The sequence below is a fragment of the Nyctereutes procyonoides genome, unplaced genomic scaffold, assembly GCF_905146905.1.
Source record: "Nyctereutes procyonoides isolate TBG_1078 unplaced genomic scaffold, NYPRO_anot_genome, whole genome shotgun sequence".
NCBI classification, from domain to species: domain Eukaryota; kingdom Metazoa; phylum Chordata; class Mammalia; order Carnivora; family Canidae; genus Nyctereutes; species Nyctereutes procyonoides.
In genome coordinates, this window is record NW_026575125.1 from 115,949,470 (window position 1) to 116,526,185 (window position 576,716).

Consider the following 576,716-nt stretch of genomic DNA (forward strand, 5'->3'; position numbering starts at 1 on the left):
CAACAGCAGCTTCCCCTTCCATGCCACGTTTTACATGCTGCGCTGCACAGGACGTCAAGAGCCGTGAGATGGGGACTCCCACGTGGGGAAGCATCCCCCCAGGGCCGGACCTCAGCCTCAGCAACAACTGCCAGGCTTCCTTCCTTCCTTCATCTCTCCATCTGTTTCTTTAGCCACAAACACTGCTGCTGAAGCACCTAGTAAGCGTGAGGGGTTAGGTGTGAGGGGACAGATCCTCAGCGAGGCTCCCGCCCTGGCCATCCTCTAGGATTCGGGTATCCCTCCTGCCACTCTTTCAGGGCCTGGCTGGGTGAGGCAGGTAGTATGGGGGGGTCCTGAGCATCTGCTCCCAGCACTGCCCTGTCAAGGAAGCAGGCGGGGCCTCGGCCTAGGGTGGCGAGAGGGTAGCAGGCCCGCACTACAGACCCCCCAACCCCAGGCAGGCAGGCCCGCAGACCCGCATCCGAGGGGCCACCCTCCCAGTGTCCTGTTCCCTCTGGCCTTGGCTCGAGGGGGAGTCCCCACTGGGTTTGCCCGTCCACCCCCACAGTGGCCTTCCCAGGACAGGCTTGTGCCAGGTGGGTCTGGGTGCTGGGCTGAGGCCCCCACACCCCTTCCCTTGCCACAACGGCTGCCCCACCCCCTGCCCTTGACCTCGGCCTCCCCAGTGGCTGGGTGGGTCATATCCTTGGCGGCTGGCCCAGCAAACCACAGAGCGAAGACTCCTCTTGTGTGCATGGTCTGCTCTGGGGACCTGGGATTGGGACCGGAGACCCGGAGCAGGGAAGCTTCCCCAGTGCCATGGGGCCCGGATGGCTCCCTTGGGCTCAGCCACTGCCGGCTTCCCTCCCCCATGGGCCCAGCTCCTTCCCCCCAGGTGGCACCCACAGCCCAGAGGGGTGCTCCCTGCCCTGCGGCTTCCTCTCCCTCTGAGCCCTCCGAGGGGGTCACTACCACCCCAGCTCACTCCCGATGGGAGACAGGGTGGGCATCTGGGACGTGTTCGTGGAGGCGGAAGCACAACTGCTGGTGGTGAATGCAACCCATAGTTTACTGAGCACCTGCTAGGTGCGGGGCACCCATGCCAGGCCCTGAAGACAGAGTAGGGAGTGAACTGGTGAGCTCTTGCCCTTAGGGACGAGCCATCCTAGTGGATAAAGCAAGACGCACCAGGCATTTTCTGTCACAAGTCACCCCGCTGTGATGAGAGGCATTTATCCAGGCAGGTGTTCCACCATTAAGCCATTACTGAGCTCACCCTGCCCTGAGTCCCCAGTTCTGCTGGGCATTGTGAGGAAGGGGACAGAGTGGAAGAGCAAGAGCAAGATTAACCAGTCCTCAGGAAACTCCAAGCCCAGGCGACAGTAACACAGGAAAACCCATAATTATACTGGAAGCCAGTAAGCGCTGTGCCGGAGGCATGACTCTGTGGGCACAGAGGACGGGGCAGCGTGAGGGGGCTGCCTTCTGCAGAGAGCAGGAGCAGAGCCATTTACTGAGACGGATGGGAAAGCTCATACATGCTCACGAGTACCCCGGTCACCTCATTCCCCAGAGCAGGCCAGAACCTGACTGGCAGCCCTGTACTCCCGCTGCAGGGGTGGGTGTGGGTCCCTTGGCGGCGGGATGGGGTGGGGACATGACAGGTTCCATGGAACATCCAGTCACAGTTGAATTATGAATAAGCAAACAAACAAAATTACCATCTTTGGTCGAAGTGTATTCCAAGCATCACATGGGATGTGCTTATACTAAAAATAATCATTGGGTGTGTGAAATTCAAATGTAACTAGGTGACCTGTATTTTTATTTTCTAAATCTGGGAACTTTGGGGAATGAGGTGTTGGGAATGGCCCAAAGGGACCTGGTCTGGGAATAGGGATGTTGATTGGAGTCCCCAGTCTGGTGCTCCCCTCAGTTGAAAATGTCTCCCCAGGGTCTCGGGGCCCTAGAGCAAGGATTGATGGGTGTCCAGCCTGTGGTTTGCTCAACCCCACATGATGAAGGAGGGGCAGCCTCCAGCAGGGGAAGGAAGGAATAGAGGAAGTAGGATGAGTCCCACCCGAGGGAGGAATAAAGGCCTGAGCGCTAGATGCTTTCAGGACGATTCCACACCAGGCCCAGTGCCCTGGGAACTCCAAGGGTGGAATCCCTTATTTTCCCTCCCTGGGAAGCCACTGGCTGCCTGTCTGCTTCCCCCTTGGGGGTGAACGATGAGAAAGGGAGGGAGCCACGAACGGAGCACTAGCCGGGACAGGCTCTGGGTCCAGGATGGGAGGGGCGTGGGAACTGGTTCTGCCCCTGGGGTGCAGGTGTATCCCAGGAACCGCAGCAGAGTCTGAGGAGGCCGTCCCTCTTGACACCCTAAGCCCTGCCCTTGGGTCATACTCTTGATTCCTGTGTCTCTTCTGTTCCCCTCTCTCCAAGGTTACCTCCGAAAAATCCGGCATGCTTTTCCTGCCAGCTCTCCCCTTGCCTGTTGCAGTGGAAACTAAGCATCTAGAAGACAATTGCCAGCGCTTTTTCCCAGATCCGGGCTCCTTAAATGGGGATCTACCAACGACATCTGATGAAGCATAGTTACAACCACCACATACCCAGCCCAGCAGCTGTCTAACCCCCGAAAATCGCTGGAAATGGAGAAAGGGGATATGGGGTCAGTGGGCAGCGATGGTCTCTGGACGTGGCTTATATACAAGGCCCGACACACAAATGTACACAGTCCGCATAATTTGGCCTAAAATAAACATGCTAACCACTGTACACAGGAAGAAATGACAACCTAGCAGGGATTTTGCTGGTTTTTTCACAAGTTCGAGGCATTGGGGGAAATTGTGGTCCAGGTCCAGATCTCTCCTGAAGCAGGCACACCCCTAAGGATAGGTGAGGCAATCAGTGGCTTCTTTTTAGGTCCCATAAATTCACTATAGAAACTGCAGGCCTTGGGAAGCAACCCATCCGTCTTAAGGGTAAACATTAAAAAGACCAAGACCAGGGGCGCCTGGGAGGCTCAGTCAGTTAAGCCTTCTGACTCTTAATTTCAGATCAAGTCATGATCTCAGGGTTCTGGGATGGGGCCCCATGTAGGGATCCCCGCTCAGCAGGGAGTCTACTTGTCTCCCTCGCCCTCTGCCCTTCCTCCTGCTCTCTCTCACTCTCTCTCTTGAATAAATAAACCTAAAACAACAACAACACACCAAGATAAAACAAACAAAGGCAACTACTGAGTGCAGGTCAGGTTGGGGGGTGTGGTGGCTGCTGGAGCTTGCCCTCTAACCAGCACATCTGGATATGAGAATTGCAGAGGGGCCAAGGGCAGATGCATGGGCTCTAGAGTTGATCCTCCTTGGGTTCAAATTGCTACGTGCCCCTCTTAGAGCCATGTGACCTTAGGCAGGCCTCCCCCAAGCATCGTGAACTTCCGTTTCCTCATCTCTAAAACAGGTATAATAACCATCCTAACCTTGTAGGGCAGTGGTGAAAAGTTAAGAAGATGATAAATGGGAAGTTACCTTCAGGGCTCAAGAAATGGACACTCTGCGTGGCTCAGTGGTCGAGCGTCTGCCTTTGGCTCAGGGCATGATCCCGGGGTCCTAGGATTGAGTCCCTCATCGGGCCCCCCATGGGGAGCCTGCTTCTCCCTCTGTCCATGTCTCTGCCCCTCTCTGTGTCTCTCTTGAGTAAATAAAAAAAAAAAAGAAATGGGCACTCTTGTCAGAATCACAGCGAATAAATGACCCCCAGACAGGAAGCAGGGGGAGTCGGGGTAGAGGCATTTCGTTCACACAGTCATCACTCTTCACTTTTCACATATCACTGAGGCAGATTTCTCAAAAGGGGTTTCCCAACAGTGGCCCCCAGTTAGAACTGCCCAGACCCACCTGGCATGGGCTTGACCACGCCCCGCTTCCCATTGGCCTGTTGGTGGGTGTGAGATAGAGGGTGCAGAATGGATGGTGTGGTGGGGAAAGAGGAGAATGGGGCTGCTTTGGCTCATGTTCACCCACCAAGGTCATGCTGGCCAGCCTGGGCCCATTAGGCTGGGGTACCCAGAGGGGCCGGCCAGAGCTGCTGCTGAGATCACTGTTGTGAGTCATGTTTGCCTTGAGAAAGGGGGGAGAGGGGAGCAGAAACTACCCAGATTTGTCTCCCTACTCTTGTCGAGACCTCTTCCACTGGTGTTCTAGAGCTGTGGGGCTCCCAGCCCTCACGGCCAGCCCTTGCTGAGAAGCCAAGAGAAAGGACGAGGAAGGAGAAAGCAGACAATTTCTCTGCCCCAGAAGGGCTGGTGCTAGCGTTTGTCCTGAGACTTGGGGACACTGCTGCTGCCTGTCCCTCCTCTTCTGAGAGAAGGCTAAATAAAGGGTCTGGAAAGCCTTGATAGAAAGCCTTTCTAGAGCTGTGGGAACAAGTACACAAACTGGGTGACTCAACACAGCAGAAACTTCGTGTCTCGGTTCTAGAGGCTAAAAAGTTCAAGATCAAAGTGATGGCAGGACAGTGGCATCTCTGAAGGTCCCAGAGAAGGAAACTTCCTCACTTCCTCTAACTTCTGGAGACCTCAGACATTCCTTGGCCAGTGTCCCCATCACTTCGATCTCCATCTCCATCTTCACATGTTCTTCTCCGTATGTCTCTGTGTCCTCTCTGCTTCTTGTAAGAAAACCAGTTATTGGATTTGGGCCCACCCTACATCCAGGGGGATTTCATCTCAAGATCCTTAACTAATTACATCTGCCAAAACTCCTTTTCCAAATAAGGTCACATTCCGAGGTTCTGGGTGGACATGAATTTTGGGGAGATGTTATTCAACCTACTACACACTCTTAACTGAACTCTGCACCAATGTAGACATTTCAGAAATGGTCTTTATTAGATATTATTTAGAAAGATAATGTTGGTTGAGCAAAATGTGCTTCACAGTAGCTTCCAGGGGCACCTGGGGGGCTCAGTGGGTTGAGCATCTGCCTTTGGCTCAGGTCATGATCCTGGGGTGCTAGGATTGGTGCCAGCCCCTGACGCCATCCAGGCTCCCTGCTCAATAGGGAGTCTGCTCCTCTGTCCCCTCCCCCGACTCGGGCTCTCTCTCTCTCTCTCTCTCTCTCTCTCTCTCTCTCAAACAAATAAATAAAATCTTTTTTTAAAAAAGGAGCCTCTATTGTCACCAAATTCCCCTCCGAAGGGAGAGCCACTGCTCACTGCTGTATGCCAGTCCCCAAAGAGTAGCAGGTATACAGTAGGTGCTGAATAAATATTTGTTGGATGAATGAATATAATGAAATTCATTTAATGGCCAAATGGACTTGCCCTTTCGCTGAGAGAAGCTGGCTGTGGGCACAAAGTCCTAGGTTTTCCCAACTTCTTACAGAAAGAGTACGAGGCATTTTTCAGACAAATCTGACAAGTATAACCCCTGTGGTCTGCCCTGCCCACCCTCTGGGCAGTCCCCAGGGTACTTCCCGGGGGCACCAGGAGCCGCATGGAAACCCCTGTTGTAGGTCAGGAATCAAAGGCAAATGAAATTTTTAAGTGCTGGTGATACATCACACACAGCACCAAGGCATTGACAACCACCCCTAAAGTTCACTCCGGAAAATTAAACAGCTTTTTATTCCACCCCACAAGCTTTTACTGAGAGTCAGCCTACACTGCGCGTTCTAATAGAGTGCGATTGTTGTCTTGCAAGCCGGGTGGTGAAAATGGTTTGAGAGTGAGGAAATACCCTTTCTATTAAAGGGACCCCATTGTTTTGGGGATGCATATTTGTTTTCTTTGATTTCCAAAAGGGAAGGGCAATGCTAAATAAGGTGTTTTTGGAACTGTGAGGAGGGACAAAAAAAAAAAAAGCAGAAAAGCATCATCCATGTCTAATTGGACTAAATTGAAAGGCTGGGCTGCCAGGGTTACTGTTTTGAAACAGATCATGCTGCGTGCCAGCTTACCAACTGGTAGTAATTCCCCATGACCTTCAGGATAGTCTAGACCCTTTAATGTGGTGTTCTTTGGCAGCTGTCACCCTCTTCCGCCCCCCTGTTAAGGGCTGAATTGTGTCCTTCCAAGAGATGCTGAGGTCCTAAACCCCAGTACCTGGGAATGCAACCTTATTTGGAAATAGGATCTTTTCTGATGATCGAGTTAAGACGAGGTCATTAGAGTGGACCCTAATCCCATATGGCTGGTGTCCCCATTATGAAAGGGACATGTGAGCACAGAGACAGGCACATGGGGAGAACCATGTGAAGATCAGAGTTGTGCTACCACAAGCTGAGGAACTACTGGAAGCTAGTAGGGAGGCCCAGAACAGATCATTCCCTGAGACAGAGAGAGAGAGAGAGAGAGAGAGCTCGGCCCTGCTGACAACCTGATCTCAAATTTCTGGTCTCCAGAGCTGTGAGACGATAAATTTCTGTGGCTTAAGCAATTCAGTGCATTGTACTTTGTAAGGGCAGCCCTAGCAAAGGGATGTGCTCACCTTCCATCTTCATCCTTCCCTCTACCCCCAATCCCCCGCTCCAGCTGCACTGTTCCCTAAATACTCTCCGCACACTCGCCATCATGTGCTTTGGCAAGGAGCAATCCCACACCTGGGTTCACCAGGGACAGTCCCACCTTGTGCTTGTTGTCCCAGCATAATAATGAATAGTGCCCCCTTCCAAAGGTATCCTGGTTTGGAATGTGGATCCCGTGGTCACCCTAGTGTCTGTCTGTGCTACCTCCAGCTGACTGATCCTCCTCACCTTTTCTACCTGGGAAACTTCTAGCTGTTGGTCAAAGCCCAGCCTAAACACCGCTGCCTCCATGAAACACACCCCACCTCTGCCAAGATCTCATTAATTCGTCCTCTGGGATCCCAAGTAACTTGATACGTTTCCAGACCATGCTATCCATTACCACATCATGGCAGCTCAGACATGCTCTTCTCAGGGATGCCTCCCTGACATCCTGAATGACCCAGTGCCCTGGTCACTGCTGTCACTGTCCCAGACACTCCTGCCCTCATGGCTTGTACTCTGGATCTTAGGGAGCTCTTTGAGGGAGTTCCTATCCATTACAGTCACTATTACTGTTAGTGCTCCTAATCTGTGGCAGGTGGGGTGGTGGTGGAAGGAGTGCCCCCCACCACCACCATGTCTGCGTCCTGGCACACAATGTGAGTGAAAAGGCACGTTCCCTTAAGTGCTTGTTGTCCCTTGTAAAGCTGTCCATCCTTGCCCATCTCAGCTGAATTCTCATCCTCCCTGTGTGTCCTTAGCACCTCATACTGTTGAACCACCTCATTTTGATGGTTTTGGTTCGTACTTCCTGTTCCTTTCGAACATCAGAGGTGCTCAATGCCTGCTTATTGAAAGACCGTTTAATTAGATTTAAGCACATCACTCAGTGGCTGTACAATACTATGAGTCAGAAAAGAATACTGTATTTGCTTCCTTCCTTGAAAGGGTAGCACATGATGTTGGAGTCTTTCTGGACAACAAACAAAACTGGGATGATGACCCCTCTCAGAGAGACTGTTACACTGGGAAAGAGAAATGATAGAGCTACAGTAGTCTCTTGTCCCATGTAGCTGCAGCGTGAGAGAAGATGCAGGAAATGGCCCATTTCAACCTCTGATCTAGGTGATTTCAGGGGAGAGCTGTTGTAGAAATGCACCACTAATAACTCCTCATGTGTATTCAACCATTGAGAATGTATAAAAGGTTTTTATTTCTATGAGCTACACCAAGTCTCACAACGCCTCCGTGAACTAGCTAGGACAGGGAAAGAAGTGCTGGAAGCTGCCTTTATCTAAAAGGTTCGGAAAGCATGTCTTCAAAGTCACACCAGCGACCCTCCGGAAGGGAGCTTTGTAGTTGAAGACTGAGGTCGTGTGCTCATCTCTGCTACCTACCAGCGCATTGGTATTGAACTCCCCACAGCCACTCTGAGCCTTGGTTTCCTCATCTGTAAAAGAGGGAGGATCGCTTTATTCATTTGTCTTCAAAGGTTGTTATGTAGCCCCGGTAACAAGAGGGATTGGGAGATGCTGTGGAACTTGAAAGCATTGGATCTACCAGGGGCCTTCCAAGATGGTCTTCCCAATAAACCCAGAGAGAAAAGAGAAGGAAAGACACTGGCATAAGACAGACGCACGAATCCAGGAAATAGAATTGAGAGCCCAGAAATAAACACACACATAAGGTCACTGATTTTCAACAAGGGTGCCAAGACTATTTGATGGGAAGAGAACAGTCCTTTCAACAAATAGTACTGCAACAACTGGATATCCACAAGCAAAAGTACAAAGTTGGACCCCTATCTCACGCCGTACATAAAAATTACCTCAAAGTGAACCACAGGCCTCATGTAAGAGCTAAAACTATAAAACCTGGAAGAAAACAAGAGTGAATCTTCATGGCCTTGGATTTGACAATTGGTTTCTTCAATATGCCATGAAGAACACAAGGAAAAAAATAGATAAATTAGACTTCAGCAAAGTGAAAAACTTTTGTGTTTCAACAGCAACCATTCGGAAAGTGAAAATACAGTCCACAGAATGGGAGAAAATTTTTGCAAATCATTATCTCTATAGTGGGCTTGAGTCCAAAATACATAAAGGATTCTTACAACTCATCGTTAGAAAGACAAATAATTCAGCTTTCAAAAATGAGCAAAAGATCTTCAGAGATAATATATGCAGATGGCCAGTGAGCTCATGAAAATATGGTCACCATCATTAAGTCATCAGGAAGTACGAACCAAAACCATCAAAATGAGGTGGTTCAAAACCAGCGTGGCGAGAATAAAAAGGACAATTGACAACTGTTGCTGAGGGTGCAGAGCCATTGGAAGCCTCACCCGTGGCTGGTGGGAATGCGAAATGGTGCAGCCACTTTGGAAAAATGGTCTGGCAGTGCTTCCAAATGCCAGGCATGGAGTTACCATTACGATCCGCCAATTCTACCGGGATATAGCCAAGAAAAATGAAGATGTGGGTCCACCCAAAAACATGTACATGAGTTCATAGAAGCATTATTAATTCGTAAGAGCCAAAAGGTAGAAACAACCCAAATGTCCATTGATGGATAAATGGATAAACAAAATGTGGTAGGCTTATGTGTGTGTGTGTATATATATATATTTGTATATATAATATATTATAGATATATATTTATATATATATATATATATATATAAAATGGAGCACTGTTTCATGTTACAACACAGATGAGTCTTGAAACCATTATGCTAGGTGGAAGAGGCCAGATACAAATGCCACATATTGTAGATTTCCACTTAGATGAAATGTCCAAAGTAGGCAAATCCATAGAGAAAGACAATAGATTGGTAGTTGCCCCGAGGGAGTCGGAAGGTAGAAATGGGGAACGGGGTTTCTCTGGGGAGTGGTGAGAGTTCTGGATTTAGATAGCGGTGGTGGTCGTACAGCTCTCTGAATATGCTAAAAACAGCACTAGCTTGTACACTTCACATGGGTGAATTTGACTGTGTACACATTATCTCGATAAAGAGAGAGAGAGTAGAGGAGGGGGTGAGCACAGGCACTGTTGGGGGGCAGGGGTGAAGGGGATGAAGGTCCAGGATTTGGGAGGGGAGCTTGGGCTGAAGCGGGCTTGAGACCAGGGCTTTCCTGGCAGGCCTCTGGTTCCCAAGCACTTCAGCTTTGGCTCCACGAGCTCCATGGCTGAGGAAGGGCAGGTGAGTGGTCTCGGCAGCCATCACCAGAGACACTGGTGAAGCATCGAGTTGGCTCCCTCGGGGCCTCATGGAGGCAGGGGTTAGGAGTTGGAGAAGGGGCCGAGCTCCCTCCAGAAGACTCAACGGATCAACAGGCTTCTTTGGGTGGGTGCCCGCACCTTCTCTGGGTGGAAGACCTCGTTGAAGTGATCCCCGGAGGTCATAACTGGAAAGGGAGCACCTTCCTTAGACTCTCCCTGGGACACATCTGGAAAGAAATCCCCCCGACACCCCACCTCTGCTGGGTATGATCCTTAGGAGGCAGTTTCTTTTTTTAAAGCTTATTTATTTATTTATTTATTTATTTATTTATTTATTTATGAGAGCAGGAGCAGGGGGAGGAGCAGAGGGAGAGAGAGAAGCAGGCCCCCCACCCTGCTGAGCTGGGGGCAAAAGACATGGGGCTCAACCCCAGGACCCTAGCTGGGATCATGACCTGAGCCGAAAGCAGATACTTAACCGACTGAGCCACCCAGGTGCCCCTAGGAGGCAGTTTCTAGAGCAATTCCATTGCTTCTTGCTCCCCTGCACACCCCTGCCTTTGCCCTGATGTTTTCTCCTGAGCGGAGAGGAAGGGTTTAGGAAGGCAGTCTGGGAAAGGACCCTCCCCAACAACTCCCATGAGTTTTTGGCCGAGATACAAAGAGGAGGTGGCAGTTGATCTTGGAAAGGACCCGTGTTCTTGCTTTGCTCATTTTTCTAGCAGCCTGGGACTTGGGCTTTTGCTCACCTCTGGCTCCCTGGGGGAGGCTTTGCTTCTTTTTTTTTAAAATAATAAGTTTATTTTTTATTGGTGTTCAATTTGCCAACATACAGAATAACACCCAGTGCTCATCCCGTCAAGTGCCCCCCTCAGTGCCCGTCACCCAATCACCCCCACCCCCCGCCCTCCTCCCCTTCCACCACCCCTAGTTCGTTTCCCAGAGTTAGGAGTATTCATGTTCTGTCTCCCTTTCTGATATTTCCTACCCATTTCTTCTCCCTTCCCTTCTATTCCCTTTCACTATTATTTATATGGGGAGGCTTTGTTTCTAAAGTGAGACACAAGACCTTCCGTCCTAGGTTGGAGGCTGACCCCTTGCAAGGTCCAGTCACATCTGCGATGAACCACAGACTCTGGGGTTTTGGTCCTCTTAGTTCAGACTATCGTGGAGGCTCAGTTAATCTTTTTTTTTTTTTAGACAAATGTGATAAAATCCACATAACCAAATGTGCTGCCTTACCCAGTTTTAAGTCAATATAGTTCATTAGTGTGAAGTACACTCACATCGTTGCGTGAGCAGTCTCCAGAATTCTTTCTGTCTTGAAAGACTGAAACCCTGTCCCCGTTAAACAAATCCACATCCCACTTCCTCCAGCCCCTGGCAAGCACCATTCTTCTGTTTCCACGAATGTGACTCATCCAGGTGCCTCATGTAGGTGGAATCATATAATACTTGTCCTTTTGTGGCTGGTTTCTTTCGCTGCACAGTGTCAAGATTCATCCATGTTGAAGCATGCATCAAAATTTCCTTCCTTTCTCAGGCTGAATAACATTCCATTGTATGGATAGACCCCACTTTGTTTAGCCATTCATCCATTGATGGACACTTGGGTTGCTTCCATCTTTCGGCCTCTGTGAACAATGCTGCTGTGAACATGGGTGCACAAATACTTCTTTGCAACTCTGCTTTTGATTCCTTTGGGTATACACCCAGGAGTGGACTCGCAGGACCACATAGTCATTCTGTTGAATTTTTTGAGGAGTCACCCTACTGTTTTCCACAGTGGCCGCAACACTTTACGTTCCCACCAACAGTGGACAGAGTTCTAATTCCTCCACATCCTCACCAGCCCTTGTTATTTTCTGGTTTGGGGGTTTCATTTTTTTATTATTATTACTTTTTTTGACAGTAGCCATCCTAATGGGTGTGAGGTGCTATCACACTGTAGTTCTGATTTGCATTTCCCCAATGATCAGTGGCGTTGAGCGCCTTTTCACGTCATTATTGGCCATTTGTATATCTTTGGAGAAATGTCAATTTAAGTTTCTTGTTTTTTTTTTAAACATGAATTTTTTAAGATTTTATTTATTTATTCATGATAGAGAGAGAGAGAGAGAGAGAGAGAGAGAGAGAGAGAGGGAGAGAGAGAGGCAGAGACACAGGCAGAGGGAGAAGCAGACGCCATGCCGGGAGCCTGATGCAGGACTCGATCCCGGGACTCCAGGATTGCGCCCTGGGCCAAAGGCAGGCGCCAAACCGCTGAGCCACCCAGGGATCCCCTTTGCTGTTTTTTTTAAGGACTTGTTTGTTTATCTTAGACAGAGAGAGGGACATTGAGCACGGGCAGGAGAGGCAGAGGGAGAGGGAGAGAATTTCCAGCAGACTCCTCACTGAGCACAGAGCCTGACGTGGGGCTCTACACTGGGCTCAATGTGGGGCTCAATCCCACAACCCTGAGATCATGACCTGAGCAGAAACCAGGATTTGAGCACTTAAGCGACTGTACCACCCAGGTGCCCCCTTTGCTTTTTTTTTTTTAAATTGGGTTATTTGATTTTTTTGTTATTGAGTCGTAGGACTTCTTCATACATTCTGGATATTAATCCTTCATCAGATATGTGATTTGCAAATATTATCTTCCATTCCCTAGGTTGTTTTTCACTCTGTTGGTTGTGTCCTTTGATGCACAGAAGGTTTTAATTTTGATGAAATCTAATTATCTATTTTTACATTTGTTACCTGAGCTTTGGGTGTCATATCCAGTAAATCATTGCTAAATCCAATGCTAAGAAGCTTTCCCCCAGCATTTTCCTAAGAGTTTTACAGTTTTAGCTCTTACATTTAGGTCTTTACACCATTTCGAGTTAATTTTTTTCATATGGTGTCAGGTAAGCACCCAACTTCATCCTTTTGCATGTGGGGATCCAGTTTTCCCAATACAATTTATTGGAAAGATTATCCTTTCTCCTTTGAATGGTCTTGGTGTCCTTATCAAAAATCATTTGACCATGTATGTAAGGGTTTATTTATTCCTGGGTTCTCTATTTTGTACCATTGTTCTACATGTTCTCTTTATAACAGTACCACTCGGTTTTGTTCATGTAATATGTACAACTATATATAATAATAACTATGTAATATGTTTTGATGTAATAATAGCCATGTAATATGTTTTGAAATCAGGAAGTGTGACACCTCCAACTTTTTCTCTTTTTTCAAGATTGTTTTAGATATTTGGGGTCCCTAGAGATGTCATATATATTTTAGGGTAGATTCTTCTATTTCTGCAAAGCAAACACCATTGGAATTTTGAGAGATTGTATTAAATCTTTCGAGCACTTTGGGTAGTATTGATATTTTAAGAATATTAAATCTTTGATTCAATGAACATGGAACATCCTCTGATTTATTTGCATCTTTAATTGTTTTCAGCAATGTTTTGTGGTTTCCAGTGCACAAATCCCTCACCTCCTTGGCTAAGTTTATTCTTAAGTATTTTATTCTTTTTGATTAGTTAATCTAAATAACAAAATAGCATTCACGCTCGGCAAACATTTGCTGACATTCAGGTTTTCTCCTCTTTCATTTCTCCCTTTCTCATATGTTGGATCTCTAAATCTTTCAGTGTTTGCAAGGTAGCATACGATTCACCTCAACATGAATCAGGCAGTCCCCTCAAAGACCAAGATAAAGCTCTTTTTAAAAATCTATTTTGAAGGGATCCCTGGGTGGTTCAGTGGTTTGGTGCCTGCTTTTGGCCCAGGGCGCAATTCTGGAGTCCCGGATCGAGTCCCAAGTCAGTCTCCCAGCATGGGGCCTGCTTCTCCCTCCTCCTGTGTCTCTGCCTCTCTCTCTCTATTTCTATCATAAATAAATAAATAAATCTTAAAAAAAATTTTTTTTAAATCTATTTTGAGTAAAACACACTTGAATGTATCATGAAACAGTTCCTCATAGGGCTTCCTTCCTCAAAAAAATTTTTAGTGTAGGAAACTGAGATTAAAAAAAAAAACCTCATAATTGGAAGCAGAGGGTGGGCAACTTGTGGGCTGGTCTTTCAAAGCAACTGAGTTCCTTTGGCTTTTTTTGCAATATGACTGGAGCGCTGGAACAATTTTCTCACCAGGCCGCTTGTAGACTAGACCCCAAAGCTGTCCCTAAACACCCTGCATTTGTCTAGTGATGAGTGAGACAAGCAAGGCTGGCCCTTGGAAACATCGTGATGTCATAACAATCATCTCTGCGTGTCTGGCCCCTGTGTCCAAGAAGCCCTGGGAGCCCCCCCATCCCTGCCAAAATCTATGTTTCTCTTTGTGTGTGTTTTCATGTCCCATTACTTGGTTTGAACTTCCACCCAGCACCTGGGAAAATAGACCCTGCTGACAAGCGGGACCTCTTCAAGGAGGCCCCAAACTCAACACTGTGCTCTACGGGAGAGTAGAAGGGAAAATGCTAGCAAGAGGCAATAGCGCTCTCATCTGCACGTGAACAGAGTCCGGCTTGACCCCCGGTGATCTGGAGCCTCTCCGTGTACGTGCTCATAGGTCATTGGCAGTTCCCAGAGAGAAGATGGGGGGCAAACTTCTGGTTTCTAGAGTCCGCAAGTGTCATACTCCATCTGTCCAGACTCAGCTCCCAGGGAAGCACTCCCTATACCACCCTGATGGGGCTTGGCCACCATCTTCCCGGGGTGGGGCTTCTCCCTAGACCCAATCAATCTCGTGCCTTGTAGCACGCCCTTGCATAGGGGAAGCTTCAGCCCCCTCTCCCCTTTAAAACCCTGGGCCTCTTCAAAACAACCAACTGACCAAACAAACAAAAACAGATTGACAATTCTGGGCAGGCTCCGGAAACTTACCTAAGGCTACTTACCCTCCTGCCCCTAACCCTGTAAACCTCAGGTTTATCGAAGTATAACCCATCCAGAATGAAATTCCCTCCTTTTCATATTTAGCATTTAATGAGTTAGGGCAGTTGTATACAGTCATGTAATCCCCATCACAAAGTATAGAACATTCCCATCACCCCTAAAACTTCCCCCTTGCCTCTTTGCCGTCAAGACCTTCCCATGTCTCTGGTTCCAGCCAATCACAAATCTGCTTTCTATCACTATAGTTTGCCTTTTTCCAAATGTAACATAAATGAAACCACACAGTATGCAATATTTCATGTATTATTTCATTCAACATAAGATTTTTGAAGTTCATTCATGTCATAACATGCATCAGTTGTTTCTTCCTTTTTATTGCTCAGTAGTATTCCATCGTGTGCACGCATCACTGTTTAGCCCTTCATCAGTTGATGAGGAATTTGAGTTGTTTATCATTTTCGATGGTTATTTTAAAAGGCTGCTATGAATATTTGCATACAAGGTTTTTCGTGAACAGATGCTGTCAGGTCTCTTGGATAAACAGTTAGTAGCAGTAGTGCTGGGTCCTGTGTACTTTTAACTTTATAAATCCCTGCCAAACTGTTTTCCAAAGAGGCTGCATCATTTGGCTTGGGCTACTTTTTAAATAAAGAGTGGAGAGAAAGAAAGAAAGAAGAAAGAAAGAAAGAAAGAAAGAAGAAAGAAAGAAAGAAAGAAAGAAAGAAGAAAGAAAGAAAGAAAGAAAGAAAGAAAGAAAGAAAGAAAGAAAGAAAAAGAGAAAGAGTGGGGGCGAGGAAGATGGAGGTAGAACCATTGACAATAAGCTTATCAAGTAGACACTAATATCCCCATTTCCTTGATGAGGAAATTGATGTACTTCCCCAAAGTCACACACCTAATAAACAAATGGAAAAGCAGGGATGATCAGGGGCTTGCTTCTTGCCCTCTCCCACCTCTCTTTCCATCAGCCAACCTGGCAGCTTAGGAACACTACTGCCTCGACATTCTAGACACCACATCCACCTCGGTCCTTACTATATGCTAGGACACCATGAGAAGTGCATTTCACTCCTTTTTTTTTAAGAGGCAGCTAATGATTAGAAGTAACTTTTCCAAGGCCAACAGCCTTCTCCTTGTAAGGAAGCCCCTTTCTTTCCTCCCCCCCAGGGTCAGTGTAATGAACCTGGTAGGAAAAGGTGGTTGCAGTCCCAGTCTGCAACAGGAGTGGGGACTGGGAGGTTAGAGCCCCAGCACTGGGCCCGTGTGTGAGGTCACTATGGGAGAGAAGCAGGAAACAGAACTTTTCCTTTCTCAGGCCTGCTTGTCACCCAGGAGGCTGGAGGTGGGGTGAGGGTACACTTGTCCAGGCCAAGGATGTAGACCCCTCCTGGTCCTGCTTGCTCCACTTGCCCTAGCTTGGGAGAATGGGAGGAAACCCGAGAGGACAGGAGGCACCTTCAGTCTTGGCCTTAGCCAAAGTTGGAGGACCTTGCACGGGGTCGGGAGGGGGACGCATCCTGGATGTCCCACCCACAAAGGTTATGGAAGAGGCAGCATTATGTCACGTCTATTGCTGGCTTCTCCCTATTGTCCCAGAGCCAGCCATCTCCCCACAGACCCCCTGCATTTGGTGCATGCATGCCCCTGTGTGTGTGTGCGTGTCTGTGTGTGTGTGTGTGTGTGTGTGTGTGTGTGTAAAAGGCAGGGAAGCCTGAAGAACCCCCAACACACACACAGGTACTCACACACATACTTCAAACTATGAGATGCAGCTCCAGCCAGAGAGAGGGCAGGAATCGGTCGAGAGTATAGCAAGCTGAGGCGCCTGGGTGGTGCAGTCAATTAAGTGGTTGACTTTTGATTTCGGCTCAGGTCATGATCACAGGGTCCTAGGATCAGGCCTTCTGTCTGTCTGTGCACTCAGAGAACAGCTTGAGATTCTCTTTCTCCCTCTGTTCCTCCAGCTTGTTCTCTCTCTCTTTCTCTCTCTCTCTCTCAAATAAATAAAGAGGGGGTAAGCACCTGGGTGGCTCAGTTGGGTAAGTGTGCAATCCTTGATTTTGGCTCAGGTCATGGTCTCAGGGTGGTGGGATCGAGCCCCATTTCAGGCTGTGAGCTCTGTGGGCAGTCTGCTTGAGATTCTCTCCCTCTGCTCCTCCCTCCCACTCATGCAAGTGCTCACTCTCTCTCTAAATAAGTAAATAAAATCTTAAAAATAAAAGAACACAGTGACCTTACCCACGGCAAGGTGGTCACTCCCGTTTGTGCTCAATGTTTACAGTTTTCAAAGTGCTTTCACGTCTTCCTCCACTTGATCCTTGCACCTACATTGTGAGGCGGGGGTCACTGCACTTCACAGGCCAGAGACTGGTCTTCTTTACTGGACCTTTCTTGCGTGAGCTGTGTCCTTCAAAGCTGGAGCTGGGCTAACCTCCTTAGGATAAGAGGTGTCCCTGCTCTGTAGCCCCCAACCCCTGGTTGGGCAAAGGGCTTCAGCGTCATGCTTGAATACGGTGCCTACTGTATGCAAGGTCTCCCACCCAGCTGGTGCCCTCTCTTAGTCCACATTTCCTCCCATCCCTCTGCTCCAGGACTCTCAGATTATTCAGTAGCCCACCAGGGAGCCTCTTTGGCTCGCAGTGGATGCAATCAAGAAGCATTTACTGAGCACTTTTAGCAATCCAGTACAAAAGTGAATGTGGTTCAAAGGAGTTCCCAGTCTGGGGAGGGGAGCTGGCAGGCTGACATGTAAGCAAATGATGACATCAGTGCGATGAGAAGGGCTCTGGGAGAGCTAATTCTTCCTGGCCCAGGAACAAGTGCTGTTCTGCCGCCCTTCCAGGAGTTTGGCCAATCCAGGAGAAAGAAACAACAAGTGTAAAGGGCTGGAAGAAGAAAAGAACATGGTGCATCTAGAGAATAGAAAGGAGTTCTCTGTGATTAGATCAGAATTTGGGGCGAGGAGAGAGAAGAGGCACATTGGCAGGGTAAGTGGGTTGGAGTCTGAAGGGCCTTGTTCCTCACCTAAGAAGTGTGGACTCTTCTGTAGGTTCAGTGTGTGTGTGTGTGTGTGTGTGTGTAGTGTGTGTATACATATAGTGATATATGATCGTATGTAAATTCATATGAACACATATATTGGTATCAGGTAAAACAATTCTTTTTAGATGCTGGAGTACTAATAAATCCAAGAGTAAAAAGATGGTAAAGTGCTCCTACGCAGCATCATTTCTTTGACATGCTTACATATATATATAATTACTATGCAGCACAAGGAATATTAAACCTATTTTTCTATGTGTTATATTAAGCTTGTTTCATTCGGTTACGCACGGAATTCTCTTCCTAAAGTTGTTTTCCTTCTGTTTTTTTCCCCCCTTTTCCTTTCTTTTCACTGTATTAATGGTCGCCTGCTCCAAACCTCAAAAAAGCAGAAGGAACTTCGTCCTGAAATGTTTCCTTTTACTAAGTCTCAAGAGAGTTCTTGGAAAGATGCTGGCACCGCCCGGAGTCCACCTCAGCTGTTCATTCGGCTTGTGAATTGCAGATTCTGTGCCAGGGTCAGTGACATTTGTCCCCCCGGCCCTTGTAGCATCTCTGCGTCACGCAGCCCACCCTGTACGCGCCCAATGACAGCTCCGTTTATTGACATCGGCTAAAGTTTTATACAGAGGGGTTCTCCCTCTGGATTTCCCCTTTATTGGAGCCAAACAATGAGACGCAGAGCAGTCCTGGGACTACGCTTCCCAGCGGCCTCCGTTCGGCTGGCTCCCAGGCCAACTTCCCTTACTGGGGCGGCTCCTAGCATCTGGGCCCTGCCCACTGGTAGCGTATCTGGAACTACAACTACCAGATGCCTCCAGGCGCCGGACCTTTCAAAGGGGGCTTCCCAGCAGCCCCCCGGGGGAAGAGCCCCGCCCCTCGGGGCCGTGGCCGAGGCTTTCCCGGCGCCTTCTGCCCGCCTCGCCCATGTCACGTGATGCTCCCCCGCCAACCGGCGCGCGGAGGAGGGCGGCGGGCGGTGGCCAGAGGCGGGGCGGCCGCAGGGGGCGGGCCCTGGAGGGGGCGGAGCGGGGCCCGGGAGGCGAGCAGCCTGGCAACGGCGGTGGCGCCCGGACCCCGAGGTGGGTGCGCTCGGGCCGGCCTGGCTCTGAGCCGGGCGCTACGGGGACCTGTGTTGGGGGGGGGGGCGGGAGGAGGAAGTTGGGACTCCCCGGGCCGACGGGTCCCGCGGGTTCTCGTAGCACCCGCGGGTGTGGGGGGGGGGCTCGCCCGAGCGCCTCGCTGTCCCTGCCGGCCGGGGCTGACGGAGGCCGGGGAGCCGCGGGCAGGTGCCTCCGGCTGCCTCCTGTTCTCCCCGCCCAAGGTCCCGGGCCGGCGGCGGGCGAAGGTCCGGACGGGGAATCGGGGCCGCGGGGGGAACCCTGGGGGCGTCGCGGCCGCTTCCCGGACTTTGCTTCCCCGCCTGGGGCGGCGAGCGGGCTGGGCGGCCGTCCTGCCTCCCCGGCGACGCGCCGCGGCTGGTCCTCGCCTTGGCCCTCCGCCCGGGGTGGGTGCCCGCCGCATCCCCCGTGGGTCCTGCGGAGCGGCCACAGCCCGGCGCTGGCCGGGAAGCCTCGGTGGGCGCTCCGAACAGTTTCTGTGTCACGCACGGGAGGTTTATCTGCTTTTGCAACAGTTGAGAGATCAGAGAGGGAACGGTTAGTTCCCTGATACGCAGTCGGAAGTATGCACAGGCGCGAGCAAGCGCCCTTTGCCGGGTTGCCTCCCTTCACTGTCTTCTGCTGCGCTCAGGAAGTGAAAACTAATTTTAGTTTTTGCCTAAGCAAATATGAAATGAATCTGCTGCAAAGATTATATTATGGGCCTTATAGACGCATACTGAGTACGAAGTGGAGTGGATTGTGACTGGTTTTTAAGTAGACCTAACAGACCTGCCCGAGAAAGGAATCATGGCATATTAGGATTGACTGGGACGTTGAAGTTCATAAGTAGTCCATTTCCAGGATGGGGAAACTGAGGCCCAGAGAGTGTAACGTTGATAGTATTTTAATAATGTGACCCGGGATTTGGGACAACCGAATGGTGAAGCTAATACCGTAAGTCAGGTCTCTGGGAAGTATCTAGGCATCTAACCCCGGGTGGTTTTTTTTTTTTCTAATGACAGCTTAGTTTTGTTCCTTGTTAAGTATCCACCCTTAGAGTCTTGAGACTAAGCCAGTGATTTTGTTGTAGTTTGAACCATTTTGAATTTCCTTCAAAACCAGTTTACCAGCCAAAGAAGACAATTACGCATCTTAATTTATAGACACGTTTTGCTTTCATCAACATATATCTTGGGCATGATCACTTATTACTCACCAGATTTGACTTGATGACTTTTGGCTGTTTCACAAAACCAAATCTATCCTTGAGAGATTCCATACCATGGAGTAGATTCAGACCAGTGAAAGTACAGGAGATTGATTGGGGCTTTTAGATTCTAGTTATTGAACGCTATTAAACATTTGGTCCCCTTACCTTAAAGTTCTAACTTATATTTATTAAGTTGTCAGTGGCCTCATTTACCCATTAAACCCAGAATGCCCGTAGTGTGCCCACTTAATCCCGAGCCCTGAGAAGACAGCCCACAGCACCATTGACGAAGTCCCTGCCTTACAGAACCTATGTGTGGGGAAGCAGATCAAGGAAAAAAAAGCAGTGATATATTTTCTATTGGAGATGAGCACTATGCAGAAAAATAGAGCTCTGAAACTCTATGATGTCAATAAAACAGGCTGGCATGTTTGAGAGTGACTTGGGAATTATATTGAATTGTTAGGTTTTAGAGTGTCAGCTGCTGCTCCATTAAAGCAAATAATGAAATCCAAAAGCAAATCTGTCTAAATCAAAGAGATTCTATGGAGTCATCATTTCTCCAGCAATTGCCTCTTAGATCGTAAATTCTTCCCAGCCTCATATTTACTTGCATTTTTTTCTCTTAATGCAAATAAGTGCTTTCAAACAAGTAGGGAGGTGGTCTTCCAATCGCCCCCTGTCTCAGTGGTTCCCTTAACTAGATTTAGCTACAGAAGGCTCTGCTGAGGTCAGTGTTCCCTGTTGATTCCATGCCAGTGCCTGCCTGCCTCAGGCTACCTTACAAGTGGATTTCTTTTCCTGCACTCTGGTTAGTCCTGAGAACCTACCATCTGAATCTTTGGGTTGTGTGGTTTGTAAAGAAATGAGTTCATTTTGATGTTAGCTGTAGCGTCAGGAAGCCTTGGACGTCTTAAAAACTAAAGCAGTAGTAAAATGGCATGCGTGATAACTTCCTATACAAGTTCATCTGTAGTACCTTTTCAGTTCTCTCATATGCTGTACGTTCAATGGCCTCAAAGCAAATGTTTTTGTGTTTACAGGTTCTGAAAAGTGACGAAAGTTCTAAAAAAAAATACTCAAATATTCTTTGTTCCAAAATGAAAGAAGGATTAACAAAATGTAGTTACTTTAAAAACCACTGAAAGAACATGTGGTTCTTGCTGTTTTTGAGGGCTCCAAAATCAAGAGAAAAGCAGAGCCTCTTCAAGGCTTAGGAGGCAGCATTTTGAACTGGCCAAAGGATTTCAAAGGCCAGAGTTTCTTGTTATTTCTAAAGTTTTTCCTATTTTATAGAAGAATAAGAGGTTGCTTTCATTATTCTTTAGTAATTTCCCTTCCCTGCTTCTGACCTCTTTGAAGTTCTGCTTTCCTTATTTTCTAGTTTCTCAGTTCATTATTCTTTTTTGGCAGATGGGGGAGGGACAGGGGGTTGCCATTTGCCTGTAAGGTATTGCCTCTGGATTTGAATCCTGACTCTAATATTACCTGTGTGACTTTGGGTGAGTTACTTACCCCTGTGCCTCAGTGTCCTTATCTGTAAAATGAAAAGAAATATATTAATAGTGCCTACCTCAGGGGATTGTTGGCTAGACTGGGCGATAATCTATGTCAGGTGGTTAGGATTGTGTCTTGCACATAGTAGGTACTCCAGAAAAGTTAACTGTTACTGACTAGAACTACGTGGAACTCCCTTCTTTGCTTTATTTGTTGTTTTTTTTTAAGATTTTATTTATTCATAAAAGACACAAAGAGAGAGGCAGAGACCTAGGCAGAGAGAGAAGCAGCCTCCCTGCAAGGAGCCCGATGTAGGACTCGATCCCAGGACCCCAGGATCATGACCTGAGCCGAAGGCAGACGCTCAACCACTGAGCCACCCAGGTGCCTCCCACCGTTTGCTTTTAAAGATTTATTATCTGAGAGAGATAGGATATGAGTGGGAGGGCAGAGGGAGAAGGAGAGAGAAACCTGGAGCAGACTCCCTGCTGAGCACGAAGCCTGACTCCTGGGTCTCCATCCCACGATCCTGAGCTCACGACCTGAGCCAAAATTAAGAGTTGGACGCTTAACCGACTGAACCAGTCAGGCGCCCCCCCCACCCCCCAAACCTTGTGTGTTTTTAAAGAAAAAGAAATACTTCTAGACACGTCCTAATATACTTTTGGACATCCAGTAAGCATTATTTTTTTTTCTATCCATTTCTCTACATTTCATGGTTGACTCGGGCTTTTAGTCTCAGGTGACATTGGCAGCAGTGTCCACAGTTCCTGCAGTGTTGAGCTCCCTTTACTGTTTGGACTCAGAAATTACTTGAGGCCATGTTTTGTTTATTGTCCAAACATGACTAGATCAAGAGAGGCCTTTTTCCCATTCCTCCACTTTGAAGGCAGGAGGACCAGAAGGCCGGGTTGGAGTTAGTAGATGAGATCTAGTTTTGTCCTGCAGTCGGAGGACAGCTTTTCATGTTAAATGTTTACAGTCCACCTGAGCACCTGGACGACCTCATCCTTTTAAGAATGCAGCAGGCACCTCGTGAGAACATTGGTATCATCCACTAGCACTGTCTTTGTTTTTATCTGAGGAACAAGGAAGAATAAAGGAGCCCTCTGTGTGAGGTGGCCGAAAGCATCCTGAGTTTGGATTCCGGGAGCCGGACCCAAGTCCCACTTCTATTCCTTCACTCTGTGACATGGGATAAGTCCTCCTACCTCACTGCTGCTGCCTCTTCCATTTGTAAGACAGAGTGGTGAGCCCCACCGAGTTCTCAGAGCTTTCCAGAGGATCGCATGTACACCAGTACCCGTTGTGGGCTGTGCAGCATGATTAGGACCGCATTCATGTATCATAGAAGCTGCCGCTATTTGGAAAACTGGATGGGAGAGCAGGGTCCTTCCTGTTCTTGGCCCACCTACCCCATAGCTGTAGGGTGGGCCTCTGCCTTGCTTTCCCTCTTCTGTCAGCATTGAATACACGAGTGTTTTATTGCCTCTCTCGGATGGACCTGAAGTCATCAGTACCTGTCATGAGCTTCCATTTTATTGATTCCTAAAATGGTAGTATCATATAACCAACAATCACAGGGCAATAGCAAGACAATCTCTGCACCAGGGAATATTGCCTGCCTTTTCCTGAAGTGTTTCAGAATTAAGATCTTTCCTTTTTCAAATCAACACCTCACATTAGCTCCTCAGTGCAGCTGGAGGCCCTGCCAAGCTTCATCATCCATACTGGACTGGATGTTCTCACTCAGGGGGTGAGGATGGAAAGAAATACAGAGCCTTGATTGCACTCCAGGTCTGTGCTGCCTTTCGTGTTCCTGTAGTACTGGGGCAGAGTGCTCTTTTCTTGTTATTTGAAGTCATTTCTCAGTATCTTGAAATGGCTCCATAAGTAGCTCTTTGCAATGCCCCGGACTTAAGTCCTGGTCATCCAGTGTTGCTGCTCCTCAACTCTTTGTCTTGATACCAGTATTACTTGTTTTCATCTAAGCTTGTGCAGAAGGGAGCTGAGGTTGGATATGGTTTTTTTCTTTTCCTGGGCAGGCAAAACCCAACATGGCCCTTAACACACAGCAGCTATTTAGTAAATGCTCCTTGACTTGAACTGGACAAGGAGGGGATTGCTCAGAGGTGTTTGGATGTGTTCATTTCCACGAATTCGATTGTCTGTACAGAGACCATATCCCCTGACTGCCAGATGAAACGGAGCTCATCTCATGCCAGGCCTTCCTTGTCGTGGACAATTAGCAAACGAGGGGGAAAGTTCTTTGGGTCCAGTGATGGGAGGGGTCTCACACATTGCATTTCCAACCTCTGGGTTTTTGGACTACTGTCATGAACCTTTTTTATACAATAGGTTCATTTTTTGCTTTCCTTGTTGGTGTGTTTGGGGATGGGAAGGAGTAAGGGAAGTAGAAGGGTAATGATTGAAAGTAAAAATAAAAGTAACTTGTGTGTAACTCATTCTGTTCTTATTCTCTTGCCTGCAGACCTTGGCAGCACAGTGATGTCCTTTCTTTAGCTTGTGATGATTGTTACATATTGATATCATGCCCTTGGGCTTTCCGTGAGGAGGAAGCATTGTTTCCCAGAGCCTCTTAAAATGGAACAGGGCTGCTATGTCATGTTGCCATGCTTTTCCCTTCATGGGAGCTCTTGGGCCGAGGTGGTCATAAAGGGGATTCATGGCATCAGATGATGGTGCTTGAAATACCCTCGTCTGACCATTAAGTTTCTTTATGGGCCTGAGATCACTTGGTGGGGGGGGACTCAGGAGAACAGGGACTGTGCTGTCACTCCAGCAGTCCTGGAATCGGCCTGAGCCATTTTGCTGAAAGAAGTCATGTACCTGCATGGCAGTGACCCCCAACCATGACTTGTCAGTAGTATTGGTCACAGTGAGAAGGACGATCTGCACTTGGTTTCACGGAGACGGTAGGAGGACACTGCCATTGACATCAGTTATGTGGCAGGCAGGGTTTGAGAAACCTCAGTTGACGTTCCTTTTTGAACTTTCTTGTCCTGAAGTGTTCCTTGCCCACATTGATGGTTCCCAATCAGAGAGGAAGGGAGTCCCTAGATGCAGGGCAATTGGCGCTGGCCCTCACTTCTTTGGAGTTCTCACTGTGAGGCATAACAACTGCGTTTTTAAAGTTGAGGCTGAGTGCAACCCTGCTGGCCATTTCCTTTCTTTGCTGTTATCAACTCTGACAGGACACGGTCACTTCTCCAGAGGTTCCCATCACTCACATTGCCACAAAACAGTTTTTCCTTGTTGATAATTGTCTTGATGCCTCTGCTTTTCCTCAGCTCCTGGGAGCTTAGGAGAAATGCAGAATCTGAGGGCCCCTCAGATCTACCCAACTAGAATCTGCATTTTAATGACATCCCTAGGTGATCTGTATGTGAAGTTTGAGAAGGCTGGTTGAAGTAGTAGTTCCCATCCTGGCTTCCCCGTGACCCTTGGAGACCTTGCGGTCCATTAGAAAGATAACTTGAGCCACATGTGTAATGCATGCTCCTAGTAGCCGCATTAGAAAAGAAACAGATGAGGTCAATTTTGATAATATATTTAACCTAGTATATCCAAAAGGTTCTCATTTCGATGTGTAATCAGTGTAATTATCAGAGAGGTGTCTCCCCTCCCCTTTTTTGGTAGGAAGTTGGCAACCTCTGGCACGTACGTTACATTTACAGCGCCCCTCAATTTGGACTAGCCATATTTCAAGTGTTCAGGAGTTGCACGGACTAGTGGCTCCGGTTGTTGGACAGCGCAGCTTTGAAAGTTACGTTCTGGCCTTGATCTGCTGATGATGTCATCAGATTTGCTGTCCTTGCCTGAAGAGCAGTTAGAGCCGCGGTGGCCTCAGTAATAACTTGCATTAGTGATCCTGTGTAAGCTGTGGCCAGCCCTTTGCCCATTGCGATTACGGTCATCCCATTTGAATCCTCACAACGTCCCTACTTCGTTTTGCAGACCCTTCTTTTCTCCGTTCCGGTTCGGTTAGTGTTGTGAAGAATTCGCCACCCGTCTGTGTGCCACATGCAGGCTTTCTTCCTTGTGGGGTGGGCGGGGATCTTCCAAGAACTTGAGGCTCGCGCCCTTCTTCTCTGGCTCACCCAAGAGGATGCGGAGTCCCCAGAGAGAAGTTTCCGCGTGCTGGCATACTGCAGACCAGTGGTTCGCCACGCTGGCTGCTCCCTAGAATCACCTGGGAGTTTTACTGACCTGCTGCCCAGGCCCCACCCACAGACGTTCATCTGCAAACTCTTAATCTCGGGGGAGAGCAAACAGGTGCATTCCTTGCAGCGCTCGGGGTGGGGCCCAGCTGGAGAGCAGCCGCTGTAGGGCCGCTTCTCCCACCTGAGTCCGCTGAGAATCACCCGCACTTCGGGTCCAGACGCACATTCTGACTCGGTGGGTTGCCAGGCGGGCGATCGGGCTGCAGTGGCGGCGGCGACAGGCTCCCCTCCGGGTGATGCCGCACCTCCGGGGCTCTGTCGCTGGCACTTGGACTTTGGGGTGGCCAGCCTCCTCAGAATCCCCTGAGGGCGTTTCCTAAATGCCAAGCTCCCTGGTGGCAAGCCTGGACTTTCTGACTTCGGGGCTTTGGGGTGGGGCCCAGAAGCTGCACCTGAGAAGGCATCGCGTGTTCCACATTCCACCATAAAGTATTAGGTTTGCTTCAGGTTTCAGGTAGGCACACTTCTAGTGCACATTCATTTTGGCCTAAGTGGATGGTTTTGTTTTTGTTTTTGTTTTTTTTTTTCTAAGTGGATGTTGAATGTTATCAGACCCCTTTTCTGCCTTTACAGAGCTCTGTTTTTTTGGTTTTTGGTTGTGTTCCCCCCCCCCCCGCCTTGGAACCTGTTAAGATGATGGGGTATTTTAAGGGATTTTCTAATACAACGTTGTAGCATTAACCAGGTTTGCCTGCTGGTGTGAAACCAGCCGGTTTCTTACTGCTGGATTTGATTGGTAATATTTTCTTCAGAATTTTTACATCTGTACCTGAGGGTAAGATTTGGCTTTCCTGTACGGTCTTTGCCTAGCATCGGTTTGCTAGCCTTGTAAAGTGAGTTCAGAGCATTGCCTTTTTGTGGTCTCTGGAAGTTCCTGTGAGATTAGAATTACCCGTTTCTTGAATGTTTGGTACAGCTTGCCCCTAGAGCCACATGGGCCTGGTATATCTGGTGTGAGAATATTTTAAACTACCAGCTAATATCTGCCATTTCTGTGGTTAATATCTGTCTTTTCATTCTTTTTTAAGATTTATTTATTTGAGAGAGAGAATATGAGTGGGAGGGGCAGAGGGAAAGGGAGAGAAATTTCCAAGCAGACTCTGTATTGAGCCAGACTCGGGGCTCAATCCCATGACCCCAAGGGACCTGAGCCAAAACCACGAGTCGAATGCTTAACTGACTCTGCCATCCAGGTACCCCTGTCTTTTCATTCTTAAATCTTAATATTGTTTCTGCCTTCTTTTTTTTTTTTCTTAGCCTTACCAGAGGTTTGTCAGTTGTGGTTATGCCATATGATGTGTGTCAGTATGTGGAAATGAATGAATATAATTATATTCTCTACTTCTTTTTGATTAATTTTAATGAATAAAGACTTTATATGATTTTAAACTCAGATTTACATCAGGGTATATTCCAAAAAGCCTTAGTTCCATCCCTGTCTCTTGCTAGGCATTCTATTTCTAGCCCCTTCCCCTCCCATCCCAGGTAATCAGTATTAGTAGGTTTTAGTTTCTACTTCTGTTTCTTCTTCTTTTTTGTATGAATGCTTCACAAATTTGAGTGTCATCCATGCTAAGGGGCCATGCTAATCTTCTCTGTATCATTCCAATTTTAGTATATATGCTGCCAAAGCGAGCACTGTTCTGTTTCTTCTTTTGCAAATTTGAGCAAGTGTGCACACGTGTGCACGTGCATTTGCATTTCCCCCTTTACACCAAAAAAGCATACTACATACACTATTCAGCCTCTTGTGTTTTTTTTTTCCCCCCACTTAAAATATATCCTGGAAATCACTGCTCATTTTCTCCTCTCTTTGGATTTATTTTGTGGTTTGGATGTTTCAACGCATAGAATTATTATTATTATTTAGTTCTAGTATAGTCTCATTTCTCTTGTGATTCTTTCATTCACCCTTGGGTTTAGAAGCATATTTTTAAATTTGCAGACACATTTTCTATGTATTTTTAGAACTGATTTCTAACTTCACTGCATTATGGTTAGAGACTGTGGTCTGAATACTACTACCTCTTTGAGATGTGTTGAGGGTAGGTTTATGTAGTGTTTTGTGGTTGGCTTCTTTCGCTTAGCGTAATGCTTTCCAGATTCATCCATATTGTCTCACGGATCCACAGTTGGTGACTTTCTGTTGTTGAGCAGTGTTCCACAGTGATTTATTTATTCACTAGTTGATGAACATTTGAGTTGACTGAGTTTTTGGCCGTTGTGAATAAAGCTGCTATGAGCATTTGCTTAAGGGTCTTTGTGTGGACTTGTTTTTTCACTTGTGTAAATACTTAGGTGCGGCGTTGCTGGGCGTTATGCTTAGTGTATGTTTAGTTTTACAAGAAGCCATCAAACTATTTTCCAAAGTCCTTGTGCCAACCTACATTCTCACTGGCAAAATGAAGTATGAGAGTTCTGCTTCAGCCCATGCCCTCATCAACTCTTGTTATTGTCTCTCTGGTTAAATTGTAGCCATTCTAGTGGGTGTGTAGTGGTAGCTCGCTATGGTTTTAATTTGCATGTTCCTAATGACTAATGAAGGTGAGTATGTCTTCATGGGCTTACTGACCATTTGTTTATCATCTTTGGTGAAGCGTCTGCTCAAATCTTTTGCCTGTTTCCTATTGGATTGCCTGTCTTATTATTATAAGAGTACGTTACATATTTTGATTATAAGACCTTTGTGAGATCTATGATTTGCAAGTACTTTCTCCCGAACTACAGCTTACCCTTTCATTTTCTTAATTGGGCCTTTGAAAGAGCAAGGTTTTTAATTTTGATGAAGTCAGGTTTGTCATTTTTTTTCTCTTAAGGTTTATACTTTTTGTGCTCTAAGAAACCTTTACCTAACCTAAGTTCACAAAGATTTTCCCTTGTGTCCTAGAACTTCGGTAGTTTTCACACTTAACGTTTAGATCTCTTGTGCCCTGCCCCCCCCCACCACTCATACCCTGTATAATCCCCCTTTCCTTGAGTTTCCAGCCTTGTGAGATCTTGAGGAGAGGATGCAGCTAAACTGTGCCAACTCCTGACCAATGACCCACGGAAACTGATAATTCATATGTGTTGTTTACAGCTACTAAGTTTGTGATGCTGCAATATAAAATGAATACTTTTTAAAAGATTTATTTATGTATTAGAAAAAGATCAAGTGCATGCAAGCAGGGGAAGGGGAGGGGCAGAGGGCGAGAATCTCAAGTAGACTCCACGCTGAGTGCGGAATCTGACATGGGGCTTGATCTCATGATTCTGAGATTGCGACCTGAGCCAAAATCGAGAGTCGGATGCTGAACTGATTGAGCTGCCCAGGTGCCCTGAAAACGAATACTTCTATGCTTCATTTCGACTTGATTTTGTGTATTGTGTGAAGTAAGGGTCAATATTCACTTATTTTTCCATATGGATATCAAATTGTTCCAGCATCATTGGTGGAAAAGACTATCCTTTTCCCCAGTGAATCACCTTGGTATCTTTGTTAGAAATCAATGGACTATTGCTAGGACCTCCAAAAAAATGTGTCTGATTCTGAAACCAATCTTTGGCAATTCCTTTGGATGCTTCTCTAACCATTATGGCAGACTGCCTGTTGGGCAGGCTAACTAGTCCTGCCAGAATCCCACTGTCTTGATTACTGAGGCATTTTTAGTAGTCTAGAAATTGGATAGTGTAGGTACTCCAAACCCCCCCCCCTCAAGGTCGTTTCAGCTATTTTTGGTCCTTTGGCTTTCCATATAAATTTCGGAATTGGAATTGGTTTGTCAGTTTCTGCAACACAGCCCATAGAGATTTGATAGGGATGGTATCAAATCTCTAGATCAGTATTGACATTATAACAACACTGAGTCTTCTGATCCTTGAGTGTGTGTCTAGGTCTTTTTAAATTTCTCTCAGTGTTTTATACTTTTCCATGCATGGTTCTTGTACACATTTTGTTAAATGTATCCCTAAAGATTTCATTTTTTTAATATTACACACATGAGTTTTTTTTTACACTTTAATGTCCATTTGTTCGTTGCTAGCAATACAAATGTCATTAATTTTTATGTTGATCTGCATATCCTGCAATCTTACTAAGTTTACTTACCAGTTCTGGTAGTTCTACAGTGTTCTTAGGATTTTTTTTTTTTTGATACATGATCATGTTGTTTACGAATACAGTTTTACTTATTTCAATATGTTTTGACTTTCTTTTTTTAAAAAAGATTTTATTTCTTCATGAGAGACACACAGAGAAGGGCAGAGACATAGGCAGAGGGAGAAGCAGGCTTCATGCAGGGAGCCTAATGCAGGACTCGCTCTCAGGACCCTGGGATCACGACCTGAGCCAAAGGCAGACATTCAACCACTGAGCCACCAGGCGTCCCATGACTTTTATTTCTTCCCTTATGAAGCTTGCTAGTATCTTTAAGAGCTATGGAATGCAAGCATTAAGAGCAGCCATCCTTGGGGCACCTGGGTGGCTCAGTGGGTTAAGTGGCTGCTTTCGGCTCAGGTCGTGGGGTCCTGGGACAGAGTCCTGTGTTGGGCTTCTTGCTCAGCAGGGAGCCTGCTTCTCCTGCTGCTGCTCCCCCTGCTTGTGCTGTCTCTGTCAAATAAATAGATAAAATCTTAAAAAAGCAGTCACCCTTGCCTCATTTCCACACTTAGTGGCAGGTTTTTATAAGTGTGTGTTCATGTGTTCGGTCCTTTACCTTTTTGTATAGCTTGTGTGGCTTGCCACTGTACTTACGACTTAGTCCTCTACTCTGGGTCACTGCATGTCTTTCTCTTTCTGAATCCCCAAGGGTTCTAATGAAGCTAGCCTTTGGAGATCCCTTTAGACACTCGTCTTAACCGTTAGGGCAAATTACCCGTTAGGCAGGCTAGCTAGTCCTGCTGATCCCTGCTAACCTTCAAGGTCAACCTGCTCTTGTAAATTGGGACTAATAAAGATGTATCAGGCCCAGCATTTGCAACAGTTGGCAACATTCAAAAACCTCACTGGCTGCTTTTTCCTTCTGGCCAGTGTAGAGAAGGGGCAGGAAACCCCAAAACTATCCAGCCCATTTTTGGAACTCTTTGGAGTTGCCTTCAGGCACCTTTAAAAAAAATCCTCAGCGGTATCAAATCTTTGAGTGAGGACTGGGCATTTGGCTTTAGGCCGAAATAATTTTGAGGCCCATCTGTTAAATAGAGTGGGCACCCGTGCTGTGGGAAGCATTGTTTTTCATTGAAAAACTGAGATATGGTAAAAATTCATGAGATGAGGTCTTATGTAGCTCTACACTCTAAAGGCAGTTTCAAAAGAAGAACTTAAAGAATAATTTGAATAGTGATGGAGTACCTGGGCAGCTCAGTTGGTGAAGCGTCTGCCTTTGGCTCAGCTCATGATCCTGGGGCCCTGGGATGAAGCCCTGCATCCAACTCCCTGCTCAGCGGGGAGCCTGCTTCTCCCTCTCCCCCAACTCATGCTGTTCGTTCTCTCTCTCTCTTTCTCTCCCCCCTCCCAAATAAATAAATAAAATCTTTAAAAAAATACTTTGAATAGTGGCATTGTTACTAGAATAAGTGCACACCACCAAAAGGGACTGCTTTGAAGAAGCATTCCAGGTACGTGTGCTCTGATAGGCATTTTGACAAAAGCCTCCTTACATCACAGTTGGACCTCATGGGGTCTTTATTTTTGTCCACAATAATGAAGTTTTTCTGTCTTTTGGATATGCTTTGAAAAGACTCTTCCATGGTACTAAGCAACATTGCAGTGGCCAAACCAGAAGGAATGTACTGGTTCAGTGCCTCCCAAACATGGATGTGGGGAGAAGAGGCACTATTTGTTTACTCGTCTGTAAAATGGAGACTGGAGTTCTGTTTGTGACCAGCCAATTTTATAACATAGAGATGGAATTCCAAGAAGACCTTTTGCATTCAACTGTGTAAGCATTCCTCCTCTTTCATTTGATCATCTACTAGAGAACCAGAGCCACAAATATGTTAGTGCGCAAGAGGGTCAGGCTGACTGGGTTTGAACTGTAACTTTGACAGTTCTTAGCAGACATGTTCTTTAACCTTCCTGTTCTCTGGGGTTGTGTGTTTTCCTATGAAGATCGTAATAGTAGTTGTCTTATAAGGTTGTTGGGGAGAGGGGTGGGTCGAATGAGTCCATCTGTGCTTAGAACAATGCCTGGCACATAGTGGAGGGTCAGTAAATGGAAGCCATGATCATTATCCAAAGTTCTCAACTGTGCGCAAAGTGGGAGACATTTAAAAGATTGTTAGAGCAGAACAGAATAGTGAAACCTGGAACCAGTTCAGAAGACACAGGGTGGAACAACGGACTTCTATGCAGTGGTGAAAAAGTACAGCTCCGCACGTCTACTTATACGGCTCCCCCAACCCTGCCGTGTGAGCAGAGCAGAGGGCAGAAGACTGTGGAAACATTGCATTTATGTGTAAAAGGTCAAGATCACACAAAAATGACATTATTTAGGGATATATACATTAATTAAAAATGACACAGATATGCAAAAATCAGCCCCAGGGAGGAAGAGAGGTTGGGGTACCTTCAACAGCCAAAGACTAGCCTCTCCAAAGTCAGGAAAGTTTGTGAGGGTGATGCTGTCTCCATTTATCCGTAGACTGAGTTGCCTAGGCTGCTGCATGCTGGTGCCACACGGTGAAACAGCCCTCGCCCTTAGGAAGCGCAGATCGAACCACACAAAGCATCAGTGGATACGTACAGTACAGCATGAGGAGTGAAATATTAGAAATCTGTGCAATGGGCGGAGAAGCAAGGTGTGTGTGTGCATGCGTGCCGGGGGAGCTCAGGTAAAGCTTCCTGTGTCCAAGCAGGTAAAGATGGACCCTGGTGCTCACAAAGCTCCTGCTGCTCCTCCAGTAAAGTGCCCTGGGGAATTGGTCTGAGTGGAAGGGTGTCATCTCTGGCCTTGAATCCTGTCCCTGTTCTTCTAGAAATTGCACACCTGCCCCTTAGTTCTTATCCTCCCCTATCACCACTGACTCCAGTTGGAGGACTCTTTGTCAGGATCGCCAGTCTGAGAAGGTCCTTGGGAAGTCGGGAGATCTTCTGAACTGCACCTTCATTACTTCTGCAGTTGTGACTGTTTCCACGTCTCTACTCTCACCTTCAACAACCACTCTTACCTTTTTGCTTAAGAAGGTGCTTTTCACTTCCAGCCTAAAATAGACTTTTTGCAATAGTTTCTCACAGGGAAAAATAGTTCGCGGAGATGCAGTTTTATCATGGAGCTGGGTTCATGAGTTTTGAAATTGGCAGGTGGATGGGGAACTTGATCTTGTTCCTATTTTAAAACTTTGTTTACTGCCAGGTATTTGGCTGTTACAAAATCCGTGGGTGGATTTAATGATTTGTTTAAATATCTGTAATATTACTAAGTAGCCCTTTTACATTAAGAAAGTCAAGGATGGCACTTGAGTTTTCTAAGAGTTTATATAGCATACTGATTTCAATTCAGGAAGCATTTTGAAAGTTATCTTGATCCATGGCCACAGCTCATGCTGCTGAAGCCAATCAGCTGTCTTGACGATGTGCCATTTTTCATAAGGGGACCAAGGAATATGGTGAGTGGATCAATTCAAATCCATCACTAACCACTGGAGAAAAAAAAATGATTCAAAAAGCATTCTACACTGGATCTGAATTGTATTGCTTTTAGCCAAAGGTCTTTGCAGCATTTAAAGAAGTGGAAGCAAATGTATCATGATCTTTACAATGAAAAGTAGGGGCACCTGGGTGGCTCAGTGGGTTAAGCATCAGACTCGTGATTTCAGCTCAGGTCACAATCTCAGGGTCATGAGATGGAGCCCCATCTCAGGCTCAGTCTGGGGTCTGCTTGTCTTTTCCCCTCCGCCTCTTCCCCTCTTCCTGCTGGAGCTCTCTCTGCTCTTTCTCTCTCTCTGTGTCAGACAAATAAAATCTTTAAAAAAAATGGATAGTAAATATCAAAGTGACCCGAAGTTCGAGTTTGTAAATGAAATGCTGCTTAACATCTTATAATTTCCAAAGAAGAATCATCAAAATGAGGCCCCTTTAGTCCTGAGATTTGATGTGGCTGAGACAAATTGAGGAGCTGTGAGGCATATGTGTGACATGTGTCTATTTAGACAATAAGCCACTTGCCTTGACGGGCGGGTACTGTTGTGGGATAAACACAGATTTACTCTGAAAAACCTCTAGCATATTTCTAGATTGTTGAGCCAAAATAGAAGGTAATGAGGTGAGGTCCCCATGTTAGGGATCCTGTGGAAAGTTTCTTTGGGCTAGGATTCTAGTGTTCTGTTTTTCTATTTTTTTTTTAAATAGAAGTCAGCATGCTTTAAAGATAAACTGCTTTAAGGCTATTCAGAGCCATGCCAAGATCAGATGGATCATCTTAGAAAGTGTGTACACAGAATGGTTACCCAGTGTTAGACACCGTGTATTTTATGGACGATCCAGCCAAGTGTATTAGCACCAGTTTGAGGAATGACTTCGAGCTCATCAAAGCATCTCTTGTAGGAGGAGGGGGCTTGGTATTTGAGTGCCTCTGTGTTGCCATCTGCTGTGGAAGTATCATGCCCATTTCACAGATCAGGAACTATAGTTTGTCCAGTGGTGCATTATTATTATTATTAAGCAAGCGACAACATTGGGATTTGAAGCACAGACTGTTCTAAATACGGAATCCCTTTCTTTTTTTCAACCATATCATACAGTTTTGCAGCTGGTCATAGTATGCGTTTATAAGGTATAAGCTATGAATGGGTGGGGTGGCCAATAACTTACATTTTAGTTTAAGAGGACACAATTGTTATTTACTTTGGGCAAAGAAAGTTCATTTGGAAATCATTTATTTTAATATTTTTATTAGTTTATATTTAACAGTTTAAGGCAGAGAGTGACAGCCTGTCTTTGTAAATAAAATCTTACTGGAATATAGGCATACCCTTTCATTTCCGTATTGCCTTTATGTTTTTTTTTATTCATTTAGGAAGCTCAGTGCGCAACTTGGGGCTTGAACTCCTGTCCCCAAGATCAAGAGTCGCATGCTCTACTGACTTAGCCAGTGAGGTGACTCTGCCTTTTGCTGTTTTTTTTAATAATAAATTTATTTTTTATTGGTGTTCATTTGCCGACATACAGAATAACACCCAGTGCTCATCCCGTCAAGTGCCCCCCTCAGTGCCCGTCACCCATTCACCCCCACCCCCCACCCTCCTCCCCTTCCACCACCCCTAGTTCGTTTCCCAGAGTTAGGAGTCTTCATGTTCTGTCTCCCTTTCTGATATTTCTTACCCATTTCTTCTCCCTTCCCTTCTATTCCCTTTCACTATTATTTATATTCCCCAAATGAATGAGAACATATAATGTTTGTTCTTCTCCGATTGACTTATTTCACTCAGCATAATACCCTCCAGTTCCATCCACGTTGAAGCAAATGGTGGGTATTTGTCATTTCTAATGCCTTTTGCTGTTTTAATGCTACAACACATAGTAGCTGTAACTGTATGGCCCACAAAGCCTAAAATATTTACTACCTGTCCCTTTATAGAAAAAAGTTTGCCAACCCCTGTGCAAAGGCAGATGTATAAAAATGAAATAAACTCCTAGGGTTTTTTTAAAAGATTTTATTTATTTATTCATGAGAGATAGAGATACAGAGACATAGCAGAGGGAGAAGCGGGGCTCCCTGCAGGGAGCCCGGTGCGGGACTCGATCCTGGGACCAGGATCATGCCCTGAGCCAAAGGCAGACGCTCAACCGCTGAGCCACCCAGGTGTCCCCAAATTCCTAGTTTTATAGACCATCATTTGTTTTCATGTGGATTGAGCACATATGGAACTTGAATTGATGGTGTACCTGGTCTCAGAATGGCTGAGATGAACATTTCTCTCTTGTGCAGAGTGGTTTCTCAAGGCATTGTTTTCATTTTCTTGCCTCCTAGGTGGTCTGTAGTCAAAGCAACTTTAATGCAAAAATCAGAATGAGTTAACTTAGTAAATCCTGTGTGTAAAGGCGCTCCAGGTACCTAAGGGAACTCTTGAGTGCTTCTCATTGGGGGTGACACTCCCCCTAGAGGTCAAATTGGTAATGGGGGGTTGCTTTTATTTTTAGTGTAATGTATTGAAAAATACATATTAAAAATAAAAAAAAATTTTTAGGGGTGCCTGGGCATCTCAGTTGGTTGAGCATCTAGCTCTTGGTTTCTGCTCAGGTCATGATCTCAGGGTCCTGGGATCGAGCCCCACATCTGCTTGTCTCCCTCTCTCTGCCCTTCCACCTGCTAGGTGCACATGTGTGCCCACAAGCGTGCGCTCTCTCTCCATCTCGAGTAAATGCATCTTTAAAAAAATAAAAAAAGAAAAATTTTAAAGAAAGATGCTTTATTTTATTATAAATTACTGTCATTTTGTTTCTCCTTTATACTGGCCCTTAGGCACTGTATTGATTATTTCTTGAAATCGTGTTTAGGTTGATAATATCTATGATTTTCATTTCAGGCTAGGAGAGGGGTAAATCTTTACAGGAATTTGCTTTAATGCCAAAGGGAGCATAGGATCTAGTGATACTGAGCAGCCCTGTCCTAAGTATTTGGCATTTTTGTTTTCAAAACAGACTTCCAAGTAAAGAGCGCTCCTTCAGGAAGATGTGTAATATTCTGGACTCAGAGGCTTCTTACGCACAACTTCTTGCTCCCTGGCAGTCTTTAGAAGTGGGTTTTCAGACTGGGTAGCTTTCCGCAGCTTTCACGGGAGCCTCCAGAGAAAGACTATCTTTAAACTTCATTTACACGTCAACATAGCATAAGAAAGCACAGTGAGTAAAACCCAGACTGAAAGCCTGCATAGCTTTTGTCACTGTACATGGGAAGTCCGTGTCAGCTGCTAATTGAGGGCCAGTGGTCTCCAGTCAGGTGACCATAGGGACTAGGGCTTCCCTTGGAGTTTAGATTTTGCTTGCAAAGGCCCTATGAGGTAGAGGTGAAAACTTTTCTAATTCTGCCGTCTTTAGATTTACCTAATAAGAATGGCCCACAGTTCTTAGAAAGCATTTTTAGTGCTGTCTGCTGTAGGTGTTTTGTGGAATTGGGGTTTTTGTATGCAACAGGGAGGGGAACAGTTTCTTAGTCTGGAAGCAGGGCCTGGTGGAAGAGGTTTCTGCACCTGAATTTGGAAGGTCTCTTTCATGGGAAGAGTCTGCAGTGGAGGCCAGCAGTGCTCCAGTTCTCTGTGGAGCTAATTGCTTCGAAGCAGCAGAAGTTAACACTGCCCTTCTGCTGCCCAGAGCCACCCCGCCTTGAGCATCTTGATTAGCCAAGGATTTGTTCTATCATTTTCTTAAGCTTGCATGAATTCCTGGCTTAAATGAAATATCAAGCAAACAATGGTTCTGTTCTTTTGCCAGCTCCTTATTGCCCAGTTCATTTATTCATTTAACCAGCACTTACTAAGTACCTACTGGATGCCAGGCACTGTCACAGATGCTGTAACTGCAGCAGTAAGTACATCAGACCGGAATCCCCATCTGCTGGGGGCTTGTATTCTGGTGGGGGGAGGCAGACAGTAACAACAGATTATCTGAAATATGGTAAGTGCTAGGGAGAAGAGATGGGCACAGAGAGGCAGAGAAGGAAGGGGGTGGGAGACAGATGGAGATGAGGAAGAGAGGCCAGGGGGACAGCATAGGAGGGACAAAGAGAGGGACCATGAGACCTTTAAGTCTAGTTGTGTTGACTGTAAAGAGAGATCCAATTAAGGCCATGTTGTGACTTCCAGATTTGATTTATTGAAAAATGCCACCTTTATGTAGCTTTATTTGAAAGAGTTTGGGGCCCCCAGTAATTGTTTGCCTAGATGAGTTGAGTTTTCTTAACTGCTTCTTAGTCTAAAACTCGTTTTGTGCTGGGAATGGCACCAGTCACATCCAACCTAGTTTCTTCAAAATAGAGACCACTTGGAAGCACTTTTCCCTAGATGGAAAGGACACTGCAGTGTTAGTCCAGAGGCCAAGGCTAGAGCTGACCCTGCCACTGACTCGCACCACGGCCTTTGCCTATGCCCTCTAGGCTCTTCTGGTCACCTTCTCTGTCATAGAAAGAGGATTGAGCTGAAAGAATGGCGAAAGTTTTTTTTTTTCCAGGATCAAAAAATGCGAGATGTCTACCTTTGGTTAGATTCCTGTAATGTGCGTGTGCGTGTGTGTGTGTGTGTGTGTGTGTGTGTGGTGTAGCTAGATATAAATAGATATAAAAATTAAGTTTCAATTTCGCTTTAAAGCCAGGGTAGCCCAAAGTCAGTGTTTTTTAAATAAAAAGGATGAAAACTTGATCTTTAGGGATCCTGGGCAAAATATAACCAAAAGGGTATTTTCATGTACTTTTTAAAGAGAAGCTTTGTAACTAGGTCACCACCGGCCATGCACTATCCCTGTGTTCGTTAACTTTCTAGCTAGTATTTAAAGGGTCAGGACTAATTTGGAGAATAATTTGTTACGATGTCAGCATGTAATAAGTCTCCTTTCATAATTGAAAAAATATGTGAATAATTTGCTAATGTATATACCGGAACCCTGTTCTGAGCCCGTCCTATGTATTAGTTCTTTCATTTCGCCCATCTGTGCTACAAAAACGCAGAGATAGTAGCAGCCAAAGGCCTGAATAGTGGGAAGGTTGAATCACCCGCTCAAGGTCAAATAGTGAGTTGCAGAGTCGGGATTTGAATGGAGTTGACTCTAACATCTGTGCTCTCCAACATCACGCTGTTCCAGCTTCTGTGCATTTCAGGGATCAATTGGAACTATTCAACAGAGAGGTTCACTTATGACATTTTAAAGCGAGCCTCATGGACCTGACCTCTGTTACATGGACCCTTGGATTTCTCAGATTTGTGCTTGATCCACCTTTGAATAATAGCAGTTTCTGGTGTAACTCTAAAAAAAAAAAAAAAAGCAGGACTTTTTAGACCTATTACAGTTGACCCTTGAACAAAGACTGCATATTACAGTTGAGCCTTGAAGGACATGCAGGTTAGGAGCATCCACCCCCCACACAGTTGAAAATACATATGTAAGTTTTGACTCTGCAAAAACTGAACTTCTGATAGCCTCCTGTTGACTTGGAAGCCTTACTGATAACATAAACAGTTGATTAGCACATATTTTGTGTGTGGTCTGTGTTATATACTGTATTCTTTTTTAAGATTTTATTTGTTTATTCATGAGAGGCACAGAGAGAGGCAGAGACATAGGCAGAGGGAGAAGCAGGCTCCCTGCAGGGAGCCTGATGCGGGACTCAATCCCAGGACCCCAGGTTCACGCCCTGAGCCAAAGGCAGATGCTCAACCACTGAGCCACCCAAGTGCCCCATACTGTATTCCTACAATAAAGTGAGCTGGAGAAAATGTTATTAAGGGGGTCCTAAGAGAGAATACACTTAGAGTACTCTACTATAAAAAAAAAATCTGTGTGTGAGAGTACCCATGCAGTTCAAACCTGTGCTGATTAAAGGTGAATTGTATATGATCCCTTATATAGAATGTCCAGAATGGGTATATTTATAGACATAGAAAGCAGATTTGTGGTTGCTTAGGGGCAAGGGGCATGGGGAGTGATATGTGACTAATGGGAGCAGGGTTCTCTCTAGGGTGATGAGAATGTTCTAAAGCTGATGATATTGATGGAGGCACAACTCTGGGTATACTTAAAAAACCATTGTACACTTCAAAAGAGTGGCTTGTAAAAAGTGGCTTGTGTAGTGAATTATTATATCTTGGTAAGGTAGTTAGAAATAAGGGAGATGCGAGGGCTTTCCTCTGTTTTATATAGTTCATTTTAAATTGAAGTTTCAAATTTTATTTTAAAGATTTTATTTTTTTGGAGATGAGAGGGAGAAGGGAGGGAGAGGGACAAGCAGACTCCATGCTCAGTCCAGAGCCTGATGTGGGTCTCAATCTCATGACCCTGAGATCATGACCTGAGCCAAAATCAAGAGTTGGATGCTCAACCAACCGAGATACCCAGAAGCCCCTAAATTGAAGTGTTTAAGATGAGCGTTGAAGAAAATAGGAAGACTCCTTTCTTTTATGACTTAGAAACATGAGCAAGAAAGTGAAGACTGAATTGAGTGTATAACCCAGCATTTTAAATTTCTTATAATGACTTGACAGTAGTAATTTAACATTGTTTGAAAACATTGACTTATATTATTAAAATGTTTTAAATACTACAGTATCTGATTATTAAGAAGTAATTTCATATCTGTGACTGAAGAAAATCCGCCAAGTATATAATCTTGTTTAGTGCATAGAATAATTTCAGGGCAGAAACATCTGACTTGCTCTCACTAGTCTTCCTTATCCATTCTGCTGTCTCTGAGAATAATGAGTTATTTTGCTTGGATTTGAACTTGAGGTTAGAGAGGTCTTTCAAAGCTATTTTTCCTAAGCTTTTATCTGAATTTCACTCATTTTAGAATTATTCCTTAATCTTTCTAAAAAGTTATTTCTAATTTTAGGTCGTGTTCCCTCTTAATAATTGCAGGTTTAAATTTATAAAGAAGCATTTTATTTTGCCATAATTTTTAATTTTGAAGCCTCAGGGTAGCATCCTAGGTCCACCACTCTAGGCTTTGGTGAACCAGCGTACAAGCTCGCCCCATCAGGATGTTTCACAATATTGTGTATTTTGTACATAATCCTTAACCGATCAAATAGTTATGAGTGCCAACCATGTGCCAGGATGCAACTGTGACCCATGGGCGCCCAGCCTTGCTCTTGGTGAGCTGAACTCTGCGGCGGGAAGCCCGGCAGTCCTAATCTTTAATCTTGTAAGAATGTCCTCATGTGGCCATCCTCACCTCTTTATCCTGGTCGTTACCCTTACCTGCATCTTTGTCACCTCGCTTGGGCCTCACAATAGCCAGTGACTGGCACTGTGCAGCTATCAAATCACTAGGTTTTGTGCCAAGGTATGTTAATATTCACCGTGCCAGATTTTGTTAGTTAGTGCTTGCCTGGCAAAAAGATCCCAGAAATACCCACCCTCACCTAGTTGATGTGGTTCACTTCCCAGTGACTTCATCTGGATCTCTCCGTGTCATTACTTGGAGAAATAAAAGAACTAAAGCATCACTTAGTTTCCTGTTGTTGCGATAGTCTTCCCAAGCCTAAACCCTTGCAATTGAAATGATATTGTGTATGTTCTGAATACGATGCTTTCATTTATGTCTGAATTGTGATGAATATGCATTATTTAAATGAAGTATAAACTTTCCCTGGAAAATACTGATCAAATCAAATCTTGCTAATTTGATTTCCATCAAGTCCATGCCACTTTAAATTGCCTCAATTTGGAGAAGACAGAATTCTGAAAGACAGAAAGACTGTGAGTTCAGTTGCCTACCTCTTTTTACCACGATGCTTGGCTGCTTCTAAGTTATCTTAAAAAATTAAGCAGTGTGGAAATCTGAGGCCTGTTGCACAATTACTGAGCAGTATGTTTTGTGAGATGATTTGAAAGCTATGAATAACTGTTCTGTAAGTATGTGTAGTATCTCCCACTGAGATCCCCCAGGTACACTTAGCTGTTGTACCTTTGTTGGCGCTCTTTTACGTGACCTGTGCTGTGTGCTGTGATTAGTCCCTTGTGTGTCTCGTTCCCACTGGAGATTGCTACGGAAATGGGGCCTGCAGGGGTGTGGTACTGTTTCTTCGCAGTCGCCATATTTGTTTGTTTATTTTTTAAGATTTTATTTATTTATTCATGAGAGAGAGAGAGAGAGGCAGAGACACAGGCAGAGGGAGAAGCAGGCTCCATGCAGGGAGCCGGATGCAGGACTCGATCCCGGGATTCCAGGACCACGCCCTGGGCCGAAGGCAGGTGCTAAACTGCTGAGCCACCCGCAGTCACCATATTTAAATCTCAGATGCCACATTGTTGGAAGTTGCCTACAAATTCCACTGATATTGCATATTGTCTTTTTTTTTTTTTTTGCTAGTTTCCAGTATGGCTTCTGCACCAACTTCTAAATATAATTCACACTCCTTGGAGAATGAGTCTATTAAGAGGGTAAGTTTTCAGATTTAATTTGTACCTCTTTCTCTGCATTTCTCTTCTCATATTTGCATATTAGGTGGTCACTTCAGGCTCATTGAATTATTAATTATTCACATAATGTAAAATCTCCAACATATGTGGTTTTCTTTATTATCCTGTCTTGCTCCACAAAAGACAGAATGCCATGTCTCAAGTTTTGCATTTGTAAATCCTTTCACGTAACTTCATTTTTTGAGAACCTCTGTTTTGCCAACTGCTGCCAGACACTATATTTAATATAGTAAGTGATCTCTCAGCCTTGGAAGCTTTCTGAAGGAGATATTGGAAGGCCAAGGCCCACTGAGCAGGTTCTTATACCTTCCTCAATATTGACCTTATTTTCTAATTATGATGATAAAAAAAATGTATGACCAAAACAAATACAGCACTAAGAAAAGAATTATCAAAGTAGCAAGAAAATTGTGTAATTAGTGGGAGATTTTGAAACATACATTGAAAGGAAAGGATGGATTTAAAATAAGCTTTATTCATGGCCCTTTGAAGCTTTGGATACATTTACCAATTACTCACCAGAAAGATTCGTTTACACTCCCACCAGCAGTGTACAGAGATGCCTAAGCAATCAGAAGGGAGCCAACTAGTCCCTTTTAATCTGTAGCTCCCTGAGTACTAACAAGGGTAACCTTTTTTAAAAAAAAATGTTTATCATCCATTTGTATTTCTTTTTTGAAGTGGCTTATTGTGTCCCTTGCCTACTTTTTGGAGTGTTTGAGAGGATAATTTTCTATTGATTCATAAGTGTTCTTTACATATGATGATGATCAGCTCTTTATAATATACATTACAGGTCTTTTTCTTTCTTATCATTGGCCTTTTAATTTTATTTATGGCATTTTGATTTTGAAATACAGAGGTTTAAATTTTTTATGTGATCACATATATCGGTCTTTTATATTTCATAGTTTCTGCTTTGGGTGTCATGTTACAAGGACCTTTTTTCATCCCTGAGATTATATGCTTTTATTGTATTTTGGTATCGTTATGGTACAAGGATCAGTTCTAAACACCAGAGTTACTTCATGAAGCTAATTGTAAGTCCTTGTGGAGTGTGACTCTAATATAAAATATATCCTCTGTTAATCCCATGTTATCCTGTGTTAATCAGACATCTGTTTGCCTAATTTTGTAGTTGAATTGTACTTTTCTTCTTCTGACCTCGAACTGTGGTCCTTAAAAGGTATACTGAATATTACAGTTGCTCGTCATACTTGTTTTTAGTTAGTGAGTGGCAGCATTAAAGGATACTGAAGGGAAGGCATTCCTGGCTGGCAACAATTGGTCTTGCCCTCCTGGTTAAAATGCTCAGCTTGCAAGCACTAAAACATTGAAAACTGGCCAGGAATTTTCATTTTGTGCCTGAATAAAAATGATAAAACCATTAAAAGCCCAGCCGAGCACCCACCTCTGACAGCTTATATCTTACTTAAATACACAATTCACAGTTCTCTTATTTCATGATACTTTACATTTGCAGAGCCCTTGATAATTGACAAAAGTGTTCTAGTGCGTGTTGTTTCACTTAATATTCACAAAAACCCTTTGAGGGAAGTATATACTGACTTTACACGTAAAATGATTGGCCTCCTCGGTAAAATGCTTGATCGCCCTTTCCTCTTCTGTAGTGACCTATGTGAGGAAGGATCTCAGTAAAGTAAGAAACTTGATATGTAAGAAGTTATTTTCTGACATGGGAAGATTCTGTAATTACTGTTGTTCAGTTAAGGGCCCATTGAAATGAAGTTTCCATCTCTGCTCTTAACAAAAGATGACTAAATATTTAATACGGAAAAAAAAGCTGCCAGAGTATGCCTGTGTCTATAGAATATGCTTAATATTGACTTTTTATCGCTTCCCTAAACACTGTTAACTGTAAAGTGGTTGGAAGGGGAGTTTAAACATTGATACTGAAAAGTGTGCTAATGCTATTTACAGACCAAAAGTTAACACAGCTAAAGGATATTGATGTAAGTTGTAATTTTTGGTCGTTTGCTTTTTCTGCTCCACTTTTCTATAATGGTAAATATCACTGTAATTTTTTCTTTACAGAGTCTATTTCTGGTTGGTTGTGTTCCAGGTTGCTTAAAAATCTGTGCAAATGTAATGTCATTCCTTCTGACGCCCCTGTTTCATTTCCAGACTTCTAGGGATGGAGTTAATTGGGACCTGAGTGAGGCTGTTCCTCGACTTCCAGGAGAAACTCGTATCACTGGTAAGGGTCCTGTGAAGTTAGGATTCACGTAACTTGATGAGAGTCCCAGCAGGATCAGGTGGCTTCCATCCCTCTTTCTCTACAGAACTCAAATTAAGAGAAATAGGCTAGCTTTGTTTAAAACTGTTAATATAAGGAGAACTCTCTCCATTAATTTCCTGATCAGAGAGTTCTTTCAGGAGTTTCATGATATTCAGGAGGGTGATGTTTTTCCCTCTGTACCCAAGACTGACAATTATTTTGGGAAAAAAGTGGATTATCTCTTAAATGTCTCTTATTGGAGCTCTAAGCTCTCATGGTTTGAGGTTATAAGCACAAAATAATGTTAAGGTTTTCCAGCCTAGGATGTGTGCCTTAAATTGATCAACCTAAAGACTTAACATCTTTGTAGTCTTTGTTTTGAAATATAGGAGACCATATTGGTTTAGAATATCTTTCATTTGTCCAATAACTGGAGTTAGTAATATTGATGGAATATTTCAATTGTTGACGTATTTTTTTTCATGGTAAATTCATATTAAGAGGAAGGGATCTACTTTGGAAGGACCAGATCATTCAGGCTTAAGAATATAGAAGCATCTGTCAACTTCTAAGCCAAATGCTAATGTTGTAGGCATTCACATTTTATATTAGGGCAGAGGACACCCTCACCTCAGATTATCACATATTTGGTAATGTGGTGGTGATACAGCTACCATTGTTTCAGGGAACCTTTTGGTTTGTTAACTAAGGTCTGGGTTGTTTAGCTCAAGTGGCTACAACATGCTGTTGATGAGATTAAGGCCATAAGACATGGTGCCTTTGTGAATTAGTTAGCCTTGCACCGTGAGAAACTCTTCCATGTCCGTAGACTTGCACCCGATTCTGGTCTTGATGAGAAAACCAGTGGCATGCATCCATCACAATTCTGGATAAGAGCAAAGAGGATAGCTTACTTCAGGTGGCCCTCATATATGGAATTTTGGTGCTCTGCATCATTGTCAGAAGCTTAACTGAGGTAGCCATTCATTGAATTAGCAGGATGTAGCCTTACTGGGCATTTTTCGTTTAGCACCCAAGGAGAAAGGGATTTCAAAATTGTTTTAAAAAATTAAAAGCCATTAACACATTCAAGGACATCCTTGAAAGATAATAGGAAGATCTTTTTGTTATAATAAATTACCTCTCCTGATTGAGTCTCTCCTTATGTTTGAGTCTACTAAAGATATACCATTACCTTGGCCATCTGTTTTCTGTCCCTGAAATGATTGAAATGGATCTAACTAAAAACTCTTCTCTGGACTATTAGAAAACACTAGGAATATTTCTACCACTGACATCTATTTATTAAAAACATCACAATGTTCATGTGATGAGAGGTTGGCAAGCCTCAGACCCTACGTGGTGGTTAGTCCACGAGACTGTCCCACCTGAACGGCCATCCTCTGGTTGCAGGAGCTCCGTAGTTATCTCTAAGAACCACCTAGGAGTAGCAGCAACAGGACCTGAGTCCACTTTTGCTCTCCAGTTTACCACCTTGCCCCAGGTGGTGACAGCATTTTGGTCAAGCTCAGGGAAGCCGTGCCGGTGCTTGGAGGTGACCTGTGGCCCCCACTTGATCTGGCACGGTAATGTTGAAACATTGCCCAGTGCCCGCTTCTCGACCTTTCTAGGGATCCTTTTTTTACTGTAGCTATTCTTAGCCACATAGTTGATATTAAATGAGTGCCATTTGTTGTGTATCTTGGTATATATTTCCATTATTTTAGGGTACTTTTTTTATCTTAATAGACAAAGAAGTTATTTACATATGTCCTTTCAATGGCCCCATTAAGGGAAGAGTTTACATCACAAATTATCGTCTTTATTTAAGAAGTTTGGAAACGGTAAGTAGAATCTAAGACCATAAAGATGACCCTAACTGTTAAAGATAATGCTAAACTATGTCTCTTCTACCTGGCAACATTGACTGTGGATCAGATTAACATGGGGGATATATTTGCTTCTCAGCTCTTAATTTTTGGCTTTTGCAAAGCTCATTTACCACTAACACCTGCATATGTAGCAAGAGCGAATCTAAAAAGTCCGAAGTTTTGGCCCTCATCACATTGGGGAAGTGTTGGTAACTGGACCCATCTGCTAGTTTGGAGGAGTTAGTGTAGAATAGTGGTTCTTTACCAGAAGCACAGATGAGAACCACTTGGGGTGCTTAACAGACACTAAAAATGCCCTACAGGTGTTGTGTCAAAATGTCTGGGCCTGTGGTCCAGATACAGTTGTACATTTTAAGATGCCACAGAGGAGGATGCTGATGATATGAATCCCTCGTTAAGGCCCATTGCTCTAGAACTTCCCAAGTGTTACAAAGTACTAGGTAGTGGTTTAGCAGTAGGATGCCTGTGGTATGGCTTGTGCCACTCTACATTTTTACTCCATGGCCATGAAATGTTTGTCACAGCATTTCAAGGAATGTACCCCCGATGGAACAATGAGATGGAGACGAGATGCTCCAGAAGGGAAGGGACAAGTGAAGAGCTGCCATGGCTGTCACCGAAGGACCCACGGTAGATACAGTGGGTCACCATCATGCAGGCCAGCCTGAAGGGGCAGCTATATCTGGGGGATGGATAGGTCCAAGGTTCGTGGAAGAGTAGCAGTTTCTACACAGGAGATGTTGAGACCATTGGGAGAATCTAGCTTTTGTTTCGTTGCTTTTACCCCATAACTTCTTCAGGACTATTGTTGCCTTGTCTTGATTAAGTCAAGGCATGTGACTAAGAAGCCATGGGCTAAATGGTGGTGGTACACCTAGGTGAGTTATAGACCGTGGATTAAAGGCTCGATGCCAACCAGGAAGGGCAGTCCCAAATGTCTCGCTGTGCAGGGCCCCTCCTCTGCAGCATTTCTAACACAATGCAGTTGAACCCCCAGAAAGCATGCATGTCCAATATGTGAGAAACCACAAACTAGCCAATGCGCTAGACTACACAGGTGTGATTTGAAACTGCCTTAATAGACTAGGATATCAGAATGAAACTAATGATACAACATTTCTTGTAGATGACATTTATTTTATACAAACCGCTGGTGCCAACGAAGGATGGAGGAGGTCTTAACAGGGGCTTGAGCTTATTTGACCCAGTAATTGGGCCTGGTTGATGTCAAAGTTAATATACCCATAGGCTCTACTCACAAAAAGTATAAGACAGTGACCAGCAAAATGAGACTGTAGTCCCACCTGGAGTGTCGTGTCATGTTCAGATCCAGGTGCCACGTTTTAAGAGGGACATTGGCACACCAGCAAGGGTTCAGACAAAGGGGACCAGGTTTGTGGAGGGGCTGTAATAGAAGCAACGATTGAAGTAACTGTTGGTTTTTCATCTGAAGAAAAGACAGAAGCGAGGCACGGCAGAGCTACCCTGGAATGAATGTCTGAAGTGCCTTTTGTGAATCAGGAATCAGACTCATTCTGTCCGGCTCCCAAGGGTCAAATTGGGACAGATTGAGAGATTTGATACTGATATATGTAAGGGTCATCAAAAATGAGAATTAAAACAAGTGTTACGGTGCCTTACCCCTCTGAGACCCTTGGCTTGTTGGCTGGCCACGCATGCCCGGTCCCATTTTCTGCTGTCACTGATGACGAACTGGGGAAATTTTTAAGACTCTGCTGCCATGACAGGATTGTACGATCTCAGCTACACAAAACGAGTGAAAAGTATCAGTAGAAAAGAGGAAATAACATGAAGCGTTTTAGTCCTTGGGCTCTCTGGAGAGTGGAATTATGCATGCTTTATTTTTTTCCCTCCACTTGGAATGAGCATGTATGACTTTTATGATTGGGAGAGCACGTAGCAAGCTTTCGTTGGTTTTCATGTGGCATTGTAGAAGGTGGGGATGAACACCAAAGGGGTGTATAAAAGGCCCATTTGACAGCGACTACTAACTTTTTTCTTCTTCTACTGTTTCACATAAACATTTTGACCAGTCAGCCCTAACATTTAGTATAAAAGCGAGAAGCTCATGGCAGAAAACATCATATACAGAAAGCCATGTAAGTGGTTATGCAGAAGCCTCAAAACATAGTCATCATAGTGTTTCTTAAAGTCCTAAGTAAGAACATCAGTTGTGGATTCTGCTGCAAACTGTGTGTTTGACAAAGAGCTGTCCTCTCCCTGGCATTTTGAAGCGGACACCTGTTTCAGGTAGGTAAACCCAGCAGCGGGAGTGCAGTCTGACTCGGGAGCCCGCTGTCCCACGTCATTGAGGTGTCAACGGCAAGGTGTCCCGCCCACCCCATTCCCTAGGATGGTAGCAGCACAGTGGCTATCTCCTTAGATTGTCACTGCAGCCCCTCCTTCCTGGTCATCCGTCCTCCACTCTGCCTTGCATGCTGCCTCCAGAATGATCCTCCTTAGAACGAGGCTGGCCTTCTTACTTCTCCAGCCTAAAACTCTCGTTGGCTCCTTGGGGCTCACAGAATAAAATCCGGTCTCACTTACGTGGCATAAACATCCTCGTGACTTCTCTTGCTTCGACTCACGCCACTTCTGGCCAGGCTTTTCCGTATGGAGGCATGGCATGTGCTCTTCACCCTGGATCTGGGTGTTCCTTTCAGAAGCTGCTGTCTTTCCTTCAGAACCCACCTCAGCAGTCCTGAGCCTCCTCCAGCTCCCGGTAAGGGGCCCCTCTGTCTTTGTGTCCCCATAGCCTCTTCCCATGCCTCTCCCTCCCCTCTAGCACCCACTGCTCATGAGCCCTCCCTTGACCGTCACACCTTCTTTCCTTTCCATGTTTGTTTCTCCGGAGCCCTTGTCTCCCGCCTCCGATTTTATATATTTCACTGCTTCATCTTGTTGCTTGGCCCTCTGATGACAGGGATGCTCATCTGTCTGTCCCCGTCCCCCACCCTGTGTCCCCTCAGTGCTGAGGACAGAGCCTGGCAGAACATTGAAGGGTGTTCATTCGAGCCGCGCTGAGTGAAGGAAGTCTGGTCTTACTTATTTGCTGCTGTAGGTCTGTGGCCTTTACTAATGCTGAGTCCTTCTGGTCCTGGGCCTAGGTAGCGCCGTGTCCAGTAGGCGGTAGACACTCAGGCAAAAGGTATGCTGTGAGCGAACTTGGGAGGAAACAGGCTTCATCACTCCAGTTTGACTGCCATGAGGACCCCACTAAATCCCAGCATCTCGAATACTGACATTGTTTCTGGGCTTTGGAAATCCCATAGCCCCCTTTTGACCTTGAGGGTGCTCAGGAATTTGGTGTGGGGTCGCTCTCATGACCACAGTGGTGGCGGGGAGGGGGGAGCAGTTCCCTTTTGGCCCATGGTGCTCTAATCCGTAGACTCCCAAGAAGAAGGAAGACTGCCTCGGCTTCCTTTCCAGGAGCACGTCAGGTTCAGGTGCGGTAGCTGGTGAGAAAGGCAAAGTAACCCCTTGGTTCATTCATGCGCTCGTGCCTGTATTCTGGAACCTTCAGTGAGCAGCACGGTGAGCTAACAGTGAGCTTGGTGAATGACACAGAGGCGAGTAATTGGGCTGTAATATGACAGAGCCTGGGGTGGTTGCATAACACTGTGAGGTTACAAGGGAGACGGCAAGTAACCCAGTGATGATGAGTCATAGCATGCTTTGTAGAGGAGGTGATATTTGAGCCGAGTCTTGAAGAATGGTAACAATTTCCTGGACAGGAGGGGAGGTGGGGGGAGCGGTGCAGGTAGAGGGTTTCCCTATGTCACTGCATGACGATCTGGAGAAGACCACATAGTGTGGAAACGGCTGGGTGGGCTGTTGGGGCTGGAGCAGAGGGTGGAGGGGGAGTGGGGGGCAGGAGATGAAGCCAGGAGCAGGGTCCACCCCACGAGTCTCGCGAGTCACAGGTCAGCGGCGCTGGCCTTATGGGGAGGACCACACAGTGGATGTGCATTTCTGGAAGGGACGGCCGGTTGCAATGTGTCTGATGGACTGGGGGGGGGGTACTGGAGGTGGGGAGAGCAGTGGGAAAGGCAGTGGTCCAGGTGAGCAGCCGGGGCCTCGCACAGTCGTCGTCGCACCAGGAGGAGGGAAGAGCGCGGGAGGTTCGGGAAGACGGGGTGGCCGTTTGGAGGTGGGAGTTGGAGGAGGGACTACGAGTCGAGGGTGGTGCCTCTGATCCTTTGCTTTGACGTGGACCTCCCGGGAGAAGGAGTGTGGCGGAGATGAGCCCCCGGGGATCCTCGGAACAGGTGGACTTAATAGCCGTACAGCCACTGAGTGGCAATGTCTCCGAAGCATTTGGAAACGTGACTTCGAAGCCCGTGAAGTTGTTAGCACGTCAGTGTTGGTGGAAGCCGCATGCATCCCCGTGATTACCTGACAAGGAGATGCATGCTGCGGCCGAGGACCCTGAGGGCTCGAACATTCTCCCGGGCGGGGTTGTGGGGGGCAGCCCTAGCGCCGGAAAAGAGATAGCAGAGGTGGTCAGAGCGGAGGCTTCGGTGGAAGTCGGTGGAAGGGAGAAGATTCGGGAAGGAAGGGAGCACACCGCTGAGGGAATGCTGCAGGGCTCGGCAGGATAAAGAACGAGCAGAGCCCAGGAGGGTGGTTGTTAGGTCACTGGGAACCCATTCTGTGGACGCACCAGTCTGGTGGTCTCCCTCTTCCTTCCGCCTCAGCTGGCTTCTCTCTGGTCCTCATCCTCCCCAGGGCTCCTCCGCTCCCTGGCTGCAGTCTCCTCTCTCAGGATAACACTGCGTGCTGGCTGTGCTCCTCCCCACATGCTCTCCCCAACCAGGCCACAGCTGATGGGCAGAGCCATCCCCTCGTCGCCCCTGGGCTTGCTTTGGTTTCTAGGGCTGCCTTTCTTCTGGCCCCTTTCTCATTTTTTTAAAAAAAAGATTTATTTATTTTGGAGGGAGAGAGAAGGGCCAGAGGGAGAGAATCCCCAAGCAGAGCCCAACACAGGACTCGATCTCATGACCCGGGAGATCATGACCTGAGCTGAAACCAAGAGTCTGATGCTCAACTGACCGAGCCACCCCAGCACCTCCCCCTTTCCTCGTTTCTTTTCTTTCTTTCTTTCTTTTTAAAGATTGTATTTATTTATGAGAGACACAGAGAGAAAGAGAGAGGCAGAGACCCAGGCAGAGGGAGAAGCAGACTCCATGCAGGGAGCCTGACGTGGGACTTGATACCAGGTCTCCAGGATCATGCCCTGGGCCAAAGGCAGTGCTAAACTGCTGAGCCACCCAGGCTGCCCCTTTTCCTCGTTTCTTACTGCCTGCCTGAGACCCCTGGGCTTTTTGCCTGCCTCCCAGGTGCAGGGGCCAAGGCGGGAGTCTTCAGCTCTTCTTCCCACCCCAGTGCCATCTTCTGGTGCTCTTGCTTCTCTGGCTGGTGCTGCTTCTTTTCCAGCAGCCCTGGGGTCCCTGCCCCTCTCCTCCCTCCTCCACAGTCTTCACATGCACCCCACCCCAGTCCAGGGTCTTGTCCTGGGCCATCACAGGGGCCACATATTGGCCTCCCTGCCTCTGGCCTCTCCCCACTCCCTTCTCTCTGGCCCCTGAAGTCCTCTTTATAGTCATGCCATCCCCGTGCTCGGACACTCTCCGTGGCTCCTTTCCCCCCTCATTTCCTATGCCTTTGCCAGGGAGTTAGGGTACTGCACCTTGCCACCTGTCTCCTGCCGGCCCAGCCCATATTCCGGCTCAGGTGCCCTACCCACTGTCCCCTAACTAAGCCCTGGGCACTCTCCTCCGGACCTCCCCTCAGGCCATTTGCTTCACCTAGAGCTCACACCCATCCCTGCTCTGTGTGCAAAATCATTTTGAAATATTTAAGATAGGAAGTTTATAAAGAATAACCTAAACAGCTGTGAATCTACCATCCAGCTGAAGAAGCCCCATCTCCCCTTCGCCCCAGAGGTAACCCCCTCTGAAAGTTGGTATTCCTCGCTCCTGGTCAGCCCACACACCCTTGAACCAGATGGATCACAGCAGATGTGTGATAGCCAGAGAACAGAGGCTTTTAGGCCTGTCAACCGAGTAATGCTGGTGAGATGACAAACATGTTGTTGCACACACCTTTCATTCTCTGATGGTAAGTCAGAAGTAGGATGTTCTTCCTGGATTAAATTCCAGGAGAAATGTTTCTAAAAGATAGGAACATGATGACTCCATCCTTCAGGCAGAGTATTACCCAAAGATTCTTCACTACCATTTGAGACCCTCTGTAAAGACAGAATGCACGTCTTTATAGAATGCACGTTCACCTTTAGTTGGTAAAAGGTCTTTCTCAGAGGGACTAGAAAAATGAGGTCTGCTTGCTTAGCTTTTTGATGCCTTACCAGTATATTGACAGGACTCCGAGAATTGAGATGGCTGGCTGGCTTGTGTGTCCTTCAGACTCTGTTTCTCTCAAATACTCGGTTCTGAAATGACCTTCGAGCAGGTGCTGGGTATCATGCCACCCAGGAGCCGGGTGTCTAACAAGTGTAGCAGTGCTCAGCTTCCGTGGTCTCTGTCATTGGCTGCAACTGGAGCTGTAAGCCATGAACACCACCCTCTCCTTCCGTTATGGACACTTGGAGCCAGATCTGTATTCTTTCCCAGAATGAAGGCCCATCCAGTTCATCATAAGGGTGACCAACAAGGATTCCTGCAGTAGTCTTCTTTTCATGAAAATACAATGGAGACTTTCTGATAGTTTCCTTTTTTTAGGTTCTTCAGTCTAGGAGATTTAGCACCTCTTTTCATTTTAAGAGAGCTGAAATAATGTCCCAAACCCTATAATAAAACATTCTCGAGTGTCTGTAGTAGAACTTCAGTGGGGACATCGGATGTTTACTATAGGCATCCTGTTAAACTTCAGTCTTGAATCATCCCCTCCTTTTGCTGCTGCAAAATAAGTGCTGTTTCAGGATAAAACAGAGCCTGTTGAGCCCTCAGGTTCCCTTGCCCCTTGTGGCCACTTCATTCCCAATTTGCCAGCCCCCAGACTTGAGAGGCCATGGACTATGGTGTGCAAGTCACATAGATTTCATTCACTAGTTCCTGTACAAGTGCAGAGTGAGAGTGCAGGCTTTTAGACCCCAGGGGCTCCCCCTGCACGGGCAGTTCTTTTTAATCTCAGGCCGGACCTCTCTCTCCGACCCCCCACTGCATCACTGCCAAACCCTCCACATTCTTCAACCCACCTTGTCCCTTGCTCTGCTGAACACTTACAAGCCCTCCTCCCTGGGCTCCCAGAGACCGCCCACTCCACCACCTGCTGCTGGCCGTTGTCACCCATGCTCTCCTCCTCGTCTCAGCGGAAGGGACTGGTTGCCTTTTTTTCCAAAACAAACTTTCCTCCACTTGAGCCTCTTTTCCTTCCCTTAAAACCTTAGTACCCATTTGGTCGTTCTGTGCCTTCCATTGTGATTCCCATCGGCTCCTTGTGTCTTGGATCCCTGCTACCCCCTACCTGCACCCCCCCCCATACTACCATCCTCTTTTCCCTTTCTTTACCACACTTCTTCTAGTTCGTTCTTTATTCGTTGACCATTTGAGAGGCTGCTGCTGCAGGTCGAGCACTGTGCCGGGTGCTCGGATCTAGTGGTGTGCATGGCAGACCTGGCCTCTCCCTCGTGAAGCTTTAGTTGCGATGGGACCCACAGACATTAATCAGATGATCACACCAGATGTGTAACACCAGCTTGTGCCAAGTGTCAACAGTACAGGAGTGAGTCCTACGGGAGTGCCATTGTTTGAGGAGCCTGGGAAATTGTCCTGAGAAAATGATGTTTGACCCCTGGTCTGAAGAATGAATAGGAAGGACCTAGATGCTTGGCAGGGGCTGGGGTGGGGGGAGGGGCAGAGAAGCAGCTGAGATCAAGGGGAACAGGAAAGGATAAGCCAGTGGCTGGGTTGGGGGCTGGGAGAGCAGCAGGAAGAATGAGCAGGAGGGAGCGGAGGTGGGGGCCAGATGACCAAGATCTCGTAGCCCCTAAGGATGGAGGTGTTTGGGGTTGAGCAGTGAGAAGCTTTGGACGTGATTTAAGCCAAGGACTGATAGCATCAGATGGACTCTCGGCGATCACCTCTGCTGCTGTATGGAGGGCAGACTCTAAGGCGAGCAGTGGTCCATGAGGAGACTTCTAGGCTTGTTCCCATGGTCCAGAGAAGTTGGAGAGGGGTTGACAGGTGCAAGATGGATTTAAGAGGAAAATGTGGGAGATTAGGTGAGGGATAACAGAGAAGGGGATGTCAGGCATGACTCTCCTAGGTTTCCAGCTTTTGTAACGGCGGATAGAGCACCAGCCACTGAGATTGGAAGACATGATTTGGAGAGAGAAACATCATGTTCTAGACATTTTGAGTTGGGAGGGGGTGCTTTGGAAATCTCTCCCGGTTCCGTATGTCCAGCTGCCTCTTGCTTATCCGCACATGATAATTTTATCAGCCCCCAGCCCTGTGCATGTCAAAGTGACAAATTTCATCTTTCTCCAAAACCCGTTTCTTTGTCCTTTGCATCTCTTGGTGGGATCGCATCTCTTGTGTGGGCCTAAATCTTGAGTCCTTGCGAGGCTTCCCCCACTGGCTCATTGTCTCCTTCTTTTGCTTCCCACATGGGTCATTGTGCTCTCAGATTCTCTTACATTCCCAATTTGCCTTAAACCATTAGCTTGCAGGGTTCCAAGGAACAGGCGTAGTACACAGTGCTTAGTGCTGCCAAATGAATCTTCAGGAAGCACCGGCCTGTCATTGTGCTCTTCTTCACGAAACAGACTCCATGGATCCCAGTCACCCTGATCCAAGCCCTGGGGCACTCCCCAGGGAATTCCTCTGCCACCGGATCATAAACCTGATCCACTTGTTTTATGAAATCCCCATACTTTCCCACAGGTGTAGCTGATGTCACTGTTACCTGTTTGGGGAAGGCAAATCTACAGCTGCTATTATTCCATCCTGTAAGGATCATCTTTAACATTGCCATTGCCACAGAACCTTCATGAGACCCAATCAATAGGAAATTGTTCTGCCCTCCTCTGACCTCTCATCTCATTAGTCTGGACATGGCTTTTGTTCTGTTTTGTTTTGTTTTGCAAGCTGGCATCAGAGCTATTTGGGTACATGTGTCTTATCTCCCAGACTGGGCCCTGAGCTCCATGAGGGCAGCATTTGCATCTTATTTATTTATCTCTAATGGTTCCTACTATCCAGTATGATTTCTGTTACTCCATATACACTTGAGAGAGATGGTAAATGAATGCATCTTTTTTAGATTGTTCTGTTTACTTTCTCAACTATTTTAGATCCGTCGAGGTACAGAATTCTGAGTTATAATGGACCTTGGAGAATTCTTAAATATTTAATGATATTTACATAGTGACAACTCCAGTTTCTACAAAGTTAAGCTAATTTTCCTATTCCTGGATCTTCCAGTTTGGCCTGCTGTGTGATCTGATCTTGAATCTGTCATTGGGGGAGAACATGGCAAGTAGCCTCATTAAACTGTGGGTGCCTGTGGTCAGGAACTGGCTGCTTCTCCTCAGTTGTCCCATTTTCTGTTTTGTGTTGGGTCAGGCTGATCAGAGCTATAGAATTGCCCCCATACAAGGACAAAGAACAGTATGGTCTCATCTTTTGTGTTTATATTCTTGCTTCCATGTTGACCTTAGAGTATCAGACTTCTATTTAGTGTCTAATCTGTGTGATTTTAGGCGTAAGTTTGACACTTAGGAATATGCTTAGATACTCCTAAGTCTCAGTTCAAACAGAACAGTCTGCCTGATGGTATGTTTTTAATAACTAGGTTGTATTGAGAAGGAAACACATTATAATATGCAGCTATATATGTACACAATTCCTGAGTAGTGTATTTTTCTTCTGTAGGCATTTGGATTTTAGTCACGCTGTGAGGTGTCTCACCCTGTGGCGACAACTAAAAAATGCCTCCTTATGGCTATGAAGAGAAAGACCTGTTGCTGCTTGCAAGAATGTACTGATCTGCTATATTTGTAGAGCACTTACATTTTCCAAACACTAAGATGTTCTTTGTGATAATAATAACTTCCATTATTTTCTAGCTACCATGTGACAGGCACCATGCCAGGTGCTTAAGTCAATGATCTTTAATCATCCCTACGTTACAGGTAAATGTGGCTGAGAAGTATAGTAACTTGCCAAAGTTATCCAGCTAATAAATGTCAAAACCATCTGAACCAATTTTGTCCAGCATCAAAGCTTGTGCTTTTTTCTCTACACCATAACAACCTTGCTCTTAGGCTTTAACTTTTCATTTTGAAATATTGTGAATGATCGAACTTGGAAAACTAGGGCATTACCTATAGCTTCTCCAGTAACTATACTGCTTAATCAAAACCAGGAAATTTATGGCACCATCCAGTTAACTAAGACTCTGACTGTACTTGAACCTCACTGATATTTCATGTACTCATTTTTGTAGGTTCCTGCATACAGTCTATGACATTTGACCCCATGTGTAAAGTCACAGAACTATGCACTAGCAATCAAGATCTGCAATTATTTTACCACTGCAGAAGAACTCCCTCCTGCTGCCACTTTAGAGCCACATCTTCCTTCCCTGCACTCCCTGGCACCACTTCTCTGTTCTCCGTCTCTATAATTTTGTCACTTTAAAAATGTCATAAATGGATTCATACAGTCCGTGATATTTTGAGATTGGCCTGAGCTACTCAGCATGATGCCTTTCAGAGCCTTCCACATCATTTTGTTGGTCCATAGTTCCTTTTTTTTTTTTGTAGCTGAGTAGTGTTCTATAGCATGGATGCGCCACATTCTTATGTTTTTTGAATTTCTAGAATACCTGTAAGCTATATTTATAATTTTATAAAGAAATGTTTTGTTTTTTTATTGTATAAAGGAGAAGGATTTAAAATAGAACTTAAACTTTATTTGTATCCCCAAAAGGACATCTTCTAAACAATAAAAATGTAATAAGCACCTTGAAAATATTTTCTTTATTATCAAGGTAATCACAGTGTTTAAGAAAATATTGGACTTAAAAAATTTCTGTAGGCCTCCCTGTCTTTGTCCATGTAAATATATATTTTACATTACTGTACTCAGTACACTTTGTGTGGTGTTTTTCTCCACTGAAGCTTATTTTTCCACGTACTGTAATTATTTTAGGAGCTGCATGCTTATTCCATCACGTTGACAAATGGTCATTTTCTCCACCCTGACGTCCACCTCTGGCTCCATTGAGCATCTTCACACACATAACCGTTCAGTCCTGTTGTACAGTAGCTGTAAGATAAGCTCTTAAGAATCCAGTTATGGGAGCAAAAGGGTAGGGACCATTTGTCTGGTTCTTCTGATGTGTGTTTCCAGACCTTGGCTCAAATCTCAACCCTTCCCCATATTTACTAAGCAAGTTACTGAAGCTTTTCAAAGCCTTGATGGCCACGTCCAGAAACAAAACTGCTACACCAACATCCGGAACGATTGTGATGATAAAATCAGAAAGAAGAGGCGTGCAGAGCCCCTGTTGCAGCCCCTGGCACAGACGAGTTATTCCATGTGTGGCAGCTGCTGCCATCTCGTGATGATTGTGTTATGACTTCACGAATGTGATTCTGGCTTGCCAGCAGTTGTATGGAGCCCTTGCACCCAGCACTGGATAAGGAATGATGGAGAGGCATCGCTGTGCGTCCAGGCCCTTCTTGGGGAAGCGCACCCTTGCACGTGCACCCATGCCTCAGCTAGGCACCACTTCCAGATGTTTGATTTCTGGTGTAGGGAATATAGACTGGTGAATTTCTGGCAGAGTAAAGCAAGCGATGTAGCAGCAGTCTGAATCTAGTGTTCTAGAACTTCAGAGAAGGGAGTGGTCAATTCTAATTAGGAAGCGGAGCTTTGTTAGAGGTGATGTTTGCTGAGCCAGGGCTTAAGCCACAGGGAAACATCTGGTAGCTGGGAAACCTAGATCATCCTGGGCAAAAGAAACACCATGCACAAATCACAGAGGCCTGATTGTAGACAGTGCTTAAGGAACAGTACTTAGTTGGGAGTACAGAACAGTGTGGGAGAGGAGCCTGCGAAGACCAGCTGGAAGTGACACCACAGGGCCCTTGAATTGTGTCCCTAGGAGTTTAGTCTTTTATTTTGTAGGCAGTACAGGATGACACATGTTTGGGGATGCATTTTGGTTGCATAACTGCCTATTGTCATGCTTGCTCTGTTATGTGTGATCTCTATCACAGTTTTGTTCACAGAAAGTGGCAAAATGGGCCAAGGTAAAAGTGCCCTAAAGCATTTGTGTTTTTAAAAATGTTTTTGATGTTTTAATGATACTGACTGAAATATTGACTTTCGCATTTCTGTCCATTACAGGATTCTGCTCTAATACTTGATGTTCCTCTGGGTGTGATCTCCAGAATTGAAAAAATGGGAGGCGCGACAAGTAGAGGAGAAAATTCATATGGTCTAGATATTACTTGTAAAGTAAGAGATTCAGTACTTTCTTATGTGGAAAAAAAAGACACCATAGTGTTGAATGATGAGTAACAGTTAAGGGCGGGGCGGGGGGGGGGTTACCAAAAAAAATTGAAGATCCTGGTTCATCTAAGGCTCAAGAATGGTTCTTCCCTCACGATCACGCTTCCAGAACCTCCTGGGGAAATAGTTCTTATTAAAGAGACCTGCAAGGACTCAGACCTGTCCTTCTGTCAGCTTGACCAGATAGGAGGAAAACTTTATAGATAGAATTTTCACACTTTTTAGTTTTTGCCTGAGTCCACTCCTGGTGTCCCTTTATGTGATGTGTTACCAGCTAGACATCTTCACACCATGAAAGGAAAGAGAAATGCAAGAGATTTTTCCCTCTATGCATGGGATGGGCCTCTGACAACCTTTCTAACTTTTGCTTAGTTTTCAAAGGTAACATTTTGCCTAACATTTTGTTTTGGCATGGGGGTGGCACAGATTTAATGATAATAAAATTTACTCAGCTGTAATAGGAACTGTTACTGAGCATCTGTGTCAGTCCAGACACGTGCTAGGTGCTTTGTGTTCAGTCCTCAGGGCAACCGTCTGAGATGGTGGTGGTATCTCCATTTTATTGTTGCGAACCCTTGAGCCTAAGAAGAGTTAGGTCACTGAGCTAAGATTACCCAACAAATGGCAGGGTTGGGATCCAAATACAGTGAGATGATCATTTTGTAAACAATGGGATAAACCTGGCAAGAAAACTTCCTTTCCAGGTATTAAGTGTCAGACGATTACAATCCAAATAGAGTAATAATAGAATAGAATATTGTCTAAGCCCAGAAAGAGCTGGAAGGGGTTTGGAGGTCCTCTGTCTCCGTAGTTCTCATAGCTAGATCTGGGAGATGTGACCTTTGCTCAGGCACTGTGATTTCTTAAAACTAATCTCCCATAATTTTGTTTTGATTATGAATATAGTATGTTGTATTGTCTCCAGTTTGCAAAAGATGAAGACTGGTATACTCTGTCACAAGGATTGTGTAGTCCTTAGGCCAGAACTGAAATTCTCCATCACTGGCCACCTTGGCTTCTTTTGGTTTTTGTTTCAATCTAAGCTACCTTAAATGCCTTCTTTATGATCCCAGCACTGTCTTCACATTGGGGCCTAGAAATACAGGGATTTACTTTTAAGGAAGCATGTTTGCATTTTGCATGAAAGGATCCATGGGAGTAGAGCCTTATATCACAGTACTCAAGGGGAAATAGGGTCTCTGTATTGATGATTTTGAAAGCGACTCGAGTTCTAATAGAATTTTTTTAAAGTCCTATTTGTCACCTTGTCAATAGGAAGAACTCATTTGAGATATCAGTCCCCCCAAAGTTAATAAGATAAAGCACATTCTCACTCTTTGAGCATTTATTGTAAAAATGAGGGACTTAGGGACGACTCATCAGGCATCACTGGCAAGTGTCACACACTTGTGTGTGACTTGTGTTTGTGTGTATATATTTTTTTCCCTGGAATTAGCATTGGGCCCAAAGATGATGGCTAGAACAGTGTTGTAGCCCAGCCTCTTCATTCCATTATCTCCCTGGGAACGGTGACATCTTGGGTGTCAAGTCACATGTTCTCAGGAACAGACTTGAAGGTAATAGAAAGGGAATGTGCCATGGGGGTAAAGGTGGGCTCTCCTGTCTGGCCTAGGTCAGCATCAGCTGGAGTCAGGAGCCCTAACACAGCTACTGCTGCACTGGGACAGGTAGCCGGAAGCCCCTACAGATTCGGTCCTACTAGCTCTGCACATGGGGATTTCTTCCCGCCTGTAGCATCTTGTACCTGGGGGATGTCAACCCCAGTGGATGTTGTCTGGCAGCAGAGAACATGGCTCTGCATATGTGAATTTCTACCCCCAGGTCCCAGACCAGCCCCTGCTGACAACTTGGAGCCTTAAAAACAACAAAAAAGGAGGAAACCAAACCTTAACCATCACAGAACCTCCTCTCTTCTTCCATGCCTCACCCCTGTTTACTCACTTGAAAGACAGTGTGGAGTGTTGAGGTCAGCAGCCATGGGCGTTGTTTCTCTAGAGATGCGTTATAGAAGTGATGTGTCCATAAATCAGCCCTTCAGTGTTGTTGCAATGGGGATGTGTTGATTTGGACTCGTTTATGACAGCGAGGCTTGGTGTGTCACCACATGACCCACTTGGCAAACAGGCCGAGGAGGCTGCAAAGCTCTCCTGCCCCAGGACTCTTCCTCAAGTGCTCTTCCCTGATGGGTCCTCCTCTAAAGGGGACCAGGTAGGCCTCACTACTTAGGATATACTCATATTTCTGTGGCAGATTTGGTGAGCTGCCGCCTATGAGTCATTTGCTTTTTCCGTTTCAATTTTCTCGTTGGCAAGATGAGGTAGTAATTCTTTCTGTCCTTTAATTACATGTGAATCAGATGGCAACAAGGAATTGCTTGAATCACTTGTGCTTTGGCACACTGAAAGTATTTGTTGGAATCACTGATGGATCCAAATAAATGGTTACTTAGAGATGGTCTAAATTCTGGCCAGGTGGTTAAGAACAACGGTGATACGGAATTATCGGCTGACCCCAGGCTGTTAGGAGGAAAGTTTTATGCACATCCCCGAGCCCCGGCCCCGCACATCCTCAGCTATCTGGCACTGTGCTTGTGGCTGTAACCCTTTTAAGGCACAGCATGTCATTGAAATGATTATTCCCTTTTATTGGACCACTGCTTTGCATCGTGAGCCAACAACTATCTCCGTTTTCTTGGAATAGGTCATGAATTGGTTTTTTGGATTTTATTCCATTATGTGCTTTTCAAAAAGAAAGCACAGAATCCTAGAGCTGGCAGGGCCCCACAGTAGATGCCATCTGTATAGAGAGTGAGCAGTCTTGGGGGTCACTCAGTAGAGATCTTCGGGTCTGGTTCTTTGTACTGCCTCTGCTGCCAGTGGCATTCTAGGAGGTCCCACATATGATGAGGCCTTTGCTCGTCCTGCACGCCGCAGACTCTGGAAGCTTGAAGTGTGCTCCTGAGATAATGAATGAAAAAGCACTCTGGAAAAATAGAAAGATCATGACACCCTAGAGGGCAGGGACCAGCTCGGCAGTCTCCCTCCTGAAGTACCCCGGGATCCGGCACAGGGCTTGTTTTTCTGAATTGAAAGTGCAGGGCACAATGTGATGTCTCTAGTGCTCAGCCACTCGGTCACAGCACCGTGATGGATTTCAGAGACAACCCAAAACACTCACGCTTTGAAAATAAGACAGGATGTCATGTATTTTGATACGTGACACAACTTGACATTTAATGGAGCTCTTTTTGGTTTGGTTTCGGTGTCAGAAGGTTCTCTTGCTTAGCAAAGAGATACGTATTGAAAGCCCCTTTTAAAATCCAGTTTGGAGCATTAACGTTGTGTTCCTGGAAGCCTAGGGGTACTTTGCTGTGGTTTATGTAGAACTCCGTGCAGGTAAACTTGATGGCAAGGACTTAACTTGTATGAGAACTTACAGTGCCCGTCATCTCCCGATGTGTCAGAGGGAGACTTGGGAGTAGCATGAGGCAGAGGGAGAGAGCTTCCAAATTTTCATGACCTATTTGATGCTTTTGAGAGGATATCTGGTAGCAGGTACATATTTGAAAAGTGCTGGGAATAAATACTCTTTTATAGTGCCAATACCGCAGAAACCAGTCGAAGTAGAGAGACACCGTAAATGGTGCGCAAAGGCAAGGTTTAATTTTTCTTGTTATCCAATGATTTTTAGTTTTGTGTGCTCTTTAGCACTAGTTGCTTTGTCTTTACATTAGTGACGACGATGGGAGTATTTTGAGGTTTTCTTAAACTGGATATTTCAAAAAGTCCCACCAAACAAAGTGATTTTCTTAGTGATCTAGATTAATTAATTACCTTTCAGGTAAGTGAATCTTCTCCTTTAGTTGAAGAGGTTTTTTTGTTTGTTTTTCTGGGGTTTTTTGTTTTATTTTGCTGAGGAATGTCATTCTATTTGAAGGCTGAACTGTCCAATTTCTCTGCTCCCCCCCACCCAGGACATGAGGAACCTGAGGTTCGCGCTGAAACAGGAAGGCCACAGCAGGAGGGATATGTTTGAGATCCTCACAAGATACGCCTTTCCCTTGGCCCACAGTCTGGTAAATTCCATGGTTCTCCTAGGCACTGGGAGGTCCTCGGGTGTCTCCCCTTTCATTCACTCGCTGTGCTGTGCTTCCCTGTGTGCTGTGTGTGCCAGGGTGTTCATTAAAGGTGATTGAACCCTTCCCAGGAGGAGTGGGCCCCTCCTCTACTAGGGTGTGTGGGATGGCCCACCCCAGGTGTCACCTGGGGGAGCCCATCTCTCCGTTCCCCTCACACCCCCAGCCTCGGCTTGTCCTCTTTAAAGGTACGAGGTGGTAAGGCTGGCTGTAGGCAACTGCCTTTTGCCACCATACCTTACTTGTATCTTCTCTCCCTTTCTCTTCTCCCTTGCTCAGCTCTAAACAAACTTGGAGACAGACAACCTGATGAGCGGCAAGCAAGGAAGTAATTCTTTAAAAAATTATATATAATTGCCTTTACTGTCTTTACTGTGAGTCTCGGATGGGTATGGCACTGCATGGACTGAAGGTGATAAAGGAGACCATATGTGACGTAGACCTTCTCCCTAAGGCTTTTAGGTTTTTTGGCAATAGGGACCTGAGATTTTTTTTTTTCTTTATCTGGTGAGGCAAGTTTTCTTTCTTCCCAAATTTTACCGAGAGTTGTTCCGGCCAAAGGAAATTCACGGTTGACGGTTGGAAGGCACAATTATGCAAAGACTGGAGGTCTAGAAAGATTTATGAAGTACTCCCCATGAGTCATGCGTTGATTACAGATTCAAATGTAATGCTTAAAACAAATGTAACGATTAAGAGTGGAACACATTTTCAGCCTTTTCTCAGTTTTTGATTAAATGTGTGATGTAAAAGCTGTTTTAGGACTAAACAATTTCTTTAACGATCAGGGCAAAAAGAGTTTTATGAGAACACATCTTTGGAATATTCGTGAAAGTGAGAATGTAAGTCTAATCCATGAAAATTCACTTCGGGAATGTGTTCCATCTTGGGCTTTGTGTATCTGGCCCCAAATGATCAGAAATTTTAAGAATGGCACATGCAGCAGGGTTGAAAGAGTAGAAGCCCCTGTCCCTCTCCTATAAGATCCCCTTTCTCTGACATCTTTTGTCTCTTTTTGAGTTTAGTCCTCTAAAAAGTCAAGTATTAGATCCACTGTCTCCTAAACTACTGGCCCATCTCTCACCTCCATCCAAACTTCTGGAAAGAACCTTCTCTTGAAGATGAGTCTGTTCTCATCTCCGGTCTGTTCTCATCTCTGGTTTATTCATTCCTCCAACCCATTTGAGTATCCAGCTTTACTGGAGGTACCTTTCTGGAACTGAGGCCCTCTTACTGACCAAACCTAGTGGCTCGCTTCAGTCTTCATTGTGTCTGCTTTCCCCCTGGCATTCAACAGTTTCGAGCACCCCATTCTAGCAAGTCCTGGTTTCTGGGTTACTCTGCCAACTTGACTATCCTTCCTGCTCTCCGCTGCCTGTGTCCTTTCCCTAGTGGACCATCTCTGTGATGGTCCCCTTTCAGCCATCTTCCCATGTTCTTTGCTTTGCCATGATGGTTTCGTTTCATCCCATAGTATAAGCTGTCGCTGCCATATGGGTGATTTTGAAATCTAGTCACGACACTGGCCTCCAGTGAGTGTAATAAGCCTAACTCTCTAACATCTTCCTCTGGAAGTCCTTGAGAATCACAGGCTTGTTGTCTCCCCCAACCTCCCTGCAACTCAACAGACCTGCTCTTCAGCCTATATGCCCCCAATTAGGAGGATCCTCTGGTTGCTCAGGTTTGAGAACTTGAAGTCAACTGTCATATTTGTCCCGTGCCTTGCGTCCCTTAGCTACATCTATTCCAAATCCTATAGGTCCTACTTATGGGTGGCTCTCTCATACTTCTTCCCATTTCTACTTGTGCTTCCCATTTTCAGCCATGCTTCCCAACTGGCTTCTCTTCTTTCAGTTTCTCCCCTTCCAGTTGATTCTACAAAGGGTGGCGCCAGTTGTTTTTTAAGTGAATGACGATCATGTCACTGTCCAACCCTCCACAAAAAAAACAAAAACTCCATGACTTCCTGTGGCTTATATCCTACATTCCAAGCACACAGCACCACCCTGCGCTCCTCTGATATACATAGAACTTTCTCAGAGCAGAGGCTTTGGTGTTCCTATCCTCTTTACCTGCAGGCTTCTTATCTCTTTAAAGCCCATCCTCCACCACCTTGCTCAGTCCTGAGTCCTTTTATGTACCATGTGCATCCTCCCCCCTGCTGCAGCCCCGGGGGGGGTTTCTTGCCCCTCGCTTATTAGACTTTGCAGATCTCTCTATTAGAGCACTTATGTCAGCCTGCCTTATGTAATAATAATTATGTAGGAGTTGCCTCCCTCCTGGTAAACTATGAGCTTATCGAGGCAGGGAACAGCCATTAGTTCTCTCACCTCACCAGAATGACTTCTGCATGGGAGTTGTATAATGATGGCTTTTTAAAATTGAACTCAAGTTCAGTTGAAAGTGAAGGAAGGGGCAGCCTAGGTGACTCAGCAGTTTAGCACCGCCTTCAGCCCGGGGCCTGATCCTGGAGACCCGGGATCAAGTCCCACGTCAGGCTCCCAACATGGAGCCTGCTTCTCCCTTTGTGTCTCTGCCTTTCTCTCTCTCTCTCCCTCCCTCTGTGTCTCTCATGAATAAATAAATAAAATCTTTAAAAAAAAAGAAAGTGAAGGAAAAATCCATTTAATGGAAATGTATGGGACAAGTTTCTGGGTGTTGTGGATGGATCTAGCACCAGAGCCTAGGATTCCGGGTGGCTGTCACTGGAATCCACAGAAGGGTTCATTTCTCAAGTCTGTGGTCTTTGGCCTTAGATTTTGTACCTGCGCTAGAAATACCTGCTTTTTCCTTGGGACATCAGGCAAGTGACAAACTTACGAAAAAAATGTCAGCCAGATTGCTTATGTGAAGTTTTTGGAAAAGTACATCCCCTACGTTTTAACCACTAAAAGTCATCTTTAAAAAGGAAGTTAGGACACCTAGGACACCTGGGGGGCTCAGTGGTTGAGTGTCTACCTTCAGCACGGGTCCTGATCCTGGGGTTCTGGGATTGAGTCCCACATTGGGCTCCCTGCTCAGTGGAGCGTCTGCTTCTCCTTCTGCCCCTCCCCCTGCTTGTGCTCTCTTGCTATAACTCTGTGTCAATTAAGTAAAATAAAATCTTCTTTAAAAAAGTTAAACTGGTAAAACAAAAATAAATTGTTTAATTAATTAATTAATTACCAAAGTAATACAAGATACAGATAAAAAAAATAAATCAGCTACTGACATGGCTTTTGGCATATCTGTTCCTGCTATTCACATCAACATGTACAACCGTCCCATAAATCAAGTTCATTTCAAGGTAATGTGTTCGCTGGTGTCAGGGAGCAGGGAGGGCAGATGAGGAGTAAGGAGTACGGGATGAATGAATGATACCTAGTCCCATTTGAGGATATGACAAAAGTAATAGGACGCATGTGGAGGGCCCCGATATGGAACAGGTACCTTCACTGCTGTCAGAGAAATTCAGGGTAAGTCCACTGGGGGTTCACAGGAAGATGAGAACAGAACACATCCAACCTATGTTGGAAAAGCCTGCATGACATTTGATAGTCATTTGGGTTGAGCCTTGAAGGATGCTTATCATTTCCGGGGGAGGAAGTGCAATTCCAGGCAGAGGCAAGACCCTGACCCTCAACACACAGCAGAAGGAAAGCTGGAAGCAGTGCGGAGTGTTTATGAGGGGGGCTGGTGCTGTGTGGTTGGAGCGTGGGGAAGAGGAGATCTGGGGTCATGTGGCGGAGGGCTCTGCTAAGGAAGGAGCTAAAACCTGGAGAAGTAGTGGAGACCTACGGAAGGTTTTGAAATAAGTGATAGGATGGAATACAAGGTTGTGAAGACTAGACAGCAGGAGAGAGCTCCTGGAGCCTGCGAGGGGCCGTCAGAGGGCCAGGTGAGAGGGCCATGGTGCCAGAACTAGGACCCCGCAGTGCAGGTGGCCGGGGCAGGGGCAGTGGGTGACACGCTTGGGCAGCAGTCTGGTGAGAGGACAGCGAGGAAGGCTGAATCATCCTTCCCTCTGGGGTTTGTGGCTTGAGTGATGAGGAGGGTGGGGTGCTGTTGACAGAGCAGGGAAGTCAGAAAAGGATTTTGTTTGGGGAAACAGGTAGAAAACAGCAAGGAGGGAGAGATGGGGAGTTCTGTTTTGTTTGTGTGGCTGTCGTTGTTGTGGCCTTTTGAGAGAATTGACAGCAGCGATTTCAGGCCTGGCCCCAAAAAAGGATCTAGAGATGTAGATTTGGAATCGTGGGTCTTAATCTGTTGGGAGCGACAGATTCCTTTGATAATATGATAGAAATGATAGTTTCTCATCCCATGAAGAGTGCACTTCTGTACAAAACTTTACGTAAAATTTTAGGGTTTCAGCCCCTCTGAAGCTCGTCTGTGGCTCCCAGGTTAGTTAAGTAGCCCTGGTGTGTAATAGAGGAGTCTGAAACCAGAAGTTTGGGAGCGGCCAGTTTGCAAGGAGTGAGTATGTCCTGCATGCTGTGCCATGCCGCAGAGGGCCAAGGGGCCTGGAGGGCTGGGAAGGGTCCTGTAGATTCCATGGTAGCAAGCTCCCCGGGGGCCAGACTCCCTAACTGGGAGATTGGGACCTTGTTTCCTATCCTTTGGGTCCCAGTTCCTAGTATAGTGGCTGGCATATGGTTGTTGAACTTTTTTGAATCTAGAAAGTAACCTACGTGAGAGGACAGAAACTAGTGGGTAAGGCTCTAAAGAAAGAGTAGAGAAGAGGGTGTTTTTAAAAAGATGAAAAACATGAGCACCTGTGTGGCTCAGTGGTTGAGTGTCTGCCTTTGGCTCAGGTCGTGATCCCGGGGTCCTGGGATCGAGTCCTGCATCGGGCTCCCTGCTCAGCAAGGAGTCTGCTTCTCTTTCTCCCTCTGCTCCTCTCCCTGGCTCGTGTTCACTCTATCATGCTGTTTCTCTAATAAATAAATATAATCTTTAAAAAAAATAAAAACAAAAGACAAAACACAAAGTGGTATGAGCCAAGTGGAGGGAATGAGTATTTCACTTGGAATCGGAAAAAGGCAAATGAGTGTATTTGTGGGGGGTGAGAGGAGCCTTGCCTCTTGTCAAGGCAAGAGAGAAGGGATCTTTCTGAAGCAGGATGGTGGGAAAGGCAGAGGGGGATGGGGTTAAGCCCAGTTTGTAGGGCAGTTTTGGAAAGAAGAAGGGACAATTATTTCTCTGAGACAGGAGGGAAAGAAAAGTTTTCAAACTGCCACAGTGGGGAATGTGAGAGTGTGCCAGGAAGGGATTTCCTGGAAGCCTAATCTAAGCCTGATTGCATTGAACAACACAAAGGGCCCTGCTGGAAAAATATCACTTTGTTAATATTATTGAAACTCTTAAACCAGCTGCAGATAATCTCTGTGATTTTTTTTTTTATTGTAAGCATTTAAGGTCAGAAGTAAGCTTGATGTTGTTTCCATGAAATGGTGGTGTCTGAAGGCTAAGAGAGCTGGGTTCCAAATCCAGCCGGTGAACAGTGAACCAGTGGGCTCCTTGCTTTCAGACCACCCCTTTGGCTCTGTCTGGCTTCCTTCCCCATTAGCATTGTCCGCACTCAGCGTGTTCAAATTGGGACTTAAACTTTGAATTGAACTTGAGTAGTTTAGCCACACAGAGTCAACCTGTTAATTTGATTGTTTCCATATTATGTCAGTGCAGTAAGACTTGAACATTGTTCCCGTAACATTTTCTACTTCAGCCAGAGTGTTTATTTTCTTGCTTTATTTTTGTTTTGCCTTGACAAATGCTAGCAATTTTACCAGTTTTGCAGACTACATTGTGACTCTACGCTACTTCTAGGTAAATGATACGTTTTTATAAGAAGCGTGATAATGTTGGGGCACCTGGGTAGCTCAGTCGATTAAGTGCCTGACTCCTGGTTTTGGCTCAGGTCATGATCTCTGGGTCCTGGAATCAAGCCCCACATTGGACTCTGCACTCAGCGGGGATTCTGCTTGAGATTCTCTCTCTCTTTCTCTGGCCCCCTCACTCTTTTTCTCTTTCTCTCTGAAAAAAAAATCTTTAAAAAAAAGAAATGTGACAATGCTTCTGACATAATTTTTTAAAGGTAGGAACAGACATTTTAGGGGAGTGTTTAACTATTAATCCCAATGTATTATGGAGTCATAAAATTAATTTACTAGGTTGCAACCATTTTTAAATGGACTAGAAGAGAAAATATTGAGAGCATAATCCATACTACAGACACCTACGGTTCGTCAAACATTTGTTTCAGAGGGGTGTGTGTGTACAGGGATGTGGTCATGGTGCAAAGTGTACGGCTTTCTGTTAATCATAATCTAGAGAGTTGGAAAAACAACCTTTCAGATAATGGGAAAATATATAGAGTCAAATGCACTTTGAGTGAATCTAGGCATTAGTAAAGTTACTTCCATCTGTCTCTACAGCAATAGGCACGCGTGGACTTTCTTGAATTGTGTGTAAGCGAAGGGCCTCTGTTTTGACCAAAATCATGGAGAGTAGCCTCACATAGGAGAGTGGAGAGCTGGAAGGAGTTGAGCCTGGGATGCAGCTGCCAGGCTTACCGCAACCACTGATGAGGGAGAGCCAGAGAGAGCCTTTCTGCTATGTGGTCACGAGCACATGGTGTGCAGTCCAGAGGCCCGTATCTGAATCTGGGTCGGTCACTTACCTGCTTGGCAACTCTGTAGTGGGGAGAATCACAGTCTCTACCCCATGGAGTTTTTGTGAGAATTAAACATAAACTGTTTACAACAGTGCCTGACAGGCAGTTAAGTGCCCTTTGAATGTCAGCTGTGCATTAGCACCCCATTTTCCCAGCAGGTGCAAAGAAGAAGGACAATTACCCCAAAACACTTTTCCCCCCGCCCAGAGTATTAATAAAGTAATTGTGATAATACGTGAGACACTTTCAGCCCCTTCAAAGAAAGATGCTGTGTGGATAAGGTTAGGATCCTTATTCATAAACCATTGGTTGTACTTTGATAAAGGATTAGTAGAAAGTCTTAAATTTCTGTGTGTTAAATCCAGAAAGCCCCCTAACTAGAAACGGGAAATAGGGAGCAGCAGTACTCTTCAGAAATGGTTTGCCCTTGTTTTTTCTGTCCATCTTTTGACCCCACGCAGGACTCCTACATCCAGGGTAGCACGGCTCCCTCAGGCGCGTGTGTCTCGGTGCTGTATATGTTCCTGCATCTTCTGGGTTAAGCTCTGCGGGCATTGCAGCCTTTTCTGCCCCTTGTTACTCTGAGCTCCTTAGCGCTCATGTAGTTGCAAAGGCTTTTGGTGTCTTGTGTGTCCTGGTATACTTGACCTTCACATGGGTGGTAGGAATAGGCACCGGAGAGCGCCACTCCGCTGGCTGTGCTTTTTGAGAAGGTGAGAAACAGCTGGATTGCAAAGCCCTTTCCCTAGAGACCAGCAGCCTTCCACTTGGCACTTCCTGCCATGGGCAGCACCTTTCTGGAGACCTGGCAGCATTTATAGCTGTTCGGGACCGCTGCCTTTGCTTCTCAGGGTCTGCGCCTGCTTCTTTCTGCCTCGCTTTGCTGAACCATTTCAAACCCCGTCATACGGCTTAAGCACTGTGTCATTTCTACCTTGTGGCTGCCCTGGCTCAAGTCCAATTGTACTTGCTTGTAAAAATGATTGCATAAAAATTACCAAAGCGGGTTACGGGGGCGCACATCCTTTTCAATTGCTCGAACGAAAGGGGTAAATGATCCTGTGAATAGGCAATTAGCAACAAAGGTACTTTTACTGTGCCTTCATTTTTCAGCCCAGAATTGGGGAACATTTTTATAAATTGCTTGGAGATTTAAAAAATTTCGGGCTGAAATTTAGTGGTCTCTCACTTCCTAGGCTGACCACGGAATAGATAAAAAAGCAAACAGCTCATTTTCAGAAGGCAGTTGAAATGAGAAGCAGTGCCATGTGTGTACAGTCTCTCTCTCTCTCTCTCCCTCCCCCTCTCTCTCTAACACACACACACACACACACACACACACACACACACCTGCTTTTCAGCCTAGATGTGGCTTTAGGACTGAAGTAGGGTCTTAGTTCTCTATCTTCTCTTTGGGCAGGACTCCTTTTTCTTGGATAAGCAGTAAATGTGGCCAGTGGAGGGTCTCTTCGTGCTTCCTGCCACCTCCAGGACTTGGCCCTCGGCCTCTTTCAGCCTCTCTCTTTTCCCTGCTCCCCAACTCCTAGAACTGTGCTCCTGGCAGGACTGCCCTCGCTTTGCCATCCATGTCCCGAAGCGCAGTGTGCACTGCCTGCCTGCACGTCCTCGGCAGTCACTCACTTCAGAGCTCGTCTGACTTCTCACCCTCCTGCTCCAGGGGAGCTATTCTTTTGCATGTGACTCAAGACCCTGCGAATTCTCAAGCCACTTCTCCCTTCAAAGGTTTTTTGAACCACCAAGTAGCTACAAGCCAGTGTTTATAAAACACGTATAAGGCATAAGGAAGTATGATATCTGGAGCATCCCCCTGGCTCCTGGGCGTCATGTCTTTGACTTCATTCACCACGGCTCTCTGCATCCGAGCCTGGTCTGCCGAGTTCTTATGTGCTGGCTCGTGGTGTCTAGTTTCCCAGGATGTTCTATGATCCTTGCTTTTGAACTCCTATTCCTCGGACCTCTGTGGGAATACTTGGAGGCCAGGGTCGAAGGCAGTTTGATGTTCCCTTCTGCTAAGCATCTTAGGGCATTCCCGGTGTGGGTCGGTTACGAATTATATTCCCTGCCTGATGTTGTTTGGACCATTCAAGCTTTAGGAGTTTGGGCTACACGCTGCTTAAGAGCTGCCTTGTGGCTAGAAATTCTTGGTGGGGGACAGCAGTGGAGACTTTTTCTTTTTCCCCTCGATCAACACCAATAATCTGGACAAGTTAAGTTCCTTGGAATCTCGGGGGGCTACTCCCTATTTGTCCTTACCCTGAGGTTGTAACACTCATTTCTACCTCTGCTGCTAGGCCAGTCTCTACCGAAGGTGGTTTCCAGTCTCATGCGCATCTTGGCATCTGGGGTGGGTCCGGGCCTTTATGTCCTGTCTCCTGTACCCCAAGAGGCCATGAAAATCAATTCTGTGGGTGCCCCGAGGTAAGAGCCAGTGCTTTCCTTTTGCTCTCTACATTCCTGTTTGTGGTTAGTTTTCAACTTCTGGGTATTTGTTCCTCCCTAGCTAGCTCATTAGAGCAGTTTAAAAAACGTTTCTCTTTTATCCAGCATTTATAGACATTTTCAGTAGAAGGCTCAGTTAGGGCATCTATACCATCACACTTCCAACCCTTGGAAACTTTCCTTTTTCCTGAACATTTCATGAATCCAGAGGATTCTTCCTCCCTAGCCTGACTTGGTTCAGGTTTTTATCTCTTCTTTTCTCCAGTGATGGAATCATCCTTGGACTGGTTTTCCTGCTTCCTTTCTGCCCCCTTCCCAGTCCACCCCTGCTTGTGCCATGTATCACGTTCCTCCTCCTGGGCTGGGCTCTCATTCTTCTACCCCCAAAACATCCACAGTTCCTCCCTCTGCGTCAGCATAAATGCAACCTGTCTCCCCCAAAATGTGGCCTCACCTCTCAACTGGCCCTGCATTTTCCTACCCCTCCTACACTCTGGACCTGTTTGCTGGTGGCCTAGTATTCCATGACTTTGGCTGCCATTTGTGTCTTTTCATCATCACTGTGATTATCATGTCCAAAGTCATTGGATCCTTTCAGGTCCATCTCTCTAGAAGGAACCTAGGCATTCTCTGGAGCCCTACGTGCTTTACCTGTGCTCCTCTTTATGTGGTTAATAGTTGTGCCCTCCTTGTCACTGTCCTTTGGAGAATTTCTGACCCTTTAAACACGGTGCCTGTGTCTTATTCATCTTCTTCTCTACTTGATACCTTGTTCATAGTAGGACCTTGGTAAATGTTGGTTGAAATAATATACTAAGGTCAATAGAGTGAATGAATTAAGAACCAGCATTGGTAAGAATATTCTGTTTAGAAAGGGCATTTATTCAACAAGCACTACTTTAAAATTTTGCAAATAGCTAACAGATATCCATAACTGAAAATTTGGGAAGTATTAAAGGTACTGTTATGGACCAAATGTCTGTGTCCTCCCAAAATCATATGCTGAAATCCTAACCCCACTCCTGCAGCGTGATGGTATTTGGAGTTGGGGCTTTTCAGAGGTGTTGTAAGCCAGCCAGTCTATGGTAACTTGTTATACTGGCTGGAACTAAGACAGGTATGTAGTAAAACTATCCCACCCCAGGCACCTTCCACCCATCCCATTCCCCACCACACAGACAACTCCTTCGGACTGTTACGAGTGATCATTTAGGCCCTATTCATGTAGCTTGTTGGTCAGATTTTCCCCCCTTTGACCCTAGTGGTGTATTGCTATATGTGCTCTTCCATGCCTTGCTTTTATTTATTTTTATTTTTTAAAGATTTTATGTATTTATACATTAGAGACACAGAAAGAAGCAGAGATAAATGGGCAGGGAGAAGCAGGCTCCCTATGGGGAGCCTGATGCTGGACTCAATCCCAGGACCTGGGGGTCACGACCTGAGCCAAAGGCAGATGCTTAACCACTGAGCCACCCAGGTGCTCCCATACCTTGCTTTTAAATTTACCAATAGATATCGCCTAATGAGTGGGTTTCTTCACCCTATTTATGACCATACAGCATTCTGTTGACCGTACCATACTTTCTTCAAACCTCAATTGATGGATATTGAAATCATTTCTGATCATTTGCTCTTATATAAACTGCAGTGAGTGTAACCTTGCACATACATCATCTTGAATGTGCTCATGTCTGTTGTAGGATACGTTTTTAGACGTAGAATTACTATTACCAAATATCCCTAAGAGAAGATGTGCTAGCTTTCACTCCCACACGCAGTGTGTCAGAGTGCTGTTTCCAGACGTCCCCTCCAACTATTATAGTTTCCTGTAGCTTCTGTAGTACTCGACCACAAACTTGGTGCCTTATAAAAACATGAGTCTGACATCTTACAATTCTGGAAGTCAAAAGTCCAAAATGGATCTCACTGGACTAAAGTCAGAGTATGTGTGGTGCTGTGTGTCTTCTGGGGGTTCAAGGGGAGAATCCATTTCTTAGACTGTATTTTCCAGCTTCTAGAGGTACCCATGTTCCTCGGCTCACAGCCTCTTCCATCTACAGAGCCCAAAGCAGTGGTTGAGTCCTTCAAATTACTCTGACTTTATTCCATTGTCACTGTCCTTCTCTGATTCCAGCTCTTCTGCTTCCTTCCACATCTCAGGATCCTTACGGTGACATTGGCACTCCTGGGAAGTCCAGGGTACTCTTCCTATCTTAAAGTCAGGTGACTGGAAATCTTAATTCCATTGACAACCTAATTCCTCTTTGCCATGAATGATAATGTGACATGGGTCACAGGGTTCAGGACATGGACATATTTGAGGGACCGTTAGCCAATTGCACCAATCCAGAATGCTTTCTGATTTTTTGATCTGCACTAATCTAATAGGTAAAAATGTGGATTCATAATTTTATTTTGTATTTATCCTATTTGACTGGAATTAAATATCTTTTGGTATGAGCTCTTTGTATTTCTATTGATTCTCTGTGGCTTCTGCCTATATTTCCTTTGGGATATTGGTCTTTTTCTTGTTAATTGTAGGAGTTCTTTATGTAATAGCTACACTCATAATACAAGTTGCAAATATTTTCCCCATGTCTTTTGACTATGGTGGCTTTTGCTATGGGAATTTTTTAAAAAATCTTTGTATTTATCAATTTTTTTTGTGATGGGGGTCTCTATGACCACCCCGAGTTTAACGATTCATTAGGAGAATTCAGAAGACTTAATGTATAGCCATTCTCACAAGTGTGATTTATTACAGCAAAAAGGTACAGAGGAAAAGCAGCAAAAGGAAAAGGTGCATAGGGAGAAACCAGGCACAAACTTCCAGAGTTTTCTCCCAGCAGAGTTACACAGTAGACACTTAATTCCTACAGCAACAAGTTGAGACAACACATGGGAAATATGTACCCACCAGGGAAGCTTGGCACCCACAGTTTTTATTGGAGGCTGGTTATGAGACATCCTCTGCCTGGCGTGTACCCCAATCACTGCCTCTCAGAAGGAAAGTGAGGGTTAAGCATAAACCACGTTTATACATTGAGGCACCATAAACCACTCTTATCAGTTAGGGAGTGATGGGAACTCTCCTGAGACCCAGGTTCCCAGAGTCCAGCCTCACAAGCAGAGCTAAGGGGAGCAGCTGGGCCTGCTAGGTTGTTAACTCTTGTCTACAGAGTTTTCTTTTATAGCTCCTGGGTTTTATATCCCTGTTAGGGGTGATTTCTTCACTCGGAGTTATGGAAGAATTATCCCTAGAATATTCCTTTAAAACTTCAGGCTCTTTTTTTTAATGTAAATATTTCATCAATTTGGAATTTATTCAGGGTTACCATGTAAAATATGGATCCAAATCTTTCTTCCACTGTTGTTGCAACACCATTTGTTGACTAACTTATTTGAAATCCCACCTTTATCATACAGCTAGGTCTCTGTGTTTGATTTCTGGGTGTTTCTTTTCTTGCATCAATCACCCTTTAGGTACCAGTAATGTTCTTTTAACCACTGAGGCTTTATGAGATGCAAAGTCAGCTAGGGCAGCCCTCTCCTCACTCCTCCTCTTTTCCATCCCTTTCCTCCCTGCTTTTCCTCTCCAGACACTTACGCAATGCCTGCCTGCCTGCTGGCTAGGTTCGGGGAGCTGGGGCTCATGCCCACTTGTCCGGGAGGACAGACAAATGCATATGATACAGATGCATGTGCACAGGGTATCAGGGGAGCAGGAAGTAAGGGGCTTGGTGTCAAGGATGGCTTCCTAGAGGATGTGAATCCTGGACAATGAGGAAGAGCGTTAGCCAGGCAGAAAGGGCTGTGGCCAAGTATGTGGTATGTGCAAATGTGAAGAGGCTGGACACAGACTGGACTCACATGTGAGTTGGTGTCCATGTGGGTGGTAGTGGTGAGAGATGATGCTAGATGAGGAGGCTGGGCCCCAGAGCTCACAGAGCCTACCATGCCCCACCAAGAAGTTCTACTTTGTATCTGAATGGGAGGGGAGCCATTCAAGGGGTTGAAGCAGGGAAGTGACATTAAATTTCAATTTCAAAGACTTGGGCTGTAGCATGCAGACTGGATGGAGTGGGACAGGAGTTTATTTCTGGGGATGTTTGTTCCTCCCCCAGATTCATGATAATGAGTCCTTGAAATGGGACAATGGGGAGGACAGGAGAGAATGGATTTGAGGAAGATCTAGAAGATCAGTAGAATTCGTTGATGGTGTGAACATAGTTATGATGAGGGATGACATGATAGGGAAGGACCCAGCCTGTGAGGAAGAATCCACCCAGTGGGTGGGCAGTGGCACCAGAGGTCAAGATGAGGAGCATAGGGGGGTAGTGAAGAAGACCGGTGCCTTCCATTTCAGATGTGTGGAGTTGTGAGTGTCTATAGGACTAGACATAGACATCGATGTGGCAGGTGGCTATATAGACCTGGAGCTGTCTCCAGGGTGAGGTTTATTTGCCAGGCCCAGGTGTAATCGTTGGCATTTTCACAGACGTAGCCAAAATTGCCAGGAAAGACAGGTATAGTGAGAGGAGGTGTGGCATATGAACTTTGAGAAATGTCACTTTAAATGATTATGATTTTGGGCAAGTAGGAAAGAAGGCTTTTTATCCAAATGGTTTCAGCTGATGTTTCAGATGTACTTTGGGGTCTTTTCCTCCTGAATAAGTGAATATGTGCATTTCTATATGAAGGCGATGGCAACCCAAAGATATGAAGCCACTTTCCCCAGGGAAGGTGGTAGAAAGAGGACTGGGGGAATTATTTAAGTAAACGGAAGTATAAATGGTAATTTATGTGCTCGGTGCTTTTGACCTATGAGACTCTTGTCAGATTTTTGGATTAACTTACTTTTGATGCAGTTACATGAAAGATGTTACTTTGAACTATAAACTTTGCCACGTTTCAGTACGTCCTGTGGTTCTTTCTTAAAAATTTTGGCTTTTTTCCAGCCAACTTTAATGAAAGGAATTTTTTTCCTTATATGAAGAGGTCTTGTTTCTTAAGTGTAACCTGAAAGATGAAAATGAGGTGATTTTACATTGCTGCACCATTAAACGGTAGATGGAAGCTTTTAAAAAGGCGGGTGTCTTCAATTTCAGAAATCAAATTAGAGGGGGAAAAAAAGCTCACTTAAATTCCTGTTGAGACACTGCAAAATTCCATGAGGAAAGGAGAAGTGAGTGAACAGTCCTCTGGATTTTTAATGCTATGTATTCAGAGTTAGAGTTGGTTTACTTCCCAAAAAAGGTCTGCTCTTCCTAAAACTCGTGTCCATGCATGGTGGCAGCATCGTTTGAAAGCACTGTTAGGGCAGCCCAGGTGGCTCAGTGGTTTAGCGCTGCCTTCAGCCCAGGGCCTGATCCTGGAGACCCGGGATCGAGTCCCACATCAGGCTCCCTGCATGGAGCCTGCTTCTGTCTCTGCCTCTCTCTCTCCCTCTGTGTGTCCCTCGTGAATAAATAAAATCTTTTATAAATAAGAAAGCACTGTTAAATCTACATAGCTTATCAGTTCACTCACCTGGATACTACGAGAATAGTTTGCTTCTGTAACTGCCACCCATTTGCACAATACTCAATTTTTACAAATCTGACTCTCCAGAATCTAGTTCTGAGACACAGTGTGTCGAGTCTTCGAGGGAAGAGGCTGTCCGCAAGGGGCTTCATGAAATGTAGGAATTCCAATTCATGGGACAATGCTGTCACCTCAAAAGAAGGAAGGAAACTCATGAGTTGATCGACATTTATAGAGTGTATTAAATAGCAATAAATCCAGTCTAGGTGTTTTAAGTGAGTTGGTACATCTTCATATAGGTGCCATCTTAAAATAATGGGCAAATAAATGAAAGCTAAAACCTGTTGTCCTTTCAGATTTTCCCCCCCACGAGACACAACAGTGATAAATGTAGGAAAATTTAAATGACAAGTTACATTCTCTTTGTCAGAGCTGTTTTTATCCCTAGTGTGAAATCAGAGATTTTCATCTCAACTTTGTCCTTTAACATTTTTTAAATGTTACATTGTGCTATTTTTAATCCTGGAAAAAATGCACGTGATTGCTTTTTTTTTTTTTTAAATCTCCATGCATGGTATCTCTTGACTAGTAGGAATCTGCATTGGTGACATGCCCAAATACTAATATAGAGCCAAATAAACGATAGACCTGCTCCCTTGAAGCCAGGGTAAGCATGTAAGGGTGTCTGTTTCCTGGTTTTGATACTGTACTCCAGCTATTCAAGGTACTCACACTGGGGAGGCTGAATGCAAGGTGCATATGGGATTTCCCTGTACATTTTTGTAACTTCTTCTGAATCTGTAAGTATTTCAAAATTACTTTCTAAAAAAAGTGAAGCAGCCCCCTCCGCCCCCTGCCGACAGCCAGCACACTCAGAAGCCTGGGGCTGTGTTCTTGAGTAGTGTGGTTGTGTATTACTTACTGCACGTGGCCCTTCAGGATCAGGGCAGCCACCCCCATCCCTTGCCTCTGGAAATTCTGGCTCGGTGGGGTGGGGCGAGGTGGAGCCTGGGCATCCCCTAGCATCTCATCACAGGAGAGCGCCCCCCTTCTGAGACCCCTTCTCCTGACCCTAAGGCAGAGCCCGGCTGAGGGACCAGGCCCCAGGAGGAAGAAAGCTGTGGAGAGCCTCCCGAAGCCCCCATTGGGCACAACCCTAGGCTTGGGGGCTTTCCTGAGCTGGGGCTCCCCAACACACTCCTGATTCCGGGACCAGTGTGTGTGACCAGCTTAATGATGGCCCGACTCCTGGCTCCATCCTCAGAAAGGGAAGTTCTCTCTGTGGCACCTGGGATTCCCAAAGACAGGGTCCCCAGCGACCCAGGGTGATAGTGAGGAATAACTGGAAATGGCTACCTGCTAAGTCCGAAAAGACTCAAAACCTTAAAAAACATATATATTGTCTGTAAGAGAAAATAAGTGCCAGCTAAAAATCTCAAGGCATGTAACCCATTAACTTAAGGTATTAACAGTTTTCAGACAGGACCTTTAATTAGACAAGTCACCACTTTGTAATAATGAGGTATGGCTGAAGGGTTTTGTTGCCTTGCTTTAGTGCTTAGTGGCTTTTGTAATAATCCACCTTTATGTCACTCTGTTGAGAGCTTGTGTTTTAAAACTCTTGCTTCTTTCTCTTACCTGAATCTTTAATAGGGAAAAAAAGGTAAAAATGAAAATATCTGGGAAGTAAGTCTGAGTACATCCAACTTTAGAAAATTGGTCCTTTTTGAATGCTTGCCTCTCAGTAGAGCCAAGTATCAACAACTTTGTGTTTACCTTGTGTTTTTCTTGAAAAACTAACAAGTAGTGCTTTTTAAAAAATATTTTTCTCTTGGGGCACCTGGATGGTGCAGTTAAGTGGCCAACTCTTGGTTTTTGAAAGGCTCAGGTTATGATCTCGGGGTCATGGGATTGAGCCGCGTGTTGGGCTCCCTGCTCAGTGCAGAGTCTGTTTAACATTCTCTCTCCCCTCTCCCAGTGCCCCTTCCCCGCTTGCTCTCCACCCCCCAATAAATAAATAAAAATTTAAATTATATTTTTTCTTGTAATTGTAAGCTGTTTTATTTGGATGATTACCTTAAGCTCCAATTCCGTATTAGATGTACTCCTGAATATTTCATGTGTATCTGGCTGTTAGGTGATTCATAAACTTTTTCTGAAATATCTGAGCTCCAAGTCTGGCTCTTAGCTCTTAACCTCAGAGCTGTTTCCATTGTAGAGTTCTCAGAAGCATGTTTCAGAGGTAAAGGATGCCAGTTCATGGTCTTATCCTAGATATCTGGATGTCACTTCGAACATGATGTGTTATTCCAGAATGATTTCTTGAGAAAGGCCACCTGAGATGTTGCAACTGTGAGGACATTGTACCCACTCTCCTATTAATGACAATATTTTGTATATTACTTGCATTCAGAATTCCCTTAAAGCAAGCATATTAAAGAAATTAAGGAGATAATTTTGGTTTGGGCTATATAACTTTCATCTTCTGATAATAATTTTGTAAACTTATACTTATTAGTAATTTTAATATAAGATACAAGAGAATATTTGGAGCAAGAAAGGAATTGCTTTATTATTTGTGACTGAAAAATAGTTATGTTGAAAATGCTGCTGGCAACTCAAAGGATACTGATAGCATTAACACACATGATGCTTTTTCTGGAGAGAAAGGTTTATCTGGCCTTTGAGTTCGTAGTCTTATTCTTTGTTTTTGAAAGGTCACCATATTTACTTGAGCTCCATGGGAAAGGTGCAAATATCTGAAAATAAACAACATGAACAGAAAACAAAAAAAAAAGTTGAGATCAGGAACTGATTTCAAGAAAGCAGCTTATATACGTCTTCTTCTAAGGGGTACCACAGCCCTATGTCTCTAAGCATCTGCCTTCTACAAGTATGTCAGCAGTATTGAGTATTTACCTGTGCCAGGTACTGATCAGTATAATATCCAGTACTCCGATGTCACCAAGAGAGTGCTTTCATACATTCTACAGATCCTGTTTAGGATGAAGAAGTACACCATATATTTTAGGGCTGTTTTCATCAAAAGTGCGCCAGTCTTTGAGTTAAACTTCAGTTAACACAGAAATCACTTGTTTCCTGCAGTGGTATGAATAATTAAGTATTGCCGTGGATTCCATGTCAGTCTAAAGCCTCAACGAATTGCTTAGCTGGATCCATGTCACGTGCTCAGTGTGCCACCTGTTGCAGAACACACAGCGTTTGGGCTGACCACTGCTAGAATTGAGACCTGCTGAGGGTGCCCTGTGCTTTAGAAAGTTCAAGAAGACAGTCCAGATCTTGTTCTTGATCAGTTTTTACCTTAAACCTCTTGCTTTTTATTTTTTTTTAAGATTTTATTTATTGATTCATGAGAGACACACACACACACACAGAGGCAGAGACATAGGCAGAGGGAGAAGCAGGCTCCATGCAGGGAGCCCCACGTGGGACTCGATCCCGGGTCTCCAGGATCGCGCCCTGGGCCAAAGGCAGGCGCCAAACCGCTGCGCCACCCAGGGATCCCCACCTCTTGCTTTTTTTTTCTCTTGCTTTTTAAATATGTAAAACCATTGCCACCAAGCAAGGCTTTTCCAGAAATTCTCTGTAGTGTAGGGGGGGGAATGCTGGCATGCTAAATTATAGGTTAATGACAGGAAAATGGGTGGCAGGGGAGATACTAGAGGAAAAAGTGCCCAAACACAGTGCCTCCAGAGAAAGTCGTTGTACAGGGGCTGTAGAAGCTTCACATTTTCACTGGGGCAACAAATACATATTCTGCCTACAATGGACCCAATACTGTTCCAGTTACTGGGGAGACAGGATGTGACCAAAGCAGGTGTCTTGTCTTTATGGAGCCCATGTTCTAGGGGAGGGGACAGTAGGAGTCCAACAGTAAGCAAGTACATATATAATCTGTCAAATGATCACAGATAATAGGGGAAAATAAAATGGGAAGGAGAATAGGGGGTGCTGTTCTGGGGGGGTAGCATGTAGTTTTTCTATAGGGTGTCAGAATAAGTCCTACTGATTAAGGTTACATTGGAGCAGGGATGTGAAGAAGTAGAGGGGAAAGCCATGGGGGAAAAGGTTTCTGACAGCTGGACAGCAGGTGGAAAGGCCCTGATGTTGGTATGTGCTTGGTGCTTTTGGAGATGAGCACTGGAGGCCAGTGTGGCAGGAGTGGGGTGAGCAGTGGGAGGGCAGAGGCCTGCTAGGGGCTGTGGCCAGATGGTGGACAGCTCGGTGGGCGATTGGACAGACTTCTGCTTTGACCCCCAATGACATGGAAAGCCACAGAAGGATTTGGGGCAGGGGAATGACTTGAGGTGACTTGGGTTGTGACACTATTACTCTGACTTTAGAGGTGAAGAGAAAAGTAGGGGACCAGGCAGGAGGTTATTATAATGATGCACATGGGCGATGGTTGAGGCTTAGACCAGGATGATGGCTGTGAGTTGATGAGGATAACACCAAGGTTTTGGGCTCAACTAGAAGAACGGAGCTGCCATCTACTGAAATGGGGAGGCAGTGGGAGGAGCAGAATGGGGGGCATTGAGGGGTTTGGCTTTGGATGTGTTAACTTTGGAGTCCACCAGACGCCTCTCGGGGCAGGCTGGAGTCCTACAGTGGTCCCTTGGACAGCCAAGCCTGCAGATCCAAGTCGGGGCTGGAGAGCCATGGATACTTGGGAGTCACTAGAGTATAGATGGTATTTGAAGCCGTAAAATTCATCAATATCGCCTCCAGAGTGAGCACAGAGAGAGAAGAGAGGTCTGGGTCCTGTTATTTCACAGAGATCAGGGCATTGATTCAGAATTCACAGAGAACAGTTAATTAAGGATTTTCCTAACATCCTGTCGCTTTTAAAATAGATAAACATGTCATTGTTCCCATCAGAGACAGTTGTCGGTTTAATAGTTATTCTTGAATTTCCTTTTTTTTCTTTTTTAAATGGCTCTTACCTGATCAATTGCTAATACTGTTCAAAATGAGCAGGTGTGTTTTGGTCTGGAAATCTGATTTTCATGGAACTTTATCTATAAAAGAATAATTTAAAAGAGATGTTTGTAGCCATAGAAAATTGAGGTCTAAGAAGTAATTATTCCTCAAGATGGAAGGTAGCATGAAGCCTGGTGTGCATTTTCCATTCTTAATTCCTTTTTGAAAGGCTCGCTTTGGGTTGTGATTTCATGGTAGGCAAATCTGGTGGGTGAAAACGCGGAGGACATAGTATTAGTAGACTATTAGTTCCGTCACGCTGAACTTTAAATTCTTTTTTTCCTTTTGCCTTTTCTAGCCAATATTTGCATTTCTAAACGAAGAAAAGTTTAACGTGGATGGGTGGACAGTTTATAATCCAGTCGAAGAATACAGAAGGCAGGTAAGTCAGTAAGCTGCGTGGGAAGCCGTGAATTGCAAACATGTATGGTGACAGTATTTTGTCGGTCATGCTCCTCGAGCATCAGTGGAATCCTTGCGAAGTACAGTGTAAATGGCAGTTATAGCTTATTTTATCTTTTACTGTGTAATTTATGAGCTCATTCCGTAGCCATATGATATGTTCATGAAATGAATCAAATACATGGAGTCTAGAAAAATCAAAGTTCTATACCTTACTATTTAGGAATTCATGTCACTATATATTTACATATCTAGGGGCTTAACTGTCACTGACAGGTAGATTCAAATTATATTTATTCTGGTTTGCAGACTGAAGTGAATTAGAACCCTTTCCCTGTAATGATGACTTTTCTAAGAAAGCTTCGATAAACTTGTATTAGAATTGCTTTTATTGCTCTCTTCTGTAAACTTCACCCACGTGCATGTTTATTTGCTGTAACAAAGGCAAGAGGCTTGGCACAATGTTGCCGTTCAGGGACAAAGGTCTCTCATGGCATTTTTGTGCAGAAGAGCCTGTGTGTATTATGTACAAGAGCCGCAATCTGACCTCTGGTTTAACCCGATCTTTAGGCCAGCTAGGAGTTTTGTGATGGGGTTTTTCATAGTTCTCATCCTACGCAGCTCTTAAGATAATCAGCAACTTTTGTTGAGTGAGCTTTGAGAGTCAGATCAAGCCCAGTTGCTTTATATGAAAACGCAGTGAATGTAAAGCAAAATCATAGAACCCTAGACTCGAGAAGAACCTTCTAGCCACCACCTCCACTACCAAGCACCCACACTGATTTTTGTTTGTTTGCTTTTTAGTCTTGACCAGTGGTGTGCATATTTGTAAGCAGATTCGATGCTCAGGGATGTGGATGCAGGAGTTTAGGTCACTTGTATGAGGTAGTACGTCCTACACTTCCAGAAGTCAGCTTTAGCCAGTTGAGTTTTCAAAGACTGTCTCTACCTCTCCTTTTAATGACCTCTATTCTGGGTCAGCTATTAAGGCAGAAGAAAAACCATGAAAACATTTGGCATGTTTTGGAGACCTCGGTAGCATTATGTATTTAAATATCTGTAACTTAGTTTTGGAGCATTACTGACAATATGAAGACTTATTTTTTAGATCCATGTTTCTAGCTTGAAACAAGACAGTTCCTGTTTAAGATTGCATGCATGTATGAACTGTTGACGGTATCTTGTTCGAGACTGCCATTATTTTTCATCTTTTCTTCTTATAACTTTCTCATGGGACTTATAACTCTCTAATTGGATTCAGCGTCAGACTCACCTGTTTGGTCCGTGGTCTATAGGACCAGACCTAAGGAAAAGGTACAATGTCTGTCCCCACAGCAAGCACCCACATAGCTCACCTTTGTGTGTGTATCTGTGTATTTGTGAGTATGGGGAGAGACTATTCCACCACCTCTGAATCTTGCCCACACTAGACGATTTTGTGGGTGGATAACAGGATGGGAGGTGTACTCCGTGACTCCCTGTCACATCAGCAGCGTGCTCAGAATGCAGATGCCTGTATTTCTCACGCAACCCATAGAGCAATCACCGATCCCAAACAACTTGATTGAAAAGACTTTTAGGAGGTGGCGAAATGAGCCTCCCCAGAGGGGTTTTCCTCTATTTCCCCTCTGTGACTTTCTTCATGAACTTAGCCTCTTTCTACTTTGGAGCAGACGGAAGCATTCACTCTGTTTTGGGTAGGGAGAGGAAGTCGCCCGATCTCTTTGCTACCCTCAGTTAGACACAGGTTAAAATTACATGATGCACTTTTCTTTGGGGCGGGGGTGGGGTACACAAGTGGGGGATGAACTTGGGCTTATCTTTATTGTACAAGTAGCAAGAAATAGTTTGACATGAAATAAAGACCAACCTCAAATTCAAGAAAATCCGTATTTGCCAATGATATTTTAGAATTATGGGAACCACTAGTGTTTTGTCTTGTGTTCTTATGTTGTCTGGATTACTGATTTGGCTCCCTTTATTATAAACCCTTAGACCGCACTACCCTGTGGTCAAAGAGGCATGTGCAGATTCTGCTAGAAAGAAGAAAGGAGACCCGAGGCCAAATCCAGAGATGGAGTCATGCGGTACTGACTCGGGACTTCCTTTTTTCCTACAGGGCTTGCCCAATCACCACTGGAGAATAACTTTTATCAACAAGTGCTATGAGCTCTGTGACACTTATCCTGCTCTCTTGGTGGTTCCATATCGTGCCTCAGATGACGATCTCAGGAGAGTTGCAACTTTTAGATCCAGAAATCGAATTCCAGTGAGTATTACAGTTAATGTTTTCCTCAAAGACTGCCTTTTATCCCATAAGAATAGTAGTCAAGTCAGAGAAACACTCTGGGAATTGCAATCCACCATATGATTTTTAAGTGCCTTCTGAGTGCAAAGTACCACGCCAAATGGGAAAAGAAGTGAGACAGCACCGGTCTTCCAGAGCTCACAATCAGGGACAGAGAACGGGCATAAAATGATTCTCATACGAGAGAGGGTATAAGTAAAGCACACGTCAACCAAGTGGTAGCTGGAAGGAAAGATGAAAGGACAGGGGTTCTATGGTTTTCACCTTTGTAGTATGATACCTGACGTATGATGGGCTCTCCGTGAACGTCGGCTGAATCCTACTGGAAGTGGCACGCTGTCTGTCCTGTGTTAGAGTGCAGGAGTACAGCCTTTCATGTGTGCCCGCCTTTAGTAGGTCTAGCTCATCCTCATCACATTTGCAAGCTGCCTAAATGCCGTTAGCAAACTGGAGCCAAATGCAGATTATTCCAGACAGTATACTTACAGTATCATTGGACCTAGTTCACAAAGTTCTCTTTGGCTCTTAAATATTTATGTATGAGTCATACCGTCTACTTTGTGTGCATAAATTTTATTGATTTAAAATTTAGAGAATTTTTTCCTCTCTTAATTTTCAGGGCATGTCATAATAAGTACATTGTTTTGTTGTGGTTTTGCTAAATAACAGATTTTTGGAAAAACAAGGATTGAAGAAATTAAGATTTAATGTCACCTTGCCTTTAACTCCCAAGTCTAGACATTTTTTGTCCTTAAAAGGACATTTGTGTGGAACTCCGGTACAACATCGACATAATAGGAATCATAACTTTTAAAATTCACTCATTTCTCTAATCATGAGTGTCTGTTCATATGTTAATGATCTATATTGTACTTGACTATATGCTCTTTAGCTCATTTTGCTAGAATACAGTGCCAGCGAGGCTAGAGTTGCAAGTTTACTTCCTCTTCTTCTGCTCTATTGTGACATACTTTTCTGTGCCATAGCCATAAATTCCACCCCTGCCTTGGCCAGCTGTCTTGCTAATACTTGTCTCGCCCACAGGAGAACTAGGCAAGGGTAGTGTGGATTGATTTTGTTCATGCCTTCATTCCATTGAACATCTACCATGTCAGTGTGTGTGTGTGTGTGTGTGTGTGTGTGTGTGTGTGTGTGTGTATGTGTGTGTGTGTATTTCATGGGACTTGGGACAGAAGAGGAGATACAAGTGTGCCCAGTCCAGTGTGCTCCCCTGCCATCTGCCCACTAGTCTCCACCATCCTGAGTGAATGAGAGTCTACTGTAGAGCTAATAGAATGCTTAACTTTTTAGTTACATAGCCATTTTATTGATCTTCCTTACTTCATAATGGCCACGAGTCTGCCTTTATTTTTCCTAATAAAACTAAAGTTAAGCCTTCCATCCTGTCTATATCTTTATAGATTACCGTGCTGAAGAATACTCAATGGTAGATAATGTGTTCTTTCTCAAACACCTTCTAACCACCTGACTCTTGACTGTACCCCAGAAAACGTATTTCCTTTTAAATGTGAAATCATTAATATTTGATATTCAGTTCTTTTTTAAAAGCCCATATAAAAATACAAAAAGAATTGATGAGAAAGCACTCTGGTTATTGTGTGCATAAATAGGAATATGAACGATTATGAGATATCACTGAAGAAAGAAATGATCCATATGCATCATCGGTGTCCCCATTAATGCATACGTATGTTCTCATATGCATTCCCATGTTCTCAAACATGTTTGTCTTTAAGTTGCAGAAGTCCTTAATATATCAGTAATACACAGTTATTTTAGGCATTTTACGAAGTGCCGATAAGCAGAAAGGAGTCTGCCACCTAGTGAGAACCACAGTTAACATTTTGGTCTGCGTCCTCCCAAACTGTCTTCTGTGCAAGCACATTTTTATTTGAAAAAAAAAAAGAAATTATCCTGTAATTTGTGCCTCAGTCCACTTTCTCTGCATAGCATCATCTTGGAAAGAACTTTTCATGCTGATGAGCATGTTTGTGTCCGTGTGTCGGGGGCACACATTATTACCATAATGTCTTATATCCATTTTCTATTGAGACATCTCGGTTCCTTTTAATCTTTTACTTTTATCAACAACTCTATGATCAACATCTTTTGGTGGCTAAATATAGGTGAATATCCTTAATTACCTATGACTTCTAGATACTAAGCTTACTAGGAATGACCCAATATAGTACCATATACTTTGAAAGCAGTCATGCTTGGTGGTGGTGTGAAGTGACCATTATTTATACCTGTGAGCCAAGGGAGTATGCATCCTTTTAAGAAGGTGGATGAGATCCCGAAAGAAAAAGAAAGAAGCAAAGCAGCTTACAAGAGTACCTGTAACATGGCATGGTGATTCCAGCCTTAATCTCCCAGGCGGACAGAAGAGGGGTCGAGGAAGGGAGGTCACTGCCAATGGTACAGGGCACTTCCTCGCCTAGGACGTGATTTAAATATAAAAGTTGGTGAGGATGTTTATCAAAGAATAAGTCTCTTGTATATAGTGATTTTCTCTTTTAGAAGTGATCTTGTATCAGGTCAACATGTTGTATAGCTTAAACTGACTCAGTGTTGTATATCACTTACATTCTCAGTAAACCTGGAAAATTAAAAATACATCCATACGTGCATAAAAGTGATCTCATGTCTCTTACCTGTCTTGAAGCAAGGGCCATAGGAGGCTGGCTGGGCAGGTGTCACCTCCATGGTGTTGGTTAGAAACCGGAGGTCCAGAACAGCCAGTGCTTGTCCCAGGGCTTCCTAGTTCTGAGCCTTTGAACTCTTCGGGGCCACAGTGATGTTGCGTTACTGGTCTCTGGCATGGCGCAAAGACTCTGTGAACAAGGATTCATTCACGCTATCATGTAATCTTTTCTCACTAACCCATTGTCATTATTATGCACATCGGTTTTTGTGAACATCAGTGCTTATCATTTGCCATCATGGAGGGGGTGACTTCACAGATGACAACGCATTTGGCCTTGTAGTAAGTGAGCTTCTTTGGTTCTTGTGTCTGCTTTTCACAGTTTTCCAGATCTGACTTCCCAGACCACCTGGCCTGCCCCTGGAATGTACTTTACATGTGTTCTTCGTTCATCTGCCCAGCAGGGCTGTGGAGTCATGTTCCCCCCCACACACCCCACACCCCATTTGATGAAGGAAGAGTTGGGAGAGACAGGGGCTGTGAACCCCATGTCCAGGTTACAGCCACAGCAGAGATGTGCCTCCCCCAGAGCCCACCCTGTTGCCCACCACACTCACCTCCTGGCTCCCTTTTTGTTTTCTTAACAGCTTTGAGATCCAATTTGCCTACCCGATCAATTCACCCACTTAAAGTGGACAATTCTGTAGTTTCTGTTGTATTACATTGTTAGCTCCCTTTTATGAGTGTTGTTTCTCCTGCACCGTGAGCTTGGAAACCAGGTAGCACACGTGCTAGGCTTGTGTGCAAAGTACGGCTCTTCAAGCCTCATTGTGGGACCTCTGGCAGCTCTTTGGACATCCTGAGAGCTTTTTTTTTCTTCCCTTGGATTTTCTCCCCACTGTGTGAGATTCTAGAATTGAGACTGTTGGGGAGATGACCTGTAGAAGTCAGTTGGTAGTATAGAAGCACATGTACCAGAGGTGATTTCCTTTACATCTCACTTCTTGTTAAAGCTTGTTTCTGTCTGGGAAATCCAGTGCAAGCTGCAGACCTGAAGTAGTATTAGAAGCTTTTTATTTCCTTTAGGTGATAGAACTTTTTTTAGGTAAGCATTTAATGTCTGAGACGTGGTGCTAATTAAGACTAGTAAAGCAATTGGTTATGGGCACACAAAGTGAAAATCGCAGGTGAACAAGTACTGTTTCGGCTAAATCAGATTCACTTCATCATGATTGTTAGCACTTTATTTTTTTTTTATATGTATTTCTAACTGTTTTGAGATTTGTTTCTTTCTGGATAGCTTAAAATTTCTGGACTAACCATAGGTGCTGTCATGGATTCATCCAGAAAACAAGACCGTCATTGTGCGCTGCAGCCAGCCTCTTGTCGGAATGAGTGGTAAACGGAATAAAGATGATGAGAAGTATCTCGATGTTATCAGGGAGACTAACAGACAAATTTCTAAACTCACAATCTATGATGCCAGACCCAACGTAAATGCCGTGGCCAACAAGGTGAGTATATTTAGTGACACAATAGATCTTATCTTGTTGCATTTAGCATGCCGTATTTCACATGAATGTTTTTGCACGGTGTGCCAACGTGTGGGCTTATGTGAAGTTAGACTTTAGTTGAAATGGGAAAACTAGTTTGCTGAGGGAGGAAGTAGTTTTAATCACAAAATCCATCTTGAGAGTTGAATCCATTAAGGTTCAAATGACCATAACCTTTAGGCAAATTAGGTGAGTATAGAACTGTAACAAACTTCGATTTTGGCAGAAGTTGGAGTCTCTTTGGAGCACTTTAGGGTGTTCCTGAGCCATCTTGATATATATGCTGCTGAAGCATCTGTGAGGAGTTGTGGGAAGCTGGAATTGTTAAAATCCTAAACCTGTAGCTTTATCCAGACTGTCTCTTCACTATACTCATTAATGTGTGTTCTCATTTATATAAGATAATTCAAGAAATGAGTAGATCTCCGCACACGGATTTTATAATCATGTGCACACACTGTTATTATTTTCAAGGCAAGTCTGTCTCTGTTGTCTCTTGGCCTTCTTAAGCAGAGTATACTGAGCACCCCTATAGTTGATTGGGGTCATCCTGGTGAACATCAGTGATTAGGTAGTGTTGCTTTCAGAAGATCTACAGAAGCTGCTGCAAGGTATAAGGCCATTTGCCTGTACACTGAACAGCCCCAGATTGTTAGGCTTTTTATATTAAACTTCTCTTTTCCATTTTTTTAAAGATTTTATTTATTTATTCATGAAAAACACAGAGGCAGAGGGAGAAGCAGGCTCTCTGCGGGGAGCCTGATGTGGGACTCGATCCCAGGACCCCAGGACCACAACCTGAGCCAAAGGCAGACGTTCAACCACTCAGCCACCTAGGTGTCCTTTGACTTCTCCTTTTCATTTCGTTTTTTCCTTCTCCTACTATTGCCAGTTGTCACTTGCAAGTGCTCACAGTGGGCCTGCCCTAAGGTGTTCACCACCATTCCGCCTTTCCGATTTCTTGTTTCTCGTCAGATGTAGGCTTAAATTTCATCATCTTGAATACTTTGCTTTTCCCGAGGTCACTTTTCTGGCATCTTCAATTATTCATAGCACAAGACAAGAACCTGAAAGCAAAACAAGTCCTCAAGCAGCTCTGAGAGATGCAGCAGCTTTCCTAAACAGAAGGGTGTGTAAAAATGGCGTGTGTGTGTGTGTGTGTGTGTGTGTGTGTGTGGCTCTGCTCACAATTATTTGTACACAGATTGTGTGTCTTACACATTTGCATCCAGGGAGTCCCCCCCCCCCCTCACTCCCTGTGTGCTTTTGGACCAGCTATCTGTTATTGCAGTTGATTTTTGTTTCAGTAATGGAAATTATCTTGAAATTATATGTAAAACAATCAGGGAGTGTTGTTGACTAGTAAATTAAGAAGTAGAAGTAAAACATTTAGGAAATTAAGTCCAAAGATGAATCTCTTCTTGCATTATTCGTAACATTAGATATTTCTGTTCCATCCCTCATATATAATTCAGAGTTGAAACTGTGTATAGAATGCAATGTTTGCATGTATACATTTAGCCTGAAATAGAGATGATGTAACATTAAAATGAGGACTTTAGAAAGATTATTTTAAAATACGAAAATGTACAAAATGATTATACATTTCATCATCTTATTAACTCTGAAGCTTATTGTGATAGCAGTAGAATCTTTTTTCATTGTTGTTTTCCCCAGCTCCCCAGCAGAATTCTCGAATGCCTTTTTAACACCCAGGAAATACGCCTGTGTTACTAGTGCTCTTAGGAATGAAGGGAAGGAAAAATTTGAGGAAAAAAACTGAGGCTTTAAAGACCTGTGCAGCATTCTTTAAAAACCAAGCTTCTGTTCCCTCCTCCCTCTGCTGTGGCTCTCCCCTAGTCATCTATATCCATAGCAACAGGCCCTTGAACCTTTATGCTGTTGTACTAGCTTGTCTGGGTTGTTCCTTTTCATTAAAGAGAAGGAAACTGTGAAGACTTCAAAACGAACCAGAGCTGGAGAAGTTGAACTTTTGGGAACTCACTCTATGCTTGCCTCATTGATTTTTACTCTTCTGACTTCTGTTCTCTTTGGACCTAATCCTTCCTCCCCTGTGGATATTTAGAAATTTGCACTGCCCACCCTCCACATAATAACCAACATTACGCCAATTGTCAAGTAAACAGACAAAACCCAGGCGTAGATAAGACCCGGTGCCAGGCTGCTTCAGTTTTGCCGCAGTCCACTGTGATGGGTTCAAGTGGAGCTGCATTAATGTCTGTCTTTGCTCTGGCAAGGAACAATAAGTATGTTTTGCCTTTTGTTTTTCTACGTATTATCTTCAGTTATTTGTGAAAAAAACTCCAGCAGTGAGAATCTCTTTGGAAATCACTGTAACTGTTTCCTGTAGGGAAGCGGGTCATCTGTGGGAGGGTGACTTGTCATTGCATTGTAGGCTTGCTGTTTCCTCACAGGCTGTGTGCCTGCAGTTTATGGAGGTGCCTGCCAGGTGGGTAGGAGCACCTCTGTCGAGGCCTTTGATCAGAGCCGCAAGGTGTTATACCCTGAGGCATGGATAACTGAGAAGAGGGAAACATGGCTCGTCTGTCACTTTATTCATTAGCTAATGACTTCTTTAAAAACAGCCAAGTGATTGTGTACTGTCTACTTATTACTGATGCTGTCTGTAACAAGCTTTGAAAATATGTTTCTAAATAAAACCTATTTCCTTACGTAGAGTCTGTGAAGACGGAGACCTCTGGCTTGCACATAGGTCTTCAGGGTTGAAATCCAAGTGGTTACCTTGCTTCTATTGCAGGAAACCTGTGTGACTAACCCTGGCAAAAAAACAAAACAAAACAAAGCACCATAGGATGCATTGGCCCTTCTGAGTACAAGTTTTATATTCTTTCTATTGTTATAAATAAAAAGAGGCAATACGTAGCAACAGCACATTTGTCCAATGCCTTCCCCTTCCATTTCAGCTCCTAGAACATTGCTTTCTTGGCAAGTCTCTGAATTATTTAACTTTTTCTTAAAGGGCCAGAGGCCACACGTGCTGTGAGATTTTAAAGCATTAAGCAGAATGCAGCCAGGTTCCTTCTATTACACTGCTATTTCTTTACATGGAAAGTGGGCATCTCCACCGTGCGATGAAGGGGGACGGATTGCCTGTCCTGGCAAGTTAATACTTGCAGGCACTGCGGTGGATGGTGGCCGTCTTGTCTCCTCTTGAAACCTTTTGCTCTTTGGGGGCCTGCTCTGCGTGGTGCGGCTCTCCATCCTTGCTGTTTACAGAGCAGATGGTCATGGTGTGCTGGAAAAGGTCTGGCTCTTGCACTCAGACGCCTTGAATTCTACCGATGACTGTGTGACTTTGGGGATAGTTAAATAGCATCTCTTCTCATTTGCAAAACGGGGATGATAATACCTCTCTTGCAGCATTGCTGTAAGAATCAGTGAAGCCGATAGAAAGCAAGAATCTTCGTATCTGGGACAATCACTGGGGTTCACCAAATGGTGGCTGGTATCAGCTGTGATAGGACATGACTGCTTTAAATCCTGTTTAACCTACCTAGTGTTATCTCCAATTCTGTGGGAGAGAACATTGAGGCTCAGAGAAGTTGAGTGCCTTGCCTCAAATCAGAGCAGAGAGGGGCCGAAGCTGAATGCTGTTAGGGAGCCAGCACCCCACCTCCCCGCTCCTCCACTGCCAAAGAGTACCGCTACAAAACCGATAGCGGACAAGGACCCTTGAGAACCGCTCTTGCCTTCCCAGATCCAGAAGAAGAGCTAGTAATTATGGAACATTTTGAAGTGATTTTCTTTTCTTGCAACTACAGATCCTCCGGAAATTGCCAGCCTGCTGGGGGTTTTGTTGTTGTTGTTGTTGTTGTTGTTGTTGTTGTTCTGTTTCTTTCCTAGCTCAGAGTATAACTGAGGCTCAGTGTTGAGGCTCAGCGTTAGATGGGAAGTCAGGCCACGTCAGTCACTGCATCCAAGCTGGGGAGGTTTTAGGTTGCGATTTAGAGGACTTGAAATATTTGTGTAAGTTACTGATGAAATAGAAAACCCAACTGATTGTGTGTCTTGCTGTTTCTCAGGCAACAGGAGGAGGATATGAAAGTGATGATGCATATCATAACGCCGAACTTTTCTTCTTAGACATTCATAACATTCATGTTATGCGGGAATCTTTAAAAAAAGTCAAAGACATCGTTTATCCTAATGTGGAAGAGTCTCACTGGCTGTCCAGTTTGGAGTCTACCCATTGGTTAGAACATATCAAGGCAAGTATATTTTGAAAAAAAAATGGACATATCTAAGGAAGAAAGTCATTGTTTAGTGGAGCAGGAATCTTTTTTTAATTCCTTCCATTATTAAAATTGAGCAGTGAAAGATGAAATATTTGTAGTATGGAGTTCTACATTTGACAATGTTGTGTCTCTTCCTAATTTGCTTAACTAACTTAAAGATTTCACAACATTGCTCCAGAACAGTTTGAGAGTTTGTAGGGAGGTCACTTTCCATCTGGTCAATAGTAAGTTAGTTCAGTCTTTCATGCAGGTTTGTTTAAGAACAGCCAATTTACTAGCCAAACGTTACGGGGTATGACTCACAAGGACCTAGAGAGAGGTTGTTTTTATTGAAACTAATCTCAAATTGACTGACTGTAAAGGATGAACTTTATGCTTCGATTATATTCAATCCTTCATCCTGATAAAGGCATCAGAAACCTCCAGTCTTGAGTAAAACTACTTGAAGCTATCTGAGGGAAAGAACACCTTTAGAAGGTACCATTTTGTTGTGTAAACAAACAAAAAGCCTCCTTTAAATAGGTGCATTCTTTTTTTTTAATTTTTATTTATTTATGATAGTCACACAGTGAGAGAGAGAGAGGCAGAGACATAGGCAGAGGGAGAAGCAGGTTCCATGCACCGGGAGCCTGACGTGGGATTCGATCCCGGCTCTCCAGGATCGCGCCCTGGGCCAACGGCAAGCGCCAAACCGCTGCACCACCCAGGGATCCCAAATAGGTGCATTCTTAATATAGAACGTTTCCTAGCCAAATTCCACTTTCAGACTTGGTAGGAATCATATTTTCATTTGGCCTGTCTAACTTTCATTTTTTTCTTTTTTTTCTCAAAAACGAATTGCAAAACCAAGTAATTGTAACAGCTAAGGTAATGTGGGGTCCTGGGTGGGATCCTGGATTAGAAAAAGGACATTGGGTAAAAAAAAAAAAAAAAAAAAAAAAAAAAAAAAAAAAAAAAAAAAAAAAAAAAAAAAAAAAACTAAGGAGACCTGAATAAAGTATGGACTCTATTAAAAATAAATGAGGAAGTTTATTAATAGGGACACCTGGGTGGCTCAGTGGTTGAGCCTTTGGCTCAGGGCGTGATCCTGGGGTCCTGGGATCGAGTCCCACATCAGGCTCCCCACAGGCAGCCTGCTTCTCCCTCTGCCTATGTCTCTGCCTGTCTCTCTGGGTCTCTCATAAATAAATAAATAACATCTTAAAGTTTATTAGTAACTTAATGACACATCAATATTGGTTCACTGATTGTGACAAATGTACCGTAGTATTATAGGATGTCAGGGATAGGGGAGACTGGGTCGAGTAAATGCAAACTTTCTGTAGTACCTTTATAACTTTTCTATAAAACTATTGTGAGAGAAAACATTTATTTTTAGAGTATTGCACTCTCATATGCAAAGCATTGCGCTCTAGACCCTATGGATGGAAAAAGGGAAGAGACATACTTCCTGCCATTAGGGAGGTCCATATGGTTGAAGAGGTGGCATGCATGTGTAACAAGAAAGCTAGTACTCCCTGGTGCAGTGTGTAAAGTGCCAGCAAGCCTTCATAGCAAAGGCAGTGGAAGGAACAGGCCCTTTGGGATTTGGTGGGGCTTAAAAGTAGAAGGGACAAAGGGACCCATTCTAGAAAGAGGCGGTCTGGACAAAAGCCCAGGAACAGACCTGGGTGGGGCCTAATTGGGAAAAGTAGACTCTTACTCTGAGCTAGCTAGAATAGGGACTGGTCAGAAGCAGGTCTTCTTCAGTGGCTCAGGTATCTGAGGAAGTCAGGAGTCAAGGCTACTAAGAGGTGCATGGAAGTTAGAACCTACAGAATATGGAAAATTCTATAAAGGGCCCCTGTACATTTTTATAGTTTTGTCCAAAGAGAGGGGATAGGAAAGAAATGAAAGAAACTGTCGGTGTTCTCTAAGGAGACCAGCTGTAACTGGGGAGCCCAGATCAACGCCTGCAGTGACCTCTGACTCAGGGCTTCTCAGGCATAAGTCTCATCATGCTAGAAGACAAGGGAACAGAGATACAGGTAGCTTTGAGCCGGACCTTGAAGAGCAAGCAGGTGGGAATGGAGGGGGGCTCATTTGGACCGTGTTCCTTCTGGAAGCTCTAGGGGAGAATCTGTTCCTTGCCTCTTCTAGCTTCATGTGGCTGCTGGCATTCCCTGGCTGTGGCCAAATCGCTTCAACCTCTGCTCCCATGATCCCATTGCCTTCTCTCTGTGAAATCTCCCTCTGCTCCTTCTTATCAGGAAACAAGGGGTATAATTCAGGGCCCACCTGCCTATAGTCCAGGATGATCTCCCCATCTCAGAGTCATTATCTTGGTAATCACGTCTGCAAAGTCTCTGTTACCATCCAAGGCAGTGTTTGCAGATTTCCAGGGGCTAGGACCTGGACATCATTGGTTGACCCATCCTGCAGCCTCCCACACTATCCTGCAGCCCCAGGACTGCTGAGAGACACATGGCATGGCCACCACTAACCTGCATCCAGACAAAATGGTCCCACTGCTCTGCAAAACAGGTCAAGCTGCGCGAGCGAGGAGACCACCACCAACCAGCCTGGCGTATGTCCCATAGCCACATTCCAGTCCGTCAGCAGAGCCCCAACAGGGTGTATTGTCTCTGTGGTTTCTGGAGCTTACATGTTCTCTATGTCCTTTCCAATGCTCTTGCCCTATAGCCCTTCCTCTTTGAAAGTGACATGTTCTTTTGTGTCTCTTAGAAGGCAGCTAGCTGACAGCTAGCCTTCGTGGAACCCATGCTTGATGTCATCACTTGATGGTTACTCTTTGTCTTAGGCCAAGACAGGCTATTAGTGGGGAGCCCATTTCTCTCCTCACTTTAGAGAGAAAGGAACCACAGTTCTGCAATTGGCTAGGTATGTGCCGTGTCAAAAGTGGTGGAAGGAGGTTTCAAACCCAGGCCTCAGGCCGTTGAGCCAGCACACCACACACTGCCTCCCCATCAGTCCCAGGTCCATCTGGTGATTTAAGAGTTTCCAGTGATGGTTTTTGAAAAATCTGATTTTCGTTTCATTAGATAACTAGCAGCGTTCCCGTCAAGATGCGATGGTGGGAATTTGTACTTTATTGGAAAACATGTGATATTTTTAAAGTTAACAGGCTCTCTGTAAAAGTGTGCCAGAAGCTCAGCTTCCTTAAGTTGAATTCAAGCGATCTGCTATATTACCGTTGCTTCTCAACAGCCCTTCCTGCAGAAGTGCCTCAAGTTAAAATTGTAAACAGGATTTTGAGGAGATACTTAAAATGCTTGAAGAAATAAAGCTGCTGTAGTCATTTTAAAAGCGATTACTTTTGTACGAGTAATTGATGTGCCATCAGGTCCCCTAACCTGTCCTCAGCACAACTTTGTCCACTTATCTTTAGTAACTGTTTCTGTTAAAATAAGGAAAGTACAGATCTTCAGTAGCTCCTGGCTGGCTCAGTTGGTGGAGTATGGGACTCTCGATAGCAGGATCATGAGTTCAAGCCCCACATTAGGTGTAGAGCTTCCTTAAACAAGTAAATAAAGTCTTAAAAAATCACAAAAGTATGGGTCTTTAAAGTTCTGTATAGCAGATCTTTCACTTAGTCTGAATCACTTAAAACGACCACACTGCTTGACTGTTGCACAGCCGTTGGGATGTTGGGAGATCCAAAAATGGGCATTATGTATGTGAATAGCTGATGAGCACCTGAAAAGATGGAGCTCTCGTACTCTACTGACAGCCACAGTGTGAAATGGTCCAAAACAACTCAGCAGTTTCTCAAAAAGTTAAATCAACGTACATTTACTATATGACCCAACCATTTCACTCTTCGGTATTTACCCAAGAGAGATGAAAACTGAAGTCCTCACACACAGATCTGTGGGTGCCAGAGTTCACAGCAGCGTCACTCGCAGTAACCCAATGCTAGAAACAACCAACCGTCTATCAGCCCATGGGCGGACAAAGAAAATATGATCTGTCTGTACAATGGGAGACATTTGGGCCTTAAAAAGGAAGGATGATGTGGGCTGCCACACTGATGCACCTTAAACTGTGACACTAAGTGAAAGAAGTCAGACATAACAGATCACCTATCATATGATTGCATTTAGATGAAATTTCGAGTCCATGAAGAACTACAGAGATAGGAAGCAAATTGCTGGTAGCTGGGGGCTGAGGGAGAAGCAGAGATTGAGCTCAGATCGCACGAGACTTTTTGTGAGTGGTGGAAGCATTCTATGACTGGATTGTGATGATTGCGCCACCATATACGTTTACATGGTCTTCTCAAACTGTACCGTCATGATGGGTACATTCTGTGATTTGTAAAGGACAACTCCATGAGTACCCAAATCATCCAAAAATGACATCATGACAGTAACTCTTTGTATACATAAGTTTAGTAGTACTTTTAAGTCTCAAACATTCACTAGAAGGCCATCACTTTATCTTTACGTAAGTATTCTACTTACGAGCCATCGAACAGTTCATATTTTGTCAACTTATAACAAAGGTGATTTCCATTGTTTCGGGCCCTTAAGGTCTAGGCTGGACCTGTTGGGCCAGCGATTTTTCTAAAATGATCACTGCTATGGGTTGAATTGTGCTGTCCCCCCAAAATCTTTCATGTCTTGAAGTCCTGACCCCCCAGTGTGACCTTTTAGAATCAGGGTCATTGCAGATGTGAGCAGTTAAGACGAGGTCATACTGGAGTAGGGTGGGCCCCTAATGCAGTAAGACTGGTGTCCTTATGCAGAGAAGAAATTTGGACACAGAGACACATGCCCAGGGAGAAGGCCATGTGAAGACTGGAATTTTGCTGCCACGGGCCAAGAAACTACCAGAAGCTATGAGAAGGCCTGGAACAGGTCCTTCCCTAGAGCCTTCAGAGGGTGCCTGGTCCTGCCCACTTTGGTCTTGGACTCGTAGCAAGATCATACGTTCCTGTCATTTAAGCCACAGTCTGTGCAACTTGGCTAGGACAGCCCTTAGTATGCTAATGTAATCACATACGCGAAAATAAACTTGAAATGCAATGTGGTTTTTTGTGCATTGGGCTGTTTTTTGTTTAATTTTTTAAATACCCTAGTCACAGGTCCAGCAGCTCCTGGTGTTTCCTTCACAGAAATCTTTCTGTTCCAGACAGTAGCAGTATTTGAAAACGGGACGTTTTCTAGGGTTAAAAACTATCATTTCAAATTTCAGCAGTACCTCACAGCTACCTACCAACTCACCTGTTCTTCTTTGGCAGCTTGTTTTGACGGGAGCCATTCAAGTAGCAGACAGAGTTTCTTCAGGGAAGAGCTCAGTGCTCGTGCACTGCAGCGATGGATGGGACAGGACTGCCCAGCTGACGTCCTTGGCCATGCTGATGCTCGACAGCTTCTATCGGAGCATCGAGGGCTTTGAAATATTGGTACAAAAGGAATGGATAAGTTTTGGACATAAGTTTGCATCTGTAAGTAAACAATAAACCTGATTTTTGAAATGTCACATCACTGCCGTTCGAGATTTAAAAGCTAGTTGTTAAACCATGTATTTGCTTTTGAAAAGGAAATCTGAGGAGTCAAATGAAAAGTACACGTTTGAAGATGTCCGACTCCTTGGGGTCAAGTTGTCATAGGACGCATGTTTATACATCTGCACTATTTACAGTTTGACTTGAGGGTAATGCCAGGAACCTGCATAGAAATGTTGAAATTGTTTGAAAGGAGGAGGATAGGATGACCATTCTTTCCCAGCTATTATTATAGCCATTAGAGCCAAATACATTTTGCAGAGATGCTAGACTTTTAGTCGAGGCTGCTATTATTATTATTATTATTATTATTATTATTATTATTCTCTGATAGCATTTTGAAAGTTGAGAGAACCTACTAAAATTCCTATTTCCAGGTCTATCTCCAGATACCATTTGAAAACACCTTTTTTTTAAAAAAAAAAATATTTGAGAGGGAGAAAGAATGCATGCGAGCTCGAGCAGGGGGAGGGGCAAAGGGGGAGCATCTCCAGCAGACTCCCTGCTGAGCATGGAGTTAGGGCTTTATCCCAGGACCCTGAACTCACGACCTGAGCCAAAATCAAGAGGCGGACGCTTAACCAACTGTGCCACCTGGGCGCCCCTGAAAAAGCCTTTTAACAAGTTCCCTCAGATGATTCTTCTCCACATTTTCTAAGTAGTGTGAATAACATTTGCAAGTGGAAAGAATCATTCTAAATAAGAAGAAATGGTGAGGTTTTTGTCTTGTTTGAAGAAATAACTTCACTTCTTAATCACACCCTTTTGAACATGGTTTCGAGGCTTCAAACTTGAGGTTGGTACCTTATAGCTGCTAACCTACCTGCAGGATGAGCTGGCCCTGTCCACCTGCAGCTGATGATAGAAATGGTTGTGACACATGTGATGATGCTTTGCCCCTCAGCATGGGTCCATTACAGATGTTTATAGACTTTATTTCCATTTTTTCTTTCCTTTTTTAAAAATAGATTTTATGTATTTATTCATGAGAGACAGAGAGAGAGGCAGAGACACAGGCAGAGGGAGAATCAGGCTTCCCGCAAGGAGCCCAGTGCAGGACCCGATCCCAAGACCCCAGGATCATGTCCTGAGCCAAAGGCAGACGCTCAACTGCTGAGCCACCCAGGCGCCCCTGATTTCCATTATTTCAAAACTTTTTAACATTTCTGTATTGCCACAGAAAAAACATATACTGTTTACTGTCTGAGAAACTTGGCATTTGGAAAGCAGATTGCTGAGTTGTATTGTCACATTGTGTGGGTTATATGCTTTCTTGGTTTTGTACCCATCAATGAAAACAAATCGTCTTCACCCATTCATTTCAGAGAATAGGTCATGGTGATAAAAACCACGCTGACGCTGACCGGTCTCCTATTTTTCTCCAGTTTATTGATTGTGTATGGCAAATGTCAAAACAGGTAAGAGGATATATATGGAATAAAAATACACTTGACTTCACATTTAAGTGTTTTGATCAAATGTCCAGGATTTGCCTTTGCCTCACAGTAATCCAGGGCAGAGCTAGAGATGAAACGCATCTGGCCATATGTAAATAATTGTTGAAGCCAAGTAATGGGTACATGGGCTTTACTGTTTTATTCTCATTACTGTTTATGTCTGAGATTTCCCATAATGTTTTAAAAAATCAGTATCTAACTGCATTCTCTTCCCTAATGGAATCGACAGTCCCAAGGCATCTTTCCCAGTCCTTCCATCTGGCATGTGTACATAGGACACCCTAAATAGGGAAGATGCCTTATACGCCCTGTATGCTCAGGAGTACCCAGAAAATCAGTTTGCTTTTCATCTTTGGCCCTTTAATTGATGTTCTTTTAAACTCCTCAGTCCTGTGCAAAGCACCAAAACATGAGCTGTGGGAGGTGTGCCGATGGCAGCCTCTGCTGGCCTTCCTGGAAGGCGACAATGTTGCATTACTTGGGTACCTCCTTTCAGTCCTATAGAAGATCCATCCCAAGTTTTCATGCTTTGTTGCCTTATTTGTTTTTGTCTAGTTCCCTACAGCTTTTGAATTCAATGAACGATTTTTGATTACAATTTTGGATCATCTGTATAGTTGCCGGTTTGGTACCTTCTTGTACAACTGTGAATCTGCTCGGGAAAAACAGGTGAGTGGAAATGCTCATCTTTTTAGTTAAATGTGTCTAGTCTGCCATGAAATAAAAAGACTTTTGATAGCTTTGTTTGTGGGATATGCAGAGTTTCTCATTTTTCAACACTGAGCCTGGATGTTTTCACCCCAGCCAGGGTTTGTTGAGTGTCTGGTATTTACTGCAGGGGTAAGACATTGATTTTGCCTTCAGAGAGTGGGAATGACTTTAAAGGTATGCAAGGTCTTCCTCCCCAAACACCATAAAAACGTCAGGAAAGAGCATTGTTTTAATTTTTTTAATAATAAATTTATTTTTTATTGGTGTTCAGTTTGCCAACATACAGAATAACACCCAGTGCTCATCCCGCCAAGTGCCCCCCTCAGTGCCCGTCACCCAGTCACCCCCACCCTCCTCCCCTTCCACCACCCCTAGTTCTTTTCCCAGAGTTAGGAGTCTTTATGTTCTGTCTCCCTTTCTGATATTTCCTATCCATTTCTTCTCCCTTCCCTTCTATTCCCTTTCACTATTATTTATAGTCCCCAAATGAATGAGAACATATAATGTTTGTCCTTCTCCGATTGACTCATTTCACTCAGCATAATACCCTCCAGTTCCATCCACGACAAAGCAAATGGTGGGTATTTGTCATTTCTAATGGCTGAGTAATATTCCATCGTATACATAGACCACATCTTCTTTATCCATTCATCTTTCGATGGACACCGAGGCTCCTTCCACAGTTTGGCTATTGTGGACATTGCTGCTATAAACATCGGGGTGCAGGTGTCCCGGCGTTTCACTGCATCTGCATCTTTGGGGTAAATCCCCAACAGTGCAATTGCTGGGTCATAGGGCAGGTCTGTTTTTTACTCTTTGAGGAACCTGCACACAGTTTTCCAGAGTGGCTGCACCAGGTCACATTCCCACCAACAGTGTAAGAGGGTTCCCTTTTCTCCGCATCCTCTCCAACATGTGTTGTTTCCTGCCTTGTTAATTTTCCCCATTCTCACTGGTGTGAGGTGGTATCTCATTGTGGTTTTGATTTGTATTTCCCTGATGGCAAGTGATGCGGGGCATTTTCTCATGTGCATGTTGGCCATGTCTTTGTCTTCCTCTGTGAGATTTCTGTTCATGTCCTTTGCCCATTTCATGATTGGATTGTTTGTTTCTTGGACCTCCACATGCAGAAGAATGAAACTAGACCACTCCCTTGCACCATACACAAAGATAAACTCAAAATGGATGAAAGATCTAAATGTGAGACAAGAATCCTTCAAAATCCTAGAGGAGAACACAGGCAACACCCTTTTTGAACTCGGCCATAGTAACTTCTTGCAAGATACATCCACGAAGGCAAAAGAAACAAAAGCAAAAATGAACTACTGGGACTTCATCAAGATAAGAAGCTTTTGCACAGCAAAGGATACAGTCAACAAAACTAAAAGACAACCTACAGAATGGGAGAAGATATTTGCAAATGACGTATCAGATAAAGGGCTAGTTTCCAAGATCTACAAAGAACTTCTTAAACTCAACACCAAGGGCATTGTTTTAAAGTCATAAACCTGTGAGAACAGGGAAGATGAGAAAGAAAATGTAGCAACCAAATTTTGGGAGCCAGAAATAGCAGTTAGCTTCCCCAGATCCCCTCCCCTCTGACTCTGGACCTGAGGATTCTGACACAGGTTTCTTCTCAAGAGAGCATGAGAGTGGGGTTCAGGTGACAGGAGCTGACTGTGAGGACCCCAGCTCACTCTCCCTAATGACTCCCAGCATTCTGGCAGCAGGTCCTTATGTTCTGGGTGGGAGCACAGGAGAACCTTCTCAGTTGGCGAGGGTGAGGGGAGAAGGTGGAGCCCTCATACATTGCTGGCAGGGATGTAGAGTGGTGCAGCTGCCTCGGAAAACCATCTGGTGGTTCCTCAAAAAGCTAAGAGTTGTCCTGTGACCTAGCAATTCCACTCCTAGGCACATACTGAAGGGAAATGAAAACAGGAGTTGAAACAAAAACTCATACATAGGTGTTCAAAGAGTTAAAAGGGGGAGCAACAGCCCCGGGTCTGTCGGCTGATGACAGGATGAACAGAATGCGGCCTAGGCGTATGCTGGACTCTTCTTTAGCCATGAAAAGGAAGGAAGGTGTGGTCCATGCTACAACATGGACAGACCTCAAAAACATGCTAATGGGGGAGCTGAACATGAGAAGGTACAGATGGCATGATTCCATTTATAGGAAACGTCCAGAATAACAAGTCCATCAGGGCAGAAAGCAGATGAGTATGTGCCAGGGGCAGGAGGGAGGGGAGAATGCAGAATGCCTGCTTAATGGGTCCGAAGCTTCCATTTGGGGTGATGAAGACCTCTCAGAACTTGATAGAAGTGGTGGTTAGACAACTTTGTGAATGTATTAAAAGCCACTGAACCGTAGACTTTAAAATGGTAAGTTTAAAGTACGTGGACTCCACCTCAATGAAAAAAAATCACCCCTGGGGAAACTGACCAGCCCAGGAGGAAGGACCTAAAGATACCAACACCTAGGGTTGCACACAGTGAGGCTCACATTGACAAGTGTCATGATCCCAGAGCTTCCAGTCAGCTCTTCAGTGCTCTATTCTCAAATGATAGCAGAGAACCAGCCAGGAGGGAGGAAAGCAGCTTGGAAGAAATGGTTACCAGGTAGGGAGAGGAGCGACATAGACAGGCAGCTATCATTTAATATCCCTAGAAAGATGATAAAATGCTGGCACCAAGAAATAACAACAGGATATTGTTTCGAAAGAACATACAGAGATCAGAAAACAACTTGAAATGAAAAATGGGAATATCAAAAGAGGTTAAAACTCAGAAGAAGTGTTGAAAGACAAGTGGAAATCCCCCAGAAAGTCCAGCATTAGAGACAGAGGTAACAAGATGGAAACAAGATCAGCAACCTAGAAGTCCAGTCCTGGAAGTCCAAAATAGGGCTTCTTGAAAGAGAAAACAGGGAGACCATAGAACAGGAAATCACCAAAACAATCTGAGACTGTTTCCCAGAATTGAAATATGTAAGTTTCCACATCAAAAGGCCTGCCAAGTGCCCAAGCATGGTGGGCAAAAATAGGCCCATACCAAGGCCCATCTTTGGGAAGCTTCAAAACACCGAGGACAAAGAAAAGATCCTTAAGACCCTTCAAGCTTCCAGAGAGAAAAGGAAGGAGTCATTTGCAAAGAAACAGATCAAGAAGACAAAATCCTTCAATAGCAGTATTGGAAGCTGGAAGTCAATGGAGCGTTGCCATCAGAATTTTAAAGGAAAATGGTTTCAACCTAGAATTCTCTAGCCACCAAACTCTCAACCAGATATTTGGGGAGACCAAAGCTATTCTCATACATGCATGGCACCAAGAGTTCTGTCCCATGCCAAGCCCTTTCTCTGGAAGCTGCTGGAGGGTTGGCTCCATGCAAACAAGAAAGAGGACTACGGAACTCAGGAAGCAGGAGCCCCAGCTCCGAGAGAGGCAACAAGGGATGCTCCAGGTGCAACAGAAAGGAAATCCTAGATGTGAGCTGGGTTCAGCTCAGGAGCAACCCACGTGGCTTGCTCTCCTCCGAGGATGAAACTGGGAGCTCCGGAGGTGCTGAGTGTCTTGTCAGACAAAGTTTTGAGACGTTGGAGGAAGAGTGGAGTTGAAATAATAAGTACCAAGAGAAGTCAGCAAACAGAAGAGATAGTCGTTAAATCCAGGAAAGACGACAAAAATCATGCAGGAGAAGAAATCACAGAAAGTGCGTGGCCTGCCTGAGAGTAGCTTTTGCTTCATCGTAGGGATCAAAACACTAAATATCTGACTCATGAAAGCTGTGCTTCGTGCCGGGAGTCCGAGGTAGTACAGAGCGAGTGATGCCTATAGCTGAACAACCCCCAAGCATCAGGGAAAGCGTATTATTTAGAGATGTGGAGGTTAAGTGCCAGATAATAAAATAAATCAGTTTAAAAAATCAAACACAGTTGCTTGTGGGGAGGTGAGAGAGCTCTTTTTTTCATGACAAACCTGGTCAGGCTATTTGATGTTTTACACTTATGGGCATGTATAAAAATAAAAACAAGCATGCAAATGGACACAACACAGTACAGCTCGTGGCATCAGAAAGGTAGGAATTAATGAAGTTTGAGGTGGATTCCAAGGAAGGCAAATTTATGCTGCCATTTTTCTTGTTCACATTACTGAAATATGCATGTTAAAGACATTTCTTCAGTCGCTTGTGTCAAACTGTTCTTTTTAGCTTCCAGTTTTAGCTTATTGGTCCTTCCTTATTGAAGTCATTACTGGAAGAGTCTCAGATTCTGCCTTTGGTAATTTTAATAATTGTACCTTTTATTTCCCAAGCTTGGGGTTTTTTTTTCCCGGTGTATGCTCGAAATGGGTAAAAATCTATAAAAAAAAAAAAAAAAAAAAAACAAAGACAATGTGAGCGTGTGTTTGAGATGGTGGACACCAAAGGACAAAGTAAAGATTCAGTGAAATCAGTTGTCCAGGTGTTTTCAAAGGTCTGGACGGTAGCATGGTATAGATTGAACATCTGGCTGCTTGGTTAAAATGACTTTACCTCTAGATAGCTACTGTCAAGCAGGCAGAGGTTAAGATTTGACAGTTCTAACAAGCAGAAAAATGAAGAAGGCTGACCGGGTCTTATGATAATTTTTCTTTCTGCTGAATTTAAAAGAACATTCTGTCCATCTGTTCATAAATGTTTTACCTAGCCAGGAATAGTTGTCTTAGGTCAGTGAATTGCACTTAATGGTACAGCATCCTGTACCTCTGTCTTCTGGCAGAAATAGTAGCTCTCAAGCTAGACCATTATCTATGCAAATACCAGTAAGTGGCTGCTAAACACTCACTGGCCCATGAGGCTTTTTGAACTATTATGGGGATAATGTAAATGTGTGATTCAAGTTGAGGCTCAACTGTATTGCCACAGGCTGAAAAATGGTTTGTGTGCTTGTGTGTTTGTACTTAGGCTTTACTCTCTCTCTTTCTCTCCAGAAAGTGACGGAACGAACAGTATCTTTATGGTCACTGATAAACAGTAATAAGGACAAATTCAAAAATCCCTTCTATACTAAAGAAATCAATCGAGTTTTATATCCAGTTGCCAGTATGCGTCACTTGGAACTTTGGGTGAATTACTACATCAGATGGAACCCCAGGATCAAGCAACAAGTAAGTGAAGTGACCATGTTCAGTGGCAGCGATGTCTGTTGGTGACTTCTGGATTTAGACAATGCTACTTGGTAGTGGTTTGGTTTTTTTTTTTTAAATAATATTATGAAGGGGAAGATGGACTAAGAAACTTACACTAGATTTCAAATGTGACTTTAATTAAAAATTGTTTTTGATTACTAACCCACTTATTTTGATTGGTGTTAAACTTATAGTTTTATAAATAATATACATACATACATACATATATATAATCATCTTTTTTATCTTTTTACTAAAATGTAAACTGATTTGAAGCTCTGGAAAAAAATTTTTTTTGAGTTTTGATGGCCAGGGATTTCCTTCAATTAGTGGACGTTGTCGTACATCATAATAAAATCCCTTCCAGTGAGTAGACTTAGATGACCCTTCAAGGAAACAAAACATTCTCTTCTGTCTGCGTCAGGCATATGTACCAGATCAGCTAACATCAGCGTAGTGCCTTTCACTGAGAGTCCTGGCTTCTAAAATAAAGATGCTTGATCTGTCAGTGGACAGTGCATTCGATGGGCCATTTATCAATGAGAAAGAGAAACGATGAATTTTGAAGCGAGAGACTCCACATTTTGTTGAAGACACACTCGGGCTTTCCATTCTCACCACATTCTCCCTCCAAAATCAGAAGAAAAATGCAGCCCATTTGTAAGGGCTCGGAAGTACCTCCAGTTTAAACATTCAGTATTTGTGATTGCCCTTTTGTGAAGGTTTGCACATTTTCCTGTGGTTCGGATGGTCGACTACCTGTTCTCACAGGCCAGTCTTGCGGAAGCACCAGCTTTAATCCCGCTGGAAATCGCAGGGCAGCAGCAGGGCCCGGGCGCTGCAGTCTGTCTCTTAGATTGTTTATCCCACTCAGGCAGCTGGCCGCACGCCAGGCTCTGCCCCCCTCTTCCCATTGGGGAATGCCCGCTTCAAGCTGGCACTCTCGTTTCAAGGTCTCTGCTGCTCGCATGAAAGGCTTCTGCGACTCAGTAATGGTGGAAATGTGTAATCTCTCGGCAAGTGACAGATTCCAGGGCTTGAGAACACTCACTTGTTTGGTTTGGGATTTGAGAAGCACAGTGAGGGAATTTATTTAGCGGTAGTTCCAGCACTTGGAATATCAAGTCAAGAGGAAATGGGAACTTTGCCAGGGCCCTAACTGCTGTTACAGGGGACATGTTCCTTTTCTAATTAAAAAATATCATATAGATGTGCACCGTCTCCTAGAAATTGAGCCTCTCCCGTGTTTGCCGTGGCCTTTCTGAAAAAAAAAATTAGTAATCAGAAAGTATCAACAATTTCTGTACAGATTCTCTAATCTCCCCTCGTCCATTTGTACCTGGAGAAATTCTGAATTTAGAGCAATTCATTTCTGAGCATATAAAGGTAAAAATTTTGTGACAAGTCAAGTAGGAAGAAACATCATTAGAATAACTTACTACCCTGTATCTACCCCTTTATTTTCATAGAGCTTAGCAAAATGGAACTGGGCCAGATAGGAACACACATTTTTTTTGATAGAGGTTTCTATTTTGAGACAGTAATTGGTCTGTATTATGATCTGTGAAATTTACTCAAAAAAGAAAGTCACTTACCCTTTCTATATGGATTTTCTGAACGTGGAGGGTCCTACACATCTCTTTGTGTTTCTTGAGGGGGAGGGGTGTCGGGGGAAGGCACAGAGTTTAGGAAGAGGTCATCTCTGGCCCCAGGAGCTCCCAGGCTGACGGGGGCGCCCAGGAACAGAAGCCGGCGATGATAGTGCTCGGGGAGAAATGTCACAATGGAAGTGTGAATTGAATGCATTACATTTCCTTGCAGAGCTCCTGTGGAACATTATTTCATACAGAAATAGATTTAAATCGGATCATGGAGGACTTTTTGAATTATAAAATGTAAACCTAAAGGAATATACTTAACTACTTAAAAGTGAAATTGTGGTTCAGTTGTGCGGCCCAGCTGGTATACAATTACCGGGTGCCGGTAGCAGTCACAGCACCACAGTACACCAGCAGTGCTAAAAGATACAAAAGCAGATAGAGCCCGTCCCTCTAATGAGCTCTAGCCTCGAAGAAGCCGGGGCTACCGTGCTTTTTCAAAGCGAGAACCACCAACCGTTGCCCCAGCACAGAAACTCAGCGGAGTTGACGGAAAGAGCAATGCTTGCATTTGAAGAGCTATCAGTCAGCCAACTTGGTACGGGCATGAACACGCGGGGATGGCTCACACCGGAAGCAGGAGTGGCCAGTGAGGCCTGTTAAGAGCCCCAGTGGGGCCTTGGGGAGCGCACCCCCGTCGCCGTTAACCAGGCCTGCGCTGGCAAGCTCACATCTTCGCGCAGCGATCGCCAGAGGATGAGAACAGGGACAGTCAGCTGCGAACAGGCTGACCCGGTGGCGCTCGGGTCATCTCTGATGGGAACTCCAAAAGGAGTGAGACTCTAAAACCCATGTGAGGGCCGAGATAGTTCCACAGCCAGCTCGTGGCCTGTCGGGTATGCCGTGCTGAGCTCCACGTCACGTCAGTCCCGAGCGAGCGGCCGGGCTGAAGTGCTTACAGCCACTTGACTTTAAACTTCATTTCCCGAGATTTTTTGTCTCTGGGACGCTTTCCTGGTCTCCCCTGAAAGGTCTGTGTTTGTCTGTAGGCTCTTGCCTTCTGGATAGTTTGTGCCCATCACTAGACTGAATTCTCTTTATTTCAAGTCCTCTTTCGTCTACACTCATGACTCTTCTAATTATACAGCCTTGTCACCTGCAAAAGATGGTTTTTGTACCTCTGGTTCCTTTTTCTTGTCTAAACGTACTTGCTGGCACGGTAACAGACTGATTCTAATAGGCGTCTGCAGAAAGGGAAGTATTAAAAATAGCCACGGCAATTGTCGAGGAAGGCGAACGTCGAGGAAGAACTTGCCCTGCTCCTTGGGAGGGTCGAGCCCAGAAGCAGGTGGGGAGCCCTGGCAGGTGAGGCACAGGGGAGAGGACCGACCGGCGATCATGAACGGTCCCAGCACAGCAGATCGAAGTGGACATGTCGAAAATGGAGCTCCTGGTCCCCCAGAACCCGTTCCTGCTGCCGTCCTCCCCATTTCGGTTCTTGGCAACTCCACCCTAGTCACTGCGGCCAGAAACCAGGGAGCCTGCCCGCCTCCACTCCCTTCTTTCTTGCACCCCTTCTCCAGTCGGCAGAGCCTGCTGGACTCGGCCTTCAAAACCCGTATGACTCCAGACCCCTCATACCAGGAACCCCCTTGCTCCCCAGCTGCTGGCCCGATGCAGGCTGTGTGGTGCTGCCTAGACTTCTAGCTGGACTCCCCGGTTCCACCTTTGTTTCCGTCTGGTCCATGTCAAATGGTAGCCGGAGCAGTCCTTGTAAAGCACGTGCCAGATCCCGCCGCCCCTCCACTCAGAACCATCCTGGGAGCTGCTCACCTCGCCCAGCACCAAAGCCGAAGTCCATGCAGTGGCTTCCGAGGCCTGGCGTAGCGTCCCGCCAGTCCTGCCCCTCTTACCTCGCTCCGCTTTTCCGTAGTGTTCCTCGCCCTTGAACACCCGCTGTGACTCAGACTTGTGGTAGCCTTCATTTGTGTGTCTCCCTCTGCTGGAAGGAAAAAAGGCCATAAGAATGGGGACTTGGGCCTCCATCGTTCACTGAGGGATCCCAGGCGCCCAGAACAGTGTCTGTCCTCGGCTGAATACACAGAGAAAAATGGACAAAAGACATTAGCAGGTGGCGCACAGCACCTTCTGGCTGTGACGTTCCTGTTCTAATGCCACCTGTGCCTTTCTGAGAAACCTCTCATTCTGCAGTGACAGTAAAGAAACAGGGCTTTACTGGAAGAACGGGGTTAGGAGGAAGGAGGAGACCTCTCCCACCCTGTGGACCTGTGTAACCAGAGCCCTAATGGAAACACCAGTGTGCGCACCTGGCGGGCTCAGACAGTAGAGTGTGCAACTCTTGGCCTCAGGGTTGTGAGTCCAAGCCCTATGTTGGACGTAGAGATGACTTCAAAATAAAACCTGAAAAAGAAAAGGAAACACCAGCGCCACTAGAAGCACGGGCACAGTCACATGTCTGTGGCATTTTACCTGGCCTCTGTCCACCACTCGTTGGCAGCCCGTGCCAGGTAGAATGGTCTCCCCCGAACACTGTGTCTACTCCGAACCTGGGAACATGACCTTACTTGGGAAAAGGGTCTTTAGAGGTGTTACTAAGTTAAAGACCTGAGGATGCCATCCTCCTGGGTTTGGTGCGGGCCCTACATTGCGTGACAGGTGTCCTTCTAAGAAGAAACGGAGATTTGAACCACAGGCACGGGGTGACGGCCGTGTGGAAGCACAGGTGGGAGGGACGCAGCCCCGAGCCAGGGAACCTGGAGCCACCCAAAGCTGGAAGAGGCAAGGAAGGAGCCGCCCCTGGGGCTTCCAGAGGGAGCCCGATTGCAGGCTCCAGCCCCAGGAGCTGTGAGAAAGTACATTTCTGTGGCCACCTTGTGTTCACTTGTCGGGGCAGCTCATCTGCAGTCTGGAACCCGGGGCTCCTGTGGCCGCCTCTGCTCCACGTCACAGACCAGGGCCGGGGTGCAGCCTGCTTGTCACCGCACTGTTGTCACAGCGTCCGTTGTTGGTGCTTCAGCCTAACGCAGTGGAAGTCGGGCTGGTTCCAGAAGCCACTAGCGCTGATGGAGTGCACTTCTCTAGGCTCTTGACCTTTTTCTTCATGTCCTCATATACTGCTCCAGCTTTCTAGGAGCTTGCCTTTGCTCACCTCAAAACACACCGGTGACGGAGTCTTCCGGAGGCCGTCCTATCGTGTATCTTGGCCTGAGGCGTGTGATCACAGTTGTGCACATCTGTGTAAAGGCTCACGGAGCCGAACATTTTCAGATTTTGTTTGTTTATTCATGAGAGACACAGAGAGAGGCAGAGACACAGGGAGAGGGAGAAGCAGGCTCCATGCAGGGAGCCCTGTGTGGGACTCGATCCCAGGACCCCGGGGTCACGCCCTGAGCCAAAGGCAGACGCTCAACCACTGAGCCACCCCAGGCGTCCCACATCTTCATATTTGTACACATGCCAGCCTGTAACTTATACATCAGTGCAAAGATTTTAAAAGTTCACCTGGGCAGCCCGGGTGGCTCAGCGGTTTAGCGCTGCCTTGAGCCCAGGGCCTGATCCTGGAGACCCAGGATCGAGTCCCATGTCAGGCTCCCTGCATGGGGCCTGCTTCTCCCTCTGCCTGTGTCTCTGCCCCCCCCCCCTCGAATAAATAAAATCTTTAAAAAAAAAATAAAAAATAAAAAGTTCACCTGCTGCAGAGAATTGCTCTGCAGCGTGACATCTAAGCTCTGTACGGCCCCAAGACCCCTAGTCATCCACGAAGGACGTGGGCAGTATTGGCCAACCTCACTCTCACAGCAACCCCAGGAGGTCTGGGCCATTTTCTCCCCATTGGACTGGTAGGGAAACCGAGGCACCCGACTTACATCATAGGGCAGGTGAGAGGCAGGCCCGCGATTCACAGCGAGGCTGACGGGCTCTGGAGCTGCGCTCTCAGCTCCGAGCTCCTGTGGGCAATCGCATGTGCACGGGTGCTGGAGCAGGATGGGGCCAACCGAGACCCCCGAGACGCACCAGAGACCCACTGGATTGGGCAGAAAAAGGAAAAAAATTGCCCTTGCGCTCCCAAGCGCTGCTGAGGATGCAGAGGCACAGGTGTCACTAGTGGGAGTATGAGGTCGTACCCGCCGCCTCAGAGGACAGTTGGGCAGCATGTGATAAAGCCGAAGAGACCCACCCCCACCCCCACCCCCCAGCCCCTGGAAAGTGCTGTCCAGGAACATTCACAGATGTGCGCGAGGAGGACCTGTGTCCAAGGACCGGGCAACGTGGCGCGGGGAACAGCGGGCATCACTGCTCACCTGTCACCGCGGGTGTGGGGACCTCACCTGTGCCGTACTCGTTCAGTGGCACTCCACGGGGCTCGCACTCGGAAGCACGGGCCAGAAAGCTAGTTGATAGATGCAGAGGAGCGCCAATGACGCCAACTTGCGCAAGAACGAAACTCAGAGCGCATCTCATGTCTAGATACCCACGGACAGGAAAAGGAGCAGAAGTGTGCCCGGGAAAGAGGGCCACACGCAACCTTGAGAAGAGTGGTTGCCCCTGGGCACCCAAGAGGGCAGGGGGCCTGGGGATGAGGGTGAGGGATATAGGGATGCAGGAGACCGGAGGTGTGTCTGGGTTGGCAAGCCTTAAAAAAAATGATGGTGAGAGGGGACATCTGGGTGGCTCAGCAGTTGAGCACCTGCCTTCGGCTCAGGGTGTGATCCCAGGATCCAGGATCGAGTCCCACATCAGGCTCCTCGGGGGGAGCCTGCTTCTCGCTCTGCCTGTGTGTCTGCCTCTCTCTCTGCGTCTCTCATGAGTAAATACATAAAATGTCTAAAAAATAAATGATGGTGAGGCCTGTGCCAGGCAGTGTGTACAAGGGCGTATTTCTTGGTGGCGAAGCGCCAGGCGTGGTTTCACCCCCAGGGGCCTTAGTACATCTTGGACATGTGTGTGGTCAGGGTCAGCAGCAGGGTTTGGTGGGCCGGTGGCCGTGGGGACAAGCCCTAATGCCCATGTGCGCTTCTTTCCAGCAGCCCAACCCAGTGGAGCAGCGGTACGTGGAGCTGTTGGCCTTGCGTGACGAATACATACAGCGGCTCGAGGAGCTGCAGCTCGCCAGCTCGGCCAAGCTGCCCGACCCCTCGACCTCGCCGGCCGGGCCCTCGCAGATGATGCCGCACGTGCGCACACACTTCTGAGCCGGGGTCCCCGGGGCCAGCGAGGACCCCGAAGAAAGGAGAGAGCCCACCCTCACTTGGGGCCTCTGTACAGAGTAGATTAAAACCTTTGCCTCCGTGTAGAACTTGAACTAACGTAATCTTAAACTCTTGAATATGTGCCTTCTAGAAAACATATTACAAGAAAACTAGTGTCTACAGGGCAATCGGAAGAAAGGAGCCAAGGTGGGGTTTTGGAAAATCCTGACAGCTTTCCAGAACCGGTTCTGAAAGATACAATTGAAATTTAATTGAGCTCTTTCGAAATAGCTGTGTGTACAATATGTATTTTGTGGGCTTCATCGGAACGACACCGTTGGTAACTCAAGGGGGAAAAATATGTTTGTGAACTGGATCTTCTTTAGGCTGCTTATAGTCGTTGCTTTGGATTATCGGAAACGAACCCAAATGTGAAAGATGTGATTGCCAAAACCAAATCGGGCTCGTCTTCTGAGGCATCATCCAAAAGCAAGGTGTTTAAATAATTGCCAAACTATACATACCATCGTTAAGTGGTGACTTCAAGAGAAATGGCCGTGTAGATGAGGTTTTCATTATTTTGAAATTTTGGAAGACGACGTGTTTCCCCCTAATTTTCAAGAGGAGCATATTTTTATATTACACCGATGTGGCCCAGTCAGATACGATTTGATTTTTTTTTTTTATTTAACTTTTTGCCAGTTCTGTTTTTTCTGAGTTGTCCCACGAGCTTGCCTCAAATTCTGACCCATTTCCAGGTTGTGGGAAACCCCTTCTAGCACTGTTTGAGGATGTCGGGGGCATTATGCTGCTTAAAGTGAATGTTTTCGCAAACGTCTCTCTAGTCTGACCAGCTTATCTGCCAAAGTGTAGGGTTGACCATCTTGGACGCATGGGCTGTTGCTAGAGCATCATTCTTTGAAACAAAAGCCACAGATGTACATTTGTTGAGGATATTCTTGAAAGTATTGTATCTCAGTTGACACGGTGTTGGATGCCCCTCCCCCCAAGCGTGCATTAAACTGGTTCTACAAATTTTTACTTGAAGTGTACCCGGCAGTTTGCTTTTTCAGGTTTTTTGGGGTTTTTTGTTGTTGTAGACTATAGTAGTAATAATAATGAATGAAATTTCAAATGCAGTTCTATTTGATATCTGAACTAATTAAGTATATTTGTAAAAGTTAAGGCTACAGTTAAAACAATTAATGTTTTACAGTGAATTGTAAAGGACTATTTATAGCTAATATGGTTTTGTTTTCAATGAATTAAGAGAGATTAAATATATCTTTGTAAATTATTTTCTGTCATAGCTTGATTGGTCTACCAAATAAGACATCTCAAATACAGTAGTATCATGTATAAATTTTGTATGTATAAGAAATTTTATTAGACATTCTCTTGCTTTTTGTAAACGCTGTAAATATTTCATAAATTAACAAAGTGTCACTCCATAAAAAAGAAAAAAGCTAATACTAATAGCTTAAGGGATTTTGTGAAATATCATGAAAAGGTTTTCATGACAATAATGACTAAAGACCTGCTGTAATAAATGTATTAACTAAAATAGCACTCTGTTTTCAGGCCTGTAGCTGCGTGTGTCTGTGTGTCTTTTCCTGGCTCCTCTTCACATGTTCTTGGTCTTACTAGTGGCCTTGCAGGACTCTCCCAAAATTGCAACGATTTGGTGCTTTTCAGTGTATTAGCGGTGGTTTTTTTTAGGGGCCTCAACTGTCTTAATTTTTTTAATGTTTTATTTAAATTCCATTTGCCAACATATAGTATGACACCCAGTGCTCATCCCATCAAGTGCCCTCCTCAGTGCCCGTCACCCAGCCCCCCCAGCCCCCCACCCTCATTCAGCTGTCTTTATTAAAGTCCAGAGAGCTTCCACAAAAGAGCCAGGTGTGCATAGACACAAGACTTCAGACTCCGGATGTGGAACACAGTGACTGATGTTAAGGGAGGGTAAGACGTTGGCGGAAGGAAGTCATCCTCGGTGTCTCTTACGGTAAGAATTAAAAATTGTCTTCAGATCCTCCAGCCAATTAGAAATGATGTGCATTCTAAGAATGCTAAATAGGGGACCCCCGGGTGGCTCAGTGGTTGAGCATATGCCTTCGGCTCAGGTCTTGATCCCTGGGACCCAGGATCGAGTCCCACATCGGGCTCCCAGCGAGGAGCCTGCTTCTCCCTCTGCCTGTGTTTCTGGCCTCTCTCTGTGTGTCTCATGAATAAATAAATAAAATCTAAAAAAGAATGCTAAATAGTTGTAGCAGCAAACTGAAATTAATCATTTTTTAAAAGTCTGAAGAGGACTCTTAAAAAATTAAGTGGTTTTTTTTTTTTTTTTTTTTTTTTTTTTTTTTTTTTTTAGAACTCTGAGTATTTGACTTACTCTGCAAAGGTTCTCCCCCAGACGTCACCACGTTGAGTGCTCACTACAGCCTCATGGGCTACGTGGCATTCTGTTATCCCTGTTTTCCAACGCAGGAGAGCATCGGGACTCCAGGGCGACACTGCCATGCCTGAAGTCCCACGGCATCCAAACAGATGCGCACAGGTGTTATGCTGAACTCTACCTCGCTCGAGTTCCCAGTGACTAGCCTTAGCTCTGCCTTCAGGGATGACCTACAACAATCTCTCTTCCTGGGACAGCCCTTCAAATAATTTGGAATCACAGATATATTTGATGATACAGTACTTTTTCCAAAATATGGTCCTAGCATTTTCTGATCTACTTTTGATAATGCACCGAAGCTTATCCTTCTGCTTTGGGGGCAGGAATAATACCTCAAAACTCTGAAAATAAGCTGAGTAGCTCATCACCTGCAGCCCCCTCTACAGAACGCAGATTGGTAGTGTCAGTGCTTCGGGCAGCTCTTGTGGCATTTGGGGCATTAGGGCAAAAGGAAGACTATAGGGAACGGTCTTAAATACAAGAATTTTTCACACAGTATCTACATCTGTCTGGAGGACGTGGCCATCACAGCAGAAGCACAGGGGACCCCCAAAGCAAATAAGAAATGTATGCCATGTGCATCCCACAGACAAGGAGGATTAGCACGTTCGCAGAAAAATGTCATGGTTGAAATAGCTTGCAATCGAGTCATTTGAGGTTCACAGAATCACTTTTTTTTTTAACAGCACGATGCTGGAATACCAATACTTGATTCTAATCCTCCCACATCTCTTGGCGGCTGTATCACTTAATTAAGGAATTATTAGCAAAGTCGTCTGTATTGAATGTATTTGGATGATGAAAGATCGGCAAAGCAAAGAAGCATCCTCGTTTCCTTATGAGGCTTGGATTCAGATATGGATTAGTCCTTCGAGAAGGTGGTAACGTACTTAACCACGTCAGGGAGCTACACATGACAGGTCCTCACAGTTCGTTTTCCAGTGGCTTTGGACAACATGACTTATTCATTTCCAGCTGGTAAGACTCCTGTGCTCCGGAGATTGATCGCGTTTCCCAGTGCCTTCCTCATAAATTACCAAAAAAAAAAAAAAAGAAAAGAAAAAAGAAAAAAGTTGTTCACCTCGTTTCAGGGGCTTGATCACACAAATTTGTGTTAGTGGGGATGCATGGAGACCTGGGCTCCAGTCTCAGCTCCCGGACTGCTTCTTGGCTGGAAGGTGTGAGACCCTCCCAGCTCCCAGGCGTGATGGATCTGGAGGCCTCAGTGTGCCATCTGTTCAGCTAGGGTATGGGCCTCACCTTCTCGAAGGGAAGGTCCCTGACTACTCACACGACCCTTCCCAGAAAATGCACTTTAATTACTCGTGCAGGTACAAGATCTATGGCACAACACAACACTCGCCTCACCCACTAGTTTCCTGTTTCTGCTGCACGAAATCACCACAAACTCAGTGGTGATTGGTTCTCCCACAAGGCATTTGTGTTCTTACAGTTCTAGAGGTCAGAAGTCTGAAATGGGTCTCGCTGGCCTGCAGTCAAGGTATCGGCAGGGCTGTGTTCCTTCTGGAAGCCCCAGGGGAGAGTCCTTTTCCTTTTCCAGCTCCTAGAGGCTGCCTGCCTCCCCTGACCGTGACCCCTTCCCCTGTCTCCAAAGCCAGCAGCAGAGCCTCTTCAAATGTCTGGGCTCTGACTTTTTGCCTCCCTCAGTGACACTGAAAGGCCCCTGGCAGTTATGCGGAGCCCACCTGGACAGCCTAGGCCCACCCCCATCTCAGGGCCAGCTGACCACCTTCGTCCCTCCGGGACCTTAGTGCCCCGTTGCTGTGGAAGGTACTGGATTCCCAGGTTCCAGAGATTAGGATGTGGACATCTTGGGGGACGGGCATTATAACACCTACTGCAGCCCAGCCCCTTTAAACTTCAGATGGTGGAGGCCAGGACACCGCTGGGCTCTCCCATTACCAGCTTTACGTTAGGTAAAGGCCAGCTCAGTCCTGTTTTGTGACCTCTCAGACAAAATCTAGACTTACAGTTGCCTCTGGGTCCCCTCCCCACCCCCCGCCCCTTCCTTTCTATCCTTGCATCTACCCAGAGCCAGACCGTGTGCTTTCAATTCCCTTGGTCCCTACATGGAGGCAAGGGAGCCATTTACTAGGGTGTATGTACCAAACACTATACTATCCAGCATCCCCACAACCTTTTAAAATTGATATTTTTGTTTGTTTGGGTTTTGTTTTATTTTTTTATTTTTTATTTTTATTTATTTATTTATTATTTATTTATTTTTTTTTTTGTCATTTTATAGATGAGATGAAGGCTGAGAGCCAGAAGTAGCTTTTCTAAAGTCAGGTCACTTGAACAAAGCCTGTCTACTATGACCCAGACCTGGGCCATCTGGGTTTTATTCGGAAACAGAAATGAGTAAAACGATGGCCTCCTTCAAGTGGCCTAGAGGGAAGACAGCTCACTTAACTGCCAAATCCCACGCACCGTGCCGCTTGCTCTGGCAAAGGCAGATGGAGGGCTTTGGGGCCAGGATGGGAGGCCATGGAGGAGCTTCTCGGGAATGCTGTCAGGGCTCCGTCACATGTCTCCAGGGAAATGAGCACTCAAACCACAGCGCCACACTTTCCTGCACCCACAGATTGGCAAAACTGTTGAAAAGTCTGGCAATCGCAAGCATCGAAAAGGTTGTGAGCCGACAGGAGTTCTCCACCACCGCCTTAAGGACCTGTTGGCCTCGCCCGGGAAGGTTGGTGCCTACCCTGTGACATTGCATTTCCCCTCTTGGGTAGGTAGATGCTCTTGAGAAATGAGAACCTCAGATAAAGGGCTAGTTTCCAAAATCTATAAAGAACTTATTAAACTCAACACCAAAGAAACAAACAATCCAATCCTGAAATGGGCAAAAGACATGGAACAGAAATCTCACAGAGGAAGACATAGACATGGCCAACAGGCACATGAGAAAATGCTCCGCATCACTTGCCATCAGGGAAATACAAATCAAAACCACAGTGAGATCCCACCTCACACCAGTGAGAATGGGGAAAATTAACAAGGCAGGAAACCACAAATGTTGGAGAGGATGTGGAGAAAAGGGAACCCTCTTACACTGTTGGTGGGAATGTGAACTGGTGCAGCCACTCTGGAAAACTGTGTGGAGGTTCCTCAAAGAGTTAAAAATAGACCTGCCCTACGACCCAGCAATTGAACTGTTGGGGATTTACCCCAAAGATACAGATGCAGTGAAACGCCGGGACACCTGCACCCCGATGTTTCTAGCAGCAATGTCCACAATAGCCAAACTGTGGAAGGAGCCTCGGTGCCCATCGAAAGATGAATGGATAAGGAAGCTGTGGTCTATGTATACAATGGAATATTCCTCAGCCATTAGAAACGACAAATACCCACCATTTGCTGCGACGTGGATGGAACTGGAGGGTATTATGCTGAGTGAAATGAGTCAATCGGAGAAGGACAAACAGTGTATGTTCTCATTCATTTGGGGAATATAAAAAATAGTGAAGGGGAATATAAGGGAAGGGAGAAGAAATGTGTGGGAAATATCAGAAAGGGAGACAGAACATAAAGACTTCTGACTCTGGGAAATGAACTAGGGTTGGTGGAAGGGGAGGATGGTGGGGGGTGGGGGTGAATGGGTGACGGGCACTGAGGGGGGCACTTGACGGGATGAGCACTGGGTGTTATTTTGTATGTTGGTAAATTGAACACCAATAAAAATTAATTTATTAAAAAAAAGATAAATGAGAACCTCTATGCGCCAAAAGACACGTACAAGAATATTCATAACAGCATTGTCTCTAATGCACCCCCCCCACCAAAAAAAAAAAACTAGAAACACTTCAAATAGCCACGTACAGCAGAACGGATGAATTGCGGCACATTTGCACAATGGAATTCTACACACCCAGGGTGGGTGATCGGACTACAGCTACACACAACGATGACTCCTAAGCGTGTTGATCGAAAGAAGCCAAATTCCAAAGAACATACATGATATTGTTCCATTCACATAAGTTCGAGACCAAAGAAAACCCTTGTTCGGGCGTGGATACATGGTAAAACAACAAAGAGAAGCCAAGAAATCGTCACCATGGAAGGGAATGGTGCCAACAGAAGCATCCGGCACTTTAAACGTGATGCAGTGTGTACAGGACCCAGAGAAAGCTGGTGTTCCTAGATCATGAAGGGCATGGGGCTGGGAGAAGATGACTGATGTGTCCATGGGGGCTGGTTAATGGACTGGTATTTTCTGGGGTGCCTGGGTGGCTCAGTCGGTAAAGCGTCTGCCTTCGGCTCAGGTCATGATCCTGAGTTCCTGGGATTAAGTCCCAGGTCGGGCTCCCTGCTCAATGGGGAGTCTGCTTCCCCCCTCTCCCTCTGCCCCTCCCGTTGTGCGCGCTCTCTCTCTCTCTCTCAAATAAAGTCTTTCAAAAAAGAACTGGTACTTCCTTCTCTATGCCATAGGAGCCACTGAGGGAGTCCCCTGGGGCAGGGAAGGGACATGATAAAACATGAACCACTGTGGCAGCCAGTGGTGGGTGGCAGGGTGGCAAGACTGGGGACAGGCTGGTTTGAGGACCTGGTAGTTGACCAGACATGGAGAGTGGGCCGGGAATCCAGATAAGTAGAGGAGCACATCGGGGCAGTGCTGAGGCACTCAGCACACGGACACGGATGGGGATAAAGGCCTGAAGGTCACAAAAGACGTCGGACAGAAACACAGATATGGGGATAGAATCACTCAACAGGGCCCCTGGCACGTAGTAGGCACACAATAAATATTAATCTGAATGCATGAATCAGAGAAGGAAGGATGGACAAGGCCATGCTGTTCTTTCTGGAGAGTTGACTCTAAAGAAAGAAAAGAGATTGGATCATAGCTATTGGGAGACTGGACCAGGAGAATATGCTTTTCTTTTTTTAAGGATTTAATTTATTTGAGAGAGAGCGAGAGAGCGCACAAGCAGGGGGAGTGGCAGGCAGAGGGAGAGGGAGAAGCAGACTCCCTGCCGAGCAGGGAGCCTGATACGGGACTCGATCCCAGGACCCCAGGATCATGACCTGAGCTCAAGGCAGGTACTCAACCCACTGAGCCCCCCAAGTGCCCCAAGAATGTGCTTTTTGAAGGAAGAGACCAGTGTATCACCCATGGGGAGGATGGAGTTGGTGCAGAGCTAGAGATTCATGAAAGAACAAGGCCCCAGAGCGGGCATGAGCCCCAGGATACAGGCAGAGAGGGGTCTGCCTGGAACAACAGAAGGGACTTCTGTTTCTCAGCAGCAGGGGAATACTGTGGGTACAGATAAGACAATGTTTTTGGAGGGATGTGGGAACAGGATTGTGGCTCCCCAAAGATGTCCACGTCCTAATCTCCAGAAACAGATACTACGTGAGGTGCCCTAGAGAAGGGAAGCTCAGGTTGCAGCTAGAACGAAGGGGGCTAACGAGCTGGCCTTGGGACGGGTAGATCACGCTGGAATACCGGGGGTGGGGGATGGGTGTCCAATGTGATCACAGGCATCCTTAAAATTGGAAGAGGGCCCTTCTCGCCATCACTGGCTTTAGAGGTGGAGGAAGGGGCCGGGAGCCAAGGAATGTGGTGGCCTCTGGAGGCTGGAAAAGGTGAGGACATGGAGTGTCCCCCAGAGCCTGCGGAAGGGACACAACCACACTGACAGGTCGATTTTGTCCAGTGAGACCCGTGTCAGGCTTCTCACCTACAGAACTTCATGGGAATAGATGTACGTACATCGTTAAGGTCGATCAATTTGTTAACAATGTGTTCTAGCACCGGTAGGAAAGGAATACAAGGATAGAGCCCCCCAAGGGGGGGGCGGGGCGGATCATGCCTGCTTAATTCCGTTTCCTTCAGCAACGTCTGTAATATCAGAGGGCTGTAAGCAAATTCAAAATGGCCCAGAGCAGAGGAGGAGGAAGATGAAAACGCGCCTGAGAAGCGGGCTCTGGACTACGTAGTCCTAATTGACTTCACCACTGAGCGGTGACAAATCCCAGGCACCAGTCTGGTGGCGCCCCCACGTGCTTGACAGCAGCAAATGCAATACTCTCCAGAAGAGGCCCTCTTCCTCCTTGGCCTCTGGGAATTCTCAGAGGATTTTCCGAAGAAAATGAACCCTTCACAGTTTAAAAAAAAAAAAAAAAAGCAAAGATACCCTCAGGGGAAACCAACAGAAAGGACAGACCAGGAGAGGACTTGTACGGGCTCATGAGCTACTCAGTATTCAGGAATGTCAACAGGATGGTCTGCAGCTGGCCAGGGTAGAAGGATTTAGACCACAGAAGTCAGCAGATGCTACAAATCAGGGTGGTTTTAAAATTTTTTATATTGCTTTTGGCTTTAGGCTCGGAGGAGGCAAAGGTGCAACTGTCTTCGGTCGTCCCGAATCCGGGTTCATCCGACACCAGCTGCCTCCACCATGCTGCCTAAGTTCGACCCCAACGAGATCAAAGTCGTGTACCTGAGGTGCACCGGTGGCGAGGTCGGTGCCACGTCTGCCCTGGCCCCGAAGATCGGCCCGCTGGGTCTGTCTCCAAAAAAGGTTGGTGATGACATCCAGATTGAAGTGGTACCTTCTGCCTCTGCCCTGATTATCAAAGCCCTCAAGGAACCACCAAGAGACAGAAAGAAGCAGAAAAACATTAAGCACAGTGGAAATATCACTTTTGATGAGATTGTCAATATTGCCCGACAGATGCGACATCGATCTTTAGCCGGAGAACTTTCTGGAACCATTAAAGAGATCCTGGGGACTGCCCAGTCTGTGGGCTACAATGTTGATGGCCGTCACCCTCATGACATCATAGATGACATCAATAGTGGTGCAGTGGAGTGCCCAGCGAGTTAACTACAAAGGAAAATATTTCAATAAAGGATCATTTGACAACCAAAAAAAAATTATATTATTTTTATTTTTTTTAAAGATGTTATTTATTTACTCATGAGAGACACAGAGAGAGAGGTAGAGACACAGGCAGAGGGAGAAGCAGGCTCCCTGCAGGGAGCCCAATACGGAACTTGATCCCAGGACCCCAGGATCACGCCCTGAGCCACCCCAGCACCCATTTTTGTTTTTGTTTTTTAATTTCAGAGAGCTGATAATGACAACTTTACCAGCACACCACTGGATGCAGGTTACAAGACTACTATGTGTATTATCTTTAAAGAAATAAGATCAAAGCGACTTTGAGTTTAGCAATCATCAGTGCTTAGATACAAACACCAAAAGCACAACCCATGAAAGAGGAAAAATTGACATGATGGACCACGTTCTGATTCAAAACATCTGCTCTGTGAAACACACTGTTAAGAGAATGAGAAGACAAGGCACAGAGTGGGAGAAAATATTTGCAAAACACGTATCTGATGATATGTGATCTCATCAGGCTGATAGGCAAACCGGGTGGGAAGTACAGTGGGTTCCTGGGTACCTGTCACTGCCCACCCACTGATGAGCCACCACTGACATGTCACCACAAACAATAAATTCTATCGTTTATCCTAGGGCGTATCCTCCATGTCGGACAGCCTGTGGGTTTTTTTTTTTTAATTTTTTTTTAATTTTTTTAATTTATTTATGATAGGCACACAGTGAGAGAGAGAGAGGCAGAGACACAGGCAGAGGGAGAAGCAGGCTCCATGCACCGGGAGCCCGACGTGGGATTCGATCCCGGGTCTCCAGGATCGCGCCCTGGGCCAAAGGCAAGTGCCAAACCGCTGCGCCACCCAGGGATCCCCAGCCTGTGGGTTTTGACTACTGTATGAACACATGTGCCCATCACTGCCCTAAAAATCCTCTGCTCCACCTGTTTGTTCCTCTCTCCCTCCACTTGATGTTCCTTTACCCCCGAAACTGCTCAAAAGAAAAAAAAAGAAAAAGAAAGAAAGTCTGTTGATTTTTTTTAAGGCATCCAAGTAATTTTGTGCGGCTAGTTCACCAAAAAATGTTCAGATGGGGCGCCTGGGTGGCTCAGCGGTTGAGCATCTGCCTTCGGCTCCGGGTGTGATCCCGGGGTCCTGGGATCAAGGCCCGCATCGGGCTCCCCGCAGGGAGCCTGTTTCTCCCTCTGCCTGTGTCTCTGCCTCTCTCTCTCTTTCACAAATAAATAAAATCTTTTTAAAAATTAAATTATAAAAAGTGTTCAGCGACTCTCATTCCAGGCAATACCCACATTTTGGTCAAACCACCGTCCTTTGTGGTTTATGTATACAATGGAATATTCCTCAGCCATTAGAAACGACAAATACCCACCATTTGCTTCAACGTGGATGGAACTGGAGGGTATTATGCTGAGTGAAGGAAGTCAATCGGAGAAGGACAAACATTATATGTTCTCATTCATTTGGGGAATATGAATAATAGTGAAAGGGAATAGAAGGGAAGGGAGAAGAAATGTGTGGGAAATCTCAGAAAGGGAGACAGAATATAAAGACTCCTAACTCTGGGAAACGAACTAGGGGTGGTGGAAGGGGAGGAGGGCGGGGGGTGGGGGTGAATGGGTGACGGGCACTGAGGGGGACACTTGACGGGATGAGCACTGGGTGTTATTCTGTATGTTGGTAAATGGAACACCAATAAAAATTAATTTATTAAAAAAAAAACCACCATCCTTCAACAGAAGCCCCCGGAATAACGCATCGCAGATGACGGAGGCGGCTTCCTGTGCAACGCCGTGGACTGGGAGTCTGGACGACAAGATGCTTAAAGCACCCGCCTGTGCACCTGCAGGAGCTGTGCGGGGTCCAGGCTCTGGTAGGCGGGAGGCAGCCAAGTGGGGTGTGCATGGGAAAGAGGAGGACACCCGAGTACTCAGTGCTACGTCTTCTAGCCCGCCACGTCCGTGAGCCTCGGCACCTGCTTGCACCCGACTTGTCTCGGCTCCAAATCCACCCCTGTTTAGCTGCTCTGTGATCATGGAGGTGGGCTCTGTAACTAGTTCTCCTTTACCAACTGCTACGGTGTTGATCCTTGTCAGTAGAGGGTGCTGGAGAGATACCGGGAGAATAAAGGGGTGGCCCTCTCCCCTGCCTCGTGGGCCTCCTTCCCGGTGAGCCTCGCTGGCTAGCCTCCTGCAAAGCCCAGCTTCCTCCAGGGCCCGGCTCCCGAGCACGCAGCAACCTCCGTGCTGGCTCCTGCGTGTCCTAAGCATGCCCTTCATTTTCTGTGCTCTGATGCTTCAGTATATGCTGCGTCGCCGACCCCCAGGGTCAGTCAGCTCCCAGAGATGCTAAATAACTGTCCTGCAAGCACGCTTTACAAATGTGACCCAACCAGTCCAGAGCCCTTATTTCCAACCACCTCCTTTGGCTAAATGCTTTCACGCTCCAGGCCCCTGTCCTGCTGCAACCACTGCACAGCCAGGTGCCAGGCAGTCGGGGACGGCCCGGATGCCCCAGAAGTGGCAGACATTCCTCAAACTGGCCAATCCTAAACCTGTTTGCCTTGCCTCACCCATCCCTTCCCTTAGAAACCTCAATAAAGGCTCTTGCCCCCGGCCCCCTCTGGCCCCCACCTTGTGATGGATGCTGGTGCTTTTCGGAGTGGCCTCCAGTGGGGGGGGGCATGTCCCCTCCTCTGGGGAGGATCAGTGACTGTGACAGTGTTTTCAGTAGCCATCATCTCTTTACTTATTAGTCAAACTTCTGTGACTCCAATGCCATTAGCAGTTTTCCCTGCTGAACTTTCCCTGTGTGCAAGTGACCCTATGGTTTCAATTTCCTGATCAGTCCCTGGTGGGTACAGCCTACGAGGTCCCATAATCATTTGTCATCGTGTTTTCTTCAGGGAATGCATGACAGGACAACTTGTGGTTTCTGTTGGTGCTTTGCAATAGAGACCGAGCATCTGTTTCCAGAAGGTCATACAAAGGGAAAGGGGGCCGAACAAAAGGGCAGAATTTCGTGGGCGCCCATCTCCTGAATTAGAAACAGGCCGGGACTCGTTGCACATCATCATTATGAGGATGATTTGTATCTCTGCCGCGCAGGAGTAACTGAAGGTTGAATTGTGGAATGCTGCTTATACGGCCTGCCTTTGTAATGGCCCAGCATCCTGTGTTCTAGGACTGAGTTCGAACAGTCCAGAAAATAGTTACCACCCTGAGAAAACAACACAGAATCCGTAGCTTTATATTTTTCTGTTTTGTAGCCAATACCCACAATCATTTCAAAAGAGAGTCTCAGGAAACTTAGAAAATATAAATAAGACGGGGACCTGGGTGGCTCAGTGGTTGCGCATTGGCCTTCAGCTCAGGGCATGATCCCAGGGTCCTGGGATCGAGTCCCACATCGGGCTCCCTGCGGGGAGCCTGCTTCTCCCTCTGCCTGTGTCTCTGCTTCTCTCTCTGTCTCTCTCATGAATATATAAATAAAATCTTTTTTAAAAAAAAAGAAAAAGAAAAAAAAACAAACAACTACTTCACCAACGCTGACGACTGAGAGACCAGTTTTTCTGGCTGCCATTAAATAGCAATCGCTTATGCCATGCTCACAACGCTCCATCCGCTGGCCTGAATGCTTTCCATGTGTGGAGATTCCCTGAATGGCCACAACAAGCCCAGGATGAGCTGCGTTGCCAGGGGTAGTGGCCCGAGTAGTCTCTCATTTTGCAGAGGAGGAAACGGGGTGCAGAGAAATTGCTTGTCCAACATTCACCCCGTGCAGGCTGGTGGGGCCTGTTTGGAACCAAATCACCGTGGCCCGGGGGCTGCGTTCTGGGGTGCTAGGCTCCAGCCAAAGGACCCCGGCTCCTGTCAAAGCAAAACACGGTAGAATATCTTTCTCACCTCTCAGGAAACGCATCTCTCTACTCCCCGGTGTTCACCATCTGTAAATGTCAGCCCCTCGTGGCACCCAGCCCATTAGCCATGCCACCTCAGAGTTGGGAAGAGAAATGGGTAACCCCTCTATGCTATCTGATATTTTAGCTTGGATTTGAATACGGAAACCGTTAGCGTTCAAAAATCCATCACCCACAAACAGATGGGTAAAGCCCTCCATGGAAGGTGGCCCAGCCTTGCCATCGGCCCTCCTGCACCCCCATCGGCCATGGGCCTGGAGAGCAGGGCTGCCTGCAGCCTAAGTGCGTTGGCACGTGGCCACTGGATGTGGCAAAGAAATCACATGTTTTTCTTCCCGCGTGGTTCAGCCTCGGGGGACAGGGGGGTTAGTGTTCAGAATGAAGACTCCTCCAAACTCGGCCCAACAAGCAGGTCAACGGAAGGCCTCACAGTTGCTCTAGACGCTGGAGGGTGATGTATCAGAGTCCCTCCTTGGCCACCATACGTTGCTCCCCGGGTGGTGGTGGTGGTGGTGGTGATGGGGACAAAGCCCTAGTGTGCTTGGGTTTGGGTTTGGGTTTGTTTTTTTTTTCATGCCACTGGTGCCTGCGATCCAAAAGTCTGGGGGCTAACCGGTCTGAACTGGGTGTCTCCCTTCCTTCCCCTCTGTGATGGTTCACCATACGCATCCATTTGACTGGACCACGGGATTTCCAGGTATCTGCTGAAACATTATTTCATGTGGTTTTTTAATTTTTTTGTATTCATTTATTTTTTTACATATTTTTTAATTGGAGTTCAATTTGCCAACATATAGCATAACACCCAGTGCTCATCCCATCAAGTGTCCCCCTCAGTGCCCGTCACCCATTCACCCCCATCCCCTGCCCTCCTCCCCTTTCAACACCCCTAGTTCGTTTCCCAGAGTCTTTCATGTTCTGTCTCCCTTTCTGATATTTCCTACCCATTTCTTCTCCTTTCCCCTTTATACCCTTTCACTATTTATATTCCCCAAATGAATGAGACCATATAATGTTTGTCCTTCTCCGATTGACTCATTTCACTCAGCATAATACCCTCCAGGTCCATCCACGCCGAAGCAAGTGGTGGGTATTTGTCGTTTCTAATGGCTGAGGAATATTCCACTGTATACATATATATGTGGGTTTTTTTAAGATTTTATTTATTTATTCATGAGAGACACACAGAGAGAGGCAGAGACACAGACAGAGGGAGAAGCAGGCTCCCTGCGGGTCTTGATCCCAGGATCCCCGGATCATGACCTGAGCCAAAGGCTTATGCTCAACCGCTGAGCCACCCAGGAGCCCCTGAAACATTATTTCTGCAGGGGCCTGTGAGGGTGTTTGCGGAGGAGGTTAGCAGTTGAGTGGCGGGACTCAGCAAAGCAGGTGCCCTCCCCACTGCGGGCCAATCCACCGAGGGCCCCAGCGGAACAAAAAGGCTAAGACTGAACTGGGCCTGCCTGACCGTGGAGTTGAGCCATCCCTCTTCTGCTTCGGTGCTCCGGGGTCGCCAGCCTGTGGCTGGCAGATCTGGGGCTTCTCGGCCTCCAGAATCATGTGACCCAATTCCTCGTGATAAATCTCAGCAAACAGATAGAGAGGGAGAGAGAGATCCTGCCTCTGGAGAAGCCGGCTACATGCGGTAGCTGTTTCTCAAGCCTCACCTGCAGCTCCAAAGTGTCCCCCAAAAGTGCTCTCATCAATTCCACACCATCTCCACGCTGCTGAGTCCAGGGGACACCTCTCAGCCCCGTCTTACCAGGGTCTGGGCACCACCTGACACTCTGGATCATTCCTTCCCACTTGAAACTCTGTCCTCTTCGCCCCCAGGCCCCCTCTGCCCTGGCTCTTTTCCTGGTCTTGGAAGATGACTTTCTCTCTCCCTTTGGATTTCGTGATAATCTCATCTGCTGGACCTTGTCCTGACTGCTTCATTGTGGCTGCCTGAAGGGGGTGTTTTATGGAAGTGTTTACTGAGTGAGGCAGAAAGCACGTCTCTGAAACATGCATGGCAGCTTGAGGCCAGCGGAGTCTCCAGAGCTTTGGGAGTGGGGGTCTCTGGATGGCAGTTTACATGGCAAGGAGAGCTTGACACTGCATTTGCAGAGCACCTGGCATAAGACTGAGGACATCTTGGGGCATCTGGGTGGCTCAGTGGTTGAGCGACTGCCTTTGCTCAGATTGTGATCCCGGGGTCCTGGGATCCCTGCAGGGAGCCTGCTTCTCCCTCTGCCTGTATCTCTGCCTCTCTCTTTGTGTCTCTCATGAATAAATCAATAAAATCTTTGAAAAAAAGACTGAGGACATTTCATGTCAATAGCGAAGAATGATGGGTGGTGGAGATCCTGGGGCATAGGCGGAGACCTTCTAGATAAATTTGGAGCACAATTAAGTAATCTGTGGCATTCTCGAGTGCAGCTGGCAGAGGCACAAGAATTGATAATTGCACTCATTTAATGTATTTATTCGAAGTGTCATTGAGACCATCAACTTCACAAAAGGACCTTCGGACACGGCAGTGGCTCATTTTATGTGTCAGGTTGGGTCGGCCATAGTGCAGAGGTGTTTGGTCAAACACTAGTCTACATATTTCTGTGAAAGAATTTTGTATAAGTGATTAGCATTTCAATCAGCAGACTCTGAGTAAAGCAGATTGCCCTCCACAAGGTGGGTGGGCCTCATCCAATCAGTTGAAGGTCTTAAGAGCAAAGACTGAGGTCCCCTCAAAAAGGAAGGCACTCGGCTCCAGACTCTGGCTTCAGACTCAGGACTGCTACATGCTGGGATTTCTGGCCTGCCCACCTGGCTTGCAAACTCCAGGCTTGTTTTCACCATGGTGTGAGCCGATTCCTGAAACTAAACCCCCCTCTGTCTTTCTCTCTGTCTGTACACACAGACACCCTCTATGGGTTCTGTTTCTCTGGAGAACCCTGACCTCGTCTCCTTGGTAGACATACCGCACCCCCCAACATGTCCGTGCCTTGGCCCCTGAACCTGTGAATATGTCATGCTACATGGCAAAGGGGTGGGCGGGGATTTGCAGATAATCAAGGTTACAGACTTTGAGATGGGGAGAGTATCCTGTAGCATTCAGGTGGGTCCTATTTAATCACACGTGTCCTTAAAAGCAGAGAACTTTCTGTGGCTAGTGGCAGGAGAGATGCTCCAGGAGGGGAAGTCAGAGAGATCAAAGAATACGAGGGGCTTGACCCACCCTTGCTGGAGGAGGGCCACAGGGAAAGCACAGGAAGGAATGAAGGCAGCCTCTGGGAGCTGCATGAGCCGGATACTTCCCCCCGAGCCTCCAGAAAAGAGCCCAGCCCTGCGAACACCTTAATTTCAACCTTGTGATACCCTCAGCAGAGGACCCGATTGAGACCACCAGGACTTTTTTTTTAATATTTTATTTATTTATTCATGAGAGACAGAGAGAGAGAGAGGCAGAGACCCAGGCAGAGGGAGAAGGAGGCTCCATGCAGGGAGCCTGATGTGGGACTTGATCCTGGGTCTCCAGGATCATGCCCTGGGCTGAAGGCGCCACTAAACCGCTGAGTCACCCGGGCTGTCCACCACCAGGACTTCTGACCTATAATAACTTTGAGAATGTAGACACGACTTCTAACCTATAGTAACTTCGAGAAAGTAGACATGTGTGGTTTAAGCTGCTAAGTTTGTGGTGGTTCATCAGGGCAGCAACAGAACATGAACCCGGTGCCTAATACCGTGTGGAGAAAAGTCTTGGAACATACATGTAGACAAGCCAAGATTTTTAAACCCGGCTAGATGGTACTTCTGGATCGAATGGGGTTAAGGCTGGACCTGGCACAGACCTGCATCCGAGGCGGTGATGTTTTGCAAGGACACGCAGAACCTAAGTCCATCTGTTGCCACGTTCACCAGGAATTGCTTTCGGCTACACGGCACAATAATAGACACAAAAACGAACACCATGGACTGAACACACTCCCCGGGCTGGAGCCACAGACGGCACCAGGCTTTGCTTTATGATAGGATGGCCTCCACCGTGGCCCGCAAGGACTAGACAAAATATTACTCTTTGGAGGGGCCATTTCTCTGCAGGGGCACTCGGCTGTTGTCCCATAGAACATGAGAGTGGGGATCTCTGGGTGGCGCAGCGGTTTGGCGCCTGCCTTTGGCCCGGGGCGCGATCCTGGAGACCCGGGATCGAATCCCACGTCGGGCTCCCGGTGCATGGAGCCTGCTTCTCCCTCTGCCTGTGTCTCTGCCTCTCTCTCTCTCTCTCTCTCTCTCTCTCTCTCTCTCTCTCTGTGACTATCATAAATAAATAAAAAAATTAAAAAAAAAAGAACATGAGAGTGGCTCCTTCTGCAAAATGATGTTTTGGAGAAACTCCTTCAATACGGAATCGGCAGGTGCACTTTCATTTGCTCGATTCCTTTTCTGCAAATGAAAGTGGGGGGGCCTCGTCCGCAGCCCTCAAATTGTGGAGCCGAAGATCACATTTCAGAGTTTCTCTGTTTTCAAACCATATGAAAATGTACCAACTTTTAGTTATTTATTAATTTTAAATTTTTTTACCTTCCTCTCCTGAGCTCTAGACCCTGGTGACCAACAATCTATGGGATGTCTCCACTTGGATGACCCATAGGCACTGTTCAAGGCCACGCATGTCACTGTGCAGATCATCACACCTAAGGGGGACCATGCACAGGGAAAGCCCCCTCGATTTCTAGGTGTCTTCTGGGCCTTTCTTGGCATACAGCAGCCAGAGGTTGAGCTTTGACAGCGTTGGCCTATTACGACAACTTTATGACCAACAGCAGTCCAGTGTTGTGAGGACGGGGTGTCTGCTTCCAATGCACAGAAAAGCACCGTGTGGGCCGGGACTCAGGGCAGGGCCAACCTGACGTGTCCAAAATGATCTCATCCTACTCACTCACCTCTTCCAGCCCCGGGGCCCCCTCGCATTCCTTAGCTCGGGGACCACTGTCACGCTCTACCCGGTTACGGGAATCTCACACCCATCTCTTAGCCTCCCCTTCCCTCTCTCCTTCATGCCCAGCATCCCATCGGTCACTGAGTCCTGTCCAATGTCAGGCTCCCCTGCATCAGCTTCGGAAATGGTCTTCCCACAGCCATGCCTGCCCCTCCAGTCCATCCTACGTTGGGCAATCTCAGCTGCGCTTCCAACGCGTGAACACGATCAGTTGCCCTTCTGTGATCTCTGGCCGTGGCTCCTTGTCACCACTAATGGCACCTCCAAGTGCACTCTTCAGACCATCTGTGTCAGACTCACTTGTGGTGCTTTACAAAATGTGGACTCTCGGCATCCCCTTCCCTGCCAAGCTACTAAATTCTCAGATTTTTTGGGATGCCTGGGTGGCTCAGTGGTTGAGCATCTGCCTTCAGTTAATGGTGTGACCCCGGGGTCCTGGGATTGAGTCCCACATTGTGCTCCCTGCAGGGAACCTGCTTCTCCCTCTGCGTATGTCTCTATGTCTCTCATGAATAAAGAAATAAAAATCTAAAGAAAAAAATCTCAGATTCTCTGCAGTGGGGCTCCTGGGTTTGTAGCTTAGTGGATGTCACAAGTCATTTTTATGCATGTAAGTCTGGAAACTACTACATTATACAGTACACTGTGTAGACATTCCATAAACATGCAGTGTACATGCATAAACATGTGCCACTTCCCCAGCAGGGACCTCAGCGTGCAGCCGGCAGGACAGAAGTGCCTTGATTTTCCCCAGGGAAGCACCAGCATGCGCCTGACAACTCACTCCTCCCCTTGCCTCCCACCACACAAGTGGACATCTGTCCCCTGACAGTGATCCCCGGGAAGGCAGGGTGGTCAAGGCAAGAACTGTGAGTGGGCCCTGATATGGGCCTTGCAGGGCAAAGGGAGGTTGGGGCACGTGGATGTTGGGAGACAAGTTTCCATGACTACGTCGGGCCAGGTCCTCTGGGTGAGGAGTTTACAGTCACGTGAAGAAAGCTGGTATAAGGACACACTGCAACACAGTAAAGCTTAGAGACATCCCTCCCCCAGAGTTCAGAGGTGTGAAGGTCAAGATCTCCCCTTCCCCCTCCCCAAAGATTCATTCACATTCCAGGAAAGTGAGGAACTTCTTTCTCTGGAAGAGAGACGGGGCAGTTCACTAGCAGCCCTATCGAAGATGCAAGTTTTCCAAATTTGGGCTTCTCCTCCTGTGGGGCACCCCCATGGCATGTGCAGATACCATCTGGCCCCCCACTGTTGGTCAAAAGAGATTACAGGGCAGGCCATCTTCAAGAGGAGTAGACCCCACCTGTCGATGGGGGCATGGCAAGGCCACATTGCCAAAGACCATGTCACCCCGTGGACATTGGGGCTGGGTGAATCCATCCAAGATGCTTGCCCTGGCTGCTGTTTTTGCTGTAATAATAACCTCTGTCTTTATTATCGACCCAGAGGCCTCTTGTCTTCCTTCAGCTTGTCCGTGTAGTCGGAGGCTATGTTTTAAGCTTGCTAGTGGGGGAGACCCTCAGATCCTCCACGGCTGTGGACCTTATCATGTGTGGAGCCTTCCTCAGAGAGCAGCAATGGTTTGGCCATGGATTCCTGGCTGAATGTGGGAAGGAGCTGGGGGTCGGGGTGGGCCAGAGGGCAAGGGGGGTTCAGGTGCCCTGCTGCTGCACAACATGCACCTCAAAACCTAGTGGCTTAAAACATCAATTTATTTCTCAAGAATCCGTGTGGTTCAACAGAATGAGTCTCTGGCTTCACCTGGTGTTGGCTGGACGGCCGGGAGGACTAGAAGGCCTGAAACGTCCTCAATTACGTGGCCGGCTGGGAGCCTTGGTTCTCTTCCACATGGGCCTTGCCGCGTGGCTGCTTGGGTTTCCTCACAGCATGGCAGCGCAGTTCCAAGTGACAGTGTTCCCAGAATCCAAGGCAGAGGTTGCAGCTCCTTGGAGGCCGAGCCCTGGAAGTTAAGGAGCCCCCCTTCTGCCATATTCTATTGGTCCAAATAAGTTATGGGAGGGGACATAGATTTTCATCCTTTGACCTAGATGTGGCAAGGCCACATTGCCAAAGAGCTTTGGAAGGAGGGATGCCCTTGTGGCTGTCTTCCGAGGTATGGCCTACCATGGCGGGACTGCTCCATCCTATTTCTCCAAGGGTGCTGAGCCTTGGCTGTGCTAGAATCCAGCACAGCGTACGAACCTGTAGTCTAGCATAATGGAGGCTCTGTGTCTTGGCCCCAATGGCCCCTAGGTGACCTTGTCTCTCACCTTGTCCAATTTTATGCTGCAGCAACAGGACATCTCGGGGTTCACATACACAGAGTAAGCTGTGTAAGCAACTGTACACCTGTGCCCATGACCATTCTTCATGCCTGCAATGACCTTTGGACTCAGGTCTGCATGCCATCCTCTAGGAAGCCCTCCTCAGCCCTCTCCTCCCACAGCCCAGCGGCCTTGCCCCCACTGCGGCCCTCACCAGCAGGGCCCCGTTGAAGGATCTGGTACTGAAACTATATTTAAAATCTTGTCATTTTGTTTCTGACAAATCTCAGGGCAGCGAGGCTGCTTGCATTACAGTTCTGGAGGCTGGCAGGTCCGAGGCTGAGGCTGGTTCCTGGGAGAGGCCTCTTCCTGGCTCGCCCACAGCGGTCTCTCTGGGGCCTTTGCGCAGTGCTTGCTTGGGGAGAGGCTGACACCAAGCTCTCCGGGGTGTCTTTGTGCAAGAGCAGTAATGTCCCCATGCCAGGGCCCCATCTTTGTGATCTAATCACCTCCCAAGGTGTCATGTCCACATGCCATCGAGAGATGGTTGGGTGCCCTGCAGTTGCTGGGGCTTCAACTTACGAACGGGGGATGTGCGTGTGTGGACAGAAACAGTCTATAACCGTGGATCAAACACGGATGTGATAATTTGGAAAAGCAGAGCCTGCGGGAGGTACACTGGGGGTCTCTGGAGATCTTCGGGGGCTTCCTGCCACCCTCCCCACCCTGTCACCCTTTCAGCCGAGGCCCAGCCCTCTGGGGTGCAGGATGGCTGCGGGGCTCCAGGCATCGCATCCTCACCCTCGAGGTTCATTTCGAAGTCGCTGAGGCGGGAAGGCCAGACGGGCCCGGGGCGGGAGCGGGCATGTCCCCGGTACAGGTGTGCTTGTTATCAGGGTCGCCGCCCCTGCCGCCGCGACCCGGGGAAACCCGGGGCAATCACAGCAAACGGCTGAGTCACGGTCGCCCTCCCGTCCGCGAACCAAGTCAGGGGCGAGCTGACAGGGGCTGGGCCTAGGTCGCCAGATGTTGGTGGATCTGCCGGGCAACGCAAGGTGACAGTCACTGCTAATACGAAGCGGGGCGGAAGTTCCGAGGGCGGCGGCGGCGGGGGGGCGCGTGGTGGCCCCGCCGATGGCGGGGAGGTGGGCTCGGGGGAGGGGCGGAGGGCGTGGGGAGCGCTCGCCGGGCCGCCCTCCCGTCAGAGCTTCCCCGGACGCCGAGCGGAGGGAAGGCCGTCGTGTCCCGGCTCGCCGTGTCGCCGAGCGGCCCGCGGCCCCCGGGGCGTCCCCGCCAGCCGGCTCGGGGGCGCGCGGCCGGGCCCAGGTGGGGCTCCGCGGGCGGGGGCGCGGCCAGCCCCGCGCGCCGCTCCCCGCCCCCGGCCCCGCGCGCGGCCTTGTGGGTAGCGCGGGGCCGCCAGGTGACAGCTAATGGCGGCGGCCGCCTGAGCCGGCGGGCGGCGCGGCGCGGCGCGGCGGCGGGCCCTTCCGGGCGCCGCTCCCCTCTCGCTGCGGCTCGCCCGCGGCGGCGGGCCCGGCGCGCCATGGACAGGCCGGCGGCGGCGGCGGCGGCGGCGGCGGCGGCGGGCAGCGAGGGCGGCGGGGGCCCGGGCCCCGGGCCGGCGGGCGGCAGGAGGCCCCCTCGAGGCGCCGGAGGCCCCGCCGTCGGCTCCCGGCAGCCCAGCGTGGAGACCCTGGACAGGTAAGCGGGCCCCGGCCGCCGCGGCCTCCGCGCCCCCGCCCCCCGGGGCCCTGCGCGCCGCGGTGGCCGTGCAGCCCCTCCCCGCCGCTCCCTGCCCTGCCCGACCCCCTTCCTGCCCCGGACCCCGGGCCCTGCCCCCGCCCCCCGGGGCGCGCACCTGGCCCACTTCCGCCTCGCCGGCCCGGGCTCCCGGCGCCCCAAGGGGCTCCGCAGCTGTCAAGTCTTCTCGGCGCTTCTGCCCGCCGCACCTTGCCACGCGCCCCGCTGGCCTTACCGGGGCTGCGGCGCCTGTGGGGGGAAACTTGAACCCGGGGCTCAGCTCTTTCAGCGTGGCCTTCCCTCTCGGGGTTGGAAGACCACAATCCCGCCGCCCCCCGGGACTGCTGGGGGGGCGGGGGGCTTTGCCGTTGGGGTTGGGACTGGAGGACGCAACCCCGTGGGTGTTGGAGCTGCTGCGGATGGAGGCAAAGTTACCCCGATTTGAACGGATGGAAAACTTCCAAACTGCTCCTGATGCAGGAACAATGGTTTACTTCAGTCTTTCACACTTTGAAGGAAGCCGGTTCATTGTTTTCCTGAACACAGAAGCCTACTACTGCTTCCTAGGCAGAGCCGCTCTATGTCAGACGTAGAGACCGACCGCGTCCAACTGGGAGGCTACCCTAAGGCTCCGAGGCGAGCACTGGATTGGTTTTCCCGTGGCCCGGAATATCCAGTTTTCCCACATCTTGGCCACTTCGTTGACAGGACAGGGCACTTAGGCAACAGTGTCGTAAGGCAGCTTGGTCGGTTTCAGATGCTCATTCCTGCCGGTGTTACTCATAGCAGAGAGCTGCACTTTTGGGAGTTTCCCAAAGCGTAGCAACAACAAGAAACACTCCCTTTGTTCCTACCTCCCTGCAATTACAGTGTATTCCGCATTAATCCCCCAAGCAATCAGGGTCACTGAGAACTATAGTACTTGGAGCCCTCAGGATGCCCTCATTTGCGGAATTTCCCCAATGTTTGAGGGCTTGGAGAGTCACAGAATAGTACAAGGTGGCTTTTGCTCTCAGGCTTACCTTCTCAGGAAGAATATAAACAAACCAGCAATTTAAATAGAATCTGCTGACTGCTAGGGTGAAGGTAAACAAACAAGTACTCTGGATGGGGTATGTATGGGAGTCATCTGAGAAGCTTTTTAAGAACTCCAGGTGACCAGGCCCGGTTCCTGAGCCTTCTGATTCAGGAGGTTTGGGGTGAGGGCCAGAAGGTAGCATTTTTCAAAACGCCTCAGCAGACTTCTTTGCGATTCATTGCACTGTGGGCACACGGAGGTGGGGTGCTTGATTTATTTTCAGTGGAAGGGGGTTGAGGACTATGGGCGGTTAAGGGAAGGAGACCTGCTGAGGAAGCTGACATTTGAGTTGAAGGGCGAGGAATGAGAAGTTAGCCAGGGGACAGGGCGGGGAGGACTTTCTGGCCACGGCAGTGGAATGTGCAGTCACGCAGGCAATGCTAGATGTGGGAACTGGTAGGACACAAAATGTGTGGGAAGGCAGAGGCCAGATCTTGAAGGGGCTTGAGTGCTTTCCTAGGGACTTGTGCCTTTATCTTCTGTGCCGTGCTTCTCAGGGCATTGTTCTGTGTGACCTGCATGGGAATCCCCTCCGGCGCGAGGTCCACATGCAGGTTCTTGGGTCCCACCCTAAGTCTGGTCTGTCCAACTCAGGGCCATGGCCTGGAGTTCTGCACTTTCAATGATCACCCACAGCTGCAAGTAGGTTGGACCACAGGGTCTCTTTTGCCCAGGATGGTGCCGGTTTACTAGCTGGGCAGGCACGGTTATTAATAGTGCCCTCCTTCAATAGTGTCTTGGTTTGGATGGGAGATGATATGGTCACCCTAGCTTTGGGGACCACAAAAGAATTTCCATCAGGTGAACTTGATGGAATGGGATTGATGTTTGAGAACATTTGTTCTGCAGTGGTGTGGTGAATGGACTGGAGGCGAGGAGTCTTATTGAATAGGTTATGGAAAAGCGAATCACTCGTTCATTTGTATAGGACTGCCGCCTCTGTGTCAGGCACCGTGTGGGGCCTGTAGATTTGGCGGGGAACGAACACACACAGATCACTGCCCTTGGTGAGAGTATGTTTGGTGACAGATGGACAAAAACCAAGTAAACTGAATCCTCTGTTAGTGACAGGTGCTAGGGGAGAAAGTAAGTTGGGAGGGGAGTACGAGGTGTTGGGGGCCTGCAGTTTGGGGGGTGAATTGGAATTTTACGGAGGATGGTCAGGGAAACTCTGACTGAGAAAGGTGACATTTGAGTACTGCCCCTAAAGAAGGGAAGGGTCCAGTCATACAGATATTGAGGGCAGAGGCCTGTGCACCCTGGATGGGGGTGGACCAAGTGTGCAAGGATCAGCAAGGAGACCAGTGTGACTAGTGAGGAGGGAGCTAGGAGAGAGGTCACAGGGGCAGATTGAGTCATGGGGAGCTACTGGGGCTTTTGGAGCAGAGGACTGCCATACCCTGGTGTAGATTTCAGTAAACCTGTCGTTGCTGTGTGGACAACAGACAGAAAAGGGGAAGGGATTGAAGCAGAGAGACTAGCAGGTAAGAGACTATTGCAGTCATCCAAGTAAGAGAGGATGCTGGCCTAGATAGCTGGGGGAGAGGAGGGAGAAGTGGTCAGATTATAGATGTAATTTGAAAAAAACCTGCAGGGTTGAGCCAATATGGTTTGCTGAAGAACATTGCTTGTTGGGTGGGAGAGAAGAATCAAGATGCCAAGATTTGGGGCTTGTGGGAAAATGGTGTTGCCAAGATGGAAAAGCCTCTGAATGGAGCACAGTTAGGAAATTAGCAGGCTCTCAGCTCCAGACATACCAGTTCTGTGATGCCAGTTGTATATCCCAGAGCACAGGTCAAAGACGCAGGTGGTTCCTATGGGCCTGGAGTTCAGGGATGTTGTGTGGGCTGGAGACCTAAATTTGGGAGTAATCTGCCTAGAGATGGGGCCTAAATTCAGGAGGTGGGAGGGGAATACAGAAGAATGATGGGAGTCCGGAAAAGGGGACTGTGATAGGGACTGACTGGGCAGGGTGCATTCTCAGGATCCTAGCCAATAAGAGCAATGTGGCCTGGAGAGCATTCAGATGTGAGAGTGAGGTGAAGCGGGGGCAGGCTGCAAGGTCGACCCTGGCTTTTGGGCACAGGAGTACCTGGGTAACTGCCTGTGCTCTCCCCTGACCTAGGAAACACAGGGGTGAGGGAGTGCATTGCAGGCTGAGCCCCCGCTGCTGGCTTCAACAGGTCGAGTTGGCAGGGCCTCAGAACCAACTAGTACAGATGTCTCCTTGGATCATGGGCATCCAGATCAGGAGACTCCAGGTTGGAGAAACAAAGCCGGCCTCCTCCAGGTTGCAGGCGGTTCTTATTTATTTATTTATTTATTTATTTATTTATTTATTTATTCATTCATTCATTCATTCATTCATTCATTCATTCATTTATGATAGTCACAGAGAGAGAGAGAGAGAGAGGGGCAGAGACACAGGCAGAGGGAGAAGCAGGCTCCACGCACCGGGAGCCCGACGTGGGACTCGATCCCGGGTCTCCAGGATCGCGCCCTGGGCCAAAGGCAGGCGCCAAACCACTGCGCCACCCAGGGATCCCTGCAGGCGGTTCTTAATACCAGGAGTGTGGCGGGAGATTGCACAGGGGGAACCTGGCCGACCTTCTTGGATCTGTCATCGTGACAGGCTCTGATTCATACTCTTCTTTGAAGAGTGACTCCTAGAGTGGAACCTGGCTCTATGCGCGAAGTTCATTCAGCCCTGCCCCACGGAGTGGGGAGCCCTCCCCTCCCTCCTGAATACTGTACTTAATGATGACAAAGCTGCGGTCCTGCAAGAGGATGTGGCTTGCTCAAGGTCGCAGAGCTAGCTGGTAACAGAAACAGGACCCGGATCCAAGCCTCCTGTCTACCAGCCCACTATACCATGCTGTTTGTGACTGTGTTGGCCAGGACACTTCTGGTTGCAAGTGACAAAAAACAACTCATTCTAGCTTAAGCCAAAAAGGAAATGTCTTGGCGCACATCACTGCTGCAGACAAGGAAAGAAGGCCAGGGGCACACTTGGAGCCTGAGTACACAGCATTGTTGGGGCTCCTCATCTCTTGTTTTTTCTTGTCCCATTCTTTATCTCTGTGGGTTTTTCAAGGTAGTGGGGGTGGGGAGGGGCCTCCAGCGGTGCTGGGAGTGGATCTACCCAGCTTGTGATCTAAGAGGAAAGCGTGGGGCTGGCCTGGTCTGGGTCACTCTCCTATAAGTGGGCTCAGGAGGAGCAAGGTATAACCTCCCCCTCCTTCCCAGCTCCCCCACAGAATCCTCTGAGGTGGGGAAGGACAGTTGCCCACAGGAGAGAAGTATCCTTATCAGAAGAAGGAGGGAGGGATGCTGGGCAGATGGTAACAACAGGTCACCCACAGTGGGTGACCAGGCAGGTTCCTACTGTTAGATTTGCAATCAGGGGTGGGTGCTGGTAGGGAAGAAGGCAGTGTGACAAGAAAAGTATGATCTAACCGGCAGTAAAGGTGACTTAGCCTTTAAAAAAGAAACTAAAATCCCTTCCCTTTCCCTCCTTTTTTCTTAGTTAGAAATTGTAGCAAATAGGATTTTGACATATGTTGGGAATGTTATGACACATGGTAGGAATGTCTGCCCATTGAGTGCATGTTTTTACTTATATTTTCAGCCCCGCAGCTAACCACTGGGCTGTCTTGATCAGAGACGGAAATTGAATCCCTAGTAGAGAGCATCGAGTATCTTCATTTAACCGTTCAGGCTATTTCACACACTGCCTGGGGATCCTACTTTTTCACTCTTTCCAATGGATGAGTGCAGATTTAATTAGTGATGAGATTTTTATAGGTCTGGAACTTTCTTTACAGCGAAACCTACCTGCAGGATAAACTTTCATGGACATGTCTTGCCCTTCGCTTAATACCTTCGGTGCTTTGACGAGGAGCCTGGCCCCTTGGGGGCAAGTTTTCATTCCCTCACTGCCTGTGCGTGGAAACACGGTGACACTTGAGAGCACCGTGCAAGTGTCAAGAACGATGCCATTTTCCTCGCATGACTGTGTGCTCGCCCAAAGCAGTGGCTGGCCTCTGGGGTGCTGGCCTCTGTTCTGCCTTCCAGCTCAGTGAGTCGCTCACTCTTGGTTGAGCCGTGTCCCGGAAGGACAGCCTTCGTGGAGCTGGGGGCAGGCCCGCCGCCACCTTCTGATTGGGCGCAACACCTCTGCTGCCTCAGTTTTCTCATCGCAGAAATCTGCTGGCTAGTCCCCGTTCTGCCTTCTTATCACACTGTGGTTGTGAGGCTCTGCTATCATAACAGACCGGAAGAGCCTTTGCAAGTTGTCAGTGCACTTACAGAAATGTAAGGTAGCTTTATTACTACATGCAGGACATCATGTATCTAGCCTGGTCTTTTTAAAATCACATAATCAAAAAAAAAATAAAAATAAAAAAAAAACACATAATCAACTGTTCTGTTAAAAGTCTCTATGAAAAACACGCCGTGAGATAAATAGTTCACTTTAGAATTCATATTCCATACACATTACATTAAGAATATTCACTCCATATAGTTGTAATATAGTAAAATTCCATGAAATGATAGAGAATAATGTGCTTAACTGTCTAATATCTAGACTCTTAAACGTACAAAAATTGGTTGATTTAAAATCAGCCTGGAACCTAACTTTACTTCCTGGTTGTCAAGATTTCGTTTCTTATATGAGATGTAAGGGTAACCAAGTAGTCTAATAAAAATTTGTTTTCTAAAAAAAATGTACATATATCCCTAGTCAGTGCTCATTTTTTTTTCACTGAGAGCTGACGTCTTAAAATATTTTAATCACACTATTTCTTTTAGTCCTACAGGATCACATGTTGAATGGTGTAAACAGCTTATAGCTGCTACAATTTCTAGTCAGATTTCAGGTTCAGTGACATCAGAAAATGTATCCAGAGACTACAAGGTAAGCAGCATTGAGTCCTTAATTGATTTTCAATGTATCAAGAAGCTTTGCATTTTTTAAAGGATTTATTTTATTTATTTGTTTATTTATTTGAGAGAGAGCATGTGTGCAGGGCAAGGAGGGGGAGTAGGCAGGGCAGGGAGGGGGAGTAGGAGGAGTGGGGGGGGGCAGGAGAAGAATGTCAAGGAGGGGACTACTGAGCTCAGAGCCCAGTGTGGTGCTTGATCCCAGGACCCCAAGATCACAACTTGAGCTGAAATCAAGAGTTGGTCTTTTAACCGACTGAGCCACCCAGATGCCCCAGGAAGCTTTGCGTTTTTAATTTAAGTGAGACTTTAGCCCCTTGATGCTCAGTGGACATTTGCTTGGGAACAAGGGTGAAAGGTTTTCTGTTAGATCTGAATGTTAGAGGAGAATTTTTACCGGGGTCTAGTGTGTGTACTCATGATTTTTGTAATTGGGAGGAAAAGCTGTCTTTAGATTATATCTTTTAAAAAAAAAATCCTGCTCCATTTTATTATTTTATTATATCACATATTGTGTTTTTGCATTTTATTATAATAAATGCCTATATTTTCTTTGATCATATTCTGAACTTCAGAAAATGTCTGATAGTATTTCCCAGCTTCACAATTTGTGTCTGTACTTAGGTACTACCTGTGGGTATTCAGCATTAACATGTGATGCTGCAGTGCAAAAACTTGCAGAACTCCTGAATGCTGTATGGGCAGCCTCATTTTTTGGTCCTTAATTTTTATTCTCTGTTTATTCTAAAGTTGAGAGTGGTAAGCTCCTTGTCAGCAGAGACTGGGGCTCTTTTACTGCCCACTGCTTCCCAGCACGCTCCTGGAGTATAACAGGTGCTCCGTAAATACTTGTTGAGTCAACTAACAATTAAAAAACTTCTGTGCTCCATCTTTGTTAAGGCTAAGACTAACTTTGTTTTAATATCAACAAACCATTAAACCATGCTTACGTTGCAGCAGTAGCATGTGCTTGAATTGAGGTTTCAGTTTATTATAGCTACTTACCTGTGCCTGTTAGTAAGAGAGAATCGATTTTCACAAGTACAGGTGAACTACATTTAGTATCCCAGACTACCCTCAGTCAACAGCCTCTCAAAATCACAAGTCCTTGCCAGGCGCCAAGTCTTACAAACAGTTCAAGAATGACAGGAAAGATCCTAATTAATTCTTAATCCATGCTCCTTGCTTAAGGGCTCTGGCCTCCGTTCTCCTCCTCTGTTTCTCATAATGTACCAAGTGCAGAAACTGACTCGAGAGGCCATGGAATTGACATTTGGCTGTCATGCTGTACTTCATCCGAGCCTTCGATGCTGTTGATTAGGCCTAGCAGAGGAAAGCAGGGCTGCGGATTAGTAGAAATTGGATCAACTGCTCAGCCAGAAGAGTGACAGTACATCACTCTCGATAGGTTTCCCTGCTACCTGGTTTGCACGTTTGTCCATGTAGGAGCAGCTGGGGTTCCGGGTGTTCCAAACCCAGCTGGGCACATATGCCGGCTGCAGGTGGGAGGAACATTTGCTGCATCGCTGATGCCGGAGCGGCTGGTCGCTGAGCAGCTGCCATCCCACCAGACCCAGTTGCCCTGTCGCCCCCTTCTTAGCTGAGAAACTGCCCCACTGGGTGGAGAGGCTCATGAACCCGTATTAGCGGAGGCCTCGGAATGGTTTTCTTTCTGGACAATTAGGAGTTAACTGTAATGTTTTCTTTATGCTTGATTACTTGTTAGTGTTGTGAGGGTTCTATAAAAGACTGTTGACCGTGTGCAAAGCTTTCTAACCTCTACATTAATAGATTACAGTGAATCTGTACATTAATATGAAGCAACGAAGTTTTTTTGATTTTAGTCTATTTACGAATTTTGTGTAGCAGAATTAGCTCATGTTGGAATGGTTTAACAGATGGCATTCGGAAAAAAAATAAGGCAGTTCTAGATTTTGTAAATTGAATTTTAGGTACCTACATCAGATCATAACTAAAGCTTTTGATGAATGATTGTAAGAGAACACGTTTTATAATTATCTTTGTTATATTTGCCCTGTAGCCAAGTACACAAAGTCAGCATTAAATATATAGTTCAGGAGTTGTTTTCTTTAAGAAGAGAGTTTTTTAAATAACAAAAGGGTAAAATGTTTTTAAACCACAAGGATAATTTTAAATGCTACTTATAAAGTCGTTCTTAAAATCAGAGTACCCCCCCCCAAAAAAAAATCAGAGTACCCAAGATGGGCCTCCTATACCTCTGTCATGGGAGCCACTGCATGGGGTTTTTCTTGAAGGTCTAGACACAATTCCTTGAGGATCTAATGTGTAGTCATAAATCAATAATAGTTCAGATTATCTACTGTGCAAATATCCTCTTTGAAATTCACACACAACGTGGGGGTTCATTTATTATAGGTTAAGTTCCATATCAGTAATTAAATGGGAGCGAGTGTTTATAATGGAGCTGAGCATGTGCATCTTGATTCGAAATGCTGATTGTCTTTCACAACGTAGGCTGCTGAGGGTACTACATCCCCCTCATCACCCCTTGAGCATGTGTATGACTCTACAGTTTTCTAATACTTTCTTGTTGGTTTTGTAATACTTTTTGACATATAATCTGTTTCAGTCTTAAAACAACCAAATGAGGTAGCTTTTATTATAATCATCATTTAACAGAGGAAGAAACCAAGGCTCGGAGATGTCAAATGACTTGCTTGGTATCCCATAGCTAGACTTGGGATTTTTCAGCAGGACAACTGGAAAGCTAGAGTACATTTAAAATTTTGTCCCCCTGCCCTTGCCTACCATTCTCCACAATGTGGCCCTTGGGTTTTCCCACATCAGCACTCACCAGGGTGTCTGTAAAAATGCAGCTCCCTTCCATGGTCCCTATCCCACCCATAAGTCAGAATCTCTGCAGGTATGGAACCCAGGGCCTCTTATATTTCTTATGTATAATAAAATCTGAAACGCTAGGCTTCTTAGGTTTATAGCTTGTTTCTGGTACATTACTACATATCTGAATAGTTAGCAACTCAGGTTAGGTTTTAGAGAACAGTTGTTTTATTATTTATTCATGTCATAAATTGACAATAGTCTCAGGGTCAGATCACCCAGACTATGGTAAGAATATCACTTTTATCATGTGAGGTGAGTTTAGATGGTATGTTCGTGGACCTGTGTTCACAGTTATGTAGTCATTTTAAATATGTATTAGAAAAGCTAGCACATTCAACTTGTGATTTAATGGATGTTGTTGCGTAGAGCTAGGCAAAGTATGAAAACGGGGTCAATTTAAAATCAATGTAAAGATAAATACTAATATTAGCATAGGCAGTATAGAGAGAGACCAAACCGAGCTTGTAGAGGTGGTGTATGAAATGACAGAAATTTGGGAAATATTGTCCCAGCCGTAAGACTAAATAGCTATTATGTTGAATTGTGGATCAACTAAATTAATAAATGTATGCTTTAATACCAAGTCACCCTGAAGATTCGCCTGATGGTTAAGACTACTAGAAATGTAATAAAATGTTTTGTTTTGTTTGACCCCCTCCCCGCACCCCACTACCAACTCAGCACATTTGCTTTTCACTTTTACTGAGCTAACAAAAAATAAAAGTCTTTTTCTGGAATCTGTCAGAGATTTTAAGAACAGGATCTGAATGTGATGTTCCATAGATTGGATGCAATAACATGGTAACAAATTGTAACGAAGCTTCCTAGGCACGGTTAGTAGAAGTGACCTCATCATCACCATCACTACCCCTGTTCCTCTCCTTTTGTTTTTCCTCCCCTCCTCCATGCACACACAATAGCGAGATGTTTTCTTTAAACGTTCTGAAGAAAAGAGAAACAATGGAGAGGGGCCCATACTAAGTGTAATTATTTAACAAGTTAGTATGGTGAGTAAATTCAGGATCCTAGACAAAAATTTCCAGGAGGGCTTTGGTGGGAAGTAAGATGCAGTGCACGGGCAAGGCTTCATGATGCCTGAGCTAGGTTTTGGGGAATATTTCTTACACTGAGTACTAGTCTATGAATAGAGAAGCTCGAGCATGATCTTTCAGAATCTATGGCTGTAACCCATTGTTTAAGCTTGGCCTTGTGATTGATTTATTAAATCAGAGTTTGCAGATGTCTACAAGCTAGGCAGACACAGGAGGGGGCAATGGAGAAGAGCATGTCCCCTTAAAAACAATTTGAAGAACACCCTGCTACTACTGCCTGTTTGAGCGTTAGGCCTCCAGTTGGTAACCAGTGCGATAGAAAAGTGTTATCCTGTCTCCCACGGTTACTTGTGGGGAAAAACTATTTCTTAAAAATACCAAGATTTCGTCAGAGAAAGACAAATACCATATGATTTCACTCATATGTGGAGTTTAAGAAACAAAACAGATGAATGTGGGGGGGGGGGAAGAGAGACAAACCATGAAACAGACTCTTCACTCTGGAGAACACACTGTGGGTTACTGAGGGAGGTGGGTGGGGGGATGGGGGAATGGGGGATGGGGGTGAAGGAGGACACTTGTGGTGGGCACCAGGTCCGGGTATTGTATGGAAATGATGAATCACTCAATTCTATCCCTGAAACTAATATTACACTGTATGTTAACTCACTGGAATTTTGAAACCTGAAAAAAATTATCAAGATTTCAGCTTCTGCTTCTGGAAAAATGGAGCCAATGCATGTTTTCCTATTCGTCATGCTAAGTACACCCAAAACCCTGGACATCAGCTATAAAATAAACGTAGAGTGCGCCGAAAAGTGGAAGGCGGCAGAGTGATCAGGGACCTCAGGACCCAAGGAATGACATAGCAGTGAGCTCCTGCATTTTGTTTCTGCCACGTATGTCCCAGACTTGTTGCTGAAGAAGCCAGCAACCCAGAAATGCCAACGGGCATCAACAACAAAAGCCTATTCTCTCAAGCCAAAGGACCGGGAAAGGGACAGCCTAGCAAAAAGAAAACTTAGGCACTAATCACTGTTCTCCAGCCAAACACCACAGAAAAAGGAGTGCCCCCCGCCGGCCCCCGCCCAGCAAGGCCCAGTTGGGAGCCTAGATTTCCCACCCTTGCCAGGCTGTAATGAGGCACAACAACCCCGGGCAGTGATAGTATCAGAGGAAGCCTAGTGGAGAGTCAGACTTTCACCACTGCCCATTGGTGGGGAGGCTGTGCCTCCTACTGTGGTGTCAGTGGAGGCCATGTGAGGGGCAGGAATGAGGTATCCATGCTGCTGGCAGCCAGGGAGATATGAGTGGCAGCCTGGCGGGGGTGCTGGGACTCTCGCCCCCACCCAGAAGTAACCAGGAGTCCCCCATCCTCTGGTGTCCGTGGAGGCTGAGTGGCTGTAATGAGGTGGTGCCCCTGCTTCTGCTGCAGCAGTGTCAGAGAAAGCCCGCTGAAACAGAAGGTTTAAATAAGATCCATTCTCTCATAACTAATACTCAGAAAGTTCAGATTGCTATTGGAAATCACTCGACATAGCACACACCAGAAAGATTGCAGAGTATGAAAAAAGAATCAATTGGTGACGGAACTGAGATGGCAGATGTTCGAGTTTTGTGAAAATGGTTTTTTTTGTTTTTTTTTTTTAAAGATTTTATTTTTCATGAGAGACGCAGAGAGAGAGAGGCAGAGACACAGGCAGAGGGAGAAACAGGCTCCATTCAGGGAGCCCGATGAGGGACTCGATCCCAGGACCCCGGGATCACGCCCTGAGCCACTCAGGCGTCCCGAAAATGAGTTTAAAGAAGCCATCATAAAATTACTTCAGTAAACAATTCCAAATATGCTTGAGACAATGAAAATATAGAAAGTGAGAGAAAAGAAATAGAAAAGTTTCATCAAAGAAATGGAAGATAAAGAAGAACCAAATGGAAATTTTAAAACTGAAAAATATAATAACTGACATTTTTTAAAAAAAAATCCTCAATGAATGGGTTTGATAGCACAGTAGAGAGGACAGGGAAAAGAATTGGATGGGTCTTAAGGGAATTGAGCTGAAAACGCCCCTCAGCAAAGGTCATGTACTATATGATTCCACTTAGGTAACAGTCTTCAAATGACAAAATGTTCGTCACGAAGGGATTCCTGGTTGCCAGGGGCCTAGGACGGGAGAGGCAGTGAGAGAAGCCAAAGTGGCTCTAGAAGGTGACAGTAGGAGTCCTTCTGGTGTTGAGATTGTTCTGCGTCTTGATTGTGTCCGTGTCAGTTTCCTGCTTCTGGCATCCTTCTAGAGTTCTGTAATATGCTGCCACTGGGGAAGCTGAATGCCATGGTACACGGACTCTCCGCTATTTCCCACCACTGCCTGTGAGTCTACACTTATCTCCAAATTAAAACTTATTTTTTAAAAAGTCAAGATTTTTACAGACTGCTCAGTGAGTCTACACTGCACGTAAAACAAATCTCAATACGTCTAAAGCTCGTGATTTATCAGAAGTAGGATTTGAATGAAACATCAAGTTACCTAGTAAAGATGTGAGAATTTCGTTAGAGGATAGCGACAGCAGATCTCAGTTTAACTAGTTCAGTTACAGATCTCCTCATCCCTTTTGTAAGTGGCACTTGGGGCCAGCACGCTTCATTGAGGGCGGAATTGAACGGCTGCTTTGTCACCTTTCTGGGGACGGGGGGCGGGGAGCAGCTTCGGAGAGTGGAAGGTGACTGTTGCAGGCTAGAGTTTGACAGCGGAGGTCAGGCCCGGTTCAGGTGTGGCCAGTTTCCCAAAGACCAGGCTTATGTTTTGATGCCTAGTTACGATTTGTATTCGCCTGCCCTGGGCCTCTGCCTCTGGCCAGCCGGTGACCACCAAGCTGTGTAGAATCCAGTTGTTAAGATGCCCACAGCAAGAGGAATGATCTCCTGAGCCAACAGGTCACTCTTCCAAAGCAGGGTTAGAGACCTCTTCTTTTTCACTCATTTTGTAGTGATCTGATAGCCACAGCAAAATTATTTTAAATATAGGCTTCGCGCCCGAAATAGAAAACAATGGTGTTTTTACCTCAATATCACAGTCTTTTCTTGAAAAGAAGCCTCTTAGAGGCATAAGTTCAAAACAAGTCACTTAGAAAACGCTGATACTTATTTGATTTAATATTGTCTTATGTGGCTGATCAAACAGATCATAAACTTTGGGTTCGGAGCACTTTGCCTTGAGCCCCGGCCCTTTAATTGATGAGCTGCCCAACAAGTTATTATTTAACCTTCTCGGGCCTCAGTGTCCTCATCTGCGTAGTGGGTGTTACAGCAGAGGCTTAAGGTATTACATCGGGTGGCCTGTGAATGCTCATTTAGCTCGACACTCTCAGCCTCCACAAATGTGTATGGTATGTACCAAGCGGTCCTGGAGGAGCAGAGCCCCTAATTGCTGAACAGCCCTCTCCTTCCCCAGTCACGGTGTGGGCACCCGTTCTGTGCGAGGGGCTGGGCCGCACCGAGTTCCTCCTGGGGGAAAGGGACACCAGAACCTACAGCTGAGGTCGGATGGTGGTGAGGCTTGAAACAGATGCGTAAAGGACACGGGGTGAGGCAAGTAAGGGCAGAGCAGGAGTTCTGGAAGCCGTGAGGGCCTTGGTCTGCCTCCTTCAGAAGGGGAACAGGTTCAGGGGTCAGGGGGGTGTAATAGGGGTACAAACAGGGGCCCTGAAACAGCCAGCTGGGGTTTGGATTCCCACTCTGCTTTTGCTGGCTCTGTGACATTTGGGGAGTTACTGCAGCTCCTGCTGCCTCGGCTCCCTCACCTGTCACATGGGGATAACAGTACCTCCTTCCTGGTGGCTGGGAGGGCTGGGAGAGTTGAGATGACATGTGTGAAGCATCTAGCACAGCACCTGCAACACAGCCGCGTGCCGGTATTTGTGCTGCCGCCACTGGCTGCATTTGGGAACTTCCTGACATCCTTCCATGCTGTTGGAGGCTTAGTGGTGTCAGCTCTTACCTTATAGAGAGTTAAGACAGGAGCCAGGCAGAGTGAGAGTGCAACAATTGTTCAGAGCTGGCTTGGAGGGCCTGGCATAGGGGTGAGGCCACAGTGGGTCCCGAGGGGCAAAGAAGAGCACACCAACCCCCTTACCAAGAGCGCGTGGTCAGCGGTGCACCCTAAAGGATGGCTTGAAGGGAACCTGAAAGCAGAGGGAGAGAGCTTTAACCCCCATGCAAACTTTTATACAAATTGAAATCTTGGTGCTTGTGTGGGGAGAAGTTCACTGTTCTCTTCTGCTACTTCTCATGGTACATGTGGAACCCTCCTGATGCCTGATGTGTGGGTTTTCCCCCATCCCAGCCAGGTCTGCAACACCGGCTGGGTGTCCTCCAATTCAGTTCAGTTCAGTTCTGACGCTGACTGGAGTTAGTACAGACCCCACAGGGGAAGGCCTCCGTCCCACGAGACTGTCCCTCACTTCGGACACCAAACAAAAGTAGTGGGCCCCCGGGTTCCCCATGACTTCTGTCCAGCCTGGCTCTAAACTGGGGGTTCCCAGGACCCCCTCCTTGATTTTGCTAATTTCTAGAACAGCTCACAGAAATCAGGGAAATGTTTACCCCCTTTATTAAAGGACATGACAAAGGAGATAGATGAACAGCCAGATGAAGAGATACATACGGCAGGTGCTGGGAGGGTCCCGGGCGCAGGCGCTTCTGGCACTGTGGACTTGGGGCACACCACTCTCCCAGGACATGAATGTGTTCAGTGCAGAAGCTCTCTGCACCCCCATGCTATTGGGATTTTATGGAGACCTCATCACATGGGCATAATCCATTACCTCATTCTCCGGGCCCTCTCCCTTCTGCAGGGTGAGGGGTGTGGAGCCGAAAGTTCGAAGCTTCTAATCGTGGCTTGCTCTTTCTGGTGGGAAGCTCCCATCCTAAGCCACGTAGAGTTGTCTCATTACCAGATTACTTAACTGGGTCTTGGTTTTCTCATCAGAAAATGCGGCCAATGATTGTTTTTATCTCACAAGGTTGTTTTGAAAATAAAATGAATTAATACATACAAACTACTTAGGAGAATGGCTCTTAAAATCATTCCATGAATATTTTTTTATGATGCAAAGAAGACAGTAAAGGAACTAAAAATTAAATTTCCATCAGCAGAAATGGAAAGAGGGAGATAGGAGTTTGAGAAAGCTTATTTATCTTTTATTTTTTTAAGATTTATTTATTTATTTATTAATGGAAGAGAGAGAGAGAGAGAGAGAGAACGGCAGAGACACAGGCAGAGGGAGAAGCAGGCTCCGTGCAGGGAGCCCGATGTGGAACTCGATCCCAGGACTCCAGGATCACGCCCTGGGCTGAAGGCGGCGCCAAACCACTGAGCCACCCAGGCTGCCCTTATTCATCTTTTAGAATGAGACATGGATAGATACTGTTTAAAGTTGACAAATTGAGAATTAGAGGTGTAATCATGTTTGGAGTTATGGAGGCAATCCTTAGAATCAAAAATTGGTCCAGTTAAACATGGTTGTCACGAGGGAATGAACATGCTCAGAGAGGGGAGACCTTTTTTGAGTTTTTATTGCCATCTATGCTCCATTTTGCGTTGTTTACCCTCATGGGCATGTATTTTCTTGGTTTTGTACTGACTTTCTTGAGGTGTACTTCACATACTTAAAGTATACAATTTGATACACGTTTCAATAAGTACATACCTCTTAATCACCACAATTATGAGGATAAGCATCCATCACTCCCTTCTGCCAAAAATAAATAAATTTATTAAGAAGCCAGGTTTAGGTTCTTCAGTATAGTCTGTATTTAGGAATTTATGGGCTTTAGGTCTCTTTCAGCTACAGTATCACCGCTTAACTCAAAAACCTTTTTTACTTCAGAGGGTATTTTAATGATGATACAGTGATGTTTTTTGACATCTGTGGCCTTGTAGTCATATGATCTTATCTATCCTGAGTAAAACTTAAAAAGCCAATAATCAGAACCTCTGGTGAATTTTTTTCTTTTTTAATGATCTGTTTTCCACAGAACATGTAGTGCTTACATGGGAGGCTTTCGGACTGTGGATTGGGGAACAGAGACATTCAAGTCTGCCTCACTTTCCAAAGGTCCATCCATTCCCTGGGGTGTTCTCTCCAGCCAGAGCTTCCTGAATGCATACACTGCGTGTTCGAGTAGAAGTCACCGGCAAGGGTGTAGGAATAACATGTCTCTGCTTAATAAAGCTTGGCTTCTCCCCTCCTCCCCTCTTTCCCCTGCCCTCCCAGCAGAGCCAGTTGCCTCTTCCCACCTGCAGCTGCCCCTTCCCTGTTGCCGTAGGAGTTAGGGTGAGGGGCAGGTACCTTTCTCTCCATGGGTGGCCATGGCAGGGAGTTTAACTTTGGAGTTCTGAGTAAAAGTTGAAAATAAAATTTCTATAGAGACCAGCTTAAGATTTATGGTTAACTAGGTTTTATGATACTATTAGTGCTAATAGCTGAGCCCTTCCCTTGGTCAAATGTGGGGGCTTTTGTGGTTTTTGGGTTCCCTTTTTGTTTTTGTTTCTGTGGGCTGGTTTGGGAGCAGAACCGCTGTTTTGTATCATTGTTTCTATGGGGAGAATGCATTCAGTATTCCAAACGGACACACAAGTGAACTTTTCAAACACAGCCTGTTCACAATGGCTTATAATGGTACTTGACAGAAGGGGTTTGTGTTTAAAATAATGTAGTTTGTCTCAGCCTAAGGGCAATAACTTTCTCCAAATCAGAGACTTGCCGGAGAATTCCAGGACAAACGTGTTAAGATTGATTCAATAGCGAACAAAACTTGGAGGGCAAACGTGTTAGGATCGATCTGGTTGGTTTAGTTAGAGGATTATTCTGTTCCATCGGGATGGGCTGGTGAGCTTAACAGCCTCTTTCACAGGTCAATAGTCATGTGTCCATGATGATGATATTCTGTATTTTAACTAACAGGTTTTCAGGAGGCCTGATATAAGGGTAAGGATGTGTGGCTTTCGGCACCTGGGCCTCCTACTTGTCGTGTGTCTTTGTGCTTGATCCAACACTTAGTCTATTTAGCGTTCTTTACCTTCTCACTGGGTTTATGAGTCACTCGGATCAACTTGCTCTGCTGTGTCACAGCTTTAAGTGTTCACTAGAAACGCTTTATTTGTTACAGTGTTTTTATGTGCAGTAAAAGCTAGCGTGTGTGAGGGCAGGATGCTCAAGGTGTTGCCAGTGTGCAGTACTGATGTTTGTTGGGTTACATGAATTCTGACCAAATGGAGATTCATGGCAGGGGCTTACATGGCCAGGCCTGCAGAGCCCTCTTTTCACCTCGTTTACCATGTAACTCGTCCTAAAGAATTGAACAACACCAACAAAGTGGTGATCTGCCGTCCAGCTTATCTAAGTCAGATTTCAAGTCACCTCTCTGTTTGCATGCTGAATCTAAGAAGCAGAAGTGCTAGTCTTGAGTATCAGTGTAACAGAATCAGTTCCATTTAGTAGTTCTCAAAATACAGATGTGGCTGTTATAAGTAGTGGACTGTCGCTTATATTTTCCTCATGATTTTCCTTCCTTTATTTCAGAATATTCATAAAGCAAGACAAAGATTGGTAATGTGCATGTGTTTGAACCTGAATATCAGATGTTGAAAATTAACCTATTTTTATTCAATGAAAATATTGTGGATTTTGACAGAATAAGTTAATAACTTGAGTTTAAAATGGTTAATCTTAGTGAAGCCAATGCAGTAGTACAAAAATTAGCAGGTTAAGTCAAATTCTTGTTATCCCAGTTGGTTTATCTTTGTTTAATCTTGTTTTTACTATGTTTCCTTTAGCTCGTGGGAATCATTTTCTTTCACTGATTCACATTGTTAAATATTAGTGTTTGGCTTTCCATTTGCATGTTCTTCAAACCACTGTGTGGTTTTCTGTTGTTTAGTCATTCACTTTTCTGTTTTTAAAATTTGTATCAAAGAATGATTCCATTTTCTTTGTATTCAAAAACATGGAAATTTCAAGAACTCTTGCATTTTATTTATATTTTTAAAAGAGTTTTTATTTATTTGAGAGAGAGAGAGAGATCACGAGCAGGGGGGAAGGGCAGAGGGAGAAGCAGACTCCCCGCTGAGCAGGGAGCCCAATGTGGGGCTCGATCCCAGGACCCTGGGATCATGACCTGAGCCTAGGGCAGACCCTGAACCAACTGAGCCACCAGGCACCTAAAAAAGAAACTGTTGCGTTTTAAAAATTACCCTGCTTTGAAGGGTAGCAGTACCAACTGAACTGGGTGCTAAATTCAATCTGATGATAGAGTGTAACAGTGTATTAAGGAGCTGTTTTACCATATTGACAGAAATGAAAGGTGATAAATAGTAAATTCTTTTAAAGCTTTTCTACTTCTTTGCTGATTGATTGCCTTTTTTTTTTTTTGATTGCCTTTTAAAGAAATACAGTCATGGGAACCAAAGTTCCATGAAGAAAAAATATATCTATGTTAAATTTCAATTATTTGCGGCCCCAGGGAGTTGATTCGACTTTCAAAAGGGGTTATAATCTTGTCTTCAGCATTTATATTCTTTGTACCACCTGCTGAATTGAAAGCCCAGTTTTGAAAGTTTCCAAAACAAACTGATTCTATGAAGAGGTTAAACTAAGCCTAGTATACCTTTAAAGGAATTGGAAAACAAGTAACCTTGTGACCTTTCAGCTGTTTCTCTGAAGCACATTGGTACTTTAATTAGAAATCTTTACTATGGTATTGATTCATAAAGCACAATATTTATTTAGCAATAATTTACAGATTGTACATGTCTGTCTCCAGCATGTAATCTGTGCCTGTGCATGTGTGTGGAAAGTTCATGAATACTAGCGGACTTGAGCCCTGAATAGTAGTTCTTTAGAGTATATGAGCACTTACCGCATTTGAAATACACGTGTCTGAACTGCCTTCGTATTTTGGCTTGGTTTTGCCCTTTCCTCGGTTCTGATGATATGCTTTATGTAGTATGAGCGTGTTACGTGTCTGTTATTTTGTTTCGTTGCCATATGCTATCGTATTGCTTGGTTTTACCAAAGACGGTCCATTCTTTGAAATCCATGATGTCTGTTTGCTTTTCCTTTTTCTGCCCCGACACAAACACAGAATAGATACTCCATGTTAGGCTGAGGATGCTCTAGAGGGCCAGCACACCATTTCCTTAACTGCAAGGGGGAAAATGTTGGGATTTGCAAAGCTGTGAAAGGTGTGTCAACTTTTACATGCTTAGTGTCTCTTTAAAAAAGAACTTCTGTCCTTTCACCTGTCTGTTTGCACGTGTCTCTCTTTCTCCTCTTTGCCGTTTCTTGTCCGTGCACCTGGCTGTGCAGGAGACTCAGGAAGAGCACAATGGCTACCCTTCTGGAGCTGAAGCTGATCAGGTGGCAAGTTCTACGTGTCCATCTGTCTGTAGCTACAGATCGTGTTCTTAGAAGCCATTTCATACTAGATTTCTAGATGATGAGCAGATGCTTTCACCACTACAGTAGTGCCCTCCTGTCCGAGTTTGGTAGATTCCGTTATGACATTATTTGCCAAAATTGGTTTATCCAACGTTTTGTCACCCAGAAATTTAGTTATCCGTGCTGCTTGGTTTTCCCAGACCGGGGTCAGCTGCGAGGTAAGGAGTCTCAATCACAGCAGGACTCCGAACTGCCTTTACAGAGGTTGTGATTATGCTAAGGGCGCTCCTTGAGGGTGTCGACTTTGCTTTATTCACATTTGCATGGTCCGTGCCCAACATAGTTCCCGGTACCTTGTGTGTATTTGTGGAATGAGTCTATATAGTTTGCGTTGATTAATCAGAAGAAAAAAACATGCATCAAGTCTTCTGGAGTGCTTACTCTTTGCTCAGTACCTCAAGGCCCTCTGGAGTCTTTTAAAGCAGCAGAACTTTGTCCAAAGCCTATATAGAATCTCTGTATGTGAAAGCGCCAGAAGAGCAGCTCCAGGGAAACCTGGCCAGCCACCCCCATGCCCAGCTGTGCCTTTGTCTAGCCACCCTCCTTTGGTGACCCTGGAAGCACCTTGAAGAGCCCGATTTGAAAGCCAGTGCTTTTGGCATGCAGCCATTACAGAACAGAAACTGTCTACCCAGCAGCTTCCATTCATGATGCGAAAAGTAGCAGAGAGGCCAGAGCCATCCAGTGGGCTGGGGTCCTTGGGGCCAAATTTGGGGAGTTGGTGGGCCTTCCGCTGGACTTGCAGGGTCACTGAAACAGGGTTTGAATGGGATCACCATAGGGAGTTCCTCAACTGGCCAACACGTGGAGCAGAGATACCAAGACGAACAGGTGTGTTCAGAAGATCAGTTTGCCCACAAAAATATTCCATTCTCTGATTATACTGTACATGGGTTGGATAAATCAAGGGTCAAATCATGTCTTGTGCAACTTAGTAGTTGCAGTCAAAGCTTAATATAGCACAAGTGTGAGTCCCATTTCCTAACACCAGCTTTATTAAGAGAATCTACTGTACTCACAAAATAACGAGCCTTTAAGAACTATTCTTCTCTTGAATTCCTATGCTAAAGCTAAATGTGTTTCCTATACAAAAGAAACCTTTTATGGGAAAATCAGAAGCAGTGGGATCATTTGTTTTGTTCTGATAGTTGCTTTTCCATCGCTTATAAAGCATGTCCTGGATTTAATTCTTATTGAGAGGTTTGTCTCACTTGATCTCACCAGCACATTCATGCCTTATATAAATTCACAGGTATTTCAAGCCAAATTTAACGTGACCATCAGAAGAGAAGAGAGAGAGACATGTTTGATCTTCAGCCTCAATCTTGAGAGCCCTGTACATTCTCAAAATGGTCCCAGTCTCTGGTGTCTCCCTCTGCAACTTTTTAGTCGCTGGTCCAGTGCTGAGGACTTGAAAGTGTTTGATGTGGCTCGCTATAAAGCTTAAAGTGAATCACATTCTCCCCCCTCCGCCCCTCCCCCTGATCCCCTTCCAGGTTCAGCAATTAGAACAGCTTTCATTAGTACATATATTTCAAAATAATCTATCCCAATTTATTTTTAAATATAAGTTAAGGAATTTAGGTCCATATATGATAATATATAGTGATTATAATAAGCTTTAACCATGTAATAGTTGAAGTAACTTTAAACTTAGGTATCAAGTGAACTAACTTTCTGACTTTGTGTTATAAAATTAGTCACTGGTTGGTTCAGGCAAAAGAAAGCAGAACCTCAAATTATGGCTTCTAAGAGTGGTGATATTAGTATTTCGAAAACTAGACATTTAGAAGCATAAATATCGGCTTATGCTTTCTTGATAAAATCAGCTGTATTAAAAATGAATCCATTAACAATTCTCCACTTACCTTTAATGATTCTCTCTGTCCCTAAGAATTGTGACTGAAATGTCTTAAAAACCAATCTGGACCAAAAAAATCAAACTGAATAAAATTGTTCAGAAATAACCGTGAACCCTAATCTTTTTAATCACACATCTTGGCAAAGACGATGGACATTCTTATAGAACAGACATACCCCAACCAACATTTAGCATGGAATTTGTTTTTTATATGTTGACCTTTTTCCTTTCTTTTTTTATAAAATGATAGAACTATGATGTATAAGTGTTTTTTAAATTGACACTTAAGTCCCATTAACAAAACATAGTGAAATATGCTTAGAATTAGGCAAAGAATCAGTTTTGAATTTTCAGCTATTTAGAATTTTAAAAGATGACCATTTTAAGTACTTTGCTTCACAAAATTATGCTGAAAACATAGTATTGTCTGACCTGTTTTCTGCTGAACACTAGTGGCCTCCTGGTGTTTAACTGTGTTTTGGAGAAAGCAGCCCCTGATCAAATAGGTATGGGAAATGCGGCATACTCTAGCGCCCTCTTGCTGATATGGCGTACATTAATATGCTAGCTAACGACTTGCTAGCTAACGACTTGTCGCACTAAAATGTAAAACAAAACAAAACAAAACAAAACAAAAAAACAAAAAAAAACAACCCACCCACTTAGCTTTTCTTTAACCCAGCATTACCCAAACTTGGAAAAAAAAAGACCTATTCACATCTCTTGGGAATCTAATGCCCTACGAAACACAGCTTGGGGATTGCTGGGGGTTTGAACGCCTTATTCTTATTCGTGACACATTATGTCCGAGATGCCAAGGAGAAAGTGACCAGTTTCCTTGGCAGCATCTCACAGGGTGGCAGTAACTTGGAATTGGAATAGGCCCCGAGTTCAGGCTCTGGTCCATAGCTTTGTAGTTCGAACACCATTTTCTCAGCTCTCCTGAGCTAACTGGCACCATCCAACCTAGCTCCCAAGAAACTGGCTAGTGGGTAGCAGGGCCAATCTGGACATTTGACATGTGGGCGTGTGTCTCTGCAGCCATTCAAGACGTCATTTTCCTAGTATCATTGTAGCCAGGAAACCTGATAAGTCATTAGTGGTGTTGGTGAGTGTGGAATCAGCACAGAGTGAATTGGTTTGGGAGAAACCCGGTGAACACACCCTGCTCCACAGTAGTGCTGGACCTACTCCTGTCTGCCAGACGGGAGCGTACTCTCCCATGGCCTGGATGGGATGCGCACTGACAAGCCCACTTGCTACCCGCCCCACCCATCCCTACGCTTTGTGCACACACACAAAGCGTGGGTAGCTGGACTGCAGTACGAAAGCCTAGGGCTTTCCTTAGAAATGTTACTGCTATGAGACCCCTCCCTGGTTGCTTCCACTAGACTTCAGGGTTTCCCACACCGGATAAAGCTTACAGGCTGGGTGATTTCTACAGCTAGCCAAGCACCTACTTCTAACGTTTATTCCATTTGTGTTAGTTTCATGCTCAGAAGGTAACCTTTTTTCTGACCTTATTTCCAAATTCTGGAGGCACCTTATAATAGCTGTCTGTGTAGTGATTACAGTATCTATCTGTCATGTCAAGCCATTTCTGTATTAATGCTTTCTAACTGTGAATTTAAATATGTGTAACAACTTGCTAGAATATGCAGCATGGTGTCCTGTGATGCTGAGCTTTGAAATTGTCTCGTTAAGGGGAGGGGGCATACAGTTTGCACGCTTCTGTAGCCATGTAGCAAGAGCACAGAACACTACAATTCCTCCCAGGTATATAGAAGGAAAGTGAGATTTACTCCTCTTTGGTCTTTTGCCAGGCGCTAAGAGATGGAAATAAGCTGGCACAGATGGAAGAAGCGCCACTTTTTCCAGGAGAATCAATCAAGGCCACTGGTAAGTTTAATGAGTACACTTGGCTTATAGAGAGCCATAAAATGAAATGGTACTTTACTTGCGAGCATGGGTGATGTATGTGCTGGAGATCAGCCAAACCAATTTAATTAGGGGACAAATGGACTAGGTCCATTCATTCTTCTTAATGTCTTCATGACCTTAAGAGAGAGAAGACCATATAAGATCACTGTAAGTTCCAGTTGAGTGTTCGGTGGCATCACCAACAGAAGAGAGGCCTGACTTGTCCTGATGAACCAAAGGCTTGATTAGACACTTAGGGTGATGTAATGCTTAGTTGGAATCCTTTACTTTAAGGGTATATTGACAGAAGATTCATGGCATATTTTAATAACAGTTTTGAGAACTTGGCAAAAAGAATTTCAGTGGCTTATGAGATTCCAGAAAGTACAATTTGAGCACAAGAGAAAGGGCATGTGTTGCCACCCTGCGCGGTAAGGCCAATGGCAGGAGTACTGCTCCCCCATCCTCCCTCTGGACGGCCCTGCATGTCAGCAGGCAGTCCAATGTGCTATGGGCAGACAGGAGGGCAGTGGGGTGTGACCTTTTCATCTCACAATTGCCGGGGTTGGGTCGGACAGTCTAGTTTGCCATCTGAGTGTTGCCGTCTTCCCTCGTGGCTCCCTCTCAAAGATGTGTGCTTGGTTTAAGAGTGTAATCATCTTGTGTCAGGAATGTTTGAGGGGTGCTGGGGTGCTGTAGTTGATTAAGCATCTGACTCTTGGTTTCTGCTTGAGTCATGATCTCAGGGTTGTGAGATTGAGCCCCATATTGGGCCCAATGAGGAATCTGCTTCTCCCTCTCCCTTCATCTCTGCCCCCCTCCCCCCCCTCAAATAAATAAATAAATAAATAAATAAATAAATAAATAAATAAATAAATCTTAAAGAAAAAAGGGAATGTTTGAGTGGCTGGGCTCTCCCAGGACCTCCAAACAATACTGCTGCTGAGTATTCTAGTCTGTGGCTCTGGACCCCACTTATCCCATTGGTAGTTTTGAAACTTGCTTTCTTTCTCTTTCTCTCTTCCACTCTCTCTTTCACTCTTTCACTCTCTTTCTCTCGTTCTTTCTTTCTTTCTCTTTCACTCTTTCTCTTCCTCCCTCCCTCCTCCCCTCCCTCCCTTCTGAGAGAGGCTGGAGGCAGGGGAGGGGCACAGGGAGAGAAGAGAGACTATCAAGCAGGCTCCATGCCCAGTGCAGAGCCCTGCACAGGGCTCAGTCTTCAGGTACCCTGAAACTCTTTCTTTCTTTAGCTTCTGGAACTTCTTTCACTGGTGGTCCTCTGGCCTCTCTGAATGACTATTCCTTCTCTGGGAGTTCTTCTAACCCTGCCTCCATGCTGCTTTTGTAATGATCTGATTAAAATGCAGAGCTCATTATGTCATGCCTCTGCTTCTTCTCCAGACAGCAAGCTACATAGATTTCAGGTGTACAACATGAAGAGTTTTGACAGATTATGCACCTGGGAAACCATCATCATAGTCAAGATAATGAACATATCCATCACCCCCAGAAGTTTCCTTAGGCCCTTTATAATCCTTCCCTCCCACACCTTCTCCCCCATCTTCAAGCACTGTAGGCTAATTTATATTTTCTACAGTGTTATAGAAGTGTAATCATTTAATATTTTCTTTTTTGTCTAGCCTCTTATACTCAGCCTAAGTATTTTCATATCCATATTATGGAATGGGTCAATAGTCATTCCTTTTTACTGCTAAGCAGTACCCTATTATGCTACTACACTACAGTTTGCTTATCCATTCATCTCTTGGTAGATATTTGGGCTGTTCTACGTGTTGGCTATTACACACAAAGCTGCTGTGAACCTTCACGATTAAGTCTTCTATTGCCTCATGTCCTATCATCCCCGCTGCATCCTTTGTCCCAGACACACTAACCTCCAACAACTCTGCTTTCCCCTCCCTCCCTTCTCCCTGTCCCTCCTCACCTCCTTGCTTCCCTGCTGAGCCAAGTGGGTCCTTTTCTGAGCTCTTACTGTGCCCACTGGGTTATGATAGCATTTGTGAGGCTGTCGTACAATGGGGATTTTCTGTGTGGTGCCTCTTATAGGGCTTGGCTCCTTGTGAGTAGGAACTGTGCCCAGTTATCCGTAGAACCCCAACAATAGAAGCTGATCAGTGCATACTGAGCTGTAGAAAAGTTTAATGGAAGTGTTTTGAGAACTTGGCTGAATGACAGCCTTTAATGGTTCCACTCGGACTCCTCTGTAGCTGTATACAATCCTGCTAGTCCAGTGGAGTGGCCGTGAGAGAAGATGGTAAAGATATGCTATCTTTGTGGTAGGTGTGAGCTGCTTCTCACTCACAGGACTCCAGAACGTTGTTGATGGTGATACTAAATAAGTTGATATTAACAATAAGAAAATAAAAACTGATATGGAAACTGAGAAGGAATTTGAAGCAAAGAAGTCATTTTCCATGCCACCGATGCGGTTCTGGCTTTTGTCATTTGTGAAAGAGTTTCCTTTGGAGGTGTATTGGCTTTCGTTAGCGGGAATTGATGAAACCACAGCCCAGGGTCTCCGGAGTTTAATTACTCTGTTTCCAAATATGACAAATTTATCACTCAGGGAAAATGGTAACCACTGGAAAACGATGACAAAATGTAACTTGTTATGGGGCCCTTGACTTAAAACCTCCCTAGGTAGCAAATCAGGATTGTGTTTTACAGAATGGAATTTTCTTAGAAGACTATTTGTATCTTTATTTAATGTGATAAAAAATGTAAACTTCCTAGCAAAGTGGAATCACAGATATGTCTATTTGGAAACCTAAGACTTCTGGAAGCGCAAGTCTGTGGCAAAAGTTGCTACTTGGGGGTTTTTCTTTCAGTGAAAGACGTCATGTACATCTGCCCGTTTGTGGGCGCAGTGACCGGGACCCTGACAGTGACCGACTTCAAGCTGTACTTCAAAAGCGCGGAGCGGGTGAGTTTTTAAGTGGATGTGTCGTCTTTCACAGCCCTGCAGAGCACAACCCACGGTAAGGAGAGAGTACAGAGAGCCCTGAAATCCTGTCACCCTGACAGAGCCACAGGGTGGGGGGGGGGTTCACAGGTGCACATTGGCAGACAGATAAGGCATCTGGGGACAATGCTGTGAATGTCGTGCTTAGAGCTGGGGGTGGGGGTGACTTGAACTGTAGCCTTGGCATCTACCTTATAAAGCATGTTATCAGTCAGACTCCAGTTTCGTTGTTGGGGCCAAGGGGAAATGTGAAGCAAATCTGCATTTTCACCCAGAGAAGACCTCCGGTATGAAAGCTCTGCTGACTGGCACTGATAGGCCTTCATTAATTTGTAAACCCAGGACCCGAATTTCATCCTTGACGTTCCCCTTGGCGTGATCAGCAGAGTTGAGAAGATTGGAGCGCAGAGCCACGGGGACAATTCGTGTGGGATAGAGATCGTGTGCAAGGTACGGTGCGGACACAGGCGAACCTGACGGGGCACTCAGCTAGCAGCTTTTTCTGACACAGTCTTTGGGCAGTGAGGGTCACTGGGACTGTTAGTAACTACAGTGTTTTCAGGACTGAGGCCTCTTCAAATCTTGTAGAAGCTAATTCATACCACTCTGGGAGCTGTGGAGGTAAACCTCTTCTATTGAAGTATTCTAATCAACACAGACCTATAACCTAAATGTTGATGTTATTTGTTACATTTCAGAGAAACCAAGTGAAAAGCAGAGAGGAACACCTTTTTTCCAGTTTGTTGTTTTAAAACTACCCTTTAGAACAGTGGATGGTCAGAGACTTCCTGAAGGGGCAGCGATAGAGTCTATATAGATTCTGTGATTAAAAACACGATGTGGGGATTTTCACCTGCACCGTGCTTATGTTTGGTTTTCTGCTCTCCCTCCAATGGGTTAAGTAGAAATGTGTGTGATGATTTTAATGATGACTAGTCATGTAAGAAACACTTTAACTGATACATCTTATTTCCAAAGACTTTACCTCATGGGGTACGCTTTATTAACAACCCTCCCTAAAGTCCCAGGAAAGAGAGCCTGTGCAGAATTGCCAACGTCTCTTCCATGGTCAGGGTTTGGATACCTGCCGATCTGTCTGTTTTGATCACGTCTCTGAAGACGGCTCCCTCTGGTTGGCCCCAGACTGCAGCTGAACCCATTTGTTTTTTTCAGAGAATCCTTTACTCTTGTAGATCGTGGATCTACTGGCATTTAGACTCCCTGTGGCCACTTCATGGCAGTGCTGTCCTGTGACAAATTACATTTGTCCTTCTCAGGCCAGGGTTCCACATGCTCAGCTGTGTGAAGCAGTTGTCGAACCTAGAGCAGATGGGTGATTCGATGAGCCCTGCATTTTGGGAACATGACATTTCCCTATTAGAACTCTCCAGTAGCTTCCCTTCATCCTCAGGCTAGAGGGAGGACTCACCAAAAGCCTGTGTGTCTGAGCTGCATGATTGCTCTGTGCAGCTTCACTTTCGGCCACCCTCCCCTAATTCTTGCTAGCCCAGTTCCTTTAGCTGTTCTCATTCACCTTGTGTGCTCCCCACCCCTGACTTTGGACTCTTTGCACATGCTTTCCCTTTGCTTGGAATGATTTGCTCTCTCAGCAATCCTAAATAGCAAGTGAGCTCAGTCAGCTACCAGGGTGTGTGTGTGTGTAGCCAGAGTAGCTTGGAGGGTGGGCGAATTGGGAAGTCACGTTGCTTAGGCGAGTGCCCTAGGGCTGTTGAATGAACATGTTTTTATGGCCGAGGTGAGCCTTTGCTAATAGCTGCTTTAAAATGTTTTCCAGCCTAGCATCACTAGGGCCACATTCTCAGCCCTCTCAGCTCATGCCTCAGAGCCTTGCAAGGTGTTAGGTTTGGTTTCTTTTAACAGGTGGTACGCAATTCCCAAGGTGTATAGGGAAGAGCCAGTCTCTCTCCAGCCAACCCCCAGCCACCTTGTTCCACTCCTGTCAGGCACCCACTGCTACTGATTTCCACGCACACCCTGTGTGTACAAGCCTGTCTGTGTGGTCTTTACAAATAGTAGTGGTAGTGTCTTAGGTAGCCCCTTCTGCCCCTTTCTTTTCTCCCTTAACAGTCCGTCTTGGAACTCTTTGGCCTCAACACACGCAGAACTTTCCAGCCTCTGTCAATGGGCATTTCAGGCATTTCCATTTCTTCTCCGTTATATATAATATTGCAGGAGTAACTTTGCCACTTCCCAAATTGCTCTTGCTTTAATCTGCTTGTGGTCATATTTATCTTCAAATTTCCTGTAATGTTAAAGAAGAATGAGACTTTTGTGTTTAACTAATGGCATAGGTGTAAAAAGGTCAGGGAGCCCTGCTCATACGGGTCCTGGGGAGAAATCTGAGCCTCCTCACTGGGCGCGCTCCCACGGGCTCGCACTAGGGCTCTCAGTCAGCAGCATGTGTGGTGGGGCATTTAAGAAACTGATTTTGAGAAATGGCATTATAATTTCTGTAAGGAGTGCACCGAGGGACATAGTCTTTACATGATACAGACTTCTGGCTCTGAGTACACAAAGAAATTTCTGTTTTATTGATGGTGCAAAATCTGCATTTGACTCTTTTGGCAGCTTAAAGCTACTGGCTGATTTTGTGGCACACCTTTTGCAGTAAGTGCACAGGCCCCGATGGCACATCTTCCAGGCACTAACCTTCTTGCTTCCAATCTGATGACTTCTTCCCCCAACATGTCCCCTCCTTTGTTCCAGTTTCCTCAATTGCTGTTATCTTGTTGGAGGTGCTTTTGTTAATTGTCTTTTGTTAGTGGAAACAATCTCTACCATGAGAAATTAATAAAAATATCTCATGTATCTCTTTATAGTATGGTGTCTCCTCGTAGATAATGTTCAATAAATGAGTTTTGCTAATTGTTTAATAGGATATGAGGAACTTGCGACTTGCTTATAAACAGGAAGAACAGAGTAAACTTGGGATATTTGAAAACCTCAACAAACATGCATTTCCTCTTTCCAATGGGCAGGCAAGTACACCAAAATAAATTTTTTTTGTATGCCTTTGTGTGTGTGTGTGGGGGGGTGTCCAAAAAGTCATGTTTAATTATTCCTTTTTTCCAGAGGTTTCCTTTATCTCTTTTCTCTGTTTGTGACTAATATTAGAATATTTAAAATTTGTCAGTTCTGTGTAATGATTAAGGAAAGTGCCAATTTGTTGCTTCAAAATTTACAGATCAAAGTAGAAATCTTAAAATATTTAGCTCACAGCTGAATGAAGACCTTTCATGTTGAGTATATGATAAAGAAATACTGATGTGTTTTTGTGTGTTTTTTGTATCTAGACACTCTTTGCATTCAGCTATAAGGAAAAATTTCCAGTGAATGGATGGAAAGTTTATGATCCTGTATCTGAATATAAGAGACAGGTAAAGTATATTCCTCATCGGACCAAAGATAGTGGGTTGAGCATCTCTTTTTTACCAGGTTAGAAATGTAGTGGAGAATAAACTGTTTGAAACAAGCTGTGCATGCATATGAGTTACCTAGCTTGTAGGCTCTTCGTCTCTGGGATGCTCCATTGGATTCTCTCAATGCCAAACTTTGATTATTCTGCTCTTCATCCTTTTTCCAGAGGGCAATTCGAGTACAAGCACAGAGGTTTAAAAAGCAAATGGGCCAGATGGTTTTTATTAGATATTCTGGTAATGAGTTGATGAGTAAGGATCAAAACCAATGGCTTAAATTAGATTAAGTGTATGGCGTGACTACATCAGTCTGGTATGGTGTTCTGTACCTAGAAAGCCTTCAGCACATTGTCGGTTTCGAGATACTCCGATAAGATGCTATTTTCATGACATTTAATCTTTGTCTCCACTGTGTATTTGGTATGGGGATTTATATTACTTACTGTACATGTTTGCAAAAAGTTTCTGTGTCTCTAAAGAACTTTCATGGGTTTTTCAAAAGCAATACCATGCTCATTCTTTGTATAAAACACAACAAGAAATGTGCAGGATTGGGATTCTAGCATGTAACTTTTACCATTTTAAAATATGTTTGGAAATTCTTCTGCTTCATTAAATTCTTAAAAATGGATAAGACATGGGTTATGTTAGATAAACATATATTTACACTTTAAGTAGCAGTGAATAACAAATTATAAGTGGATTTTAGGAGAAAATAAGAAATGGATTTGGGTCACACTACTTTTTGAAAACATAGAAGTTTGTTCTCTGCCCTTCTCTAACACCCTGCAGGGCTTGCCAAATGAGAGCTGGAAAATATCCAAAGTGAACAGTAACTATGAGCTGTGTGACACCTACCCTGCTGTCATTGTTGTGCCAACTAGTGTAAAGGATGATGACCTTTCCAAAGTGGCAGCCTTTCGAGCCAAAGGCAGAGTCCCGGTAAGTAATAAACATTATCACTTAGGCATAAACACAGACTGTTTTAGATCTAATATGGAAAGAAGCAAGACAGAAAAAACTCTAGCAAACAAAACAGAAAGTGGAAAAATATGCCTAAAGCCCTCTAAAGGCAGTTGAGACTAACAAAGGAGTGGCGAGAAAGAGCACGTTGTTGCATTAACAGCGTACATCGCTGGTTTTGTCGAGTTGTCTGAGAGCAAATTAACTTTCTTAGATGCTGAGTGGAATGCCTACAGCTGCGTGACCCAAATCCATAGAGAAGCCAGCAGGGGATGAAGTGTTTTAAACAGCTTTATTGAGGTGTTAACTGATAGACAAAACCCCTCGCACAGGTGCAGTTTGAGTGAATTTGAACATTCATGTACACCAGTGACACTCTCACCATAATCAGGGAGGGAGTGAACGTTCTGGAGCATAGAGTTTGTGGTCCAGTGTAATTCCGAGTCTCTTGGCCGCCTGAGGAAGATGGGAGGTTTGGGGGCAGAGCTTTACACCTTATAAAGGACTATTTTTTTAAAGATTTTATTTATTTATTCATGAGAGACACAGAGAAGCAGAGACACAGACAGAGAGAAGCAGGCTTCTCACAAGGAGCCTGATGCGGGACTTGATCCTGGGACTCCGGAATCACACCCTGAGCTGAAGGCAGACGCTCAACTGCTGAGCCACCCAGGCATCCCAAAAGACTGTCTTTTACTTTGCCCTCCTGGGGATCCCTGGGTGGCACAGCGGTTTGGCGCCTGCCTTTGGCCCAGGGCGCGATCCTGGAGACCCGGGATCGAATCCCACGTCGGGCTCCTGGTGCATGGAGCCTGCTTCTCCCTCTGCCTGTGTCTCTGCCTCTCTCTCTCTCTCTCTCTCTCTCTCTCTCTCTCTCTCTCTGTGACTATCATAAATAAATTAAAAATTTATAAAAAAAATTACTTTGCCCTCCTGCCACATATGTGATCATTGAGATACAAAGATGTCTTTAAGTCAGGAGACAAAATAAAACTAGTCATTCAGATAGGAGTGGGGCTTGACTTGTTAATCACGGTTTGACTTAGTTTCTGTGTTTCTTAGAGTCACACAATTTGGAGGTGGAAGGGGATTTGGGGATCTTATCTAGTCAGACTTCTTTCAATCTGACCCAGACAGTGGGTTCCAGGGCCACAGATTGGTTTGACTTTTGAGGAAAATATGCAGAAGAGGCTGTGCTTGAAAAGGTAACTTATTTTTACTGCCCAACAGTCAGGGCATATATTGTTTTAGGAATAGTACTAATGTTTGCCGCTTACAAACACTAGGTGTTATCATGGATTCATCCAGAAAGTCAGGCAACAATTATCCGTTGCAGCCAGCCACTTGTGGGTCCCAATGATAAACGCTGTAAAGAAGATGAAAAATACTTGCAGACGATAATGGATGCTAATGCACAGTCTCATAAACTTATCATCTTCGATGCCCGACAAAACAGTGTTGCTGATACCAACAAGGTACGTTGTTAATAACATTGCAGAAACAGTGCCTTTTTTCTCCTGTCATGGCCATAGATTGTTCCACAGTCCAATTAGACTGCGGAGTTCCTCCCCACCTGAAGGTGGGGTGTTTGTGATCAGCCTCTAGCTGTTCCTCGCTGGTATCTGGCATGTGGGGCTCTGTGCACCATCTCTCTTATTGCTTCTCCACGATCCTGTGTGCTTAATTAATTAAGCAAAGACTCAGAAAGAGAATTCTCACCTAAAGAATCAAGTAAGAGTCTTAATGAAATGATTGTGAGGCCCTTGGAAGTCCCTTTAACCTGTAAACTATGACGATTGCTTGATTAATTCCTATCTGGTCTGAAGCTTTCTTTAGAATGGCATCTCTTATGTGAAACCAGGCAAGTATACAAAGTTTCCAGAAATCACATGCAGGAGTGTCATCTGCAGACAGCTCCCATTTGATCCCTAGTAGCTAAAGGGGCTGGGATCCTTCATGCCCAGCCACAGCTAAGAGGCCCTGCCCCTAGCACCTGCTCTCCAGGTAGGAAAAGCTCTGAACTGCGTCATTTCTATTGCCCACGACTGCCTCTCTGTGTTGCTGCAGGTGTGCATCTGGCACTCAGAGGACTTGGCCCTCTCTATGAGTAATTTCAGAGATCAGGAAGATGGTGGCAGCCCTTACCATCTCATCATGCTCACTTGTAAAATGACACTTGGATAACAAACGTGATGCGCCCCTACTAGGGGCAGGTGCTGGGGGGAAATACCAACATAGGTAAGGTGAGGTGCTCTGTTATAGGAAGTGTCAGCTCAGCATGTGGGGGTGAGCACAAGAGAGGGACAGGCTAGCCTTGCTGGTGAATTTGGGTAAGGCTTCACGGAGGAGGTGGCATTTGAACTGGCTTTGGATGGTTAGCAGGAAGAGGCGGGCAGGGGTACCTATGTGACAGTGTGCCAGAGCACATCACTCACAAGAATGGCAAGGAGGAAGACGTCTAAGGGTGTGGTCACCAGCCCCATGCCCAGCCCACCAGACATGGCATTCTCAGTACCTGGGTGCTTGTTGGGTGTCATGGCTTGCGAGGTATTGGGGAGGCTGTCACACGATCTGCCATGTGGCCACCTGGTGTGGCCTGGAGAACATAGAGCAGCTCTGTGGGTGTGAAAGGTGCCTGGTTACTTGCTCCATGATCCTAGGCAGTGACTTCATCTCTCTAGACCACAGTTGCCTCATCTCGAAAGTGAGAGTGACAGGATGTCTACTCCTTGGGGTAGATGTGAAGGAAGGCCATAGGGGACCTTGCACAGGTACCGTCCCAGAGAAGGCATTTGGTTCATGGTAGCTGTCCTTGCTCCTGACCTCAGAGTGAACTGCTCTGTGTGCCGGACCTTCATGACCTCTCACCCTCTGGATCCCTCTCTCTGGCCTGGCCAACTCTGTCTCCTTCGCTGGTTCCTCCCCCTCTCCCTAACCTCCAAATGGCAGTGCTCCTTCAATCTGGCTGGGCTCCTCTTTTGTACTTGGCACCATCTCCCCAGGCCATATCCTCCGACTCCATGAGTCCACATACTCTCTGTATTTGGAACTTGATACCTGAGTTTCCATCTCACCCTGATTCCTCCTTGGGTCAAGACAGAATTTCCATCCTTTTGTCTGGTTGACATCTCTGTTCAGCTATCTCCCTGGTAACAACCTCTACATATCCAACTGGGCCTGAGAGATGGGGCAGTGAGAACCCTGGGCCTCAGAACCATTTTGCCCTGGGCTTTCCTCCAGGGTCTGCCCTTGATGCCCGGCTGCACCCTCAACAAGCCTCAGGTGCCTCTTCCGTAAAATGGGAGGAAAGTGTGCAGCGTCGAGGTGTACCAGGATGACCGCAGCACCGGGCGCTCCTAAGCTCGCTGCCCGAGGAGTCTGGCCCAGGGGTGACTGGGGGGTTCCCATCATGGAGATGATTGGCTTAGGGACAACGTGGGGAAGGACATGCATAGGATAGGAGTTTCCTGAGGCCTTGCACCGATTACCACAAACGAGGTGGCATGAAACAACACAGATTTACCCTCTCACCGTTTGGGAGGCCAAAAGTCTGCCAGCTGCCTGGGCTGTGCTCCCTCTACAGGCTTTGGGGGACGATGTGTTCCTTGCCCCTTCCAGCTCCTGGTGGCTGCTCGGTGTGGAGCCATGGCATGCGGCTGGCCCCCTCTGCCTGCACATGGCTTCTCTCTGTGTCTGCGTGTCCCCTCCTCCCTTCTTGCGAGAGGCGTTTAGGGCTTGCTCAAGATAATCCAGGAAGGTCCCTTCATCTCAAGATCCTTGACTTGATGACCTCTGCAAAGACACTGTTCCCCAAAGTCACATTCACAGTCACAGAGAACCTTTGGGTGTCGATATCTTTGGGTGGGGGAGTGTTTTTCAGCCTGTCACGGGGAGGCCTTCTCTGTTAGTTCCCCACGCTCACATGGCTGGTGGGTCATTAACCCCGTCAGTCTTCGTACTTCTCTAAGGATCTGCTGTCCCCACTGCAGTACTGTCCCAGGCTAGGAAGAAGCACGAGAAAAGCTGTATTCGCAGAAGCGGTCTTCTAAACATCCAGTGGAGCAGAGTCCATCCTCTGTGTGACCTCATGTGGAAGAGACAGAAGCAGGACGCCAAATTGCACGTCTGGAACGATTTTATCTCTCATGGTGTTGTGTCTAGGAGCCAAACAAGAGTTTTTATCTGTCCAAGTCCCTGTTAGCTCTTCTGTATATATTATCGTGTCATCTGCAAGTAGAGATACTTTACTTCTTCCTTTCCAATTTGGATGCCTTTTATTTCTTCTTCTTGCCGAATTTCCTGGCAAGAACCTCTGGTACCATGTTGAATGGAAGTGGTGAAAGTGGTCATCCATGTCTTGTTCCTAATCTTACGGGGAAAGCTTTCAGTTTTTCACCATTGGGTATATTAGCCATGGGGTTTTCATGCATGCCCTTATCAGGTTAAGGAAATCCCTTTCTGTTGTTAATTTTTTTCTGTGGCTTTATCATGAAAAGAGTATTAGACGTTCAAAGGCCTTTTCTGTATCAGTGGAGATGATCGTGTGTCTCTTTTTCCCTTCATTCTATTAATGTAGTGTATTCCACTGACTGATTTTTGTGTATGGACCACTGTAGTAGGTTGATTAGCATCTCCCCAAAATTCATGTCCATCCAGAACCTCAGAATATGGCCTTATTCGGAATTGGGTTTTTGCAGATGGAATTAGTGAAGAGGAGGTCCTACTGGAGTCGAGTGGGCCCTCAATCCGATGGCCGGTGTCCTTAGAAGAGGGCCACGCAGAGAGGGAAAGTGGCAGTGTGGCCATACGCCGAGTAGCACCCACGATCGCCAGCTGCTACCAGAAACCAGGAGCAAGGCACATTCTTCCTCTGAGCCTCCAGTAGGAGCTAAGCCTCCCAGACACATTGGGCTTGGTCTTGTAGCCTCCAGAACTGTGAGGGAGTAAATGTGTGTTATTTTAAACCTTCTAACTGGTGGTTCTGTTACTGCGGCCCTCGGAAACTCCTACCGCCTGCTTACATTGGTGGAATAAATCCCCCATGGTCATGGCGTAGAATCTCTAATACACTGCTGGATTCACTTTGCTAGTATTTTGTAGGGGCTCCCTTCAGTCCAGTGTCTACATCATGGCCGGAGTGACCTTCTCAACATCTTGCTTTGTGTCTTGAAGCAGTGACATCTAGTTCCTGGACAGGGCCTCTGAAGCCCTCCACCCCCAGGCCTTCCTCCCTGTCTCCACAGACCCCAGGTGTGGGATGCTTCTTTCCATTCCTAAAGCATGTTCCCATGGTCATGTCCGAACCTTTGCCTCCTTAGCTGAGCCCTCCCTCATCCTTGGATGATATGCCAAAGGTCACTCCCTCGGGGACATCTTTCCAGATGAGCAGAGGTCTGTGTGATGGTGGCCTGCAAACAGCTGTGGTCCCTTCCGTGTGCATCCAGCGAGCGGACTGTCGGCTCTGAGTGGCAGGGACTGCCGGGAGGGTCCCCAGAGTCCAGCTATTACAGAATAGCTGCTCCGCGACCAGAATGAGGGGCTGGCTGGTGGCTCGGGTTCCTCTCTCCACGGACAGTCACGGAGCTGATGGCAAGTGGCCTTGTATGTGGATTCCAAAGTCCCGACTCCATTGTGGAGCCAGTGTGATGGCACCGAGGGCTTTTAAGTCAGATTGTTTCTTGAGAAAGTGAACATGGAGGGAAGGAATTTAGTTTTAACTATTGTGTTTGAGGAGCCTGAGTGGGGAAGAGAAGGCTCTGGAACTCAGAGAAAGGTCAGGTCAGAGGTTGAGATTGGGGCCCGGTGGCGAGCTGGGTGTTGGTTGCAGGCTGCGGACGGGTAGAGGTGAGGCCACCAAAGGAGTCCGGGTCATGTGAGCCATTGTGGAGGGCAGGAGAGGAACCCACGGGAGGAAGGGGCACTTCGGGTGTTAGGAGGAGACCCCAAGAAGGAGGGAGGGGTCCTCAGTGTCAGGAGAGGAGGAGTGTCCAATGGGAGAACTGGGTGGGAGAGGTGTCTTAGCTCGGGCTGCTTCGACAAAGTATCGTAGGCTGGGTGGCCTGTGAACAAGAGACTGTTATTTCTCACGGCTCTGGATGCTGGGACGTCCAAGGTCAGGGTAAGAGCAGATTCCGTGTCTGGTGATAGCGCACTGCCTGGCTTTTACAGAGCCACCTTCTCAGCGCGTCTTCACAGTGCCCAGAGCAGAGAGGCCCGCTGTCTTCCGTCTCTTCTTATACGGGCACTAATGCCATCAGGAGGGCTCCCCTGTCCTGACCTAATCCCCTCCCAAAGGCCACGCCTTCTAACACCATCTTTTTGAGGATAGGGCTTCAACACATGAATTTTGTGGGGGTGAAAATATGCAGGGGATGTGTGTGGACTTTGGGTTCTGAGGCCGTGTGGATCCCGTCCCGCCACTTTGTACCTTTGGCTCTTGGGTGTTGCCCACCCTCGAGGAGGCTTCCATTGGATCTCTCACCTGGGAACCCCCGTCCCCACTGCCACCGAAGACCAGCAGACTGATGGGCAGATGGCCTGACAGACCTTCACCAAGTGCAGAACAGCTGCTGGGAGTCTGTCCTTCAGCCGGCTGCTCCCTGGGGGTGTTCGGGTCTCTTTATCCTGCAAGGGTTGGGGATGGCCCTGCCGCCACTGCTGTCAGCTTATTCTTGGGGCCTCGGGGGCTAGTGGGTAACAGGGTCCCAACATCTCCAGCTTCCCTCTAGAACTCTGCTTTGCCCCCATACAGAGAGGTCTGGCCAGCAAAGCCTTGTCTTCCAGAACACTCTGGACCCCCTCCCCCACTGTTCCTTCGGGGGCACAGCTGGGGCCTCTTCTCACCCTTCTTCCTCTTCTGGCTCAAGACCTCCAAGTGCCTGTTCTCTGCATCTGGTTTCTTCTGTAACCCCATTTCCTAATTGTCATTTGTCTCATTTGTATATTTAGTGATTAGTTTCTGGGTAACATGTTGCCTTGAAACACCGTCTCCTGCTTCTCCTCAGCACTTCCAGGAGGTCCTGGATAAGCTGGAGCCCAGCACACCATCTCACAGAGCGGCTTCCCCGGGCCTCGGGGTGCCAGCAGGCCTGGGCTGGGCCTGGTTTCTCTGCCTGGCTCAGGGCTCTGGACATGGGAGGTGCTGGGTGCCCTAGTGCTTGAGAATCTTGGGGTGGGCGGGGTGGGGAAGGCACTAAGCCTCGCGTGGATTAGCGTTAATTAAGGTAATTGATTTTATTTTAGTGAATTTAGTATTTAATCTGCGCAGCAGCCGTTTGAAAGTCTTCCAGGTGGGAAGGTCAGGGTGCAGAGAGGTGAGGGCCCAGTAAGTCCTTGGGTGCAAAGCTGGGATTACAAATCCATTTTTTGTTAAAGATTTTAATTATTTATTCATGAGTGACACAGAGAGAGAGAGAGGCAGAGACACAGGCAGAGGGAGAAGCAGGCTCCCTGTGGGGAGCCCAACGTGAGACTTGATCCCGGGACCCAGGATCACGCCCTGAGCCAAAGGCAGACGCTCAACCGCTGAGCCACCCAGGCGTCCCTGCAAACCCATTTTTCCCTGCTGTGAGGCCTGTGCCTTTTCCCACTACCTTCCCCAGCAGCGTCTTCATTGGATGCTTAGGTGGTGGTTTTTACCAGAATGCCACTGTGCCGCGGAGGCAGGGCTGTGCTCCACTGCTCTGTCCCTCGTGGGTGTTGCAAGGTCTTCCCTGAAGGGAAAGCGTCCCCTGCAGTTCTGTGGAATGACCTGACGTATAGCTGGCATCCAAATGTATGCACATCTTCTGTTCTCCCGCCGCACATTCGCCACCTGCAGACTTTCCTTCACCTTAGCCCCTGCTCCTACGTCCAGCTGATAGGGCTTGCAGCCGCATGCAGCCCAGCCTTCCCCGGAACTCCTTCCTTCCGAGTTCGCAGATGCGGCCTGTGGCACAGGCCTCGGCCTCTTGTGCCCGCTTGCTCCACGGCCTGTCCTGTGTGCGTGGGGCTGGGGTGCTGGTGCCTCCCATGGCTCCCTCTCAGTCCTGCCCCTGTTCCTGCGCTCCTGCCCACTGCCTGACCTCACCCCCTCAGGCTGTCCTGCCTCCTGTCCTCCAGCGAGCACCTTGGCTCAGGAGCCCTTTGACACCCCACCTGGCCCAGTTCAGTTCTCCCGCCGATGCCCCAGACTGCTGAATGTTCAGTGAGAGCAAAAGGCTCGCAGCGTGCCGATTGGAGCCACTCCGGATTCATGCTGCAATTCTCCAGCCTCAGCTGGGCCCTTGGTGATGCTTAGAAGTCCCTCCCCCCAATCCCCAGTATCTGCAGAGGCCACTTCAGCCTTTTTATGACTGTTTTCTAATGTTTGAGCCTGCCCCGCTGCCTTCATCCTCAGCAGCTGACCTGGCCTTTGAGCACAGAGGACAGACCACCCTACCTGCCACCAATGCTGGAAGCTACCTTGTCCTGCTGTCCATGGAAGCCTCCTGTTCCCGTGGTGGAGTGGCCTCCTCTCTGTCCTCTGCTGACTCCGCCGTGTGATTTTCTCCACCTGCACAGATAAGCGATCCTTTCAGCCACTGTCACTGTCCCCTACCAGTTGGTGCCAGTGTTCTGCCCTTTACAGGTGAACTTCCTGGAGGAGTTCCCACCCCGATATACCGTGGTGCTCACCACCACTCACTCACCTCCTGTGCCATGTGGGACCAGCTCCTGTCCCCATCTCTGCCTAGAACATTCTTGGTACAGTCACCAAGTACCTTCTTTTTTTAAAAGATTTTATGTATTTATTCATGAGAGACACACAGAGAGGCAAAGACACAGGCAGAGGGAAAGCAGGCTCCACGCAGGGAGCCCGATGCAGGACTGGATCCCAGGACTGCAGAATCATACCCTGAGCCGAGGGCAGATGCCCAACTGCTGAGCCACCCAGGCATCCCACCAAGTACCTTCTTGTCACAAAATCCAGGGTGTAGTTTTCAGTTTTTGTTTTTTTTCCCCTTGACTTCTCAAGAGTTCGGCAGTTCAGTACCTGTTCCTTTTCAGAATACTCTTTTCCTTGTTTTTTCTTCTTTCTCCAGTCTCTGGCAGTTCTTCTCTCTCACTTTACACGCTTTCAAGCTTCCAGCCTACACTTTTCTGTGAACTCACAAGCTGGACCTGTGTATGCGGACCTGTGTCCTCCGATACCCTCCGTAGGCCAGTGACTTTGCATTAATAGCCACAGCTTAGACCTGTCTTCTGAGCTCCAGACCCACTGCTGGCACACCTTTCCACTTACTGTGCTCACCACACGGAAAGCAGAGTACTCTGTTCCTTCTCTATGAATCTCTGTGTCAGGACATGATGGCACTGACTCCTGGGGCGCCCAGCCTGGAATTCCGGGCATCCCTGTATCCTCACGTGCTACCTGCGTCCATTGCCCCAATCAGCCACTGTGTCTCGCCTCTTGAATCCCTCCAGTCTGCGGCATCTCTCTGCCCTGCTGCCTCCAGCCCGAGGCCCTCAGCCAGGTGAGCACCCATCTCTGAGCTGGCCTACCTGCAGGAGGTCCCACCCTCCTGCACGCCCTTCTGCCTGCTGCCACCAGTGGTGATTCCACTGTGCAAGGCTGATGGTGCCCGCCTCACACGCGTCTGCAGTCTGGCCACCTGCCCTGGCCTGTGCCGTCCAGCCCCGGGCTGCCCTCTGGCCTCCTCTCTCACTGCTCTCACTGGTGCCACGGTGTTCTCGACTGAACTTCTCTCATGCCTCTCAGGAATCCACCTCCTCGCCCATCTCTGGGCGTCTGCACACCTTGGCCCCCACGCCCTGTGTTCTTGACCCTCCTCCCCACAAGCTTTCCTGACTTGTGTTCTCTTCTCAGTACCGACATCTCTTCTGTCCGCCTGGCAGCCTCCCGGGCCTGGCGGTAGGCACCCTGCACGCCCTGTGCTCTCCTATAGCACAGGACTCGTCCCCCCCATGCTGCACATGTGCCTCTCCTCACCCTTGAGGACCAGCATCTCCACTTGTCACCCTAGCATCTAGCTCACTCGCTAAGTGGCTAGATGCTAAATGAAGAATGTGGTCTTTGGATTCACAGATGCATTTATTATGTTTTGGGAGATAAAGTTTGTGTAACATTAACCCAGCTATTTTACCGACCTAGAGTTTAGGATTCAGTGGCTTTCTGGTATGTTCACAATGTTGTGCAACGATCCCCTCTAACTCGAGAATGCTCTCAGAGCCCTGAGTAGAAACCCTGTGCCCATGGGCAGTTGCTGCTTGTTCTCCCCTCCCCCAGCCTCTATCAACCACTAATCTACTTTCCATCTGTATAGATTTCCTTGCTCCGGACCTTTCCTAGAAATGGAATCATGCAACACGTGGTCTCTGGGGCCTGGATGCTTTCACTCAGTGTGATGTTTTTAAGGTTCGTTGGTGTTATAGCAAATACGAGCACTTCCTTCCTTTGCATGGCTGCATAATGCTCCATCGTATGGAGAGAGCACATTTTGGTTGTCCTTCAGCCACCAGTGGGCAAGTGGGTCACCTCTACTTTTTGGCTATGGTGAATACTGCTGCTGTGATCTTGCATGTACAAGTTTTTATTCGAGTACCATCTTCAATGCGGTGGGCGTGCAATTGCTGGGTCACATAATTCTGTGCTTAACCTGAGGAGCCCCCAGACTATTTCCCGCAGAGACTGCACGGTGTGAGTTCCCACCAGCAACGTATCCGGGGTTCAGTTTGGCTACATTCTCATCACCGATGGGTTCTGAATGTTGACCGTCACAAAATAGAAATTAATTATAGACCAGACTGTTATGAGATTACCAATGAGTGAGCCATATCCCCTTTTGGTTTTGTTCCATTTGTATTTTATTTTACTTAAATGGCTTAAACCTCTTTGGGATTTACAAATTGTTTGATTAGACAGAAATTTTGTGATAGTACAACTTTTTCTGTTCAGACAGATGGCACTACCAGACAGAACCTTGAGTAAGATCCAGTTGCTAATGGCTTACAAACTGATGACGGATGGGTGCTGGACAGTTGTTATGGGTTGAATTGTGTCTCCATAAAAAAAAAAATGCCAAAGGCCTAACTCCCAGTACCTGTGAATGTGGCCTCATTGTGAAATAAGGTCTTTATAAATGTAATGAAGTTAAGATGAGGTCCTATTGGATTAGGGGGCACCGTAATCCAGTCTGACTAGGGTCCTTAGAAGAAGAGAAGAGACAAACACGAGGTGAAGGCCATGTGATGCTGAGGCAGAGACCGGAGTGATGTGTCTGGAGACCAGAAACACCCGGGGCTACCAGCAGCTGGAAGAAGCAAAGAAGAATCCTCCCCAGAGGCTTCTGAGGGAGCGCGGCCTTGCCAAGACCATGATTTTGGCTCCAGAGCTGTGAGAAGATACGTCTGTTGTTTTGAGCCGCTCTGAGTGTGTGGGTGCTCTGTTCCAGCAGACGGGGGCGAGTCCTCCACGGCTCAGGAGGTTTATTATAGATGGATGGGCTTGTTGCTTCCTTAATGGTCTCCTCCTGATAACGCTAGAGACAGCAGAAGTGTGAACTCACACGCAGTTCTGCATGTCCTCTGTTTTTCACAGGCCAAGGGTGGAGGGTACGAAAGTGAAAGCGCTTACCCCAACGCGGAGCTCGTGTTCTTGGAGATCCACAATATCCACGTGATGAGAGAGTCCCTGCGTAAACTGAAAGAGATCGCGTACCCTTCTGTTGATGAGGCGCGCTGGCTCTCCAACGTGGATGGGACGCACTGGCTGGAGTACATCAGGGTAAAGAGGCCTGGTCCTTTACATGCCTTCTTGTTAGGATTTTTCCATGTGTCCACCACAAATCTGTGTGTCCTCGTGGTTTCTCAACAATGTCAAGCAGCACCTCTTTGCAGCGTACTAGGCTTGCATCGTCGCCACGGGCAGTGTCCAGACCCTGGTCTTTGTGGAGGGCTTTTGTGACCTAACACAAAGGGATGCCGCTTGCCTCAGATAAGGTCTGTAAAGTACTTTGCGGCCCCATAACAAGGACTGTATTTGTTGTCGTCATGTTTCTTAGGGTAAGGGCCTCCCGCACCCCCAGGGCTCACGTTTCCCAATGACCCTCAGTTGATTGCAGTGTTGGCTTTGTTCACCTGAACTTCTGAGGTTCTCCAAAGAATTATTTTTGCTGTCCTAGAAATCCGATGTAGCCTACTCTAATATGCCTTCTTTTCTGAAGACGCTTCTTGCTGGGGCAGTAAGGATCGCTGATAAGATAGAATCTGGGAAGACTTCGGTGGTGGTGCACTGCAGCGACGGTTGGGATCGAACAGCCCAGCTGACGGCTCTGGCTATGCTGATGTTGGACAGTTACTACCGCACCATTAAAGGGTTCGAGGCTCTCATAGAAAAGGAATGGATAAGCTTCGGACATAGGTTTGCACTGGTAAGCTGAGACTGTGACGTACATGCTTGACTGTTCTATCCTGTGCGTGTGTGTATCACATGCAACACACAAAACATACACACACACACCCGTGTGGGCTTTCTGCTCTGTATCAGATCTGAGTCATCATAATCAAATACCATGGACCTCAGCATGGTATGTTTTTGGTAGGGCACTCTGTTTTAAGTGGGAAATATCAGAAAGGGAGACAGAACATGGAAGACTCCTGACTCTGGGAAACGAACTAGGGGTGGTGGAAGGGGAGGTGGGCGGGGGTGGGGTGGGGGTGACTGAGTGGCGGGCACTGAGGGGGGCACTTGATGGGATGAGCACTGGGTGTTATTCTGCATGTTGACAAATTGTACACCAATAAAAAAATATATATTAAAAAAATAAAATATTTCTAAAAAATAAATTTTTTTAGCATAGGTATCTCTCTTTAAAAAAAATGAGGTAAAATTCATATAACAGAATTAGTCATCTTAAGGCATATAGTTCAGTGGCATTTAGTACACTCACAGTGTTGTGCAACCACCAGTTCTATCTAGTTCCAGAACATTTCTTCACCTCCAAAAGGAAACTCTATACCCATTAAGTGGTCCCTCCTCATGTCCCCCTCCCCCAGTCCCTGACAAAACCTGCTTTCTGTCTTTCTCAATTTGCCTGTTCTAGGTGCCTCCTGTGAGTGGAATCACATATTTGTGTTTCTGTGACTGGCTTATGTCACTAAACACATTGTTTTTAAGGTTTATCCATATTATAGCATATACAAAAACTTAATTCCTTTTCATACCTGGCTAGTATTCCCTTTGTTTATCCATTTATGTTGACAGACACTGGATTTTTCTGGCCAGCTGGCTCTTGTGAATTATGCTGCTGTGAACATTGGTGTACAAGTTTTTGCCATGCAAAGTACCACAAACCGAGTAGCTTAAACAACAGAAATATATTTTCTCCCAGTTCTGGAGGCTAGAAGTCCAAGATCCAAGTGCTGGCAGGGTCGGTTTCTCCTGAGCCCTGTCTTCTCGGCTTGTGTGTGGCCGCCTTCTCACTGTGTGCTCACCTGGCCTTTCCTCTGCGTGCATCTCCTTGGTGTCTCTCTTTGTGTGTCCCAACTTCCTCTCCTTAAAACAACACCAGTCAGACTGGATTGGGGCCCCACCTCCCATCCTTCTTTCCTCCTTTTAATCACCTCTTTACAGACCCTGTGTCCAAATACAGTCCCATCCTGAGGTCCTGGGGGTTAGGGCTCCAGTGTAGGAATTGGGGCTGTATCCAATTCAGCCTGCACCAGCCTGCTTTCACGCTTGGGTACATTCCTAGGAGGGGGATTGCTGGGTCATTGGCTAGGTCTTCTTGAGCTGCCATGTGTGTTTTAATCTAAGTGGCTTTCCTGGTCATTGAGCTGTCGGGGATTCATCTTAACTGTGCATGGCACCAGAATACTCCCGAAGCCTCATTCAGGCCCCCTCATAGGCAGTGGGGGTAGGGGCAGGAGGGGTTTGGTGGCTGCCATCATGGGGGTGGACCAGGTACACTGGCCATGAGGAGAAGGAAAGGCAGCTCCAGAACCTGTGAGCCATGTGCCCTTCGAGGGCTGCTGTTGGAGCCTCAGCTGCACTCTGGCACCTTCTCTGAGGTGGAGCGTGGTGCAGCAGAGGTGAGTTGTGCATGTCAGATGCTCAGGACAGGGCCTGGTCTGGGCTGGCTCCAGTTGTTACTTTTGACAGTACCATGAACTCCTTTGTTTCTTCGGTCTGGGGAGAGGCGGAGAGAGGGGACTTTGCTCCAGCGTTCGTATGTGGCCATCTCCCAAGGCTCCCAGGTCATTCCTTGCCACCTCTCCTCCCCATGCTGTGTGTCCTGGGAGAGAGGACGCCACGAGGGGCCCTTGCCTATAAGGCAGTGCTAAAAGCTATCTGCTGAGATGCCAAGGTGTCCACACTCCACTGCCATCCTTACATGCTGATGCTGGGAGTCGTAATGGCCATGAGGTCCTCAGGTTCTCAATGGGTGCAGTTTACGGAGCACCACTGTGTATCCACATCCAGCACTGTTACGTATCATCTGGTTTAGTCCTGGAAGACCCTGAAGCCGCTGATGGAGCTGGCATGTGGTGGGAAACAGATTTCAGGAGTCCGACTTACCTGGCCAAGCTCAGCCAGCCCCTGAGGGTGGAGCCAGCAGCAGACCGTACTTTCAGGCCTCTCTGTGCTCTCCCCCTCCCTTGAATTTCTGTCCGTGAGCCATCTAAGCTCCTCCCTGACGCCATCTTCTGCCCTTGCCCCTGTTCCATCATCCGCCTCCCCGACCACCCTCTGACCGTTTCTGCCTCTGGCCTGCCTCCATCTCCCCTCTTGCCTAGATGGTCCCACCAGTGTCCAAACATGCCGTTATTTATCCCACCCTGGAAACCGACCCTCTTGACCCTACTTTCCCTCCCGCTGTCACCACAGAGAGCTGCCCTCTTTACGATAATGGTTGTCTTTTACTCACTTCCTCCTCCGAGCACCCACCCCACCCCAAAACTACACGTCACAGCCACCAATCCCTGCCACTTTGCCAAGCCCTTCTCTTATTTGTCCTGAGCGCCTGATGCTGTTGCTTCTTCCCTATTTCTGGAGACCATTTCCTCCTTTGGCTTCCAGGTTTCTATAGACTTTTGAATTTCTCCTATCTTCTGGTCCTCCCTCTCTCCCCAACTTCTTAGTGTTGGGGTCCTCAGGTTGTCCCTCTTTTCTCTGTTTGCTTAATACCTCAGTGATCTCCACCGGTCTCACATATTTTAATACACATATTTCTAATCTGTTGTCTCTTCCTCAGTGTCACTGGTGTCCCCTTCACTCTGACCTGCCCACCGATCTCCCTGATGCTGTGTTAGGCAGCCTCCTAACTAGTTTCTCCATCACCTGTCCACTTCAGATCCATTGTCCATGCTGCGGCCAGATGGAGAGTTCCAGGAAGCTGATCTCATACTGCCATTCCCCAGAGCAAATCTCTCTGAGCCTTCCCATGGCCTATGGGACTGTGGGCAAACTCCTCAGCTCAACATTTGAGGCCCTTGGTGATCTGGCCCAATCCACGTTTCCAGCCTTGTCTCACCTCCATCCCCTTGCCTTATGTGCCCAGCTACCTGTGGTGTTTCTGGTGTGCCTACTGTGTTCCCACTGCTTCTACAACAGCCCGTCCCTGGCTGGCTAGGGGGCAGGCACCTCCCTCTGTCCTTTAGCATTTATCTCAAATGAGACCTCCTCAATGACTGACTCATGTGACTTGCCTTCACTGTTCCCTCCTGTATCCCATCCTAGGTTGGCCACTTGCTCCTTCATGGCCCCACCATACCCATCCTGGTCTTGGAAGCCCTGGGCACATCCAGGTCTTTTTCCCATGACTAGACTGCTGAGTGCATTATTTGTGTAGTGCAGGTACCGTGTCTCATTTGTCTTGGTACCTCAGATGTGTAGCCAAGAGCGCGGCCTCTATGGGACACCACGAAACATCTCCTGAAACTCCAAGGGCCAGGCAAGATGCCTTGCATACACCACGGGAATTCAGTGAATGGCTATTAAAAGAATGAATCTTAAATTGCGAGTGGTTGTGCAAAACTGTCCCCAAGGTGCTTTAAATACTGAAGAGCAGGTTCTACAAATTTTTTTTGTAAAGGGGAAGTGCAGAAATAAGGCAGCTTATGCAGCTGCTATGGAAAACAGTATGGCAGTTCCTCAAAAAATTAAAAATAGAACTACCATATGATCCAGCAATTCTGCTTCTGCATATAGACCCAAATGAAGTGAAAACAGAGACTTGGATATTCGCACCCCCATGTTTCTAGCAGCGTGATTCACAGTAGCCCCAAGGTAGAAGCAACCCCAGTGGCCATCTACAGATGAATGGATAAACAGAATGAGGTCTATCCACACGATGTAAGTGTCATTCAGCTTAACAAGGGAAGGAATTTCTGACACATTCTACAGCATAGATGAACCTCGAGGACATTCTGCTATGTGAGAGCAGTCCGCCACAAAAGGACAGATGCTGTAGGAATCCACTCATGAGAGGTATCGAAAGCAGTTAACATTCGTAGGGCCAGAGACCACAATGGTGGGCATGGGGAGGCGGGGGAGGTGGTGTTCATGGAGAAGAGTTTCAGATTGGAAAGATGGAAATGTTCCAGAGATGGCTGCTGGGGTTGGCCGCACAGTAGTGTGAACGTGCTTAATGCCACTGGGCCGCATGCTTAAAATGGTGAAGGTGGTCCTGTTGATGGTCTGTTGTTTCACCACAATTAAAGACCAATAAGAGGGATCCCTGGGTGGCGCAGTGGTTTAGCGCCTGCCTTTGGCCCAGGGCGCAATCCTGGAGACCCGGGATCGAATCCCACGTCGGGCTCCCGGTGCATGAGCCTGCTTCTCCCTCTGCCTGTGTCTCTGCCTCTCTCTCTCTCTCTCTCTCTCTCTCTCTCTCTCTCTCTCTGTGACTATCATAAATAAATAAAAATTTAAAAAAAGACCAATAAGAGAAATAAGATCACCTACCGTAGCTGCCGGGCATGGATTTCCTTGTTTTTATGTCTCTCCTGCTGGCCATTTCATAGGCCTAGTATTTCTCGCACTTTCTGCGAGGTGGTTGCATTGTATCTTTGTAATGTTTTTTTCTTTCTCATCCTGCTGCTTAGTCATCAGAGTATTTGAGCCTTCTCTTAGAAGGCTCGCTCCTGAGCTGTTTTTTTTAACTTGACATTTTCAACGTTTCATCCTTTTTGTGTTAGGAATTCTTTTAACTTTTACCAGGAATCTGTGAGTATGTTCTAAAATACCGAAAGGTGTGAAACACACTACTAGATGTCAAGTATTTCTCAGAACTGCAGAAGCACACAATACTGGGCTGCGTTGAGCAAGGACTCCCCATTATCATTTCATGTGTATTGGGGGTGGGGGGTTCTCTGTGTCCTGTAAAATTGGTTCAAATGTGTAGATTATTATTTGATTCTCAGACTTCTTGACATTTGTGATAAGTGGGAAAACCTGTTTTTGTACTTGGGAAGGAAATGGCCATCATAATGTGCTTTCTGAGCTGCTAATTGGTAGTTCCACGTTGACACGGCACTTGGTGTGGTGGCCAGGCTTGACCCCATCACTGGGAGTGAAAAGTTTACTGGCCATTTGTTCCTAACTTCTTGACCTCAACTATATTAAAGTGAAATCATTAAAAAAAAGTCAACACATAAAAAATACAATACAGTGAAATTTTGTTTCCAAAAACAAAATGCTCTTAAGCAATGGAAGTCGGTTCAATTCAGTGAACATTTTTTAGTGCCTATTCTGTGCCAAGAATTCTGTTAGGTCTTGGGAAATACACATGAGACCTGATGCCTACCGTGAGGCAATTTTAAGCGACTTTTCAGAGGGCTGTGGCTCATGTTCACAAGCTGAACCTCTTGTTTGTTTTCAGAGAGTGGGCCATGGCAATGACAACCACGCAGATGCTGACCGATCCCCTATATTTCTTCAGTTTATTGATTGTGTTTGGCAAATGACAAGACAGGTGAGAAATTTCAAGTATATTTCTGACCTGAAAGTTGAAGATTAGATAAACATGCATGTTCGTTCAAAATGAAGATGTATGTAGGTGTGTAAAAATATGACCCCCTTCTGTTATTTAACTCGGTTTGATTCGAACTTGTTTAGAAGTATAAGAAGAAAATTAGGGACTATCAGTTTCTCACCAAAAGTTCCTATTCTCGTGCAAATGCTCTTGTCACTCATCCTGTCTGCCAGCTTTGCAGACCAAGGCCCCTGCTCCTGCTCCCTTTCCACCGGGGAAGGAGGCACAGCCCCCTGCTGAGCAGGGCCAAGTGTGAGAAACAGGGATGTAAGTGAAGTGTCAGATGGGAGGGTGTCAGACCCGAACCCAGGCATCTGTGCACGTGCCCTGGGCCCCCACGGCGCCCCTGCAGCAAGGTCACTGAGGGAAGGGAGCGTCCAGGAACCGGAGTTGGATAGGAAGGCGCTGGTGCTTCGTTTCCAAACTGTAACGCGCGGAGCCCTAGTAAGTCAGGCGGCCCTGCAGGGATCCCTTTCCCTAAGCTGGTTGGGCCCCCCATGGCTTCAGTTCAGAGCAGGCCCTGAGCAGGTGCTGTGTATTCCCTAGTCTCTAACATTTGAGCCCAAGTTTGGGGTCTTCCGCTTATGCTAGGAGATGGAGCCGAAGAGCACGTCAAGAGACGCACACGCAGAGACCCATGCAGGCAGAGAGACAGAGGGACACAGACAGAGAGACCTAGACCGAGAGAGTAGAGGACGGGCAGTCTCCTCAGTGCCTGTGCGGGGATGGGGACATGGTCAGAGGTCACAGAGCTGTGGCCTGGGTGCTCTCCTTCCTCTTGGCTTTGAGGCCTGGCCAAGGCTGCCTTAGTCATGTGAAGAGGACCAGACGGACGGAGTGCTGGCGACCTCTAGTGACTCCACCCTCCTGCCACGTTATTACCATCACCACAGGGCTGTTTCAGAGGACATCTCCCCCCACCCCCGAGGCTCGTAAGTCTGATAGACCATTGTTTGAAACTCCTCCCTGTGTGCCACTGTGACCAGTGGGGGTATGTGTTGGGGGCAGGAGAGAGCTCGAGCACCACCATGGTGCCGTTGCTGCCCTGCTCCACCTCAGGTTGGACCCCTTCCAGCAGCAATTCCTCATGAGCCATTGGCTTGGGGAGGGATCTGGGGTGGGGAGGTGACCCCAGCCTCACTGTCTACCCGAGTGCACACTGGCAGCACCTGGAGACTTTTAAGGACGCACATGCTTGGGCCTCGCCCTCGTGGACCCTTCCTCCTGTGGGCCTAGTGAGAAGCCCAGATGTGTGTAGTTCTGGAATGTTCCCCATGTGGTTCTGAGGTGCCAGTGAGGCAGGAGACCATCATCTAGACACGGGCTCTGTCCTACTGCAGTCCTGAGGCCAGTAGACTCAGCTTCCCCTGGGGACTTAGAGATGACAATTGTCAGGCCCACCCTCCTGCTGACGCTGGAGGGAAGGTGGCACTGGATGTGGGGATATTATTACAATGCAGATTCTGATTTGTGAATCTGGGACCCCAAGCCTGTGAGTCTGCATTTCTCATGGATCTCACTAGCAAGGATCTAGCGAGAGCGGGCATACTTTCAGAAATAGGAAAGCAAAGAGGGGAGGGGTTATAATCAGCCAGAGGAGACCTCCCAAAGTCCTCAGTCCCGCACTCAGGACTCACTGTTACTTTTCGGTCCAGCTTCCCCAAACTGATGGGGCTCTTGTATTATCTGAGTGCCAGGTCCCAGCTGATTCAGAGCAGCCACTTGGAGGGGTGATCTCAGAAGTAGGCAGTGGTGGGATGCATGGCAGGTGACAGTGAATATGTACTTAGAAAGCACAGAGGCTGGCCCGAGGTCTTACTGTTTTCTAGCCCCATGAACTTCTTTCTGTTTGTATTCGTTGAGCCAATAACAAAATTAAATGATGGTTACATTTAGGTCAAAACAAAAAATTGTGTAACAAGGCTGAGCACAAAGGATGCTTCTGAGGGGATAAGTACCACTTTTGTGGACGTAAAGTTGCTTCCTCCTGAATGCCAAATGTGTGTGCGCACGTGCGTATATAATATCCTCAAACTGCCTTCCATGCTTCATACCATTTAGTGCCTGTTTTCATGTCTAATCTAGATCATTTTTGTGCTGTTTATTGGATTTTAAGAAACAAAACAAGGGGTTTAGATTAGATTTTAGATGCCTCTCAGCTCTAAGATCCTGTCTGTGAAATGTGTATAATTAATGTTTCTTAAAACAACATTGTTAATGCAATAGAAGCAGAAATATCACTGCTCAGTCTATCAGTTAAGTAACAAGTGGATGAGACATGTAGCTTGTTAGGAAAGATGCATTAATGTAATAAGATTAATTTATTTGGAGGTTGCCTACTGCTAAATCAAGCAAGCTAAATCCGCATGAAATTGTTAGAAATCTCGGGATAAAATTAACTAGCCTGCATGCACAAATTGATATAAAAGGATCTAAGGCAAAAGTAATTGAGGGGCTCTTCAGAGAAGAGTCACAAACATTCTACAATAACCATAGTTTAATAGGCTTTCTGCCCTTTTGAATGGGTTTAATAGTGGTTCATGTTTTTGTTCCATGGAAGAGGTGCAGAATTTCATTGTGGATTCCTATGGACTTTTTGAGCACATCTTTTTTAGGCATATGGTATAGTTTCCAGGAGAAGAGGCCAAAACAAATTACGAATCGTAAGACTTAATATTTTATTTTTATTACTCTAATTGCTGGCACTTCCTCTGATGAAATGTTTCCTGAGCTGAGCACGAGGCCACAGCACCATTTGGATGTGAAGAGCAGTCCTGACGGAGCACCAGTAGATCCAGCTCTTGTGTCCCAGTTCTGGGGGTGCTGACAGGTGTAGGCTGAGTCCCGCCCAGCCTAGACCTACCAGCCCTGGGACCCACTTGGCCAGAATAAGGCTTGTAGTCAGAGGTGCTAGAACATGCCCAACCAAGCTCCCAGGTCCAGAATGAAGGCTCAGGATTAGGGATAAAGATTCACTTGATTGCAAAAATGTGTCCATAGAAGCTTTGCGGTCCTGTGAATAAATGTATAATTTAAATGAAAATAAAGTTTAGGTCTTCCATTTCTATCCTTGATTTAATAAAGCCTCAATGTACATAAACGTTATATATTTGCTTATCAGTCATAAATTTCATGGTGCCAATGATGCATAAATAGAGCGTAACTAAACCGCGTAGAAAAATGCTGGGAAAAGTGGACGTGTTGTACTTGGTGTTTCAAAGGGTGACCATTTGGAATGTGAGGCCATCGGTGGAATTGCAAGTTAAAGGCTCTGAGGGGGATTCATCAGTAGTTATCTCCAGCATTTCAGCCAGATTTAGTCTATCTAAGAACAAGAATGCAGGTAAGAACCACCACCACAGCGAGTTTCCAGAGGTTTCTGACGAAGTGGAATCCTGAGCAGGCTCCTCAGAAGAGAGTTGTGTGTTTCTCTGGGAACAGTCCTTAAGGCGGAGCGAGGCGGCACCTCTGAATCCAGGGTAGCTGTGCAGACATCTGTAGGTTGGCTAATATGAAAAGCAGCCTGGCGAGGAAAAGCACAGGCGGAGCTTGGACAGTCCTGGACTGATGATTATTTCTCACCGGGAAGCTCGTCCCTAGCCTGGGAAAGTAATATGGGCATCGGTGACCCTGGGTGTCTCTCTCGAGGTGGCAGGATTAGTCATGTGAGTGTGCAGGCAGCGCTCTGCTTGGGGAACAGCTCAGTACTTTAAAGGAAACTGATTGAAATAAAAATTATCTGGTGGTCTGCTTTGGTTTGGTTTGAATCGGCTGTGCCGCCTGCAGTACCCCACTGTGTTTCCTGGCACGTGGTAGGCACCCCATCCGTGCCTGCTGCCAGGAGCATCGTTGTCATCATTAATCATTATTATCATTTCCAGACCATCTCCTCACGGCCACTAAATGCCAGCTTCTGGCTAGAGCCTCCTGGCAATGGTAAAGTCTTTGTTTGAATTCTGCAAAAACCCATTAAGAATGACCTAAAACAATAACTGAGATGATCATATGACTTTTTTTTATTCTGTTAATGTGGTGAATTACAGTAATTATTAAGTTTTTTCAACGTTGATCTTCAGATGTTAATCCAGCCTTGCATTCCCGAGCTAAACCCCAGTGGGCCATGTTGCGTCACACTTTGTACACGTTGCCAGGGTCAATTTGTTTAGACGCTGCTAAGAGCTTGGGGACGTATGTTTGTGGAGCTTTCTCTGTGGGAAGGTTTTTAATTATGAGTTGTTTCTTAACTGGACAACAGACTTGCCGTTTTTTCTTGAGTCACTTTTGGTACGCACTGTGCTGGGGAGCCCTGTCCCTTCTCTGTGACTCCAAACGTATGTCCGGGCAGAAAGCCGGGACAAAAGCTGGACCTGCTTCCTCAGTCTCCCTACTGGGCCGGGGGCCTGTCATAGCCTCATGCTGCCTGTTGCCAGAGTCTGGAACCAGCTGTTCCATGTATTTTGTCCAGCTTTCTAGTAGCTTCTGGCAGAAGGGTGACCGTGGGCTGCATTCTACCAGCACGACAAAGACATGGAAGCTACATGATGCCTCTTGGGCATCAGGAAGCGCAGCAGTTGTTGTTCCTGCAGGTGCCTCCTCAGCCAGCTCTCTGTAAGCTTGGACTTGAAACCATAGCAAGTTCAATGCTACACGGGCTCAGTTTCCCTTGTAATCTCTGCCTGTATTCCAAGCTGTACTTTAGCTGTCTTTCATAGAAAATTGGTACCACTGTGTTTTAGAGACGGAACTTTAAACCTTACTTCTCTCTCCATTTAAGTTTCCTTCAGCCTTTGAGTTTAACGAGCTATTCTTGATCACGATTTTGGATCACCTCTATAGCTGTCTCTTTGGGACGTTTTTGTGCAACTGTGAACAGCAGCGATTCAAAGAGGTAAGTGGATTCCATCTTGTGTGTTGCTCTCCTGATGGCTCAGGAGCCTTTCCTGCTACAACCCACTGCACAAGGGGTGCTGGGTGGTGGGGGACTTGGGTCTAGCCCTGCTGCCATCTGTAGATGGAGGCATTGCCCAGGTGCCCTTCCAGCACTCGGCAGCACCAGCGCACGTGTCTCATCTTCCAGGTGGTCTGACCCAAGCCCCTTACTGCCTGTGGGCTGGGGGCTGGGACCCAGCATGTGCACAGCTCTCTGAGGTCTCTCAGGTCTTGAGGGTCAGTTCTGGACCCTGGACTTCTAAGTCCCAGGCTCGTATACTTTCTACCACACCGACTCCAAAATGATGTGAGTCTGCTCTTCACTCTCCATTCCATTGAGCTGACAGGTACTTGGAGGCCTAGGAAGGCGAAGTCTGCAGAGGAGCCCAGAGCTTCCGTCTAGGCACAAGCCAAACTTCCTTATCTGTCAGGCTGATAATGAAGCAGCCGCCCAGCTTCTTAGAGTTCTTTTTCGCCTGTTTCTCCCTCAAATTCTTTTTTATTTAAAGATTTATTTATTTATTTATTGGAGAGAGAGAGAGAGAGAGAGAGAGAGAGAGAGAGAGAGAGAGAGAGAAAATGAGCTGGGGAGGCAGAGGGAGAGAACAACCTCAAGCAGACTCTGTGCTGAGTGTGGAGTCTGATGCAGGGCTCAATCCCATGACCCCAAGATCACCACCTGAGCCCAACCATTTACCGGATGCTCATCTGACTGTGTCACCCAGGCGCCCCTTTCTTCCTCATTTTGATAAGAAAGAAATAAACAAAAGTGAGGAGGCATTGCAGAAAGGCAGCTTAGAGTGTCTTCCACTTAAGACAAGAGGGCCACCACCTGCAGGCTCAGCACAATAGAACATTATAGAATTTTGGAGAATTAAATAGTGGGTCACTGGCACCCACCTCCCTCTGCCACTTCCCCACAGCTATCACCTCCTCATTCTGTGCCCACACCCCACTCAGTCTCCTCCCTTTAGCCCTTCAGTCACCCAGGAGCCTGCCTGGACCCAGTCCCGGGTCCTCCTCTGGCCCTAAACTATTCTCTTGGTCACTATCTCATCTTGGGGTCTACTTGCTATTCTTCTGCTCCCTTGCATCTCCCTAAAGCGCACCCTTGCCCCTCAAGGTGCTAAGGTCAAATGCCTAGGAGCCACCTTTGCCTCCTCCCTCCCCCTCACCCCAGCTGCCATAGCTGATCCCCAGAAGAGATTTAAAAAAAAGATTTTATTTATTTATGATAGAGAGGGAGGGGAGAGGGGAGGGGCAGAGGGGCAGAGGGAGAGGGACAAGCAGACTCCCCACTGAGCATAGAGCCCGACAGGGGCTCAATCCCAGGACCCCAAGATCATGATCTGAGCTGAAATCAAGAGTCACTTACCTGACTGAGCCACGTGGGTGCCCCGAAAAGATTCTTCCTTAATCTGGCCACACATCACTGCCCCGCAGCCTAGTTCAAGCCCCCACTGTCTCGTGGAGGAGGGCAGCTGCCAGGAAGTGAGCTTCACTCCCTCCATTTCTGACCTCCAGCAACCAGGGCAGCTTCCCCAACTCTATTCAGTGCCCTCACGTGCCTCTCCCCTGCTCGAAACCTCCCTGTGGCCTCCACTGTGATCAGGATAAGGTCCACATTCCTACGGGCCCAGCGTGATAGGGCCCTGTGAACCTCTTTAAAAAAAGAAGAAGTTATAGAGTGAATTTTACGGTATGTGACCTGTATCTCAATAAAGCTATTTTTTAAAAAAATCAACAGAAGGATGAGGTCCACGTGTAGAATTTAAACCCTGATGGTTGTCTTTTTTTTTTTTTGACAAAATATGCTCTTTAAAAGAATCAGCTCTCTTGAGATTGAATTTTCCTACAGTACCATTCACTCTTTTAAGAGTATACGGTTTAGTGGTTTTTAATAGATTCAGAGTGTGCAACCATCACCATCTAATTTCATAAACCCTATTAACTTTTCATCACCCCAAAACAAAAGCCCATCCCCATGAGCAGTCACTCCCTGTCCCTCGCTCCCCCAGCCCCTGCAACCATGGATCTGCCTTTGGTCTCCCTGGATTCACCTCCTCTGGACATTCCATAGGACTGCAGTCGAACAGTATTTGTCCTCCCGTGGCAGGCTTATTTCACTGAGCATCATGTTGTCAGGGTCCATCCGTGTCTAAGCAGGCGTCCGGACTTTGTTCCTTTCTTCTGGCTGAGTAATACTCCGCTGTACGGGCAGACCACATTTCGTTTATCTGGTCAGTGGCAGATGGGCCTCTGGGTCGTTTCCACTTTGGGCTCTTACAGATACCGCTGCTGTGAACATTCAAATGTGCAAGGTTTCGTGTGGGCGTATGCTTTCATTTCTCTTGGTATATACCTAGGAGTATAGTTGCTGAGTCGTATAGTAACTGTGTGGTTAACCTTTTGGGGAGCCACGGAGTGTGCTTCCAAAGAAGTTCCAATATTTTACCAAGAGTGGGTCACCAGCCATGTGTAAGGGGCCTGTTTTCTTCACGTCTTTGCAGACACTTGTGTTTTTTGTTGTTGTTGTTGTTTGTTTTGTTTTCATTCTAGCCAGCCCAGTGGCATCTCATTGTGGGTTTGGGTGAACATTTCCCTGGTAACTAATGATAGTGGGAGCATGTTTTCATGGGCCTCTTGGCCACATGTATATCTTCTGTGAACAAATGTTTATTCAGATGTTTTGCCCATTTGTAGTTGGGTTGTCATTATTATTGAGTCATAAGAGTCCCTTATAAATTCGTGAGACACGCAAGTCCTTGATCGGATATGTGATTCTCAAAAATCGTCGCCCATTCTGTGAAGTGGCTTTTCACTTTTTTGACGGTCTCATTTGAAACACACAAGCCTTTCATTTTCACAAAGTCCAATTTGTTTTCCTTCGTTGCTTACGCAGGAAGCCCTTGCCCAACCCAAGGTCATGAAGAGTTGAGCCTGTGTTTCCTTCTAAGAGTTTTGTAGTCCTAGCCCTTCCATTTCAGTCTGTGACCCAGGTTTGAGTTCTTTTTGTGGACAGCGTATGGCAAGGGTCCAACTCCATCCTCTTGCATGTGGCTAACTGGTCATCACCGCGCTGTTTGTTGCAAAGACTCTCCCCCCACCCCCGAACTCTCTCGGTGGCCCAGTTGGAAATCAGTTGACTGCATATGTGAGGGCCCATTTCCCTAGTCTGTCTTCTCTGTTGTTGATGGCACGAGTCTGCCGATTCCAGGCCATCACCTCCTGTGATGATTACTGCGGCTCTTCAGGGTCCCTTGCATCGTGGCTGGTGTTCCTCCTAGACATCCAAAGTATAAAATAGGAAAAGAAAAAAAAATAAAATAAAATAGGAAAAGGTCATGAAGGAATTTTCTGTCTAGATAGCTTGTGAGGAAGTCAGCTGGCTTTACTGTTTTCCAATTGTGACTTTTGTCACTGTGCTTGGTCCATGTCTACCACTGGCCTGCCCTGCCAAGCCTGGAGGTCTTGGTTTTATTCCTTTGGTTTCTGATTGTGACTTTTGTCACTGTGCTTTGTCTGTGTCTGCCCCTGACCTGCCCTGCCAAGTCTGGAGGTCTTGGTTTTTTCCTTTGCATGAGCAATGCAAATAGTTCCAGCGTCTCTAAACCGAGTATGCCAAGGTCGGGAGGTGGGGAGATGATGTATCTGCTTCTTGATGTGAGGCGTCACCAGCCTGCCCACCCTGGCACATTTCCCCCCAGGTATCCATGATTCTCCAGTGAAAGGAATCTTCTCTGCAAATTCTGCCCCAGTCCTTAATGTTAAGAGTCACAAAATCAGACTGCAAACTGGAAATTTAAAAAAATGTACTTGTTATTGATGGGCCCCGTCAACCTGTGGGTGTTAGGAAGTTCACGTTTGGGGCACCTGGGTGGCTCAGGGGTTGAGCGTCTGCCTTTGGTTCAGGTCATGATCCCGGGGTCCTGGGATCGAGTTCCGTATCGGGCTCCCTGCAGGGAGCCTGCTTTTCCTTCTGCCTGTGTCTCTGCCTCTATCTCTGCATCTCTCACAAATAAATAAAATCAAGAAAAAAAAAAAAACAACGTTCTCGATTGCCCTCACACAGACACAGTCGCCAGATGTCACCTAACTCAGCAATACATTTTTTCAGGATAGTAACCAGTGTATGTTTTCATGTCATCCCCAGAATGAGGTGATGCCATAGCATCAGGGATGGGGGGGGGGGCGCTCAGTAAATGGTCAGTAATCTTTCAGCATTTGATCTCCTTTCCTTCAAGTCCTTTTCTCTCCATAATACAAAGTCTCAAGGATCTGAAGAAAAGTTGAATGTATTTCAGGGTATTCCTTTTTTGTTTTTCAGGATGTATATACGAAGACTATATCGCTATGGTCATATGTCAATAGCCAGCTTGAAGAATTTTCTAATCCTTTCTTTGTGAATTATGAAAACCACGTCTTGTATCCCGTTGCTAGTCTGAGTCATTTGGAACTCTGGGTAAACTATTATGTGCGATGGAACCCGCGAATGAGGCCTCAGGTATGTTTTTGTTCTTTGCAAAAGAGCATACGTATCTTTGTAAGCGGAGGTGGTGGCGTAGAAATGCGTGCATGCTGAGTATTAACATCCTCTACTCCCACCCTTGCTTCTCAGGGTTTAATCGTTTGTGTTCATGTTCTAGCAGCTTCTTTTGGCTAGTTTAGAGTTAAAATCTTAGCCTCTCTGTCTTGTGCTACAGGTACATAGAAGCAGCAGTACCGGTTACTGCACTTGACTCTTAGTATTTCCGATGACTCGGTTAGTTTATAGGCTCGGGGAGAAAGAGGGCACATGGTGAGTCGCAGACAGACGCCCCCTCGAAGAAGGGGTAGAGTCTCGCCCTTCCCCGCCACTCTCTTTCACTGTCAAGTTTTCTGAGACTGAAAACAATACTTGAGCAGTGGCCAGCAGGACCTGCAGCCGGGCGGTGTCTGTCCTGGGCGTGGGGTGGCTGAGCTCAGGCTTGCGCTCGGGGTTGCGGTTCCGCAGGTGCATCCCCCCGCACACTGCCACATGGGAGGGCACGGTCACTGCTTGGTGCGGAGGGGGCCCGTGGAGGGGCGGCCCTGCCCCTGGGGACAGAGGGCTCTCAACTAAGGGTCCTCTGAAGTTTCTCATCTTCTGGGTTCACTGGCTTGGGTGCCAGGAGTGCGCTTCTGGGGCCTCATCTGACATCAGGGCTGCTGCTGGGCCCAGGCACCTGCCCCTCTGCTCTTGGCTCCCCCCTCCCACCCCGCCCCATTCTCACGCAGGGTCCTTGCTGTCTCCACAGCCATGTCTCATGTCTCAGACGCTGGGGCTGCCGTAAGCAAGGGCTATGGATGGGGTGGGGGCAACACAGTGGAAATGTGTGGGCTCATGGTCCTGACATGAGAAGCCTTGAGATCAGGGTGTTGACTGGGGTGGGTCCCCCTGAGGGCTGAGGGAGGAGTCTGTTCCCGGCTCCCCCCACCCCATGGCTTGCAGACAGCCGTCTTCTCCAGTGTCTTCTTGTTGTCTTCCTTCCCTGTGCGAGCCTGTGTGCAGTGTCCCCTTCTCCACGAGGACAGTGGTTGTACTGCACTAGGACTCACCCTGATGACCTCCGCATAACTCGGATTACCTGTGTGAGGAACTGTCTCCACATCCAGCTGCACTCTGTGGTGCTGGGGCTCAGCACTTCAGTGTCTGCATTTTGGGTGGACAGTTACCCGTGACGATCCCCAGGCCCCGCTAACCATGGGGGAGACCCAGCCGTTCATGTCACCTGGCCGTTGCCTGGTGCTTGAGCTTTGGAGGGACCATCACCTCACTAGCCTTCCCTCCTCGATGGCAAATTCAGTCCCTGTAGACGTCACCCCAGGACCCCTGTGACCGTGCCCACTGTCGCTGCACTCCTGCCTCTCCTCCCTGACCTGCTCCCTTTCCCAGCAGCACAGCTCCAGCTGCTCCTCGCTGGCCTCTCCTCCCCTGACTCTTTGATCCTGCTTTCTGTTCCATGAAATTTAGGCACAAGGGCTCTTTCTCCCTCTAGAGCCTCTAGGTCAGCTCTGCCACCCTCAGAGCCCTCAGGACTGTTTTCCAGAACAGTCCAGCCTAGGACTTGTCTTCCTCTCGGGGCAGGTATGAGACCCAGGCCTCGTGTTCCCCTCTCTCCCTCCTGGTCCGATGGGCCCTGTATCCCGGGGGCGGCCTGTTGACCCCTCGCCTCTGGAAATGCTTCCCTGGTGTCTGCTTCTCACTGGGCCAGCAGCCGCTGCTCTGAGAACCTTCTTCAGGAGACCTTCCGCAGGCAGACTTCCCTCCACTGGCTGTACTGAGCCGCCGCCCGCTGTCCGGGTGCACTAGCACGGTTCCAGCCCGCCGGAAGGGGCCAGTGGCAGCTTCCCATGTCATGAGAGCATGGAGCAGCAGGGGCGCTGCGACGTGAGGGACCTCGGTCCCGAGACAGCCAGAGCACGGTGCTAACCACCAGATGGAGTGTGGACTCGGTGCCAGCTGTAAGAGCTGTAAGACATTCTCTTTATTGAAGAACACGTGAAGTGAGAGACAGTCTGTTCTTTTCTCCATGAAGACGATGTACATGTGGCCAAGTCCTGTGGTCAGTGGTTAATGTCTGAAATACGGGTTTTTGAGTGTGTGGCCAGTGAGCCATTAGGAACTAATTTCAGATGTTCTGCCGATGAGCACGCATCCTGTTAGCTCTGCGGCATCTCTGCAGAAGGCCACGAGGTCAGCCAACAGTTGCCGGTGGCCTCCAAAGAGCCTCTTCACAAGCATGGTCCCCAGATCCTTTCCTCTCCCCTCTTCCGAGTGACCCATACCTCACATGACTCATCATTCCCCGGTCGCATGGCCGAGGGTGGCCATACAGCGGCCCGCTGGGCCCGGAGCCGGCCTCCCGTGGCCACCTGATGGCTGCAGCTCATCTGCCTTCCACACCCCGGCCCCACCGTCCCCTCTGAGCTGTGGTGACAACTTCTCTCTCTCTCAGACGATACGCTGCAAGGGTAGGCCCTGGCATGACGACTGCTGCTTGTTAGATGGAATCGCCCCCAAAATGAGAGCCGTGTGAGGGAGAGCTGCCTTTGCAGGGGCGTGCGGGCCCAGAAAGCTCAGTGATTTACAGGGCAGCTTCCAGAACTATGCTCCTTTTTCACCTCAGCTGCTTTCTCTTCGAATGCCAGCCCCCGGGACCCCTTAGGCACTTCCTTCCAGTCACTGGAGTCCCTTTTACTTAGGAACACAAGTCAGGTGTGCGTCCGCCTCTCCCTCCCGGCCTCTGCCTGTGTCCTGCTCCTGCCCTTGGCTCGCTGCTTCCTTCCCGCCCGGTTCTGTCGTGTGTCGTAGCAACAAGAAGACAGGCTCAGAGACAGAGGGCAGGAAACCCACTTTATTTCCGTCACATGGAGAGAGTCACCAAATAGGATCCTGGGGGACACAGAGGACAGACGGGGGGGTTTCTGAAACATTTGCAGGGAAGCTGGCACGGGCCCTGCTGTGGGACAAAGAGCAGCTCTGGGCTCGAGCGCTTCCCCCTACGCTCGGGGACCGTGAACGCGGGAGCACCGCCCCGGCCCTGAAGCCCTGCCCACCTGTCCTGTCTGCGGCGCTCCATGCTGACCATGGCCACCGCGACGGCAGCGGGAGCCGCAGCCCGTGCTGGCCTCCGTCGAGGTCTCGGGCAGGACCGTCGTGCTACAGGAGCCATCGGCCGCACCGAGGGCAGGCCCCGAGCCGCCGTGCGCTGGCCTGCAGGGTGCCTATGGGCCGGGGTCCCATCCCCTCTCCGGCGGTGGCTCCACGCACTCGGGGCCCAAGTCCCCAGGCCTCGTCAAGACCTCGTGGAGCAGGAACGGAGCATGATGTGAAGGCCCACGGAGTGCTGTGGCTCCAGCGTGACAGGAGAACTGCCCGGTGGCCCATGGGCTCCACTTCTTGTTCTAACCGGGCCGGCGGGAGGGCTTGGGGGAGCAGGCCAGGCCTCGGCGGGGGGACAGGCTGGGCCTTGGCAGGGAGGGGGAGCAGGCTGGGCCTTGGGGGCTCCGCAGGTCGGTGGAGGGCAGGCTGGGCAGGCACACGGTGCACAGGGCCAGCCCGTTAGCAGCAGTACGTTCAAGGACGGGGGTGGGGGGTGGCACAGAGTGGGCACCTAGGCCGGTGTCACTGCAACAGGATGGGGAGCCAGGCGGGTGGGACAGGGAGGAAAGGCAGGGACCAGCCTGTTTGGCCCCTTCTGTCTGAGGAGGGCGCTTGTGGGCTGCCTGCACCGCGCCTCCCTGGGCCTCCACGCCTCCCTGGGCCTCCGCGCCTCCCTGGGCCTCCGTCAGAGGGTGGCCGGGTGGAAGGGGGGCCGAGCCGCGTCGTTTCCTTTGGGGCCCTCTTGGCTCCGGGCGGACCCGCGGCCCACGGGGGGAGGCTCCCTACTGGGCACTTCTCTACCGAGCGGGCCTTGGATTTACTGGAAGTGACCTGAGGCAAGGCTGCTCAGAGATCCCTGAGGGTCACCTCAGGTCCTGGGTGTGACACTGGGTGCTCCCTCCATGGACTTCCCGTGTCCGGGACCTGACTCCAGAAGCTTCCCTTGTGTGATTCCCTCGGAATCAAACGATCCTGCCAACAGAATTAACACCAAATTGGCCACAAGGCCAGGAGGGGAGCTACTGCTTACTTCATGGTGGCCTCGGGGATCAGCAGCAAATAAGGGAACGTCCCCTTGTTTTGGGGGGGGGGTCTTTGGCATCAGCCTCAGTGTTGTCCCTTCCCTTCTTGCTGTGGCCTGATGACGTCAGGACTTTGTTCCTTGCTAGTGACCTGGCACCCTGCACTTTCATCTGCCTGCCTCCTCCCTACCCGTCTCCCTCCTCCCTGGACTGGGGTGATCAGCCCTGATGGGAGAGCCTGGGGGCAGGGGGCTGCACATGCATGGAACGGCTCAAAACCTAGAAGATTCTGGAATGCAGGAGGGGAGCGGAGGCAGGACCCCAGGGGAGCGGTGAGGAGCGGCAGGCTGGGGTCAGACCCCAGGGTTTTGAGGGCAAGGTCGGGGCGGCAGAAAGCAGCCCCTGGAGGCTGTTGGCTGGGCACCAGGGAGCCTGGCTGAGGCTCAGGACCCGGGCCTGCGGCCGCCGTGCACACACTGCATCAGGGACACGAGGCCAGGAGCACCCCCCAGGTGGTGACCTCCGTCCCCAGTGTGCCTCACCTTGGCCCGGGAGCCCCGTGAGGGACAAGCCGGCTGCTGGCTGGCTGGGCCGGCCGGGGGAGGGCGGGTGATGCTGTGACCCAGCATCAGGCCAGGAGTCCCGTATGCCCACGGCAGTCCCCTCCGGGCCTCAGGCTCCAGGGGAGGCCTTGTGGGGGGGGGGCTCAGCCCCCCAGGCGCCCTCCTCCAGCAGGGTCGTCACCGGGGTGGCCGCCTGCACCTCTCGCGACGGGTGGGAACAGTGTCGGTGCTGCCAGTCGGCAGAGCTGCGGGGGGCCTCACCGTGTCCCTCTCTCCCCAGATGCCCATTCACCAGAACCTCAAGGAGCTGCTGGCCGTGAAGGCGGAGCTGCAGAAGCGGGTGGAGGACCTGCAGCGGGAGGTGGCCACACGCGCCTCGTCGTCCTCCGAGCGGGGCTCCTCGCCGTCCCACCCGGTCACCCCCGTCCACACGTCCGTGTGACGCGCTCCGGGGCCGCCCCCCGAGGGCTCTCGGGCAGGCCGTGGGCCGGGTGATCCTGCCCACCAGCGACCGCCTGCGTGGCGAGGTGACCGCTCCCGCCGTCATCAAGCGCTTTCCGTTTCGTCGGCCGTGTCCGTCGTGCCCACTCACCGCCCTGGCCCCGCCACGGCCCCCGAGTGTCCCGTCCTCTTCCCGCCCGGGGCCCTCCTGCGCCAGTTACTGTCATGTACATAGAAGGTATTTTTTAAAAAGAGAAACATGCCTTTATTTTCCTATGTCCTTTTTTATGTTGGAAACTAGTCACCCGAGGAGGTGTGTGCGTAACCGGACCGGGTGACGGGTTCTTTCCACCCCCAGCTCGCGCCGACTTACGTGGTCTGCCCGCGATGCAACAGGAACAGGGCCAGGGACCTGGCACGGTGTCCTCCCGCCGGCAGCGGCGGTGGCGGTCCTCCTCCCGGGGCCGCGTCGCCTCGTGCGGGCTGTCTGTCGGGCCGTCCGCGTGCAAGCCCCCTTCCCCCGGGTGCCCCCACCCGGCCCAGCTAGAAGCCTTGTGCCGTTAGCCGAGCACCCCCGTTGCTTTCTGTTTATTTAAAGTGTATGGAACCTAAGCCCCTGGTGCAGGTGTGTAAAGACTGGAACAGTCGCGTAGTCGCCTCATCTGATACGCCGTATTGCCATCTGTAATTAAAGTAATGTTTGCTCTGCGCTCGTCTACTTTTTTTTTGGTTTTCCCAATTCCTCCCTCGGAAAAATGACGGCACCTTCCACACCTGTGGTCTCCCGTGCCACAGGTGACGCGTGTGAGGTAGGACTCGAGTCCTTCGCTGAACCCCACATGCGTGTCTCGGCCCCAAAGGGGATGTGGCGCGTGTAGCCGTGGATCGCCCGTCTGCCCGAAGCTGGTGGGGGAGGGCCGGGCGATCAGGCCCGGGGACCCCGAGCTGCAAAGGGGGCAGACCGCCGACAAGCCCCAGGGCCCCCACCCCGAGTCCACGGCTCGCATGCCGGCCTCTTGGGGAGCCCCCGCGGGTCACCCGCCTCCTGCTCGGGGCCTCGTGCCCCTGTCCCCTCCGGGCACCCGGCTGCCCGTGCGGATACTGGGGAGTTCCAGGGCGGCTCTGGGCGGGAGGGCTCGTGCTGCTGCAGTAGCAACCGGCAGGGCGCCGAAGCACCACCCCATGCAGGCGACCCCACGCCCGCCGCCTCCCACTTGGCCCCGGGGTCCGGCTGCGAGCCCGCCACCAGGTCCGCTCATGCCCGGACGGGCCCTGCCGCCCCACCATCGGCACCCCGGCGAGGGCCAGAACGCCGAGCTTCTGGGGGAACACCTGGGGCTGGGGCTGGGGCGCAGCCTCCGGAAGAATCCAGCATCACTTCCCAAAGAAGCCCCTTCCCGCCATCAGGGCACAGGCGCCAGTCGGTTCCAGTTCGTTTAATGCAAACGCGAGACGGCTCACAGCTCACAATGAAACACAAGCGCATCACAGTCCAGGGGTGCGGGGGCGGGGGGCCCCTCCTCGGGGGCCCCCAGCGCCAGGCTGGGCCCGGTCACACCACGTGACACACGGGCCATGGGGACCAGGGCCCCCCTACCTTCCCGGCGGCGGGCAGGGAAGGAACTCGCCGCTCAGCGGTGCTGCCTCCGTTTTCTTCCTGTGAAACGCCTCCGGCCCCCCCTCCTGCTCCCGGGTCCCTCCGCACGGGGTGGCCAGAGGCCACGGACACGAGAGGCCTCCCCCGCTACCCGAGCCCCCCCATCCTGGGCAGGGACACCCCCCACCCCCAAGCAGAGGGGTCTCCTCGGTGCTCCACACCTGCACACTCACAACCGAGGCTGCCCTCCAGTGGGGAGGGCCCCCGGGGCGGCGGCCAGCATCCGAGGGACGGCCTGGGGACGCGCAGCAGGGGACAGTCCCCGCACCGCGGGGTCTCTAAAGCAGCTGCCAACAAACGCCAGCATGCGAGGCATGTGTCACGCCACCTGTGGGGTCGCCTCTGACCCCAAACGTTCCCTCGGAAGCCAGACGGGACCGTGCAGCACAAGGGGGTGCCAGGAGCCCCGGCCACAGGGCCCCCCTGCCTGCCGGCCTCCGGGGGTGCTACTGGACGCTGCAAGCCCAATGCCAGTACATGGTGGCTCGAGACCTCAGCTCAGCCTCGGACAGCAGGGCTCCCCCAGACAGGAACGTGGGCCACATGGAACGTTCCAGGAGGCTAGCGCCAGGCCAGACTGCGCCGGTAAGTGAACGGGCAGCCCCTGCGTGCTGGCGTTCCCTGCAGCCCCGCGGCGCCCGAGGGCCCCCGGCCAACAGGACACACGCAACCATCATTCCAGACCCGCGAGCCAGGCCAGGGCCACTAATCCCAGCGGGCGGCCCCTCCCCCCTCAAATACAATTTTAAGCAAAACCCACGCGTGCTTCTGGCTTTGCTGCTCATGCCCAGCGTCTAGCTTTTGCTACCGAACAAAGCGCGTACACGGGGTACACGGGGTACACTCGTTTCAATGCATCACTGATTCCTAAACACTAATCACGGCGGCTGCCTACAGAACCAGAGGGGGATCAGGCCCAAGAGTCACAGCTGCCTACTCGTCCAGAAGGTTCCTAAGGCCCCGGGGCAAGACTATCACGACATGCATGTTTGCGCTCAAATAAATGAAAAGCCACCACTTGGACCAGCTCTCTGGAAGCCCAGGGGTGTAAGAGCTGGGTGGTGTGTGTGCACGCACACACGTGTGCGTATGTGAGAGCGAGCGAGCAAGGGAGAGGGAGAAAGGGGGAGAGTGTGGGTGTGGGGGGGTGTGGGGGTGGGTAGGTGGTTGTCTGATCCCCCCGCTATGCTCCTGGCAGGGCCTCAGGGCCTCCCAGCAACCCAGGTGTGAGCTGGGTCCCCAGCGACAGCAGCCCGAGGCCACTGCCAGGGACACGGGGCGTCATTGCAGCGTGCAGGGGTTGCGCTACCCTGGGCTCCGGCTTACCCCTGAGCACCAGCGTCCTCCTGCCCCCCGTCCTCCCGGTGTCCCCAGTGCCCGGCGTCCCCGAGCGTCCGTGGCAGGGCAGGCTCAGAAACCGGCCTCACACACACCCCGAGTTCGTCTGGAAAACTTAGAATCAGAAGCCGATGGCGTCATCAGAGAAGCGGACAGTGGCGGTGGTGGGTCCACGGGAACGAAGGAGCTGGTCACCAGGGCGCCGCGGACGCAGGCCTCAGATCCGGGGCGCCTCGGGGGGTGGCGGCTCCGCGGTCTGCGTCTGTAGCGTCAAGTATTTCACTGGGGAGAGAAGACAGGCATTAGAAGGGGGACACGGTCCCCCCAGGGCGCCGAAGGGGCAAATACAGGCCCTCGGCGGGACACTGGGGCCTGTGGCCAGTGGGGACGCCCTGGTCGCCGCGGCTGGGGGGCCGCAGAACTAGGAAGCCAGTGGCCCCGAGGGGCTGTTCTTGGCTCTCCTCCGGGGGCCACAGAGCCCGATGGTGCAGGACCGGCACACACCGCGGTCCCCGTCCTAAGTGATGGGCCGTCCCCGCAGCTGCCGTTGGCTCCAGTGACAGCCCCCCGCCCCGGCCTGACCTTACACCTCCCGTCCATCCCTCGATGGCTCCCGCTTTCAGCGCTCGACCACGGGGTGCGGGGGGCACGGGCTCCGGGGTCAGCCAAGGCCCTGCAGTGCCCCCAGTCTTCAGAAGGAAAAGTCACAGGTGTCTTTTAAAGGCTGCCCCCCAAAGGGAGGTGAGTGGGGGGTGGGGGTGACTGGGTGACGGGCACTGAGGGGGGCACTTGGCGGGATGAGCACTGGGTATTATGCTGTATGTTGGCAAATTGAACTCCAATAAAAAGAAAATAAGAAGAAAAAATAAAAAAAATAAAAAATAAAAAATAAAGGCTGCCCCCCGCCCCCCATGACAGCTCCGTTGGCCTGGGCCCAGGGGCTCCCCCCGCCAGGACGAGAGTCCCCAGTGCACGAGTCCCTGACTCCGCAGGCAGCCCTGGCTGTGGCCCCAGCGTCCCTGGCGTCAGGAAGCGGGAACCGGCTCGTCCCTGCAGTCACGCCCAGTTCTGGCTGAACTTCCCCGCGGGGAAGGCTTCGGGGCCACCCCCCCCCCACTCGCACCCCGTGCCGCCGGGAAGGGCTCACCTTGGGGCTCCTCGCACACAACGGCTTCCAGGTTCTCTCCTTTCACGTAGTCGGCGTTCAGACCCTCTGCAGGGGGCGAGGAGCAGAGTCGGTGGCTGACCCGGCGCGGGGGGGGGGGGGGGGGGATGTCCCCACGTTGTCCTCGGGAGGGATGTGGCAACGGCCTCTGACCCGCATCCCCGCAGGGCAGGTGCCAGCTGTGGGAGCCCCGGGGCCAGGTGGCGGGGCCAGCCCGGGGGCCGGGAGGGGCAGAGGGAGCCAAGCGCCGCAGGAGGGGGGGCACATGCGGGAAGGGGGTGCACGGGGTCCGCTGCAGAGGGGCCACCAGCGTCCTGCCAGCGTCCGGCCTTCCCTGCAACGTCCGCACCTTCGGGCCATGTGGTTCCTCCAGCCAGCAGGGCCGAGGGCCGTGAGCACCCGGGGGACGGGCCCGGTCCCCCCAGAGCCGCTCCGCTCAGGTTCAGGGGCTCCGTCCCCACTGCCCTGCCAGGGGCATCGACGACACCTGGGCTCTCGGCTCACCAGGGGGCGCGACTGGGACTGGAGCCCGCCCTACACAGGGACACTCAGCAGTCCGTGCGACAGCCCTGGGGAACCTGAGGACCGGGAGCCCCGTCTGCTCCCCGGCGCTGACCCCCAGACGGGACCCCCGGCCCCGGCCTCCCTGCAGGGACAGCGGCCGAGCCGCAGGTGGTGTGGCCACAGCCCGGTGGGTGAGGGGCAGGAAGGGGTCGGGCGGGCAGTGGGGGCAGGAGCGAGGGCGGCGGGGCGGGGCCCGGGGACCGGCCGGAGCGGGAGAGGGACAGGCGTAGTCGAAGCGGCATTACCTTGACCTTCTGCTGCATCTGAAGGCAAGACACAAAGCTTAGGACGACAGAGCCCGGGGGCTTTCCGCCACCTGCACTGCCCCTGTCCCCCGGTCCCAGAGACTCTGTGCCTGGGGACAGACCCGGACAGAGGGGGGCCCCGAAGCTCACGGCTGCACCCCCGCTTCCCGGTGCGCTTTCTGCTCTGCCTTGTGTGACCGCCCCGCGCTGGCGGCTGTGGCCGCTTGGGGACACAGGCCTGGCAGACAGGGTGGGGGTGGCCAGTCCCAACCCCAGCTCCTCGGGGGCTTGAGCGCGGGGCCGGGAGGCCGGGTCGGCAGGGGCGCTCTCGGGGGAGGGCAGGGTGGGCACGAGGGCGTCCAGGAAAGGGACTCGGGCCAGTGTGGGCTCGGGGTGACAGGCACGTCCTGGACAGATGGTGGGGACGGGGGGTGGATGTCGGGGGGAGCCCTCAGAGGCCGCGCAGGCACGCCTGCCTCCCGGGCCTGGGCCGCCACCTCCGGGCTGCCTTCAGAAAGGCCGCAGAGCCACCCCCTCGGGGCTCCGGCCGTGGCTGTCAGGTGTCCCGAACACCCCCTCTTGGCGCGACTGTCCCTCAACTACCGCAGCAACCCTTACGCTCTGCACAGCAGGGCCCGCGGGTCCCCCCTGGTCCCACCCGCACAGCCTCGCAGCTGTTGGAGAAAACAAGGGCGGAAAGAAGGCATCTTCGCTGCACTTGGGGCGCCTCCCCCCGTGGCCAGAGCCGCAGATCCCCTGATCCCCTCGATCCTACGATCCCCCCAATCCCACGCTCCGCACGAGCCTTCACTGCACTGCCTCCCCGTGCGGCCTCGGGCTCCCCTGCGGACCCGGCGCTCCCCGTGTGGACTCAGTCCTTTCCACAGCCCTCTGAGCCCCTCCTTCGCCATCGATAGTCAGGGTGCCCTCGCCCCCGGCCCTGGGGCTGACGGGGGTCTCCGGGCGGGACTCCGCATACAGTGCTCCGCAGCGCCCAGCTTTTAAGTAGTCTCTCCGTTACCCGATGCGCTTCCTCGCGTCCCCATGCCCTGCCCGCGCACATGGGGCACCTGGCACCCCCCGCGGGGTAACGATGCGGTGCTGCAGCGAATGGTGGCCCCTGGTGGCCCCTGGAGACGCGGCCATGTCCTCGGCCTCCGGCCACCCAGAGGCGCAACCTTGTTTGGAAAATGGTCTTTGCCAGTGAGATTAAGGATCTGAAGATGAATGACCCTGGATTCAGGGTGCGCCCTCCACAAGCGTCCGTGGAAGAGACGGGAGAAGGCCACACGGATTGGGGTGCTGTGGCCACAAGCCCAGGGACACCTGGGGCCACCAAAAGCTGGAGAAGGCAGGAAGGAGCTCCCCACAGCCCCTGGAAGGCACGAGCCCCGCTGATCCCTTCCTCCCGGACTTCGGCCTCCAGGACTCTGAGAGAACAGCTTTGCCATCTTAGGCGACTCTGTTTCTCTGCTTTTGAACTAGGACAAGGGACAGCTCTGAGGACCACCCAGCCTCCCGTTCCGTGCTCCTGCCTGACACCTCCCCGTCCACGCCACTCGACGGCCAAGCTTGTGCGTCCACGGGATCCCACGCGGGGCGGCCACGAACCGTGGTGCGGGTTGCGCACGGAGACGTGAACGCTGCCCCTGCGGTGCTGCCGGGCGCAGCCCGTGGAACTGCGCGTGGTTGCACAACCTGCGCACCCGTACGTGGCGGCCCTGGTCAAGCACGCCGACCGAGGCTGAGAAGCAAACTGGGCCGCCGGGGGGAGGAACCAGGTGGAGACTCTGCCCACCTGAGCTGAAGCTCGCCACTCTGAGAGGCGCCCCCTCGGCCAGCCGTCTCGGGGGGCCGGGGAACCCCTGCTCTCCCTCGCCGCGCCCCCACGCAGCTGGCGACATGGGCTTCTGTCACTCCCCGACTTGTCGCTCAGAGGCCTAGCACGCAAGCCACCCCTGGCACGCGCGGCCCGGCAGGGGTGCAGGGCCCGCACCCTATTCGGCCCCTTGCCTTCCCGCGCCCTTAGAGCCCCCCAGCGTCCCGGCTGCTCCCGGAGCCCCCGACACCCCCGCCCCGTGCTCCTGAGGCGGGGGGTAGCCCCGGGCCCATCCTGCTCTGAGTGACACGAACGCTGCCCGCAGGAACACGGCCACTTTACACTCGGGTCGGTCTGGCCGCACGTCGGACTCGGCTCGTGCTCCTGGTCTGGCCCCATCGCCCTGGGGAGGCCCGGCCCCCCACTTCGCAGGCCGCAGGGGGGCGCACTTACGCTGGATGCTGAAGCAGAACTTCTTCTGCTGGTAGGAGATGTAGCTGGAGACGGCGCCGATCAGGGCCATGGCCAGGGCGCTGGCCACCCCCGCGATGGTGCCTGCCTCGGCCGACACTCCTGGGGGGCAAGCGAGACGGGGGGGGCGTGAGGACGCCTGGCACCGGGCCAGCAGCGCCACCGGAGCCGCTCAAACGCCCCGACCCCCCCAAGCCCCCCAAGCGCGAGGCCGCCAGTAGCTGAGGCATTTGCCCAGTGCTGCTCGTTTCCTTCCAGAAGGATTTCCACCCCGAGAAGCTTGAAAGGTGGACACGGCTGCACTCTCTGGGTCTCGGGCCCACGGGCCTCCCCAGGGGGCCACCTCCCCCCGGGGACCCCAATTTGCACGCTTGATTCTTTTAAGTCCCCGCATCCCTGTGCGGCTGGCCTGGCCGGTCTCTACCGGGAGCGGTCAGGGGAGGGGCGGGATGCCGGGCAGGCCTCGGGACGCAAACCCACCAGATTCGGGGTCGTCGCTGCCGTATCGACCGTCACCTGGAAAAAAAAAAAGCCAAAAGCACTCAGGGTCGGCCATGAGCCATGACCCCCCGGCTTGCGGACAGCCTCTCCCCGGCTCACGGGCCCCTGGTTGCACCCCTGCCACAGCCCCAGTAAGTGCCCAGGGGGCTTCTGCCGGGACATCCAAGACCTGCCCTCTCGTGCCTGTCACCTGCCAAGCAGAACTGTGGATCTGGAAAGTGATGGTCACATCCCAGCTCCTCGCCCGCAGGCGTCTTTGCAGTCGGAGCAGGCGGGCCGCCCCAGCTCACCGGGGAGGGACCTGCCAGCAGGTGGCAGAGCTGGGCTCAGGCCGGCCAACCTCGCCCTGAACACCCGCCCCCTGCGGTCCCGGGGACACAGTCTCCTGCAAGAAGCCTTTATTCTTTAGCAGAGGGCACAAAATGCTTCAACTTCGTTTTTAACGAAAGGACGGGCGCCTAGCACGAAAACAACGCGGAGCTCCGCCACCCAGGGAGGCTCTGCAGTTGGTACTAACATGTACGCGCCCCTGGGCCTAGTGCCTCCCGCAGACTTTTCTTCAAGTGCAGATGTTTCTGCTGGTGCGATTTAGGTGCAGGTGCAGCCCGTGGGACACTGCCAGAGGAGGGGACAAGGGGACGACCAGGACTGTTTTAAGGCCGTCCACCTCTACCTTGGCACATGAGCAAAAAAATCCCTCATCCGGTATTTTGAAATTCAAAAGGCTTTGAAATATCATGGGAAGGGGAGCAGGTTAGTGGGTGGAGGGGATTAGGGCAGTGGGGGGGGGAGGCGGTGGGGCCCTGGAAAGGCCATGCGGCGACAGAACGGGTCTTTGCGCGGGCCATGGTGGTGGCCACACGTGTCCATCCCCGTGAGCTCAACACACGCTTACCTCCCCGGACAGGCAGCGCCCTGATGAGCAACTGGTGCCATTTCAGGACATTAATTAGCCTTGAGCGCTCCCGCTCCTCAGGGCACAGGGCTCATTAAGAGAGGGAGGCCGCTCTGGGATGTTGGGAGGCAACGACCTCTGGCATCCCCTCCACCGTGCGTCCCGGAGTCTGGGGATGGTGTGTTCGTGGATGCGAACACCCACACCCCGGGGGTGGGGGGTGCTGGTAATGGGGGAGGCTGTGGCTGCGGGGAGCAGGAATATAATTTTGCTGTGAACCTAAAACTGCTCTGAAAAATCAAGTCGATTTTGTAAAGACTGGGGGGGGGGGTTAGAAAATAAGGTTTGTTATGTTCCCACTTAGGGCTGAATCTTTGGGTTAAAGATCCCTGATTGGATGTGAATGGTGATTTACAAAACAACAAGCAGCACTGCCTTCTTCAAAAGCACAATCGGTGCTGCACCGAGCAGACAGGAGAACACAGGGTCCTCCGTAGGGTCCTCCAGGCATTAACAGGTCAGCAGTAGGGTCACAGGTGAGGGCCTGGAGTCTGACCGTGTTGGCCCACTGTGGACCCTTCTGCTGTGCCCGGCGTGGCCACTGCCAAGGGCAAGGCCAGGCCTCTCCTGGGCGTCCGCTGCTGATGCGCTCACCTCACCAGATTTCCCGACAGGCCGGAGCCATCCAACCTCCCCTTTCTTTCACCTCCAGTCTCGATCATACAATCTGTGCGATCGTGAGCTGCAAGAATGTCGCATGAAATGGGAACAGGATGGCGTTATTCATGCAGCCCAAAACGTGGAAACCACCCAAAGGCCTATCAGTCAAGGAACTGGTAAATACGATGTCCTGGGAATTTCTGAAAACGGTTTGATCATCCCTAATGTAAAAGGAGCCCTTACAAGTCAACGAGGAAAGATACAGACTCTGGCATAAAAAAAAAAAAAATCAAAAAATGAAAAAATCACAGGCAACGAATGTGAACGGGTGATTCGACCCCACAAGATAAGGGCGTCTAATAAGACCTAGGGGTAAAAAGTGTTCCACCTCCCTTGTAGTCAAAGAAATGCCAATGTCAACAGGGGAGCATTTTAAACTGAGTCAATTTACAAAGATCACAAAACTACAGTGCCCAGTGAGGGTGGGGACAGAAGCTAACAGGCACCTGTTTGCTCCCTAGCAGTCGGAGGGGAAGCCAGGACAACCGTAATGGAACACCATTTGGCAGGGCCCTTGAAGAGGCGCATCATTAAAAATTTATACTTCTGTGGCCCGGCCAGTCAACATCTAGGAATTTAGCCGACAAGCTAGACAGGCTTTGTGTATCTGGCTATGAGGATGTTTATCGTGGCACTGTGTGGAGCGGTAAATAGCCAGAGGGAAAAACCTCTCAAAAGAGGTACTGGCTAAATAAATTACGGTGTAACATCATGCAGTCCATTCAACACACTATTTTAGGGTCCTCTTTAATGACCGAGAAAGATAAGCAGGGCTATGACTGAATAACAACTGTTTTTTTTTAAAAAAGTAGCAGGGTCCCATTTTTATGAAAATAACCCAGTATTTACAAAGGTACATGATGTCTAGAAAAAGTCCTACAAGCAGATACTCTAAAGTATTACTGGTGACTCTCCGTAGATGGGGAAGCAAAAAAGCAGTATTTTCATATAATGCGTAAGAAATGTTTAAAATATACAAGCCCCTATTTCCCCACTAGTAGGGGGACAGCTCAGAGGAGCTGGTCCACAGGTCACAGGCAGGCCCTTCGTCTTCAAGGATGCTGTGCTTGTATCCCCACGTGCCTTCTGAGCTCACAAGTATACCCCGCACTTACATACCGAAGAGACTAGGGCTGGCCTCTCTTGTTCTAGAAACTCCCGTACAGCACATGTCACGCTACAATTTGCTTTGAGGACAGAGACCTATATACATCTGGAAGGCTGAGCCACACAGCTCGAGGGACCCTTGCATCTGGTGACAGCCACAGCTGGAAGAAGTCCTACAGTTCTAGTGGGCTCTGTACCCACAGGGGGCGCTAGGACAGGGGGCATCGCTGCAGGGAGGAGGTCCCAGATGCACCTGTCCGTAACAGAAGTGCCAGATCTACAGGGTCCTCAAATGCAAAAGGCAACAATGCGCGCGCGCGCGCGCGCACACACACACACACACACACACACACACACTAGCCTTTAGTCCGCCACAGTCCCGATCCTGGGAGGCAGGGATGCAAGGCACGTACCTGCCCTTCTCTGACAACAGCACAACCCCGGGCGCACGGTGAGCGCCTGACACGTCCGATTTGCCAAGGGCGCGGAGAGTCTAGTAACAGTGGGGGAGATTCTATCTAGAACTGCTGGGGGGGGGGCGGCAGGGGGGGTGTTCAAGGGTTTCAGGACTTGTGTTAAGTATTTTAGAATTTTAGACCTCCAACAGCCCCCGGTAGGACTTGACAATGTTTTAAAGATTTTTTTTTTTCATTACAGGAGAACGGGCAGCAGAAATGCAAAACAACAAATCGATTAAGAAGTCAAAAATCCACAGAGAAGGAAGAACACCTGCTTCAAATGACCCATGGATACAAAGTCAAATCAAACTCAAAGGAACCGTCTGGAACATGTGTGGCTGCCTCGGCTAACCAGTGGGGATGCCATTTCTCACTGTTCTGGAAAGTCTCGAAGGCTCCTCCACCCCCACCTGCGAGATGAGAGCGCTCACCCTCCAGCCAGAGCACCGCACAGCCCCATCCCTCGATGATCTCTGAGGAGAGCCCTCCCAGGATGGGAAGACGGTGGTCCTGGGTAAGCGCATGCACTAGCCGGTGGCCTATCCCTTTAGGCGCCCTCCGTGACCCCCTGTCCCCTCCCATCCCCAGGGGATTTCCTTGGGTCAACTTATCAAGGGGTTCTGGGCAGCACGCCAGTGGGGGTGATCCCGTGGGGCTGGCCCAGATCCCTTACCAAGGAAGACCACACACGAGGAGCCAGAAGCAAGATCAGGCAAAGCGTTTGCTCCACAAAGAGGCTAGACAGGTGCCCCATCAGGTGGGGGCCACGTGGAAGCTTCCAGTGTGTCCTCTCCCCTCTCATGAAATCTGCTTGGAGCTCACCTGGGCGAAAGCTGGCTTTACAGAGCAGATCACAGAGCGCACCGCTTCCAAGAGTGAGCTTTCCCAGCCAGAGGGCCCTTCGGGGTCCAGGAGAAAGCAACTCGGGCCACGACCCCATCACCAATGTGGCCCAGGGGGTCGTCAGCAGAGCCAATCACATGTGTCACTCTTCCCTTCGGGGGAGGCATGCATGATACGGTCTGCTCCACTTTAGCCCCCCCCCCATTTCAGCAAACACTGGGGATACACAAGAAAAAAGGCGCCTGCTTATGGGAAGCCAAAGCTGGGGGTAATGAACCCACAGGATTTGGTACAAGAGGCGCTGGCCCCACCCCCGCCGGTGGAGAGGTTCTAGGAGGATAAGGAGAGCAGGACGCGGCTGCTGCACCCCAGGGCCACCCCAGGCCGGGCCGAAGAGGGCCACAGAGCGGATGAGCCTCCAGAGCAGAGGTGCCCTTTGAGGCATCTCTTAAGGGATGGGGAGCTCAGCCCTCTCTGGAAAATGAGGCGGAATTCGGCTGGTGGAAGAATGGCATTTTCTTTTTTTTTTTTTAAGATTTTATTTATTTATGAAAAACACAGAAAGGAGAGAGAGAGAGAGAGGCAGAGACACAGACAGAGGGAGAAGCAGGCTCCACGCAGGGAGCCCGATGTGGGACTCGATCCCGGGTCTCCAGGATCACGCCCTGGGCCGAAGGCAGGCTCCAAACCGCTGCGCCACCCGGGCTGCCCAAGAACGGCATTTTCGATAGAGAAGCGGCCGGAAAGCCACAGATGGCGGATGAAAGGAACCTGGGGACCGGTCGGCAGGCCACGGGGCTTGACGTTATCCTGGAGGCAGTGGGGAGCCATTACAGAGGCTTGTTTTTTTGGGCTGCTTTAAACATGTTTTCCCTATATTTAATTAAAAATTGTGGGGTGCCTGATGACTCAGTGGTTGAGCGTCTGCCTTCTGCTCCAGTGATGATCTCAGGGTCCTGGGATCGAGTCCCGCATCGGCTCCCCACAAGGAGCCTGCTTCTCCCTCTGCCTGTGTCTCTGCCTCTCTCTCTGTGTCTCTCAGAAATACATACATACATATTTTTTTTAATTTTTCAAATATACTAAAAAGTTGGAAACATCCTACAGTGAACACTCCTATAGTGTTTGGCATTCTGTGCTTTATCACATGTCCATCTGTCCATCTGTCTCTCCATCCACGCATGTCTCCCTTATCTCTATGCTGCATTTCAATCGCAGACATCCATACTCGCCACCCCTAAATGTCTTATGACCTAGGGCTACACATTTGCTTATGATGCCCTTAACGAAAAACGTACATATGGTAAAAATACACAAATCTGAGGTGTACCACTTGATACGTTTTGGCAGATGCAGACACCTGCGGACCTCCACCAAAATATACAATGGCACCATGACCCCAGAAAGTTCTCTCGTGTCCCTGGCCCAATCAATCCCTGTCCACATCCCAACCCTGGCAGCCCCGGACCTCATATATATCTATGAGATCAGCTGTATTAGAATTTCATATGATTGGGCTCATATAGTATGTGCTCTCTTTTCACTGACTTCTTTCACTCAGCATAATGTTTTTGACATTTACCCATGTTTTTATCTCAGTAATTCGTTCTGTCATATGAATATATAAATATATCACAATTTGTCTATCCATTCTGCTGCTGGTACTTGGGCTGTTCCCAGTTTTCTTGTTTTTGTTTTGCTCTTATAAATAAAGCTGCTCTGAATATTCTTTGTGAGTCTTTTTTGGACAGAAGCGTTCATTTCTCTGGAATAGGAGCGAGACTGCTGAGTCACTGGGTAGGTCTACAGTTGGTATTTTAAGCAGCTTTCCATTCCCACCAACAATGTAGGAGAGTTTCACCTCGCCTACATCTGCACCGACATTTGGTATTGTCAGTCTTTCTAATCTTAGCCATCCTGGTGGGTGTGTTGTGGTAGCTCGTTGTGGATTTAATTTGCATTTCTCCAATGAATAATGGTTTTGCGCATCTTCATGTAGCTTCCTCCTATATAAAGTGTCTGTTCAGATCTTATGCTCATTTGTGAACTGGGCTGTTTTGTCTCTTCGTTCTTACACAGTAGTTTTAAAACAGAGGACCAAGGAAATCGGTTCCACATTCCTGGTGGTTCTGACAGCTGTGCGGAGGATGAATGGGCACCAGGAGACCAGTTCCGAGGTCAAGGTAACAACCCACGGGGAGGGGATGTGGGCCTGGGCTTGAGGGAAAACAAAGAATATTTCAAGTTCAAACGATACTAGAGGAGAGGGCTTCTGGCCTGATGGAGTGAGGAGGTCAACAAATCCTCTCCTCAAAAAGCAGCTATAACCCTGGGCAACTGAAGGCGAGGAACACATTTAGTTCCAGTGAGAGGAGCTGGAGTCGGTGGCCTCTCCGCCCAGAGTGGCTCTCATTCCCCCTGCCCCCACGGTCTTCCAGCAGCCAGTTTGACCGCGGAGGGGCAGATAGGCCACAAAGCCAACAACTGCCCTGCAGTTGCCAGAGGGACCCATGTGACTTGGAACGCTGTCAGCTAAATGTGGCAATCTCAGTGGCAAGTAAACAGGGAGAGTCAGTAGCTCCTTCAGCCCGAGCAAACCACCAGTCAGCTAGCCAGGGATTTAAATAAGGAGGCAGGGAAGGTTGGGGAGGTAAGCTAACCACAGGCAGCTTAATAAACCCCCTGCATAGCCTTGCTTGCCCTGAAGCCGAGCACATGCCCCCAGCAGAGACAGTCTGGTATTGGGTGAAGGCCGGCCACAGAGATCAATGGAGCAGACTGAGTCTAGAAACAAAACCTTACACTATGGTCAAGTGGTTTCCACCAAGGGAGCCAAGACACTCCAGTGAGGCAAGGATACTCTTACCAGCAAATGGTGCCGCAACTGGACATCCACATGCCAAACAATACAGTTGGACCCCAACCTCACGCCATATACAGATTATCTCAAAATGGAAGACCAAAGACCTAAACGTACAAGCTGAAACTATAACTTCTGGGAGATGTAGGAAAAAAAATCTCCACGAACATGATTATTCTTGAACATCAAACCATGATTCATTCATAAGCAAAAAAATTGATAAACTGATCTTTATATAGAAATTAATGTTCAATGAGAGACTCCTAACTCTGGGAAACAAACAAGGGGTGGTGGAAAGGGAGGTAGGCAGGGGCGTGGGTGTGACTGGGTGACGGGCACTGTGGGGGGCACTTGATGGGATGAGCGCTGGGTGTTATGCTATATGTTGGCAAATTGAACTTCAATAAAAAAAAAGAAATTAATGTTCAACAAACAACACTAATAAAAGTAAAAGACAGTCACAGGCTGGGAGAAAATATTTTTAGAATCATATACCTGATAAAGGACTTGTATCCAGATTATAAAAGGAACTCGTCAAAGCAAAAAAAAAAATTTTTTACTGAGCAGAAACTCTGAACAGACTTCACCAAAGAATATAAAATAAGAATATAAAAAGATGTTTGACATCACTTCTCACTAGAAAAATACAAGTGAAAAAACAATGAGATACCCCTAACCTACCTATTAAAATGACAAATCCAAAAGAGTGGACAATTCCAATTGCTGATGAGGATGTGGAGCGACAGGAACTTTCGTTCATTGTTCACGGGAAGGCAAAATGGTGCCACCACTTTAGAAGCCAGCTGCGCACTTTATCACCAAGTTAAACACAGACTTAGCATATGACCCAGCAATCACACACACAGTTCTAAGTGAACTGAAAACTTACATCCACACAAAAACCTGTAAGTAAGTATCCAGGGACCCCTGGGTGGCTCAGTGGTTGAGCGTCTGCCTTTGGCCCAGGGTGTGATCCCAGGATCTGGGATCAAGTCCCACATCAGGCTCCCCGCAGGGAGCCTGCTTCTCCCTCTTCCTGTGTCTCTGCCTCTGTCTCTCATGAATAAATAAATAAAATCATACAAAAAATAATAGTAAGTGTCCAAAAACGTTTATAGCAGCCTTATGCATAATCGTTGAAAACTGGATACAACCAAGAGGGCCTTCAACAGGCAAAGAGCAAACCAAAAGTGCTCCAGCCAGACAACGGAATGGTATTCAATGCTAAAAAGAAATACTCTCGGGCCATGAAAATACATGGAAGAACCTTCAATGCATATTGCTAAGTGAAAGAAATACATCTGCAAAGGCTACACGCTTCATGATTCCAATTACAGAACATTCTAGAAAAGGCAAAAATCTGCAGGAGGTAAAAAGATTTAGTGGTTGCATGGACAGAACACCAATTAGGGGCAAGGGAGGGAAAGTGGCTGAGCACCAGAGGGATGTAGAGAAGAACGTTTATGGTGGTAAGACAGTTGCATACGGCACTTGGGGGCTGGACATGTGACTATATGCATTTGGAAAACCCCACACTACAGTCGGAGGGTTAAGTACGGACTCAGGTTTAGGTTAGTATAAATGCTGATACAGAGTTATGGAGGCACGTGGATACCTGGTTTCGTATACATCCATATACTAATGGCCTCCACCCACTTAAAGGGTATAGAAGTAGTGACATCCCACTAAGTGATGAACACACTCGACCCTCAGATCTTTGTTTCTAACATCAACCCCTTCTGGCGAGGAAGAGAACGGTGTACTGAACGGGACACCCAAGGAAACATTCACAAACATTCCCAGCAGGCAACGGCGTTTAAGAAGGAGTGAATGGGGGACAGTGGGAGGGTGCCAGGGGAGCTGGGAGGAAAGGCTGTGAAGTGGCAGGTGGCTGGACACCCAGAGGAGACGAAACGGATGGACCTCAAGTTTCTCAGTGAGAGTGCTAGGGCATGGAGGTGGCTGGCGGGGCCCATTAACAAGAGACTGTCACTGTCACCCACCCTACTGGCCTCCTGAAAAGGACAGTAGAAATATCTTAAGCAAAAAACCAAAAAACCATATATAACAGATAACATAGCATTTCAAACACAAAGTCCAAAACTATAGTTGAGCCTCATCCATGTGCCTAAGGCCCAAAGTTGGAAACTACATCGACAAGGATCGGGTTTTATGCTGAAGACCATCGTGTATTGAAATGTGTTTTATCATCTTCACTCGTGGCATGAGCATGTCTGCAGAGAGGGGAATGTCTGAGAATTTCCTCGTGTGCTCATCCAGACCACATTTCAGGCTCACACTCATATTTTGTGCCGGGACCCCCTTTATTTTCGCTTACAATGACAGAGGGTATAACTTAAAGCTAACAATTGATTATTCTTTATAAGAGAAGTTCAAGTGTGAGCCTAATTAAAGAATTTCCCAGCGCTTTTTTCCTTGCTAAAACATGTACTGTTAATAAGGAAGCCCCCGACGTGCCATTCAGACTTCCATCCGTGCACGCTCCCGCACGCTACCGCTGCCCGCATCTCACCATCTGGAAATACCATTTGTCACCCAGGAGTAATTGGCCAATTTGCTGGGTTTGCCCTTTAAATCTTCCATGTTCTCCTGACACCTGTGAGTTTCATTTAGTGGCTTTTAGAACTCTGTACTCAAGAAGACATCGTCTGGAAAGGTGTCTTGAAGGACAGATGTGACTGCGGGCTCCTTTAATCGGATGGGAACACTGTTCCTCAGGAAAGGCACATGGGCCGTGCAAGAAGGCAGCAGATGCTAACGCCACAGCCAGGACGACGGGGAGGGTGGCAGGGTTACAAGCAGACACACTCCTAACTCGTTCGTGCGTGACCACAGCAAGTCACCACCACAACCTGCCAACACAACAGGCTGCCATCACGACGGTCGCAACCATAACAACCTAGCGTCATAACTACAAGTCACAACCACAACATACCATCAAAACAGGCAACCACCACACGTAACGATCACAAAGTCCAATCAAAACTTCTTTTGCCACATCAAAGCTGGCTGCTTCTCTCGACGGTAGGTTGGATCTTGATGAGTATAAGAATTAAAGCTTTAAGTCCTTGGTGGTTTGGGCGGGGGAGGCCATGACTAAGAAAGGCTAGCAGGAGGGGGTTTCCTTGTGGTGATGGAAGAGTTCAGTGTTCTGCATCCTGAGTGATCATGGTCGCTGAGATCTACACATGTGACACAATTTCACAGACCCACGTGTGCATGCATGCACACACACGACAACATGCAAAAGCTGATGCAATCTGAATCAGGGCTGTATGTGACTTAATAACAGTTTGGACCAATGGCAGCTTCCTGGCTTTGACACCAAACGACACTTCCGTAAGGTCAGCGAGAACCTTCAGGGGACACTGGGTGAAGAGTACACACAAATTCTCCTGAACGATTTTTATAACTTCTTAGGAGTTTTAGACTAATTTTTTAAAAAAGATTTTTAAGTAATCTCTACTCCCAAGGTGGGGCTCAAACTCACAACTCTGAGGTCAAGAGTCACACGCTCTACAGACTGAGCCAGCCAGGTGCCCTGAGTTTTAAACGATTTTAAACTAAAAAGATATTTTGAGGGATCCCTGGGTGGCGCAGCAGTTTGGCGCCTGCCTTTGGCCCAGGGCACGATCCTGGAGACCCGGGATCGAATCCCACGTCGGGCTCCCGGTGCATGGAGCCTGCTTCTCTCTCTGCCTCTCTCTCTCTCGCTCTCTGTGTGACTATCATAAATAAATAAAAATTAAAAAAAAAAAGATATTTTGAAAGATGTCGGGCTCACTACGGGTCTCCTAAGAAAATGCTTGCTCTGCCCAAGTCGAGGGGGCAGGAGTTGTTCGCAGTCACGCATGCTGCCCAGGCACTTGGCTCTGGCTCGGGATGGAGACATCAACCAAGCAGCACCTGGCCTTCGGAGCACTGGGAGGAATGTGTGGCTTTTCCAAATTGGCTTCTAAATCCCCACTTTGAGCTGCACAGCCCACAGGATTCCAAGTGAGCCTTCCAAGCTGTAAGCAGGATGTCTGGAAACGACCTCTTGCACCCCAGAGGCTGAGTAAGAACGGCTCAATCAATCTGGTCGCCATGTAATCACATTTGTAATGAGATTAAGGTGTTTACACAAATCAGTGCTCCTAATTTTACCTTTGTCAGGTTTGTATTCACCACCACCTAATATGTCTTCAAGATCCTTGTCTGAGAAACCTGGAGAAAACAAAATATACATGTCAATACCAAAATGCACTTTTCAGGCCATAATCTTGTGTTAATGTGGCCCAACGTCCCCAGAAACTGCCTGCCAGCGAGGCACGTCCTGATGACTACAGAAGGCAAAATTCTAACAGGGCCCTAGGACTCCCTCCCACTAGAGCACCTTGTAGAAGATTCCATCACGCAGTGTGTGACCGGGACCTCAAACAAGGTGGCCACCCCTGCTGCGGTTCGGTTATATTAAGTGCCAAGGTGAAGAGATTCTGCGGGTGTAATTTGGATCCCAAGTCAGTCTGCCTTTGCCTGAATCAAAAAGGAGATTATCCTGGGTAGGCCTGACTCAGGCAGGCAAGCAGGCTGAGGCCTCCCTGAGCTCAGATTCGAGAAGCAGGTTAGTCTTCCTCCCCCGGCTCTCCCCCCAGCCCGGTCTCTCTCCTGCTGGTCTTGAAAAAGCAAGTGGCCATCAGCTCTGTGACTGGAAGGAAAGGGACCCCGCCAGCCAGCCCAGGGACTTGGAAGAGAACGCAAGCTCAGAGACCAAGGCTGGCTGACATCCCCAAGAACAGACAACTTGGCTTAGCTGTTCCTGACCTCCTCGCTCAGCAAAGGAACCTGTGAGTTAATGAACGGACGCTGTCGTAACTCGCCGAGCTTGGGATCATTTGTTAGGCGGCAACAGGAAAGTGATACAGGGAAAGGAAAACATCGGATTCTGGCTTAAGCACAGAGGACTCGACTTTCCTGCTCCGTGTGAGCACATGCCAAGTAGGCGGAAAGCGTTTCTGAGTCAACTGCCCTAAGCTGGAGCGCCCTTGAGTGCCTGCTTCAGTTCTGGGCTGCATCAGCTGCTTTGCGCCACGGAAGACCACTTTTCCTAGAAAGAATGACGGATGGTCAAGCTAGCATTAGGGCGGCTTGAATATTTGGCAGGCGTTTTCTTGAAAATGAATGAAATGAGGCCGTCACTTCGAAGGAAACCATTGGCCGGATCTGTTGCCAATGGTAAGATTTCAAACAAAACTTAGAATTTTGAAAGAATCTACATCCACCACTGTGAGCTTGGCAGCCTTCCAGTGCTTGAGGACTTTATCTTAGGAGATGGGGGGGTGACATTAACAGACGTGACTTTGGGGTGCTGTGTAATAAAACGTGGCATGATTTGGAAGTTCAAAAGATCTCAGGACACCAATATTTCCAAATGACCAATGCACAGAATATATAAATTCGTGAATGGGTAAAAGCTGCATTGCAAGTCCAAGAGCATCCTAAGGGTTAAATGGAATCAAGTATGAAAAGTGAACTGATACGGCTTCACAGTCCACACTGCACTGAGACAGCAGGACACCGCTGCCACTGGTCCAGTTTGGGGGTCTTAATAAAGAAGAATATCTACAATGATCTAAAAAGTCCATTAAAATATTCCTCCCTTTTTCAACTGCATATATATCGCCTGATTTCCTTCATACTCTTCAGCCATAACACCACATTACAACCGAATCCAGAAATGGAGTGAGTCGAGCTCTTCTGCTTAGACGTTATACATTTTGTTCTCATATTGCCAGACAGTTATTTTTCTACCAAAAACACACTACTTCTGTTAACATGTATGGGTTTTTGTTCATTTTAAATGAATAAGCACTTTTTTTTAAGTTTTCAGTTCAAAGATGATACTGGTAGATATGATCCACGGAAACAAAAGCCTTTGAAATCCCCAGTGATTTGGGGAGGCCGGAGACCCAAAATGTTTGTGAACTACTACAGAGGGTTCTCCTATGCCTTGACATGCTCCTGGCTCTGCCGGGCCTAGGGGGCTCTTCGGGCTGTTGTAGTCAATGAGCCATAGTGCGGCCAGGGAGCCACAGCGCTGGCCGGTGCCCTCAATCAGCTCGCACTGACCTCCTCCTCCTGGGCTCGGTTTCCTGCGACCATCGTCTCGATCATTTCGGTCATCCAAGGCATCAGCCAAGTCGAAATCATCATCTGCAGTTGGCCCCAAAACATACAAGACAAAATGAATTTGCTAAGGTCCAGGTAGCTCTGTGGACATCTGCCCCAAAGAGAGCTCCCCCGTATCTTTCTCTATAGCCCTCCTTAGGTGGCAGCATTACCTGCAGGTTTTGCGGGCGCTCTGGTTGTTGCTGGCCTCTTGGTTGTGGTGGTGCCATGATCCCATCTTGCTAAAGTAGGGAAGGGGGACAACATAGGAACACATTTAGTAACAAAACACAGGAGCCACTTCATGGCTCAGGTGCATCACAGCATGAACATGGGACCCTTGTCTTAGTCCTCGAGACCCCTCCAAGGCCTCTGACAACCCCTTGGAGGATGACAGAGAAATGCAGAAGGTTGGAAGGAGATGAGTTCCACACACTTTTCTTCAGAGGATTGGTAGTACGGCAGACATGGTCCCACAGTCGACCTGGAGATTCATGGAACTGGGTGTTCAGCCAAGACCTGCTGGACCGTGGGTCCAGGGGGATCCAGAGCTTGAGCATGACCCTCAGGAGCTTTGGGCCTTGGTTTCCACCACTATCAACCCGGCACCATAACCACGAACCATGCTGCCCAGGGATGGACTGAGTTCACGTTCCCAGTAGAGGACAACAGCATCTTATAAACAGAAAGTAGTATAATATCAAGAAAATATTTTATGTAAGTGTGGTTGTTACTACTGTATTAGGTTTTCTAGCTCAACCAGACTCCTCTAAAAATATGGGACTTCTTTCAAAACAATTACATGGCATGCATCAGTTTTCCAATAGTTTCTTTTCTTGAGCTTCAAGAATGTGCCATAAATTATAGCTGGAGGTAGCAGAGGGAAAGGGAATATAAGGGAGAAGAAAGGCAAAGACAATGCTGTACAGCAAGCATTGCCATACAGCAATGTAAACAGCAAGCATTCAGAAAAGAAACAGCAGTATTTGCAGGAACAAAACCTCAGTGAGTTTTACAGATCAATAATGTAATCCTCAAATGGCCCAGGTAATTTACAACACATCACCTGTCTTTTCTGGATAAGGCCTTGGGGTTGTTTGTGGATCAAAGAAATGTAAGTCTGAATCTTCTGGAAAGAATATAAAGAACACAGTAAGACATGACCTGACATTTCTAGCTATGTCTAAAGGGAGACGTTACATCATGATAAAGGATCAACCCAGAAAGAACACAGAACCATCCTAACCAGACAACAGTGTCAAAACCCACCGAGAGAAAACTGGTAGAGCTAAAAGGAGAGAGCAACAAATCCACAGTGATAGATGGGACTTCAACGCTCTGCCGTCAGCAACTGAGAGAACTACTAGAATGAAAATCGGCAACAACAGAAAAGAAATGAATGACACAATCAACCAAACAAGACATAACCAGCATAATGGGATACTCTGCTCAGTTGCAGGAGAATAAGTATTTGTTTAAGCAGGCAGGGAACATTCCCCAACAGAGATTACGTCCTGGACCAGAAAGCCAACCTCAACAAATTTGAAATTATTGAAATGTGAGACAGGACTCCATCAAAAGTCTAGAGGAAAACACAGACCTCTTCAAGCTCAGCCGAAGCCACTTCTTTCTAGACACGTCTCTAGAGGCAAGGGCAACACACTCCCAAGAACTGAAAGCAGGGACTCAAACAGGTACTTGCATCCCAGTGTTCACAGCAGCACTCTCCACAATTGCCAAAAGGTAGAAACAACCCAAACGTCCATCACTAGATAAGCAAAATGTGGTACATGTACAATGCAATACCATGCAGCCATATAAAGGAATTAAATTCTGATTTATGCTACGACATGGATAAACTTTGCAAATATTATGCTAAGTGAAAGAAGCCAGATGCAAAGAGACAAATATTGTAGGATTCCACTTATATGAGGTTTGGGATGATGAGAAAATTCTGGAAATGAAGAGCAGTGATGGTTGCACAACACTGGGAATGTACTTAATGTCAAGGATTTTAAAATGCTTAAAATGGGGATCCCTGGGTGGCGCAGCGGTTTGGCGCCTGCCTTTGGCCCAGGGCGCGATCCTGGAGACCCGGGATCGAATCCCACGTCAGGCTCCCGGTGCATGGAGCCTGCTTCTCCCTCTGCCTGTGTCTCTGCCTCTCTCTCTCTATGACTATCGTAAAAATAAATAAAATAAAATAAAATAAAATAAAATAAAATAAAATAAAATAAAATAAAATAAAATAAAATAAAATAAAATAAAATAAAATAAAATAAAATAAAATAAAATGCTTAAAATGGTTACGTTCTACTACGAATGTTTACCACAATAAAAGGTATTCAATCTAGATGAAATATGCAATCTGAATATTCCTATAACCATGAACAATTTTTAATGTAAAAGCTCCCCCCCCCAAAAAAAAAGAAACTTCCAGGCTTTGATGGTTTCACTGGTGATTTCTACCAAACATTTAAAAAAGAATTCATACCAATTTTACATAATCTCCTCCAGAAGATAGGAGGGCTATTTCCCAACTTGTTTTATGAGGCCAATATTTACCTGGTAATAGAAAAAGACCATATGAAAAATAACTATAGATCAATTTCTCTTGCTAACTATTACATAAAATCCTCAACAAAATATTAGCAAACTGAATGGAATGCATAAAAAGAATTATACACCAGGGACGAATGGGACTTATTCTAGTTATGGGAGACTGGATCAACATCTGAATAACAATATAACCCACCATATCAGCAAGCTAAGGAAGAAAAACCATAATCATATGGACATGGAAAAATCCAATATTCACTTATGGAAAAAAATCAGTAAATTAGGAATAGAGGAGCACTACCTCAACTTCATAAAGAGCATCAAGAAAATACCCATAGCTATCATCAGACTTAATGGTGAAAAACTGAATCCTTTCTCCCTAAGATCAGGAACAGGGCACGGTCACTGATCTAATTGTAGTACTAGAAGTTCCAACATTGTGACAAAAAATTAAAGACATACAGAGTGCAAAGAAAGAAATAAACTTAACCCTATTTGCGGAGGCCATGATCATCTACATAGAAATTCCAAGGAATCTATAAAAAAAATTCCTAGAACCAGTAAGTGAGTTTCCTAGAACCAGTAATTTCAGCAGGGTCCCAGGATATAGGATTAACAGTATCAAAACCAATCATATATACTAGCAATAAACATATGGATTCTGAAAAAGCACATTACCATTTACAATTGTGCCAAAGACAATTATATATTTAAGTGTACACTTCAAAACTAGGTGCAGGACCTGCATGCTGAAAGTTACAAGATAATGAGAAAAATCAAGGAAGACCTATATAGAGACACATACTGTGTTCGTGGATCGGAAGACAGAGTTAAAGATGTCAACTCTCCCCAAATTGATATGTATGTTCGACACAAGTCCTACCAGAACCCCAGCCAGTTCCCTGACAAACTCAGAATATTTGTATGGAAAGGCACAGCCCCAGAGTAGCTAAAACAATCTTGGCAAGGAATAAAGTGGGAAGAATCACTCTACCCAGTAATAAGGCCACTGTGACTATAAAGTAAATCAAGACATCAGCAGAGGTGCAGACACACAGATCAATGTAGCCAAATGAAGAACCCAAAAAGATCTGCCCACATAAGCTCAAGAGATTTTCATAAAGGTGCAAAGGCAAGACGGAGGAAGGATGGTCTTTTCCTCAAATGATGAACATTCGCCTATCTCAACAAATGATGTCCATCGGAGGAGCCATAGGCCAGCCACAGGCAAAAATAATGAACCTCAACCTCAGCTTCATGTCTTATCCAAAAAATGAGTTTGAAACAGACGACTTTGTTTTAAATGTCCAGTGTAAATCTACAAAACTTTCAGAAAACAGAAGAAAATCCTCGGGACTGAGGGCTTGATGAAAAGCGCATAGACTAGCTAGCAAAGCTGTGATCCATAAAAGAAAAAAAAAAAGACAAACCAGACTTCATCAAAATTACATTTCCTTTTGTGAAAGACCGTGTTAAGAAGATGAAAGACAAGCTTACAAAGCAGGAGAAAATCCTTATGAAACACATATACGACTAAGGACTGCGTCCAGAACACATGGAGAGCTCTTAAAATTCAGAGTAAAAAATAAACAATCCAATTAGAAAACGGGCAAAAGACATGAAGAGACATCTCACTGAAAAGTTTAGACAGATGGCCAATAAGCACATACAATTAGGAAAATGCAAATTGAAATCACAATGAGATATCGCCACCTACCTATCAGAATGACTATACCGAGTACCAACAAGGATGCGGAGAAACTGGATCACTCATATACTGCTGGTGGGAACGTGAAATGGTGCAACCACTCTGGGAAATGTGTTGGCAACATTCTCTAAAAACTAAACCTACAATAATCACATGACCAAGCAATTACACTCCTGGGCATTTACCCCGGAGAATGGAAAACTCATGTTCATACAAAAACCTGTATATAAATGTTTAAAGCCCAAAACTGGAAACAACCCAGATGATCTTCATAAATAAACTGCGGTGTATCTACATCAGGGAATATTATTTGGCAAGGCAAAGCAACAAACTATTGATACTTGCAATGACTTGGCTAGAATCATACTGAGTGGAAAAGAAAACCCGTTTCCAAACATTACGTATTATAGGATCCCATTCACACAACATTTTCTAAATTCTACATATGGACTGTCATGGTGGATACACGAACCTACCCAGATGACAAAACCACACAGAAGTGAAAACACACACCTACGCGTGAGTAGAAGTTTAACCAGGAAAATCTGAATACAATCACTAGAGACTTATATCAATATCCATGTCCGGCTGATGACATTAGACTGTATTTTGCAGGGTGCTACCCATTGGGGGAAGTGGATACAGGGTACATGCAATTTCTCTGTAGTATTTCTTATGCCTTCACAAGTTCGCAATTACCTCAAAAAATTAGTCAGTTAAAATAATAAAGATTTATTTGAGCATCAAGGTCAATTTTGATACCAAAAAAAAAAAAAGGATCTGACATATAAATGGCTGGTCTTCAGGGTCCCAGGAATGTCTATTATTGACCTTAACTACGAAGGAGCAAAGCATGCAGAAGAAGGGCAGTAAGTCAGAACACCTAGGAATGAGGTGGTGTACACAAAGTTTCCAGACAACTAAAGCTGAGCCTTTCCTGGTCCCAGTGGCTTGTGGCACACTGACAATCTTACAGAGAAGACATCTTTACAGGACAAATAACACGGTTCTCAGTCTCTTTGAGATGAGGATATAAAATGCAACTTTTCTAGAGGGCCTGGGATCACTATTTTGCTGTTCTTACACTGTGCTTTACCTCTGAAAGACCAGAGTCCCATTTTCGTCCTTCTAGATTATCAGATCTAAGCCTCCATGGGCTAGGCCAACTGCCAAGCAGGCCAGTCATCACTATAAGCCAAACCCTGCAGTTTTGGTTTTGAGGTCCTGTGATAGCTCTTTGGGGCAGGTTGGCCTGCCAATCAGTAGAGGCCTTTGCCAGGGCTTTTTTTTTGGGGGGGGGCCAGGGTGCCCCACCTGATGCTAAACTCCCCTTTGGGGTCATCATTACCTTCCCTGTGCAAACACTTGTAATGGCAGCACACTGGGGAGAAAAAGCCCTGGAGAAAAAAGCGTGGACCCGGGGCTCCAGTCCCGTCGCCCTGCTAGCAGGCAGCAGAACCTTGGACAAGTCCTTCTCATCTGAACAACGAGGGGAGCACATGATCACGAAGGTTTTTCCTGGCTCTGCCGCCTAGAGTTCTTCCTCGTGTAAAGATGGCTTTAATTTTTTTTAAAGTTTATTATAAAGGTAATATATGCTCAACATGAAAATAATCCAATGGTGTAGAATTGAAAGAAATTCAAATACTAGAGTCAGCCTCAAATCTATCCTCCGAAGTGACTATTCTGAATCTTTTCAGATATGCGCACACGCCTGTGCACCTGCGTGCGCGCGTGGATGCACGTATCCAATGGAAGCGGATTCATACTACATAAATTCGGTTGCGTGACTTGACTTTTTTTTTTTTCATGTCGGTTCCAGAGATCTATCTCATTTTCATATCGGCTGTAGAGTACAGATGCTTAGCACCGTATTCCACTGCGGGGCTCCAGCATTTCGTTCGGGGCTGCTCTAAAACACAAGATAGCTGCACAGGTGCAGAAGCATACCTGGAGGGAGAATGCTCTGAAGTAGACCTGCTCAAAGAGTTTATCAAATCACCCTCCCGAAAGGTGGGCCTAATTTATGGGACTGCCTGCAGGAGTCAAATTCTGAAGGCGGAGCTTCCTACAACAGAAGACACATACAGGGACTGTCGTGCTTGCCCCAGCTCCGCAAATACGCGCTCACCAGCCGCTCAGAGTGAAGCACTCAGTGAGTTCAGGGGGAACAAGCTGATGCCACAAAAATAGCTCTTGGACAGGACTTCTCCAAAAGTGTTCCACGAGTCCCTGGGGGGGGGTCCTATTTTCACAGTCCTCCTCAGATGTTCTTTGCCCTTTCTCCAGTGTTGACCTGCACAGTAGGTGCAGAAGCAATGGTGTGTAAATGAACCAGGGCAGGAGCACCAACAGTATGAGAAGGCCTTAGACTCCTGACCTTACAGGAGCAGTGGCAAGAGAATACCCGTTTTACTTAATGTCTGAGACAGTAGACAGAACCCTAAGACAGCTGGGTGGACCCCGGGGTACACAGCCTACATGACCTCAGCCCCTGGAGTAGGGCCGGAACCATGCCCTTTCTGAGATCAGGTTATGACATATGGCAGAGGGAAGGGGTTTCTGCAGATATGATTGGGATGCCCATCAGGAGGAATGGACTACTCAAAAGGGAGAATATTCTGGGTGATATCAGGTGCTAGGCCCTTGAAAAGAGGGTCGACTTGCATTCACTTGCAGACCCTGAGGGGGTGGCGACAAGTTCTATAGCTGCATAGAAATTAAGTCTGCCAACAACACCGAGCCTGTGACTAGGTTACCTCATATGGGAGAAAGGTGCCGATGTGATGACTCTAAGGGCCTTGAGATGAAAAGATTATCCCGGATTATCTAAGCAGGCCCGAGGTCACTCCAAGGGGGGCAGACAGGCAGGAGAGTCAGGGGAGGAGATGCGATGAGGGAAGCAGGGGCAAGAGCGAGGGAGAAATCTCAAGAGGCTACTTTGCTGGCTTTGAGGACGAGAAAGAGGCCACTAGCCAAGGAATGCAGGTGGCTGGCCTCCAGAAGCCGACATCTCCCTAGAAGGTTCCTTTCCTCCCAAAGGAACACAGTCCAGCCGGTACTTTCATTTTCACCCAGCGAAACCCAAATCCTATTTCTGGCCTCCAGCCCCGCAAGGTGATAAATCTGTGCTGGGCTGTCTGAAGCCAGCACGCTGCTGTCATTTGTGACGGCAGCACTAAGAAACTGTGGATTTTGGTACTCAGATTAAGAGACTGCTGTCCTCAATACTCAGACACAGGGAAGGGGCTTTGGAAGGCTGGAAGGATTTTGAGGAGCATGGGAGTAAAAATCTGGACTGCCTTGAACAGACTGTTAGCAGGAATACGGATGTTAACAACTCGGGCCAGCTAACAAGGGTTCAGGGAGAAGTCAAGGGCGCGGCAGAGAAAACCTATGGCATGCTCGAGACTCCTGAAATCGTCACGACGTGGGTTCAGAGAAATATGGATGGTAACAGCTTTGCCAGCGAGGTCGTGGATGGAAGTGAGAGGCATGCTACTGGACGTTCCAGGAAAGAAGGTCCTTATTATGTGGCAGAGAACTTGGCCGAGTGATGCCTCCTGCAGTTAGGTGGAAGGCAGAACTTGTAAATAATAATGAACTTGGATAGGTTAGCTGAGGAGATTTCAAAAAAAAAAAAGTGTTAAGCATTTGGCCTCATTTCTTCCTGCTGCCCAGAGTAAGACGCAAGAGGAAAGATGAGAGTGAAGGCAAAGCTCAGAAGCACACAGGAAGCAGCACTTGATGATCTGGGAAAGTCTTATCCTGACCTCATTGCAAAAAGCGCTATAAAATGCACTGCCAAGAGAGCATGCTCTGGAGAGAAAGCCAATGGTGTGGCTGGAAAGCCCTTTAATAGTGCCTTGGAAGGGTCAGAAAGTCGGAGTTTCACTCACACAACAGGCTTTTTGAAAAGACTGTACCTGTGACTCATGGAGCCCCTGAGCCATCCCAGTGGAAAGATGGGAGGAGGAGCCTCTTACACTGATGGAGCCATTGCCATGACATCCAAGGGGAAACTCAGAAGGCTCTTGAGAATTCTATAGCGACAGGAACACTGGCAGCTTAGAAGTATAAGGGACAGAAGGAGAACAAAATGAACGAAGTCTCCCGAGTCTACAGGCAGAAAGCAGGCCAGCAGCAAACATGTGCTGGTTTTCGTGGACAGGGAAGGATGACTCCGAGGACAGAGCTGCAAGCCGGGAATGTACTCCTGTGACCTACAGCAAATGATCCCCCAGCCTGGAACCGAATGGAGTTTGCCCGGTTACATTCTGAAATTGCTGCAAACTAGGAAAATTCATTTGCCTCACGTTTTCTCACTTTTGAAAAAGACTGATGGACTGACTGGTTCATTCATTCATTTATGAGAGAGCAAGCACATGGGAGAGAGAGAGTGAAGGGAGGGGAAGAAGGGAGGGAGAGAAAGAGAGAGAGAGTCCCAAGCAGACTCTATACTGAGTGTGGAGCCTGACGTGGGGCTCGACCTCACGACCCAGAGATCACGACCTGAACCGAAACCAAGAACAAGAGGCTCAATTGGCCAAGCCACCAAGGTGTTCCCATTTTGTCACTTCTGTAAATGGAATATCTATAACTGTTGTCTCATGCCTGTATTTTGGAGATCAAATAACTTGGGTTTAAGATTTTATTTATTTATTCATGAGCGACACAGAGAGAGAGAGAGGCAGAGACATAGACAGAGGGAGAAGCAGGCTCCATGCAGGAAGCCTGATGTGGGGGACTCGATCCCAAGACCCCAGGATCATGCCCTGAGCTGAAGGCAGACACTCAACCCCTGAGCCACCCAGGTGCCCCACAGATAACTTGTTTCCTGAGTGTCACAGGTGTATACATGGAGAAGGACTGCGCCCAGAGCCTTACCTACACCTGATTTAGATAATGCAGGTGACAAGATCTGGGACAGTTGTGCCAATTAAAATCAAGACTCTGGAATCTGAGGTGATGATGTAACAGGTTGAGACTTTTGAAGAAGCTGGGACAGACTGAATGTCTTTTGCATGTGGGAGGGATACGGACATTCGTGAGCCAGAGGGCACAGGTGGGAGAGGCAGTGTCCTCATTCTCAGCAAAGATGGCAATGTCCTAATTCTCAGAACCTGTGAATACATTACCCTACACAGGGTTTTTATGTGTTCTTTTTAAGTTAAGAATATTGAGATGGGGAAACTATCCTGGATTATCTGGGTGAGCTCAATGTGATCATGAGGGTTCTTGAGAGAAAAAGAATCAAACAGAAAGATACGAAAATGCTACAGTACACTGCTGGCTCTGAGGATGGAGGGGAAGGACCATGAGCCAAAGAACGTAGGCCTCCTGAAGAGGGGGGGAAAAGCAAGGAAACCGACCTTCTCTAGAGCCTCCAGAAGGAACGCAGCTGTGCGGACACCCTGTAAGTTTTAGCTCAGTGAGATCCATTCCAGATTTCTGACCTCTGACTATAAGATAATACACGTGTGTTGTTTACACAACCAACTTTGGGGCAATTCATTACAGCAGCAACAAAAAACTACCACAACTTCAAACCTCCCCTGAGACCCCAGCCCCAGCTGATCTCTGGACTGCAGCTTCATAGAAAACACTGAGTGGAGGACCCGGCTAGACAGAAACCAAACTCCTGACCTGGAGGAATAAGAGAATGCACTGAAATTGTTCTAATTCAGTCATTTACGATGACTGACGACGAGGCAATCCAAAATTAATAGGAGGGAGGCAGAAAAAAATACGTTATGAAAGCTCAACCTTGAATCTACAACTTTTCAGCCTTCTGGGTGATGAAACAGGAAGGACTGAAAGATGACACTGGAAAATAAATGCCCTTCCCAGAGCAGCCATATGACCTGCGGGCTTTGCTGGTGCTCTGGTTGTTGCTGGCCTCTTGGTTGTGGTGGCGCCATAGTCCCATCTTGATAAATAGGGAAGAGGGACAACATAGGAACACATTTAGTAACAAAACACAGCAGCCACTTCATGGCTGTGTATGTGTATCACATCATGAAGATGGGACCCTTGTCTTAGTCCTCGAGACCCCTCTAAGGCCTCTGACAACCCCTTGGAGGATGACAGAGAAATGCGGAAGGTTGGAAGGAGATGAGTTCCGCACACTTTTCTTCAGAAGATTGGTGGTACGGCAGACATGGTCCCACAGTCGACCTGGAGATTCGTGGAGCTAGGTGTTCAGCCTAGACCTGGCTGGGCCCTGGATCCAGGGGGATCCAGAGCTTGAGCATGACCCTCAGGAGCTTCGGGCCTTGGTTTCCACCACTATCAACCCGGCACCATAACCACAAATCATGCTGCCCAAGGATGGACTGAGGTCATGTTCCCAGTAGAGGACAGCAGCGTCTTATAAACAGAAAGTAGTACAATACCAACAAAATATTTTATGTAAGTGTGGTTGTTACTACTGTGAGTATTAGGTTTTCCAGCTCAACCAGACTCCTCTAAAAGTACAGACTTCTTTCATTTCTATCACATGGCACACTATGTAGGAGTTTTCTAAGTTTCCTTCCTTAGACATGAAGACTTTTGTGTAACTGTTCCCACCATTAGAAGTAGTAAAGGAGGGGATCCCTGGGTGGCGCAGTGGTTTAACGCCTGCCTTTGGCCCAGGGCGCGATCCTGGAGACCCGGGATCGAATCCCACATCAGGCTCCTGGTGCATGGAGCCTGCTTCTCCCTCTGCCTATGTCTCTGCCTCTCTCTCTCTCTCTCTGTGTGTGACTATCATAAATAAATAAAAAAAAATTTAAAAAAAAAAGAAGAAGTAGTAAAGGAAATTTAGGACCAAAATTAGAAATTGGTTGAAAGTAAAAAGATGGATAAAAGTATATGATACAAATAGCAACTATAAGGGAGTTGGAGTTGCTGTATCGCTATCAGATAGAACATACATTAAGATGAACACTGTTACAAGAGTCAAACAATGACATTTTATAATCATGAAAGGATTAAGTCCAGCAGAAAGGTAAAATTTTAAACATCTATGCACTGAACTACCAAGCCCCAAAACAGCAGCAACACAATGGCAAAAACTGAAGAATGGGCAATTTGGTGATAATAGCTACATATTTCAATGCCATCCTTTTAATCACAGATAGAAAAACTTCATAGAAAATCAGAAAGGAAGACTTTAACCAATGGGTCAAAGAAGAAATCACAGGGAAAATGATTAAATACCTTGAGATGAATGATAAAACACAACATACCAAAACTTATGTGTTATCGTGAAAGCAGTGCCCAGTGTGTTTGTGGGGGGGGGGGGGGGATTTCTAGCTGTAAACATCGACATTAAAAAAAAAAAGGCCTCAAATCAATAGCCTAACCTTTCATATTAAAACATTAGAGTGGGATCCCTGGCTGGCTCAGCGGTTTGGCGCCTCCCTTTGGCCCAGGGCGGGATCCTGGAGTCCCAGGATCGAGTCCCGCGTCGGGCTCCCGGCATGGAGCCTGCATCTCCCTCTGCCTGTGTCTCTGCCTCTCTCTCTCTCTCTCTCTGTGTGTGTGTGTCTATCATGAACAAATAAATAAATAAATAAATAAATAAAACATTAGATAGGGGCAGCTGAGTAGCTCAGTCAGTTAAGCATCTGACTTTTGATTTCAGCTCAGGTCATGATCTGAGGGTCGGGAGGTTGAGCCCCATGTTGGTCACCATGTTCAGCATGGAGTCTGCTTGAGATGCACTCTGTCCTTCTCCCTATGCCCTTCCCCTGCCCCCGCTCTCTTATTTATTCGCTCTCAAGTAAATGAATAAAATCTTTTTTAAAAAGAAATTAGATGAAGACTAAACCTACATCAAACAGAAGAAAATAAAAATTGTAACAGAAATAATTGCAATAGAGAACATAAAAACCAGAACCACAGGGACGCTTAGGTGACTCAGCAGTTGAGCATCTGCCTTTGCCTCTGGAACTCTGGGATCGGGTCCCACATTGGGTTCCTGCATGGAAGCCTGCTTCTCCTCCCTCTGCCTATGTCTCTGCCTCTCTCTGTGTCTCGAATGAATGAATGAATGAATGAATGAATGAAACAGATCCAAAAATTTGATTCTTTTAACAAAACTGATGAACTGATAGCAGACTGACCCAAGACAAAAAGGAAGAAGACCCAAATTACTAAATTCAAGAATGAAGGAGAGGAGATTACTATCAACTTTACAGAAATAAAGAGAATTAAGGAACACTGTGAACAATTATATTACAATAAATTAGACAACCTAGATGAAATGGCCAAATTCTTATACACAAACTACCAAAACTGACTCAGGAAGAAACAGGAAAGCTGACTAGATCTACAGTAAAGAGAGTGAATCAGGTATTTAACAGCTCTCCACAAAGTAAATGCCAGGACCAGAAGTCTTCATGGTGATCTCTACCAAATACTTAAAGAAAAATCAGAATCAATTCTACTTCAACCCTTCCAAAAAATACAGGAGGGAATACTTCCTCATTCTACAAAGCCTGTCATATCTTCTACCAAAGCCAGACAAAATCCACGGCATGATAACTAGATAACAAATCTGCCAGAGACCTCTAACCCTTATGAATATAGATGAAAAATCCTTAACAAAATACTAGCAAACCAAATCCCACAGCACACTAGGATTAAAAAACATGGCCAAGTAACATTTATTCCAGGAATGTAAGGGTATAGCTCCATATAAGAAATATCACTGTAATATCAAAGCTATTAGAACAAAGGGAAATGAAACACACAATCATCTCAACAGATGCAGAAAAAGCATCTGACAAAAGCCAAAACTATTTCATGATAAACAATACTTTTTTATCTAGGAATAGATGGGAATTTCCTCAACCTGATAAAGGGCATCTATGTAAAATCCACAGAAATATTTAAGGATGAAAGACTGAAAGCTTTTCTCCTAAGATCATCAACAAGACAAGGATGTCTACTCTCACCACTTCTATTAAATATTGTACAGGGCAATTAGGCAATAAAAAGAAATCATCTAGACTGTGGAGAAAGAAGTCAAACTATCTCTAGTCAAAGATGACATGACCTGACATACAGAAAACCCTAACAATCCAGACATACTCCCATTCAAAAAAAAAAACCTCTTAGAGATACTACGTCCAGCAAAGTGGCAGGCTACAATAACAAAATACAAAAATCAATTGTATTTCTATATATTAGCAATGATCCAAAAAGGAAAATAAGAAAGTGATTCTATTATACCAGCACCAAAAGAATAAAATTCTTAGGAATCAATTTAACGAAAGATGTGTAATATTCCACTGTATATTATTCAGCCATCAGAAGAGACAAATATCCACCATTTGCTTTGATGTGGATGGAACTGGAGGGTATTACGCTGAGTGAAAAAAGTCAATCATCATATGGTTTCACTCATACGTGGAATATAAAAAGTAGTGAAGGGGTTCATAAAGGAAAGGGGGGGAAACTGAGTGGGAAAAATTAGAGAGAGAGAGACAAACTATGAGAGACTCCTAACTCTGGGAAACAAACAAAGGGTTGGGGAAGAGGAGGTGGGTTGGAGGATGGGGTAACTGGGTGACGGGCACTGAGGAGGGCACTTGATGGGATGAGCACTGGGGGTTATACTATATGTTGGCAAATTGAATTTAAATTTAAAAAATGTAAAAAAAAACACAAAGGATGTGTAAAGATCTGTATGCTAAAAGCCACAAAACAGTGTTGAAAGAAATAAAAGGAGCCTAAATAGGTACAACATTGTCATAGATTAGAAGACTCAGTGTTAAGATGGCAATATTACCCAAAGTAATCTATAGATTCTATGCAATATCTAACAAAATTTCAACTGCTTTTTTCTTTTTTTTACAGAAATGGATGAACTGATCCTAAAATTCAGATGGAATTACATGGGAGCCCAAATAGTCAAAACAATAGGAAGAATGAAATTAGAAGAGTCACACTACAAACCTACAATAATCAAACCTATGTGAAACTGCCATAAGATTATACATATAGACCAATGTTACAGTATTGAGAGTCCAGAAAGAACCCACATATTTATGGTCAATTGATTTTGAAGAGGGTGCCAAGACCATTCAGTGGGGGAAAGACCGGTCTGTTTAATAAATGTTGATGGGACAACTGGATATCCACATGCGGAAGAATGAGGTTGGACCCCTACCTCACAGCATATACAAAATTACCGCAAAAGAGATCAATCTGGCCACAAATTTTCAGAGATGACTCCAAAAGCATGAGCAACAAAAAGGATAAATTAAACTCCATCAAAATTTAGAATCTCCATCCATCTAAGTACATTTTTAAGAAACTGAAAAGATAACTATGAAAAGGGAGGAAGTATCTGTAAATAATAGTAATGGTTAAGCTTTAGCATCCAATATGTATAAAGCCCTCCTCAGTTATCAGAAGAACGCAAACAAAAACCACAATGAGGTTCCACTTCATCCCTACTAGGAGGGACATAATTTTTTAAAAAAGAAAAAAATAAAGACATAAAGCCAGAACCGTACAATTCTTAGGAAAAAACAGGAAAACAACATTTGACATCAGACCTGGCAATGGTTTCTTGAATGTGATACCAAGAGTACAGGGAACAAAAGCAAAAATAGACAAGTGAGAGTACATCATACTAAAAGGCTCAACACAGCAAAGGAAACAGTCAAGAAAATGAAAAGGCAATATACGGGATGAGAGAATTTTGCAGATCATATATCTGATAAGGGGTTAATATCCAAATTATATAAGGAAATCCTACAACCCCATTGCAAAATAACAAATAATCTGGTTAAAAAATAGGCAAAGGACTTAGATATTTCTCCAAAGAAATGGCCAACAGGTATAGAAAAAGATGCTCAACATCACCGACCATCAGGAAAATGCAAATCAAAATGAGATGTCATTTCACATCTATTAAGATGAATATTATTTTTTAAAAAAACACAAAAGAGGGATCCCTGGGTGGCGCAGCGGTTTGGCGCCTGCCTTTGGCCCAGGGCGCAATCCTGGAGACCCGGGATCGAATCCCACGTCTGGCTCCCGGTGCATGGAGCCTGCTTCTCCCTCTGCCTGTGTCTCTGCCTCTCTCTCTCTCTCTCTCTGTGACTATCATAAAAAAAAAAAAACACAAAAGATAGCATGCTGGTAAGGTTGTGGAGAGAAGGGAACCCTTGTACACTGTTGGCGGGAAAGTGAAATGGTGCAGCCATTGTGGAAACAGTACGATGGTTCTTCAACAAATGAAAAAAAAAATAGGACTACCGCTGGATCTAACAATCCTACTTCTAAGCTTATATCCAAAAGAAATGAAATCAGGATCTCAGATATCTGCACTTCTGTGTTCACTACAACACTGTTCTCAATAGCTGTGAGAAAGAAACAATCCAAGTGCCCATGGATGGATGAATGGATAATGAAAAATGTGCTATGTACATAAAATGGAATGTTATTCAGCCTTAAACAGAAGGAAATCCTGCTATTTGGGACAACACAGATGGATCTGGAGGACGATATGCTAAGTGAAATAAGCCAGACACAGAAAGACAAATACTGTATGATCCCACTTTCAGGAGGAATCTAAAGTAATCAAAGTCAGGGATCCCTGGGTGGCGCAGCAGTTTTAGTGCCTGCCTTTGGCCCAGGGCACGATCCTGGAGACCCGGGATCGAATCCCACGTCGGGCTCCCGGTGCATGGAGCCTGCTTCTCCCTCTGCCTATGTCTCTGCCTCTCTCTCTCTCTCTCTGTGTGTGTGTGTGTGTGTGTGTGTGTGTGACTATCATAAATAAATAAAAATTTTTAAAAAAAAGCAAAGTCATAGACTCAGAGGGTAGAATGGTGGTTACAAGGGCTGCGGGGAGAGGGAATGGGGAGGTGGTAGCCACAGGGTACAAAGCCTCAGCAGGGGGAAAAAAGGGAAACTAAGTTTGCTTAGTATGTGGAGGAATCAGAATCCTTACACAGGGCCAGCGGGAATGTAAGATGGTGCAGCCACCGTGGAAAACAGTTTGGCAGTTCCTGAAAACATCACACATGGAAGGACCTTATGATCTTGCACTTCCACTCCCAGGTATATGCCCCCAAAGAATTAAAAACAAGACCATGTACGAGCATGCTCACAGCAGCACTATTCACAACAGCCAAAGGGCGGAGATGGCCAAGTGGCCGGCAAGCGATCAGTGAACACACTGCGGTCTAGTCATACGATGAATATTAGTTACAAAAAAGAACGGATGGAGCACTGATAATGCAGGCTACAAGGTGGGTGTGCCTCCAAAACATCCTGCTACATGAATGACAGACAACAGATCGCATGTCGCATGACAGTATTTCTAGGACATATCCAGAATAGAAAGTACTTTGGTGATTGGGGGCAAGGGGGAGGGGGAAAGGAGGAAAGATTGCTTAATGGGTAAGGGGGATCTGAGTTTGGAGGGAAGGTAAGATTTGGGAGCTGGGTAGACATGGTGGTTGCATGACACGGTGAATGGTTTCAAACAGCTAATTTTATGTGATGTGCATTTCATTAGCTTTTTAAACAAAGAGGGACAGGCAGGAAAGGAGCTCATCACCTTAGCTGCAGGTTTATTCCACGAGTCAGTTTTAGTAAAAGCAGAGATAGAACCTGAGAATATGGCCGAGTCCTTCCCTTCAAATGACCATGCCTGCTTACCCCTTGAGAAAGCCTCTGGTATGCCAACGTGCACATCAACGTGAGGACCACACCAGTGGATGGGTTTTTTTTTAAGATTTTATTCATTTATTCATGAGACACACACACAGGCAGAGGGAGAAGCAGGCTCCATGCGAGGGAAGCCCGATGCAGGACCTGATCCCAGGACCCCGAGATCAGGCCCTGGGCTGAAGGCAGACGCTCAACCGCTGAGCCACCCAGGCATCCCCAGTGGATGGGTTTTTACGGTAAGAGGACCACATGTGATAACCTGCTGTCATTATATATGTACTTTGTAATCTAGCTCATCATTCATTAGTTTAGAGATGATTTTAGGTCTGTAATTTCCATTAGACTTTAAGCTGTAAAATGAAAAAGCACAGCCTGGCTACCTGTCTGAAGGAGGCTCTATATTATGTATTTCTAGATTATGGTGATACGTCACTGAAACCATTATTTGAGCAATTTTTGGAAAAGCAATGGCCACTGATGTAATATTAGTTTAAAATCTGTAGGACTCAAACAGATTATTATTTTTCCAGATTAAAGAAAAAAGAGTCAACTGGCCATAGATGTAAGGGTTTATTTTCGGACTCTCATTCTGTTTGATTGACCTGATGGTGTCTATCGGATGCCAGTATCATGAAGTCTTGATCGTTAGAGCCCTGTGGAGGTCTGCGCCACTACACACAGTTTCTGGCAAAGTCTGGTTTCTCCAAAGATCTTAACATGTGTGTGGAACCAGTGGCTGGGTCAGAGCCGGAGCCTGTGGAGATCCAGAATGCTAGCTTGGATCTGTGTGATGTGTAAGATACTATTAACCAGAGATTTTCTTGTTGTGAACCTTTCGATGGCATTTATCACCCATAACCGAGAGGAGGAAAGTCTAGCTGCTTATCAAGGAATTAGAATAGTAGGTCAACTTCATGAAAGCAGCGAGCTCCTAAAATAAAGAAACCTATTTCTGTGAAGCTTTTCTCAAAATGACAAACTTAGGAACAATTCTTTGCTGCTCTGCAAATGCTGGTAGCATATGGCACTCCTGCCAGAAGGGATTCTTTTTAACATGTGCTACAACAACACGGTAAACAAAAGTGGCCAGGTTCCCCCGAGGGTGACTGAATGATGGCATTCTGAGGAAATCAGAACACTCATAAGCTTTACAGGGCAGGGGCACTTGGGGCAGGGGACACAGTTGGTTAAGCAGCCAACCCTTGATTTCAGCTCAGGTTGGGATCTCAGGGTCCTGGGATCGAGCCCCATATTGGGCTCCATGCTCAGTGCAGAATAGGCTTGGGATTCTCTCCTGTTGCCCCTCCTGCCTCAAATAAATAAATGAATTTTTAAAAAGAAGAACTTTATAGAGCAAAAGCCAAAGTATACTTCCCTGTGAGATGATTACACACTTGGCAAAAGGAAGAGAAGGAGGAAGAGAGGGAGGGAAATAATCAGGAGATTGACAGCTAAAGGGTCTGTTTGAGGTGATGGAAATATACTAAAATGGATTTTAGTTATGATTGCAAAATCCTGTAAATATACTAAAAGCCCACTGAATTGAACACTTTCATTTTTTTTAGGACTTGAGAGAGAGTGCATGAGCAGAGGGAGAAGGAGGGATAGGGAGAGGGAGAAGCAGACCACCCCCCAATCAGGGAGCCCAATATGGGGCTTGATCCAGGTCCCTGCACGGGATCATGACCTGAGCTGAAGGCAGATGCTTAATTGACTGAGCCACCCAGGTGTCCCAAATTGCACACCTTAAATGCATGAATTATATAGTATGTGAATTATATATCTTGATAAAGCAACTTTCAAAAAAAAATACTCCAAAAGCTTCTCTTTGCTCCTAGAATAAAGTGGTCACCATGCCCTTGAAGACTCCATATAATGCAGTCCCTTCCAACTGCTCTTTTCTGCAGTGCCGTCCACACTCTAGTCACATAGGCCACCCTCCAAGCCCCCAGAGCCAGCCCCATTCTTTTCTCCCTAGGGCTCTTACACCTGATCTCTTGGCCTTGACAGCTCTTTTCCCCTTCTTACAGGTCACCTCTTATCAGGGAGGCCTTTACCACCTCATCTAAACTAGCCACCATATACCACCTCCTTGGACCCTCCCTATCCCACCATCTGGTTATAACTGTTCCAGAGTACTCCGTGAGATCTGAAATTATCTCATGTGCTGTGTCCCATCAAAGACAATAACATCATGAGGACAGACCTAGTCCACACAGTATGCCCAGCACTTACAGGGGTGCCTGGCGGCAAGCACGCACTCCATAAACACTGCTGAATTGACCAATGAAGGTCATTTACAATACCCTGACGTAGGAGGTTCGGGGACAGTTTAAACAAGAAATGTACAATACACAAAGGAGGACATTCTCTACCTGAAAACAGAACTGAGCCAAGAAGAGATGAACAGGTTTGTTTGAACTTCAGTAGCATGAAACGTAAGGTAAGGTAAGGTAAGGTAAGGTAAGGTAAGGTAAGGTAAGGTAAGGTAAGGTAAGGTAAGGTAAGGTGGAAGGAAGGAAGGAAGGAAGGAAGGAAGGAAGGAAGGAAGGAAGGAAGGAAGGAAGGAAGGAAGGAAGGAAGGAAGGAAGGAAGGAAGGAAGGAAGGAAGGAAAGAAAGAAAGAAAGAAAGAAAGAAAGAAAGAAAGAAAGAAAGAAAGAAAGAAAGAAAGAAAGGAAGAAAAGGACAGCAGAGTGATGAGGTTTTAGAGGATGTCATTCAAGCAAAGATATCACATGCTGGTGCTTCAATGGGTCCCAGACCCACTGACTGATGGATGCTGATGAAGGTCAGATGAGCAGGTGTACAACTGAAAAAGGAATGTAAATATTACAACGCCCCCCTAATCAGGAAAGTAATAAATTTCCTAACTGGGGGTCTTTATACTTTGTTTTCTTTTGTTTTTTTGGGGGGGTCATGTTTATTTGGGGGGAGATGTTAAGTGATTTCATTAAAACTGTCATTCCTAATAAACTAAGCGTATTTATTTTCTGGGGAATGCAAAAGGCCACCTGCATGTATAGGCCCCTAAGCTCTTGCCTCAAGGCATTGTAAAAAGAAACTTCTAAAGAGATCAGTAGTTTTAGGTGTATCATCTATTTTGAGTTAATTTTTTTAAAAATTTATTTATTTATGATAGTCACAGAGAGAGAGAGAGGCAGAGACACAGGCAGAGGGAGAAGCAGGCTCCATGCACCGGGAGCCTGATATGGGATTCGATCCCGGGTCTCCAGGATCACACCCTGGGCCAAAGGCAGGCGCCAAACCACTGCGCCACCCAGGGATCCCTTGAGTTAATTTTTGTATAATGTGTGAGGCAGGAATCGAACTTCACTCTTTTGCTCCTGGATATCCAGTTGTCCCAGTCCTATTTATTAAAGAGATCATTCTTTCCCCATTGGGCAGTCTTGGCACCTTTGTCAAAAGTCACCTGGCCACAGATATATAATGGTTTATTTCTAGAATTTCAATTCTATTTCATTGAACTCTATGTCTATGCTAGTGCCACGCTATCTTGATTACTGCAGGTCTGTAGTAAGTTCTGAATTAGAAAGTAGGAATCCTCCAACTTTTTCTTTTTTCATGATTGTTTTGGCAAATTTTGTTGTTGTTGAGAGAGAGAGCTCAAGCACGGAGTAGGGGTGGGGGTTGTAGAGAGGAGACAGAGAATCTTCAGCAGGCTCCGTGCTGAGCAGAGCCGGATCCCATGACCGTGAGATCATGACCTGAACTGAAATCGAGTCAGAATTTCACTGACTCGAAGAAACTGACTGAGCCACTCAGGTGCCCCAAGGCTGTTTTGGCAATTTGGGGTCCCTTGAATTCTATATGAATTTTAGGATCAGCTCGTCTGTTTCTGTAAAACTTCTAGCTGGGATTTTGACAGGCATTGCTTTCAGTCTGCTGGTCAATTTAAGTAGGTGTGCAATCCTCACGTATGCTTGACTTACACCAGAGACTCGGCCCCAGTCAAACCAAGAAACAATAATGGCTGATGCTCACTGAGCACTGAACTCATACCAATCCTGTGCTGAGCGCTTCACATGGGCCATCTCATCTAATCCTTACAGTAATTCCAGGAGGTAAGGCGTATTATTAACCTCATGTAACACGCAAGGGAATGGAGGCACAGAGAAATCAGGTGACTCATCCAAGGTGACAGTAAGTCGCAGAGGCGAGATTCAGATGCGGGAAGTCTGGCTCCAGAGCCCCTGCTTTTCTCAACCTAGAATATACAGAGAGCTCACAAACCCGTTAGAAAAAGACAAGCAGGGGATCCCTGGGTGGCGCAGCGGTTTGGCGCCTGCCTTTGGCCCAGGGCACGCTCCTGGAGACCCGGGATCGAATCCCACGTCGGGCTCCCTGCATGAAGCCTGCTTCTCCCTCTGCCTATGTCTCTGCCTCTCTCTCTCTCTGTGTGTGACTATCATAAATAAATTTTAAAAAAATTAAAAAAAGAAAAAGACAAGCAAACCAGCAGAAAAATAGGGAAAGGATATGAACAGATACTTCACCAAAGAGGAAAATACAAACGGCCAATAAACATATGAAATGATGCTCCATCTTACTGTGATGAGGAAAACGCATAATAAGCAATTAAGATATTTTGTCCATCGGATTGGAAAAAGGCCTTTGACTGATAAAATCTGGTGATGTGCAGATCTAAGAGAAAAGGTCCTCAACAGTATTCAGTGAATATATAAAGGCACATTCATTTTGAAACAACTTGGCACAATCTATTAAAATATAAAATACGTACACCCTTTGGCCTGGTAGTTTCACCAAACTTGTGCACAAAGGATACGGACAAGAATGTTCACTGACGCCCTGTTCGTAATCATGCAAAATGAAAGCAAATCACACGTCTGCCAGTAAGGAAATGGCAGCACCGGCCACGGCCAAAGCCATACCACTGGAATGCCAGCTCCACGAAACACAAGTTCACGTCTGAAGTATAGATATATTGATGTGGATACACAGATGATGTAGTGGGTTGAATGGTGCCCCCTCAAATATATAGCTGAGTCCTAGTCCCCAGGTGCCAGATATGTGACCTTACTTGGGAAAACAGTCTTTGCAGATGTAATTCAGTTAAGGATCCTGAGATGAGATCATGCAGGATTTTCCAGGTGGGTTCTAAATCCAGCAAAAAGAACTCCTTTGAGAGACAGAAGAGAAGACGACAGCACACAAAGGAGGAGGCTCTATAACAATGGAGGCAGAGATCAAAGGGCGGCAGCTGCGAGCCACCAGAGCTGGGCCCAGGAAGGAAGCTTTCTGCACTCCAACCTTCCAAGGGAGTGTGGTCCAGCAGACACCCCAAAGTTTGGACCTCTGGCCTCCAGAACTGTGAGAGAATATGCTTCTGTGGGTTTAAGCCTGCCAGTGTATATACTTTGTTACAGCAGCCCTAGGAAATGAATACAGATAGATACATTCATTCAGGCCTTCAATACATATTAAATTTTAAAAAAGGTTGTGCAGTAATACATACATAACTACATTAAAAAGCCTCACGTTATGTAAAACAACAACAACAAAAACACCAAAAGATCTATGTGTATAGATGTACGTAACAGCATAGACGATCACCTGGGACCAGTATGTCCCAGACTTTGGCAGTTCCCTCCTGGGATGGGAGTGAGGTTAGTTGGATGGGGAGGGGTCACATAAAATCTTTCAGCTATACTTTCTAACATTTGCACTTAAAAAAAAAGGTTTATTTTTTTTTCAAAAAAATATAAAGAGAAATTGACGACAAAGTTTAGCATTTGAGACAATACGTATAGATACCATTTTAAGAAGAGCCATTATTTTAAAAATCTAGGAAGAGAAATAAATCTCTTATTCACTTCAAAGTACCTTTTTCTGAGCTAGGGAAAGGCAGTCTTCTGAGGCCGCTGCTGGTGAAAGTGCTGTATCAGCTATTACACATTGCTTGGTATTCTTCACAAAGGAAACAAATGTTAAATATTCAGATTTTCTTTTAAGTAATGCAATTTATGACACCCATATTTTATCTGATCAATACAGATAAAACAATGTTTTCCTTGAGTGTGTATTCTGAGCGGGTGGTGCATATGAATCACTACTGTTTGCTTTTACTAGTTTATCTGATTGACTACTCACGCTTTACTGAGGAAGTTCCTTTCAATGCATCCTCCAGACTGAAATCAGAGTCCCCAGATCCTAAAAATTTAAAAGAAGATTTTAAATTAACTCCTTTTGCAGAAAACAGAATAGTATTGAAATAATTTCTTGTAATGATTTTTTTCTCTTTAGATAGTGTCATGAAGGTTAACACCACAAAAGGAAATTGGTAGAAGCCATCCAAAGATATGTTGAGTTGACATCCTTCTACAAACAACTTACCTCCACCAAAAACAAAACAAAACAACCGAACGGCCTTCAGTCCACTAGAAGGCTGAAGGCTCAAGTGTACAGAACACAGAATATAATCTTACAAAAGCCTTCTCCATAGTATGTAGGACTTCCACAACAAGGACTCTTGGGAGTCCAAGGCTCCACTGATAATGCACCAGGTTCATTCATCCCACTCCACATCTCAATGCTGCACTGCACTTGGGTCAATCCAGAGTACCTGCCCCCTGACCCCAGTATCCATATCTAGACTAGTAATTCTAATTACACATAATTTGAAAGGCTCCAGGGAAAAGCTTTTCACAAGAGAATTTATTCTCAAAAGTGTACCCATATGCCCAACTCTGCTTGCTTCTGAACTAGACAGCTATCAGTAACCCCAGATCAGCACATACTTTCCCACAGGGGTATTTATACATTATCAATTCTTAAACCACAACGCATGTATACTGAAACTGAACAAATAGGTAAATGAGTGATGAACTGGAGAAGCCAGCCTTCTCACTGTTGGAGAGGGATATTATAGATAAGAGGAGGCTAGAATGATCTATGTAATAATGGATTAAAGTTGGGAGACCTCAGTATAAATCATGTGTAGTTTAATATACACACAGATGGTTACCTATAGAAATACTTATAGATGTGTGCGTATATACACACACATACAATTATATATATATATGGGCTAGTATGCGGACATATGCCTTTGCTCTCTCACCTGAGAGGGCCTAGAAGCAATAACACCCCAGCAGCGATGAACACACCTTGCACCCAGATCTTGGTTTCTAAATAGCACTCTCCAATTAAAGAAAAACAGAACTTCTTGGAGAAATGGCAGATTCTAGGACTGAACAATAAATATAGGAGTTTGAAGCATCTTCTAGTGCCAAGAAGTATGTTTTGAAATATTAATATTGATAGGTATATTTCAAAGAGGCACAGGGCCAACCGAAAGAGCTCCCAATGGCTAAATTTAATCAACAAAGTAGTATTGGATTATAATCCGAAGTATAAAATATCCATGTGTCCACGCTGATATAAAAACATATTTAAACAAATACATAAAAGGAACAAAACAGAAGAATTCAAGTTAACTAGCTCAAGGAGATGAAACATAACTCTTTACTCCTTAAGTGTTGACTTCCTTCCAAAAATTACGGTATGAGCAGGTAGGTGGGGGGAGAAAGTAACTTTACAGTAGAGAAGTCTAAGATACACTACATCAGCTCAAGGTTAACATCAACAGTAATGGGTCACATTGATATTCAAGACCCTTGAGATGATGGGATGAGACAGGCACTATACATGTGTGGTCTTCTTCTCAAAAAAATGTAACCCCAGTATAATCATGAGAAAAACATCAAATTCCAGTCCTACAAAATATATGACCAGTACTCCTAAAAACCAAGGTCATCAAAAACAGGAAGTCTGAGAAACTGACACAGCCTGAAGAGCCTAAAGAAAAATAAAGACAAAAGGTCACTGGTACCTTGGATTGGATCCTGGAACCAAAAAAAAAAAAAAAAAAAAGCAGGGGGCTTTGGATAAAAACAAAGGAAATCCAAATAGAGTATGGACTTCAGTTAATAATAGTATATCAATACCGGTTCATCAATTGTGACAAATGTGCTACACTAATGTAAAATGTTAAAAATAGGGGAAATAAAATGTGGAGCATAAGGGAACTCTCTGTACTAGCTTGGCATTGTAAACCTAAAACTGTTCTAAAAACAAATTTTATTGTAAAAATCCATTTCCCATAGTAAAAAAAGAAAAAGAGAGAGAGATACAGGCTATAGAAGAGATAGAAAAAATATAAAACCTCTAGCTCATCCAAGAAAAAATAAAAGGTCAACACCAGCAATGAAAAAAATCAATCCAATGAAAGTCACCAAACAGAAAAAAAAAGAAACACGTTAAACAGAAAACATGAACTTTAATACAAGAATATGTACAATTATATCAGTAAAAAAATGATTATAAAGATGGTCAATCTCCTACCAAAAGATAAATGGAATAAAAAGATAACTATATGCTGTTGGCAAGATATACACCTAAAACAAAATAACCACCACCCACAAAAGATAGAATATAACAGAGAAATATGTAACCAGGTAAAGGTTAACAGGAAAGAGATGTGGCAGTATTAGTATGACAAAGTAGAACTCAAGCTCCCAACCCCCAAATAGGAAAAGTGCAATATTTTATAAAGCATATAATCCACCAAGAAAATAAGTCATACCACTTAATAACCTAGCTTCTAAAATTCTGAAGTAGACTTTTGCTTTTTGCTATGATGGAGTAATCGGTATCAGATCAGCCCTCCCATCATAAACACTATCAAATAGACAAAACATGAGCCAGCAGCTTTCAGCACTGAACAACAATCCCAGGGATCAAGGAAATTGCGACAGCTAGATCCAACAGGTGATCCTGGATCGGATCCTAAACCTATAAAACGGCATTACTGGGAAACTCCGTGAAATTTGAGAGAGGTCTATTGACCAGATGGTAATACTGGATCACTGTCAAACTCCCAATCTTGATGAATTTACTGTGCTCAGGGAAGAAAGTGTCCTTGTTTTTAGGAAATGCACACTCAAGTATTAAGAAATAATGAGCATCATGCTTGCGACTGAGTCTGAAATAATTCTGATAAAATATTCAGACACACCTATAGACACCAGTACAAATGCGATACAACTGGGAAATCTAGGTGAACAGTAAATGGGAATTCCTTGTATTGGACATTATTGTGACAACTGGTGAAACTTGAATTGGGTCTAAGGATAAAACGGTAGTAATTTATCAACATCAATTTCCTGATTCAGATGGTTATGCTGAGGATATATAAAAGGATGTCCTCATTTGAAGGAAACCCGCCCTAAAGTTATTTGTCAATGTCGGGGGTGTGTGATAGAACATCAGGTAAGCAACTTACTCTCAGGCGATTTGGTGGTGCTGGTGGAGGGAGTTCCTTATACTATACTTGCAAGTCTCATGTAGGTTTGTAATTATTTCAACATTTAAAAAATTTAAATTATTTAAATGTGCATATCTCTCAATTCAGCAATTGCACTTTTAGGTACCTGTTACAGAAAAATACTTGTACACGTGCCCATAGAGGTATGTAAAAGGTTGTTCACAACGCTACTGCTTAAAATAGCAAAAATAATGGAAATGGACCAAGCGTTCCTCAACGAAGAATTAAATAAAACATAGTTCTTCAATACAATGAAAGGTTATATAGCTGTTTAAAAGAACAGGATACTGGGACACCTGGGTGGCTCGGCGGTTGAGCGTCTGCCTTCGGCTCAGGGCGTGATCCCGGGATCCGGGATTGAGTCCCACATTGGGCTCCTTGCATGGAGCCTGCTTCTCCCTCTGCCTGTGTTCTCTGTCTCTCTCTCATTGTCTCTCATGAATAAATAAATAAAATATTTAAAAAAAGAACAGGATACTCTCTGTGAACTAGGAATAGAAGAGAACTTCCTCAATTTGAAAAGAATACCTGCAAAAAATCTACAGCTAACACCACACTTGATGACAAGAAACTAAAGCTTTCCTTCCAAGATCAGAAACAAGGCAATAACGTCCCTGTTCACCGCTGCTTTTCAACATCATAGTGGAAGTCGTAGCTACTGCAACAAGACAAGGAAGAAAAAAAGATATACTGATTGAGAAGGAAGAAATAAAAACCGTCTTTGTTGAAGAGAACATGATCATCTATGTAGATAATCCAAAAGGATTCACCAAAAAAAACTCCTTATACTCCTGAAACTAAGAAGTGACTACGCTGAGGTTGGTGGATACAAGGTTAGTCACTTTCCTATATGTCAACAACGAACAAGTGGAAATTTTAAATTAAAACACACCACCATTTATATCAGCAGCCCCCCAAAAGAAATACCTGGTATAAATCTAACAAAATATGCATAAGATCTATATGAATCAAGTTACAAAATGGTCATGAAGGAAATCAAAGGAGGATTAAATGGAAAGATAATCCATGTTCATGGAAAGACGCAATACTGCCAACATGTCAGTTTCCCAACTTGACTTATAGATTCAATGCAATCACAATCAAAATGTCAGCAAGTTATTTTGTAGATACTGAGAAACTAACTGAAAAGTTTATACAGAGAGGACAAAGACCCCAAATAGCCAATGTAATATTGAAGGAAAAGAACAAGGTGGGAGGACTGACACTACCCAACCTCAAGACTTACTATAAAGTTACAGTAACCGGGATCCCTGGGTGGCGCAGAGGTTTGGCACCTGCCTTTGGTCCAGGGCGCAATCCTGGAGACCCGGGATCGAATCCCGCATCGGGCTCCCGGTGCGTGGAGCCTGCTTCTCCCTCTGCCTGTGTCTCTGCCTCTGTGTGTGTGTGTGTGACTATCATAAATAAATAAAAATTTAAAAAAACATTAAAAAAAGTTACAGTAACCAAGACAGTGTGGTATTAGCAAAAGAGACAAACAAATCAATGGAACAGAACAGAGAGCCCAAAAGTAGATCCATATAAATATAGTCAACTGTCCTTTTACAAGGGAGAAAAAGCAACACAACAGAGAAATAGTCTCTTCAACGAATGGAGCCAGAACAACTGGACAACCACTTGCAAAAATAGCAACAACAACAACGAAGAAGAAGAAGAAAAAGAAGAAGAATCTAGACATAGATTTTACATCCTTCACAAACATTAACTCAAAATGGATCACAGTCTTAAATATAAAATACAAAACGATAAAAACTCCTAAAAGCAACAGAGGAGAAATCCTACATGACTTGAGTTTGGCAATAGCTTTTCAGATGTAACACCAAAAACATGAACCATGGAAAAACTTGATAGGCTAGACTTCATTAAAGTTAAGAACTTCTGCTCTGTGAAAAACACTGTCAAGAGAACGAACAGACAAGCCAGGCTGGGAGAAAATATTTGCAAAAGACACATCTGATAAAGAACCATTATCCAAAATATACAAAGAATGCTTAAAACTTAATGACAAACAACCTGATTTAAAAATGGGCCACATCCCAGGTGCTTCCGGGGCCTCATCATCCCCTGCAGACTGAGGATCCAGGCCCATGTATGTGGTTCTGAAGACTTTTCCAAAGAAGACATCCAGATGGCCAACATGCACATGAAAAGATGCTCAATATCAGTGATCATCAGAGAAATGCAAATCAAAACTGCAATGAGATCACCTCACACCTGGTATCAAAAAGACTAATTGTTGATAAGAATATGGAGAAAAGGGGGGCGTCTGGGTGGTTCAGTCAGTTAAGCATCTGCTTTCAGCTCAGATCATGATCCTGGGCTTCTGGGATCTCTCTGCTTAGCAGGGAGTCTGCTTCTCCTTCTCTGCTGCTCCACCCTCTTGTGCGCTTGCGCGCTCTCTCTCTCTCTCTCTCTCTCTCTCTCTCAAATAAATAATCTTAAAAAAAAGAAGAAGATGGAGAAAAGGGCACCCTTGTGCACTGTCAGTGGGAAAGTAAATTGGTACAGCCAATACAGAAAAGAGTATGGAGGATCCTTAACAAATGAAAACTAGGAATACTGTGATCCAGTGATCTCACTTCTGGGTACACATCCAAATGAAAGGAAATCACTATCTCAAAGAGATCTCTGCACCCCATGTTCATTGCAGCATTATTCATAGTAGCCAAAAATGGAAACTACCTAAGTGTCCGTTGATGGATAAATGGACAAAGACACACACACACATACAGGAATATCATTCAGCCATAAAAAGGGAAATCCTGCCTTTTAAAACGAATGTATGGACCTCGAGGGCATCACACTAAGAGAAATAAGACGTAAAAAGGCAAATACTATATGATGCCACTTATAAAGGGTAGTCAGACTAGTCAAATTGACAGAATGGAATGGAATATTATTCAACCATCAAGAATGAACTCTTGCCATTTGCAACAACATGGATGGACCCAGAGGGTATAATGTTAAGTGAAATAAGTCAGAGAAAGGTAAATACTGTATGATTTCACTTATATGTGGAATTTAAGAAACAAACGAACCAAGGAGGAGGGAAAAAACAAAAAAAAAAACAGACAAATATAGAGAAATGGTAGCTGCCAGACAGGACGGGGGGCGGGGGGAAGGGGGCAGATGGTAGAAATAGGTGGAGGAGATGAAGAGTGCACTTATGGGGATGAACACTGAGTAACATATAGAGCTGTGGAATCATTATAACCTGTAACTAACATAACACTGTATGTTAATTATACTTGGGGGAAAAAACAACAGCAAGCTACCTCTACACACCTATGATATTGGTCAAAATTGCAGACACCACCAAGTGCTGGCAAGGATGTAGAATAAAAGGAGATCTCATTAATTACTGGTGGGAATGTCAAATGGTACAATTACTTTGTAACATTTGAATGGATTTTTTAAATTATTTTTAAATGATTTTTTTCAATTATTTATTTATTCATGAGAGACATAGGCAGAGAGAGAAGCAGACTCCCTGCAAAGAGCCTGATGAAGGACTCAATCCCTAGGGCCCTGGGACCACGACCTGAGCCGAAGGCAGACACTCAACCACTGAGCCACCCAGGTGCCCTGGATTCTTTTTTTTTTTTAAATTTAAATGGTAATTTGCCAACATATCATACATAATTAGTTTCAGATGTAGTTTTCAAGGATTTTTGTGGTTTCTAACAAAACTAAACATATATTCCATACAATCCAGCGATTATACTCCTTGGTATTTACCCAAAGGACTTAAAAACTGATGGCCACACAACACCACACAGGTGTTTACAATTTCTTTATTCATAATTGGCAAAACTTGGAAGCAACCAAGATTCCTTTAGTGGGTGAACAGATAAACTGTGGGACATCCAGACAATGAAATATTTTTTCATGCTTTTAAAAAAAAAAGAAAAGCTATCAAGCCATGAGAAGACAAAGGAACCTTTAATGCATATTACTAAGTGAAAGAGGCCAACCATAAAAGTGACAAACTGTAGGATTCCAACTATATAACATTCTGGAAAGATAAAACCATGTTCTGTAGGATACTCTGATGGTAGATACACATCAGTATAAATTTATATAAACCCGGAGAATATACAATACCAAGAGCGAACCCTGAAGTGTGGACTTTGGGTGATAATAGTGTTTCAATATAAGTCAATTGTAATTAATGTACCTCTTGATTGGTGAGGGTGTTGATAAGAAGGGACCTGCGCATGTGTAGGGGAAGGCAGTATATGAGAAAAGTCTACCTTCTGCTCAATATTCCCGTGAACCTCAAACTGCTATAAAAAAAATGAAGTCTATTAAAAAGAATGAGAATAAGGGTCGGGGCGAAGGAGCACTGTATTATTCATTTAAAGTCTTCTCTAACTTGTTTTGAATCAGGTACAGGTTATTTCTCATGACACCTTAAAAGTTCTGTATCAACCCCTCCAAAATCAAAAACCACTCCTTTCACTGGGTCTTCCTTCAAAACTCTACCCCCTACTTTGTCACCCAAGAATTGCAAGCATATGTTCATTCTTCCATAACAATAATGTTTTGGGCCTCAGCCAATCCCCTACTGTCTGCCGATACAACCTGCTATAGGTCACCAAGAGTTAAGGGCCATAGAACACAGTTTTGCAGTATTTATTAAACCCTCATTGACCTTGGATTCAATGGACCCAAACCATCTGTGGACAAAACCATTCCGCAACAATCTGCATCCAGAGCTAATTAAGACTTCTTCAGAGCCTACAATGAAGCACGGCTGCCAAAACCAAGATGGGGACAAATATTCTCGTGAGAGACCCCATACCTCAAGTGGTCTAAAACTGGGTCCTGTTCTATACCTTTTGTATGCAATCTATAACAACTCAATTTGGGTGCAGGCAGATAGGAATCTTCCATGTTAATGACAGTGACTCACTCTCTGGCCCCAGGCACACATTAGAAAGTGGCTGATTCATTGCAGGTTAAATTAACAAGCCCCAAATCACTGTGCCTTGGGGGTGGGGGTGGCAGTGTTCAAGTATTCAGCAGAAAAGTTGCCTCATTCCTCTGCAGAGGACCACAAAGAATTTCTTTTAATGGAAAAGGGCACGTAGTGAGCTCGTGCCACCTGTCTGAAAATGTCCTTTCAAATGAGGCAGAAATTGTGGAAATGCCAGCCATGGACTTGTACATGCCCTTAAGAAGATCCAGTTGATAAACAAAGTGCTGGTTCTACCCACAGACACCCTAGCAGCCTGCGTCTGTCCCAAAGCAGATTTGTCCCTTTGGGAGGAAACACAAACTTGATCTCCTATTACAACCTGACCCACCGTGACTGGAATCTAAAGCTAAGGTGCATTTTATTAAGGGCTGTAAAACAAGACACGCCAGGCCCTTGTTAGAGAACCTCACTGTGACCTGGCTGGGATCCAGCACCTGCCAAAACCTTGATTGAAATGTCTGATCCATGAGAGCGCCCCAACTTGATGTGCCCCCTAGTAGCCTTTCACTTGGGTTTGATGAACTAATCACTCCCTCCCCTTGTCCTCTTACCTGTTCCACTTAGCTCCTCCTGAAAGCACACCCATCCCAGTTACAGGTTTCCTTTTTTTTTTTTTTTTTTGCCTTTTTAGGGGTGGGGGAGGGTCAGAGGGAGAAAGGGAGAGAAACCCAAGCAGACTCTGAGCGGGCAACAGGGCTCGACCTCACAACCCTGAGACCATGACGTGAGCCAAAATAAAGAGTCGGATGCTCAACGGACTGAGCCACCCAGGCGCCCTGATGTTTGTCCTTTCTGGTCAACACGGTAGCCACTAGCCACATGTGGCTGTGTCAATTCAAATTCAACAAAAACTTTAAAGCGCAGTTCCTTAGCCACACTAGCCGCATTCCAAGTGCTCAGGAGCCATGTGTGGCTGGCGGCCGCGGTGCCGGACAGCGCCAAAGAACATCTCCTCCATCACGGAAAGTTCCACTGGACAGCGCTGCTCCAGACACTGAGCTGCTTGAAGCAGGGACTTGGACTTGGTCATCGCCATGCAGATGCCAAACAGGCCTGACAGCAAGGTGGCACGCCCTGCAAGTGCGTTCGCTGTGATCATCCAGACTTGGTCTCGGTGCTGCGAGAGTGCCTTTGATCTGTTCCCGCAGAATCACCCGTAGAGAGGACCTGTTAGTACTTCGTGACAAATCCATTTGGCTTTCATGCCAAGAGCAAAGGCCTCCCTGCAGGGGACCGTGTCTGCTCCCTGCTGGATTAGGGGACTGCAGAGGCAGCCTGGAGCCCTGGCTGCCAAAGATTTCGGACATGAAGTCACAGCTCCCCCAGGGAAATGGGTGCCTCTTAAGTGCCCAGCCACACCTGTCCCCCTGCTCTCTAAGAATGGTTTCTCGGGGGATCCCTGGGTGGCTCAGCAGTTTAGCGATTGCCTTTGGCCCAGGGTGTGATCCTAGAGACCCGGGATCGAGTCCCACATCGGGCTCCCTGCATGGAGCCTGCTTCTCCTTCTGCCTGTATCTCTGCCTGCCTCTCTCTCTCTCTCTCTCTCTCTCTCTCTCTCATAAATAAAATCTTTATTTTAAAAAAAAGGATGGTCTCTCTTCTTTTTCCTTTTTACACATAAGCAGCTTGCAATTTGGGAAAGGACTCAGTACAAATTGTAAATGAGTACCACATAAACTGCTTTGGTTTTCAGATTTTAAACGCTTGACCCCCTTTTTCTGTGGACGAGGAAGATCACAAGGGACGTCTGACTCTGGTCTATCAGGGATGCGTCATCTCAGGCCTTTGCATTTGTCTGAATGATGCTTCCACAGACACCCGTGCTACACTTGCGTTTGTCCTAGAAAGTCAGGACAACGCCCACCTGGCCGGCACCGGGCCAGCACCTGCATCTGTACCACAACTCCAAAAGAACGGAGCTATTTATCAAAGAGGAAACTGAGTCAGCAGTGAGGCCAGTGACAAAATGCAGGGAAGACCCGCTAGACGACGCACCAGACTCAAACATGGACCTGAGAGGTGAAACCAAGACCCAGTAAACAGAACTATGGCACGAGCCCCTTGATCACCTGGGTTCGGAAAGAAGACTAAAATCCATCCCAGTAGATGGAGCCTACTGAGGAGGGGTTGGGGGGCGGGGTACAGCTTGATTTAACGGGAAACGAGCCATGAAATAAGGATGCTCCACGTCCATACGAAAAAGACCTCATCTGATGTAGCTGCTTGTAGATTCCCCTGCCCTGCCCCGGGGGTGCCGCTGGGGCTGAGTGCCAAAAGGAAAACCTGCAGGTCGGGGGGCTGAGGGGGCAACTTCATACCCCCCTGCTGCCTACCATGGAAACATCCCTGAAAAAAACTGCTTGTGGGAAATCTATGCGACAAACTCACCGCCACGCATGGCCCATTTCACAAATGTCTCTGCTGAAAGTCATTTCTCTCCCTAACCCAAACAAGTAGGCACCCCTCTCTCAACTTCATGCTAGGGAGGGTGAGGGCACACCCACAATGCAAAGTGAGGCTAGTCCCTGATTTCCCTGAATTTCTGCACCGCCTCAATCTAGATTCAAACACCTCTGTCTCGAGAAATTTATGCTTTTACACCTCGAAGCACGCTGAGTAATTAATATCTTCTGGGCTAGCTAAGCACTGCAGCGTTGCAAGGGAACGTGAAAATGGTTTCCCTCTTATTCTGATTGCTAAATGGATTTAGCTATTGCCACCTGAGCTCCCACTAGTTTCATGAATAAATTTAAAGCACTCCCAGGGAGGACAATAGGGATGGGAAGGCAGTAGAGTTCACCAGAAGGCAGGGACTGGCTTTTAGTCCAAAGCAGCCACTACCCATACATCTGCAGGGTGTAACCCAGACAGCTCATTTCAGGTCCTCACAGGCACACCTTGCTCCAGGTCCTGATGTAAATGGGGAACTTGGTAAGTAGGGTGCTAGCCAAAAGTCTGTTTACGTATCTCCAGGAAGCATCTGAGTGTCCTGTGTACATGGCAAGCAGCTTGATTTAGAATGTGGAAGGAGTTTTTTTTTTTTTTTCACAAATTGCTTAAGTGACTTTGCTGATTTACTTTTTTTTAAGATTTTATTTTTATTTATTCATGAGAGACCTACAGAGAGAGAGGCAGAGACACAGGCAGAGGGAAAAGCAGGCCCCCTGTGGGAAGCCTGATGCGGAACTCAATCCCAGGATAATAACCCAAGCCAAAGGCCGACGCTCAACCACTAAGCCACCCAGGTGCCCCTACTTTGCTGGTTTAAAGGACAGTCTCCGGGGGTACCTGGGTGGTGCAGTCAGTTAAGCATGTGACTTTTTTTTAAGATTTTATTTATTTATTCATAAGAGACACAGAGAGAAAGGCAGAGACACAGGTAGAGGGAGAAGCAGGCTCCATGTAGGGAGCCCGATGTGGGACTCGATCCCGGGACCCCAGGATCACACCGTGGGCTGAAGGCAGGTGCTCAACCGCTGAGCCACCCAGGGGTCCCAAGCATGTGACTCTTGATTTCAGCTCAAATCTGATCTCAAATCCTGGGAGAAGGCCCCGCGACGAGCTCTGCGCTCAGTGGGGAGTCTGCTTGAAGATTCTCCCTTCACCTCTCCCTCCCCCAAATAAATAAATAAATCCTAACAAAAAAATAAAGGACATTCTCATTCCACCTTTCCCCACGGGAAGGTAGAGGTCTGTGATGGTTGTTGTGAGACAATCCCAAAGGTGCCTGGAACACCCAAGAGGGCAATCTTTTCCAGAGCTAGGGCACTCCTCAGCCAAAGAAAAACATGGAGTGGGGCACAGGAAGGGGGGAATAGGGACAAACTGCCAATAAGTGTGGGGTTTCTTTATGGGGGAGTGGAAATATCGTGCAGTCAGAGAGCGGTGAGTATGCCAAGAACCATGCAACTGTAGACTTAAAAATGGCAAATTGTAGGTTATGTGAACAACATCTGAAAAAAAGAGGCAGGAGCTGTCTCTGGGTACTGTCACCAGCACTCAGCCCTGCCAGGGGGCAGCCCGGGACAGACTTCAGGGATCAGATGCTGCCCTAGCAGGTGGGAACCTGAGGGCCCCAGCACTTCATCGTTCGGTCACAGAAACAGAAGCCAGACCCTGGAGCCAGAAGCTGCACTGCCTTGTAACAGCTCTGTCACTCGCTGGGCAAGGACCCCGGAGCATTCGCTTGATGCCACAGAAGTGACCTGGCCCCCATACAGAAAACGGAGGTGTCATCCCCGATTGCTCAATCTCCCGATGGAACAAGGGGGATGACATGACAGAAATAAAGTCTCCCTGGGCAAGTGCCACCATCATGTGCCAGGAAGCTTGGGTCTTAGGATAGCCCTAGGACAAGAGGGACACTGCTCTCAGGGCCACGGTTTTAAGATTTTATTTATTTTTAGAGCGTGAGTGAGTGTAGGAAGAGGGGCGGAGGGAGAGGGAGAGAATCTTAAGCAGACCCTATGCTGGGCGTGGACCCTGACTCGGGGCTTGATCGCATGACTCTGAGACCATGACCTGAGCCGAAATCAAGAGTCGGATGTTTAAGGGACAGAGCCCCCTGGGCGCTCCAGGGCAGTGCAAGATACTAAGTGCCTTGCTAAGAGTGACACTGCTGGGGTCACATCGAAAAGTGGAGCCTGGGGCGCCTGGGTGGCTCAGTGGTTGAGCGTCTGCCTTTGACTCAGGGCGTGATCCCGGGGTCCTGGGATCGAGTCCCACGTCGGGCTCCCTGCGTGGAGCCTGCTTCTCCCTCTGCCTGTGTCTCTGCCTCTCTCTCTCATGAATAAATAAATTAGAATCTTGAAAAAACAAAAAACCAGAAAAGTGGAGCCCAACTCTGGTCCAAGGCTGTTCCAAGACAACATGTGAGGATATTAACACTGATGACCAGCTTTGGAGCCAAACAACCTGGGACCTGAGGTTCCAGCTCTGCCACTCACTAGCAGAAAAACCCTGGGCAAGAGATGGCTCTGTGCCTCGGTCTCCTCATCTGTAAAATGGAGATAACACCAGACTCCACTGCAGTTACGCTGATGTGAAGATTAAACCAGTCGTGATACAGAACATGATTAGCACAGTATCTGACACACACGAATCTGTCAAGTATTAGCTGTAATTGTTGGCATTTTTTAAATACTAAATTTATTTTTTATTGGTGTTCAATTTGCCAACATATAGAATAACACCCAGTGCTCATCCCATCAAGTGCCCCCCTCAGTGCCCGTCACCCATTCACCCCCACCCCCCGCCCTCCTCCCCTTCCACCACCCCTAGTTCGTTTCCCAGAGTTAGGAGTCTTCATGTTGGCATTAATTAAAAGCTAGTAATCGATCTGTTATTAAGCAGAAGGCCCTCAAAAAACACACATGAATAAATAGCTTACAGGAGAGTCTTACTAAAATGTTCAAAAGCTGAACTGATGCAGAGAGAACGAAGCCGCATTCTGGTCCGAAGTCACCCAGTGTCTGATGAACCTTTAGATCCTACTCACGTGCCTTGATTTCCCAAGCTTATGGCATAAGAATATCACCGGCCATCCCCAGACACTTCTAAACCAAAGGCTCTTGACTAAGAACCATGCACGTGGCATCTCCTTCCCCGGCAGCCAACATAAACATAAAAGTGGGTGTCTGTGTAATTTCTTTAGCGAGGTGGGAAGCTGTTGCTGGTTGATGTCACGTAGATTGAAATCTCCAAGTCAGAGCCAGGCGTAGCTGAGCAGGACCTCGGTGATCATCTAGTCCAACCCAGTCATTTTAGAGATAAAGGTTTATCCATTAGAACGTTTACTTTGGGGGGGGGTTGTTTCACGTCGGCTAAACAAAAACAGGAGAATCCCATTATAAGACGGTTCGTTATGTAGTACAGATGTGTCTGGGTGAAGCCTGGGTTGTATCGTGGCCCCATGTAGAGCCAGCCTGGGCAGAGAGCTGGTCTACCCACTGAACAACTGCAAGAGGCAAAGTGCAGCATTGATGTCACGAGGTCCAGCATCAACTAGGACCATCCCCATCCATGTGAGCAGGCTCAGACGTGGAATCGCAGTGGACACTTGACAAGTCTGTATGTCCCCAGCCCAGACCTTTCTCCTGAAATCCAGTCCTGCAGGCCACGCTATTCGGGGGAGATTGCTACAACTCCCCTGAAGTTGTGCAACTAGCCTCTGTCTTCCGCCGCCTTCTGAGACTGGCTTCCCCCTCCTGTAGGCCAGAGCTCAGGCAGGTGGGTCTCCATCTACCCAGGAGCCCGAGTCACAAGCATGACTGTTATTCCTGATCCTTCCTTCGTCTGCGATGCATCCACGACCAAGTTCTAGGTATTGTATTACCAAAATATTTCTCCTGTCCATCCGATCACCTCCACTTCTGTGGTCACTCCCTGAATTTCTCATCTCAATTATAAAATCATCAGCCCTCCAGCTGCCCTCCTCAGCTTGAATCTTTTGTTCCTCTTCTGCTGACCCCCAAAAAATGTGATACAAAGCTCGGTTTGGGTCATTGTTGTCACTCAAAGCCTACCAATTTCCCCCCGCTGCCTAGAGAATCAAGTCCAAACTCTGTGCTTATCCTTCAAAACCCAACCATTCTCTGTCCTTTGCCACCTCTGTGCCCATGGCTCTCTTACCTTCCCCCTCAACGCCCTGCTTTGTATAAAGATCCTCAGCATCCTCAGGGGTGCTTCCTCCATGCAGTCCATCTGGTGCCCACCCGACATCCCACCAAGTAAAACTCATCACATTGGTCATGCTTCATCTTTCACTCTAAGTGAACCAGACATACCTGGACCAGTCACCCACACAGTGGACTCTAAGTTCTTTAAAGACAAGGCCTGGGCCTTGATCCTTTCTGCAGGCCCCCACATACCACAGGGCCTTGTCCACAGCAGCGCTCAGTTCACAGCCTCAAGTTAACGGCTCTCCTAGCAGCTGCTTCGATTGGAAACCCAAGGCCAGCTTTGTCCAGGGAACCAACCCTTACACCTCCTTCTTTAAAGCAGCAAACAGACTAATCTTCTGGCAAGGAAAATCCATGAAGTTTGTCCCCCCCAAGCACTGAAGTTCTGAGAAAGAACTTTAAAACAAGAGAAGGCCTCCAAGTGAGGAAGACAATTAACCGGGAGCCCTAACTCTCAAGCTGAAGGGCTTCTGGGGAATCCAGCTGTTTCTGGTAATTGGTTTTTGGATCAGTCAGAAAACAGAAGCGGCTTTTAAGGAAGATTCCCCCCCTGACTAGTGGCCTAGAAGAGGGGAAAACAACTCCTACCAAGGAGTCCTTTTGCCATAGGGCAAGTGAGAAGAAAAAAGACCTGTGAGGAGAGGTCGGTTCAGATTCTTCTCCTGTTTTTTTTTTTTTTTAATTGGGTTCTGTGTCTTTACTGTGGAGTTGTAAGTGTTCCTTATATAATTCAGCAAGAAGTGTCCTACGAGATCCGGGATTTGCAGAAGTGCTCTCCCATCATGGGCTCGGTCTTCTTTCAGCACCCGGGCTTTTGGTTCCACATCTAAAAAGCCTTTGCCTAACTGAGGGCATGAAGATTCACTCCTGTGTTTTCGTCTTCCACAAATTCTGTAGTTTTAGTTCTTGCCTTTGGAGCTTGGATCCATTTTGAGTTAATTGTGCGTGTGGTGTGAGGTAGGCATCCAATTTTTTTCTTTTTTTTCTTTTTTTAATGCAGAAATCCAGTTGTCCCTGAACCAGCTGCCAAAAAGACTCTTTCCACATGGATCTTAGGATCACTTTGTCAATTTCTACAAAATTTGGGGGTTTTGTCTGGAATTGCCTTGAATCTGCTTCTCCCTCTGCCTCTCTGCCTCTCTCTGTGTCTCTCCTGAATAAATAAAATCTTAGAAAATCAGAATGGCTCCCCATTTGAAACTAGAAAACCCTCTTATGACTGTACATCCCCACTGAGCATGTCCAAAACCAAACACCTGCACTTGCCCCTCCAACCCAGACCTTTTCCTGGGTTCCTTCTCTGTTTTGCTGAATGACACAGCCACCCACCCCGCCGTCCAAGCCAGAAACCTGCACCTCATCCTGGGCAGCTCTCTCATGCTCATGGCCATGCCATCATCACGAATGGTCAAGTCTACCACAATAAGCCTTCGGTCCACCCACTGCTCCATGTCCCCACCACAGGCATCATCTCTTACCTGGACAACCACAAGAGCCATCCATATGGCCCATACAGGTCTACTCTCTACCCCAACCCATTCTCAACACAACAGCTAAAAACACACCCTTCTTCTTTTTTAAATAAACATCATGGCATGTCATTCCCCTGCTCAAAATACTCAAAGACCTCCTTCACTACAGAATATAAATTCCACATGCTTAACCATGGCCTGCAAGGCCTAGCCTGATCTGGCCACTGCCCACCTCTCTCTGCAGGCCCTTGTACTAGGTCTCTGCTTAATGTAACATTTCTTACTTGTTTTCAGGTCATGTATGTCCACTCTGAAAATCCTGGAGAATGTGACCAAGAAATAAGAGATCAGCAAGTGATAACACCATAGAGGAACCTTGACATTATGCTGAGTGAAATCAGCCAGTCACAAAAGGACAAATACTGTGTGGTTCCACTTATAGGAGGTCCCTACGGAAATCAAATTCATAGACAGAAAGTAGATTTGTGGTTGCCAGGGACCAGGAAGAGAGGAATGAGGAGTTACCGCTTAATGGGTAGAGTTTCATGCTTGCAAGGTGAAGAAGTTCTGGAGATTGGCTGCACAGCAATGTGAATATGCTTAACACAACTCACTTTGTTCAACCTACAAGTGATTAAGACCGTAAAAGTCGGGTTATAGGGCTTTTCCCCCAATTAAAAATTGTACAAAGTAACAGCAAGTGATGGTTTCTTAAAAACCAACTTCACAAAAATGAAGTCAACACGGTGGTGACTTTGCTGTATTCTAAAGGATGGTTTTATTAGGTGATGTTTCAGGTTTTGACTTGGGAGTTCTCAGCCAGAAAGGACAGGCTGACCAAGCTTAGGAACCTCTTCCCTCTCAGAGGCACCAGGGTTAACAGTCCAGGCAGGTGGTTTTAAGGTCATACAGTGGAAGAACTGGGTTGTTGGAAAGGTCTCTTTCGTGTGGACCCCAAAAGTGGCCTTGATCCTTTGGCCCTACAAAGAATAAGTCTGTCCCCTGTTGCCCAAGACAGTCGTTCAGCCATCCAAGTCCTATGATGAGGGTTACCAGCTGTCAGTACCGGGGATCTCCTGCTACACCCCTCACCTTCTCCCTCAATCCCTTCCACCCTTTCACTGGTAGGACTTCTCTCCATGGACCCTGTTCGTGTGTCTCATATTTGCAAGGAACGGTTGGCTCTAACTCCCTTCCCTGATATACCCAATGGCAGATTGTTGCTTCTATTCAACAGCTGTATACACAATGAGGGGTCAGAGCCCTGATAACCCTTGGCACCTGCGTGGTGCTCGTAAACACTAACAAAGCAATCTGGGGAGCAATGTCAGAAACCAGAGAGAGCCAACCTGTGGGTATAAATACATCCTGCTCCATAACCTCCTTCTCGGGATAGCTTTTCATTGAAGCAGATAATCAGTCTGGCTCATCCTTCAACACAAATGCTCAAAAGAAGACAGGCATTCCCCCCATCCCTGAGTTTTCATATCTGCAGAGAAGAGGAGACTGGGGTCTTGGGCTATATGGCAATTTCAAGGAACACATACATCCTGGCCTGTGTGTGTGCTTCATTTGGCTAACAGAATCCCTGAATCAGCCAGTTCTATGAGAGAATATAAATTAAGTAAGCTACTGGGCAAAATAAAATCACAGCTGTTCGGCTGACCTTTCCCCTTTTCTACCACTCCGTATGCAAGCCAGTGGAGGGTGCTAAGGACATAGATATTTTGGGGATACAAGACAATTTTTCAAAGACCATTAGAAAGGACAAGCGTCCTACAAGTCTACATTGTTGAACATTCCCATTCAATTTGGAGGGAAGAGGGAGGCATGCAAAGCAAGTTTCCTGTGTCATGGAGCAGAATCCAACTTGTTTACTTTTTAAGCTTCTTTCAGATCCAAGTGTGTCCCTTAAAGCATGAACCAAGCCAGGCTCAGCAGTGACAACAGTCACCATTAAGAACCTCAGCAATTCTGCAGACAGACCATGTCCATCCCCCAATTGCACCAGACACTGACCCCACGGTTGGAAACATTCTGCATCCCCACCTAGTACATGAAGGCAGCCAGGGGACATGAACATCACAACTGATGTTGCAACACAGTGCTCCTCACCGAATGGTCTTGGCACCCTTGTCAAACAAGGAAACAAGTCCAGCGAACTGAATTCTAACTCCCGTTTATGGCAATCTTCTCCAGAGAAAGGGGGTCTGGGAGGTCTGAGGCCAGCTCTTGGGCCTCCTCCCCTCCATGGCACCTGAAGTAAGGTCAGACATGGTGAGTTCTCAGGGGGCCTGTGCCATCTCTGTCAAGCGACATCACCTAGCCCAGTATTTTCGTCCAGTAACACCAAAAGGTGTTTTGTCCAGTATCACCTTCAAAAAGGAGGCTTCCCTCATTTCAAAGAGGAAAAGGTATGAGTGATACACACCGCAACATGGAGAAACTTGAGGATCATTACACCAAGTGACAGAAGCCAGACCAAAAAGAAAAAAGACATGCTGTGTGATCCCATTTCTCGAAAACACTAGAAAATGCAAAGTAATCTGTAGTGATAGAAAACAGAGCAGTAGGTGCTGGGCATGGAAGAAGGGCAGAGAGAGAGATTCCTAGGGACACAAGGAAACTTCTGAGGCTGAGGCAGACAACAACAAGATATACACCCAGGAGTATAAAAATTAGCGAAAGGGAATAAAGGGGAAAGGGGAGAAAAATGAGTGAAAATATCAGTGAGGGTGACAAAACATGAGAGACACCTAACTCTGGGAAACGAACAAGGGGTAGTGGAAAGGGAGGTGGGCGGGGGGTTGGGGTGACTGGGTGACAGGCACTGAGGGGGGCACTTGGCAGGATGAGCACTGGGTGTTATACTATATGTTGGCAAATTGAACTCCATAAAAATATAAAAAAAAATTAAAAAGATATACACCCGGGGGGTGGGGGGGGGAATGCCTAAATCCTTACAATAGCTTCTGAAGCCCTACGGATCTACCCCCACCCACCTTACCCACCTCCTCTAAGATTTTTTCATTTCTTGTTTTCATAAAATCTGGAATAATATATACCAAAATGCTCATGGTAATTACCCAGAGGTAATGCCTATCTTATTTTCTGAGACTATTAATTTTCTATTCAAAGACAAAAAATTTTTAAACAACGTAATTCAAAGATAACAGCCAAAACCCTAAATGTGAGAAATCATAAAACTCCTAAAGATAACATAGGCAGTCAGCTCTTGGACACCACACTTAGCAACCTATTTATGGATGTGTTTCCCAAGGCAAGGGAAACAAAAGCAAACATTAACTACTGGGACTACATCAAAATAAAAAGCTTTTGCACAGCAAAGGAAACCAACATAATAAAAAGGCAACCCAGTGAATGGGAGAATAGCTTTGCAAATGATATATTCAATAAGGGGTGAATATCCAGAACAAAAATATTTATACACCACCAAGAAGGAAAAACAAGCCCCCTGCAATCTGTTTAAAAATGAGCAGAGGACCTGAGTAGACATTTTTCCAAAGATGACATCCAGGTGGCCAACAGACACATAAAAAGAGGCTCACCACCACTCATCATCAGGGAAATGCAAATCAAAACTCCAATGAGGTATCTTTTTATACCTGTCAGCATGGCTAGTATCAAGAAGACCAGAAATAACAAGAGCTGGCAAGGATGTGGAGAAAAAGGAACCTTCTTGCTCTGTTGGTGGGAATGCAAAGTGAAACAGCCATTGTGGAAAACAGCATGGAGGTTCCTCAAAAAATCTAAAAAATAGATCTACCATACAATCCAGTAATTCCACTGCTGGGTACTTACCCCAAAAAAGGCAAAAATGCTAACTCAAAAAAGATATGCATCCCTATGTTTATAGCAGCATCACCTACAGTAGCCAAATTCTGGAAGCAATTCTGAAAGCAAATTCTAGAAGCAAGTGTCCAATGATAGATGAAGATGTGGTGTGTGTATACACACACACACGGGAACATTACTCAGCCATTAAGAAGAATGAGATCTTGCCAACTGCAAACAACACGGATAGACCTGGAGGGTATAGTGCTAAGTGAAATTAAGTCACTCAGAGAAAGAAATGCCAACCTTATGATTTCACTTATATGTGGAATCTAAAAAACAAATCAAAGAAACAGACTCTTAAATACAGAGAACTGGTGGGGGAGGTGGGGGAGATGGGTAAAATAGATGGAGGGGATTAAAAGGTACAAACTTCCAATTATAAAATAAACATGTCACCGAGATGAAAGGTACAGCACAGGGAATATAGTCAATAATATTGTAATAACATCATATGGTGACAGATGGGGACTACACTTAGTGTAGTGAACACTAATTTAAAGAATTGTTGAATCTCATGTTGTACACCTAAAACTACCATTGTATGATAATTGCACTTCAATAAAAAAAGGTAGGGGCACCTGGCTGGCTCAGTCGGTAGAGCGCAGGACTCTTGATCTCAGGGTTGTGAGTTCTAGCCTGAAGTTGGGTGTAGAGATTACTTAAAAATAAAGTCTTAAAAAAAATAAGTAGTAACAACCATATGATACCCCCTGTGGTAGGCAGACATCCTCAAGGATGTCTACATCCTAACCCCTGGAACCTCTGAATGGGTCTTATGTGAATTTTACCTTATGTGGTAAAAGGGACTTGGCACGTGTGATTGAGTTAAGGATATTGAGATGGGGAGATTATCCTGGACTATCCTGGTTGGACCAAAGGTAATCACAAGGGTTCCCTATAATCCAAAAAAAAAAAAAAGGATGAGGAAGGGTCAGAGTCAGTCAGGGTGACAGCAGGAAGGAGGCCATGAGCCAAGGAATGCAGGGGACTTCCAGACCCTGGAAAAGTCAAGGAACCAGATGGTCTCCTAGTACCTCCAGAAGGAACAAAGCCCTGCTGACACGTTGAGTTTAGCCCAGTGAGACCCTGATCAGCTTTTCAACCTTCAGAATATAAGAGAATATACTTATGTTGCTTTAAGTCTCTAAATTTAAGTCTCTAAATCTAAATTGGTGATTTGCTACAGCGGCAACAGGAGACTGATATACACAGAAGGAAGGAAGGAAGTGCGCGTTCATCTGCCAACAATCCTTTGCTGGGCATTCGCTCTGCCAGACATCATCCCAGACCTGGGGAATAGCAAGAACAGTGCATCTCTTACTCCAGAGAAGTTGCCGAGCAGCTGGCACCCATTTGAAGGAGACCAAGTGTCCACCTTTGTTCTTAACAAGTTTGTAGCATTCATTTGGAAATCTTTCCAGATCTTAGTTGGCTAACTCTGTAATGTCACACTTTCAAGAAGCAATTATTCTTTAAAAAAAAAGTCTTACTTATAATTATGTATGTATTCTAATTGGGTAATATGACTGACAAAGGCCTAATTACGGTCCATAATTCACACCCAGTATATCATTAGATCTTTGCTACAAGTTGGCATTTGTGAACATCACACCACTGTCCCATCATTTGTGCAGCTTTCCCCAATTACTGTGCCTGCAAGGGCAGCAGTGCAAGGTGAGGTGACAAACGATGGTGGTCCAGCTACCAGAGATTTTTACTTACCTGAGAAAACACACCTGGCGACTGTACCCCAAAACACAGATAAGGGCTTCATTCCAGTGGGTATCGACTTGACCCAAGAGGAACTTCATTTGCTAGTCTTGCCAATTATTACAATACCTGTGTAAAGGCAGGCTGATGACACCCAAAAGTTTCAGATGAGAACATCAAAGCACAAAATAAGCCAAAGGCATCAAGCCAAGAAGTAAGAATTCAACAAGGGTCGTGAAGCATTGCCTCAGGAAGAGCAGCCATGCGGGCCTCCACGCTGCCTCACCCTGGGGACATGAACATTCTCTTGGTAATTGTTGGTATATTTGCAATTTGTGGTACTAAAATCTGTCCACAGCACTGTACTAGGTTGAATAGTGAGTCTCCAAAATCTATGTCCTCAGAACCTGCGAATGCGACCTTGTTTGGAAAAGGGATCTTTGCAAATGTAGCCAAATTAAAATGAGCTCGTACTGGATTACAGTGGTCCCTAAACCAATGACTAGTGTTCTTATAAGGAGGGCGAGAATTCCGTAGAAGACGGAGGCAGACACTGCAGTGGTGCAACTGTGAGCCAAGGAACGCCCAAGACCGCCAGCCACCACCAGAAGGTAGGAAGAGGCTAGGATTCTATCCAGAGTCTAAGAGGGAGCAAGGGAGCATGGCCCTGCTGACACCTTGATTTTGGACCTCCAGAATGGAGAGAAAATACATTTTGGTTAAGTAATCCAGTTTGTGGGACTTTGTTACAGCAGCCTCAGGAAAGCAAGAGAAGCATACATTACCTAAGCATTCTAGAATAATCCAGAGTTAGGAGTAGAGTAGGTAGGGTTAACTCAGAACACCTCCCAGGAACTGTGAGGTTAACAGAAGCTTCTCAAAGCAGGAAGAACACAGCTTGGGGGGGGAGAAGGGCAGGGGACCAAGGACATGCAACCATAGAACAGAATCCCGCCCCAGCCAGAAGGTAACAAGGCACCTGCACGTGCGTGCACAAGGTACAATGCGTGGCATCTGAGCTACCAGTTTGGATTTACGAGGAGGGCAAGCTTAGGACAATGGACAAAACCCAGATTGGGAAAGGATGTGGGACCACGGAGACCCATGGGCCCCACCGGTGGGCGTCGGAACCAGCGCAGCCGTCGTGGAAACAGCTCGGCAGCACTTGGGTGAATCTGCCTGTGGGGACCCCACGGCCCACAGCCCCAATCCTGGGCGCACAGCCCAAGAGAGGCTCCTGCATGGGGCCCGGGGCCACACAGGAGGACGCTCGCTGCGGTGCCGACTGTGGGGTGGAAAACCAGAGGCAACACGGGCGGGTGTCCGTCACTGGCAGGGCATCGAGGTATGACACGATGGACCCTTTCAAAGAAACAGTCCTGCCCTAAGGCGGCTGGAAGCAACAGCTCCAAAGGAGCAACATGGAAAGACCTTAAGATCATGGTACTGAATGCAAACCGTAAGGAACAGAAGGGCACGGCGTGATCTGTGCAGTCATACATGCCCTCTGTGTATGTCACGGCGACACGTGCATATTTAATGACACGCACTGAGACCGCTGCTTAATGAGGGGAATGGAAAGAAAGCAGGGATGCAGGACGAAAGGGAGTAGAAATGAACATAAAACAAGATGATGGAAGTGAGTGGATGGGCAAGATGGGTGAAGGGGAGTGGGAGGTGCGGGCTGCCAGGACACAAATAAGGTCTGGGCCGTAAATAATAATGTATCAGTGCTGGCCGCTTAATTTTGACAAATGTAAGACACTAACATAAGATGCCAGTAATAGGGGAAACTGGGTGTGGGGCATATGGGAACTCTCGGCTGGCTCCTATTTATCAGCCTGGGTGGGGTTTTATTTTGTTTTTGTTTTTTTTTTTTTTGAAGATTTTATTTATTTATTTATTTAAGAGACAGCAAGCACACACAAGCAGAGGGAGAGGGAGAAGCAGATTTCCTGCTGAGCAGGGAGCCTGCTGTGGGGCTTGATCCCAGGCCTCGGGATCATGATCTGAGCTGAAGGCAGATACTTAGCTCCCCAGGTGCCCCTCAGCCTGAGTTTAGGAGGACAGTAGCTCTAGGAGTTAGGTGGCTTCCCACAGAGACTTCATTCCTTCGAACAGAGCCCGTGGCAGCACATCTGCTAAGGTCTCACGGCAGAAAATAATTCAAACTGAGTCACGTGCATGAGGATCAATAAACTGGAGTGCCTGGGTGGCTCAGCAGTTGAGCGTCTGCCTTTGGCTCAGGTCATGATCCCGGGGTCTTGGGATCAAGTCCTGCATCTGGTTGCCCATGGGGAGCCTGCATCTCCCTCTGCCTGTGTCTCTGCTTGTGTCTCTCATGAAAAAATAAATAAAATCTTAAGGAAAAAAAGAATCAAGAAACAGTTGGGCTTCTATGATCTTCTCTTTTGTAATCCGCTGGATTCTCTGCTCTTCCATAGGCTCTCTTGTGGTCAAGGCAAATGCATGAGACTTTCTTGGATGATCAGGTGAATGTTTCTTGGAATGAGTTCGTCCTGATGGCCCCCTGATGGTCCCTGTGCCTCTTCTTGGGTCCCCGAGGGGACTTTTTATGAACAAGAGTCTGGTTCTCTCATTGCAAGGAGGGAAGTCTACAAGGCTTGAATCGGGTCCCATCTAGCCTACGAAGAGCCAAAGGAACCTCTTTCTGCTGTTTGTCTCAAGCAAGATCTGAGCTCTTGCAGACACTGAGGCTCTACCTCCATGATACGGGCAATTCACCTGGCCTCCTGGCCTCCTCGGCAGCCTTGCTTCTGATGATCAGCGGTTCTAATTTTGCTCAGAGGGGACAACCCTGCCCTCAGGAAGCTAAACTGAAATAGAAAAATACAGGAACAAAAATCCTAAGAGCAGTTACTAAAAACATCAACTGCAGGAGAAATACGGTCTTGGCAGTGCCTCAGCACACACTGCTGCTGGAGGGATGGGGCGCAACTTGGCAGCACCTGTGAAAATGTGAAACCCAATTCCCGCCATTTTGCAAGCACTTGTCTGCATCCACCTCACACATGTGCGCAGGGAGCCCCAGAGACGGATGCCTATTGCAGCGCTGCTGCATGGAGAACCAGAGACAGCCCAAATGACCATCAGCAGAGAAATGCCTCCGTCGAATCGGGTCCGGCGGTAGTGTGGATACGGGCCAGCAGTTTGTAGGAGTGACAGAGACCTGCATGAAAAGATCCTCAAGACACGTCACTGAGTGGAACAGTGATACAGAGTATAAGGACATTTATGTTAATATTTTAAAAGACCCATCCATCAAGAGATAAATGGACAAATCAAAAGTGGTGCATCCATACAATGGAATATTAGTCAGTCATGAAAAAAGGGAATGAAGTACTGGCATGTGCCATGACATAGATGGACCCTGGAAACACCATGCTAGATGAAAGAAGCCCAAGTCTACAGTCCATGTGTTACATGGTGCCATTTATATGAAATATCCAGAACAGGCAAGTCCATAGAGACAGAAAGATGAGTGGTTTCCAGGAGCTGGGGAGAGGGCAACACGGGGGCGGGGAGGGGTGGCTGCTTCACTGGCATAGGTCCTGTTCGGAGTGACAAAAATATTCTGGAATTCAATGGTGGTGACAGTCACAAATCACTGTGAATGTACTGAACAAAATCCACCAAATTGGATACTTTCAAGGGTCAATTATATGGCATGCAAATCTTATGTCAAAGAAAAAGAATGTGATTGCGCAGGGGGACCTTCAGCAACGGATTTGGGAACGTGGGGGCGGCAGGTTTCTAAGGTACAATCAACAGGATGTAGTGACAGATGTGATTTGAAGACAGGGAAGAGAGTGAAAGTGCAAGGATGTGATGAGAGGATTTGGAAGATTCTAGCTCCCTTACAGAGCTGTGCTGTAATGGGGCTGAGTAGCACCAGGGAAGGGTTTCCTGATCTGGACCTAGCAGCTAGCTGCCAGGGTTTGGGTTGGGGATAAGCAGGAGAGGCACAGACACTTGCTAGTCCAGGCGCCCATGCGTTGAGCTAAGTGGTCTTCGACACAGAGGTTCGCAGAAGTAGCTACAGAACCACCGCCCACCCCCCGAGTCCCAGAGTTCAGCCCTGAGGTTTTCCCAGCTTTGTGACTAACACTGATCACAGAGGAGTAGCTGATCTCACAGCGCTGTGGCTACCAGGTGGGGAAGGGGAAGGCAGCCCAACCAAGGAGGGGAGAGCTGGTCTGAAAAAAATCACACGTCCCCTGTGCAGGAAAGGAAGACCAGGGAGCCCAGCCGAGGGCCTCCTGGGTCAAGTGCACTCAAAGTCCAGTGCTGCCTCCCCCAGAACCTCCGTTTCCTTTTCTGTGAGGCTCATGCCTGCACCTGCTAAGGCCACTGGAAGGCAAGATGACTCCTGGGTGTGGAAGTGGATGTGCCTGGGGCACCCGATCCTGTAAAGTTAGCCTCCCCCAACCTCCACCTCCACCTGGCTCCTTTCCTGCAGCCTGGGAGATGCACAAGTGCCCCCAGCCCTGCCGCCCTTCCACTACTGCCCTGTCTGTCCTCCCACCCCTCCCAGGTGGGATTAGGGCCCCCAGGCCCCCTTCCTGAGGCTGGCCTCACCCCCACAACCCGCACCGGAGGCAGCCTGACTTTGCGCACCACTCCCAGAAACAGTTCTCAGGAATGTGAGCTGGAGCTCAAGACATGGCTCCTGGCTCTTTGTGTCATGCCACCTGGGCTTCTGTGTCCTCAGATTTTCCTTCCACCTCTCTGGCCAGCTACCCCTTTGCTGACTTCTGACTGGCATCACCTCCTATGCTGTTACGCCCTCCTACTGGCATTTGTCCCTCCCTTCTCTCTGCCATCCTCCTCCATCCCTGGTCCACTCCCAGGGTGATGTGGTCCAGGGCCGACGACCCAGCTTTCATCTCATATTGAGACCCCCTCCCCTACTCATGGTTCCAGGCCACCACTCCTGAGACTCGGCTTCCTCACAGCTCTACCAGTGCTGACACCCGCCCCCCGCCTCCCAGACTCCCCCCTACTTCTCCAGCTTGTAAGTGAGGATAGTAGCCCTGCTCTGCTATCCTCACCAAGGACACATTCACTATCAAAGTCACATAACACATACAGGACGACCTGAAAAGTAAAGGTGCCCCAGCCCAAGCCATCCTCAAGTGTGCCCATCCCAGTGGCCAAACGCTGCTTCCAGGTGTCCTTCCCCCCATGCAAGTCCCGACCTCTCTGCTGATGGGGAAGGTGGGCAATCTTCCCTTTGAGGTTTGTCACTAACTACGGCAGGAAGGCCCTGGACGAAGTCAGCTGCTCCCATGCCTGTGGTCTACAGCATCTATCACACACCGGATGCCTCTCACAACCATTTCTGCCCAGTGCAAACACTTCCTGGGGAGTGACTAGGTTAAGAGGGGTACAGTCCCAGCCCTGGGGTAAAAGGGCACACCATGGAATGCCTCAAGCTCCTGGCTGGCTCAAAAGGCTGCCTCCTTTTGCCCTCCCCAGACCACGTTCCCCCAAATCACTGCCTTCTGGGTCAGCAGAACCACTGGCTGCTGAGTGTGACATTATCCTTGATTCCTCCTGCCCCCCACCACCCATGTCCAACCCACCAGCTCAACAGGAAAATCTCAAGTCCAGGCCTTACTTTCCTGCCCAGTGCCACCACCTTGGGCCTTTCACTAATAACCACCTCGTGTGTACCTTGTCTGATCATTAATTACTGTATTTTTTAAATCTCCTGTCTTTTTTTAAGATTTTATTTATTCATGAGAGACACACAGAGACAGAGACACAGGTAGAGGGAGAAGCAGGCTCCATGCAAGGAACCCAATGTGGGACTCAGTCCCAGGAATCTGGGATCATGCCCTGAGCCAAAGGCAGACACTCAACCACTGAGCCACCCAGGCGTCCCTCCTGTTTGTAATTCTAATGTCTCTCCCACCAGGCTTCTTCTGGATCTTTCCACGAACCTCTACTGATCCAACAGAAGAGACCTTTTCCAGCACCCCAAATCTCTGCCAATCAGATGGTATGTGCTCATGTCATCATCACCAGCTGAGACCTCTGCTCAGACCTTTGCCTTCCTCAAAATAGAACTCTTTCATAACCTTTGCATTAAAGACCGAGGAAAATAATCAGCCTGAGAAATTTTCTTTAAAAAAATGACTACCCATAGAGGCAAGTAGACTTAAAGAAGGAAACCCTTTCAAATATGTTTGTACCTCTGGCCTTTGCAAAAGGGGGAGGGATGGAGGAGAAGGATGTTCTCATTCCCACCACTGGGGAGGCATTTGATTTCGTAAGTATTCATCAAAATCATTCTTGATTATAGCGAAAACAACCTTTGCTATAATTTTAATGCAATTAACTGGAATATATGGTAATTCTGAGCAATCTTGCTCTTGAGATTAAAGAACAGCCTGCCAGGAAACATACGAATAAAGCTTTAAGATCAAAATTTGCATAATTAGGTTTCTTCCCCACCCTCCCCACCCCCAGCTCAGCTTCTCTGGTTAGGAGAAATTCAGTCCAGGAAGGCTGTGTGCACTTCCCTCCTGGGCTGGAATATTCCTTTCTGAAAGCACGTTCATGCTTGTATAACACATCCCTGATGGACCCAAAGACAACCAAAGATAGGCGGATGAATTATGTAGCGTCCAGAGGTTTTGAACCATGCTTTCAGAGGAGGGAACAAAAACGTAGCAATGCCTCCTAGCTTATGAAACTGCTTCTCAGCAGCTTAGTACCATGCAAATTTGTCCATCCCACTCTAGAAGTCTCATATACTATTTTTGAAAAGAGGACCTAAACAATAGATCAAACACCAAGACTGTGCTCTTTGTTTATGAAACATGTTTTAATGCCTGGTCGCAACGGACGTTCTTCCCAGATATTCTCCCAAAGACCCAGGCATTACTGCCACCGAAAAGGCCCCACCTCGTACACCCCTCTGATGGGGCTGTGACAGCCAGAACCACTGCCTCACCCCACCTGACCATTTTCCTACCAGTCCTAGGGTTCCTGACCCTCCGAGGAGAGCCTGCATTGCTCCAAGAGAGAAGAAAAGGCATCAAGCAGTTCTTTTCCCGAAGATGTGACAAGCAAGGTCATGCACACACATACTCCTGAGTAAAGGGATGGTCCCAGTCACATGCATCTGATGTGCAGGCTGGGGACCGAGTGAAATGATCCCACTCACCCCCCACCTCCACCCTTCATCTCACACAGTTTTTCCATTAAGTCCTGCCCAGAAAATGATCTTTAACATTTGAAATCATGTAAAATGTCAATAGTCCCATTTCCTCTTAAGTTATTCTTGGACGTGCAGTAAAGTTTAGGCTGAAAGGTTAATATTCCTTTATCAGAAGGCTTGGAGGAAACAGAAATGATGATTTTTGTCCTTTGCTACTTTGAAAACAAATGCAGAAAAGAGGGAGATGACAAGACAGAAGGACAATTTCAGTTTTGATTTTTAACAGAGACCTTCAAGATTAACATGCCACACCAGAGACTGCTCAAAAAGCCTAAGAATCTGCCCTGACTTCTCCTTCCAATGGTGGACCAAGCAGACTTCCGTCTCCGGGCTCTTGAAACTCCTGGGAAATGTCAAAAAATGAATACATGAGTGACTACGTTCAGGAAAGCATTGGGAGGAGGGTATAGGGAAGAGACTGCCAATACAAAGAATGAAGATTAGAACAGATAAATCAAAATTGGGGGAGCTGAATACCAGCAGATATTGGAGAAGATGTGGGGGAACTGGAACTGCCCTAGCCTGTCGGTGGGAAGGGAGATGGTACAACCACTTTAGAAAGCTCTAGCAGTTTCTTAAAAAAGCTAAACATGTTCATACCCTAGGAGTCAGCAGTTCCACTTTTAGAGCTTCAAGCAAGGGAAATGAAAACACGTGTCCACAAAAAGCCTCAAACACAAACATTCCTAGCAGCTTCCTTTGTAATAGCACAAAACTGGAAACAACCCAAATGTCCCCAAACAGGAGAATGGATAAACGAAGTGTGCTGTAGCCAAATAATGCGAGCCATGCAGCAAGTAGAAGAACCTGGCAGATACATACTACAATGTGGATGGACCCTGAAAACATTATGCTGCATGAAAAAAAAAATCAGATGCAAAAGAGTAAATATTGTATGCTGTCATTTACATGAAATTCAAAAGAAAGAAAACTAACCTAGGGTATAAAAGTCAGATCAGCTATTTCAGGGGAGGCTGGGGGCAAGGGGGCTGGCAGGGGAAGGAAGGGAACTGAGCATTCACTATATGTAACTCATACCTCAATAAAAGAAATCCTTAAGAACCCCACTAAAACTGAGTACAGAAAAGGCTTTAAATGCTACTGAAGAACACTGAAAATCTGAATATTGGAGAATTTCCCAAGTGTCAATTGCATTTCCGTAAAGAGAGATGCTTAAGAACTATACTAGGGGGTCCTGGGTGGCTCAGCAGTTGAGCATCTGCCTTCAGCTCAGGTCGTGATCCCGGGGTCTGGGGATCGAGTCCCGCATTGGGCTCCCTGTCTCCCTGCTTCTCCCTCTGCCTGTGTCTCTGCCTCTGTGTGTCTCTCATGAATAAATAAAATCTTTTATACACACACACACACACACACACACACACACACAATTAAAACACTACTGAGGAACATAAAGGACGACCCTGACAAGTGAAAAGGCATGCTAAGGTCGTGGCTGGGAGGATGCCCTATGGTAAAGAGGTCAATTCTCCCAATGTTAATTTCTTTTTTATCCCCCAATGTTAAATTCTAAATAGGACATGTTTGCAGTAAAAATAGTAACAAGAGAAAATGTTGGAAGGAGCCGAGTTCAGGCGCATATCTGCTATCCAGAAGGAGAGGTGGAACCTGGGTAGAAGCCCCAGTGATCCGTGATCCCCCTCTTTATGTCAGGGTGAGGGGAGGACGGGGGGAGGGAGGAAGGGTCTAAGGAAGTGGCGACTCCCCTCTGCCTCCTACACACCCCCACCCCTCGCTGCAGAGAAGCCTGACATCTCCCCTCTAAAGAAAGCGAGTAAGCTGGCAAGGAGGAGCTGGCAGCCCAAGCCACCCAGGGACCTGGCCCGCCCCAGCCTGCAGCCCTGGCCCCTCCACACTGGGCTCACTCCCAACGTCCTGGCCTGCAGCCCGCCTCCCAGCCTGTGGAGAGGAATCCCAGCTCAGTGTCCACTGAGGAGACACCAACAACCCATAGACACTGGGGGAAACCAGCCACTTCCTTCCATTCGTCCAAATAGTCATTGATGAGCAGGACAAGGGGCCCAGCGCTGGTCTTGGCCCCAGGAAATCTCCTCGACCAAGGCAACTACACATGGGGTCCTCATAGAGCAGCATGCAGGGGAACGGTCTCTCCGTACAATAGAATATTATGTGGCCATAAAAAGGACCGAAAGCCTGAGCCGCGCGACAACCAACACAAGCCTTGTAAACCTTATGCTCAGTGATAGCAGCCAGACACAAAAGGCCACATGCTGCATGACTCCACGGATATAACGCATCCAGCATACGTGCGTGCCTGGGCCGGGGAGGGCGGAATGTAGGCCAACGGCTGACGGCTACAGGCCTTCCATTTGCATCTGGGGCAAGGCAAAAGTCCTGGAATTAGGGGTGATGGTCACAGAACTCTGTACATATCCCACATGCCACTGAATTGTACACTTTAAAAAGGCTGAATTTGGGATCCCTGGGTGGCGCAGTGGTTTGGCGCCTGCCTTTGGCCCAGGGCGCGAACCTGGAGACCCCGGATCGACTCCCACGTCGGGCTCCCGGTGCATGGAGCCTGCTTCTCCCTCTACCTCTGTCTCTGCCTCTCTCTCTCTCTATCATAAAATAAATAAAAATTTTTAAAAAAAGGCTGAATTTTACATTTTTTTAAAGCCATAAATAATTAAACTGCATTTCAAGATGATATGTTCACAGGGAAGCCGGTGTGAAAGTGATCCCACTCAGAGACCGCAGGGAACGGGACTGGGGCCCAGCTGCCCTGTCCCTTACCCACGGCCGGCCTGCATAATGGGGCGAGGCAGAAAGAGCGAGACACAAGCAAGCAAGCACCCAGGGCATGAGGAGGAGGGATAGGGCAGAGGCCCTGTGCACTATAAATACATCTGGCCTCTAATCAGGGCCTGAGCCTGGCTGCCAAAACATGAAACAGAGTGTGCTTCCAGGAGCTGGTGTGTGTCTTGCTCAAACACAAAAGAAGTGTCCTGACCCTGCCGCTTGTGATTCAAATCTCTGCAAATCCAATCATATTTTCAATGACCTAGGGAGCTTTCATTTAAAGGAAATTCTTCAATGAATGCTTTTTACAGGATTATGTTACCAGAAAGTTAGCACAGGATGACTTACCAAACATTGAAGACTTACCTGGTACCAAAGACCAGAGAGAAAGTGGATAAATGCAGTGTTCTTGACCTCAGTCCTGAGGCAGAGACATCTACGAAGCAGGTCACTTGTCCTGCCTGGCAGGATTTAGGGAGGGGTGGAAGGGGAGCTAGGTTTGGAAAGGTGAGCAGACATCCTCTGGGAGCAGAGGGACAGAGCCTTGGAACCTGAGATCTGCCAAAAGGGTTTCTTGCCAACTAACTCTTCCCTTCCTTGGCCTCCCCTTTCCTGAGTCATTATTTTAAATCACCTCTTGCTTGACTGTTTTATGTTATTAAGTAGATGTCTCCAGAAGGGTTCCTGAGCGAATATGTAGCTCCTAAAACACATTACATTTAATTGAAATGTTTGAGATAATTATAGATCCATATAGGGTTTCAAGAAATAACACAGAAAGGTCCCGTGTACACTGCGCCCGCTTTCTCCCAAAAGTCATATTACACAAAATGAGAGTATACGATCACAATTGGGATATCGACATTAATATGATCCACTTATCTTATTCAGGTTTTCCTATTTTTACTTGCACTCGTTGGGTGTATTAAGTTCTATAACCTTATCATAGGTGTAGATTCATGTGACCATCACCTTGGTCAAGATAAAAAACAGTTCCATGGCCACAAAAGATCCGTCATGCTGCCCTTTCAGAACTATATCTATCTTTCTCTTACCTTCCCTCTTCCCCCTCACCTTCCCGTAACCCCTGTCAACCACTGATCTGTTCTCCATCTCTAATGACATTTCGAGAATGTCCTGGAAATGGAATAATGCAGTATGTGTTCTTGTGAGACTAGCTTCTTTTACACAGTATAATGGATCTGAGATTCACCCGGGTTGTTGTGTATAGCAGTACTTTGTTCCCTTTTATTGCTGACTAGGATTCCATGGGGTGGAGGGACCAGTTTGTTTATCCATTCACTCATCAAAGGACAGCAAACGATTCCAGTATTTGGTAATCACAAATAAAGCTGCTATTGACATTCCTATACAGGAAGCCCTTACATTTTTCAGAATGCCTTTGTGTTGCCTGTCAGACTGACAACTTGGATCACACACTTTTCCCCTCACATCTATGTAGAGCTCCTGCCGTGATGTCCTCTGATGTCCAGCACTGTCATGGAGAAGGGTGAAATGAATCTGGCTTCTTGTCCCCCTAACAGGGGACTCGCATCTTTAAAAAACTGATCACCAAAATAGATCACTCACTAACCTAATCAAGAAAGAAGGAGAAAGTAGCCAATACACAAATTAGGAATGAGAAAAGAGAATATAAAAACCTGGCTTTACTCATGGATTCCCTCTTATTCATTTGACAAAAAATTATAAGCACCATCTATATGCCTTACCTTATTCTAGATCCTGGGGAATACAACAGTAAACAAAACAGACCCCCCAAATCCTACCTTTATGGAGCTTATATTCAATTGGACTAAAAGAATATTCTTCTAAAACTATGCGAGTTTTCAAAAATTAGTGAAGAAGAAAGAGAAAATCTAAACAGAGCAAACACAACAAGGAGCAAGGGAAAAGGTGTCTGAACTGTCCCTCTAACAGAATCAACCAGGCTCAATCTATAGGCAAATACTCCCAATCATCAAAGACAGATGATTTCTCTACTGGTCAAATTTTCTAGAGCAGAGAAACGAGAAAAACTTCCCCTTTTTAATGACATCTGGAAAAGGCAGCACAGAAAAAGAACACTACAAACTAAGTGAAATAAGTCAGAGAAAAACATCAAATGATTTCACCATGTGGACTTTAAAAAACAAAACAAACACGGGGAAGAAAACTGGAGTGGAGATGAAGCAAGAAACACTCTTGATTATAGAGAACCAACTGATGGTTACCTGATGGGAGGGGAATGGGAGTTGGGTGCAATAGGTGATGGGGATTAAGGGGTACCTTGTTGTGATGAGCACCAGGTGATGTACGAAGTGGTGAATCACTATACTGCACACCTAAAAGTACTATGACACTCTATATGTTAACTCACTGGGATTAAAATAAAAACTTAAAAAAATAAAACTAATGAAACAGAAGATCTAAATAAACATTTTTCCAAAGACGAAATCCAGATGACCAACAGACCCATGTAAAGATGTTCAACATCACTCATCATCAAGGAAATGCAAATCAAAACCACAATGAGATACCACCTCACACCTGTCAGACTGGCTAGTATCAAAGAGCTAAGAAATAACCAGTGTTGCTGAGGATGTGGAATAAAGGGAACCCCCATGCACTGTTGCTAGGAATGTACATTGGTGCAGCCGCTCTGGAAAACAGTGTGGAGGTTCCTCAAAAAGTTAAAAATAGAAATACCCTATGATCCAAATATTCCACTTCTGGATATTTATCTGAAAAAAAATGAAAACACTAAATCGAAAAGATATACACATCCCTATGTTTATAGCAGTATTTACAATAGCCAAAATATGGAAGCAGCCCAAGTGTGCACTGATGGATGAATGGATAAAAAAGGTGATACACACACACACACACAGAGAGAGGAATATCACTCATAAAAAAGGAATGCTACCATTTATGACAACATGGATAGACCTTGAGGATATTATGCAAAGTGAAATATCTCAGACAAGAGAAAGACAAATACAGATTTCCCTAACATGTGTAATCTAAGAAACAATACAAAACCAAATTGGTTGATATAGAAAGCAGATTGGTGATTATCTGTTTAACTTTTTTTTAATTTTTATTTATTTATGATAGAGAGAGAGAGAGAGAGGGAGAGAGAGAGGCAGAGACACAGGCAGAGGGAGAAGCAGGCTCCATGCACCGGGAGCCCGACGTGGGATTCGATCCCGGGTCTCCAGGATCACGCCCTGAGCCAAAGGCAGGCGCCAAACCGCTGCGCCACCCAGGGATCCCTGATTATCTGTTTAGAGGGGAAGGGTGAACAAGGTGAGTGAAAAGGGGTCAACTGTATGGTAAGGATGGTAACTACACTTATCCTGGCGATCACTTTGTAGTGTAAACAAATACTGATTGAGGATGTATGTTATATACCAATTTTACATCAATAAAAAAGACAAAGTATACACAAATGGAACCCAGGTAGACCTTTCTTTTTAAAGATTTTATTTATTTACTCATGAGAGACACACACAGAGAGAGGCAGAGACATAGGCAGAGGGCGAAGCAGGTTCCCCACGGGGAGCCCAATGCAGGACTTGATCCCAGGACCCCGGGATCATGACCTGAGCTGAAGGCAGACACCCAACCACTGAGTCACCCAGGTGCCCATGGAACCCAGTCAGATATTAAAAAACAGGACCTCCAAACCACTGTGGGCTTGTCAAGGATCACTAGGATGCTCGCAAGGGAGGGATCTAGTGATGTAACTTACTATATTAATCGGTTAAAGGGAAACAGACAGTTCTAGGATATGCCAAAACATTACTTGATAAAATTCATTGTTTTTTTTTAAAGATTTATTTATTCATGATAGAGACAGAGGGGTGGGGCGGGGCAGAGACACAGGCAGAGGGAGAAGGAGGCTCCATGCACCGGGAGCCTGACGCGGGACCCGATCCCTGGACTCCAGGATTGCACCCTGGGCCAAAGGCAGGCGCCAAACCGCTGAGCCACCCAGGGATCCCCAAAATTCAGTGTTTAATTCTGATGTTTTTAAAAGGCCAAATCCTTATTAAAATGGAGTAAGGATTTATTCTTAACCAAAATAAGGAACAATCAAGGAGGCTCTTTAGCATTACTATTATTTAGCTCCTGAGTGTGCTAACTGGTAGATTCAGATAAGAGATCACAAGGGAGAGAAAAAGAAATACTGAAAAAGAGGTAAAGCCATCACTATTTGTAGATTATAGGATTATATACGTAGAAATGCCAAGATGGTCAAGTGAAAGAAAACCTAGAAGAAATAAAAAGATGGTTTGGGAAGGTGGCTGGTAATGAAAACATATACAAAAAGCAGTAGCTTTCTCAGATCCCAACCACCATCACTTAGGAAATTTAATGGGAAAAGAAGACACCATTTACAAGGAGGACATGCTATAAAGTACTCGGGAATCATAAACACGAAGTTATAAAACTCAAACAGAACACGAAACTAGAGAGGGATGCCTTGTGTTTGACTTGGAAAATTCAGTGCTGTGAAAAAGAAAAAGAAAAATTGGCTCTTCAAGTCAATGCGATTCCAATCAAAATCCCAATGCACTTTTTATCATTTATTTGAAAAGTTGACCCTAAAGTATACACGGATGGAACACACAGGGAAATAGGACATTTCACAAAAAGAGTAATTTAGGAAAGACCTGCTCTATCAGATTCTGCAATTTCTGCAATATTTAAATCAGAGCAACATCTAAATACATTTTAAATTGCAGTACCAGAATGACCCAGTTGCATCACCGACAATGCTCATCCCCAACGTCAATCCAAAGGCCTTTGGGGCTCATGGTTTGGGCATGACTCAGCTAAACATTTCACACCACCCATCGCATTTATCACTTCTATGCCCCAATACTTCCACTGGCCACTTCTCTGCTAAACTAATTCAAGAGGCTCCCTGTATGCATATTCCCAAAGAAGTCCACTGTAAGAAGAGTCATCCTCAGGGCACCTGGGTGGCTCAGCGGTTGAGCATCTGCCTTTGGCTCAGGGCATGATCCCAGGGTCCTGGGATCGAGTCCCACATTGGGTTCCCCGCAGGGAGCCTGCTTCTCCTTCTCCCTGTGTCTCTGCCTCAGTCTCTGTCATAAATAAGTAAATAAATCTTTAAAAAAAAAAAAAAGAAGAGTCATCCTCTTCCTTCTCCTTCCACTCCCCCTGGACAGGTCTCCAGCATCAGTGGTTTGGAACCTGGTGGCCTTAGTGAAACCCTTCACTACACGGGCAGGGCAGATGACAGAAGCCACATTCCAGTTTGAAAAATCCAGGAAGTGCAGAGAGTAGAAATGTGAAGGCAGGAGAAGGGGTATCGTTTGCAAGGGGAGGCAGGGGGCAGAGCTGTTGCAGGGCAGAGGCAAAACTGAGCAGGCTCTCAGCCAAGTGAGAAGAATCAAGGAAAGAAATGGGAAGCACCCACCGGGAGCTGGGGTAGGGTCAGGGTTCGCTCCAGGCCTCCTGCTCCCCCAGTTTAACACCCTTTGTGCCTGGGACTTCCACTCAAGGATATGAGCCAATAAGCACGTGAAAGGATGCAGCGTTCTTCGCAGACAACAAGTGGAAACCCGAATGTCTATAAGCCAGGAGCAGATGAAGAGAACGAACACCCACACAATGGAATACTCTTCAGCCATAAAAAGGCATGAGGTGCGGACGCATGCTAGAACGTGGAAGAACCTGGCCAACGCTGTGCTAAGGGAAAGACACCAGTTACAAGAGGACAAATATCGGATGATTCGGTTTACGTGCAATGTTGAGACAGAGATAGATATCCACAGAGATGGGTGGTGGCCAGGGTGGGCAGCGGACAGAAAGGGACTGGTAAATGGGTATGGGGTTTCTTTTCCAGGTGAAAAGGTGTTCCCAGGGCACCTGGGTGGCTCCGTGGTTGAGCATCTGCCTTCGGCCCAGGGCGTGATCCCAGAGTCCCAGGATCGGGTCCCGCATCAGGCTCCCCTCAAGGAGCCTGCTTCTCCCTCTACCTGTGTCTCTGCCCCTCTCTCTCTGTCTCTCATGAATGGGTGGATGGATGGATGGAAGGAAGAAAGAAAAGAGAAGAAGAGAAGAGAAGAGAAGAGAAGAGAAGAGAAGAGAAGAGAAGAGAAGAGAGAAAAGAAAAGAAAAGAAAAGAGAAAAGAAAAGAAAAAGGCGTTCCCCAAATTCCATAGTGCTAATGGTTGCTCAACTCTGCAAATATACTAAAACCACTGAACTGTGTGATATGGGGGAAAAAAACGCAATGGTGTTAAAATGCAGGAGAAGAGCAAGCAGGCTGCTACATGGAGGCTTCTGGGCTTCAAAGGCAGCGGACGTAAAGGTCCCAACTGTGGCCACATTCAAGTCCCTCTGGGATTTTCTGCCCATGTCTCCTACTCTAGAGGGAAGATCGGGGCCACCCAAAACACCCACCACCACCCTCACTTTAAGATCGCCCTCCCTCCTCTTGTGAGGCTGCAGTCAACCCAGCTGCTGCGTCTTTCCTGGAGGCTGTCCTCTCCTGGTTTCTAGCACATTCCCTCCTAGCCATGGAGCAGAGTGGAGCTGCCTGGCAGTGGCTACGTTCTTTTTTCTCCCAAGCCGCCCTGGATTAGGCCCCACGCTGGCATCTGCGGCCCAGGGACCCTCCAGATCCTGCCCTCAGCCCTTCACTTCCTCCCTAGTCCCAAACATCCTCGACCCCTTCGCTTTACTAAAGGTAACCCCATGCCCGCTCTGGACAAGAACGCGCGCATCCTGCCGTGGAAACTGCGCTGTCCAGGGGCTTCTCGGCCCCGGCCTGAGTCCCCAGCCCAGCCCCCCTGCAGAGCCTGCTGGCCAGCCCTGTGCCACCCGTTCCTGTTCTCCTCGGGGCCTTTGGCCAACTCCTCCTCCTTTGCCATGTGGCACAGTCCCCACTCGGTCGCGGCAGAGGCTCCAGCCGCCACCCCTGTCCCAACACTCCGTCCTCTGTCCCCGCCCATCCCCAAGGCTGGCAGGAGAACACGCCCTCCGGCCCCGTTTGACTGGGAGCACCCTGCAGCTAAGCGGGGCCTGGGTCATCTCGCCGGCCCGGCCCGACAGGGTGCCCTGCACCCAAGCAGCCCCTCGGGGAGGGGGCCGGCAGGTGCTGGCCGTGTCCTGGGGCACGGTTGTGCTGCAGCTGCAGGCCTCAAACTGCGGTGATCGCGGGCGCGGGCAGGTGTGACTCGGGCCAGGCCCTCGGGGGCCCCGGGAACCCAGATTTCCTTCACCGGCTTCCTTTGGGCTCCGGCACAACTCCTTCCAGCCCCGCCATCCAGCCGGTGGCTCACATGCCTGGCGCGAGTGCCCGTCTCCCCCCCACGGAGGAGACTGAGGCAGGGGTGGGGGGGCAGGCCAGCTGCACACGCCTGGGCCATTCCACCTGCGTGGGCGACACCAGTCACGGCCACTGGCACCAGCGGAGCCCCAAGTTCAGCCCTGGTCTCTCCCGCCTGTCCCGGCCACACCAAGGTCAGGTGCTGTTATCCTAGGCCCAATATCTCATATGCAGGTATTTACTGATGTGTCACTTGTCACAGCAAAGACCTGGAGCCCACGGCAAGATCAGTCAGAAATCAGACACTCAAAACACCTTTATTCAAGAAAATATAAGGTTATGTAGATAATTAAGATAAACATACACACGAGATACCTATCAATTTGCATTTCTAGTAATGGCAGGATAGATTATTTGGACTAACCTTCCAGTTAAAAACAACCAAAATAGTTGATTTTAAGCATGTCCCCTTAAGGGGCACCTGGGTGGTTCAGTGGATGAGCATCTGCCTCTGGCTCAGGTTGTGATCCCGGGGTCCTGGGATTGAGTCCCGCATCGGGCTCCCCACAGGGAGCCTGCTTCTCCTTCTGTCTCTGCCTCTCTCTGTGTGTGTGTCTCTCATGAATAAATAAAATCTCAAGAAAATAAATTAAAAATAATTAAATTTTTTAAAAACCATCCCCTTAAAAGCACTGAAGAACTGACAAGATGGTAAAAACCACCACATGGCACTCAACCGTCTGCCCTGAAGGCACTTGCCCGTTGGGATAAATTCGCTGTTTCCACAGTCTTTCGAGTCAGGCAAAAGGGTCTGAAGCCTGGCCCTGTGGCCACCCAGATCAAGCACATGTAACAGAAAATTCTCCCAACATTAAACTGGGACCCCAAAGGGCTACGCCCTTGAGATAAGGGTGACTCAGAAACAAAACTGCCCTTCCTAGGTTCAGCCTCCCGAGGACTGCAAGGAAGGCTGCGTCAGTGCTGGGGGGGAAGGAGGGGGAAAGGTAAGGAACTAGTTTTAGGAGAATCTCAGGTTAAGAACATCCCAAGGCGCCTGACAAAAATCAAATACAAATCTCTGTGAGAAGGCACATCTATCCTAGACTTCAAAGAATCCTCACATATATATTTCAAGGACAATAAGCAGTAAGTACACAGCTAAGAATAGCCAAGCACAAGAGGAAATAAAGCATCATGAGAACCATAGAAAAATAGAAAAATGAGCCAAGAACTGACCAGGCAGTTCATAAAAGAAGAAATCAAATTGGGCAACGTACAGAAAGATGCTCAACCTCATTAGTAAACAGAGAGACGGAAATCCAACCACAATAATATTAAATTACAGACTCACTAGTACTTAATGTAATACTGAAGTCTGACAATACCAAGCGCTGGTGACGCTGGTACAACAGAAACTTTTATACACCACTGATAGGAAGATAAACTGGTACAACCACTTTGGAAGACAATGTAGCATCACCTGTAACACTGTAATTACAAATACTATATAACCCAGAAATGCTACTAAGTATAACCTCAGAACAGCAATTTTCAGACTTTTTGGTGGACTCTATATACTAAAAAAAAAAAAGAGAATCTGAAAAATCTTGTGCTTAAGGGGGTTATATCCATTGATATTTGGGATATCAGAAATTGAAGCTGAGAAACTTTAAAACACAAGACTACACAAAAACACATCCCGTTAGCCATCAGAGCAATGAAAGCGCAGGTCACATCAATTCTGGAAAATTCAACGGTACACTCATGAGAAAAGGAGGGTGCAAAGGGCAGTTCACATCTTACTGTGAAAACAAGTGGAACTCCCATACCCCCTGAAAACGTCTCCAGGGCCTTCCAAGAGTCCCCAGACCGCAGTCTGAGAACCACGTTCCCAGAGAAGCTTTCATCCATCTGCCCAAGAATGCTCATGGCAGCATTGCTTGAAGTGGTCAAAAACTGGAAATTCTCTAAATATACATCAATAAGACAATGCATGACAAAAACTCACAGTATATTCAAAAAGCAAAGTAATGGAGCCACGAAAAAGAAAGAACTACAGACACACACAACAGGTCATTAACGATGTGGGGGGGGACACAAAAGGCGACATACAGCGTGATTCCATTTCTGTGAGGTTCAAAGGCCAAACTAAACTGTATTTTTTTAAAGATTTTATTTACTTATTCATGAGACACACGGGGGGTGCAGAGACACAAGCAGGCTCCCTGTGGGGAGCCTGATGCAGGACTCGATCCCAGGACCCCGAGATCATGCCCTGAGCCAAAGGCAGATGTTCAAATGCTGAGCCACCCAGGCCCCCCAAACTAAACTGTATTATTTAGGGGCACAGACACAGGTGGCAGAAGTATAAAAGAAAATGACTGCATAGGAATCAGGCTAGGGGTCACCTCTGTGAGGGAGTGGGGACTGTAATCAAGACGGGGCACACGGAGGCCTACCAGGATCTCGTCAACATTGTTTCTCAGCCCGCTTGGTGAGGACAGATATTTTCACTTTATACTCACTCATTAAAGGCCCCACTCATTTTTCTGTATCTACATTATATTTCACAGTAAAGGTAATAGCTATATGCGTGGTTCAATACCAAAAGCATGCAATTTGTATTTCGGCAGAGTAGATATTTTTAAATGCTACATTCCAATAGGATAACACTGCCTACCCCTACGTTACGGGGTTTGCATTTTCTCTACACTTTTCTGTACTTTCCAAGTTGACCACAGAACACATATCACTCCTGCAACCATGTGAACACCTGGTATTGTCAGACGTTATTATAATTTTTAGCCTACTGGAGGGTATGTAATTTTATCTTATTATAGTTTAATTTGCAGCTCTCTGATTACTAATGAGGTTAAACATCTTTTCATATGTTTGTTGTCCTATTTGATTTCCTCTTTTATGAATTCCCTGGTCAAGTCTTTGGCTCATTTTTCTGTTCATTTGCACCTTGCCGGTTCTCTGAAACCTAAAACGTATTTAAAAAGACAGGGTCACCAACTAAAACTGCAACTAATGAGAATCAACACACACCGGATGGGATGAGCCATCTGTGGAAATCTGTGCCCACAGCAACTACCTAAGGAGACTGGTGACAGAGCTGATATAGCTGAGATGAGCCTAGAGTCAGCTCAAGCGGACACCAATCCACAGATTGGCTGTGATCAGATTGATTCCAACAGGTCTAAATGGAAGCCACATGACAAGGACAGAAAACTTTAGGGGCTCATGAGGAATACTGAAAACAGAGGGTGGAATTACAAAGAATATGTCTCTACAGCAGGCAGTGGGTCTTAACCTGGGACAGTTCTGCCCCCGGGGGACATTGGGCAATGTCTGGAATCATCTTGGGTCGGCAAGATTTGGGGGTGGGGTGGGGTGTGCTACTGGCATCTAATGGGCAGAAGCCAAAGATGCTGCTAAATATTCTATGATGAGCAGCACAGCCCACTCCCAGTGAATCATCCCCCTCCAATGTCCATGGTGCCACGGTGGACTCTGCTCAACAGCCTACCCAGGGCAGAAAGCACTCAACCCTGTGACTCTTCTCTGAGTACAAATAGTCAGAGGGGGAGAAAAGCAAATGCCCAGGCTGGCCTGCCTTAAGGAGATAATCCAAAGCCCTTGGATTCTCCCATTCTGCAACCACTTCCAAGGGAGCTGCAGGCTGGGCACTGAGCTCCCCCTCCCACCAGGAAAGCCTGTGCAAATAGGGTCAGGTCAAGCTGCCAGAACATCAGGGCGGGGAGGACCCTCGGAGCCAGCTAGTCCAGCCCCCTCAGTGCAGAAACACCCTGAGAGCCGATGACATGACAGCAGCGTTGCGTCAACGGAAGAGGCAGACGCAGAGGGGAAAGCATGAGGACATGCAAAATGGCAATTATTTCATAAAGAACCGGAAGTCAGAGAGGGACGCGTCATGACAGAGCTATAAGCAGTTAATATCTCCACGAAGGAGGCAGCATTCCATCGGGATCTCGAAACCCCAGTGCATCTGTGTGGCAGTTTTAAACCGTGGCTCAAAATTCTTTGATGTGCTCCCAACAAGAAGGGAGAGAGATGTGCTCACCTTGAATGTGGACTATCCTTAAGTGACTCATAGCCCACAGGGCGCAGCAAAAGGGACGCTGCGCGACTTCCCAGGCTAGGTCCTCAAAGGCCACGCGCTGGGGACACACTCCACGGACCCAAGAGCAGGTGATCAAACACACTGACACAAACGGTCATAGCAACACGATGCTCGGTGGTCAAAGGGTAGAAACAGCCCAAGCGTCCATCCGCTGATGGACACACCAGCACCTCTCGATGTGAAAAAAAACCACGAGCCGTCAAGGGACCCGAAGGGCCGAAGCCGACCAGAAGTCAGGGCACAAGGGAGGCCTTCTCTGCCACCCCACGAATGAGCGGTTACCCGGCCAGGGCCCATGTGGAGCACTGGGACCCCAGCAGGTGGAGGCAGGCACCTGCCCTGGGGGGGGCAAACAGCCTTCAGCAGGGGGAGAAGGGGGCTGAGGGCCTTCTAGGCAGTCAGCACTGCGGCATCAACGGAGTGCCGGTGCCACTTCTAGAACACAGGCCACGAGTACCACGAATACTTGCTCCCAGGTCTGTAAGTTCCTTGCAGCTGCCCTCTGCGGCTTTTTCGCTGCACCCCCAAACCAGAAGAAATACCACATGGCTCTGCTTATGAAGTACTGAGTTCCAATCCATTCCAAGTGGTAGTCTGTGTGCTACCTGACACACATGATGCATTTTCCTCAGATTAAAACTATCAGTGGCATCACCCAGAGTTTGCTGCGGTATCCCCGGCACCTGTGTACAAGCACAGGACCCATGGGTTTAGGCACGAGGTCGGGGGGCAGAAACTAAGACTCGGGGTAGGGGGAGACATGCAGCATTTGCTGTCTGAGCTCCCACCTGCAGGAGGCCCACCCAGCTCTACAGCGTCATGGGCCCCGGATGCCAGGACCGCCCTCTCCCCTTGATGCCCCAGGTGGCAAACACTCCCTGTGTTGCTTCATCACCCTTCATTGGCCTCCCTTAACGCCACCTAGATCCTGTAAATAGCCCTTTAATTAGATGCTCAATTGCTGTGTCCAAGCGTGCCATTTCCTGCCCAGTCCCTGTGCCAAGGATTGTTCTAGATCCTGGGGACAAAGCAGACAAAAAGCAAGTCCCCTCCCTCATGGAGGAAAAGTCTAGTGGCAGAGACAAGATGGTAGGCAAGGGAGCAGGTAGACAGAACATCTGGGGATGACAAGTGAAAAGCAAACTCAAGCCGGCAGGGGGTACAAGGGTATGGGGTCAGGGTCAGCCTAAGGTGGGGGCGTCTGGGAAGAAGTGAAAAAGAGGACATGCACTTATCTAAGGATGGACCTTCTAGTAGAGAGGAGTGTTTGGCCTACTAGAGCCAGCCCTGGACAGGGGTGGGAGCTGAGGCCAGAGGACAAGTAGGCCCCGTTCTGTTGGGACCTATAGGCCACCAGAAGGGCCTGCACTTGATCTTCATTACAGTTCAAAGCCATAGGAGGGTTCTGGGCAGAGGGACAGGATGACTTAGGTTTCTGGATCACCTGGGTGCTGCATGGAGACCAAAATGTAGGGCACAGGAGTGGACTCTGGAACATCACTTTGGAGGTCACTGCCAGGGCTCCAAGGGGGGATTGGTGGCCCAGCTAAGAGAGGGAGCCAGGGAGGAGGGGAGAAGAGGTGGGAGTCTGAATGATTCCAAGGGTGATCACGGCAGCATAATCTGCAGACCGATCAGATATGGGGTGTGACAGAGGGCTCTGGAGGACTGGCCAAAGGATGGGGCTGCCAGTTACTCAGGTGGGACAGGGTAAGCAGAAGCCCAGGTGTGCACAGGGTCCTTCTGAGATGCCTGCCAGCAGGGGTAAAAGTCAAAATAATTTAACACAGCTGCACAGGGCATGAACCCCATGCTTGCCAGATTACAGGGAGGATGGGGAGGCCTGGGGCCCTGGGGGCAGGGCCAGGATCCGTGGGTGGCTGGGGCCACCTGAGCTAGAGGACTTCGAGAGCGTCATCACTAGCAGGGCACCTGCCACCGCCGCAGAGACGATGGACATAAAGCACTATCAGGGCTGGGGACAGAAACAGAAGACTCACAAGTACGCAGATGGAATTTAAGTTGAAGCCACAAAACTGGTGAAAGCACTGGGGAAGTAGAGGTAAAACAAACAGGGCAGCCTGGGTGGCTCAGCGGTTTAGTGCCTGCCTTCAGCCCAGGGTGTGATCCTAGAGACCCAGGATCGAGACCCACATCGGGTCCCCCTGCAGGAAGCCTGCTTTTCCCTGTGCCTGTGTCTTTGCCTGTGTCTCTCATGAATAAATAAAATCTTTAAAAAAAAAAAAAAACAAAGCCACCAAGGACTACACCAGAGGCACTCCCGCAAGGCCCTGAGGTCAGAGGGAAGGAGCCTGGGAGACAGCGCTTCCAGGGGGAGGGCGTGATCAGAGGGTGGCAGGTGTCCCTCGGGGTTAGCAACAGGAAGCCACTGCTGACCCTGGCCAGGCGCACCTTCAGGGGAGAGGCAGGCAGCCCCCAAGCTGCGAGTCCACGTGGTATGTTGTAGGTGAGGAATAAGAGGCTGAAACATGTTTTTTGCTGGTTTCTTCTTAGGGACTCCTTTGGACTCCTAAATTTTTTGAGCTGGGGCATGAGGAGCCAAAGGAGTGGGTGATGAAAAGTAAAAAAGGGACTGCTCCTGCCCAAGAGCCCAGGACTCTGCAGGCCGCCAAAGGGCTCCAAAGAGCAACTAAATTAGAGCTCCATGTTCGGACTCTGAGCCCCACCCCCGAATTCAGGGGCATTTTAGTCCGGGCCAAGTAGAGGCTTTTGGAAACGTGAACCCCCTAATTCCCACAGAACCCCCTCAAGGCAGGTGGCCTCTTTGCCTTCTTGGGTCTGCCTAGGGAGCCGAACTTTGCTAATAATACCTGGACAACACACCACCTGTTTGCATTAGCAATGAATTGGCTACTCCCACAATTCTGTGAGGCCAACAAAGCACAGATCAGCAGCCCCTTGGTGCAGATGAGGCAACTGTCCCCAGCACACGGTGGGGTCACGCTGGAATGCAGGCTCTGGGTTAATTCCATCATCCCAGGCGAGCTGAAGCAGCAATAAAAAGAAGAATGTCGAAATGAGCCCGGGCACTATTTTGGTGGTAACGAATTCCGCACCGCAACGGTGTTCCCTGCTGAGGGGACTGGCTCTGATTTGGAAAGTCATCCCCAATGAACCACCTGGCACTGCCAGCCAGATGTTGTCTAGCCTCTCCTTTAAACAGATGTTCACAGAGCAGGGGCACCACTCTCCGTGGAATTTCAACCACGGTTCTCCAAGTGCTTTTGTTGGCTTTAAAGCTCCAGAACCATCCTGTGACTTCTTACAAGCAGAGCAGCCGTAGGTAGACAATGAATAAGAACGGAGCTCAAAACCGGCTGAGGCTGGGGCGGAGGCCCAGGGCCACCCGTTCCCGCACTGGCATGCATCCCCACCTGCCTCGGGAGGGAGGGCGCAGGCACCCCGAGCTGAGGCCAGGGTGCCAGCAGGTGCAGCCAGAAAGGCAAGCTGGTGGCTCACACCGCGTCTTCCGCCAAGTGGCAGGTGTGGCCGGGACGGATGGGAAACCTGCGTGTCCGCTGGGCAGCCCCAGACGGTACTCTGCTTCAAGCAGCCACCAGGCCTGGCGGGGGTGGGGAGATGGACAAGGCCTCTGGGGGGTGGGCAATGCTGGCACGGGCTCCCATTTCCTTGGGAAGTAGTTTAAAAAAAAAATCAAACCCAAGCAAAAGGAATGTAGTGGTCTCCCAGGGCCCTCAGGTGCTCCTCGACGTCCACTGCCACACCGAGAACATCGCTGCAATCCAATTTGCTGCACATTTAAACTCCTGACCTCGGAGCATATTGGCAATTGATTTAGGATAGCAAAATCAAAACACTGTAGGGAAACATCGCGACCTGTTTTTTTCCAAAGGATGAAGAGGAGGCTAGGATCTACCCCTCGGTTTTTCTATTAGTTTGCTCTTGCTGCTACAACAAATCTCGACGGATTTAAAAGACACTTTTGGTTTTTTTCATCTTACAGATCTGGAGGTCAGGAGTCCAACAGGGGTCTCGCTGGGCTAAAAACAGGGTGTCAGCGGGGCTACATTCCTTCTGGAAGCTTCTCGAAACTGTGTGTGCATTCCTTGGTTGCCGGCCCTTCCATCTTTGGGTCCAATCTTGTATCACCTCGCTGACTAGCTCTGACTCCTTTATCTCCATTTTCCATATTTAAAGGATCCTGGTCTTTCAACTGGCCACGATGACCCAGGAGAATCTTATCTAAATGCAGCTGATTAGCTACCTTAATTCTCTGTCACGTGTAACCTAACAGTCTCAGGTGTAGAGATTCGGCCACGGACATCTGTGGGAGCCTACCGCAGCTTCCCACCCACCTCCGTCTGGAACACTTACCTTCATCAAAGTATTTCCCACACGTTTCAGTTGGGACACGTTTAGGATGACTTTGTGCTTTTACATGCGAACCAGCACTGACCAATCAGCGAACTTAAGAGCAAGACTCAGGGAGAGCCAAGTCTGGGTGGGGAGACAGGACCCCCTGCAGCCAGGCCTCCCCAAGCGCCCCGAGAGCAGCAGAGGATGCCGTGCCAAGTGCAAAGAGTAGGAGTGGATGCACAGCAGGAAAAGCACCAACACCGAGTGGTGGAAGAACCCAGAAAGATGGGGCACCTGGAAGGTATCTTTCCTGAACTCACCAGAATCAGAACCAGGTCTTCCCCACACCCCCCTCTGAGCAGCCAAAAGGCCTCCTCATCCTCATCTCTGCTGAAGGTAGCTTCAGGCCCTTCCTCAGTTCCTGCTTAGGCTGGCTCTTGGGTGATTTCAGGGTGCGGGGGAGAAGGGAGGAGAAGGGAGGTGGGAGAGGGGCATTAAACAAACATGTTTTAGTTACCTGGTGTCCAAAATGATGGAGGGGATGGGGACATGACCTGTGACAGCAAGGAAGGGACCAAAAACCAATCAAAACATATGACACTAAAAGGCAAATTATCCCCAGACCCTGTCCAATGCAACGACTGGTGCACATGATGGCAACCCTGAGCCATCCAGGAAAGGGAAGTCCCCCATGCAGGATGCATCTTCCCAGGGGACCATTCCCAGACTTGGGGGTAGGGGGGCTATGTGGCACTGGGCCAACCCTGCACATGCCCCTGCGGCCTGTCTGGCTCACACCCAATATCCCCAGTAGGCCCACAGGGCTTCTGCCTGGATCCCAGCACCACCAGCACTTGGGGCCACTCTGCTCCCCTGGCTTCCCTACCCGACCAAGCCCCAGGGATCACAGGCTGCCTCCACTCTCATTTGTTCTGCTTGAACTTCAGAGATTTTTTTTTTCAAATGGAGGTACAATTCATGCACCATACAACTCACCCTTTAAAAGCGTACAATTCAATGGTTCTCAGTACATTCACAAGGTTGGGCCACCATCACCTCTACCTAATTCCAGAACATTTTCATGTTCTTTCCCAAAAGGAAACTGAGCCTACTAGGAAATATGAGCCTACTACTCCCCATCCCCCAATTCCCTGGCCCCACCCCCTGGCAACCACTCATCTACTTTTTGTCCTCTATGGATTTGCCAACTCTGGACATTTCATATAAATGGGATAATATGTGGGCTTTTGTGTCTGGCTTATTTCACTCACCATATAATTTTCAAGGTTTGCACGGTGTATTTTTAAAACGTGGCTTGGAATGTTTTGGGTAATGTGCATAATAATCACCAACAGAGCTCACTGAGAGCCAGGTGCTGTGCTAAGCACTTTATCCATCTGTATTCAGTCCTCATGACAACTCCATGCAGGGGATGGTGTGGTTATCCCCCTTTTACAAATGAGGAAACTGAGGCACAGAGCAGTTAAGTGACTCACCCCAGGTCACAGTAGTGCTGGGCAAGCTTGCTCCACAGCCTGCACTCTCCCTCTGTCAGCTGGGCTACTTCACTTCAAGGGAACAGGTACTCAGCAGCAGGCAACTCGCCCACACACCCATCAATCACACTGATTCTTGGCCACTTTCCACACTTCTATGACCTGTCCCATCCCTGGAGGTATCTACCTTCGTGACCTCTGCTTTGGTTACTCAGACAAACCTGAGTTCAAGTCTGAAACCTCGCCAGGCTATTCATTTTTCATCTGGAAAAATGGGTTACCACCGTGTTACTTTTTTATTTTCAAGATTTTATTTATTTATTTATTTCAGAGAGAGGGAGAGCGTGTGCACACGTGCAAGGCGGGGAGGGGCAGAGGGAGAATCCCAAGCTGACTCCGTGCTGAGCCCGACGCAGGGCTCGATCTCACAACCCTGAGATCACAACCCGAGCTGAAACCAAGAGTCCGACGCTCAAGCAACTGAGCCACCCAGTCGCCCCACCACTTTTCAAGGCCATATGCAAATGTCCATTACGGACATAAGGAAAGGCAATGGGTCATGGTGCCAACCTTTCAGGGTGGTTATGAGGGGTAAATATGTGTGGCGTGCTGAAGACCCGGTGCGCGGAAGGCATTCAGAAGATGGAAATTGTATTAGCATTACTGCCCACCTGCACCACTGTGACTCTCCTCCCCATGGCACAAAAGATCAGCTTCCTATTTCTGTAGGTGCCTACAGGCAACATTTGTCCTCCGAGGATTTTTCAGAGCTAGGAAAATCCACATTGGACTAAAAAGTCATCCAAAATGAGAACAGGAGTGACCTGGTAACTATCCTTTTAAACTCCTAGAAACCTGAAGTCTGTCTCAACTTGCCAGAGCCTGAAGGGATTTCACGAATGAGTCCTGCTTCGAGGTTCTATGTGCTTTCTGAGGGCTGCTGGTCTTTCTCGGCTGTGCATCTACCCAGGACCAGGACCAAAGTGGCTCTTAGGCCCACCCAGTCCACCACCGTGGGGCTCCAGGAGAGGCAGCAGATGCCTAACTAAGCCCCTGCTTTGTGTTTGTTCATTTTGATGCAGCAAACTGTAACTGTCCGGAGACCAGCAATTCAAAGCCCATATCTGTCATCTTATTTTGCACAAAAGAGCCACAAAGCAGTTCCCCTCGTTGAAGCAAAAGCTTCTTCCAGTTCAGTTCTCTTAATTACAAGTAAAAAGATCACTAGGTAGCAGTGTTCGCTGGGTGGGATCCTGGTTCCATCTCTTCCTAGCTATGTGGCCAGGGACCTGTCATTAATACCTAATCAGCGAAACTGCTGAGGCAACCAAAAATCAGATCTGCGATGTTCCTGGCACCCAGATCTGACAGTGACGTGCTCCGGGTCCCCTCAAGACGCCTGAGAGTTGTTAGGCATAAACAGGGCGAGCAAACCAAGCAAGGTTCAGAGAAATCTCCCAAGGCAGGAGCGCAGCCTCCAGGTGCTTATGAGCAAGGACTGCGGAATCCGACAAGCCTGGGGTCAAATCTCAGCTCTGCCACCTGAGGCAAGTCACCTCACACCTCTGTGCCTCCGTTTCATCTGGAAAATGATTCCGTTTCCTCCACCACCTCCTAAATCACCTCCTATGACACGTGAGGGTGAAAATCTGAGACCTGTTCATTTGTATTCCTCCCTTTCTCAATGCACATACCATGTTGAAGACCTTCCAGAAGGTAGCCTTGAAGGGAGTATCATTTCTCTCACTTCTCTGTGCTTCCACTTGCCAGATTTCCCTATCCTTAGATGGGGGCCAACCAGGTGACAGTCTTTCCCACAGATGCATTGTAACAGAATTAAAAGGTTAACCCCAGAGAAGAAACATGAACCAGAAAATTCACCAACCCTGTGACTTGCTTTATTTTTCTTCAGAGCACTGACAACATAGATTGGGATGTTTGTGCCTGTCTTCTCCCCCCATGAGGAAGTTAGCTCCATGAAGACAGAGTCTTAGCTTTGTTCACTGCCGCATCATCAGCGTCTGGAACAGAGCCTGACACCTCTGAAGAACACTGAATGGCTCTTCTTGTATCAAGTCCAGGATGGCTGCCCACATGAGAAACACTTTCTGCATCTTCTGCAAAACTGCCTTAGACTGGCTACTGTTTTCCAGTGCTCCCTATACTGCAACATAAATCTCACCAGCACCCCCTGCAAGGACAAAGTCTTTGTTTTTGTTTTTTTATTTTTGCTGAGCTCATGTTTTTCATGAGCTGAATTTGCCAGCCTTGTCAGGGAGCTCAGCACAACCCTGTGCTCAACTGCAGTGTTTTCCTCAGACCTTTTTCTGATGTGGAGATGGGATATAAATAAGTGTAAGAAGATTCTATCTGTACACATTGGAGGTCCTATTTTTAACCACGCGCTGCATTTATTCTAAGATGCCTCTCAAACTTCCGTGTGCCTGCGAATCAGCCGGGGTCCTAGTTAAGATGCGGAATCTGACTCAGTAGGTCAGGGGCGGGGCCGGAGATGCCGCATTCCTTACAAGTCCCAGGTGATGCCAAGGAGGGGCCTAGACCACACTCGCAGTAGTGAGGGTCTAGGAAACCTGCCCCCCTGATTCCACAGCGTTTCGCTCTCCACCTCCTTGGCAAACATCGCCAATGGCTAGAAAGCTGGGGCGGGTACCAGAAGCCCCCGGGGAGCGGTGAGACCGACCACACATCGCTGCACCCCGCCCCCACCCCGTCCCCGCAGACAGCCTGACAAAGGCAGGGGGCACGCGCCCAGGAAGCTCCCCAGGTGCTTCTGCTGCAGGTGACCTCAAAACACATTTTGCGAAGCCCCCGGAAGGCAAGGAGTGCGCTCTCAACGAGGCTTTCCCAACAGCGATCTCCTGGGGACAGCTGTTGTCACCGGTGGTGACAGCTAGTTCAGGATTTTAAGGGGGGGGGATATCCCGGGGTCTGTAGCCCAGCACCAGGAGGGGTCCCGGCACCCCCTCCGACCACCCCGATCGCGGCAAGGTCAGTCCCCGCGGGCCCCGGGCTCGCGCCCCCACCGCCCGCACAGCCCCGCCCACCCGCCCGCAGTCTCCGCCGCAGGCCCGCGAGGCGGGGGCCGGGCCGCTCATGCGCACCACGGGCCCGCGGGGCGCCGAGCCCCCGCCCCGCGGGCCCACAAGGCGGGGTCCCCGCGCGCCCCCCGCCCGCCTTACCTCTCTGGACCAGAGCGGCCAAGGAGAAAGCGAGGCAGATGAGGACCGCCGAGCGCCAGAGCACCATGGCTGGGAGCGGGCGGAGGGCCGCGGAGGAGCGCGGTTTGCGCGAGCGCCCGAGGGGGAGGTCGGGGAGGCGCGCGCACAGAGGAGCCGGAGCAGCAGGAGGAGGACCCCGCCGCCACTGCAGGGCCCCGCCCAGAGCCGGCGCGCGCGGCGCAGCCCGGGGAGCGGGGGAGGGGCGCGCCGGCGGGGCCAGGTGAGGCGGGGCGGGGCCGCGACTGTGGCGCGAGGGGCGGAGCGAGCCCCGCAGCCTCGGGGGGCGGGGCCGAGGCCGGGGGCGGGGCCGCGGCCGGGGGGCGGGCCGGCGCGCGAGGGGCGGGGCCCGCGGGCGCCCGGAGGGTGGGGCGGCCTGGTTGCGGCGGGGGCGAGCGCGAGCGCGTCGCCGGGGGCCCCCGCAGGCCCCGTCCCCCGCCCCCGCCCCAGTTCTCGAGGGGCGAGCCTGCGGGCCCGGAGCAGTGTGTCAACCGAGGAGCCCGAGGCGCGGGCTGGCGGCCAGGGCGTGCGGCGATCGCCACTCGGCGCGCCACACTCCTCCCGGCGCGCGGCCGGACCCGAGGCGGCGCACACGCCAGATGCGCTCTGCCAGCCGGGTGACCTTGGACGGGGCTCCTCCCCTTCTGGACTTGGCGTCCTCCCGGCAGAAGGCTGTTCCGCGGGAGCCCCTCCGGCCGCGGCTCCGGGATGCAGCACCCGTGCCCTTGCCCCAGCCGCTGTGGCTGAGCTTGCTTTTCCCCCGGCTGGCTGCCCGCCCACTCGCGGATCCCTGCAGGAAACTAGTGGAGCCCCGTCCGGAGATGAAAGAAAAGGGCCGTTTTCGTGGCTGCCCGCTGTTGGCAAACAGCAGCACGTCTCGAGGAAATGAGCCCGAGGCCGGGGCGTCGGGGCCGGCGAGGCGGGGGGGGGGGGCGGCCTGGAGGCGCAGCGCCGCGGGCGGGGGGCCGGGGGCGGCAGACACAGGGTCAGCTCCCGGGAGGCTTTGATGAATGCGCTGAAAGCGCAAGTTCACATCTGCAGAGTCGAAAACGTGCTCAATGATCGACAGACGCGCTGCGGTCCTTTCCCATGAACCCCCGCAAACGGAGTCCATCTCCAGGGTTGGGTGAAATCAGATTCCAACACTGCCCTGAACAGCAAAATGCCCGCCGCAGCCTTTGACGTGAACGCCCTCGAGGAGGGCTCCAGCTGCAGCCAGCTTTCCAGGACAAAGAGAAGCTCCACTGCTCGCCAGAGTGGCAGAGCGGCGGCGTCGAGCCAGCCCCTGCCATCCCTCGGCGAGGTGGGCCACGTCCTCCTTTCGGGGGCGGCTGCTACTCCCCCCCCATTATTTGGCAAAGGCTGCCCTGAGCCCCATCGTCCTTAGAGGGCGGCTACCGCCACCCCCCCTCGGTGTGCCCCAACTCCCATCTGCACCACCAGCACCTCCAGAGCCCCCGCCTCCCGCACCGGTGGCCCCCGCCCCCCGGAGTGAGCCGTACCAGGGGGGCGGGGGTCTCCCTGACTTAGAGCCGACATCTTTCCCCGTGACTTCCAGCCTCCGTTGCTCTGCATCCTGGGGCTGGAAAAACAAAACCTTTAATGGGGGTAGTGAGTGTTCCGATTCTCAGGCAGTTACTTATCCTGTGACACTAACTACCTGCAGAATTAAGGGAAATACCTAGGAGTTGCTGAACGCACTATTCGCGGTTCAGTCCAAGCATTTTATCCTTCTTTGTCTTTCTGACAACTTCCTGTACCACCTCAGTGATCAATGAGGGGAAAAGAGCAAAACGGAGATTTCTGGAGTTAACCAGCTACAGTCCTACAGTGTCAAGGACGCAAGAGGACCCCTAGGAACCCCAGTGAGTGAATGGCTAAGAACATGCGCTTTGGAGCCACCCAGGGTGGAGATCCTGGCTGGACCCCAGAAGGTTGTGCTGAGGATTTATTGCTACGGGGGAAAGTGGGGGACCTGAGACATGGCACAGAGAGGCGTTCTTGCCAGTCTTGTAACACCTAAAGAAATCCTGGCTACTGCGAGGTTGAACGGTTGCTGTGTACTCCAGGCTGCAGGTATGCCCCCACCTTTCCCACCAACTCAGTGATATTCTAGGACATTCCCTTGTGCCTTGGCCTCAGTGTTCCCATCCATACCAGGAAGGCAGTATATGCTGGGGAGCCCCTGCGGAGGCATGAGGAGGTGAGGAGATGCCCAAGTCCCACCAGCAAGACACTGGCCACGGTGTAACATGCAGCAAAACTATTCTCCAGCTCAGGGGTAGTTGTGACCCAAATCCAGCCCACCTGCCTATCTGTATGGACTGCAAAGTAGGAGTGGCTTTTGTGTCTTTTGATGGTTGAAAAGATCAAAAGAAGGTTATTTTGTGACACGGGAAAATTACCCAGCATGCAAATGTCAGGGTCCATAAGTTTGTGGCAACAGCCACAGCCACCCATTTCTGTATTGTCTATGGCTGCTCCTGTGCTACGACACCAGAGTCTACTCATTGCAAAAGAGACCATGGATCCTGCAAAGCCCAAAATCTCTTCCACGCATCCCTTTACAGGAAAAGTTTGCCAGGCTCCATTCTAGTAGATTGAGCTATAGCGAGGAGGAATATATTTTTTTAAGATTTTATTTATTCACGAGAGTCAAAGAAAGGCATAGGCAGAGGGAGAAGCAGGCTCCCTGCAGGGAGCCCAATGTGGAACTCCATCCCAGGACCCCAGGATCACGCCCTGAGCCCAAGGCAGACACTCAACCACTCAGCCACCCAGGCACCCTAAGGATGAATATTAATATATGATGGTGTAGGTCCTAAAGAGTGTGCTTCTCCAAAACGGGGTGAGCACAGGAGATGACACAGGAATAAGAACCAACAGAAAAGAATGATGTTTACCATGTGCCAAAAGACACACACTCAAAAAAATAAAAAGCCATTAATCAAAATACTGCAAGTGTCTGAGGTCAGTTATTCTATCACATAACTCTCCCTATTAAAATGACTCATCTGGGATCTGGTTTGGTTAGATGAGGGTGAGTCTGAGAGGGCTGATGTCACCGAGGCCCTGATCCTGCCAGGCTGGGGTCCCGCCTGGAATTTGGTGAGCCTCTCAGTCAGGTAGCTGCTACTCCATTGCATTGCAATTGAACATGGAGCTGATTTATGTACAGGATATTGAACACTTAGACACCATGAGTCTGCACACCCACCACCTCGTACCATATATGCGGACATCCGCTCCCACCTACCATGGCACGTGGCTGCTGAGACCATCTCCTGGCCAAGCCAGCCTCGTCTCCAAACCAGCCCCTTGACTCCACCCTCCTACTACTCTTTACCCCTTCCCAAACTTCTTATATCCTTAAAACTGTCACCAGTTGGAAAGCCTGACAAGCTCTTCTCCTGAAATGCTCACCCTTCCACAGCTCTCACCCAGGCACAAAAGTGTGCGTGGACAGATGGCCACCAGGCTGGTCTGGGGGAACGAGAGAGGCCACAAGTGGGGCCGGGACAGCTGACACTAGCCTGTCATTCCACCACTTCCCAACCGTCTGCGCCCCCCACAACCTCATTGCACACCATATCCTTGGGAAGATGTGTTCTAACTTCCAAAAGAGCTCTTACATCGCTATCACTGGTGCAGAGTTCCTGTTCTTGCTCCCAAGCGCCACAAACCCCTCCTTGCAAAAGCCCCCAAGGGGGCCTCCCCCATGGATGGCCAAAATCAACCCCACCTGGTGGAACCTGTTCACCAGGGCCACTGGAATGGCCTTGCCACCACCTCCACCCCTGGTGAAGGCACCCATCTGGCACATACCACTGTCCATGGCAGGAGCACCATTTCCTGGTACCAACCCCCCAAAACACACACACACACACACACACACACACACACACACTGATCTCTGGGGCACCAGAGTGGAGCAGGAGTTCACATAGTCGCAGGGGCAAGGACAAAGTGGTCGCCCCAACTCAAGCTCACCCTTTGGTCCCTGGGACCCAAGGCAGCTCAGCTGGGCTCAGGCTCAAACCTTCCATGGCTTCCTCTCTCCTCCCACAGCCCTGGGCTCTAATCCCTCAGAGCAGGCCGGTCTGTAGGGCCTGGCTCCAGAGCAGGTGGCAAAGGGACGCCACACTCTGCCCTCCCACTCCCTGCGGGGCAGACAAAGAGTCCTTGCATATCAATGGGGAATGCAAACAGCTAGCTGCGGGGAGGGCAGCCCCGTGGGCAGCTCCCCAGATGTCTGACAGCACACGCAAGTCTTCACCAGTCCCAGGCGAAATAAAAAAAATGAGGTTGCTGTGGCAAGATTCCCCCCCACACCCCACCCCGTTAAGTTAGAGTACTGACCTTTACTCTGAAATCGTGGATTTCTGTGTGGTATACAAAAGTCCTTTATTTCATGAAGAGATGCTAGTGCTTTGTTTCTGGTGCTTACTTTGCAAAATAAAAAGTTGGCAACCCTGTCTGTCCCCAAATTGGGAGGAAGGAAGGAAGGAAGGAAGGAAGGAAGGAAGGAAGGAAGGAAGGAAGGAAGGAAGGAAGGAGAAAAACAGAAAAAGGAAATCTACACCCCAGTGAATGTCCAAGTCTGGGAACCACCAGCCCTACCAGCTACATTCAGCCCACCCAGGGCCCTCCGTCTGGGGAATTTCCGGAATACACCCCACATGTAAACAGGAGCCCTGAAAATGGACCCTCAAACAACGTTCCCTCACATTTTATGTTGTTGTAGGCAAATGATCCCCCAGTCCCCTCCACCTGGCCACCTCGTTCTTATTCTCTCCTCTGTTGGATTCTCTAGGAAGGCAGAGCCCTGAATGCCACGCTGACGACAAAGATTTGATCCTGAGAACAAAGGGAAGCCACGAGGGGTTTTAGGCCTGGCACAGAGACGGAAAGCGGTCCACAGTGCAGACAGATGGGGGTGTGAGGGCGGAAGCGGGGACGGGTGTCTGAGAAACGCCCAGAAACGAGTGCCCCACGTAGGGAGTTTGAATCCTGTTGGCCAGAATCAGGGCTCACAGAGCAGCAGGTGGGATTTGAACTGCATCCAAGCACACCCGAGGAGTTCTCACGGGGGCTGGGGTGAGGCTGCAGGGTGACAAGACCAGACTTGTCACGGATCTGTTTCTTCGAGAAGACTCAGGACTGTGTTGCAGAGCCCAGCATCTGCCTCGGAGAGCAAAGCTGGGGAGAGTGGAGGCGAGCCCGGGGCTGGCGGGTGCGGAGGCAGAGAGAAGAGTTGCTCACCCCCAGAAGGGGCCCTTTGGCCAGAGCATTTTGTAATCCGGTGCAACAAATTCCATGACATATGAATAACCCCACCTTTTTTGATTCCTGTTAGAATTCCCATTTGGGATTTGAGGTGTTTTCTTATCACACCAAGGAGCAGACAACGGTGAGGATGCTGGCAATGATGGCCACGAGGAGAACAACACAGAAGGAAAAGAAGACAGGTGCAAAATGCCAGTGGGTCACGACTTGGTTTCAAGTCTCATTATCATGAGAAGGAGTCCTCTTCTCTGGAAATCTGAATGCAGAACACCCACCCGTCTTCTGGAAGCCTGCGTGCCAAGTCAAGCAGGGCAAAACCTTATACCTGCATGTTTTCCTAATGTGAGAGACTGTTCTGCAAATTTCTTTCTAGTGCTCAGTCGAGTTAATAGGAAATTTGCATAAGCACTTGGCAAAAAATAACTTATGTCTCTGTAATATTTCCAAAGCAGCATTTTCATTTTCTATCCTGAATCCTGACCTCTGGAGGAATAGGACTTAACATTTGCCCCTCAAATGCAAAGGAGGAGGACCTTGCTTTACTTCCCCAGTGAAGTCTTCCTGAAGTACTTGGGAGACTCAAACCACAGAAACCAACGTGTGGCCTCTTCAGGTCTTTTCATGCAATCAAGGCCGCGCCGGAAAAACTTAAACAACACAAATTTACAAAATAGTGCCCCACTAAAAGTCATATCACTGCGTCACAAAATAGCCCCTGGCGGTTTTCAACAAGCTTTGCCGCCCCTTTGAGCACCAGTACATCAAGCACCTCACCCCACACACATACATACACATAGCCCTGCGCACATGTGCGCTCACACGTAGGGTGCTAGTGTACATGTATTTGGATACTGTAGGAGCCCAACCCCAGCCCATCCAACATGACCATTCAACTCTATTAACTCATATGCAAACATCAAACCAGTTTGCAGAGTTTTCTCACCCGGCATGGGTAAACCGAGGCAGAGGAAAATTGGAGCAGCCTGGATCTGCCTCTAACTGGTTATATGAATTTCAACAAAAATTTATTAACACGTATCAGTTGAGTGCCTGCCAATCTTACTCCTTTTTTTTTAGATTTTATTTTTTTATTTTATTTATTTATTCATGAGAGACACAGAGAGAAAGGCAAAGACATAGGCAGAGGGAAAAGCAGACTCCACGCAGGGAGCCCAATGCAGGACTCGATCCCTGAGCCAAAGGCAGACGCTCAACCACTGAAACACCCAGATGCCCCAATTCTACTTCCTCGAGACTTCTCAGAGCACCCCCTTCTCTCCATCCCTACACCCAACACCAGGGAGCACCTGAGGACCTCTTGTGAGAAAGCAGAGGAATAATAATATTTTGTGACGCAGTGATATGACTGTTAGCGGGGCGCTATTTTCTACAGTTGCGTAAGTTTTTCTGCATGGCCTCGATTACATGATTCTTTGAAATGGGGCGCGTGCTTCTTCCCCGCTCGCCTGTGAGCTCTTCACACTAGGGGAACAAGGATCTCCTGGAAGTGTTAGGTCAGATCGCACAGCCTTCCCCTGCTCAAGCCCCCAGTCACCTCTTCCCATTATTCCTGGGATCCGGCCTAAACTCCTGAGCTCGGCCTTCAAGACCCTGCAAGACTTGGCCCCGGATGACCTCACTATATTGTACACCTGCTCACGCTGTCCCTTCTGCTCTCTCTCACTCTCTCTCTCTTTCTTTTGGTATAAACTATGTTTTTATTTCACTAAGTCAATCAGTGGTTTTCAAATTTTCTTATTGATGGAATTTTTTTTTATTCCAGCATAGTTAGCATCCAGTGGTATATGAGTTTCAGGGGTACAATATAGTGATCCAACAATTCTAGGCGCTACTCGGTGGTATGTGTCCTCCTGCATCCCCGTCACCCATTTCAGCCCTGCCCCCCCACCTCCCCTGGGGCAACCATCAGTTTGTTCTCTAGAGTCAAGAGTCTGTTACCTGGTTTGTCTCTTTTTCTCTTTGCTCATTTGTTTTGTTTCTTAAATTCCACGTTTGTGTGAAATCATCTGGTATTTGTCTTTCCCTGGCTTATTTTGCCTAGCATTATACTTTCTAGCTCCATCCACGTTGTTGCAAATGGCAAGATTTCATTCTTTCTGATGGCTGAGTCGTATTCCGTAGTGTATATCCCATCTTCTTTATCCACTCGTGTGTCAATGGGCACTTGGGCCACTTCCATAATTTGGCTGTTGTAAATAATGTTGCACTAAACCCACGGGCGCATATATCTTTTCGAATGAGTGTTTTCGTATTCTTTGGGTGCAGACCCAGTAGCAGAATTACTGGATCATAGGGTCGTTCCCTTTGGAACATTCTGAGGAATGTCTGTACTGCTTTCCGGAGTGGCCGCACCACTTTGCGTTCCCGTGCACAAGGGCTCCTTTTTCTCCACACACTCGCCAACACCTGTTGTTTCCTGGGTTGTCGTTTTTTAGCCTTTCTGCCAGGTGGGACGTGGTCTCTCATCGTGGTTTGGTTTGCATCGCCCTGGCGATGAGTGATGTGGAGTGTGTCTTCACTTCTCGCTCCCTTCTGCCTTAATCCTCTCTCCTTGGGCCCGCGCAGCCACACTCGTGTGCAGATCGCGCCCGCCTTTACCTTTCCAGCCCTGCTTCTCCTGGGAACCCAGACGTGGACCTCCGAATGCCTGTTCTCCGTTGTCTCACGCTTTTTCAGAGGCATTGCAATATGCAAATAAGAGCTGCTGCTCATCCTTGTCCCCAAAACCACCCTGCCACTCCCCCCTACATGCTCCCTGTCTCAGTAAATGGCACCACCGACCTCCTAGTTGTTAGGGCCGCACACCTAGGGGCCAGCCTTGACCCCTTTCCTGGTCTCACCCGCTCCGTGACCCGGTCCTGTGAACTCTGCTTTCTCAGTACGCTTGGCTGTGTGCGCCGGTCTCTGCCCTGAATCCCTGCACAGCTGCCTCTGCCCATTCGCCACCCAGCAGCCAGGGGGAGCCTCTTCAAAACTAAATCATGTCCCATCCTCCTGCTCACAACCCATCAACCTCAAGTTAGAGGCCCTCCATCTCACTCAGAGCGAATCCGGATCCCTGTCTGTGGCCCACAAAGCGCTACGTGGTCTGGCCCGAGCCCCCCTTACTGCTTGGCACCTCCAGGTGGTCCTGTGTGTTTCCATGGTCTGCAGCGACCTTCCTTCCAGTCTCTGCCGGGCTGGCCCCAGTTTATCCCTCAGGCTTTACTAGAACATACGGCCCCCTCCCAGCCTAGGGAGCGCTAGGGGCCCATCCTGTCTACTCCCACAGCTTCTGTGCTGGACTCTACCTTGGCCCTGGGCCTGCCGCTTTGAAATCTGCCACTGCCTCCCCTGGTCCCCTGATTCTCAACCCTGGTGACATAAAAGAATCCTCGGGAAAGGTTGTTTTCCTTTTGAAATTGAGACAAAATTCACCCTTCAAAAGTATGCAGTGTTGTGGCATTTGCCATATTCGCAGTATGGCACTATCACTATCTACTTCCAGAACATTCCCGCCATCCCAAGAGGGAATTCCATACCCACGAGCAGTCACTCCCTATTTCCCCTCCCTCAGCCCCTGGCAACGACTGATCTCCTTTCTGTCTCTGTGGATTTGTGTCTTTGAGACATTTCATACAAATAAAATCCCACAATATGCGACCTTTTGTGTCTGGCTTCTTAACATCATGATTTCAAGGCTCCCCCATGGTTGTAGCATGGACTGGAACCTCATTCCTTTTTTGGCTGAACAATATTCCATTGTATGGATAAACCCCATCTTGTGTATCCATTCATCAAGAGTTGGACATTTGGGTTGTTTGAAGTTTGGGGCTCTGGTGACTAATGCTTCTATGAACGTGCACGTAGGAGTTTTTGTGTGAACATATGTTTTCATTTCTCTGAGGTTTGTACCTGAATTGCTGGATGTCAGGGGAGCTTTTAAAATTGCCCCGTCCCATAAAATAAAATAAAATAAAATAAAATAAAATAAAATAAAATTGCCCCGTCCCAGGCCCCACTCCCCAAGATTTTGCTGTACTGGGCCTGAGGTGGGGTTAGGCACTAGGGTTTTTCTTTTTTTTAAGATTTGATTTATTTATTCATGAGAGACACAGAAAGAGAGAGAGGCAGAGGGAGAAGCAGGGATCCTGATGTGGGACTCTATCCCAGGACTCCAGGATCATGCCCTGGACCAAAGGCAGGTGCTAAACCACTGAGCCAGCCAGGGATCCCCAGCATTAGTGTTTTTCTAAAGGCTCCCCTGACAAGTCTAATGCCCAGCTAAGGCTGTGAACCACCGATGGAGACTATGGGTAGGCCAAGTCTTGCCCACCCTCTGTCTTCATCCGGCCTGCCAGCTAAGAATGGCCGAGAAAAACTAAAAAGAGTATTTTGTGACACATGGGATAATGGGACCTTCAAATTTCAATGTCCATAAATACCATGTGATTGGCACACAGCCACTCCCGCTCATTTACCTATTGGCTATGAGTGCTATGACACTCCTGGGGCAGAGCTGAGTGAGTGGTTGTGACAGAGACTGCGGGACCCACAAAAATGAAAAATATTTACAATCTGGCCATTTATAGAAGCAGTCTGCTCTATCTGTCAGCAGTAGCAGGCATGGTTGACCATTCTCTGCTGCCTGGAGTATTGCCTTCACTTGACTGCTGGAAACCCACTCCCTCTTGGAGCTGGGGGAAGCCCTGGGGTGGGGGGTCCATGGTGCCCAGTGTTCACAAGCTGGGGCACTTCTACCCCCCTCATACGGATGCCAGTGGGGCACTGCAGGGGCGGTGTTGGGAGATCACTCTGAGGCTTTGGTCAGGCCACTGTCCTTCTCTGGTCCTTCTCTTTCTCCTCTATGAAGTGAGCGGGTTGGAAGACTGTCTCTGGGGTCCCCTTGCAGTTCTGAGTTCTCAGACACCCTGTCACCTGCATCACCCTGTCGAGTCCTCCCAGCAGCCCAGTGAGAAGGGTTCCATTTCCATCAGGAGAACCATTGTTCAGATGGCACCACAAGTCTCCCCGGCCAGCCAGGGGCCTGCCCAGCATTCACACTCAAGCACAGCCAACCCCATTCCCTCTGGCAAAGTTGATGTGCTGGGTGCCTGCTGTGTAGCCCATACAGTGTCAGAGGACTTGGCAGCTTGGGGAGGGGAGGGCACACTGGCGGGTCGTGGCTGGCTCTGCTTTATGTCGTGGATGTGGGCAGCTGGAGTGGTGCCGGAGACAAGAAGAATCTCTTGAGAGGCCTTAGGCAGCGTACCCGACACTGTGATATGCACTAGAGTAGGATCATATTTAAGAATTTCAGTCCTCTGTGAGGAAGGATATTAGTTTCCTATGGCTGCTGTAACAAATTACCTCCAACTTTGATAGCTTGAAAATAACACACATTTGTTCTCTCACTGTTCTGGCGGCAAGAAGCTCAAAATCAAGGGGTCACCAGGACTGTGCTCTCTCGGGAGCCTCTAGGGGAGGCTCCTTCCTCACCGTTTCCAGCTTCCCATTGCTGCCAGGCAATCCTCGGTGTTCCTCCACTTATAGGAGCATCGCTCCAATCTCTGGCTCTGTCTTTGCACAGCCTTCTCATAAGAACACCAATCATTGGATTTAGGGCCTGTGGTAAATCCAGTGGGATTTCATCTGGAGACCCTTAACTCAATCCCATGGCAAAGATCATATTTCCAAATGAGATCTCATTCTGAGGTTCCTGGCAGACATGAATTTTGGGAGGGCGCTATTTGGCCTGCTACAGGGGCAATATTACTCTCAGTCTATGGATGAGAAAGCTGAAGCCCATTCTCATGCCATGAGACCAGTTACCCTCATAGCTAGTTCCTTAGTGACTTAGGAACCAATGCCTAGTTCTGGATCATTTAGATACCTCCCTTCTCAGAGAGAGAGAGAGAGAGAGATCCAAAAATCCCACATGACCCTTACCTTATACCATATACAAACACTACCTCAAAATGGGTCAAAGACTTAAATTTAAGAGCTAAAACTACTAAACTCTTAGAAGAAAACATTGGTCAAAATCTTCATGGCACTGGATTTAGCCATGTTGGTGTCTCTGACACCGAAAGCAGAGGCAACAAAAGAAAAAATAAATTGAACTTCATCCCCAAAATTTGTGTGCATCAATAAGGGCTCTGTCCACAGTGAAAAAGTAACAACCTACAAATGCGAGAAAATATTTGCCAATCATAAATCTGACAAGAGATTGCTATAAACCTCTACAACTCAACAAAAACAACAAAACAAACAACCCAACTTAAAAATGGGCAAATGGCTGGAAGAGACATTTCTCCAAAGGTGTGCAAGGCCCATAGGGACATGAAAGACTCTTCAACTCTTCTAGTCACTACCAAAACCACAATGAGATACTACTTCACACCTACTAGGGTGACTGTAATAAAAAAATTAATCAACACAAAATGACAATGGTGCAGCCACTGTGGAAAACAGTATGGCAATATGTGCCTCAGGAAATTCAACCCAGACTTGCCATAGGATCCAGCAATTCCACTCCGGTGTATGTGCCCCGAGGAAGTGATGGCAGAGATTTGAACAGATGTCCACGTACCTACGATTGCAACAGCATGATTCGCAATGGCCAAAAAGTGGAGACAACCCAAGCGTCCGTTGACTGATGAATGGATAAACACAACGTGGCATATGCAGATGATGGAATACTATTCGGCCATGAAAAGGAACGCAATTCTGAGAGGTCAGACAACATGGCTGGACCTTGGAAACATTATTCTCAGTGACATAAACCAGACCCAGCAGGACGAACACTATATGGTCCCATGTATAGGAAGTACATAAGCTAGAATGGGCATAGTCGTAGAGACAGAGTAGAGGTTACCATGAGTTGAGGGTGAGGGGAAAAGGGGAAGTTATTATTTAATGGGTAGAGTTTATGTTGGGGATGATGAAAAAGTTTTACATACAGATGGTGGTGGTGGTGGTTACGCAACACTGTGAATGTAATTAATGCCAGTGAACTGTGTACTTACAGATGGTTAAAATGATAAATATTATGTATATTTTACCATGATTTTAAGAAACTGTTTGAAAAGAAAACAAACCCCTGAGAGCTTGAAGGAAAGTACTTTAGAGGAGAAAATGTAGGACCGTCAGCTGGGCACAGCTCCTGCCACCGCCTCACCTTGCCTCCCATGAATGCCTCTGGAATGCACTGGAATGACTACGGGGCCAGCTTCCCTGGCAGGCATACTGCCTCGCTGAAACCTCTCTGTGCAGCTCTCCCAGAAGCTGACTCTCCCCCAGCCCCAGGGTTTCACCCCTTGTTTTCTACTTAGGCAGAGTCCTCAGGGAAAGAGGTTTTCATGTCCCAGTATCTTCTTTTCTTAGTCTTGTCCTCCACACCCAGCCTGTTTGTGATCACAGGTCCCAGCTTCCTATCACTACTTTTCGGCCCCTGTCCTGGTCTAACAGAGCCCTGGGGGGTGACACTTGCCATCTTACTCCTCCATGCACTCTGGCTATGCTCTGATGGAGCCCTGGGATTAGTCATCTTGATTGTTCTCAAAAAGCAGGTGGACTTCCTCTGCTGACTTCGTGGTGGCTTGTCCTTGAAAGCATCTGCTACCCTAACCATCTCCTCCCTTGGATATGTTGTTCTACTGGCTTCCCATTGCCTACACAATCAGGCCACATGCCTTTGCCTGGCCTTCGATACCTGGCCTGCCCTGCCTTAGGACCTCTGGTCCAACAGGTGACCTCACTGCCCCCTGAAAGGGCCTTGTGCCTTCTGTCTCCTTGCCTCTTCACCTGAGCTTTCTGTTTCCCACTGGGCTTCCCTTAGCCTCTCCATCCTAGTATCCAAAGGCTAATGTCCCCCTCCACCCATGGTCCTCACACATCTCTTTCTGGAGGTCTTTGATGGTCAAATCTTATCCACTCAGCAGGGAATTATGTTACCACCTTGGGTGGGCATTGTTCTTCTTCAAATATACCCCAATGTTGATTTTTTTTATAAATTTATTTTTATTGGTGTTCAATTTGCCAACATACAGAATAACACCCAGTGCTCATCCCGTCAAGTGCCCACCTCAGTGCCTGTCACCCAGTCACCCCCACCCCCCACCCTCCTCCCCTTCCACCACCCCTAGTTCGTTTCCCAGAGTTAGGAGTCTCTCATGTTCTGTCTCCTTCTCTGATATTTCCCACACATTTCTTCTCCTTTCCCCTTTATTTCCTTTCCCTATTTTTTATATTCCCCAAATGAATGAGACCATATAATGTTTGTCTTTCTCCAATTGACTTATTTCATTCAGCATAATAACCTCTATCCAGTTCCATCCACATCAAAGCAAATGGTGGGTATTTGTCGTTTCTAGTGGCTGAGTAATATCTAGAGGGAAGGCTTCTGGAAGCCAGAGACCCATCTTATTTTCTATTTCTCTCTGCTGTGCATGTAATTGGTATGAAATGAACATTGGCCCAGTTGCCTTGGTGAAGAGAAGGGACACATCGAATTATCTGGTGTTCCTGGCACTTGGATCCCTCCTTCTTCTGCCACCTTGACTCTTTCCATCAGACTCTGGCAGAGGGTTTGGCCCTTGGCCCAGGGCGTGGGGAGGTCAGTAGCTCTCCCTCTGTTATCTATGGGTATTTTCGCTTAGAAACTTTGACCTTTGAATTTTTCCAGGATGATCTTTCTGTGGCAAAACCTTGTGAAAGAACTGAGTGACAGTACCCCACTCAAGAGATCTGCTCCCTGTGTCCTCTAGGACTGCTTCCTCCTCACTGCCACCACCGGCTCTGCCCTGGTTCCAGCTGTCACTGTGTCACATCAAGATTACTGCACCAGCTGCTCCCTGGTCCCGCTGCATCCACTGTTGGCCCCATGAATCCACCCTCTGCGCAACAGTCAGGGTGGCTGTCCTGAAACAGATTATTTTTCTCTCGCTCCCCAGCTCACGAATGGCAACTTGTCTCTGGGATAAAACCAAACTCCTGACAGTGGCATTCCAGGTGACCTGACCATCTGACCCTGGGTGTCAGGTCCTGTCATAACTCCTATGACTCTAGATACCGCACTTATCGATGCCTCTGGGGCTCAATCCAGGCAATTCCCCACTCCTGAAACTTCTGACCGCTTGCTACAAATCCCAAAAGATTCACCTCCTCTCCAAGCCCTGTCTCCTCAGCCCTCCTCCCACCTTGGGGCTTTGCCCCATTAGGAAACCAATAAATACTCTCTAAAGAGAGAAATAGGACATGAAGAGATCCCACTTCACACCCACTAGGGAGCCTATAATCAAAAAGGCAGATGGTATTAAGTGTTGGTGACAGTATGGAGAAATTCCAGCCATCATATGCTCACTGTCTAAGTTTGGCTGCTATAACAGAATACCATAGACTGGGTGGCTTATAAAAACAGATACTTATTTCTCACAGTTCTAGAGGCTAGAAGTCCAAGATCAAGGCACAGCAGACTTGGGTTCTGGCGAGGGCCATCTTTCTGATTCATAAACAGTTGTCTTCTTGCCATGTCCTCACACAGCAGAAGGGATAGGTAGCTCTCAGGCTCTCTTTTATAAGGCCACTAATCCCATTCATGGGGGCTCTCCCTCATGACCTAATCCCCTCCCAAAGGCCCCACCTCCCTGTACGATCGATCACACCTGGGTTAGGACACCAACACTCAGTCTATAGCAAGTATAAAATGTTTCCGCCTCTCTGGAAAATTGTTTGGGGGGGGGGTTTCTCCATCGAGTTAACCACAGACTCAGTAATTTCATGCCTAGGTATATACCCAAGAGAAATGGAAACATGTGTCCCTGCAGAACTGGGACCTGTGTGTTCATAGCAGCATTGTTCTAACAGCCAAAGCAGAAACAACTCAAGTGTCCATCAACTGACAAACGGGTAAAGAAAATGTAGTATATCCATACCACAGAGTCCCATGAGCCAATAAAAAGCAATGAGGTATGGATCCATGCTACAACGTGGGCAAGACTTGAAAATATGATGCCGGGATCCCTGGGTGGCGCAGTGGTTTGGCGCCTGCCTTTGGCCCAGGGCGCGATCCTGGAGACCCGGGATCGAATCCCACGTCGGGCTCCCGGTGCATGGAGCCTGCTTCTCCCTCTGCCTGTGTCTCTGCCTCTCCCTCTCCCACTGCCTCTCTCTCTCTGACTATCATAAATAAAAAAAATAAAAATAAAAAAATAAAAAATAAAAATAAAATAAAAAAAGAAAATATGATGCCAAGTGAAGGAAGCCAGACACAAAAGAGCACATGTGGCATGATTCTGTACATGTGAGGAGTCCAAAATAGGCAAACCCATAGAGATAGAAAGGAGATGAGTGGTTGCCTGAGGTCTGGGGCGGGAGAGCCAAGGGGGATCGTGAGGTGATGGCAATGAGGGGCAGGGCTTCTTTTCCAGGTCTTAAAGATGTCCTGGGCTTAGATAGCAGTGATGGTTGCATCGCCTGATGCAATAGGCTAAATACACTGACTTGGACACTCCGAAGGTGAGTTATGTAGCATGTGAACTGTATGTCAAGAAAGCTGCTTAAAAAAAAAAAAGAAAGGAATGAATTGGCAAGTGTGTGCTCAGCAGTCACTCCATACCCAACACAGAGTAAGCATTTTGGGTGTTTTATTTTTTTTTTTAAGATTTTATTTACTTATTCATGAGAGATGCAGAGAGATTGGCAGAGACACAGGCAGAGGGAGAAGCAGGCTCCCTGCGGGGACCGCAGTGCAGGACTTGATCCCGGGGCCCCGGGGTCATGCCCTGAGCGAGAGGCAGATGCTCAACCACTGAGCCACCCAGCCGTCCCCAGAGTAAGCGTTTTGAAGGCTTTAACTCCATAACTGTCATCGAAACCCCATCAGACAGAGTGATGGACTGAATGTCTGTGTCCATGTGAAACTCACATATTGAAGCCCGAACCCCCAGTGTGACGGTGTCAGGAGGTGGGGCTTTTTTGAGGTCCTTAGGTTTAGATGACGTCACAAAGGTAGAACCCCCACGAGGAGATCAGTGCCCTTATAAGGAGAGACACCAGGTTTCTTTCTGTCTCTCTTCTCCCTGGGAGGACACAGCAATAAGCCAGCTGTCTGTCAGCCAGGAAGGCAGCCCTCACCAGACACTGAACCCTGCCAGCACCTTGATCTTGGACCTTCCAGCCTCCAGAACTGTGAGAAATAAATGTCTTGTTGTTGAAGCTGCCCAGTCTGTGCTATTTTGCTCTAGCAGCAGAGGCTAAGACAGAGAGGTGCCATGCTTATACTCATCTCAGGGCTAAGGAATCTGAGGCAGAGTAAAGCAGCTCGCCCAATGTCACTCAGCCCATAAGTGGCAGCACCAGGGTGTGAACCCGGGCAGACTGGCCTGCCAACCCCGCCACTTGGCTGCTTCTCATGGAGACAACTGTGTGCTGCAAGTTTTGTGGTCAGAAAAGGGATACTTGGTTCTTCATTAGCACACCAGAAGAGGGATTTGAAGGGTCCCGAACCCCTACCAGTTGCCTGTCCCAGGGAGAATAAGGCTCCCATGTCCTATTTACAAAGATTTGGTCAATGGGAAGGGGGGGGTCTTTTGCCTTCATCCAGAGGAACTGGCTGCCCTCCATCTAGCCTCAGTCTTAAAATTTTGGCCAGGGGACCAAGCCCGCCCAGCAGGGGATCCACCCTGGAAGGCCAGGAGAGAGCCAGGGTGCACATCCCCGGCCTTCCGTTTTCCTGATGCCGGGGTCAGACTTCTGCCTCTGGTCATGCCAGAGCTTCAACATGGAGCAGAGGTGGAGGGAAGCCAGTATGGGCCTGGCACCACCTATCGCTAGTGGGAGACTGAAGGTGTGGGTTCATTCGGGGTTCAGAGGATAGCATTCGGCCGTAGAGGTAAAGGCAGGGAGCATGGGCTCTGGAGCCAGCCAGCTCTGGCGTCCCAGGCTGGCCCTGCCACTCACTAGCATTTACTGTATGCCCTTGGGCAAGTCACCTTGCGTCTCTGAACCTCGGTGTTGGGATACAGCAAACAGAGAGTAAACACGGGAACACACACAGAAAGTCCACGAAACAGTTCCTGGCACACAGCAAGCTCTCAACAGTAGGAGCTTTCCACTTGGTCTTAACTAGTATTTTGGCTAAGCACGTGGGAAAGGAACGAGGCACCATCCGAGAAACATCCGGCTTATAGATACTTCCCAAATCACAGGAGAAATATCTTGACATCATTTTCCCTCTGCCCTCTCCAGGGGCCTGGCTCAGATCTAGAAGGAGGGAGGCGGGAGTCCTGCTGTCCCCTGGCCGCATGCCTTGCCCTGGCTACTAGTAACCTCTCTGAGACATGCGAACAGCTGATCTTGCTCCAGGAGCCAGTGACCAGGATGTCACAGAGAACTCAGAATTTTCATATGAGGAACAATCTTGGGCAGTGCTGAGACAAGAGAAGATGACTTGAGCGCACCAAAGGGAAAAGGGTGGTGAGGGGGAGTCCTGGAGGGAGCTCAAGAGGAATTTGATCCGTCTTGTGTTGCCTAAATGTGTGGGAACAAGGATGAAGGGGACAAGCTACACAGTGATGGATTCTGGAACTCTCTAAGAGGCAGAACAACCTCAGGCCGGAAGAGCTGGCTGGGCTCTTCGGATGCCTAGACCTGGTTCTGTAGTTCCCCTTTCAAGTCCCTTCCAACCTGGAGACCACATGACTCACTCACCTCCCCGACCAGGTTGGAGCCAGGGAAATAGTGAAAGGCTGGTCTCCAGAATGGCTAGAGCAAAGCAAAGAGAGAGTTTGGCTGGTTCTGTGTTTAGTCTAAGCCCAAATTTGAGACACACCCGTGAGACTCCTGTGTGTGGCCAAGCTGAACATGAGGGAGGTTTCCCTGCCCACCTTCCCACCCTTGCCCTGTGACCCCAGGGGAGAGAGTGGGACTGTGAGCTTGTGCCAGGAGCTCTCAGTCGTCTGTTTTGTGTTTGGAAATAGGACGAATGAATGAAGGGGCGGGCGGGGAAGCACACTGAGACAATCCCTAGGATTCGATCTACATCGAGGCCAGGGTCTAGCTGATGAGTTGGTACCTGGGCAATCCTTTCCGGAGAAACAATTCTAAAAGTGCACTTCTCAGTGTACCCTTTTGCCTCTTGAAAATGAAATCCTGGCATTTAAATGTGACCCATGCCCTTACAGAGTTCTTTACTCAGATGGGCATTGGCACACATGTGGGAGGCTTTCCAAGCATAGCCCACGAGCACAGAAGGCTCCTTCCTTGGGTCTTATCTGGTCCAGCAGCCCTGTTTATAGGCCTCTTGCCTTCATGTGGAGTTGGTGGTGTGGCCTCCAGGGCTGCGGCTGCTCTCAGTGGCCTCCTGGGGGGCACTCGTGCCACCTCGTTCTCTCAGCTCAAAGGAGTCCTTTCTTTTGTACGAGGTTCTTCTGCCAAGTTCAAATCAAGCAGAATGGTTTCTAACCAGCAGTGGGATTCTCACTTAGAGATAAACCACAGGAGGGACCAGCTATTTACCCAACAGAGGGACGATTTGACACTGTCCAATGGAGCCCAGCATTTGAAGGGGTGCTAATTGCTGATTTAAATGTTAGTGAGTTAATGCTTGTGATTCACAAGCAATGCTGCTTCTCTTAGCACCATTTCCTGTGGGCCGTTTGGAAGTGTAAACAATACTACCCTTACCAGAAGATTTGTGCTTATTTTCAGTTTGACTTGCCCATCTAGTCAGAGAGGAAGTTTGGAGGGAATGCTGAGCCATCCTGTCCTAAGTTTCACCTGTAGTCCATGAATCAAGTGCTATTCATGGACACAGGACAGAACGAACCAACCTGAACCATTTAACCTGCTTGACATTCTCTAAATCCCACTCCCCACTTTAAATGCACAAGCTCAAGTCCTGTTTCAAAGAGCAAATATTGAAAAATGAGGAAACTGTCACAGGTTGTACTTGGAAAGAGTTCAGCTGATGTCGAACTACCCTGACCTGTAGGTGGTATGCCTTCAAAGAGATTCACTTGAATGGACTTAGGTTGAGGAACATTCAATAACAAAATAGCTCTTTGTGCATTAAGTGCGGACATGATCTCACCATATATGACTCCCCTATAGGGAGTCTGTGGAGCAGTGCTTTCATGGGCTGATTTTAGATTCCTGCCCAACAGGTCTGAAGGCAAAGAGTTTTCTACTGGAAAGCCATGATTTAGAAGATAATTAACAGGGAACGCCTGGGTGGCACAATCGGTTAAGCATCCAGCTCCTGGTTTTGGCTCAGGTCCTGATCCCAGGGTTGTGAGATTGAGCCCCGTGACACTGGGTGTGGAGCCTGCTTAAGATTCACCTTCTCTCTTTGCCCCTCCCCATCTGTTCTCTCTCTCTCTCTCTCTCTCCCCCTCTCAAAACAAACAAACAAATAAATAAAAGATAATAAATAGCCAAAGTTAACTCTGCATCAACCCCCCAACATACACATGTACCTGCAATCAGCTTTGCGGGGATCGTCTGGTGGCCCAGTAGCAGTCTGGGGAGGGGAAGAAAGGAAAATCATGAGCTCAAAAGGATATCTTTTCAACTGCCTCTATTTTATTTTATTTTTTAAAAAGATTTTATTTATTTATTCATGAGAGACACAGAGAGAGAGGCAGAGACACAGGCAGAGGGAGAAGCAGGCTCCATGAATGGAGCCCGACGTGGGACTTGATCCCGGTCTCCAAGATCAGGCCCTGGGCTGAAGGCAGCCCTAAACCGGGCTGCCCCTCAACTGCTTTTAGATCTCTGTTGTCTAGGCTGTCTATATCCTCCATCAACACAAAGATCCACAGTTGATGTACTGGATTCTATCTACCACAAGGCGCATCTTGCTAAAACCTACTGTTACCATATGACCCAGCAGACTCCTAGGGATCTGCCCATAGAAATGAAAACACATGTTTGCACAAAGACTTGTACACGAATACTCATAGCAGCATTATTGATAATAGCCAAAGTGGAAAAAACTCAAATGTCCATCAATTGAAGAACAGGGCTGCCTGGGTGGCTCAGGTGGTTAAGCACCTGGCTCTTGGTTTTGGCTCAGGTCGTGATCTCATGAGTGGTGAGATGGAGCCCTGCGCTGGGCTCTGCACTCAGTGGGGAGCCTGCTTGAGGATTCTGTCTCTGCTCCTTCCCCAACTCATGCGCGCTCTCTCTCTCAAATAAATAATCTTTTAAAAAATCGAAGGAAAGATAAACAAAATGTGGTTTACATATACAATGGAATATTATTCAGCCATAAAAAGAATGAAGTCCTGGCATGTGCTGCAATGCAGAGGAACCTTGAAACCATGAAGCTCAGTGAAAATAAGCCAGATACAAAAGGATGAATATTGAATGAACCAAGGAATGCAGGCAGCCTCTAGAAGCTGGAAAAGGCAAGGAAACAGATGCTCCCCTAGAGCCTCCAGAAGGAACTCTGCCAACACCACCTTGATTTTAGCCCAGTGAGACCCATTCTGGCATTCTGGCCTCCGGAACTCTTAGAGAATAAAGGTGTGGCATTCTAAGTCACGAAGTAGGTGATTTGTTATAGCACCCTAGCAAACACTTGGAGCCAGAATGTGAGCACAAGTATCTCTGGCTCCAGAACTCATGGTCCATCCTTCTCTCTACACAGGTTCCCAGGAGCTGCTTCCTTTAGGACAGTTTCCCTCACCATTCCTTCCCAAACAAAGTCTTTTCTTCTCTGTCTTGCACATAGAGGCAACTGAAACCACTGAAGCAAGATGCTCTGCTGTTGGCTTTGAAAACGGAGGTAGGGCCTGTGAGCTAAGGAATGCAAGGAATGCACCTGTAGATGTCAGAAAAAGCAAGCAGATTCTCCCCTAAAGCCCCATGATGAGGGGTGGCCCAGCCAAAATCTTGGTTTCAGCCCCAGTGAAACTGATTTTGGGCCTCTGACTTACAGAAATGTAGGAAAATACATGTGTGTTGTCTGAAGCCACCAAGTTGGCGGCAAATTATTGTAACAGCCAAAACGAATGGATACAATCCGCCTCCCCCCCCCCCCAGTGTGATAGGCTTTGAGAAGGTACTGTAGTTACAGAAGTTTGGGCTCAGGAGCAGGCTCAGGAGTGGCCATTTACTACTTGCTAAAAACAGTCAACATGGGCCTGGGTTTCTTTCTGTGCAGTGCCCTGGCTGCTCTGGAACTCACGGGAATATTCGGATTACAAGAGGCATGGTGGAGGGCCTCACGCTTCAGTCCTGGCAGACCAGCTTCCCAGTGTGCAGAATCTCGCTCCCTTAGCATGGGCTTACAGACAGAGCCTGTCCTGCCCAACTCTGTCCAGGTATCTGACAGTGCCAGGTGCCCTACCTGCCAGGGCAGAATGTGGTCAAATGGAGTGTTCTTTCACTGTCTAAACATACCTACTCTCCAAGAAATGATTAGATCCAGCGGCTTTTCCCCAGGCATCTCTTGGTTTGTGTAGCAATCAACAAACCTTCATGAGTTTCTATTTTGTGCCCTCCACTGTACATGTTTTAAAATTTGAGCTATATTTGCTTATTAGTTCACTAAATCTTCATCAAGGGCCATGATCCCTGTAAAGTCTCTGGGAAAGAATCTCTTCAGTCTTCTTTCCTAATTTCCAGTGGCTGCCAGCAATCCTTGGTGTTCCTTGGCTTGTAGATGAATCACTCCAATCTCCACCTCTGTCTTTTATTTAATATTTTATTTATTTATTCATGAGAGACACAGAGATATAGGCAGAGGAAGAAGGAGACTCCATGCAGGGAGCCTGACATGGGACTCGATCCCAGGTCTCCAGGATCACGCCCCAGGCTGAAGGTGGCACCAAACCACTGAGCTACCTGGGCTGCCCCTCTACCTCTGTCTTCATATGGGTTTCTTCTTGTGTCTCTCTGTCCCTGTCTCTTTACATGTCCTTCTTACAAGGATACCAGTCATTGGATTTAGGGCCTACCTTAATCCAGTATGAACTCATCTTAACTTGATTATGTCTGCAAACACCCTATTTCCAAGTAAAGTCACATTCACAGGTGCCAGGGATTAGGACTTCAACATATCTTTCAGGGAGACACGATTTAACCCATAATGGCCTTGGTAATATCTTGATCATTTGAGGCAAAGATGACTGTTCTTCCCATTTAGTGTCAACTGTGTTTATCTTCCTTCAGCTGGCTAGAACATTAGGATAAGCAATAGCCACCTCCAGGGCTTGGATATTCAGGACTGCCTGGCAGGTTCAATGGCCCTTCCCTCCAGCTAATGGTAGATGAAGAAATGTATACAGCTCCAGATCCCTTGGGCTAGTCAGTCTCCTGGCTGGCTTCAGTCAGGTAGGCCTAGCTGGTTGGGGCTGTCAGCCATGGTGGATATTCTTCTGCTACAAACTTAGATCAAGTGAAACCTGTGTGCTAATGTTTATAGCGATATTATGCCTAAGAGCCAAAAGGTAGGAACAATCCAAAGGCCCATCAGTAGATGAATGGAGAAGCAAACTGAGGCAGATCCATACAACGGAATATTCTTTGGTCTAAGAGAGGAAGGAAGTACTGATGGACGCTACAACATGGATCTATCTCGGTGAGTTCCTGCAAACTTGAAAGAAGCCAGACACAAAAGACCACATACACATCGTGTGATTATATTCATATGAAATCCCAAGACAGAGAAATCTATAGAGACAGAAATTAGATTGGTGGTTGCAGGGGCCTGGTGTGGACAAGGGACGATAGCTGAAGGGTACAGTTGATGAGAATGTTCCAAGATTAACCATGGTGATGGTTGCACAACTGTGAATATATCCAAATCCATTGAATGGTACACTTTAAGTGGGTAATGTATGTGGTGTGTGAATTATATCATCATAAAGCTATTTAAACGGGGCACCTGGGTGGCTCAGTGGTTGAGTGTCTGCCTTCAGCTCAGGTCATGATCCCGGGGTCCTGAGATTCAGTCCTGCATCAGGCTCCCTACTGCCTACTTCTCTCTCTGCCTGTGTCTCTGCCTCTGTGTGTGTGTGTGTGTGTCTCATGAATAAATAAATAAAACCTTAAAAAAAAACAAAGCCATTTAAAAATGTGCTACAAATTCATGCTATCTGTGCATGGAATATAATATAGGCATATAGCATACAGTTTCCCTTCTGCTATGCTTGTATGGAGGTCTCACACTCCTTGTTATTGCATAGTTGTTTCATTTAAATAATTTGACTTTATCCCACCCGTATCTTAAAGGTATCACTTGAATTCAGTTCATATGCAACAAGGGAATTGAGGTTTACTAAATCACCCGCACTTAGTTCTTTAAGATAACTGGTATTTATCCCCACTCTGTTCTGTTCTGTAGTATTAAGGCTGATCTTTGGCTTAGTGAACGTTTTAATCTCTTATTGCTGCTGCTACAAATTACCACAAACTCATGGTCTTTCAAAGACACAAATTTTTTATCTTATAGTTTTTGATATCAGAAGTCTTAAAATCAAAGTGTCAGTAAGGCTGCATTCCTTCTGAAGGCTCTAGGGGAGAACCAGCTCCCCTGTCTCCTCCAGTTTCCAGAACCACTTGCACTCCTTGACTCATGGCCCCTTCCTCCATATTCAAAGCCAGAAGCCTGACATCTTCCAATCTCTCTCTCTCTCTGACTCTGACCCTCCTGCGTCCCTCTTGAAAGAACCCAAATGACTACATTGGGCCCACCTGGATAATCCAAAATAATTTCCACATTCCAAGATCCTTGACTTAATCAAATTTCCAAAGTCCCCTTTCCCATGTAAGGCAAGATAGTCACAGGTTGTGGGGCTTAGGAATGGACATCTTGGAGGGCCAGCCATTATTCAGCCAACCACAGTGACGCTCCTTTTTAGATAGAGCATTTGTAGCTTTTTAAATATTAATTTCTTTATTTCTTTATTTGAGAGAGAGAAAGCGAGCACAAGCAGGGGGAAGGGCAAAGGGAGAGTGAGAAGCAGACCCCCCCCCCACTGAGCAGGGAGCCCAACGTAGGGCTTGATCCCAGGACCCTGAGATCATGACCTGAGCCGAAGGTAGACACTTAACCGACTGAGCCACCCAGGCACCCCTAGATAGAGCATTTGATGCAGAGTCTCTCAGGGGACCACCATGAGAAAGGGAAGGAGGAGACTGAGACTCATCCTGTGGGTTCTGTAGATGATTCTCTCATTTGGAAATGCCATGAGGTAAATCTGCTTCTCTGTGCACAGGATCTCCACCAACGGTGATGGGAGGGATTGGTGCCTTCAGGTCCAGGTGCACTATTTTGCATATGCTACGTGCTTAGTAAGTACTGGCTCAAGGCTGACTGGGTCCTTGCCCCAGAAGATGAAAGTCAATTTGAAAGGGTCCTACTTGACAGGCTGTTTCAAGGTCATAACTAAAGAATATCCTTAATTAACAACTCCACTCCTAGAATCCCTTCTTTGGAGCTAATTTCAACCTCTCCTACCATGATGGAAGCTTGTTTGGTTCTTAGGGAAAGTGTATAATAGCTTCAGAACGGAACACCTATAGACCAGAGAGGCACCATTAATCTACTTACACCTTTTGTGCAGGAGAAATCTCTTGATTTCCTTTGCTTTCTCTGCAAGGTTGCCATCCTTGGGAATTACCCACACTGCAGCAAACTTTACTCTGATTTTCCTAAAGACCCCCTAAAGTCTCCCGTGCCCACCCTATCACTGCTGACAGATACCCACTGAGTGACCTGCCGCAAGCTCTCCTTCTTTCCTTCTCCCCCCCGGCCTTCTGCCCCTAGCTGATTCTTGTCTGTTTGATTACAGGCAGGCATCACAACAGAATAGAAAGAATATGGGATTTGGAGTCAAAAAACACGAATAATTGCAGTTCATCTGCGAACCTGTTGGCTGTGTGACCTTCAGCCAGCTGCCTCTCCTAGAGCCCAAGTCCTTTCATTTGAAAGAGGACTGGGGCTAGAGGTGGGGGGGGATATTGTGAAAAATCCCTGTGTTCAGCCCCTCTCTCCAAAACGGGGAGGATGGGGTGAGAGGCTCCTCCAGCCCTGCTGATGGGGGTCTTACTTTTTTCGCCAAGCCTCTTGATCAAGTTGTTTGTTGCAGAATGAGCACTGGCTGAGCTCTGCATTTGGAAGCTTGAAATGAAACAACAGCCTTAACAAATGAGCCCTTGAGCCAGACAGAATATAAAGCAAATCAGTCCTGTTTGCCATTAGCTCAAAATGGACCCAAGACTTAAATATACGAGCTACAAACATAAAAGTATACAATTCTTAGAAGGACACTCAGAGCTAGATTGTCATGATCACGGCAGTGGTTTCCTGGATATGACACCAGAAGCACAAGCTACCAAAGAAAAAATAAATAAATTGGACTCCATCAAAATCAAAAACATTTCTGTTTCAAAGGATACATCCTGGCAAGGATACATCCTGATGAGGATACTTCCTTGCTATTATATTGTTTCAATAGCCAGCCCCGAATAAAAAATTGCACAGGCATGGTACTGGCATAAGACGGGACATAGAGATCAATGGAATAGAACGGAGAGTCCAGAAATAAACTCTCACATTATGGCCAATTGATTTCCTACAATTGTGCCACAACAATTCAATGGGGGAAGGAGTAGTCTTTTCAACAAATGGTGCCGGGAAAACAGGAGAGCAACACGCAAAAGAGTGAGTTTGGACTCCCCCTACCCGCTACTTCTTACCATATTTGAAAATTAGCTCAAAATGGACCAGAGATGTAAATATGAGAACTAAAAGTATAAACATCTTAGAAGAAAACATAGATGTCGATCTGGATGACCTTGGATTTGGCCATGGTCTCTTAGATACGGCACCTGAAGCACGAGCGACCGACAAGCAGGTAGATACATTGGACATCATCAAAATGTAGAGCTTTTGTGCTTCAAAGGTCACTATAGAGCAAACGACCGGAATCCTCCTGCATTGCTGGTGGGAAGGTTAAGTGGGGCAGCAATGGTGGAAGACAGATTGGCAGGTCCTCAAAAAAATTAAACATAGAACTAACATATGACCCAGCGATTCTACTTCGAGGTATAGATCTAAGAGAATTGAAAACGGGTGTTCAAACCAATGGGTTGTGTGCAAATGCTCACTGCTGTACTATCCACAACAGCCAGAAGGTGAAAACAACTTAAATATCCATCAAAAGATGAAAGGATAGGGCACCTGTCTGGCTCAGTTGGTAGAGTATGAGACTTTTAATATCGGAGTCATGAGTTTGAGCCCCACGTTGGGTGTAGAGTTTACTATAAAGAGGGAGGGGGGATGCCTGAGTGGCTCAGTGGTTGAGCATCTGCCCTCGGCTTGGGTTGTGGTCCTGGGGTCCTGGGATCGGGTCCCACATAGAGCTCCCCACGGGGAGTCTGCTTCTCCCTCTGCCTGTGTCTCTACCTCTCTCTGTTTGTCTCTCATGAATAAATAAATAAAATCTTTCAAAAATCTGAAAAAAATGAATGGATAAACAAATTATGGTATATGCATTCTGTGGAATATTATTCAGCCAGCAAAAGGGGGAAAGTGCTGGGTCATGCTACGACATGGATGAACCATGAAGAAGACATCATGCTGAGTGAAAGAAGCCAGTTACAAAAGGCTGCATATGGTATGGCTCCATTTATATGTAATGTCCAGAAAGGAAAAATCCATAAAGAGACAGAAATTAGATTAGTGACTGCTGGCAGCACCTGGGGGAGCGGGAAATAGGGAGTGACCACTTAATGGGCACGGGAGTTCATTTGGGTGTGATGAAATGTTCTGGAATTACATAGTGATGATTGTTGCACAACTCTGTTAACACACTCAACCCATTGAATTGTCCACTTCAAAGGGTGAATGTCACGGTTTATGAATTCTCGCTCAATAAAAGCAAATTGCAAGAGCTGCACTGAAGCCATAGTGGTGGGTTCAAAGGTTGAGGGCATGGGCTTTGGAGTCAGAGGGACCTGGATTCAAGACCCGCGCATCCTTGGCTTGGCTGCTGAAACTCTGCACACCTCCATTTCCTCGTGGGTCAAATGCGTCTGATAATACCCCCCTCACAGGATAGTTGTGAGAGGGGTTCAAGGGATCACTTCATAAATGTAGGCAGTGCTGTTGTAATTAAGGTTGTGCCATGGTTGTTTTTCCTCATCCTGAGCAAGAGGAGACTTGAGTGGGGGCTGGTATCTGTTTTCATATCCCTTCAGGGCTCTCAAGGAGAAAGGGAGTTAGACTCTCCTCCCTAGGCCTGGGTGGTAAAGATAGGAGCCGTAGAAAGACGTGGGGGAGAATTTTCTACAGGGCTCCCCGCAGAGGCAATGGGCTGCCTCTCGAGGTAGTGAGGAGCGGGTCCCTGGAGGTGTGCAAGCAGAGCCTGGATGAGCCCTTGGCACAGTGCGCACCCCACACAGGGATCTGGGCCAGACGCCTCTAAGCCTCCAACCTTGAGAAGCTCGGGTTTTATGGATTACACGGGGAGCCAGGTGACAGCTCCGTGGGAGGCTGCCAACGTCCTCCTCCCTCCTCCGCGGTGCTCTCTCGTGAACGGGAGAGAGGCCAATCCGCTCCAGCAAGGAGGAGGAGGGAAGAGGCCGACAGTAAATTAACGTGGAGGCAGGCCCCCCCTTCCAGGCTTTCGGACTCCGTGAGTTGGCAGGGAGGTCGCAGCCCGTGTTTGCACGCGTGTGTGCCTCTCCTCCCCGGGGCACAAGCGAAACGGGGCTCCCTCCAGCCTCCTCCTGAGAATTAAACACGGAGCCCTCCTTCGCTTCTCTGTCTGAGAGCCCTGCCCCATGGGGAGCCAACCTGGGGGGGCAGGGTGAAGGCACAGGGAGGGGTGGGCGTCTGGGTGGGAGGGGTGAGGGAAGCAGGGGGATCCCTTTCACATCCCACCTCTGAGTGCACTCCCAGTGATGGTGTTGGGGCTCTCGGTTTCCCCGTCCCTGTGCTCCCCTTAGCGTGGAGGATCCCACCGCTGTCCCCAGATCCCCCTCTTCAGCCCCTGGACAATTGTCCTTTGGAAGAGCTGACCGTTAAGGTCTACATGCCCCGTTGATCTGCAAGGCCAGACCAGAGAAACGCTAGGGACAGAAAGCGGCGGTCACCAGGGGCTGGCAGGGCGGGGGGACAGAGGGGTAGTCGCTAAAGGGGTACAGGGCCGCTTCCAGGGGTGACAGCCGGGTTCTGAAATGTTCTATGCTGACGGCAGCACGTATCCACGAAGTGGCTTTAGATCATCGAATTGTACACCTTGCGTTGGGTACATTGCACGCTATGTGACCTATATGTCAATAAACCTGCGATTTTTTTATTTTATTCTTTTTTTTTTTTTTAAGAAAGCCAGTCATTGGGCAGTCCCTGCCTTAGCTGACTGATCCCTTTACATTTCCAGGAACCCCCCCAAGAGACCACGGGCCGTGGGTCGGCCTCCAGCCGGCCTGCGTCAGCACCACTGTCGGCTCTGTTGTGCCCGCGCTGGGTGCCGCACCGTGGGGCCGGGCACGTCGTTGTGACTGCAGATGGCCGGCCAAATGCACCGTGTGTATGCAGCAATGAGAACTATCTGGAAGGCATTTAATATAGTGACTCACAGGGTCATGCTTGGAAAATTAATTCAAATTGGCTTGGCATCAAGCCAAGGAAAACTGTCTGAAGAGGCTGTAAACAGAAAGTAATGGATTGAGCTGAAGGAGGGATAGAAGGAGAGCAGTAGGGGGAGGTCCAGCCGCACAGTCCCCCCCCCCCAGGCTGCCAGCTGGAGAGGGCTAATAGGGGGGCGGGCACTCTCTGCACTCGGCTGGGGGCTGGGGACTGGGGCCCAAGTGCCAAGGACCTCTGTCTCCCACCAGTTCCCCTCGAGTCCCCGGTACCTGGTTTGCTCCCCCTGGCAGTGCTGCTCCCTGTCACTCCACAATGTCCCTGGCGTTCCTGACACTTCTGTTTGCACCTTATCTCCCACCTTCGCTCCCTCCTTCCCCCCTGCTGGGGGCTCCTTGAGGGCAGAAAGAGGGTAGGCAGGCATAGAGGAACCCATCTATCGCTGGTGCTGCCTCAATGTAGTGCTGTCTGCCCAAGGGAGGCCCCAATGGGCTGCCAAGGGGCCCCACCTTTTTAAATCCACACCTCACTGAGCAGCAATATTAACGAAAGCCTTCACTTCTGATAATGTATACTGGCAAAAATGTAGGTTTCTTTATGGGTTTTCCTGAGAGCTGTTATAATGCCTTTGGTTTCTGTTTTCTTTTTTTACAGATTTATTGAGGTTTAATGTAGATACCATACATTGTAGGTGTACAATTCGGTGATTTTTAGGAAATTTGTAGAGTTGTGCGATCATCGTCACAGTCATTTGGGAACATTTCTATCCCTAAATATGCCTCTTAAACCCTGCATTGCCCCCATATTCTGATACATGCAGAGATGCAGTGTCCCTTTCCTTCCCCTTCCCGGCTCTGGGGAGCGAAAGCTCAGCTACCTGGAGACCAACCACCTGGATTCTCAACCCAGCTCTGCCCCTGAGTGGTTGGGAGAACTTGGGCAAGTCTTTCCCCTCTCTGGGACTGATTTTCCTTCCTGGAAAGCAAGGGAGTTGGGGCTGGGGAGGGGACTTGCTGCCTTGGAGGGCTCTCCAGCTCAGGGACTGCGTGAGGATCTCTGCCCTGGTGGAGGACACGGCGAAGGTCCATGAATGATGAGCTCTGGGACCCTCAGGTGTAGAACCCATCACCTGGGCCCCTCGGCACCTGCACAGGTGGGGGCGAGGGGTATGGGAGGCTGCCGACGCTTTCTGGGCAGGGTGCTTGGGTCTGGGACTCCTTTCCCAGGCATTAAAATGACCTCAACCCCGCAGCCACACTTTGCATACCTGTAGCTGGAGGTATGACCAATCTTGTGCAAACAGAGCAGTGCGTAAACATCTGTAGGAACCCTGATTCCTTCGGAGGGGCCGCCAGGAGGCCTCACACATTTGCCTTGTTTCTTTGGCCCTCACTGCCTCCCCTGGCTGAGTGGATTCAAACAAACATTTCCTGAGTACCTACTAGGGGATGGGGCTCAGATGAGGAGGCCCCACAAGGGCTACGGGTGTGAGAAAGACAGTTTATGCCTTGGAGAGCCCCACATTCTCCACAGTGGAGGAGATGGCGGGTCTAAGTGTCCTCTGGCTACTATAACCAATTGCTACAATTTAGTGGCTTAAGCCAACACATATTTACTATCTTACAGTTCTGGAAGTCAGAAGTCTGCAATGGGTTTCACTGAACTCAAGCCAAGGTGTTGGCAGGGCTGCACTCCTTCTGGCAGCTCTAAGGGAGAGTCCATTTCCATGCCCTTTCCAGCTTCCAGAGACCCCCACACCCTCATCCTGTGGCCACGTCACTCTCACTTTCTCTTGCACTGTCACATTTCCTTCTCTGACGCTCATCCTACTGCCCTGCTCTTATAAGGACCCTGTGATTACATTGAGCTCACTCAAAAATCCAGGATAGTTTTCCCATCTCAAGACCCTGGACTCAATCACATCTGCTAAGTTTCTTTTGCCATGGAAGGTAAGATATCCAAAGGTTCTGGAATTAGGGTGTGGGCATCTTTGGGAGATTGTCCATCCATCCCAGAAGGCCTCAGAAGAGCAGCCCCTCTGGATGCCACCAAAGTAGGCCACTTATAAACGCTCCAGAGGGACCAGGCCTTGCATTTGCGCGTGCGCGTGCACACACACACACACACACACACACACACATTGTTATTTCTTTTCCAAACCATTGGAAAGTGAATTGCTGACATGATGCTCCATTACCCCTGAATGCTTCAGTGTGCATTTTCTAGATACCAGGACACTCTCTTACATGACCCCAGTACACATATCAGAATTAGAAAATGAACATTTAATACTACTACCTAATCCATAGACCCCATTCAAACTCCTATGCTTGTCCAAATAGTTAATACAGAAGCAACAAACATACAAATAACAAAATCATCTTTGCCACCAACGGTAACAAGTGCCAACAAAACACCTTTCTTTTTCCCAATTTCCTTTCTGGTCCAAGATCCAATCCTAGATCATATGTTGCATTTAGTTATTGTGTCTCTTTGAAGAGCCTCCTTCAATCCGGAATAGTTTCTCAGTCTTTCTTTGGTTTTTATTACCTTGACACTTTTGAAGACCGCAGGCCAGTTATTTTGTAGATTTGTCCCTCCATTTGGATTTGGTCGGCGTTCCCTCAGGAATACCTGAGGAGTGATGAGTTCTCAGTACATCCTATCAGGCGGTTACATTAACTTTGATCACTTGATTAAAGTGTTCTTTGCCAAGTTTTCCCACCGTAAGGTGAATTAGCAAGGATTTTATATTTATTAATTTGTAAGTAATTAATAAGTGATTATAGTATTTGGAGGGAGAGCCTTTGAGATGATATAAATGTCTGTTCCTCATTCAACTTTCACCCACCAGTTTGGGCATTCGTTCCTACTTCTCGCCTGAATCAATTATTATGATCATGAGCTTGTAATTCCATCACTCTTTCTACATTTGAGTTGGCATTCCACTAGAGAAAGAGCTTTCCCCCTCTCCCACATTTCATTTGTTTGTTTGTATCAAGATGGGCTCATGAATCCCTAGTTTATTCAACATATATCATTCATTACTCCTTTTTTTTTTTTTACTTTGATGCTTACATCATTCCAGACTTGGTCAGTGGGAGCTCCTTCCAATTGCTTAGAAATCAAGACCTGGAGATCCCTGGGTGGCGCAGCGGTTTGGCGCCTGCCTTTGGCCCAGGGCGCGCTCCTGGAGACCCGGGACCGAATCCCACGTCGGGCTCCCGGTGCATGGAGCCTGCTTCTCCCTCTGCCTATGTCTCTGCCTCTCTCTCTTTCTCTCTCTGTGACTATCATAAATAAATAAAAATTAAAAAAATTAAAAAAAAAGAAATCAAGACCTGGGGACTATTTGTGCTCATTGCTACTGGGATTCCATCACTTCTAGGCCCATGCAGTGGACAGAGCTAGGAAATAAACATGTGGATAAGCACATGCACATACGCGAGCACATGCACACGTGTCTACGTCTATATCCATCCATCTAAGAGCACGCTTTGATGCCAATTCTGGCCATTTGAATCAATCAGCCCGGAGCTTATTCTGGAACTCCACTCATCCATAGTTACATTTCCCCTTTTTGATAACCAGAAACCTGGTCCTTCTTATCCTCAACCTATCTACTTGCTTACTCAATTCCCACTATCTCAATGAGATAGCGCTCATCTCCTGGTCACAAAAGCTGGCTGAGCTGTGGCTCTGCTCGGCTGGCCTGTTGTGCCTGGGAGGGGCAGGGAGAAGTCTGTGCCTCTTTCGAGCAATGTGCAGAGCACTGCATAGGGCTAGAGCTCATGACTAGGTGGGGTGTGTGAGAGTTGGGGATCAGCGCTCCTCAAACTGGGGCTCACAGAGCCTGGGTCCAGGATGAGCCAGAGTGATCTATCAACTTTACATTTTCTTTAAAGGCTCTGTGAGTGTGTGAGGGGCAGGGGTAAGTGTGGAGGCAGAGACCAGTTAGGAAGCTATTGTAGGAGGCTACGGGGGAGGGATGAAGTAGGAACCCAGACAATGGCAGTGACAAAAGGGGAGATGGACAATGGTGGTGGCCAACTTCTGGGAGAACCTCTCCTTTTGCACTCGGCTCACTCCTAGAGACCACCCCGAATGGTGAGGCTGCGGGAAACTAGGAGGAAGAGCCACAGAGGGAGCGGAAGGCTGGGGGATGTGAAAGGGGACCACAAAGGGAAGCCTCCGTAGCCAGCAGACTAAGGTCCAGGATGGGGCAGAGGCACTCTCCGGGGGACGTCTCACCAAGGCCACAAGAAGGGCTCAGCGCTTCCAGGGGCAGAGGGTGTGGGGCCCCAAGGCCTAGGCCTGAGTGCTGGAGCAGTTGGCGTAGTGGGAACATGGGGCAAAGAAGAGCAGGTAGGGAAGGAGGGGAGGAGACAGGAGAGAGCACAGTGCTCCTTGAACAGCAGCTAATCCTGGGTGAGCTGGATCCTCTGTTGGAGGCCCCAACCTAGGGCCCCCTAGGGAGGAGCGTGTCTCAATCCTCTTGGACCTCGGGGTGGCTTTGTCCTTAAACTCCAGCAAACATTCCGATCACCTATGAGATCATCCAGCACGAAGAACCCTGCCCTCTGCCACCTGAAGACAGGCTCACGCACATGGGCCTCATCAACCCTGTGGATTCCACAAATGATTTTCAAGTCTACTCTGGGCAGACAACTGTGATTTGCAGGAGGATCTGAAAATTCGGACTTTTCTTTCCCCCATTGACGGGTTCAGAAGGGTCATCCTCCTTTGGCATCACTGGACCCCAGTGGTGCTCAACATCTTAGCTTTAAGACCCTCTGATGTCCTCCCTCTTTGTTGGGGAGAGAATAGTCTCTTTTTGTACACCCTACCAATGCCCCCCACAAAAGCCTGTGGCCAGGGCCACATGGGCTTGGTGTCCTGTTGGGTGGAGAATCTCAGGTTGCGTGTCCCTGTTTTCCTATAGGGGTTTTCCTATAGGGGGCGCCCTAAATGGCCTGGAACCAATTATTGATGAGCCTGCTCTGGCCAGGCAGTGACAAGGCCGCGATGTAATAACGTAGATGGGCAACAATGAGGGCAGTTACCCCAGTAACCGCAGGTGACACTCCTCGACAGGCCCTGACCCAGCCCGGTCCTCCTTGGCACCTTGGGCTCCACATCCCTTGCCCTGCCTAAAGCTGGGAGCTCACCCCTAATTCCCCAGTGGCCGGAGCCCGAGGGGAGGGTGTGGGCCCCAGAACACGATTTTCTTGTTTGCCACCTGCGACAAGTGTCCCGACTGCTCATCAGAAGCACCCAAGCGCGTCCTGCAGCGGAGCAGGTGATAGGCCTTCCCCTACCGGCAGGGCACCCACAGCCACGGAGCTCACAGGCCCACCCCGCCGCGTGGCTTCCTGTAAGCAACGAGCTGCCTTGGGGCCCGTCGGATTAATCCGGCTTCCGCACGACTGTGTGCCTGATGGACTGATTTTTTTCTCCTTTCCCCTTTATTCCCTTTCACTATGTTTTATATTCCCCATATGAATTCTTGGTTTTTTTAAATGCCTGGAGAGCTTTCCAAAGAGACACCCGCCTTTGACCAAGGCTCTAGCCGGCACTGCAAGGTGGCAGGAACTCCCGGGCCCAGGCACGCATGTCTCTCAAGCAGCAGGGGGCAGCTGCCCTCGGCCAGCCAGCCGGGCAGCCCACGGATACCTCTGAATATTGACTGGCACCTCGTAAGAACCCAGAGGTCAAGAGTACACCCCCCTTGAACGAGGAGACGCGGCCTGTGCCCTGACAGGACTCCCAGACTAGGAGAAGGACACAAGCAGAGAGTGGCAGTGTGGCCCGAGAGCCGATGGGAGCGCGGGGCCCTGTGGGTGCATTCAGGAGAGGCCCCTGCCCTGCCCAGGGTCCCCTGCTGGGTGCATGGACGGGGAGGCCGACACGCAAGCAAATACAAGAGCCCTGTGGTCGGCAAACGTCAAGGCCCAAGAGCTTCTGGCGGAGGGCTCGTCACGGCACAGGTTCCTGGGCCTCAGCCTGGAGTTTCTGGGCCTGTAGGTTCGGTGTGGGGCCCGAGAACTTGCATTTCTTACGTGTTTCCAGACAACTCTGGCCGATCTGGGGTAGAAGCCTGCATGGGGAGGGAGCGGGGCACAGCTCTATTAGTTTTCTAGGGCTACTGGATCACATCATCACAAGTTTAGTGGCTTTATTTTTGATTTATTTATTTTTTTTAGTTTAGTGGCTTTAAATGACACAGACGTGTCACCTTCTAATTCTGGAGGTTGAGGGACGCCTGGGTGGCTCAGTGGTTGAGCATCTGCCTTCGGCTCAGGTCATAATCCCAGAGTCCCGGGATTGAGTCCTGCATTGGGCTCCCTGCATGGAGCCTGCTTCTCCCTCTGCCTGTGTCTCTGCCTCTCTGTGTGTCTCTCACGAATAAGTAAATAAAATCTTTAAAATAATAATAATAATTCCGGAGGTTGGAAGGCTGACAAGGGTCTCACTGGGCTGAGATCAAGGTGTCAGCAGAGCCGTGTTCCTTCTGGAGGCTTTCAGAGAGAATCCACTCCTTACCTTTTCTAGCATCTTGAGACCACCTGTGCTCCTTGGGTCACGTCCGTGTCACTCCAACCTCTGTGTTGTCACGTCTCTTCTCTGACCCTCCTGTCTGCCCCTTCCCTGTGTAAGACTCTTAGATTAAGTTAGACTGGACCTACCTGGATAGTCTAGGTCAACCTCCTCATTTCGACATCCTTCTTTTAACCAATCACCTCAGCAAAGTCCCTTTTTCCTCACAAGGTGACACACTTACAGGCTCTGGGGACTAGAACGTGGCCATTGGGGGCCATTATTCAGCAACTAAGCAGCAGACGTTAGGACTGGAGAGTAATGGCTGCTGATCCCAGCCCCAGCTACAGGGTGGCCACCCCCCTAAGGGCTTCATATCTGCCATCTGGAATTTTCTCTGCAGCCCTTATGTCGTAGATCCCAGTAGGACTCATTCTATGGCTGAGGAACCAAACTTTGAGAGGTGAAGTGCTGTGCCCAAGGCTATACCACTAGGAAGCAAAGGGGCTGGGATTCGAAGCCAGCTTCTCTGGGCCCAGGGCTCATGTTCTTGACCACTGGGCTGCACTCTACTGCCTGGGTAGTGCTGTCCAGGCTGGTGAAAAAGCCAAATTGTCCAAACCCAAGAAACCACTCCTGTGCTCCCTTCCTGCCGAGTGACCAGCTCGTGGCCTCTCCATCCACCGGAGCCACCGTGGCCTGAACCTTTCCCGTCTGCCCAGCTTCCAGGTGTCCCTCAGCAGAAGGGCTCTTGGAGGCCTGTCCTTTGACCTCAGGGAAGGGGACAGAAACAGACTAGGGTACTGAGGCCTCTGGGGGACTCCTGTGCATGTGGCTCTGGTGACTCAGGATGTTTCACTCCTACCTCCCCAGGTTCCTCAACTGGAAAATGGGTATAAAAATAGAAACCCCCGGGGATCCCTGGGTGGCTCAGTGGTTTAGCACCTGCCTTTGGCCCAGGACGCGATCCTGGAGTCCCAGGATCGAGTCTCACATCAGGCTCCTGACATGGAGCCTACTTCTCCCTCCTCCTGTATCTCTGCTTCTCTCTCTATGTCTATCATAAATAAATAAAAATAAATAAATCTTTAAAAAAATAGAAACCACCAAAGAAATAATACCCACAAACTGCTCAGCAAGTGGTGAGATACAGGACACTGAACCAGGATTCTGATTACTCTCTTACCAGCAGCCTCTGCCATGCCCCCTGGGCTGCGTGGTGGTGGGGGGTGGGGTGGGGGAGCAGCCCCGGACTGTTCACAGACACTCCTGGCTGTAGTAGCTCTGGGCCCTGTCCCGGCATGCTCTGTTTCCCAGGCAAGGAGCTGGCAAAGAGCCCAAGGCCCAAGTTCGTCCTGCATCACCCACAAGCCATGTGGCCTGTTACCTAGACACCCTGCCTTCCCTTGCCCTAGCCTCAAACTGGCAGGCGGAAGCCACCTAAGGGAAGGGCCCCTAGGGCACACGAGCAAGAGTGTTGGGGGAGGGGGAGAAGGTGCCCTGGTTCCAGCCAATGGGAAGTGCTGGCCCCACTTGACCCCAAAACTGGCCCCCGGCCCCTGGTTGGGGCTCTCCTGGGCTCACAACCACAAAGGGGCTCTGTGTTCAAATCTCCATGGGGCCACTGAATCTCTGACTGCAGTTTCTGACTTATATCCCACTTCTTCCTAAAAGGACTTGTTGATAGACACCACTGCATCAGAGCCACTAATGATGGAAAGAGAGCGAAATTCAAAATGTTAAGCCATAGCGAGGCAGCTATTGTCCTTGGACATCACGTTCAGCTCCGACTTTCCTGGTAGACAATGCCCAGGAAGGAAGCATGATGGAATATCTGCATCTCATTGGCTCAGTGTCCCTTCCACAGGGCAGCTGACCTTTCCTTGGGGAGACTTGATAGAGACTTTGAACAACCCACGGACACTGTCCCCATGGGAGACATGGGCAGAAACTTGGCCAGTGAGCTCCAGGGAGGGAAGAGGTGGGGGGAGGAGAACACCAGGCTAATTCGGTTTGGAGCTGGGGTTCCTCTCTCCCTCCAGAGCAAGAATGAACAGCCCGGAGAGGCCTGGAGGGGAAGCTGAGTCCCTTGCCTCTTCACCCTTGGCTACCATCCACGTCAGCTGCGCTGATGATGACAGATGATTTGGTGGACTTGGATTCCAGTCAACAGGCTAAATTCTTTGAGAATTTAGAGCTATCGACAGGCAGGTATCACCAGGAAGGGTAATCCAAGAAAGCTCTGCACCCTTTACACTCAGTTGTGATCTTGAAGCCTGAGTGGGAGTGAGGAGGTGGGAGGGAAGGGCCAGGAAGCTGCTATAAGAAATCCCAATCTCAACCTGGGGTCCAACAAGGGGAAATGGTAAGTTTTGGGTTTATTATGTGTTCAAACCATATGGTGACCTCCCAGAACCCCTCTGGTCTCAGGATTGTGGGAGAGGCCCTCATCTCCCTGCTGCAGAATTTATCAGCTTAACCCCAGTGCTCCTCAAGGGCAGAGCCTCAGTCTTATTCTTATGGCTGCTGAAACAAATTCCCACTAAATTAATGGCTTCACATGACAGATACTTACTCTCCACAGTTCTGGAGGCCAGAAGTCCAAAGTGGGTCTCATGGGGCCAAAATCAAGGTGTTACAGACTCATTCTCCCTCTGGAGGTCCCAGGGGAGACTCCTTCCTTGCTGAGAATCTGTCCAGCTTCTGGTGGCTTCCAACATTCCTTGGCTTGTGATCACGTCACTCCAATCTCCGCCTCCGTCTTCACAGGCCTCAACTTCTGCCCGTGTGTCATAAAATCTCTCTAAAAGACTATGTGTAATTGCATTTAGAGCCCGCTGGGATCATCCAGGACAATCTGCCCATCTCAACATCCTTAACCTAATCGCATCTGCAAAATCCCATTTGCTATTTATAGTAACATTCACTGGTTCCTGGATTAGGACTTGGATACCTTGGGGGGTGGGGGGGTGGGGAGCATTATTTAGCCTCCCACACTCCTCAAGTATCTATCTAGTCTGGGGCCCAACTCACAGGCGGTGTTCAAAGAGATGCTTGTGGGATGACGGAATGAACTGTAGTTTGAACTCTAGATGAGATCTGGGGGCTTCCATGTGGATTCTGGGTTCCCAATCAAAGGTTTGTTTTGGACTTAATTGGTTTACTTGTCCCCGGTTTGGGGAATGAAGCTGTTACAGTCAATTGTGGTCTATAGGGGCTAGAGACGTGAGTTCAAGGTCAAGAGTACTAGGCTAGCTGGGCTCCTTAGAGTAAATCAGTCACCCTCTCTGGACTTTGGTTTCAGCAGTCGTAAAATCAGATTTGTAATCTCTGCCCTCCCCCCACCTGCTTCTGGCGCTTCTGCAATGACGCTGTGAGGTAGGGATATCTGATATTACCCAACAAATATCAAGAATTGTTAAAAGTGTTGTCATAGAATTTAAACAGACGAAGAACGGAGAAGATAAGTTCATCTCGAAGGATGGCATCTGTCGTGGTGGGCTTTGGGTCTGTGGGAGGCCTATGCTTCCGTCATGATCCACTGACCGTCTTCTGCTGCCCTGGGTGCAAGGGCCAGAGCGAGAGGCTGCTCTTGAGCTCTGATCTGTCACCGGCCTCGGCCCTGCTTCCCCTAACCTGCGAGCTGAAGCCCAGGAAGCCTTGCCACTCCTCAGTGGCACAGAGATGGGGAGGGGCTGCCCAAGGAGCCCAGGCACCCCGCTCCTAAGTCAGAGCTCCTTCCTCAAGGGCTGGGCACACCTGGGTACAGTGGGCCCTGGAGGGGAAGAAATGCAGCAGTGAAGTTACGTCGGATAGTTTTTGCTCCTGGGGCCTCTCTGCGAGCCCCAGTGTGTGGCCCCTTTGCGCAAACCGGGGTAGAAGTGCGTAGGTGCAAGTGATACAGTTGTGCTGTCTCAGCTTCACAGAGACAGGGCCAGGTGTGCTCTCCGCTGGGGACAGAACGGAGCACCCCTGGAGCAGTGCACCCCATCCTCAAAGCTTGGCATGGAGAGAAGCCACTGAGTCGCCCAGAGCTGGGACAGAAGCAGACGCTCTCTGGCTCCCCGGTGCACCGGTTCGCAGCGGTTTTCCCATCGAGGACATACTGGCTCCAGAGTGGCTTGGCCACCTTGGTACCAGGGGCCATCCATCAGTTGGTTGCCTTTGGGTCCTGCAGGTGTCCTTTGTGTGCCATCACTTAGCAGGTGGGTGAGTGCAAGGGAGGGAGCGCCCACCCCCAGAGCCCTGGGCCGGCAAAAGATCCCAGAAGCCTTTTGGTTCGAGCCCCCGGGGGCATCCAGGGATGAGAAATTGCCACTGAAGAAAGGCAGACCAGAAAAGGTGCTGAGAAGTGGGAAGGAAGGGGACAGAAAAGGCATCTGCCTCAGGGGCGGCCACCGACCAGCCCCGGCACCGTGGGTGAATTGCTTCCCCTCACTCGCCCTCACTTTCAATGTCTGAACCTGACGGGGTGGCCCTAGATTCATTGCTTCGTTCACTGGTTGGCCAAATATGCACTGAGCACCTACTGTACTCCAGGCTTATTCCTGGCGCTGGGAACAAAGGAGAAGGAGCACCTTAGGGTGCTGGGGGTGGGAGGCAAGTCTGCAGAGCATTAGGAGCCGATGGTGACGTGTGTGTGTGTGTGTGTGTGTGTGTGTGTGTTAAAATACACAAAACATAGGGGACACCTGGCTGGCTCAGCCAGTGGAGCGTCAGACTGTTGATCTCAGGGTTGTGAGTTTGAGCCCCATGTTGGGTGCAGAAATGACTTAAAAAGAAAATCTTTTAAAAAATTATGCACCATTTTGGGGGCACCTGGGTGGCTCAGTGGTTGAGCGTCTGCCTTTGGCTCGGGGCGTGATCCCGGGGTCCTGGGATCAAGTCCCGCATCGGGTTCCCCGCAGGGAGCCTGCTTCTCCCTCTGCCTGTGTCTCTGCCTCTCTCTGTGTCTCTCATGAATAAATGCATAAAATCTTTTTAAAAAATTAACCATTTCAAAGTGTACAATTCAGCGACGTTCAATTCATTCACGGTGCCGTGCAACCATCACCTCCATAACATCCTAGAACCTTTCCATCTTGCCGAAAGGAAACCCCCAGCCTGTTGAGCAGCGCTGCCTCCCCTGAACCCCAACCCCCCGCAAACGCTCACCAGCGTGCGCTCCTACGGGCTTGCCTGCTGGGGACCTTCCTATCGGTGCACTCATACGGTGTGTGATGTTTTGTGTCTGGCTTCTTCCACTTAGCACCCTGTTGGCAGGGGTCACTTCTCAGTCATTTGCGTGAGCAAAACCGCGGCATTGCACGGAGAGGCTGCGTTTGGCTTCTCAGCCGTCCACTGACCGGGCACGCGGGGCGGTTCCCCCTGTTGCCTGTTGTGCATAGCGCTGCTGGGGACGCTCAGGGACAGTCCCCGTGTTGGTGGACCATCGCCGAGTCCCTGCTTTCGGCTCCCTGGCGTCTCCACCCAAGATTGCAATCACCCCACGACGGCAGCGCCCCTTTACCTTCCCGCCAGCCAGCGGTGATCAAGGGGTCCGCTGTCTTCACAGTCTCACCGACTCGTGTTGTTTAGATGCTGACTTGTACCGGGCAGGTTCGGGAGGAGGACTCTGTGAGGCCTAGGAAGGGAGGAGGGACACCCCGGTGGGTGTCCCCGAAGCCTGGTGGTCCGGGGAGGGCCAGTCGGGGGTGGGGGTGGCAGGTGTGGCAGGAGGAGAGGAAGCGGAGGGTGTGCGTGGATTCGGGCGGCGGGCCTGGGACGGGATGCTCCTCGCTGTGCTGCAGCAGGTAGGGGAGGGTGGGCGATGGGGCCCTGGGGAGAGGGGGGCCCGGAATTTGGAATTTGAGCTGGCTGCCCCGCTGGCGGTGCCCTCCGTGGCTGCTGGGGCTTGGGACATGTGCTCGAGGTCCCGAGGCCCGGCCTGCCTGCCAGTTTGTTGGAAGAAAGAGACTGTCCACCAGGAAATCCCAGGAGCACGAGGGGGGCCAGGGAAGACAGGATTGGGGGAATTTCGGGAAACCTGGAGCGGAGCTGCAACTGTCCCCACCACTGAAAGGATGGGTGCCTGTGTCCAGTGCCTGGCAAATGTGTTTGGGTGAATGCAGAGAGGGGGAGAGCGAGAAAGTTCCCCATCGGTTCCCAGGAGGCCACTCGCATGAGATCCTGTGAGGTTGTTTGTGGGGTGGCCGGCAAGGCTCAGGGGCAGGTGGTGGCAGCAGCTGCTGGGGCCTTGGGCAGCCAGGGGGCTCTCTGGGCCTCGTCCTCTTGCTCCCTTTCCCTTGGCCTGACCCCAAGCCCCCCCCCCCCCCCCGCCAGCCGGCCACTTGCTGTCAGGCCCGCGCTCAGGATAAAGTCCTGCAACAGCCCTGACCCATGGCTGAGCACCAAGTCCTGAGCCCAGCTGGCAGGGCCCATGCGTGACCTCACCAGCGGGGCCTGGTGCAGGCGGGCGCCCAGTGTGCCTGGTGAGTGGTGGCAGGTTCCACTGGCATGGTGAGGGAAGCCCAGGTCAGCGGGGCCTGTGAATGCCCCGCCACTGTCCCCAGCCGGCCCCGGGCAGGCTGGACTCCCAGAACTGAGAGGAAGAGGGAGCATGCAAGGCGGTGCAGGGAGCACGGATGGGGAGCTGTGCTTGGGGCAAAGGGGCAGGTGGCAAGGGTGTCAGGATCATCCTGCTGTGCTGCTCCTTTTCCAGAGAGCACGTCAGTCACCCTTTCCAAAGCCTTCCTCACCTATTCCCGCCCCTGAGCCAGCCTCTGAGTAAGTGCCTGTGGGTGGCTGGGACCCCTGGGGCCGGGCCCCTTCCTCCAGCTGCCTCCCTGCTGCTCTCCTAGCAGAGTCCTGCTGGGAGAAGCAGCCTCCAGCCACTTCTTCTGCAGGGCTGCTCCCTTTGCCCTCCCTTCCCCCTCTCCCTCTCCATCCCTCCTCTCTCCTCTTGCATTCTCCTCTCCCTCCTCCCTCCAGTTCTCCAATTCCCTTTCCTTTTCTCCCCATGGACTCTCTCCCATGGACTCTCTCGTGAGCCTTCAGCCTTTTGGCTCCTTCCATTCTTTGCTGTTGGGGGGAGGAGGAGGCTGGGCCTGAGTCTCCCTGCCTTCCTTAGGAGGTGGGAGCCAGAGAGTGGTGGGGAGGTAAAGCAGGGAGGAGCACCTGTCTAGGCCCTGAGAAGCCTGGTGGCAGCTGTGGGATGGGAGAGGTGAAGCAGGGATGGAACTTCCTGGTGCGACCCCGAGTACACCTAGTTGTCCACCACCCCCACGACCCACACCTACTGGTCCCAGTTCTACTCCTGAGTGCCTGAGAAAAGAAAGCCCCGATGGTGGCAGGGCTTCTGTGGCCTATGGATGTTTTCTAGGTGCTTCTTGGCTTTTTTCTGCTGGACCACCTGTGATGATGGTGGTCCTGGGGGAAATCTACACAGTGGCTGCTAGGAGTCCCCTTGGCCATTTGCAGGCAAGTCCCCATGCTGAGAAGGGGCACACGTATGTCCTGAGGCAGTCCTTATGGTGTGTGTGTGTGTGTGTGTGTGTGTGTGCGCGTGCGCGCGTGCGAACAAATGCAGAGCACTGAGCAGGCAATGGGACTTGGCTACCACTGTGACTGTGGTCAAATCACTGACCCCTTTAGGTGTCATTTGCTTTCACTGCGAAATCTTTTTTTTTTTTTAAGATTTTAGTTATTTATTCATGAGAGACACACACAGAGAGAGGCAGAGACACAGGCAGAGGGAGAGTCAGGCTCCATGCAGGGAGCCCGATGTAGGACTCGATCCCAGGACCCCAGGATCATGATCTGAGCCAAAGGCAGATGCTCAACCACTGAGCCACCCAGGTACCCCTCCACTGTGAAATCTTTTGGCCTGAGTGGAGCCTCTGGGGTTCCTTTGAGCATAGGCACTTAGCCAATTATAAGCCAGGGCCCCATCTTTCCCAGACTTCCTATTGCCCATTGGCTAACTGCAAGGTGGTGTGGCCTCTGAACCCACATGCTGGCCTTCCCTCTAGAGTGGCTTTCCAAGGGTGGTCCCTGGGCCAGCAGCAGCACCTGGGAGCTTATCAGAAATACACATCCTGGGGCACCTGGGTGGCTCAGTTGGTTAAACCTACCTTCCGCTCACATCATGATCCTGGGGTCCTGGAATGAAGCCCCCATAGCCCCGTGTGGGGCTCCTTGCTCGGTGGGGAGTCTGCTTTTCCCTCACCCTGTGCCCTTCTCCCATTCTTATTCTCTCTCTCTCTCTAATAAATAAGTTCTTTTAAAAAAATTAAAAAAAAAAGAAATACAAACCCTTGGGCACCACTCCAGACTCACTGACTCAGAGTCTCTGGGGTGGGCCAAAGAATCTGGGTTTTAATGAGCCCTCTGGGTGATTCTAGTACACCTCGGAGTCTGCAAACCACTGTACCGGGCCATTTGCATCAGTGGAGAGGACAGGGGAGCAGTTCATCCCAAATGGTGGGCAGTGCACTATCCCTGGGGGTTGATATTCAGTGAGAGATGCATACTCCTACGTGGCCCATGTTGCACCCATATATGTGTGTGTGCTTGCACACACACACACACACACACACACACACACAAGCACCTCCTCTGTTTGCACAACATTCCCTGATCAGTCCACCCCTCTGTTCGCAGCCTGGCTTTAGATAGATTTGATTACAGCAAGATTAGGAATTTCTTTCCGTGAAGGACACCATAGATAGTTAACAGACAGACGACAGATGGGGAGAAGATAGTTGCTGTTTAAAGCCAACAAGGGATTAATGGATAAAATATACAAGAAAATTCTGCAAACCAACAAGAAAAAGACTCAACAGGAAAATGAGCAAAGCATATGAATAGGCAATTCCCAGAAGGAGAAACCCAAAAGGCTAGCAAGTAAGTATGCGAAGAGTTGCTCAGAATCGTTAGTAATCAGAGAAATGCAAATCACAACAATGAGATAGGATACACACATGTCAGATTGGCAAAAAGCAGCTATATGATGCCAAGTGTTGGCTAGGATAAAGAGAAAGGGGAACCATTGTGTGCTACTGGTGGGAGTCCAGCTAGATCGATGCAGCTGCTTGGCAAAGCCACCTGGCAGCCTGTAGCCAGATCAAGTGTACATGTTCACACCGACCCGGCAATCCCTCTTCTGGGTACACCCCCCCCCCCAACAAATTCTTCCGCGGGCCCACAAAGGGACTATTAGTTTCCAGTAGCTGCTGTAACAGAGTGCTGGAAACTGGGTGGTTTTAAACAGCAGAAATGTGTTCTCTCATAGTTCTGGAGGCCACAAGTCCAAGATCAGTGTCCCTGAGCTGAAATCAAACTGTTGGCAGGGCCCACTCCCTCCCCAACCTCTAAGAGAAGATCCTTCCTCGCCTCGTCCAGCTTCTGATGGCTCCAGGTGTCCGCTGCTGTGTCCAAGGCCAGCATCCTCACATCTCTCTCCGCCGTGCCTTCACATCGCTTCCTCCGTGTGTGATATCTGCCTTGCCTCCCTTCTATACATGTGTACTGGGTGAATGCTGTCTCCCCCAAATTCATATTCCCCCCCCATAACCTCATACAGTGACCTGATTAAGAAATAGGGTCGTTGCAGCTGGCATCATTTAGATGAGGCCCTGCTGGAGGAGGAGAGACCCTTCTTCATCCAATGGCTGATGTCCTTGGAAAAAGAGGAAAAACATGAAAGACTCCTAACTCTGGGAAACGAACTAGGGGTGGTGGGAGGGGAGGTGGGTGGGGGGTGGGGCTGAGTGGGTGACGGGCGCTGAGGTGGGCACTTGACGGGATGAGCACTGGGTGTTTTTCTATATGTTGGCAAATTGAACACCAATAAAAAATAAATTTATAAAAAAAAAGAAAAAGAAAAAGAGGAAAGGCTACGGCAAAGCTCAGGGAAGGCCACGGGGGAATGCAGAGGCTGGACTCATGTGGCCACAGGCCGGGGCAGTCTGGAGCTACCAGAAGCTGGAAGAGGCAAGGAAGGATTTTCTCCGAGAGCCTTTGGAGGGCGCGTGCCCTGCCGGCAGCTTGATGTCAGACCTTGGGCCTCCAGAATCTTGAAAAAGCAAAGTGTTGTTGTTCGAAGCCATCCAGTTTGTGGTGCTTTGTTAGAGCAGCCCCAGGAAACCCCTACAACTTGTGATTACACTTGAGGCCCAGCCAGCTAATCTAGGATAATCTCTTCATCTCAGGATCCTTCATCACATCTGCAGAGGCCCATTTTCCACGTTAGGTGGCATGCACAGGTTCCAGGGAACGGGACCTGATATCATCAGGGGCCATCAATCAGCCTGCTGCAGGGACCCGCCCCAGGAGTTCATCGTGCAGTGCTTGGGCTACCAGAGCATCGGGGGTGACCAGGTATCCAGCACTAGGGGAAAGGGAAGCGACCTGAGCTTGCTCATAAGCACCCAGCTCAGGACCACACGGGAGCATGCGGAGGTCACACCCACCAGGTTGTGTGGAAAAGCCCCCAGGAAGAAATGGGACAAGCTGTCCAGGACAGTAGCATTTGAGTTTAGGGAAACACACACACACACACACACACACACACACACACACACTCCCTGTGCATTTGCCAGAGCACACACTCTGAGAGTAGGGCAAGTGGGGCTGAAAACAGGCATTCCAGGGACCGGATGAGTGGATGGATTGACCCAGCCAGAGAGGAACCTCACACACCGATGATGGTGATGCCAGGAGTTGTGGAATGTCATTACCTGAAGGCCAAAAGAAACAAAGGAGGGGGGAAAGGCCCAGACCCAAATGGGTGGTTTCCAGCGAAGGCTGCCTGACTCTGGAAGCATCTTGGCACGTTTTGCGTGAGGATACGCCACCCCATCAGCTGCAGCAGTAGCGGGTGGCAGCCAGCGAGCTGCATCTTTCCCTTCCTTCTGGGAAGCCAGGAACCATGTGGCCTCCAGAGTGAAGGGAGGACACCCTCCTTAGCAACACTGACGAACAAAGAAAGCCACACGAATGCCATTTGCTGTCGCCTCACAGTTATTTTCCATCTGCTGTGCGGAGTGCTCCCTCCCGGCGGGCAGCTGACATTGTTGGCTCTCCCATTGGTCTTGGTTCACATCTCTCATGGTTTTGTTCATTCTTGGAACACACCCTGCCTCCCTTTGCCCAGATACAATACTTCTAACGCCACTCCACCAAGTAGCAGGAGTGCAAAGTAGAAGGCGACCAGTGGCCCTGGAAATGGTCATAAAAATCATCATGAGTTCTGAATCAGTTTGGAAGATATTCAGTCATCGTGACCCCTGGGGAGGGGGGTCGGTTCTTGTTGGCTTCTTTCTCTTGGGGTTTCTCTTAACTTCCCTGCAAAGTCCCCCTTCCCCCCTCCCCCCCCCCCGAAAATACCATCCTTCTTGGCTGCGCTTCAGAGGAAGGAGAACCTGACTTTTAATGTTTTGTGTATTAGCACAAGGCCAGAGGGAAAAGGGGAGTCATATTTTACTGTAACTTTCTCTTTAGCCCCCACAAAGGCCGTCTAGCAGAACTGACCTTCAGTATTTGTGAACCCAACAACAGGAAAACTCTGATGGTGACACTCGGCTCTCTTGATCCACTTAAGGATTCATATTTTCAGGCGCATCAACAGCTGCCTGATTTTGCTCTTCCTTCCTGTCCACCTCCTCACCCTGACCATTACAGGCATATCGGGGAGACGAAATTTCCAAACACAGGTAAGGAATCAAGCAGTGGTTTTTCATCTTCGAAAATGCCATAACAGCCTGCCCAAGGTCTGTGCTTTTCAGGAACAAATATTTCATCACTTGACACGGTCGGCACTCCTTGTTCAACACAGAAACTGCGACTAAAAACAAAACTCATCTAGAGACTCCAGTATGTTCTTAGTCATTTGCTTGGGAGACAGAGATTTACTCCAACCAGGGAAGAGAAGATGAGCGAGCAAGCAGAGGTAGCCTGCTTTGTTTCCTCCTGACAAATATTCTTGCCTCCCGCCAGAAGAGGCCTTCAGCCAACCACTCAGCCTCCCAGCGCCTCTACTTACTCATCTGTACAATGGAGTGGTTGGAACTAGATGAAGCTTTCCACGCTCTGTTGCCAGAAGGTTCTAGGAGGTGCTTCAGGAGCCACCATGGAGACAGAAGACTTAGCAGGTGGGGATCCTGCCCCCTCTTGTTCAACCGTTGTTCATCTACTCCCATCTGTTCTCTTGATAGGCCTGTGCCATGCGATTTCATTTGAAAAGTCATTGATTTTGCTGCTGAAAATGTGTGGAAGCCATTGGACTAGTTGAACTCTGAAGGCCCCGTACTGGTTTCCTGTGGCTGCCATAACAAATGACCAACAACTGGGTGGCTCGAAAAAACAATTTATTCTGTTCAGAAGTCCAAAATCAGTGTCTCTGACCTGAAATCAAGGTGCTCCAAGAGAGAATTCATTCCTGGTCTCGGCCAGCCCCTGGTGACTGCTGACATTCCTTGGTTTGTGGCTGAAACTCCAATCTTCAAACCTGCATCTTTAAATCTCTCTGCTCTGTCTTCACATTGCCTTCTTTTCTGTGGGTCTACTCCTCCCCTGCCTCTCTCTTAGAAGGATACATGTGGCTGCATTACATCCCAGCCAGGTCATTGAGGATAATGTCCCCATGTGGATATTCTAAACTTGATCACATCTGCATCAGCAAAGCCTTTTTTTCCCCCCTATATCAGTTAACATCCAGAGGTTCTGATGATTAAGATGACAGCTACTGGGGAATCATTCTGCTGCCTACCACAGGCCCTTTGAACAGTAAGATCCTACATCACCTCCCGCTCAGTTCCCATCTTAGTAACTTTCTCTACATTCCCACATCTTAAAGAATCTAGAAGTGCAGCAACACTTTTTCATTCAACTCAGGGATAGGAAACCCAACTCCCTTCCTTCATCATGAAAGAGTGTAGATTTGGGACACCTGGATGGCTCAGTGGTTGAGAGTCTGCCTTCGGCTCAGGGCATGATCCCGGGGTCCTGGGATTGAGTTCCCCATCGGGCTCCCCACGAGGAGCCTGCTTCTCCCTCTGCCTGTGTCTCTGCCTCTCTCTATGTCTCTCATGAAGAAATAAATAAAATCTTAAGAAGGAAAGAAAGAAAGAGAGAGAGAGAGAGAGAGAGAGAAAGAAAGAAAGAAAGAAAGAAAGAAAGGAAAGAAAGAAAGAAAGGAAAGAAAGAAAGAGAGAAAAAGAAGGAAAGAGTAGATTTGAAAGCCCCACCTGACTTGTGATGCTTGTTTCTCTTTCGAAGTCTAATGGGAACTGAGAGGTGGTTTTGCTTTGGGTAGCCCTGCTGCCTGAAGAAGCATCGCGCCATGCACAGCTGCCGGGCAGCTCCAGTGCTGCTCCCTGGGCCCAAGTTGGGACCACAGTCCTGGGACCTGTGTCCTTGCTTAGGCTCTTCCCTCTGCCCTGTGACCAGGCAGCCTGTGTGCCCTCTGACAACAGGGAGAACAGAGAACACCTGCAAAGCCTCGCAGTAGTATCCTCCAGGATCTTCTTGAAAAATATTTGTTGCAAGTTTCCCACCCTCCCAACTTATATTTTATCTTTTCTGGTCATAAAAGTGATTTCTGACCAGTGTCAAAAAGTATAAAGAAATAGAATAAAAGACCACCCGTAATTCCATCTTTCCAGGACAATCACTTGGGTTGAATGCTTTCAATGTGCCTGGACACAGGCTACGTGTGCTTCATACTTTATACTCTGCAATCCTCATGACCACCCTGTGAGGTGGGTATTATCAGGCTCACTTTACCGATGAGGAAACAGAGGCATGGAGAGATTCAGCAATCAGCCCAAAGGCACTCAGCTAGGAAGGGACAGAGTTGAGACTTGAGCCCAAGTACTCGACTCCAAAGCCCATGTTCTTGACCTCTGCACCCACCACGCTCCTTCAGTACAATTTTGTCTTTGTCAAAACAATGTGACAGCAAGATTGGACGTTCACCAGAACATAACCCTGCTAGGACATATCCCCACCAGGATGCATTCTTGCCAGAGTGAACTCTTGCCAGGATCACCTTACATCCTGTCCTGCTCAAAGTCTCATTCTGTGAGGCTGCTGTACAATTCAGGATTTCTGGAGGGGAAGTTCAGTGGGCAGGGTGCTCAGCTTGGCCTGGGGAAAGCAAGATGCCATCATCAGGGCCTGAGGAATCTCCCTCCGCATCCCCAACCCTGTGGAGGGGGCACAGTGTGGTATATGCCAAGGGCCCATTCACTCACCCAGGACAATGGGAATGATGCTACCACTAGGCAGTGGCTTTGCAGGAATAAGGGACAGATCACATCTACTTGTGTTACCATCTACATCCATTTCCTTGTCCAGAGAATTATGTGCCTCCTGTTCCTTTGGTGCAGCACAAGCATGACCCACTTCCATTTCCAAAGTATTAGAAGCTTCCAGTTCCCACTTTGGTGGAAGAGGCAGGCAGTGTGGTGCAGTGGGCAGAGCTCAGGGCTGGATTCCAAGCCCAGGCCCACCTTTAACACCCAGGTGACCTTGAGCCAGCTCCTGGCCTTCTCCGAGACTGCTTAGTTCCCCATCTAGAAAAGGCAAAATTCACATGAGATGCTAATGGCCCTTTCACCTGTGAAGTTCTATGATTTACAGAATGTCAACACTGGCATGGTAAGAGGTGATTTGAAAATTCATCATAAATATTTAAATTAGCTAGCAACATATGCTGAGCTCATCACATAATCACGAGCCAGATGAGGGGTGGGGGGCGAGCAAGATCGAGGAGAGAGAGGGTGACGCAGAATCTGACAGCCTCTTCTCTCTAGATCCCCCGATCAAGGGTTTCAGTAGCTGGTTTTCTGTGTGATCCCTGGCTTATCATCATCATTATCATCATCCAGCTCTTAGATGAAAGGCAGGAAGCCGGCAGGGGACATTTCCCAGAGGCCACCGCAGCAGCAGCAGCAGCAGCAGCAGCAGCAGCAGCGGCAGCAGCGGCAGCAGCGGCAGCAGCTTCTAGGTCGCTGCACTTATTACCAAACAATGCTGGTCCTCGTTTCTCAGCACCCGCAAGCCACTTCAATTCCATTCAAATTTGACTCCCAGTTCTGATCTGAGACCAACCAAACCCTTTGCAGGGCAGCGGGCCTTCTAGAGAGCTATGGGAGGCGGTTCTGACCTTGCGGTCTGGTGGAAGAGCCAGGCAGGTACAGAACCAACTGGAACACTCCAGGCATTCTGACTCTTAGGAAAAGTGTGACCATGCTGAAGTGGATCACAGGATCCCCATGTGTGACACTTGGGCTGGGCACTGGGGGTGGGGGCTGCTGATGGCAAGAACCTGACTGGAGGTGGATCTGGAAGGGTCTTTCTGTGTTTTTTCTATGAAGGTTATGCAGTCATGAAAGGATTTTAAATGGAGCAGTGACAAGATGGAAATGTACATTTATAAAGGATTCCTCGGGTCGCTGGCCTGAAGGGGCACATGGTATGAGAGAGCCATCCATCCAGGGGAGACGGGATCATGGCTCAGTAGCACTAGTGAGGAGAGGCGTCCAGATGTGGGAGATATTTAGGAGATCTAACTGGTGGGATCTGAGGACAGCAGGGATGTGGAAGATGAGGGAGAGAGGGGAGCCAAGGGGGATGCTGGGGAGCTGATGGTGCAACTCTAGAGGGATGGGGCCGAGGTTGGGGAGCTTGGTTTGGTGCAAGGTCCTGGATAGTCACACATCTGATGATTTCAGCAACTGCCAATAGGCCCTTTGACCCTTGCCGCCCTTCTCTGTACGGCTGTAGGCAGGCGGAAGAATCTTGGATGGTCATTGACACGGGAACTGCCCCCCCCCCCCCCCGTGGACACCCTCTGTTTGTTTGCCCACTGATAACAGCCAGGCAGTGAAGCCTCTGACAGACACTGGGAGGGAGGAGACAGGTTGATTCCAGTCCCAATCCTATCTCTGATGGCCTGGTGCCCTCAGGCCAAACATTTGCTTTTTGTGGGCTTCGGTCTTTCCAAAATATGCCCAAACCTCTCCCAGGACCTTTGTGGGGCACAGGTGAGATGGTAGATATGCAATCACCACGCACCGTGTAAACTGTTAAGGAACAAAAATGCAAAGTAGCATTATTGTTATCATCATGTTCCCTGATCTGACTTGGGCCACTAGTAATTTATGTTTACAGTCCCTTATCCTTATCATTGTATCTGATTGTCCTTTTCTCTGACGACCAATGAGTCGTGCAGGCCAGGTACAAACATATCCCAAAGTAAGAGGAAAACTGAGATGATGATCCAGATAAATCATGTGGGGGAGGTGGGGGTGGGAAAGGCTTATACTTGAAATATCTCAAGGCAGGCTGATCGGAGTGTTACATCATATTTACAAACCTGTCCAGAAAAATCTGAAAAGATTGCCAAAGGACAGCTGTTTACAAAGACTAGTCTCCTTCCTCCACTTCACTGCAAGACTGTAGACCCAGAGCACCACTCATTCGGCTGGTGCTCACCGGGCATGTCCAGCGTGCTTGTGCGCTGTAGGCAGATGGGGAACATGGAAAGGGTGATCGCTGCCCCAAGGGGCTTATGCTCCAGCGGCCTAAATGTGGTTGGATACTAGAGCGACTCCCTCACTGGACAGAAGGGGAAACTGAGGACCCGAGAGGCTCTGGGAGTTGTCCAGGCATTTTCCAAGATCCCCTGAGGTTGCAAAAGCAGAGCGCAGAGCCCTCGCCTGCATCCCTAGGCTGCTAGTCCTTCTTTGGTACATCTGTGGGTTTGGATTGGGAGACACAGAGCTATCTGTCCAATGCTTCTTGAAGCCATATTACACGTCACCGTGGGCAGAACCCTCACAGCAAACACTGTGTCAGGCCTCAGGCTGGGCCCCATGCACGTGGGGCCATCTCAAGACGAATGGGGCTCAGTCCTTGCTCCGGAGGAACTACCTGGTCGATCAGGACAATTACAGTTCCTAGGGCCTAAGTGTCCCCCCGCCGCTCTCCCCACCCCGGACCAGGGGCATAAGACCAGGACCCCCCAAAAAAAATAAAAAAAAAAGACCAGGACCCCAGCAGATGATTCCGTAAGGTAGGTTTATTGAGGTAGGGCTAGTGTGGGTAGGGGTGTGTGCATTCAGATGCACGGGTCCAACTTGCCATGATCCTCCAGGGTTCGCTGTTCTAATGGTCACCTTGGATTTCGCTCTTAATTCTTCAGACCATGCGGAAGAGTGGCAAGTGGCCAAGTGCAAACTCCTGCCCTGGCCGAGCGGCTCTGGGTCTTCCCCCACATGCCCAACCTGAAAGCTGTGTGGCACTATTTGGACGGTGAGACTCCCTTTGCAAGCCAAAGTTCCAGTTAGCCCTGTAAATCAACCCCTCTCGCCAGCCCCCCAGGGCCACCCCGTGGCACCAGGCAGCCAAAGGGGATTGCCCTTGACCTCCTGTAAAAGTGATGGAGATAGAGGGACTCGCCCTGCTTGGCTGAAACAAGTCCTCCTTGGAGTTGGCATTTGTCCTTGAGTTTTCGCATCATCCCCTCACCCCCACCCCACAACCAGAGACAGGGTGTGCCCCCTGCACCGAGCATCCCTGTAACACAGGCAGGCCTTCACTTTCTCAGGGATTAATTCCTCCACCAGCATTTCGGAGTGTTTCCCAGGCCCCAGGCCTTGTGCTAGGTGGGCAGAAGGCCAGCTGCGACAGACATTTCACAGGCAACTGCCCAAACCAGGGCCAAATGACAGCTGGGAGAAGTGCCCCAAAGGAGACCAGAGGAAGAAAGGAAAGTGTGGCCCTGTGATCCCAGGAGGCTCCTTGGGGGGGTGGGTGAGTAACTGGGCTGAGGTCTCCAGGGTGGGTTGGACTTGCCTGGGCCCCAGAAAGGGAACTGGGTCCAGGCAGCAGAACAGCAGGGAACTGGCATTAAGGCTGAATGGGAGGCAAAGGAGAAGAGGCTGCAGAAGTGTGTGTATGTGTGTGTGTGTGAGAGTGTGAGTGTGAGTGTGTGTGTTGGGGAGGTGGAGGGTTCTGTCCTTACTGTAGTGGGAGGAGAGGCCACCCTCCAGCTGACAAGAAGGTCAGATTTACAGTCTGGAAAAAGGCCACACTTGCTATTGGCTGGAGAGGGGGTGGGCGGGGCACAAACCCAGCCGCTCTTCCCCACCCTCAGGGCCAAGACCTCAAATTCTAGCCCACACCAGCCATCAGCCTCTGGCCCCTCCAGCCCATCCCCTCAGCGCCAGGGAGTGCCTTTCTCAGGTAGAGCTTTGATTGGGCTGCTGTGTGCTCCAAATCCTGCAGTGGCTCCCCAGTGCCGAGGGCCGGTGAGAACCCGCAACTGGCAGTGTCTTGCTGGGACAACCTTTCACTGCAGGCCTCCCTGACCCCTCTAGCCCTGGCCTCCTCCCACCAGCTCACCACACCCTTCCGCAGCTCCCTTCCTGGGTTCTGCTTTCCCCACAGCCTGGGGCAATTTGCTCCTTCTCTGCCCAAGGAAACCTCACTAACCCTGGGTGCCCAGCTCAAAGTGACCTCCTTACTCACAAAGCCTTGCCGGGGGCGCCTGGGTGGCTTAGTGGGTTGGACATCCGACTCCTGATTTCGCTCCTGTCAGGATCTCAGGGTCGCCACATTGAGCCCCACGTGGGGCTCTGCACTCAGCAGGGAGGTCTGAGGATTTTCTCTCCCCCCCATTAGCTCTCTCATATAATATAAATAAATAAATAAATAAATAAATAAATAAATAAATAAATCTTCAAAAAAAAAAAAAAGCCTTGCCAGACTCAGCTCCACCCCCCTATCAGAATAAAGCCTTTGCTTGCCCCTCTGTCTGGCATTTGTTTCATCCTAGACCGCATTTATAGCTGTTGGGGTGTCTGTTCTCCGGATTTCAAGTTGCTTGAGGACAGGGACTTTGCCCTAAGAATGTACCCAGGCCCTTTTGCCCGGGGGCTTGCCTAGGGCATGAAGGTCAATTGAAAATGCATTCCTCGGTTAACAATTTTGAATTGGGAGTAGTGGCCTCTCTGTGACACTTACTGGGGAAAGAGCTGAGGCTAGAACACAGGTCGCTACCCTCATGTGGCCACTGTCTGGTGGAGAGCCCATCAGTCAGCGAGATAAATGTAAAAGTAAAGTGCCCGTAGCTCCTGTAGCAAGATAAGGAGTGGGGAAACGGGGTGGGGGGGAGTCGGGTGGTAGGGGAAATGGGAGGTCGGGGTAATGCTGGGTTGTGCGGTTCAATTTTCAATTAGGTAGTCAGGGAAGGTGGCTTTGGAGCAAAGTCCTAAGAGGTGAGGGCCAGGGCCTTGCAGGCAGAGGAAGGAGCAAGTAGTAAGGTCCGGGGATAGCTCTTCCTGAGGGAAGTGGGGACTGGGTGAGGAGAGAGCGGAGAGGTGGAACGACGATGTGTGTGGTGGGCTGGTGTCAGCCCGAGCGACACTGGGAAGACAGGTAGCAGGACCTCTCCAGCTGCTGGCCTGAGAGACTGCAGGTGAGGGGGTGGGGACACGTGGGGTCAGTACAAGGGCCATCCTCGCCAGAGTCACGTTCTTTCACCCATTGCGTCTGTTTCTAAAATTCTCTCGCCGTGGTCCTGGTGCACCCACATGGCCACCTTTCCGGCTCGTCTGTTTGTCCGCGGGGGAGTAGGTGGTGAGTGAAGACAGGAAATCCATTCCCTCTGCGTAGCCTCACCAGCAAGCCTCAGCACGTTGATGCGCTAAGGGATCCCAGGGACCCGCTCCCGTCCACGGGAAACTGAGGCCCAGAAAGAGGGAACCCGGAGCACTGGAGAAAACAGCAACCCCGGCGCCCCCTCTCCCCACCGCAGGAATCCCTTCGGATCGGGTGCAGCGAACACGGCCCGTGCCTTTCCGCGAAGAGGGGGTGCTGGCCCATTAGCTGCTCAGTGAGTCGGAGCCGGCCGCTGCAGCACGCGGCGGGCACTCGAGGGCCCATCCCGGCGGGGGCGGCGGCGGGCGCCCCGCGGGCAGCCACCCCCGGGCCCGTGCGCCCGGCTCCGGCGCCGCCGCGGTCCCCGAGCGCGCTCGCAGGGCCGGGCGCCGCGGCAGGGGCCCTTGGTGGCGCGTGCGTCCTCCCCGCAGGCCCCCGCGCGCCCGCTCGACGCTGTGGGCCACCCCTCGCTCTGCGGGGACCGCGAGGCCCGGGCCACGCCGGCCGGGGACGCGCACACGCCCGCGCCGCGGCCCCGGAGGCCCCGCCGGCCCCACGTGCCGGCGGCGTCGCGGCGGGGGAGCGAGCGCGGGCCGGCCCCACGCGCCCGGGGTCCCCGCCGGCCTGTGCGCCGCCTCTCGGAGCCCCAGCCCCCGCCTGTCTGGGCCGCCGGGGCTCCGCAGTGGCCCGCGCACCCCACGATGGGGCCGAGTGATTTAGGGTGGGCCAGGCGTGACCCTGAGCGCCGGGGGGGGGGGCAGCTGGGGCTCGGCCGCCGACTCCTGTGGGGGCCCCTGCGTCAGGAGGCTGGGGTCCGTGTCCCTCCAGACCTCTAACAGCGTGGGCCCGAAGCACCCCCCGAGAGCATCTTTCTCCCTATGGGAAAAAAGTGCAGTCGGAAGGGCAGTCCTACCGAAGAGCGGGGGGGGGGGGGGGGGGGGGGGGGGGGCTCCAGGCCTGAAACCAGGTGGGGGGTGAGCAGGGTAGGGCGAGGGCCGCGGGGAAGGCCGCCCCGCCGGCCTAAAGACTCCCCACCTGTGGACGGCTGAATGACAAAAGGCTCTTAGATCCCTACTGAGAAGGCCCGTAGGCCCCGCGGGAGGATCCGGGCGTACCCTTAACACAGTTTAAAAGGTTAAAAAACGCGGCCCCACCCATACCCACTCTGGCTGCATTTCCAGGGATTTTTTTGTTGTTGTTGTTTTTAATTTCCATGGATTCTTAAACGGAGGCTGCCCGGGTTGAGCCTCAGGGATGTCACTTCAAACCCTGGGCATCCCCATGAAGACCTGGTGGCAGGGGGGTGGGGCAGGGGGCGGGTGAAGAAGGTGGGGGACCAGGGCTTTCTGTTTGTTGTTGAATGATGAGGACTCCCTTTGAACTTCTGGGGGTCTTGAACGGACAGGAACTGGCAACTTCTTTAAACATCATTTGCCACACTTTTTCCCTATTTCCTCTCAATGTTTTCCTGACCTCTCCAGGCAGCCAAGCAGTTTAGGGGATTCTGGTTTGAGGTTTCCCTCTGTGAATGGGCCCTGCCTGGTGCTGGGCCTCAGAGGCGATTGATGCGGTTGAAAATACTTTCCAGTGAAGACCAGGGCAGAGGCCCAGAGTGCCGACCGTCACCTTGACCAAGTCACTGGCACTGCAGACTATGGCAGCAGGCTGGCTGCCTCGGGGTCCCAGAGTTCAGGCCATGCCCAGGCACCCCTGACTTTGTCACTTGTTTCACCTTTAGCCCTCCCCAGGTGACCTTTTACAGGTGACAAGCAGACCACCTTCAGGAAGAGGTGTCTCTGCCTGGGATCCCCTCCCTCACAATCAGATTGCAGTGACTAGGGTGGATAGACGGGTCAAATCGCCTTTGCTAGAGGTCCCTGGGGCTGGGAGAGGTGAAGTGACATAGCAGAGGCCTACTCAAAGTGAGGGACAGAGCCCCAGGCCACAACCTTGCCCCTGCCTTCCAGCCCCACGGTCATGTCACCTCATTCCCCCTCTGAACGTGGAATTGAGTTATGAGTTTCTACAGTACTGAGGAGAAAGAGACTGTGTGAGGAAGGGATGGAGGAGTTGGGGGAGATTGGCCCTGAAGAAGACATGGAGAGTTGGTGGGGGGATGAGCAGGGAACCATGGCAACCATCTTCAGATCTTTGACTCTCTGGGCCATGTCATAATCATGTTCTGTGAAGTTCTGATGACAGTGACCACAGGCTTAAGCTTCGGGACAAGTGCTTCAGCTTCATAGAAGGAGGAGCTTTCGAGGGAGCTGGATAGGAGGAGGAGCTTTCTCGGGAGCGGAGATGGAAGCTGTTCCTTCGAAGAATCCGAGGAAGCCTTTTGTCATTCGAAGTATGTACACAGCAATAGGAGACCAGTGGGCAGGGCTGTGGCAGGGGATGGGGAAGACTGGGTCTTGGGGGCGGTGTCTGAACATCACTTGCTGTACAGTCTCTTCTAGATGGGGGGTGTTCTTGTTTCCCTGGTTTAGCTTTCAAGCTGCTGTCTTTGGGAATGCCCTCCATGTGCCCCGGTGTGAGTGTGTGTCCATGTGCTGCTTGTGAGTTGCCCGTGCTTGTAAATGTGAACCTCGCCATCCACTCGGGGGTCCCCCCAAGTACGCCTTGTGGGCTCTGAAGGGTGACCACTCTGGTTCCCCCACCTTGGTGCCCGCCAACTGTGAAGTGCAGCTTCCCACTGTGGCCAGGATGCCAGTCAGTGGATGGACCAGAAGCAGCCCCCCGTCCCACCTGAGACCCCAACTCACATCTTGGGCCTGACGACATTGGGAGGCTAGGGCTCTCTGGCAGGAGATACTGGTCAGATCACCTGTGGAGACCCTAGTCCCTTCTGGGAAGGGCAGGGACAGGGGAGGAGGGAGTGGCCCCAGGCTGGTCGGACCCTGAAAATCTCATTGCGGAAGAAGCTGGAGAAGAGACCTGACCTGCCATGAAATCCCCGAAGGGGGAATTGTACTGTGAGCAGGATAGTGACCCCAAGGCTCAGAGATTGCCTGAGATGGAGGAGACTGCCCAAAAGGGAGGTGTTAAGCTCCCTATGGGTGGACACATGAGAGTAGAAGGTAGGCAGCCACTCAACGAGCTCTAACAGGGTGGAGGATTGGACCAGGTGGCCCTAAGACGTTTGTATTCTTGAGTCTTTAAACTGGGGACCTGGGAAAGTGACTTGATACTTGTCAGCTCTTGACAAAAGCAGAACGACTTTGACGTTCGGTCTCAGTTGGGTCCCTAAGGATGGAAGCCTAGCAGCGCAAGCCGCAAGCCTGAGTGGCTCAGGCTTTCCCAGGAGGCTCAGAGGAGTTGGCAAGAGCTCGGTGGGGCAGGGTGGGGTGGGGTGGAAGGTACTTTGTGATGTCACTTCTCTGACATGCTTCAAACTCTGCTGCAGTTGCTGGCAACAGCATTTGGAAAACTCATCTTCTGGTGGGTCTCATTTCTAAATATGTGAATTATAAATAGCTGGATATCTTGGCCCTTAAAGTGCTTTAGAAAGGGAACTTCCTATAGAAGAACTCATGATTCGTCTTCCATTATTTTCTCATTCTTTCTCGTCCTTCCTTTTTCTTCCATTCTTCCCAGGAAGCTTGTGGTTCCTCAGAGTGGAGGGCCCTCAAATTTTCAACAAAGGTGTTACTAGCATTTGGAGTGGGAAATTAATTCCTCGTGTGTGACTGTCCTGTGTGATACAGAACATTCATTCTCCCTGGCCATTCACTTCTCTTATAAAATTCCAGCCAGCGCTCCCCGTCCAGGGCACTTCCAAACATCCCTTAGCCGAGACATTGCCTCCCCCCACGTTGTGAAAACCATTGCCTTAACCCCTTCCCTCCCCAAGAAGTGACTTGCTCCCGGGCACCCTCACCAGGCAGCGGCAAAGCCAAGGCCAAGTCAAGGCGTGTTCGTTCGTAACGAGAACTTTTACTCTTTCCCAGAATGTGTGCTGGGAATGCGGGCCTGATCTGAGGCAGTGAAGAGGGGGGACTCCCTGCCCACAAAACTAAGACGTCTCACAATTTCTCTGCTTTTGCCAAACTCCGTCCTCCTTCTGTAGCCCGGCCAGCTCGGCCTTTCCGCAAATGCAGGCACCAATCAAAATTTCTGGTAATTAGTGCAAAGAGCTTAGCCGAGCGCGATCCGCAGGAGCGCAGTCAGGTCCCCTTCGGGCGGGGCAGCAGGGCCCAAACGCCGAAACCCCGAGGGCGCCGCGAGCGAACTGCTGTTTTCCACCCGCATCGAGGAGTCAGCGAGCTGACGCCGGGCCCCTGCCGCCGAGCTGCGCGGGACCTGGGGAGGGGTGGAGCACCGTCGACCCTCGCCGATCGGTCCCCGGAGGTTCCCCCGGCTGAGCTGGGGGCCAGGGGCCGGGGCCAGGGGAGCCCAGGCCGTGACGCGGCGGGAGCAGAGGGCTGCGCATCTGGACTCGAGCGCGTCTTCCCACGCCGGAGGCCGAGGCCGCCGGGAATGGCGGGGCCCCCTCTCCAAAGTCCTTCGAGATCCCAGCTCGCTTCGAGGGGGCGGGGGGTGTGTGTGGGAAAGCGAGAATATTATTATCCCTCTGTTTTGCCTCGGCAGCCAGCGCCGGCGGGTTGTTCTGTTTGAATGAATGATCCCAGCGGCCGCGCCCAATGGGCGCCCGCGCCTGTTTAATATGCATGAGGCCCGCGGCCAATGGCCGGGCGAGGAGGCTGTTTTAAACGGCGGAGCCCGCTGGCCAATCAGGCGGCTCTCGTGGAGGCAGCTAGCGCGAGGCTGGGGAGCGCTGAGCCGCGCGTCGTGCCCTGCGCTGCCCAGACTAGCGAACAATACAGGTACGTTTCGCACCGCCCGCGCCCGCCGCCGCCGCCGCCGTTCCTGCTGCTGCTCCTGCCGCCGCTGCTGCCGCCGCCGCCGCCGCCGCGCCCGCACAACTTTCCGGCCCGCGCCGCCGCGAGCGCGCCCCGCCGCCGCCTACCCCTGCCTGTCGTCCCCGCGCCCTTCCCGCCCCTTCTTGCCTCTTGCTAGGTGGCCGGGAAGGAAGAAGCAATTCAGGTGTTTCAACTTTTCAATGCTTCATCCTCCGCGCCCCGCGGTCGGGGCTGAGCCCCCTTCGGGGAGCCGCCCTCGGCCGCCGCCCTCCCCCCGCCCCCCCCGGGGCAGCGGCCGACGGACCGAGGCCCCCAGAGGCCAGATGTTGGGGCAGCTGTGGCGGCGGCGGGAGCCCAGGGGCGGCTGCGGGCTGCGGGCTACGGGCTGCGGGCTCCGGCGGCGGCGCGCGTCCCGGCGCGGGGCGGCGGCACTGCGAAGGGGGCCGGGTGCTTCCCGGCCCGGGACGGACTCGGCGAGGGGCGGGCGGCCGCTGCCCGCCGGGGGCTGCGGCGCGGGCAAACTTCGCTCCCGGGCTCGGCCGGGCGCGGCGCGGGCCCGCGGGCTGCACTGCTGCTTCTGCATGAACATGGCCGTCGCGGGAGCGCCCGGCGGCCCGGGGGTGCGCGGACCGGCCGCCCCCCGCTCGTCGCCTGCCCGCCGGCCGCCGCCGGAGCCGCCGCCGCTAACATGGCTGGCGCGGTGCTGCGCTCGGGCGAGGGGACGACGGGCGGGCGGGGCTCCCGGGCGGGCTCTGGCCGCGGCCCCGGCGCCCGCGGCCCCCGGCTGGCGGCGAGGAGGGCCGGGGGCGCCGCCGCGGGCCCCGGCGCGGCCGAGCGTCATGGCTGCACGGGCGCCTTTGTTATCCCGAGGAGTGCGCCCCGCGCCGGCGGGGAGGGGGGGTCCGGCCCGCGCCCCCGCCGCCCCGCGCCCCCGGGCGGCCCGGGCGGGGCGGGGCGGGGTGGGGGCCGGCGAGCGGGCGGCGGCGGCGGCGGCGGCGGCGGCGGTGGCGGTGGCGGTGGCGGGGCCCGGACCGCTTTGTTCGCCGCCGCCGCCTGCGCCGGCCGCGCGCGGATCAGCCATTTTAGCGAGCGGGGCTCGGAGGCACGGCGGGCGCCACCGTCGCCGCCGCCGCCGCCGGCCCGGCTCTGCGCCCTCGGCGCGCTGCCGCCGCCGCCGCCCCCGGCCCCGCGCGCCCCCCGGGGGTGGCAGCGGGGGATTTCAGGGGCAGTTTCTTTCATCAGGAAGCTTTTGACAAAATGGAAGGTGAATTATGGGTGTCCGGGTGACCCAGCGCGGGGCCGAGCCCGCTGCCCGCCGCCGGCCCGGGCTCCCCTGCGCCCCGGCCCGCCCCACCCGCGCGGCCACTGCGGGCCCCGAACGCGGCCCCTCCGCCGGTCCCTGCGAGGGGGAGCGCTGTAGTTTTACGTGATGACCTTGGGTGTGGGAAAAGGAAAAGATGGCGGGAAGCTGGGGGGTGGGACAGGGACGATGACACGCCACAGCTGCATTTTTATTTGGAAACTTTGGAGAAAGTATTCCTGGCTGGACCTGCGTTCCGCTGCACGGATGAGCGGGCCTAGCCCTTTTGGCATCCCCTCCCCCTTCAGATAATGACAAAGTGACAGATTTGAACTCCTAGGACGGGGGGAGCTGCCCACTGGCCGCATCACCTTTCTTGCAAAAGCCATTTCTAGGAGCCAAAAGGCATCAATAGTGCAACTGCAAATGTTCCCCCTTTACGCTTCTCCCGCTTTGATCTGGCGCCTAGCGTGGCAGCGGTGACAGTATTTTTGTCTGTACCGGTGCAGTCAAACAGTTGACAGCTCGCCTTAAGTCGTGGGTCTCGGGCTTCTGTCATCCGCCTGCCCCCCTACACATGCGTCCTCCCGGCGCCCTCCCCACTCTGCGGTTGTAGTTTCCAAAACGTAGTAGCTCCGAATGGGAATGTAGCGCGGAGCCACCCCACTTGGGTCGCTTCCATTTGGAGAACTTGATCGCTCTCGCTCTCTCGGAGAAGTAACTCGCAAACCAGCGCGCTTCATGCTGGTCAAAAGTTAAATGACAAGCGACAGTGACGCTGATTTCGTCCTCACTCTGCCTTGAGCTGCCGGCTGGCATCGGGCACTGGGGAGGGGGACTGCTGCCTAACGGGGACCTTAATTGGAATTTTGCCTGCCCCTGCTGTACCCTGTGGGTCTGTTGTAGTCACTGTATTTGTTTTTCTTTGTCTCCCTTCCTTCATCCATCACAGTCAGGATGGCTAAAGGTGATCCCAAGAAACCAAAGGGCAAGATGTCTGCTTATGCCTTCTTTGTGCAGACGTGCAGAGAGGAACATAAGAAGAAAAACCCGGAGGTTCCTGTCAATTTTGCTGAGTTTTCCAAGAAGTGCTCTGAGAGGTGGAAGGTACTTTGCTTTTGTGTCCCCAAGCTAGGCTTAGTTGGATTTCACACATGGGGTTAGTCACCTTCCCAGTAGCCCCAGGTGGCTTTCTACTTCCTCTTGGGCTCCTCTTGGCTCCCTTTCCAGTCGTGTGTGTGCGCTTTTATTTTTTTTAAGCTGGACAAGGGTTTGAGGCCCTGCCCACTGCACCGAGGGATTTAACAGCTCCTGTTCTTTGCAGACAATGTCTGGAAAAGAGAAGTCGAAATTTGATGAAATGGCCAAGGCAGATAAAGTGCGCTATGATCGGGAAATGAAGGATTATGGACCCGCTAAGGGAGGCAAGAAGAAGAAGGACCCTAATGCCCCCAAAAGACCACCGTAAGTGACTGTAGGGTTCAGGATAACAGATGAGAGCTCTCATTCTACCTGAGGGATTTTTAAGAGGACACATTACCTAAAAACTTCAGGATAGCCTGCAAAGCATTCTATACTTAGAGCCTTAAGGTGCTCTGGTCCGGATGTCTGTCTTAAGGCTGCGGGATTTGGGAGCTGTGTCCTTGTGCTGGTTGCCTGTTGGCTTTTCCGTGGGGAGTGAGGCACCCCACTTATAGGTGTCAGAGTCCTTAGCTATGATTCCCCCCGGCCCCACTTTTCCAGCAACTGAGAGACTGAGAAAGTCCTGTGTATTTCTGAAGCATCTTAGGCATTCTAAAACCTACGACTTTGTCACAGGGTGTAGTGTCACACCTTTTTTTCACTTCAGGGAGGAGTCTGTAGTGGTGGGAAGGTATCCGTGAGAGACTGGGGATCTGGGCTTAAGCTCACATTTTTGTGGGCTCTTGTCTCATTCATACAACGGTCTTCCTAAAGGTCTGGATTTTTCCTGTTCTGCTCGGAATTCCGCCCCAAGATCAAATCGACAAACCCTGGAATCTCCATTGGAGATGTGGCGAAGAAGCTCGGTGAGATGTGGAATAACTTAAGTGACAGCGAGAAGCAGCCTTACAACAACAAGGCAGCCAAGCTGAAGGAGAAGTATGAGAAGGTGAGGTGGGCGCGGGTGTGGCCAGGCAACTAGGCTGGACAGGTGGGCAGCCGGCCGTCCTGGGTGTGCGGGAGGCGTCCAGCTGCTTTGCTGGGCTGACAGGTGAGCCCAGTGTACGAGGGCTGGCGTTCAAGAATAGAATGTTCTTTGGGACCACTGCAGACAGGCTCTTTAAAAAAGTTGCATAACGTGGGATGCCATGGGCAGGGAATTGGACAGTCCCATTAAACAGCCGTTAATTCGAGTGGCCTTCAACCACATTTCCATGTATCTGGGAAGAGATACTTCAGAGAGCAGCCCTGAGTAGTAAGTCACTTGTGTCCCATTCTGAGGTGGGGACAGCATGTTTCTGTCCTTGGCTAAAACAGCTGCAGGAGAGCCTTAGCCATCGATTCATTTGGAATGTGTCCCCCATTCCTTCCAGGATGTCGCTGACTATAAGTCTAAAGGGAAGTTTGATGGCGCAAAGGGTCCCGCTAAAGTTGCCCGGAAAAAGGTGGAAGAAGAGGATGAAGAAGACGAAGAGGAAGAAGAGGAGGAGGAGGAGGAGGAGGAGGATGAATAAAAAAAAACTGTTGATCTGTCTCCTTGTGAATACCTTAGAGTAGGGAGCGCCGTCATTGACACCTCTCTTATTCGAGGCGTGTCTGTTGCCCTCGTTAGGTTTAATTACACAATTGGGTCATGGTCATATTGTAGTTTCTCAAAGTGCTCTAGAAATCGTCAGTGGTTTACATGAAGTGGCCATGGGTGTCCGGAGCACCCTGAAACTGTATCAAAGTTGTACATATTTCCAAAACATTTTTAAAAATGAAAAGGCTCTCGTGTTCTCCTCACTCTGTGCACTTTGCTGTTGGTGTGACAAGGCATTTAAAGATGTTTCTGGCATTTTTTCTTTTTTTTTAATTTGTAAGGTGGTGTTAAACTATATGGTTATTGGCTAGAAATCCTGAGTTATCAACTGTACATATCTATAGTTTGTAAAAAAAAAAAAAAGAGAGAGAGAGAGAGAGAGAACAAAACAACCGAGACAAACTCTTGATGCTCCTTGCTCGGCGTTGAGGCTGTGGGGAAGATGCCTTTGGGAGGGGCTGTAGCTCAGGGCGTGCACTGTGAGGCTGGACCTGTGGACACTGCAGTGGGCATCCATTTAGCTTCAGGTTGTCTTGTTTCTGTATATAGTGACCTAGCATTCTGCTGCCATTCTTAGCTGTGGAAAAGGGGGGGTCAGCTGGCATGAGAAGTGTTTGGATCCTTTTTAGTTAAGTGCGGTAGTTTTAAACTGTTTGTTTTTAAACAAACTGTAGAACTCTTCATTGTCAGCAAAGCGAAGAGCCACTGCATCAATGAAAGTTCAAGAACCTTCTGTACTAAACACGACTTGCAACGTTCTGTTATTTTTTTTGTATGTTTAGAATGCTGAAATGTTTTTGAAGTTAAATAAACAGTATTACATTTTTAAAACTGTTCTCTATTATGACAGTCTAAATCTCTGACTCACAGACAGCAGTCTTAGCTAACAACCCACTCCATTGTATTTGGTGACTAGCCCCCCTGCACATCTGGTACCTTCTCTTCATGTGGCCAGCTTGCTTAGGATAGAGCTGAAGAGGCTCCTCGAAGGTACTGCATGATTTTGTTTGGGTCTAAGTGGCATTAAGATAAAGTCTGAACTGCGGGGTGTAGAAGCCAAGAGAACTTGACCCCAGGCAAGTTTTCCCAGCCTTGGAAGGTACAGGAAGGTGGGTGGTTAGGATTGAGGCTGACTACTATGTAGGTTTAATGGGTTTTTGTTCTGGTTTGGTTTGTTTTGTTTTTTTGTTAATTTTTTTTTTGTGCCTCCTGCCACCAATGCTCCCTCCCCTCATGCTGTGGGGCCAGATTCATTGCTAAACAGCAAAAATATCCTCCTAAGGGTACGGTGTATCAGATGTTCAGGCTTTCTTTTTCCTGTCTCATCGCCCCTGACCCCGGTCCGTGTAGCAGAGTATCATTTGTTCTGTTCGACAGTTGGGGTCTTGAGCTGCCGCTTCTGCCTCCTGGTCCCCAGTGAGGGGAAGGGTGGTAGGGGTGGCGAACGATATCCATTGGTTTTCCTACTCCTTTGAGAAACTGAACACCCCGAGGAAGGTGGCTGGGGTCCCTGTGGCAGGCTCTGCCTTGGGCCACCTGTACTGCAGGCAGGCTGATGAGATGGATTGTTTCTAAGAAGCATTAGATGAATCCTATGAAAAGTAGGATGGCCTGCCCACAATTTTGAGCTCATTGATTGCAAATGTAGGTGGTTGTTAAATGTTGTTAAACTGGAAGAAGCTTGGTCCGTGTTTCAGTGGTTATTTTATGTTGGTGGATGATGTTGACATTTTGTCCCAGTTGGGGAAAGGGGTGAGGCGATGGCCACAGTGGCAAGCGGTGACATTAAAAATCCTTTCGAGGGCTGGTCCATCTTTACTGTTGGCAGGAAGGAAGGGCCTTGTGTTGTGGGTGAGAGTATTGAATACTCTGCGTTGGAGGCTGTGAAGCACTCGGGAGTGTTTTTGTGACCTCAGGAGGAAGCTTTTTCTGAAAATTCACAATTTGAAACCCTGTTGTCTGCAGGCTATATGTCCTCCCCACCCTGTCAGGTCCTGGATGGGTATGTCCCGGTCATGGTCACTGGCCCAATCTCTCACCGATATTTATAGCCATTCCCATTCCTTTGCACATCAGAACTGTTTGTCCTAAATGTGTTTTTCTAGCTCTTCTAGAAGATGACCACTAATTTAGAAACCCTCGGTCTTGAGGTTTGCCCAGAGGCACTTGTTCGAGGTGCCCTCCTGCTTCAGCGGGTGCCGCTGCTGCCCGGCTTAGGTGTACCAAGATTTGGGAACTGGTTAACCTCATCAAATATGGAAGAGGAGCTCACTTGTCCCAAAGGAGAGCTGACTTGCTAAGTGGCGCCTGCCGGGCTGTAGCATCTTTGCGCCCCTCTGCCTTTGTGCTAAACAAGTAGGGGAGCTGCTTAAGTGATCTTTGCGCGGATGTAGAGTTCTAAAAAGATTCTAGTTAAGGCCACTTGGCTCATGTTTTCACCCCAGCACGAAGTTGTTCCTCTTACTGGAATGATGCTCCCGGAGCTTCTCTGAGACGTGACAAGTGGCGTGGTGTCAACCATCTAAGGCTTCGGCTCAGCCTGATTACTGGGGCTCACAGTAATGTGATCTCACGATGCCAACCTGTTACTTTATTATTATTATTTTTAATCAAAAGGACAGTACCTGCTTTCTCTAACCGGCTCTCTCCCAGCCCCCTCACCCCATGTTTGAATGATGTTTTATCTTTTGGAAAGAACAAGGCTGTGATGTAGCAACTATTGTCTGTGTCTCCTGTGTGTCTGTTCTTGTCACAAATGTATTTGGGGACATTGGATGCATTCATTTTCTGTAATAAAGTTTCTTAATCAGTCTTCCCAAAAAGTAATCAGTGGGCTGTCTGCAATCTGTTTGAGATACTGAACCTCTGTATTTTGGGTTGATTATAATCAAGGTTTGGGAAGTACAAGCTTTGCTGTAACCATAGATCTGAGCTGTTTAATGGAGAGATACCATCAAAAAGGGCAAGTGCGAAGGATTTCAGAGCCCCCAGATCATCAACCCTTCAGCCAGAGGGGTAGTGGGGGAGTTGGCTCTGGAGCCCTATGCCACGATGAATATGCAATTTGCAGGATGCTAATGAGCTGTGGCAGATAAAGTGTCTGGGTACTTGTAATCAGCCAGCCCTGCCAACCAGGGCCTCCTGAGGCTGAAGGTCAGGGCTTAGTTGGCTGACAGAGCCAGGCCCAACAAGGTGTTTTAGATGAGAGCTCTTCTTTGGACCCTGGCTTAGTTTCCCCATGGAACCAAGGGCTGCTAGGGAGGGAATGACTGGCAGGCCAGCTTGGCAGCCCCAGGCTTCTCTTCCTGCTTCAACCAGAGCAACCCCCCAACTCTGTTTTGTATCTCAAGTCTCCCAAGATTTTAGCTTAAAAAAGAAACTGGGATACAATAAGATTTTTTTTTAAAAGTCCAAACCCCATATCAATAGATACATAAAATGTATTTGATAAAATCCAATGCCCTTTCATGATTTTCAAAAAAAAAAAAACAGCCAACCAACAACTCAGATGACTGGGAATAGATGAGAACTTGCTCAACCTGATAAAGAGCACTTAGGGAAATCCACAGCTAATATACTCCGTGAAAGCTGTCCGCCCCCCCCCCCCCAAGTTCAGGAAAGAGACAAGGATGCTCAGTGGTACCACTTGCATTTATCATTGTACTAAAAGTTCTAGCCGAGGCAATTAGGCAAGAAAACACGAAAGCATCTAGACTGAAAATGAAGGACTAAAGCTATGTCTATTTGCATATGACATGATCTTATGTATAGCCAATCCTACAAAATTTCCAGGTAAAACTGTCAGAAGAAATAAATGAATACAATTGCAGGATACAAGGTCAGTATACAGAAATGTATCGTATTTCTATACACTAGCAATGAACAATTTGAAAAGGAAACTAAACAGTTCCATTTAACAGCCATCAAAACAAAGTACTTAGTAACAAGTTTAACAAAAGTACAAAACCTGTATGGGGGAAAAATACAACACATTGTTGAAAAGACATTAAAAACCTAACTAAATGGAAAACATCCCATGTTCATGGGTTGGAAGGCAAGGTTGTTAACACAGCAATACTCCCGGAATTGATGTATGAATTTAATGTAATCACTATCAGAATCCCAGCTGGCTTCTTTGTAGAAATCGACAGTGATCCTAAATTTCATATGGAGATTCAAGGGACCCAAAACAATCTTGGAAAAGAAAGACAGAGTTGGAGGCATCGGACTTCCTGATTTCAAAAACTTAGTACAAAGCTATAGTAGTCAGCACAGTGTGGTACTGGCATAAGCTCATCATCCTCCCCCCTTCTGCCCTCCCCCAGATCTGTTCTCCACCACGGCCTGCCATCTGGAACTCTACCCAGGCGCCTTTTCTCACTCCCCATAGTCAGTTCCCGAATCCTGCCAAATGTATTTCCTAAAATATCTTAGATCCACCCCTCTTCTCATTCATGCTGTCCATCGTAGGTAAATCTCTCGTCTTCAAATTCTCCTATTCTCTCTTTGGGCTAGGCTAGAACTTGCATTTTCAGGCTTTTGGTCATTGCTCTCCCTCTAGGGAAATCTCCAACTGTGACTCTAGGGTTTGATCTGTCTGTTAAGTCCCATTAGAGCTGGAGTGTCAGAGCCTAGAGACACGCTGGAGCTCAGGTCCTCACTATCTTTTTTTTTTTTTTTCTGAACAAATACGATAGCTTCTCCAATGATTGTCCTCCTTTCTCACTCGCATCTACTCCATCCCCAGACCATAGCTATACACACAGAGTTGGCGCTGAATATATATTCACTCTATAAATAAATGGATGAATGAATGACTAGGGACAGATCAGGGGAAAGCTCAACAGGGTAGACCCTGTAGGCCATCATAAGAATTTTGAACTTTCCTAAGGTCAAGGGCAAGCATTTGAGAGTTTTTATCTGTTGGCGTTTGGGGACTCGTAGATGGCGATATGCTAAGACATGTATTGTAGTTGAATTATGTTGGCATCTGTGAGAAGAATAGAAGACATGGGAAGGGGCAGGAGTGGAAGCAGGGTATTAGGAGAAGTCAACTGCAACAAAGAGCAACCCTCAACTCTTTTTTTTTTTTTTTTAGGGAGAGTGTGGGAGGGGGGAGAGGAGGAGCAGAGAGCAACCCTTGATTAACACAATTCTTAATATTGTGACTTAACACAGTAAAAGGTTGACATCTCACTGACATGACAGTCCCAATCAGATACTTGGCTGGCAGCCTTCCTTATTGTGACTCAGGGATCCTGGCTTCTTCCATTTGTGGGGCCACCCTTTTCAATCCATGACCTCCTTGTCACTGAAGAATAGGCTTTACCATAAGGCCTGCAAGTGGCATTCCATCCCTGTCACCCACATTCCATGGTTCCCAAATGAGCTGCAAGGGCAGCTGAGAGATGTGGTCATTCTGTGTGGCCAGGGAGAAAATCAAACGGATTTGTGAACACACAGCATTTCTCGGCCATTGAGGAAGACGGGGTGGGGGGTAGTTATGGGAGTCTCTCTAGATGAGATGCCGGAGGTTATTGAAAGAGCGGTGGGAATGGGGGTGGGAAAGGGCGCTGGATTCAGGCGAGATTGCGGATTGCTGGGACTTGCTGGGGCATTGGATGGGTGGGGGGGGGCATGGGGAAGAGGAAGGCGTTGGGAATGAGTCCTGAAATTCTCTCACTTGGGGCACTGGAGGGTTAGTGGAGCTATTCCATCAGATAGAGCCCCTGAAGAGAAGCAGGTCTGAGAGGGAATCATCTCAAGGCTTAGCAGTGTTGGGAAGGAGTAACAGGTCTGAGCTGACATTTCCCCACCAGGGAAAGTTTGTAACTTGGAATCACAGACCATTCATGCTGTCAGCCTGTCTTTCCATTTTAGGACTAGTCTGGAATTTGCATTTTACAGACTTTTTTTTTTTTATCAGTTTCCCTCCAGGGAAATCTCCAGCAGACACCCTGGTAGGATCTGTCTGCTAGAGTATGATCTTACCACAGTGTCAGAGCTAGAAATTTCCCTGGAGGGAAACTCAATCCCTTGGGCTAGAAGGGGGCTTCCCCCTTTCCACACTCACACTTGTAAATCTGTTTCTAAACTGGGAGCATTTGAGGAAAAGCTCAAAGAACCTTCCTGTTGTTGGCCTCGGGCCACAGTTGGTTTTTTCAATCCACAGAGGAAATGTGAGATGCACATTTTCCTAGGCTGTGTATCTTGTTCCAGGCCTGTGGTGGGTTTTTGTTTTAAAAGTCTTTTGGAAGCCTGTCAGCGGTGATACTGTGGCAATGTTGATTGCAACATTTGACAGTTCTCATTGCAAGATGTGTAGAACATATGATGCTTTTGTCCTCTGTCCAAACCCTCAGTGGTTTACATGAAAAAGGGCTGATATTTCACCGATGAAACATTAGCAGAAGGCTGAAATATGTCACTTTAAAATATTGGGCTAGCCATGATGTTTTTAATCCTCTTGTGCTGGAACTGCTTTTAACTTCTATATCAAGAAACCCTCTTCTGCGTATATTTAATTTATGAAATAAAAACAGCTGATCGAGTAGCATAATCCCCAAAGTTTCTACCTTGATTTAGATATTGGAGATCATCCTAAGACTAAGAGGCCACATGGGATTGGAGTGGGAACATCAAATATCTAGCTCAGTGCCTGGAAAGCAGGAAGAGAGGCTAAATGACTTCTCTTAGGTTACTCGGAGGGTCGGGGGAGGGGTTTCCAGGGGATGTCCCCTGACTCCAAAATCTGTGCGATTACCCACCCTGCCCACGGAGAACACGTCCTAAGTACCACGTGTTCCATGTATCCCAGGAGAAGCTGGGGATTTGGAAATCATGGCAGACTGCTGCAGAGTTAAGTAAACAGGCAATGGAAACATCATAAGCATGAGCGGTCTGGGTGGCTCAGTGATTGAGCACCTGCCTTTGGCTCAGGGCGTGGTCCCAGGGTCCTGGGATCGAGTCTCGCATCGGGCTCCCTGCAGGGAGCCTGCTTCTTCCTCTGCCTATGTCTCTGCCTCCGAGTCTCATGAATAAATAAATAAAATATATTTTTTTCTTTTAAAGAAAGAAATACAGTAAGTGTGCCGATAGAAGTCAGCAGGGGGCTCCTAGGGAGTAAGGAAGAGGAGCAATTTATGCAGTGCCCCATTAGGGAAGTCTTCCTGGAGGAGGGGATGGGTGAGCTATTTGTTAAAGCAGAGTTAGCTAAATGAAAAGAGATGGGAAGAGGGAATAACACACGCCAAAGCCCAGAGTAAAGGAGCAGCGTAGTGGGTATTGGGAAATTGCAAGCAGTTTGCTCTAGTGGGAGGTATATTAGTTATGTATTGTTGCATAACAAGTCACCCCAAACTTTAGTGGCTTAAAGTATAATGGCATTTAGTATCCCAGGACTCTTTGGGTCAGGAATCCAGACCACTCGGCTGGATCCTCTGGTGCAAGGTCTTGGCAGTCACCAAGTAGCAGTCACCTCAAGTCTAGTCTGGAGGAGGATAGCTGCCGAGGTCACTCAGATGATTCTAAGTAGTGGTCTGTTGGTTGGAAGCTTCCCTCAGTTCATTGTCACATGGGCTTCTCCAGCCCCTGTTGGCTTCTCCAACATTGTCTCATGTTGGCTTCTCCAGCATGGAAGCTTGATTCATTCAGGAAGCACAAGTGAGAAGAGCCAGGGAGAGGGTGTGTGTGAGCAACAGGGAGGTCACAGTTTCTTTGGAACCTAATCTCAGAAGTGAAATCCCACTGCCTTTGCCACATTAGATTCCTTAGAAACAAGTCACTAGGCCCAGCCCTCATTCAAAGAGAGGAGGTTACACCAGGGCATGAATAGCAGGAGGTGGAAATCATTGAGAACCATGTCAGAAAATTTCGGTCGTATTCAAATTCATAAAAAGCCACTATTTAATATGCATCTTTTAAGGCTTTTAAGGCTGTTTCACATAAAATCACATTACAGAGTCATGCACATTGTGTTGCTTTAGTTCATTCATTTTGACTACCGTTTTTCATTGTGTAGATACATATATGCTATAGATTATTTATTTTGTCCCATGGATGGATCTTTGAATGTCCTGGGGCTGAGAAAGGGGGGTTAGGGTGAAATAGGGAATGATTGCTAATGAGTTTTTTTGGGGGTAATTAAAATGTTTTAACATGAGATGGTGCTGCTGGTCACACAACTCTGTATACTAAAAATCATCAAACTTGCACTTTATTTTTTTAAAGATTTTATTTATTTATTTGAGAGAGAGAGAGTACAGAGGGAGAGGGAGAAACAGAGTCCCCCCTGAGCAAGGAGCCCGATGTGGGGCTCAATCCCAGGACCCCAAGATCATGACCTGAGCTGAAGGCACATGCTTAACCAACTGAGCCATCCAGGCGCCCCTCAAAATTGCACTTTAAATGGCTGAATTGTATGGCATGTGCATTATATCTCAATGAAGCCATTCCAAAAGCCCTATAACAATAAATTTGAAAAAGTAGAGGGGAAAAAGATGATTTCCTGGCAAAATATAAAATAGCAATATCGACCCAAGAAAAAGAAGGGAACTTAAAATTAGAAAAATAATCATTAACAGGCTATAAAGGAAATTTTAAAAAATATTTTATTTATTTATTCATGAAAGACACAGAGAGAGAAGCAGAGACACAGGCAGAGGGAGAAGCAAGCTCCATGCAGGAAGCCTGATGTGGGTCTTGATCCTGGGACTCTAGGATCACGCCCTGGGCTGAAGGCAGGCCCTAAACCACTGAGCCACCCAGGGTTATAAAGGAAATTAAACAAAAAGTCAGAGTGGCCAATAAGCACTCGAAAAGATGCTCATTAGCCAACAGGGAAACGCAAGTTAAAACTACAATGAGTTACCATGGCGAACCCACCAGAATGGCTAAAATAAAAAAAGACAGATGACGCCCAGTGGTGAGGCCGTAGAGCAAGTAGGGCTCTCATACACTGGTAGGTCCCTTGTGAAAAGCTGCTTGACGGTGTTTATTAAAACTAAACATTTGCTATATTGGAGAGTTGTTAAGAAAATAGGTCCTAAGAGTTCTCATTGCAAGGAAAAAAGCATTTTCCCCTCTTTTTTGGTATCTATGCGAGATGACACATGTTAACTCACCGTGGCTGTCATTTCCACAACCTACGTAAGTCATGTCACTCTGCTGCACACCTTCAACTTACCCAGCGCTGTATGCCAATGCCAGTTCTACTGAAATAAAACCGGGGAAAATAATAATTCTAAAAACAAAACCAAACACGAAACATCGGCATACCCTGCAATGCAGTAATTCCCACCCCTGCATGTGTGTCCCGATAGAAATGGTGCCAGACCCACAAGCCATGAACAAGATGTTCATAACGGCCTTCTTTGTAACAGCCAAGAACGGAACAACTCATGTGCCCATCAATAGAAGAAAGAGAAAATCATCTGTGATATATTCATGCAGTGAGATATCATGCAATAAGGAAAGGTAATGAGATAAAAGTATACACAACAACATGGGTGCATCTCGCAGGCACAATATTGAATGAAAACACCCAGTCACAAAAAGAGTACGTATTGAATGATTCCATGTACATGAAGCTCAAAACAGGCAGAAATGATGGATAATAATAGTGGATATTCCTGGAAGTTGGCTAGTGACTGAGAGGGGACTTGAGGAAATCTTTTGGGGGGCCGGAAATGCTCTGTGTCTTGATCTGAATGATGAATATATGGGCACATACATATATAAAAACGCATCTAGGTGTACACATCAGATTAGAAGACTTTATATACTTTGCTGTACATTCATCATCCCTTACTAAAAAAGTTATATTCTTTAGGGGTCCCTGGGTGGCTTAGTTGGTTAAGCATCTGCATGCAGCTCAGGTCATGATCCCAGGGTCCTGCGACCGAGCCCTGTGTTAGTGGGCAGCCTGCTTCTCCCTCTCCTTCTGCCCCTCCTTGCCACTCTGCCCATGGTCTCTCTCTCATATATTTCAGATAAATACATAAAATCTTTAAAAAGTCATAGTTTTATTTTTTTAATTTTTAAAAAAAATTTTAAGTCATAGTTTTTAAACAAGGAAAAGGATATGTTTTGGACTTTGATTTCTGATCATTGAAGGCTGGGTAATTTGAACCAATGCTCCCATGGAAAAATCTGGACAAAATACTTTTATTTGGGGGGGGGGTTCCAAGTTAAAAGATCACTTTAAAAGCATCAACGAGCCAACTAGATAGTGAAATAGAATACTGAGCCAAGATCTGGGAGACAAGGGGATTGAGAGAGGTGAGCCTGGCACTTGGAACTGCTTTTGCCCTGGGTTGTTTGGGGTTGGCTGACCTAGAAGAAGCAGCTGAAGGCTTAGGACAAAGACTCACAGTGCAGACTCCACCGAGAGCATATATGGACACTTGATCTATGACAACTGTGTCACTGTGCTAGGACAAATGTGTAACAGTGCTAAGACAATGAGAGATCCATATGAAAAGATGAAATTAAAGCCCTGCCTGGCACCACATACAAAAACAAGTTGGAGGTGGATTGTCGACCTAAGGCTAAAAGGTAGAACAATAACATGTTTAGAAGATAGTACTGGACAATGTCATCCTAAAATAGGGTCCAGAAATACTTTGTAACCAAGACACAGGAAGCAACTACTAACCATCGAGGATTGATACACTGCAATAGAAACAAGAACTTCTGCTCATTAAAAGACATTGTCTTCAAAAGACACAAATAGAGGATCCCTGGGTGGCTCAGCGGTTTAGCGCCTGCCTTTGGCCCAGGGCATGATCCTGGAGTCCCGGGATCGAGTCCTACGTCGGGCTCCCTGCATGGGGCCTGCTTCTCCCTCCTCCTGTGTCTCTGCCTCTCTCTCTCTCTCCTCTGTCTCTCTCTTTCTCTGTGTCTATCATAAATTAATTAAAAAAGACACAAATAGGCAAACTACCGGGTGGGACAAGACACGTGCAATATATAAGAATGTCTACAAATTAATAAGAAAAAGTCAGACAAATGGGCAAAAAAAGATTTGAACAATTACTTCACGAAGGAGGATACCTTAATGGCCAATAAACATGAAAAGGTGCTCACGAAACTTTTAATCACAATGAGATACCATCAGACACTGGTCAGACTGGCAGGCACGCGAAGGCCAGGAAACATATTCAAAGCAGCGCTGTTTGTTATGAGCACAAAGTGGAAACAACCCCAATTCACCCACAGTTCGCAAAGTAGAAACAACCCAAATTTCCATCTACAGCCAAACAGATCAATAATTTGTGATATCTTCATACAGTGGAAATGAATGAGCTTCAGATCTCCACGGCAACATGAATGAGTCTCAGAGGCCTTGTCTGAGTGAAAGAAGCTGTGTGATTCGATTTATACAAAACTCATAAACAGGCAAAACTAAACTCTTTGTTTAGAGAAGGCTCAACTCCAGAGAAAAGCAGGTAGTCCATCCTCTACCAGTCAAAATAGGGTTTACCTCCAGTGGGGGATGGGGGGTGTTATGAGCTGAGTTGATACGCTGAGGTCCTTACCCCCTCGTATCTCAGACTGTGACCATATTTGGAGATAGGGTCTTTAAGAGATGATTTTTTTTAAAGTTTGTTTATCATGAGAAACACACACAGAGAGGCAGAGACACAGGCAGAGGGAGGAGAAGCAGGCTCCCTGCAGGGAGCCCAATGCGGGACTCAATCCCAGGACCTCGGGATCATGCCCTGAGCCAAAGGCTGACACTCAACCACTGAGCCACCCAGGTGCCCCCTAAGAGGTGATTAAGTTAAAATGAGGCCTTTAGGAGGGACCCTAATCCAATCTGACTGATGTCCTTATAGTGAGAAGAGAGTAGGACGCGGACGGACTCGCACGACGGACTCGCACAGACGGAAGACCACGTGTGGCCACAGGGAGAGGAAGACCATCTGCAAGCCAAGGGGAGAGGCCGCAGAACAAACTGAACCCACCGACACCTTGATCTTGGACTTCCAACCTCTAGAACTGTGAGAAAATAAATTTCTGTTGTTTAAGCCACCCAGGCTGTGCTACTTTGTTATGGCATTTGGGAGAGCTTCTGGGTGCTTCCAATTTTCTATTTCTTGATGAGGATGATAACTGCATGGGACTTTTCTTCACCATAAATTGCTAGGTTGTATATTTGAGCTTCATTTCTTTTTCCGTACGCATGTTAGATTTTACCATAATGCAGCAAACCAAAAAAGCAAAACAAACAAAAAGGAGCCTGGCCGGGGCCAGGAAAAAAGATCTAGTGCTTGTTGGATCCTCACACCGATCCCATGAGAAAGACTCGGAAGGGTGTCTTTCCTTTTTGTAAACAGCTTTATTGAGATGTAGTTCAGACACCATGCAATTCAGCCACTTAAAGTGTACAATTCAATGGATTTTAGCATGCTCACCAGTTAATTTTAGAACATTTTCATCGCCTCTGAAAGAAACCCTGTACCCTTTCGCTATTATCTCCCCCTCCACACCAGCCTCGAGAAACCACTAATTGACTTTCTGTCTCTATAGGCCTATTCTGGACATTTCATACAAATTGAATCATGTAGTATGTGGTCTTTTATGTCTGGCTTCTTTCACTTACCATGGTTTCAGGATGCGCTGTGTTGCAGCGTGTACCGGCCCTTCAATCCTTTTTGTGAATGAATAAATGGCCCACCTCACGCTTATCCCTGCATTACCTGATGGACATGTGGCCTGTTGGCACTGCCTGGCTACTATCCATAAGGCTACTCACTACACATATTTGTGTGCACGTTTTTGTGCAGATATGCTCCCAATTGCCTTTGGGATAGACCCAGGAGTGGAGTTGTCGGATCGTATGGAAATTCCGCGTTTAACTTATTGAGGGGCCCCCCGACTGATTCCCCCAGTGGCTGCACCATTGTACATCCCCAGCAGCAATGCTGAGGGGTCTGATTTCTCCACACCCCTCGCTGGCACTTACTCTTCTCTGCCTGTTTCATGACAGTCATCCCGGTAGAAGGGAAGTGGCCTCTCCTCATGGTTTTGATTTGCATTTCTCTAATGACCAATGATGCTGAACATCTTTTCGGGTGCTCATTGACAAGAGTGGTTAGCTCTGCTTTCCCAAAGAGGAAATGGGGCCCAGGGAGGTGAAGGGACTCGTCCCACATCATGTAGTCCAAGGCTCCCCTTTCCTTCCATCACGTCTCTACCGCCTCCATGGAACGCAGGGTTCTCTCAGCCCATAAGCATGAAAGTCACCCTAGTTCTTAGGAGCTGGCTCGGCCCTCCTCTGGGGCCTTTGGTTTGTCCATTTCTATTGCTGCCACCAAAATCTTGGGTCCTCTCGCCTCACCTTGCAGCACCTGTCCCCTGCCTGTTCCACCTAAGGCCTTTGTATTGACTCCCAGGTCTTCCCTACAGAGGGGGTGTTGGCTTTACCTGGAATGGGTACTCAAGCACCCCAGCTTAGCCAACAGATGGATTCCAGAATGGAGTCCAAATCCTTATCAGTCAGAGGGAAACTGAGGCTCCAGGGGGTGGGGGCTGTCGGAAGGCTCCCAGGCCTTAGCGCACATGACGGGGGGATATAGAACGTTCTTCCCTTCACACGCTTCTCCAGCAAAGGAGCAGGCGGCGAGGACTGTCCCGAGGGGGCAGGGCCAGCTCCTGCTGGCTGCCGCTTAGCAAAGAACACAGCTAGAGCTTCGTGTTGATGGATAAACAGGGTGCGGCCGCCAAAAGCTGGATTTGACCCGCACCAGCAGGTGCCCTGATCTGGTCGAGCAAGGTCTTCTGCCCTGGTGACAGGTTAACCACAGTCACTTGAGAAAAGTAAAGATAAATGGATTTCTCCTCCGAACCCTTTGACCTCTGCAAACCAGGTGCAAAGTATGCTTTGCCCCCATGGGGTTGCCAGGGGGAGGGAGGAAATAATAGGTCTTTTCTTTTTTGCAGTTTTACAAGCTTTGACCTTCAGCCAGTCCACTTGCTTCCTTAAACCCACAGTCTCACTGTGGCCAGTGGGAGTGGAAAAAAGCCCAGTGTCTGCTGGACCCGTCCCCCCACCCCCACCCTGGTAATGTTGTTCAGGTTCTCCTTAGGGGACTGGCCTGTTGGGGCTAAGCTCTAAGCTTCAGTTCATAGTCTCATGAAGGTCACCTCTCCTTCTAGAATGTCAGCGCTGCGGAGAGGCCTGTGGCGCTGACGTGCCCTGGGCTGGGAGGCGGAGACCCGGATTCCACCCGCAGCTTCTGGCTATGTCACTAGGTCAGTCTTTTCGGAGTCTCAGTTTCCTTCATCGAAAAAAGGGAGTTAAGAACAATTCTCTCCTACCTTCCTCACTGGAGTCTTATGAAGATCAAATCAGATCATGCATCTTGACATGCTTCTGAAATCCAAAAGGAACAAGTAGCCAGTTGATATCCTTACTATAAAAGAGCTACGAGGGGGCACCTGGGTGGCTCAGTGGTTGAGCGTCTGCCTTTGGCTCAGGTCATGATCCTGGGGTCCTGGGATCAAGTCCCACATTGGGTTCCCCATGGGGAGCCTGCTTCTCGCTCTTCCTATGTCTCTGCCTCTCTCTCTCTCTCTCACTCTCTGTCTCTCTCTTTGTGTGTGTACGTGTTTCTCATGAATAAATAAATAAAATCTTAATGAATAAATGAATAAATAAATAAAAGAGCTAGGAATAGTGGTAGGCAAAAAACAGACCACCCCCCATGGCAAAATGATTAAAAGAAAGTCCACAAAAATAAAGAATACAGATAAACATTAAATATATGGAAACTTCAACCTAATAAAAATGCAAAATGAAACAAAAAGTTATTTTCCCTTACTGAGGGTGGCAAAAGATAAATGAGAGAATAAGTTAGGGCAGCATGTCTGGAGGGTACTTCAGCAACACATCTGAAATTTTTGAGAAGTGCCTATACTTTAGTCTTGGGGTGTACCCTAAGAAAGCAACCAATATACATGCAAAGATATAAGAACATCCAATCATATTTTTTAAAAAATATTTTTAGAATAATTCAGATTGTGATTTTTTTATGGAAAACAAACTTCCATAGTGCTTTAAAAAATATAGCCAATTCAAAAACATATCTGTATTAAGATGAAAAACATTTTCTTTCTCATTTCTCTTCTCACTACTTATCCGAGTCAAAATTTTCACAAAATTGACAGATTTTCCATTTGTATTCCTTTGCTGCAGAATCTAGAAATACCCAAATTACATATTAAATATATTTAAGTGCCAGAAATTGATACCCCATTAGGGAGTGGATGCATTTGCACTGAGTTCTACAGATGTAAAACCTGCAATTGCGAAGGAAAAGTCTACACGGATTTAAGACTACATATCTTTAAACTCAGTACATCTACCTGCTTTTTATATTGTTTTTATACTTTTTCTATGAATGGGATATCAAATATTTCACAATGATTTTTTTTTAAAGAAAATGCGTTATAAATGGAATATTACTGGATAAGGATGATTATCATGCCCTGGCTTATAATGGTTAAAAAAAATACAAGAATTTTTGCCTGGCATGTTGTTATGATAATGCCCCCTATGAATTATACCTCCCTGTGTCCATCCTCGTTTGCAATGTAATGTCCCTGCTCCTGCCATCAAGAGGTAGGGTGAATTTTCCCACCCATTTGACTCTGGGCTGGACTTGTCACTTGCTTTGGCCAATGCAACGCGTTGCAAGTGATACTGTGTGACCTCTAAGGCTGGGCTTTAAGAAAACTTGCAGCTTTCGTTCTCATCCCCTTGGAGTCCACAGACTAGTAGGCCACCTTCTGGTCCTGCTGGGTGAGTCGTGTGCAGTAAAGGGTTAACCCAGCAGGCTGGTGGTGCTCAAAAGCTGCACACTCCAGAGAAAAGACAGGTCCTCCTCGTGGCTCCAGGGAGAGAATCCAGAGACAGCCCATGAGCCCTTGGGCTGTATCCATTTGACCTCTGGGGGAGCTGGAGTCCAAGTAGCCAAGGTCAGTGACGTGGGTGCGACATGTCTCCGTGCCTGACCAGCAATGAAGACCCTGGACACTAAGGCTCAGTGAGCTTTCCCGGTTGGTAACATTTTGCATGTGTTGTCCCACACATTGCTGGGAGACAAAGCGTGTCCCCAGGAGATTCCACTAGGCAGTGATACCTGGAAAGCTTGTGACCGGTTCCTGTTGGACTTTGCCCCCACCCCATGCCTTTTCCCTTTGCTGATTCTGATTAGCATCCTTTGTCCCATAATAAGCCATAACCATTAATATAGCAACTCTTTGGAGCCCTGGGAGTCTTTCTCGTGAGTCATCAAACCTAAGGGTAGTCCTGGGACAGCCCTGACACGGGGGCTCCACGGACAAGTGAGGAGCCAATAGCTGGCACTAATAGGCAAACACCTGAGTGGGAACATCTGGGGCCTTCAAGCCCCACTCCAGCTGTTGGATGTCCAGCTGAAGGCGTGCCAGCCTACCCGCAAAATCACGAGAAACCACACATTGTTATTTTAAGGCACTAAGGTTTGGGCTGATTCGTTAGTCCTCATAGGTAGCTGACACAGTAAACATTCAAAAATAGGCAACTGGTTAAAGGAATGATCACATTTCTATACATTGAAATACGAAGCTGTTCTTTAAAATGCTGATGTGGATTCCATGTACATTAAATGGAACTGTGTTCACTCTATATTTCAGGTAATGAAATGTTAGAAACAAAGACGTATAGTGTAATCTTATTTTGAAAAAAAATAATAGGTATGTGTTTATGTACAAATGTATAATTAGACACTTCTGGTTATGGACTGAATAAGTCACAAGAATAAAAGGCACAGCATAGAGAATATCGTCAGTGGTATTGGAATAGCATCGTATGGCGACAGAGGGTGGCTGATGACACTTGTGGTGGCTATAGCAACACATTATAAACTTGTTGAATCACTGTATTGTACATCTGAAGCCAGTGTAACATTGTATGCTGATCATACTCCAAGTCAAAAAATATTTTTTTACCTTTTTACATATCTCTTTTATTTATTTTTTTATAAATTTATTTTTTATTGGTGTTCAATTTGCCAACTTATAGAATAACACCCAGTGCTCATCCCATCAAGTGCCCCCTCAGTGCCCGTCACCCATTCACCCCCACCCCCCGCCCTCCTCCCCTTCCACCACCCCTAGTTCGTTTCCCAGAGTTAGGAGTCTCTCATGTTCTGTCTCCCTCTCTGATATTTCCCACTCGTTAAAAAAAATATTTTTAAATGTATAATTAGAATAAGCCATCTGCAAGAGCTGATAGTCAACCATTTTCGACCTATCCAAACAACTTCCTATGAATCAATTTTATTGATAGGTGTCACAGCAAAATATTTACAGTGGCTCTGTTTGGGTGCTGTTTTCTTCTTGATCACCTGTGTTTTCTGAATCTTGTACATTGAACACGTATTTCTTATTGTGGTATGAAGGGAAAAACAAAGGAAACTCTTTTTCTCCTTTTTAAAAATGTGACACACTTGATGGGATGAGCACTGGATGTTATACTATATGTTGGCAAATTGGACTTCAATAAAATCAAATAAAAATAATAAAATAAAAACTAGAAACAGATGAGCCATGCTGACTAGATGGGGAAACCGAACTGGGAGGGGATGTAGCCTTGTGGCCTGTGGCTCAAGTCAAGTTCACACCAGGTCTGGCAAGGCAAAAGGAGGCTGAGGCCAAGAGCTGAGGCTTCTAATATGTGTGGCTGGCTGCAGGGCTGGGCTCATGCTTGCCCAGAGCTTTGTTAATCATTGCCGTTTGTTCCCCACAGGCACTGTTGGCTTCAGTCCTTCTCAGGCAAAGGATCAAGGGCAAGTGTGAGAGAGGCAGCCCCGGCCCACAGTCTTATATACGTGCCAAGCCCACTACCCAGCGGGCTGCCTTTCCCTTGGAACTGAACGAGTCTGGGGATGAGGGGGTGGGGGGGTCTCAGCTCTGGAGGGAGCCTTGGAGAGTATCTGGTGTCATCTCTGCAGGATGCACGACTCCCCTCAGCAGGAGCTCCCTCTACCTCACCCCCTCCACAGTTACCATCCCCTGCCTGTCCAGCCGCAGCCCTGCAAGGGTAGGGGCTCACTACTCTCAAAGGCTCCCTCTTCCTGTGGTAGTGACCAGTAGGAAATCCATCCTTCCCGAGAATCCCAAATCAGCTCAACCTTCCCCCTAGGAAGTGGGAGAGCTGGGGGTTGACCCTGGTCTGTCTCTTCAAGCCACTATATTCTATAGCCACCTCCATTTCATTGATTGACACCCGGCTTCATTTGACAAGAAATTTGAGACAGCTTAAGTGATCCACAATCTGATAAAATAGAAAAAGGGAAGCAGGCCTAGAGAAAACACGAAGAACGGTAGAAAATCAAAACAAGGCAAAGAAATGTACGGATAGGCCCAACCTGAGGGCTACCGTCCACAGCGAGGGTTTTATTAGAGACTCTGAACTGCCAGGCTGCCAAAGTGAAAAAGGAAAGCCAATTATCCTTACAATTCTCATGACCAGTGAGGACTTCTTTAGAGGAAACACAGCAATCAAACAATTCCAAAAACTACTTATGAATGCTGTTTGATGATACATTCTGTCAATAGCACTTGGTACCTCCCAGGTGTCATTAAACCCACCTTCGAGTTATTTTATTTTATTTTTATTTTATTTTATTTTATTTTACTTTATTTTTTTAATTGAAGTTCAATTTGCCAACATATAGCATAACAGCCAGTGCTCATCCCATCAAGTGCCCCCCTCAGTGCCCATCACCCAGTCACCCCCACCCCCCCGCCCACCTCCCTTCCACCTTCGAGTTCTGATGTCGCTGATGGGGAAGAAGCATGTCTGTACTGGGGTCTCTGTCTGTATCTGTATTTGTGTCTATGTCACTCTCTGTATCTGCACATCTGTCCGTACCTGTCTGTGTGTCTGTGTGTACCTATTATCTGTGTCTCTGAAAGTATCTGTGTTTCTATACGTAGCTGTATCTGAGCTGTATGAGTATCAGCAGGTGTGTCTCTACAAGGACCTGTAAATACGTCTCTACCTGTACTTCTTTCTGTGTCTCAATCTTACCCGTGTCTGTGTCTGTTTCTATCTTACATAGATGTCTTTATAAGTACCAATACCTGTACTTCTATCTGTACCTGTGTATCTCGAAGATAGTTGTATCTACATCTATTTATTTATTTATTCATGAGAGACACACACAGAGAGAGAGAGAGGCAGAGACACAGGCAGAGGGAGAAGCAGGAACCATGCAGGGAGCCCAACATGGGACTCGATCCCAGGTCTCCAGGATCACGCCTTGGGCTGAAGGTGGCGCTAAACCGCTGAGCCACTGGGGCTGCCCACTTGTATCTACATCTAATAAGTGCCCGTATCTCTGTCTCAATCTGCATCTGTGTCTCTCTCTGTACCTGCATATATGACCCTATTTGTATCTGAATCTGTGTTTTTATCTGTACCTGCGTGTGTCTGCACCTGTATCTTTGTCTATATCTGAGCTTGTATGTGTATTTCCCCTCTATACCTGTATTTGGGCCTCGTAAGTATTGGTGTCTGGGTCTCTATCTTTACCTGTATCTGTGTCTCTAGCTGTAACCGTGTCTGGGTCTGTATCTGTATAGGAAATGGTGTTTCGTACTATATCCATATATCCATTTCTCAGTGTGAACCTGTGTTGCGTCTCTGTCTGCAGCTGTATCTGTGTGTCCATCTCTACCTGTAACTGGGTCTCTATCTTTAATTGTTTTGTGCCTCTGTCACTGTATCTGGGTCTCTATCTGTACTTGTATCTTTGTTTCCACCAATACCTGTATCTGGTTTTATCTTTACTTCTGTCTGAACTATAGATGTACCTGTATCCTTCCTCTAATATATCTGAATCTGTGTTTCTATCTGTCCCTGTAACTGTACAGATAGAGGTACCTATATCCCTGTTTCAATCTGTAGTTCCATCTGGGTCTTTATAAATACCTCGATATGTGTACTTTTATTTGGCTCTCCATTGTACCAGTATCAGTGTTTTTTTTTTTCTGGACCTGTATCTGTGTCTCTATATGCAACAGTATCTGTGTCCCTATCTGTACTTGTATTTGTCTCAATTTCTATCTGTACTGCTCTCTATTTGTAATGTGACTTTGTCTCTATCTGTAACTGTAGCGATTTCTGTAACAATAACTGTTTCTTTATCTGTACCAGTGTCTCTCTCCTATAAGTACTTGGATCTTGGTCTCCATCTGTAATAGTATTATGCCTCTTCCTGTACCACTGTACTTGTTTCAACCTGTATCCATATCTCTACATATTCCTGCATCTGTGTCTCTATCTGTACTCACATCTGGATCTCTCTGTGTACATAGAGCTGCATCTGTATCTGTACCTGCATTTGTGTTTGCACATGGATATATGTCCTTATGTGAAATTGAATCTCTCCATTTGTACCTTATCCATATCTCTATCTGTTTCTCAAACTGTATCTTTATCTTTAACTGATCATTTGGTCTCTGTCTATACACGAATCTATGTGTCTATCTGTACCTGTGTCTGGGTTTCTAGCTGTACCTGAATCTGTGCCTCTGTATGTACCTATATCTATGTCTCGATCTGTATGGGTATCTGTTTGCATATCATACCCGTATCTGGGTCTCTGGTCATACCTGTAAGCTGGATTTCTGCTCAAACCTGTATCTGGATATGTGTGTCTAAGTGTATCTGTGTCTCTGTCTCTATAACTACCTACATGTGTGCCTATAAGTACCTGTGTCTACATATATCAGTGACTGTTTCTCTATTTGTACTTATATTTGTGTCTCTGTCTGTACTTACAGCTATGTCTGTCTGTAATTATGTGTCTATCTGTGCCTGTATCTGTGTTTCTGTCTGTACTCGAATATGTCTCTATCTGTACTTGTATCTGGTTGTCTATCTGTATTTGTTTCTCTATCTAGATAAGTGGCAGTCACTGTGTCTATCTGTACCAGTGTTACTTCTCTACAAGGACCAGTGTCTGGTGTTTGGTAGGTACCTGTATGTGAGTGTCTATCAATACCAGTATCTGTGTCTCTAACTGTGTCTGTAAATGAGTCTCTATTTGTACCTGTATCTTGTTGTCTGTCTGTTCATTTTTCTGCATTTCTTTTTAAAAAATATTTATTGGGGGGGGTGGGGGCTGAGTGCCTCAGTTGGTGAAGTGTCTGCCTTTGGCTGGGGTCATGATTCCAGGGTCCCGGGATTGATCCCCACATTGGGCTCCCCGCTCAGTGAGCAGTATGCTTCTGCCTCTGCCACCACCACTCCCGCTTGTGTTCTCTCTCTCTCTCAAATAAATACAATATTTCAAAAATAAAATTAAAAAGATTTATTAATTTAATTGTATACAATTTAAAAATTCTTATTTAAATTCAATTTAGTTAACGTATAGTGTATTATTTATTAGTTTCAGGGGTAGAAATTGGTGATTTATCAGTTGCAGATGACACCCAGGGCTCATCACATCATGTGCCCTCCTTAATGCCCATCCCCCAGTTACCCCATCCCCTCACCCACCTTCCCTCCAGTGACCCTCAGTTTTTCCCTAGAGTTTCTTTTGGTTTGCCTCATAGTCACTTTTTATCTTATTTTATTTTTCCTTCCCTTCACCTCTGTTCGTTTGTTTTGTTGCTTAAATTCCACATATGAGTGAAATCATCATATAGTATTTGTCTTTCGGTGAGTGACTTTTTTCACTTAGCATTATACCCTGTAGTTCCATCCAGATCATTGTAAATGGCAAGATTTCATTCTTTTTGATGGCTTAGTAATATTCCATTGTATATGTATAATATTTATTTCAGGAAAGAGAGCATGAGTGAGAGAGGCAGTGGAGAGGGAGAGAGAATCTTAAGCAGACTCCATGCTGAGCTTGATGCAGGGCTTGATCTCACAACTCTGAGATCATGACCTGAGCCAAAACCAAGAGTTGGATGCTTAACTCACTGTACCATCCAGGCACCTCACCTGTGTTTTTGTAAGAACCAGTATCTGTGTCTCTCTGGGTACCCGGGTCAATGTCTATCTCTACCTAGGTGTGTGTTTCTATCTGCTCCTGTAGCTGAGTCTCTCCTGATACCTAATCAGTGTCTCTACTTGGTCTGTATATGGATCTGTATCTTTGCCTATATCTGGATCTCTATCAGCCTGTACCGGTATCTTCATCTGTCCTTGTATTTGTGCCTCTATCTGAAAATTTGTATCTTTGAACTGTACCCTGATTTGTGTCTCTATCTGTAATGTTTTCTGAGTCTGTATCTCTACCTGTATCTGGGTTTCTGTATGTATATTTTTGTCTCTATCTGTACCTCTATCTGGGTCTCTATACCTCTAGTGTGTCTATACCTGTACCTGTTTCTGGCTCTGTCTGTAATGGTGTCTCTATCTATACCTGTACTATTGTCTCTATCTGTTCCTGTATTTTTGAGTCTGTATGTACCCTCCATATATGTCTCCATCTGAACCTGTATCTATACATTTATCTTTACCACTATCTGGATCTCATTCTGTACATTTTTCTTGTCTCTACCTATCCCTGTATCTGGGTAACTATCTCTACCTTTATCTGTATCTATATCTGTGACTATATCGGAGTCTATATCTCTATCTAGAAATGTATCTAGATCTTGATCTGTCCCTGTTTCTATCTGTACCTGTATCTGTGTTTCTGCCTTTATCTCTATCTGTATCTGTCAGTGTCTCTATTATTGTTTGTGTACCTGTTTCTAGTTGTCTATGTGTATTTATATCAGTGTCTCTAACCATACATGTGTCTGACCTCCATTTGAACCTTTATCTTGGTCTCTCTCTGTACCTATGTACAGATACCTACGAGTTCCTGAATCTGTGTCTCTATACCTAGTTTTTTCTAAGACTTTCTTTTCACCTGTATCTCGATATGTACCTCTACCTGTTTCTGTATTTCTTTTTTTTCTGTTTCTGTATATCTATCTTTACCTGTATCTGTGTCTTTCTGCATCTATGCATCTTTGTATTCTTGTCTCCATCTCCACTCTTACCTGTATCTCCATCTCTACCTGTATCTGTGCCTATGCAAGTACTTTGTTCTGTCTGCACCCGTATCTGTGTCTCCATTTTTACCCATTTCTGCATCTCCATCTCTACCTGTATCTGGTTCACCATCTTTACTTTGTATCTATATCTTTCCAAGTATCTGTATGTTTGTCTCCATCTGAACTTTTATCTGTTTTTCTTTTCTTTTCTTTATTTATTTGAGACACAGAGGGTGAGACAGAGAGAAACTGAGCATGAGCAGGGGGAGCAGCAGAGGGAGAGGGAGAGAGAGAGAGAGAAGCAGGCTCTTCGCTGTATCTGTATCCCTATATGTACCTGTATCTGTTTGTTTGTCTATCTATACCTATATCTGTATCTCTATGTGTCCCTGGATCTGGGTCTGTATCTTTGTCAAGGGACATCGGAAATGCTCTCAGACTTGCAAGAAGGTCATAAAATCTGCCTGTTAGCTCTGCTGCTAGATCCACCATTGTTTTATACTATATTAGTTTCCTGAGACTGCTGTAAGACATTACCACAAACTGGGTGGCTTAAACAAGTGAAATTTATTGTCTTGATGTTCTTATGGTTAAAATCTGAGGTCAGTGTTTTGGCAGGGATGATTCCTTGTGAGAGCTGTGTTGGAGAATCTCCTCCATGCCTCTCCCATAGCTTCTGGTGGTTTGCTGGAAATCTTTGGCATTCCTTTGCTTGTAGAATCATCACTCTGATGTCTGCCTTCATCGTCACGTGGTGTTGTCCCTTTGTGGATGCCACTGTGTCCAAATTTCCTCTCTTTATAAGGACTCCAGTCACATTAAATTAAGGCCCACCCTAATGACCTCATCTTAACTAATGGCATCTGCATTGACCCTATTTCCAAATAATGTCACGTTCTGGAGTCTGGTGGTTGGGAATTCATATGAATTTTGGGGGGACACAACTCAACACATAGCAATAATATTTTTCCTTCATTTCACTGCTGAGTCCACACCTTTATAAGCTCCTGACTCCATCCTTCAGTCTGGCTATACTCTGGCTCCCCATTTGGGCCTGAGACAGCTAGTTGAGAAGGCCACTGCCATTATTTGGGGAATGTGACTCCAGGGCAACTCAGAAGACAAGCCAGTGGGACCAGGGCCAGGAAAAGGGTGGATATCTGCACAGAGGTGCTCAACCATGGAGACCTAGAACTGAAACTTGGGAATATAATCAGTTAGGTTGGGTTACATGATGCTACACTAACAAATAACCCCAAAATCTCAATGTTTAATTCAAAAAAGATTTCTTTCTCACTTAGTCAATGTGCTGATTTCCAATCAGGTGGCATTCAGCTCCATATCATTCTTACTTAGAGCCCAGTCTCAGGAAGGGTCTATCCTTATGATTCCACTATCCCCAAAGCAGAAAAAAGGAAACATGCCTGTTGTATACTGGCTTTTCATGTTTCTGCTCAGAAGTGAAATACCACACTTGTGTTCACACACTATCAACCAGAGCAGATCACTTGGATGCACCTAATCTCAAGGGATCAGGGAAATTCAATTCTATCATGTGCCTAGAAAAAGAATGGGAAGTATTTGGAGAATAGCAGGGCTTTGGAAGCCTGGGGAGGGCTTCTGCCTCTCTATCTCCCACATCTCTCTTCGTGAGGCTAGCCATATGTCCTGGTTAGCCTAGGCAGTTTATACACCGTGCTCCACCCTAAATATTAATAGTGCTCTTTCAGTCTTAAAAGAGTCCCTGTTTGGACACAGATTCTATGATTCCTCTCCTCTTTGGTGGCAAGAGATAAAGATAGTCTCTTTGCAGGGCTGTAGATGCTATTAGAAAGGGAGACACTGGTGGACCATATGCTAAAGTGATGATGCCACTTCGGGTTACATATGACTTTCTGTGTTTCTTCACATTTTGTTATCCTTAAGCCATCAGTCAGGTCTTCTTTAGATACCTAACATGGTCTCATTTGTGTCCTAGGGTGAGGAAAAGGGTGTGTGTTCAGAGAACTGAAGACAAACAGTGTCCTTCAGAAGCCAGCATAGTGGTGGCAATGGTGACAAGCAAGGAGCCTCCATGCTTCTTGGAGGGTGAGTGTCAGGGGCCTATGTTGCCTTCTCCTGTCCCCAGGAGTATTCTAGTGATGAGCATGGAGGTTCTGGGGTTTCTGAGATGGCACTTTCTCAAAAATACCTCCATTGGTAACACATTCCTCCCCCATTTGCTTTTTCCAGCCTAGTGAGGAAACCTCTTCCATCCCAGAACTGGCATCTCAGTACAGAGAGGCAAGGACTAGCAAGGAGCCACTCACCATCCTGTGCCAGGGTAGAGAATGGGGAGCTCTGCTCCCTGTGGAAGGACAAGAGTGCCAGCACAATTTCCTGGTCACAAGGGGGTTGTCCTTCTGCATCTTTCTGCCTTAGGGCTTTGTATTTACTCTTTCTTCTTCCTGAAATGTCCTTCCCCTACTCTCCTCATGTCTGGCTTCTTATCCTTTTGGACTTGGCTAAAATGTTCCCTCTTTACAGATATTGACTGTTATTGTCCTCTCTTAGTAGATTACCCTTTCCTTCCATCATCTGTCATGGCACCCCATTCATGACACTTGTCACAGTATATGAATAGCTATTTCTTTGTTCAATTTTTGTTTTCCCCTTAGACTATAAAGTTCCATAAGGATAGAAACTATGCTTGTATCCCACAGCCTGACACAGTGCTTGGCACATAGTGGGCCCTCAGGATATATCTGCTAAGTGAACAAATGATTACATGAGTGACTGTATGCATTTGAACTCAATTTCTAAGGATTTGCATGTTCTGGCATTGAATGACAGTGTAAGAAGATGAGAAGCACCCTGAAAAATCGAAATTGTAGTTCAAGCTGGTCATTCCTAACAGGTCAGATACACAAAACTGAAAATGATCTGGAGGTAAGAATAGAACTCAATAAATATACAGAAACATCATTGGAATATATCAAAGGGCAGTCTTTATCTGAGAAGGGCATCAGGCCCTTTGGAGTATTTATTGATCTTTTCGGTAATACCCATTTCTCATAGGTGGCAAGTTCTGTGGCCATGAAGATGGTGCCAACACGGGGATGACATGTGTGAATACAACCAGAGATGGCAATATATAGAAGGAAGTGTATCTATCCACGGGAATGTGATAGCTCATTGGAGAGATACAAAGTGCTGAAAAATCTCTTGGTCAGACAGAAGGACAGTATGTGTGACTCCATTTGGTGTGTGCATGTGCATACTCACACAATCACAACAGAGATGAGACTGTTTTCAGGTGGCTTTGTGGCAAACAGACATCCTTCCTGCATGTAGAAAATATTCAGAGGCACTCAGTGCAGGGATTATTAGCCCCATTTTTCAAAGAAGGAAACAGGCTCAAAGATGTTAAGTTCATTGTCTAAAATCATACTGCAAGCATGTAGAGAGCAGGCAGGCAGGCTGATCTCACCCACCCACTTACCCAGTGTTGGACTCTCACTAGGTGGAGGACCGGGATTGGAGCCCAGAGTTTGTCCTTGAGCGGCACCATCATTGGTGATGCAGATATAAGTGTATCTGTTTTGTGATCAACCATGGGAGGGTCCAAATCTCTGTGGTGAATGGTGAGTGAGAGTAGTATTTACATTGAAAAAGGCCCCTAGATAATTCAGAGACTTTCCTCCTTTGAAGAGGGCTTCCCCAACCCCCTTCCTCACTGAGAACAGCTGCATTAGAAGGTACATGGGAAATAAGTTCTTAAGAAACTGATTTTTATTTAATGAGTTCATTATAAAAGGAAAAGGAAGTTCTCTCTGGTGGAATGTTGGTGTTCTGCATACTTGGATTACTCCAGTCTTCTGGAACAAGATCATTGAGGTCTGGGGATTCACGTAAGTTCTGTTTGGCAGACATGTGTACTAACCAGAACATACCACCTTATCTCCCAGACTGCTGCAGAGATTTTATTGAAAATACATTCACTCTCTTTGTCAAATCTTTTTCACATGTGGGCCACTCAGATAGGACTGTATGCTTGAAATCTACCCATCACACAAACGGCTTGCCTGCTTTGAAAAAGGGTTCCTCAAAAAGAGTTAAAAGCAAAGGCTTCTGTTTACTGTAAAACTTCTTTAGTGAATGGCTTTTACATATGTGTGTGAGCCAAGGAACCAGGCTCCAGGGCCCTCTGCCTGCACCACATTCCCCAAATGATCACACTTGTAAAAGAAAAAAGCTTTATTTCTCCTTCATTTTTGAGGGACTATAAAATAAATTAAATGGAAAAAGGTACAACCTTTAACTACTCGGAAGTCCAAGATGGAAAATTCACAAGTCAAACTCCTGTACATTGCTTCCCTGGAGGTTCTTCAGAATAATAACCCCCATGGTCATGATTCACTTTCACATTCAGTTTCGGTGGAACTTTCTCAGGAAGTCTCTGGGCACTCCCACCCCTGTTTGGTTCCCATTCCCCTATAGGTCATTCATTCATTCACTCATTAATTCATTCAATATTTGTTGAGAATCTGCTATATGCTAGGCACTGATCAAAGTGCTGAATAAACAGACAAGACAGACAAAAAACAGACAAAATTCCCTGCCCTCGGGAAGCTGGCATTCTAGCTGGGGGATAATGACAATACACAGGATACAGAATTGTTTGCCATAGTATATCAGTAAGTGCTATGGATAAAAATAAAGCATGGGGTGCCTGGGTGGCTCAGTTGGTTGGGTGGCCGACTCTTATTTTGGCTCAGATTATGATCTCTGGGCCATGGGATCAAGCCCTGAGTTGGGCTCCCCGGTCAGCAGGGAGTTTGCTTGGGATTCTCCTTCTCCCCCTGCCGCCTGCTTCTCTCTCGCTCTCAAATAAGTAAATAAATATTTTTTTTAAAAAAGGCATAAACAAGGCCAGCAGGTGCCAGATAGTGGAGATGGTGCTGTAATTTTTGACTAAGGGTGTGTACCATTTGGCTGAGGGAAGTGTGTTCCAGGGAGGGAAGACAGCATATGCAAAGACTGTGAGAAGAAGGACATTTGGTGTGTATGACGAATGGCAGGAGGCCCATGGACCTAGGGCAAGGTGAGTGAAGGTAGAGCTGGAAAGAATGAGATCACAGAGTTATTTCCTCCATTGTACCATGGAAATGTTTTTATTGCAGGGCTCTCACACCTTGTCATTATCCTTGCTGTTATTAGTTGGGTTCCCTGGGAAACAGACTGAGGTGGAGTTCAGTGTGCTCTCTGGATCAATACTTGGGCAATAGAAGGGCAGGAAGCAGCAGTGAGCAGAGGGAGAAGTTGAGCTATGGTGAAGTCACAACAAGGAGTTGTGATGACTCTTGAGAGTCTTGTGATGTCTCTTGAGTGGCAGAGAGGGATCGGAGTCATTTTTTCCCTCCTTAACATCTATCAGCCACTAGATGAGGCTGCCCCTCAGAAGGGGTGTGACCTGGGGCTAGGCTGCTCTCTTTGCCTGTGGGCAATTGCTGCAAAGGTGGACACTTGAGGAAGTTGACACTCAAGGAAGCTGACAAGTGAGAAGTAGCACTCCCAGCAGCTAGAAAATAAGTGCTTTACTCATGAAGAGGGATTTGAGTGGTGTACCACAGCATCCATCACCTTAGCTATTGGTGAAGATTTATAATAAGCCAGATACTCTGCTAATAATTTTATAAGAATTATCTCAAGTAGTCCTCACACAAAACCTGTGAGTTATGTATTAATTATTAGCTTCACTTTATAGAAGAGAAACAGAGAGATTAAGTAGCTTGCTCAAGGTCCAAGCTATGATGTATCGAGGTGGAGGTTACAATGCAGATGTATCTGACCCTAAAGTATGAGCTCTTAACCACTGGATTTACCTCCCTTGTTCTGGACTCCACGCTTTGTTGATACAACCCAACGGGCAGAGTGACTACTTCATTGCACTAACTTATATCACGTCATTGACTAATCCCTCTGTCTTGCTGGTCCACCTCTTTGTTCTGCCCTAGTGCTGATGAATTTCTGGAGCTGATGCAGGGTCCCTAGTCTCCCCTACCCAGCTCTTTTCCTCAGAATCAGCCCCTCTCTAGTCTGCTTGGGTGCCTTGGAAAGTTGCCCAGCCTCTGATTAGAGGGTTCATAACATTGAAGATATCAGGAGTGAATAGAACCTCAGAAATCTGACCCAACTCTGTTTTCATAGGGCAGATTCGAGGTCTGGGACCTGCCCAGTGTTGACAGCCAGGAGTGACAGGGTGGCAATCAGACTGAATTGCATCTTCCCCAAATCATATGTTGAAGTTCTGACTCCTAGTACCTCAGAATGTGACTGTATTTGGAGATAAGGTCTTTAAAGAGGTAATTAAGATAAAATGAGGCCGTTAGGATGGGACCTAATCCAATATGACTGGTGTTTTTGTAACACAAGGAGATTAGGACACAAACATGTACAGAGGGAAGATTATGTAGCCTTAAGATCAGACTTCTGGCCTCCAGAATATGAGAAAATAGATGTTTGTTGTTTAAGCCATCTAGTCTGTGGAATTTTGTTACGGCAGCCTGAGAAAACTCATATCCCAGGCCTCCCAACTTGCAGACCCATGCTCTTCCCTCAGCACTAATCGTTATGGTTTGGCATCACTCATTCAAATTGAGCTTGGTGTAAGGCCAAGAGCGCTAGCTTTGGAGTCAGAAAATCTTAGGCCTTTCTCCTCTTCTGTCCAGTGAAGTAACCTTGAACTAGCCACTAAACCTCACTGAGCTTCTATGTCCCCATCTAGAAATTGTTAGAAATGAAGGAGCACTTCCTTGCTAAGGGCCCCATCAGTGTCCAGACACTGTGTTGACACTTTCAAGTGCCTGGTGGGAATGTTGGAGGATCCAAGGAAAGACAGGTTTTTGTCACCATAATCCCAAGCACTTAATCAGAGCATCTTGTTACACAAAGGGAACCTGGCCTGTAATGTGTGGTACCACATGCCTGATCCAGTTCCAGAAAAAAAGAGAAAAGCACACATGAATGGCACATCAGAGGCCTGGAATACTGCCCTGGGCAACTGGCCACACTCTGCAGTTGCCAGGGGCAACCATGCCAGATTGGCACACTTGAGTCTGAGGGTAAATGGGCCTTGTGATAGGCAGTGGTGTTTGGAATAGCCTGACTCATTTCTCAGCTTCCTTCATGAGATTGGTGCACCTTCACCCTCAACAATGAGAAGAAGGAGAAAAAGAGAGAGAGACAAGAAGAAGAAGAAGGAGGAGGAGGAGGAGGAGGAGGAGGAGGAGAAGAAGAAGAAGAAGAAGAAGAAGAAGAAGAAGAAGAAGAAGAAGAAGAAGAAACAAAAGGAGAAGAAGGAGGAGGAGAAGGAAGAAGAGAAAGAGGGTGGTGAGAGGTAGGGAAGGGGAAGAAGGAAGAGGAGGATGGAGAGTGAAGAGAGGGAGATGAAAAGAAAGAGGAGAGAAGGAGAAGGAAGTGTGAGCAAGCTGTCTGTGCCTCTGCGGCTCTGGAGTTAAGGGGCATAGCCATGTAGCATCACTCCCTGGGGCTCAAGAGCAGTGGGCATTATTAACCTCTCTGAGCGACATGGAATGGGCAGGGATGTCATATAATAAATATGATAGTAATAATAACATTATTAGTTATTACAGGGAAGGTACTACATCACCAAATCCATTTTTTACCTTAGATTTGCAGAGCCCAAATATTTGTATTCTCAGTTCATCCTGAAGTTTGAGGTTCAGAGTGGGAGTAAGGTGGGGCAGTAACTCACTGTACCTAAACCCTCAACTGACTGGTGGTTAGACTGGAAGCCAGCAGATTCACCCGTCTGTGGGAATTATCTGTTCAATGATGGAAGCTTTCTGGTCAGGGTATTCCTGTCTCATTCTCAAAGCACTTGGAAAATCCAGTTAGTCAGTACAGGTGTCTCAAAAACCAGTTGGGTTGGCTAATCTTGAAAGATACTTTGCTTCTGGCTGGGGGCAAATTTTGATAAATTCTCCTAGTTGCATAATAGAACTCTGAGAATTTACCCTGGTAGGAGTCAGAACCCAGCGTCTCTTCCTCACAGCTACAGCTGAATTAGCAATAACACCATATTACTAACTGTAGCAGATCTATACTTTTTTTGGTTGACACTTTGCTTTGAACCACATAATAGAGTGTCAAAATCCATGCAGAAAAAAGTACAGAAAATGCAAGCAGAAATAGAAACACATTTGTAGTTAAGAAATTTATCTCTCTCAGCATGTAGCAGAACAAATGGACAAAAGATAAATATACAGAAGATATAAACAATATGATAAAATCCATCCGTATTCATCATCTTTTGCTAGGTTATGCTGTGGTAGGAAACAACCTCCAAGGTCCAGTGGTTTGGGACAGCAAATGCTAATTTCTTCATCACTTTACGTGTTGGTTGGGGTAGGCAGGCTTTGGTTCTGCACTCCACCTGTTTTCTTTATTCTGAAATCCAAACTGAAGGAGGAGCCCCTCTCTAGAATGTGTCAGCGTGGCGGCAGAGGGAAAAGAGCGATGACACAGCCAGTGATGGCTCTCAAAGCTTCTGCTCCTTGTGACCCCAGATCACTTCCGTCCATAATCCCCTGACCAAAGTAAGTCATATGGCCGAGCCTAATGTCACTGGGGTGGAGAAGTATATTCCAACCACAGGATGGCACCACAAGTCACATGGTAACGGGCAGGGATTATATGGTCTTTTTACATGGGCAGCAGCAAATAGCTGGAAACAATGTTACAATCTATCACAATATCTTATTATATCATGTTCTATATTGTATAATCATAAAATTCAGTTGTAGGTACCCCTACATAGATGCACAGGAGTCGAACATATATTGGGCCATAAAGAAAACATCCATATATTCTAAAATGTAGAATTAGAATGTTTTTTTCAGCAACAGCAGACTTAGGTTGTTTCAGCTCACTTCTCCAGCTGAGAACAATTAGAAAATCTAGAAAAGTATTAAGGTATCCCGCCTGAGAGCATCAGGGAGCTACCATGGCAGAAAGAATTTACAGGTCAAGATCTGGAAGAGAAAGGAAGGCCTGAGAGTGGATCTTGGCATTTGGCATTTGGCTTTTTTTTTTCTTTCAAGGGGGAAAATGTCAATTCTACAAGCCACAGCTAACAGGATGGGAAGTTGTGCAGATTCAAGGTGCTGGGGAGACAAAATTAGAGTCCAGGACCCACTAAAGAAGAACTTTGGTAAATCAATCCCAGGTTTTGAGCTGGGATCCTGAAGGAATCTTACATTTTAGGAGTAAGTATTAGCCAGAACTAGATTAGCCCTAAAAAGGACTGAACATCAGTTTAAAGTCATCTCAATCCCTAATTGGATTAATCTAATTTGCTCCTAGCCTAGTTGTCTGCCAGGAACAAAACTACAGTGGAATATATCATTAACCGCAGCTTCACCATATCATGGTATCTTTTACATTTTTTCTAAACAAAATTTGGCACTTAGTGAAAGAATAATTAGTGATACAAGAAGATAAGATTTGACCCAAAACCTAAAGGAAAAAATGGACAATCGAAACCAATCCTTTATTTCTAGTTTTCTTAGAGGTTTTATTTTGTTTTGTTTTGTTTTAATCATGAATGGAGGGGGCAGCCCCAGTGGCCCAGTGGTTCAGCACTGCCTTCAGCCCAGGGTATGATCCTGGAGTTCGGGGATCGAGTCCCATGTCGGGCTCCCTGCATGGAGCCTGCTTCTCCCTCTGCCTGTGTCTCTGCCTCTCTCTCTCTCTCTCTCTCTCTCTCTCTCTCTCTCTGTCTCTCATGAATAAATAAAATCTTTCTTTAAAAATCATGAATTGATACTGGATTTTGCTAAATGCTTTTTCCGCATCAAATTATTTTTACACATTGACTTGATTTTCTAGTTTTTTTTGCAGATTTTCACATCTATGTTCATGAGAGATATCGATCTGCAGTTTTCCTTTCTTGTAATGTCTTTGTCTGGCTTTGGTATTAGTGTAAATGTGGGTTCATAGAATGAATTCAGAAGTATTCCTTCTGCTTCTAGTTGCTGGAAGAGACTGTGGACTACTGGAATTTCTTCCTTACATGTTTGGTACAGTTCACCAGTTAAAGCATCTGGCCTCACGCTTTCTGTTTTGGAATATTTATAATTATTGATTGAATTTCTTTTTTTTCTTCTTTTGTAAGCTTGGTAGTTTGTATCTTACTTTTCTTTTTTAAAGACTTTATGTATTTATTTCGGAGAGAGAGCAAGGGAGCACGAGCAAGGGGAGTGGCAGAGGGAGAGGGAGAAGCAGGCTCCCCAATGAGTAGGGAGCCTGGAGGTAGCCTGTATATTTCAAGGAACTGATCTATTTCATCTAAGTTATCAAATTTGTGGGCATAAGGTTGTTCATAGTATTCCTTCATTAGCCTAGATTCCATGGGATTAATAATGATGGCTATTCTTTCATTTCTGATCTTAGTAATTTGTATCTTCTCTCTTTTTTTCTTAGTTATTTTGGCTACAGTTTTATCAATTTTGTTAATCTTTTCTAAGAGTAAGCTGTTGGTTTCATTGATTTTTCTCACTTGTTTTCCTGTTTTCAATTTCATCAATTTCTGCTTCATTTTTTGTTATTTCTTTTCTTCTGATTCCTTTAGGCCTAAATTTCTCTTCCTTTTCTAGTTTCCTAACATAGAAGCTTACATGATTGATTTTGTGTCTTTCTTCTGTTCTTATATAGCCATTTAATGCTATAAATTTCCCTCTAAGCATTGCTTTTGCTGCATCCTACAGATTTTGATAAATGTAGTTTCATTTTCATTGAGTTAAAAATATTTTTAGATTTCTTTTAGCCTCCTTCTTTGACCCATGTGTCATTTATAAGTATGCTGTTTGACCTCCAGATATTTGGCAACTTTCTAGCTACCTTTTCTTAAAGATTTTATTTATTTATTTATTTATTTGGGGGACAAAGAGAGAGTGAGAGAGAACACAAGTGAGGTGAGGGGCAGAGGGAGAAGCAGACTCCTGCTGAGCAGGGAGCCTGATGTGGGGCTCCATCCTGGAACTCCCGGATCATGACCTGAGCCAAAGGCAGACGCTTACCAACTGAGTCATCCAGGAGCCCTCTCACTACCTTTCTGTTTCTGATTTCTAATTTAATTCCATTGTGATATGCAAACACACTTTGTATGATTTCTCCTGTTTTAAAATTATAAGGTATATTTTATGGTCCACAATGTGGCCTATGTTGTTGAATGTTCTACATGAGCTTGAGAAGTTTGTGTATTTTGTGGTTGTTGGATGGAGTATTTTATTTTCATGCCATGTTATCTTGAATTAAGTAAAAAAACATCCAATCACTTTACCTGCAGATTATTTTACCTACTGCTCTGTTTGGCGGCCACTCTCTTGTCTCTCTTCAGCAATAGTGAGACAGATATCTTTTCCTCAGGGGATGGAAATCTTTGTTTATTTGCCTTTGCCAATAACAAAAATGTTGGAGAACTGGATGGCAAAGCTGTTGCCTTTGGCATCTTTCACATGAACCACATCAAAAGAGCCAGGATATGTCACTCTGTTGGTGATCATGCCTATTTTTCCTAAGTTAGCACCTCTGGTCACCACCATAAACAGTCTCCAAATCAATCAGAAATGTCACTCACCTTGATGAAGGAATCAGAGTAGTGGATGGTGTGAGCATCATGAGTCAGCAGATGAGGGATTCCTTTTGTGCCGACAAAGATCTTTCCCAATTTACGCAACTTGATTGTGGCCTCCTCAGGTATAATATGATGGATGGCAAAGCAACCTTTGATGTCATAGATCACAGAGAATTCTCTCTGGTCTTGTCAATGCTGATGACATCCATAAGAACAGCAGACTAGGTTATATCAGCCCAGACCTTGCTATTAATCTCAAAGGACCACTGCATGCAGAATGCCTTTACTTCATCTCCTCTTAGGGCATATTTAAGTCTGTTCCTCAGGAAAAGGATGAGGAAGAGACATTCTCTCAGCTTGTAAATATTGGTGTATGGACCAGGAGCAAACATTTTGTCTAGTTTATCCAGTATCCAATGCTTTGGAGCAGCTACACACTTCGGATGCTTCTTGGAGTCAGAAGCCCAAGCAAGCGCTAGGTACTGCATGGAGTATTTTATATGTGTCAATTAGATCAAATTGATTGATAGTGCTGTTCAGGTCAGCTATATCCCTACTGATTTTCTGCCTGCATGACCTATCAATTACCAACAGAGAGGGGGTGATGTCTCTAACTATAATTATGGATTTATGTATTTATTTTTTCAGTTCTACTAATTTTGGCCTTATGAAATAGAACTGTCCTTATTTGAAGATGGCATGATTTTCTATGTAGAAAACCTCAGGGAATATATCTTTAAAAACTCTTAGAGCTAATAAGTGAGTTCAGTAATGTTGCAGGATACAAGATCAACAGACACATATCGATTGTATTTCTATATACTAGCAATGAACATGTGGAAACTGAAAATAAAATTATACTACTATTAAACAATCTCACAAAATATGGAGTACTTAGGTGCCTTCAAGGAGCTTTCAGTGTAGCCTTGTGGTGTCCTATGCTGTGGCCCAGCACACACACAAAATTAGCTTGGCCTATCAAGCCCTCTAAGGAACTTGTAGCTGGAAACTTCTGAAGGATGAGGTCATGAGCAGTGGGAACAGAAGTTGAAAGGTTATTAGGTCAAGAGAGATCAGAGGAGCCATGGAATCAGACGTGGAGACTGGTTATCAGAAAGAATGTACCACAGGAGCGTAGAAGCCATGAATAGAGAAATGGACAGTAGAGGGTGAAAAAGTCAGTTCGTGACAGTACCTATAGGCAACCAATGGGGGACAGCTGTGCCACGTTGGTGTCTCAAGTGAAGATCCTCAGACTTCTGGATTCCCATGTATATGCATTGCTGGAGTCAGTACAATTTAGGTCGCAGATGATGGAAATCTAACTCAAACTAGCCTGGGTACAAAATGACATTTATTGAGTCACTAGACTGGGAAATCCAGGGGTTAAACTGGCTTTAGGAGCTCAATATTTCCAGACCTTTGCCTCTCCTTTCTTTTCTTCCATCTTTGTTTTCTTCTCAAATTTTTTTTTAGTATTTTTTTTTAAAATTTTATTTATTTATGATAGTCACACAGAATGAGAGAGAGAGGCAGAGACACAGGCAGAGGGAGAAGCAGGCTCCATGCACCGGGAGCCCGACGTGGGATTCGATCCCGGGTCTCCAGGATCGCGCCCTGGGCCAAAGGCAGGCGCTAAACCGCTGCGCCACCCAGGGATCCCTCTTCTCAAATTTTTGACTTCACTCTTTAGGCAATTTATTTCTCTGTAGACAATAACTAATGACTCAAAGTTAGTTGGTTCTTATAGTTTGTGGTGCTAACAGAGATAGAGCCCTCTTTTAGGATGTACTTCTCTCTAAAGACTCTCACTGGCCCAGGCTCAGTCATGTGTTCATCCCTAGACCAATTCCTCTGGCTAGGGGCATGGATCACCTTCACTGGCTAGTGCTGCTTGTCATTTTTCTCCTTTGATTTTGGTTCTCTTGGTGGTTAGGAAAGTTCTCTCTCTTTTTTTTTTTTCTTAAGATTTATTTATTTATTTATTTATTTATTTATTTATTTATTTATTTATGAGAGAGAGAGAGAGAGAGAAAGGCAGAGACATAGGCAGAGGGAGAAAAAGGCTCCCTGCAGGAAGCCTAATGTGGGACTCGATCCCAGAACCCTGGGATCACACCCTGGGCCGAAGGCAGATGCTCAACCACTGAGCCCCCCCAGGCGTCCCGGTTTAGGGAAGTTCTAATGTGGCATGCTAAGGGGAAATGGCAAAGAGATGAGTCTCTATTAGCTTAAACCTGAAAAAGGTGGCCACATCCCTGGGGTTCAGAGAGGTCCTGAAGTTTGTCTCTTTCAATTGATTCTGAGCACAGGCAGGGGAAGGGTAGTATTAGCTTTTGGGGGGGTAGTATTAGTTTTTAACTGCTCAGACCCCGATAGGCTCCCCTAGCTACCAGCTCAGCTCCATTCTCTGGCTAATTTTGCCTGTGCCCCGTCCTGAGTTTGACACATAATACCATGTCTGAGCCAGAACTTGAAAAGTATTCTGGTTTTCCACTTCTCTATCCTGTTTGACAGTGTCCCAGGGCTTTCTCCTGGTCCCGAACCTACTAGATCTGGGGCTGAGGGCATTGAGCCCCTGAAACCTCTCACCCATGGATTTAGCTTGAATTCTATGGGCAGGAGGGACGTGATGGGCTTCCTGGCAGAGTCTGGCATTTTAGCATGTGCTTGAGGAGGCAGGACCATGTGCTGGGAGCATGGAGCGGGTTCCTTCAAGTGCAGCGTATTAGTGATGAGTGGAGAGGAGGCCACCGGGAGGCAAAGGGATGGAGAGCTGCCAGATGCCATATGGCAGGAGAAGGCCATGGCGAGATCTCTATGTATCCCCAGGGAGACGGGGTCTCAGATCCACCTGGGGGTCTCTGTGCTGCCCTCTGGATCCCTGCTGGCCACTGTGGCCACATCCTTTGCCCTGCCTGGTCACTGAGTGTCTTGCTAGCATGTGCTGCGGAAGGGTGCCCTAATGAAACTTGGGAGGTGGATCACCAAGTGCTCATCATGCCATCCCCACTCCATTCAGCCCATCTTGGGTCTTAGTGGTGCTGAAGATCTCCCTGAAGCACTAATGCGTGCGAAGTCCCATGGTACCACGATTTCCGGAGAATGAATAATACGACACTTTAGTATTCCCTATCATTGAATTGAAGAAGCACTGTTATTTTGCATGTCCTTAAGAAAATGGAAACTTTGCCAGCTAAACCATGAAACTGCACTGATTGCAAGATGCATCTCAATTTCAGAGATGAACAAAGGGCATCTCAGAATGTTAGAATATGGTATTTTATGATTAGTGTGCTGGTTAAGAGCCCAGATACTAGAGCCAGGCTGCTTGCCTTTGAATCCCAGCTCTGTCACGTACAAGCTACGGGGTCTTGGGCCAGTCACTGTTACCGTCACTGTGCCTTAGCTTCCATGACCCTATAATGGAGACAAACCTGCTTCCTAGAGTTGTGAGGACTGAATATGTGTGTAGAGCATTTTGACAGTGCCTGGTACATAGTAAATACTATGTCTTTGCTATTTTTATTTTTTAAACAAATATTACATCCGCTACATACAAAAGGAGAGGATAAATAGTGGCCTTTGCCACCACCGCCACTGCCTTGCTGCCACTCCGCTCACCAGGTAAGCAGGGCCCTTGCCAGCCTTCCACAAATTTCTTGGCAGCCTCATCTAAGAACAGGTTTCTTGCAGTTCAACTGCCAATATGGGGCTGTCAGGCGTAAGTGAGACCATAAGCCAATCTGGGCATGTCTGAGGCCAGTCATTTCCAACCAGACCTCTCAACACTGTAATCCTCAGACCCTTCAGGACAGACAAGCCCCTTCCCCACCCAATATTCCCATCCCATTATTGTTATTCTCACCCTGGTTCCTCCCAGCTATAGCCCCTTTCCACCAAGCTTTTCCCAAAGGCCCTCTAGAACACCCATTTCACTGCAAACAAAAGCCACCACCTTCTCAATCTCTTCCCAGAAGGCTTTCTTCATTGCCTTGCAGTGTTAACTGGAAAATGACTCCCCTTCCATTAAGGAGTCACCTCCTCAGCCTCCTCCCGTCTTGGGGAGAGAGGGCAGATTCTTCTGACTCTTTGCTGCTGGGTCTAGACTAGAGCATGATTCTTCTGCTGTCAAAGCTGACCCTTCCATGAGCTTCAAACTATCATGCTGAACATTTTGTCTTAAAAATAAAGGGATTTTAAATAATGCAATTAATACTTGATAAATCCTCCTTTTAAAAATGTCATCCTTTCCAGATAAGGCCAGGCTCCTGGACTCACCCCCATCCTCGGCTGCTCTCTGGTGAATCCCAGTTATCTGGTTGGTGCATCTTTCTTCTGACCTTTTTCTCTGCAATAACCCATATACAGAAATGTAGAGTTTTGGTGTTTGTGTTTGGAAAAGAACTACAAATGGCATCTTACTATAAACATCATTCTGTAACTTACTGTTTTCACCTATCTGTCCTGGCAATCTTTTCATATGTAATTCTACTTCATTCTTTTAAGTTGCTGCATTGTAGCTCTTTTTGGAAATACCATAGCATTTTTGTAACTGTTTCCGCAACATGAACATTTATGTTGTTTTCATTTTTCCCTATTATAAAAAATGCAGCGATAAACAGCTTTGTATGTGGTGGTTTACACACAAGGGAGAACCTTTCTCCATTTCTAATATTTTGAAAAGAGTAATGGCTGTATTGTTTTTATAAAGTAGGTAATGCATATTATAAAATCGAAGCCATTTAAGAATTACAATGAAGAAACAAATAAACCACCAACAGTTTCATTACCCAGAAAAGAAAAAAAAATACAATGAACATCTGGTGAACAGCATCCCAACAATCTCTTTATGCCTAAGTCCAGGTAGAAGCCAGCAAGGTATGTAGAAATAATTTTATGATACTGTGATCATACCAGTCAAGTTATTTTCAATGAAAAGTGTGAAATTTGGTTTTATTTATATATCAGTGATGAAAAAGGAACCAGGGGGGAAAATAAAGGAACTGCAGAACTTGATATAACTGCTTCTCTCCACCAGGTCTACTAGCCATAGAGCGAAGTGATTGGAAACTTCTTTTCCTTCCCTCTCCCCTACCTTCTCCTCTGCCTCCTTCTCGTCCCTTCCCTTTTCCTTCTTCTTAAAAGTCTCCATAGCTGCTATCAGTTGACTCCCACAAGAGAAGGTTGGGACCTTTACATTTTCTTGTTCCCCCACATCCGTTTTTGCTGGTTCTATCAGCTTTACTTTGTCAATTGTTATAATGCATTCTATTCGGCAAGGCTGTGACTCCCCAGTCATTTAGTGGAGATCCTATAGTTAGTTTTATATTTTAGTGGGTTCGTTGCTCATAGCTATCTATTTCTAAATTCTGATCTCTCCCTTGGTTGGCAGGATTTGTCTTTCAAAAAGGGCTAATGAATTCTCAATTCCCCAAGTCTTTCCTCACTGTGGATAGCATTCATCTTTGAATAATAAATTGGCTGGGTGTAATATTCTTGAGCCATACTTTCTTTCCTTCGGAACTTTGTAGAACATTGCTCCACTGTCTGTTGGCACAGCTAATTTCTATGGAGAAGTACAGGGAAATCTGTTTTTATTCCCTTTGCTGATTTGCTCTTTCTGCTTGACCATCTGAAGAACTCTTTTTGTACTTCAAGTTAAATCATTTAATCAGGACGTGCCTCCAAGTTAATGATTCTGTATTCATTTTTTTCTTTCTATGTGGTATGCTTTTATGATCTGCTGATTCAGTTCTTGCTTTATTTAGAGAAAATTTACTCACGATAAACCTCTGACTATTTTTTCTATTTTATTTGTTGTGTTTCCTGTGAGCTCTTGTTTTATTAAATCCATTCATCCACTCAGTCAACAGATATTTATTAAGGGCCTACCAAGTGCCAGGCATTGTGCCAGACAAAAATCCATGCCTTCCTGCAGTTGACATTTAAGAGGGATGAAGAAATTGGAAGTAAACAAAATAAATATGTACAGTAGATAGTGTATTAGACAGTGATAAGTGCTGTATGAATTGGGGAATATATTGAGCTAGAATTGTAAATAGGGTGGTCAGGGAAGGCCTCATGCAGAAGGTGACATTTGAGAATGGCTCCAGCTTCTCTTGATTTGCATTTTCCTGATCAATAATGAGGTAGATTGTCTCTCTCTCTTTCTCTCCCTCTCTCTCTGTATATATTTATTATGTATATTATATACATATACAGAGATTATATGTATATATATACACATAGAGATTATATTGAGATATATATATACATACACACACATACACACACACACACACACACATATATATATACACACACATATAGGAAGAGAAACACAGAGACATAGAGACAGAGACAGAGAGACACAGAGAGAAACTATAAGAATTTCTTTTTCCTTTGAAATGCCTGCTCATGTCCTTTGCTCGTTTTCATTGCAATGCTTATCCATTTCTTAATGATCTGTAGTTCTTTACCTTTGATATGCTGTTGTTTCTATGCGTGACAAAGATCTTCTCCCAGTCTGGGACTTGTCTTCTCGTTTTGATTATAATATCTTTTAACAAACAGACTTCCCTAATTTATCAATTTTCTTTCAGTGCAGTTTGGGTCTTGTTGAAGAGGAAGTTCTTCCCTACCCCAAGGTCAGAAAACTATTGTCTACTCAGTTTTTAACTTTTGCTTTTGACTTTTAAGTGTGTGATCCATCTGGAGTTAATTGTTGTATATGGTGTGAGATGGAGCAAAACATCTGGTAACATACATACTCAACAGTTAACATTGGTGACCTCTGGAGGGTAGGGAAGGTGAGGGAGGACCTTAAGTTTTTTAAAAATATGTTCTTTCAAAGTGATATATCAATGCAATTACAAGTCATAGCACTTTCAATATATTGAAAAACAGCAGACCTCAGCCTCCTCCCCATTCCTAAGCATCATTCTCCAGAGATCACATTTTGTTGTAACCGGTATTAATCCCCTACATTTAAAACAATATTCTTGTGCTAATATTTCTTGTTTTTTTTCAATTTTAGACATTATTTATTAAGGTCCTACCATTCAGGATGAGGAGTTACCTCTTTTGCAGTAGTGCTGCCCACCCCAACTCCCTCTTCCCCCTGCTTCAATGTAGTTCTATCATAATGTTTGATGAAACAAATGTTCAGTGTTTACATTATTATGACTGTGTAGACATTGCTCACAGCTGAATCACAGAGTGAAATATGATTACTTTTTCTTCTCTATTACAAGCCTTTTGATTTTTCCTGAAGTCAATACTTGCTTCATTTAGTCCATTTGCTTTTGTTTTCTCTACACCTATGATTAAGTTTTCTTCCAAATTTTCTAGCCAGAGTTATAAAATGACCCTTAATGTAACCAAGCACATCAGGTTTGTTTCCTCTTCTTTCTTTTTTTTTGTGTTTGGAAATCCCCTTCCTGTAATGACTTTTTCATTCTCCTTTTCCAATTTGGACTTATTTTTCTTTAAACATGTTGCCCAGCTCTCTCCTTCCTCTTTCTCTCCCATTTTTCTAGTTCCCATGTTACCTTCTTTCTATGTCATAATTCTTCACTTTGGGGGAGCACATCTTCTAATATCTTACTGAGAAAGGGAGCATGAGACTAACATATTTGGGGGGACTGTATATTTTTGAAAACAGCTTTATTCTCCCCTCACATGTGATTGACTCTTTGCTAAATTTAGAATTCTGAGTTGGAAATTATTTTCTCTAAAAAAAATTTAAGGCATGCTTATTGTCTTCTAGCTCTCATTATTGCAGTTGGTAAGTCTTCTAACACACTGATAATCCGTCTTTGATCCACTTTTCCCTTCTTGAAGCTTTTAGGATCTCCTACTTACCCACAGTATTCTGAACTTTCGTGATTCTGTATATTCAGTGTGGGTATTGTTTTCATTTATTTTGATGGGTACTTGGGGGTATGTGGAGCCCTTTCAATCTTATGTCCTTTATGAAGACTCATGTCTTTTAGTTTTGAGAAATTTTATTGTATCATTTATTTAAAATTTTTCTCTCTAGTCTCTTCTCTGTTACTCTTATTAGTTGAATGTTAGACCTCTTATATTGATACTCTAATGTTAAAAAATATTTTATTTTTTCTCTCTCATTGTGTGTGTGTGTGTGTGTGTGTGTCTGTGCATGTAAGTTTGTTACTTGATGGTCTTGGCTTCCAGAGTTCTGGGGACTGAGGGAGGGAGAGAATTACCACTTAGTGTGTATGTTTGCTAGTCCGTTTTCCCTCCCATTCTTCATAGTATCTGGTGTTTCTCATTTTCCCAGAGATTAAATCTCCTGTCTTCTGAGTAGAGGTGTAAAAGCTGCCTGGGATAGAAATGAGGACCTGCCCCTTTTAAGATTTTTAATTAACCCTTCTATTTTTAAATTTATTATTATTTTTTATTCAAGTATAGTTAACATTCAGTGTTATATTAGTTTCAGGTGTACAATATAATGATTCAGCAATTCTATACATTACTCAGTGCTCATCATGGTAAGTGTATTCTTAAGTCCCTTCACCTGCTTCATTCATCCCTCACCCCTCAACCTTTCCTTTGGTAGCCATCAGTGTGTCCTCTATAGTTAAAGCCTGTTATTTTTTTAAAAGATTTTATTTATATATGAGAGAAATAGAGATAGAGATAGAGAGAGAGAGAGAGAGAGAGAGAGAAAACCTGTGGGATGGGGAGGGGCAGAGGGAGAGACTCCCCTCTGAGCAGGGAGGGAGCCCAGTGCTGTGAGGTTTGAATCCAGGATCCTGGGAGCCAGAGGCTGATGATTCACCAACTGAGCTACCCAGATGCCCCATTAACAGTCTGTTTTTGTTTGTCTTTCATTCTCTTTGTTCATTTGTTTTGTTTCTTAAATTGCACATATGAATGAGATCAAATGGCACTTGTCTTTCTGTGACTGGTTTATTTCACTTAACATTATACTCTCTAGCTCCATCCATGTTGTTGTAAAAAATCTTATTTTTTGTGGCTGAATAATATTCCATTGTATGGATAAAGAAGATGTGACATATATATCACATCTTCTATATCCATTCATCTATCGATGGACACTTAGGCAGTTTCCATAATTTGGCTGTTATAAATAATGCTGCTATAAAAGTAGAGGTGAGTATATCTTTTTGAATTAGTGCTCATTCTCTTTGGGTAAATACCCAGTAGTGGAATTACTGGATCCTATAGTAGTTCTATTTTTAATTTCTTGGAGAACCTCTATACTGTTTTCCATAGTAGCTGCACCAGCTTGCATTCCCACCAATAGTGCATGAAGGCAAGGGAAACAAAAGCAAAATTAAACTATACAGACTACACCAAAATAAAAAGCTTTGCACAGTGAAATAAACCATCAAAAAAAAAACAAAAAGATAACCTATGGAACAAAATATTTGCAAATGATATGTACAATAAGGGGTTAATATCTAAAATACATAAAACATTGATATAGCTCAGCATAGAAAGAAACACACAAAAAATTCAATCAAAAATAGAAGACATGAATTGACATTCTTCCAAAGTCATAAAAGCATACTGATGACCAACAGACACATGAAAAGATGCTCAATATCACTCATCATCAGGGAAATGCAGATCAAAACTACAATCAGATATCACTTCAATCTATTTTCAGCCCCATGCATTGCTCTGTCTTCCTTGGTACTCAACATCTCCAATTCTGAAGGCTTTCTGGGTTCTGTGGAAATCAGCTTGTTTCTCCCTTCTGATGGCTTCCTCTGGCTGGCTAAGTCAGCTACCACTCCCTGTCTACTTTCCAGCTTCCAACATTTGACATTTCTCTTGCAGATCTTTTCTTTTGCCCTTTTTTGCCATTATGAGTTTATAATATTTACAAAATTACTTTGGAGTTGGTGCCTAGGTGGCACAGTCAGTTAAGCGTATGACTCACGATTTCGGCTCACGTCATGAACTCGGGGTCGTGAGATCCAGTCCCATGTCAGGCTCCACACTGAGCATGGAGCCTGCTTGAGATTCTTTCTCAAAACAAATAAAGTGGCTGCACCAAAAAATAAAAAATACTGGAGTCAATATTTTCCTCTTTTTTTGGCTTTTGTTTTTACATTTTTTAAATCTAAATTTTAGTTAACATGATGGGCAATATTAGTTTCTGGAGGGGATCCCTGGGTGGCTCAGCGGTTTAGCGCCTGCCTTTGGCCCAGGGCGCGATCCTGGAGACCCGGGATCGAGTCCCGTGTCAGGCTCCCTGCATGGAGCCTGCTTCTCCCTCCTCCTGTGTCTCTGCCTCTCTCTCTGTCTAACGTAAATAAATAAATAAATCTTTAAAAAAATTAGTTTCTGGAGTAGAATTCAGTGACTCATCACTCACATACAACACCCAGTGCTCATCACAAGTGTCCTCATCAATCCCCATCCCCCATCTACCCCATCCCCCAACCCACCTTCCTCCATCAACCCTCAGTTTCTTCTCTATCATTAAGAGCCTCTGAGGTACCCGGGCGGGTCACTGGTTGAGCGTCTGCCTTTGGCTCAGGTCATGATCCTGGGGTCTCGGGGTCTTGGGATCCAGTCCCACATCAGGCTCCCTGCAGGGAGCCTGCTTCTCCCTCTGCCTATGTCTGCCTCTCTCTCTGTGTCTTTCATGAATAAATAAATAAAATCTTTAAAAAAAGAGAGACTCTTATGTTTTGTTTCCCTCTCTCCTTTTTTTTAATCATTTCCCCCTTCCCATATGTTCACCTGTTTTCTTTCTTAAATTCCACGTATGAGTGAAATCATATGGTATTTGTCTTTCTCTGACTGACTTATTTCACTTAGCACCATACACTCTAGCTCTATCCACATTGCTGCAAATGGCAAGATTTCATTCTTTTTGATGGATGAGTAATATCCTGTTTTTTATATATAAATATAATAAATATTAATATATATAAATAAATATAAATTATATATCACATCTTCTTTATCCATTCATCAGTCGGCAGACATCCGGGCTCTCTATAGGTTGGCTATTGTTGATAATGCTGCTATAAACATTGGGGTGCATGTACCCCTTCGAATCTGCATTTTTGTATACTTTGGGTAACTACCTATTAGTGCAATTGCTGGGTCATAGGGTAGCTCTATTTTTTAACTTTATGAAGAACCTCCATACTGTTTTCCAAAGTGGCTGGACCAGTTTGCATTCCCACGAACAGTACCAGAGTGTTCCTCTTTCTCCGCATCCTCACCCACATATGTTGTTTTCTGTCTTGTTAATTTTAGCCACACTTTAGAGTCAATTTGGATGAGGTTCTGGGGGGACCAGAAATAAAGTCACCTGGTCAATCTGCTATGCTTAACCAGAATTGTTAACCAATTCTTTTATTTTTTAAAAATTTATTCTTATTGGAGTTCTTTTTATTTCCTTTACAACATTTGTTACAAATAATTGGATTAATCATAAACCTTGGTTCACAATGCACTATCACCATTGATTTTTGCATAGTCTAGTTTATTCATTTTAATTACTTAATTAATATAAAGACCACCTGTGATCTTTATATCCAACTTGAGAACTAAAACATTACCTATATCCGATTCCTGGCTTTGTGCTCATCTTCTATCCCATTCCCTGTCTCTCCATAACTCCAATATAATCACTACCCTGAATTTTTGTATTTATATTTGATATGCTTTTATATATACCTGTGCAATAGATTTTCATTTTTACTTCTTTTTGAACTTCATAAAAAGGGGTTCATACTATGTGTGTGATCTTCTTGGCCTTGCCGTTTTTGCTCAACATCATTCCTGAAAATTTTCCATATTATCATTTCAGATTTTAGTTCATTCATTTTCACTGCTGAATAATATATCATAATTTGTTCATTCTCCTGTTGATTGTCATTAGGGTGTTCTTATTTCGTGTTATTGCAAACAGTGCTTCTGTGGACATTCTTATACATGTCTTTTATTGTACCCCAAAGTGGAATTGCTGCATTGTAGGGTATACAAACATCCAACTTTACAATTGTTTACAAATTGTTTTGACTAAGTGATAGTACTAATTTTCACTCCCATCAGCAAAGTATAGGATATTCGGTTGTCCCTCATCCTCTCCAACACTTGTCAGACTTCTTAATTTTTGCCAATTGAATGAGTGTAAAATGGCATCTCACTGTAGTTTTGGTTTGCATTTCCCTGATTCTAATGAGATTGAGCATCTGCTCCTATGAATATTGGCCATATGTGTTTCCTCTTCAATGAAATGTCTGTTCATGACTTCTGCCTATTTGCCTGTTGAGTTATTTGTTTTTATCTTATTATTGTTTTGCAGCCTTTTATATACCAATCCTTTGTCAATCATATGAACTGCCAATTTGTAGCTTTTAATGTAATGCAAATTTGCTTTGGGTGGCATCTCAGGGAGTGGCCATGTCTCTTCTGTACTTACGGATTCTGCTAGGCGACCCTGTTTCTGCTCCAACTGAATAGTTTCTACTATTCCAGCTCCCAATGGGTGACCCCAGTTACTGAGCTCTGGAGATATGATCTCTTCCCTTTTTCCTTCCATTCCTAGGGGTAAAGGGGTCTTGCTATAGTTGTTAATCTCTGGGTTGCTTCGTTGTCCTTTATTTGCCTGTTGACTGTTCCAACAACTTTGCAACTAGTTGCCTGTCTTAATTCCTCTCTCGTGATCCACCTAGCACGGATGTTGCTTTTATAACTGGATCTTGATGGATACAAGTACTTCCCCACTCCAAGGTGAAAAATATATTCATCTCTAGTTTGAACTAAAAGTTTGAAGTTTTTCTTTTGATATTCAAATTCTAATCCATCTGGAATTAATTGTTGTGTAAGGCATTTCATTTCATTGTGATATAAAGTAGTGATTAAATTTCATCATTTCATATAGACAATCATTTTTTTCCAGCTCCATTTATTGAGTAATACCTTTTTCTCTACTGATCTGTCAAGCCTCCTCTCTCATATAGCAAATCAGTTACTGGTCTCTCCAGTTCCATTGGTCTGTTCCAATTGTCCCTGTAGAGAACTTTAGTACCCAACTCGCAACAATCGATATATCATGCAGGCAGAAAATCAATAAGGAAACAGCAGATTTAAACAACACTATAGACCAAATGGACCTTACAGACACATACAGGTATCCCTTGCCTTCTGAAAGTTTGCATTATGCCACTTCACTTTTACAAAAGACCTACATTAGTACAGTAATGCCTTTTTTCATAAAAGCAAAGATCCTCTTTGGATTTCTTTTGGTCAGTGAAAACAGGGCTGTATAATATCTATTCTTTGAAATTTTGATGAGGCTATCATTATGGCTAATTTTTTTATGAATGTTTAATGTGTATTTGAAAGAATATGATATTTTAATTATTGAGTTTATAACTCTCTGTATGTCCATTAGGTCAAGTTTGTTAATTGTGTTCAAATCTTTTATACATGTGCTATTTTTTTTATGGCTTGGCTATCAACAATTGAGAGAGGCATGTCTACTCCTTATGAGGGTTGATTGACTATTTCATCATGCAGTTCTATGAGCTTTGTTTTTATATTTGAGGTTATTTTATTATGCACATATTGTTTTGAATTGCATTACTTCTTAACAAATTAAGAATTTTATTACTATGATAGCCTTAATAACATTCTTTGTCTTAATACCTGTTTTTCTTTTTTTAAGATTTTATTTATTTTTTCATGAGAGATACAGAGAGAGAGAGAAGCAGAGACCCAGACAGAGGGAGAAGCAGGCTCCATGCAGGGAGCCTGGTGTGGGACTCGATCCCGGGACTCCAGGATCACGCCCTGGGCCGAAGGCAGGCCCTAAACCACTGAGCCACCCAGGGATCCCAATACCTGTTTTTCTTGAAGTTAATATAGGTGCACTATCTTTTTTATGGTTAGTATTTTTCTGACATATCTTTTACCATCCTTTTATTTTCAATCTATGTCCTTATATATATACCTTATCGATGTCTTTTATAAAGAGTACACACCTGGGTTTTTTTTTCTGTTATCCAACATGAAAATCTCTATATTTTCACTGCCAAGTTTAATATCTTTACATTTATTGTGTTACTGATATATTTAAAGTTGTTTCCATTATCTAACGTTTAGATTTCTATTTGTCCTGGTTTTCCCCCATTTTAAATATTTTTATCCCCCACTATGCCTCTTTTGTCACCTCTTTTTCCACTTTCTCCCTACCAATGGTAATGTATACCCTCCATTTCTATTATTTATAATTATTCTTGACCTCTTACCATCTATGTTTAAGTTAAAGGCTAAAATTAAATGATATTTTGACTCTTCTCATGAACGACACAAAAACTTTAAAACATTTTAGTCCGAATCATCACTTTGTAATGTTATGTATCATTGTTCAATATTTCAGTTTTGTATTTTTAATTCCATGAATGCAACACAATTATAATTTTTTATATGAATGGTATTTGTTTAGATTTACCTGTATATTTACCATTTTAATTATTCATGATTCCTTCTTACATCTCAGATTGTCCTTCTGAGGATCATTTTTCTTCTTGTTGGATTACATTTTTTACAAGTTCCTGTAGGGAAAATCTTTTGTGTTAGACTTCCCCAGTTTTTATTTATCTGTAAATGTGCTTATTTTTTCTCATTCTGGAAAAAGACTGTTGCATACCAATTTTAGGTTTGTATATATTTAATCCTAACTGTATAGATATTATTCCTTTGTCTTCTGAGTTACCTAGTAGCTGTTGAAAAGTCTGCCATTGTTCTGTAAGTAATTTGTCCTTTTCCCCTAGTTATTTTCAAGATCTTATCTTTGTTTTTGGTGTTCTGCAGTTGTACTACACTGTCTATGCGTCCAATCTGATGGCTGGTACCTCATTTGTATTTTTATTTTGTCAATTATGTTAAATATTTCTAAAAATTCTTTTTTCTTTTTTTTTAAAAAGATTTTATTTATTTATCTGAGAGAGAAAGAGAGAGAGAGCATGAGCAGGGGGGTGGGGAGGGGCAGAGGGAGAAGCAGATGCCCCACTGAGCAGGGAGCCCCGACATGAGGGACACGAGGTGGGATCCCAGGACCCTGGGATCATGACCTGATCTGAAGGCAGACACTTCAGCGACTGAGCCACCCAGGGGCTTCTAAAGATTCTTTTTTGTTCTGTAGAATTTTCCTTTTTTTTTTTTACAGTGGCCTGCTCCTGCCTTACATTTGCATATTCTCTGGAATATCACAGAGCATACCAATTAGATCTTAGAAAGTTCTTTCTTGTTTGCTGGATTGACTCTGTCTCGCTGGTTTGAACTCACTTCTCAGACAGATTGCACTGAGAGCTTTTGCTGCTGATTTTCTTGATATATCCAGTGCTTGTCTGTTTTCTGTTCTTTTGTTTATTGGTATTGGTAGCTTGGGTCATGTTTGATTCTACTCCCACCCACCCCTGTCTTAGGAAGCAAAGCCCTATATTCCTTAATTTTTTTTCACCATAACAAGCTGGGTTTTAGCAGAAAAGTATCACAATTACCTAGTAAGATTTCCACTCCACTCCCCAGTAATCTTCAATGGAGAAAAGGACTTAAGCAAAGGAGTGTTTCTTGTCCTTTCTGAAGCACTTTTTAGATTTTATCTCTCAAAACCAGAGAGCACTAGTGATACCAATTGGAATTATCGTCACTGCCCCAGGACTCAGAGCTGGAGAGTTGTGTTTTGTCTCCCCAAATCTCTTACATTTCAGGACAAGTTATATTGTAGCTGATATATGTATTCACTAGTGAAAAAGTTTCCTTCCCTCTTTGGGGCTGTTTTTATTTCAGTGGAAGTCTTCTGTCAAGGCACATTATCTTTCTTTTCTTATTTATTTACTCATGAGAGACAGAGAGAAAGAGAGAGGCAGAGACACAGGCAGAGGGAGAAGCAGGCTCCCTCCGGGGAGCCTGATGTAGGACTCGATCCCAAGACTCTGGGATCATGACTTGAGCCAAAGACAGATGCTCAACCACTGAGCCACCTAGGGGCTCTGTCAAGGCACACTTTCACTGACATCTTTCTCAAAAGTTAACCCCTTTCTTTAACAAATAAGAAAGAATAAAAGGAAAAGATTGATTATTACATTCAAAAAGTTAGAAACAATACCATCAACAATAATGAAAAACCTAAAGAAGATAAAGATTAATAAATTTCAATGAATAAAGACAAAACAAATTAGTGAAATTAGAAACAATTACAAAATAAATTGAAGAGCTGGTTCTTTGAAGAGATAAGATAAAATTGGCTAAACTCTTGACAAATAATATCAGTTTTTAAAAAAAGGTATCAGACAAGTTTATATGACTCAGAATGGCAAAGGATAGCTACAGCCAAGATACAGAGATTTCTTTTTAATTACAGGATATTATAATGTTAATTTCATGCTAAATTTTGAAAATCTTGGATGTCATGGATGGTTTCATAGGAAAATATAAGTGGCCAAAATGGACTGAAGGTTAAATAGAGTTGAGTGGATGAATAATATGAAAAGAGATTGAAAATGTTGAAGCATGCTATTTCCTGAATAATGGACCACCTGTATCAGAATCCTATGGAGTGCTTTTTTCTTAAGATTTTATTTATTTATTCATGAGAGAGAGAGAGAGAGAGAGAGAGAGAGAGAGAGAGAGAGAGAGGCAGAGACACAGGCAGAGGGAGAAGCAGGCTCCACGCAGGGAGCCCGACGTGGGACTTGATCTCGGGACTCCAGGATCACGCCCTGGGCGGAAGGCAGGCGCCAAACCACTGAGCCACCCAGGGATCCCTGGAGTGCTTTTAAAGTAAAGATTCCTGGGCTCCAACCCAGACTAATTAGATCAGAGTCTTCAGCATGATTTGGGTTTGAAAGGTTGAAAATGACAACCCAAAAAGAAAAGAAAGAGTTGTAGACCAATATAATAAAAATTCCTAAAAATAAAAAATAAAAATTCCTAGACAAAGTGCTAGCAAATATACTTCAGCACAGTATGAAATAAAAGATGAAACACACCCAGCAAGTGTTATTCCAGTTGCCTGTATCTCAATGACCACTTGACATCTCTTACGCCATGTCTAACAGGCATCTCCAAACTGAACATGTAGGAAACCACTCTTGATCTTCCGCCCCAAATCCGCTCTCCCTGTAGTCTGCCTCATTTCAATATATGCAACTCCATTCTACTACCTGTGACTCTTCGGCTTCTCTCATGTCCTATAGCCCATGTGTCACTGAATCTTGTGGACTTTTATCTTCAAACTATATCCAAATATGTCCCAAACACACCTCCACTGCTAGCTCCACAGTCAAACCAAAATTCACCATCAGCTCACACTTGAATGAGGATCAGAGCCCTCTCGATGGTCTTCCTGCTTCCACTCTTACTCATCTCCAACCCATGTCCCAACACAGCAGCCAGAATGATATTTTTCACACATAAGTCAGATTGTCAACTCCCCCATTTAATACCCTTCAAAGGCTTTCTAGCCATGCATGTTATCTTGCCATTCTCCGAACATGCCAAGAGCATTCCCATCTTTTGCACAGACGTTCTATGTGTACTTGTTTCTTTATTGACTTTCTCTAACCACCCCCCCAGAATGTGAGCTCCATGAAAGCAGAGTCTTGCTTTGTCTTGTTTCCTAGAACCTAGGACAATGCTTGGCACATCAGATGCTTAATGAATATTTTCTGATTCAATGAATATGTGAATGTAAGATGATTCAACATTAGGAAATTCACTGCTACAATTAATCACATCAGCCAGTAGTTCAAAGGGGACTAAACACATGATAATTTCAATAGATGCCATAGACATTTGATAAAATTGAATAATTATTTCTAGTAAAATATTAGATGAGCCTCCTGGTTTTAAAAACTAAATTCTAAATTATAGCTAATTGTGAATGCTTAGAGACATTCCCATTAAACTCAGGACAGAGCAGGAAGTCTTTTCTCCTCAGAGTATGTAACACCAATTTATTTTTTCTTCTTGTACTTTTACTAGGACTTACTAAGCACTAGATACTTTGATAAATTCCTTACACATACCTTATAATCAATCTTCACACCAATTCTATGAGGGCTGCAGTAGCCTCTGTTTACAGTCAGTGAAATGGTGGCTCTGCAAAGGTAACCCTGTTCCCAAAGTCACTCAGGGAGTAGGAGGCAGCTAGGATGCAAAGCTAGGGCCAGTGGAGGAGGGGAGGATCTGGCTTGATTGTGCCTGAGAATGATAAGGAGCATCAGAATAATGAACTCCAAATGGTCCACAGATGTGAAAAATAGTTCCTCCCCACTAATAAACAGAGCAGTGCAAACGAAAGCAATCATACCTATCAAATGGTCAAGTATTTGTAAAAAGGTAGAACAACCAGTGTTGGTGAGGGTACAAGATGGTAGGGGAGTGAAATTGGTTCGGTCTTTTTGGAAGGCAATTGTCAGCACACAGCTTAAGCTGTGTGACTGTTCATTTGCTTTGACCCAACAATTCTGCTTCTAGTAATTTATCCTCAGGGAATAATTCAGGATGTGGGCAAAGATTGAATTACAAGGATATTCGGTGCAGAGTAATCTTACAAAATAGCTTGTGCAGCATGAGTTCCATTTTTTATCTATTTATCATCTACCTATGTATGGAAAGAGAGAGAAGGAGAGGGAGAGATAGAGAAGGAAGGGGAGAGAGAGAGAAAAGAAATATATCAAAATAGTAACAGTGGTTTTCTTAGAACAATCGGATTACGGATAATGTTTCCTTCTGTACATTTCGCTCTGTTTTCTGAAGGTTTATGATGATCATGCATTATTAATTACTCTTATAATCAGAGAACACAATAAAATTATTTTCATTTTGGAAATAAATTGGATGTTTTCTTCTCTCTTACCTGGCACTTGAGGTGGGATCACCAGTGTTTGTTCATTCAACAATTAGGCCCAGTGCTATGGATGGGAACACAGCAATGGATGACAGATTCTGAGCCCCTCTGTTTAAGGAGTGGACATTCTAGTGTGGCGAGACATTAAACACACAGATACATAGGAACCATGTCTGCAGGGGACATGTGTTACTAAGAATAATCAAGGTGGAACAAAAGATAAAGGGCGCTGTTTTGGATTCAGTGGATGAGGAAAGCCTCTAAGGAAGTGCCATTTGTGGAAGAGGTGGGGAAGCAAGCCTTTTGGATATCTAGAGGTAGAGTGTTTTAGGCAGAGGGGACAGCGACTGCCTTGAGGCAGGAATGTACTTAAAATGTTCAAGGTAAAGCAAGGAGGCTGGTGTTATTAGAACAGAGGGGTGAGGGGGAATGGGAGGTGACTTTAGAGAGGTTGTGGACACCAGATCAGGTGAGGCCTTGTCGGCTAAAGGAGTGATGTGCCTCTGGCAGCCTCTACAGGAAGGGAGCCGCTGCTGCCTGTCCTGAGTGGGAGTAACCCATAGTTGCAGCCTGCACACTGCTTGCTGCCAAAGCCCTTTCTTTGCCTAGTCCCTTTATGGAGCAGCAGACAAGATGTTGGTGCTGCCTTACAGAGCTCAAGCTTCCATCCAAGGCAAATGTCACACGACAACAGAGGTGGGTTACAGAGATACTTAGGTTTTTCTTTTTGCTTGTGCTTCTTCACTTTTCTAAAATGTGTATGTGTTACCTTTATCACACACAAAAAAGTTATCTTTCAAAAGCAATTACAGAAACTGTAGCAACATGGAAATATTAATGATGCAATTTTGGCCTGAAAGGGAGAAATACAATGCTCTGTTATGCTAGAATAGGGCATGACAGGTATTTTTCCTTTAATTTCAAAATTGTCTTAATCTCGTTGTATGGCTTCTAGTGACAAGGGAAGGACTGACACAGGCTCATGGCTCTTTGGGCTGCTTACAGGATGTGTCTCAAGTGCCACTTGGGTTTAGTAAGGCAGGAGTCCCCAAATTCCATTTTCTGTCCACGCTCTGTAACTAATGAGTGGTTTAGGAGTGAAGACCAAGAAACTGATCCTCTCTCTAGCTTCTGTGTCCAGAGTAGTTTGTAGTGAGAGAATGTTGCTCCAACAAAACACACAAGAAATTCAGATGCATTCTTCAAGCCTACTCCAGCAGAGGTTGGGAGACCATTTAGAGACCCTTGGATATGAAGTAGTCTAGCTGCATAGACTAGTAGACTGCATAGGTTGCATAGACTGTGAATGCAACAAGATGGCTATACATCTGTGCCAGTGATACCCAGATCCAAGTACCTCATTCATGCTATGATGTCACCTTTGCTAGCTATGGACTCCACTCAAACCCCTCAGCAAAGTTTGCAGGGTTTCTGATGGTTCCAAATCTGACGAATTTGGGTTATAATTGTACAAATGACGTAAGATAAGTAAGGCAGAGTTTGTTATTGTTCCTATTTTACTTCTGGGGATACAGAAGCCAAGAGAAGCCATAATTTACCCGAGGCTCATATGGGATATTAGTAGGGGAGCCAGGACTCAGAGCCAGGTTTTCTGATCTTCTTGCCCTGCTGCCCTGCCTTTTAGCCATGGTCCTCCCAAGCTTTGTCCTATAACCCTGGACTTCCATGGCCTTGCCTGAAATGAGTGTCATGACCTTAATCAACACATCCCAGCTAGGGTCTGTGATGGTGTCCCATGGGTTTTATAGACTTGAAGATGGTGAAACTCCTACCTCGATTCCAATTAAAAGTTCCTTCATTAAAAATTATGTAAACATTTTCACCTGTAAGACCAGAGTAGTTTGAAAGTATCTCACTGCGTACTAAATGAGCAGGTGTGGGGTTTAGTGTAGATATAATTAATATCAGTTTATAATTCAGCTAAATATGGCTATCCCCCATAGTCATTTTGACTCATTATACGGTTGTAAATTAATTTTATTCTTATGTAAATAGAACATTGTTTATTTTATATTTGTAAAGGGCTATTGCTTAAAGGCACAAGCATAAGGCATACTTGATATTCAGATATGAGTTGGTGAGGAAGATAAAAATGATAATAATATTGAAATTTTAACTCAGGATGGTTTTCACCAGATATATATAATTACATTCATCTCACCAAAACTCCTACAAAACACACCAGTGTTTTGTTTTTGAAGTTTTGTTACTTCAAAAACTCATGTTAAGAAGAGATAATGTAGTGGCATTTATAGCCAACTTGGCTTTTCATTTATTTGGAATAACGACTAGCAAATTATTTTTTGGAGAAAAGTCTTTACAGCTATCAGCCTTAAATGTCATTTCTTAGCTAATCATTTGGACACAGATCTGTAAATTAAAAATAATAACTACATGAATTTTAAAGTTCAAGTAGAGTCTCAACGTTAGGTCATACAAGTAGTTTTTGCACGTCTTTGATCCTATAACACATAATTGAATGTAATCTACATCTTAATATACATTTAATCTTCAAGCTAATCAAGCTCAATGTTATTTAGAAGGTATCTGTTGACAAACCATTCTTTGTGTTTCATAACTCATAATAAATTAAAATGAAGAGTATGTGTCAGTTTTTAAGATGGGAAAAGCCTGAATTTGTCTATTGTTATGACTGTTATTATATTATTAGTATTATTATTATGAAAAGAGATTATAGGCCAGGAAAGATTGAGACGTGCCAGCCTGGAGGTTTCTCCTCTTTCCCATCCTCCCTTCCCATCCCACAGAACAGTGCGGAGGCAACAGTGCTGCCTAAAGCGACATCCAACCTGGGGAGTGTATGTGTGTCAATGCCGGTGTATGAACATGAGAGTGTCAGGGCATCTGTGGGGCTGTGTGTGAATAGATGTGCTTGTGAGTGATTTCATGTATGTGTATATGAGTATGTGAGTGTGTTTATGAATGTGTCAGTCTGTGTATATATGTGTGTTTGTGAGTATAGGTGTAAATGTGCGCATGTGTGATTATGCAAGCAAGCATGTGTGTGTGTGTGCAAAACAGCCCAAGCCCTGAGGAAGAGAATCTGGCTTTTTATGACTGTGGAAGGAGAGAATTCTAAAATACACAAACCTATTCAACTAAATGAATTAGATTCCCAGTATCTTTCATGGAGCCGAGAAGAGCGGTGTCATCTCTTTCTCTGCTCATTTGATGGTTAGTCATGTAGCAGAATGAGGCTGTGTGACTCTGGTAGTGGCAGATGCTGTGTGTGTGTGTGTGTGTGTGTGTGTGTGTGTGTGTGTGTGTTGAAGGGGGGCTGGCGAGGAGCACTCCACAAAGTGGACCAACCCATCAGGCCAGCTTCAGCCAAGTGGGTGCCCTGGAGGAAGAGGGCAGCGGTGGTGGGTGGCAGCCTCCGGAACCCAGCCACCAGTGCAGAGTGGAAGTCTCCCAAGCAGTCTCCCTCCTTCCTTTCCTCCACTCCCCCTTCCCCCAGGACACACACACCAAAGTGGGCTCAAGCCTTCATCTTTAATAAGCTCAGAAGACAGTAAATCATGGTAATGAGAAACAGAACGAGCACATCTGCTCCCGATGAAGCATCGCACGCGGGCTGATCAATTGGTCTAGAAACTGTCCTTCGGACATTACTCAGGATGAAGTTGTCCTGCCAGAGTGCAGCTTCCCATACGTAATTGGATGATGTGTCAGACTGGTTGCAAGTCCCTCTGCTGGGACCATCGCTGTGCTTTCAGTTCAGGCCATCCTGACTAAGGAATTTGGGGCTGTGTTTCCAAAATGCTGTTCATTTTTTTTTTACACCTCAGAGCCTGTTTTCACAGAAAAACAATTTGAGCCAGGGTGCTCCTGCTTCCAGGAGCATCTGGCTAAGAGACACGCTTTTGATCTTGGAATTGTTTTTGGAGTCTCCTGTCAACATGAACCCCCTCGCCCCCCACATCCGCATTTATTTGTGACAAGGATGAGAGGTAGCTTGTGCTTAAGAGCATTTGTGGGGCTGGTTGTGAGCCTCTTGGGAGGACGCTTCTCTCGTCCAGCTCTGGTTAGTCTCATGTCACATCCAGAACCACAAGGTAAGGGTGTTACAGTTACATAAGCCCTCGGGGCTTCCAAGGACTGCTCACATCAGTACATGGTCATTCATTCGTTCATTCATTCATTCATTCATTCATTCATTCAACACTGGTTTGGACATTTGGGACACATCGGTGAAGCCAATGGACAAAGATCTCTGGCCTCCTGGTTTACAGGATAGGAAGCAACATAGCACATTAGCAGGTGGCATGGGAAAAAGAACAGGATGACGAGGAGAGGTCACAAGTATTAGAGTGGTCAGGGAAGGCTTTGGTGAGGAAGTGACATTTGAGCCTACTTGAAGGATGAAGACGGTCTCAGAGAAAGAGCATTCCAGCACATGGGACAGCTAGAGCAAAGGCCCCATGGTAGGAGAGTGCCTGGCATGTTTGTGGAACAGTGAGGAGGCCAGGGTGGCTGATTCAGAGAGCAAGAGGAGCGGGGCAGTATGAGGCAACGAGGTGAGAGTAGTGGTCAGGGCCAGATGCAGGCCGTGGTGAGGACTTGGGCTCTTCCTGTGAGATGCGAGCTGGTGTGGGGTTTTGCACAGAGGAGCGGTGGGACCTGGATGGTGTTTTAGTAGGATCACTCTGGCCACCGTGCTGGAAACAGACTGGAAGGCAGCAAGAGTGGACACTGGCCAATGTGATCATTTGCGTGAGACATGATGGTGGCCTGTCCCATCCGCTGGGTTGAACCGTTGAATTGAGAAACCTGCCAGGAGGATCATGGCAGGAATTGAACAGGGTAGGTTTTATGCTTTTATTTATTTATTTATTTATTATTATTATTATTATTATTATTATTATTATTTGACCAGGGTAGGTTTTTAAAAGCTGGAAGTGGACAATGTTTTGGCTGGTTGTGGTTCAATTTTGCTTTGAACTCCCTTGCAGCTGGCTACGTAGGTCCCATTCTGAGAGAGAAAGAGAGAGAGAACGAGCTGGTCCTTTAGGTTTTTCTCTGAAGAGCAGACCCCCAAGGGGAGGCTGCTGCTCCAGCATTGAGAGCATAAACATGAGCACCCTGAATCCCTTCAGGAGTCCTTGGAGGGGGGAATCTGGGCCCCCAGGACCTCAGTACTCAGTGGGGGATCAGATTCCAGACCTGGCAGGTGAGTAGGAAGGAAGGCTGACTGCTCTTTTAACTGATGAGCTGCTTCAGTTTCCCCCTCATCCTGCGCTTGCTGCTGGTGGCAGTGTCTGGAAAGCTTCAGGACACAGGGGGAGAATGCAGAAGTCACTTCCATCTCCCTCATCACGTAGCTCCACTGGTTTCTCTCCGCGGGCCCTGAGCAGAAATCTGGAAAGACCTCGGCCCTCTCCTCTTCGGCCCTCCGCCTGCTGGCTGTGCCATGAAGGTGTTTAGGGAAGGGGTCTGTAGGTACAACGGAGGAGGAGGCTTTTTGGAGAGGGGAAGAAGCAGCTCACTGTGCAAGCCTGGGATGGGAGGCGCAGGCAAGGCCCTGGGGAAAGGGCTAGAGGGGGCTTTTTGCAATGGGGACCTTGGGCCCACTGCCGAGTCCAAGGAACATCCAGAATTTTGCAAAAGGTCCCGGACCTGTAGGGCTTCAGGAGGCCGGGTCCTGGGTGTACCACCCTGGAGCTCGAGGAAGGCCCTGTCCCCTCTGGATGCCATCCTCCTCGAAAAGGAGACCCTGGGCCCAGGTGACCTCCAAGGTCTTCCACCTCCAACCTGAGGGACTGTGGCTTAGCCAGAGGCCAGCCCCTGAGCCAGCTCCGCAGAGGGCGACGAGCGGCGACGCAGGACAGCGCGCTCTGAGTCGGGGCTTTAATATTCACGCTGCAGCTCGCTGGGAATACAGGTGCAGCGGCGGGAGCGCGGGGGGCGCGGGGGGCGCGGGGACTGCTGCCACCCGGGACTGCCCTGGACGCGTGCGCCACCCTGCGGTCGGCCGGAGCACCGCAGGCTGCGCTTGAGCTCACTGGATTCTTTGGGGGGGGGGAGAAGGGGAGGTAGTGAAGCCCCCCCCCACTGCCCAGAGAGCCCCCCCACCCACTGCCCAGCTCCTTCCTCAGCGCATGTCTTCGGGTCCCAACTGCTTGCTTGTCCCGAGTCCCTTCCTGACCAGCTCCTGAGTCTCAGCTTCAGGGACTGCACGTGCAAGCAAAAGCGTCCACCTCACAGGGTGGTTGAGGACGTCGCCCCTCAAAGGAGCAGGCCAGGCTGCTGCCTTGGGCCTAGTGTCAGGGGTCCCCTGCTTTGCAGTGCCTTCCTGGAAAAGGAAGTTCCCCCGCAGTTTGTGGGAACCTCCAAGCCCAGACTGCGACCCGGGGACCTGCGTGGGTGCCCATTTGGCTCCTCTACAGGCCCTTGGATTGTCTGCCCCCACCCATGGGATGGACCAGACCTCCTGGGATGCTCAGGGATTCCTGCCCATGGGGCTCATTGCAGGGTCCCAAGGCCAGGCCTTGGTTATAGGGGGGAGGAAGTGGGATCCCTCTGGAAAACAAATCACTCCCACTGGGCAGCAAGGTGGTTCTTTCTCAGGAGGAAGTAAGTGTGGGCTGCCAGACTGGTGCTGACATGATGATTTTTGTGACTCGAATTGTTTGTATGGACAAGAATCCAGTACACCCTAGGGGTGCCCTGTGGCCAACAAATATGTGAAGGACTACTACCTGTGCTGTTTATTAACAAGGAGACACTAAACGCATGAATTCTCTCCTTCAACAAACCTTGAATGCCTCTTCTGTGCCAGGAACGCTGCTGGGTGCTGAGGCTTGTTATTTACACTCAAGAGGGCTCTCATGTTCTGGGACCTCTTTGCAGCTCTGACCTGTCCCTCCTCTTCGATCGCTGAGAGGCTGGCTTCCACAGGCTTCCAGAAATACCACCCTCTTCCCACTTTCCTATGACCTTTCTGTCTACTCCAAGTCTTCTGTGCAAAATTCTTAGTCTGTCCCTCAGGGATCCTTTCTGGGCTCCTGACCTTTTCTCGGCCCATACACCCTCCTCGCCAAACTCATCCATACTGAGGACTTGAATTACCAATGGCTCTCCCTCCAACTCTGACCTTTCTCCTGAACTCCAGAATCATCTACTCTGCTGCAAGGTGGCCATATCCACACAGCCATCCCATAACCAAAACCCACTCACCATGTCCAAGTCTGACTTCATGATCTCCCCCACCTTCTATGAGGTCCATGGCCATCAGGACATAGTACAAACTCCTGATCATGACCTACAAGATCACACATGAGCCAAGTCCTGGCCCTTGCCTCTCTTCTGAGGCTCCCGCACACACTCCAGTTGCTCAAGTCTTCTCGTGGGCCATACACACTCTCTTTGTCCATGCTGTTCCCTCTCTGCCTGTCACTAGTTCATCAGCCTCTTCTGGCCCACTGTCTTCCCAATGGATCTTGGCCCCGCTGTGCATCATTTCAATTCCTGCCTTCCAATACCTTCAGTACAACCTCCTTCACCCTCCTTACGCCCTAAGTCCTGCTACTGCATCTATCTTGAGGATGCTAACTAGCCATTCACCCTCTCTGGGGGTATAGTTCCTTTAAGAAGTGCTACTGACATTTTGAGTAGAATAATTCTCCATTGGAAGAAGGGAAGAGCATGAGTTTGCTTTTGAGCATGTTGAGTGCAAAGGGTCTTTAAATATGTCCTTAGGAGGAGATGCCTTCATCAGTGTGTTTACAGACTTGGAGCTCATGGGAGAGGTCTGGGCTGGGGACATAAGCTTAGAAGCCATCTGGGGACATGGGCTTAGAAGCCATCTGTACACATGGATCTTGGAAGCCATGGGTGTGGCTGTGATTAGGAAGGTTTGGGGTGAAGGTTGGGAAGAGGAGAGGGTCTAGGACTGAAACACGAGGAAAGCATTGTTTATAGATTGAGAAAAAGCAAAAGAACCCACAAAAGAGCAGTGGGAGCAGTGGAAAGAAACCCATGAGAGTACTGTGTACTGGAAGTCAGGGAGGAGGAGTTCCATGGAGGAGGGTGTGTGAGTCAAATGAGATAAGGATCAAAATGGCCAAGGGATTTCCCGACAAGGAGGACCCTGGTAACCTTAACAGGAATTGTTTTGTTGACACAATACAGAAGGAAGTCAGATTGGAGGGAGTTGAGAAGTGGGATCCCAGTGACTCCTATTTTCTCTTGCTGCAGGGTCTTTGCAGAGATGGTTCCCTTTCTTGAAAATCCTTTCTCTCTCATCTTTGTCTAGTTAACTTCTAGCACAGCATCGCGGCTCAATCATCACTTCCTAAGGGAAGCCTTCCCTCCCCACCCTCTTTCAGAAAAATTCTACAACCCTGCTCTTTCATCACACACCACATATTTATCTCTCATTCCGAATGCTCTTCTCTGTTGCCATTCTTCATTTATTTGTGGGGTTATGGAATCAATTCTTACCTCCTCCCAGACTAGAAGCGCGTGAGAGCCGGTTCTAATCTGTTTTCGTTCACCGCTGCATCTCAGCATCTAACACAGAGCCTGACACAGAGTGGGGGCTCAATAAATGTTTTTTTTAGATCTTGATTCCAGCATAGTTAGCATCCAGTGGTATATGAGTTTCAGGGGTACAATATAGTCATCCAACTATTCTAGGCGCTACTCAGTGGTATGTGCCCTCCTGCATCCCTGTCACCCATTTCACCTCTGCCCCCACCCACCTCCCCTGGGGCAACCATCAGTTTGTTCTCTAGAGTTAACGGTCTGTTTTTGCTTTGTCTCCTTTTTTCCCTGTTAAATTGTTTTGTTTCTTAAATTCCACATATGAGTGAAATCACACGGTACTTGTCTTTCTCTGACTGGCTTACTTCACTTAGCATCATACTCTCTAGCTCCATCCATGTTGTAAATGGCAAGATTTCATTCTTTTTGGTGACTGAGTAATATTCCGTTATAGATATACAGCATTCATCTATCAATGCACACCTGGGCAGCTTCCATAATTTGGCTATGGTAAATAATGCTACAAAAAATAAGAGTAAAAAAATAAAAAAATAAACATAAGAGTGCATTTATCTTTTTAAGTTAGTGTTCTCATGTTCTTTGGGTAAATACCCAGTAGTGGAATTATTGAGTAATAGGGTAATTCTATTTTTACCTTTTTGAGGAACCTCCATACTGTTTTCCACAGTGACTGCACCAGTTTGCATTCCCACAACAGTGCACGACGGTTTCTTTTTCTCCACATCCTCACCAATACTTATTGTTTCTTATGTTTTTTATTTTAGCCATTCCAAGGGGTGCGAGGTAATAATTCATTATGGTTTTCACTTCCCTGATGATGAGTGATGTCGAGCATCTTTTCATGTGTCTGTTGACCACCTGTATGTCTTCTTTGGGGGAAATGTATTTTCATGTCTTCTGCCTATTTTTAATTGAATTTTGGGGGGTTTGAGTTGTACAGGTTCTTTATATAATTTGGATGCTAACTTTTTATTGGATATGTCATTTGCAAATATCTTCTCCCATTCAGTAGGCTGTCTTTTGGTTTTGTTAATTGATTCCTTTGCTGTGTGGCTTTTTATTTTGATGAAGTCCCAATACTATTTTTTTTTTGCATTTATTTCCCTTGCCTCAGAAGACATATCTAGAAAAATGTTGCTATGGCCAATGTCACGAATTACTTCCTGTGCTCTGTTCTATGACTTTTACGGTTTCAGATCTCACATTTAGGTTCTTAATCCATTTTGAGTTTATTATTGTGTATGGTGTAAGGAAGTGGTCCAGTTTCATTCTTTGTGTGTAGCTTTATAGGTTTCCCAACACCATTTGTTGAATAGATTGTCTTTTTCCTATTGGATATCCTTTCCTGCTTTGCCAAAGATTAACTGACAATAAGATTGTGGATTCATTTCTGGGCTCTATTCTGTTCTTTTGATCTGTGTGCCTATTTTTGTGCCAGTACCATACTGTTTTTGATTACTACAACTTTGTAAAATCACTTAAAGCCTGTAATTGTGATTCTTCCTGCTTTTCTTTTTCAAGCTTGTTTGGCTACTTGGGGTCTTTTTTGGTTCCATACACATTTTAGAATTATTCTAGTTCTGTGGAAAATATTGTTGGTATTTTTATAGAGATTGTATTAAATATGTAGACTGCTTGGGTAGTATGGATGTTTTAACAATATTTATTCTTTCAATCTATGAGCATGGGATATTTTTCCATTTGTTTGTGTTGTCTTCAATTTCATCAATGTTTTATACTTTTCAGAGTAGAAGTCTTTCACCTTTTGGTTAACTTTATTTCTAGGTATTTTATTATTTTTGGTGCAATTGTAAATGGCATGGTTTTCTTAATTTCTCTTTCTGCTACTTCATTATTAGTGTTTAGAAATTCAAAGAGATTCTGTATATTGATTTTGTATCTTGCGAACTTCCTGAATTCACTTATCAGTTCTAGTCTTTTTTTTCGTAGAGTCTTTAGGGTTTTCTATATATAGTATCATGTCATCTGCACGGAGTGGATGTTTTACTACTTCCTTACCAATTTGGATGCCTTTTATTCCTTTTTGTTGCCTGATTGCTGAGGCTAGGACTTTCAGTACTATGTTGAATAGCAGTGGTGAGAGTGGACATCCTTGTCTTGGTCCTGACCTTAGAGGAACAAGCTCTCAGTTTTTCCTCATTGAGTATGATGTTAGCCATGGGTTTTTAATATATGGCCTTTATTATGTTGAGGTATGTTCCCTCTAAACCTTTTCTTGAGGGTTTTTATCATGAATGGATGTTGCACTTAATCAAATGCTTTTTCTACATCTATTGAAATGAATGATGATATGGTTTTTATTTTTTCTCCTGTTGATATGATATTGATTGGCTTGTGAATATTGAACCACTCTTGCACCCCAGGAATAAATCCCACTTGATTGTGGTGAGTGATTTTTGAAATGTATCATTGGATTTGGTTTGCCAATATTTTGTTGAGGATTTTTGCATCTATGCACATCAGAGATACTGGCCTGTAGTTCTCTTTTTTTGTGGTATCTTTATCTGATTTTGGCATCAGGTTAATGCTGGCCTCATAGAATGGATTTAGAAGATTTCCTTCATCTTCTATTTTTTTGGAATAGTTTGAGAAGATAGGTATTAACTCTTCTTTAAATGTTTGGTGAAATTCACTGGTGAAACCATCTGATCCTGGACTTTGGACTTTTGTTTTGAGGAGGGTTTTTTTTTTTCTATTACTGATTCCATTTCATTGTTGGTAATCAGTGCATTCAAATTTTCTATTTATTCCTGATTCGGTTTTGGTAGGTTTTATGTTTCCAGGAATTTATCCATTTCTTCTAGGTTATCCAATTTGTGGGCATACAATTTTTCATAATATTCTCTTACAACCCTTTGTATTTCTCTGGTGTCGGTTGTTATTTCATCTTTCATTTCTGATTTTGTTTGAGTCCCCCTCCTCTCTCTCTCTTTGGTGCATCTAACTGTTTATCAATTTTGTTTATCTTTTCAAAGAACCAGCTCCTGGTTTCATTCATCTGTTCTATTGTTATAGTTGTTGTTTTTTCGTTTCTATTTATTTCTGCTCTAATCATTATTTCCTTCCTTCTACTAGTTCTGGGTTTTGCTTGTTCTTTTTCTAACTCCTTTACATGTAAGGTTAGGTTGTTCATTCAAGATTTTTCTTGCTTCTTGAGGTAGGCATGTATTGCTATAAAATTCTCTCTTAAAACAGCTTTGCCACATCCCAAATATTTTGGACCATTGTGTTTTCATTTTCATTTGTTTCCATGTATTTTAAATTTTTCTCTTTGATTTCTTCGTTGGCCCATTCATTTTTTAATAGCATGATGTTTAACTTCCATATATTTGTGCTCTTTCCAGATTTTTTCTTGTGGTTGATTTCTAGTTTCATAGCATTGTGGTCAGAAAAGATGCATGGTGGGACTTTAATTTTTTAAATTAGTTAGTTTTGTGGCCTAATATGTGACCTATTCTGGAGAATATTCCATGTGCACTTGAAAAGAATGTGTATTCTGCTGTTTTAGGATGGAATGTTCTGGATATATCTGTCAGATTCGTTTGGTCCAATGTGTCATTCAAAACCACTGTTTCCTTGTTGATTTTCTGTTTGGGTTATCTCTCCATTGATGTAAGTGGGGTGGTAAAGTCCCCTACTATTATTGTATTACTATTGATTACTTCCTTTATGTCTGTTGATAGCTGCTTTATGTATTTGGGTGTTCCCACGTTGGGTGTATAAATGTTTACAGTTGTTATATTTTCTTCCTGGATTGTTCCCTTTATGATTATATAGTGTCATTCTTTGTCTTTTGTTACAGTCTTTGTTTTAGAGCCAATTTTGACTGATAAAAGTATTGCTACCCTGGCTTTCTTTTCATATCCATTTGCATGATAAATGCTTATCCTTCTCTTCACTTTCAATCTGCATGTGTTTTTAGATCTGAAATGAGTCTCTGGTAGGCAGCCTATGGATGGGTCTTGCTTTCTTTGTCCATTCCATCATCCTATGTATGTCTTTTGATTGGAACATTTAGTCCACTTACATTCTAAGTAATTATTGATAGATATGTATTTATTGCCATTTTGTTATTAGTTTTATGGTTGTTTTTTAGTTCTCTGTTCCTTTCTTCTCTTTCTCTCTTCTTTCATGGTTAGTTGGCTTTCTTTAGTGACATATGTGGACTCCTTTCTCTTAATTTTTTGCATATCTATTACTAGTTTATTTTTTGGATTTATTTTTTTTTTGAGAGAGAGAGAGAGCAAGTGCACATAAACATGGGGAAGGGTACAGGGAGATGAATGTAGGACTCAATCCCAGGACCCTGATATCATGACCGGAGCTGCAGTTAGATGTCCAACCAACAAAGCCACCCAGGCGCCCCTTATTAGTTATTTTTGATTTGCCTTTATCCTTTGGTTTGATAAATGTTTGTTGAATGAATGAATGATAAGGAGGTGGTTGGTGACTTCAATGAGAATAACTTAAAGGGGGGATAGTTGAATTAGGGGGGCTGTGGTCAGATCATGTGATGACTACATGGGGAATTTCAGAAAATGGGTACATTTGGGTTTTGACTATGGAAGGAGTGGCTGAAGAGGGCTGGAAAGGAGGGTCACTGGTGATGAGAAGGCTGATGTGTGAAAAGCTCATTACTCCTTCAAAGTCACTTGGTTGTGGACCTAACAGAGGCATTAGCCACACAAAGGCAGCAACTTTTTATAGACTTCACCACAAACTCTTCTTCTTTGCTGATTTAAGCAGTTAAATGTATATAGCTTCTTGGGTTTCCTGTAAGCTCTGACTTGTCCACCACATCAGTGTTTCAGGGGAACTCATCAGTAACCCTTGCTCTGATCCTATAACTCTCCCTTCTGGACCTCGCTTCCCAGCTCCTCCCACCATTCTGTTGAGGTTTCATTCCCCATAATGCCCAAAGTGACTCTATTGCCACTGAACTGTGACTGGTGCAATTATGGTTGGTTTGTTGTCCTGGGCATTGAAGCCACCCCAGATGATGGTGTGGCTTTGGGGAAGGAGAAAGACTATGATCCTGTAGGCTGAGTCTCCAGTGACTGAAGCACCATGAGTAGAATGTCATTAAATGACAGTAACCAGGAGGGATGAAGGGTGTTATAGTCAATGGGTGGAGAAAATAACTAAAGTGTAAGAGATTTCACATGCAGATGGCAGAGCAATGGCCTGAGAAGAGCACTGTGGAATGAGAAGAATGCTTACCCATCTCTCACTCTTAGGTGAGAACCAAGCCTCAGGATGAGGAGGTTGAGAGAACTTCCAGTTGAGAGAGCCAGGCTGAAGAATGTGATTTTATAGACTAGGAGTGGCTGAATAGTGCAATGGTGAATGCCTAGCAACTAAAAAGTTGTGTGAACTTGGGGAATTTTTTTTGCCCTTTCTGCCTCAGTTTATCTGTTCAAATAAATTATAACAGTATTGCCTCTTATTTATAGCTATTGGGGAAATTCAATGAATTAATATAGTTGATACTGCAAAGAACAGTACTCTCTTAGGGCAGTGCTTAACAATCCATGCTCACTAAAGGGTTTTTTAAAAATTTCAATTGCTCCTTCTCAAAATTCTGAAGGATCAGGAGGGTAGGGATTATTACCCCCAGTTGCAGAATGTGATACCCTGAGAAATTTTAAGGAGGTTATCGAGACACTCACTTAGGATCAGAGTTGGGACAAGTCCCCAGTTTCCTGACTTGCTGGTCAACGCTTTTTTTAACCACAGGCCACTGCATTAAGGGCCTCTGAGAAGTGGTGAGAGAATGGGCCAAATAATAAGTAGAGTTTCATTAGCCAGGAAATTCTCCTTTTCATCAAATCACACCTTGGTAGAGCCCTCACGTACAGCTACCCTGCCTAACAGTCACCCAGACAGTTCACCAGCAGTCTTTTTTTCATTGTCACTGATTCCAGGTCCCTCCCCTGCTTGATCCTGAGAGCTAGCTGGTGAAGATTTAATCTGCCCTCAGTCTGACCCACTACATCCCACCGAGTTCCTGCTGAGCATAATGTTCAGACAAACTATTGATCTGATTAGCCGGGGCGCCTCCTGCTCTGGTCGGCCCCCTGCGGCGCTAATAGAAGGGGAGGGAGATTAAATTAGCAATGATGCTGAGATGGGGGAGCTGCTGAAATGCGTTTACAAATGGATTTTTAATATAAAAAATAAGGGCAATTGGCACTGGCAATTAGGATGTAATGAAGGCCCTTGTAGCTAGAGCTGCTGATAAGAGGGTAATAAATTGAAGAATGAGAAACTCCCAAACCAACAGACTCTGAGAACACATATCTAGAGATATTCCTATAACTAGTAACTCTGGGCTTTTCTTTGCCATTGGTTGCAGTGACCAAAGTGGGGAGCAGACAAGCAGAAAGCAGAAAATTTCCAAATATCATAAGGGGGTCAGGGCAGAATGGGACTCTTCACAGGTGAGAGCAGGGTTATGGGCACTTGGCAAATGATGCTGGTAAAGGCACCTGAGTCACAGGCCTAGTTCCTGAAAGCTAGGAGAAAGAGCAGGCTCAAAATGAGGTTGACGATAATATGGTGATAATATTCCATAGAAACCAATCTGAAAATGTTATCACAACTGGGTTCAGAAATTTGAAAGGTCACCCAGTTGCAAAGCTCTGGCTGCATTTTTTAACAACAGTATTATTGAGATATAAGTCACATACCAGAAAATTCATTTTCTTTTTTTTTTAATTTATTTTTATTTATGGTAGTCACACAGAGAGAGATGAGAGAGAGGCAGAGACACAGGCAGAGGGAGAAACAGGCTCCATGCACCGGGAGCCCGACATGGGATTCGATCCCGAGTCTCCAGGATCGCGCCCTGGGCCAAAGGCAGGCGCCAAACCGCTGCGCCACCCAGGGATCCCAGAAAATTCATTTTCAAGTGTACAATCCAATTTTTTAAAAGTATATTCACAGTTGTGCAACAGTCACCACAATCAATTTTAAAACACATCATCACCCCCCAAATACGCCTTGTGCTCTTTAGCAGTCACCCCCATTCTTCCCTCCCCCATGCCATTAGTAACCACTACTCTGCTTTCCCTCTCTATGGATTTGCTTATTCTGAACATGTCATAGAGATGGAATCATACAATATGTGGCTTTTGTGTCTGATTTCTTTCACCTGGCAGAATGTTTTCAAGGTTTACCCATGCTGTAGCATGTATTAGGACTTTGTTCCTTTTTATGGCTGAATAATATTCCATCGTATAGATATACCACTTTTGTTTATCCATCTGTACATTTAGGGACATCTGGATTGTTTCCTCTTGGGTGATATCATAAATAATTATCCTATGGATATTTATGTACATGTTTTTGCACGAACATACGTACTTTCTGGTGGACATATATCTTGGAATTGAATCGCTAGGTTACTTGATAACACTCCATGTTTAACTTTTAAAGGAATTTCCAAACTCTTTTCCACAGTGCCTGCACCATTTTCCATTCCTATCAGCAATGTACAAGAGTTCCAGTGTTTCACATCCTTACCAGGGCTTGTTATTTTCCATTTTTTAAATTATAGTCATTATACTGGGTATGAAGTAGAATCTCATTGTGCCTTTAATCAGCATTTCCCCAATGACTAATGATGGTGAGTGTGTTTTCATGTGCTTATGGGCCATCTGTATATCTTTTTTGGAGAAATGTCTGCAGATAACCCAATTTTTAATTAGGTTATGTGGGGTTTTTTTTTTAATGATTGAGGTGTAAGAGTTCTTTATATATTTTCAATAGTAGACCCTTATCAGATATCTGATTTGCAAATATTTTCTCCCATTCTCTGGGTTGTCTTCACTTTATTGATCATGTCCTTTGATGCACAAAAACTTTTAATTTTGATGAAACCCAACTTACTTCTTTTCTCTTTTGTTGCATATGTTTTTGGTGTCATCTGACTATTCTTCAAGGTAGTAGTTCCAATCTTTCCTATCCAATGAACACCACAGCCCTATCCCAAATCAATCTATTGAAGGTCCTTGGTCCCAATAAAAGAAAGTAAAAACTTAATTTTTTGAGAACACATTCATATGCTTATGGATATTCTGTTGTGATATTGCTAATTTATGGGACATTGTGAGGCTAGACCAATTATAATGGATGGAGGGAAGATATCGCAAATTATATTTCCATAGCTCTGCAATACAAACACCCTCAAATAGTTCCATTAGTAATTCCAATATCCCCACTAGTAATTGAAGGTTGTAATAAACTATGGAAGAAATGTGACCTTCACAGTGGCTGAGCAATACAAAAATGGGGCATTTTCAAATGACTCTAGTATTTTTTTTAATTTTTATTTATTTATGATAGTCACACACAGAGAGAGAGAGAACAAGGCAGAGACACAGGCAGAGGGAGAAGCAGGCTCCATGCACCGGGAGCCCGACGTGGGATTTGATCCCGGGTCTCCAGGATCGCGCCCTGGGCTAAAGGCAGGTGCCAAACCGCTGTGCCACCCAGGGACCCCAAATGACTCTAGTATTGATGACAATAAATGTGATTGCTTTGATGAAAGCACTAACAGCAAAAATAATATTGGTAATAACAGTAATTGATATGAATACTCTGTTTCCAACCAAGACCAGTCCTAGATTGAGATCCCATACTCTGTACCACTCTGTTTCTGCTGCATGCCTTTGAGACTGTCCTCCACTTCATCTTGGTATGTTCAAACCTACTTGACATTTTTCCTGCTTTTTAAATGAGTTTTTATTCAAATTCCAGTTAGTTAACATACCGTATAATATTAGTTTCAGGTGTAGAATTTAGTGATTAAACACTTCATACATCACCTTGTGGTCATCACAACTTATGCACTCTTTAATCCCTATGACTTATTTCACCCATCCCCCCCACATCCTCTCTGGTACTGGTAACCATCAATTTGTTCTCTATATATAGTCAAGAATCTGTTTCTTGGTTTGCCTCTCTCTCTCTCTCTCTCTCTCTCTCTCTCTCTCTCATTCTCTCTCTTTCTCCCACCCGTACTCATTTGTTTTGTTTCCTAAATTCCACATATGAATGACTTTTAAAGCTCAGCTTGCCTCTGCCATGAAGCTTTCCCAGATTTCCCCCATCCTTAACCCTTAGATATAGCCTGAGATGAAGGGCACTGGTCAACTGCAGATGGAACAATGACTTGGAGGAGCCCAGGGCTCAGGATGAGGAGGTAGGAAGGGCCTCCAGGGGGCAGCCCAGTGGCTCAGCGGTTTAGCGCTACCTTCAGCCCAGGGCCTGATCCTGGAAACCCAGGATTGCATCCCATGTCGGGCTTCCTGCAGGGAGCCTGTTTCTCCCTCTGCCTCTCTCTCTCTCTCTCTCATGAATAAATAAATAAAATATTTTTTTAAAAAAGGAAGGGCCTCCAGATGGGAGAGCCAGGCTGAAGACTTTAATTCTAAAGACTAGGAGTGGTCAAATAGTGCAATGGTGAAATGCTTAACCACCAATATTCTGTCCAACCTTGAGATAAGGCCTTCTCTGTGCCTCAGCTTCCCTATCTGTTCAATGAGATTATGATAGTACCTACCTCATACAACTGTTAAGGAAATTAAATGAGCTAATACATGCAAAAGATTAAGAGCAGTCCTTCTCTCTTAGAGCAGTACTTGACAAATAATACACACTCAGTAGAAGTTTTATTTATTTATTTATTTATTTATTTCTAAATTTCTTTGCTTAAAATCTCAGGGTCCTGCCATGAGAAGCCCAGGGGCAGGTCCCATGAGCCTCAGATTCTACCCCATGAGGAGGACTTCTCATTAATGCTATCGTCTGCAAAGAGCATACTGGAATATGGTAGGTAGCAGAGTCTCCTGGACCAATGCAGTGTCTTTGGTAACATTTGGACTTAAAATATGGAGCATACATTTTAAAAAATTTAAATTTACCAGTAAACGATTATAATTAATGAGCAAAGTCATTTATATATACCAGCAACAAACACATAGAAAAAAATTTAATGATGTCATTTACAATAGCAACAACAAAAATCAATTACACAGGATTAATATAACAAAAAACGTGCGAGATCTCTACACTGAATACTACAGAACACTGCTGATAAATTACAGAAGATCTAGAGAAATGGAGATATATATCATGTTCATGGATTGGAAGGATCAATATTATTAAGATGTTAATTCTCCCCAAATTGATCTACAGACCCAATGTGATTCCAATAAAAAAAAATCACAGGAGGATGTGTGTGTGTGTGTGTGTGAATTGACAATTCGATTGTGAAATTTATATGGAAATGCAAAGGACTGAGAATAGCTAAGATAATCCTGAAGAAGAACAAAGCCAAGGGCACTCATACCACTATAAATCAAGATTTGTAAAGCCACGGTAATTATGTCAGTGTGTTATTGGCACAAGGATAGGAAAAACAACTGAGCAATGGGACAGAATAGAGTCCAGAAACTGACCCAACTTTGTCAATTGATTAATGTCAAAGATGATACTGCAGTTCAGTGGAGAAAGGATGGCCTTTTTTGGTAAAAGATACTAGCCATCTGGATATCCGTGTGGGAAAAAATGTTTTTGGAGCCCACCTCACAGTATATGGAAAAATTAATTCTAGATGTATTAATATCCAAATGTGAAAGGTAAACCAATACATCTTATAGAAAATGAAATAAAAGAACATCTTCATGACTTTGGAGTAGGTAAAGATTTCTTAACTAGAACACAAAAGGCACTAACTACAATGGGAAAATCGATAAAATGGACTGCATTAAAACTAAGAATTTTTGTTGATTAAAAGACAAATAGGGCAGCCCCGGTGGCACAGCGGTTTAGCGCCGTCTGCAGCCCAGGGCGTGATCCTGAGTTGCAGACCCTGGATTGAGTCCCACATCGGGCTCCCTGCATGGAGCCTGCTTCTCCCTCTGCCTCTCTCTCTCTCTCTCTCTCTCTCTCTCTCTCTCTCTGTGTGTGTGTCTCTATGAATAAATAAATAAAATCTTTAAAAAAAAAGACAAACAGAAAGTGCAAGTGGAAATGCATGCCCCAGAGTGAGAGATATTTGCAATATAAAGACATGACAAAGGAATCACGTCAAGAGAAATATAATGAAGGTCTATAAATAAAAAGAAAAAGATAACCCAGCAGAAAACTGAATAGAATATTTAGAGAGACAGTTCACAAAGAAGATATTGAAATGGCCAAGGAACATATGAAATGGGCTTATCTTGACTGATCATCAGAAAAATGCTAATTAAAACATCAGTATGATACCTCCACATACCCACCAGAATAACTAAAATAAAAAAGGTTGACAATGCCAAGCTTTGAGTGTCTAAAGTAGAGGCACACTCGTATGTTGGTGGGAGATTGCCTGGCTCAGTTATGGTTACTATCCTGTCCTTTCCTAGAAACAAAATGCTAAAATCAAAACGATTTCGCCCCATGTTTCCCAACCACCAAATATAGGCGAACACCCTGCTGTTGTTCACAGTCACCCCGTTACAGGAAAGCTGCTTTTACTGACAGCAGTCACAATACCTACAACCTCACCGTGCCTCTGGAGAACACCACATCACCCAAGACATCTTCTGGGGTGCCAGTCATCATCCCAGGGCCCCCAGTCCCAGGCCCTGCATATCACATGAGACATTCAAGTTGGAAACTGGACAAGCTGGTCTCACCACTCTGCACAGCTGCTTCTACTGGCCTTGCTGAAGACTCAACAATGACTTTCCGAGCTTATTTCAAATGAGAGAATTTCCCTCTCCCTCCAGCTTATTCTATTCTTCTGCATTGATTCTGTTTTCAATGACTTACTCCATTCTTCTCATGGACTCAGTTTTCTACTATTATGTTGCTCATTATAAGCCCAATTTGCTTAGAACTGGCTTTTATACCATGGCCTTATGGCCAGTCCCCATGAGCAGAGGAGAAGAGCAAGGCTTCTTAGGTAGAAGGTCCTGGTTCAAGAGGAAGTATCCAGTACTGCCTAGGTCATGGAAGCCAGTTGGTCTACTGTGCAGCTAGCACAAAGCAGGTAACAGGCTATTTAAACCTCCACATTGTTCTGGATTTTACCCTTAACCTCCAGCACTTCAACCCTCAGATGACTCTATTCCCCAACTTGTTCCCAATCCACCCACCTTCTGGCTGTGTAACCCCACAATAGGCCCCCTTACAACCTTACCATTCTTCTTGGACTGAACGCCAGGCACTACTTCTTGAGCTTTGCTCCTGTTTTGAACCTATTTGTTAATGAAATCACCAAAGGAGAAAATATCAAATAATAACAGGAGAGGGCTGGAACCTAAGAAACATTAATATGTTCCCATGCGGAGAGGAAAGCCTACAAAGGAGAGAAAAAAAGGAATAGTCAGAAAAGTAGGAGGCAAATCAAGAACATGAGGGAGCCAGGTAGGCTAAGGGTAGAGAGTGTTTTGAGAAGAAGAGAATCCTCAGCTCTGCCAGATGCTGCTGAAAGTGAGGAAGATGAGGACTGAGATGTATCCATTGGATTTGGCAAGGTGATCATTGATGGACAAGAGTGATTTTGGTGGAGCAATGGGTTTATCATCCTGATTGGCGAGATCTGGGGGAGAAAGGGAGGAGCAGAAGTGGAGACAAGGAGCATAGGCTACTCTTTGGAGGAGTTATGCTGTAAAGGGGAGCAGAACCAAGGAGTGATTGCTGGAGGGGCATGTGGAGTCAGGAGAAGGATCTTTTGGTAAGGATATGAGCAATAAAGTTGTCTTTGCTAATGTGAAGAGGCAAGGGACCATAACTAATTATGCGGCAGACTTTACTCAAAAGACCATTTGTGCATTACCTCATTTGAGCCTCAGCACAATCTTGTGAGGTAGATGCTACAATTAACCCAAGTTTACAGCTGAGGAAATGGAGGCTTAGACCTTTCTAGATTTCTCAGCTAGTAAGTGGTAGAATTGGCTCTGATCCCAAGCAGACGACACTAGAGACTGTGCTCCTAGCCTACCTATGACACTGCCTCACAGAGAAGAGGGAGAGGGTGCGAAGACATGGAAGGAAGTGAGAAAGTGGAGGCCAGAGGATCTGGAGCACAGGGGAAGGCTAGTCTGGGACAGAGAGGGGGAGGACTTCTCACTGAGTGAGCCTGAAGGGATGAAGAGCAAGGCTCAACTTAGGAAATTTCCTTATCTGCTCTGAGTGAGGAAGAGGGAAATGGAGTGAGATCTTACACAGACAGTGAAAGTTCAGAAAAATTGACATGGAACATTGGAAAAACTGTCTTGGGTCCAAGGAGAAAGATGGCTGTGATCCAGGTGGCCAGGACAACCCTGGCTGTGTTCTTAGCTTTCAGTCTGTGTGATTGTAGGGTGAATGTAGTGGGAGCCAAGGGATCAAGAGCATAAGGATAATTAGTGAGAGAGTGGACCATGAGTTCTAGGGAAGGAAGAGGAACCAGAAGCTTTGTGTCAATAGTAGTAGTATTAATATTAGTAGTGATGATGATGGCGATCATGATGATTGCTATTATTTAGTGTTTAGGATCTGTCCAGCATGGGAGTCAGTTCTTTACATGCATTCATTCATTTAATTCTCACAATAACCCTGGAGAAGCATATCATTATTTGCTCCATTTTATAGCTCAGAAGGAAGCACAAAATCAAATGACCTTGGGTTCCCAAATAACTGTGTGGAAGGCCCTCAAAAAACCTAAAGCAACCATGTTGTACTATTAAAATGTATTAAGACACTTTATTAATATTAAGACAATATTAAGAAATATGGAGGTTTATTTTTTATGGTAGCTAATATACATTACTATAGATTAAATGTTTGTGTTCCCCCAAATTCATATGTTGAAGCTAACCCCCAAGGTAATGGTATTAGGAGGTGGGGCCTTTAGGAAGTGATAAGGTCATAAGGGTGGAGCTCCCAAGAATGGAATTAGTGCCCTTATAAAGGAGGCCACAGAGGGCTCCCTTACTGTTTCCACCATGTGAGGACACAGCAGAATGGCAACTCCCTATGGATCAGGAAGCAGAAGTATTTTGCTCTTGCCAGACACCAAATCTACTGGTACCCTGATCTGAGAATTCTCAGCTTCTAGAACTGTGAGAAATACATTTATGCTATTTATAAGCCACCCAATCTATAATATTCTGTTATAGAGACCTGATCAAAGTAAATTATACATTAATGAAAACACTCCTTTCAGTTTGTTCATGGTGTGGAGTGGAGGGCAGAGCTGACAGGACAGCTGTAGTAGGATGGGTGTGCACCGGTGCTTGGGGGTGGAGAACAGAACCATGGCTTCTTGCTCCTGAGATCCCCAATGCCTCAGGTCCCTGGGGCCAATGGGTGCATGCTCTGCTTTGATTTGAGATGTGAAAGGGGATCCGGGGGATCCTCCTTGGGGAGGATACCACAGTCTTTCCAAGTACTGGTTGGCCACTAGGGAGGGGGCACTCAGGCTTCAGGAAAGCCATTGTTGGTGTGAAACACTGTGTCATGGCTGAAGGAGGTAATGAGCTATTTCAGACCAATTTGAGTGGTAAGATAGATGGGCAGGCCAGTTATGTCACCTAGGAGATGTGGTGGTGGTGGTGGTGGTGGTGGCAGTGGCGGCAGTGTTCCGGGACTGCATTGTGTGAACGCATGCATGTGAGCACACGTGCACACACACAGACACACACACACACACTCCTTGCAATGACCCTGTGAGATACATACTGTTATCACCCCTGTTTTATTGAAGAGGAAACCGAAGCGCAGAAGTATTTTGCTCAGTATCACACAGCTAATCAGGGCTGGACACATGATATATTGACTGGTTAGTTTGAGAGAAACTATTTTCTGTCGAGTGTAGACCCATGCTTCTGGTGGTACTGGATATTTAATCCAGGTCTATCTAACTGTACTGTCTTTGGTCTGGTTAGGGACTAGAGGGTAACAGATGATAGACGCCTGTATGTGAATGTGAAGACCTATGAAGAGGACTTTCGAGAATGAGGATAACATTCAAGGGCTGGGATTGGAGGCTGAGTGGGAGGCTTCCTCTGGAAACAGAATATTTCTCAGTTGGAAGGAAGAGAGGAAGCTGGAACATATAGAGGCCCAGTGCCCGGGACGGAGTATGTAATCATGGCAACGACATCTGCTCGTCCAAGATGGTGTTGTGATCTCAGAAAGGGGGTGTGTCAATGGGTGAAGTCAATGGTGTTGTTCGGGGGTGTGGGGGGTTGGGACTAGGTGGCCTGCTATGGTGGAAACAATACTGAGTACTCCCTTTCCCAATTAGGACTTACAATTGGCTCTTTTGAAAAATAGTATGATGTCATCCCTCACATTTGTTCCTTCAGGGGCAGCTCGAGGGTGATTGGCATCTTGGCCAGACATGGTGTTCACCCTGCTGCATTGTCTCAGACATCTACTACCATAGTGGTTGAGTGGCCTCAGTGTTCTCAGGCTATTCAATTCGTGGGCTCTGGAGTCTACTTCTGTCCCTTGAAATGATGACTTGGGTAACTGCCCAGCTCTCTGAAACAAGCTGAGCTTTGGGGTTTGTCTCACTGTTGTTGCCTCTGCCTATGGAGAAGAGAAGGGCCTCTCTCTCCTGGAGCTAGACAGGGTCACTAGCCTCAGCCAAGCCCAGTTTCTGTGAGAAGCCAGCTCAAGGTACAGGTCCCTGAGCTCTGATCTCTAGGACTGCATGGCCTCTGGGGTGGCTCTGAAGAGCTGGTTCCCAGGACCTTATGGCGAGTTTGGTCAGGCTGGAGGGCAACATTGCTTAGCTCCTGGAACACCACTCGGGGGGAAGGGTACAGACGGTGGTGATGTGCCTTTGGGCTGGTTGGGGTGAGAAAAAAGAACTGCAGTGGCAGCTTGGTCTGCTCCCAGCACCCAGGCCAGGTGCCGTGGGCAGGTAGGAGGAGCCCTGGTTGCTATGTTCCAGCTTCCTCTCAGCCAAGCCTTCCCACATTCAGCCTCACTTCACCTGAGGCATGGAAGTCCTCAGTTTACTCCCGCTTGCCTTAATTCTGCCAACACCCTGGCCTGTCTCCCGTCTGTGACCTGGTGCCAAGCTGTTTGCATCAGGGCTGCCCTAGAACTCTGCCTCCCCATAGAAGGGACCCTTACGGACAGCTCAAGCTCCAACGACCCCACTGCTGGGCCTCCCTAACCAGCCTGTTTTTCACTCCCCCGGTTGTAGGACGTGATGAGACAACACGCTGAGGCCTCTTCAGCTCCATCCTGGGGTGGACAGAAGCCTCGGACTGCTTCTTCCTCAAACTCTGTTGATGCAGCGGTGCCCCCTGGTGGTCAGCGTATGCCACACACCTTCGCAGAACTGCGTACCTGGCTCCTGAGAGCTGTGCCCAGCTGGGCTTGAAGGCAAACGCTCTGGTCGGTGCTGCCCTCTTCTCTGCTTCTGTGGCAATAGGCAGGCCACACTTGCAGACACCTACAGCAGTCAGCTCCGGGTGAGTTGCCTTATAAGCCCAGCTCTGGCTCACTGGGGAACTTGGACCTGGCTCCTCCTGCTGCCAGGCTGCCCCTCTATTCCTGGTACCATCTGGAAAGTAGAGGATGTAGTGGTCCTGCCCTTCCAGATGGGTCTAAGAAGTTCCTTCTGGGAACTGAGGGAGATTCTGTTCCCCGCCTCTCTCCTAGTTGCTGGTGGTTGGCTGGCAACCACTGGCTTTCCATGACTGATAGATGCAGCGCTCCAAGCTCTGCCTCCATCTTCACATGGCCTTCTCCTCTCCCTTCCTGTTATAAAAACACTTGTCATCTGATGTAGGGCTCATCCCAAAACAGGATAATCTCATCTTGAGACCCTTAACCTAATAACATCTGTAAAGATCTTTTTTCCAAATGAGGTCATGTTGACAAGCTCCTGGTGGACATATCTTTTGGGAGCCACCATTCAACACGGTATTGGGCTCATGCCAGGAAGACCTAGGGAGCATATATCTATACGCTCTAGTCTTTTAGGACCAAAGGAGATCAGTGTACAGAGAGGAGCATCTGGTGACTCTGCACGCATGCGGGGGAGCTGTGTGGCTCCTGTCGATACCAGAGGGGCTGGGAACTTGATGCCAGCAGACTGGATATGTCACCAGGCTAGGCTTGCACTGCCATGGTGCCAGTCATTTCATCCAGCACCACCAGCTCATGGGGCCCTAACTGCCCATCAGTGCTGGGTGAGGCAGGGGTGTATATGTGCCTCTCACTAACCAGAGCAAATTACTCAACTGACTTGTGCTTAATCTATAAAATGAAGACTTCCACCAGTGCCTGCTCTTGTTACCTCGGCAGAACTATTTGGGGTTGAATCTGGTGGCCAGCGATGGCACCTTAGAAAGCTCCAAATTCTAGGCCCAGATGCCCTCTGAACCAACCAAACTTGGGTTGACATAAGGAGACATTGAAGACAAAGTACTGTCATTGGCAGAGTAATGGCTCCCTGAGATGTCCATGTCCCAATCCCCAAGCTCTGTGAGGATGGTACCTTTCAGGGCAAGAGGGGCTTTGCAGATGTGATAATGTTAAGGATCTTAACAGCTGGGGAGAATGTTTGGGATTGTCCAGGTGGGCTCTACATGTAATCACAGGACTCCTTATAAGAGGAGGCAGGAAGTTCAGAGTCAGAGAAGGACATATGATGATGGAAGCAGAGTCAGAGAGAGACATGAGTGAGCTCATGAGATTGGAAGATGCTCCACTGCAAGCTTTGGAGATGGAGGAAGGGCCTTTGAGCCAAAGAGTGAGGGTGGCTTCTAAAAGCTAGAAAAGGTTAGGCAACGAATTCTCCCCTAGAAACTTCAGAAGAAATGTAGCCCTGCTGACCCCAAACCTTACTGCTCTGACTCTAGAACAGTAAGAGAATAATTCTGTGTTGTTTTAAGCCATTACATTTATGGTAATTTGTTAGAAAACTAATACAAGTATCTGTCGTTATGGGTACCAGGATCCCATAGAAGCATGCCTCTCTGTTGCCCATTCTGGACTGAAAGCTCACAATCCAGACACTTCCTGCAATCCTTCTGCCCATGTTTCAGGGAAATGCACCTACTCACAAGCCAGGAGGCATTTGCAGTCGTGAAGGCAGAAGGATGGCTATGACACCATGACCCGGAGGATGAGATCACGCAACTGACGGGTGCAGCGCTTGTGTATCTATCTAACATGTGCACTCCCGCTCAGAGTCCTAGACCTGGGCCCTTGCAAACTGAGCATCATCCTGCACCAGACCCAGCCCCTTTTCACATTCTCCAGAAGGAAGCTACACACATCCAAGGCATTAATGAACCATATGGGTTTTACCAAAAATTTCGCAGGGGAGATGGAAGAGGACTTCACATCATACATCCTAGAGCATTCCAGCAAAGACCAGTGTCTTCTCTCCCATCCTCTGCACACCATGGTTGTTCCAGGTGCTACAGCCAATCATCTTAGAGGGCAAGGAACACTTATAAATATCCAATGGATAGCTTTTTAAAAGAAATATTTTGTTTATTCATTTGAAAGAGAGAGAGAGAGAGAGAGAGAGAGAGAGAATGAGCAGGGGGTAGGGGCAGAGGGAAAGGGAGAAGCAGACTCCCCTCTGAGCAGGGACTCGATCTCAGAACCCCAGGAATCATGACTCGAGCTGAAGGCAGTCACCTAACCAACTGAGCCACCCAGGTGCCCCCCCACCCCCCACCAAGGGTAGTTTTATCTTGCTACATATATGACCCTCAAGGGGTCATCAAATCCTCCATCATTGTATCAGGGGTCCATGCTTTTTATGAAAAAAAGAAAAAGAAAAAGAAAAACGAAACAACCATGTGGAACTCGGAACTCCCCTTGGCCAGGACTCCTGGAGATGCAGCCTGAGTGTAGACACCGATCCAGAGCCTCCCCACTCCCACCACCCCGAGCATCCTGGAGGTGCTCGGCAGGCTGGCAGGCTGCATGAAACAGAATGGCTGGGGCCCCCTCGACGTCCCGGAGAGGCTAGCAGGGAGAACGCGGTCTTCGGCAGGCCTCCCAGCCCGGTGGGATCTAGTGACAATCGTGCCTGTCAGCGGCTTTACTGTAGGCGCTCACTACCTGCTGGTCACCCCCGTGATGAACACGGGGTGCCAGACGCTATCCCGCTGAAGCTTCACCACCACCCTGTGGGGCGGATCTTGGGATTTTCCCTGCTTGGTAGGCCAAAGGGCCCGCCTGACACACAGAAAGGCTGACTCACACAGTAAGTGGCAAAATTGGAATTTCAGCTTCGCGTTCAACAGCCCCTGGCTGTGCCAGCTCCCGAGATGCCAAGCCAACCTCCTTTGCCTGTCTGTGATCCGGGAACACTGCCCCCTTGCCAGCAGGCGTGCTCGGAAGCCTTTGCAGTGCAGGGTACTGGAGTGATGCCAGAGGATGAAAGGGCTTCTTTCCCTGAGTCGGTGTACTTTGCTTCTTCCTGCTGCCAGGGCACTGGGCTGGGGTGCAGGACACCCATTGGGGCCCACTCTCCCTCCCCTCACGCCAGTGGCACTGCCCTCCCCGGTGCGTGGATTCCCCGTGGATTTGGTGGACTCCTCCCCTCGTTTCCAGGCGCATTCAGTAGCACTTGAAAAGGGCAGTTTCCTGGCAACTTCTGAGGATGCCCTAGCCGGCTTTCCAGCAAATTCAACACCTCCTCCTGGGCAGCTTCCCAGAGAATTTATCGGGAATCCAGGCAATGGTTTCCTGCTTGCCAGCCTCAGCCTGCTGGCAGCCCAGCGGGACGCTCCAGCCCAGTGCCCCGCTCCACCATGTAGTGGGCTGGAACCACACCCTCTTCAACAAGGTCTGACTTCCAGCTTCGGGGCTGTCCCTGCTCCCTTCCCCGTTTGTTCCTTCCTTGCGTACTCTCCCTTAGCCCTAGAATATTCTTTAAAGTCCTCTTTCATTCCCTCTTAGTAGATAATTCTGTAGAAAGAGTCAATAATTTTTTTATGGCAAATCTTCCTCATTTAAGTTACTGTGTATTTTCTGTCTCTCCCTGCGCTGGACTCCAGCTGATAACGCTGGCTTGTGCCCAGGGCTGGACATACTTTATTTGTCTGTATGGTGGAAGAAACACTATTTATGCAATAACTCTTCTAAAATGTCACAGAGATGTAATAATAGTGACAATAAAAGCTGCCGTTCATTGCTCATCCACTATCTGTCAGGCGTTTTACTTACTGTACAATAATTTAACGAATCCTGGCGGTATCATTATAGGTTAGGTTCTGTCATGATCCCCGGGAGCACTGAGGTCCGAAGATGGATGTCTCAGCTCAAGCAGATGGAGAGCAAGTCCAAACTTCCTCCACCTTCTTGTTCTATTCAGACTGTCATCAGACTGGATGACGCCCACCCACACTGGGGAGGGACATCTGCTTTCCCGAGTCCACCAGTTCAAATGTTAATCTCTTCTGGAAGCTTCCTCACAGACACACCCAGAAATAATGTTTAACCAGTTCTCTGGGCATCACATGGCCTACTCAAGTTGACACAAGTTGTAACCATCACAACGATTTTGCAGAAGCAACCCTGAAGTTGTTGGTCCGATACAATACCCGAGTTGTCTTCCAGGGCTTAGAATACATGCCATCCTTCTCCATCTCTTCATATATTTCATATCTGAATGGCGTTGTGACTTATTCTTTAACCTGCCTTTTGGACCTGTGGTTTCCGAACTTCTGACCTGCCCGCAGCAGCCAGACAAACCAAAAATTAATATTTGAAGGCCTGGAGCTGGAATGCCTGGGTGGCTTTCTGTTCAGCCATCATCCTCAAAGGATAGCTGTTCCAGAGCTAGATGGTACTGGATCAATCAGCAGTGTTCAATCTTTCTTTCTTTCTTTCTTTCTTTCTTTCTTTCTTTCTTTCTTTCTTCCTTCCTTTCTTTCTTTCTTCTTTCTTTCTATTTTAATTATTTATTCACAAGACACACACACACACACACACAGAAGCAGAGACATAAGCAGAGGGAGAAGCAGGTTCCCTGTGGGGAGCCCGATGGGGGACTTGATCCCAGGACCCTGGGATCATGACCTGAGCCAAAGGCAGACGCTCAACCACTGAGCCATCCAGATGCTCCAGCAATGTTCAATTTCTGTGAGCCTCGACCCTCATTTCATGCTCTGTTCTAATAACTCACGTGTGCTGAAGGAGTTTGGGTACTCTTCTAGAGTGGTTGGCATCACTCCTCCATGACCAGGAAAAGAAGCTAGCACTCAGGTCAGAGCTAATGTCTTCAACTTGCCCCAGCTACCCATCACTGGAGTTCTTGAAAGTTCCTTAGATGTAGCCACAGGGCCCCAAGGGCTGGTGAGCTGACCCCACTTATGACACGACACCCTTAATCCCATGAAGCACTTACTAATTCTGACTCTTGTTCAAAAGTGGAGGGTCAAGAATCAGCCTGTGTGGCTTGGGGTGATGCGAAACTAATTTCTAACTCCTCTACACCTAACGGATTCTCTCTCAGGACTTCAGTGAGCCCCTCCTGTCCCCAGTTCCCACCACAATGTGGCACAGAAATAGTCCATTTTTTAAATTTTGATTTTATTATTTTATTTTTTATAAGATTTTATTTATTTATTTATGAGACACAGAGAGAGAGAGAGGGGCAGAGACACAGGCAGAGGGAGAAGCAGGCTACATGCAGGGCCCGACGTGGGACTCGATCCTGGGACTCCAGGACCACGCCCTGGGCCAAAGGCAGGCACTAAGCTGCTGAGCCACCCAGACTGCCCAAGTGTTCAACTTTTTATTTCAGCTCAGGTCAGGATCTCAGGATCGCAGATTGAGCTCTGCCTCAGGCTCTGTGCTGGGTGTGGTGTCTGCTTCCTCTCCTCTACCCTGCTTGCATGTGTGTGCACGCACTGTCTCTAAAAAATAAAGAAATAAAAAAAAATTTCAGGAGAAGCCTTTACTCCAGGGACATGTCAGATATATTACAAGATGTGATCTCTTCTGGAGTCTCCACCGAATGATCTAGATGACCAGAGGAGATTCTCCACTCTTCTTGGCCAGAACTTGAATATCTCCCAGTCCTGTGTGAGCTGTGAACACAGTTCTGTTTAAAACTTCCCAGTTGTTCTTTGCTCAGTGTGATACCCAGTAAAGACTGTAGGAAACCCTGCTCCGACTTCTGGAGCTCTTTCTCCAGGCCGTTGTCTCATTGCTGCTATTCTGTCCCGCACATTCCAGCTGCCTCAGCCTCTGTGATCTCTGACCTCCAGGTCTTCTTCACCCCAATATCATGATTATGTTCTGCCTCTTGTCTAATTGTCTAAAATCAGTTGTTTCATATATATTTGTTCAGATTTTAGTTGTTCATGTTGGATGATTAACTCCAGATTCTGGGGGCGCCTGGGTGGCTCAGTGGTTGAGCGTCTGCCTTTGGCTCAGGTCATGATCCTGGGGTCCTGGGATCGAGTCCTGCATCAGGCTCCCTGCATGGAGCCTGCTTCTCCCTCTGCCTATGTCTCTGCCTCTCTGCCTCTGTGTCTCATGAATAAATAAATACGTTTTTTAAAAAACCCTCCAGATTCTGTTTCTCCTGCATTTCCAGGAGCTTTACTTTTCTATGTTTTCCAAACTTTCAGAAATCATTATGTCAATTTTGGAATAAAATACATGAAAAAGAAGTTTATTACAAAGAAAAGTGACGTGCATGTGTGCGCATACATGCACACCTCTATACCCTGAGGAGTGGTAATATTTCCAGGGCATCGGTTTGGCTGATGGGCAACGTCTATGCTGTTGGGTCCCACTTCTTCAGGGTTCAGACTCAGACCTCTGCCCAGAATTCCTAGAAATCCACCAATTAACCTCATGGTCACCTGAATTTCCTTTTTCACCATTATGCATGCTTTGGAGGGACAATGTGGACAGAATCAAGGAAAAGTAGCACGCAGAATTTCCTGGGGTTCTTGAGGTCGTCTGCTTCCCGCTCCAATTCTACAGTGTTGTCATGGTCTCTTCCGGCCACTAGAGGGCACCCCTGCACCAAGAATCACCCGCCAATCCCCACCGGCTGCATCCTTTTTCACCAGCTCTCTGCCCATCAGGCCTTGCTACCTAGATCCTACTTCTTGGGGGAGTTGCAAAGTTGCGGGGGGGGGGGGTAGTCAGGCCATGCACTGTCACAGGGTCCCAGGTGGCCTGTTTCCCATCCCTGCAGTACCAGATACATTACTTTCAAAGACTCTCTTCTCTCAGCCTGCCCTCCCAGAGGACCTCCTGGTACCTGTGACCCGAAATTTTTTGCCTTTCAGCTAGTGGCCAGCAGAGAAAGTTCTGGGTCCGTGAGTACTCCTCTTTATGCTGAGACATTCTCAAAAGTTCATTATATGGATTTAAAAACAGAGAAATGGATTCCCCAGTAATGCCATATGCTACAAAGTTTCCCTGGGTGGGCACTTCTGAACTCTGACAAGTTTTTCTATGTAAGAGGTTAGCCCTAGATGGGACCTCTTCTGCCTGGAAAGGAGAGGTTTGGAAGAGGGTAACAAGCATGGAGACAGTAAACAGGGTTTGGGCACCTAATTCCTGGCATATCACAGGGAGTTAATAAATCATTATTAAAGACATGAAAATAAATGTGGTAGTGAATGGAGGTCAGAGTTAAAAAACTAAGGGGCATCTGTGAAACCTTTTTGAAAGAAAAAACTCCTCTCCTTCTTATTTTTTAAAAAAGATCTTATTGATTTTTTTAATGAGAGACAGAGAGAGAGAGAGGCAGAGACACAGGCAGAGGGAGAAGCAGGCTCCCTGCGGGGAGCTCCACACAGGACTCCATCCCAGGACCCCGGCCCGGGATCATGATCTGAGCCCAAGGCAGATGCTCACCCACTGAGTCACCCAGGTGCCCCTCCTCTCCTTCTTTTCAACAGCAGCTTTATTGAGGAATCATTGATACACAAAGAACTATCCATAATTCAATGTACACAATTTGATGGGTTTGGACATGTGCAAACACCCATGATATCATCACCACAAAGCAATAGACATATCTAACGCCTCCCGAAGTGTCCTGGTGTCCTTTGCTTCTTTGCTTTTCATGGTAAGAACAGGAGATCCACCTGCTTAACAAATTTTGAAGTGCACAATGCCCTATTGCGAGCTCTAGCCACGGTGCTGTACAGCATGTCTCTGTGACTCTTTCATCTTGGGTAGTTGAAACTTTTCTATTAGAACAAATACAGACCCTAAGGGGTAAAGTGACGCTGAGAGTCACTGGACTAGTTAGTAGCAGAACCAGGACTTGAACCAGGAGTTCTGATTGCTGGTATCTTGTTTTCCCAACTCCAATATGCAGCACAAAGCCCTTGGATATTTGGGCCCCTGTGAAGTTGGTAGCAGGCAGGTGTAATTGGTTTTCTTGTGATGAGTCACTGCCTGTGCTGGCTGGAAACCAGTACTTTTCCTCTGTGCTGGCATCTCTAGCCATCTACTCTGCTTGCTTGCTCCGCGGTCGCTCTTTGCCACGCATGCTGCACGCTGGGGGTGCTGTTGTTTAACCAATGGGCTCATTCGTTCAGTTATTTTCCACTTGTGAATTTGGGGTGCCCAGATGTAGGTTGGGGGCTGTTCAAATGTTTTCAGATATGTCTAAGCTTGGCTTCTGACCCTCTGTCCCCTGAAGCCCCCACCCCACCCCAGGCTTCTGCCCATAGTAATAGGCCACCCACCGGCGTCTTGGGGACCTTCTCAGATCACTTAAAGCATCGACTCTTTAGCATGTGGGAATTATGGACTCTTGCGAATCAGAAAATAACACATATGCAAAAATGTGGCACATCGTTCAAGGCTAGTAAGCAGTTTGTGGGCCATTGATTAAAAGCCTCTGCTTGGACACCTGGATGGCTCAGTGGTTGTTTTTTGTTTTTTTGTTTTGTATGTTTTTTTTTTATTGGAGTTCTATTTTCAAGTGTCTGCCTTTGGCTCAGGGTGTGATCCTGGGGTCCCAGGATCGAGTCCCATGTCAGCCTCCCTGAGAGGAGCCTGCTTCTCCCTCTACCTGTGTCTCTGCCTCTCTCTTTCTGTGTCTCTCATGAATAAATAAATAAAATCTTTAAAAGATAAAAGCCTCCGCTTTTCTTGGACACTTTTTCTCTACAAAAATGTGAAGATATAAATCATGTTAGTATCTCCCTTGACATGTAGGAATAAAATGTATTTTGGGGAGCAAGAAAATTTCCCCCAAGGAACAGGATAGGATTGGGGGTGGGAGGTAGAAGATTTTATTTTATTTTATTTTATTTTATTTTATTTTATTTTATTTTATTTTATTTTATTTTATTTTATTTTATTTTATTTTATTTTTTGGTAGAAGATTTTAAATGCCACAAAGGAAGTCTACTCTCAGAGTTCCCCTCTGTCCTTTGGGGAGCGTGCTGATGACACACAACTCAGACAGTCGTGACTGTGTCATTATCTCCTGGCCAGCACAGATGAGTTACTCAAAGTACAAGTAACCGCATAGCATTTGATGTGTCTTTCAAATTTGCGCATTCCCAATTCAGAAAGGTCTTTCAGAAAGTCTGCTTGCCACCCCGGTTTCAGGGCCTTCACCTGCTAAGATGATTTGGCTTGTTTGCAAGCGTCTTTCAGAGAGCACAAGGGACCACCAGGTCCCAGGGCTCTATAATTAAAGCATGCACGAGCTCTCATTCTTATTCAGGGAGCATCTGTAATTCAAACAGCCTGAGGGATTGCTTCAGATGTAATATTGTCTCAGCAAACGAAGGAAATCTTTCCTCTTAGTAACCCCTCATCACTGCAACTTTGCTGCAGGTTCCATGTGGTAAGTGTATAGAATAATAAAGTTCACCTGTTTCTTTTTTAATCCCCCCACTTTTTCATGCAATTAAGTAAACCCAGCTTGGAGTGTGTGTGTGTGTGTGTGTGTGTGTGTGTGTGTGTGTGTGTGTGTGTGTGAACTTGTGCATGTGTGTGGGGTGTCCGTGTGCCCTTCACCCAGCTCCAGGGAATCTCCCTAATCTCTTAGACTCTTGAGCCCTTTGCTGTCCTTGTAGTGTCCAGAAATGCAGCATCTTTATCACTTTTTTTTTATACTTCATCATTCTTCGAATCCTCACAGTGCCTAAGGAAGAGAAAGTGAGATACTGAGCTCTTAGAAAGTGATAATTTCATTCTGCAAAATTTGGGTGGGAACATTCCAGCTTGCAGAGGGTTGCCACTTTCCCCCACCCATTAAATGGAGCTGGTCCACTTGTGTATCTTGCTACAGGGAGCCCCAGACTCCACAGCAATACATACGACCCAAGCCTCTATGGTGCTCTGGGCCCTGTGTGGGGGCAGCTAGAAACCCAGGAAGGAAAAAAGCAAGGCCTCTGGCCCAGATGGGCTCCCTTTTAGGTTGGGCAGAAGGAAGCCTGGAGAGAACAATGAGGCCAGGGCTGGGAGAAGACCAGGAACCCAAAACCACAACTGAAGTCTTTTTTTTATTATTTTTTTCTTTCTCTATTCCTTTTTTTTTGTTTAATATTTTATTTAAATTCAATTTGCCAACATGTAGTATAACAACCAGTACTCATCCCATCAAGTGCCCTCCTTATGAAGTCTTCTTTTTAGAAGAAGGCCTACTAATTCCATGAATAGTTTGGATTTTTATAAATTTTTTCTTATTCATTATTTTCTTCTTTCTAGTCCAGAGGAAGGGGAACAACAACAAACAACCCCAAACAGACGAACAAACAAACTCAACAATTACTCCTCCTCTACCTTATTGACCGTCATATCTCCACTTTACAAAAGTTGTTTTCTCATCTTCGCAAGGGTCATCGATTCAGGAGTTTGAAAGATGACAAATGGCTAATTTGGTTGTTCATGCACTATACTGCTGGAACTGAGCCTTTGAATGATAATAATACAGGAAGGCAGGAAGCTACTCTCTACAACATGAACCTTGTTCTTTTCCTGACCCTTGGCAAGCTGCCCTGTGTGCATATGACCCCCACCGCAAATATCACAAGGGTTCAGGCAGTAGGGTGCATCTGAAAATAGAATGGGCTCCATTAGCTTAATATGAAGCATGACAGGCTGCGGATCACTACCTCTTGTCTGAAGGGAGTACAGGTAATTTCCACTCCAATATATATATTGAGCCAGGACAGACTGCTAGCAGAGCCCTCTGGATTCACACATCGCTGGTGCCAGCTGTGGCCAGATGCTCTCATGATAGCCCTTGAACCACCGCTCCACGGCTTGTGAAAACCAATCACGAAAGACAGAACTCTAAGACGTTGTAAGCAACCATGAAATACATTTATGAACCAATTACGGCAGGTATTTAGCAAAAGAAAGGAAGAGCACTGCCTACTAGATTACAATATACACAACAATACTTAAAGTATTACTGATTAAAATCTTCTAATCTTTTATAAGGTTGGTGTCAGAGTGGTGTGGGGAGACAGTGTCAATCATACTCTATCGCTGGCAGGGAAAACTGGCACAACCCGTTCGACTCCTATGAATTTATCCTCCAGATGCTCACACAAGGGAGCATGCACAGAGATGTCAACGAAGTGATGCTTGTACCAGGGAAAAGCTGGCAGCAGTGTAAATGTCCATCTAGGCATAAATGGTGGCGGATCCATATTTGAGAACACTATGAATCTGTTAACAAAAATGAAGTAGCTAGCACTGGCGCTGCAGCAGGCACTGTTTCAAGTGTTTTGTCTACATTAACTCATTTAATCCCCACAGTGATTCACAAGATCGATCTACTTATACTTGCACCTTTAGATGAAAAGAAACAAGTTACCGAAGAGTGCGTATAGTATGACTTCAATGGAAGAGAAAAAGGGACTGTATCCATACTCATGCATGGACAGCGTCTACAAGGACCTCGAGAGAATGCCAGCAGTGATTCCTTCCAGGAAGGGACAGTGTGACTGCGGGATTGGTGAGGAGACAGGTTTTTTTTTTTAAAAGGTTTTATTTATTTATTCATGAGAGACAGAGAGAGAAGCAGGCAGAGACATAGGCAGAGGAAGAAGCAGGCTCCACACAGGGAACCCGATGTGGGACTCAATCCTGGGTATCCAGGATCACGCCCTGGGCCGAAGGCAGATGCTCAACCGCTGAGCCACCCAGGCGTCCCAGGAGACAGGTTTTTTAATCCACTCTATTATATGCCTGTGGCTGTCATAACAAATTACCACAAATTCGGTGGCTTAAACCAATGAGAAATTATTCTCTCATATTTCTGGAGGCCAAAAGTCTAGATTAAGGTGCAAACAGGGTCATGCTTCCTTTTAGGGCTTCTGGCATTGTCCTGTGTGTCTCATTTTTCATTTGACCTTTCAATAAGGACACTAGGCATTGGATATAGGGCCCACCGAATCCAGTGTGACCTCATCTTACCATAATTAATTACACCTGCAAAGACCTTATTTCCAAATAAGGTCACATTCTGAGGTTTCAAGTGGATGTGACTTTTGGGGGGCACTATTTGTATTAGCTAGGGCTGCCAAACTGGTTGGCCAAACACCAGACTGAGTGGCTTAGACCAGAAATATATTTTCTCACAGTTCTGGAGGCTGGAAGTCCAGGATCGAGGTGCTAGTTGGGTTGATTTCTGGTGAGGTACTTCTTGGTTTGCACATGGCCCCTTCTCAATGCGAGCTCATGTTGCCTTTGCTTTGTGTACGCACACACACACACACACACACACACACATACATACACACATGGAGATCTGGTCTCTTCCTATTCTTATGGGGCCATCTGTTCTATCAGATCAAGGCTCCAAACTTATAATCTCATTTAACCTTAGTTACCTCCATAAGGGCCCTCTCTCCACATGCAGTCATATTAGGGGTTAAGGCTTCAGCATATGAATTTGGGAAGGTGGGAACACAATCCGGTCCATAACACTATTGAACCCAGTAGTAGCTGTATGGTCCTGGGTAAATTACTCAACCTACTTACGTAGCTGGGGATCATGCACAGACTTTTCAGTTACCATATGGAGGCCATTTGCAAGACCTTGGCTCTTGCCTTTCCATGTTCCTGTTTTTCTAATACCTGGTTCTAAGAAATCCCCCTCAGTGCTACCCTCCAACCTCCTCCTGGCAGCTTCCTCCTGTCCCTCTGTTGCATAGCACTGCCCAGACTGTACCCATTATAAATTCAGTTGGCAGAGCCTCGGCTGGGTCTGCACAGCTTCTCAATAATCCTTGTCTTCATTACTGGCTTTCTGGACTTGGAACCATCTTGCCCACAGCTGCCTTTCCACATCTTCTCCTCCTCTGGCTACTGTCATCTTTCTTCTTTATTCCATTGCATATATTCTCAACAGAGTGGTCTTCACTCTCCCTTTCCACTTCCTCATTGACTCCTTTATTCATAAATCCTGGAAATCTAGATTACGGCTTTCCCTCCTTTGTTGCCCACCTCCTTAATTGTCAGATCCAATGGCATTCCTTCAGTCCTCACTATTCTCAGTATCTCAGCTTTATCTGACTCCACAGATTGCCTCTCCTTCCTGGACATTCTGTGCCCACCATTCCCAAATACACTGTAATCTCTAGTTTGCTCTGATCTCTCTGGGTGCACCTTTTTGTTTATGTAACAGTTCCTTCCACTCCTCCTTTCCATGTCCAACTCAAACAAGACTCCAGAAGAGGATCCAGATAAATGAGGGGAAGTACTCACCTCTTGGCCAGAAGAACGTAGTAGCATCCAAATCCCTCGGGTAGGACAAGGTTGTGTCAACACATGTGTTAGCTGGATACTCAGGAGCACCCAATGCTGCTTCTCCGCCTCCACTAAAGTCCAGACTTCTCAGTCTTCATTCATTAGAAAACCATTGGTTGGGCTCCTGAGTGTAAGACTGTAAAGAGTTATGACCAACCTCACCATAAATCAGCCCAAACTGCCTCCTCTTCTGTGACAGGCCTTGTACCAAGGCAGAAATGCCTATCTGAATGTGGTCCTTGTCACTATACTGAGCCAGGCACTATGCAAAGACTGGTGAGTGACATGGCAATAGACAAGACACCCATGGTCTCTGTCTTTTTGAGCTTATATTCCATTGGAATAAAATGACATTTAAGACCTTTTCCGGGGATGCCTGGGTGGCTCAGCGGTTGAGCATCTGCCTTTGGCCCAGGGCATAATCCTGGAGTCCTGGGAGCCTGCTTCTCTCTCTGCCTGCGTCTCTCATGAAGAAATAAATAAAATATTTTTTAAAAATCTTTAAAAAATAAATTCCCCCCCAAAAGACCTTTTCCAACCTGGTCCCAATCTACTTCCCTGACTTCAATTTCTGGTTTTCCCTCTACTCTTGGTTAACTTGTTTTTTTTTTTTTAAGATTTTATTTATTCATGAGAGACGCAGAGAGGGGCAGAGACACAGGCAGAGGGAGAAGCAGGCTCCCTGCGGGGAGCCGGATGTGGGATTCAGATCCCGGGACTCCAGGATCACGCCCTGGCCTGAAGGTGGCGCTAAATCGCTGAGCCACTGGGGCTGCCCGGTTAAGAGGAGTGGCGTGGCTAGAAGAGAGTCAGAAAAGTATCTACTAAAATGAATGGCCTATGGCAGGAGTAAGGAGCCCAAATGCTCAAGGGGTTGTGCTAGACTAGAGCTAATATTTCCTCTTTTCGACCATGCTCAGGTTACTCAGAACCACAGAACTTCTTGCCTGAACTGCCCCTAGCTTGCTTCCAGGTATTCCTCCCTTAGCGTGGACTGAACCAATAATATGTGAAGCCTTAGCCCCAAAAGGAGGCCAAGAGGCAGCTGTCTGGGGGAATGTGAACAAAGTGTAGACATGTATGCTCAGGCCTCCACAAGCATGTAAATGAAGCCCCTTGCAGGGCTGGATGTAGTGGGAGTATGAAGAGAAGGGGAAAAATCTCAAGCCAGGACTTGGGGGCTGACTCTATTGGCACCAAGTTCAAACATAGCATTCTGAGGAATCTAAAAAGTTTGAATTTGAACCTACCCTTCTTGTCATTTAGGAAGTATAATTGTTAAGGCAGAAAGGGGGGCAACAGGAGCACGGGGTGGCTGAGTGGGTTAGGTGTCTGACTTCGGCTCAGGTTACAATCTCAGTGTCCTGGGATGGAGCCCTGAGTTGAGCTCTCTGCTCAGCAGGGAGTCTGCTTGTCTCCCTCTGCCCCTCCCCCTGCTCACACACAAGCACATGCACACTCTCTCTCAAATATATAAATAAAATCTTTAAAAATAAATAAAAATAAAAGAAAGAGGGCAGACTATTTAGAATCAAGAGGGCACCTGGAGGTCATCTGATTCACTCCAACATGCACCCTGACCCCTGTACAGACAGAAAAATGAGTCTGTTCCCTTAGAACTGTGCAGTGTACTACTGTTGTCAGCAGCCACACATGGGGATTTAAATCTAAATCTAAATTAATTAAGAATTAAACACAATTAAATATCACTTCCTCAGTTAGGCTAGCCACATTTCAAGCTTTCAATAGTCATATGGAGCTGGTGGCTACCATATCACAGATGGAGAATATTTCCATCATCACAGTAAATTCTATTGGACAGTGCTGAATTTAAGCCATCTGAGGGGGCTATAGATATGTCATCTCTCAATTCTGAACAAGCATTACCAGAGATGAGTCAGATGTCCTTTTCTCCCATTTGAACATAGACATAATGTTTACTTTTCCCAAATAATCCCATCATATAAGAAAACTCAGCTAGTGAAAAATGCCAACATATTTGGAACTTCAGGCACTACTGCAGAAATAAAAACTGGAAGAAGAAAAAAAACTGGAAGAAAAAAAAACTGGAAGAAAAACCTAGTTTTTTCCTCACCATCAAAATTTTGTGGTGATTTGATTTAGAACCCCATATAAGAGATTAAACTATAAAAGGAAAGATCCCATGATTCCTACAGACTACTGGAGACATAGCATTCATTTGCTAGGGACTGATTTTTCAAGATGGTCTTCTAAATATATCTGTGTGTTGAACAGGGTATCCCGCTGTGATTCAAGAAGGGGAATGATGCTGTGATTCTTTTGCTAATCCTCCTTTTGACATAGCCCCAGGTACAGTTACTAAATATCTTTGTCAAAACACATGGTCCTGCACAGGATGGAGTTCCAGGAAAAAAAAAACACAGTTGGTCACACATCATACACAGTTAAATGAAAGCTACTGAGCTTCAAAGTGCATTTGTTCCTCTAAGTCAGTTTCCTTCTCCAGAATGTAGGAGCAAATATTGTTAGCTGGAACAACTGTGGACTTCTGACCTTTCGCAGAAATTATTTATTATCATTTCCATTACTGAAAAGATCTTCAAAAAACATGGAATTATAAAAAAACTTAGAACTGTAAGTGCTTTTAGAAATCATCAATAGGGATCCCTGGGTGGCGCAGCGGTTTGGCGCCTGCCTTTGGCCCAGGGCACGATTCTGGAGACCTGGGATCGAATCCCACATCGGGCTCCCGGTGCATGGGGCCTGCTTCTCCCTCTGCCTGTGTCTCTGCCTCTCTCTCTGTGACTATCATAAAGAAATAAAAAAAAAAAGAAATCATCAATAAATTGAAGTCCAGAGAGTGGAAGTCATTTGTTCAAACTGATTAATTGAATCGAAAATAGAAATTAAGTCATTTGAGCCTAGGTTTAGGGTTGGTTGGAGCAGAAAAAGCCAGCAAACAAATGTCCACAGAGATAAGTAGAGAGTCAAGGGAGTATGCTATCATGTAAGGAAAGAGAAGAGAGTATTTCAACAGTGGTCAACTGTATCAAATACAGTGTAGATGTGAAGAAAGATGACAGATGGAAACTAACCACTGAATTGCGCAGCATGAATGTCATTGCTGGGTGACCTTGCCAAAGGAGTTTTAGGAGAGTGGTGGAGGCAAAATTCAGGTTACAACGGGCTAAACAGTGTTGTCAAAGAGGGAGAACCCAAGAACGCCGCCGGATTTGGAGATACCAAAGGACAAGAGAGAAGTGAGAGTTTGAAAAAAAAATGAAGAGGGGCACTATCTGAAAGCCTGTACACAGTAGCTGGACTACTGCACTCCAGGATACAGGTATATATTTCTGGGGAGAAAAACTCTCTTCACAGAAAATAATAGGGTTGGAGAACTTCTAATTCCAGGGATGTGACAGTCTAGGTTAATTGGACCAGCTAATCTGCTGAAAACGAGAGAAGTCAGATAGGATATATATTTTTAAAAGTCTTAAAACATAAGAGATATGACAACAGAGAAAGGCATTAGCAGTCTAATATCCAAAGAAACATGATAACTCAGAAAGATTAATGGAATCCTTAGCTCTGAGAGTATCTGCTGATCTGGCAAACTTGAACTTAAGGTTTGACAGCCTCACAGGGCAAGGGAGACAGAAGTCAAAGACCAGAACTGGATCATGGTGAGAAATCTAATAGGAGATGTTCCTCACAATAAACTGGGGACCCAAAGCGCTATAACCTCAAGGTAAGGATAAAATAGAAGTAATCCTGCCCCACTCCCAAGTGACTACAAAAAAGGAAAATATCAAATACCTGGTACAACTGGAACGTTCAAAACAATGCAGCAATTAACACCATTGATGTAAGTGAACTAAATGCTTCCCTTAAAGGACCATGAATATCAGCCTGGACAAAAACAATTCAACTAAATCCTATTTATTTTATTTTACTTTTAAAGGATTCTTTTTAAAGATTATTTATTTATTTATTTATTTATTTAAGAGAGCAAGGGGAGGGGCAGAGGGAGACAAAGAGAGCGAACCTCAAGCAGACTACATGCTGAGTGAGGACCCTGATGTGGGGTTTGATCCCACAGCCCTGGAATCATGACCTGAGCTGAAACCGAGAATCAGATGCTTAACCAACTGAACCACCCAGGCACCCCAACTAAATGCTGTTTATAAGAGAGAGATACAGAAAGGTTGAAATTTTCAAAGAGTAGAAAAATAAAGACTGTGAAATTACTAACTGAAGAAAAACTGGTGTGACTATATTAATACCAGACCAAAAAAAGACTTAAAGACAAACAGCATTATTAGGTATGGAGTGTTATTTCATAATAATAGAATCTTCAACTGATCAAAGAGTTATAACATTTATGAATGTATATGGACTTAATAACAGGATCAAAATATATAAAGCGATAATTTCTAGAAGTACAAATAGAAATAGGTTCACAATCATGGCAAGAGATGTTAATATGCCTCTCAGAAATTGATGAAGTAAAAAGACAAAAAGTCAGTAATAATACAGAAGATTAAAATATCATGGTTTAGCAACCTGATCTAATAGGTATATATACAGAACACTACATTTAGAAGCTGCAGAATACAAACTATTTTAAAGCACAGAGTTACAAACATTGACCATATTTAAGGCCATGCAGCAAGTCTCAACAAATTTGAAAGATTGGAATCATATTCAATACGTGCTTTGATCACAATGGAATTATTTTTTTCAAGATTTATTTATTTATTCATGGGAGACACAGACTGAGAGAGAGAGAGGCAGACATAGGCAGAGGGAAAAGTAGGCTCTTCGCAGAGAGCCCAATGCAGGACTCGATCCCGGATCCTGGGATCATGACCTGAGCCAAGGCAGGCACCCAACTGCTGAGCCACCCAGGCATCCCGATCACAATGGAATTAAAGTAGAAATCATCAACAAAAGGATTTCTAGTATGTCTCTGTTATGTTTGGAAATTAAGAAACATAATTTTTATTATTTTTAAAAAGATTTTATTTATGTATTTGAGAGAGAGTGAGAGAGAAAGAGAGAGAGAGAGAGCTCAAGCAGGGGGGAGAGGTAGAGGGAAAGGGAGTAGCAGACTCCCCATTGAGCAGGGAGCCCAATGTGGAACTCTATCCCAGGACCCTGTGATCATCACCTGAGCCAAAGGCAGATGCTTAACCAACTGAGCCACCCAGGTGCCTAAGAAACATAATTTTTATTTTTTTATTTTTTATTTTTTAAACAAAGTTTCAATTATTTATTTATTTACTTATGATAGTCACACAGAATGAGAGAGAGAGGCAGAGACACAGGCAGAGGAAGAAGCAGGCTCCGTGCACCGGGATCCTGACGTGGGATTCGATCCTGGGTCTCCAGGATCGCGCCCTGGGCGAAAGGCAGGCGCTAAACCGCTGCGCCACCCAGGGATCCCCGAAACATAATTTTTAAATAAGCATGAGTCACAAAAGATATTCTCAGGAAAAAAGATATTGAGATTTGAATAATGAACACTTTGCATATTAACATTCTGAAATGCAACTAAAGAACTGCTTAGAATGAAATTTACAGCCTTAAATAGATCTATCAGAGAAAGAAAAAAAGACTAAAATGAACAATCTGTGCATTCATCTAAAAAATTAGTGAAAGAACAGTAAGTTAGTACCAAAGAAAGAAGGAAAGAGGAAATAATGAAGATGTGAACAGACGTTAGTGAACTAGAAATCAAGCATACAATGGGGAGGTCACTCGAGCCAAAAGTTGGTTTTTTTAAAAGAAACCAAAAATTAAACTTTTGGTGGGTTTGATGAAGAATAAAAGAAAATGCATTGATAATCATTGAAAACGATTCATTATGAATAAAACTATATTGCTATAGTTGTGCAGAAATTAAAAATAGGATATTGTAAATAGCTTAATGTCAATATGTTTGAAAATGTAGATAAAATGTATAAATTCCTAGAAAATAATAACTATCAAAATTAAATCTAGGAATATGGCAGACTAGAAAGCTCTAGGTTCTCAGACCCACATGGAAACACTAAATAAATAACTAGAAACTGACAAAAATAACTTTATAGGAGCTCTGGAAATCATTTAAAGCAACCACACAAGTGCCAAACCAAGAAAAAGCCACATTTAAAATGGTAGGAAATTTCATGGCACTTTTAGTCACCCTTTCCCTGTAGTTTAGTCTGAGTGCTCTTCCATGAAATGGAGAGAGCAGTCACCAAATGTGTGACTTTCTAACCTACTGCAAGCTGCTTGATAGATTGATCTCTATTTGCCTAACTCAGTGAATTCAACTAAATATTTAAAGAAGAATGGAGACCAATACTCCTCAAAATCTTCCAAAAGTTGCAGAGGATGAGACACTTTGAACCTCATTCTGCGAGGTCAACATTAACCTGATACCCAAACCAAAGACAATATAAAAAAAATACCATCTATAAACCCATATCCCCTATGAATATTGATGTAAAAATGATTAACAAAATACTAGATAACTATATTCCACAGCACATTAAAATGATTCTACACCATGACCAAGAGGGACTTATTCTTGGGATTGCAAGGATGGTTCAACGTACACAAATCAATCCATGTGATACACCACGGTAACAGGACGAAGGGGGAAAAAATGACATGGTTCTCTCAATTGATGCAGAAAAAACATTTGACAAAAACTCAAGACCCTTTAATAATAAAAACACTCCATAAAATAGAGACAGAAGGAAACTACATACAAAAGGCCATATAGGAAAGTCCACAGCTAACATTATACCCAATGGTGAAACACTGAGAGCTTTTTCTCTAAGACCAAGGCAAAGATGCTCACCTTCACCACTTCTATTCCACATAGTACTGGAAGTCCTAGCTAAAGCAATCAGACAAGAAAAGACACCCAAACTGGAAAGAAAGAAGCAAAATTATCTTTTTTTAACACAGATTTTACTTACTTATTCATGAGAGAGAGACAGACACAGGCAGAGGGAGAAGCAGGCTGCCTGCGGGGAGCCTGATGCAGGACTCAATCCCAGGACCCTGGGATCATGACCTGAGCCGAAGGCAGACACTCAACCACTGAGCCTCCCAGGTGCCCCCCAAATTATCTTTGTAGATGACATGATCTTGTAAGTAGAAAAGCCCTCAAGATCCCACAACAAAACTATTAGAACTAATAAGCAAATTCAGCAAAGTTGCAAGATATAAAATCAAATGCAATATCTTTTTAGTAGAAAACAGAAGTGCCGAGATTTCTTTAGAATTGTCAGTAAGCATTCTGAAGATTGGGGTGGGGTGTGGGGGAGCGAGGGCTTCTTTTCAACACCCACTCCATCAGTGTCCCTTCGATTAGACCCTTGCAGGCCAGGCAGAAGGGGGAACCTCAGAAAATGCTTATGGTTTCTCTTCCAAATGGGAGCTTAGGGGGGCCAAGTGTCTCTGGAATACAGTAATCCGCTCAATCTCATTTGCTGGGGCTTTAAGTCCTGCAAACAGATGCCACCGGCCTCAGCAAAGAAAAGCCAGAAGAGAAGCACCTGTGAGGTCCTGTAGTCTTTCTGACTTGGGCTAGTGTGGGGTTGTTTCCTCATTTTCCTCCTTCTGCAGAAAATTCCAATGATTTTCTTTCCTGGCTCTATGGGCAAATGAATGGTCCTGTTGGGATGTTTCATTGCAGTCCATCCTTTGGCTTCCTTAATATTCCACACAGTCACACCTCCTGCTCTGATGCTCCACATAGTCTTTTCTCCTAGCTTGAAGAGGTGGTGCCTGCACGTAACCCACAATTCCCTGCCTTTCATCCATGGACCTCCCTCTGCTTGGGATGGACACAGAAGTAACATTAGGCAGTACTGAGCTGACAAGCTGATTAAGAGGACAAAACTATTTAAATGAAAGTAATATATTTTCTGACTTTTTGTCATCTGACTTCTTATCATCATGTAAATATAGCAAGATGCAGGTTGTTTGGAGATGATCTGACTTGGAATACAGGTTAGGCGGGATACGCAAAATTCCTCTGGGGAACTGCTGGAGAGGATTCCCAAAAGCTAAGTCTTTTTTTTTTTTTTTTTTCAAAAGCTAAGTCCTGGGCAGCCCCGGTGGCCTAGCGGTTTAGCACGACTTCAGCCCAGGGCATGATCTTGGGGACCCAGGATTGAGTCCCACATCCGGCTCCCTGCATGGAGACTGCTTCTCCCTCGGCCTGTGTCTCTGCCTCTCTCTCTCTTTTTATTTTTTTTAAAGATTTTATTTATTTATTTATTTATTTATTTATTTATTTATTTATTTATTTATGAGAGACACAGACAGAGAGAGGCAGAGACACAGGCCGAGGGAGAAGCAAGCTCCACGCAGGGAGCCCTACGTGGGACTCAATCCCAGGTCTCCAAGATCACGCCCTGGGCTGAAGGCAGATGCTAAACCACTGAGCCACCCAGGGATTCTCTCTCTCTCTCTCTCTCTCTCTCTCTCTCTCTCTCTCTCTCTGTGTCATGAATAAATAAATACAATCTTTTTTTTTTTTTAAAAGCTAAGTCCTTCGGGGCAGCTGAAACTGAGGTTCTCAGAGAGACTTTTAAGATGCTATTGATAGAAAACACAATGGCTTCAAATATGAGATCAAGTCAAAACACAGAAGTGCAAATGTCTCAAATGACAGGGGTCAATTTGCTGTCTGATTGCTACTGACCAGAGCAACTCTACAGTGCTGTATATCTCAGACACAGGGGAGGATTTCTTTAAGGATGGGTCACGAACCTCCTGAGTAAATAGAGGATGATGGCTAAAGCAAGTAGGAAGTAGGCACAGGCCAATATGTAGCAGGGGCGAGATGGCAGGGTGCCAGCCACAGAGTGAACTGGGTTCCTCCAGTCTTTACCAACCATTCCCAAATCCTTATATTTGACTCATTTTAGGATCAGCCAGAGGCTGCGGCCCTCAGTCATAGGGTTGCCAGGTAAAATACAAAGGAGCCAGTTAAATTTAATTTTCCTTTTTTTAAATTTAATTTTCCTTTTTTTTAAAATGTACTTTTCCAATAAACCCAATAAACAAGTTCCAATAAACAAGCTGGATAATTTGTAGTGTACGTATGTCCAAATATCGCAGGGAACATGCTTAGACTCAGATTCTACTCATATTTATTTGAAATTCAATTTCAACTGCGCATCCCATAGTTTAATTTGCTAAAGCAGGTAGCCCTACTCAGGTAAGCCATCAGGTGAGGAAAGGGACATGGTCAGGTCTCTGGTCCCTCGAAGAGCAAAGCAGTGCAGTTCTGTTTCCAGGGAGCTGGGCAGGTTACTAGCAGGTACTGGGCCAGGAACCCCTCACCACAATTGAAGTAGAGGGTGGGATTTAGTCTGAGGACCAAAGCAAGCTTTACAAACTAGAACAAGTGTGTCAAGTCCCAGCAGGACCACACCCTCAGGAGCAGACTGAGTCACTGACTGCCAGATCTAGAATTCTTTAAATTGCCAGTGACTACTTGTAGGATCAGGTTAAGAGTAGGGTTTCCTTAAGAGAGATCCCTGGGCCACTTGCATCAGAATCACCTGGGCATTTGGAAAACATGCAGATTCCAGGGCCCCACCTCAGATCCAGGGAATCGGAATCTCTAGGGTCAGGCCCAAAAAGCTGTTTTCTCTAAGCAGTCCTGGTGGCTCTAACATGCACTAAAATTGAGATCCAGCTCCCCAGGGCCAGGAACAATGTGTGCAAATAATCAGGCAAATATTGAATAAGGCACAGCCTCGGGATCCAGATCGCCCAAGCTAGACTTCTGTTTTTACCATTCATTATCCATGCAACCTGGGACAAGTGACATAGTTTCTCTGGGCCTCAGTTTCTCCATTGGTGAAACAGGGATAGTAATTGTGCCTATGTCATAGGGCTATTGTCAGGATTGAATGAGAATATATGAACAAAGTCCCGAGAGCAATGTCTGGCATCTAGGAAACACACACAGGTTAGCCATTGTTAGGGGTTGAATAGACCCACCAGGGAAACAGAGGACCCATATGGGTACTCATGTCCTATTTCTTGCAATAGAGTGGGCTGAAGCAGAGCACCTAGGGTGAGGGATTTGTGGCACCAGAAGTCATGAGGATGATTAATAAGAGGGACAGTTTTTAAGTGCATGGGTGATCGTGCTTGGCTGGAACAAGAAGCTAGGAAAATGGATATTGTTCATTAAGCTCTAATTAGCAGGTAAATTGTACAAGGGGAAGGGAGTCCAAGTGTTACTACAAGTAATTAATGTGCTTCTTCTCTCCCTGGTAACCCTTTGATTTGAACCGTCTAACCTGTAGTCTTTATCAGGCCCTAAGATCCTGGAAATACTGGCTCCTAATTATTTTGGCGAGCCCCTGATTGCGCTAAAGGAAATGGATATGTCCTACTCTCTCTAATGACTCAAGCACCAGGAGAAGATAAAGTGGTTCTAGCCATGATGAATTATGCCCAGGAGATTTGGAGAGGACAATCATTCTCTTTGTTCATTTAACAAATGTGAACAGTGTCTCCACATTGGGAAAGCAAATGTGACCAGACATAGTCTGTTTAGGAAAATAACCCAGTTGGTTGATGCTCCTAGTCTCAGTGACTTGATTGCTGCCTAAACCCTGGTGCAACAGTTCTTCTGAGGCTCCAGCCCAGCCCCCGGAGTCCTGGCCGCACCCCCTTGACCTGAAACTAGACCCCTATCTGAGCTTACCGAGCTGCCTGCAGACAGACAGCCTCTGTCCTCTATAGAAGTGTACGAGTTTAGACAGAGTATTAGACACTTTCAGAATAATAATAATAATAATAATAATAATAATAATAATAATAGCGAGTGGTTGTTGAAAAGTATTCTGTTCTGAATAGTATTCTAAGTGTTTGCATGTATCATCTCATTCAACTCTCCCATCAATCCTCTGATGAGAGGCACTGAGTATCTGGATTTGAGCTTGTTTATTTTTCAATTAAATTAAACTAATTAACATATAGTGTATTATTAGTTTCAGAGGTAGAGGTCAGTGATTAATCAGTTGTGGGTTCAAGCTTGTTTTTATTTTCAAGAATTGAGTCAAATGCAGCCTCCATCCAGAGGAGCGTTGGCCAGAGAAGTCTGGAGTGCTTGAGAAATTCTTTGGCCATCCAGCCCTCCCTGCTTGGCTCTCTTGGGCCAGGGGCTGCTTGAGGCTAAAAGAGAACCCAAAATGTTCACTGTAGCGCTACTCAGAATAGCTCCAAGGTGGAAACAGCCCAAAGGTCTCCCGATGGATAAATGGATTAACAAAATGTAATGTGGTTTATCCATCCGGTGGAATACTATATGGGTATACAAGGAAACCAGGCATTAATATATGCTACAACATATAAATCCATTGAGACACAAAACAGATTAGTGGTTTCCAGAAGCTGGGGGGCTTGTAGGGGATGGGGAGTGGCTGCTAATGGGTACAGGGTTTCTTTTTGGGTTGATGGATGTTCTGAAATTAGATTGTGGTGATAGTTGCAGGACTTTGGGAATGTACAGAAAACCACTGAATGGTGCACTTTGAAAGAGGAACTATGGTATGTGACTGTATCTCAATAAAAAAAAAAAATGAAAAAATGGAACAAGGACAAAAGAGAACACAGACGCCACCCTATCAAGTGCGGGAGCAAAATACTATCTGATGAAGCTGGGCTGTGGGAGAAAGGCCCACAACTGAGAGGCTATTGGGCTCCTCCAGCAGCCTGAGCATGACCCTAGGCAAGTCCTTTAATCTCTCTGAGACTGTTTCCCCATCTGTTAAGCAACATTGTTGTGAGAAGATATATCCCTGATGGGATTTTGAAGACCTAAAATGCTTCTTTAAAATGACTGGGATCCCTGGGTGGCGCAGCGGTTTGGCGCCTGCCTTTGGCCCAGGGCGCGATCCTGGAGACCCGGGATCGAATCCCACGTCGGGCTCCCGGTGCACGGAGCCTGCTTCTCCCTCTGCCTGTGTCTCTGCCTCTCTCTCTCTCTCTCTCTCTCTCTCTCTCTCTCTGTGTGTGTGTGTGTGTGACTATCATAAAAAAAAATGACAATGCAGGGGGCGCCTGGGTGGTTCAGTTGGTTGAGCCTCTGCTTTCTGCTCAGGTCCTGATCCCGGGGTCCTGGGATGGAGCCCCATGTTGGGCTCCCTGCTTCTCTCTCTCCTTCTGCTCCTTGCATTCTCTCTCTCTCTCTCTCTCTCTCTCTCTCTCTCTCTCTCTCCCTCTCAAATAAATAAATGAAATCTTTTTTTAATAAAGACAATGCATTAATTACAGGCAAGGTATTGTTGTTCTTGCTCTTGCAGAAAATTTGCCCATTTCCAAGCAGAAACTGCTTGCTTGCTTGCTCTCACCTTTGAAAAACAGGGCCAAGTTGTCAGCTGCTGCCCTGATTGCCAGGACTGCCCCAATCTTCAAAACATGAGAAATGTGGAGGTTGAGATGGAAGAAAGTTTTGTGTATCAGCCAAAAGAGGGAAAAATCTTTTACTCTCTACCTTCTACACAGAATGCCCCTTGGCATCGCTTTTTCCCAGGATATGGCAAGCTTTCAGTGCTGGGAGTCCTCTGGGAGGCCAGGTAGTCTCCCTCATCCCATAATAAATGACCTGGGGGAAGGGACCATGCTGGGAAGTGGCTGAGCTCCAGGAGTGCAAGCTCTCTACACAACTCCAGTCCGCTACTCGTTGCTTTATTCTCCTTCCCAATCTCTGTATGGGTTTCCAAGGTTTTCTTGAGACCACCAGGGAATGTCTTAGGTGGCCTCTGTTTGGATTCTCTATCTTATTATAGTTTCCAAATCCCAAATAAGATGTTTGTCTCCACTCCCAGTTATTAGGGCTTCCTAGCAGGCCTCCTAGAAGACACTTAAAAATCCTTTGGAAGCTTAAATAAACCATACGCACTGCAACTCTACCCAATAGAGAGCCCCCACCTTAACTACTACAAAACAATTGAACTTAGTTTTTTCCTCCTGTGTTTGCACATAGCAGATTCAATATCCGTCTGTTTTTCTTAGGACTGCAAAATGTTCAGAATCTTTATTAAGAGAGTTCATAAAAATAACAAGATTAATTTAACAAGATGCAGAATCCCTCCCATTATTAAAATAGGTGCCTCTCCCACTTGTCCAGTACTGAAAAATCCAAGTCCTGGGAGGTAACGGTCAAGCAGTGTCCAAAGGGGGGCAGGGGCCAGGGACCAGGGATCAGTTCACCCTCTCCTGCTTACTCCTCAGTCCCAGGCAAGCCCAGGCCACAGCCACTGAGCTCTGGCCATTCTCACCAGCTCTGGGGCCACCTCATCGGAGAAGTGCTGTACACTAGAATATAACAATGCCCGAAAACAATTTGCCTACTCTCTTACAGGATTGTGGCGGGAGTCGGGGTGCAGGGGAGATGCCAGAGTCTTCGGTCGCTAGATGCTGTTTCCTTTTTCCTTCAAGTTTCTGTTCACTCGAGTTAAAAAACGGCTCCCCGCCATAAGTAAAAGTATCCAAACCCTCAGGGTATCAGCGTGAGCAGCCGGATGTGGAGGAACTATTCCACGGTGTGGACGGGCTTTTGCCCGCTAGCCTCTTTGCAGGGCTCAAGTTCGCTGGGGAGAAGAGCAGAGCCGGCTCTCGGGCTGCGTTTAAGGATAAATCCTGGCCACGTCCAGCCGGGAGAGCGCGCCCCGGGTTCCAGCCAGCGAGGAGCAGTGAGATAATGAATGTGAAAAGGCTCCAGGCGGGAGATTGTTATTCGTGCGGATTCTCTTCTCTCTAGCGAGCAACCCGGGAGGGGGGGTGGGATTCATCTTCAAACAAGGGGACCCATTTCTACTTTGGGGCTTCCCAGCTATAGAAAGTGCATGCAATCTTGCTTTCAGCCATTGCCTGTCTTTCCATTAAAGGTCTCTGAATGCTGAGGTCCCTCGTGGAATCCACCCCCAGCCCCCACACCAGGTGTCCGACCCTCTGCCCACGGGGCAGGAGGGCCTCCGAGTCCAGACGGTGGCGCTCCCAGACAGAGCAACCCCCTCTCCCCCACTGCAGCGCGTTGGCCAGCCTGGGACAAGTTTCGAAGTGTCTGCTGATATTTTCTGGGAGGCTTCTCAACGGGAGCCATAACTTTGAGTAGCGGGCAGAAATACATTCCCATGACCAAGGTTGTGGAGGGAGCGAGCACAGAATTGCACCCCTTTAGTTTAGCCCCAACCATTTGGATTTCCCGTGGCCAGCGCGCTTCCCGAGCCTGGGCGCACCGGAGGGAACCATGACGCCTCCCGAGGGAGATTTACGGGGCTAGGGGTGGCCGGACAGAATGAGGTGGCAATGAGACCCTTGGCATGGGATGGGCCGAGATGAGTTACACGCCTGGGGCGGCGGTGCTTGGTCTACCTCTGTCTTCTTGGCAGCGCTGCCCGGCACCTCCGCGCCCGTCCCGCTGCTGCAGCGAGATCCCCGAGGCTGCCCGAAAACCCCGTTCTACCCTGTAGAGCGTGCGGAGCACCTCCAAAGGGGACAAGAGCCGAAACCGTCGCCCAGGGTTTCTTGGAGGAGCGGCAGCCCAAGAGAAGGGTTTCCTTGCCCCCTTTACTTTGCCCCAAAGCAATCTCTGAGCTCCCGCAACCAGGGTGTTGGCAGGGGGGAAGGGGATCAGCTTCCGCTCTCCCTTGCCCCAAAGTTTGGGACAAATAGCCACCAGCTACCTCCCTTCACACCCGGAGTGCAGACTCACTCCCTGCTTCCAGAGCTCAGCGCAGGGGACATCTCCCTCCATGGAGCGCAAGTCCGGGATCCTCTGAGCGGTCACTCGCCGCTGCAGCTAAAGGAGCCAACTGGCTCCTGGCAGGCAGTGGAGGAGAGAGAAGTTCCCTAGACACTGGTCATCCAGACTGAGGATGGAAACTCTGGGCACCTGTCCCCTGTTCCCCAGGAGGTGCAAAAGGCTCTGAACGGGCAAGAGCGCCTGGAGTGGGATGAACCTTTCGGGGAGACTGCAGGGGTGCATATTGAGGGTTCAAGGGCCACTGGCTCCCCTTCACACTCTACTGCGGGGGGGGGGTGGCTACAGACTGGCGTGGGTTGCAATTGGAATGCTAGAGATACTCCATGCCCCTGCCCTGCATTTTGCAACGTTTTTCTGGGTGTTTGCTTTGTAAGGAGAGGGGGAAGAACTTGCTAGAAACGGATGCGCAGTGGCCGGGGGCGGGGAGGTGGACTCCGAGCTTGTCGAGCTTGTCACGAAGCAAGGTACCTGGGGGATGGGGAGGAGCAGCTAGAGGGGAAGCACAAACAAGGCAGTCGGAAGCAAGACGACACCTCGCAGTGGATTTGTCCGAGAAGAGTTGGAGACCAAAGCGGGGTATTCAGGGAGTTCTGATTGGTCGGGGGGAGGGACTTGGGGTGGGGCTAGCCACCTCTTGAGGCTTTAAAAGCTCATCGGAGAGGGGCGGGATGCTGTCATTCGGTCTCTGATTCTGGAAGGGGAAGCATCTCTCCCGAAGCTCCAGAGCTCCTGGTGACAGAGCAGGTGTTCACGGTCCTGACCGGCTGGGAGATCCTAACGGGCTCCGGCGGCAACATGGGGCCTACCCTGGCAGTTCCCACCCCATACGGCTGCATCGGCTGTAAGCTGCCACAGCCAGACTACCCACCGGCTCTCATCATCTTTATGTTCTGCGCAATGGTTATCACCATCGTCGTAGACCTGATCGGCAACTCCATGGTCATCTTAGCTGTGACAAAGAACAAGAAGCTTCGAAATTCTGGTAAGCCACCCTTCCTTCTTCCTACCCGGCATTCAGCCACTTGCCACCCCCTAGGGCATTAGTTCGGGCGCGTGAGACAGCGAACCCCGGGACAGGGCCCTCACACCGAACGTCCGTATCCCAAATTCCCTGCGAACCTGGGCGGTGATGTTATGCTGGGGCCCCATTAATTTAGAGCTTCTCAAGGCCGAGGGAGCTCAGGAAATTAGCTTTTGGCGTCCAAGATCAAAGCCCGGGTTCGCGCGGTGCGCGGTAGACCTCGGAGCCCTGCCCCGTTGGAGACGTGATGCGGAGGGAGCCGGCATCCGAGCCGAGAGTGCGGCCACCGTCTGGGGACAGCACGCCGAGCCAGACGCCGCAGAGGTGGCCGCGCCAGGGCAGCGCGGGTCGAAATGATGCGGAGGGAGCCGCGGGGTTGCGACCCGCTCCGGGAAAGTTAAGTTCTTGGCGGCTGCGGCGGCTGCGGCGGCTGCGGCGGCTCCTACAGGAGCGCAGCTCAGCGGCCTCGCACCGAGCCAGCGGAGCCCCCGCTGCCGCGGCCCCGGGGCTCCCGGGCGGCTCCCGGGCGGCTCCCGGGCGGCGGAGCCCAGACCGTAGCGCCTGAGCGTGGAGCAGGGTGGTCTGAGCCCGCGGGAGCCGAGCTCCGTCCGCCCGTCCCAGGGCGCACGGTGGAGAGAGCGGAGCGGCGGGCTGCGCGCAGCAGGCGGTGGCAGCGACGGCAGCGGCGGCGGAGATCGCGAAGTCCGTAAGCGGGGGTGCTGGGGGGTCTCCGGGCGGGGCAGAGGAGAGGCCCTGGAGCCAGGCGTGTGGCGCGGGCGGGGGCCTAGAAGACTGCAGAGCCGGGCGGGGATGGCGGGAGGGTCGCGGGGGAGCTCAGAGGGGGTGGCGGGAGACGCGGAGAGCGCTGAGAGCGCGGGGAGCCGGGACGGGGTGGCGCGGCGGCCGAGAATCCCCTCGCTGCCAGCCGGTGCCGACGGGAGGGGCGGGCTGCGATCCGGGCTGGGGGGGCGTGGGAGGCTGCTGGGAGCCGCGGTCTGTGGGGGGTGGGGGGGCGAGGGCGGCAGACGTTGCAGAGCGGGGAGCCCCTTTTGCAAGTTGGGCGGGAGACGGGCCCGGGAGGGGAGGGGAAGCAGAGGAGGGGAGAGGAGGGGCAAAGGGGCCTGAATTCCGCGCTCGGGTCCCAGGAGGGAGGGGTCGGCGTCCGGGGTCTCTGCTGCTGGGGTCCCGGCTGGCTGGGGCCGGGGTGGGGGGACGAGGGGGGAGAGGGGGCGGGGTGAGAGGGTCGGGTACCCGCTGGACCCAGCGGGCGGGGCTCGGGGGAGAGGAGGCCGCCAGTCTCGGGGGGATTAGTCTGCCGGGATGAGGAATCCCAACTACCATCTAAGTTTCAAAATTCACTGATGGGCACACAGTCATTACAAGTTTTCTTTTAAACTGGTGGGCGTGTTTGATTTCTTTTTGGTCCCCTGGAGACGTGGGGCCGCACGCCTGGACCTCACCTTCGCGCCAGCAGTGCGGTCCCAAGGAACCACGGAGCCCCGGGGACCACCTGCGTAGCCCATTTTCTTTCTTTACTTTTCTTCTTCTTCCTTCCCCCCCTTCCCCTTCTCCTTTCTTTCCTTCTCTAATTCAAATAAAGGTTTTTATGGTTGTTGTGGTTTTGTATTTAAGGCTTTTCCCTCTGTCTTTCCCACTCTCCATCACCCAATTCATTTCTTTGAGAGAAAACCCTAGAAAGAACCTCTGGGTAGAAAGCGCTGAGGCCACGCCTTGGCTGCGCTGGCAGGAGAGTAGAGGGAACCATTCCTTTGCCCTTTTAAAAAGTGCTCATTTTCTCCTAGTCCAAGATGAAGTGCAGTATGTCGCCAAACCAATGCTAATTAGCAACGAGGTGTTTCCAAAAAAGGGGGGCTCTGCGCCTGCCTTTGGCCTCTTCCTCCTTTCTTTTGGAAAGGCTTTTTGCAGAAACGTTCCTACCGCTGCCCTACAAAACAGGAGTGGGGGCCGCCCCCCCTTGACTTTCCTGTTTAGCCACAGGCTCCAGTAAAGTTCTGTGCAGGGGCGGGAGCTCTTACACAGGGAGTCGAACGCGCGGGTGCGCGGCTCTGCGCCGGACCCGCAAGTAGCGGGCACTTTTGCGAATCCTTGCAGGGATTTTCCTGATTGCTTTTCTCCCTACGCACTTTTTTGGTCTCAGACTAAATTTTACAGGGTGTCCCCCTCCTTCCCCTCAGTTTTCACCCTTTGCCTACCTCGGAAATGGTAAGTACCTACTGGGCTTGGTCGTAGATTATTGTCTGATCGCGTTTTCTTAAGAAGACGACGGCCTCTAGCGCCCTTTCTCGGACAGTTCTCCTTAGACATGTTTGCGTTGTAAAAGCAATGCAGGGCCAGAGAAGGCAGAGGCTCATTCATTTTTTTTTGGGGGGGGGTCAGTCGGTGTCGGGGGTGGTGGTTGAGGCTTCCTGACATCCCTCCAATCTCTTCCCTTCCCCCCATACCTCCAGCCACTTCCTACCCCCAGCTTTCCGGAGCTCGCCTCTGCGCCCCTCCCCCTTCTCTCCTTATCCACCCCCCCCCCAGGGAAAAAAGTTTATATTTTGTTTTTGTCTAAGATGGTGGCAGCATGTCCCTGTGTGAGTTTGAAGGGCTCCTCAGAGGGCTTCTGTGCTTACTGCTTTCTGTCATAAATTGCTTTTTTTTTTCTCAAAACAGACATGACATTGAAAGGAAAAAGCTGCACAAACGACAGGTCCCCCAAACCTGCTTGTGCATGCCTGTATGTGAAAATAAGAAAACCCAAGACTACTTCTTTATTTTTTTTTAATTTTTTTTCAAGACTACTTCTTTAAAAGAATTCTAGAATTGTAAATTGTCACCACTTCAGCTGGCTTTTTCCCTCCAGTTTCACTTTATTGATTTCCATACGTGACCATTTATTTTTCTCTGTTTCCCTCCCCTCCCCTCTCTGATGTTTTTCAGGCAACATCTTCGTCGTGAGCCTCTCCGTGGCGGATATGTTGGTGGCCATCTACCCCTACCCTCTGATGCTGCATGCCATGGCCATTGGGGGCTGGGATCTGAGCCAACTGCAGTGCCAGATGGTCGGATTCATCACCGGGCTGAGTGTGGTCGGTTCTATCTTCAACATCGTGGCAATCGCCATCAACCGCTACTGCTACATCTGTCACAGCCTCCAGTACGAGCGGATCTTCAGTGTGCGCAACACCTGCATTTACCTGATCATCACCTGGATCATGACCGTCCTGGCTGTCCTGCCCAACATGTACATCGGCACCATCGAGTATGATCCTCGCACCTACACCTGCATCTTCAACTACCTGAACAACCCTGCCTTTGCTGTGACCATCGTCTGCATCCACTTTGTCCTCCCTCTGCTCATCGTGGGCTTCTGCTACGTGAGGATCTGGACCAAAGTTCTGGCAGCCCGTGACCCGGCCGGACAGAATCCTGACAACCAGCTTGCTGAGGTTCGCAATTTTCTAACCATGTTTGTGATCTTCCTCCTCTTTGCAGTGTGCTGGTGCCCTATCAACGTGCTCACTGTCTTGGTGGCTGTCAGTCCGAAGGAGATGGCAGGCAAGATCCCCAACTGGCTTTATCTTGCAGCCTACTTCATAGCCTACTTCAACAGCTGCCTCAACGCTGTGATCTACGGGCTCCTCAATGAGAATTTCCGAAGAGAGTACTGGACCATCTTCCATGCCATGCGGCACCCTATCCTGTTCCTCTCTGGCCTCATCACTGATATTCGTGAGACTCGGGAGGCCCGTGCCCTCGCCCGTGCCCGCGCCCGCGCCCGCGACCAAGCCCGCGAACAAGCCCATGAACAAGAACCTGCCCGTGCCTGTCCTGCTGTGGAGGAGATGCCGATGAATGCCCGGAATGTTCCACTGCCCGGTGACGCTGCAGCTGGCCGACCTGAGCGTGCCTCTGGCCATCCCAAACCGGCCTCTGGCCACTCCAGGTCTGCCTCTGCCTACCGCAAGTCTGCCTCTAGCCACCATAAGTCCGTCTTTAGCCACTCCAAGCCCGCCTCTGGCCACTCCAAGCCTGCCTCTGGCCACCCCAAGTCTGCCACTGTCTATCCTAAGCCTGCCTCTGTCCACTTCAAGGCTGACTCTGTCCATTTCAAGCCTGCCTCTGTCCACTTCAAGGCTGACTCTGTCCATTTCAAGGCTGCCTCCAACCACCCTAAACCTGTCACTGGCCACCACATTCCTGCTGGCAGCCATTCCAAGGCTGCCTTGAGCCCTGCCACCAGCCCCCACAAGCCCACAACAGGCTACATCAAGCCTGCTGCCACCCACCCTGAGCCCACCACTGCTGATAATCCTGAGCCTGCTGCCGCCAGCCCCCCCCAGCCAGCGATCGCCAGCCCCCCAGAGCCTGCCAACGCTGGCCACCGTGAGCTCACTGCCTCCAGCTGCCCTGAGACCACCGCTGCTGGCCACGTTGAGTGTGATGTCGCTGACCTCCCTGAGCCTGTCTGCAGCCCTCCCAGTGCGTCCCCCGAGCCTGCTGCCAGCCCACTGGAGCTGGCCGCCGCCGCCAACCTTCCTGACCCCACTGTGACCACCACCACCACCACCACCACCACCACCACTGATTATCATAAGATTGTGGTTATTGATGTTGAAGCTGATTCTGATGAAATGGATGTGTGAAACATGCTCTCAGGGGTGGTCAAGTAGTGGTCCACTTTCAAGTTTGTTTAGCATATGTAATTCAAAGTGACATAACTTACTGCACCTGCACACAGACACACACAGACCCACAGACATGGTGTAAGCTACATCCACTCTGTAGGCATACTCCTTTACATCACACACTCTGAGAAAGTGTGTTTGTGCGCGTGTGTGCGCTTGCTATTTTAGAGACCAAATTTCCCCCAAGTTTGACATCTGTTGTTCTGAGCCTCCTTTTCTTCCTATAGTTGACCTTGAGCCAACAGTGATCCTTGAAATTTTAGACTTTGACTTTCCCCCACTCCCATGTCCCCCTTTCTTCCCTCTCCTCCCTGTCCCTGCTTTCTTCTCTCATCCCCCCCCCCAGGGGTGAGGGAGGAGTGCTTCTGTAAGTAAATGTGACTGCAAAGCTTTACATTTTTAAGTGTGTAACTCTATATTGTACTTTTAATGGCAGTCAGAAAGGTAGTTTTGATAAAGTGCAAGTACTTGAAATGGTTTCTTTTCTAAATTTCAACAAGATATGATCCATATCTGAAGAACACAATTTGATAAGCTCTTATTAAAGTACATTTTTCGGCCTATGAGTTCAAATTGCAAAAGGAAAGATAGGATCAAATGTAATTATTTCTAATTTATGAAAATTCAAACTTTGGTGCTGATTTTTATAGTCAAATGGGAGTGCAAAGAATGAGCTGTTTTTACCTTGTTTGTAGTCACTTATCTTTTTAAGCATTTGCCAAAATTTTCTTTCATTTAGTTCCAGAGAAACAAATCCACTCATAAACTGGTTTCTTCCCCTAAAACCCAAATTTCTGGTTGCCAGGATCAATTATCTTCATGTACTTAATATTACAATTCATAACTACCCTTTATCTCAGATTTTTTGACAACCTGATGTTTCTACATAATCAATTTTTACATTTTTTTTTCATCCAGAAGGGAATTCAAGATAATATAGCTGGTCATCAGAAGTCGTGCTCTCCTCCCTTGTCTGTTAGGCTGCAGCTAGGGACGGAGGCACACCAAAGATGCCACACCAGCCAATCCCACTACCGTTGGCTGAGTTTTTGTGATACACGACCTTAAGTTGTACATGTCTTGTATCAGCACACCTGATAGCCTGGGAAAAGATTTTTGTCTAGAATTCAAGAAAAAAATTGTTTAATAAAAATTTCAACTATTGATTCAAACCAACAACTTAAAGCAAAGTTTACTGTATAAAAGCTTGTAAGGATGAGTGGATATGTATTATACTGCCTTAATTTGATTCTGTATTTGTGTTAGCAATGAAATAAAAGTGTTTTTGTGGCTTTGGTGTGTGAATTGTTGATAAATTCACTTCCTCCACCGGATTCCTTGTGGGGAGAGTCAGGAGGTGGGTGGAAAAGCATTGACCCTGGGGGATCAGAAGACTTGGGTACAAGTGCCATCCTTTCTATGACCTAGTTGTACCCCACGGTAAGTCATATGACCACCACTCTGTCCAGTTTCTTGGCTCAGCAAACTGGCCATGTTGGGGTGGGGTGAGGGGGAGGAGGGGCTCCCTGGGTTTGGCGTGTGTGGTGACAATGGATGACCTTACTTGCCTGCTCTTAGACTTCTGGACCTTGCCTGCCATGGCTTCTGAAAAGAGACCCCCTTTTTACCCCCATCAAAGGCATGAAGCCAGACCCCGATAATGTCACAACCCCAGAGCCTGTTGGGACCAAGTAACAGAGCTCATGAGTCAGTGAGGGGAGGCACAAAAGTGGGATGCAGGAGGACAGGTGGTTTCTTTTCTAGCTGGAAGATGGGTGGCAAGACCCCAGCCACTGGGCAAGGTTCCCTGACCTCAGGAACATAGTCTCAGAAGAACCGCTGATGACAAGGAAATGCCCAAAATAAGGTGCTCTGCAAAAATAAAAATGGATTCAAAATAACATACATTAGGATAACAATTTTGTCAAGAAAAAATGTACACTTAAACGTGTACATATACCTATGTACAAACACAGAGTTATACACATGTAATCATTCTATCCAGGTTTAGCCAGACTGAATATAAACTGAGGTCATCTTAACTTTCCGTGCCCAAATGACAGTGGTGTTTGAGCCCCACAGAATGACTGCTGGGCTTTAGGCTGACTCCCTGTGTGAAACTTTTGCCAAATATTCCTGGACACCCTGAAAGGGTATTTCCTTCCCAGCTCACAAACTGGTCTATAGTCAGTATCTCCTGCCATGTTTTCCAGGTCTCCCTCTCAGCCACCACCCATGGAGCTTTGCTCTGGGTGAGATTGCAAGTATTCAAACCAAGGGTGCTGTGAGTCAATGCTCTAAACTACTATTCTCCAAGGGGGTCAAGGAGTACAGACTTCTGAGAGGTGAGGGGAGGAGAGAGAAAACTATACATATTTTTTACAACTTTGTTCCACACTCTGCTCCTGAGTGCCTGAAGCAACACTGCTTATGCCCAGAGTCTTACAAAGTCTCATGAAGAGGGCACTGTGGCCACTCTGCTCACCTGCTCACCCACCTCCACCCCTGCACCCCCCGCCCACTGCCAGAACAAGCTGCAGTTCGAGCACAGAGCCAGAAGACATTTCTGTCTGCCTCCCCACTCCCCAAAATCAAGGAGCCTCATAAACACATCTCTGATTTACTACACCCACCATGAGTGACAAAGATAGGACTCTGAGTCTCTGCGGTCAGGTTTAAGGGACTTTGTAGTTCTCCATAGGACAATGCTAGGCTTCTCATTTTATTCCAGTGAGAACGCAAGGGCTGGTTTTGCTGACTTCCCCAAAGAGAGAGAGAGAATCCATCTCCAGGTGAGTTTAAATCTCTATAGTTAAGGGATTTAAAAAAATTGCAAGCAACTTTTAAATGACGGTTTCCCCCAGTTTCTTTTTTTCGCTTTTTATATGGATATATAATGTACACACTGTAAAGTGAGAGCTTGGCAAATTTTTATGTACGTACATATCCATGTAACTACCACTCTGAGCAAGATATAGTCTTCCAGAAGGCTCTCTTTTGCCTTCCTTTAGTCAATACTTCATCCAAAAGCAACCACTCTCCTGACCTCTATCTCCATACGTTAATTCTTTCTGTTCTAGAACTTCACATAAAAAGAAGTATACAGTTTGTAGTCTATTGTACACAGTGTCTTTTTTAAAAACTGTGATAAATATACATAACAAAAAATTTCCATTTAACCATTTTAATTGTACAATTCAGGGCCATTCAGCTCTTTCCCAGCATTGCATAACCATCACTATTCATTTCCAGATGTTCTTCATCATTTCAAACATAACCTCTGTAGCCATTAAATAATAGCTCCCTATTCTCCCCTCCACAGCTCCTGGTAATCTCTATTCTACTTTCTATCTCTATGAATTTGCCTATTCTAGGAACCTCATATAAGTGAAGTCACACAATATTTGTCCTTTTGTGTCTGGCTTCTTTCACCCAGCATAATGTCTTCAAGGTTCATCCACCTTGTAGTAAGGTGTCAGTATTTCATTCTTTTTATGGCTGAATAATATTCCATTGTATGGATACATCATTTTGTTAGTCCGTTCATCCATTGGTGGACTGTTTCCACTTTTTGGCTGTTTTGAATATTTGTCTGCTATGAACATTGATTTTCAAGTATTTGGTTGATTTCCTGGTTTCAATTCTTTGGGATATAGATATAGGAATAGAATCGACAAATCATATATTAGTCTGGTTTCTTTTGCTCAATATTAAGTCTTTGAGATTCATCCACTTTTTTCGTGTGTATCAGCAGTATGGGGGGTTTTTGTTTTATTTTTATGCAATACTCTACAGGATGAATATATCACAATTTATTTAGTGATTCTGTAGATGGACTCTTGGTTGACATTTGGGTTATTATCAGTTTGGGGCTCTTATAAAAATATTTCCATCAACATTCTTGTACATCTCAATTTTATTTTATATTGAGATATAATTTTACATACAGTGAAGTACATAAATCTTCAATGTAGAGCTCAATGAATTTTTATATATGTTTACACCTGTGCATCCACTAGGGAGATCAATATATAAAATATTTCCAGCACTTAGAAGGTGCCATTATGCTAATTAATTTTGCTGGTTCTTTAACTCCATTTAAATGGAAGCATACAGAATATAGTTTGTACCTGGCTTTTTTGCTTATCATTTTGTCTGTTATATTTATGCATTGCTTTGGTAGAAGTAGTACATTCTTTTTTATTGCTGTGTATAATTCCATCATATTGAGTACAGCAATTTTTTATCCATTCTACTATAAATGGACATTTGGGCTATTCTTGGGTTTGGGGCTGTTACAAAGAAAACTGTTATGAACATTCTTGTACATGCCTTTTGGTACACATATGGATTCATTGCTCTTGGAAATACACCTAGGTTTGGAATTGCTGAGTCATGAGTATGTGTGTATTTAGTTTTAGTACACACTGCCAAATATTTTTCCAAAGTGGTTGACCCAATTTATATTGGCATCAGCAATGTGCTGAGGTGCTCTGCATTCTTGCCAACATTCAGTAATTTTGGCCTTTTATTTTTAGCTATTCTACTGGTCTAGTGCTGTTTCATTGTATTTTCAATTTGCATTTCTTTAATGATTAATAATGTTGCCCATCTTTCACATGATCATTGATCATTTGGATATCTTCTTTAGTGAAGAGTCTGAACAAAAATTTTGACTGTTTTAGATTTGAGGTTTCTGTCTTACTGGCAGTAGAAGAAGTTCTTTATATATTCAGGAAATATATACAAATTTCGCAAATATCTTCTCTCAGTCTGTTCTTTGCCTTTTCTCTCTCTTAATTGTATTTTTTGAGGGGCAAAAGACCTTAATATTATGAAGTCCGATTTAATCAGTTTTTTCTTTTATGACTATGCTTCGTGCTTAAGACATTTCCGATTACTCTAATATAATGAATATTCTCCTAGGTTTTTTTTTTCAGGAACATTATTGTTTTGCCTTTAACATTTAAGTCTATGCTTCATCTTGAGTTAATTTCCTCTGTTCAGTGTGAGGTATCAGTCAAGGTTCGATTTTATTACATAGCCATGGTTCGTATTTTCATTTTATCACCACCATGTATTGAAAAAACCATCTTTTGCCCACTGAATTGCAGTGGAGACTTTGTTATAAATTAATCATATAAAAATAAAAATTATCTATTCTCTCTCTATCATTTATCTATCTTTCTTGTCTAGTCTGTCTCATTAGCCTATGTGTCTGGCCCTTCATCAAAGTCACATTGTGGTTTTTTAATTTTAATTAAACTATAGGTTATATACAGTGATAGGCATACATATTAAATGTATAACTAAATAGATTTTATCACACATGTGCATTTTTATATCACCATCTTCCAGATGAAGGTTTAGAACACTTTGTAATCCCAAAAGGCTCTTTCATGCCCCAACTCAGTCAATATATCCCCCCCAATACCATCAATCCACATTACTTTGAAAAAGCAGATCATAAGCTGATACATAATTTTGTTAACAAAGCCATTCATATACTATGAAAAGACATGTATTTTAATGTTTTCTATAGTAAATATATACATGTATTTTTTAATTGAGATATAATTCATCATTTTAAAGTATTCGATGAATTTTATCATTTTTAAGTATTTAGTGCAGTGTTTTTCTTCTTCTTTTTTTTTTTACCGGATTCACAAAGGTGTACCATCATCACTATTATCAGTTTCTTGAATATTTTCATCACCTGGGAAGAAAATCTGTATTATTATAGTCATTCCCTATTACCTCCTTGAGGCCCCATGACAATCACTAATTTACTTTTTGTGTCTACAAATTTATCCATCCTGGACATTTCATATAAATGCAATTATATAATATGTGGCCTTTTGCATTTGGTTTCTTTCATTTAGTATAGTTTTCAAGGTGCATCCATGTTGTAGCATGTATCAGAATTTTGCTTATTTGTAATGCTGAATAATATCCTTTTTAAAGAAAGATTTATTTATTTGAGAGAGAAAGAGCATGAGTGTGAAGGGCAAAGGGAAAGGAAGATTAAAAAAACTGAAGCAGACTCCACACAGAGTGCAAAGCCTAACTCAGAGCCCGATCTCAAGACCCTGAGATCATGACCTGAACTGAAACCAAGAGTTGGACACTTAACCGACTGTGCCACACAGACACCCCATATTCTTTTGTATGTATACACCACTCGTTGTTTATCCATTCATCTGTCAATGAAAATTTGTGGGGGTTTTTTTGTATATTTTTTATTGCAGTTCAATTTGCAAACATATAGCATAACACCCAGTGTTCATCCTGTCAAGTGCCCCCCTCAGTGCCTGTCACCCAGTCAATGAAAATTTGAATTGTTTCCACCTTTTGCCTATTGTGAGTATACTGCTATGAACATTGACATACAAATATATGTTTCTGGATGTGGGAAACTAGAGATAGAAAAACAATATGAGCCTAAAGGAAACAGAAGAAAAGAAACAGTAAAGATCAGAGCAGAAATCAATGATATTGAAAACTGGAAATTGATATATAAAACCAATGTAAGGTAAAAACTGGTTCTTCGAAAAGATCAGTAAAATTGATAAACTTCTAGCCAAGCTAAGTAAGAAATGGAGAAGACACAAATTGCTAATATTGGAGATGAAATATCAGTCATCACTCTTGATCCTGTGGGCATAAACAGGACAATAAAATAATAGTATGAACACGTCTATGCCCATAAATTTGATAACTAGATGAAATGGACCAACTCCTTGAAAGATATAACCTACTAAAACCCACACAAAGAGTTCTGGGTAACTCCAAAGCTGTTATGTACTCTCCTGTGGCTGCTAGGCTTCTGTTTTTCATGATTTCTATTAGTTGTGAAGTTACTGATTTTCTAAGCTACAGTAGAGCTAAGGGAAGGGAACGGAATTAGGGAAATTTAAAGCACCACCAAACTCACTGTTCTTACTAAGATTCAGTCATTTTTCTGGAATAAACTTTCCTCGGATTGTTGTAAGACTTAAGTTAACTTCTAGAGTTCTGAAAGAGTCGATTTTGACAGTTTTTGTGATGTTCTTGCTTTTATGGAGAAGTACATTTTTGGAAGCTCTTACACTACCATTCGAAAGTGCCCTCCTGCACTTTGATTTTTTTTCACTTGGGTAGTACGTCATATAAATCACTCCACATTAGTTATGGAGAGCTGATTCATCCTTTCTTACAGCACCATTTACTCAAGCACTCTTCTATGTGTGGACATTTAGGTTGTTTCCAATACTTTGCAGTTAGAAAATACGCAATGAACATCCTTGTGCATATGTATTTTTGGATTGTTGGAAGTTCATCTTCAAGAATAGCTTCTTAAAATCTAAATTTCTGGATTGAAAAGTTCTATTAGGTATTGCCAGTGTCTCTCTGGAAGTGCTGTATTGCTTTGCATTCTCAGCAGCAATGAATCAGCGTGCGTGTTTCCCTATAGACTTATCAAAAGATTCTATTGTCATATTTCTCACAGTTTTCCCTTTCTGCTAGGTAGCAAATGGTATCTCAGTATACTTTTTATCAGTGATTCTCTATATGTAGTGAGTTAGAATATTTTTCTCATGTTTAAGGGGAATTTTTATATTCTTTTTCAAGGTGAATTATCTGTTTATATAGTTTCCTCACTTTTTGGTTCTTTGTCCCTCGATTTTATAAAACTTCAGATTGCTCTTTTTTTTTTAATAGAGTTGCTAATCACAAGTCATGCCTGAGCCTTGATATTTTTCTTGTGCAAATATTTCAGGTCAAATTAAATGCCTTTTTCAGTGGCTATGAGTCACTGTGATTAAATTCAAGTTATTTGAGAATCTCATTAATCAGCTGCAGAGGTTCCAGAAAAGGTTCAATAACCTGAGTAATTTTCATTAGAGTCAAGCCATACAGGGACTGAGTTTTTACTATTGAATGAAACTCCTGTGTGGGGTCAGGAGCGGAGATGTAGGAAGTTGGTAAGAAGTTTTCTGATAAAGTGTAAAATTATGAAGCACGAGTCATTATTCTTTTGTAAGTTAAAAGAGGAGGGTGGAAATTAAACGAGAAGGAGTTATAACTTTAGGAAGAATACTTTTAAAATGAAGGTTAAGGGCAGCCGGGATGGCTCAGCGGTTTAGCGCTGCCGTCAGCCCAGGGCCTGATCCTGGAGACCCAGAATCGAGTCCCACGTCAGGCTCCCCGCATGGAGCCTGCTTCTCCCTCTGCCTGTGTCTCTGCCTCTCTATCTGTCTCTCATGAATAAATAAATAAAATCTTTAAAAAAAATAAAATGAGGGTTAATAGTTGGGTAGATTAGCAGGAAATACAGTGAAAGGGCAAGCAAAAAACAATTATCATAGATTTGATACATATTTATTGAGTATTTATCTTGTGTAAGACTCTCTTCTAGGCACTTAGAGTCTGTGGGAATTACCAAGATAAACAAGGGAGAATCTGTGACCTAATCTAAAGACCTGAAATGAACGATGTGGCCTTTCATTTAAGCTACCATTTACTAAGCTCCTATGATGTGATAAGCACCACTCAAGGGACTTTACTTCTCTTATCTCTAATTGTGATAGAATCACTGCCAGGTTAATATTATTTACTCTTATTTTTAAGAAGAGGAGATTGAGGCCAAGAAAGGTTAAGAAACTGGTCTAGAGTCAGAAAGCTGTCAAGTTGGACAATTTGAACTCCCATACGCTTAGAAAATGCCGAATACCAATTTTGAATACTTTATAGTGAATTCTGTTAGGATTAACCAAAGCAGGTTAGCCTAAGATAACAGCAATAGCTAAACTTATTTCATAATTTCTATGTCAAACATGGCATTCAACAATTTACATGGATCATAGCTAATCCTGAGATAGAATTTAAATGTTTGGACTCTGTTGCACATCTGAAACTAATGTAACACTGTGTGTCAACTACACTTGAAACAAAAATAAATAAATGTTTGCATTCTTTATACTCTCTCTGACACTACCATCTACCTTATTGTCTACATTGAAATCCCAGGTTTCATCCAACACTCCTACCTCATCCATGTCCATTTGGTTGACCAACCCAGTACATTCTGCTCTTCAATAGCAATTTAATTCATCTTTTGTTCTTAATCCTTAGTCTGAACCACCATCATATTTTAGATGGATTACTTTAAGTGCTTCTATACCCATCTCCCAACCTTTCTAATCTACTTTTTGTAAATTGCATATCCAAATACATTGTTCCTCCAGTCCTCCTCCTACCTTTAGCCTGGCAGTTCCTTTCCTTGACCCACTCCATACATCAGCTCTATCAAACTGCCTTGCTCTTCTCTGGTCCTGTCTCTATGTCCCTCAGTTTCTAAGAGTTCTTCATTTTTAGGTGCATTTTCATGGTGCAATTGCCACACAATTTTTTAAATTCTTTATTTAAATTTAATTTAGTTAACATATAGTATGTTCTTAGTTTCATGGGTAGAATTTTGTGATTCATCAGTTGCATGTAACACCCAGTACTCATTATATCTAGTGCCCTCCTTAATGCCCATCACCCAAGTATCCCACCACCTCCCTTCCAACAACCTTCATTTTGTTTCCTAGAGTTCAGCAACTCTTCTGGTTTGCTTTCCTCTCAACTTTCATCTTATTTTATTTTCCTTCCCTTCCCCTATGTTCATCTGTTTTGTTTCTTAAATTCCACATATGAGTGAAATCATATGGTATTTGTCCTTCTCTGACTTGTTTCGCTTAGCATAATACTCTCTAGTTCCAATCATGTCACTGCAAATGGCAAGATTTCATTCTTTTTGATGGTTGAGTAATATTCCATTATATATATGATATATATTATATATGTATATCTCACATCTTCTTTATCCATTCATCTGTCAGTTCACATTGCCATGTAAATTTTTAAAAGTGAATCATGTTTATTAGATTTCTTTTATTGTCTTTAGGTTTTGAGTCATAGTTAGAAAGACCTTCCCTACACCAAGGTTAAAGAGGAATTCCCCTGTATTTTCTTTTTTTTAAAATGTATTTTATTTATTTATTTGTTTATGAGAGACACAGAGAGAGAAAGGCAGAGACACAGGCAGAGGGAGAAGCAGGCTCCATGCAGGGAGCCCAACGCGGTACTCGATCCCGGGTCTCCAGGATCACGCCTTGGGCTGGAGGCAGGCGCTAAACTGCTGAGCCACCAGGGCTGCCCTCCCCTATATTTTCTTCTGATACTTGCATGATTTTATTTTTTACATTTAGCTCTCTCATCCATCTGGAGTCTTTTTATGTTGTTTTTTTGTTTTTGCCTATGCTGTGATATGGATGTAATTTTATCTTTTTCCCTGTGAAATTATCTGGGTCTGCATTTTTTTATGGAGTAGTTCTTTTTATAGAAATTGGTCCATTTAAGCTTTCTAACGTTAATGTGGTCAATTTCAGTAACTTGAATTTCCAAAAAGTGAATTTCCTTAGGAAAGTATTCATTTCCTCAAGTTTGTTTGCTTAGAGGACTCATAAATTTAAAAATTTCATTTGTTTCAAAGGTAATTTTTCATCTTGTCAGTTCTCATTTTGTGTATTTGTGCTTCCTTTGTGTGTTTCTTTTCTTGATAAAGTTAGCAAGTACTTTGTCTATATTGTTAATCTTTATAGAATTATACCTTTATTTCTTGAGCTATTGTTTTTATCTTTTCTTCATTTATTTCTGCTTTTATCTTTGTTATTTTCTGGTTTATTTTGGGTCATTTTAAATTCTTTTTCTAGTTTTATGAACTTGGAATTAAACTCATTTTTTGTTATTTCAGTTTTCTGGATAAAAGTGTATAATGCAAAAAAATTTTTCGCCTTATCCCTTCCTTAAATGCATCCCATAGATTTTTTTTTTTGACAGATCCTGCTGCAGGTTTATTTGTACAAATAGTACAGGAGGACATCAGGCCCATGCAGACAGAAGACCAGGGGTCATACCAGTCCTTCCATCCTCACACTGGCAGGCAGTGGGGGCCTGGGGACTTTTGGGAACCTGTGCTGCATGAGTAGAAGCAGGAGCCGGAGCCGGGGTTGCAGCTACAGCCTGGGCCTTGGTTTGAGCCTTGGCCTTGGACTTTGGCGGGTAGAGCCTGAGACCTCTGGCAATGCGGGTGCGTGCCTTTCCCTGAGCTTGGGGTGAGTGGTGTAGGCAAGTCCATTGAGCTTATGGCTGTCGCCCTTTGGGATCTTGGGCTTAACCTCCTTGGGCTTGACAAGGGCCTTGATAGTCTCGGCACGTGCAGTCATAGCCTTGGCATTGTTGGTCTGCATCTTCTTCAGGCCCTTCTTGTTGTGCTTCTTGGCAAAGCACATGTTCCTCAGGAACTTGGGGTCTACGCTCTTAAGAGATTTGTATCTTTGTGATTGGGGTTTCTTGATGCCATTTCTGTGCCATTTTTGTGACTGGTTGTGCATGGTGTGGTTCTTGAACTTGGCCATGTCTGCACTAAAGCCCACGGCTCCCCAAACCATCCCATAGATTCTAATAAGTGATACCTTATTGTTATTATTTTTTTTGATTCTGTAACTTCAGTTTTTTTAAATAAGATTTTATTTATTTATTCGTGAGAGACACACAGAGAGAGGCAGAGACATAGGCAGAGGGAGAAGCAGGGAGCCTGATGTGGGACTTGATCCCAGGACCCCGAGATCATGACCTGAGCCAAAGGCAGACACTCAACCGCTGAGCTACCCAGTGCCCTGTAATTTTTTTGTACTTGCCTTGTCATCCAGAAGTTGTTTAATAGGAGATTCCTAAATTTTGAGGAAGAAGGGCCTTTCTGCTTTTGTTTTTGTTGGTACACTCTATTTGTGATTATATGTTAATCAGAGCAAGTTGTTTGTGATATTTATATTTTATGAAACTTACTGATGTTTTCTTTGTGACCTAATAAATGATCAGTGTTTGTCCATGTAGCTGTGGACACTTGAGAAGAGTGTCTGTATTACCTATTATCACGGTATAGACCTCAACATATATTCAAAATATCTATCCTATTAATAATTGTTTCCTAATCAATATGCACATTCTATCTCCATACATATTTTGTCCATTTGATTTATATTGTACTAAAAATGGTGCATTTAAGTGTTTTATCTGTCTATGTTTCCTTGCATTCTCTGTAGTTTTTGCTTCGAAAAGGTGGTCACTGTGTTCTTTGGTGCATATATATTAATAAGTGTTATCTGTTTATTGTGGACTGTAACTTTTACATTGAAATTGTCATTTGGGGACCCTGGGTGGCTCAGCGGTTGAGCTTCTGCCTTCAGCTCAGTTCATGGTCCTTGGGTGCTGGGATCAAGCCCCACATCAGGCTGCCCGCAGGGAGCTTGCTTCTCCCTCTGCCTATGTCTCTGCCTCTGTGTCTCTCATGAAAAATAAATTAAATCTTTTAAAATAACGTGTCATTAGTAGTCAGTTTAATACTTTTGGGCTTGAATTCTATTTTGTTTGATATGAGAATCATTACACTTTCTCTTTTTCTGTTTCCATTTGCCTGGTGAAATTTTGTCTATTCCTTGATTTTTCGTTTTTCTTAATCAGTTTGTTGTAGGTGTGTATCTTATATACAATATATAATTATCTTTTAGTCACCTTTGTTGAGGTATAATTTACCTAACAAAATGCACCTATTTTAAGTGTACAAGCCAATGATTTTTAGTAAATCTATAGAATTTTGCAAACATCAACCACTATCCAATGTTAGAACATTTCTATGACCTGAGAAAGATCCCTCATGGAAATTTGCAGTTCCTCCCCATTTCTCTCCCCATGTCAAGGAAAGCATGGCTCTACTTTCTGTCTCAAAACATTCACCTTTGTGAGGAAACTTCATATAAATGAAACTGTACGATATGTATTTCTTTCACATGTGGCTTCCTTCACTTAGCACAAAAGTTTCTGAGATTTATCCTTGTAGCGAGTATCCGTGCTTTATTCCTTTTACTATTAAGTAATATTCCATTATATGCATATGCCACATTTTGTTTATTCATTCATCAGTTGATGGGCATTTGAATTGTTTCTACCTTTTGGTTATCATGAACAATGCTCTTATAAACTTTTATGTACCAGTTTTTATGTGGACATGTGCTTCCAATTTTCTTGAGTATATATCCCTAGAAGTGGACTTTCTAGGTGATATGCTAAGTTTATGTTTAAATTTTTGATGATATGGAGGTTTCAGTTTTTCTCCATTCTAACACATACTCTTCTTTTTCATTATAATCATTCAAATAGTTATGTAATATCATTGTGGTTTTATTTTGCATTTTCCTAAAGACCAATGAGGTTGAACATTTCTTCATGTACTTATTTGCCTTTCCTATGTTTTTGGTGAAATGTCTATTCAGAATTGCCCATTTTGAAATTGAGTTTTTGTTCCTTTTTCTTAATAACTTGTAAGAGTTCTTTAAATAGTCTAGATATAAGTACCTTATAAGATACATGATTTACAATGATTTCTTCGATTCTATGGGTTGTTTTTTCACTTTATTGATGTTAATCATGTTTTAAAATTTTCTTTATTTTTGATGCTTTGGCCCCTTGGGGCCTTGCTGACTCTAGAGAGACTGTTCCTCCCTCTCAGGGCTAGTCAATTCTTGAAGTAAATGACTTGCCTGTAATATGCTTTTCATATACAAACCAATTACTCCAGAGCCCACACCCCAACCACCTCCTTTATCTGGATCCTACACTCCAGTAGGTAATATTCTCCTGCCCTAATCTCCCCAGGGCTAGGTTCTAGAAAACTAAGGACAGTCTCTATGTCCCAGAGCCCACTGAATTTATTCAAACTAGCCAGTCCTAAGCCTGATTACCATGCCTTGACCATTCCTTCCCGTGGAAACTACTATAAAGGCTTTTGCCCATGTGTTTTCCCACTCCTCTGACCAACCTCATACTTCCACATGTGGTCCCCGGCATACTATGCTATGTCTCCAATTTCTAGGGACCTGGATGAATTTCTTCCTTTATGACAGTAATCTCTGTGTCTGAATGTCTACTATACCTGATTAAAACAAAAACAAACAAGTGCCAGGTTCTCTTAACACATGATGGTGCCTTTTAAAGCACAAAAGTTTTCAGTTTGATGAAGTTTAATTCATCTATTTTTTTGTTACTTGTGTTTTTGGTGTCATATCTAAGAAGTTCCCCTAACCCTGGGTCACAAAGACTTATGCCTATATTTTCTTCCAAGAGTTTATAGTTTTTAGCTCTGACATTTAAGTCTATGTTCCATTTTGAGTTAGTTTTTATGTATGGTGTGAGGTAAGAGTCTGATTTTATCTTCTTGCATATGGATATACTACTGTCCCAGTACCATTTGGTGAAAACATTTTTACTCTATTAAATTACCTTCATAACTTTGTAAAAAATCATCATCTGGGCTTATTTCTAGGCCCTATCTATTCCTTTGATCTATATCTTTATTATTATGCCAGTGCCATGTTGTTTTGAATACCAAATACTATAACTTTTTTTCTACTTTGCATTATTGGAACAAATCCTACTTGGCCATAGTGTATTATCCTTTTTATGTATTCCTGGATTCTATTTATTATCTTCTTTAAGATTTTTTTTACAACCATTTCATGAATAATACTGGTCTGTAATTTCTCTTCTTGTAATGCTCTTTTCACATTTTGGTATCAGTATTAAGTTTGCATGGTGTATCTTTTTCATCCTTTTACTTTCGATCTATGTATATCATTATATTTGCAGTGAGTTTCTTTTCTTTCATTTTTTTGTTTATTTATTTATTTATTGAAGTGAATTTCTTTTAGAGTACATATAATTTGGTGAAATTTTTTCATCCATTCTGACAATCTTGGTCTTTTAATTGATGCATTTAGAACTTTTACATTCAGTACAGTGATAGAATTGGATTTAAGTCTACTATTTAATTATTTGGTTTCTGTTTGTTGCCTCTCTTTTCTATTCTACTGTTTTGCTTTTGTTAACTTATTTTGGGTTATTTGAGCTTTTTAAGTATTCATTTTATTTTCATTCTTTAAAATTTTTATTTAAATTCCAAACATACGGGCAGCCCCGGTGGCCCAGCGGTTTAGCGCCGCCTTCAGCCCGGGGTGTGATCCTGGAGACCTGGAATCGAGTTCTACGTCAGGCTCCCTGCATGGAGCCTGCTTCTCTCTCTGCCTGTGTCTCTGTTTCTCTCTCTCTCTCTCTCTCTCTCTCTCTCTCTCTCTCTCTCTCTTTCTCTCTCTCTCCCTCTCTGTCTCTCATGAATAAATTTTAAAAATCTTTAAAATTTTTTTTAAAAATAAATAAAAATAAATTCCAAACATAGTGTTATATTAGTTCCAAGTATACAATATAGTGATTCAAAATGCCATTTATTGGATGAAAGATCTAAATGTGAGACAAGATTCCATCAAAATCCTAGAGGAGAACACAGGCAACACCCTTTTTGAACTTGGCCACAGTAACTTCTTGCAAGATACATCCAGGAAGGCGAAAGAAATAAAAGCAAAAATGATGTATCTTGCACGAAAGCAAAAGAAGCAAAAGCAAAAATGAACTATTGGGACTTCATCAAGATAAGAAGCTTTTGCACAGCAAAGGATACAGTCAACAAAACTCAAAGACAACCTACAGAATGGGAGAAGATATTTGCAAATAACATATCAGATAAAGGGCTAGTTTCCAAAATCTATAAAGAACTTCTTAAACTCAACACCAAAGAAACAAACAATCCAATCATGAAATGGGCAAAAGACATGAAGAGAAATCTCACAGAGGAAGACATAGACATGGCCAACATGCACATGAGAAAATGCTCCGCATCACTTGCCATCAGGGAAATACAAATCAAAACCACAATGAGATACCACCTCACACCAGTGAGAATGGGGAAAATTAACAAGGCAGGAAACAACAAATGTTGGAGAGGATGCAGAGAAAAGGGAACCTCTTACACTGTTGGTGGGAATGTGAACTGGTGCAGCCACTCTGGAAAACTGTGTGGAGGTTCCTCAAAGAATTAAAAATAGACCTGCCCTACGGCCCAGCAATTGCACTGTTAGGGATTTACCCCAAAGATTCAGATGCAATGAAACGCCGGGACACCCGCACCCCGATGTTTCTAGCAGCCATGTCCACAATAGCCAAACTGTGGAAGGAGCCTCGGTGCCCATCGAAAGATGAATGGATAAAGAAGATGTGGTTTATGTATACAATGGAATATTACTCAGCCATTAGAAACGACAAATCCCCACCATTTGCTTCAACGTGGATGGAACTGGAGGGTATTATGCTGAGTGAAGTAAGTCAATCGGAGAAGGACAAACAGTGTATGTTCTCATTCATTTGGGGAATATGAATAATAGTGAAGGGGAATATAAGGGAAGGGAGAAGAAATGTGTGGGAGATATCAGAAAGGGACACAGAACATAAAGACTTCTAACTCTGGGAAATGAACTAGGGGTAGTGGATGGGGAGGAGGGCGGGGGGTGGGGGTGAATGGGTGACGGGCACGGAGGGGGACACTTGACGGGATGAGCACTGGGTGTTATTCTGTATGTTGGTAAATTGAACACCAATAAAAATTAATTTATAAAAAAAATAAAATAAAATAAAAAAAAATAAAAGCAAAAATGAACTATTGGGACTTCATCAAGATAAGAAGCTTTTGCACAGCAAAGGATACAGTCAACAAAACTAAAAGACAACCTACAGAATGGGAGAAGATATTTGCAAATGACGTATCAGATAAAGGGCTAGTTTCCAGAATCTATAAAGAACTTATTAAACTCAACACCAAAGAAACAAACAATCCAATCATGAAATGGGCAAAAGACATGAAGAGAAATCTCACAGAGGAAGACATAGACATGGCCAACATGCACATGAGAAAATGCTCCGCATCACTGGCCATCAGGGAAATACAAATCAAAACCACAATGAGATCCCACCTCACACCAGTGAGAATGGGGAAAATTAACAAGGCAGGAAACAACAAATGTTGGAGAGGATGCGGAGAAAAGGGAACCCACTGTTGGTGGGAATGTGAACTGGTGCAGCCACTCTGGAAAACTCTGTGCAGGTTCCTCAAAGAGTTAAAAATAGACCTGCCCTACAAATCAGGAATTGCACTGTTAGGGATTTACCCCAAAGATTCAGATACAATGAAACGCCGGGACACCTGCACCCCGATGTTTCTAGCAGCCATGTCCACAATAGCCAAATTGTGGAAGGAGCCTCGGTGTCCATCGAAAGATGATGGATAAAGAAGATGTGGTTTGTGTATACAATGGAATATTCCTCAGCCATTAGAAACGACAAATACCCACCATTTGCTTCAACGTGGATGGAACTGGAGGGTATTATGCCGAGTGAAGGAAGTCAATCGGAGAAGGACAAACAGTGTATGTTCTCATTCATTTGGGGAATATGAATAATAGTGAAAGGGAATATAAGGGAAGGGAGAAGAAATGTGTGGGAAATATCAGAAAGGGAGACAGAATATAGAGACTCCTAACTCTGGGAAATGAACTAGGGGTGGTGGAAGGGGAGGAGGGCGGGGGGTGGGGGTGAATGGGTGATGGGCACTGAGGGGGACACTTGACGGGATGAGCACTGGGTGTTATTCTGTATGTTGGTAAATTGAACACCAATAAAAAATTAATTTATTTAAAAAAATGCCATTTATCACCTAGTGTTCATCTAGGATAAGTGCATTCCTTAATTCCCATGACCTACTTTACTCATTCCCCAGCCACCTCCCCTCTGGTAATTATTAGCTTGCTCTCTATAGTTAATAGTATGTTTCTTTTTATTTTGTCTATTATGTTTTTGATTCCGTATCTTTGCACAGTTTCCTTTTTGGTTTATCAATAGACCAATCTGTATCTTATCTAGCTACATATATATATATATACATATATTTATGTTTGTTAATATTAGTTAAACTATGTATTATATATATGTGTGTGTGTGTGTGTGTGAAATAGAATATACAAGACTCTCAACTATATAGATTTCTTTTCTCTTTCCTCTATTGTAGTTGTATCATGTATTATACTTATATACTTTGAAAACCCCATCCCTAAATGTTATAATATTTACTTTCAACCTTTACACATATTTTAAAGAACTTGAATGACAAAACAGTCTATTATATTTACCCAGATGTTTAACATTCCTGTTCCTTTCCTTTCATTTCTGATGTTCTAAATTTCTTTCTCGTTTTATTTCCCTCCTGTCTGAGAGATTAATTTATTAATTCTTGTAGAGCAGATCTGCTGGCAGAAATTCACTTACTTTTTCTTCATCTGTGGATGTCTTTATTTATTTAACCTTTATGCCTGAATAATATTTTCACTGAGCAAAAAATTGTCGATTAAAAGTTCTTTTCTTGTAGCATATGAAAAATTTTGATCCATGTTCTTTTGAGATTTCTGCTGAGAAAAAATACCACATCATTCAAATTATTATTCCTTTCTAAGTAATGTGTAGTTTTTGTCATGCTACTTTCAATAATTTTTTCATGTCTAGTTTTGAACAGTTTGATCATACTTGTCAAAGCATGGTTTTCTTTGTCTTTATCTTGTTTAGGCCTCCCTGAGCTTCTTGAATATGTAGATTTACATCTTTAGTCAAATCTGGGGAGTTTTCAGTCAGTATGTCTTCAAATTTTTGTTCTGCAAATATTTCTCTTCTCCTTCTGGGACTCCAATGACATGAAAGATGAATGATAGAACTTTTAGTCTTGTCCCACAGGTCCCTGAATCTGTTCATTCTGTAAAATTGTTTTATTCTGTCATTCATATTGAATAATTTCTATTGACCTATCTGTAAGTTTAATAACTCTCTCCTCCATCATTCTCCAGTCTTCATGGAGCCCATCCTGTGAAGAGTTGTTTTGTTTTTGGGGTGTGTGTGTGTTGTGTGTGTGTGTGTTTGGTTATTGTGTTTTTAAATTCTATACTTTGCAATTGGTTGTTCTTTATGACATTCTTTTTTTCTGAGACTTCTATTTTTCTACTTACTGCTAGAATGTTTGCGTCTACTTCTTGGGATTTAATAATAGCTACTTTAATGCTTTGTCAGATAACTCACATCTTTTTCATCTTGGTGTTGGAATTTGTTGTCTTTTCCCATGAAAGTTGAGACTTTATTAGTTTTTCATATTTTTCTTTTTCATATCTTCATTTCCAGTGATCATCATTTTTGTGTAAATCCACTTTTTTAACTGGAAATAGAGTAGGAGGCCTGTGCCTTTCATTCAATATTGTGCCTACTTGTGTCATCCGTTCTTACTTGATAGTAAGCCATGATCTCTACCTCTTCTCATTTCTAGTACATAAGAGAATTGTGTATTCTTGCCTGTTTTCTCTTGTAGACTGTTAGGGTGAGATGCTGATCACTCAGTGCTTGGGACTGGGTAGAAGTTTTAATAAAACTTAACTCTGGTTCATCCTCCTTCCTTGGACATGGCCCTCTTATGCTCTTAATTGAGAACCACATAGGTCTCTGTTTCCTCCATCCTAAAAGAATTAGGGATGGTAATGTCAAAGGAATGAAGTGGTAATATAAACATTCCCACAGATAGTCATGATAGAAATGGGATAATATGATTAAAAAATTATTTAAACGTACTGAAATCCCTGTAAGAGGAACCAGAATAGAGATGATAATTTACTCTAAAACTTTAAGCTATAAGATTATGATTTTGTTGCTTCTGGCCCGAGAATGGTTTCCAAGCCCCATAACTATGACTACTGGTGGAGATTGTCTTACCAGCTGAAGGGGTCAGAGTATAGAGTTTGGTGATGTAAAAACAACTCGAAACTTAAAGGGGGAAATTCTAGAAACATGATCGAAAATTTAAAATGTTAATCCTGTTATCAAGAAAACTGCAGAAGGAATGTGACCAAAATTTTAAATATAAACTACACCCAACCCCCTAAATAATAGCAAAAAGCTGTTTGACACCAAAGAGGAATTTATTCTTAAAATATAGAAGAAGGTAGATATTTAGGCTCTAGATGGAACCTAGAGTTCTTTCAAGGGTCCCCAGAAACAAAAGATTCTTGTGTGATGGTGGAGGGGAATAGGAATGGTAGTATTGGAGAGACTTGAGAATTGAGAATTTAGGTTAAAGGTCATGAAGATTTCTCTCCATTTCTGCCCTCTTTTTCCTCAGACAGGCTTACATTGAGGTAGTTATATCTCAACACCAAAAAAAAAAGTTCTTGGATTAAAAAGAAAATGAGTAGGATTATAGCCACTGGCCTATTGCTGGGTGATGGTTTATGGCAACAATGTTATCCAAACATGTTGAAAGAGGGTAATTAATATTTACACAGATATTTTTGAAATGAATGGCCAAATTTTTATTACTCTGCAAAGGAAAGGGAGAAGGCATAATATGGGTAAGGTGGAAAGATTCATGGCAGGTTGTAGGGTCCTGAGTTGCACAGTTTGCATGAGGCATAAAGATGGCAGAACAGTAGAAAGAGAGTCCTGCATTCTGGAACTTATTCAGTCCACTCATTCCATCCTGTAGTTTGTCCAGAGCTACTGACGAAGGGGCTGCCTAGACAGGTATTTTATCACTTACATCATTCAGCTGTAAAATCCAATCCATTCTTTGGCTCATCATATAAAGCAATTGTAGAAGTCATAGTCAATAGTTTTGGAAAGCTTTTATGTTAGGATAGACTAAAATTGATCTACTTCATTTAATTATTATGTCTTTTAGGATTTGCCAACCTTCCCTCAGACTCAATTGGCTTAAAACTAGGGAGACTTTCTTCTGCCTCTGAATTCCTATAGCATTTCTTTGACCAGACTTTTTGTTTGGCACTTGGTAGACTCATAAAATTTGGAGTTGAAAGAATTTTATTTAAAATTCATCTAGTTGAACTTAATACTCACTGTGGGGATTTCTTCTATCATGCCTCTTATAGATATTTATCTAACCTCTGATTGGACACTTCTAGTAATAGGGAACTCTTTACTATTTAAGACTTCTCCACAGATGGATAGCTAGATATTTTCTTGGAACATGTAGAGGACAAGTCTGAGCAGAAGACTAAGAAGGAGCTACTAGACAAGTAGAAGGAAAATGAAGAGTGGCATTCTGGAAACAAAGGCAAAAGAGAGTTGTTCCCATTGCCCTCAGCTAATAGACAAATTTCCCAGTTTTCCACTTCACCTTGGAGAAAGCAATTGTCACTTGCAAATTAACAAGTTTGCCAAATCCAAAGGAGGAATTTTGTCAGAATGACTTCTGGACAAATTGCTGAAAGAATATCAATGCCAGAGATTTTTCTCTTAACTCAATTTAAGTAAAGTCAGTAAAAGTCAGAAATAGAAGGACCATTTGAGATGATCTAGTTCCAAATCATCACTTTCCATTTGTGAAAGCTGAGACCCAGAGAGAGAGGAAGGCAGTTGCTCAGGGTCCCATTGTAGATCATAATGGTTTGAGAGCATAATGGTTCTGATTTTGCACTGATTGAATTTGGCAGAGGATTTATTTCACTAAACCTATATTTTCACCCAAAATTGAGTATAGTCATATGCACAGTAATCCACACTTCATAGGCATTTTTTTTCTTTGTAAAGACCAAATGGGATAACATAGCATCTATTTTAACATCTGGGACAGAGTGGATACTTAGTGAGTGTAGATTCCTTCTCCTTCTCCTCCCTTTGTTTTCTCTTTTGAGAAGATGGCTAGTACATAATAGAGACTTCATAATATTTGGTGATTGGAATTGGCTGCCACCTCGATGCTACATAGTGCTTTGTCCTTTCCAGAATCATTCCCATATGTCAGGCAGGAATTTATAGGTACAAGGGACTTTTCACAGCTTTCCCCCAACTAAGTTCCTGTACAAGTTGGACAACTCAACTGTCAAAACACTGGCATATCTGCTCCTTTGCACACTCATCCCCTCATCTGCCACCAGACCACTGCAGAGAATAGGAAGGCAGAAGGGAGTGGGAGTGAGATCAAAACTGCTCCTTTTTCCAAGCCCTTGGTCCATACAAGGATAATTTCTTTCATCTTGGAACATTTTTGCTTTATCATGTAGAGGCAAAAACCTGCCTTTCTCGAGCCCAGTGCAAGTGCCTTGTCCTGTGAGCCTTCACAGCACTTTGTACATCTCTGTTTTATAAATAAAGAAATGAAGGGTCTGAAAGGTTAAATAACTTGCTCAGTCACAGGCTTAGTAAGCAGCCCAGCTGAGCGGTAAGTTGACAATCATTCTTAAGCACTTTCCTTTAACAAAGTTGTTGTTACCATATCCCTCATTTTACAGATGCCAAATAGTGGCTTAAGGATCTGCCCAGAGTACTCTGCTAGTAAGTGACAAGCTGAGATCCACACAAATTACTAAAGATTTGCTGAGTGGACAGTCATCCCTCTGGAACAGGGTTCCTTGACCTTGGCACTAATGACATTTTGGGACTGGGTAATTTTGTGCTTGTGTGGTGTAGGGCTGCCCTGTGAATTGTAAAATGTTTAGTAGCACCCCTGGCCTCTACCCATTAAATTCTAGCAGCATCCTCTCAAGTTGTAACCACTAAACATGTTTCCTGACATTGCTAGTTGTCCTGTGAAGAACAAACTCTATTTTAGAACCTTTGCTCTGGACCCTGGTCACCATCTCTTATATGAGTTTTCAGAGTTTGATGTCTTTGGAAGAAGAAAGATAATCTTTCTTTCAGGGATGATGTTCTCAAACTCATGTGTGACTTAGAGTTTCCCATTTATGATTAGTTTTTCTGGCTTTGTTTTATGAGACTTGTCACTCTTTAATGGTCATGGAATTACAGAGGATGTCAAAAATTTTTAAATTTGGCTAAATCTTCTATGAACATGGAATGGTCATCTGTTAGACTGAACTAGAAAAAGTCAAAGTATTCAGCAAAAAACCATATAATCAAGAAAAAAGTGAAATGAATTGAAGATGGAATTATAGATATTTCCACCTTGACTCCCCTTTTCGGCTTGTTCTTGAGTCAAATCCAATACGAGCAGTATTCTTTGGATTTGTTGTTCAAACTCCATTTACCACAGGCTTCTGAGCCTCTCATAATTCTGATATGGCTAGGAAGTACATTTATTCCTGAATCTGAGACAATAGCTGAAGTTATGTTGGTATGGGATTGGTAGAGAGTTACATCATCTTGGCCCTTGAAAATCTTGGGCTATCACCATCCAGACTGTGCACCGAGCACTCTCTGGCCTGAGCCCTTCCTTACTCCATTTAGGGCAAGATCATGATAGAGCAAAATAGCAACTTTATTCATAGTAGACAAAATCTGGAAAAAAAGTACATGTCTATCAAAAGGTGACTGGATAAATAAACTGTGGTACATCTTTATGGTGAGCTACTGCTCATTAAAAGCAAACATGTTACTGATATATACAGAATATGAATGAATCTCCAAAACATTATGTTGAATGACAGAAGTCAGCCATGAAAGAGTATATGTCATGTGACTCCACTTATGTGTAACTCTAGAGCAGGTAAATCTAATTTATGGTGAAGGGAATCAGAACAGTCTTCTGTTGAGAAGTATGGACAGGCAGATTGACTGTAATGGGACATGAGGCAATATTTGAGAGTGATGGAAAGATTGTATATATTAATTATAGTGGTGACTACATCAGTGTTTACTTCTGTAAATCTCATTGCACTGAACACTTAAAAAGGGGTGGTGTATTTTTTATTGTGTATAAATTATATCTCAATAATGTTGATACAAGAAGGAAAAAGTCAGAAGTTTCCATTTAAGTTAAAGATAATATACTCTTCTTGAAATTCTCTTTGCCCTTGCTTTCAGGATACCAATATAACTCTAAGTTCCTCAGCTACAAAGTATGGATAACAGGTTCAGAAGATTAAATGAGATAATGCTAGTACAAGTGCTTGGCCCAGGGCCTGCCCCAGCATAAACACAACCCAGTCAACAGAGGCTGCTGTCTTTCCTTCTCCCATGCCCAGGATGGGCCCTTGTATAAAAATATAATGACCAACATTCAGAGTTTATCAGTGTTGTATTAAACAAGCTCCTTATATCCTAAAACTCAAGTCAACCAGGCTAAATCACTAAATCAATAGAAAAAATATGTTAAATTTATCTGACAGTCCAACTGAACTCATCCTGCTCTGAAAAATACTTGTACTAATGTCTAATCATCCTTCTCAAAAGATGCTAAATAAAGATTGGGATTGACAAATGGGGAAACTTAGGTTTACAGAGGTGAATTAACTTGCACAAGATTACAATTAACTGTTACAGGTGTGACAAACCTAGATCTGACTGATTCACAAGCTTGCATGCTTTCTCTTATACCATATTGCTGATTTTAGGACTTTCATTGAAAATCCAGTGTGACTCAGCAGTGTGCTGATTGCTAAAGGTGATCTTGATCATAAGCTGCATTAATTGGTATGTTTTCCAGAAACAGAAGAATGAGAGCCTAGTCAGACATTTGTCAGGTATTTTGTTCAGTTCTGGGACATACACTCTTAGGGGGGTTGAGGACAAACTTCACTGTGTTCAGCAGAGGGCCTGCACTGGTGTAGAGAGCTACCAGAGTTCTGCCAAATGTAGAAGAGCTTCAATTTAGCCTGACAAAAAGGAAACCAGTGGAGAAATAATACCTCAGAGATCTGCAAGGCTATCTTGGGAGGCTTCTAGTGGCAGAACTTTGAAAGTAATCTGGGGTTGGGCTCAGTGAATTTAGGGACCCTTCCAACTCTCATGGTCTTTGAATTCATGATCATTGCAAGTTACTGTTGGTGCCTTAGTGAAATGCTTCCTCACATTCTAGCATTTTGTGAGTGGTCTTAGCATAGTAGTGACTCATTAAATGTTTGTTGAATTGAATTGAATCCTTGCTATATAATGGAATCATTAGAAAGTGGAACCTCATTATACTGAAGTTTAACTCGACAATAGAATTACTACCCAATTTTTCAAACTCTCAAACAAATATCCTTTGTTAAGTGATACAATATTTATGTGAATTAGTACCAACCTTTGGGAGGGCATTAAACATTCCCCATTAATAATTGCTTCTAAGTGATAGTGCATACTTGGCAGGGAATGGGAGCATTTATGGGTTTTCTCTCCCACTATTCACAGCCTTTTAATGAAAGCTGTGGCTCACTTGAGGTGAGGGAATAAAGGACAAGGGAGCACTTGGATTCCCCCCTTTGCTCTTCACATTGTGACTGGTGAACAAGGCTGACTTCATTCCACAGCTGGATTGATATGCAAATTTACCCCGACTAATTGGCTTCCCCAGCTGTCTCCAGAGGGCGGATGTATTCTTTTATAAAGTGCTGTCTAGGACTGCATTGAGAACATTAGAACTACTTAATTGAATATCAATGAATCTTTATAAACTAATAATGATGGGGAGCCTGGGAAGCATGATGTAGATTTGGCGTATTGAGAAGAAGAGAGTCCTGATTTGAATTTGTGGGAAGTAAAATTTTCTCTGGGTTTACAAAACCCAGTTTAGGCTTCTTTGATCTGAAGTCCTTGAAAACCCCACTGGTGCCTTCTTGAACATGTCATGTGATGAGTGTTGGACATGATAAGCAAGTGTGTGCCTCTGTGTCTGGGGATTACCACCCCCTCCATCTTTCCCTAATACAGTAAAATGCAATGGTTGTTGTGGTTAATTCTTGTTCATGTAAGAAGAGTCACTACTTTGCACAAGTCAGCCTTAGGGGCTTGGGCAGTGCAACCAAACTAAGTATACCTGTACTCTCCCTACACAGGGCAGTGAGGAGCCAGCCAGCATATCTTCTCTGTCCTGGCAGATCCAACATTTGGAGAATGAATAAGCATAGATCTTTGCCATTAAGTCCTACAAGGAAGTCCATTGGTTCAAACCAAACCAAAACAGCAGGCTAAATCAAAACAATAAACAATAAATAAAACCCTCCACAGTTAAAAGTTGGGCTGGTATTGTTGGATCACTGGAATATTCAGAGGTTCACTGAGTTGTGCCTAGGGTAAGGATTTCATTTTCCTCCTCTATTCTCCCTGCTGCTATTATCTGTGCTACTAGACATCCAAAGGTATTATAGAGATACCAAAAAAGTGTGATATCACTGTAAGAGATAGACATAGATTAATGGAACAAACTAAAAAGTCTAGAAACAGGCCCTAGTATACAAGAATTTCTTTTGCATTAGAAGTGTCATTTCTGATCTGGGAAAAAGACTTACTTATTCCATAAATGACATTGGATATTTGGTTAACTCTTTGGTATCAAAATTTCTTAGTAAAGATAGACCTCACATGATACTGATCAGAACAAATTCTGATTTTTTAAGGAGTTTGATGTGTGGGTGTGGCCATTAAAAAATGAGGTAGGTGTGTATGTATAAACATGGAAGACTCATCTTAAGATACTGTTGCACACAGGTAATGCATGGAAGTATTGAATCACTATATCATATACCTGAAACTAATATAACACTGTATGTTAACTCACTGGAATTTAAATTAAAACTTACTAAAAAAAAGAAAAAGAAAAACACATATCTTAAACAAACAAGCGAAAACAAAACAACCTTCCCCCAAATAAACAGAACTTCCAAGTAAAAAAAAAAGATACTGTTGTACAGTAATATGTCTAGTAAGACCTCTTTTGAGAAAACTTTATAGATAAAAACTATATAAATAAAATGTCCTTATTAAAAATTATTCATTAGTTTATTGGATACTTTTTCCCTTGCATGACATATTGCAATGACATTTTGACATATACTCATAAAAACAAAAAATCCCACAGAATCTGCATATGTTTTGGAATAAGCATGGAATACACATTAAGTTTAAGAAATAAAGAAGAGCAAAAAAGAGTTACACGTACAAAAAGACATAAGAAAGGGAGGAGGAATTGAAGGTGAATAATAATATGATTCGTGGGTAAACAAAACATTTTCAGCATGAAAGCAAAGGAAGAAACCATAAAGAGAAAATTTGATAAACAAGATCATAAAGAAGGAAGAACTAAAAATCAAGAAAATCACCAAAAATAAAATTTAAAGGCAAATGACAAATTCAGAACAATATTTGCAGCACATATATATAAAATATTCTGGGAAATCAATAAGAAAAAGATGAATTTAACAGAAACTTAGGCAACAGACAATTCAAAATGAAAAAATACAAAAGGCCAATAGATATAAAAATCTCATTAGTAATAAAAACCACAAATTTAAAAATACTATCAGGGGATCCCTGGGTGGCGCAGCGGTTTGGCGCCTGCCTTTGGCTCAGGGCGCGATCCTGGAGACCCGGGATCAAGCCCCATGTCAGGCTCTCTGCTTCTCCCTCTGCCTGCTTCTCCCTCTGCCTGTGTCTCTGCCTCTCTCTCTCTCTCTCTCTCTCTCTCTCTCTCTCTCTCTCTGTGACTATCATAAGTAAGTTAAAAAAAATACTATCATTATTGTCTACCAAATGGAAGCTTTTATTTAAGTGAGAATGCCCACCCAGCTGTGGTAGAGGTGTGAGGAAAAGGGAATTTACCTACACTGCGGGAAGGCAATTGGCAATGTGTATCAAGAGATTTAAGATATTTCATAGACTTTGGCCCAGGAATTCTCTCACTGGCACACAGTCTAAGCTGCTTCAGAGATAAATTCAAAGATTTATATATAAAGGTGTTACTCAAAAGAGTCTCAAATTGGGAATAACTTAAATTGTCATTTAGTTCATTATAATAGTTAAATATATTACTGGTTAAGTAATTATGCTATTGCTACATATAAATCCTACATTTATATGTAAAAATATAAAATTTTTAAAAATTTTAAAAAATAGGACGCCTGGTGGCTCAGCGGTTTAGCACCTGCCTTCGGCCCACGGCATGATCCTGGAGATCAAGTCCCACATCGAACTCCCAGCATGGAGCCTGCTTCTCCTTCTGCCTATGTCTCTGCCCCCCTCTCTCTCTATGCGTCTCTCATGAATAAATAAATAAAATCTTTTTAAAAAATTTAAAATAATATTCTGAAATACAACTAATGTGAGGAAATGCTCATACTATAGAAAGTGAAGGAAAAAACAGGATACAAAATAGGAATCAAGGTTACTCTCTCCTGTGGGTAGCCACATCTTAAAAAAACTCTTCTGACCTTTCTGTCCAAGATTCCTCTTCGTTCATTCCTATCCAAACTTTTCGTAAGAGTAATCCACAAACTCATCCCTCTTCCACTCCTAATGCATCACCATCCGGATTCTACCTTGGGACCTGTTCTCATCAACACCACTAATGGCATCTCAGTTACTAAGTGTGGAAGATTCATTGTAGGTCTCCACTTGTCAGGGCCGGTCATTCTTCCTCTGCATGTCCTTTCAAGATTAGGTTTCCAAATGGGGCTCTTCTCACTGTTCACAATCTTATTAAGATGACCTTGCCCACTCTCATGAGTTCCATTATTATCTCTGACAGAGTACTCTTCGATACTTATCTTTAGCCCCAATCTCTCCCTTCAAATCCCAGGATCATCTATCAGTCTGTTGGATATTTCCACCTGGATGTCCCCCAGGCACCTGCCAACTCCACATGTTCCCAAACCAAATTCATCATCACCTTCAGCTTCTAAAATCTGTCTCCATATTAGCTGTTTCAGTTGATTGTGTTTCTACTCTCCCAGTAGAGTTATCATCACTGTGTGCTTATTTCCCTCTCTCATTCTTTTTCCCTCTCTCTCCTTCCTCCCCAATCATGCACATGTGTGCATATGTTAATATAACCTCCTTAAGGGCAGGCACCATGATTTAGTCACCAGTGTAGCCCCAGAACTCAAGAAAATGCTTAAATGTTGATTAAATGCATAAATGAAATTATTAACTCTTTATTCATATTAATTCTTTTGACTCTTTTAATGATTTTGTTTGTATTTTTAAAACACAGAAAAATACAAATATTGCCACCTTTTGAGGAAATAATATAAAATAAACATTGAGAGTACCCACTTTAGCCTCTTTAATAACTCCAAGGGAGGGTGAGGCTAAACCTTGAAACATTTTGGTGCCTAAACCTCTTGACCTGGTCCTATGCTTAAATATGTTTTTATTTTTATTTTTATTTATTTAATTTTTTTAAATTTTTTTTAATTTATGATAGTCACACACACACACACACACACACACACACACACAGAGAGGCAGAGACAAGGCAGAGGGAGAAGCAGGCTCCATGCACCGGGAGCCCGACGTGGGATTCGATCCGGGTCTCCAGGATCGCGCCCTGGGCCAAAGGCAGGCGCCAAACCGCTGCGCCACCCAGGGATCCCAAATATGTTCTTTTTAAAACTTAAACTGCAATCATGTTAGATGTATGAGATTGCTTTCACCTAAAAAGGCATCATGGGTGTTTTTATAAGACATGTCAATCTACCCTCTGCTTTTTTATGGCTGCCTAGATTCCATTATCTAGATGCATTATAATAAACTGAAGCATTTCCTACTGATAGGGACATAGGCTGTTCACCTTCCTTTTTTAACTATTAAAAACAAGGCTGAAACAAACATCTTCAAATGCATAGCTTATACATATTTGTGATAATATTTTTTTTGTTTTTGTTTGTTTGTTTGTTTGTTTTTTATTTATGATAGGCACACACTGAGAGAGAGAGAGGCAGAGACAGAGGCAGAGGGAGAAGCAGGCTCCATGCACCGGGAGCCCGACGTGGGATTCGATCCAGGGTCTCCAGGATCGCGCCCTGGGCCAAAGGCAGGCGCCAAACTGCTGCGCCACCCAGGGATCCCTGTGATAATATTTTTATAGAATTAATTAAGGATTCCTGGAAATGGAATTTTAGTGTTGTGGAGCATATGGATCTAAAATTTTATTTATTTATTTTTTTAATTTTTATTTATTTTATGATAGTCACACACAGAGAGAGAGAGAAAGAGGCAGATACATAGGCAGAGGGAGAAGCAGGCTCCATGCACCGGGAGCCCGACGTGGGATTCGATCCGGGGTCTCCAGAGTCGCGCCCTGGGCCAAAGGCAGGCGCCAAACCGCTGCGCCACCCAGGGATCCCTGGATCTAAAATTTTAGTAGACATTACCTAGTTTTCTTCATATATAAACACACATATACCTTAATAGTCCATGAATACCCAGTCCCTTTTGTACTCAATAATACTTGATATTAGCAGTATTTTTAAAAATTTATTTATTTGAGAGAGAGAGAGAAAGGGAGAGAGAGAGAGACAGAGAAAGTGTGAGTGGCGGGGGCAGAGGGAGAGAATATTCAAGTAGATTTCAAGCTGAGCATAGAGCCTGAGGCAGCTCTATCCCATGGCACATGAAAACACAACCTAAACTGAAACCAAGAGTAGGATGCTTAACCGACTAAGCCACCCAGACACTCCCATATTAGCAATATTTTTCAAAGATTTTATTCATCCGTTCATGAAAGACAGAGAGAGAGAGAGAGAGAGAGAGAGAGAGAGAGAGACAGAGACACAGGCAGAGGGAGAAGCATGGGACTCGATCCCAGGATCATGTCCTGAGCCAAAGGCAGATGCTCAACCACTGAGCCACCCAGGCATCCCGACATCTTGGTATTCTTTATCAATTTTTTATTGAGTTGTTTGTAGAAATTCTTTGCCTTTGCTAGATGTGTTGCAAATATTTTTCCTAGTCTATTGCTTGTCCTTTAGCTTTGTTTATATGTATTTTACTGTAGACATAGTCATTTTCAATTGTTTATATAGTCATATTTTCAATATTTCAATTTATGGCTTCTGGGTATGAACATTTTACTTCAGGGTAAGAAAATATTATTTTGTATTTTCTCCTCAAACTCCATGTTTTTTTCATATTAATTGTTAACTTACCTGAATATTTTTTAATGAAACAGGACCCTATATTTGTTCCCAAATAGGTAATGATCACTGCACTTTATTTGCTGAATAAACCTTACTTTCCCCAGTAATTTGAAATGTCAATCTTATCATATATTACATTCATACATAGATATATGTTTGTTTCTAGAGTGCTCACTCTGTTTCATTGATCCAGCACATATTTCTATGCTGGAATCATGCTGTTTTAATTACTGAGACTTTATAATAGATTTTGACATCTAGTACATATGTCTTCCTTTATTGTTCTTCTTTGTCAAAAATATCTAATTTATAACTATATTAAATCTCTCAGAAGAAATTCAGAATCAATTTGTAAAGTCCAAAAAACATCACTGATCCTTTGATTGGAATCACATTTTTATATTAGTTTCAAAATATCTGCATCTTGGTAATATTAAGTCTTTCTCTCCAGGAACCAGGTATGTCATTCCATTCATTCATTTGTGTGTTCTTTGAGAAAATGTGGATTATTCTCTCAATCCTTCTAGGTTTGCCTTTCTTTTTTTTAATTTAAATTCCAGTTAGTCAACATATAGTATAATATTGGTTTCTAGAGTAGAATTCGGTGATTCATTACTTACATACAACAACCAGTGGCCATCACAAGTGCCCTCTTTTAATACACATCACCCATCTAGCCAGTCACCCACCCAATTCTCTCCATCAACCCTTAATTTGTTCTCTATCATTACCAGTTTCTTTTAAAGATTTTATTTATTTGAGAGAGATAGAGTGCAGGAGAGAGAGAGAGAGAGAGAGAGAGAGAGAGAGAGAGAACGCACAGGTGAGGTGAGGGGCAGAGGGAGAGGGAGAAGCTGTGTAGGGAGCCTGATGAGGGACTCGATCCCAGGACCCTGAGATCATGACCTGAGCTGAAGGCAGATGCTTAACTGACTGGGCCACCCAGGCGCCCCTCATGAAGAATTTCTTATGGTTTGTTTCCCTGTTTCTTTTTATATGTTCATCTGTTTTCCTTCTTAAATTCCACATATGAGTGAGATCATATGGTATTTATCTTTCTCTGACTCATTTCACTGAGTACAATACACTCTAGCTCCATCCACATCATTGCAAATGGCAAAGTTTCATTCTTTTGGATGGCCGAGTAATATTCCGTTATATATATACCACATCTTCTTTATTCATTCACCAGTCGATGGACGTTTAGGCTTTCTCCATAGTTTGGCTATTGTTGATAATGCTGCTATAAACATCGGGGGCATGATGTATCTCTTCAAATCTGTATTTTTGTATCCTTTGGGTAAATATCTAGGTTTGCTTTTTCATCAAGCCTCTGGTCTGCTGTTTGGACCTGGCCAAGTAAAATAGATGATATTATTTTCTTAATGAGGGATGTGATATGCAGACCAGGGACAGGGAGATGGAATGATTATCTCAGGGTCATATGACAAATTGATGACAGGGTTAAGGTTATCTATCTCTTAAGAGAGATAGAGAGAGGGAAAGAGGGGAAAAATAAGGATATTTTGAACAGAAGACCAACAAATCTTTGCAAAGGAAGGAAAGGCTGATAAACCAATAATGTGGATGGAAAGAATGGTGAGGGGGACTATCATGCCCCAAGGCCCCTCTTCTGCTCCCAGAAATTCCTATGAAAAGGGCACGGAGCATGAATGGGGTACTTCGCTAACACACAATTACCTGCAGTAGGTCTGTTATTAAAAGCTTAAGTCATTTAGAGACTCTTAACTGTAACCAGACCCTCAGCTCCTCCGTGGCCGGCCCGGTCTGGGAAATGAGGGTCATTCACAGATGGTTGGTCTAAGTCAGAAGCTATTTGGATAATGCACCATGGCAGCATCTACTGGACAGAAATACCCAGTTATGAGCCAGGAAGCCGGAGTCACAGTCATGCCCCTGACTCCGACTCACCAAGGGAATGGGGGCCAATCATGAAATCTCTCTGGGATTCACCTTTCTCAAATGCAAAATTGAGATGCTACCTGATTCCTGCCCTATTTACCTAAAGGGACATTGGATGGCTAGGGCAAGCGTCAGTTCCAAGTAAAAGGTGAGTACAGCAGGGGATGCCCGGAGATGGCATGGCCATTGCAACAAGGACAGTGAGCAGCTCGGACTGCCACCCAGAGCTGGAAGAGGACGACAGACAGGGTAAGAATAAATCCTGCTGCAGAAAGAAACTCTGTTGCAAAACCCACGTGGGAACCAGCTGCCAGCAAGGACCCTTAGAAGAATTAAGACAAAAGATAACCCCAAGAGCTGGGACACATGGAAGGGAGGGCAATGTGAAGAATTTTGAGGAGGAAGTGCGAAAGGAAAGGAGGGTAATATTGCCTGACTAAAGGCGTCAAGAGGAGGGAAAGGCAGGGGCAAGTGAGAAGCAGCTCTCCTGTTTCCCTGGGGTGGGCAAGACAAGCAAGAGACCCCTGCAGGGGAAGATTCAATAGGAGGACAAGGGGAGCTGCTCAGCCAGAGACAATTTGTTGGGGACCTTGCTGATTAATTTGATTGCAACTGACCCACGAGAGCGATTAACAGTAATTCACATCCTGAGGAGTAAGAGGTTTGCTGGGAGCTTCACTGAGCAGAGAAATTTGATTTGTGGTAGAAACCATATCAGGAGAAAAGGGGCCAGAGTGGCGGCAGGATGATTCCACTTGGCAGGCCATAGCCAGGGAATCTGTTCATTTTCTGCAGGAATGAAACACTGACCTGATCAGGGGGCTGTTGTAGACACATTCACAGTTACAGGACAAGAAGCAGATAGCACGGAGAGCTAGACTGACTGTGCAAGCATGACCCAGACCCAGAGGGGCAGGTAGGGGCAGGTAGGGGCTGTCCAGCTTGAGACAGGCAAGGGGTGGTAGAAAGGTAAGTGGGCGGGGGGTGCTGGGTGATGGGCACTGAGGGGGGCCCTTGATGGGATGAGCACTGGGTGTTATGCTATATGTTGGCAAATTGAACCCCAATAAAAAAACAGGAGTCGAATTAGACTTGCTTATTGGCTGGTAAGTGATGTTGAGATGTAGAAGATTATGGGGGTTTTCTAGCCTTATTTTTTTTGTCAAATCTTTTCGTATATTTTATAAATAAATTTGTTTTTGAAAAAAAAAAAAGAAAGAAACAGGCAAGGGTTGAGTCTGGGGAAGGAGAACTGCTGCTTTTGGGGATTTATTTCCCAGAACATACACATGGAACACATTATGAGACTTCAGGGGGATTGAGTCTCTCTCGCTTTGGGGACACCTCATAATTGCAAGACCTAAGTGAGAATAAAGTGGTCATCACTCCAATTTTGGTTTGGAAATTCTTTTCAGTGCAGGTGTTGAGGAGACCCAAAGACAAGACATGAGTGTTGAAGAAATCACTGGTGGGACAAGGAGCTTTGGTGTCTCAGCTGTGCTATTGGCAAAAGGATTTTGGGCATAAGCTTTGTCTTGGAAGAGAGGCAGGACCACAAGGGCAGCCTTGAGTGCCAGAGGGAAAGGAGAAAAGGAAAAGCAGAGTGGCCTAGGCATCTCTGGGAAGGGGAAGGTGAACAAAGAGGAAGTTACATTGCAAGTTTCAGTGGGAGAGAAACTGAATTCAACCAGTAAAGGAGCTGAGAGCGACAGAGGGATCTCAGTAAGTGATAGCTGGGCCAAAGACAGGGGTCTTGCCTCCTCAGGAAGAGACCAATTTGCAGGAATCCACTGAGCAAGAAAGGTTAGGATGTAGGGGGTGGTAGAGGTAGGGAGGAGGGCTTCTGGGATCCATGGAAGGGGACAGAGAGTAAGTTTAGCTGACCCAGCCCAGACAGGATCAGCATAAGGGAGGTTGCCCCCAGCCTGGGGTAGGGCAAATCAAAAGAGCTGAGGGGAGGGAGGGAGGTGCAGGGAGTTCAAAGGAAGCCTTGAAGGACTCATTAAAATGACACAAACACAAATCACAACTTAGCATAGGGACTTGTACAACAAGTGGACTAAGAATGCAGAAGGCCAGAGAGGTAGCCGCTGGGGCCCTGGGAGGAGAGAAAAGGGATGTCACTTCACTATAAGGACAAGGCTGAATACAAAGAGGACAGTGTATTGTTGGGGGAGGCCAGAGGCTGGGGGCTCTTCACAAGGGGCTGTGGGAGGGGAGCTAGAAGGGGAAGCTGGGTTTCTCACGCAGTTAGCATTTTCTAGGACCTGTGAGATGAGGGTTTCAAGATGTGCGATTGTGAAGGTGAAGGTGAATTAGGGAGGGGAAAGCAGCATTGTGAGCTCAAAAAGCAACAAAAATAAGAAAGGGAAATGTGATTTAAGCAAACCACACATTGTCCCCAAATAAGGAGAAATACAGGAAGTGAAAGTGGATTTCCACTGTAGCTACCCTGCAGGGATGGGCTGAAAGCAACTGGAGAGAGGTCCATCTTACCCAACAGTCAAAATGAGTCTCCACAATACCTTTAGAGTTTCAGTTTGGGAAGATAAAAGACTTCTGAAGGTGGATGATAGGGATGATTGCACAGCAGTGTGGTTGCACTTAATGGCACCAAATTATTTACTTAAAAATAGTTAAGCTGGTAACTTCTATGTCTATTTACCACAATAAAAAAATGTAGTCTGGACAAATCCAGAGACCTGCGTATAGAAGCCACTCTTTGGAGACCTTGGTGGTCTCTGGAGCTAGAATGCCTGTGTTTAATCCCAGCTCTACCACTTACTCCTTATGGGAGCTCAGATGAGTGGTTTTCTTATTTGTAAAACTGGCATAGTGATAATAATAATAGTATCTATTTAAGAGGTTATGGGAGAAATGGAGTTAATGTTTGTTATGTACTGACACAGAAGAAGCGCTCAATAAGTGTGGGCCTCTAACACTTCCCACAGCTGCTTCTGAATAATAAGTTCTTATCTTGGGGATTAATTCATGCAAAACACCATGCACCGTGCCTGGGACAAAATACATGCTCAGTAATGTTTAGTTTTCTTTCAGCTTCTCAGTTTATGAAGTATGTCAGATTCATTCTCTTATCAGTCATGTCAAGTGAAAGACAACACTTCTTCCAGTCATGTTACAGGAAGAATTGAAAAATCAATTGTATGCTAAGGGGGAGGTGGTAATTGCAAGGAAGGAAGGCCCTCCACTCTTTTGAGATTTAGAGCAAATTTTCTCAAAAGGTACTTGGGATCACCTGACCCAGAATGACCAGGGTCAGTGGTTCAAAGTGCAGACTCCTGAGTCCCCTCCAAACCTATGGAGGAAGACTCCCTGAGGTACATCCCAGGAATCTGCATTAGGAAGTTTCTCAGGTGATTTTTCTGTACACTCAAGTCTGAGAATAGCTGCTTTGGGGGCATATATTAGTTTCTAACACTGCTCTCTTGGGAGTGATCTATATTATGTTTGGTTCAACCTTCTTGAGATGGGCACTGACGGACTCCTGGGTGGCTCAGTGGTTGAGCATCTGCCTTTGGCTCAGGGTGTGATCCCAGAGTCTGAAGATCAAGTCCCACATTGGGCTCTCTGTGAGGAGCCTGCTTCTCCCTCTACCTATGTCTCTGTCTCTCTCTCTGTGTCTCTCATGAATAAATAAGTAAAATCTTAAGAAAAAAAGATGAGCACTGAGGTCCTACCAAGCACTGAAACCCATCTGCCAGCTTTCCCAAGGAATACCCTCTCTGGGATGCCTTAATTCTGAGACCACTTCCCCCCTGCTAAGACATCCAAGTACTTCATCTTGCATTTGGGGTCAAATAGTCACCTAGATTTCATCTTCTCTTGCTGCTCTTGGCCACTGGCCACAAATCCCCATCCATTTCAACAGCCACCACCTGCATCTGTAGCTGTTAACCTTACAAACACCTGTCTTGTCCTCAATAGGTGGGTCACGTTCTCTTGCTACTCTGTGCTACACAGTGATCCAAAAGATGATCTTTGCTTTAAAATATAAGAGAGAGAGGATAGATGAAATAAGTTTGGCAAAATATTGGTGGTTGTCAAAACTGAATGGTAGGTACATGGAGGTTCATTATACTATTCTATATCTACTTTTGCATATATTTGTACTTTTTAATTATTAAAAAGAGGTCAGGTCATCCACCTAGAATTCTGACTTTCTAGAAATGAAGTTTACATGACTATAAAAAATTGGTGTGCTGGAGCCAGCTCATACCCACTCATGAGAGTTAACTGTTAAATTTTCAGGCATGTGTGAGTTGGTTATTAAATACTGTCATTATTTTAAAAAATACTGTCATTATTAAAAATTCAACTATATAAAACTATAAGTAAATTATATTAAAAGCAAAGAGAGTGGATATTCTAAATTCAAAACTACCTGTTTGTTACTATGTATGGTCTTGATATTATTTATTTCTATTGTTTCTGTATGATGGAAGCGCTCTACAGTAGTATGCCATGGTGCATCTTTTCCTGACTTCATGTTCAGCAATATCTTGCTGGTAGTCTGAAATCAGCCATAACAACAGTATTCACATCTTGGGAATCAGAAAACACAATAAATCGGGACTAGATATATCGTCAAGACTGAAGGAAGTGATGGTGAAAATATTAATAATACAATGAAACCTAAAAATGTGTTTGGTCCATAGACATTATATTTTGTGAATAGCTCAAAAATTAAAGTATTTTTCCAATATTTGGAAACTATCATCTGATTCAGCAAAAAGTCCTTCAATCAGTGATAAAAAAGTGAATTTCTGCCATATATAATGCAGAACTGAAAGATGTTGCAGTTTAATGAATGTAATTAGTACAACAGTGAAATATGTTTTTAATCATAAATCAAATTTAATGTCAACAAACTTATTGGGAAAAGTGTTAGCAGATTGGGATGCAATTACTTTTGTCAATTTGTACTTGACTAAAATTACAGTCATAGGTTGGCTATGAATACAAGAGCTTGGCAAAAATCAAGTTTTCTAGGAGAATCAATTGAACGTATACAATGTACAAAAAACAGCATTGTATATTTTATTTGTAGGTTCTGTGCTACACATCGTTTGTATCAATAAAACTTTTAATTATATATAATTATATGTATATATACATACAATTATACCACTACTGTAAGAAAAAATGTATTTCTGTGGTTATGTCGATATAAAAACTCAATTTCTAGATTACAAAGTCAAACTCTTGTCTTTCTTTATCCTCATTCTACTTAATGGATGTAGATTTCATGGAAATAAGCAGAAAACGAGGCATCAATGCCACAGAGTTAAGGCAAATTTCCCCCTTAAGACTCTCCAAATGTCTTTAGAGTTAATCAATGAAATATTATGGTCCTCTGGTTGAAAAACAACCAAAGTAGAAGCCATTATAAAAATTAGAAACATCCAAAGGAGGCCAAGCATACAATAGTATGGAAACTAGAGTCTAAGGCCCAAGATGTTGGATGCCAATAGTTCCTTTCTGTCACATCCTCAAATTCCCTATGGACTTAGTGCCTCAACACTTTCAACTTAAGGAGCTGGTGTTTGTACTATATCTCTTCTGAGGACACATTTGCTCCTGACTTACTAGAAGAAAATGTTTTACTTTTAGTAGACAAAGTGAAAAATATTTTGCTTTTAATACCCAAATAATTTTCTTTTGTTTGTTTTTTTATTTTTTATTTTTTTAATAAATTTATTTTGTATTGGTGTTCAATTTACCAACATACAGAATAACACCCAGTGCTCATCCCGTCAAGTGCCCCCCTCAGTGCCCGTCCCCCATTCTCCCCCACCCCCCACCCTCCTCCCCTTCCACCACCCCTTGTTCGTTTCCTAGAGTTAGGAGTCTTTATGTTCTGTCTCCCTTTCTGATATTTGTTTTTTATTGGAATTCAATTTGCCAAGATATAGCATAACACCCAGTGCTCATCCCACCAAGTGCCCCCCTCAGTGCCCATCACCCAGTCACCTCCACCCCTGCCCACCTCCCTTTCCACCACCCCTTGTTCCTTTCCAGAGTTAGGAGTCTCTCATGTTCTGTCTCCCTTTCTGATATTTCCCACTCATTTTTTTTTCCTTTCCCCTTTATTCCCTTTCACTATTTTTTATATTCCCCAAATGAAAGAGACCATATAATGTTTGTCCTTCTCCGATTGACTTATTTCACTCAGCATAATACCCTCCAGTTCCAATACCCAAATAGTTTTTGATCTAAAAGTTCTTCTGCTGTATTAGAGAGGATTAACAAAATTTTTGATCATTCTGAAATACACACATACACATATACACATACAAACTAATTTTCATATGAAAATCTTCAGGCATGCATAAAAATAAAGAGAATAATATAATGAACTCCATATGCTTATCACCCAGCTTCAAAATTAACAAGATTTTGCCATGTTTATCATGTTATATTTTTAATATAATAAAGGAGCTAGTTATTTAGGGGGAATCTCTTACTGAAGGCTTTATAAATGAAAGGATGCTTCCTCTTCCCCATTTCCTCCCTATCTGTTCCAACTTCATTCATCCTCAAAGTGTAGCTCCACTGACTCCTCCTCAAGAAAGTTCTCCCTGAGAGTTTTTCCCCATCCCTCAACAACTGTAAACACTCCACATCCTCTGAATTTCCATAACTCTTCTACATACCTCTCATATGGCTTTTCGTTTTTCCTAGTGATATACATTCTGCTCTAAGTGGTTGATGGGCAGCTATGAGAGGCTGAGTGACTCAGGAGAGAACCACTATCAGAACTTGGCTCTGGTGGGAGCATCTACCTTGACAATGAGGAGAGGAGGAACCAGTGTGGGGCCAGGGAGCCCAGCAAGGCACTGGTTCAAGAGTCCCAGGGAGGGAGTGGTGATGAGTGAGGGCCTGGACTGGGGCACTCCATCCAAATGCATTCCTGCTGGAGACACGTGGAAAGGAGAGAGTTGTTTCCAAAAACCTGGGCCAGGAAGGAAGAGAAGTTACTCTTTCCCCAGTGGCATGTGGAATTTTGCTGATGATTTATTAGAATTCTCCCCAAAGCCTAAATAATATTCAAATAACTCACTGAAGCCCTTCAGAAGGGATCTGTCACCATAGACTTCCAGGTTCCAGGGATTAGAGACAGACATCTTTGGAGGGTCCATTACATTGCCTACTATGGCTACTAATGGGGGAAAGATGGTGTTATTTTATTTCAGAGCTGATGCACAATGTCTAAATTAATAGTCACTGATTGTGCAACAACATTATCTCTGCTTCATAGGAGGGAGTTGTCTAGCAGTCTGTAATCTCCATGATATATTTGTCTTTTGTATCCTTCACCAGCCCAGCCACCAACATCCAATGCTTGAGTGCTTACTGCTTAGAAGACACTATGGAGAGTACAGTACAGAGCTTCCCGGTGGAGTGAAATCACCCATCATTTAAAAAACATTTTATTGTGGAAGACTTCTAACATGTACATAAATAGAAAGAACAACATAATGATTATGCATGTACCCATCACCCAGCCTTAATGATAAGTGTGCATGCCAAACTTGTTTCATCTCTACCCTCGCCTCACTTTTTGCACCCCCGTTCCCCTTGCCTTAGATGGCTCTGAAGCCAACCCTAGGCACCATATCATTTCATTGGTAAGTACTTCAGTTCACATTTTCAGCAGATGAGATTGTCCTAGATTTTGTGAGGCCTGGTTTAGCCACCAACTAGTTGTATAATATTGGATAAAAAGGGTGCCCTTGGAGCCTCAGTTTCCCTTTTCTGTAAAATGAGGGCTTTAGGTTAGATGAGTCTGATAGTCTTACTAGTTCTTGCTTCTGAAGTCCAGAGTTACTATTTTTCCTATTTTCAGGTTTGTAATGTAATTTTCATTATTAAATATACTTCCTAGAGAGGGACTACCTTTCTATGTAAGAAGAAGAGATTCCATAAACATGTGCCCTGTGGCATATACCTAATGTTACACAATGAAATGGATCTTTTCCACCTGTTCTGAAGCATCTTATAGAGAAGAAATTTGAACACATGAAGCCCTAGAGAATAGTAACAGCTCCATTCTGTCCACTCTGCCTCTTTGCAATTATGTGAGAGAATTCCTATGGTGGAGTAAAGAGTAACATATTTTAAGTAAAAACTTTAAAGAAACAGAAAGAAAGAAAGAAAAAGAAAGAGAGAAAGAAAGAAAGAAAGAAAGAAAGAAAGAAAGAAAGAAAGAAAAAATAAATAAATATCAGGGTGCCTGGTGGTTCAGTGATTGAGCATCTGCCTTTGGCTCAGGGCATGATCCCGGAGTCTTGGGATCAAGTCCCACATTGGGCTCCCCGCAGGGAGCCTGCTTCATCCTCTGCCTAGGTCTCTGCCTCTCTCTTTGTGTGTCTCTCATGGATAAATAAATAAAATCTTTCAAAAAATACTTGGGAGAAAAATATCTGTTGTTTAAGTTATTTGAATTCAAATCTTGAGATGGAATGAAGCAAGGTAAAGACTTGCTGAAGCAAGTGCTAATTATCTGGATGAGAACTCACTTAATCCCTAATCAAATAATGTTAACTTTCCAGAACATAGTTAGGAAAAAGCAAAGAAGAAAAAGAAAAACACTTCCTAACTTCCACCTTTCAAAATCAAATGTCTCCCAGTCATGAAAATGGATGTTGCAGCATTAAATCACCAAGGTGTGTGCACTTCCCTTCCAGGAGTGCCTTAGAGGTTATGGGCAATGGTGTGGCACTGTATATTCTGTATACACACCCCACAAGTAGGCCCGGACTCCCAGGCTGTGGACCAATCCAAAAGCCAAGGACAGTATCCCTGGGCACCACTCAGGGGCCTACAATGGAGACTGCACAGCCAGCCCAAAATGCCAGCTAAGAGTCTGGTAGAAAGGCAAGGTAATTACACACACACACACACACACACACACACACACACACACACACGCACACACACAAACACTGACCCCTTAATTTTCTGTTATATACTAGTGGCTCCCCCAGTCAGCAGGACGTCAACAAAGGACTCATCTATTCCTTTCACTAAGGAAAGCTTTGGTTAATCAGCTAGAGAAAAATCTTCCTCTCCCTGGGTCTTGATATGGAGAAGAAGCTTATAGAATCTGGTGCTTGTAGAATGGAAGTGAAGGATAATCTGGAGTCAGAAACATATTTGAAGAGCACATCTTAAGGCAAGTTCAGAGAAGACTGAAGATCCCATCAGACCTTAATCTGTTCAAGGTGCATGCTCAAGTATTTTGGTCTACTGCCTGTCCTCCAGCATGCAACCCAAAGAAAAGGGCATAGGAGGTTGTGTTCCCTCATAAGTTCTTCTTGATAAGAGAACTGAGGTCAAGTCACTAGGGTTAGGATTGGACAGCGCCTTCTGTGAATTCCACTGTTTCTCTGTTCTTAGATTTGTGTCTCGTGTCTGCATTAATTTTCTCTGACTTTCCTGATTAGCATCCTTCTCTGAAAAATGCCAAGCTTCCCTCAAATGACTATCAGTCAGAAGGGAGAGCAAGAGAAATCAGCCCATTGCTGAGGTACGAGCAATGGATTGGATCATTCCTCAGTCAAAGTCTGGGATCCTTCTAGTCAGACATCAGGAAATTCAGGCTTGACTCTCTCAGAGAGTCAGACTAGACCCATGAGGTAAGATAGTGGTTTTGTAGATGACAGGATATGGTGTGAGGCAAGGTGGAAAAGTAGATGCAAATCACTTTGGGGAAAGTCCTGTGTGCCAGGTTAAAACTTATAGGTCATTCTCTAGGCCACGGGGAGCCTTCAAAAGTTACCCTTGGGGAAGTAGCTCAGGCAGGGTACACCTAGTGGCTGCGGCGGCGGGGGAGGGCCAAGAATGGAGAGGAGTAGTCCAGTTGGGAGGCCATTGCAGCAGGCCAGCTGAGTGCTTTCTTAAAGAGTGTCAAGACTCTGCTTATTCAAATAAACTCCCATAGTCCTTGGAGAATTCTTTGTAAATCCACTTGGGAATTGACACTGGAGTATAACTCTGAGGCTTAGGAAAAGAATTAATCTATTTGGACTGACAACTGCACATTTGAGGGATTTTGTACCGAAACTGAACAGGAACTATCATTTGCTTTTATAGGATATTAATTATTGGAAAACACAGAACAAGAATGAGATGGCCTAGTAAGATGCTGATAGTTCAATGGCCCACCCGCCTCATTCCCCTCCCCACCACACAGCCCTTAAGGAATTCCAGAGTCTATTATCAGCGGAGTTTAAAGGCTAATGAAGAAACAATCTTTTTGTAAAGCAACAAAGAACAGAGTTTGAAAGCAGGTCCAGGAGAATGCAAGAGGAAACACTTGGTTCAGTGAAAGGCAAACTTTCCTATGGACATGCAATTTTTTTTAAAATACCATACGTTGCTTCGCAACCTCCAAAGCCTGTGCTTCAATGCCTGTTCTGTGGGCAGCACTTTGCTAAATGCACTATGTGTAGCTACTAGCGATTTAGTAGGAAGACCGCTAGGAAAAATGAAACTCAAAAAGGGAGTTCAGAATAGTTTTACTACGTGTTTTCTAGACTTCTGAATGGATGCTGAAGTTACTTTTAAATGGACCTTGCTGTACTCATTTGTTTACTGGGTAAAGTGACTGTGGGGAGTGTTCAAGGGAAGTGCTTTAAAAAGGAAAAGAGGAGAGGGAGCCTGAATCCAGACAGACCTCCCAAAAGTGTGATGTCCCTGGTATTGAAAAAGGGGTGTTTTATAGGGTGACACGGTGAGACCAATTAGGTAAATGGCAGGAAGAAAGAAAACTTGGAATCCTGCCTCTGATGCTTATGAACTCTTGTGGCCTTGTGCAAGTCGCTTCACGCTCCTGAGCCTATTTTTTATATGCAAGATTTAGATAATAATCCCTTCCTGTCTATAGCTCAGAATGATTGGTAGGCTCCCAAAGACATAATGTAGGGGAATATGCTCTCCTTATGCTAAGGCTTGCATCTTATTCATTTGTTTTAATTGCCAGCACCAATAGTGTGCCTGACATTGATTTAGTCATTCAACAAACATTTAATTAGCTCCCTGCACTTAACAAGCACAAAATCAAATGAGAGAGAAAGGATAATGCTTTGTTTATATATTATACCTTAGGTACTTCATAAGTGCTTATAAAAAGAGTGGATGGAAGATGCTATTTTCTCCTTAGAGCCATTTACCTGGAGCTATGGGACTTAGAAGCCCCTCTGCTCTCCTCAGCACCTCCTCTCATATCCTAACAGTTCTGGCCCCTTCCTTGAAGTCTTTCCTTCCCCAAAATTGCCATAATCTAGAGTGCCCTTGGCATCTGTGAGAATGGCCCACTTGGCACCCACGCCTCATGTTCCTGATTTCCTTGTCTCCAGTTCCTCATCTACCCCATCATGGCCATGATGACACTGGAAGGTATCTCACTCCCATTTGCTCCACCTTTGAGATTAAATTCATGTGGCTTACTACCTGACCTTCAACTTTCTGCTCATGAATCCACAGTATATCAGTTATTCAACTATCTCAGTACTTCCAACCAGTGACGCTTCAGTTTTCTTATCCATTGGCTCTCTCCTCATGTCTTCATTCCTCCTCCCCTAATGTAGCCCCTGCATGTTCCATCAATTCATCCAGCATTGTTCTAGTTCATGGCAAGTGGGGCCCTGCTCTGGTTCCATGCTCCAGAAAGCCTTATGCTTTGGAGCACCTTCACAATGTTTTCTAAGTCTTCTTCCCATGCTAGGGACTAGTCAGGGCCAGCACTGCTATCTAGGCAGAGTGCCCTGAACCTGAATCAAGACCCTCATGGGCCTTAATCACCATTTCTTCTCTTGAGGGCACTCTGACCCACACATGGGGTTGACAAGATGCCACAAAGAGCATGCCTACAGGGTTGGGCCTTCGTTCTAGAAAGGAGGCCTGATGTGAAGATGCTTCACACTGACTTCACACTGTGGCGTTACTTTCATAGCAGTGGACAAGATTAGGCAGCCATAACAGTGTTAATAGGGTGATCTGGTGTAACACTCACTCACAATGGACATAGCATGGGTTCAGGGCTCTGGGCCCCTGATGGTGCACCACTGACTCTTGGGTTTGTGCCATATGTGCACTTTCAGACCTTGGTGCCACTTTCTGCCTTCAACACCCAATGGCAGAGGAAAGTGGTGGCAAGTGTCATTTATCCTGCATGTCTCCTCCACCCACCCCACCAACCATTGCTGGCATTCAGAGCATCGCTGTACCCATCCTGTAGGCTTTGCACCATTTGTCAAGCTGTCTTATGGAAATGCCTCTGCCTGTCTCCTCTGAGGACTTTTGAGACCATTGCTCTGCACCACCAACAAAATTTTCCAATTAATGTTCTCACTCGTCCCAAACAATATGATAATGTGCTCTCCCTGGTTGGTCTTAAACCTGTCAGAAGATAGACTTTTCTTACATGAAAGGGACCACTCTTCATTTTCATGCTTTGCCAGTGGGCCCCTCACCCCTCCTTCCTTCTGGTGCCAGTGTATGGAATGCAAGGGTGAAGTCAACATGGAAAGAGAACCCATTTTAGAAACGCAGTGATGACATCCTGGGGAGCTCAAGAGAGGACATGGTGGGAAGATGTGCTGTTCTACATTCATGCTATAAAATGCCAAACAGTCCATTGAATATGACCAGAAAACAACTTGTCATTCACATGTTCCTGCATACTTTGGGGAAGGCTTGCATTTGGGGTCATCATCAACAAAGCACAGTAACAATGTCTGACAGTCAGTTGGTAGCCAGTGCCCACACGTGGCCCAATGGATAATGACAGTGTCCCAAGTAATGGTATAGCCAGCATGAAGTTCGTGTTGTCAGGGGCCTGCAGAGCCAAGATCTAGGTTCCTCTAACAGCAGCAGGTTTTGAAAAGCCAGGGCATGTGAGTAACAACACCAATACTTCCTTTTCCTCTCCATGGGGAGATATGAAAATATCTATGCACAGTTCATTGGACAATAAGGAACATGAAAACGCAATTCCTGGACCTAAACAGGAAGACATGGGGCCTGAATCCTACATGAACCTTTACACACACTGATGGGGCAAGAAACAAACAGGGAAATCTCTCCTTTCTCTCTATTGTGTTAAACTGTAGGCAACAAATTAATTTGTTTATAGGGCAGACAGAGAACATTTGCTTGGTGCCTTGAACATCCTAGGGACAGCCTTGACTTTACCAGCCTTCTCAGCCCCCACACTCATTATCCACCTGCAGCAACACATTGAAAAATTCTAGGCTTGCATGAATCCAACTATAAGCCTCCTCTTAGACTGCCTTTATTTTTTTAATTTTTTTAAAAATTTTTATTTATTTATTCATGAGAGACAGAGAGAGAGAGAGAGAGAGGCAGACATAGGCAGAGGGAGAAGTAGGCTCCTTGCAAGGGAGCCTGATGCAGGACTCGATCCTGGACCCTGGGATCACGCCCTGAGCTGAAGGCAGATGCTCAACCGCTGAGCCACCCAGGCATCCCTAGACAGCCTTTAAGCAGCTGAGTAATACTAGGGGAAAAACTCACATCATACAGAGATGGATAGATATATTCACTAACCTCACCGGGGCCTACTGTTCTAATGTGCTTTGCTCTTCTATTCTTCATAATTATTTCTTTAAACATCCACCTTTTACAAGCCTTCAATCACTCCTCTCTACTTCCCTTTCACTTTAGATGACCTGGTCTCCTGCCTCACAGAGAAAATTGCTGCTACCAACTGAGAATTTCCAGCCACTATGCCAAGCATGTGTACACACTTCCTTTCCTCAACTTCCAATGGAAGGTGTCCCTTCTCCTGTCTAATCCAATCCTGAGACCTGTTTCCTGGATCTCAGTCCTCAAGGATATACTCACTGAATTATCTTTGTACTGCTGTATTTTCCATCTTTTCTATCTACCAACTCCTTCCAAACAGCATTTAAATATGCTCAAGACTGTCCTATCTTAAAACTCCTTCCCTTAAACTTCAAACTCCTTTTAACAACCTCCCTGTTCACAAACTTTTCAAAATAGTTACCTACAGTCACGTTTTCTACCGCCTCACCTTCAACTCCTCAGCCTTGTGCAATTAAATTTCAACCCCCATTACCCCATGGGGTTGTTCTAGACGACATCACCAATGACTCCCATGGCACAAAATTCAAAACACTCTTTCATGCCTATTTTGTTAACCTCCATGGGACAGTGACTACCACTATCCTCTGTTTTTTTTTTCTTTGTAGACACCTTGTTTTGGTTTCCATGATAGGAGTGAGAAGGTGCTTGAAGGATGAGGAACAATTACTGTGGGCAAGGTGGTTCCAAGGCGAGAATGCAGGTAATGAAGGATTATTGAGAAGCTGTGAGGACCCCGCCTAGACTCTGTCAACTGAATTTATAATGGATGCAATTTGGATGACAAGGTAGCTTTTTCAGACAGTGCCAGACAATGTTAGGTATCAGAAGGACACAAAGAAGTTTCCAGGAGTGTGGATGGGGGCCAAGGGGGATTTCTCAGAACCAAGGGTTGGAATGACAAGGACATGGAAAGGACAGGAGCCAGGACCTTGTAGGTAGCCTTCCTGTGCTAATAGAGAAGTCTGTGCTTAGGACCTCAGCTAGAGAGAGAAGTACTAAAGGAGGAAGGGAGGAGGGAAGCCTCTGGGAGAGGGGAGAGGTTGCTCTTCTGGCTGGTACCTCTTGGGAGCAGAACAAAGTTTGGAAGTATGAAGGCCTTGGGAGAGCAGCTGCATTTAAAGGAGGCCAAGTGTAAGGGGCAAAGGGGTCTGTGTATCTGAGAAGATGATGGGATGGGAGGCAATGGGAAGTGAGACCACCATAAGGGCTCAGAACAGGACGCAGAGCGGAGGGGAGACTGAGTCATGGCATACAGGGTAAGTGCACATATCAGTGGAAGGAAGGGAGGCCAAACCCGTGAAGACAATCTTTCTGGAGAGTTCCTGGGAAAGGTCTGGCTAAAATTTGAACAGAGGCCTTCATTGCTTCTGAACCAATTTTCTTCTAGATGGCATTTAATTGCCACAACATCATAAGAACTTTAGAGAGCAGAGTACAATTTGAGCTTCATTTGAAGGACTAGGGACATGGGTGCTGTTTTTTATTACATCTCCATGCTTATAAGAAGAGAAACAGATATGGAAATGTATTGATGGTATGAAAGTATAATTTTGTTTCTCTACTGTGGTTAGATATTTGAATACTTAGAGATAGCTTCATCCTACTTCATGACAATCTATTAAAGTGGTAATAAATTGATATTATTCAATTACATGTTGACTATCAGTTTCACCCACTAGAATGGAATTCCATGAAGGCAGAGACCTTGTGAGTCTTCCCATTGCCATATTTGCTGTACTTAGGACAGTGCTTTGCACATAGTGGCTGCGCTGCCTATAAACGTCTAAATAAAAAAGTAACAAGATGGAATGCTCAAGGGGCACCTGGGTGGCTCAGTCAGTAAAGTGACTGCCTTTGGCTTAGGTCATGATGCTGGGATCCTGCAATTGAGCCCTGGCATCAGGCACCTTGCTGAGTGAGGAGTCTACTTCTCCCTCTCCCTCTGACCCTTCACTTTGCTTGTGCTCTCACTCTGTCTCTCTCAAATGAATAAATTTAAAAAATCTTTTTAAAAAAGATGGAATGTTCAAATTGTTCCATAAATATGGGTGCCTTGGAGGACTTTGAAAATGGCAGAGAAAAAGAAAAACAACCTCAAAGATGCCCAGTAATTCTTAGGAGAACATAACTATAAAGGGACTAGAGAACAAAACATATGGTCTCAGGTGTCAGTATACCAATGGAGCATGGGACATGAAGGCATTAGCACTGATATTTAAACACAAAAAGGGCAATATAATGTCATAGGAGTCACCAAGATTTGTAGGAATGTGACTCACACCTGGAAGTGACTTTGAGAATGCATACTTTGTCCACAAGGAGCAGCTCTGGTAGACAAAGAGGCAATATAGTATTTAAAGCAAACAGATAGGGGATCCCTGGGTGGCGCAGTGGTTTGGCGCCTGCCTTTGGCCCAGGGCGCGATCCTGGAGACCCGGGATCGAATCCCACGTCGGGCTCCCGGTGCATGGAGCCTGCTTCTCCCTCTGCCTGTGTCTCTGCCTCTCTCTCTCTCACTGTGTGCCTATCATAAATAAAAAAAAAAAAAATTAAAGCAAGCAGATAGGGCAGCCCCGGTGGCTCAGCAGTTTAGCGCCACCTTCAGTCCGGGGCCTGATCCTGGAGACCTGGGATTGAGTCCCACATCGGGCTCCCTACGTGGAGCCTGCTTCTCCCTCTGCCTGTGTCTCTGCCTCTCTCTCTCTCTCTCTCTGTGTGTGTGTGTGTGTCTCTCATGAATAAATAAAAACTTAAAAAAAAATAAAGCAAGCAGATATCAAGCTCAAACCCCCCCCAAAAATAAAGCAGTTAAGAAATGGACAGAAGACATGAATAGACAGTTTTCCAAAGAAGATATTCAGATAACTGACAGATACATGAAAAGATGCTCAACTTCTCGCATCATCAGGGTATACAAATCAAAATCACAATGAGATACCATCTCACACCTGTCAGAATGGCTGAAATTATCAACACAGGAAACAACAGGTGTTGGTGAAGATGTGGAAAAAGAAGAAACCTCTTATACTGTTGGTGGAATTGTAAAAAGTGTGCAGCCACTCTGGAAAACAGTATGGAGGTTCCTCAAAAAGTAAAAATTAGAGCTACCCTATGACCCCAGCAATTGCACTACTAGGTATTTACCCAAAGGATACAAAAATATAGATTTGAAGGGGTACTTGTACTCCAACGTTTACAGCAGTATTATCAACAATAGCCAAACTATGGAAAGAGCCCAAATGTCCATTGATTGATGAATGGATAAAGAAGAGGTGGTATGGATGTATGTATGTGTGTATATGTATATATATATATATATATATATATATATATATATATTACTCAGCCATCAAAAGAATGAAACCTTGCCATTTGCAATGATGTCGATGGAGCTAGAGTGTATTATGATAAGTGGAATAAATTAGTCACATAAAGACAAATAGCATATGATTTCACTCACATGTCAAACTTAAGAGACAAAACAGATGAACATATGGGAAGGGGAAAAAAGAGAGAGAGGGAAGCAAACTATAAGAGACTCTTAACAGTAGAGAAGAAACTGAGGGTTGATGGAAAGTAGGTGGGGGATGGGCTAAATGGGTGATGGGTATTGAGGAGGACACTTGTTATGATGAGCACTGGTTGTTGTATGTAAGTGATGACTCGCTGAATTCTACTCCTGAAACCACTATTGCACTGCCTGTTAACTGACTAGAATGAAAATAAAAATGTGAAGGGGAATATAAGGGAAGGGAGAAGAAATGTGTGGGAGATATCAGAAAGGGAGACAGAGCATAAAGACTTCTAACTCTGGGAAATGAACTAGGGGTGGTGGAAGGGGAGGAGGGCGGGGGGTGGGGGTGAATGGGTGACGGGCACGGAGGGGGACACTTGACGGGATGAGCACTGGGTGTTATTCTGTATGTTGGTAAATTGAACACCAATAAAAATTAATTTATAAAAAAAAAGAAAGAAAATAAAAATGTGAAGAAAAAAACTAAAGCAAGCAAATATTCAGGGTTCCCCTGCTGAAGCTCAAAGAAAAAGAACAAAAGGCAGACAGTGCCTTGCACATGCTGCCTCAGTGTTTACTTCATCAATGAATGAGTGAATAAGTGATGAAATCCTCTTTTGGGAGCAGAGCACAAAACACTTAGCCTGTTGGAAGGTCATTATGTAGATTTCAAAACAGACAGAGAGAAGGCCTGCCAGTGGTAAGTGGCTGGCAGCTCCTCAAACTCTATTTCCTATGTGTTTTATATGACTCTGCAGTGCTTAATCCAGCTGGTTGCTTCTTTCTCATCCCACTTAAGTTCCTCCTCACATCTGCTCCAGTTACCTCTTCGCTATCTTCCTGAACCAATCTTCGTGCTAGAAAGTTCCAGAAGGTCCAGCTTCTGAAAGTTTTAGGGTTTCTTATCTACTCCAGCTGAGCTGGAAGACATTAGAGTTAGCTAAGTACTTAGAATTGTATCTAGCCCCTAATTGCCATTCAATAAATGTTGACTGAATTGAGTGTAATCCATCCCCCTTCACCTAAAGTCCTCCCACACTCATACATTAGAGAGGGAGAAATCAAGGCCTAGAAAATGGAGCGCACTTGTTTAAGTTCCATGGTGAAACAGCTGGGATCAGAGTCCCAGGTTCCCAACTCCTAGGTTAGTACTTTTCACCATCTCTATACCACTGCTTTTGCCAATTGCTAGTTTTCTTTATTTACTCTGGCTTTCATTCCCCCCAAGGTAGATTTTAAAGAGCTCTGTCCCTTGTCACTCATTTCTTTCTTCCTCTGTACTCCCATATCCTATTTTTTTTTATTTTTTTAATAAATTAATTTTTATTGGTGTTCAGTTTACCAACATACAGAATAACACCCAGTGCTCATCCCGTCAAGTGTCCCCCTCAGTGCCCGTCACCCATTCACCCCCACCCCCCGCCCTCCTCCCCTTCCACCACCCCTAGTTCATTTCCCAGAGTTAGGAGTCTTTATGTTCTGTCTCCCTTTCTGATATTTCCCACACATTTCTTCTCCCTTCCCTTATATTCCCTTTCACTATTATTCATATTCCCCAAATGAATGAGAACATACACTGTTTGTCCTTCTCCAACTGACTTACTTCACTCAGCATAATACCCTCCAGTTCCATCCACGTTGAAGCAAATGGTGGGTATTTGTCGTTTCTAATGGCTGAGGAATATTCCATTGTATACATAGACCACATCTTCTTTATCCATTCATCTTTCGATGGGCACCGAGGCTCCTTCCACAGTTTGGCTATTGTGGACATGGCTGCTAGAAACATCCGGGTGCAGGTGTCCCGGCGTTTCATTGCATCTGAATCTTTGGGGTAAATCCCTAACAGTGCAATTGCTGGGTCGTAGGGCAGGTCTATTTTTAATTCTTTGAGGAACATGAGAAAATGCTCTGCATCACTTGCCATCAGGGAAATACAAATCAAAACCACAATGAGATACTACCTCACACCAGTGAGAATGGGGAAAATTAACAAGGCAGGAAACAACAAATGTTGGAGAGGATGCGGAGAAAAGGGAACCCTCTTGCACTGTTGGTGGGAATGTGGCCTGGTGCAGCCACTCTGGAAAACTGTGTGGAGGTTCCCCATATCCTATTTTTAATAGATTCTCCTTACCCATATTATTTGTCCTGCCCTCTTTCTCTCTCTCCTCTACCACTCTCCCACCCTAGAATATTTTTCCTTAATAAAAAGGCACAGTATCTTCAGATGGAATACTCAGCAAAGTCAGAAAACAAAGTCTTCAAGTTGATGAAACTATGTATAAAGAGGGGTGAGCAGGCTCTACAATCACTAGTAGCATTTTGTATGCCATTCTGGAAAAAGTACTACATGTTTTTGGAAGGTAGGCTAAGATGCTGGTCAATGTCTGTATTGCACTTTTCCTTCAGACATACAGAAATCCTCATTTGTACTCATTCAAGAAATGAGTATGTTAGAAGTTTAATGCCAGGGTTTGAAGGACTGGCTTAAATCCCCTGGAAATACACCAGAGCAAATTACAGGTTGGCCAGAGACTTAAATGTGAAAAATAAAATCATAATAAGTAGAAGTTCATATAGGTGAATATTTTTATACTCTCAAAGTGCAGAAGGCAAAATGTTCTAGAATGATTTTAAAGACAGAAGCCATAAAGTAAAAGATTGAGAGATTCTATTACACACAGTTCTAAAACTTCTGCACACAAAAAAAATAAAACTTCTGCACAGCATGCAGAAACAACAACTTGCAAACAAACTTGCAACATACATGACAAAAAAAGACTTAATAGTTTTAATATTTTAAAAGCCTTAAAAATCTATAAAAAAACATAAACAACTCAACAGAAACATGAGCAAAGAGCATGAATGGAAAAGTTACCAAAATTAATAAAAATTTGAAAAGATGTTCAATCAAACTATTAATCAGAAAAGTGTATTGCTGGTGTGAGTATAGATTCTTGCAAATCATCTGCAGGGCAATCTGGAGGACTGTGTGAATCAGACAAGGATGCAAGAGCCTTGTTTACAAAAAACAACATATAAGAAAAACTTGAAATATCCATTAGTAGAGTTTAGTAAACTAAATTATTCATGCACCAATACAAAAAATTATTATAGATGTATTACAATGATGATGAAAATCTCAATGTACTAATATTAAACAATGCACTCAGCATATTACTACAGGAGAAAATCAGGTTACAAAAACAATACACATAAAATAATCTTTCATTTTTGTGAAAAATTTTATTTGTCCATGATAAAAGCCTGCATCTACATCAAAATTTTACTTATGTGATTTTCATTGTCCTATTTATAAATTTTTCTTTGTCTAAAAATGCTTCAATGATAATTACATTTACTCTATTTTATTCATTTAACAAACATTCTAATAGTACTTACATATGCCAGGCACTCTTCTAAGAACTTTACTAATATTAACTCATTTTCCCAGAACAGAAAAATGTAAGTAATAAAGTATTTCCATGTGGGGGGTAGAGGGGAGGGGCACATCTCAGAAGTGAGAGGATGCTGGATAATATGAGACTCTTATAGAAGAAATCCACCATGTTTTGAGTCAAAGCCATCTCCTTTTAATGACACAACGAGGTCAACAGGTCATGGGAGCCCCATTCCTTTGCTTTTCTCTCATTCTTTTTAATGATGGGACAACTAATTAGCCATTAAGGATTAGCCAAAGAGGGTTTAAGCAGAAGAGCATGCTGGAGCCAGGAGAGGGGGGCTTCTAGTCACACAGGCCCTGCTTTGATTCTGGGACATACTACTTAGGAGCTGTGTGATACAGAGCAAGTTGCTTCACTTTTCAGAATCTCAGTTTCCTCATCTGTAAGGTGAGGGGGCAGACAGTTTGCTTTCAAAATCTGAGCTCCTTCACTTTTCTCTCTTCTTTAAAGAGCTAGGAAGATCATGTCAGCACTCCCTCTGGTCTGGGCCACCCAAACTTCAGAAAGTTTTACATCCATTTAATGGCTGGGTTACCCCCAGAACAAGCTGTGAAGGCAGCTTGGTTTATCGGCTGAGATATGGAATTGTTGATCTTTGGTCTTAGAGTTCTAAATGTCTTGCATTTTCATAACAAGCATATTTGTTTGTTTGTTGTCCTTTTTGTTAAATCTACCCTGGAAGCATTATCAGTAAACAGGGTGTTCGATTACCACATGGGTAGTCTGCTTGATACATTTATTCTCTGGCTAGAAATGCCTCTAAGGATAGATCCCTTTTGCTAATTACCAGCAAACTTTCTCTTGGTCCTCTCCATCTCAGTCTTAAACTGCCCAAGAATCTCTTCATCTCCCCGACTCCCAAATATTTAACTTCTTCCCTTTCCTCCACCTTAGTATCTCATACTTTTGAATACAGCATCAAGATGTGGAGCCTAACAGGCAGGGTTTCAGGCCAGGGACAAGGTCAGGCCGTGGGTTTGGCCTGCCCCTCCCTAGAGGCTTGAATTTAGTAATGGGGGAGGTTTCTAGACTGTCACATATGACAGGTCCCTTACAGAGCACCACCTTCATTCTGCAGATGGTAAGACTGAGGTCCAGAAAGGGGCAGAGCCATAACAAAGGTTATAGGAGTTATTGGTGGAAACAAGAATGGTTCTAAAGACAATACAGAATGGGGACGCCTGGGTGCCTCAGTGATTGAGTGCTTGCCTTCCGCCCAGGGCCAGGATCTGGTCCCCCATCAGGCTTCCAGCATGGAGCCTGCTTCTCCCTCTGTCTCTGCCTCTCTCTCCCTCTCTCTGTGTGTGTTTCATAAATAAATAAATAAATAAATAAATAAAATTTTTAAAACAATACAGAATGATTTTTATCACTGTCAGCTTAGCCAATGCTATTTATTCATTCATTCAACAAATATTTATTGAATGCTTGCTTTGTATCCAGTACTAGGGATATAGCAGTAACCTAGATAGACATGGTTCCTGTCCCTATGGACCTACAGAGCTCATGGTTTGGTAGGGGTGACAGACTTGAGTCCCAGAATAGTTACATGGGGTAGTACGGCATGGCAGGTAGAGACATGGACTCTAGAGTTGCTCTGCCCAGTGATCTGATTATCCCTTCTGCCACTTAATAGCTGTGCAAATTGGCCATTTCATTAGCTTCTCTGTATCTCAGTTTCCGCATCTCTAAAACAGAGGTATTAATAAGGTTTTGCAGATAAATCAGAGCAATTCCTGTCACACAGTAAATGATCAAAGCTGTTAGCTAGTATGGTTATCATCACTAAGAAAGCACAAAGAGAAAGTACTAAGAAGTCCATTTTGAGTACACTGAGTAGGTATTTAGCATCTTGAATGGAGCAATTAGAAGGTGGTGGAGAGCCAGGGGCTAGCAGGAACAAGAATCATCCAAACCCCTTCCTTCCTGGCATATAGGAATTTGGAAAGGGCTTTGGCACTGGCTCCACATCCCAAGTGACCTGGTTAAATGTTTTCACCTTTCAGGCTTCAGTTGCCATAGCTGTGATGGAAGGAAGTATGTCTGGGTGACCTCTGTTATTACTGCCAGCTGAGTCGAAAAGAATTATCAAAGCCTAGTGTTAAAATGCTATGGAAGAAACCACTACCACACAGATTTACTCTTCAAGTTCCCCAGGGGGCCATTCTTGTTCTTCCTTATTTAATGAGCTCTCTGACACAAGTTGGTGTTTTTCAAAGGATGCCTGTAAAAGACACTACTTAGACATAGTCTTGTTATTTGCCTACCTTCACATCACCTCTGCAACTAGTCTCATTGGATTAGTAAATAAGCTCTTTCCCTTGCTTGAACCATCCTGGCATTATTTTTCTGCCCATTTTAGGATGTTTGTCACTCTCTCCCTTGAAATCCAGTTTTGTGCTTAGGCAGTTTGCCTTGGAGACTGGGAACAATTTGAGGATAGGGACTCAGCCTCTTCCCCTGGAAACTCCTCAGAGTGCTTAACACAAAGCCTTGAAAAGACAAAGACCAAGATTGTGTGGTGTGTGTGAGGAATAAGTTCTATATGGCAACGATTCTATGGATTTTGACCACCTGCATAAGAGTTGCCTGGGAGAAACTGATTTGGAAATGTACATCCAAGGCCTCCTCCCCACCTATATAAATTCAGAATCTTGGAAGAGGACGAGCAGTAGTTGGCATTTTTCACAGGTACCTTAGATGATTTGAACGTATCCTACAGTCTAAAGACCACTGGGTTAGATATTCTAAGTATTTAGTTGAAGGTTCAGTGGGACAGCAATTCATTTTCCTAGTTGTCAACTAGAAAACTGATCTAAGTGTGTTTTAAGGTGCTGCTCAGCACTAATATATTCTGCTTCCAAGAATAAGATTTTGGAAAATCTCTTTGTCTTTCCAACTACAACAAATTACCTCCACGTACATCTCTGCAGAGTTGACTTCTTAAAGCAAACTGTAGTATCAGATCCCTTCCGAATGGCTTCAATGAGTTATTTGGGTAATTCCAGCTTTGGGAAGAATTCCAATAAATCATCAGCAAAATTCCACATGCCACTGGGGAAAGAGCAACTTCTTTTCTTCCTTCCTGGCCCAGGTTTTTGGAAACAACTCTCTCCTTTCCACATGTCTCCAGCAGGAATGCATTTGGATGGAGTGTCCCAGTCCAGGCCTTCACTCATCATCACCACTCCCTCCCTGGGACTCTTGCACCAGTGCCCTTGCTGGACTCCCCAGCCCCACACTTGTTCCTCCTCCCCTCTTTGTCCAAGTAGATGCTCTCACCAGACCCAAGTTCTGGTGCTGGCTCTCCCCTGGGTCACACAGCCTCCTATGGCTTCCCATCAATCACCTAGAGCAGAAAGTCCAAGGTCCAGATTAGTGAGCCTGCCATTGAAGACTCCCGGTGACTTGGCACTGCCTTCTCTGGCCCTAATGAGCATTCCCTTCTCACAAACACCCTATGCTCTAGTTCAGTGTTTCACAAAGTGCAGTCCTGGAGCTACTGGCTTCAGAGTCACCTGGAAGTATTTCTGAATTTGAGAGCCTACACTGTGGTACATTCACTATCAGAGGTTTTTTTTTTTTAATTCCGTAAGCTTCTGCTACTCCAAAGCTCCCTCTGTTGCTAAACACTACAGTGTAGTAGCCCCAGAAATCCCATCATTGTAAACAAACTCTGAGAAATCTTACTTCAGTTGTACTGCTTTGACCTTTAACCTATTTTTCCTGACACCTTCAGGTGGAGCCAGTGGATGGTCAATGGACCAGAGCTAGACAGAGCCCAGTATCCTAGCCTAAACAGTAAGATTCTGATGTCAAGCCAGGAAGTCAAGTCTGAGACACAGCCCTTATGGGAAATCTGAGCATGAAGCCAAGAAGATGAGCTGAAGATGCCAGAATTAGGATTATATATAGATGATGGAGCCCTAGTGTTAGAAACCAGGCTGAAACAGGATTGGAAGAAGGACATGTTGTGAAGCAGTGAAGTTGCCAGCACTCGAAGTCAGCAGTGTTGGGTTACATTTGAGTCTCTGTTTTTTGGTCATGAGATGTGTGACTCTGTACAAGTCATTCCTCCAGCTTAACACCTTTCAATGGGCCCACTGCCTACAGCATGAAGATCAACACCTCATTCTTTACTTATAATGCACTACACAGAATGCTCCCTTCTCCGTATTCATCTTCATCTTCTACTCCTTCTCTCTCTCTCTCTCTCTCTGTGACCTGATCAATTATCTGGCCTTACTGAGCTCCTTGCAGTTCTAATAGAGACAGATGACTTCACAATTTCCCAATATTTTCAGCATTCTATCTCCTGCCTGGATGTCACTTCTTCCTCTTGTCTGTCTCCTTTTCTGCTCTAAGATTTCTCTTCTTTCCCAGACTTTCACCATGGAACGAGTGTTCTTTTCTGTTGGTCCATGGCATCCTTCCTCTTCCTCCAGTGGGTTTAGTGGTAGTCTTTTCTTTCTTTCTTCCTTCAAAGATGGTGAACAACTCAAAGGCAACCTGATCTCAGGACCCTGTGCTCTGTCAGTATCCTCTCAAATATTCATCCAGCAGATGGCCTTACGCAGAGTGGTCACTCAAGAGATACTGTTAAAAGAATGCATGCATGACAACATGTATAAGTAAGATGAGTTGAGATCAGACCAAGTAGACCAGATTAAACCAGACAAGATAAAATATGATATTTCTGAAAGGTAGGAGAGCAGAAAGAGATGGAAAATAAGGCCCTCAACCTCCTTTTTCAACTCAGTGTGGGTCACCTCAAAAATGTTGTTTCTACCTGGGACTTCGTGAGAGTGGTTCAACCCACTCTGTTCATGATTCTCTCCACATCCTCAGGACTGGAAACTCAAGTGAGCCTCAGGATGAGAGTGGGGGCAGCAGGTTCAAGAGAACTTTGCAGAAGAGAAATATGCTCATGAGTGACTCACTGATTTGCCCTCTGCTTTCAGTAGGGTCCCCTCATAGGTTAACTGAGGTCCCTATCCCAATGACTGGCTCTTCTATCAAGTCTGTTTTGACTTGGTGTTACAACCATATTATATCAGTTTAACTAGAAAAATGTCTAATTTCTTATACCCTGAGAACTGTGAAAACCCAACTGGCACTTTATAAAAGTCCTTATTAAGTTCTATGTTTGGGAGAAAATGGGAGGCACCACAATGGTATCTATAGGAAAAATAATAACAACAGCAACAAAAGTAATTTTTAAAAACTTGGCTTTGTGGATACTGGCTTTTTCCCCTTAATTTTGACCAGTCCAAATTTCGTCAGTTGCTACAGTTTTACAATTTCTTCAAAAACAGTGACTAGGTCTCAGGGACCGATGGGTTCCCCTTACACGAATTTATAGTGTATGATATAATCAACTGAAAAATGGGAATAAACAGATTGGTGGCATATTTAAATTCATTTGGCTGCTGCAATTTAATAGGGTTTATATTAAATATGATTGTGCCCAGGACCACATAAAACATGAGTTACAAGGAGCAAGATAAAATGTTCTGGTACATAAGTACCTCAAACTTCACTTAATTAATAGGACTGTAAAGGCAAAAGCCAAAACCAAATCTCAATTGCTGCTTATTCCTGGAGCCAGGAATTGACACATCTTCCTGGCAGCAATTTGTAAACCCAACACTTGCTTTTGCTGTGGCAAGACTTACTCCCCTTTCTCCTCAAAGAAATCATAGTAGTTCTTGGCCTGTTTTCTTGGCTCCTTGAAAGACAGAGGCTAGATCTCTTCAGCTCTTCATGCCCTTCATGAAGAATGTTGGCTTTATGTGGGCCACAGGCTCTTTTCAAATAGGAGAAGTAATAACATTGGTGTTCCCCAGGGCTAGATACTTTACTCATACTCTCCATGAACATTCCTGTTCAGTCCTGTGGTTTAGCTACCTATGGGGTATTGGAATAGACCAGGTTAATGTTGCAAATACAAATATATCTTCATATCTCAGTAGCTTAAAGTGATCAAAATTTTTTTCTAGATGCTCAAAGTGAAATGCAAATGTTTCTGATAGGGTGGCTTGTCTGAGTAGCTCTTTTTCAAATCAGGACTCAGAAATTCTAAGATCCTTCCATTTAATGATGCTGTCATCTTAAATATTCTGAGGGAAGAAAAACTGGAAGGGGAAGAAGAATGTAAAGGATAGCACACCCAATGTTTCAACTACCTTGACCTGGGAGTGACACATATGACTTGTTCACATCCCATTGTCAAAAAAAAAAAAAAGCATCTAGATGCAAGGGATGATGGGGGAATGTAGCCATTGGCTGGGAAACTATTTCCCATTCTACACTGTGGAACAGGAACACAAATACCTCCCCAACCACTTTTGCCTCAGGTTCCCAAATCTGTATTTTACTCAACATTTATTTAGTCATCCATTAAAAAAAACATTTATTGAGCTTCTGCTCTAAGATAGGCAATGAGAATTTGCAAATGAATCAGGATTTCTACCCTCAAACACACAGCATAGTGGGGCACTTTCACACAAAAGTACACCCGGTTGCTTTCCTCCTGTCAATTTAACAATCACATCATGTCCAATTACCCAAGGACAGAGACTTCTTAGTGATTGGGCTTGAGAACCTTCACACAAATGTGATCTCTTTGTCATTCATGGGCAGGGAGTCAAGTGCTTCCAGAAGAATATTGAACCTCAAGGAGATTCCTCTGCAACCCCAGTTAAGATTCTCTTAACTCTCTCCTATTTATTCCTATCCTTGATGATCTTCTTGGCTGTTTCTTTGCCTGGTATTGCTCTCTGAAAGCAAAGACTTAGTATAACTCAGTTAAAAATAAAACCTTTTATAACATCATGATTACATCATTTTCAGCTTAAAACCTTTCAAATGGGTCTCATAGCTGAGATCAAACTCTGTACTAACTTCCCTGGCCCATAAAGCCCTTCATGATTTGGCCTTTGTATCTTCATATCCTGCCACTCTCATCACATGCCAGACTCACTGGCTTTGCCAGTCCTCGAATATGCCAAGCTTATTTTTTACCTCTAAATATGCTGTACCCTCTGCTTGGAGCAATTTTTCCACTAATCTTTGCCTAACTTGTGCCCTCCTGTCATTCAGTTGTTGAGTCAAATATCTTCTCTGCAGAGAAGCCTTTTCTGACCACCCAGTCAATTCTAGTTTTATTATCATGTTTTTGCATACTGCATAGTCCTTATAATCATGTGAAATTATCTTCTTTGATTATCTTTGTGTGTCTTGGGGCTGCCTACTCCAACTCCAATGGCAGTTCCATAGCAGCAGGGACTTTGTTTGTCTTGTTCATTTCTCAACTTCCATCATTGGAATAGTGGGACATAGCAGCTTCTTAGCGTAGGCTTGTTGCATTGATGTGTGCACGCATGAATAACTGGACATTGTGCCATTACTGAGTTCTTGTCACCACTCTTGTCACTAATGTCAATGCCGTCACCAATTCCATTGCTATCACTGACATTGTCAGTGTCTCCACAGCTCTTTTCCTTTGCTTGCTTTGGACAAATAGACAAGGAAAACTCAGAGCAACACTTTCTCCCTTCTTAAAGTGAAAGTACTTGGTAGTAACTTTGATAATGAGAATCTGAAAATACGTGTGAGATCCAGGAACAAATTTTAAAAACAGTCTATCATAGTGGAAAGAGTTGTCACAATATTCATAAACTCTAGGGCCTACATTCTATTTGTAGATTGAGGATTCTCTGGACTAAAAAGTTAATAGTACTTTCTCTGGACTCATTGTTGGCTCCTCCTCCTTCCATCCCCTAAATATAGATCCCCCACCCCCAGTATTCTGTTCTTAGTACTCTTTTTTTCTCTCTTTATATGTTTTCTTTTGATAATTTCACTTGGCTTCAATTATTATCTGTGACATTCGTTCCTAAATCTTTTTGGTAAGGAGCTGCAAATGCCTGCTGGGCAGAGAATGCCACCCAAGTGTTCACCTTCACTCTCAAATTCAATGTACCTGAAATGAAACTCATTCATCTGCTTTCTCTTAAACCTCCTGACATCTCTATTTTTGTTATAGCCATATCAGCCTGAAGCCTCAAGGTCAAATGCTATCTCTATACCTGTTCCTTCCATACAATTGGTGGACATCTGTCAATTCTACTTCCCTAATCTCTCTCCTCTCAATTCTTGCTGCCATGCTCATTGTTCAGATATCAATGACAATCATCTAAAATAACAATGTTTATTACTAATCCCTTGCTCAAAATCTTCAATTTTTATTTCCTAAGAAGAAGAGCCTTAATTCTTCAGTCTGTCGTTCAAGGACGTCCATAGTCTAGCCCAACTTTCCTTTCTGATTTTACCTCTTCTTTATACTCTAACTAGAATGAATTCCTTGCATTTCTTTCAATACACTCTAAAACTTATTGCCTACAGGCCTATATTCAATTTTTAAACAAATATTTATTGAGGACCTATTATGTATTAGGTCTTGGCATTTTGCTTATAGTTCTCTTTCTACCTGAAATGCAGTTCTTTCCATCTTCATGTTTCCAACCATATCATTTTCAAGACACAGCTCAAATGTTTCCTCCTCCAACTAGTATTTTCTGATACTCTAGCCATAAGTGCTTTTTTTAAAAATTTTTATTTATTTTATGATAGTCACACACAGAGAGAGAGGCAGAGACAGAGGCAGAGGGAGAAGCAGGCTCCATGCACCAGGAGCCCGACGTGGGATTCGATCCCAGGTCTCCAGAATCGCGCCCTGGGCCAAAGGCAGGCACCAAACCGCTGCGCCACCCAGGGATCCCCATAAGTGCTTTTTTTCCTCCTCAGAATATCCATTTTCTGTACTGCTCTTACAGCGTCTATTACTCTGCTTATACATGTGTATACAACTCTTTTCTACCATTAGATCAGAAGTACCTCAAGAATGGGAACAGTGTCTGTTTCTCTCTGTGGTCCCCACTTTTCACATATTGGCCATTTGATAAATGCTTTTTTTTTTTAAAAAAAGATTTATTTTGTTTATTCATGAGAGAGAGAGAGAGAGAGAGAGAGAGAGAGAGGCAGAGACACAGGCAGAGGGAGAAGCAGGCTCTGCATGAGGAGCCCAATGCGGAACTTGATCTCAGACCTTGGGATCACGCCCTGAGCTGAAGGCAGATGCTCAACCGCTGAGCCACCCAGGCATCCCAATAAATGTTTAATAAATAAGTAAATGAATGAGTGAGTCTTGAGGCTTGCTTCTCTATTTTCCCACATTGAAAAGAATGTGTTGCTTGAGGAGGCAAGCATGCTGAGAGTTGGGGTGATTAACAGACTAGTTAGGAGAAAACTTACAGAAAATCTACACAAAGCTAACACAAAAACTCAAAGACTAGATTGGGACTATTGAGAACATGGAGTCCTGACCACTGCCCTGTGTACTGCCCAATGCAATAATTTTATTTTAGAATGATGAACCTTTGGCACTGCATAAAGTGGGACTTTGAATATTATTCTCTTTGGATAACAGGAAAATGTGTAAGCCATCTTGCAGGATTTCATCAAAAATGATTAAAATGATTTTTAAAGCGTTTCTGGGTTTAAAAGGGGGCTATATTAAGTTATGTGCAAAGTTCATGTCTGAGGAATACCTCATTTCCAGCAATGCTGGTGGATAAATGAAGCATTACTCTAATAGATTAAACCGCATATTTTGTATATCTAATTTCTCTTTCCATTCCCTTTTCTCCTCAGTATGTTCTGCATAGTGAAGGAGAGAAAGATGCTTTTTAATCCTCTAATTAAATGTCAAACCATTACCCAGGTAGCCATAGCACAGTGTCCTCAGCACATCTGTCAGGGCTGCTATCCATCAACCTTCCCCTTCTAGGCAGAAATGTGATTACTTCTTGGAACAATGTCAACAATTTCTAACTGCAGAAAGTTGATCTAGTTTGATATTACTCACGAAGGGATGTATTACTGGAAACATGATGGATTAAAAAAACAACTATATTCTGATTGTATTTTGGTTAGATCAGAAATCAGTACTCAAAATGTTGACCTTTCTTTTTTCTTTCTGGGCCTCCAGTACACAAATTGTATTAATTGTGTTAATCATACATTTCCTTTTATGGTACTTCATCATCCTTAGATATTGCAGCATTTTATTTATTTATTTATTTATTTATGTTTGTTTGTTTATTAATTATATATAGTAAATATTTGTGACTCCAACACCCAACCTAAAAATTAGCCAAGAATTACCAAGAATTTACATCTACCTATGTGATCTGCTCCCATCCTATCACCTTGCCTTCCCACCCCCCTTTAAGAGAAAACCACTATTCTGGATTTTCTGTTTATTAACTCCATGCTTTTTAAATTATTTCTTTTGCTTTTTAAATAGTTTAATTCCATATATATGTACTTCTAAACAATACATTGTTTAGTTTGGCTTACTGCATTTTAACGAAGATATCGGCATCAAATAGTGTTCTGGGACTTGCTTTTTATTACTCAACTTTATATTATATTCATCTATATTGCTTCGTAACTAAAGCTCATTATTTTTCACTGTTAAAGAATATTTCAATCTTTGAATAATTATTTATCTTTTCTTCTGTTGCCGAGAATTCGGATTGTTTCCAATTTTTTTTTTTGCCTTTACAAACAGTGCTGCTGTGAATATTCTTATACATGTCTTTATGAGCACATGTGCAAGAATTGCTCTTTTGAGTCTTGGGCATGCAAATTTTGCACTTTGCCTGTAAATACCAAATTCTTTTTCAAAGTGGTAAACTTATATACACCAGCAATTCCTGAGAAATTGTGTTACTGTTCAGGTTAGTGTAGTCAAACTTATCAATCATTTTTTTCTTTTTTTAAAATTTTTTTAATTTTTTTAATCAATTTTTTTTCATGGTTAGTGCTTTTTTGGTGTCTTGTTTAAGAAATTTTTCCTTTCGGGATCCCTGGGTGGTGCAGCGGTTTGGCGCCTGCCTTTGGCCCAGGGTGCGATCCTGGAGACCCGGGATCGAATCCCACATCAGGCTCCCGGTGCATGGAGCCTGCTTCTCCCTCTGCCTGTGTCTCTGCCTCTCTCTCTCTCTCTCTCTCTCTCTCTCTGTGACTATCATAAATAAATAAAAAAAATTTTTAAAAAGAAACTTTTCCTTTATACTGAGGTCACAACAGCATTTCCCTTTATTTTCATCTAAAATCCGTAGTTTTCTTTTGGACATCAGAGTATTAAATCCATCTGGAGCTATTTTTTTTCTGTATAGAGTGGGGTAGGGACCCAATTTCTTTCTTTTTTATTATTTAAATTCAATTGGCCAACATATAGTATATCATCAATTTCAGATGTTGAGTTCAATACCTCATCAGTTGCGTGTAACACCCAGTGCTTATCACATCACGTTTCTTTTTATTGCACTCTAGCTATTGAATAGCCATGAATGCCTTCATATCTATTCTTTTGAATTTATTTTTTCCTCTGAGTCTCCTAGTAAAAATTTCTCTCTAAGAATATCTACCTTGCTCTAATTAAGCTAAGAAAAGTAGGGTTTTCCACACTTAGGTTGGTCTAAGGAGAAGAAAGAGTAGTGGTGGTGGCTACTTTTCTACATCTGTTGGGGAGATTGGGGCTGGAATAGCACTATGCTCTGCTTTTGAGCACTGACTCAGAAATCAGAGAGCACTAGGTTCAAATCCCACTCTTGCATTTGCAAGCTATAGAACTTAGGACAGGGTACTTAATCACTTTGAATCTCAGTTTCTTTGAAAGACAAGAGTGAAGATATGCTCACCTTATAAGACCTCAGTGAGAATTAAATGAGAAGGTGAATGTAAAAGACCCAGCTGAAGCCCAGCATACATAGTCTGCTTGAGTAAGGGAGGGCTGGGATTATTATTAGGGCCTTTAGCCCAGCTTGGCTGTCCCTGCCATTTCCATTCTTGTTTGCAAGTGTGATTACGGTAGTTGAAGAGCATATCTATATCCTTAATATATACTTATATATCTTTATATAACTATGTACCTCTTAATACTTATGCACCTATATATACTTATATATCTCAATGTCTTCTATATATATCTATATATCTTCCAGTGCTTGACTGGAGGAAATAAAGTATTAGTGACTGAGAGATTGAGGAACAGAGTGTCAGAAGACTGTTATGAGTGATTGCTATGGGTTCCCTTCAGGTTCTGCCAAAGCCCATTGTTAATCTTTTATTCTTTATTAAAACTTCTAGACCATACACACTTCTTAACTGAGGATGGCCTTGTCAACTAAGGCCCACAGTGTGATTATTTCTCACTCCCTCAGCATTATTTTAGCACTATTCTACCCTTTTCGTCTTAGCCTTTCTCTTTCATTCTGATTCTAAAGTACTTGATCACCCTATTTTCTCATTTTGCTATCGAAAGTTTTTCTGATTTATTTTTTTACATCTTGAGAAATAAAAGTTTTATTTTATAACTTTTTATTTATTTTACGTCTTATGCCTTTGAGAGGTAAATTGTGAACCTCTTGTTTCTCTGAGCACTCATCTTCCTTCCCATTGTATGTGAGAGTCTGCAAATTGGTGCAGTTTCATATATTTGAACTTTGAAGTACATTTTTCCATGGTTATTAAGAACAGGGGCAGGACGCCTGATTGGCTCAGTGGTTGAGCATCTGCCTTTGGCTCTGATCGTGATCCCAGGGGTCCTGGGATCGAGTTCCGCATTGGGTTCCCCACAGGGAGCCTGCTTCTCCCTCTGCCTATGTCTCTGTGTCTCTTATGAATAAATAAATATATCTTTTCAAAAAAGTTTTAAAAAGTGTCCATCAAAAGATGAATGGATAAAGAAGATGTGGTTTATGTATACAATGGAATATTACTCAGCCATTAGAAATGGCAAATACCCACCATTTGTTTCGACGTGGATGGAACTGGATGGTATTATGCTGAGGGAAATAAGTCAATCGGAGAAGGACAAACATTATATGGTCTCATTTATTTGGGGAATATAAAAAATAGTGAAAGGGAATAAAGGGGAAAGGAGAAAAATAAGTGGGAAATATCAGATAGGGAGACAGAACATGAAAGACTCCTAACTCTGGGAAACGAACTAGGGGTAGTGGCAGGGGAGGTGGGCGGGGGGTGGGGGTGACTGGGTGACCGGCACTGAGGCGGGCACTTGACGGGATGAGCACTGGGTGTTATTCTATATGTTGGCAAATTGAACACCAATAAAAAATAAATTTATTTAAAAAAAAGTTTTAAAAAGTTAAAAAAAAAAACACTTGAGTGGCTCAGTGAGTTGAGCATCTGACTCTAAATTTTGGCTCAGGTCATGTTCTCAGAGTCGTGAGATCAAGCCCTGTGTTGGGCTCTATGCTGGGTGTGGAAACTGCTTAAGACTCTCTTTCTCTTTCTCTCTCTGCCCCTTCTGCCTCTCCCCCTCTTAAAAAAAAAAGACTTTATTAAGCCATACAAAAAAGGATGTCCCCTCATTACTTTTAAAGTTGCTTCAATAAAATTTTTAGCTGCTGAAGTCATTTTAATTCTTAATATTATTTGCTTTATTTTTCTAGAGGAAAATGGCAATGGGGTTCTGTGATTTTTTTTAAGATCTTATTTATTTATTCATGAGAGACACACACAGAGAGAGGCAGAGACACAGGCAGAGGGCGAAACAGGCTTCCTGCAGGGGGCCCAATGCGGGACTCAATCCCAGGACTCCAGGATCATGCCCTAAGCCAAAGGCAGACGCTCAACCACTGAGCCACCCAGGCATCCCTGAGGTTCTGTGATCTTCACAATGTCTGCCCACATATTTTTCCAGAAGGGTTCTGCTGTTTTACATATCTTCCAACTGAGAAAGACCTTCCTCACCTATATGCTTTCTAGAATTTGTTACTGGTATTCTCTCTTATTGCTGCAAAGGATATTAGTATATAATTATATCTTTTTACAAATTTAATTTGCATCTGTTGCAGGTACATGGGATTTGTAAATCATATTCATTTTTGTTGCTATAATATCAGCGACCAATTTGATGTCCTTAAGGAAGCACAGGGGCTATTTCTTGCTTTTAGAAGCATTATACTCTGTTAGTGAGCAAAGGAGTTGGACTTTGATAGGAAAGCATATTTGTCTTGTAGATGAGACACATGCAGGTTCTCCCTCTCGCTGGGATGACAACAAGGTATTTTGAAAAGAGCACTGGATTCAGAATCCAAAGCCCATGGCACAGCTTTGTATGGATTCAGAATCCAAAGCCCATGGCACAGCTTTGTAGCCTCGGGTGAATCCTTCAACTTTGTTTACCTCAGTTTTCTTTCTTTTTTTTTAGATGATAAAGAGTAATTATTTATTTATTTACAAATGAAACATTTAGCCGTTGCTATTTGCACTATTTTATATGCTCTTCATTTATAGACATAGAAACTGAGCACATACAGGTGAAAAAATTTAGGCAAGGACACATAACTAGGAAGTGGTCATATTCATATTGGAATATGAATCCAGTCTGGTTCCCAAATCTGTGTTCATAACCACTCTCCCACAGGCTGCTGGTATAAAATGTTCTATAATGTTCTATAATGATAAATGTTCTAAAATAAAGTAAATAAGTAAAGCAAGATAGGAGGCAAAGGGAATCGAGGATACTGCTTTATACATGGTAGCTGGCCAGGAGTAACCCATCTGGACAGGTGACACTGGATCAGAGGGAAAAGAAAGGGTGAGGCTGGAGGGAAAGAGCATAGCAGGAAGAGGGAACAGCAAGTGCAAAAGCACTGAGAAAAGAAAGTGCTTGGTGAGTGCAAGGAACAGCAGAAGGTCAATGTGAACTGGGAGAAGAGTGATGGCAGATGTATTTAGAGCAGCAATCGGGGCAAAATGAGAGAGAGGTTGCTCTTTCTGGCTATAAGAGAGTTTGGATTTTATTTTAGTACTATTCGTGGAAGCTTATAAAATTACATATGATAACAAGAGTAAAAACGAAATCAAACGAGATTTAAAAATCGTGCAACACCAAGGGTAAAATTAGATATAAAATGCAGATCTTACCTGTTGCTAGTGAACGTAGGTCATTTATTTTACTACCAGTATCAAGACTACAATTTGAGCTTGAGTTTCCTTGTGGTCATTGCAAAAAAGGGAAATATGGACAATTGCTTCATAGTATCAAAAGATAAAAAAAAGAAAGATGATTAGAAGTGCACTTTTTCCAAGTACGGAATTCTCTGGCTGGCTGAGCAAATGAGTTGGAATCCTGAACTGATCGATAGGAAAAGTAATGCATTTTGTACCTAAACAGAGGTATTTTGTAATTATAGTGAGATGTACAAAATTTTACTGGTTTTCCCATGGTGGAAACATTGAAACAAAACATGAAAATCTTCCTGTGTCTCTCTATATACAGTAATTCAGTCCACACAATTTGCAAAGAACATATTTTGAGGCTAGGAACATGTCTATAGTGATAAAATATTTGATTCAAGAAATGGTTGATGCCATGGTTTAGGCCAATCCAAGGGTAGGAGGTGAGAGGCAGTATAGTCCGTCTTCTCACATTGTCATTATGATAGTTGACAAAAAGAAATAGACCACATAATGGCCCTCTAGAGCCCAGGCCAGGGCAAGGTGTTTCTCATTTCTGGCACACAAGAAGAGAAAGTAATTTGCTCTTTTATTGTATTCTCTTGACAATCATCACTGCAAACTAATTTTTTTCCTGCTTACTAAAAAATGGAGAAAACAGGCAGATTGGGTAATGGAGCCATGAGGGGGAAGTTTCTCCACTAACCTGTGTGCTCATTAATACTCATAATACCTCCTGTGTTTCTTTTTTAATAATAAATTTATTTTTTATTGGTGTTCAATTTACCAACATACAGAATAACACCCAGTGCTCATCCGCCAAGTGCCCCCCCTCAGTGCCCATCACTCAGTCACCCCAACCCCCCTTCTACCTCCCCTTCCACTACCCCTTGTTCATTTCCCAGAGTTAGGTGTCTCTCATGTTTTGTCACCCTCACTGATATTTTTCTTAAGGGCTCTGCAACTCATGTCCAGAATCAGCATCTTTTTTTAAAAAAAAGATTTTATTTATTTATTCCAGAGAGAAAGAGAGAGAGAGAGAGAGAGAGACAGGCAGAGGGAGAAGCAGGCTCCATACAGGGACCCCGACATGGGACTTGATCCCGGGTCTCCAGGATCACGACCTGGGCCAAAGGCAGTGCTAAACCACTGAGCCACCCGGGCTGCCCCAGAATCAGCATCTTTAATCTTTGTTCAATTTGGCATGTCCAATGCTCACTAATGCTGCACTATACTTACTGTCCAACCACTTAGGAAGAAACATTCCAACTTTTGTTGTGTTCCACTTTTAAATCTAGTAACTTGGCTTCCACTATTAACTTTGCATAAAACAAAGTAATAAGGCCTTGATGTCTCTTGTACCTTTCCTGCTGTTCTGGGTTTTCCATGGAGAGCCACCTAATGCAGTTCTTTATTCCTGCCCAGAGGTTCTGTCCTGTTCTGTCTCCTGGAACTCCTTTCCTAGCCCAGGGAACCAGACCAGATAGTGACTAAGAGGAAAACCTGAGGGCTTCCTTACTTGCTCCCTGGACTCTTGTCCAGTGTTGGTAGAGCACCGTAGTCAAAAGGATAGGCTTTGGAGGCAAGAAAACCTCTCTGTGTTCAAGTCCTTCCTGTAAAAGATCAAGGTAGGGATGATAAGAGATAATGCATGTAAAACACATGATAAGCACTCAATAAATGCTAGCCACTATAGGGGCCAGCTGCCAGCAGCCTTTATCCATGAAGCCTCTTCTGGCCCTCTTAGCTCTGCAGAGTTAAGAGACTTCCTAAGCAGAAGGCAAACACACCCAACTGGAGAGAGCAAAATGTAGCTCTTGGATCTTCAAACAGGTCTCATTTTTCTAACTCCTCCCAAAAACATCTCATCCTAAGCATTAACCCATGTTTTGGGGTGGGAAGGCTTGATATCTGTTATTCTTTTTGCCTTATGGAAAACAATTCCTTCACCTCTTTCCCACTCTTTTCCTGTATGTTACTATATGGTGATGATTCTGTTGACATTTTGGGTTTATCTCCTCCCCAGTGTTGGTTCTATCTGGCATCTCCCCAACAGCTTCTTGTGCCTTCCTCCATGCCTCTCACCATTTTGGGTCTCTCTGAGGAGGAGGCTGTATGGGAGGACTCCCTCTCTGCTCTTCAGAGATCCTACCAGTGAAGCTATTCGGGCACATTTTTAAAAAATATTTTATTTATTTATTTATGAGAGACACACAGAGAGAGGCAGAGATATAGGCAGAGAGAGAAGAAGGCTCTTCACAGGGACCCTGACGTGGGACTCGATCCCTGGACTGGAATCATGCCCTGAGCTGAAGGCAAACACTCAACCACTGAGCCACCCTGGCGTCCTTATTTGGGCACATTTAATGCTCTCTCAAGAAAAATTCTTGAACTTCTCAAATTCCTTATTTCCATCTCCAAGAGTTAGCCAGAAATAACTACAGAAATGACATGGGACCGTGAAAAGAGTCACATGCCCTCCCCTGTCTTCTGTTGCTCTTGGACTGCTCTCCCTCTCAGAGTTTCTTGAACCCACAGCTTCCAAAAGGGTGATGGGTGATGTAGACAGAAGGTCTTCCTTTTCCTCACTGATGTTGCAGCCCAATATGCGGTTAAGGATAAAGAGTGGTTCAAAACTTTTTCTGGAGTTTTCAAGCTATTTTGATCCTTCAACAAAGACAAATCCCAGAATAAAGGTAACATCTCATAAGACAGTGCTGTAAGGCAACAACATGATGAGGGAAAAAGAGCATCTGAACCCTAGTTCAATGGAAACTCTTGCTTCTAAGTAGTGGATAACCTTGGATAAACCTCTTCTACTCTGTGGATCAGTTTTCCATGTTCAGAACTAGGAAGTCAAACTAGATAGAGAGGTTCTTGAGGATAGGCCTATGCTTCATTGAGCTTTTACTTTTCCAGCATTTAGCTCAAGTCTTGGCACATTGATGCTCATGATATGTTGTCTGGCTTTGAAGGCCCTTCCAATGCCAACATTCTATGATGATTGATTCAAAGATGTCCCCTGTGACAATAAGTTAAGAAAGCCACTTTTCACCAAGGGGAGGACTCAGAAGTAATCAATGACTCTCCCAGGATCACTGATCCATCCCTTGGGGACTCTTATCTATTTTTGTCATAAAGTAATAGGACTGTAAGACTGTGAGGCTGTTGATAATTACTTTTGTTGCCTCAAACCTGTCCTACTTTCTATCCTCCTTGCCCGATGGAGGTGCTCTTGTTTTAAAGTGTATTTAAGCATTCATTTAATATTATAAGTGAATGAACGTTCTAATTTAAGGGATCATTTTAGCATCCAAATTACATCCGTTCTAAAAACACATTCTGGTTCAAGTTTGGTTTCTAAATCCTTGTTAAAAGCATCTTGTTTAACACTCCAGAAGCCCTGGGAGATTTCCCAGATGAATCAGAAAACATTCTGAATAGCTCACTTAGGGGCCTGTTTGAGGGAGGAAAAATCCATCTCAAATACCCATCAGTGATTCACAGAATGAGGTCATAATATTTAGCACATTTCCCCCAGTGTTATTATAAAACTTATTGCTAATAAAGTTAGTAAATCTATTTAATACATAATCTTTAAAAAATCTTGTTATATTTTAAAATGTACTCTTGAGAATAAATTGTTTCTTTCCCATCAGGAACACTTACTTATTTTTTTGTAGTGTTAGACAATGGGATATAATATAAATGAAATATAATATGATATAATTCTATAAACAATTTTCCCTTAACACAACTCTTTTGACAATATCAGATGTATTGATCAAAGACATGTTAATAAAATTGTTTTTGTATGCAAAATGAACACTTAATTTTGGACTTTTTTACATGACTCATGGATATTTGTTACCAGTGTTTTAATTCGACCTCTAGTTGAAGGTCTCCAATAGTCACAAAAAGTAATTAGTGATATTTCAGGAGAAGCATGAAAATCAATGCATTAGAATTTATACTTGAGTTGTTATTGGGCAGCACATACTTTGAAGAGGGGAGATGTTCTGGAATTGTCCAGAAACCTCATTAAATTTAGAGAGTGTTGCCAATTGCCATATGTAATGTGCTTCGAATGGTAGAAAACTGAAGGGGACTCTTGAGAGGCAGGGACAGAACAGAGTCTGAGACTGTTAATGGGCTAATCAATCCACCACAAGATAGAGAGGAAATGATTGAAGGCAGATAATGAAAGAATATGAGAAGATGTGACTGGAAGACTAGTGAATTCCAACAAAACAGTTCAAACAGAACAGAAACTCTATCAAACAGATTGCTGTTTCCTCACACAAGTAAAACAAAACCCCATAGAAATATATGCTTGTCTGCCACTTTCTCCTACCTGCCCCAACCCCTTAGGATGGACATTAGGAATTACAGATGGCTGGATGATAAGTTAGTGACTCCTGCCACATGCCATTCAGTCAAGTCTAGTTTTAAGGATAAAGGTACCACCCAGGAAGACAGACACAAACACACACTTTCTGTTTAAATGACCATGAAGAAAGAGGGTCTGAAGATGCCAAGGCCCTTTTTCCCTCCACCTCATAGCAACTATTCTCTTCAGGAGTGGGTTGGGGGAATTGGGACCCAGACATCATTCTACTGCTCAGCCTTAATTCATTGGCAGCCCCAGAAAGCAGCCCCTGTGTTATTCCAGATATTTCTCAAGGGAAACAAGTCAGAATCTTCACATATTTTGTTTCACAGCATCCTCAGTCCAGCCCTGATGTAGAAAAGCAGAGATTATTGTCCTGATTTTTCACATGATAGAACTGAGGCTCAGAGAGGTTAAGTGACTTGCCCAAGACTAAACAGTCAAGAGTGAAAGTCACATTTGAAACTGGATTCAAATCTCTCTTTGATAATATCTCATTCAATAGACCCACTTTCCTGATTCAATCTTCATCTTTTGCCTCAGACACAAATTAGAGCTGCAAATAAAAAGGAATCCGTGGAATTAGGACATCTGTTAAGATCACTCTTACATTGAGTACATAAACTGTACAGATGAACAGCTTTTAAAACTTTTTTTTTAATTTTTATTTATTTATGATAGTCACACACACAGGGGGAGAGAGAGAGAGAGAGAGAGAGAGAGAGAGAGGCAGAGACACAGGCTGAGGGAGAAGCAGGCTCCATGCACCGGGAGCCCGTCGTGGGATTCGATCCCGGGTCTCCAGGATCACGCCCTGGGCCAGAGGCAGGCGCCAAACCGCTGCGCCACCCAGGGATCCCAGCTTTTAAAACTTTTTATTCAAAGTTTAAAGTTGGACATTTCTTTCGTAGGCCTTAATCTTAGAGGTGGAGTCATTATTCTAACACTTAAGACTTCATCAATATTCAGAAAAATTACCAAAGATCCGTAAATCAATTGATCCATTTATAATCTTGGGGCACACTGGGAGCTGGCTGTGCCTTAGGGAGCTCTGGAATCCCAGGGCTGGTCAGCATAAGTCCCTCTGTGTTTCATGGGGGCAGAGTTGGAAGACATAGGTGTATGAGGTCTAGAGGATCCGGGGAAGCAAGACAGCTTTCTTAGTAGCAAACTGAGCCTGCCCAGAGCCTCAAGGCCACCAACTGTCCCATATCCCTGAAGTATGGGCTGGCCCATCATGGGAAACTCCAAAGGAAGATGAGCAAGAAGCATGTGCTACCAGGACACTGTGTAGTATGAAAAGAAGAAGACAGTGCTCACACAAAGATCCATGGAGTCTAAGAAGTTGGTGGCTACAGTTCTGCACTATGAGTAGATAGATGTTATTTTACCATTTAGGCATTTAACAAGCCAGTGCTCTCCCTTTGACAATATCTCTACATAAAAGTAGAGTGAATTATTTCTAGCTCCTTGAGGCCATTTGCTAGGTAATCCATCAAATAGCTAAAAGCGTAATCCAATGTGGTAAGTGTGATGACGAAGTACAGTTGTCTGAGTCATTTGCGTCATGCACTGAAGAGTTTATCAGGATCACTCTGACAAATAATTGACTGAAAAAGACATATTTGTTGTGGTTTGATTTTAAGGAGCAGAAGGAGGAATGAGGAATAAGGTCCCAGAGGTGAGAGAAAGGCAGATTCTAGCTCAAATCCAGAAAGACTTTCATTGAGTATTCTAAGGTTGCTATGATTACTAAGCCACACCAGTTTATCCTCTATCCCAGGGACTACCCAGGAAAAGACCATCATAAGGGTTCCAAGATATATAACTGGTTCCTCAAATGGCCAATGTTATTATGTACTGTGTACATTGGGTCTCAGTTTTTCTTGAACAGGAACGATGTGTTTAAGTTGGCGATTGTAAATTGTTTGAAGGGAGGGACCATGTCTTATTCACCTACTTTGTGCAAGACACTCTACTGGGCACTTAAAGAGGATATATAAAGGTTAGCAAAGTCCAGCCTTCTTCTGAAAGTCACTATGGCTTATGAGAGAAGGTGGTTAGCACACTTGATAAAAAGTTTGTAAATAGCATGAATCAAAGGTAAACTATGAAAAGTGCCATGAGAGAAGCTTGAAAAACCCTTGGAGGGCAGAAAAGGAGGTTGATGCCAATGAGGAGGATCTGGAAAGTCAACATGAAAGAGGTAGCATCCCTTGACTTCAAGGGATGGGAGAAATTCTGACAAATGGGGGGAAAGCATTGAAGGAATAAGGAGCAGTATGAGCAAAGATTTCGAGGCAGAAAACTGAGGTGTAGTAATGCCAAGTTGGAACCAGGCATGCTGGATTTGAATCCCAGCTTGGCCACCTAGTAGCTATAATTTTAAGCAAGTTGCTTAGCCACTATGTGTTACATTTATTCATCTCTAAAATTAGGATAATAATAGTATCTTTCTTACAAGGTTTTTTACAAAGACTAAATAAGTTAATACATGTAAAGCATCCACAACAGAGCCTGAGACTCAAGATGCACTCTTTATGTGTTTGGCATTGTTTTTATGTCATACATACAGTAGTCAAAGCTCATCTATATATACTTTTCTCTCTTACCACATTCTGAGGTAATAAATGCCCTGCTTTTTGATTGCTCACAGCTTCAAGAGGTAGACCAAAAAAGAGCATTTTTCCTAATTAAAAGTATCTGAGTAACAGTCATTACCAAATTACTAATAAATAGGCTGTGCACTGAAAGCTTATTTGTACATCCCATATTTAGAACTCTGAAGACATTTGTCCATGGAGATACTATATTATTGGTGGACTAATCAAAAACTATGTAAACCACAATAGGGCAAATATTCACACATCAGGGCACCACTGGAAGTTATAGAATGCAAGTAGGAGGTTCCTCTCAGAGAGTAGAATGAAAAGTAGACCCTTACTCTCACCTTGAAAGTGGAACTAACAAGTAGGTAACTCAACTCAGCCTTCCATCCACTTCCTGGGTGCTCCTCTTACTTTGCTGTCCTGCCAAACCTACATGCTCTGAGAGAGCATCAAGTCATTTCCACCACAGCTGAATGGGAATCCAACTAGTGCATAGGGGCAAAGCCAGAGTAGAAAGTCCTTGAGACGACAATTTAAAAGTCAGGGACTGGATTTGGCTGATTCATCTGTCATATCCTCATCTTTTCTCATTTTCTTTTGCAACATACATACATACCTACACACACAAACACACACACACACACACACATACACACAAGACTGAGGGAGGGAGACAGTCTGCAGTTCACATACAGAGAGCCCCCATGGAGGCAAGAACCATGCCTGAACCTTGACCTCACTGACCCAACATAGGCTTATAGGCTCAGTAGTTGACTCAACATCATTCAAGATCTGGAAAAGTGGAATTGATGATGAGCACATAGCCCCAGGTCTGTTATGTGTTGCCCTGACTCCCTCCCCTCAATGGGCTAAAAGGAAAAAAAGTCTTCTCCCGGAGGTGATGAAAAGTTTGACATGGCCAAGAAAGTTTCTGTTGAAATGAGTTTATCATAACAAAGGTGCTGAAATTAAAAGCTAGTCTCTAGAGTTTCTGATTTCAAAATAAGCAAGTCTCTGGTTATTGTCATATATCAACACCATGTCACAGAGAGAGGGACAAAGATTGTTCTGCAAAAGCTAATACAGACAGGCAGCAAGTTCCCTTTTAGCTAAATTTATTTAGAAACTCTCAGGAGAACAAATCTAAATTGATCATGGAACAATTGATCAATGATGACTAAGAGTGGCTCAACATTGATTTGTCCTGCAACAGAGCTAGTTGTCTGAAAGAATGACAAACCCCAAATCCACCCCCTTCGGCAATATGTGAGTGCAACTCCAACATTGATTCTTTTGGTTTGCTTACCTTCTACATTGAATTAATTTTTTTCCTGAAAAGAAGATTTTTGTTAGAATGGGGGAGAGTGTTACATAGTGAAGAGTCAATGTGCTTCCAAATTTAACTGGTAATTTTTAAAAGATTAATTTATACTGACTTCCAAAATGTAGAAAATTGATGAAGGCAAATGGCTTCTCCGATCCATTACATGAAATCACTTTTTATTTTCCAGTTTGCTAAGATAGACTCTTGGAATTGTATGGAGACAATATTGGGGAGAGCCAAAAGACCATCTGAGTCAACAGAAGGAATTAAACTTTTAAATCAGATGTTTAATAAAAAGTTTTAATCAAACTTTTCCTGGTGGGTCACCAATGTAAAAAACTATTGGATGAACATAAAATATATTTTGGTAACAATATCTACATCATTTGCAGTATATTTGGGGATAAGTATGTGGGATGGGGGGACTTTACTGGCCCTATAGTTCCTTTATATACTCATCTGTGGTTTCCTGTAACACTCAGTGGTTCTCTACTGTTGATCTCAGAATGTATGCCATGCTCCTGCCATAGGGTATGGAGGTAGTGATGGATAAATTCTCATGGAAAGTGCCTGCTTTGCAGGCTTCTTTTCCTCTGCTCAACTCTTAAATACCAATGTTTCGCAGGGTTCTTCTGCCCTGAACTCTCTTCTTTATCCAGACTAGATTCTACAAGGCAAGCTCAATCATTTCTGTGGCTTCAGTTACTAACTGCATGTATGACCTTATAACCCCAACTGCCACCTGGTAATCTTTATCCAAATGTTCTCCAAACTCAGCATGTCTTTCCCCTAAGTCCTCTTTTGTATTTCTGGTCCTAAATAATTACATCTTCTGCTAATCACCCAAACCAGAAACCTGGAAGTCATCCTAGATGCCTCTTTTTCCAACACCCACATATAATGTATTATCAACTCTTATTGATTCTATCTTCTGAATGCCCTCTCTATTAATTTCTCTATTTCTCTACTGTTACTACCTTTAGTCCAAAGCACCCTATCCTGCCTGTACCTCCACTTTCCTCTCAACCCCTTACAATCTATTCTGCATGTAGCATCCAGAGTAGTGTTGCTAAACAAATAACAAAACAAACACAATCTGATCATATAACCTCTTCTATATAAACATGCATTGCTTCTCCACTAATTATAGAATTAAGTCCAGCCTTGTCCCCTCACCCACCACCAGTGGGAGACTTCTTATTTCTGGAACAAATCATCCTGGTTCTTTCAGACCTCTGTGCTTTTGGACCTTATGACCAAATTCCCAATATGGGCTAGTAGTAGTTATGATAACAGGCATTGGAATCAGATATATCTAGGTTCAAATCCTGGCTCTGCCTTCTACTTGAAGTAGTTGAGTCAAGTTACCTGATCTCTATGAATTCCCCTTCCCTCATCTCTTATCTGGAGGTAACAAAGATACCTAATGTGTAGGAATAAATGAGGTAGGATCCATGACCACTTATTATCAGTCCCTGCCTTCTCTACTGAAGGAGTCCCAATCTAAAGCCCAGGTCAAATAGCACCTCCTCTATGGAGCTTTTCTTGGCTAATGGTGCTGTAGTCTGGTCCCTCTCTCCTTTGTACTCCCATAGGCACTTTTGTTCATATATAGTTTTAGCTGCTTGCCCACTTACACTCCAAATATTTATTTTTACCTCCGTCCCCTCCCTAGCACCTGGCACAGCACCCAACACAGTGAGCATGCAGCAAGCATTTGTTGAATACTGAATGAATGAGGCAGACTTTTGGAATGCTAGATTTGTCCTCTGGATTTGAAAGTATAATATATCATAGGATAACCTCAGCTATGAAGAGGAAGGGATACTCTTGGTACTCTAGTGTCCCTTCAGTATTTTTATTTATGCAATAGAGCTCTTTGCCAAGCTTTTGTTTATCTGTAACTCTGACTGTCTCTCCTTCTCTGTCCTGTGAGAGGAGAGTTTCCAGTGATAATTCCACCTAAACGTTCAAAGCTGTCAACATTTGCCTACACCCCTCTGCTCTGCCAGAGACTGCATCTGGGGAAGACAAGGCCAAAGACATATTTACCCCAGACTGTCCTTCCTCCACTCCGTGATCATCATCTGTGTTGAAGGAAGAAAGCAAAAGCACTTCTTGTGACGATTATCCTATACAAGTTCCTTGCCCTCTCTGGGCCTCAGTTTCCTTCTCTATTAAATGAGGCCCCAGCAGATCATCTGAAATGTCATTCTCAGGGATAAAGTTCTGAGGATAACCAATATTTCTCTGTTGGTTTGTAGAGATTATACAGTGTTTTTACACATATTATCTCCCCCTATGAAATAATACCTCTGAGATACATATTATCATCCCTATTTTTCAAATTAAATGGAGTCTGAGGTAGTAGGATAGAATGGCTTGACCAGTTCTGCAAATCCTATGAATTCAAATCCCTGGCTCTATTCTGTTGTTATAATATTTTCCATGTAGACTGAGCTGAGCAAAGTACCTTTCTGTGGTGTGCACTTTATTTTTTTAAGATTAAAAAAATTGTATTTATTTATGAGAGACACACACACAGAGAGAGGCAGAGACACAGGCAGAGGGAGAAGCAGGCTCCCCATGGGGAGCCCGACTCGAGACTCCATCCCAGGATCCCAGGACCCTAGGACCATGACCTGAGCCAAAGGCAGATGCCCAACCACTGAGCCATCTAGGTGTCCCTCTGGTGTGCACTTTACAAAACAACGCATCCATTACCATGCACCTTCTCATGACTGCTATGGTGGAGAGCAGGGCATATAGCGATGATGAAAAGCCCAGATGTATTAGGGGGAGAATGCACCTAGTCAATGAGTACTCTTTGGAATGCGGTAGCTCTGGATCTCATTTTCTTAGATAACTCCAGGGGCAATGAAAATAAAGGGGAAAATGGAATAAAATTGAACACTGAGGTCCTCAGTTCAGCTCACAGACAGAAATTCTTTCTTCTCTCTCTCTCTCTCTCTCTCTCTCTCTCTCTTTCCAAGAGATTCAACTTTCATCAACACAATGTTTCTGGAGACATCTTGGATTTATAGATTTTATTATTGCACCTCTTCTCAAAAGTGGATTATCCCATATGTAAACAATACCATTTTTGAAAAAGAAGCTAGATTGTATATTCCACTCACTCATATATATATTTTTTAATCTGGAAGAGCTCTTAAGGATCATTTAGTCTGACACCCTAATTTTATACACATGGAAACTGAGGTATACAGAGGTGAAGTGACTTTCCCAAGGTCTCAGTGAAATGACAACTTAAGCCTTCCAACTCCCAATCCAAGTCTAATTCTCTACCTTTTTCTTATGGAACCTTATATCACTTATTTACATCTAGATGCTAAAAGTGTGACAATACCTTAGTGGAAGAGAAAGGTAAAGTAAAGGTACATTTTTGTTTCTGTTTAAAACAAAAATTGTGAAAGCCAAAGGTTCACTTACATTATAGCTATTAATCAGTTGAATTAATGTGAAAATATCACTACTACCACCACCAGCACCTCCTCTTCCCCACCTGCACTGCACCCACACCCACACATATACACACCCTGCTTGCCATGAAAAACTCAGATCTGTTAGTGATCGAAACCAGCCCTGGGTCTGGAATAGCCTTTTCTGGGAATATATATACATACAAACTCTGGCAGGAGTTCAATCAGTGCGGCTCAAATACTCACACCCACACCAAATCCTGGGCAATATCAGTCTCCTGTCAAATGTGGACATTTTCTGGGAACTTGGGAATGATGGTTATGGCAAACTGTGGCCCTGAAGATTCACAGGCCAGTCTAGGTGAATTTGATTAAGCAAATGGGTATAGTGAAATAAGATTTAACATTTTATCATTTTATCATTCTTCATGAAGGTTGATTAAGTATCAAAAATGACCTCATTAGGAAAATTGTTCTATTTTTTCATATCATTTAAAAAGATAAAATCCAGACTTAGAGGAAGAGTTGATTTGTTTTGTATATTTCATGACTTTCACATACTTGTGAGCATAATCTTCCCTGGCTTGTGATTTTCTTTTGTTTCTTTTTTTTTAAAAGATTTTATTTATTTATGAGAGACCCAGAGAGAGAGAGAGAAAGAGAGAAAGGCAGAGACACAGGCAGAGGGAGAAGGAGGCTCCATGCAGGGAGCCTGATGTGGGACTCGATTTCAGGTCTCCAGGATCACGCCCTGGGCTGAAGGCAGCACCAAACCACTGAGCCACCCGGGCTGCCCGTGATTTTGAACACTCTAAAGGGACTATTTAAAAAGGTAGGTAAAAGTGATGATGTAGGGCCACTGTTGTGTGAGTTGCTGATTTTTACTGTGGAAACAGGACCTCAAACAGTAGTTGTGTTGGTGAGAGTAAATAAAGTTTTTAACCCAGGTAGATGGGTACCCGAGGGACCAAGTGAACAGGTCAATAAGACTAGTCCCAGATTCCACTTGCTGTGGAGGGTAGGCTGGGTAGACGGTTAAAGCTCCTATCCCTGTTACCAGGCTTGGCTCTATGGTTCAGGGACTGAATAAGGTCAGACTTTATGAATGAAAAGTCTCAATTCTATGGCTGAGAAGAGCTCATCCAGTCAAGGACTGACATCAACACTCAGTAAGGATGTGGTGGGGAACTTGACAGACTGGAGAGGAAGAATGAGGATATAGAAATAGAAAATCAGGGCAGCCCGGGTGACTCAGCGGTTTAGCGCCGCCTTCAGTCCAGGGCGTGATCCTGGAGACCTGGAATCGAGTCCCCACATCAGGCTCCCTGCGTAGAGCCTGCTTCTCTCTCTGCCTGTGTCTCTGCTTCTCTCTCTCTCTCTCTGTATCTCATGGATAAATAAATACAATCTTAAAAAAAAGAAATGGAAAATCATGAAGGATCATACAATGAGATGGGAAAGAGAATTGAGGTAAAAAAAGGGAGTTGGCAATTAATGAACCTGAAAGTAGTTCCATGGAATTAGCACCAGTACAAAGCAGAAATACTCTGTGAAATCTCTTGCAGATCCAATTACTGGGTAATAATTTGAAGTTGTCCAACAAAAGAAGCAAGACTTCCTCCAAAAGAGGATCACCAGAAAGATACTTGATACAGAGGCTCTCAGAGGCTTTGGAGCCAGTGGATGAAGTTTATGCAATAGAAAGGGTGTAAGTCCTCAGTGAAAAGAAAGAGCTTATTAAAGAGAATTAAAATGATAAAAGACTGGTGGTTCCAGGGCAGGGGTGGTGGTGGTGGCAGTGGGTGAAATGGGTGAAGTTGGTCAGAAAGCACAAACTTCCAGTTGTAAAACAAATAGGCCTGGGATGCCTGAATGGTTCAGTCAGTTAAGCATCAGACTCTTGATTTGGACTCAGGTCATGATCTCAGGGTTGTGGGATAGAGCCCTGCATTAGGCTCTTGCACCCTGTGGGGAGTCTGCTTGGGATTCTCTCTCTCCCACTTCCCACTTGCACTCTCACTTTCTCTGCGTCTAAAATAAATAGATAATTCTTTAAAAAAAACACAAATAAGTCCAGGGAATATAACATATAGCATGGTGGCTATAGTTAATAAAACTGTGATGCATATTTGAAAGCTGCTAAAAAAAAAGTAGATCTTAAAAGGTCTCATCACGAGAAAAAATTTTTTGTACCTATGCAAGGTGATAGATGTTAACTAGACTTACGGTGATCATATTCTAATATATATAATATCAAGTGGTTTGGTTGTACATTCGAAATGAGTATAGTGCTGTATGTCAATTTTATCTCAATTTTAAAAATGTAAAAGACAGAAGAATCAGGCTACTGGGGGGAAATGATCTCAAATACTGAATTTCAGAAATGTGTGTGTGTCAGCAGCTGAAGTGGACAAGAGGACCAAGCATATTTTAGAGAAGAGGAGGAAGCAAAGTTGACCTGCAAATCTGCCTATACTCAAATGTAAAAGAATCAGTCCTATGTAAGGTTTCTCATAGAAACCACAGCGCAGGGGCGCCTGGGTAACGCAGTTAAATGTTTGCTTTCAGCTCAGAGTCCTGGGATTGAGCTCTGCTTTGGGCTCCCTGCTCAGTGGAGAGCCTGCCTCTCCCTCCTCCACCACTTGTGCACGCAATCTCTCTCTCTCTCTCTCTCTCCAATAAATAAATAAATAAATAAATAAATAAATAAATACAAACAATCTTAAAAAAGAAAAGAAACCACAGAGCAATACAGAGTCAGCAGGAATGAATTTCACCTCTTCAGCTCCCCCCATCTCTTCATTCATGCAATCTGACTTTCGTCTCTTCCACTCTTGAATTGTTGTAGCAAAGTTCACCGTTATGTGTTAACTCATTCACCCATTAAACAAATATTTAGTAAGGACCTACACAGTGCTTGGCACTGAACTGGGTATTTGAAATCCAAACAGAATTAGACAATATCTAACCTGCCAAACCAGAACCCTAAGTCCAACTTTCTCTCACTCTCTACATCTAACCTTTTACCAAATGCTTCCAGTGCTACCTTCTAAAGATGGCCTGGACTTGCATCTTCTCTCCGTCCTCCCTAGCACTTTGTCCCAGCTTAGTTACCTCTCTCTTGTATTGCTGTAGTGCTCCTCACTGGTCTTCCATCCCCATACTCTTCTGCATATTGACTACCCACCAACCATCACCAATTTCATAATACCAGGGTATTCTTAGAATATGAATACCTTAAAGCTTTGATGGCTCCCCCATTTTCCTCCAGAATAAATTTCAAAATTTTTACCCTCTATTCAAAGTTCTCCCTAATTTGATCTCTCCTACCCAAATGTTCTAGTCTTACTCCCATCACTATTCTAGTTTCCTCCCGTGACTCTCCCCTACAAACAACATGTTTTGATCGTGCTGGCTACTCCCTTCCCTGAATGACATTGTGTCTAGTTATTTTATTTTTTTAGTATTTTTAAAAAGATTTTATTTATTTATTCACAAGAGATGCAGAGAGAGAGAGAGAGAGAGAGAGAGAGAGAGAGACATAGGCAGAGGGAGAAGCAGGCTCCATGTGGGGAGCCCGATGTGAGACTCAATCCCAGGACCCCAGGATCACAACCTGAGCCCAAGGCAGACTTTCAACCACTGAGTCACCCAGATGCCCCATCCCTAGTTATTTTCATCCTTCTATGTCTTTGCTCATACTAGTGCCTGTGATTACATTGTCCTTTACTCCCTTCCTGTTTACCTCCTGTTCATCTTTCAAGGTCTTGATCAATTATCACCTTCTCTGTATAAATAATTGTTCTCTCCATTTTTAGAACTTTTTCTCCTAACTTTCTAAAAATCTCAATCATATCATATTACTTTATTTTTTCCTAAAGGTTTTCCCACTCCCCATCTATAGAGAGAGTTAACACATGGATTTAATCTATCTCAGCATCTTCAGTGTTCAATATATAGCTGGAGTGAATGAATGCATGCATAATTGAATGAGTTGGCTGATGAGTTTAACCACCATAATACTAATTAACTAAGTAACTGCCTCTCAATCCTCTCCTACCTTAGTGGGTGTTCAAGGAGAGTTTGGTGTGTGGGTGTATGTGCTCATGTGCTGTTACTCTGTTGTTGTTTGTAGCCATTATTACTAAGCAATCACCTTTGTTCTCCACCTTCCCCACTCACATGGAGGTGGCTGGAAAGGTGATCTGGTGAAACTGGCTGGGAGAATTTCAGCAGTGCCCCATATTCTAGGGCTAAAGCACTCTGAAGAAAACTGACCCTTAGATCTGCTCTCAAAAAGCCAGGGCCCCACTTGTGGGTGTCAGAGTCTCCAGTTTATATCACCATCACACTTTAGAATGACAAGTTTCTATCCCCTTATCTTCTAGCATGTTGCCAAGAGGTTTTGTTTTTTCCTTTTCTCTCTTACAGACCCTTTTTTGAATTTCTTCTGCAGATCTCACCCCATCACAGTGTTTTTCCCCAATGTCCTGCCTAAACTTTTGAACCTTCTGTAAGATGGCTACCTCTAATAGAAAATGGAAGCTGAGATTTTATATAAAACTCATCTGTAAAATACTGTTCTTCAATTTTAGCAGAACCCATTTGATTTCAGCATAGGTACTCAAAAAAGGTTAAATCTCAGTGGGCCTTCTGTGACTTCTCTTGGTTCATACTGAACATTAGTCAGTGTTTTGCTTAAAGATAAAAGATTTTTATTTTATTTTTAAAAAAACATACAGGATTAGATAATTTTTAAAGATATTATGTATTTATTTTAGGGATGGGGGGCAGGGAGAAGGAATAGAAGGAGAGGGACAAACTGACTCCCCGCTCAGCATAGAGCCTGGTGTGGAGTCAATCCCACTGCCCTGAGATCATGACCTGAGCCAAAATCAAGAGTTGGACAATTAATCAACTGAACCACCCAGGTGCCCCATAAAATGTTTTAAAAAAATTTTGGGGGATAATTTCCATCATTTATTTACATTATATAATAAGCACTTATCATGTACCAGAACTGTTTTACGTTCTGTGGCTGCAGTGGCAGACAAGAGAGATCACAGTACCTATCTCTGTGAAGCTTACAGCCAAGGGTGTATATAGTGCAGGTGGGGTGAGGATGGCAATGAGGAGATGCACAAAAGCAAGTAACCAGTCAAATACATAAAATAATTGCAATTTATCAATAGATGTGGTGAAAGAAGTGATTCAAATGTACATCTTCCAAGGACAGCACGTTTCAAGTCAAATAAAAGTTACTTCCTACAGGTGCCTACGAAACCATCACTGAGTCCTCAGAAGAAGAAAGGAATGAAGAAAGAAATAAAAAATGCCACTTTGAATTTTAATTGCAGTTGACTCTGTTTCAGATATTCCTTGAAGGTCCTTCCCAGGGGAGACAATGTTATTTCCAGACCTCCTTTGTGTCTCCTACCTGCCTGAGTCCATCACCAGGAGAACTGCTTGGCTATAGGGCCCCTGTTGCCCTGTCATCACTTCCTGTCACTGTTTAATTGATGACTTATTATTAGATAAGTCATACCCTACATTGGAATACTTCGTTGTTCTCCCTTGAAGAGTTATGATGAAAGACATAAGGTGGAGATACTGTGCTTGGTGAACTGAGGATTGGATAGGGAGTTGGGATACCCAGTTCTGGTATAGCCATTAACTCACTCTATGACCTAGGAGAAAACATAGCATATCTGTAGGCTTTGCCATCTCCATCAGGACAATGGTATTGGTGGTGTTGTAAAAACAGGAATCAGGAAAACCTGGCAAATAAAAACAAGGTCATTTCAAATAAGCTAATCTGATGCTTGGTCACAAAAGTATTCATAAAACCCCAGCCTGTCACAAAATTGTAGAAGAATGCTTACAAATCATGCCATGTGGCACTGGCCCTAGAAAGCAGCTGCACTGTCTTCTAGGCTGAGTCTAATTTGGACTAGTACAAAAACCTAGTAATTTTGAAATACTGAAATCCAAAACATCTGAAAAAACAAACTACAACCAATGTCATGCCTTGGGTAGGTAATTAGCAAAAAGAACCGGTTATTTTGGCCAGTGTTTACTTTCAGGTGTTCCTCCCTTCATGGAACTGATTTCTGGGTGTGCTCAGTCTGGAAACTTACTCAGGAGAGGATGGGTAGCTTGCTGTGTTCTTAGGCTGTTTGCAGGCCCTCTTACCTGTGCAGCAAAGGAAGCATGTGTTTTTCTTCTTCCTGCTTCTGTATAATAAATTGCCAGACTAAAACTGAGCTGTTCAATAAATATTCCTTTTTATTACTGCAACTACCAGAGACCCAGGGCTTGGTTCCATAATTTATGACAATGTTTTCTCCCTCACTTTCTGCTAAGGTTTTTAAGATATAAAAAGTTTTGGCAGACTCTCTTAGGTCTAAGGTGGAAGCCAAATCCCATTTCTTATATCTCTGCAGTGTCTCCCAAATTCATCATCCTCTCTAATCTCAATGGCTCTGTTCATGCTCAGGCCTTTATCATCTTATATCTAGACCATTGCAGTAGCCTCTTCTCATGGGACTCTTTCTAAAGCACAACTCTCATCTGAGTACCCCTTTGTTCAGAAACCTTCCATGACCTCTCATTTCCTACAGAATGAAGTCTAAATTCTCCTATTTTTCATTCCCGATTATTTCCTAAATTATCTCCCACTGCTCAACTTTATTAACTTTTTAAAAATTATAAAATATTTAGGTATGGAGAGAAATATGGAAAAATGCACTGAAAATATCCATGTGCCCACCACTTGGCTTTTTCAGATCCTAAAGATTTTAATAAATTTGCTTCAGATCCTTTTTTAAGACACAAAATATTGAAGATCTAGTTGAAGCCCTAGGAATCCACTCTTCACTCCAATTCTTCTCTCTCTCAAGAGTTAACCACAAACTTACTTGTTTAAATTGAAATGTGTTTCATAACATTGTGTAAATTGAAGGTGTACAATATTCAATAAAAAATAAATTTATAAAAAAATAATAAAAAATCAAAATCAAAATCCTAGAGGAGAACACAGGCAACAACACCCTTTTTGAACTCGGCCACAGTAACTTCTTACAAGATATATCCATGAAGGCAAGAGAAAGAAAAGCAAAAATGTACTATTGGGACTTCATCAAGATAAGAAGCTTTTGCACAGCAAAGGATACAGTCAACAAAACTAAAAGACAACCTACAGAATGGGAGAAGATATTTGCAAATGACGTATCAGATCAAGGGCTAGTTTCCAAGGTCTATAAAGAAGTTATTAAACTCAACAGCAAAGAAACAAACAATCCAATCATGAAATGGGTAAAAGACATGAACAGAAATCTCACAGAGGAAGACATAGACATGGCCAACAAGCATATGAGAAAATGCTCCACATCACTGGCCATCAGGGAAATACAAATAAAAACCACAATGAGATCCCACCTCACACCAGTGAGAATGGGGAAAATTAACAAGGCAGGAAACAACAAATGTTGGAGAGGATGCGGAGAAAAGGGGACCCTCTTACACTGTTGGTGGGAATGTGAACTGGTGCAGCCACTCTGGAAAACTGTGTGGAGGTTCCTCAAAGAGTTAAAAATAGACCTGCCCTATGACCCAGCAATTGCACTGTTGGGGATTTACCCCAAAGATACAGATGCAATGAAACGCCGGGACACCTGCACCCCGATGTTTCTAGCAGCCATGTCCACAATAGCCAAACTGTGGAAGGAGCCTCGGTGTCCATCGAAAGATGATGGATAAAGATGTGGTCTATGTATACGATGGAATATTCCTCAGCCATTAGAAACGACAAATACCCACCATTTGCTTCAACGTGGATGGAACTGGAGGGTATTATGCTGAGTGAAATGAGTCAATCGGAGAAGGACAAACATTATATGTTCTCATTCATTTGGGGAATATAAATAATAGTGAAAGGGAATAGAAGGGAAGGGAGAAGAAATGGGTAGGAAATATCAGAAAGGGAGACAGAACATAAAGACTCCTAACTCTGGGAAACGAACTAGGGGTGGTGGAAGGGGAGGAGGGCGGGGGTGGGGGTGAATGGGTGACGGGCACTGAGGGGGGCACTTGACAGGATGAGCCCTGAGTGTTATTCTGTATGTTGGCAAATTGAACACCAATAAAAAATTTATTATTAAAAAAACTTAAAAAAAGAAAAATTTTTAAAAAGTACAATATTTTGATATGATACATTTCTATGTTGTATTATGGTTGCCATTGTAGATAGTTAGCACCTGTATCATATCACACAATTATAACTATCATTTCCTTTTGTGGTGTGAAAATTAAGATCTATCTGTTTTTCACTGTTCCCACATATGTTTTTCTAATTTTACCATAATATTACATATCTATAAACTATATATAATATTCTGTTGTGTGCTTTTAAACTTTATGTAAATGGCAATATACTCTAGCCTTTGCAAAGGTTATGTTCTTCAGTCAGTGTTTATGTTCTGGTGATTTTTCATGTTGACACATGTAGCCTATTGTTCATTCATTTTAATTGTTTTATGAATACGTCTCAATGTATTGATCCATTCCTCTGTTTCTTCTTTCCAATATTTTGCCATGAAACATTGCAATGAAAATTTATGTACACATCTTGAGCACTGTGAACAAGTGTTTTTCTAGGATATTTCTTTCTTAGACCTGGAATTGCAATGTGTTTGTTTTCAACTCTACCAGCTATTGCTGCATTGCCTTCCTAAGTGGTACTAGTTTCTGCTCTTACCAGCTGTTTATGAGAATTTCTGTTTCTTCATCTCTTTGAGATACTTTGTATTTCTTGGATTACTAGTAAGGTTGGCCATATTTCTATAAGTTCAGTAGCCATTAAGTTTCTACTATTGGTAAATTCCTGTTAATATTCATTATCCTTTTTCAGTTATTTATCATTTTCTTATTGTTATTATGAGTTCTTTATTAATTCTGGATATTGATATTTACAAGTTATATATACATAATACATATTTTCTTCCTCCTGTGGCTTTTCATTCTGTTTATGATGCCTTTAGTTGAGTAGATAGTTTATCATATTTTTAAGATGGTAAAAAATGATCAATCATTTCTTTTATGGTTTATGTTTTTTTATTTGATTGGGAATCCGTTCCTAAATTTGAGGCCATTAATGATATTCACCTATATTTTCTCATAAAAATTTAAAATTTGCTTTTCATATTTATGACTCTTGTTCACCAAGATTTATTTTTGCACTTGGTTTGAGGTACAGATATATACATTTATACTCGCATTAGCTTTAATGTGCATAATCAATTTTCCCAATATCATTTATTAAATAGTTATTCATTTCCCCAATGACTTGTAGCTCTATCTCTATTGTATATCAAGTTTTCATACATGTGTGGATTTGTATTTGAGCTCATTATATGGTCTCATTGATCTGTCTATCCCTAATATCACATTGTCATGTAAACTTATAATAAGCCTTGATATCTGGTAGGAAAATCTCCCACCTTATTTTATTCTTCAGCATTTTTTTTTTATTTTTTTAATTTTTTTTTTATTCTTCAGCATTTTGTTGTTTATTTTGGGCCCTTTGCTCTTCTGTATGAATTTTTAAAATTAGCTCCTCATGTACCATAAAAAAATTGAAAGTGCATTGAATATATAGAGCAATCTGGAGAATTGTCATCTTTATGATATTGAGTTTTACATCCATGAGCCTAGTGTATCTTTTTCCCCATTACTTAGGTCATCTTTTATGGTTCTTTAAACAATATTGTAGAATTTTATCTACAACAATTTTTTCTAAGTATCTTGCATATACTCTCATAGACTTATTATCTAAGCACCTTATAATTTCTGTTGCTACTATAAATGGCATATTTTAAATTATATTTTCTAATTGTGTGTTTTCATTATTCACTTTCCAACCCATTGTAACAAGGCTGTCCCTTATTATTCTGCTAACGTAACTCTCATTTATAGTTCCCAACTAAAAAAGTCAAATGGACACATTGCAGGCTTTAATTTTTGTGGCATTTAATGTTCTTGACAACTTCCTTATTCTTGAAACAACTCTTTCCTCCTTTGTCTTCATAAAACCATATTCCTGGTTTTCCTCCAACTTCTTATCAGTCTCCTTTAGAAGTCCTTACACTTCTTTCCAAATATTTGTCTCCTGGGGTGCTGTTGACTCTTTCTTCCTTGATTATGGGAGACCTAGCATTGCATGGCATCAATGACTCTAACTATACACTGAATCTACATAAAACTCCATTCAAAACCTCCATCTTGAGATCCAGACCTATAGATCCCATCACTTCCTGGAATCTCTGCTTGGGTATAGCATAGACTTCCTAGACTCAACATGTCCCAAATTGAACTCAACATTTTCCCCTCTCTTTTTTTAAATTTAAATTCAAGTAGCCAACAGATGGTACATCATTAATTTCAGATGTAGTGTTCAATAATTCATCAGTTATGTATAACATCCAGTGCTCATCCCACCATGTGCCCTCCTTAATGCCCATCACCCATTTACCCCATACCCACCACCCCTCCAGCCACCCTCAGTTTGTTTCCTATAGTTAAGACCCTCTCATGGTTTGTCTCCTTCTCTGATGACTTCCCATTCCGTTTTCCCTCCCTTCCCCAGTGATCTTCTGTGCTATTTCTTATATTCGACATATGAGTGAAACCATATGACAATTGTCTTCCTCTGATTGACTTATTCAGTCAGCACAATACCCTTCAGTTCCATCCACGTTGATGTAAATGGTAAGTACTCATCCTTTCTTTTTTTAATTTTTTTTAAATTTTTATTTATTTATGATAGTCACATAGAATGAGAGAGAGAGAGGCAGAGACACAGGCAGAGGGAGAAGCAGGCTCCATGCACCGGGAGCCCGACATGGGATTCGATCCCGGGTCTCCAGGATCGCGCCCTGGGCCAAAGGCAGGCGCCAAACCGCTACGCCACCCAGGGATCCCAGTACTCATCCTTTCTGATGGCTGAGTAATATTCCATTGTGTGTGTGTGTGTGTGTGTGTGTGTGTGTGTGTATACACGCACCACATCTCCTTTATCCATTCATCTGTTGGACATCTTGGCTCTTTCCACAGTTTGGCTACTGTGGACATTGCTGCTATGAACATTGGGGTGCAGATGTCCCATTGGATCACTACATTTATATCTTTGGGGTGAATCCTTAGTAGTGAAATTGCTGGATCATAGAGTAGCTCTAATTTTAACTTCTTGAGGAACCTCCATACTGTTTTCCAGAGTGGCTGTACCACCTTGAATTCCCACCAACAGTCCAACATTTGTTGGAGAATTTTAGCCATTCTGACTGGTATGAGGTGGTATCTCATTGTGGTTTTGATTTGTTTTTCTCTGATGCCCAATGATGTTGAGCATTTTTTCATGTGTCTGTTAGCCATTCGTATGTCTCCTTTGGAGAAATATCTATTCATGTCTTCTGCTCATTTTTTGACTGGATTATTTGTTTTTTGAGTGTTAAGTGTGATAAGTTCTATATAGATCTTGGATACTAGCCCTTTATCTGATATGTCATTTGCAAATATCTTCTCCCATTCCGTAGGTCTCTTTTTAGTTTTGTTGACTGTTTCCTTTGCTGTGCAGGAGCTTTTTATCTCTATGAAATCCCAATTGTGGCTCAGTCATGATCAAAGGGTCTTCGGATGGAGCCTCACATTGGGCTCCCAGGTCAGCAGGGAGCTTGCTTCTCCATCTCCTCCCTGCTCATTCTCTCTCTCCCTCTTTTCCCTGTCTCTCTCTCAAATAAACATTTCCCCCTTTCAATCTGCCTTCCTTCTTGTGTTCCCAATATCCATGAATAAGTCCACCAGCCATTCAGGTGCTCAAGCAAGAAACTTGGGGATCATCTTTTACTCCTCCATCCTCTTCACTTCAGCACTTGCTCTGCAGATCCTACTTTAATATAGTTGTCAGAGTGAACATTCCAAAATGCAATATAATATCACTCTCCTGTTGAAAACTCTTCACAGTTCTCTATAACCTGACTTTCAGGGCCTTTCATGTTTTAATTCTGCTTATGTTAACATTGCCTTCCCCAAGTAGGCCCTTGCAGATCTTTCCAGCCTCAACTCAGCCAATGTCTGAGTCTTTGTTTTTCCTATCATGGTTAATGACACCTCACTTCGGTTACCCAGGCCAGAAGCCCAGAGGTGGTCTTTGGTTTATAGCTCTTTATTCATCCAATTAGTCTCCAAATCCTATGCATTTTTTGTTCATTCATTTATACATCCACCTATCCCCTCATCAGATATTTGAAGTAACTCCTAGAAGGAAGAACAACACTATTTCCAGTTCACTGGAGGCTCCGGTCAGAGTGGACTGAAAGTCATGAAGATAGGATCCCAAACTGCCTAATCTGCTCAATGATCCTGAGTTTATCCTCCTTGAGGTAGTCGTAGTCCAGGGCCAGCTGATAAGGTCATCCACAAACAGGTGTCTGACATCACATCCAAATGCTAGCCTCTAACCAAACGCACTCGTGTCAAAAAGTTGTAGATCCAGGAAAACTTGGCTGAACTGGAAGGTGGTCAGTGAGGTCTTGTAGAAAGTACATTGAATCGGGATTCAGGGAAACCAGACTAGTTCCTTTTCTGAGAGCCATCAGTGTTGTTATATCTCTGAACTTCAGCTTCCTCAGCTCTGTTTTAGGGAAAGAAAGCAGGGGCCTGCACAGCCTATTTCACAGACCATTCTAAAAGAGCACTGAGAAGAGATAGGAGCTTGCCTTGTGGTTTATCTAGGAACTGATCTTATCCTCCTGACCACAATGCAAGCTCCTTAATTTCAAGGACTGTTATTTTCTCATTTGCTCATTCATTTATTTATTCTATCAGTCAACACATCTTTATGAATTGCCTACTCTGTTCCACCAAGTACTGGGGGTAGCAGTGACTAAGACAGACAAAAATCCCAACTTTCACAGCCTCATTACTTGCAAAGACAAACAGTCATGATTACCTTTCACTGATGTGAGCTGTGAAAAGAGGAACACAGAGAAGGGGCTACCCTGATGCTCTCCCAGCCCACCCAGCAGAGGGTAGGGTGGCCTCTCTGAAATCATCCTTATCAGAGTGCTTTACTCTGTCCCACATGGTACTCTATATGAACTTAACGTGAACATGTGCAAGATACCAGGAGCAGTCACCATGAGCTACAAAGCCAGCTGTAAAAAAATAAGCTTTACTATTCAGCAGACATTTATGAAGTCCTCTTTTTGTACCATGAAGTATTTTAGATGAATAAGATATTATTTTTATACCACCAAGCTTACAGTCCTGTGGATTTGTTATGGATTCTTTTAAATAGTGACCCACAAGTGAAATGCAAAGTATTAATAACTATGGTTACTTTTGATAGGTGAAACTAGAGATGTTTTTGGTCTCATCCTTCCATGTTTTTCAAGTGCTCTATAATGAGCATTTGTTACTTTAACTATTTAAAAGATAAAACAAGAGAAAAAGCAACCCATACATTCTGCAACTGTATGCCAAAACAGGTCATATTTCAAACTAATTTGAGAAGCTTGATTTGTTGTTGGAGTCTGAGCTAGTGCCATTCATAAATTTCCATTTTCAAGTCTTTGGTTTTTAGTTACCAGGGAAAGTACAAAGCAATTAGAAATGCACCTTTAAAACTGTATGGAAATATGGAACTCGTGTGTACAACTCATGAAAAATAAAAGTTCATAAAAATGGTATGAAAAACACCCACCTATCAAACGCACAAGAAAAATATTTTGTCTCTTTTCCCCTAACAAGAAAAGAATTAGAATAAAGGTAATCATTATAAGTATTTTAGAAAGGGTGATGAGAAATAATATACTAGAAAAGATGAAAGGAAATCATTACATAGAGGAAGCAAAAATCCCTAAAGAAAAGGAAACAAATAAGCAAAGAGCAAGGAGGGGAAGGGAGGGAGAAGATGGGCTAAGAGATGTTAACATTTAGAAATAGACAGGAGGAAGACTCGGAAACAGACATGTTAGGGCCCCCATGGATTGACAATAGTGCCAGAGAGTGTATTTAATATAAAAACAAGTGGATAAATAACAATTAGGTATCTTAGAGTTTTGTAAGCAATAAAGAAAGATCAAGAATCTAAAGCAAAAGAGATGGGCTCTAAGGCAGTCTCTTGAAGCATTGAGGCACAACAGTGATAGGGCATTGAACAACCTGCTTGGCACCTGAAAAGAAGGGTGGCCCTGAGTTGGGAGAATCAGTTCTTTGTCATTGAATCCAAGGATGATAAGTTCAAGCCACTACACAAGGTGCCAAGAGAAAAGCTATACATTGGAATCAGGTCTGGGAGTTGCAAAGTGAGTTCACACCCACTAGATCAGTAGATTGCTAAACCATCCTTAACTATCCATGAGGTGGTTAGGATATTACCTGCCCCCATTTTTACAGGTGGACAAACTGAGGCCAGTAACATGGCTTCCCCATAATCATGCAATGGCTGGACTAGACAAAAGTCCACCTTCTAGGGTGGAAGCCCTTCTCTGCACACTCATTTATCTCAAAATGAATTGACCTTGAGTAGGGCTGTACATGCACCAAGTAATTAACCACTCATCACAGCACAGCACAGTGAGGGATCCCCTCTCTCTTTACATACCCCACTGTAACTCCCCACTCATGCACACATTGAGGCTGAATTAACCCTGGTCCAACCTTGAGCTCTCCTAGACTAGGATGGAATTAAGGTTCTGGTGATGATGTATGTCCCTCAGACAGAAAGCACAATGCCTCCAGGTACTGACGGAGCCCGGGAGGCATATCCTAGAAGCATCAGGACTGCTCTGACCTCCCTGTCTTAGGGATAATTGTGGGCACCGGACCACACAGAACACTTGGGGACATGAGAAGCTAGTCTGAGTAGAGGCCTGTGGCAGGGCTTCCAAGTGTCTCCTCTGTGTACTAGGGGAGGGAAGCACTGATTGCAGACTTGAATCTTTCACTAATTCACAGGGAAAGGAAAAGCTTGGTTCAGAGATGCAGGCCACAGAGATGTCACATCTAAGGTAAATGTGAGAAGGCAGGACCATTTTCCACTGAGTGAATATCCATTCTTGGAGTCTATAAGGAAACTTAACATATTGGACAGAAGGCTTTGCAGAGGAAAAGAAAACAAGTTCTTTTCTTATTTTTCTTTAGACACACATGCACTATAGCTCTGCCTCAACAGTCCTTATCTGTCATGTTCTCCTTCAGGGAAGGGGCACAGTGAGGCAAGAGGAACCCAAGCCAGGAGGGGAGGACCAGAGCTCTATGGTCCAACCCCAGTGCAGCCACAAGGCCTTTTGTGTGACACTGTCTTTGACCTAACACCTCCAAGCTCTCTTTTCCCTCTCTTCAAATGGGATAGTCATGCCTACTCCTCAGGGTTATTATAAATAGGAGGACAGGAGAAAACAGGTTGCAGACCCCTTAGGGTGAGAGGCTGTTGCAGCAGGTGTGAGCGCAGGGGCTCCCCTACCTCCAGGGAGATAGAGAAAGTGAGGCTCTGAGAAGGAAGCACTTGCCCAAATTCACCAAGAAAGCCAGAGGCTAGTGATGAACATGGGCACATGGCCCATGAGCCCAGGCTGCATGTGGCACCTGGTGAAGCTGGCATCATCACACTGAGAGCGTATAGCTAGGAACGGGCTGGGCGGCTGCTTGCGAGAAATAAAGAGCCTCTGCCAACACCCTTCCTTTCTCTGCCAGGGAAGGAAATGAGAGAACTGGGCTTCATTTACCTATTTCAGTTTCCAAAACTTCCAACGGTCTTTAGGCAGTAAAGGAGCAGCTGATTTTTTTAATCGAAGGAAAGAAAAGAGAAAAGAGTGCAAGACATGGCCAAGTATGCATCCTACTCCCTCCAGACACATAGCTTTGACTCCACACCCTTCATCAAGGAGAGGGGCTATCTCCTAGATGACAGCATCCTGCAACCAACCACAGGCAAAGGCAGCTCAGCTGCAAAGCCCTTATTTCCTGAGTCTCTGCCCTAAAAGGGAAACATCCCATGTCATGCAAGAGCGCCTTCTGTGAGGCCCCTAATTCCATTTATCCTCTGTATACTATTGGATTTTGGTCCCAATTATCATAAGTGCATATTTATCAGGTTATTTTATTTAAGAAATAAAGGAACAAGCTAGCTATGAAGCAATTAAGATAATTGATTGCTTTTGACATTTCAATGCACACAACTTCCTTAATTTGTATCCCAGGCCTCTAAAATCCCTGTGCCCCAGGCTCCTTCTCCCAGAAAGAGTCCCACAGTTCTTTCTAAGGCCTCACCTGCCCATACTCACTCCCAGCAGCTCTACTCTTGTCCTTGGCTCCTTTGGTACCTCCCTTAGGCAGTAGTAGCATCCATATGAATGTCACAGTGGATTTATAAGGCTTTGCAGGTATTAGCCCATGAGACCTCAGCACCTCTGAGTGGGTGGCAGAGGGACCCAGTTTATAGAACAGGAAATTGAAACTTAGAAAGGTATGCAACAGAACTGAAAGTACACTCACAGGGGAGGAGCTAAAAGTCAACACCAGGTCCTTGGCCTCCTAGCTGCCTCCTGCATCCTTGGCAATGCTGGGACTACATGGAGATTCCAAAAGACTTGTCTTTTTGTTGTTGTTGCTATAATTAAGGCTTCCTTGGAATCACAGTGTGTAATGCTACATGACAAAGGAATACTTTTATGTTTTTCACAGCCATGATCAAAGCAGCATTGTTCACAATAGCTGGAAGAGGTAGGGATGCCTGGGTGGCTCAGCGGTTAGGCTGAGTGTCTGCCTTTGGCTCAGGGTGTGATCCCGAGGTCCTGGGATGGAGTCCCGGATTGGGCTCCCTGCAGGGAACCTGCTTCTTCCTCTGCCTATGTCTCTGCCTCTCTGTGTCTCTCATGAATAAGTAAATAAAATCGTAAAAAAATATCTGGAAGGTGGATACAACCCAACTATCCATTGACAGATGAATGGACAAGCAAATGTGATCTATCCATACAATGGAATATTATCTAGCCTTTAAAAGAAAGGAAATGCTGACATATGTTACAATATGGGTGAACCTTGAAAACATTATATTCAGTGAAGAAGTCAGACATAAAAAGACAAATACTATATAGTTCCACTTACATGAATACCTAGAGGAGTCGAATTCATGGAGACAGAAAGATGTCAGGGTCTGGGGAAAGGAGGATTGAGCAGTTAGTGTTTAAGGAAGATGAGAAGAGTTCTGGAGACTTAACATTCACACTGTTGTGCAGTCATCACCACCAGCCATCTCCAGAACTCTTCCTGTCATTGTGAATTTACATGTGTTTTTTTTAAGATTTTATTTATTCATTCATGAAAGACACAGAGAGAGGCAGAGACATAGGCAGAGGAAGAAGCAGGCTCCTCACAGGGAGCCTGATGCAGGACTTGATCCCCAGACTAGGATCAAAGGCAGCCAAAGGCAGACACTCAATCACTGAGCTACCCAGGTGTCCCAAGTTTACATGTTTAAGCCTTTACTGTGCTTTTGAAAGGGAGTGAAATTTGATGTACATGGCTATTCTATCGTCTTTACCTGAAGCTCAAGCTGAGATGAAAATGACTAATAGAAGAAACCAGAAGAAGCCAGAAGGAAAGAATTTCAGAAAGAAGGAACAGCATTAGTAAGGTCTTGGAGCTATACAACAGTATGGTGTGTGTGGGACACCTAGGTCTTGGAAGGCCCATGCTCTTCTCAGTGCCCTATGGTGACATTCCTTCAAAGGGAAGGGCTTGGGAACCTGTGCATGGCCCCACTGCTGTCTGAGGAGCTATGAACCATGAGTCACTGGTGTGGCTTGAGCTCTAGCTGGAACAGTATGACCTGGACCACCACTTTCCATAGCAGGGGCTTCTGTCTGTTTTGATCGGCCTAGTTGAGTGAATCAAGGAATGGGCTGACTCCCTCACTTACTTGAAATTTGACATTTAGAGGTTTTTTTCTAATAATATCTCAATTAGAATTGCTTTGATAAACATATAGCTATGAAATAGTTTAAATGGTTAAAAATGCACCTAGAGATCTACATACGTTGTACTTGTCTTCAGGGTTTCTGCCACACTTTTTCATAAAGAAAATGTAAACTGCAACTGCAGTGGTTATTTGGAAAGGCTCTTTCAGTTCCTTTTAAACTCTCAAGACCTGTTGCTTTAACTATCGTAACCTAACCTAACCCAATCTAACATAGCATTTCAGAAATAACCAACATAAAATTTAACCATCCAATGGCAAAGAGCAGTATAAAAAAATTGTCTGCTTGGTTGCCGGGCTGGGACTAAGGTGAGGTGAGTGAGGCACAACTTTTAAGGAGGGGCGTGTCAGGATAAATAACACTGTAATGCAAAATTTTAAAGACTTCAAATTAGGAAACTCTGCCCCTGAATGTAAATGGAGTTTGATCAGCTGAGATGAAGAAGGCATGAGTGTGCAAGTGCAAGACTGGCTATTTCAGAATTTGATGCATTGTTCACCATGAATTTCTTTGCACTAATCTGGACTTCAATATATTGCATTAAAATATTATTCTATCTTGATTACTGAGGTTTTGGGCCCCATCTTAAATTATGCACCCAAGGATGAGGGCCTCCTTCACCTCATCCTAGTCCTGGACCTACTTGGTCAAAAATTACTTAAATCTGTTCTCCTCCAAAGGCCTCCATCCCTCACCCTGAGGCCATAGGCCCTGAATGTAGAAAGGAACCATAGGCAGCGTAGGTCTTCCTCAGTTAAAACCATGGGCTTTCCCCAACCTATAACTCAAAGGCAGAGGTCAATCTCTCCTCAGAAACAGCTAAAGGGAATAGAATATCAGATTATGAATCTTGCCTGCATATGGTACTCTCAATACTCATCAATCTTTCCTTTTTCCTTTGTGATACCCAAGTCCCAGCTGAAATCAAAATTTGGATTTTCAAACTATTAAATACAAGGACCAAAACCCTATTTAATTATGACATATACATTAAATCCAACCTTGAGAGATAGACAAATGGGACAATTTGAGTGGAATGTGCATACATACAGATACGTCCCCCAGGTTTTGGCAAAAACTACCTTAGACTCAGGTGAAATCCTAGCTCTTTGTCAAACTTTTTCAATTTATACCATTTGAATATTTTCTTCTTTTTTTTTTTATAAATTAATTTTTATTGGTGCTCAATTTACCAACATACAGAATAACACCCAGTGCTCATCCCGTCAAGTGTCCCCCTCCGTGCCCGTCACCCATTCACCCCCACCCCCCGCCCTCCTCCCCTTCCACCACCCCTAGTTCATTTCCCAGAGTTAGAAGTCTTTATGTTCTGTGTCCCTTTCTGGTATCTCCCATATCAGATAAAGGGCTAGTTTCCAAAATCTATAAAGAACTTATTAAACTCAACACCAAAGAAACAAACAATCCAATCATGAAATGGGCAAAAGACATGAAGAGAAATCTCACAGAGGAAGACATAGACATGGCCAACATGCACATGAGAAAATGCTCTGCATCACTTGCCATCAGGGAAATACAAATCAAAACCACAATGAGATACCACCTCACACCAGTGAGAATGGGGAAAATTAACAAGGCAGGAAACAACAAATGTTGGAGAGGATGCGGAGAAAAGGGAACCCTCTTACACTGTTGGTGGGAATGTGAACTGGTGCAGCCACTCTGGAAAACTGTGTGGAGGTTCCTCAAAGAATTAAAAATAGACCTGCCCTACGACCCAGCAATTGCACTGTTAGGGATTTACCCCGAAGATTCAGATGCAATGAAACGCCGGGGCACCTGCACCCCGATGTTTCTAGCAGCCATGTCCACAATAGCCAAACTGTGGAAGGAGCCTCGGTGCCCATCGAAACATTTGAATATTTTCTAAAGAGATTTGACCTCTTGAAAGTTCTAGCAATAGAAAGCTACTTTAGTCTCCATGCAGCTCAATATTATTACGCCACATGGTGCCAAAACAAGACTTTAGGGCTACAGTTAGAGGATTTTTTTCATCCCCTGGTTTTAGAACACAGACAAAATTGATTGGAGGCATACGTGTATCCTATACACGGAAGAGCTGATGAGTCTCCTAAGACATCTAGAGATGTCTTTGAAATGTGAAGCTGACTTCCTTTCCAACTAGGGCCTGGCAGAATGGCTCCTGCAAAGAAGGGTGGTGAGAAGAAGGGCCATCCCGCCATCAAGGAGGTAGTGACCAAAAAATACACCATCAACATCCACAAACCTATCCATGGAGTGGGTTTTAAGAAGCGTGCCCTTAGGGCACTCAAAGAGATCCGGAAATTTGCCATGAAGGAGATGGGAACTCCAGATGTGTGCATTGATACCAGGCTCAACAAAACTGTCTGAGCCAAAGGAATAAGGAATGTTCCATGCCATATCTGTGTGCAGTTGTCCAGAAAACTAACGAGGATGAAGATTCACCAGACAAGCTCTACACGCTGGTTACCTACATACCTGTCACCACTTTCAAAAATCTACAGACTGTTAATGTGGATGAGAACTAATCGCTGATTGTCAAATAAAGGTATAAAACTGCAGAAAATAAAAATAAAATGTGAAGCTGATAACATTTGTGGTGATGGGCATACATCCTTTACACAATGCACACAATTGCTTTCTCGGCTCCAATGACTTCCTTAATGCCATTGTAGTCTCCTAAGTAAATGAGCTTTTTTTTTTTTCTAATAAAAAGCAATTTGTCTAATGAGCAGGGTTGGCTGGGCACTGAGGAAACACAGCATGTGATTAAAATTACACTAGCAGAAGAAAACATACCGATTGAGTTGTTGGCAGCTCCCACTCTCCTTAACCTCATTTAAGTCTTTGTCCTTCCTGAGAATGGAATTGTAACTGCTCACTGGGTACAGCAGTGTGAAGCACTGTCATGCCTTCTGATGACACCCCAACCAGGGTGAGTGGAATTTACTGGATTATGAGGCCCCAGAAAAGAGGAATGAAGACAAGCCTTATCCATGAGTGGGCTGGGCTTGGGGGCCAGCTCCAGAAACAGAAAGGTGGAGCATGGTACCAGGAGAACATCAAGCCATTCACACTGAAAAAACAGATCCCAGGTAAGCATGACAATTTAGGAACAGGCAAGTTCAGAGTCTCAGGACAAACTGACCAGATTTTCTTTAACAATTATGTTTGATGCTAACTATACTAGAATTAAATAAAAAAAAAAAACAGGTTTGAAGCCAAGATCTGGGGAAAGGGTTGATGGCGAGAGAAAGAACAGATTAATATTTGAGATTTGTTACTTGAAATATCTACCCTGATGTTTTAGAAGACGTTGAAAACAAAACTAAATAGCCAGGTAGCTAATACAATATGGAGGGGTCACCAGTCTTGTAGTTGGTAACTGGAATTAGAGTTTAGGAAAATCAAAGTAGGATTCATGCTGGGCTCACTAAACAAAATGCATTTGGTCAACTTGTCAGCAAATAGAAGGGGGCTCACTCATTATGTCGGCTTTGAAAGAAGGACTCAGGCCATGGAAGACAGCTGGGCAAAAGGATGGCTTGGCTCTTGTTTTAGAGGAACTAACCACATCCTAGGACAGGGCCACAGCTCTGGACATAAAATTCAGCTGTAACAACTCAGACAGGAAGCAGAGCTTGCTCTCCACTGGACCTGGGCTTGAGACTTGGGAGTAAGGTAGGGCAAAGCTGGAGTGGGGCAGGGGGACTGGGTGCTGCATCTGGCTGCTGCTACCACTCCTCCTTTGGGACGCAGTCGTCCCATTACCAGGTGTGTGACCAGATGGGCACAGCTCCGGGCAGAGCATAACTTCTGAGGGTACCACTCAGGGACTTACCCCTGTAAGTTTGTTTCCTAGAGATGCTGGAACAAAGCATCATAAACTTGGTGGCTTACAAACACAGAACTTTATTCTCTCACAGTTCTGGAGGCTAGAATTCTAAAATCAAGGGTCAGCAGAGCCAAGCTCTGTCTGAGGGCTGTAGGAGAGAATCCTTCCTCGCCTCTTCCTGCTTCTGGTGGCCCCTGATGTCCCTTGGCTTTTGGCGGCATCCTTCCATCTTTATATCATCTTTTCCCTTCTGTGTCTTCTCTTCTGTGATAAGGACATCCTAGAGCCAAGATGATCTCATCTTGAGATCTTTAATTACATCTGCAAACATTCTTTTTCTAAATTAGTTCACATCCACAGGTTTGGGGTAGACATATCTTTTGAATGACCACAATTCAGCCCACCACACCTTGGATTTTGAGTCCCCCAATTGTCACACATTCCTCTGTGGGCAGGATGCATCAGTGTGGTTGTTGGTGTGGTGCAGCTGCACAGACCCATTCTTTCCAAGTGTTTAAAATCCTAAGGAGAACCAAGAATGCTGCTTGGTGGGCCATGATATGGCAAGACAGTTGGCTTTTCGGTGCACATCAATGGATTTTCCTTCCTTCCATTGGTCTTTATCTCTGAGATTCTATAAATCAGTTCCTTAGAATTTGACTGATGTTAGCCACCTCTTCAATATTCAGCAGACTTTGTCCTGGGGAATTAGTTGAAGGAGACTGACCCCCAGATAAGTGTTCTTCAGCCATGCCATGGCTCCTGGCACAGAGCAAGCACCAAGAAATCTTTGTGGGAGATGGAAGGAAGAACAGAAGAAAGGGAGGAAGGAAGGAAAAGGCAGATGGGAAAACAGGCAGTTTCCATTTGTCCCTCCAACTTTAAGCCCTTCAAGCCCTTCCTAGTACTGGTCTCCAGCATGAGTCTTATCACACTGCAACTGTCATGTCAGTCATGTTGGCTCTAATGGATGTGAATCATGCCAAATGCTTTTCAGATAGCTTTACAATCTTCTGGAAAAACAATTGTTCCTCCATTCATAACTAAAGGAGTGCTTTATTGGAGAGCAGGGCATTCACCTCTGCATTTGCACTTCTGTTCCTTCTAAATTAGGGGATACATGTGGTACAAAGATCCTGGGTTTGAGAGTCTGTATATTTAGGTTCTAGTCTCAGCTGGATCATTACCAAGGTGTGTGACCCTGACCACAACTCTTTCCTCTCTGGGCTCTGGTTTCTTTTTTTTTTTTAATATATAAAATGAAGGATTAGACCAAGTGACTTCTGAAGACACTTCTACAACTTAGTCTTTTTACCTCTCCATTAATGAAACTGCTTTGCACAGGTCAAAACCAAGCTGAATTTAAACAAAGTTGTGAGTTTCAGTATCTCCTACACTAGAAATTGCTGATCTCACTCCACTCCCTAACTCTAGTTTCTGGACAAATTACTTGCAATGAACAACCAGCCCCTACAAGTCTCAATCCCAGGACTCCATTAACCTTGCTACCTAAGAAACCTAAGACCAAAGAATAGACCTTTCCTCTGGTAGAGCAAGAGAGACTGAGGCCTGAAGAGCATGACTCCAGTGGCCCTCTCCACACTCCGACCTTCACACACAATCCATATGCACACCGCACACATGTGCATCTCTCTGGAGCTAATTCTTGGAGATGGTTTATAATTATTTGTCCAGTTATCTGAGCTTGATTTATCTCTTTTCAAATAAATAGATGTTTTCTTGTGGCTGATTTTTTATGAGTGTTCTTTCCGCATTGAAGTTAGTGACATCTGTTCACTAAAAAGAGGAATAAGGTTTTCTTTTACAGACTCCTATAAATTACATCAATTAACACAGATGTGAGAGAATCAAGATTCTGTCAATATTTTCCATATAATAAAACCATGAAATGTATCCTTCAAAGCTGTCTTGATAGTCCCCTTTCTTTTTTTTTTTTTTTTTTATAAATTAATTTTTATTGGTGTTCAATAGTCCCCTTTCCATGGGCTTTTGCATGTAGAGGGTGTATTCGCTTTCACAAATCCAGAGAGCCCTGGGGTAAGTAGAAAGTGGCACCTGGTTTCCACATTCACCTCCCACACTTACCACTTATTACCAGCTTCATGACCTTGTCCAAGTCATTTCTCATCTATGATCTTCAGTTCTCTTTTTTGAAATCAGGGTCATGGCATACCTGGCCTGGCTACTGGCTCAACTCACAGGGCCATCAGGACCATCAGAGGCTAAAGCTACCACTAGGAAATCACTATGTCAACTGTCCATCACTGACCACTCTGTATGAACAATGCCCCCTGGAGCTATGCCACTGGGAGGAAGCCTGGTCTCTACCACAATTTGATGTGGATGAAGCTGCTTCAGTAATTCCTAGTTATGTGAAGGAAAAAACAATGTGACTGGTCTTTGATGGGGCCCAGGGGAGGGGGCAGGGGGTTCCTAACTAATTCTTATACTTGGATAGCATTTGGCTATCTATAAAGTGGTTTCAAATAAATTACCTTATCTATCCAGGTATTCTGAGAGGCAGAGCTTATTATATCCATTTCCTAGAAGAGGAAAGTAAGGAAATTGAATGACTTGAATGACTTCTCTAAAATCTATAGCTCAAAAATAAATAAATAAAATAAAATCTATAGCTCATAAGAGACAGCTGTGGAGCTTATACCCAAGTATTCATTCAGGCTTGTGGAAACTCTTCCCATGATCCAAATAAGTTTTGAGTTTTGAGTTATCAAAGACAGAGGGTGCAGACAATGCATTTTTCACGTGTAAACTCAGAGGAAAATTCATCCATATGTTCATCTATTTATTTATTCATCTAATATCTACTTAGCAAATACTAATGAAAGGCTCTGCTATGCCAGGTACAGCACCAGGCTCTTCATGTTCCACATTTAAAATGAAGATCAATCAAATAAGATGTCAGGTTTGTTTTTTTTCCCCTTCCATCCAGCATATAAACTTGTAGTCAGAGTTTTAAGAACTTTGTCTTAGGGTTGTGTCAGTACCTGTTTGCAAGGGAAGGATTCTCTTCTAAATTTTCATCCTCTTTTCTTTTCTATCTGGAGAGGCTCTCCTTATAGTGATTAAGGGCACAGATTCTGGACCCAAACTGTCTGGGTTCAAATCTCAACTCCACTACATTCTAGCTGTTTGATCTTAGCCAGGAAACTTACCCTCTCTCTGCCTCTGTTTTATAATGTGTAAAATGGCACTTATACTTGTACCCACCTCATAG

The 576,716-nt window shown here is 45.8% G+C and overlaps 6 protein-coding genes, 1 non-coding gene and 3 pseudogenes across 12 annotated transcripts; 6 read left to right on the top strand and 4 right to left on the bottom strand.

Moving 5' to 3' along the window:
- Positions 1–18,667: 18,667 nt before the first annotated feature.
- MTM1 (myotubularin 1) lies at positions 18,668–114,729 on the top strand. 2 transcript variants are annotated; one of them, XM_055338582.1, is made up of 15 exons: positions 18,668–18,710; positions 41,675–41,745; positions 43,930–44,002; positions 45,773–45,867; positions 58,317–58,427; positions 62,476–62,577; positions 82,572–82,655; positions 84,795–84,944; positions 88,974–89,162; positions 93,266–93,451; positions 98,721–98,927; positions 100,313–100,405; positions 101,000–101,113; positions 106,123–106,299; positions 112,964–114,729. In XM_055338582.1, the coding sequence occupies exons 2-15, from the start codon at positions 41,683–41,685 to the stop codon at positions 113,129–113,131; spliced, it is 1,812 nt and encodes a 603-aa protein (XP_055194557.1). In that variant the 5' UTR covers positions 18,668–18,710; positions 41,675–41,682; the 3' UTR covers positions 113,132–114,729. The 2 variants fall into 2 exon arrangements, with proteins under 2 accessions (XP_055194557.1, XP_055194558.1); XM_055338583.1 differs by having other exon boundaries at positions 112,967–114,729.
- Positions 27,215–27,321, bottom strand: LOC129518920 (U6 spliceosomal RNA). Its single transcript, XR_008666257.1, has one exon. It is a non-coding gene; the product is annotated as a U6 spliceosomal RNA (small nuclear RNA).
- A 7,202-nt stretch (positions 114,730–121,931) lies between the features above and the next one.
- Positions 121,932–122,490, top strand: LOC129518495 (60S ribosomal protein L12-like). The gene has a single exon (XM_055338647.1). The coding sequence runs from the start codon at positions 122,012–122,014 to the stop codon at positions 122,438–122,440; it is 429 nt and encodes a 142-aa protein (XP_055194622.1). The 5' UTR covers positions 121,932–122,011; the 3' UTR covers positions 122,441–122,490.
- Positions 122,491–135,153: 12,663 nt separating this feature from the next.
- On the top strand, positions 135,154–199,305 carry MTMR1 (myotubularin related protein 1). 3 transcript variants are annotated; one of them, XM_055337822.1, is made up of 16 exons: positions 135,154–135,346; positions 141,276–141,381; positions 152,306–152,329; positions 158,525–158,600; positions 161,471–161,565; positions 161,947–162,054; positions 164,502–164,603; positions 164,919–165,002; positions 165,834–165,983; positions 167,291–167,479; positions 177,583–177,768; positions 178,208–178,414; positions 183,866–183,958; positions 188,793–188,906; positions 193,275–193,451; positions 198,437–199,305. In XM_055337822.1, exons 1-16 carry the CDS (start codon positions 135,189–135,191, stop codon positions 198,596–198,598), a joined length of 2,031 nt encoding a protein of 676 aa, XP_055193797.1. In that variant the 5' UTR covers positions 135,154–135,188; the 3' UTR covers positions 198,599–199,305. The 3 variants fall into 3 exon arrangements, with proteins under 3 accessions (XP_055193797.1, XP_055193798.1, XP_055193799.1); XM_055337823.1 differs by lacking the exon at positions 152,306–152,329; XM_055337824.1 differs by lacking the exons at positions 183,866–183,958; positions 188,793–188,906.
- Positions 199,306–200,018: 713 nt separating this feature from the next.
- On the bottom strand, positions 200,019–295,230 carry CD99L2 (CD99 molecule like 2). Of its 2 annotated transcripts, XM_055337825.1 has the most exons (10): positions 294,955–295,230; positions 242,487–242,546; positions 219,582–219,650; positions 219,370–219,453; positions 217,408–217,467; positions 206,337–206,372; positions 205,839–205,958; positions 203,567–203,584; positions 202,740–202,805; positions 200,019–201,874 (listed from the first exon to the last, which is right to left on the bottom strand). In XM_055337825.1, the coding sequence occupies exons 1-10, from the start codon at positions 295,019–295,021 to the stop codon at positions 201,810–201,812; spliced, it is 645 nt and encodes a 214-aa protein (XP_055193800.1). In that variant the 5' UTR covers positions 295,022–295,230; the 3' UTR covers positions 200,019–201,809. The 2 variants fall into 2 exon arrangements, with proteins under 2 accessions (XP_055193800.1, XP_055193802.1); XM_055337827.1 differs by lacking the exon at positions 203,567–203,584.
- A 59,581-nt stretch (positions 295,231–354,811) lies between these two features.
- Positions 354,812–359,824, top strand: HMGB3 (high mobility group box 3). 2 transcript variants are annotated; one of them, XM_055339114.1, is made up of 5 exons: positions 354,812–354,888; positions 357,177–357,331; positions 357,549–357,688; positions 358,181–358,355; positions 358,780–359,824. In XM_055339114.1, exons 2-5 carry the CDS (start codon positions 357,182–357,184, stop codon positions 358,918–358,920), a joined length of 606 nt encoding a protein of 201 aa, XP_055195089.1. In that variant the 5' UTR covers positions 354,812–354,888; positions 357,177–357,181; the 3' UTR covers positions 358,921–359,824. The 2 variants fall into 2 exon arrangements, with proteins under 2 accessions (XP_055195089.1, XP_055195088.1); XM_055339113.1 differs by lacking the exon at positions 354,812–354,888 and adding an exon at positions 354,966–355,108.
- Positions 359,825–393,487: 33,663 nt separating this feature from the next.
- LOC129518126 (40S ribosomal protein S4, X isoform-like) lies at positions 393,488–394,166 on the bottom strand (annotated as a pseudogene).
- Positions 394,167–466,427: 72,261 nt separating this feature from the next.
- Positions 466,428–471,302, top strand: GPR50 (G protein-coupled receptor 50). The gene is made up of 2 exons (XM_055337465.1): positions 466,428–466,614; positions 469,597–471,302. Exons 1-2 carry the CDS (start codon positions 466,428–466,430, stop codon positions 471,300–471,302), a joined length of 1,893 nt encoding a protein of 630 aa, XP_055193440.1.
- A 10,950-nt stretch (positions 471,303–482,252) lies between these two features.
- LOC129518127 (60S ribosomal protein L29-like) lies at positions 482,253–482,788 on the bottom strand (annotated as a pseudogene).
- Positions 482,789–571,770: 88,982 nt separating this feature from the next.
- On the top strand, positions 571,771–572,180 carry LOC129518834 (60S ribosomal protein L31-like; annotated as a pseudogene).
- Positions 572,181–576,716: the final 4,536 nt, after the last annotated feature.

Excerpts from the sequence above, each read along its gene's own strand:
- CD99L2 (XM_055337825.1), bottom strand. The coding sequence starts at position 295,021 with ATGGTGCTCTGGCGCTCGGCGGTCCTCATCTGCCTCGCTTTCTCCTTG. Across the intron at positions 242,547-294,954 it reads GGCCGCTCTGGTCCAGAGAG|GATCTGGGGACTCTGATTTC; the intron begins GTAAGGCGGGCG and ends TTAAATTTTTAG. Across the intron at positions 206,373-217,407 it reads TGAATACAAACCTGACAAAG|GTGACGGTCGATACGGCAGC; the intron begins GTAAAATTAGGA and ends TTTTTTTTCCAG.
- HMGB3 (XM_055339114.1), top strand. The coding sequence starts at position 357,182 with ATGGCTAAAGGTGATCCCAAGAAACCAAAGGGCAAGATGTCTGCTTAT. Across the intron at positions 357,332-357,548 it reads AGTGCTCTGAGAGGTGGAAG|ACAATGTCTGGAAAAGAGAA; the intron begins GTACTTTGCTTT and ends TGTTCTTTGCAG. Across the intron at positions 357,689-358,180 it reads AATGCCCCCAAAAGACCACC|GTCTGGATTTTTCCTGTTCT; the intron begins GTAAGTGACTGT and ends GTCTTCCTAAAG.
- MTMR1 (XM_055337822.1), top strand. The coding sequence starts at position 135,189 with ATGGACAGGCCGGCGGCGGCGGCGGCGGCGGCGGCGGCGGCGGGCAGC. Across the intron at positions 165,984-167,290 it reads GAGCCAAAGGCAGAGTCCCG|GTGTTATCATGGATTCATCC; the intron begins GTAAGTAATAAA and ends TACAAACACTAG. Across the intron at positions 177,769-178,207 it reads ACTGGCTGGAGTACATCAGG|ACGCTTCTTGCTGGGGCAGT; the intron begins GTAAAGAGGCCT and ends TCTTTTCTGAAG.
- GPR50 (XM_055337465.1), top strand. The coding sequence starts at position 466,428 with ATGGGGCCTACCCTGGCAGTTCCCACCCCATACGGCTGCATCGGCTGT. Across the intron at positions 466,615-469,596 it reads CAAGAAGCTTCGAAATTCTG|GCAACATCTTCGTCGTGAGC; the intron begins GTAAGCCACCCT and ends GATGTTTTTCAG.
- MTM1 (XM_055338582.1), top strand. The coding sequence starts at position 41,683 with ATGGCTTCTGCACCAACTTCTAAATATAATTCACACTCCTTGGAGAAT. Across the intron at positions 45,868-58,316 it reads ATTTAAGAAGTTTGGAAACG|GATTCTGCTCTAATACTTGA; the intron begins GTAAGTAGAATC and ends TGTCCATTACAG. Across the intron at positions 62,578-82,571 it reads TTCCCTTGGCCCACAGTCTG|CCAATATTTGCATTTCTAAA; the intron begins GTAAATTCCATG and ends TGCCTTTTCTAG.
- LOC129518495 (XM_055338647.1), top strand. The coding sequence starts at position 122,012 with ATGCTGCCTAAGTTCGACCCCAACGAGATCAAAGTCGTGTACCTGAGG.